The sequence below is a fragment of the Neovison vison genome, chromosome 1 (assembly GCF_020171115.1).
Source record: "Neovison vison isolate M4711 chromosome 1, ASM_NN_V1, whole genome shotgun sequence".
Taxonomy (NCBI): Eukaryota; Metazoa; Chordata; class Mammalia; order Carnivora; family Mustelidae; genus Neogale; species Neogale vison.
Window position 1 is genome coordinate 22,279,728 of NC_058091.1, and position 475,550 is coordinate 22,755,277.

The 475,550-nt window shown below is 41.3% G+C and overlaps 9 protein-coding genes and 2 long non-coding RNA genes across 25 annotated transcripts; 5 read left to right on the forward strand and 6 right to left on the reverse strand.

The window, feature by feature from the left end:
- Positions 1-16,072: 16,072 nt before the first annotated feature.
- On the reverse strand, positions 16,073-17,699 carry GPR6 (G protein-coupled receptor 6). The gene has a single exon (XM_044236244.1). It carries the CDS (start codon positions 17,697-17,699, stop codon positions 16,611-16,613), a length of 1,089 nt encoding a protein of 362 aa, XP_044092179.1. The 3' UTR covers positions 16,073-16,610.
- A 95,831-nt stretch (positions 17,700-113,530) lies between these two features.
- Positions 113,531-246,712, reverse strand: FIG4 (FIG4 phosphoinositide 5-phosphatase). Its single transcript, XM_044244439.1, has 23 exons — positions 246,451-246,712; positions 229,433-229,531; positions 227,884-228,007; positions 219,175-219,331; positions 215,109-215,159; positions 209,470-209,618; positions 205,966-206,094; positions 203,567-203,667; positions 202,144-202,306; positions 200,950-201,047; positions 197,142-197,275; positions 195,507-195,623; positions 193,650-193,695; positions 188,119-188,267; positions 186,552-186,718; positions 169,867-170,005; positions 162,982-163,040; positions 160,973-161,120; positions 160,044-160,127; positions 157,620-157,815; positions 155,268-155,350; positions 151,406-151,492; positions 113,531-113,948 (listed from the first exon to the last, which is right to left on the reverse strand). The coding sequence occupies exons 1-23, from the start codon at positions 246,514-246,516 to the stop codon at positions 113,771-113,773; spliced, it is 2,724 nt and encodes a 907-aa protein (XP_044100374.1). The 5' UTR covers positions 246,517-246,712; the 3' UTR covers positions 113,531-113,770.
- A 7,872-nt stretch (positions 246,713-254,584) lies between these two features.
- Positions 254,585-372,149, forward strand: AK9 (adenylate kinase 9). The gene is made up of 39 exons (XM_044244454.1): positions 254,585-254,701; positions 256,379-256,442; positions 258,264-258,316; positions 258,418-258,514; positions 265,264-265,376; positions 268,046-268,234; positions 269,488-269,616; positions 271,861-271,935; positions 274,449-274,547; positions 281,560-281,699; positions 281,780-281,960; positions 285,993-286,137; positions 288,156-288,266; positions 288,362-288,457; positions 292,999-293,147; positions 301,466-301,622; positions 303,011-303,125; positions 304,843-304,916; positions 308,070-308,228; positions 318,298-318,387; positions 319,076-319,279; positions 319,641-319,762; positions 326,033-326,245; positions 327,748-328,008; positions 328,934-329,058; positions 332,263-332,482; positions 336,298-336,363; positions 349,252-349,458; positions 350,019-350,237; positions 353,818-354,031; positions 359,273-359,474; positions 361,403-361,549; positions 361,653-361,873; positions 365,871-366,067; positions 367,371-367,540; positions 367,761-367,859; positions 369,866-369,968; positions 371,371-371,485; positions 371,885-372,149. Exons 1-39 carry the CDS (start codon positions 254,585-254,587, stop codon positions 372,085-372,087), a joined length of 5,661 nt encoding a protein of 1,886 aa, XP_044100389.1. The 3' UTR covers positions 372,088-372,149.
- LOC122903838 (60S ribosomal protein L21-like) lies at positions 302,163-302,706 on the reverse strand. Its single transcript, XM_044244453.1, has one exon. The coding sequence runs from the start codon at positions 302,685-302,687 to the stop codon at positions 302,205-302,207; it is 483 nt and encodes a 160-aa protein (XP_044100388.1). The 5' UTR covers positions 302,688-302,706; the 3' UTR covers positions 302,163-302,204.
- A 9,724-nt stretch (positions 372,150-381,873) lies between the features above and the next one.
- ZBTB24 (zinc finger and BTB domain containing 24) lies at positions 381,874-393,037 on the forward strand. Of its 8 annotated transcripts, none has more exons than XM_044244444.1 (8): positions 381,874-381,996; positions 382,319-382,498; positions 382,672-383,654; positions 386,189-386,356; positions 386,795-386,878; positions 387,757-387,840; positions 390,323-390,404; positions 391,409-393,037. In XM_044244444.1, exons 2-8 carry the CDS (start codon positions 382,476-382,478, stop codon positions 392,127-392,129), a joined length of 2,145 nt encoding a protein of 714 aa, XP_044100379.1. In that variant the 5' UTR covers positions 381,874-381,996; positions 382,319-382,475; the 3' UTR covers positions 392,130-393,037. The 8 variants fall into 8 exon arrangements, 6 of the variants coding, with proteins under 6 accessions (XP_044100379.1, XP_044100380.1, XP_044100383.1 ...); XM_044244445.1 differs by having other exon boundaries at positions 382,444-382,498; XM_044244448.1 differs by having other exon boundaries at positions 391,360-391,446.
- LOC122903892 lies at positions 392,389-401,872 on the reverse strand. Of its 2 annotated transcripts, XR_006384105.1 has the most exons (4): positions 401,761-401,872; positions 400,743-400,883; positions 394,895-394,965; positions 392,389-392,467 (listed from the first exon to the last, which is right to left on the reverse strand). It is a non-coding gene; the product is annotated as an uncharacterized LOC122903892 (long non-coding RNA). The 2 variants fall into 2 exon arrangements; XR_006384099.1 differs by lacking the exon at positions 401,761-401,872 and having other exon boundaries at positions 400,743-400,941.
- On the forward strand, positions 401,405-411,854 carry MICAL1 (microtubule associated monooxygenase, calponin and LIM domain containing 1). 4 transcript variants are annotated; one of them, XM_044244443.1, is made up of 25 exons: positions 401,405-401,462; positions 402,937-403,246; positions 403,345-403,552; positions 403,819-403,923; positions 404,283-404,387; positions 404,506-404,661; positions 404,908-405,008; positions 405,604-405,861; positions 406,140-406,255; positions 406,447-406,573; positions 406,677-406,758; positions 407,311-407,458; positions 407,781-407,983; positions 408,132-408,220; positions 408,342-408,383; positions 408,561-408,644; positions 408,768-408,924; positions 409,204-409,277; positions 409,565-409,841; positions 409,963-410,069; positions 410,329-410,442; positions 410,546-410,639; positions 410,808-410,907; positions 411,010-411,083; positions 411,583-411,854. In XM_044244443.1, the coding sequence occupies exons 2-25, from the start codon at positions 402,989-402,991 to the stop codon at positions 411,729-411,731; spliced, it is 3,228 nt and encodes a 1,075-aa protein (XP_044100378.1). In that variant the 5' UTR covers positions 401,405-401,462; positions 402,937-402,988; the 3' UTR covers positions 411,732-411,854. The 4 variants fall into 4 exon arrangements, with proteins under 4 accessions (XP_044100378.1, XP_044100377.1, XP_044100375.1 ...); XM_044244440.1 differs by lacking the exon at positions 401,405-401,462 and adding an exon at positions 402,107-402,213; XM_044244441.1 differs by lacking the exon at positions 401,405-401,462 and adding an exon at positions 402,590-402,609.
- A 138-nt stretch (positions 411,855-411,992) lies between these two features.
- SMPD2 (sphingomyelin phosphodiesterase 2) lies at positions 411,993-414,845 on the reverse strand. Its single transcript, XM_044244452.1, has 10 exons — positions 414,736-414,845; positions 414,434-414,530; positions 414,254-414,330; positions 413,823-413,916; positions 413,585-413,674; positions 413,267-413,349; positions 413,005-413,137; positions 412,806-412,910; positions 412,496-412,649; positions 411,993-412,395 (listed from the first exon to the last, which is right to left on the reverse strand). The coding sequence occupies exons 1-10, from the start codon at positions 414,783-414,785 to the stop codon at positions 412,010-412,012; spliced, it is 1,269 nt and encodes a 422-aa protein (XP_044100387.1). The 5' UTR covers positions 414,786-414,845; the 3' UTR covers positions 411,993-412,009.
- Positions 414,846-415,380: 535 nt separating this feature from the next.
- PPIL6 (peptidylprolyl isomerase like 6) lies at positions 415,381-446,560 on the forward strand. Of its 2 annotated transcripts, XM_044244450.1 has the most exons (8): positions 415,381-415,515; positions 418,957-419,052; positions 422,010-422,198; positions 425,881-425,943; positions 426,069-426,216; positions 431,247-431,303; positions 440,444-440,579; positions 444,484-446,560. In XM_044244450.1, exons 1-8 carry the CDS (start codon positions 415,381-415,383, stop codon positions 444,593-444,595), a joined length of 936 nt encoding a protein of 311 aa, XP_044100385.1. In that variant the 3' UTR covers positions 444,596-446,560. The 2 variants fall into 2 exon arrangements, with proteins under 2 accessions (XP_044100385.1, XP_044100386.1); XM_044244451.1 differs by lacking the exon at positions 440,444-440,579 and having other exon boundaries at positions 444,484-444,563.
- Positions 435,537-452,774, reverse strand: LOC122903870. Of its 3 annotated transcripts, XR_006384088.1 has the most exons (5): positions 452,272-452,774; positions 449,555-449,688; positions 446,553-446,848; positions 438,969-439,065; positions 435,537-436,128 (listed from the first exon to the last, which is right to left on the reverse strand). It is a non-coding gene; the product is annotated as an uncharacterized LOC122903870 (long non-coding RNA). The 3 variants fall into 3 exon arrangements; XR_006384082.1 differs by lacking the exon at positions 449,555-449,688 and having other exon boundaries at positions 446,681-446,848; XR_006384076.1 differs by lacking the exon at positions 449,555-449,688.
- A 309-nt stretch (positions 452,775-453,083) lies between these two features.
- On the forward strand, positions 453,084-467,484 carry CD164 (CD164 molecule). The gene is made up of 6 exons (XM_044244455.1): positions 453,084-453,383; positions 456,143-456,226; positions 457,837-457,908; positions 459,118-459,153; positions 463,045-463,101; positions 464,797-467,484. Exons 1-6 carry the CDS (start codon positions 453,191-453,193, stop codon positions 464,961-464,963), a joined length of 609 nt encoding a protein of 202 aa, XP_044100390.1. The 5' UTR covers positions 453,084-453,190; the 3' UTR covers positions 464,964-467,484.
- Positions 467,485-475,550: the final 8,066 nt, after the last annotated feature.

A 475,550-nucleotide genomic window follows, 5' to 3' on the forward strand; every position in this document is an offset into this window, starting at 1 on the left:
TGGAACAAGAGGCCAAGTACTACATTTAAAACTTTTGTAAGGTCATAAAACCATATTGTCTTTAATACTAAATAATATTCCATTTTATACCTTATTATAATGTATATTTCCATCAGTAATGTGCCATATCAGAAATACTTTGGAATACAGCCTAGGGGCTGACAAGATCAGCTCACTTTTCTGCTCATCATACTCCTTTCTCTAAGGGGGTTGGAGCTCTGTGGTGAACTCTAGAACATGAAAGTCCACCAATTTTCAAAGCATTTCTGCCTAAAGCACAGAGGATCTATTGGATATGATGAACCCCCTCTTAAGGTATTTAAGCAAGGGCTCCCCTGAGGTCCTGATGAATAAGTCGATTCTCAGCCAACACAGCATCTCTCTACGCTCCATCACAGATAGGATCTTGGCTGATGAGCTGGTCAGAGCAGAGTGGCAGGGCTGAAAGAGAACTTAGCAGCCGCCTCCAGCAGAACCCCTCATTTTGCAGGTGAACAACTGAGGTCCACAGAGGTGAAGGGCTTTGTCTGAGGTCACGCAGCCATTCAAGGGAAGGGTCAGAGCAGAGGCTCAAGTCTGACTTCCAAGGTGCCATCCTCTGGGAAGCGGAAATCATACGCCCGGTTTTCAAGGACCTTATTGCCTCCTGAAGATTGTGGATGGATCTGGGTGTCTGGGGTCTGTCCTCACATTCGTCATCCCCAAAGATGGCCAGAATGATGATTCTAAAGAGCAGGGTGTAGTTTAGAGTGGGGTCTTTGTGCGCCCAGACAGTCTGCGGAGAGATTTATCTGGAAGTCTGGCCCAGCCTTCCCTGGGTGGAAGTGGGAGCAGTTGGGTCAGAGCTGTGGGCAGGGGGACTAAGCCAGGTAAAGTCCAGGTGAAGATGTACAGGGTGGGTGGCCCAACCCCACACTTGTTCTGATGCCTAGTACCTAACGTGTCCTGGAGAACTATTGGAGTCCTTTTTGTATCTTTCTACTGCTCTGTTTCCAGCACTTTCCCCAAGGTTGAGGTATCAAGAGTCTGAACACCAGAGAAAAAGAAAATTATGATTAAAAGGACGGGAAAAAGGAGCACCTGGGTGGCTCAGTCGTTAAGCATCTGCCTTCGGCTCAGTTCATGATTCCGGGGTCCTGGGATCGAGTCCCACATCGGCTCCCTGCTCGGTGGGGAGCCTGCTTCTCCCACTCCTACTCCCCCTGCTTGTGTTCCATCTTTTTTTCTCTCTCTCTGTCAGATAAATACATAGAATCTTAAAAAACAAAACAAAACAAAAAACGATGGGTAAGAACCTCAGGTAAGAAGACTGAAGGAAAGGCAATGTGTCTAGACAGTTCCTCACCAAAGCACAGGAGGCCTGGGGCTGGCCCTAAAAATCTGCATTCAAAGGCAAAAATGCAAAGTAAGAAGCTGCAGGGAAAGGAGAGGGAAGAAAGAAGGAGCAAGGGGAGGGCCCTGCAGGTATCAGAGGCGATGAGAGACACGGGAACAGCTACCAAGGAGCCACCATCCCACCCAAAGAGGGCCATGAGTGGGGGAGAGGGATCAGAGCATCACAGCTCTCTGGGGACGTTGAGTGCGGCACAAACAGCCCTTTGTACACCTCGAGAATTCCTGAGTGCAGCACTGCACCAACAGATAATATTCATAAAGATGCCTCTGGGCTATCTAAAGATTCAGCTGCGGTCAGTAAACTTTTTCTGCTTGGGTCCAGGTAATGGTTTAGACCTTGTGAGCCGTACAGTCACAACTCTGCCTTGGCAGGTCCAAAAGCAGCTATAGACAATATATAAATGAATGAGTTAGCTGTGTGCCAAGAAAACTACTTACCAAAAAAGGTGCTCTTTCTTCAAAGACAGGAAAATAAGCTGTATATTTTCTTAGGAACTAACTGGTTACTAGAAACTCAGCCTGTTTAAGCTAGCATAGGTAAAATATAAAAAAAAAAAAAAAATTTTTTTTTTTTTTTGAGGATTTTACAAGGAACCGATCTTGAAGACATCCAAAATGGGAAACAAACGTGCAGCCAGACCCACAAGGACCAGGTCCAGAGAGTCATGGAGATAAAGGGCTTCTTTCCTCTCCCGCGGAGCCATAGGTCAGGCCCCTTGTCGGTGTCTCTCTATGCCATTCTCCCTGCTTGGCTCTCAGTGCAAAAATGTGCTGGACGGGGTGGAACCAGTCCACTTCTGACTTTATATGAAAATTTTTGGTAGAAGAGTATCTGATTGGCTCAACGTGGCCCCAGAGTCCACCTTTGGCCAATCAGCTCTGGACTATGGGGCCAGTTTATGTGGTAAAACTGAGGAGGCCAGAGCAGGAAGCGGGGGTGAGGCCACGATAATGAGCATCCCTGCGCGTCCATCCTGCTGCCAGGAAAACTCCCAATGCTGGATATTTCTGAGATACTGGACAATTAATACAGAGATAAAACCATTCGCTGAGTGGAATAAGTCAGTCTGAGAAAGACAATTTCACTCGTATATGGAATATAAGAAACAATGCAGAGGATCTTAGGGGAAAGGAGGGAAAGCCCAATGGGAGGTCATCAGAGAGGGAGACAAACAATGAGAGACTCTTAACTCTAGGAAACTAATTAAGGGTTGCTGAAGGGAGGGGCGATGGGGCATGAAGTCACTGGGTGATGGGCGTTAAGGAGGGTACATGGTGTGATGAGCACAGGGTGTTATAAGCAGTTGATCAATTATTGAACACTACATCTGAGACTAATGACGTACTATATGTTGGCTAATTGAATTTAAATGTAAAAGTCATTTGGAGAACAATATAGTAATACTTCACCAAATTTAGCAATTGTTTTGTATATTAGCAAATATACAAAAAAATTCTGAGTCAAGTGATATAGTAATTCTGCTCCTGGGTATATATAATTCAAAAAATTTTCAGGCTGGTGAATAAGGGGGCAAGGCTGGGAATGTTCCTTTCGATACTATTTGTGGTTGTAGAAAGTTGGGATCAATGTGATCAATTATTGGGAGACTGGCAGGGGGCCCACACTGAGACGCAGCAGTGGGCAGCATCATCTTTAGTGCATAGGAGCCGGAAGGACAGCTACAAGGCGCGGTGCCAAGAGAAACATGAGAAACTACAAGGTGATTTTCACGCAGCACAACACCATCAATGTACGTTGAAAATACGCACACAGAAAACACACATATTCTGGAGGAGTCCATCCAAACAACGTGGTAACTCATTGAATTCATTCATGAGAAACATATTAGGGACCTCTGTCTATGACAGAGGCCTAGCTTGTGAGAATCCAATTCTTCCACCAAGAATAACTATATATGCTGAATAAAACATGTTTGAATGTGGCTTTACTTAGGAAAGGGATCTTCGTAGATATCCTTAAGGATCTCAGGAGATGAGATCATCCCGGATTACCTGGGTGGGTGCTTATCGGAGACAGAAGAGGAGAAGACACACGCAGGTTCTCAGGGCCATGTGAAGATGGAAACAGAAATTAGAGGGATGTAGCCACAAGCTAAGGAACGCCCAGGACCACCAAATGCAGAAATAGGCAAGAAAGCATTCTCTCCTTCAAAGGGAGCATGGCCCTGTCTACACCTTGATTTGACTTTCAGCCTCCAGAACTTTGATAGAATACCTTTCTATGGCTGTAAGCTACCCAATTTGTAGTAATTTGCTATGGCAGCTAAATGAAACGAATACAGCACTGTTTCCATTTCCCAAACAATGCACAGTTTTCTCCACCATACATTTTTTCTAATTCGTAAGTTTCTGTTCTTATGCAACAAAACGTTATTGCTGTCTTACGTGTTAGTTCTACGTATATTTAAATTTTTATTTATTTATTTATTTATTTTTAAGAGAGAGAGAGAGAGAGAGCATGAGCGCCAACACAAACAGGGGGAAGGGCAGAAGGAGAAGCTGACTCCACGCTGATCAGGGAGCCCAATGTGGGCTCGATCCCAGGACTCCATCCCCAAACTCCAGGATCATAGCTGAGCCGAAGGCAGATGCTTAACTAACTGAGCCACCCAGGTGCCCCTCTATGTATATTTGAAACCCAACAAGACAGTGTGAGTTTTGATTTGTTTATATATATATATATATATAGAAAGAGAGAGAGAGAGAGAGATATTTATCTATTTGAGAGAGAGTGTACTCATGGTGGGTGGGCAGAGGGGAGAGAGAGAGTCTCAAGCAGACTCTGCACCAAGGGTGGGGCCTTATGTGGGACCTGATCTCATGACCTTGGGTGCACCACCTGAGCTGAAACCAAGAGTCAGATACTTAACAAACTGTACCACCCCGGTGCTCCTGTTTTGTTTTGTATTTGATAATTTCATTTAAAATTACCTGACTTGCTAGATGAAAGCTGGCATCTCATTTTAATTCATATTCTTTGGGTAATATAATCGAACCATTGTTTACTTTTCTTTGTGAAATGCCTTTCATGTTTTTGTCAATTTTCCTGTTGGGTTCATTAATATTGTCTTGGTTTGTAAAATTTCTTCAGATGTAAGAGAGTAACACTTTTGTCATATGTATTTTAGAAATATTTTCTGTACTATGTTCTTTTTGTTTTAATTTTGCTTATGGCAGAGTTTCTTTTAGCACACATGCTTTAATTTCTTACTTACCTTGTATTTTGCTCATTGCTTTTAAACTCAGAAAGCCCTCCCTTCTCTAGACATAGATAGGGACTCACTTGATTTTCCTATTAATTTTTTAATAGAATAAAAATTTAACCTTTTAAAAAAGATGTTATTTATTTGAGAGAGAGTGAGCACACAGAGGGAGCGGGAGAGGGATAAGCCGACTCCTGGCTGAGCAGAAAGCATGGGACTCGATCCCAGGAACCCAAGATTTTGACCTGAGCCAAAGGCAGACACTTAACCAACTGAGCCACCCAGGTGCCCCTAAAATTTAACTTTTAACTCATTTTTCTATATTAGAGTTAATTGGGGGAGGTAGAAAACTCAACTCATTAGACTAAAAGCTTTGCCTAAAGTCCTTAAGATGGTCAACTGCATAATTTAGCTGTGGAAGCACCAAACAAAACCCAGAACAAGTCTTGGATTGAATTCCAGGGCACAAGAGAGTTTGGCTCCGGTGTAGGGCTGGTGACTCAGCTTGTCTACCAACTCATCAGATGTTTAGCCAAAGATTGTCATCCCCAACAATGGAGCTGGAAGCTTCCACCAAACTCTCCTTCCTGGGTGATTTCATTCTGTCTTGTGGGCTCTGATGGAACAATGGAAAGCAGTCAAACTTTGAGGCTGGAGAGAATGAGAAGCAGAGTCTGGGGTGAAAACTCCCTTCCCCCATTACACCAGAGAACCAGGACTCTGAAGCAGTGGGCCCTTGGGTTTGTAGACAGGAAGAGAGCACATCAGGCTTTGCTAACAGTTCCATCAGCAGCCCCTTTGCCAAAAATCAGGCCTGGGTCTCCAGCCCTACAATGCTCAGAGCTCAGTACAGGCACTAGGGCTGGTGGGGAGTCCTGGCCCTGCTGATTTTCTAAGAGTAAGGAAGGGACATCTCTGAGCACACAGGGAGGGGCCAAGAGTGGCTGTACAAACAGATGGGAACACACCTGAGTCTATACGGTGGACAGATCACCAAACACCTCATGCAACATGGGAGACATACTGGGAGCCTTGGATAAACTGAGTTCCGGTTGTGTCTTCCTCATTTACTAGCTGTGCAATCTTGGGGAAGTGACCTGCTTTCTCTGAGGCCCGATAGCACTCTCTGAAACCCAAGGCAACTGTACCAGATGTCTTCTGAGGTCCCTTCCAGCCCTGATCCTCTCTGATTCTACCACTCAAACCACCAACAGATGCTGGACAGAGAAGGCGGCTCTTACGTGGAGAAGAAGGGAGGGAGCCACAGCCTCCTGGAGTTACATGGACTCTGGGAAGCTCGAGCAGGCTGGTTTTCACATGCACATTGCATGATATAGAAAGTTCTACCGGTTTGGTACCAGCCTGTCCAGTGACACCAATCACTGATTAAATGTCTCAGCAACAAACGATAATGTTATCAGCTGTCACCATTTCAGTAATAAAGTGGATGTGCATTCAGGGCAGTGGAAATGTAATTTATCAAAATGTTATGGAACAGATGATTGCTTAGCTGTCTTGACCTTCTGCCATGGTTTCCGTAGGCACCTTTGTGTAAAATATGTACAAAACAGATTTCACACACTTCCAGCGAAAGAAAGAATGCTGCCTCCTGCTTATCCTGATTATTTGCTGTGTGTTCCCATTAATAATAGTCATCATAACATCTGCAGCAATGGTTCTTTTAATATAAGGCTGATTTGAATATTACAGTGTCACCCCACTATCAGGCATTGTACTCATTCTTGGATTTGGTTGCACTACGACTTAACACACTGGGAGGCTTCCACAACACAGCTGTCACCTGCACACCCAAGTGCCTTGTAAAACATAGACCCTTTCCCCTAACACAACATTCCTGGACTAAGTAACTATACTCAGAGGGTCCTCTCGGTGATGATAGGTCCTTCTCCCCTCTCCTGCCACTCACAGGGTTATATTCAAGTGTGTTCATTTGGCCACCTCTCTGCCTGGGAATGTTCACTCTGCTGGTCATGTATGCCTCTGGAGAGGATCCCGACAAATTTCTTTCTTATGACTGCACTTCTCTAGAAAATAATCCAGCTCTGCAGAGCGTCCTTGAACCCAAACTACTACTGGGTGTGTAGTGTATCCTGCTAGTGAGTGAGCCCTAGGAATCATAGGGACTCCCAAACACATTACATAGTGCGTGTGTGTGTTAGAGAGAGATAGAGACAAAGAGAGACAGAAAGACTCTAAGTATATTTATTTGTTCGTTTTTTGTTTGTTTTTCTGTGCGAGGAATCTGGTTTGAGGGAAGCTGAGATGACATAATCAGCATTAGTGTTATTCTCTTCAAATATTCCTAAGTATCAAGGTTCTATTTGAAAATTAAAGATCAATATTTTATGTATGTAAGTATGTATTTTTACAGATTTATTTATTTATTTGACAAGTTTTGACATATGAGATAGAGATAGAGAGAAAGAGAGAAATAGCACAAGTGTGAGGGACAGGGAGAGGAGAGAGAATCCCAAGCAGACTCCACGCTGAGGGCAGGACTCGATCTCATGGCCCTGAGATCACAACCTGAGCTGAAACTAAGAGTCGGATGCTCAACTGACTGCGCCACCCAGGGGCCCCTAAAGATCAATATTTTATGTCAAATATTCATATTCAGATCTTAATTTCAGTCCACTGGAAAAAATGGGGATAATATCACCTTGGATTGCTGTTTTGGAGATAAATCTTAATCATGTGTCAAAAATGTTATATGACTATCAGGGTGCCTGGGTGGCTCAGTGGGTTAAAGCCTCTGCCTTCGGCTCAGGTCATGATCCCAGGGTCCTGGGATCGAGCCCCACATCGTGCTCTCTGCTCAGTGGGGAGCCTGCTTCCTCCTCTCTCTCTCTGCCTGCCTCTCTGCCTACTTGTGATCTCTGTCTGTCAAATAAATAAATAAAAATTTTTAATAATAAAAAAAATGTTATATGAATATCATATATTGTATTCATATTATTTTCAGAGAAGCAGCTCAAGATATTGAAATGACAATTTTTGAGATATATAGATCACTGAAAACAGATAACCAAAAAATAGGAAAGAGGGCAACTTGAGAAACAAAATGCACTTCAGGCTATAAAATCTAGACTATTGGAAATTCAGCCTACATTAAGACTGCTTGATAACAACACCACCAACAGTCACAGTAACGGCATTTATGATGCTACCACCTACCAGGTACTTTTCGATCTTTATATATTAACTCATTTAATCCTTACAACAACCCAAGCAGGTCGTTATTATTGTGATTTCCCACTGTACAGGTGAGCATTGGCTTAAGGTTTCACAACTAGTTAGAAAGTCGGGAGACAACCACGCTGTAAGATACAGTTCTCCTCTTCCCATTGCCTTTCTCACTCCCACGCTTAAATGGCAGGAGTGCTAATCTGACGGGTCTGTCTAGTAAGGGGCCGGCTGCATGCGCTCTTCCTTCTGGCTGGAGCGATAGAGACAGCGGTAGTCCTCATCTGGAGTCTTGGCCAGTTCCATTTCTCTATCCGTGCAGGCAACCAGGTCCAGGCTAAGTGGACGCTGGCCATTTCTGTGTTTCTCTCTCTCCTGATTCTCTTCTCCTCAGGTCTGCAAATTTGATGTTGGTTTGTTTTGCATTGCAACCATTAATACCAAGATCTGAGACATGGGAGTTGAATATTGAGGGCTTAAATTGCGCAAAGCAAATCAATCTTTTGACGGAGCCTCTCTGGGCCTGCCTGGCTTCAGGAAAAAGGACAGAAGCCAGCCTCCAAGCATGTTCTGCCTTTAGGTGATATGCCAAAGCCACAGCTCACAGTCCCAGCAAACTTTCTTCCTCCCTTCCTCCAACAACTATTAATTTTGACTTGATATTCTCCCTCACTATTTCCCTAAGGTGTTTAATAAGGTTGTGGATGGAATTCAGGTATTTCTGGATCCTCTGACCGCTGTCATTAAATGCTCTCTTAACCTCAATTTGCATATCCACAAAAATCCAACAGCATGGGCTTAGGATTGATTGTTTGTTTTCAGAGAAGGGTTTGTGCTAAACTTTCATAATTCTCTCCTCTTGTGTGACCGGGGGCAAAGTCTGATTGAGTTAGAACATCAGGCTCCTCGCTGGCACAATGCTTCCTTTCTGTTCAACCTCAAGTCTTGACTGTTTTCATACTGTGTTCTGCTAACTGAACTCAACAGCCCTCATATATAAGTTTTATTAAAGGACCACAAAACTCCATTTCATATGAAATGATACTTGAAAATCTGGGCTTGAATCTTGAGAATCTCTTCTCTGTCTACAACTTGATGGTTAGTTTGGAATGGCAGGGACCATGGATTAGTTCTTGAAGCCGTGAATGATGAAATATTCTTGAATCTGTCCATTTCTGATTCACCTTTCTTTCTGAGCATTCAATGTAATTACATTTCCTCACACCCTCGAGTTAGGTGGCCCTCTGTGGCTAGTTCTTCCCAGGGGGTTGTGAGTAGACGTGTAATTTATGAACCACAACATTGCCTTGTTGGCATGATACTTTCCAGAGTTCTCTTCCTTTGCCCCGGTGAATGTAGAGAAGGCTTCATGTTGCAGGAATAGAGCCGGAAGGTGAAGTGCTATCTTGCTGGATGGGAAATAGTTGCCTTGGGAAGTCACCCAGGTAGTGCAGTTAACAGTGTACAAGTGAGAATTTCTTTTTGTGTTAGGTCACTATGGTTTGGGCTAAATCGTAAACTAGTAATGATTAATTAATAACAAATTAATATCAAATTAATCATAAATTAAGCTACAGCATAGTTTAGTCTATTCTGCTTAATACACCATGTCATATTGAAATTTTTTCACTTTATTTTATATAAGAAGAGTATTATTCTTAATTAGCTGCTATTTTACTGTGATTCTTTCTCTGAACTTTATTTATTACAACAACATTGAGGCTATAATTGACATATAGTGAACTGTACGTATTTGAAGTACACAATTTGACGAACTTTGACATATGTATACACCCAAGAAATCATGCTTGTGACCCGTTGTGAATCTTGGTTCTCTCTCTTTCTCATCCCTACACCCCCAACTCCCAACCAGACCTGCTTTCTGTCACTATTTTCAAGAATTTAATATAACTGGAATTTACTATGTACTTTTTTTGGACCTATCTTCTTTTACTCAACACATCTTGTTTGGATCCTGCCATATTGTTGTATGCAATCTTTCCTTTTAACTTCTGGTTGTGCCATTGTATAACTGTACCATGGTTAGTTCATTTGCTTATCTTGTGAAAGACATTTGAGCTTTTACCAGTTTTTGTTTATTCCAGATAAAACTGCTGGGAACATTAATGTACCAGTCTTAATATGGACATATGCTTTATTTCTCTTGGGTACATACTTCGGAGTGGAATGGCTGGATTGTATGGTAGGCATAGGTTTAGCTTTTTAAGAAACTACCAAACTATTTCCCAAAGTGTTGTACCATTTTACATCCCTACCATCAATATGGTATGGGCTGGCCTTTAATTTTGATTAAATAATTATGCTATCTCAAGGTCACAGCTTTGTTCCCAATGTTGTTAACTCAGGTTCTTGATTCTTCTTGCAATAGTGTCTTAACTGGCACTCCTCCTTCAGATAAATTGAGGTTGTCAGATAGGAACTCAGTGCACTTCCTCCCACCACTTACAAACTTAGCTCTATCAGTACCAATCATTCCTGCCCTGCCTCCTGTCAGAGCAGAGGAGCTCTGTCTCCGCCTCCTCCTGGCTGAGTCCCTCTCTCCCTGTGACACCCTGCCTAGACCCTCATTCTTCTCCTCTGAAGCCTCACCCCAACAGCCATCTTTCTTCTCTCTGCTTTCCTCATTATATGGTATTTGCCTCTAGTCTAATAATATATTCATTTTTTGCTTCTCTTTAAGAAACAAAACAAAGACTATCTTGTGACCCCTTCTTGTCCTCTAGATACTACCCTATCTCTTTTCTTTCATTTAAAGTTAAATTTATTGGGGGAAAAGTGGGATAAATTCCATTTTCCAGGTCACTGAAATCTAACTTTGATCCTGCTCTCCACTGAAGTTGCTCTCCCAGAGGTTCCCATGACCAACATGTTCCTAAATCTAACATTTTCTAAATCCTCTCTTACTTAATGTCTGGGCAGACTTTATGCAATTTGGTCACTACCTTCTTAAAACATTTTTCATTTTGGCTTTCCAAGGGTCACCCCTGGATGCTCCTCATCGGTCTCCTGTTTTCTTTTGCTTTCCTGCATTGTACTCCATATATTATTTGGCCCAGACTGTGACCTTGACCTCTCCCCATTCCTTCCCATGGCTTCACTTCTACCTTAATTTACGATGGATTAGCAAAATGATGTCTCCGTCCCAGCCATCTTTGTGAACTTCAAAGTCACTGGCTTCCTCTGAGTGACTATCCCATGGATCCTGAAATATAATATGGAGAAACTTGATTCACCACCCTGTTCCTCAAATCTGCCTCTCTCCCTATGTTCCCATCTCAGAGAATCCACCCAGCTGAATACCCTTGGCTCCTGACCTGTTTCTCAATCCCCACAATCATTCACTGAGTTGGACACCCTCTACTTTGAGATCTCTTGAGTTCATCTCCTTTTCCTTACCCTTTCTGCCCTTCTTAGCTGAGGCTCACATCACCTTGACTGGGATTGCTCCCAGGATTGGACCTGCCTCCGAAGCGGTCTCTTGGCTTTCAGTCTTTCCCACCTACAATCCATTTCCAACACTTGTTTTTTGTGACGGGGCTCCTGCCTTTCTCTCCAGATTTAGTTGCTGTTACTTCCTCTTTAACATCTCAATCTTATACAATCCAGCCATACAGAAGGGCATTCATTTTTCTAAATGGGCCACACTTTCGTGCTTCACATTGTCCGCCTGGTCTGAAATGCCGCCCTTCAATGTCCTTTGCCTTGCAAAGTTTTTTATTCTTTGGGACTTAGTTCAGTATTGCCACCCTAGTGAAGTCTTCCATAGGATTCCTCTAGCCTTTGTATGGGATTCTTACCGCTCGGATTTATTTTTATCATTGTACTTTTTCATCCATACTGCTCTCAGAGCTATGATTATTATCTTAGATGGCAAAAGAGACTTTGCAGATGGGATTAAGTTAAGGGTTTTGAGATGGGGAGGTTATCCTGGATTACCTGGGCAGGTCCTAAATGTAATCCTAAATTTCCTTATAAGGGGGAGATTTGACTACAGAAGATGGCAACGTGATCATTTAGGCAAAATAATACACTGGAGATGGAGAAAGGGGCCACTGGCTAAGGAATGCTACTCTAAAAGATGGAAATGTCAATGAACAGATTCTGCTCCCCCCAAGTGAAATTTATTTCAGACTTCTGATCTCTGTAACTATGAAAGAAAAAAATTCATGTATTTTTGAAAAGACTTTATTCATTTTGAGAGAGGGCAAGAGTGGGGGCTGGTGGGCAGAGAGAGAAGCAGACTTCCAACCAAGCAGGGAGTCTGATGGGAGCTCCATCCCAGGACCCTGAGATCATGACCTGAGCTCAAGGCAGATGCTTAACTGACTGAGCTACCCAGGCACCTGTAAATGTGTATTGTTTTAAGGATACCACGATTGTGTTCATCTGTTACAGCAGCAATAGAAAACTAACATTCTGGGCCATGCAGGACCCTTCAAGCCTTAGAGGTCCCTGCTCTAGGGCTCTTCCAGTTGTGCTCCTTCTCTTGGGGTAAAACGTCTATGTCCCCATGTTTAGGCCAGGTATCAGGTATCCAGCCCAGAGTTCTTTCCTCAAGAAATTCTTACTCAAGGCCTATTTCCAGGCTTAAATATTACTTTCCCCAAGTTTATCCTCTTGAAACAGACTGTTGGTGGTCTCATGCCTGGGTCTGAAGGGTAGTCAAGGGAGCATCTGTTCATGGAGGTGAGCCACTGTGTAGACAGTAGAATGTAGGGCACGAGGACGGAAGCCAGGAGACCAGAGAAAGGCTTCTACAGCATTTCAGGTGAGAGATGATGACAGTGATGAGATGGTAAGAAAGGCTGGACTCTAGATATATTTTGAAAGTAAAGACAATGGGCTTCACTGATACATTGAACAGGAGCCATGAGAGAAAGAGAAGGGGAAGTGTGATTCCAAAGTTTCTGGCCTGAACACCTGGAAAGATGACATTGTCATTAACCTAGATAGTAAGGAGGGGGGGAAATAGAAGGTTTTTGGATAAAGATCAGAGGCCCAATTTTAAATGCAGAAAATTTTGGATGCCCATTACATAGCAAAGTGGGTAGGTAATTCCATGTTTAAGTGAATCTTGCCTTTCTTAAAGACTATGCTTCCAGCAACTAGCATAGGGTCTTGAAACAGGGGACTGTTAATATTTGATTAGTCAGATGAATATGTGACCTTCCTCCATAGAAGTATTTCAAGACCTATTCACACTTTTGTATTCCCACATAATCAAGTTGGTTAATCTGAAGCCTATTGACGTTACACAGCCTGGCCAACTGCGTAAGCCAGGTTATTAACAACCTGATTGTTTAGTATCTTCTTGTTCTTGGCTCTCACAAACATTTTGATTAGGACTAGTGCTGAAGTTGAATATGAATACCAAATGGATTGAAGTGAGATCCATTGTCCCTGTCTTACTATCCTAGTGTTGAACTTTCTTCATTCACTGATTGCAAGGAATTTTTCTCTGTAATTATAAAATGTATAGTAATATTGACTTCTTTGTTCCATCTCGGGAATTATATTGTTTTTCTTCACCACATGTTTGGAAATGTTTACAGCTCGAGCTCTTGTTATTTCAGTATGCTTGAACGCATTCTGGATACTAATAGGGCCTGAAAGTGTCTGATGATGCTGAAAACTCGATGAAGGTTAGTTCTTCAGAAAATGTTAATGTGATGAATGAGCAATAAGGCCGATCCTCCTGGCTCTGAATTTACAGACACTATAAAACCATTTGTCTATAAAACTTCATATATTTCACAGTGTTAAAAAGGTCAGACCTCTGTTGCACGATGTTGGAGACTAGGTTGCTCATGCACATTCTCTTGGATCTTCTATAATTAAGCTATTTTTCCCCTTTATACTCCTCAAGTTTCTTTTGTCAAGTTTACCAATGATATCGACATTAAAAAATCTATAGTCATTGTCTTTAATCCTCATTTTACTTATCTTCTCAGCAACATTTGGCACAATTGACTACTTCATCCTTAAACACTTTTCCTTCTTTATTTTGGATGATTGTGCTCTTTTGGTGTAATGGTTAATTTTTCTTTTTTTTTTTTTTTAAAGATTTTATTTATTTATTTGACAGAGAGAAATCACAAGTAGGTAGAGAGGCAGGCAGAGAGAGAGGAGGAAGCAGGTTCCCTGCTGAGCAGAGAGCCCAATGCGGGTCTCGATCCCAGGACCCTGAGATCATGACCTGAGCCGAAGGCAGCGGCTTAACCCACTGAGCCACCAGGCACCCCGGTGTAATGGTTAATTTTATGTGTCAACTTGACTAAACCACGGGATGCACAGGCATTTGGTCAAGACTTACTCCTGAATTGTTTCTGGGTGAGATTAACACTTGATGGTAGAATGAATAAACAGATGGCCTTCCCTAGTGTAGATAGGCCTCATCCAATCAACTGAAGGCCAGAAAAGAATAAAAGGGCTAAGTAAGAGGGAATTTCTGTTGCCTGAATGTCTTGAGCTGGAACATTGGTCTTTTCCTGCATTTTTTAGAAACTTTATTTTTTCAGTGTTCCAAGATTCATTGTTTATGCACCACATCCAGTGCTCCATGCAATATGTGCCCTCCTTAACATCCACCACCAGGCTCACCCAACCCCATCCCCCTTCACCAAAACCCTCAGTTTGTTTCTCAGAATCCACAGTCTCTCATGGTTTGTCTCCTCCTCAATTTTCCCCAACTCCCTTCTCCTCTCCATCTCCCCATGCCCTCCATGTTATTCCTTATGCTCCACAAATAAGCAAAACCGTATGATAATTGGCTCTCTTCTTTATCCATTTGTCTGTTGAAGGGCATCTTGGCTCTTTCCATAGTTTGGCTATTGTGGTCATTGCTGCTATGAACATTGAGGTGCATATGGCCCTTCTGTTCACTACATCTGTATCTTTGGGTAAATACCCAATAGTGCAATTGCAGGATCATAGGGAAGCTCTATTTTTAATTTCCTAAGGAATCTCCACACTGTTTTCCAAAGTGGCTGCACCAATTTGCATTCCCACCAACAGTGTAAGAGGGTTCCCCTGTCTCTACATCCTTTCCAACACTTGTTGTTTGCTGTCTTGTTAATTTTGGCCATTCTCTTGCATTTGATCTCAAGATGAAACACCAGTTCCTCTTGGCTTTTGAGCCCATGGGCTCTTCTGGTTCTCAGTCCTTTGGAGACATACTGGAACAATACCAATACATAGCTTTCTTGGGTCTCCAGCTTTCTGACTACAGATCTTGGGACTTCTTAACCTCCAAACTTGCACAAGCCAACTCTTTATATAACAAATCTCTCATTCTATGTGTGTGTGTTTCTTTGCTGTAAGTGAGTTCCTTCACTAGAATTTAGCACTAAGAGCACAGAAAACTTTTTGTCTATTTTGTTCACTTCTGTATTCCAGATCTGGAATTGTGTCTAGCAAACAATAGGCACTCAACAAATACTTGTGGACTGTAGGAAGAAAAAAAATTTGCTTGTGGTATTTTCCCAAGGTCTAAGACCAATAACAACTTGTGCTCATGTGTGTATTTCTTCACAGATGCTCAGAGCATGTCCACATGTGTTAACTTATTTATTCTTACATCATCCTATAAGAGGGAGAGGAGGGGAACCATTTAACTATGACTCATATTTACTGGTGAACTGGGAATGCTTGGTTCTTAGGAGTTTTAACGCCCTGTGTTTTGAAGCTACAATCACCTCAAAAGGGGCTGCTGGGCATACCTTCACTTATCTCGTGAACACAATGTATCTTGGAATCCTGTCTTGGAAGAATTGATTTCTTTGCATTTTTCTACAAGAATGGGCCAGCAAAAATACACTCAGTTAATATGAATTTTAAACATTTAAAATTCTTTCCAGACTGAGAAAGCTATACCTAAAAGTTGTTTCAGAACTCACAAGTGCACGTGTGGTAAGAGGAAGGAAAGGTTTCAGACACTCGCTGGAGTTTGTCTTCAGAACCCAGAAACCAAGGAGTAGATTAATTTGTAGATTAATAATACCAATACCCTTTAGTATCCTATGAATACTGTTATGTGACTCTTACTCTCTGTCAGTACCCCCCCAACACTCAAATCTGTATTAAGTATTTCCATGACAATTTGTGAACAATGTGCAGATGCATATGGTTTTTGACATTAAGATTTCATAGGAGGGAGATGATACATAATAAACTTTTTAAGTAAATGTACCAATATTCCAGCTTTTAAATAGTAATCTGGTAGTCACAGGTCCCAAATTACATTTTTATTTTGTGTTTATTTGTGTACAAAATATGTTATAATTTACTGATGCATGTGCAGCAAAATATACTATCACATACAACAAAAATACACCTTTTACTCTTCTTCCCCTGCCCTTGAAAAATGGCAACACTGTTTTGGCAGTTCAGCAGCTAAAAATAAAGTGCTATAATTAAGCAGTATCATAATGTCTTCACTTGACAAATGTGATGTACAATTTGAGTACACGACCACATCTTTTGTTAGTTTTTTTCACAGAACAGGAAAGCCCACATCCTGAACCCCTTCAGAAGATACAAATATTTGTATATATATGTACACATGTATACACTGTATATGTAAAGTGCCAAAGAGCCTCTTTGTCTTTTGTGAGTTTGATGTAGTTATGTTTATTCTCTCTTCCTTTCTTTCCAAAGTCAGAATCACACCACTGGGATCTCAGAGTTCATCAGCAGGCACCGAGAAGCTCACTGAAGGGTGGCTTGTTGTGGGTGTGGTGTTGGCAGAAGGACGGAGGGAGGGTGCCTTCAGACCTCACTGGGGGACCTAGAACGGAAGGGCACTTTGGACTGGAAACAGCCACAGAACAGGAGCCACAGGGCACGCTGAATCTCCTGGTTGCGGAAGGCATAGATGATGGGATTGATCATGGAGTTGTAGGTGGCGGGCAGCAGGGTGGCGTAGGTATAGACTGCCGGGTCCTCGCGGCTGCCTACCACGCAATAGATGGCGAAGGGCAGCCAACTGGCGCCAAAAGTGCCCAGTACCACGGCCAGCGTGCCCACACCCTTTCTGGTGGCTGCCAGGTGGGGCGGCGCCAGGCAGTGCTGCTGCAGCGCGATCTGGTGCGCGTGGCGCCAGACCACCTGGCAGATGCGCACGTACAGGTGTAGCATGATGCCGAAGACCGCAAAGAACGCGGCGGAGAGCAGCGCCACGTGGCTACGCGTCAGCGGGCGCACCACGCTGCAGGTGGCGCGCTCTGCTAGGCAGTTCCAGCCGAGCACCGGCAGCAGCCCGAGGCCTAGGGACACCGTCCAGGCGGCGGCGAGCAAGATGTGCACGCCCAACAGGGTCCGGCGCGAGTAGTAGGTGAGCGCGTTGTAGAGAGACAGGTAGCGGTCCACCGTGATGGCCAGCAGGCTGCTGACCGAGGCAGCGAAGGAAGCCACGAGGAAGCCCACCGTGAGCAGGCTCACCGTCTCTGAGGGCACCACGTACTGGAACACAAAGTGAAGGATGAGACCGCAGCCCGCCAGCAGGTCGGCAGTGGCCAGGCTGCCCACCAGCACAAACATAGGCGTGCGCAGCGCGGGGGTAGACGCGATTAGAGCCACTACCAGAGCATTTTCGCCTGCAATCACCGTCCCCGACACGCACAGGAGCACGTCCCAAGGATTCACCGCCGACAGCAGCAGCCCCGGCGGCCCGGCCGGCAGCTGAGAAGACAGCTCCAGGGACACGTTAGCCGCGCCGCCGCCCCCCAGCGCCCCCGCTGCAGGGGGCCCCCATTCACCGTTGTCCCGCGCCCCTGCCGCTGTGGCCGCCGCCGCCGCTCCCTCGGCGGTCACTGCCACCACCTGGGACTCGTTGAGCGAGGAGGCGCTCGCGTTCATTGCGGCCTGTCGCTGCACCCTGCTTGGAAAAGGGAGAACAAGCGTCAGGTGTGTGATTCGAGCCTCCCGGGAACTTCCCAGGCTCAGGTGCCCGACTCCTATTGCTCATCCCACCGCAGGACCCCAGAGCAGAGCGAGGAAGCAGTATCGAGAGCCTGAAATTAGTAAATACCTGTTGAGTGACCGAGCGAGCGAGTGAGTGAAATGCACACGAATGCCCCCACAAATAGATCTGAGTTTTTGTACAGATATGTGCACGGACAGCATGCACTCGCTTGCACAAAGATCAGTCCCGTAAGTGTGCATGTAATTGCACACGCATCAGTTTGCCCCGAGCTAGGGGGTTAGGCTTTCTCCTACGGAGTCGCTGTCCGCGGTGCTGAACCCGAAGTTTCTGAGCTCGCGGAGTTCAGAGGGCCCTGAAGGCACAGAGATCCCTGAGAAAGGGGGTTTTGGGGAGGGAGGCTGAGTGTCTGTGTGCCGGAGTATGTGGAGCCAAGCGTGCCCCCATTTCTCCGGCTTTAAGGACTCATCCCCTGGCCATCCTTCACCCCTTCCCTACTTCACACCCTCAAAGTTCGTCTCGGGAGCCGGGCTGCTCACCTGGGGAGTCAGGGCTTCAGGAAGTCGCTGATCATGAGCGCTGCAGCGGGGCGCCAGGCTGCGCTCCCCGCGCGCGCGGCTATGCCTGCGGGGCGACAGGGCCCGCGCGGAGCAGAGCGCCGGGCTCCTATGGCTGTGCTGGCGCCGCCGAGAGTGAGAGACACAGTCAGAGGCAAAAAAGGCGGCTACGAGCGCGCCCGCTGGAGACTGACAGGCAGGGCGCGGTGACGTCAGGCTCCCGGCTCCTGGGTGCGAGGCGGCACTCACTCTGTTTCACCGCCCATCACTAACCCCCCACCGCCATCCCTCCACCCCCAAAGTATGTCTCAGAGGGTTCAAGGAGGGAGCAGAAGCCGGAGAGGCCACCTCCAGTCCAAAACGTCCAGGAGTGGGATAAGGGAACGAGGAGAGGGAGAGAAGAATGAAGTCTTTGAGGAGGGTGAGCTGGGAGGGGAGGGGTCAGGTGTGACCGCTGAGCCCACGGTCAAAGGTCACTGAGAAGCTCAGGTGGGTGTTTACGTCCGGAGAAGGAGGAGATTAGGGCAGGGAGGTCAGACCACTCAGTTGCTACCTTTGCGCCTGGGTGGCTCAGTGGGTTAAGCCGCTGCCTTTGGCTCAGGTCATGATCTCAGGGTCCTGGAATCGAGTCCCACGTCGGGCTCTCTGCTCAGCAGGGGGCCTGCTTCCCTTCCCCTCTCTCTGCCTGCCTCTCTGCCTACTTGTGATCTCTCTCTGTCAAATAAATATATAAATAATCTTTAAAAAAAAAAAAAAAAAGATACAGCATTCTGTTGCGGGCAGGAATGAATGAACCAGGGGGAAAATGAGCTTTTGAGAGGATGTTTGTGGTGGGTGTCAGTCGAGTAGAGCCAGAGGAGAAATGTAGAGTTGAATAAACAAGGAAAAGATGGGACATTTGAGGAAAATAGTCTTTTTGGAAGTTACCTGTGCAATTCCTCTCTCTTTCCCTCCATTCCTTCCTCTCCCTCCCCAAGGTCTTTCTGGAACTCTACACAGCAGGTTTTACCATGATTTCCCAGCTCAGTGTTTCCCAGTTTCGGTGTGGATAGTGCCCTTGGAACCTGCTCTTCAATTAAATATCAGGTCTGTGTCTTTTCAGAAAAGAAGAAAACAGCAAAATGTGATTTACTTTCCTGGCAACAGACTTTGCCCTGTTAATTAGTACCCTATAAAACAAATTACAGGATGAAAATAGTGATAACTCAGCTGCACCAGACTTCAGTAGGCAGGAGTTTTATTTTCAGCCCAGATAAATCATTCTTTTGGTTTAAAGGTGTTTTGTTTTGTCAGTAAAATACAGGTAGTAGACTTCTTCTTTTATTCAATCAGTCAGAATCTCCAATAGTTATACTTGGGCAAAAGCTGAAATAATTGACCTCTTCGAAAGCTCTAAAATAAATGATTGCACAGTGGCATGGTAGCAAAGTAGTAGACTTCTTCTTTTATTCAATCAGTCAGAATCTCCAATAGTTATACTTGGGCAAAAGCTGAAATAATTGACCTCTTCGAAAGCTCTAAAATAAATGATTGCACAGTGGCATGGTAGCATAATACCAAGTGCACAGCCATGACTTTCAGGGACCACATGCTCTGGGAAAAAGTAAAAATAGACAATATTTGCTATTGGTGCTTCCCCTACTTTTCCCTCTTCCCTTTCCTGGCTTCACTTCGCCTCTAGCCCCATGGGCTCTACAAAGAAAAATCAAAACAAACAAATCAAAACTCAGACTGTGTATAGGCTGGTGTGGGAGGTAGATTTTTACTCTGTTTTTTTCTCTTTAGACATAATCCCCAGGTCCAGACTCCTTCTGGACACCTTGCCTCAATACAGCTGAACTTAACTAGAGGAAAGAAAGACAACTATAGGACCATTTAATTCTTGGCTGTGATAGCCAACATTGGACCATAGAATGTGTTTATGCACAATTTTTCTATTTGGGAGGTTTATAAAATTCTCCATCTACCATTTTCATGAATCCCCAAACTGATGAAGTTTCAAGTTTCTGAAAAGAGTTTCGGTAAAAGATTCTCATGTAAAAGCCAAAAATGTTGTTGCAGAGCTGTCAAATGAACTGCCAAAGCACTATAATAACACGTTAATTACAAAATTTCCAATCAGATAAAGGCCCAAGAGGAGGAGAATCCTTCTCAATGTCTATATGTGTTACATTTTTACACACAATGCAGTCGAAAGTGTGAGATTCGCCTTGAACACCTTGAGGCTTTCACCATTGCTAAGAGTGAACTTTTTGGTGGTTTCAAGAGGAAGACAGCATGTGTAGAATTATTTACATAAATGCTGGTTGAGGGTTTGTAGACTGTCTTTTCGTCATGCCAGTTTGTGGTTACTTCTCTCAGTTGCTAGGCTGAACCTTGAAAGTAGACAGAACACCTTATTTCAAGCTCCTTCTTATCTCCCCTCCTTCCTGTGAGGCAGAAGATGGGAAAGAAGAAAGGTATGTTATGGTTATAAATAAATATTATAGGTACTTCATTATCTACTCTGCCAACAGCTCCTCATAAGTATTTGCCCCTCCAGTGGTCTTCTAAAATGTTTAGCTTATGAGCATTTTCCATTCCCAGCCCAGCTTTTGGAGGAGATCAACACTGGACCCATGACTAGATAAGACCATCCAGCTATTCTCTGTTGAGCTGGTGACCAGATTCTTCTTGAAAATTTGAATTAAGACACTTTGTGACAAGGGTCAGTCAGTGTTGACTTTGGATATAAAAGATCATTAAAAGTTAGTGTTGGAGCACTCCTGTTGAGCCTTGTGTGAAATGAGTAATCAGAGGAAACCAGGTGCAATGAAAGAAAAAAGCAGATGTGTAGAAGAACAGAGATGAAGATCAAATGACAGAGAGATGGAGGGGGTGACTGTAGTTGCTGAGTGTCTTATTCCTGACTCTGGGAGCCTGGGTCCCTGGATGCCTTGAAATTGCCATTTGTATCTTTACTATAAACCTTCCTAATCTTGAGCTTCCTTGAGTGAGTTTCTGTTCTGTGATCATTGATACTTGATGAAAAGTATCATTCATCTACCAGCTTGTCTGGTTTCTGGTTATGTTTTGGGGCAAGCAAAATTTGGTTTCTGGCTTGTAGTCACTCATCATTGCCAACTCTGGTGCATGCCCATCATATCCTCTGGTGCCTTTCTATTCTAGCATTATCTAAGCACTAACACGAGAATGCTTTCCTTGTCTGAGGTTATGCCCAGAGATTATATCCTCTCAATAACAACTCTTTCTCTGGCTCCCCTGGGTAACTTTTGCCCACTTCAGCCTAAGCCAGTGGTTCCCAACACTGGCTATGCATTAGAATTACCTGAAGAGCTTTTAAAAACTATTCCTTCCTGGATCCCTCACCCAAAGAGTCTGATTCATTTGGTCTGGAATGAGGATTGAGCATCAGATTTTCTAAAGAAGCTAATAGAAAGCCAGGGCCGCGAACACTTGTCTCAGCAATTGTACAATCTCCTTCCTTATCAGTTTAGCATGCAAATGAAGTGGTGAACTGGAGTTTGGAATAATCACAACAAAAGAATTTTGGCAAAATCCAGTCACTTAGTTTAATTTCAGATTTAAGGCACTAACTAGATCTCCTCTACAAACCTTTAGCTTTCCACACCCACAAGAACCTCCATTATGGCCCGAGATGATTGCTGACACTTGGTTTCCTGTGGGCTTTGATGAACTCAGTGGCTCACATCAGGGATATTTAAACTATGGTTGCCCTGGACCCTCTATTTTTCTGTAGAGGTACAGAATACTCTCGAGATACCTCAGCATCTGCCTCCTTCCTAGTTCTGAGTTCACAGCCATTTCCCAGGTGTGCCCTCTCCTGGCCCAGATTTTTGCAAACCAATTCTGTTTTACAAAATTAGAGCTGCAGTCAGTCAAGCTGTCTAAACCTTATAAAACTAGGTTGGAAAGACCCATACTAACAATTCTGGCCCATGTTTCTGAGCATCTGTAGACACCCACCCACATACACACATACACACACACACTCAATCTATGTTCTTAGAGGCAAGCAGTCTAGTTTTCTACTGGAAAGTCTAAGTCTATTCGATGGTACACAGATACTTATGCTGACAGCTCAGGAAGAGAGCAGGTGTTTAGTTAGGCATATGAGACTGTTATTAAGAAAGATTGTTGCTGAAAGAGGCAGCAATCACAAAGGACCATTGAACAGCCGATATCGTTTGTCCAGGTCCAGCATATTGGATGGAGTGTAATCTTTTGGGGACACATGCTGAGGCAGATGAATGATATTCAAAATATCTTCATTTCTCTGCTCTCACTGCTTCAGGGTTTCCTCTCCCCCTCAGACACTGGACATGTGTCATGAAGCCCAAGGCACCTATCTACTGCTTCTCTATGCCCAAACACATTAGGGATATTCCTACTTCATGCCAGGTGAATAGCCTTTACTCCAAGGACTGTTATTCTGGGAGGTCAGCATAACCTGATGTTCCCACCAAATTTAGAAAAGGAAAAGACCACTATTATTATCATTACATGTCCACAAGATGTAGAACATTGGGCAGGGCAGTTGAAATTTTTTATTTAATTCAGTGGTGAGCAACATTTTTTTTTCCCATCGGAAACAAATTAGGAAAAATAGTAGCATTTAAAGATATTATGTCCTTTTTCATAGAGAGCAAAAATAACTTTCATGGAGTTTCATGGGGGATATGCATAATGTTACAAGTTAGATTCAGTTAGACTAGATTAGTACTGACTTTTTGAGCATGAGAATGACAAAGTTGGCTCTACTGGTATTTTTGAGAAGTAACACAGAAGAAATCTTCTCTGCTGTGCCCTACATTTTCAAGGTGCTTTGGACCTCACAAAGCAGGTTCATACACTTTATCTCATTTCGTTCTTTAAAACAATTACATGGATTTGGGGGTTATTTACCTTGCAGCTGGGGCAGCTGAAGTTCAGAGGGGTAAAGTGGGTTGTTCAAGGGCACACAGGACACCAGATGTATACTATGTATAAGATATCAGCAATATTATGAGAAAGCAAACAAATATCGATTCAATATACACAAAGGTGTGTCGACTCCAAAACTCTAAGAGGCTTTACTTGAAATAGATGTATTCAAAATGATAGAGGTTGTATTTTATAACTTCAGTATTACTATGAACAGCTGTTTATAGATGACCTTGGCTGCCTTATAAGTTCCTTTTTAAACGTATTGTAAAAAAAAAAATTAAAGGGAATTTTGAAAGATAAACTTTCACCCACATTCCCATCAGGAACTAGGATTGTTTCCCCACCCCCACCCCCAGATCATAACTTCTTGAGGGTTGAACCAGTTCCAATGAATTTTTCCATCAGTATAATCTATCTGGTACAGAGTAGATACTCAATAAACATCTAATGAGTGACTTTTCAGAATTTACCACACACATACATATCTTATAAATAATGCATATCCTAGGTATATAGAGCACAATTTAAATTTTCACTTCATAATAAAGAGTATGCTATAAATATTTTTATATGTTACATTATAGTTATTTTATAATTACTTTTGTTTACTCATTTACTCAATAAACATTTATTGAGCAGCTACTACATAATAGACATTGTGCCAGAAAGTGAAGATACCAAAATAAGTGCCTATCCTCAGAAACAAGTAAATATATCCTATGAAAACAGTGTGGAGTAAAGGGGATACTCAGGAGGAGACTCTCACCCCACCTGGAGAGTCAGGAAAGGCCTCTCTGAAGAGATGATGCCCGAGCTGAGTTTTGAAGGATGAGTAGCATTTAGATTAGGAAGACATCGAAATTTTCCAGGCAGAGGGAGCTGTAGGTGCAGAGGCATGAGGTCAAAGGCACTCGGCACAAGTCACTGGCCTGTGGGTAGTCCATTGTGGCTGGTGTGTCAGACAAAAGAGCAAGAGATACACCAGATAGTTGGAACCAATTCATGAAGGGCTTGGCCTCCTATGTCATAGCAAGAGTTGGATTTTATCCTGAAGGTGATGAAGAGCCTGTGGCAGATTTTCTTAAGCAAAGGGTGATTGATATCATCAGATTGGATCCCTCTTACCTACCAACAACTGTATGATGAATGGAGTAGAGAAGGCTAAGAGTAGAGTCAGGCAAACCTGTGAAGAGGCTGCTGTAGGAATCTATATAAGAGATTCTGGGGGCGCCTGGGTGGCTCAGTGGGTTAAAGCCTCTGCCTTCAGCTCAGGTCATGATCCCAGGGTCCTGGAATCAAGCCCCACATCGGGCTCTCTGCTCGGCAGGGAGCCTGCTTTCTCCTCTCTCTCTCTGCCTGCTGGTGATCTCTGTCTGTCAAGTAAATAAATAAAATCTTAAAAAAAAAAAAGAGAGATTCTGGGGACCTATCAGGGGGGACTGATGGAGGAGATTGGAGGAGTTGATGGATCCATTGCATGTTTTGGGTATTATATTAGTTAAAGCAAATCTAGATGCTGTGAAAGATACTTCTCCATATCTTGGTGACATAACATACTAGAAGGTTGTTTCTTACTCACATGAAATTCAAAACAAGTTTTTTGATGGGCAGACAGCCTTTTGCGTAGTCAGTCCAGAAACCCAGCTCCTTCCATGTTTAGTTCTACCCTCCTCTAAGACTTCAAATTTTCAACATTCACCATTTTAGCATTTTCCCACTCCGGTAATTAGGAAGTGAGCTTGGAGAATTCTATCTGGAGTATTTTATGGGGCATGCCTGGGAGTGGGTGGGGAGGTAGACAGACACAGATAAAGGGAGAGAAGGTATCAAGGATGACTTCCAGTTTTTAGGTGTGGACAGAAGTAGGCCTGGAGAGAGGCAGTGTGGCAATTGGGAACATACTGAGTTTGAGGTGGGACAACCAGCTGCAAATCTCCAGTAAAGATGAATAGAGGAGTTGTTCTAAAACTCAGCAGGGGGTGTAGATTGGAAATATAGGTTAAGATACTATATAATAATAATAATAATAAGGGGCACCTGGGTGGCTCAGTGGGTTAAGCCTCTGCCTTTGGCTCAGGTCATGATCTCAGGGTCCTGGGATCCAGCCCCACATCGGGCTCTCTGCTCATCAGGGAGCCTGCTTCCCCCTCTCTCTGTCTGCCTCTCTGCCTACTTGTGATCTCTCTCTGTGTCAAATAAATAAATAAAATCTTTAAAATAATAATAACAATAATACCATTCATTGAATTTGTACCATTTACTATGGTACTCTAAGGGGTGGATCCTGTTATACTTCTCATTTTATAGAAGAGATGCTGAGGCCTGAGGGTGAAGTAACTTTGACATATGGTTGGAAAGTGAGAGTCAGAATTTGAACCCCATTCTTCTGACTCCAACTGAAGGGAGTTGATAAGCCTAAGCAAAGGAGACTAGAGACAGTCCCTTGGGGGAATACAGTCTTTGCTGATGGGGAGATGAAGAGGTCACCACGGAGCAAGTTGAGAAGAGCCATCCGAGAAACAGGACATATCATGGAAACTCAGCCTCCGTCAGGGAGTAGGGAGTGGGTGTGGAAATCAAAGAAAGAGTGAATTTCAGGAGGAAGAGAGTCACATTATATCCTGAGAGGTCAGGGAAGAAAAAGGTGTTAGCTGAACACTTTCCAGGAGGTTACTGGTGACTTCACTGAAGGTGCAGGAATGGGGGCGGGCGCAGCACATCTTGAGTAAATGGACTGTAAATGCAAGGTGAGAAGGAAGAGTGCAGATTGGCTCCAGGGAGAGGAGAGTAATAGGGCCCTAGCTAGATAGAGATGTAGGTCCAAGAGTGAGGTTTTCCTTAAAACTTTGAAGAGAAAAGAGACAGCTGAGTGGCCAAAGTTGATTTCAGAGAGAGTAGCTATTTGAGGGGGTGAGATGGAGGGGAACAAAGATATAGAGGGTCTGGAAGAAAGGTGGAGGGGCAGGAATGACGAGAGGTCCAGCTGGAGCCACACACAGGAATTTTAAGTGGGGAGCCACAAACTCAAGACATCGCCTTCTAATTCTTTGTGAAATTTGAGGAGGAGGACCCCAGCTAATGGATGGTAAATGGAAAGGGTCTTTACGGTTATCATTTTGATGGCTATACAATATTACATTGAAGACACAGAGTGGCATTTAATTTACCATTCTCCTGCAGTTAGACGTTTAGATTGTTTATATGTTTGCTATCGAAGATAACGCTGCAAAGATTACTTTCATGAGCATAATTGTTTTTATTTGATTTTATTATCTCAACATGAAAATTGTCAGCCAAAGGGCAGACACATTTTCATGGCTCTTGAAATGCAAGGCCAAATTGCTTTTCAAAATGACTATAATAATTTAGAATGCCAATAGCCCTCTGTGAGTATACAAGTTTCTCTGCAGCTTTTATAGCACTGGGTTTTATTATTTTAAAGTGTTCTTTCAGTTCAAAGGGTATAATGGTATCTCATTAATGATTTAAATTATATTTATATGATTTCCACTAAGATAGACCATTTGTCTCTCTTTCTCTAAGCAACTTGAATTTTCTCTTATTTGAATGATCTATTGTTAACCTCTGTCTGTTAGGACTTAAAGCTGGTCCTATATACCTGATCAAGTCTACTGTAGATATTAATATTTTGCATGTCAAACTTGAGGAAAATGTTCCCTTTTTTCCTCTTTACTTTTGATTGTTCAAGAGTATTGAATTTTTATAAAGTTTTTTTTTTAAATAACATATATTTCAGTGTCTAACCTAAGAAAGGCATAACATGACTTCAAGAGTAGAGATTTTCTGACATTTACTGGAGAAGAGAGAAGACAGAGATCTTCTGGGGAGACAAAAGTTCCCAGGAGGGGCTGGACCCTATGGATGCTGCAGTCTCCTCGGAGTAGCAAAAGCCCAGCTCTTTGGCCAAGGTCGGTATGTCTACCCATGGAGGGTATAGGCACGTGAGGACAGCAGAGACTTTGGGCAGGCCTGGGAGACCATGGCTCTTAAATTATGGCACAGAGCTCCTCAGGGAGGTCAGAAATTAGGACCTCAGGTACAAGGGAGGCCAGTAGGCTCTGGGTAATTAAAGAGCCCAACCCAGTGGGAGCACAGTAGAGACTAGCCTTGGACAAGGTGGGCATCTGGTTGGAACACAACCCACTGGAAACTCTGAAAAGAAAAGAAGCCCTAAACAGAGGGAAGTAATTACAGGAGAAGAGGAGGGGGAGAGGAATCATATTCACTTAGACGCTTGCCATGGGCCATGGGCCATGGGCCAGGCACATCATTTTGCCCACCCATGGCCCTGTGGGACTGTTGTTTATCACTCCTGCTTAACACATGAAGAAAAGAGGCTCAGGGGGGCTAGGGAAAATTCACTGCTACACAGCTTCTAAGGGGGGACCCATTTGGTTCCCAAAGTCTCACTTCCTTCGAGAACATCTTGGCTCTAGAAGGGGAACTGAAGTGTGGTCCATGCAATGTGTGGTCTGGGGACAAGGGAATCAGTTAGGGGCAGTGAGCAAATTTTGGAGGGTCCCCTAGGTCAAGTGGAAGAATTTGGATTTCATGCAGGAGGAAACAGAGACTCGGGGCAGATTCTGAGCGGAGAGATGATTTGAATTGATGCTTCGGGAAGACAGCGGGGAGTGGAGAGCAGAAAGGGCCTGCTTTTCTGTGACACACTTGTGGAGACCGAGCAAATAAATCAGGCCCAGTCCAGGAGAGCAAGTGGGAACGGATACTTCTGGATTGAGCTAAGATAACTCCATTCTGGAGGCTTATCTGAAATGCAATCCTCTGATCTTTTGAGGTTTCTAAAACCTGGGAGAGGTTGCTAAGGGAATAAAGCCCTAAGTATCATAAACAGCAGAATCCTTAAAATATTTTTCCCAAAATATCATGAGTTCAATAATCCAGCTAGCAGCACTGGAGGGTTTGGGGGGAGAGGAGGAAGCCTGCGGGGCTCTGCCCTCTTCCCCTCCCTCTGGCCATCTTTCCGTGTACACAGGGGATAATCCTCACCCGGAGTCCTTTTTCTGCCTGCGTCCTCAGGGTGTCAGGGGCCCGAGGGGTTCCTCCAGCCAGAGACCCGGCCCTCTCGTAGGTTCTCACACCCTCCCGTCTTTTTACTTGATGTAGAATTACATGCCTACCCTGTACCCCAAACTGAATGATGCTTCCATCAGGAATAATTGATTTGAATGACACTTATAACATGCTTATTTTCTTTTTTTTTTTTTAAAGATTTATTTATTTATTTATTTGACAGAGAGAGATTACAAGCAGGCAGAGAGGCAGACAGAGAGAGAGAGGAGGAAGCAGGCTCCCTGCTGAGCAGAGAGCCCGATGTGGGACTCGATCCCAGGACCCTGAGATCATGACCTGAGCCGAAGGCAGCGGCTTAACCCACTGAGCCACCCAGGCGCCCATATAACATGCTTATTTTCTTAGGTGGAGGTGGGTTAATTAGATTTTTCTTTTGAACTTTTTTTTAAAAAGGATAAATATCTACATATAATCATAAAGAGACATTTCTAAAATGAAAATAACAACAACAACAACAGCAAAAAAAAAAAAAAACCCAACGGTATACACTGTGGACTCAGTTTTGTAAAAGAAATTATAAATATGTATATGTATATATATGCCACACGTCAAATGTTAACAGTGATCACCTCTGAGTGGAGGCTAGATTTATCTTTTAAAAAAAATGTGTCATATTTAGCGCATTGGCAGAAACCAATGGCTATCTCCCAGTATCTATTCCCTTTTTATTTTATAGTAATGGAACCTCCCATTCTAGCTGATTGTTAGAATAAAAAGCATATTTCTAGGCATCCCTTTTAGCAAGGTGTGGTCATTTAATTGCTCTGACCAGTGAGATGCAAATGGATGTGTTGTATGGACCATCCAGAAAGTGTTCCTGAAAGGAAGGGGTTTGTCCTTCTTCTTTCTTGCTTGCTGGAATTTAGCGTGATGGCTGGAGGTGGAGCAGCAGCTATCTTGGGTCCTGAAGCTGAAGGTGTTGGAGCAACAAGAGAGAAGAAGCCTGGGTCCTTGATGATCATGGAGTTACTATACTAGCTCCGGACACTCTATACCCACATGAGACAGAACAATTTTTCCTCTTCTGTTTTGCTCAAGTCACTATAATTCAACTTTTCTGTCACTTGACAGATTGATAAAAACACAGATAATACATTTGTTATTTTTTAAATCATGAAATACATAGGGGTATATTGAGAATTCGAGTCCAGGTCTTATACATGAAATGATTTCTCTTGCTGCAAATTTTTTATTGAAACCATTTGTCCCAAGTTTCACTCATACCTGTTCTCACACTCCACTCAAACAACTGTGTCAAGTCAGCACTTAATACTGTGTTCAGTTTTTATAGAAAGGACACATTGTCTCATCCCTTGTCCGTGGTGTCTTAATTTTAATTCAAAAGGCTTCACAACCATCCTGGGAATAAGATATTGATGGGACTCCACTGTGATAATTTGGGGATATTTGTAGTAGCCTTTTATATTACTGAACACACTGTAAGTTGTGACAAAACCAAAGTTAAGGTGGTCTAGATGGCCCTTTTCCTGCCCAAGTGAGCTGTTTCTATCAAGATATTGAGACTGGGGCTTATGAGGACCAAGAGAAGTCAGTGTGTGTGTGTGTGTGTGTGTGTGTGTGTGTGTGTGTGTTTGGTGCAGCTGTGTGTTACACATGCTATACATCTGGTTATGTAGGGCTCATGTGCTGTGGGCACATAGGTGACATGTTTAAGAGGTGTCTGCGTGTGTGTATGCATGTTTTGTAGGCATGCATTTTTTGAGCCTGTGTGTTATCCAAGGATGTGTGCCTATGGGGATGTGTACTGCACACTTGTGTCACGTTGGTTGTGTGTGCATGCATGCATATTATGTAGGTGTGTGTTTGCAGTTTCTGTGTGTGATCACATGCTTGCACACACACATGTGCAGTGCTGTGTTATATAACTGGGACAGAGGAGGTAGCTGGTGTTCCTGGGTCCTAAGGAAGGTTACAGTTGATTCGGAAGCCATGCCGGAATCAGTGATATGGAAGAAGGGAAGAACCCAACCCCCACCCCTTTCCACCAATATGCTTCTAGATCAGACGTGTCCCCATTCATTCCTAATAATAACACACTGTTTCCATTATGTTTACTTATCTAAACTGTAGGCAAATACCAGCAATTTGGTTTTAAGTTGGCTTCAGTGCGGCTGGTACTTTTGCTTTTGCTGCTTCAAATGACTAAAGTCATTTTTTTTAAATTAATTTTTTCCAGGCGCGTTTGTTTACACTGTGAAAGGAAAATTATCTTGAAACATAAGGAATACTTAATATAACAAAATAAAAGGGAGCTATCAGATGAAGAAAAGCAGATGTCACTGAAGCATAGTGTTGATATTTCGGCTATTCTCACATGTTTGGTGTGAATAACATTCTTCAGCCTCCCACACATTACCACTACCTCCCCCAGAATGTTCCATCATCTCATGAGGCTGCTGGGTGACTCAGTCAGTTAAGTGGCCAACTCTTGATTTCCACTCAGGTCATGATATCAGGGTTGTGAGATCGAGCCCCTTATAGGGATGTCTCCAGACTGCAAACATAGGATCATTATCATGGACCATTATGCACATAACCCTATGAGAAATAGTGTTGCCTACATTTTAACCTGGGGTTGAAAGTCCCTACTTCAAGTTTCCGTAAGTAGTAATTGTTCACGTTGGGGTTTGAAAGCAGGCAGTTTGGTTTTAGAACTCTACTCTTAACTACACCTCTCCCCTGCACACTTGCAACGTGGACCCCACAGGAGCCAGGTGGGGTGTTATGGAGGCACAGACGACACCTGTTCTGAAGAGGCTCAGCTCATGACTATACGTGGCCAGTAGCCCAGCATCTTGGCGTGAAGCTGCTGTTCATCTTATTAGGAAAACTCTCATGAAGTGAAGAAAACTCTCTTTCCTTCTGGAAAGTATTTAAAGTGTTGACCGGTAGCGTAGAGAGAAACATGGACCTGTAGAGAAGATCTCTCTCGGCTCTCACAGGTGAAAAGAGAATCCACTGGGACGTCCTTTGGGCTCTGAACCAAGAACCAGAAACTGACCATGTCTCACCTCCTCCAAGGCTAACTAACTCTGACCATTCTATTCTCAACGCTGACCAAGTTCATTCTATTCCTGATAGAATAAAGCTTTTAAGATGAAAATTAGATTCTGCCCCTCCTCTACTCCAAAGTCTCAGTGACTCTTATCTTTGAGGCCCAACAGTGGCCATATGGGCCCTAATGGCTGGCTGTCCCTCTTCCCTCTCTGAACACAGCTACTGTTTTCCTTTGCACTAACCCCACTTCAGCCTTATTAGTCTTGTTCCACCTCCAACACACTAGACATACTCCCAACACAGAGCCCTTGTGCTGGTCATTCCCTTTGCCTGAATGTTATTCCCATAGATACCATGGTTAACTCCCTCACTTCCTTCAAGTCTGCTCAGAGTCACCTCCTCCATGAGGCCTGCTATGACTACTCTATTTAAAATTGCAACTTGTATTCCCATCCTTTACTTTCCCCTTTCCTACCTTTTCCTGCTCTACCCTTTCCCCATGGTCCTTTTTCAACTTTTAGCGTACTATATAATTTAATTATTATGTTATTGTTTATTGGCACCCCCTCCCCGCTAGAATATAAGTTCTTTGAGAGCAGGGATCAATGCATCATTTCCTAATGTATTCCAAGCACCAAGTACAGGGCCTGAAACAAGCTACTGCCTCAGTAAATGTACACGGAGTGAATGAGGAGGAAACCTGCAGCCTGCAGACATTCTCCTCTGGGGAGATTTTAGGAAGCTGTTAAAGTCCAGATGAGGAATGGTCCAGGGCTGGTGACAGGGGAGGGCTGACAAATCTTCCTGGCTTTAGTGGGAAGCCCCGTGTGAGCTGCACAGGGAGGGCAGGAGTGGGTTGAATCATTACTGTATCTGTACCAGGGGGAAGGGTTTTATCATAGCTTATCACTGCATCTGGACACTTTTTGAAATAAATACACTAAGAACAGGATGCTCTTGGAAAGTGCCATTTTGTCTTATTCATGAAGACTGTCTTAAAGGAAGGAATGCATGGCAAATGCTTGGCCCTGTGCTTGGCACATTGTAAGTGTCCCATAAAGATTGGTTGCTATCATGGTTATCTACCTTCCTATGTATAAGGGAAGCCTGGTTATTGCCGTGAGCTTTGCTCCCTGTTTTTCAAAAGCAATTCCCTTTCTGCCTCCTGACCTTGGAGCTATGCTTGGGCTCAGCAACCAAGTTCTGTCCAGGAAGCGACGGAAGCTGAGATGCACTATAGGTAAACCCACCAGTCTGCTAAGGACATTTGGCTCTGCCAAGGGGACATGCATGGCCATGAGGCAAGACTGGGGAAGCACATCGCCTCTTTCCAAGCCCAAGGGGATCACTGATAGATCACTCTCTGGTTCAGTGGTCTTCTAATAGTTGGAGGGACTGAAGGATAACTGGGCCAGTTTCTTCAGCATTCAAAGATTCCATCACTTAAGAACATCTGTCTCCCCAGACCATCTCTAGGTACCAGGCCACATGTCTTGGTAGCCCATGCAACTTGTCCCATATGCCCTTCATATGTTGGCATAGGCTTTGTTCTGGGGTAATAGGAGTAGAACAGGGTTCTATTTTCATGATGTTTCCTGTTGTTTTTTTCAGGGTGGGGACATAAAACCTCACAAATTTATTATCTCTAAGTTCTGTAGGTTATAAGTCCCACATGGATCTCATTGGGCTAAAGTCAAGGAGTTAACAGGCCTGCATTCCTTCCTAGAGGCTCTAGGGGATAACCTGTTGTTGCTATGGTTGTTGTTGCCTTTACCAGCTTCTAGAGTCTCTCCTATACTTCTTGACTCCTGGACCTTCTTTCTGTCTTCAAGAGTAGCCATGTCTCCCATCCCCCTGCCCCTTCCTCTGTAGTCACATCTCCCACTGATGATGATCAGGAAAAGTTCTCTGCTTTCAAGGATTCTTGTGATTATGATGGGCCCACCTGGATGATCCAAGATACTCTCAGTTAGTCTCTAAGAACGTAACCTTAGTCACATCTTCAAGGTCCCTTTTGCCATGGGAGGTGACATATTTCCAGGTTCAGAAATTGGGATGTGGATATCTATGGGGGTCATTATACTATAATTCTGAGGCCCATCCTCCCTGCCTTCCCACCCCCATTTCTGAAACAAACACTGACTTTCTCAAAAGTTGATTTCAATTACGAGTTGTACAATAACACACCGGCTGTCTGGCAAACTCATTGATCAAGAATCGAGACAACTGATGTTCCACATTTTATGTGCAACAGTTCTTGCTCATTGCCATAGCCAAATCTCTTACCAGAAGCTATTTTTAATTTCTTCACAATGAGGATAAGCGTCAATTGTATTTTGAGGCTGCGTTTTAGAGAGCAAAGAAAGGGTCTGTGGTCATGTACGGAAAGGACAGCTGGCATCCTGATGGCAAAGACAATTAATAACCAGACACCAACTCTGTGAGTAGCATAGCTGGGACTTCACTGCAGGAGCAAACATCCCTCCAGCTGCAGACTATCTGGAGCGCTTCCTCTCATAGCACTCGCACTCATGAGGATGACCTGGAACGCATCAAGAGAAAGTTAATTCAGGGATTCCTGGGTGGCTCAGTGGGTTAAAGCCGCTGCCTTCGGCTCAGGTCGTGATCCCAGGGTCCTGGGATTGAGCCCCACATTGGGCTCTCTGCTCAGTGGAGAGCCTGCTTTCCCCCCTCTGCCTGCCTCTCTGCCTACTTGTGATCTCTGTCAAATAAGTAAATAAAAAATCTTTTAAAAAAAAGAAAAAAAGTTAATGCAAGCACTTTTTGGGGGGCTGGAGAATGTGGTATGTGTTTTAGAACTTCTCATTACATTTGTTAATATAAAAATACTTCACAAACAATGAATTCTGTTATGCTGAAAAGAAATTAAAAAAAAAAAAAAAACTTCAGAGCCGAAACTACAAGAAACTCAGCTACTTAGGGATGACATATTTCCTGGGAGCACCTGAAGGCCAAGATTGCTCTGTTTGTGGGAAGTAGCAGTGACCTGAGGGTTCACACAAGTGTGGCTGTTGGAGCCAGTAACATCCTATGACCCCTGAATGGCTCTCTCAGGTATATTTGAAGATATTCTCAGTCTATAGAGACTTTGCCATGTTTTATAGGCTAAAAATCTGGGAGTTGACCTTGACCAGCTCTTCCCCTCATTCCATTTCATCTTGCTGCATCTTATTGCATCTTATCTCATTTCAACCCATTACTTACTTGCTTAATTAATCTATCCAATGTTGAGTGCCCACTGTGTGCCAGGTCCTATTCTAGTGCTTGGGATATATTAAAAAAAATACAGCAAAATCCCTCCATTTCTTATATTCTAGTGAGGGAAGATAGACAACACACAAAATTTATAGGTAATTACATGGTCTGTAAAATGATAAGTTCTATGAAGAAAAACATAACAGAGAAGAAGCCAAGAGAGTGCTCAGCTTTCTTTTCATTGAGAAAGTACTTTTTGAGCAAAAATGTAAGAGGTGAGAAAGGGAGCAGCTATGTTACAGAAGAAAATTTCAGAGAACAGTAATTGCAAAGGCCCTGAGGCAGGGAATTCCTGGTATGTTGAGGAAAATCAATGAAGCCTGTGTGGCTAGACAACAGAGGGAGAGAAGAGGAAAAGGTCAGAGTTTAAGTGACAGGCTGCACTGGGACTCATAGTCATTAGGAAGACTTTGGATTTCACCATTAGTGAAGTAAGGAGACTTTGGAAGGTTTTGAAAGAAAAGGGGTGAACTCGTATATTAACAGAATTACTCTGGCTTCTGTATCAAGGAGGAAAGAGTAGAAGGAGAAAGACGAATTAGCAGACTCTTGCAATCATCCAGGCGAAAGATGGGCATCTAGACTAGGCTGACAGCAGGGGTCCAGGGGAATGAGTTGTATGAGGAAGTGACAGCGGAACTGGATATATGTGTTATGAGAAACAGGTGTCAAGGATGACTCAAGGCAGCTAGAAGGAGGGGTTGCAGGGGAAGACAAAGAGTTTAGTGTGGGACATGGGGCATTGAAGATGCTATCAGATGCCCACGTGCACTTGCTGACCAGGAGTTGGATTTACAAATCCGGAGTTTAGGAAAGGGAATCTGAGCTGGGGGTCTTTGTTTGGGAAACCAGCTTGCAGGTGGCGTTTAAGGCCAGGTACCAGGTGAGCTCACCAGGGGAGCAGGAGGACATAGATAGAAGAGAGAATGGGTACAGACCCGAGCTCTGGAACCCTCCTAAGTTGAAGGACAGACAGATGTGGAAGAAAAGAGCCAAGGAGCCTGAGAAGGAAGAGCCACCGAGGTAGGAAGAGAAGTGTGAGGGTGTGATGTGCTTGAAGTCAAGGAACAGACTATTAGAGGGGAAAGATGTTCAGTGAAGTCAAATGCTGCCCTGTGTTAGGTGTGACAGGCACGGAGGCCAGGCTGCTGGGAGAAGGAGTTCATCTGAGGTGTTGACAATCAGTCCTGAAGGCTGGCAGTTCTTTCTCCAGATGACCGCTCAGATCCAGCCTGCTGCCCCGCTGGTTGTCCCAGGCCACCCTCCTCCGTCTTCCCTGGCCCCTCAGCCAGCTCCGCCTCCAACTGGACGGCACTTGGCGGCACAGTCGTCCTTCGTCACCTGCCGCTCCCAAGCCCCTGAGGTGCGGCCGGCCTGAAGTGAGATGTGCCCTGGGTTCACACCGGATGTTGAAACCTTAGAATAACGACAAAAAGAAGGTAGAAAAATCTCATTAATTTTTATATTGATTCACGTCAAAATGACCATATTTAGGGATTTTTGAGTTTCATAAAACATTCAGATCTATTGTATCCAGTTTTAAATATTTTTTTACATTTTACAAGTGTGGCTACTAGAAAAATTTTAAAGCACATATGTGACTTGGATTTGTGGCTTACGTTATATATTTTTTCAAGATTTATTTTTGTTTATGGTGGGGGAGAGGAGCAGAGGGAGAGAAAATCTTCAAGCAGACTTCCAGCTGAATGTGGACCCCGACCTGGGGTTCCATCCCCCCACCCATGACCCATGACTTCATGACCTGAGCAGAAACCAAGAATCCCATGCTTAACCAACTGAACCACCTTGGCACCCTGACCTGAGTTATATTTCCAATAGATAATGTGGAGGCAGACCCCTTTTCACCCTGCACCCAAAATAATCTTTTAAAAGGACAAAACTGACCATGTCCGTGCCATGCTTATTCCCTTCAGTAAGTGCACAGCTTCAAAGCTAACAGGACACATTTTTAATCTAAGGTTCTGAGGGCTGGGCCTGGGGTCAGCTTCACCCCAGGCTCAGGGTGAGGCTGGCCACATTCCCTCCCTCCCGCCCATCTCCCACCGCTACCCACCCCCCCTCCTGGGGGGTGGCTGTCTTTCTGGCTAGAGTCCTCTTCTCCAGCTTCTTTGCGTTGTTCACACTTCTGAGACTCAACTGTGTTGAGTCTTTCCTTTACAGGGGATCCTTCCATAGTCCTCAACCTAGGCGAGGTGCTCCGCTTGTAATCTTCTGGCCTCCTGAACTTTCTCCTGCCCCCGCTGGTCTGACTATCACTGTTCGCATACTCCATTCTGCTTTTCCTCTCCAAGACGGTATGCTCCCCAGGGCAGAGTCAGTGCTCCCCGTTCATTAGTATCCTTTGCACCCAAGACAATGGACAGAAAGTGGAGTTTTACGTTTCACGTGACATTGTTACCTTATATTGTGATGTGGAAATCATTTGTGCTCTTTTTCTTTCAAATCGCTCTATCAAACCTTCTGATGGGGTGTTGCAGAGTTGAAAAAACAAGCTTTTTAAAAGACTTGGATTTTTTTAGAGCAAAAATTTTAGGTTCACAGCAAAATTGAGGGGAAGGGATGCAGTTTTCCCATATACCGCCATTCCCCGCCCCTCACAGCCTCCCCCACTGTCAACATCCCCACCAGAGAGGCACATTTGTGACAATTGTCACCCTCCTCTCTCCAAATCCTTGGCAACCACTGTTCTTTCTACTGTTTCCATAGTTTTGCCTTTTCCAGAATGCCATATATTTGGAATCATACGGAATGCAGCCTTTCAGATTGGCTTCTCACATGTGGCAATATGCCTTAAAGTGTTCTCCATGTCTTTTCATGGCTTAATAGCCCATTTCCTTTTAGCACGGAATAATATTCCATTGTCTGGGTGGCCACAGTATTTACCCATTCACCTTCTGAAGGACATCTTGGTCCATGCTTTCAAGTTTGGACACTTATGAATAAAGTTGCTATAAGTATCTGTGGGCAGGTTTGTGTAGACATAAAGTTTTAACTACCCTGGGTAAATCAAAAGAATTATTTTCAAGTTGAAGAGAATTGCTTGCTGGTTGTGTGGTTGGTTTTTTGTTTTTTGGGGTTTTTTTGGTAATTTCTTTTTCTTTCTTTTTTTTTTTTTTTAAAACTAAGGAAAATTTATGTAGAGGGAAATGCACCAATACCAAGTGTGTGATTCTCTGTCTTTTGGCAAATCAATACATTCATGTGATCAACATTCCAATCAAGGTATTTGAAGATTTCCACCACTCTCAAGGAAGTTCTCTTTATTCCTTTATAGGCAATCCCTGCCCTCACACAAAACCACTCCCTGATTTCTACCATTAAGTTAGTTTTGCCTCTTCATAAGCTTCATATAAATAGAATCATATAGTACATAGTTGGTTGTTTCTGACTTCTTTCACTCAGCATCATAAATTTTGTTTATCCAAATTGTACCTTTTTATTCCTGAGTAACTGACTAAATGTATTATAATTCTTCTATTCACCTCTTGATAGATATTTTTGGGTTTCTTGCAGTTTGGGGTGATTATGAGTAGAGCTGCTAGAAATATTTGTGTACAAGCCTTTTGCATACATGTTATCATTTTGTTAGTAAATACGTAGGAGTGGAATGACTGGCTCATGCAGTAAGTTTATAAAAAGTCATTAAGGCAATTCATGAGAGGTTCAGTTTTCCTACATCCTTATTAGCACTTAGTCTTATTAATTTTCAGTCTAATTAATATTAGTCATTCTGTGAGTGTGAAGTGAGATCTCATGGTGGTTTTAAGTTGCATTTCCTTAATGACCTGATGTTGAACACTTTTTCATGTCCTCATTTAACCACTCTTAAATTTTCCTTTAGCTGTTCAAGTATTTTACCTATTTTAAAAGTAGGTTGTCTTGTTCATATTGATTTGTAAGTTTTTTATATATTCCAGGTAAGGTAATTTGTTTCAGGTATATAGTTTATGAATATTTTCTCCCTATCTGTGACTTGACTTTTTATTTTCTTAAATGTGTCTTTTAAAGAGCACAAGATATATTGATTTTGAAATCCATTTCATTCATTTTTTTTTCATTTGTAGTAGACTTCTTTTGAGTCCTAAGAAATCTTTGCCTACCCACAAAGACTCAAAGATTTTCTCCTATGTTTTCTTCTAGGTGTTTTATGGACTTTACATTTAGGTCTTGATTCATTTTGATTTAATGTCTGTAGTGGTATGAAGTACAGATTGAGGTTAAGTTTAGTCCCTCTCCCCTCATAAATACCCAATTGTTCCAGTACCATTTATTGTAAAACCTATTTCTTACCCCATTGAATTAGGTTGATACCTTTGTTAAAAATTTTTTTTTAAACCATGTATGTATATGTGTGTGTATGTGTGTGTGTGGTGGGCTGTGTGTTTTTGAAACCTATTCCATTCCATTTACTTCTATGTCTGTCTTTATGTCAATACCACATTCTCTTGATTTCTGTAGTCTTATAGTAAGTTTTGATTTCAGGTAGCCTAAGTCTTCCAATATTATTCTTCTTTTCAAAGTAGTTTTGACTATTTTAGGCCCTTTGCCTTTCTACACACATTTTAAAATCAACTTTTCAATCTCTACAATAAAAGCCTGTGGGAATTTTGGTTGGGAGTATATTAACTTTATTGATCAATTTGGAAAGAACTGACATCTTAACAATATTAAATGTTCCAATTCATTAGCATGATATATTTCTCTATTTATTTCAGTCTTTAATTTCTCTCAACAATGTTTGGCAGTTTCCAAACTGTAAGTTTTTTTTTACGGTTTTTGATATTATTTGAAATATCTAAATTTTTCATTTCCCAATTTTTGTTCACCAGAATATGTAAAAGAATAATTTTTAAATGGTTGAACTCACTATTCTGTGACTTCATTAAATTCACTTATTAGTTTTAGGAATTTTCTATAGATTCCTTAAGATAATCTACAAACACAACTGTGTTGTCTTTGAATAATATTTTGCTTATTCCTTTTCAATTTCTATGTTATAAATTTCTTTTTATTGACCCTGCATGGGCCAGGACCTCTAGTAACATGTTAGAATGTTGTGATAAAAGTGGACATTCTTTATGTTCTCAATCTTATTGGGAACATGTTCTATATTTTTCCATTAAGTAAGGTGTTAGCTTTACCAAAATAGAAGTTCCCTTATTTTCTCAGTTTCCAGAGTTTTTATAGTGAGTGTTAAATTTTCTTTATTTGCTGCAATAATCATGTTTTTCTCCTTTATTTTATTAATATAGTGGATTACACTGATGTATTTTCAAATGTGCAACAGACTTTACATTGATTATAAACCAATAAAGGGGTAAAAAGGGAGAAACCTCACTTTTCTATATTGCTCCAGTCTGTTTTCTAACCTTTTGCCCTGCACGTGTTTGCATTTATGTTCATGAAGATTATTTTTTTTTAATTTTTTATTTTTTATAAACATATATTTTTATCCCCAGGGGTACAGGTCTGTGAATCACCAGGTTTACACACTTCACAGCACTCACCAAAGCACATACCCTCCCCAATGTCCATAACCCCACCCCCTTCTCCCAACCCCCCTCCCCCCAGCAACCCTTGGTTTGTTTTGTGAGATTAAGAGTCACTTATGGTTTGTCTCCCTCCCAGTCCCATTTCATGAAGATTATTGATCTGCAATTTTCTTTTCATATAATGTCTTTATTAGATTTTTGTATCAGGATTATGTAGGTTTCATCAAATGAAGTGGGATGGGTTTCATCCTCTATTTTCTGGAGGAAAGCTACAATTTTAACCAGAAATGGGGGCTGCTGAGAGGGCTGGAATATGTGTGATGATACACATGGGGGAGTCCCCTAGGGCCCTGGCCACCGAGCGCTGGAAGGTTCTGGGTGCAGGTTGCGGGCTCATGATGCGCGGGCTGAGGCCTGAGCAGAAATTTCGAAGGCTGCACAGGCTAGGACACCTAGGGGTTTGGGTGCAGTCTGAACAGAGCAAACTTGCCAAGACCATAGCATTGAAAGGTGAATGAAAAGTCTACACCTGCAGAGAAGGATCCTACCAGGGGTAAGGATCCTACTCTGTCCTGAAACAAAGTGCAAACTGAAACAGACATGTCCACTTCCTCCACTTGGATGTTCTCCTAGCTGCCCCTTCTTTCCCTGCATCCCATAGTCCTCACAATAGTCAGGCTCGCTAGGGTGCTAACGCGTTCATGCGCAGTGAGTTGAGCAGCTCTGAGTGTTTTACTTCTGTTGGTTTGGTTTATCTTACTAGCAAGCCTGGGAGGCAAGCCATATTTTTATCTCTAGTCACAGGCCCAGAAACGGAAATACTAGGAGATGAAGCAACTTGCCCAGTGCAGCACAGTTGGTAAGTAGCAGAGCGGGCCTTGAGCTCACATGAGCTGACTCCAACCTCCATATTCTTAACCATTTTCCCCAGGTTGATGCTAGTAGGCTACAATATCTGCAGCGTCCGTTCCCTTCTCTTCATTTCCTGTCACCACAGCTTTGGTTTAGTCTCTCCTCACCCCTCGTCTAGATTTTTATCATGCTCTTCCAATAGATTTCCCTGCCTCTATATTTTATCAGAGAGATATTTCTAAACTGCAAATCTGATCATACCAAATCTTTTTTTTTTTTTTTCCCTGCTTAAAGTCCATTTGTGATGGCATCTAAGGTCTCCTATGGATCTGGCGTCCACCTTTCTAACCAGCACTTTTCCCCTTCTTTCTTTTTCTCCCTCATTCTTTATTCCCCCAGCTTAACTGAGATACAATTGATGAATAAGATTATAATATATTTTAAGTGTATAAGGTAATAAATGATGTGGTATACATATACATTGCAAAAGGAGGCCCACAACCCCGGAATAGACTAACCCATCACCTCACATAGTGACATTTTATGTCTGGGGAGAACACTTAAGTTCTCTTCTCTTAGCAAATTTCAATTGGACAACACAGTATTATCAACTATAATCACCACGTTATACATCAGATCCTCAGATTTTTTGTCTCATCCCTGATAATTTGTAACCTTTTCCCAACCTTTCCCATCTCCCTCATCCCCACGCTCACCCCGGCCACCACCATTCTATTCTGTTTCTACTCCTTCCATTATTCTCTCCCTCATTCTTTGCCCTCCAGCAATATACACCTAATCGTCATTTTAAAAGATCATGTTATATTTCATGCCTCTGAGCTTCTGCCCATGTTGTTTCCTCCGCTGCAAATACTTTCCCCCTACTCGTTAGCCTGTCATTCTTGCCTCCTCTCTCACGTCTGTCCAGGCTCCTCCCGGGCTCAAGTAAGCGCCCCCATGAGCCCCAGTGCAGGGCCTGGCAGATCTCTGGTCTCTGGTTAGCCCCCTCCTGGGTCCGAGCCACAGCTCACTATTCCCGGCACATAGTAGGCACACAGCAAATGCTCCTTGAGATGTGGCACACGGCAAACTCCTAGCACCGGCTGTCCTTCCCTCCTGTGAGAGGAAGTGAAGGTGAAGGGCGACTGCCAAAGTCTGAACGCACCAGGAAAGGGGAGGTGAGAGACAGCAGAATGTTTCACAGCTTTTCTGTGGCTGGCCTTGCTTTATTAGCCCCAGGCCAGCATTCTCACAAGAACAAGGGATTTTTCTTCCTTGTTTTTAGACAAAGCTGAGATCCCACTTGTTTCCTTGAGCTCTGCCTGCCTCCTTTTGCCTGTTTTTTTTTTTTTTTTCTTAGAATTGTCTTTCTCTCAGGAGGAAGCTCTCACAAGACCCAAGTGATCCCATGCCCCTGGGGAGCACTTCCCTGGAATGGAGGCTCCTTGGCCCTGCTGTGTTGGAGCAGAGGAGCAGGGGTCCCATCCGGTGCACCGTGCCCGTGACCTTCCTCTTGCCCACCCCACGTATCTGTTAACGGAGACGCAGCTCAGCGGCTGGCCCACCTTCCTGCTCGAACTTGCCAGAAAGCTGTGTCAGAGGATCACTTTTGTTTTTGCTGTTTCAATCTTTTTTCCTCCTTTAAAAAATTTTACTAAGATTCTGAACAGGTAATTGACTAACCTCCAGCCCTGAGGAGATGGAAGGGTTATCAGCAGGCCCTGAGGACCTGTGTGGGGGGCGAGACCCTTAGCCCAGGCTCCTCCAGACCAATATCACTAAAGCTTAGCTGTCCCAGTGTGGGCAGGCATGGACTCAGGGTGCTTCCTACAGAAGGAAACCAGCCTGTCGTCCTGTCCCACCAGTAAGCTCCAGACTCCTCCAGCCTCGATCAGGGACACCATTACAAACAGCCTCTCCCATGCTGTGTTTTTTCCTTCACACACCACCAGAGTTCGCAACACATATTTGAAGGATTCTCTTATCAACGATTTCATCCTCCACTGGACCATGCGAGCCACAAAAAAAGAACGTGTCTATCGTATGGAGACCCCAGCCCAAAGCCCGGCACATAACACTCGATGAATGAAAGAATGAATGAGTGTTTTCCAGCAGCCGCGTACCTTGGAAGAGGAAGTTTTATAACATTCTTTTATCATAGTATATTGTCCCCCTTTCATCAGCATGACGCTGACCGAGACAAGGCCACTTCTGACCTGCTGGCCCAGCAGTGGGGGGTTTGGCATTGACACTCACGTGCTCAGTCTACACCTGAGTCCCCATCTTTGCTGTGGCCTGTGCCAGGCACTTGGTCAGGGCTGAACTGTGTCCCTTCAACTTTCATAGGTTGAAGCCCTAACCCTCAATGTGACTGTATTTAGGGATAGGACCTTTAAAGAGGTGATTAACATTAAATGAGGTCATGTGACCTAAACCCGTGAAATGAGGTCCTAGCCCCATGGGACTGGAGAGGCCACGGGAGGATACAGTGGCCACATTCAAGGCAAGGATATGGACTTCAGGAGAAGCAACCCCTACTGACACCTTGATCTTGAACCTCCCACCCCCAGAACTATGAGAAAAGACATTCCTGTTGTTGAAGCCCCTTAGTCTGTGGTACTTTGCTATGGCAACCCTAGAAAACTAATACAGGACTTGGCTAGAAAAATAAATGGGAGTTATGTGTAGGTAAGGGAGAGAATCATTGCTCCCGCGGGGTCTGGAAGACTTGGAGGAGGCGGTATGTAAGCTGGGTTTGAGGAAGTGAAAGGCCTCAACAAATGGCTTCGGAGCAGCTTCTACGTGCCAAGCTGGTTCCAGGCTGGAGGTTTAATTTGTGTGACACTCCTTGGGTCTGACTGCATTTTGGGGGGAGAGAAATTCCAGCCAAGGAAATGGAACCTAAAGGAGGTTAAATGATTTGTCTAAGGTTACCCCATGGATAAGTAGCAGAGGCAGAATTTGAACCCAAGACAACTTTAGGCCAAAGCTGATTTTCTTTTTTTTTAATTTTAGTTTTTTTTTCCAATTTATTTATTTTCAGAAAAACAGTATTCATTATTTTTTCACCACACCCAGTGCTCCATGCAAGCCGTGCCCTCTATAATACCCACCACCTGGTACCCCAACCTCCCACCCCCCCGCCACTTCAAACCCCTCAGACTGTTTTTCAGAGTCCATAGTCTCTCATGGTTCACCTCCCCTTCCAATTTACCCAAATTCCCTACTCCTCTCTAACGCCCCTTGTCCTCCATGCTATTGGTTATGCTCCACAAATAAGTGAAACCATATGATAATTGACTCTCTCTGCTTGACTTATTTCACTCAGCATAATCTCTTCCAGTCCCGTCCATGTTGCTACAAAAGTTGGGTATTCGTCCTTTCTGATGGAGGCATAATACTCCATAGTGTATATGGACCACATCTTCCTTGTCCATTCATCCGTTGAAGGGCATCTTGGTTCTTTCCATAGTTTGGCGACTGTGGCCATTGCTACTATAAACATTGGGGTACAGATGGCCCTTCTTTTCACGACAGCCACAGCAACTTCTTTCAAGATACGTCTCCAAAGGCAAAGGAAACAAAAGTGAAAATAAACTTCTGGGACTTCATCAAAATCAAAAGCTTCTGCACAGCAAAGGAAACAGTCAAAAAAACAAAGAGGCAACCCACGGAATGGGAGAAGATATTTGCAAATGACAGTACAGACAAAAGGTTGATATCCAGGATCTATAATGAACTCCTCAAACTCAACCCACACGAAACAGACAAACACATCAAAAAATGGGCAGAAGATATGAACAGACACTTCTCCAATCAAGACATACAAATGGCTATCAGACACATGAAAAAATGCTCATCATCATTAGCCCTCAGGGAGATTCAAATTAAAACCACATTGAGATACCACCTTACACCCGTTAGAATGGCCAAAATTAACAAAACAGGAAACAACATGTGTTGGAGAGGATGTGGAGAAAGGGGAACCCTCTTACACCGTTGGTGGGAATGCAAGTTGGTGCAGCCTCTTTGGAGAACAGTGTGGAGATTCCTCAAAAAATTAAAAATAGAGCTTCCCTATGACCCTGCAATTGCACTCCTGGGTATTTACCCCAAAGATACAGATGTCGTGAAAAGAAGGGCCATCTGTACCCCAATGTTTATAGCAGCAATGGCCACAGTCGCCAAACTATGATTTTCTTTCCATTATACTAGGCACAGGGGTATCAGAGGATGATAATGGTAACAATGCCACAACCACGAGAACTGTGAGCCTGGCATGCACATAAGTGATACACATCATGTCATTTAACCACCTCCAAAAAAGAAATGAGGGAGGTACTCTGATTAGCTTTATCTTACAAATTTCAAAAAGAGGCACAGAATGGCTTAATAAAACTCATTCAAAATCGCACACTGGTAAGGGGTAGAGTTAGGAAATGAATCTAGGTTGGCTTTAGAATCAATGTACTTAGCCAATTCATGGGATTTTTTCATATGTGCAGAGGTCTGGGGGCTGGGACAGAGCATGGGGGCCGGGAGGAGTGGGGATTGCATATGGCTGGTTTTATACTATCGAGGCTGAGAGACTTTTAGGACAAGGATTGATTGGCAATATTTTATCTGAGCAGTAACAGTAGTAATAACCAGCAGTAATAAAGCCAAATACTTGCATTCTCTGGGGCAAATCGATTAGGGTAAGGACAGTGTGTCTCCTGAAATCACCTTTGCACCTTCCAATGGGCACAGAGTTCCTGGCGGTTCTGGGATTGAAGCATCCATGAACCGAGACCAGTGGTGGGTGTTCCAGTGACGAATGACCCCCAAGGATGCTGCAGATCCCTGGGTCCTCAGTGTCACAGCCATATTTGCTATAAACTTTACCCCTAATTGTTGTCCCTCAGCCTGGGAGTGAGAGCCAGGGCTGGAGGACTAGGGTCCCAGGAACCTATAGCTTGGGGCAGATGGAGGCCCAGTCTGGTTTCCTTCAAGTGGCAGGCAGCTTCTCCCCAACTCAGCAGTGCTGGTCTGTTAGGTGGCAAATGTGGAGGATGGCCCCATTTCAGCCAGGGTGCCTGATGTATCTCTAATGAGCCATCACTGTATATTAAAGACCCATTATTGCATATTAAAGATGGGTCTGTGTAGGATGCACAGAACTTTGCTTAACTCAGTGCCCAGAGTTCCCTCAGAAACAAGCCCAGGGTCCTCCCTGACTTTCCATCTTTGCTCTGTTCAACAGCAGTCCTTGTGGGAGCCCATGGTGGTTGCAAAGCAAGCCATCTTGACATCCTCCCTCTAGATTTCTCCACTTGGATCCCCTATCTCTGTGTCCATCTTCCCTGTAGCCGAATGGACAGACCAGGGCCAGAGATTCTGCAGGACCCCTGCAAGGATATTTGGGTCCTCCCTCCAAGAAGAGCCAGCTGCTGCCCTGTGGGTGACTTCCCCTTCCAATGTTGCTGATGTTCCCATTTTATTTATTTATTTATTTAGAGCAGGCAAATGGGGAGGGGCAGAGGGAGAGGGAAAGAGAATCTCAAGCAGACTACACTTTGAGTGGGAAACTACCATTCCTACCATTCCTATTTTTCACATCAAAATATGTATATTCCAAGGCAACTCATTATAGAAAGATTTATTAGTTTAGGCATGGGTTATCTGAGAGTTTTCCCACAGTTCAGTGGCCATGAAGCTGGGACACTTTACTCACTCTGAAGGCTGCCGCTAGTCTTGGAATGTCTGACATGGGGTAGAAACTCTTACCAAGTAAACCTTGCAGATCTCTGCCTACAAAGTGCAATGGACAGAGGGCAGTTAAGAGTCTCTTTATCTTTGCCTTGTCAAATTTAGATTAACAAGAGAAAAATATTGATAAGAATTTATGATCTGCTTTGTGACTCTTGTGAATTTGGTTTTGCATAGTCATTGGTTATTGGTTGTTTCTCTTCCAGGGATGATCATTATTTTCCTGTTTGTCTTGCTTCACGTCCTAAGAGCTTGCTTTGACTCTCCAGGGGCATGGGTTGTAGGCCAGTGTCTATAGGTGGCCAACCAATAGGTTGGGAACCCATGAATCTGTAGATGGCTAGACAGAAATGTGGGTTGTACACCATTGTGGCTGACTTCCTATTGAAGTTGCCAGCTCTCAGAGGGTTCATCTAATTCTCCTTTTTGGATATCTTTGGGAGTGACTTTGGATCACGAGATCTACACCTTTTGTATCACGAGATCTTCACCTTTTGTATCATCTGTGGAATACCCCTTGTGTCCATAATCACAAAAGACAAATAGGAAAAAAGGCTTTTTGGTTTTGGTTTTGAGTCACAATGGAAGTAGGTTACTTTTGGTTTAAAAAAAAAAAAAAATCCCCAAATCCCTTTTCCTTTTTCTAACCTTTCCTTCACCGTCTGTGCCCCTTTTGGGATGGAATAGGAGCCCCCAAATTCTAACCACCTCCACACATAGTGAAAACTTTTTTCTCTTGTTAATCTATCTTTTATCACTATAATTTCTGGGGCTCCAGCTAGAGAACCCAGGAAGGTGAGGAAAAAGAATTTTTTGTTTTGTTTTGTTTTTAAGATTTTTATCTAATTTTTAAAATTTTTTTATTTAGGGCGCCTGGGTGGCTCAGTGGGTTAAGCCGCTGCCTTCGGCTCAGGTCATGATCTCAGGGTCCTGGGATCGAGGCCCGCATCGGGCTCTCTGCTCAGCAGGGAGCCTGCTTCCTCCTCTCTCTCTGCCTGCCTCTCTGCCTGCTTGTGATCTCTCTCTGTCAAATAAATAAATAAAATCTTTAAAAATTTTTTATTTTATATTTTTATCCCCAAGGGTACAGGTCTGTGAATTGTCAGGTTTACACACTTCACAGCTCTCATCATAGCACATACCCTCCCCAATGTCCATAACGCCACCCCCCTTCTCCCAAACCCCTCCCCCCAGCAACCCTCAGTTTGTTTTGTGAGATTAAGAGTCACTTATGGCTTGTCTCCCTCCCAATCCCATCTTGTTTCATTTATTCTTCTCCTACACCCTTAACCCCCCATGTTGCATCACCACTTCCTCATATCACGGAGATCATATGATAGTTGTCTTTCTCCGATTGACTTATTTCGCTAAGCATGATACGCTCTAGTTCCATCCATGTTGTTTTTGGTTTTGTTTTGTTTTGTTTGTTTTCCACCCCTACAGGAGGCAATGTGTTACTGATAAAGTAAAAAAAAAAAAAAAAAAAAAAAAAAAAGCTTTCTCAGTTCCATGGTTGAAGACGAGCAGGTTGCAGAATTAAGAAGTGAAGTATTAAATAACCCACCCTCCCTTCCCCTCCTCTTTTCTCTCCTCATGAAAAGGTGGTGTGTGGCTTCCATCAAGAGGTCTGCAAAGGTTGCCCTGTGCTGCTTCACCTGCTTTACTCCACAGCCTCCTGTCTCTCTAGATTTCAAACCTCATTTGGACAGCTCTGGTGAAACTCATAAGCAATAAAGGACCAAGGAAAATGTCAATTAACCAAGAAAGTGTTATTCAGCAGCCTTTAAAAAATACCACCTGGAAGATTTCTGACAGATATTCCCGAACATCTTGTTTCTCTTCTATCTGGATTCCACCCAACACACACTGCATGACCCCACCCCAAAGAATAGCATCCTTTGGTGCCCACCGTCCCTCTTCTTTTCCTCCCTGCCCATCAAGGATGCTCTCTCCTCCCATTCGTCTTTGCCTCTGTCTAGAAAGTCTGTCCTCCTGAAGGAGCCGTGGTCTCAGGAGCAGGGAATCAAGGGGAGGATAACCGGCTGTTATGAAGGGCCACCACTGGCCAGGCACTGTACTAGATGCTCTATTTTTTGTACTAAATGTTTACAATAATACTATAACACATACACACTGTTTTAGAAGTAAGGAAGCTAAAACTCATGGAGATGAAGGGATTTGTTCACTGTCATAACAGTTGGTAAAGCCCCCAGCTGATTTCCCATGCTCCTCAGTCAAATCTTTCCATTCAGGGTAGAGTCTCCAGAGCAACAGGGGCTTGCTAATCCTCACTGATACCCGTGAAAATCTCCGTAGCTCAAGCATGGAGTCCAAGGAAAATGGAGGGTGGCAGCTGAAGTTTCAAGCCCAGGTGTTAACACTTATATTTAGCTGGCCAACAAAAGAGAACCTACTAGAGAGCCCAGAATAAGCTTGGAGGCTTACAAAAAGCCAGTAGGAGGTGAGCAGGCTTCCAGCTTTTGCCTTTCTGTTCCTTGGATATCCTTAGGAGATTTTGGAAATGCAGCCTGAAAGACCCTGACTGTGTTTTCCAAACCAGTAGATCTGGAAGCTAAGCAGAGGTTAAGGCATGCTTGGGAATGTAATTATTTCTTTTTCAAGGAGAGCTTTAGTCTAAGGAGGAAGAACTTGGCTGCTGTATTCTGTGATCTAGCAGCAGAGCAGACTTGAACTGCCATCTTCTTGTTGCCATAGGAACAATTTTTTACACATTTTCTGAAATACTCAGGCCTGAGTAAATGCTACCCATTGTCAATGCCTGTAGTGCCACTAGTTCACCTGGAAAAGAACGGCCGGGTGATCACCTTCCAGTGACAGAACCCGAGGACCTCCTTCCCAACTTGGAAAACGAATTGGCAATCCCATTTCTAATAATAGAGGTGCCTGCAGACTCTGCCTCGTGGTCCACTCAAGCTTTCCCTTGGGCTTGTTTCCTAGGTGAGCAATGACTGGTGAGGGAGATGCTGCTGGTTCAGTTCAAGGAATGCATCCTGGTGGCTATGACTCATCCTAGGAGCCTTGGTTCAGTTCAGGCACAAAGAGCTACAGATGAGAAGCGGAGTGTACATATACTCATTCATTACACACACACACACACACACACACACACACACACAGAGCCCCAATTTGATTGTGGTTGTGTTCTGCCATTTTCCCTTCCTGGAGGTCACATCACATTTGGTAAACAGAAATCCACAGACCTTAGGATTCAGGCAAACTTGGTCCTCCCTGCATTGACATCCACAGTCCACATGCCATTCTTATTTTGCATCGGGGTTCAGGACATCTAATTTTTTTAAGGAAGATGAGGACATTTTTCTCAAGGTGGAATTCTCCATGTGGAGGCAGCCTCAACGTAAGTGGAAAGAGAGCTAGAATAAGACTCAGAAGACTTGCCCTATCACTGATCTAGCTGTAGGACCTTGAGGAAGTCATGCAGCCCAACTAGATGACATTTTTCTCATGTGTAAAGAAGGATGATCAAGACTCCTTCACAGCCAGCTGGATATAATTAAGTAAATTGGTTTATTCATTCCATAGTTATCTGGGGCTGGGAATATTTCAAGTGAGCATGGGACAAGGTATCTGCTCTTATTCTAATGTACATAAATAAGGGAAAAAGAATATGTAGGGAGTAAATGGTGTGCAGATGAATAAACAGAATCTGTGAAGGAAGGATTGGACAATTGCTTTAGAAGGGGGAAGGTGTCACAGCAGGTATTTCTGAAGAAGTGACATTAAAGCTGGAATCAATATGATAGGAAGACACCAGCCATGCAAAGATGGGGGGAAAGTCCTTTAGTGGAAGATGCTTGTAGTACAAAAGCACTGTTAAGGAACTAATTTGGGATGTTGAGGAACCAAAAAAAGGGTAATAAGCTTAGAGCATGGTGCATGAAGAGGAGAGGGAGGCAGGGTCCAGGTCTTGCAGCCCTTTGTAAAATCCAGGACCTGCATTGAGATTTTATTCTAAGAGAGATAGAAAATCATGAGAATGCTTTCAGAAGGTGGGGGGCAGTATATCATGATTTGATTATTGTTTTTAAAATATTTCTCTGGTCATTCTAAGGAAAGTGGAAATAAGAAAACCAGGTAGGAAGTTATTGCTTGAGTCCAAGTTGAAGATGATGATGTGCTGTTCTAGGATGATAGAGATAGAAAGATAGAAAGATAGAGAGATAGAAAGAGAGAGGGGGGAGAGAAATGGATTCTTCTGAGCTGTGTGTTATGGATAGTACAGAGTTCTGCTGATGGATTAGCTATGTGAGAAAAGACAAATAGAAGGCAGGTTAGAGTTTTGACTTGCACAGTTGGTTGAGTGAAATAGGGAAGACTAGGAAAGGAACAGGTTTGGAGGGATCAAGAATTCTATTTTGTGAATTGTTGGTTGAGCCACTGCCTTCGGCTCAGGTCGTGATCCTGGGGTCCTGGGATTTAGTCCCACATCGGGCTCTTGCTCAGCAGGGAGCCTGCTTCTCTCGCTGCTTCTGCCTGCCTCTCTGCCTGCTTGTGTGTACTCTCTCTCTATCTCTGGCAAATAAATAAAATCTTAAAAAAAAAGGAATTCTATTTTGTTTTAGAATCTTGGCATCCATATTCATCAAATTGGCAAAGAAGAAGTCAAACTCTCCTTCTTTGCAGATGACATGATACTTTATATGGAAAACCCAAAAGACTCCACCCCCAAACTATTAGAGCTCATACAGCAATTCAGTAATGTGGCAGGGTATAAAAGCAATGTACAGAAATCAGTTGCTTTCTTAAACACTAACAATGAAAATATAGAAAGGGAAATTAGAGAATCGATTCCATTTACTATAGCATCAAGAACCATAAGACACCTGGGAATAAACCTAACCAAAGAGGTAAATGATCTGTACTTGAGGAACTACAGAACACTCATGAAAGAAATTGAAGAAGACACAAAAAGATGGAAGAGCATCCATGCTCATAGATCAGAAAAATAAACATTGTTATTGCCTAGAGCCATCTATACTTTCAATGCCATCCTGATCAAAATTTCACTGGTATTTTTCAAAGAGCTTGAACAAACAATCCTAAAATTTATATGGAGCTAGAAGAGACCCCAAATTGCTAAGGAAATGTTGAAAAAGAAAAAAAAATGGGGGCATCACATTGCCTGATTTCAAGCTTTACTACAAAGCTGTGATCACCAAGACAGGATGATATTGGAACAGGCACAAAGACCAGTAGAACAGAGAGCCCAGATATGGACCCACTCTCTGGCCAACAAAACTTCGACAAAGCAGGAAAAAATATACAGTGGAAAAAAGACAGTCTCCTCAATAAATGGTACTGGGAAAATTGGACAGCTATGTGTAGAAGAAGGAAACTCTTACACCATATACAAAGATAAACTTGAAATGGATAAAAGACCTCAACATGAGGCAGGAATCTATCAAAATCCTAGAGGATAACATAGGCAGTGACCTCTTTGACATTGGCCACAGCAACTTTTGTCAAAACATGTCTCCAAAGGCAAAGGAAACAAAAGTGAAAATGAACTTCTGGGACTTCATCAAGATCAAAAGTTTCTGCACAGCAAAGGAAACAGTCAACAAAACAAAGAGGCAACCCACGGAATGGGAGAAGATATTTGCAAATGACAGTACAAACAAAAGGCTGATATCCAGGATCTATAAAGAACTCCTCAAACTCAACACACACAAAACAGATAGTCATGTCAAAAAAAAAAAAAAAAAAAGGCAGACACTTCTCCAAAGAAGACATACAAATGGCTAATGGACACATGAAAAATTGTTCATCATCATTAGCCATCAGGGAGATTCAAAACAAAACCACATTGAAATACCACCTTACACCTGTTAGAATGGCCAAAATCAAGAAGACAGCAAACAACAAGTGCTGAAGAGGATGTGGAGAAAGGGGAACCTTTTTACACTATTGGTGGGAATGCAAGTTGGTGCAGTCACTTTGGAGAGCAGTGTGGAGATTCCTTAAGAAATTAAAAATAGAGCTTCCCTATGACCCTGCAATTGCACTATTGGGTATTTACCCCAAAGATACAGATTTAGTGAAAAGAAGGGCCATCTGTACCTCAATATTCATAGCAGCAATGGCCACAGTCGCCAAACTGTGGAAAGAAGCCAGACGCCCTTCAACAGACAAATGGATAAAGAAGATATGGTCTATATATACAATGGAGTATTATGCTTCCATCAGAAAGGATGAATACCCAAATTTTTTATCAACATGGACAGGACTGGAAGAGATTATGCTGAGTGAAATAAGTCAAACAGAGAGAGTCAAGTATCATGTGGTTTCACTAGCTTGTGGAGCATAAGCAATAACACAGAGGACATGGGGAGAAGGAGAGGAGAAGTGAGTTGGGGGGAATCAGAGGGAGAGACAAACCAGGAGAGATGGTGGACTCTGAGAAACAAACTGAGGGTTTTGGAGGGGAGAGGGGTTGGGTGATCCTGTTGGTGGGTATTAGGAGGGCACGTATTGCATGGAGCACTGGGTAAGGTTCATAAACAATGAATTTTGGAACACACACACAAAAAATAGAATTAAATTAAATTTTAAAAATTCTATTTTGTTTTAAACACGGTAGGTTTGCAATAGGTCTTTTTTAAAATATCCAAGAAGAGATATTATCTAGGCAGTTAGATCTAAAGGTCCAAATTTCAGGAGGCAGGTCCTAGCTGGACATGGAAATGAGGAATTCATTAGCATAGAGGATTTATTTAAAGCATGGGACCAGATGAGGTCACCAAATGAGAGAGGATATGCAGGGACTGGGATGTCGGCCTCTCCAACATTCAGATGATGTTGAGGAAGAGACTGAGCAAAAGGGACTGAGACAAAACACATGTCCTACTCCCAAGTATACCCTATGTCACTGTCACCCTTTTCACAGATGTCTTATGAACATCATTATGGGAGGGCAGTTTATGTTCTTTGTCACCATATACACTGATGATGTACAACAATCGTGTTCAATGCCCCTACTGTAATATTTCACATAAAGAGTTTTTTGACTTGTCCAAAAACCCTTGGAGCCTTGGGATTCATAGCTGAAGTGTTTACAGTCAGTGTTGCAGATAGAGGTCTCTGAATTCGGTTGTGAAATTTCCCTCCTCAAACATGAATTTCAGTTGGTGTAGATGAGAAAATGAGTAGGTAACCAAAAATGGCCCAACAGTCACCTCTAATGCACAGCAAACCACATGGGTTCCAACCCATGACAGGTAGCCCCATGCAACCCTGCAGGAGTCTTGCTCATTATTTCTCTCCTCTTCCTCTAGCTCTGTACCTTTGACTTTGTTTGTATAGTCGTCCATCTGGGGGACTCTGGACAAATAAGAATATGTGGAATAGTGAAGATAATATTTTTGGAAGAGCTCATAAATGCTTTATTGATTTAAGAAAAAGTTGAAGGCAACTAATAATTGTATGACAATTGCTTCTGAGGAGGCTGCTGAGCCTCTGGGAAAATGGTTATGAACACATTATTATGTCAATTAGCACACAAATAATCAAATGGCCTTCTTCTCACATTCATACACCTGGATATGGCTCAGGAGATCTGTCATGGGAGTTGCTCTGCTGTGATATCTTTATTAATGAGCAAGAAGAAGAGGTAAATATTGTGCTAATTAAATCTACTGTGGATAGTAATCTGGGAGGCACAGCTAGTCAGGGGGAAGCACAGACGCCACACTAACTCACTCTGAGCTTTTAAGTATGTGCAATGAGAACAGCAAAATGAGCTTTGACGGCAGAGAATGAAAATGAGGGGAAAATATCCTAGATGCACAGATTATTGGTAAGATGATAGGAAGAAAGAAATACCAGTTATTACTCTTGTAGCTCACCAAGAACACTGATCAGATCTCTAGAGGGGACTGGAATATTAGTTGGAAAATTAGTTTTCAAGGACAGGAAGAAGGAAGCCAGGTGGTTTGAGACCATGTTTACAGAATGGGGTTTGTTGAGAGCCAGTTGGCAGGGCCCTAGAAGAAGTTGAAGCAGCTTGCCTTAGTGGTAGAAGTTAGGAGGCAATTGGGGAAAAGGAGAACTGATGTAGGAGCTCCTTCCTTGCAAGCCCAAGGAGACATAGAACCATCTGACATAGAGATGGAGCATTTAGGGAAACAAGAGGATACCAGCTCTGACATGGACTGCTGAGTCCAACCTTCTTGGACCTGGAAAGTCTGTTTGGGGGTGGGGCCCATGGGGAAAGACCTAAGCCCTCCCCAGTCAAGTGCCACATTCATTCATTTAATATAACTTTATACACATCTACTGGGCAACTGCTACTGTCAGGGTCTATGTCAGGATCTTAGGACATAAGGAAGCTAGAAGAAGAGATACATCAATGTCAACATGGAAAGCCAAGCTCAGTAACTTGTCCTTGTCCTTGTAGCATTAAGGAAGGTGCAAACCATTCATTGTTGGGCCTAACACTGTCAGGGAAGGCTTCATAGAGCAGACAGTCAGTCTTGTTTCTGAAAACCATGAAGGAGAGTTTCCCAGATGATGTGTTGGGAGAGAAAGAAAGGCTAGGAGAGGTGGGGACATAGGAAAGAAGCATTCCAGAGAGTGGGAAAACATGTGCAAATCCATGGAGGCATCACACGGCAGCAGATGCTACAGTGGCCATTGTTTTGGGGAATGCTAGGGGCACAAGGGGCACAAGTTGACATTACTAGTGTTGAACCATATTTATTTCTACTCTCTTGTCCAGCACATTTGAGATGACACTTCCTATCTTCTTTGAGGATGTGGTGGGTTGAAACACAGTGATCTGGGGAGTTGTTTATTAAGTAGTATGTCCCAACCTATTCTGACTTGTAGAGTACATGAGGGGAATGATGAGAAGTGAGGTTGGAGAGACTGGCTGGGGATAGATCTTGGGTGGGACACTTGAGGGCAGTTTCTCTGTGCCAAGGAGTTTGGATATTCTGGGCCATGGAGAGATTTGAAAGATGTTTTAAACTTGAGAGTGAAAGGACCAGGTTTGGTGGCTAGATGGTAGGGTGTGGCTGAGGACAGAGATCAGCCAGGGGGTGATTGAAGCAGCTGAGTAATACTGAAGTCCTGAACTAAGGCCATGACAGTGATAGAGAAAAAAGTTAATATGATAGAACTTGGAGGACTTAGTGGCTATTTATGTAAGTGGAGAAAAAGAAAAGCAAGAATGCATTGAGAATAGTCTTTGGTCTTTGGCTTGAGTGACTATATAGGTCATTTCATCTTTAACCAGGACTCTGAAGAGTGGACGGGTTTGAGAGAGAGATTATTTATTGTCTTTCTCTCCTCTGTCAATTACCCAAATGAGCTTAGTGCTACACCCAGTAAAAGGTTCAGTCCACAGGTTGTAGCTTCCAGATTCTTCTTCTACACTGTTTCTTGCCATATCCTGGGTCCAACCCCACAATTGGAATTGTTCTCAATGAGTGTTTCATGGCCCTGCTGCCCCACTGATGGAGAAAATGGTCGAGGTATCCTTTGAGAAGGTTGGGCTGTGACATCAGAGTCTACCTAGGCTTTGCACGACACACTGGTGGCTTTTGATGAAGTTATACCACTTGGAACAAGAAGTAGTAACAATCTGTTAGACTCCAAATGCTCAGAAGTCACCATAGACCAAGAGAAGGTGAGCCAAGTCTGATCCTTGGCCCAGAAAAACCTCCCCTTTGGTGGAGGTGAAGGGAATCTCCTGGCTGGTGACTTCGGATCTAATGACCTTCAAAAACCATTTTTTCCAAATGTTACTCGATCACCCACTCTCCTCACCACTCTTATAGGTCTTTAGAATCCTATGGCTAAGTTTGTAGGTCTTGGTTATCACTTGAAATGATCACATACCAAATCTAAGAATTTACACACTCCTGCCAATAATAATAGCAAGGAGCATTCATTGTGAATTGGCCCGATATATAGAAACACCCAGCACCTGGACTCTGTGGTCAGATTCTGTACTTATAGGTGGGTGGGCATATCCTAATCCCAGGGCTGGCTGTCCAGATTAGCACAGGGTTCAGTCTATGGTTTGTATGGAAAGTGGAGGGAACTGGCCATTTCTGGTTGGAAATGACATGAGGATCACAAATCTGATCAGAAATAGGGACATGGGGTGGGGGACAAGAATTAAGGGAGAAAAGGTGCAGCTTGGTGCTCATACAAGTGCCATATGGTTACAATGGGTCATGAAAGTGCATTCTAGCCTCTGCCTATTGGCCTGCTTGGCCTGTCCTCCCTAGGTTTGGCAGCAGGAGAGACCTGAGTCTATGTTTGCTGGACATCAGAGTGAACAAAGCCCAGTGATGACCTCTGAGACCTCCATGAGAAAAACAAGCCCACAGTAGAGTCTACTTGTTCGGCCCAATACCCTTTCGAGGGTTCCCTTCCTCAGAATAAGAAATAAGTGGGAATTAGGGGCTGTGACAATTATCAGGCTCTTAGAGCTAACCTCTGTGAGTTTCATCCCCCTCAGAGGCTTTGGACCTCAGTGCAGTGGTTAAGAGCACTGGCTGACTTCACTATTTAAGTAATATTGGAAAATGGGCCTGTCACCTTCTCTGAACTTTATATTTCTTTCTTGAAAGTGCAGATAATAAGACCTGCCTCATAGAAGTACTGTTGTGAGGGTTAAATAAGTTAAGTCATATACAGGGGAAGATCCACACTCCCACCAACAACTTTATGTATGGAAGGGTGGTCTACAAAATGGAGGATGGGAGCATGGGTGGTTCAGTGGTAGAATTCTCGCCTGCCAAAATGGAGGATGGGAGCCCCCACCTTGGGCAGTCTTTAATCATAGAAGAACTTGGAAAGCAAATGCAGGAAGGACCTGATGACCATGGTCTTAAGTCATAGGGCCTTTACTCCTCTCATCTCTCATCTACAAATCTCTACTATAAACTTTGTCAGAATCTGCACCCAAAAACAATGACTCACTTGGGGTTTTCTTTCATTCTTGGTTGCTATGAGCAAGTCCCACCTGTGTGATGAATTTTGTGCTTGTTAACTACCTGCCCACTAGACTCAATACATATAAATACTATCTCTGGGGGTGCTTGGGTAGCTCAGTTGGTTAAGCATCTGCCTTTGGTCAGGTCATGATCCCAGGGTCCTGGGATTGAGCCCCATGTTGGGCTCTCTGCTCAGCGGGGAGCCTCTTTTTCCCTTTCCCTCTGCCTGCTATTCCCCTCGGATTGTGCACTCGCACACTCTCTCTCTGTTAAATTATAAATAAATAAACAAATAAATCTTATTTCCATCTGCAGTCACAGTTTCACAAGGTCTTTGAACTCACTCCGGGGAACATGTTTCTCCTCATACCTGCAGTTCCTGGCATGTGCTTAGAACACCAAACTGTACTTGCCATTTCAAAGAAGAAAAGAATGAAAGCAGGATGCCCAAGTTGGCTGCAAACCTGGCTGATTAACAAAGCAGTCAAGTTTTCCAAAGATCTAGTGCAGCAGAATCTCCCAGATGTTAATCTTCGCAAACACAATGTTGAGCATACCAAAGGAACTCAGTACACACTAGTTCCGAGTAGTTCAAAATGGCACTACTAGCAATGGGCATTTGGCAATATTTAGCTCAACTACAAATAAATTTGCCCTTTGAGCAATTCACTCCATCTCTAAGATTCTACCTCACAGATACCCTAGGAATAATACTTGATGATGTATACATGAAACTAGTCTCTAAGCACACGTGTAATAGCCAAAGACTGGAAACAACCCAAATGTCCATAGACAAGGAGTCTGTTGAATAAACTATGGAACATACTAAAATTTAATACCATGCTGCTGTCAAAGAGAATGAGAAAGATCTCCACAAACTGCTATGGTGAGATATCCAGAATACACACACACACACACACACACACACACACATTGACACACAAATGTGTGCATGCACACACACACAAATGCTCATTTTAAAAGAGTTTCCACTGGGGAGTAGAGAGGACAGAAGGGAAGAGAGTTGAATAGAAGCTAGACTTCTCTGAACATACCTTGTTTTATGGTTTGATTTTAGAACCAGTAAATATTTTATCTAATTTTTAATTATGTACAGAGTCCCCTAAAAATGGACAGCAAACAAAAAACCTTACATATCTAGTTGATAGCATAACTACTTGTAGGAGGGTTATTTCAAAAGATAATGCCACAGTATTTTAACTACACATCCTTCGTGGGATCTATCCCAAGGACAAAGAATAACCACGAAGATACCTAGAAACCTTACTCTGCATTTAGTGCTCTTGTTGGTGGTGGTAGTATTGATATTATCTTGAAACAAAAAAATAGGATAAAACAAAATATGTTTGCCCTAATCTTATTAAAAAGAAACCAAGATTTTCAGTGCAAGGAGATAAAACATAGACATATAAACAAATAAAATCAGGAAATTTAAATAAAATCCGGTCATTCTTACTTCAGATTGAAAATATCATTATAAAACTCATGATTTATTTTTCATTTTTTAAAAAATTTGTTATTTCCTAGTGATGTCCATTGAAAAGACTTGAAAGCAATGATTAACCCAATAACAATAAACACCCCTGGTTCCCAGATTGTACTTTCTAGATGCCATTCCCCAGGAAAGGGAACAAGGGCTCCTTGAGCTGGAACATCTTGTCATGCCTGAAAACAAAGAAGCTGTCAAAGATTACTATGATCAAAATGACATGGTAGCCAACATGAAGGGGCTCCCACTTGCCAAGGATGGGACAGTTTGCACATAAAGTAAATACTGCAATGAGTTGAAATATTTAGTAATAGCCCTGGCCTCATCGTGATACTCCATATCCTCTACCCCCTTTTCCCACTGCCACAATAGATGAAGCCTCCTTAGTTACCCTTAAAGTTGCCAGAACACCAACTCATTATTCTGAAAATTGACAAATAAAGGAAAATAATCTAGTAGTTATCCTGCCTTTCCTAAACTATACCTCATGGCAACCAAAGAGTTGCTGTGGAGAAGTCCTTTACAGAAGACACATGACTAGCAAGTGCAGTGGGAATGATAATATTGGCTTGTAAACCCTAACAAAATAATGGTTTGAGGCAACAGCCACCAATGGCTGCTAAAGCCATTTGGTTAAAGGTTAATGGGGATTCTGTAATGTATGGATCAGACTGACACCACCTGAATCCAAAGATAAAGGTTAAATAAAACAGGTATCATGTACATCCTAATGAGATGCAACAGGAAGTATACAACATCACCTGTGAAGTATTCTTCCCCCTCCCAAAAAATGAAGAATCTGAATGTAATCAAATCCTAGCTCTAACTCCCAGGTCTCAGGAAATAGAGGGAATAGAGGAACACATCAAGTGACATCATGAGTAATTTAGTCAGAAATATTAAGTACATGGGAAATTCTACAGGTCAAATGACTTAGTTTAATCAGAAATAAATGAGATTTCTTAAAAAGAAGTGGAACAGTTAGAGATGAAAAGAGATTAAGACACATGCCAACTTCGGTGACATTTATTAAAAGATACACGGGTGTTAATTTATACTATTCTTTTGACTTTTCTGGAGGTTTCAAATTTTTCAGTTTTCTTTTTTTTTTAAATCAAAGGGAGAAAAATACATCATCCAAATGAGGTGTGTGGCTCATATTTTGATGGTTATTTGAATAAGTCAATTTAAAAAGACATATTTGAGACAACCAGGGCTTTATTGTGAACTATTGTTAATTTTGTTGGGTATGAAAATTGTGTTATGGTTATGTTGAAAAAGTCATTATTTATTAAAAATTCATAGTGAAGGAGTAATAAAGCAAAAAGTATTAACATAGGGCTAACGCACAAGGTATAGTAGCAAGAACATGTTGGGTATTGTTAGAGCTAGATGCTTGGGCTCAGATCCTGGTCCTTTTATGTTTTAATTCGGAGAACTTGAGTGAGCTCCTTGTGCTCTCTTAAATTTAGTTTCCACCAAATTCCACCTGCTTTGTAGGAACTGTGAGAATTAAATGAAATAATATTTATGATAGTGCTAACCCATAGATGATACTTGACACTTTTTATTTTTAATATAAAGGGTTATCCCAGATGGATTTGCATTTAACCAATGACATCTTTATCTAGTGGCTCATGATAAATTTTCAAGCATTCACTATAGGCTAATGACTAAACTATTTTTTAATTGGATTTATTTATTTATTTTAGAGAGAGAGATATTGAGAGCATGAACAGAAGGGGCAGAGGGAGAGGGAGAGAAAATTTCAAGCATATTCCATGTTGAGCATGCAGTGAGACATGGGGCTCCATCCCAGGACCCTGAGATCATGACCTAAGCCAAACCAAGAGGCGGATGCTGTACCATTCAGGTGCCCCATGACTAAACGGTTCTTTACATCACATGAGCCCAGGTCACCTATAAAGGGCAGAAATCAAGGAGAGATTTTAAGGGATGGGCAGCCCCACATTGGTCCAAACTAGTGAGGTGATTACATCATGGTCTGATGAAATGGGTTTCTCTATGTAAATTGCTTAGAACAGGGCCTGGCTCATGGTACTATCATATAAGTATTATTATTATTATTATTGATGACCTAGCAGAATATAAGGCAACTTCAACCTTTGCATATTTCTTCTTTTTCTGTTTCTCTGAGCTCCCTCTCAGGTACTGAGGTGACAATCTATAAATTGATATATTTTTTCCTAGGCTTAGAAAGGATGACTCAATCTCTTAATTCACAGATTCTGCTCTTGTCCTAGACTTGAGCCATTTTGAGTTTCCATTTTGACTGCATTATCGCTAATGGGTCTTTGGCTGTCATAGTTAACAACTGCCTTGACCCATAATGATGAGGGAATCAATGATCCCATGGGGTCCTCCCTTCAGCCTCATCCTGTTGCTCCAAGGGAAGTCTGGTCCTTGTTGCAGTCAGTGGTAATCAGGGATAGAGACACGAGGCCTTTGCTAATACACGGAGAAGTTCTCAGAGAAGAGCTTGGGCTAACTAGCACCCTAGGAAGTCTGCCAGTTTGTAGCTCTTCTGCTAGGAAGGAAATTTCTATGCATTTCAAATTCTTCTCCTGACCATTGGCTGCATGGTATACTTCTCTATGTAACATGTAACATGTGAATTGCTTTGTGGGTGGTCACTGGGGCTTACTGATGCTGAAAACAATGAATGTGGACTTGAAAATGTGACCTTCAGGAGGACATTGGTAAAATACGGCATCCTGAAACAAACAAGTTAGCAGCAAGACCTATGATTCTGGGATGCGTGGGTGGCTCAGTCAGTTAAGTGTCTGCATTTGGCTCAGGTCATGATCCCAGAGTCCTGGGATCAGGTCCCATATTGCGCTCTTTGCTCAACAGAGAGCCTGCTTCTCCTTCTGCCTGCCTCTCTCTCTCTCTGGCAAATAAATAAATAAAATGTTAGGGAAAAAATACCTATGATTCTGAGGTCACATCAGTCAGAATAAAACATTTCATTGTCCGGGACTGGAAGAGATTATGCTGAGTGAAATAAGTCAAGCAGAGAGAGGCAATTATCATATGGTTTCACTTATTTGTGGAGCATAACAAAAAGCATGGAGGACATGGGGAGTTAGAGAGAAGGGGGTTGGGGAAATTGGAAGGAGAGGTGAATCATGAGAGACTATGGACTCTGAAAAACAATCTGAGGGGTTTGAAGTGGCGGGGGGGTGGGAGATCAGGGTACCAGGTGGTGGGTATTATAGAGGGCACGGATTGCATGGAGCACTGGGTGTGGTGAAAAATTAATGATACTGTTATGCTGAAAATAAATAAATGAAAAAAAATTTCATTGTCTTCACCTCAACCTGCAATTGAAGGAAAGTCAGCTCCCTAGACCCCGTGGCTACCTCAGTTATTCCCAGGCTCACAATCCCAGCTTTTTTCCCAGAGTGGTGGCCATCATTAACCTCCCCTCTCTGGGTTCTCACCACCACGTCCACTGCCAGGCCTCTGATTCTCACCCAGAGGGAGTGGTTCCAGAGCTACTACAAAGACTCCTGAAGGTGACTCCTTTCCCTATCTATGATTCTGCTCCCTCCTCTGATGTCATGTTGATTTAAAGAAACAAAGATACAGGTTGCGTGACAAGTGGTGTTGTTGGCTGATTGGGAGAAAGGAATGTGGGTGAGATTGTTGGGCGGATGGATGGCTGGTTCAAGGAGCCACTGGACCATAGTTGCCAGAGTAGATTGGTGAAGCCAGGTTAGGGCTTGGGTTTTAGGTCAATGGGGCCTGTCAAAAGACTTAGAAAGAGCATGAGGACATCTTCATCTGACCCAAATGGCTAGGAGCAGCCCTCTACTGAGAGAAGCCGGCACCAGCTATAACCGTGCCGGTCTTAAAAATATCTATCTGGGCGGGGTTGTCTGCCCAGCACCCATTTTCTAGGAAAGACCTAATCTCTTCCCATGAAGCAAATTTATATACATAACCTACCAGCGCCTCATACACCTAACCATCTCATAGCCATGAATTGAGCATAAAATACAGAGAGTTCTCAACATCCCCAGTAGAGTAGTAGTTTTGCTACTACTAATGATCCCATGTGCACACATCATAAGCATCCAAAGCCCATTGTTTACATTATGGCTCACTCTTGATGTACATTTATTTTATGGGTTTGGACAAATGTATAGTGAAATATTTCTATTATAAAAATTTCTATTATATTTCTAATATTTCTATCAGGGCAGTTATGCTGCCCTGATCTCCTACTCCATCCATTCCCCTTCCCTCTCTCCAAACCCCTGGCCAACATTGCTCTTTTTACCATCTCCATGGTTTTGCCTTTTCCAGAGTGCGATATACTTGGAATTAGACAGAATGTAGCTTTCTCAAATTAGCTTTTTTCACTTAGCACTACTTAAGATTTCTCCATTTCTTTCCCTGGCTTGATGGCTCATTTCTTTTTATTGCCAAATAGTAGTCCATTGTGTGGACATACCATTCACCTACTAAAGGATACCTTGGTTGCTCCTAAGTTTTGGCAATTACGAATAAAACAGCTGTAAATATTTGTGTGCAGGTTTTTGTGTAGACATAATGTTTCAACTGCTTTAGATAAAAACCAAGGAGTGGAATTGCTGAATCACATGGTAAGACAATGTTTAGTTTAATAAGTGTTTTTCATACACATCTTCTGGTTTTATCTTTAGGGGAAAGCTCTAGGGTCTCTTGGATGAATCTTATATGTCACAGTTTAGCAAACCGAGACTCCAAGTAGTAAAGTGACTTCCCCGTGGTCACTACACTGAATCGTGTACTTCCTGAATGTGAAGAGGAAAACTTTTTCACCACCGCTGAGTCACAGCCCCTGCCAGATTCTGGCCCCTTTCAGGCAGCCCCGTCAGCTGGCTCCCTTTCCAACGCACCTCTCCCATGTGCTGGTGGTTGGCCAGGATGCCTAGAAATGGGGGTCCAGTGAACACTACTGCCCACCTCTGGCTCAGGGGTTCCTTGTAGCAACCCTTGTTCACTGCTCACCTCTTCCTCCCCAACCCACACTTCATACCCCTTCACCCTTGCCTTTGTAAAAACAAGAGACCATCTTTCCCCTGAAAGGTTTGGGGAGCTGCCTGGCTCCCCACACACAGGGTGACATTGGTTCATACACACGGTTATTGTAGAGATGGAAAATGCCTGTTCAGCAGCACAGTGTCCTCTAGGCTGCGCCATTCTGTGAATGCCAGAGTGTTCTCACCAGGTGAGAGCCTGCGTAATGCAGGGACAGGGGCTGGGGAAGGCTGAACAGCAGAGAGAATTGGTTTATGGCCACTATTTTGCACACTGGTTGGCAATAGAGGGAAGTTTGAACCTTGCTTTCTCCTTGAAGGACAAGCAAACTCTAACAACAGGCAATCATTTGTCTTGTGGGTTTCTTCTTCTTCTTCATTTTTTTTTTTTTGAAAAGACTTTCAAGCTCTGTTCTTTTAGCAATTATTTGTTTAAAATCGTTTCTCCAGAATTGCCTGTTTATATTCTTCTAAATGTACTACTTTGTGTTGCCTGTACAGTATGTCCTCTTCAGGGGACATAGAGAATCCATGCTAATAAGGACCATGCACATTTTGTTTTCTTAACAATTTGTGTGTGTGTGTGTGTGTGTACAAATCACTCAGAATCTGGAAATTTTCTTTTTGTTAAGATACAGGGGAAATTGTGGTGTGATCAGGATCATCTTTTCACAATTGTGACTGAAATCAATTTATCCAGCCTGAGTAACTATAGGAAAACAGGAGGGAGGAGCTGCAGGAAAACACAGACGCTCATTTCTCTCCTACTTCTTGATTTCTTTTTATTCCATGCAGTAAGGAGACAGTTATAAAAGAAGGTGACATAATGGCTTTTAAACATGGACTAACCATCAGGCACATCCAAATCCACAGGGCAGAAGCTCTTGTACTGAGGACTTTCTCACCCCCAGCCCAGACCTGGCCCTGCTCCATTTGGCTCTTGTCTCTTCCATTGGGTTGGCCCTGAGTTATACCTTTTGTAATAAAACTGTAAATGTTGCATGTGTGTGTGTGCACGCGCGCGTGTGTGTGTGTGTGTGTGTAAAATATATGTATTAAGAAAAATCATGAAGCATCAGGATGTATTGAGCACTAAGATGAGGGTGGTGAATGTCTGTAATGTTCCCTTCAAGGAGCCTTTGCAGGACTTGGAACTCTTGGAAAGCAACTGGAAGGCAAGAAACAGAAGGCAAGAACAGGGACAATGAGTGGCCATCCTTGACAATGCTCATCAGTCATCATGACAAGGCATCCTTCCAGCACATAAACGTTCTGGTGGGCCTTCACCTCAGGAACAGTGAGCACTGTGTTTCTGGTAAGATGGAGTCATCAGGACTGATGATGTAGGTATGGGACTTCTGTGTGTCTGTGCTAAGGGAAGCAGGAGAATTAGTGGCTGTCTCTTTCATCCAGGGATCCAGGCACCTGCGGACTCAAGGGGCAACGGTAGGATTGAAAGGGACTTGCTAGGAGAGTAGGTCTGGGAAGTGTGGTGGAAGTGACTTTTCCCATTAGCTTTTAGTGGAGAGAGGTAGGTGGTGTGAAGAAAAAGGAAGGGTTTCCTGGCTTGTGTTCAGGTAGCATGTTCATCCGTAGTGTCATCCAAGCTGATGATAGTCTTGGGGAAACAAGTTGTCTAAAATGGAGTCAGATGGTGATGGAGGACAGTGGGAGCACTCTCCTTCGTACTAGGTAAACAGAGCTTTCATTGGAGGCCCAGAACCTCTGCCAATTGAAAACCATTTGCAAATGGTAAAGCGAGATAATATCAGTGCTGTTGCCATTAACCGAGGGTTTTTTCCCTTTCTGTTTTGTTTGGGTTTTTGGGTTTTTGTTGTTGTTGTTTCTTGTTTCTTTCTTTTTTTTTTTTTAAGAGAGATTTTTTTAAAGGATTGTATTTATTTATCTGACAGAGAAAGAGACATCAAGAGAGGAGATCAGACAGGGGAAGTGGAAGCGGGAGAAGCAGGATTCCCGCAGAGCAGGGAGCCCAATGTGGGGCTCCATCCCAGAACCCTGGGATCATATCCTGAGCCGAAGGCAGACGCTTAATGACTGAGTGACCCAGGTGTCCCTTGATGTTTGTTTTTCAGAAGCACTGGGGGATTTTCTGCCATTCATTGGTTCCTTTCTCCCACTTAACCAGAAACATTTGTTACATTCAACTGTGGCTGGAGATGGAACTTGTGGAATGGAGAATGTTTGCTCCTTGCCCCCGGGAAATTTAAAAATACTTTAAAAACCTTTAAATATATAAGAATGATTCTGTCAGAGACACTTGCAGGATGCTCATATTAATGTGTATTTATTTCGAAAAATATTTATATGAGCTTCTTATGCACAAGGTGTATCGCTGGGTCCTGGAAATTCAGTGCACCCAGGGATTCGAGTGGGAGTCAGGACATGAGTCTACCTGCAGTGGGACAGGACCAGGATGTAGACACCAGACACAGGAGGCCCTGACCATGGGGAAGCCACCTCTGAGCCTCTACCTCTCCCAGCCCTTCTCTGTATCTTTAAGCACATTCATGGCTCTCCCTGCAAGAAAGCAACTCCTCCTGGTCCCTCACACAAGACACCATTGGCTCTTCACCTCAGCATCGGAAAAGGAGATAATGCCCATCTCACAGAGTTGTGTGAATTGAATAACTGAATGCAGGCAAACTAGTCAGAATGGTGCCTAGCTCATAATAAGCACCCAGTAAATGTGCACTATTGTTATTAATTCAGTTTTTGGAAGGAGTAGGAGGAAAATGTATCTACTTAGTCCATCAATCTGAACCAGAACCTATTCTGTACCTATTGGCATAGAAATAATGCATATTAAAAAACTTTTAGAGCAGGTTACAAAACAGTCATTACATTATGATTTCCTTTTGGGGAGAAAGGTATATTCTTACATAGAGAATAGTAGGTTGGATCCTATACCCCCCAAATTTATATGTTGAACTTCTTGTTCAATTTTGAACAATTGTTGAATTTATATATCTTGGACTTCTTCAACAACCTCAATTGTTGAATTTATATATCTTGGACTTCTAGCCTCCAGGATTGTGAGGAATAAATTTCTGTTTTCCAAGTCCCCCAGTCCATGGTTCTTTGTTATGGAAGTCCTAGCAAGCTAATACAATGGAGAAAAGTTTTTGAAGGATATACGTCCCAAGGTTATTCTCAAAGTGAAGGAATTTCAGCAGGTTTCAATTTAACTTATGTTCTGATTTTGACACAAACCAACATTTCTTATCAATGAGTTTTCACAGAGGATGACAAGACAAAGCCCTTCCTTCAGACTGAGTTCCCTGTGGTAAGATTTCAAATCTTCTCCACTATTCCATCATTTCCCCTGGTTCTCTGCTGCCTGTACGCAGGGCTCATAATAGGAGTGACTGGCCTGGAGCCGGCCTGCCATGGTCCTTCTTCAAACACCGTCAGGGGAATAATGAACATCCAAACCTGAAGGATTTTACTGGGAATTGAGCAGGGCTTCCGAAAATGATTCCGTTCAAGAGAAAGGATGGTTTATTTTTACCTAATTAAAATTTGAGTCTTGGTCATATATAAAATGTTAGCTTTTTCCATGGGAATTCTTCAGGATCCTTCCAGAAATCCTCCAGAGAGGCCACACAGCCTGGTCTGTCTCCCTGGGGTTGATTGAGGAGTTGAGCCCACATTGGTAGTGGGGATTCCGATTCCTGACCTGGTGGGGTCATTCCAAATGATAAGATGTCAGTCTCCAAGTAAACTCTGAAAGTTACCACATGTCTTGGCCTTTTTCTTGCCCAAAACAGCTTGGACCCTTTCCCAAGGCAGCTGGACTGCAGACCAATGATGGGGTGGGGGTGGGGCAGACAGTGGAGGACTACAGAAGCCTCCTCTCCCCATGTTTTCCTTGATCCCAAGAGAAAAACCAAAGAGATGAAAGCAAATCTGTGAAGGAAGAAAGCAAGAATGCAGTTTCCCTCAAGGGCCTGGCCTCAGTCTGTCACATTAACCCCTCCACGGGGCACACAGAGAAGGGGTGGGCTGGCACCAGATACTCCCTCATACTCTTGTTTGCCCCCTGCCCCCGCTGCTCCCCTACCTTGGTGGCAGTGGGAGATGGGAAGGAGGTTCTTTCCACCAGGTAGATCTGTGGAGTTTCTGGAAACTGTCAGTTCCTGAGCCATTTGTGAGGACTGGTACTCTACTTCTAGGCGGTGAGGGGTGCTGGGAGTGCCTGACCGGCTCTGTTGCCCTGGCAAGAATAGGACTGTGATGGAGGTTAAAGGAGTATTTGGGAAGGCTGTCTCGAGTTGCCTTCTGCCTTAGTGACATCCCCCTGAGCCAAAGAAAATCAACCATGTCTAACCTTCTCATTGCTGAAGGTTGAGGATTGGCGCCCAACATTGTGTTCAATTTCTTCCCAGCAGTGAATGCTTCTGAGGGAGAGTGCAGAGTAACCCCTACGCAGCATCACCTGGTATCAGAGCCCTAGCCTGGAGCCAGGAGATCCCCTCCCACCACGTCCTAAGACACCTGCGTCGGTGCTGCTATCCTGAACTCATGGGCTTTGGGGCCAGGTCACATGACTCAAGCTTTTGCAGCCATGGGCTCCTCATCTGTAAAATGAAAGTAAGAATGCACATACCTCACAATTTGTCAGGAGGAGAAAACTAATGCGGTTCCTCTTTGCGTAAAATAAAAGAATGGGTAGGGTATGGGCCTGCTGTGGGCTGAACCATTATTTGAAGTGTTAACTGGTCATTTTTCTTGTATTTTCTTCCTTTGTCTTGGGCCTGAGCGGTGGAAAGAGCCAAAAGTGTGGACTTGGCAAAGGCTCCCCACCAGGATCCACCTTCAAGGTCCTGGAGCCCCAGGAGAGCCAGCGATGACCTGTGGAGCCAGCTGCCCTACACCCCTTGTTGGGGACAAAGACAGTCATTCCTTAGCCCAGTAACCTGGAAATCGGACTCCCACAATCCAGCTAGGTGCCTGTTCAGAGCCCCAGGGTGAACCCTGGCTGTACCTCCATGATTTGGTTCCATCTCTGACCAATTTCGTGTCTCATATATAATATAATATGATATGATATGATATCATATCATATAATATAGATATATATCTCCTCCACATCCCTACAGTGTCCAAGTACAACCAAGACTAGTGGGTGAGACTGGGATACCTGGGGAGGGACACCTGAACCCTCCTCCCCCGGCTATGGAACGACATGAGGACCTCCCAATCCTGGTTCTCTGGAGAAGGGCACTGGGGGAGATGAGGTGCGATAGAGATTCACTATGAAAGCCTCTACTTCAGTTTCTTCTATTTTGTGGCCCAATTCCTGGGCATTACCCCATGCTAGGAACCTCCCTGGCTTCTATTTCTTCTCCACGGCTCACATCTGCTCCATCCTGTCATAGGTTGAGGTCCTGAAGGCCCTGGGTGTGAATCTCGCGAGGCTCTATCACTGTTGTGACCATGAACAAATCACTTCATCTGCTTCCATTACCTTCCATATCTATAAAATGGTCATTATTATAGTACCCACTTTATAGGGTCAGATTAAATAAGTTAATGTTAAGTAACTACATAACATGGGGCAGGCACATAGTGAGCATTTGGTAAACAGTAACCAGATCTACTAAAGAGAAACCATTAAGCCAGTGGGATAATTTAATTATGAGAGCATGAAAAGATAGTGGACGGAGGGGAGAGGAAGTCCTCACAGAACACAGAATTGTTCTCTGGAAGCAAACAGAGTGTTGTCCTGTCAGAGATTGGCTAAGAGGGAGCTGAGGTGACTTCCTGTGGTACTCCCAGCTTCCGGCTACACTGATGGGGGAAGACTGGGCCTGGCACAGGGCTGGTACCTGATAAAATTTTACTGGATGGTATTGGGAGAATAGAAAACAAAATCTCTCCCGACCCAGAAAGGCTCTCCTCAAGGGGAGTAGAGACCAATGCCACAAAGGTAGTTGAAAAAGCATTAAACCAGAATGTGATACATATTGGAGGGGTTCCGAGTATGCCGCCCCGAAATATGCCACTCTGACATAAAGATTCTTTTCAAACTGGAGGCAACTGAGAAAAAGCAGACACAAGAAAAACTCTCCACCCTCCCCTTTCTACCAGGAAGGGCTGGACAATTCTTTAATCACCGGAGACAACTGGAGACTCTTACAACCCAGAAATGGCACCAGAGGATTCACATAACAAACCCTACTAAATAACTTATTTAATTATTATAAGTATTTACACTGAAAAGGCTGAGAAAGACACAAAGCAATCAGGGAGAGAGAGAGAAATCGCTTTCCTTATTTTCAACAGGGAGAATTCCATCTCTAATTCATACTTACCTGCTCTTCCAGTCTGTGATATAAACTACAACTCTAAAAAATTATTGAGAGCTTGCTAAAGGACAAATAGATGTTAATTTAATAGTCACAGAATTATGGATCTATGTTACTGATGAGGAAACTGAGGCACAAGGAGATTCTTTTACTTGCCTAAGGTCACTCGGAGGTAGAGCCATCAATCCCAGGAGTAGGTTGATGAAGATGGATGGATGGGACCTGGAAAGGGATGAGGTGTTCTTCAAATCGCAATTGAATTTGGAAATTGCTGCAGAGGGCTTGTGGGAAGTCTGTGAGAGACTGCACTCGTCTGAAGATAAACATTTTCTCTAAGTTTGGCAAGGCAATTCCTTCTTCACGCCGTTTTCTTTTCTTTTCTTTTTTTTTTTCACGCCGTTTTCATTCCAGTTTCTGGGTTCAGTATTCATCATCTCCAAAATTCTTCCATCAGGAACCATTTTTGATGTGTTTTAGCGGCAGAATTACAAAACCAACCTAATGGCTGATTTTAATCTTTGTACACACGTTGTGCCCTCAATGATTTGTTTTCCCCAATCTTTGCAGTTTGGGAGGAAGAAGCTCAGTTGGGTTCCCAGCTGCTGGCACGCACAGTCCAAGACTGCTATTTACTGTGTACCCTCTGTTTACAGAAAAGAGGGGTTGAGGCTTTACTATTAATGCCCCCTTATCTTTAAGTTCCCTTCCCACCATACAGAGCCATGTCAGAGGATCTGCTTGGGGGAGGAAATCTCTTCCCTTTCTTTTCTCAGAAATATAGTTCTGCATTTTGGAAATATTACTTTAAAAATGTTTTTTTTTTTTTTAAGATTTTATTTTTTTTTTATTTATTTGAGAGAGAGAGACAGTGAGAGAGAGCATGAGCGAGGAGAAGGTCAGAGGGAGAAGCAGACTCCCCATGGAGCTGGGAGCCTGATATGGGACTCGATCCCGGGACTCCAGGATCACGCCCTGAGCCGGAGGCAGTCGTTTAACCAACTGCGCCACCCAGGCGTCCCTAAAAATGTTTTTAATGCATTTTAAAAAATATTTATCCCAAAGAATGTAAGATTTGCTGAATGGCATTCTGATATTAAGCACCGTAGATTGTGAAATATAAGATTATGTCCCATCCTGCCCAAGAGGCTGACATTTCCATTCTAAATTACCTGATCAGTGACATGTGTTTTAGGGAGATATGTACAAAATACACGGGATCATAAAAGAAATGCATTCTGTAGGGTCTCCTGTACATGAAATACTGCCATTGACTTGATACTGAAAATGGCTCAGAGTGGTCTCCGCCCTGTGTTCTCTCCAAGAGAACCATGAGGCAGCAGACAGCCTGAGGACAAGAGGAGTGAAGTATTGAGCCCGTTTCTGAGCTGGCCATACAGTATCATCACATCACAGCATGGGCAGAGAGAGCATGTTAGCAAGGGGGACTGTTGTGAATTCACTGTTTCCCCCACCCGCCACCCCGCCTCCTGAAAAAAATATCCTGAAGTCCTAACCCAGCACCTATGAATGTGACCTTATTAGGAAATAGGGTCTTTGTTGATATGATCAAGTTAAGATAAAGTGATTAGGGTGAGCTTTAATCTGGTATGACTGGTGTCCTTCTAAGAAGAGGGAAATTGGACCCACGGGGAGCACACCATGTGGAGACACGGAGACATACAGACACAGAGGAAAGACTCCATAGGAGGATAGAGATGGAATAGGGTTTCACTGCCATAAGCCAAAGAACACCTGGGACCATCAAAAGTCAGACGACGCAAGGAAGGTTCTTCCTTTAGTGGCTTCAGAGGGCATATGACCCTGCCAACCCCACAATTTTGGAGGTCCTCTGTCATGGCGGCTGTAGGAAATGAATGCATGAGTTCTGTAGGGTAGAAGCACAAACCGACTTTATTTCCTTACCTCGACCGACTTTCTCCAGCCACACTGTTAGACTAGTCACGCCCACCCCTGCATGAAGTCTCAGATCCCACAGTTTGTGATATGAGACGTTCACTTCTGCCTAAAATCAGAATTTCAATCCTCATCCCGTTTAAAAATTCTTCTCTTTTATGGGGTGCCTGGATGGCCCAGTCATTGGGCATCTGCCTTCGGCTTGGGTCATGATCCCAGGGTCCTGGGATCGAGCCCTGCCTTGGGCTCCCTGCTTGGTGGGAAGCCTGCTTCTCCCTCTCCCACTTCCCCTGCTTGTGTTCCCTCTCTCACTGTGTCTCTCTATCAGATAAATAAATAAAACTTAAAAAAAAAATTCTTCACTTTCCAATTGTAGGTTTAACTCAAGCTTAGAAACCTACAGTGGTAAAAGCAGCATTGTTGGTTTCTCTAGTATTTCCCCACCTGACTGGCTACCTCTTTTCACACTCACTCGCCATATTGCACATGGTTGAGGCAAGGGGGCAGAGGAAGAATGGGGAACAAAAGGGTCCTTATTTGATATGTGCACTTATTTTCTGATGGTGGATCTCTAGGTAAGACAAACATTGATAGTCTGGCTCTTTCTTTTGTGGGGAACAGATTACATTCATTTCAAATAGTGGGTCCACCTTACAGGCCTTGTTAACTGGGGCCTTCCTACTCCAGGGGACCCCAGGATAAAACACACTCTCTCTGGCAGATCATTTATAACCCACCCCAGTGAGGCACCACTAGCCCCTTTCTGTTATGTTTGCCTCTCTCCTTATAAGAAACAATGAAAAACATGATCCTGCTTATATGGTCTTACATGGGCAGTTCTCTAAAAAAATAGACCATTAGCTTAACAAGAAAAGGATGGGACACTAGGGGGATGCAGTCGGTTAAGTGTCCCCTCTTGGTTTCGGTGCAGGTCAGATGTCAGGGTTGTGAGACTGAGCCCCACTCACGGCACCCGTCTGCTTGAGTTTCTCACCTTCTTCCTCTGTTCTTCCCACACCCAGCCCCTCAATCTTTCTCTTTCTAAAATAAATAAATAAGTCTTTAAAAAAACTTTTCTTCTCTGAGAAAACACCGAGTGGTGGCTGACCCTGGTGCTGGGGGAGGGCCTGGAGGGCCCAGGGTCCCCGGATGCAAGAAGTTTGGAAAAGAAGAAGGAGGAGGGGAATGGAGGAAGGAGAGGGAGGAGGGGGGTGGGGAAGGAGGAGGAGAAACTTAAAACAAGAGGTCATTTTTTCATGTGTCAAATTGACAGAATTTAAACCGTTAAACTATTCAGGGTTGGTAAGGATGCAGGTACCCTATATCCTTCCAGTGGGCATATGAATTATAACAGGGTTTCTGGAAGATTGGTAGAAATTCTTATCAAAGTGTTCACAAATGCACACCAGGTGGCTGGGGAAAGCTTACGTTCGGGAAAGCCTTGCATTCAGGCACAAGCCCCGAATAACAGTTTTTCTGAAGGACAAAAAGGGGACAAATCTCTGCGTCCTCAATGAGCCTCAAAGTCAGGGACATCTCGTGTGTATCAAAATGCCCCAGCTGTGTCCTATGGGGATTGCTGATGCCACACAACTTGAACTACCTCTTTGTTCCGGAGCCAGTTGTTCTGAAAGCTGGACTTCCTGACACGTGCTTGGCTATTGCAAGTAAAAATTCCACTCTGTACTCAAGAAATGGCTCAGGTTTTCCTTTTCTTTTGTAAAATGTGTTAATGTATTAATGAGGAAGAAAATGAAAGTACTATTTTAAAATGATGAAAGGAAAAAAGGAGGGGGAGCGTTTCTTGATTATTTCTAGAAAAAGCAGTTTTAGGGGTTCTCCAATTACCAAGAACGCAAACCGTAACAGAAACCACGTATCTCTATAGATCCGGTCTGTTTTTAGTGCCCTATTTTAAAGTAATTGTTTGTTACAGTTGCTTAAAAATCTCTGTCAATAGAGGAGGCAACAACTAGTCAGCTCTACCAGTTAGCTCATTCAGTTAAAATGCCAGTCAATATTTTTTAATAGTCAATGGGCAAAAAAAAAAAAAAATCTCGCCAATAGACGCCTCCGCAGAGAAGACAGGCAGATGGCACATGTGCATACCATGAGATGTTCATCATCGTACGTCATTACGGAACTGCAAATTAAAACAATCATGAGATACCGTTACATACCTATCAGAACAGCTAATAACCCGTTAATAACACTGTTAATTAATTAACCCGTTAATAACTCTGACAACAGTGCAGGCAAAGATGTGGAGCAACAGAAATTCTCTTTTATCGCTGTTTAAATGCAGAATGGCACAGGCACTTTGGAAGATAGTTCGGTGATTTCTTACATAGCTGAACATATTCTTCTCACAGAATCCTGCAATAACATTCCTTGGTTTTTACCCCAGTTGTTAAAAATTGACGTCTACGCAAAAACCGGCACAGACGTGTTTATAGCAGCTTTATGCATAACCACCAAAATTTGGAAGCAACCCAAATGTCCTTCAATAGGTGAATTGATAAATATGATACATCTAGAAAATGTGACATTATTCAACAACAAAAAAAAGGAATGGGCACGTGATATAACGAGCACTGGGTATTGTATAAGACTGATGAATCACTGACCTCTACCTCTGAAACCAATAATGCATTGTATGTTAATTAATTGAATTTAAATAATTAAAAAAATAAATTCCTGTAGTTTAAAAAAAGGAATGAGCTAGAAAGCCACAAAAAGACATGGAGGAAACCTAAATGCATATCGTTAGGTTAAAAAAAAGTCTGGAAAGTCTCCATAGTGTATGATTCCAATAATATGACATTCTGGGAAAAGCAGAAGTGTAGAGAAACAGTAAAAAAAAACATCCATAGTTGCCATAGTTGCTCACTGGTCCCAGTCGTTCCTGATGAGTCCAAGTGTTCCCACTACCCCTGCCAAGGGACCAGAGATCTGATCTCTGAGTAAGCCATCTTGGGTCTTCCTGCCCTTTGGGGCCTCTGACGACTACAGCTGAAATCAAATGACATGTGGAGCGGGATAATCATTAGTGGAGTGTCCCTAACCCCTAGAATGATGAAAAATAATAAACAGTTGTAATTAAAAAATATATATCAGTAGTGGCCAGGGGGTAGGGAAGGAGGGAGGGATGAATCGGTAGGGCACAGGGGCTGTTTACGGAAATGAAACTATTCTGTATGATACAGTAATAGTGGGTGTATTTGTCAAATCCATAGAATGTAAAATACAAGAAATGAATTTTAATGTAGACTTCTGTGTATAGAAACTTATATAAGTTTAAAGTAGACCTTAATTAGATAATAAAAATTAAAAACTATATATACAATAAACATAATATTTACATAAATGTAAAATAAACTATATATATATGCAACATAAACAATGTACCAATATTGGCTCATCAGCTCTAATAAATGCACCACACTAAAGCAACATGTTAACAGTAGGCAAAAATGCACGTGAGGAAATGAAGGATGGGGTACAATGAGGATTCTGTTTTCTGCTCAGTTTCTCTGTAAACCTAAGGCTGCTTTGAAAAATAAAGTCTACTCATTAAAAGAAAGAGTCAAGCCCATTGTTCTTCTGAGCTAGCATCTCAAAAGGTAGATCTCATTTGACATGGTTTTGGAGTTAAAAATACTGGGTGGGACGTTAATTTGTTCTCTAAGATCTTTCACTAGCGATTCTCTGTGTTAATTCCATTGGGAAAATATATGTATACTTCCTAGGGTTAAATGTTCAGGACCTGAAATAGCGAAGAAGGGGTTTCTTTATGAAAGTTTGGTCTCCGTTGTCCCCAGTGCCAAGAGTCTCACCACCTCCGGACCTTTTACTGCATCCCTTCCACAGCACAGCCAGCTCCTACTAATGGAAGGGCATCAACTTTCCCAGTTTGTCCTGAAAACTTTGAGCTTTTTCCCCTTTCATATGTGAGAAAAAGAGTAGTACGGCATTGCTCAGCTCCCATAAAGCAGTCTGCTCCCACACCCAGGGTATATTCAGGTTGGAACGGTGTATGCGTTGACATTGGGCAACCCAGGAGAATGCCCCAGGTGACGGTAAATCAGAACTCAGAGCGAACATTTGTATTAATGGCTTCACAAAAAGCCGTGAGACTGGACCTTGGAGAAATACTGAAGAGGGATGTGGCCGTAAAATCTGTGTAGATGTCTTGGTCCTGGGCTTCCTACCACATACATGGGCACAACCCTGGCATTAAATGGGTAGGTCAGCCTGCAGGCAGATCCATATCCCAGGCAGTCCTTACTGTGAGAGGAGATGCCTGGAGACATGTGGCATGTTTCTGAAGGTTTCCCTTGAAGGGCACCAAGCCTTTCCCAACCTCCGGGGCTGCGCCCCACAACTCCCTGGCCAGCCTGAGTCTCCTACACCTACTCCCTTTAGTTAAGTAGAAGTAGGTAGAAATAAGTTGAACTCTTCTTTAGCTCCTGCCCTTCTGTACCTCTTTTCTATAGCTCTCTAATTTAGTAGCTGAAATTATAACCCGGAAGAGGACATCTTAAAAAAGTACATCTGTCTGAAATTGACAAGTGGACTAGGTCACGAAAGTGATCTCTTGGCAAGCATGTGTTCCCTCAACCAATATGCATCAAAGCCTTCCCATGTGTCAGAATCTGTTCTTGGTGCTAAAGATAAAATGAGGCATAGGAAAATGCATCTCTCCCTACCCCTCCAGGTCCAGAAGCTCGCAGTCCGTGGGAGAGATAGACATTAAAGAGGTGATGACAATGATAATTCTCCAGAACCTCAGTTCCCCTTACATGAAATTCTAGCATCTATCTTAGGAATTCCATTCCTAGTATTTATACATTGAATCATTCTCATTTGAAGTAATTAGATTGGGGCTGTGGAAGAAGACAGAGCTTGGGGCAAAAGGGGAGAAAAGGGATATTGTGAATGGCAGGGTTGAGAGAGACGTTTTCACTGCAACATTGGAGGAGAGAGCAAGGAAACTGGGAGTCTCCCTCAGGAGGAAGAGAAGTGGAGATGTTTACTAGAAAGGCTAACAGAAGGGATGTGGGTGAAGTTATCATGGTCAGACCCAAGGCTGAATGACCTTGTGTAACAGGAAGGAGTTGATACACTTCTATGCATCGAGGCATCTCAATTCTCCAAGCTATTCTGAATAAGTGAGGGCTGAATGTCAGGAGCTAACAACTCCAAGACATAAAATCAGAAAAGCTTTGAACATTTGGGTGGCAAAGCAAGCGGAAAGGTAAACACTTTTATTGGGCATACTTATCTATAAGAAAGTAAAATTTTTATTTTTAAGCATTCCACTGAAACATCGAGGAAGGGAAAACCTAAAGATTTTTCTCTTCACAAATGGATGTTAATTATACAGTGTGCATTACTACTAATGCAGGATGTGTAAATGTTATTAATATTCTCTTTAAGATGCCATCTTTATTATTTTATTTTAGTGGATATAATAAATAGTTTAATGGAGTCACCTAAACCTCTGTTTCCCAATGTATATTTTCATATAAGGGATCAAACTCCTAACTATTGGATTCCCTAGGGATTTTCTGATGTCTACTCTATGTTATAAGGTTGGAGAGAAATCTTACCATGGATACAACTGGAGAACAAAGAAAGGCAACCCCCCGTTGACCTGGGGCACTCAAGGCTGTCTTCTCAGGGGGTGATTTTTTTAGGCTGGCTCTTGAAAGATTGAGATGACATCAGCCAAGAGACTAAGAAGGAGACGCAAGTCCTTCTCCCACTCTGGTTCTTCTTATAGTCTACACAAGACCCTTCTGACCTTACCTGGTTGTGTTTTCAATTTAAGAAAGAGTTGAGTGGGGCTATCGGAGAGTAGCAATAATATTAACAAACAACAACAAACAATTATATTAACAATAATATTAACAAAAACCCTATGGATAAATGCAAAGAGTTCAATTTTTAAATGAGGAAATTGAGGCTCAAAGAAATGGAACAACTTGCCTAAAATCATGCAGGTAGTAAGTAATGGAGCCAGGATTTCTCCCAGATCTTCTGATGCTTGGTCATTGTATACTCTCAATACTGGCCTACTATTACCCTATGCATGTCAGAACGAATGCACCCTATCAGCACGGATGTGTTCTACTGTGACCAGAAGGAGACTGGATAACATTTGGAACTATTTTAGAATGGAAAAATCCATTATTTGAAATCTTAAAAAAAAATACATTTTGACGTAAATGACTCCAATAAATGACAGTAAGCAAGACAAGTTGGGAACGAGACAGGGCTAGAGCCAGCATTACATATTTAGAGTAATATTAGTTGAGACAACTTTTTACAAACCAACAAAAAGGAAAAAAGTCAAGAGAGCATCAGAAATCGATAACACAATTTTAGCGTTAGCTGCATTTAAGTGAGACAGCGCTGACTCATCCAACATGTGATGTCAGGCCAAGCAGGTTACAAGGGGCAAAAATATATTTGGGGGAAAAGTTGAAAAAGGAACGATAAATTTGAATGGACCACATCTTGGTAACGTACCCCTGTGACGAAGGTAAAAGAAATCATGAAGGACCTTCCTGGAACCTTGAGGAATCTGTCCTTTTTCTTAAGTCTTCAGGGCATGAAAGAGCATGCATTGCACTACAGGAAACCAAGGCCATAGGCAAATCCCTGACAAACAAGTGGATGGTAAATACTGGGAAGAAGCCAGAAAGGGAGAAGGTTCTAGGGACAAAACAAGAAGAGTCCTTATAGCCCCGGTGCCTTTAATCTCTGCAGGCAAGGAGTGATCTATAGAGACATAGAGAAAGAAGGAAGTATGTAACTGTCAGGAAAAGGAGGGTGTCTGATGGGTTTTGGTGGTCCAACTCAAGGTATTTAATGATACTTGCCCTCAGAAGGGGGTTTTTAGTTATATTAACTTAATCTCTTATTTACAATTAATATACACTTTAAGCACCTGCCCTGTTCTCAGAGTCCCTACTTTTTCTTTTCTCATCCTTTATCTTCTTGAGCAAACATCAGTGGCTGGACTCCCTAGGTGTTGCTATTGGAAGACAGGATTGGCATATCACAAAATTGACGTTGCTGTTCCACTTTGAGAGGCATAGTTTGACCCAGAACTCTCTGGAGCCAGGCAACAAAAGATTGGTGTAGGTTTTGTTTTACTCTATTGGTGTTTGTCATTTTTTGCTGGAAATGATGCTTCACCCAACAATATTCAAGAATTCCTTTCCTAAGTCATAAACATCTCCATTACAAATATGACTTTGCTGAGTATTAATTCTCCCTGTAGAATTCCACAGAATGTAGAAACGATGGTTAAGATGGGCGGTGGGATTCCAGCAGGCCAGAGAAGATGAGCTCTGGGGCAAAAGATACGTGTGCACTGCTTGGTTTATAGTGAAATTTACAGCAAGTTCTGAAGTTGTGACTTCCGGAGACGGGGAGCCCTGTGCAGGAGAAACTCCAGAATGCGTCCTTTGCTGCCTCTGAGTGAACCAAGCTTAAGTCATTGCTGGATCCCAGAGTGCCCTCCAGCTGTAAATCTGCAGAAGGCCACAGCAACTTAACTATATCGATGATTGCCTGGGTTATTGTGCCCATGAACTCCATGTCCAGGCAATGCCTTTGGACTTGGCAGGCCAGGCCAGCAGGCCACTGTAACTGCAGGCCATACAGTTCTTTACTCTCTAAGCTGCTCAGCTTTCCCAGATCCAACACCTTTGTGTTAGATAACTGGGACCTGGGGGTGTCACGAAATAACCAATGTTCTTTTGAAATTCATTCTTTCTTTTTACCTAGAAAGGGGCAAATCCACCCATGCTCCTGGTGTAGGCTCTGAGGAGATGGAGAGTGATTCATTTCCACTGTAAAATGAAGTGTTTTACAGGATATGAAATACTGTTGTTCAACAAGAAAACCCCTAGATTGTTTGTTCTCCTTCACTTTATTGAATTTTTTAATACAAAAGTTACCCATGCTTGTTATTACAAATCAGACAGGGAGCAAGCCCTCTCAACCTGCCTCCCACACTCCATAGCCCTGCAGTCAAGTGTGTCCTAGTCTGGTGTGCATCCTTTCATGCCTTTCTCAAAGTGTGTCCACACACATTTCAGCACTCCTATGCTGGTGCCACAAGGCTTGGGTTCTGACCTCTTCTGTGGGTCTCTCCCACCTTCTCAGTTGGAAACCCTTCCTTCTTCCTAAACATCTCTATTGTGCTTGGTGTTTCTGGAGTAGCCCTTACTCAATCTGCTGGAGAAACGCAATGATGGACTGTGGAGGAAACACAGTCCAGGGGATGGGCTCCCCGCAGCAGTGCTGTCTGCTTCCATTGGTCAACTAAAGGGAACAACAGTCAAATAAATCGAGCCATTGAGTTTTCTCTCGTCTAAGCTTGTTGAAGGTGTGAGGATTGACACAATGAGATACTTGTGTTGACCCTGGTGCAAAAAGCAGACTCTGGAGACATCTGACCAAGTGGGAGAAACTGGGAAGAAGATGGTTGTTCTCCTTGGATAGTTCTGGAATATTCTGCAACACTGAGTGGATTATACAGGACTCTTGCTTCTCCTCCACAGCCTCCTGCTGAGGACTGTGTCAGGGCTCATTAGCACTTCTACTAGAGGCAAGCCCTTGCTGTGAGAAGAGGTGAGAGCAGTCAATTTTGCCACTCATTAGCAACTCCGGGCAGAGAGTGGTGGGAAGATTGACCCTATTGGCAAAATGAGAGTCTGCTTCTCTGAGGGCATGGTTATCCATCTAGTCCCTTTGCCACCTGCATGTCACCCAGAGTGGACTGTTCGCTGGCCTCACAGGGCAATGAGTGGGGCAGTAATTTTTTAAGGTATTAGTTACTTTCAATAATAACTCGGTGAGTCGCCAGTGTTGTTTCCCCCAGTGTAATGGCAGAGACGGCAGGAGGAGGACTCTCTCATGTAAAACAGATACCACAACCATCCTAGTACCTCATTGCTTTAGCCTAAATGGTGAGACAGTTTGAACTGCTTCATGTTTATTCTCATGCCCCACCACAGCCGAGTCTGATCAGCTTGCTGGGATATTTTTATAATATTTTATAGTTCACAAAGTGCTTCGGCATGTCCTTCAAATCTTATAACAACTCTCTTAGGTCATGACTTTTATCTTCATCTCACTGACGACTGAAGATCATAACAGTTAACTGAGTTGCCCCAGGTCACAATAAGTCTGGGGCTCTTTCTCTGACCCCAAAGTACATATATGGGGTATACTTGGGCTTAATAAACAATGAGAGGAAGGGCCTCTCTTGACATTGTTTGATGATTGGAAAATGAAAGGGGCACAGAGGAATTGAAGTGCACTCCTGAACTCTCAATGGTATCTAACCTTAGTAAGATTGGTCATTGAAGAGGCCCCCCATGTGGCTTAGTTGGTTAAGCATCTGACTTTGGCTCACGTCATAATCTTGGGATCCTGGGAGTGAGCACTAAATTGGGGCTCTGCTTGTCTCTCTGACCCTCCCCCGCTCATGCTTACTCTCTCTCTCTCTCTCAAATAAGTAAATAAAATTAAAAAAAAAATTAGTCATTGAAGGCGGAGGGTCAGACCAGCTGAATTAGATAGGATTTCCTTTTCCTGCTTCGTCATCTTTGGAGCACTGACTTGTTTTCATACAATGTAACCCCTCATGCCACAACATGGATGAACCTTGAGGACATTTTGCTGAGTGGGATATACCAGACACAAAAGGACAAGTGCTATCTGATTCCATTTATCTGAGGAATCTGGACTAGACACATTCACAGAGAGTGGAACAGAGATGACGAGGGACTGGGGGAGGGGGAATCAGGAGTTACAATTTAATGTGTACAGAGTGTCAGTTTGAAGTGGTGACCAAATTCCGGAAATGGATAACAGCGATGGTTGCACAACATTGTAAATGTAATTAGATGCCATTGAATGATATACACAAAAATGATTAAAATGATGTTGTATGTCATGTCTATTTCACCATGATTTTTTAAAAAAAGACAAATTTTTTAAACATGCTGTTCTTCTAGCGCAAATCCTTGATCTGACAGCTCTTCACAAAACTTATCTACGGCAATCTACCCTGTTAATGAGTTGAATTACTTCCTTTCTGGTTGAACAAACACTTTAACTTTAAAATATTTCAACCCAGGTTTTTGTCTATTAACTATTTTGTTTGTTTTCCTTTGTTTCGATTTCCAAGCTCAGACAAAAAGCTCTTTTGAGTTCATAGAATTATAGATAGTTGGTAGTTCCTCTCAAGATAATAATTTCCTCTTTGTTAATTGATCCTCGTTTATACTTAAAACAGCAGGGGCTATTAGAAAATGAATTGAAATTTCTGCATGATTAAAGGAAAATGTCTCATTAGGAACTTACCAAATTTGGGAGACACTTTAATAAATACTTGAGGATTGCATCACGAGATTGTACACCTGACAGCAATATAACACGAACATGAATTATACTAGAGTTAAAAACAAAACAAAACAAAACAAAACAAAAATCTGAGGAAACTGGAAGAACCACAACTTCTTTTTTCAAATATTAAAATCAAGTTTTATTTCAATCTGTTAAATTGGAGGCATACAATGACCTAAACCCATCCCTTTAAACTTCTTTCCTTGAGAAAAGCAAATGATGGTGTAAAAGGAGTATGTTTGAGGTTTGAACAAAGTAACATAGAGCAGAACCTTCGGTAAGATAGGCAAAAACCACAGCCGGTATGGACCAGAGCTGAGGGGTTTTTTGTTTGTTTGTTTGTTTATTTAAAGATTCTATTTGCGAGAGAGAGCATGCACACACCAATGAGACGGGGAGGGGCAGACGGAAGAGGGATAAGCAGACTCCTCCCTAAGCCCTGACCCGGAACTAGATCTCAAGACCCTGGGATCATGACCTGAGCTGAAGGCAGACACTTAACTGACTGAGCCACCCAGGAACACCCCCAACCCTGTTTCTTTCTTTCGTTTTCTTTTCTTTTTTTTTATTGTGGTAAGAAAACACCTAATAGGAAACTTCCCTCTTAACAAATTTGTAAGTGTACAGTACACTCTTGTCCACTATATGTTTACTGTACAGCAAATCTACTTTTTTATCTTGCCTGACTGAAATGCATCTCTTCCCCTTTCTCCTCCCTCCAGCCTCTGAAACCACCATTTTGCTTTCCACTTTCATGAATTCGATTTCTTCGGATACCTCATGTAGCTGTTATCATGCAGTATTTGTCCTTCCATGACTGGCTTATTTATTTAGCATAGTGTCTTCAAGGTTCATCTGTATTTAGCATGTGACAGGATTTCCTCCTTTTTTGAGGCTGAATGATATTACATCATGTGTAGTCATACCACAGCTTCTTCACTGTTTACCTGTCTGTACGTATTTAGGTTGTTTCCACTTCCCAGCTCCTGTGGATAACATTCCTTTTGAGCAGCAGATTCTTCTTGGGTTGGGGAGGCATTCTGTCTCCAGAGCTATTAACTATAGGATTGGGGGCCAGGGGTAGTTTTCTTTTCTCTTTCTACTGAGTTTGCTTTTTGCTGTTTACTTATTTCTATTTCTATTTTCATGTGAAAAACTTCCCTCACATGTTTGAGAATACTTGAGTTGTTCATGGAACCCTAAAAGATTGAACTCTGTGGGCTGTGGGGAGGGGCCTGTCCATAGGTGCACAGGGTTTAGGGCAAGGAGACTCAGGGATGACTTGGGTTTCTTTCTCCCTTTTCCCTTTTTTTCTCTGTCCAGAAACCCCAACTGTCATTATTCTTATACCCTTTCTTTGGGACCATTCCTTGTCTTCATAGAGAATGCACGAGTCTCCTGCCTGCAGGCTCTATGCCTGGTATCTTGGGAGTGGGGAACGAAGTACAAGGCTGAGAGCCTCTGGTTTAGAAGTCAACGTTCACTCTCAGAACATCATTTTGCCCCCTATCTGCCCACTCCCCACTCCGACTTTAGCCCCTCTTAGTTCTGTTCTCCAACAGGAAACTCCCTACTTGAGTGGGGAGGGGTGGCTCCTGCTTGCTGCTCCAGCCCTGGGATCTAATTTCTCCTTAAACAGAATTTCAAGCAGACCTCTTCTTTTCCATCTCCTACTCACCCCGGCCTCCCACAGCTCACAATTCCTGCCCCACGGGTTCTGCACCCTTTGGGGGCCCTCGGTGATCAGACGGCTCTGTTCCTCTCCTTCTTCTGTTCTCCATCCTACCAAAACTGATGACCTTCCTTATTTGCTGTGGTCTATTTTCCAATTCTCTTAGTCCCTTTTTTGTTTGTGCATACTTTTTTTTTTTCTGTTACTCTCATTTTACTGCATTTTCAGAAGCGAGCAGAGGCACCCATGTGTGTTGAATTCAGCCTGTCTCGTTGGAAGGTCATTCCGTGCCACCTCTTTAGCATAGAGGTTTCTGCATTACGTCCAGGCTCCAATCCATGGCTGCTTATTTGCTTTCCCTGTGGACTGTGCTTTTTTCGAGGGGAGCGGTCTCCTTGTCTCCCCTAACCCTCGCAGAGAGGGAGTGCGGTAATGATTTATTCAACCAAATGGAACTTAATTTACATAGTTGGTGCCGCCCCTGGGAAAGCTAGAGAATGAAGTAAATGACCACTTAAAGCCTCTCTGTTCTCCCAGCCTCTATTAAAGATGGTCCTGATGAGGGACGCTTTTCAAGATTGAAGCAGAAATAGCAAAATGCTACTCACATTGCCTTGTTTACAGTATACACAGCTTTTTCTGATTCGTTCGGAGAAGTGCTTATTTTACTTAGAAGTAATTGCTTTTTAAAGGCTGGCAGTTCTCATTAGTTACCAGGTGAGTGAATCTAATAAGAAGTCTTCTGACTGAGGTAGGAAAAGCAATGGAACAGAATGTATAGCGGGGATTTTTCCCACCTTTCAAACCAAATAGCTCCTGTGCTACATGTAATTGAAAGGAAATTGACATAGATTATCTAAGAGGCATTTTCCCACCTGCACAAAGAAAACTGGGAACTCAGGGGAGAGAACTTTGATGTCTAGAAAAGGGCTGTGCTGAGGAGAGCCTTTCCCTCTTCTAGAGAGATGTGATGGGGCATCGTTTCTCTGCTCCCGGGGGCAGACCTCTGAAAGGACTGGTGTGCATTTTCCAGGGCTGCTGGAACGAATGACTACAGGCTAGGGGGCGTAAAATAACAGGCTTATTCTCTCACAGTTCGGGAGGCCAGAGATCTGGAATCAGCAAGGTTGGCTCCTTCCAGAGGCTCTGAGGGTGAGTCCACACCATTCCTCCTTCCTAGTTTCTGGAGGGGGCCCGCAGTCCAGCAGCTACATCACACCTGTCTCCACCTCTGCCTGTGTGTAGCCTTCTTCCCACTGTGTGCGTCTCCAACTTTCCCTTCCTTGTAAGAAGATGGGCTGTGGGGCCCATCCTAATCCTTATCACCTCATCTTACCTTGGTGACATCCGCAAAGACCCTAACAAGGTCTTATTCTAAGGTTCCAGGTTGACGTGAATCTCTCTTTTTTTAAAAGACTATATTTATTTATTTATTTATTTATTTATTTGGGAGAGAGAGCATGAGAGAGAGAGAGAGCACAAGCGGGGGGATGAGCTGAAGAGGATGCCCAATGGGGACTCAACCCCAGGACCCCGGGATCATGACCTGAGCCAAAGGTAGGGCTTAACCGCCTGAGTGAGTCACCCAGGCGCCCAGACATGAATCTTTTGAGGGTACTATTCAATCCAGAAAATGGCCGAAAATGCTTATCTTCTTGCTTCTAATTGTAACTTTGGAGACCACATTTATAATCAAATACTTTCAGATGGCTGATGGAGGAGAAGACAGAGGGGACTCCTGGAAAAGGTGCCTGGAGGAGGAGGAAGGGGAGCTTGTGTGTGAGGCTCCTGGCCTTGGGCAGGGCTTCTTTACCTGGGCTGCCCACCGGTCCCACTCTGGCGTTCTGCCATGGAGTCAGTTGTGTTTAGAGCCTCCTGGGGGTTCCACCAAGCAGACCTCAGCTCCGGGCACTTTCCCTGAAACAGCCACAGGGAGGCTGTGTTACAGAGCTCTGTGGGCCCCATGGAGGCAGGTGCAGTGTACGTGTGTCTTGCTGACTGCTGAAAAGTTAGCACCAGCACGTGCCGACTTTCTCACGGTGCCTTCATTTGCTTGGAAGGAGAACGGCTTCGTTCCTGCTGAAAACTTGAAAGTTAATAAGGAAAAAGAACATTTGGAGGGTGGTGTGGGTAAGAGGGAGGTGAACATGTAATTTTATTTTTCAGTGATAAATTTTGTGCTTATCAAAGGAGCACGTGCTCACAGAAATGTGAAAACCCCCCAAGAAGCATAGAGAAGAAAAGAATAACATCTATTATTCTATCCCTCTGGGAAAATAATAGTGTGGTGAATGTTCTAATGATTTTTTTTCCTATACGTAATAAATTACATGATGTGTATTTTACAAATATGGAATTATGTGGCTTTGGAGTTCACGTTCTTCGTTTAATGATATATCATTAAATAGACACCAATAAATACATATCAATAAATATTTCCCATTAAGTAGCCTTCAGATTTTGAATGGCTAAATTTTATTCCTTTGTAGAGAATATAGCACAATTATTTAACCAATTACTATAGCAGAATTTCAAATGGAGTTTTTCCCCTTGTCTGATTAATGGGGTAAGCCCCAGAGAGATGCCCTATCTCTCCATCCTAGAGAGGGCTCCCACACCCAGCCCCACAGTGCTCCAGTAATCTCCCTGCCACCCTCAACCAGGTTTCTATAAACCCAAGATGTGGAAATTAGAGGAGGCATCAGGTAGGGAGTTCATGGCCTACGGGAGAGTGTTCCTCTGGCCCCCATCCAGTTGGATCATAGGATTTGAGGGCATCTGCAAGGAAAGACAGGCAGCTCCCCTCCAAACATTTGCTTAGAGCACAATTGCTGCTCTGCATCACGTGCTGACTGAGCAGGAGAAAGGAACTGGTTATCCATGGCATGGCAGAGAGGGGGAGCAGCCCACCTTACCCCACCCACCATCTGTCATGATAAGGAGGCATGAGCTGCCTATGGCCAAGTGCATGCCATGGCAGGAAGCTGTAGGTGCTGTGTTGCTGGTACCCTGCAGAGAGGCGACAACTGGCTGCAGGGAAATGGACCAGCAGCAAAAGCCTGTGGGTTTTCCGGTGTGGGCTAAAAGTTAGTGGGGAGGAGGAGATCCAATGCAGGCACACCTCCCTCCCACGTGACAGGAAGCGTCCCACAGACTTCTCAAATGACTTATCCTGTGCTCTACAGGGCACTGAGCACTTGGATATGCAATACTCAGGGGAAAGGCAACTTAAGACAGAGCCATACCAGGTACAAAGACTTTGCCCCTTTTCTATCTCTTCCACTCCTCCCCGCACTCTGCTCCAGGGGACCAAGAAGCAGCGAACATGGAGGAAGAAAAAGCAAGAAAGGACAGACCAGCCCTCTCCCCAGGCAGCTCCCCAAGCCTTGGGGGAGAGGTAGGGCATTGAGTCAGTGATATGACTCGACGATGAGGTCATGTGGATCAATAAAAAAAATGATCAATAACAATATGCATGTCTTTTAACCCAGCAGGTCCAGCTCTAGGAATTGATCTGAGAGAATAATCAGAGATGTGTGGAAAGATTTACATTTTTGGAGGATTGCTTTCCACAAAAACATTTTCCCACATCCTGAAAAGCCATAATTTTTTGTTTAAAAAAATCACCCATTCTTTAAATAACTAGCAGGTAACAAAATTCTGATAGCCTAATTTTTATATACACAGCCCTTATAATAAACAGACTCACTCAGAATAAAGAAAAGGGGTTTTAGGAAGGTGGCCATTCCACGGTGGTACTGTGTTCCAGTTACTGTTGCGGGACAACCTACCCCAAATATGGCGGCATAAACAATGGCCTTTCAATTGATTATGCTCCTGGATTTTGAGGGTCAGGAATTTGGATAAGATACAGCAGAAAAAGCCCGTATTGGCTCCAGGATTCTGGAACTCTAGCTGGGCAGTCGAGTTCCTGGGGTGCTAAAAACATCTGGGGACCTCTTCACTCATACCTGGCAGGCACTCGAGGCTGAGCTCAGCTGGGACAGCCAACCAGACACCTTCCTGCTGCTCTACTTGGTAGCCACGACTTCTCACGGTGTGGCAGTTTCCAAAAGGGAACATCCCCAGAGGGAGAATTCTCGGTGAGAACCAGAGGGAAGCTGCTATGATCTAGCTTTGGAGGTAAAAGGAGTCGTTTCTACCATACTCTGTTGGTCGAAGCAGTTGCAAATCTGCCCCTATTCAAGGGAAGGGACATGAACTCTGTCTCTCTAACTTCTGTAATTCAGTTCAGTTCTGACACAGAGTACCCAGAGTAACCCAGACCGAACTTAAGGGCTCTGTTTCGCAAGTCCACCCCTCACTTCAGATCCTACTTGCGACACAGAGCCCCCAAGCCACCCATACTTCCATGCAACTTGGCTTCAAATTTGGGGTTCCCATTACTCCTTTTCAGATTTAATATTCAGCTAGAATGACTCAGAGACCTTGGGAAAGCACTTCGCTAATGATTTCTAGCTTATTATAAAGAATACAATGCAGGAAAAGTCAAATGGAAGAGTTGCATACATAGGGCAAGTTATCAATGGTGGGAGATACAGAGCGTCCATGCCTTCTCTGGGAGTAACACCTCTCCACCCCCGCCAGCACATCGACATGTTCACCAACACAGAAGTTCCTCCTCCTCATTGTTTCAGTTTTGACCAAGACTTCATTACCTAGACTTGGCTGATGACATCATTGACCAGTGGCGATTGAACTCAATCTCCAGATTCTCTCCCCTCCACAGGTGTTGGAAGGTGGGGCTGAAGGTTCGAATCACATCATTGGCTTTCTGGCCATCAGCCCTCCATCCTGAAGCTAACTAGGCCCCCCATTGAGTCAGGTCATTGGCAGGCAAGACATTCCTATCATTCAGGAAATTCCAAGGGTTTTAGGAACTGCGTGCTAAGAACCAGAGTCAAAGAACAAATATGTCTATTTTTTACTATAGCACAACATAATACTTCTTAGCTCTATGCCTACCACGGGGCTGGGTGCTGGAAATCTAGATCTTGGTCCTGGAAGAAGGTACAGAGCTTGCTTTTGAGGACCTCTGGATCTAATGGAGAAGACAGGAACAAAACAAATTTCGGCAAATGCTGGGAAATACGCACCTTTTGGACTCAAAGCAGGAGTGACTAACTGTGCCCTGGGAAGCAGGTGCTTTTAGGATTGCTTCCCACTAAAGAAGAAAGTACTTGCTTGTTAATGTTCCCCTGACTGTTCAGAATGATATCAAAGGATTTTGTCATAGACTCATTTCTTATAAGGTGACAGCTTTTCATCCGACCCTAAGAGTACAATGATTTCCAAGTCAAATGGTGGAAAATCAGATAGGGAAGACTAGAACACTCAACAACCAGAAATGATCTCTATATACAGTGTTCTTCATAATACCCAGTAAAAATGCAGGAAGGCTCTTGATGTGAAGCTGGTTTGTTATATATTTGACACACATGGTACCGGTGCCCCTGAGCATTGCTCGCTGAACCTCCACACAGGAGTACGAAGGAAGGCCTGTATCTTGATATAAATCAAGCTAATGAACTGCTAATGAACTGAGAAATGTATTCTCTATTTGAGAAATGTATCTTCATAATGACTTGGATGGACCAGGTTCAAGTTTAGGATCTCTTCTATACTTAAGTACAGAAAGTAGAATAGAAATTAATGGAACTAGATAATCTCACCAAGCTGATCTCAAAACCAATTATGGCTTTTCCTCTAATCAGGGGCAGATGTAATATGATTTTTAAATGAAAGATGTAGAGAACTAGACTTGAAGTCTGAGCTTGGTGTCCTTTGGTGGCATGGGGTAGGGGCTAAGAATATTCCCAGTCTCTTTCCACAGAAGAGTCTGTTCGAAAGGCCATGGATACTTGCTTCTCGCTGCAACTTAATCTGGCATGGGAAAGCCAGGTTTTGCAGGGTGTGCATTGGTAAAAAAGCTGTGGAGTTTGCAGGAAGGCAGCCTTGCACTGGGCTTCCAAACTTTCCAGAAGGCAGCTGTGATGTGGGAAAAACCAGTGGGTATGAAGCAGTGCTAGTTAAAAGCAGGATAGGTTTCCCTCAAAGGAGCTCTTCAGCCAGCTTCATGGGCGTGGGACCTGTGCAAGCACCTGAGGTCTGGCACTTTGAAGGGTCCCATGCTAGGTTTAATGTGCTATTGTCTCTGTCTGGAAATTCTTAATAATTTTTGGACTCTGCAGTTTTGTTTTGTACAGGGCAAATTATGGAGCTGATTCTGTTCTGGAATCAGAACTTGTCTGAACTCAATCTTCATGTATTATTATTACTACCACCGTTCTTACTATTTCTGCAACTATTACTACTGCTAGCTATTATTTCCTGGGCAAAGTGGTAGGCGCTGGGCTAGGGGCTTTCCAGCCATTGCTGTCTTGTATCCTAACCACAAGATTATGCTTGTTACCACGCATGCTTTCCTTTTACAGAGGATAAAACTGAGACACAGAGAAATTAAATAACTTTCTAAACTTGTGTATGATTCCCAGAGTTTCATGTCAGAGCCTGTGCTGGTAACCTCTGTACTATTAAACCTTACTTGCTTTGTGACTTTGGGTAAGTTATTTAAAGTCCAAGGTTTCCTATTTGTAAAATGGGTATACTCTAGTGGTGAGAACAGAATGATCCACTCCCACACTCAGCCCACACACCCAGAACTGAAACACACTTACTGTCTAGTAACATGACTTCTCAGTCCTCATTGGCAAGTCTTTAGCATGTCTTTATTAGCCTGACTTTCCTTTTCTAGGAGCGGACAGAGTTGGATTGCCCATTACAGGAACTTCCTAGAAGACGCATCAGCTCTTCAGTGGGAAGCGTCAACAGGAAATATCCTTTGAAGCCCTCCACTCCAGATCCTCCCCTTGCTGTTTCCTCCAATCCTGGGCTGTCACATCATGATTCTTACCCAGTCTTAATCAGGTCCTACACTGTGAGACCCACCTTGAGCCAAAATTCTAATTCTGCATTGATTCTAACTTTCCCTTCTCCCACCTGAGACCCCACCAAGGTAGAGTGAGTGTTGTCTCCTGCATTAAAGAATAAATTCAACTTTGTTTTTAACAGAGTCTCTTGGTGGTCTTTGGGGAGCCAGCTTGTGATAGTTGGTAAATATCTCGGACCATAAACTCACATGTGTCTAAAATAGATCTCTTTGCTCCTCCATAACTCCATTTCTATATTTGGTTCCCCTATCCCCTTAAGCTGATGGAGGCTTACTTTCTGACACTCTCATGTTGTAGAGGAAGAAAGACTTCCTCTACCCTTTTAGGTTCTGTGCCTGGACATAAGAATTAAACTGACCAAAACCCCCAAAAAACAAAAAAACAGGTGAAAAACACACAAATTTTTTTTGATGTGATTATTTTTATTCATACATGGAGGCCTTCACTAGAAATGAAGCCCTAAAGAAGTAAGTAGGCCTGAGAGCTTCTACCCCATTTTAACAAACAAACAAACAAACAAACAAAAAAACAATGAGTTTTGCAGATGACAGAACAAAGGAAAAGGGCAGTTGGGTTGGGTCAGGAGACAGTGGAAAAGTGACTTGGAAACATTTGGGGGAAATTAATGGAAGATCAAGGTTATATCAGCGGGTTGTTTATGCAGGTTCATCTCTGCTTTGACTCTCCACTTCCAGTAATAAGGTTGTTCTCCTCTTCCTGACATCAGGAGGTCCCCTTTCTCAGGAAATGTATGCCCTACTTTTAGGTAGAAATGGGGAGGTCAGAGAGCCATTCTTGCATCTGTTCCTCTGTTGTCTCTAGGTCAAAATGATGAGTATGACAAAGTGGCATATTTTGGGGTGACATGTTCTGATCTCTTCCAGGGTTCTGGCCATTCATATTTTCCAGAATTATGTGCTTGCCCACATGTTCCTAGGAACATGTGGGACAATGTACTGGGAAGGTCTACTAGGCACTCAATCTACTAGAACATCTGTCACCCCTTCTGTGATCAGCCATGGGTTGGCATAAGTCACTACTGAGAGCTTCCCCTTCCTTTCTGCAAGCTATCGACATCCATTGGCCATTTGCAAGTTGTAATTCCCTTTGACTTCAGACTTGCTAGAAGAGAGTTCAGAGTTCAGGGACCTCACTGGGAAATTTCAAGGCCAATCTGCCTCAGCAGACCATGTGGCCGTCTCCCCTTCCAGGGCTTCTATCAAGGAAACTCAGTGTGGAACCCACCAGCCTTTTCCTTCCAGATCCTGGCAGCCTGCTGCAGGGAAAGAAGTGAGTACTGGCTGAGCCCACACTCCCGTAGATTCAGAATTCCTACTCTGTTCCTTCTGGTGTCCAAGATGACTCCACTTGAGTGCACCTCAGCCTCTGTGGTACTAACTATGGGCTCTTTATGGGTACAGCCCATCATGAGACTTGGTTTTCCTACAAGCCATCCCAAGGAAGCATGCTTGCGTCACCTCCAGTTGGGAGCTACTATGTGGGACACTTGCCTGCTGGACACTGAAATAGCAATTCTCAGCACACTGGTTCTCCCCTGGAAGCAAGATTTTGTCCCTAGTCTCTAATCCTGGGAATCCAGAAGGGCTCTGTGTTCTGTAAGCAGCACAGCCAATGATTCTTAATTGTGTCTCGGTTCTGGGAGGCTCACCTGTTGCCAGGCATTTGGTGGGGCTGCAGCAGAGAGTGGCATTTGGTCTTCAGTGCCATCTGGCCACATGGACATTGTCTGAACCATCCTGTCTGACCCTAGTCATCTGCCCTCACAGGGGACCACTTCTTTCCATCCCTTCCCATCTATGACATGTTTGAGGATAGAGGAATTGTCCTGTTAACTCCAGAGCATGCTAAGTTCTAGAATCCAAGAGGCCGCCCAAAGCCCTATCTGCCACTATGTAGCCATATGTCTCTGAGATCTTACCCCAGAGCTCCCAAGAAGCACAGATCCTCAGTTCTGGAATCCTCTAATGTGCCAGTAGGATTTAAGATTTTCTCAACTCTGGGGACAACTGGGTGGCTCAGTGGATTGAAGCCTCTGCCTTTGGCTCAGGTCATGATCTCAGGGTCTTGGGATCAAGCTCCGCATCGGGCTCTCTGCTCAGCAGGGAGCCTGCTTCCTCCTCTCTCTCTGCCTGTCTCTCTGCCTACTTGTGGTCTCTCTCTCTCTCTCTCTGTTAAACAAGTAAATAAAATTTAAAAAAAAAAATTCTCAACCCTGGAAAAAGAATGCTGGGCCCTGTTCTGGTTATTTCTGTGTAACAAATTACCCCCAAACTTAGGGCCTTAAAGCAACCATTTAATTACGCTCATGGAATCTATATGGGGCCACCTGAGCTCTCTCTGCTCTGATGTCTCAGGCCCCAGCTAGGCACAACTTGACAGCTGGGAGCTGGAATCCTCTGGAGGCTTCTTCCCTCACATGTGTGGTTGTGGATGGCAGTGGGGACCTCAGCCGGGGCTGCTGGCCAGGACACCTGCCTGTGGCCCCTCTGTGTGACCCGGGATTCCTCAGAGCTTGGCTGATCAGGGCTCCACAGGTAAGTGTCCCAGCTCCCAAGCAGAGCTGCATGGCCTTTTAAGACAACTCTCAGAACCCACAGGCCGCTAATTACCATTGCTCTCCAGCCTGTCCAGACTCAAGGAAAGAGGCATAGTCTCCATCTGTCTTTGAGAAGTCTGCCACTGTCAAGTTGTAAGGAGAGCATGGGAAGTGGAGGGCACTGTTGTGACCATCTTTGGAACCTGTGACCTGCCACCGCCCCTCCAGGACCCTCCAAAATCTATTCTTATTTCTCTATCATCTTTTCCTAGTGCGGTAGGTGGGGAGAAGGGTGCAAAAGAGGATGCCTCTTTTTTTTTTTTTAAATCCTTGAACATTTTGGTGATTCTAACAGTCCTGTCTTTCCTTCCCGTCGCTAGCCTGTGGAAACCAAGAGAGAAATGCTCCTCTTGGGGCAACTGGGTGGCTCAGTCAACGAAGTGCCTGCCCTTGGCTCAGGTCATGATCTCAGGGTCCTGGGATCGAGTCCCTGCTCAGTGGGGAGTCTGCTTCTCCCTCTGCTTGCTGCTCTCCCTGTTTGTGCTCTCTCTCTGTGTCAACAAAATAAATAAAATCTAAAAAAAAAAAAGAAAGAAAAAGAAAAAGAAAAATGCTCCTTTTGTTTCCTTTGTAGTCAATGGCTGCCGTCCTTAAATGGCCTGGTGGGAACCCTCAGGGGGTATCTCTCCCCATACTCTCCTACCACAAGGAAAATAACAAGGATCCCAGAGACTTGTGAGAATTAATGCGAGAACATATCCCAAAACCCTAGCGACACACATGAACTTGAACCTGTCTGCCCTTGCTCTGTAGAGACAACCTCATGCAAGGGCATGGCAGAGTTGCTGTTGCTAAGCAGGGTTGACTTGAGGAGAACGAATTAATATAAACTTAAACTCGATGGCAGAGATTCATAAGTAGTTCTTTAAGAGCATCTGGAGAGGGAAATGCTATTTCCTCAGGCCCTTTATGGCTCTAAACTGCCTTTCCAGCTCTTAGAATCCATTCCACTCGCCAGCCTCGCAGCGCCCCAAGAGTCACTCTGGCAGCTCCTCATTTCAGACTAGACCGTCTGCGGAGGCAGCCCACTTTGGGGGGCATTTGGTCTGGCTTAGTGGTGAGCGGTGCTTTTTCAAATTCAGTATCTGGGTCCCTGAAGAGTGGAGTCTTCAGATACTGCTGCCTGTGGGAGCTCACTGCTAAATCCCGCAGCCGAGGACAATAAGGGTAGGAACAGAGGCCACCCCTGCTGGCATGGAGTCATCTGCTCCCTCCTCAGGCGAGCCAACCTGCAGGATGGGCACAGCCCCTGGTGGTGTCCCCGCAGGGCTCCCGCCTTGACAAGTGCTGTGGGTAATCTGTTGCCTGCAGTGACAAAAAAACCTGTTATGATCTCCTCTGCCCTTTCTTCCGAAAAATGGGAGGAAAGTCCAACTCTCATAATGAAAACAATTTTTCAAGAGAATGCGTGGAGAAATTGCTTTGTCATGTATGGCAAAGGGGCAAGTTTGCCTTGCCCCTTTGATGGGGTGAGCGGTCACCGTCTCAGAGCAAGGAAGAAGCAGGCACCCGGCTCAGACCCGGATGGTGGTTGTTCCTGATGTTGAAGGTAGAAAAGGAGACCCCTTGGCTTCTCTGTGGTTTCGGCTACAATGCGGCAATTCTAAACGGCAATTCTCAAACGATGTTTTTGGGATTGCGACATTCTTTCCAAGGCCAGGATCTTCGGCCAGCTATGGGAAGCTGTTGGAAGGCGGCAACCCATGCAAAACCAGTCAACGATTTTTGCACACAAACCTGACCACCACATACCATCAGTGACCGTCTGATGCTATTGCCACTGCCTGTGCCGTTCAGCTGTTTGGACAGAGCGGTTGTTCCCTGGGCTGCCTCGCAAGGGCTCTGGGACCACATCTCCTGCCGTCCCGCAGGCGGAGTCCTCCCCGTGCAGGGGTTTCTACTGTGCCTTATCAGATGTATTAATCTCAACCTAACCAGCAAAATCCTGCTGGCCTGGGTGCCCTCCTGCATGCTCTCCCCTGATCCCCTATACTCAACCAGATATCACCAATGTTTGCCATTACGCAGCCAAAGTACCCTTCCCTCACCTGCCTTCCCTACCAAACTATAGACTCCTTAAGGAAAGGAATGTTGCTTGCCACTATATTCCCAGTCTCTAGCAAATGGCCTCGCACCTAGCAGATGTTCAGGTCTAATCCTGTAATTAAAGGTTCTACTGACCTACATTTTCCTTTTGGAAGCTGGAGGAGAACTGGTTCCTGATTCTACAGTCTCCCTATGCTGGTACCAAGTCTCGCACATAGCAGATGCACCAAAAAAAAGAAAAGAAAAAGAGATTGGTGAGTGAATTTGCTGGAGGTGTGTTTAAGCCAAGGAGTCAATGGACGCATTCAGTTAGCTAAGCAGTCATCTTCTCACAGTCTTTGAGGAGCTCAGTTGGAGGAAAGTGGGAACCTCTTAAGACAGGAAGAGTCACATAGAAGGCTGCGGCTATGTGGCCGGGGATGGGAAGGGTTGATGCCCAGAAACGTGAGCGTCAGAAACCCCCAGGAGTGCTCATCTCTGGAAGCGTATCTGGAAGTGGAGGTTTGTGGCTCACCGCTAAGGCTGAGAAGTTGTTCAGGGCTCCAGGTTTGTCTAGTTGGGCTCACTCCCAAGTACGGGGGCTCCCATAGCCAGATCTGGGCACCACAGCCACCTTCCTGCAGTGTTATCCCTACCCTGTGAAGCTGGCGGGACTCTCCATTCCATGTGGGCCCCAGGGAACACTGTTTTCCCACAGAGGAAGGAAGCCTTCCTGTGGATTTCTCCACAGCAAATGTCTGCCCCATAGCAAGTTCCATTTCATAATGTATTTCATAATGTATTTCCCAAAGAAAGAAGTAATAGACTTTGGTGTCTCCTGAAGTTTCAATCAGAAAGTCTTCTCATGCTGAGGAAAGAACAGTTATTTATTTTTTTTTTCCAAATATGTAGGCATTTTAAAACTTGAAACTGACTTTGGTGTATTAGCACACACACAGGAACTGCCTCATAAACCGGTTTCATTCAAAACCCATGGTCCTGGGTGGCCCAGTTGGTTAAGGCTTTGGCTTGGGTCAGGATCTCAGAGTCCTGGGATCGAGCTCTGCATTGGACTCCCTGCTTGGCAGAGAGACTGCTTCTCCCTCCCCTTCTGCCTGCTGCTCCCCTACTTGTGCTCTCTATCTTTCTGTCAAATAAATAAATAAATAAAATCTTATAAAAAAAACAAAACACAGTGTTGACATGTACTAAAGAGGAGAGTCAGAAAACCGGACAATCAAGAGCCACTCTCTTCAGAGCCCCAGGTTGCATATTACTCAGACCAGGATGCCCTGGCTCCTTCTAACAATGAAAAGTCTCTAGTCAACACTGGGCCTCAAACTACAACTTGAGATCTAGCCATTGGTACACACCTGACACCCCACCCAAAAAATAGTCATTGAACTGGAGGTAGACCCTCCCATTTGATCAGATTCTCATTGCTAAAAAGGGAATCCACAATATATAATTTTTTTGTTTCTTTTTTTATTTTAAATTCAATTAGACAACATAGAGACATCACTACTTTCAGATGTACAATTCAGTAATTCATCAGTTGTACATAACACCCAGGACTCATCTCATCATTTTAAATGAGCTAAGGATTTTTACATATAGGGTTTTTCTCGATGCCAGATGAGCTGATCCACGACCTTAACAGAATGACTTTCTAAAATGAAATGAAATGGTCTCTTTGAAGTGTTAAGTGTTCTGCCCCCCTCACTCACATATGCGACTCTAAGGCCAGCCTGCCACAGGAAGCAACTGGGTCCTGTTGGCTTCCTTGAGTTCCTTCAGTTCCCGCCTGGCCCTGCCCCTACGCCCAATAAAGAGAAGCCCCGCCCTTTTTCTCATAAGCATATGTCATCCCAAGGAGTTGGAACCCTGATGCTTCCTGAGGTTAAGGGCTTCTTCCATCCGTTCCCCTCTCCCAGAGCAGTTCTTGGTGGAGAAGGCCCAAGGGGCAGACTGTATCCCCAAGACCGGAAAACATCCTGCTCCATCCTTCTCTGTATGCTTTAAGCTGAGGGAAAGTTTTGTGGTCATTTGCTCTGAACTTGGGGTCATTGCCCCGAACTCCTGTGGTTCTGGAAGGTGCTATGTGTCTGGTCAGAGAGGCAGTCTCCGCTGTGCTTCATAGAGCTGGGGCCAAGGAGGGTGGTCCCAGCTGTGCAGCGTGGCTACAAAGAGATAAGGCTGTTGTGGCCCCCCAAGCACTGTGGAAACAGCAGCCATCCTCAGGTTCTAACCCAAGGCATTGGCCCCGTCACCATGCCAGCCTTCACAGCACACGTGTGTAATCCAGATACAACTTGGCGACCTCTAGGACCTGTCTCAGGGTGATGCCACATTTTTTAAAGATTTTATTTATTTAGGGGCGCCTGCTTGGCTCAGTCATTAAGCATCTGCCTTTCACTCAGGACACAGTCTCAAGGTTTTGGGATCGAGCCCTCAGTGTGAATTCACCTTTAAAAAAGTAGTCCAAAATGGATAAAAGACCTCAACATGAGGCAAGAATCCATCAGAATCCTAGAGGGGAACATAGGCAGTGACCTCTTCGACATTGGCCACAGCAACTTCTTTTGAGACATGTCTCCAAAGGCAAAGGAAACAAAAGCAAAAATGAACTTTTGGGACTTCATCAAGATCAAAAGCTTCTGCACAGCAAAACAGTCAACGAAACAAACAGGCAACCTATGGAATGGGAGAAGATATTCGCAAACGGCACTACAGACAAAGGTCTAATATCAAGGATCTATAAAGAACTCCTCAAACTCAACACACACAAAACAGATAATCTCGTCAAAAAGTGGGCAGAAGACATAAACAGACACTTCTCCAAAGAAGACATTCAAATGGCTAACATACACATGAAAAAATGTTCATCATCATTAGGCATCAGGGAGACTCAAATCAAAACCACATTGAGATACCACCTTACACCTGTTAGAATGGCCAAAATGAACAAGACAGGATACAACGTGTGTTGGAGGGGATGTGGAGAAAGGGGAACCCTCTTACACTGTTGGTAGGAATGCAAGTTGGTTTAGCCAGCTTGGAAAACAATGTGAAAATTCCTTAAGAAATTAAAAATTAAAAAAGAAAAGAAAAAATAAATTAAAAATAGAGCTACCCTATGACCCTGCAATTGTGCTATTGGGTATTTACCCCAAAGGTACAGATGTAGTGAAAAGAAGGGCCATATGCATCCCAATATTCATAGCAGCAATGGCCACAGTCACCAAACTGTGGAAAGAACCAAGATGCCCTTCAACAGACGAATGGATAAAGAAGATATGGTCCATATATACAATGGAGTATTATGTCTCCATCAGAAAGGATTAATACCCAACTTTTGTATGAACATGGACGGAGCTGGAAGAGATTATGCTGAGTGAAATAAGTCAAACAGAGAGAGTCAAGTATCGTGTGGTTTCACTTACTTGTGGATCATAAGGAATAACACAGAGGATATGAGGAGAAGGAAAGGAAAAGTGAATTGGGGGAAATCAAAGGGGGAGAAGAACCATGAGAGACTGTGGACTCTGAGAAACAAACTGAGAGTTTTGGAGGGGAGGGGGTGGGGGGTTGGTGAGCCTGGTTGTGGGTATTATAGAAGGAACATATTGCATGGAGCACTGGGTGTGGTGCATAAACAATGAATTCTGGAACACCGAAAAGAAAGAAAAGAAAAAAAAAAGTAGCCCAGGTATATTTTTTTGTAAAATATGTTTATATAAAAAAATACATATACAAACACACTTAAAGCCTAGTGAAATTCCTTTTGAAACTCATTTCGTGACAATCCCTTTAAGACTTTTTCTCACTCTCAGTATCAGCCTTCCTTCTCTCTACTACACCCCCCCAGAGAAGACTTCTCTTGCCATTATGTGCTTCCCTGCTGGACCTCAGTGTTCATGCACACCATGTCCCCAGCGTGTGGATAATCTTCCTCCGATGTTTTTCCTAGTGAGAATCTGCCCCTCTGGGACTGGAATAAACATACTCCACTGTGCTATATGCACATGGATAAAGCCAACAAACCATGCCTTCCCTGCAAGGGCAGGTTGCCCTCTTACCCACTTTAGGTTACCCTTCTAGACCCATAACCTCTGTCCAGAATCCCAGTCTTGGCAGTTCTGTATGCTTCCTTTAGCAAATATTTTCTAACCCAGAAAGAAGCCTGGGAGTCTTGCATGAATGAAAGAACCATTCTAGGCCCTGCTTTTCTTGGATATATACCCTTGGATATATCTTAGATACAGCCCTTTCTACACAGGAGCCCTGCTGGTAGACAGAAGTTTAATGACACCCAAAGTCTAGTGTCTGAATCAGCACCTTGTATGTTGATACTATTGTAAGAAACTTCACTGGCCTCAGCTGCTTCACCTCTCACCACCTCTCCTTGTATTTCTCATCTTTAAATCGGAATGGAACTAGCTTCTGAGCTATAGAAGATTGCCTCATCTCTCTACACTTCTCAAGCTTTCAGCAAAGTATTCCCCGGCTGTAGACTCTCAGATGGCCTGGAATTTCCTCACAATATTCCTGGCATTTAAAGTGCTTGTTACAGGCCAGGAATTCTTCTAAACTCTTTGAATGAAATGTCTCATGTGATCCTTATGGGAAACACAATGAGGTTCATACTATTCAAAAGTCATCCATGTAACAGAAACAGGAAACGAGGCCCCCAGAGGTTGAACATCATACAAAGCCCTTGTTCACAAAGCACAGGACCAGGGATTTGAACCCAGGATCTCCGGCTCTAAATCCTATTCTAGGTACACTGTCTCAGAGCAGTAATCCTACCTTTTGAAAGTCATTGGTAACCTAATGGCTGGGCCAATAACATACCCTGAAATAACAGCATGCCAGCACCCCTACCTTTCTACATTGTATCAGAATTATCTCCTGGTTTTCTTCCCTGCTCAATTAGACCACAAGCTCCCCAGGACATGAATGTTACTAGGTCTTACTCATTGTTGTGGTCCCTGCATGGATACAGTCATGGATACTTAATCAATGGTGCAGAACTCTGTTCAGCGGTGATGATGGGAGCCATGCAGGGACACCATTTGGCTCTACCTTCGAGAATCTTCCATCCAGCTGTGAGCCATGCAGCTGGGTGGCAACCCTGAGCTGCAGGGGCAGAGTGTTGGAGCTGAGACTGTGCTCTTCGTGGACAAGCCCCCAGCCCATGCTTGGGCAGGCGACAGTACTAAGGTCTAGTCATCTCTTTTCAACATGGGGCTCCCTTATGGAGTGCTTGTTCTCTGGAGCTCCCGGTCAAGCTGGATGGGACTTCCTCATACCCTCATCACACTGGGAGGTCTCCGCCAAATCCTGCTTCTTTCTCCCTTTCCTCACATGGAGGTCAAACAAACCTTGCGATCTGAAGAAGTTTCACTGCCCAGTCTTGCTTTGTCTCCTTCAGTCTTCCACAGACTTGCCCCCCATAAACCTCTTACATGCCTAACTTGACGTCTGGTGCCCAAAGGACCTGGACTGACAGAATGACCATTTGGATGCTCTTCAGATCTCCTGCATGGGGAACATAGTCGAGGGAGGGCCTCGGCCACAATCCCTCTGGGCCCGCCATTGCAATTGTGCTGAGGCCACATTCCTCCAGGCTGCTCCCAGATACTCTGAGCAAGGTAGCGGGGTGATGCAGAATCCCTCTGATGGGTGATTCTGGCAGGAGGACTCCCCAGCAGCCTGGCCAAACCATCCTTGAGCTGTGCTGGAGTCTGGGACTCTTCCTACCCAATCCTCCTTCCATCCTGTCTCCCCTTCACAAGTGTCAGAGAGCTCCCTGGGTCCCTCTCCTTTATCCTTTACAGACATGTCCCCAGTAAATCTGTTCTACTTCTTGGAGAACCTGAACTCACATAAGTGGTACTGGGTGTACGGTTGTTAGGTCTAGCAAATAAAAAGACAGGCTCACCAGTCACACTTGAGTTTCAGACTAATAATCAATTTTTATTTATTTTTTATTTTTTTTAAATTTTTTTATTTTTTATAAACATATATTTTTATCCCCAGGGGTACAGGTCTGTGAATCGCCAGGTTTACACACTTCACAGCACTCACCAAAGCACATACCCTCCCCAATGTCCATAACCCCACCCCCCTTCTCCCAACCCCTCTCCCCCCAGCAACCCTTGGTTTGTTTTGTGAGATTAAGAGTCACTTATGGTTTGTCTCCCTCCCAGTCCCATCTTGTTTCATTTATTCTTCTCCTACCCACTTAAGCCCCCATGTTGCATCACCACATCAAAAGAAATGAAATCTTGCCATTTGCGACAACATGGATGGAACTAGAGCATATCATGCTTAGCGAAATAAGTCAAGCAGAGAAAGACAACTACCATATGATCTTCCTGATATGAGGAATAATCAATTTTTAAAGCCTAAGAATGTCCCAAATATTGCACGGACCATAGTTATATTAAAAAAATCATTGCTAATCTGAAATTCAAATTTACCAAGTGTTTTATATTTTATCTGGCAACCTGAGATAAGAGTAACCCAAGAAAACGGGCATTAAGATAAATTCGTGCACATCCTGGTGGTCAGAGAGAACACTGAGCTCCACATACCTGAGCAGAGGACAACTGGTGGGGATTTGTTGGTGGTGACCTGGGAAGACATCCCAGCGGGAGTGAATGCCCTACATGTAGATGCGATGACATAGGAACTTGGAAGATACAGATGGAAGCGTGCCTACAAGGACAGTGGGGATGACTGGTAACCGCTGGGTTGCGTTGATGCCCTGCAAGGGACCATGAGACACGGAAGGCCAGTAACAACCAGACGAAAGGTACTTGAGAGCCAGAGGGCCTCCCGGGTAGCCGAAGAGTGGCCTTTCTCTTCTACAGTGGAAGAGCAGACACAGCCGAGCAGCATATTGAGGACTGAAGCATTTGTTGAATCTGGACTGAAGCTCCATAAAGGCTTACATGCTCAGTCCAGGCAGGACTGGTTATGCGGCTTGGCCGAGAACAGCTGGGACTCTAAAATATGGGATAGAAACATCTGGATGGATGCCTCTGGGAGGATACTGTCTCTGCTGACCCCCTGAACTCTCAGGGGTTGCAGAACTCTTGTAAGAAGAGTGAGCCCTTCTCTCGTGCTAGAATGTGCTGCTGAGGCCTGTCCCCAACAAGGCGACAGGTGACCCCTTATGTCACCAGGCCTATAACCAGGGTTAAATTCCAGTATAACCTGGCTGGGGAGGTGCTAGGCAGGTGAGGGAGAGGAGGGCTCATACACCGCAGGAGCTCTATTCGTCAGCATGGGCCCCAGGAGCCAGGACGGTGCCCTAGAACTGGATTTTGATGCCTAAATCCTTGTATCTACAAGGAGACTTGCCTTTTCGAGGGGCTCGATCAGGAGAGCAGCATGGAAGACTGAGTAAGCAAAAACACACAGACCTGGGGACACTTTCTCAGGAACAGGATTTAGTTCCTTGGCAGGGACCCTCTAGGATGAGACTCAGTTGCAGCTGGTGTGGTTTTTAGAATCCCAGGGAAAGTGATGCTGCATGCTGAGCCAAGTGGAGATGCTTGGCTTGCCTGGCAGGGGTTAGAGGAAGGAATAGAGAATAGGGAGGCTCAAGCAAGGGGGAACCTTGGGATGGATTTCTTATGTGAGGCCAGAAGACATAGCTTTCAGCAAGGTCATCGGGAACCATCAGGAAGAGCTCTAGAGGCCTCCGCTGGCAGGCCAGGACTAGCACAGGCAGGAGAAGTGCCACAGAGCTGAGCTTGCCCATTACCAAAGGGGACGGTGGGGGCCTGAAACCATAGAGGTCAGGTGACAGCGCTTACCTGCCAGAGCCAGGAGACCGGATTGCTGTAATGACCAATCAAGGGGACTAGCAGCTCAGGGGCTCGCCCCACAAGGTGAAGGTGAGAAAGCACAATGTCCTGGAGAGGGGGCGGGGGGAGTAAATGGGCATCCAGCAAGCATGCAACTTCACAAGCAGAGAAAGACTGAAGGAGCAGGAGGCTGAGGATACCCCAATAAAAAAAGGCCACAATAAAAGTAAAGAGCCACAGTGCCTTGCTCAGTTCCCAGACCTGAGCAATTTCAGATGTAGTGCCCACTGACCGAGGAAGGGGCTGCGTGGGCAGAGAAAAGGACACTGCTCCACGCGGCAAGGGTTCCCCATGGCTGTTGCTCTGGGCCTCCCTGCACATGACCTGTGGCCATTGACTTGAGTGACTAGACCCTGGGGAGGGGGTATGACCTAGACCTATTAATGCACCTTCGACAAGGAGGTGGTTTGACATTGATACCTGGAGAGGCAGAGTGTCACTGGGCTCCCCAGTTAGAGTGAGTGGTCACTCATAGAGACTAGGTAATAAATGGAGTCCAGCTCATTGTGGACCCACTGGGTCTGCTGTGGCCACCTCCCCTGATGTCAAGTGTGTCATTGGAACTGACGGACTTGGCAGTTGGAGTGATCTCCACGCTGGATCCTTGGACTGACTGTGGGTTAGGAATTCTCCAAGTGAGCATTTGAAATGTCTCCCTCCCCAGGGGCCAAGGTCAGGAATCCGAAATACCATATCCCAGGGCACAAAGTGGAGATTAGTGCCACTATTAAAGAAAAGGACGGTTTCCTACAGTCCTGGATTGGTCCTAGCCTCCTGGAGCACATGAAGGGCTCTGGGTGAGTGTGAGTGTGGGACATTTCCACTGACAGCCAAGCCTGACCCAGATCCAGATGAGCTCTTTCGCTGTAGCTGCCAACGTCCTGCAAGTTTTGTTTAAAAAATAAATAAACTCACCTTAATAAGCATATAAAATGGAGATCCTTAATGCAGGTCGTAATTTGAGTGTCCTGAATAGACTATTTTTTTAGAGTATTTATGACTGTTATTTTAATACAAGTTTATTTAACAGCAAGTTTATATCACTTAATTTCTTTATTTTTTTTATTCACATATAATGTACTATTTGTTTCAGGGGTACAGGTCTGTGCATCATCAGTCTTACACACTTCACAGCACTCAGCATAGCACATACCCTCCCCAACGTCCATCATCCAATCACTCCACCTCTCCCACCCCCTCCCCTCCAGCAACCCTCAGTTTTTTTCCTATTTTTTATTAAAAAAAAAAAGGTCTATCTCTGAATAGACCATTTTTTTAAAATGCAGAAGACTCTCAGAAGATGTAGAGAGACATTTAATTCTATTACCCCAAAGATTTCATAAGGAAAAGATAAAATAGATTTTTTACACAACCTTAATTAACCTAAAATGATGATTAGAAAGGTCACATACTTCCATTTATTAAATGTCTTCTGTGAACAAGCTGACCGGCGAATTTCTGTCCCTGAAGATACAGACAAAATTAAATGTTTTATTGAACTGAATTAAAGATGAGTTTATAATCAGGGAAGAGAGATTCATAAAAGCTTTTATCACATGTGATTTGCCAACACGTGGTATCTTTTCTCAAAATGATTTTTCAGACGCATTAGACTTTATTGAGGCAATGCCAAACTTAACAAAATCATTATCCGTATCTTTCGAAAAAACCCAAACCTTTATAATCCATCTGGAAGTGGAAAATGACATTCTAATTCTTCATAGTTCAGTGAATAGTTAGCAACAACAACAAAAAAATCCACAGTCATATAATCTCTTGTATACCTTCCCCTGCTAAAAAGTCGTCAAAAGTAAACACATAAGGTGAAAATATCCATAGTTAAGAATTTTCAACTTTGCCACTACCTTATTTAATGTTACATTGACCTAATTTGACAAAATTGGGATTCGGCATGACTGATTCATTTGGATGCGATAAATAAAAGCAAAATCTATATTCACATAAATCTCTTTTCTCCAGAAAGACAAAGTTTATGGTCTGTACATAGCATGCCCCTGCTAGTAGCAGGTAGAGGCATGCAATAGGTTGGGGAGTGGGGGTTAAAGGAAGACACACTCAAATATCCCTTGTATGGCTTTGAAAGTGGGAATGAATGAACATAGTTTTAATGGGTTAGACACTCGAAGACAAGAGGATGATTCAAGCCTTCTGCTGGTCCCGAGTCTCCACAGCATTATACTGAGTGCCAGCCCGAGGGGTTCTGGGCTGGGAGATGCAGAGAAGTGTGGTTTGGGGTCTGTCTCCCAGTGCTCAGTCTTCTTGGGGAGATAGACACCTAACTCGCTCGACAGAACAGTGTGGTCTGTACTATAAGAAGACGGGATGCTGTGAATACCCAAGGAGAATGTGTCCTATTGAGGTGCTCTCCTCAAGCCCATCAGTGGGTCCCACCTGTCCCAAAGTTGATACTCAAAGCCTATTAATCCCTTAGCATATGAGTCCTCAAAACATGACTCACAGATGCATGGGAGTTCTTCAAACTTGTTCAGGGAGTCAGCCAGGTCAAACTATTTTCATAACAATACTAGATACTATTTGCCTTACTTACCATGTTGACATTGGTACTGAGGGTACAAAAGCAATGGGGAGAAAACAGTTGGAAGGTGGCTGAGTGTGAATCAAGGCAGGGACACATGGTTGTGCCCTGTGCCTCACTCACTGCTTTCCGTGAACAACCAGCTTCATTTAAGAATGTCCCTGAAGAAGCACTAAAAATTACTTTTATGAAATCTCCACACTTGGGTATGGTCTTTTGAAATACTGTGTGATGATAGGCGAAGGGATCCTAAGTGTTTTGGCTGCATACACAAGTGGAGTGGCTGCCCTTGAGGAATGTTGCAATTGTTTGAGTTGTGAGCTGAATTAGCCACTCTTCCAAGGAAGACCATTTTTACTTGAGAGAAGGACTGTCAGACAAGCTATAGTTATCAGGTTTGGGTATTTGGCAGCCTCTTTTCTTGAAAATGAATCAAATCAGCCTGTCATTATATAGAAAACTCGCTATATTTGTTGCCAATGATAACATTTGAGCTTTCAAGCAAACATTAGGATTTTGGAAATTCTATGTACTTGGCAGCTTCTCAGGGCTGAAAGTTGGCGATACATTAACATGTCAACATTTGCAAGATCCGCCTATCTTAGTGAACAAGTATTTTCTAAATGACCAATGTGTGATGTTACAAAATCAAGCTTGGGTAAAAGATCTAAGTATAAGCTATACCAATTTTAATGTCACAGACTATGCAAAGTTCATTGATATAGTTTTGGATTTCATCATGCAGCGAACCTTTAAGGAACTACCACTTACTGGGTTTTGGTATTGTAAGAAAAATTATCCACAATAATCTAAAAGAATTATTATTAAAATGTTCCTCCATTTCTCAACTTCATATCTGTGAAGATGGATTTTCTTCACATGTTTTAACCAAAACAACATAATAAAACAGACTGAATGCAGGAGATATGAGAACCCAGCTGTCTTCCATTAACCCAAGTCAGACATTAAAAAGATTGGAAAATATGAACTAATGCCAATCTTCACTAAATTTTTTTTGAAAAAGTTACTTTTCATTAAAAAATGTTATTTCTGTCGACATGGGATGGGTTTATTATTATTTTTTGTTTTGAAAAGGTTCTTTTTCATTAAAAATATGCTGTTAAGGTGGGATGGTTTTATTATTGCTATTTTTAATGAATTAATAAATATTTAAGAGTTATTAGTTTCTGGGGTGCCTCGGTGGTATGGTTGATGAAGCATCTGACTCTTGGTTTCAGCTCAGGTTGTGATCTCAGGGTGCTGCGATCAAGCCCTAGATCGGGCTCCACATTCAGCGTGGAGTCTGCGTGAGTTTCTCTCTCCCTCTCCCTCTGCCCCTTCAGCTTGTGCTTTCTCTCTCCCTCTCTCTCACTAAAATAAATAAATAAATCCTAAAAAGGAAAAAAAAGAGTTTTCAGTTTCTGAATGTGGTCAATACTGATAACTGAGATTCATATAAACAAAAGCTCTTTGGAGGTCTTCAATAATTTTAAAAATTGTAATGGGGTTCTGAGACCAAAAAGTTTGAGAATCACTGCATTAGCCCATTCAGGTCCTCCACAATCTCACCTGACCTATCTTTCCAACTTTTTTCCTGACCTTTTTTTCCCCACCACCTTCCCCACCACCATCTCTCTGCCCAGCAATGCCAAATAACTTTCTGGCCCCCCAAATAGGCGGCCCTCTTTCTTCTTCTTTTGAATGCCTTCTCTACTATCCCTCCTTGTCAGGTTTCTACTCATTCTCTTAATATCAAGCTCAGTAAAAATTTCCCTCATTACCCTGTAGAGCTAGCCATACCCTCCTCAGGCCCCCAGCGGCTTTGTGCTGAGCAGTGATCTTGAGAAACCATTTTGTGTGAGATTATTTACACATCTGTCTTTCCCTCTATGCTGCGGGCTCCTTGGGGCAAGGAACAGTTGTTTTTTTTTTTCTTCACCCTTAACTCATTAAACTCCAGCAGCTAGCCTGGCTCCAAGCACACTTCTGGTACTCAGCAAATTCCAGAAGAAAAGTGGCAGAGGAGAGGACTTTCATCTCATTCTCCTGCCGTGCCCTGACTCTGGGGCAGAGGGAGGGATGGTAGCAGGAGGTGTGGCGAGGCACTCCTCAGAAGAGGGACTGTGTCGCACACACTCGAACCCTAGCTGCCCAGCACACACACACACACACACAAACCTTCTTCCTTCCTCCACGTACTTCCAGAAATGTCTTCTAATCAAAGCCAGAGAGCTCCACACACTGATTTGTCTGCACTCCCTCCCCAGAGGAAATCCTCCAGAATCCTATCTTGAATCACGAGAGATGATGTCGTGACCGCCCTCTTCCCTGACTGCCAGAATTTTGGGATGCACCTGTCTTAGCCATTCTGCCACCCTGGGACGAGATGGTCGATTTTATCATCAACCCAATCATCTCTAAAGTACAATGATGGAGGGAGGAAGAGAGAGACAAGGGAAGAGAAGAAAACTCTGTATTTAAATTATAGTTCTCACTGTTAAAGGGAAAAAATGATGATTATTTGGGGACAGCTGGAATGATTTACCTTTCAGCAGCAATGAAAACGCAGATGGTGGCACTTTCCTTGTCTCTGTAATTAACCTTGGGGCAATAGGATTTGTGATCCTCTTCTGTCAAGTCATGTTTCTCTTTGATCAGCATCTTGGCCACTGCCTGGTTTAGCAAATCCCATTTCCCATTCCTTCCCCCCCCCCCATAAACGGATATAAAGTGGTTTAGTTTTGTGATTTTCTTTATGAAAAGCCTTCTTCAATTATGGAGGCTCTAGTTTTTACTTCCCAGTTGGATGGCCATCACGTTGGGAGTCCACTCAACGAATGTCCTGAAGAAATGAACCCATATACTATTTTGTGTGTGGGTACCAGGAGTTAAACAGTAGCTCACTGTTCTTTATTAGTAAATGGCCCTCCAGCTTCTGAAAATGAAAAGGGGACTCGAGAGTCTATTGAGGAAAGCTGCTCGTGTCCACGTAGATAGAGACTGACCTCTGCTAGGAGCACGTCAGAACACGTGCAGTTTCCAGAGTCATCTACCACCTCTTCCAAAGGGAGCGAATTAAGTCTCAATAAGGAAGTAAAATAGATCATTTTCCCTTCAATGCAGGATTCATTTAACTATCACAATCATCCGCTAGCTCTGTCGTTTGTCAGGCAGGAGAGATTCTGAGAGATGGTACAGGTCTCAGCAGAACAAATACAAAATGCCAGGGGGCAAACCAGAAAAAGGGAATGCATCTTGAAACCGATTACAAAAGAGAAAAATGTGATTTGCAAGAAAAGGTAATATAGCCCAGCTTTGCCTTCTCTGGCTACTCTAAGCGATTTACCCTGACCAGCCAGCCCCAACGGCACACGTGAGGACAGCGGTGAGACAGGTCATTTCCCATGAGGAGAAAACACTTCTGGACTCGGCAGCTGGTAAATTCTAGGAAGGAGAAAACTCATGAATTGGAAAAATAAAGCTTTACTGTGAAACATATAATAAAATACAGAATGATTTTTGAACTCTTTACCTGCAGAAATCCAACGAAGTTGGAATCTCAACTTCAAGTGACAACTGATTTATTCACATGGAAGAATCCAATCGATTTAAATTCTGACAGGAATTGTTTTCCATCTGGAGAAATGGAATTCACATAAAACAATTTCAATTTGGATCCACAACATCTAAAATTAAACTCCTCTGAGTTTAATGTTAACAGTCATACAGATTTTGCCTCACGACCGCAGAACGATTTTGCATGTTCAGTCATTTGTGCCGTGGATGCTTCCAGCCTTCTCTACGGCATGGCAGCCATGAGTGAGCAGGAAAAACTCATACCAAAGCATCTCTCGGTTTCCCAAAATAAGACCTAGCTTCTTCTGGTGTGTAGATTTATATCAAGCGGCTTTAAGAAAGCATGTCCCCCACCATCTCACACACACACACGCCTAAGTTCACACTCAATTGTGACGTGGATGTTTTTACTTTGCTCTCAGGTATAACATGGTCAACAGAATTTATTTCATAGAATGTCCTCATTGTTTGCTGATACTTCAATTTTTTTAAATTTTTTATTGTTTATAAACATATATTTTTATCCCCAGGGGTACAGGTCTGTGAATCGCCAGGTTTACACACTTCACAGCACTCACCAAAGCACATACCCTCCCCAATGTCCATAACCCTACCCCCCTTCTCCCAACCCCCCTCCCCCCAGCAACCCACAGTTTGTTTCGTGAGATTAAGAGTCACTTAGGGTTTGTCTCCCTCCCTATCCCATCTTGTTTCATGGATTCTTCTCCTATCCACTTAAGCCCCAACGTTGCATCACCACTTCCTCATATCAGGGAGATCATATGATAGTTGTCTTTCTCCGCTTGACTTATTTCGCTAAGCATGATACGCTCTAGTTCCATCCATGTTGTCGCAAATGGCAAGATTTCGTTTCTTTTGATGGCTGCATAGTATTCCATTGTGTATATATACCACATCTTCTTGATCCATTCATCTGTTGATGGACATCTAGATTCTTTCCATAGTTTGGCTATTGTGGACATTGCTGCTATAAACATTCGGGTGCACGTGCTCCTTTGGATCACTACGTTTGTATCTTTAGGGTAAATACCCAGTAGTGCAATTTTTTTATCTACTGTGTTTCATGATTCACTCGTATTGCTTGATCGAAATTAATATGAACAATGCCAAAGTGGCATAGGAAGGCTTCTCTGTTTTAGGTGACAGTGGCATGGTGACAGTGCATATGTGGTCTTGCTCTGAGATGATGCTTGGCACCAGGTAAGGACGTGGTGGCAAGCATGCATTATCGATGATCTTATTGAGCGAACATCTAGTGAATGTTTGCTATGCGACAGACACCATTCCGGATGATTTATAGGTGTTTCCTCATTTCTTTCAACCACCCTCTATACTAGATGAGAAAATTGAGGCTTTGAGATTACTTGTAAGTGACAAGGGTCTCAACTCATGCTCTTAATCAGTACAGGTTTCTTCTCTTTGGGTCTAAAAATTAGAGCAGCCTTCTATACTCTCTTTTTAGTGTTTCCATAGATACATTCACTTCATTTACATGCTCCTTGAGGTAAATAAGCTCTTTTAAGAGATTAAATGTTATATCTACTTTGGTATCAATTTGTACTTCCCTGTACAGCTAAAGAGGAAGTAATCTGAATTAATGACAAAATTAATAGTTCAGCTACCATCTTTGTTATGTCAAAACGATGTTCATTTGTCATGTTGAAAACCACGTTAATCATGTTTAAGCCACTGCCTTCTACTGCGAACACTGCGCCACCATCACCAACCACCACCACTGCACATGGAAACTACCCATTCTCTGAGTGTCATTTATGTGCCAGGAATCATGGCTACATGTTTCACATACATTCCCTCTAAATTTCACAACACACCAAAGGAAGTATTGTGAGCCTTCTTTCACAGCTGAAGAAGGTTATGAAAGAAGACCTACATTCTAGATCTTCACAAAGACTCGTTCGTCATAAGGAGATAGATCTCCCAAAAGACGTGTTAAAAATCTATTTTAAACTGAAGATCCGGGTTTGAGCTATAACTCGATACTTTCCCAGCAATATGAGATGATTTTTTGACTTGGGAAGACTCGAGAGAGATCCCACATGTAGTAGAGCAAGCTACCGTGGTAGGTAACAAGACAACGCCAACACAAATTTTCTTTCACCTGTTGTCATTCTCTAATCCTGGTTTTATGAATGATATCAGTAAAAAAAAGGTCTGCTGATTAGGGGCTTTTAATCTGCAGTGGAGAACCTTCCACAGACTTCCAGCTTCTCTGGGTTGGAGACCCCCTAAAGGTCATTTAGATAGTCAGTTTTCCTTCTCCCATTAGACAGCTTGGTTTTCTTCTCTATTTTATTTATGAGGAGGGAGAACTGAGATGACTTATTAAAAAAAAAAAGCACAGGCCTAATGAGATCACATCATTTGTGTCCAACTTTCAGGAAAGGCAGGAAGTTGTCCCTGTTACGTGTGACTCTACAGTGAGCAAACCAAGTACATGACGAGTCAACCCTGACCAGACACCAGACGTCAAATCAAGTAACACAACTGCACACCACAGAAGTTCTGCAGGGTAACACATTTTTAATGTTTTATTTTGATAGATAAAAATTGTAAGAATTTTTTTATTTTGATAGAAAAATTATAAGAATTGTTTAAAAAAAAAGTCCACTTACCCTTCCCCAGATCCACTGATTAATATTTTGCCCCATTTGTTCTTTCTTCCTAAACCACTAGAGAGCCCTTTGTTGACATCTTGTCCCTTTATTCATAAATACTTCAGCATTTATTTCCCAAGAACAAGAGTTTTCAAAATAATGCTTTTTTTTAAATCAAATCACAAAGTTAACATAAACATAAAATCAGAATAAATTTTAAAAAATACATTGACTACAAAGAGAAATACTCTGACTTCATTTTGCACAAAAGAGGAGCTTTTTGGCCTGTTTTGCTTACTCTGATACTCCTCTAGACTCTACCATAGCACCTGTGTACACAGCAGGTGCTCAACAAATCCCTGTTAATTTCTTAATTATGCTGTGATATTATATTGACTGCATTTTTAAAAAGATTCTATTTATTTTAAAGAGAGACAGAGAGAGATTGCAAGCAGGGGGAGGGGCAGAGAGAGAGAGAGACAGGAGAATCTCAGGCAGCCTCTGCAGTGAGCATAGAGCCCAACATGGGGCTTGATCTCACGACCCCAAGATCATGACCTGAGCCAAAATCAAGAGTCGGTTGCCCAAGTGACTGAGCCACCCAGGAGTCCCTGTTGACTGCATTTCTAAAAAAAAAAAAAAGTATTTCTAAAGAAAAGCAAAGGCAATAACAGCAATATATCCAATCATTTCCTTATTTCCCATCATTTATAGTTGCCCAGTTACAAAAAGGAAAAACTTTCAGAGGTAAAGGACTCCTAGGAAATTAACTCTCTAGGATGAGACAAAACAGATTACAGTGTGAGCAAACTGATGGGTTGGACCTGCTCTCTTCACAGGTAGCGGTTCCTGATGTATTCTCGGTACATGGCGGTGTCTTCTTTGCCAAGGGGCTGCATGATCCCTTGACTGGCCTGGATGTGGGCTTGGAAGATCTCTGTAGATCTTCTGTCTACTCGCGGAGGCTGAACTTCATAGATGTTGTCTTGTGAGAAAGCTGAGATAGGTGTTCTACAAAAGAGAAGGGAAGACAAGGCTACGTTAAAGACAATAAAGTGAAAGTGAAGGACCCACAAGGGAGCTATGGTCTCAAAGCATTCGAGAGCTGCCGACCTTGACAACCATGCGGACTTAACAGTAATAAGTAGTGGTAGTGACCTCCCCTGTATCTCCTAAGCTGGCTTCTTCTCCTGCCCACAGGACAGAGCTGACCCAGCAACTGTGCAGGGAATCTTCCCTGAAGCACAGGCTAGGCAGGCACCCCTCCTCTGTTCCTGCAGCCCCAGGCACACCTACGTCTGTGCACCCATATGCCTCCCTGACACGACCAGAGTAACTTTAGATGGGGGCTGTACATTTTCTGCTCCTTATACATCATAGAAACTCAGTGTTTTGTTGTGTGTTTTTTTGTATATTAATTTTGTATCCTGCAACTTTACTGAATTCGTTTATTAGTTCTAACAATTATAGTTTTTAAAAGGAAGATTTACAAGGAATCCATGAAGTAAGGGATATGAATTCCTTCCTCACATGGAGAAGAAGAGCAGATGAGTTTGTATGTATAAAGGGCTCCCTTAGCATAATGCTTGGCACAATGTAAGTGCTCAATAAATGTCAACTAAGATTAATAATTACAGGTGCATAATTTTCATCTGCAATTCTGAAATCCTAAAAGCTTTAATGACCAAATGTTACTTGGATGGTAAAACGTGACCCAGCTGAAATTCATTTGGTGGCATATCCTAACCTGAACCAACAATACTCATTCCACTTCGTGTGAATATTAATATGTTTCATTATCAAACAAGTCCTCAGATCACACTGGGGATGTACCATCCTGTTATGCTAACACCCCAAAACTGTGAATTCTGAAACACATCTGGCCTCAGGCTTTTGCTGAGAGATTGTAGATCTGTAAGATCCAGTTTCTTTCCTTTCTGGGGTATTGAAAAGCACCCAAGAATCTCTTTATTCAAAAATACCCCCCTATTCCCAACCACCCAGCCTAACTTCATGTGTGGAATTTCCTTCTACCCACTGAAGAAGGTGCTGTCTCCACAAGGGCCTTGTCAAAATGCAGTTTGGTGTCTGACACAACCTTAAATCACTGAAGACGGAGCACCTACTAGTTATTCCATCCTTAGTGACAGCAGGCCCTCAAGGGATGAGTCAGTCAGCCAAGTCAGGTGTGATGCAGAGTGAGCATGTGTGCAGAGTATGAATGGAGGGTCAAGAAGGGTCCACTGATGGGGAAGACAGTCCACAAAAAATGGTGCCATGAGGGACTGGTGTACAATGGCAACAAACTACATCATGTACCCCAGGGCTGGTCCTGTGAGGTGGGGGGCACTTCCTACACCAGAGCATCACGGTAACACAGAGAGAGAAGATCCAAAGAATCTATTCTGCTGGGCTGGACCCTAGCTATCCCACTGTTCCAGAAGCCCATCAGGAAGGCATCCTGGATGCCTGGCGGTTTGCTTAGCTGGGGTCCCTGCAGCTGGGGGAGTTGCTCTGCTGGCAGGAGCAGAGTTGGGCCTCAGCCCCAGCTAGGTCTGGACTTGGGATGTCAACACTTCAAAAGACATCAGGAAGTGCAGACACACAGTGGAAGACAGGAGTTGTACAGTAATGCCCCACCCTCTTAGGACACATTACTATCAAATGGGGGGTCTCTCTTATCCAGAAAACAGCGTGCTTTGTCTTTCCATGGAATGCTAACACATCCTACCATGGCTGGAGATGTATTAAATTCCATGAAAATAAAATAGAACTCGAGGTGGAACATTCTTTCTGGAAACCAGCCTCAATTGTTTTCACCTCAGGAGAATACACTTCAACTCAAATTTGGTATCTAGTTTGTGAAATACTCCTATTTTTTAAAGCACTTAAATAATTTCACACAATCTTAGAATGTGACCTTTAAGTAAATAAAAACCAAAGGAAAAGGATTTACTCAAATTAAAAAAAAAAAAAAGAAAGATGAAGGTAAAAGACATCCTGAAACGTCTGAACCTCAATCTGGCCTCCAGCCTAGCGGCAGAGCTTTCTTCAAAACACAGAAGTGACAGTTATTTTGATGTCTGTGGAGAACACACTGTAATGGTGAACAATTAGGATGATTAATAATAGGAACTCTTCTCCTCAACCTTCCCTCACAAAAACACAGCAACTCTCCAGTCATTCACATAATTCACACTGCAATGCTAGAATTCTTTAATGGTAGCTAATATTCAGGAGCAAACCTTTTTCACCTGAACCTTTGAAATGAAGACTCCATTAGGGTTTTTAGAGATTGTCATCAAAGTACCAGTCACAGACAGCAACTATGCCTGAACCACACCATCTACACCTGTCTAGTGTCTTCCCCCTCTCAAATCTCTTTTACGTATATGATCTTACTTAATTTTCACACTCATCCTGGAGGAAGGAAGCATAGGGATTAGACCCTCCATGTCACAGAGGAAAGAGATATTTTAAGTCAATCTAAAAATGGGGCTAATGGTTTCTGTCCTGTCTTTGAAGCCAGACTTCTCTGCCCAGAACTGTCTGCGCATTAGTGACCTCTCTGGCAGAAATCACACCAGACATTTGATAGATGTAGAAGATACCATCTGGGTACTCAACCTTCAGGGGTTTAGAAAGAGGAAATGCCAAGTGACCAAGGCATTGTCTGACCCTACAGAGGCCTCGGCTGAATATGTGGAATATCATGGCGGCTGGGCACAAGCCTGTGGATGTGGGGCTGGGGCAACCTCGGATGGGGCCAGAGATCAGCCACTTTCACCCAGGGCCTTTGCTTTCTGACCAGTAAAGCAACCAGGAGTCCTCACCCTACTTCTTGGTTAACTGCCTCACGGCCACGTGGAAGCATGGAGACCATTACCACACTCAATATGAAAAGCCAGACATCAGCCTGAAATGACATCCGACTGACTGGAAGCTGGGTTTAGGGTTCCAGCACCACCTCACTATGGTTTCAAAACAACACAGGGAGTCAGAAAATGCATCAACCGCCCCCCTTGTCTTTTCTATTCTTCTAGATTCAAAGTCTATGTTAAATAACAAAGTTGTAATATTAGAATGCTTATTATTGGGTTGGGGCCAGAAAGACACTTCAGAGATACCCAATATCATTGGCATAATCAGAAAAATGAGGAGGAAGAAACCGATTCACAGAGAAACTTTTGTTTCTTTGTTTTACTCAGTTGTCAAGAATCCAGTGACAATGAGCTCCCCACGGTCTTAAGGCAGTGGCTCTCCAAGTGTGGTTCCCAGACCAGGAGCATCAGCATCACCAGGGAACTTGTTAGAAATATAAATTCTCAGGCCCTACTCCAGACCCACTAAAATGGTTAGCAAGGCCCGTGATTCTGACACTTGCCTAAGTTTGAGACTCTTTGGTCTAAGAAGACCAAAATGTATCTAAAATGCTAAAGAAGATCTTATTTGTGGTCAGTCAGCAGAATGAAACACTTGGAAACAACAACTCTCTTTTCCAATGATATACTACCACTAACCCTCCATCAAGAATCATAATTCGACATTTAATTGCAAATATACTGGACACCACACATTTCCTCAGGAGGAGATAGATCTTTTTTTTTTTTTAATTTTTATTTTTTTTAAAGATTTTTATTTATTTATTTGACAGACAGAGATCACAAGTAGGCAGAGAGGCAGGCAGAGAGAGAGAGGAGGAAGCAGGCTCCCTGCAGAGCAGAGAGCCCGATGCAGGCCTCGATCCCAGGACCCTGGGATCATGACCTGAGCCGAAAGCAGAGGCTTTAACCCACTGAGCCACCCAGGCGCCCAGGAGATAGATCTTATTTCTCCAGGAGCTTACACATTTCCAAGGTGGGAAAGAAATACAAAAACATCCAAGACCCTCACAGGGGGGTGCTGGTCAGCACCTTGTCTCTGGGGGTATCAGAGAGAGATGGGTAACCCAGTAATGCTTTCAATACTACACGGAACAGTCTTTATTGGCTTCCATGGCATCTGTTTCTAGACAAAAAAGACCAGTATTTAAACACTAAATGAGGTGGAAATTGTGAAACTACTTTCTTTTCCTCATTCCAGTCGAGAAATCTGGCTTATTACTGCACTTTCATGGTGGAAAAAATGGTTCCACTTTTCTCTCCTGGCCATCAACAGAGGGAATTTTGTTTTCAACTTCTCCTCACAGCCCCCAAAGGGATAAGACCTCCTTCTCCTAGTTCAAGTAGTTCCCAGTAGTATTTCTGGACATAAAAGATTATAATTACAAATGTGTGGGCTCATTTCTTTTTAACTATGGAACCTAGTTCCATCTTCAAAGAAGAGCTCTGTATTTCCCCTCAAGGAATGTTATGGTCTTATTTAAAATAATATATGTGCCAGTTCATTTACGGGCTGCTTAATCCAGACTGCCTAGTGTGCTCAAACACCAGGGACCAATGTCACTTGGCCTCCGCTGCAGTTCCCGCTCACAGAAGAGAAACACCTCAGGCAGAAATTCAGAAGACACACCACATGTTTTTAAAGAACATACTTATTGATGCCCTTTTATGCTCTTTCTTGAAAGTGGTATTACTCTCTTGGTTATAATATGATCATGTCTGATAATAATCTTGTCTTACCGTTGGCTGCAGAACTAACGTTTGAGTCCCTTTTAAAGTTCAACTCCTATTGAGACTTTGTTCTTAACACATACCAAATACTCGATAAACAGGTTGATCGGACAAGGAAATATTTAATTGGTCAGACTGAAATGTCTTCTTAATTTAGTTATGTCCCAGTAATTTGTGGCTGGTGATAGAAAAATGGGACCATATTTGTATAATTTCAACAATACTATACACGTGATACTTGTGCATTTGTTAAAATCTTCTCTTTTCCCCATGATTAGCATTTTGGTATACATCAGACTCCATTTAGCACTTCCAGAAATTTCTGTGATGGTTCTGGTCACAGAATCTCTTTCCCGTCTGTTGCTATCCCAAACTCCCAGTTTTCTGTTTCTTTCACAGAATCAACCAAATGATTCTTTGTTGGTCATAACTGATCATTAGGTCATTTCTTTCATTATTTCCTCTGCTTTCTGAGAGAAACTATCACAAGGGCAGGTTCAAATTGCTCAGGTGCTCTGGTCTCAGTGGAGTAAAACCCTAGCAAATGCCTTAAAATCACCAGTCCTTGATTATTAGTCTATTTGTCTTTCTGCAGGTCTTATAATTACTTTTAGAAAATAATAGAAATAATATTAGATTACCAATATTAATAATATTAAATTATTTAAATGTTATTATTAAATAACATTAAAGTAAATAGAAATAGAAAATAATAGAATAATAGAAAAAATATTTAGAAAATCATTTCTAAAAAATCAGAAAAATGTGGCTTTCAAAACGCATTTGTCCAATATGGTGGCCATTAGCCACATGCAGCTATTTAAATATAATTAAAATTAAGTGAAATTTAAAATTAGCTCCTCAGTAGTATGGGTCCCATTTCAAGTGTCTGAGAGCCACACACAGCAAATGATCGCTATTGGACACAGTACAGATATAGAATATTTCCATCATCACAGAAAGATCTATGGGATGGAATGTTTTCACACCTCTTCCCTATTATTTTTTCCTCACAAATTCTGGCCAATTTTAGGTCTTTCTAAGCTCATTACCCTAATATATTTTTATATGGTATTTATCACTCTCTGTTCTTTTATTTATGTGTTTATATACTTACTAGGAATATGAATACCATTTTGATCACCTCTTTGTCTCCAATGGCCAGAAGAGCATCTGGCATATGGTTAAGTGCTCAAAGTTATTCATTGAATGAATGAATGAATGAATGACATCTGGTTAAGGAATATTGGGTTTCTAAATGCAGAACCTGAATTTAGTGTGATTTGGATTACTTGAGATGATAGGGCAGCTAGGGTTTCCCATCAGAAGCTTTCTCTTCAGTTCCTTTCTTCAGAAAATCTGTAAGTGGGCAAGGAAACTGAGGGCAAGCCGGAGTGCCTTCTAGCAGGATAAAGCCATCAAAGTTGCTCAAAAAACAATGGTGAGGCAGAAGCAGTGGGTCCTTATCCTCGAGAGGTGAGAAACAGCGACTCATGCAGATTAACAAAGTTACTACATGGGCTGAAATCAAGAAGAACGTGTCGATCTTCAAATCACCTCTGACACAACAAAAGGCAAAATATACCCCTCTATTCTGGGGTCCAAGAAAGCAGGCACAGGCTATATTCACTTTTACATACCTGTCGTGCCAATTTCAACACCAGAAATATGGGTAAGCTCTCGTCATTTGCTGCCTTGCCCCTGATACTTCCACATGTCTTCGGGTATATACATGTGATACCACAGAGTGAAGGTGGTGGGCTTGAGGGGCAAGTGCTAGCCCGTGACCCGTGTAATGGGAAATTGAACCATGTTAGTACTGCTGATAAGATTCTAAACGTTATCAAGGTAAAGAAATTAATTTCCTTTTTATTCCTACTAAAAGACAACAAGTCTATATTAACACACAAAATGCTATGAATCTATGGGGCCCATGGGCAGCTCAGTCAGTTAAGCCTCTGACTCCTGATTTTGGCTCAGTTTGTGATCTCAGGGTCAGGTGATCGAGCCCTACATCGGGCTCCACACTTAGTGGGGAGTCTGCTTCTCTTCCTCTGCCCTTCCCCTTGCTTGTGCACACACATGCTCTCTCTCAAATAAATAAATCTTTTTTTAAAATGCTATGACTCTAATATATGATCTCTAACAAAGCCCAATTATTTCAGCCTTATTATGCCACTGAAAGCTAGTGAGCATGTCACAGAATAATGAACAAATCTGATTTCTTTATGTGCAAACATTTCCAAATCCTTTAATAGCTGTTATTATAACAAGATGATTGGGCTGTCCTCCAACAGAGACACTGAAAGGGAGGTTGGAAATCCCACAGGCAGGTTAAAATTCATTAATGAGAAGAGGACAATAATGCCAGTCTTTAAACAACCCACCACAGAAGCAAAAAGCGGTGATAAGAAGGAAGCAAAGAATATAATCTGTGCTGATGGGACCTAAAGGGTATAACCTCACACACCATAGACGCAACGCAGGCTGCTCGGTGTGTATATGAGGCCCTTCAAAGGCTCAGCACTAAGGAATCTTGACTCCACAAAGCAGAGTAGGTCTTTTAAGACTTTGACAGGAGAGGAGCAGGTGGCGAATGGGAATGAAGAGAGCACGAGGACAGCAAAACCCTTCTTGGGTGTTTCTCAAACAATTATCTGCCTTCTACCATATGCATTCGCCACGTCTAAGGCTGTTAAACTCTATCTTTGGAAGACTCATTTGTCATTTTTCACCAGATCCATTAGATGAAGAAATAGCATATGTTTACACACAAACATGCCACATATACAGATAAAATATTTACATATAATACAGATCAATGCTCATATATTTGTGCTTACATACATTATATACATATATGTAGTCTTTGAACACATTGCTGTGGAAAGGGTATGTATATTCCAATGCGCCCCACAAAATGACGTGCTTCAAATGAGCCCATGTGAACTCATTTTTACCATGTCCATTTTATGGACCTTTACAACACTCAGACACTGGAACAAAAGGACAGCTGATAAGCCTCCAGGGCAATGGAGCCAGGAAATCTAGAAAACATACTGTAATATTTACTATTTCTTAGGGCTGGAACACCTTGCTCTTAAAATGTGACTTTATATTGTTTTATAGAAAAGAATCAATGTAATATACATCTTAGAGGCTGTTACAGGTTTGTCCGGGTAAAGTTTTCGGTGACATTACATCTCTGCCTTAAATTAAAAGTGATTTTTTTGTCAAACATAAAAAAATTAACAATGTTTACCCAATATTTACCATGGAAAAACTACTGTGTTTCAGAATTGTCGATGCATTTCACACTTTTATTGCAAAATAAAACACAGATACAGGAAGCCACACAAAACAGACACATAAAAATATTATAAAGTGGACGCCACCTGGGTCAAGAAACAGAAATTTTGGCAGCTAAACCCTTTCCATATGCCCCATTCCCATCAAAACCATAGTCGCTATTATCCCAACTGGCACAGTAATCTCTTCCTTGTGCTTTTAAAACTGAGTTTTTCATTCAAATGTGCATCTCCAGACTTTCATTTAATCTTGCCCATTTTCAAAAGTGGGATATGCTTTTTAATCTACAGATTCTCTTGCCTTTCTTTTCCTTACAATTCATCGATTGAAATATCCAGGTTGTAGAGCTTCTGTCAGCCTGGATTTTGCTGACTGCCTATTTATAATGCAGTTCAAAATGTTCCTCTGTCCTTTATATTTCTGCAAGTCAGCAAGTGCATCCAGAAGCTTGGTGAGAATTTGCTTCTCTTGCTTTGGCAAGTCTGGAGGCGGTGGTGTGCTGGTTCATCAGGAGGGCTGGACTAAGTTGTTTATCTCTTTTGATGTTAACAGCCAATAATGCTCAATGCCTACATCTGTTAACACTGGGGACTGCCCATGCTATTTCTTTTTCATTAATTAGTTGAAACTCTGGTTTTTTGGTTTTTTTTTTTTCGTTTTAAGGGTGCTTTCCCTCACCTCTTATTTGATTATCCAGTGGTATAATTCATACAATTCAAAGTGTCATATACTTGATTCTTTTCCCCTTTATTTTCCAGTTTTCTGGATAATGAAATGGTTCCCTAGAGCCCTTCCAAAGTGATCAGAATTTTTTAAAAAAATTATAAACTCATGGATTTAAACATATTTGATGAGTTCCATTCCACTGTAATTATTATTGAAGTTCCAAATTATCCTAACCTTGCCCAGTGGGAGTCTCTTCAAGTTCATTCATGAATCCTCTTGATATGACCCCAGCAATCTCTAATGGCTTTCTTGCTATCTAGATTGACAAGATGCTCCAGGATCCTTTTGTCCATTTCCTGACGCCGACCTGGAATCAGCTATTTCTCCCAGAGCTCTGGTTCCTTTTAGTGGGGGGAATTGGTATTTCAAGACCCCCATGTGGGTACTGGGGATTCCCCTTGTTCCTGGGGCCACTGTATGTGTGTATGCATGTACTTATACATTTTTCCTGCTTCCCAGGGACAAAGAGGATGGCAGAGTTAGAACAGCCCATAATTATTTACTTCATGTACCCCATATTGAACCTATATCAGCATTGGAATTACAATTAACTATTGCCACCAATATGATTCCTGAAGATACTCTACTCTGCCTGCCCTTCCCACAGTACCTCCCCATTTTTTCACATACTGTACTCTCCCTCTTTTAACCTGCATTTTGATTCTTTAAGTTTATAACTCACAGTGGTCTTTATGTCACTGCCTTTCCAGTCATTCTGATTGTTTCAAGTTCCTTCTCCACTACATCCCACAGGAAGGCCTCATGGGAACAATATGCTGAGTTCTTACTTGTAACAGTTTGTCTCTGCTTTCATAGTTAAAAGATTTGGAAATAATACCTTCAGCTCACATTTCTTTCCCTATTACTCCTTTTTTTTTGATATAATGAGTTCCCCGTGTAAAAAGTCTGAGGATGATCTAATTATTTTTCTCTTACAAGTCTTTCCTTTGGTTTAGATAGCTAAAGGACTTTTTTTTCCCCCTTTAAAGTCTAGTTTACTTACTATACTGTATCATTCTGGGTCACCATTCACATGTATATGGTGTGCTCTCTCAATATATAGGTTTTTTTAAAGATTTTATTTATTTATTTGACAGAGATCACAAGTAGGCAGAGGGGCAGGTGGAGAGATAAAGGGGGAAGCAGGCTGCTTGCCGCGCAGAGAGCCCGATTCAGGACTCCATCCCAGGACCCTGGGATCATGACCTGAGCCCAAGGCAGAGGCTTAACCCACTGAGTCACCCAGGTGCCCCTCAACATATAGTTTTAAATAGTTATTTCAGAAGGTATTTTTAGCATTACAGTTTTTAGTAAATTTTGGCTAAGATCTATTTATTTATTTTGGAGACAGAGAAAGTAGAGGGTGAGGAGGGTGCAGAGGGAGAGGGAGAGAGGCAAGTAGACTCCCCGCTGAGAGCAGAGCCCCACATGGAGCTCGATCCCATGACCCTGAGACTATGACCTGAGCCGAAACCAAGAGTCAGACGATTAACTGAACTGAGCCACCCAGGTGCCTTAGTACTTTTTTTTGTTGTTGTTCCCTTGCTTTATTTTTCTTCTTCAAGAGTCCTATTATCCATAGTAAATTTTCTTTGCCTATTGCCAGTATCTGACACTTTCTCTTAAATCTTTGTGGTTTTTCTTTCATTTCTTTTTGCATTTTTAAGTTTTGTATTTTAAGCACATTTTGAAACAGCACGCTTCAGTTTTGATCTCTTTTGCTGATGTCTTCCTGGCATGCTTTCACGATCTGCAGGGAAACAGGCCTCCTCTGTCTTCTTCTGTTCCTCTCGTCACCTTATATGGTGTGGAACCTTGATACTTTTCTGATGCTCATTATGTAAAACGAGTTTTCCTGAACCTTTAGAAGGTGTAGAAGAAAGTCTGACTGACTTGACAGAACTCCCTCTTGGGTTGCTTCTGTGATGTCTTCAGAGCCACGGCACGCAGCTTTCCCAAAGGTCTTACACCTCTCCCCTTTCTCTGCTTCTCTTTCCTTCATGTCTCCTGTCATTGTCCTGCTCAATTTTGACTCCATGGGGAGTCAGATGGGTCCCCTGGCCTGGAGGGAGCTTTGGTGGTTGGTTTCAAACATTTACATGGCCAGACTGGGCCCACTACTTTCAGAATCCACCCGGAAGCCCCTGCACTCAGTTGGTACGGAATCGGGTAAAGCCTCCAACAGGCCCCCATGCGTTCCTGTTCGCTACTCATGTGTGTCAGATCCCCTGTTGTTCCTTCCCTGCTCCTTCCTCTTGTACAAACATGGATATGATGTAAGCCTGGTGACCCTTAGATCACCGCCTGCTTGTATTAGGGACCCTGTACTTAGGGGCATCTTCTCACAGTTTTGAGGTAAATGCCTACGGGTATTTGCTTTTGCTACCTGGTTGTTCAGTTTTATGTGAGATTGAGAGTTTAAAACTATGCTGTTGCTGTCTTCTTCCCAGAACCAACTGGGCACAGCTGTATTTTTAGAGGCGGGGGAGGGGCAGAGGGAGAGAGAATCTTAAGCAGGTTCCACGTCCAGGGCAGCGGAGTCTGACGCAGGGCTGGGTCTCAGGATCATGAGATCATGATCTGAGCCAAAATCAGGAGTCAGACACTTAACCAACCAAGTCACCCAGGTACTCCTATGTAAAGCTATTTTTTAAAAAAAAGATTTTATTTATTTATTGGACAGACAGAGATCACAAGTAGGCAGAGAGACAGGAGGAAGCAGGCTCCCCGCTGAGCAGAGAGCCCAATGTGGGGCTTGATCCCAGGACCCTGGGATCATGACCCGAGCTGAAGGCAGCCACTTAACCAACTGAGCTACCCAGACACCCCTGTAAAGCTATTTTTAAAAGAATATTTTTCATCTACCTCCAAAGCTGATCCCTAAATCTGACACATCACTGCCTGTGTGGCTATCCCGTCCCTGCTGCCGAGGCAGAGATCCTGTCACGACAGCTCTGCCCATCTAGGGCTGCTCTGGGAGAAAGTCTTCTCCAGCTAGATTCCCGCTTCTATACTTGGTCAGGTCCTACTGTCCTCCGAGACAGCAGCGCACTGCAGATGTCCAGATGTGGTAGCTGTTCAGTGATTCAGAGACTTGGGGGATGCAGGCAGAAGGTGGTGGAGCTCTTCGTGTTGTGGTTCACCTGCACCTGGCTGATGAGGCTGGGCCTCCAGAGCGGCCGCAGTCCAAGCAGAGTTAGGAAAATCAGCTATTCTTTTATTGTAGTGGGTGGGTCACGGGGCTTAGTGGACAAGGCAGTCTTTCCAGAGAGCTGCCCAAGGACCTTGCCCCGCTAGCTGAGCAGGGTGCCTTCACCATTCTTGCCTAATGGGAGTCGTATGTTTCCTATTTTCTCCCTTTGGCAGGAGACTCTCATGGTACTCATGTGTTTCCTATTTTCTCCCGTTCTGAGTTTTTATTTTCCTTTGCAACCATTGTATATTGGGAGCAGACAGGTAGTTTTTTTGTACACAGGTCAGTAGATTATGAGAAGCCTCATCTGGACCCGATAAAGATGACTGCACAGAACCTAGAGATGGTGGGCACTGGGGGAAGGAGCGGGTTCTGTGGATAGCACAGGAGTAGGCGTGGATACCTGGTGGCTTAACGAGTAGACTGTGACAGATAACAGTGTTTAGATTCCCCAATATCTACCTGAACTCCCCTTCGAGTGTGTGGGGGCTGAAAAGTGGAAAAAAAAAATCCCAGACTCCCTTGCAATTTGGGTTCAAAATGTGGTTTAGGTTCTACTCAGCCCTTGTACTCACGGGAGGCTTAGATTTAAAACCAAGTCATATGGAAAGAAGCGAGCTATTGGGTATCAGTTCAACAGGCGGCCACAAAGGCAACACGTTCTTGAGTTGGCTGCGGGATGGTGGCTTCCTGGTGAGAGCTGAGGTGGTTGGTGTGGCACCAGGCAGCTACTTGGGACAGCTTCCTGATTAGGGCAAACGCAGAAGCCACTCTGAGAGGAGTTGTTCCTTAAAAGCTCAGTCTAGAGTTTTTTCTTCACCCCTCCAGCGATTCTGAAAGTCACTTTAAGCCCTATAACAAATCACTTCTGGTTTACTCTATGTGGAATGGATTATGTTTTCGCAACTGATCTCTGACCAGCAGAAGAGCTTTTTGTTGCAGAACAAAAACGAAACAGCTCTGGCTCTCTCTTGCTTTACCAAGGGGCAGGCAGCCAGCCTTTCCAGGTGAGCATTGTTCTGAGATGGTCCTGGCAGGAAAGGGATACTTCCAGCACTCGGGCATGGGTATGGTTGCTGCCCGAGGGGACAGAAGGGACAGTCTGCCACCAGCACACCGATGAGCAGCAATGCTGGGACTTTCTATGTTTCGGCCATACCCATTGACATTTTTATTTGTCCATGTACAGCACAATGACACTACACATTCTCTCGGAGAACTATCAAATAAAAATGTCATTTGGGTTTTTAAAAGAGCGTTTGGGTTCAGAGAAATGAAGCAGGATGATTCTCAGATCTAAACTATGTAAAAGCCAATTTAGGATGCAATTTATAAACTGTATGGTTTCCCTCCCGTTCAGAGGACACATTATCTATCTTAGTACGAAAATAAATGCAGTTTCCCCTCTATTTCAGCTCTGTTTTATGACAAACACCAGACGAGCAGCCAGTGATATTTGGCTGCATTGTTCTGCAGGCTGTAAGTTGAACATTTCAGCTACTGTATAACGGGAGCACACTTGGCTTTGCACCACAGGCAACAGGGGCTGGTTCTCCTGCATAGCACTGGGACTGTCCTGCCACCAAAGGATAGGGTGCACATCAAGCACGTAACAGCTGTTCTCAAAGGGCAAAGAACATAACTGCACCTCTCAGAGTCAGCCCTTCCCCGCCTGTATGCAGGGCTGAACTCTGCCCTGGGGATACTGGTTACCCATCAGGCATGACACAGGGACCTCTGGGAACAATTTGCCCTTTTGGTCCTCAAATTTCCTGGAACAGCAGCAGCAGTTTATTTTTCTAATAAATTTTTTATTTTAGAACCTCTTGAGACTTGTATAATCATTGTGCAGAGTCAAGAGAGTTCTCATACAGCCACACCTAGTTTCCCTGATCATTCACATCTTCCATGAGTCTGGGACATCTGTTGCCATTAATGAACTGATATCAACACATTATTATTAGCTGAAGTCCAGATGTGTCCTTTTCCTGGTCCAGGGTCCCATGCAAGATCCATAACATTTTTAGTCATGTCACCTTGGTTTCTTCTTGGGGGTGACAGCTGATTTTCCTTGTCTTTGATGGCCTTGATAGTTCTAAAGAGTACTTAGCCTACCTCTTTTCAGAGCCGTCCCTCACTTTACTAACAAGGAGAATCAGAGAAAATGGTCCTTTGGAAGGAGGTATCAGATGGATCATGAACCTTCAAAACAAAATCTAACAGTCCTGAGATTCCCGAAAGACTCCTATGGCTTTGTCTCTGTCAATGTTCACCTGTGATGGAATGCTGGGTGTGCTTCCCAGTGGACATGTGGACAGCTGCTCAAGGAAATCCTACGGAGCAGAGACTCCCCAACCTGGCTGATCATTACATTCAACTGGAGAATTCCAGAGAACACAGATTCCCAGCTCTAGTCCAGATGTACTGAATCAGAATCTAGACTAATAGGGTCTTAACTTCTGTATTTTGTATATCTTTAAAAAAAATAATGCTAATTATGGCTTTGATATAGAAAATTATAAAGCAAGGCTCACAGTCTGTTAGTATTATTAATGTACATAAAAGTATATATATAGAAAATTTAAAGAGTAACCAAAAGTCCAAAAATGAAAAGTGAATGCTTTCCTATAATCTATTTAACCATTTTCTAGGGACATTTTGTTCCATTTTTATTGTTGTCTCTTGTTTGCTTTGGTATTTGTATTCCAACAAGTTTCCCAAGATATTCTGGGGTCTTCAGAAATTTGGAACCTAGCACTAAAGAAGAAATTCAAAACTCATCTATGGAGGGAGAGAACGGCCCTTTCAGAATGACACCCTTATAAAATCATAAAGCCCTGCTCTTCCCCTTCCTCCCCTGAACGAGTCAGCTCTAAAGCCATTAGATGGGGCAGAGCAAGGAGAGGGCGCCTGTAACAGCCTGTAGGTGTTTGAGCCCAAGTGGGGTAAGAGGACATCCACATTGGGAGGGAAGGCTCGAAGTGGGGAATCAGAGCCCAAGCAGGGTAAGGAGGGCATCTCTACAGAGGACAGGTTGAGGGGTTATGGCCTGAGTGGGTGAGGAGGGTATCCTCATGTAGGGGCAGCCTGAGGTGATATGTCAGGACCTGAGCAGGGAGAGGAAAGTATGGATATCCATGGGGAGGGGTTGCTTGGGGCCCAAGGGGTTGAGGAGGCTATTCATGAGAGTGGGTAACACTGCAATGGAAGTTGAAGGCCAAATGGAGGGTGTTTGTATGGGGTAAGGGGTAGATGTAATGGTGATAGGAGACTGATCATATCAGAGGGATAAATCATATAAATAAACACACTAAGGTAACAGAAGCCAAGTTTCTCACTGTTGAAAAAAGGGGTTCCTAATATGGAAAGAGAGAGAAGGACAGAGACCCTGGATACCCTACAATTACAGGTATCAATATGAATTCAGAGATTTAAATATCTGTATATTTAAATTTACTGTATTTATAAATATATACACTTGTATTATGTAATATATAAAACATGTGTAGTACATACTTGTATATATATTTACATAGATACATATGCAAATGTGCACGTGTCTTTTGAGGGGGTCTGGGAGCAGCAACACCTTAATAGCAACAGACACACCCAGTGCCTAGACCCTGCCTTTTAAACCATTTCCCACGAAAAAGAACCAGGGATCCTTGGCGAAATGACTGATCTCAGGGCTAGGGCAAGCAAAGAACATGATGAGCTTAGAACATCTTGTGCCAGAAATCAAGGGAAGTGTTCAAAGAATGATGAGGACATGTCCAAAAAACACAGGAGCCAGGTTGAAGGGGCTCAGGTAAAACTTGGGACAATTTGAGCATCAAAATAAATAAGGACAGTAACAGATTACACCCTATTTAATAAAACAGGAAGCCAAGACCTCATACTGAGAAAAATAACTGAAAAAGTGGTAAGTTTGATAAAGAACAGGATATTTACAGAGTTTCAAAGTATCTCCCACAAAATATTCATCAATTAAAAGAAAAAAGATCAACTTCATAGGGGAAAAGCCTGGATGGTACCACTTTTAACTAAGGGATGGAAATAAAGATCCTTAGAAATGGGGCAAATTGAAATTGCGTGCCACCTGATAGGATGCAATGGAAAGAACCCACCATCACTTTTGTGATACTCCAGCATGCACTCATTTTTTACCCTCAGTCAATAAACATTTACTAAGTCCTAGTTTCTGGGGGGTCAGATGATTGTGGTTGAAGTCAAATGGTCAGCTAGGGGGCCAGTCAACTCAAGGTTTAACCGGGGCTGGAGAATCCACTTCCAAGCTCACTCAATATTGTTGGGAGGTCTCCTGGGTAGATGTTGGGTAGATGCTTCATTGGCCATGTAGGCCTATGCTTAAGGTGGCTCATGACATGGAGGCTTGCTTCACACAGAGCACGTGACCCAAGAGCATGTCATAACTTAATCACTTCTGCTATATGCTCTGGGTCACAAAGATCAAGTCCGGTTGATCTTTGGGGTGGGGATAACAGGAAGATGGGACCAACATACGGGTGAGGATAACAGGAGGTGGGCCAGTTTGAAGGTTGACTATCACACTGCCAAAGGTTCATAACCTGAAGATAATCAGGACAAACCCAAATCTTTGGTTATTCTACAAAATAACTGGCCTGTATCCATCAAAGTGTCAAGGTCATGAAAATCAAGGAAGAATGGGGAAGTGTTCCAGAGTGAGAGAGACTAAGGCAACATGACAACTAAATGCAGTATGAGATGGAAAACAAGGTCATTTTGGGATTAAGGACATTACCGGGACATTTGGCAAAAACTTGAATGGGACCAGGGAATGAGCTGGTAGCAATGTATTCATGTTCATTTCCTGATTTTACTAGATTGTAAATTATGATTTTGTTGGAGAATGTTCTTATTTATAGGAAATATCCACTCGAATGCTAGAGAGAGAGAGAACATCAGGCCTGAAACTTACTCTCAAATGGTTTGGGACATTCTTCTGTAATTGCAACTTGTAGGTAAGTTTGAGATTGTTTTCATATTAAAAATGTATATAAATTATAAAGACCTATGACAGAAATTTAAGTGTCTAAGGGAGAAAATTCTAATTCTACTATAGGTGGAATTACATGATGGTAATTTTTTAGGTCAAAAATTGTAGGTGAACATTGCTAATTTCATATGGTTCAATGTAATACAAAAATAGCCCAATAAACTAATCAATAGCAAAGATAATGAAACTACGGATTTCAATAAAAATATAAAACACAATGCCCTTTCGAGGATAGCTCTCCTGCAATCACCTCTTTTTCCAGCGTCCCTGATATTGCCTCTCTGTAGACCCCCTTCCATCAGTACACAGAGAAGCTGCTGGAATAAGCTGATCTAAGAAACAATCCCTTGATTTCACATTCCCCTCCAGATATGCTCCTATTTCTGTGTCCTCCTTCACAGCATTTTTTGAAAGAATGGTTTCTATTCCCCATGTCCTCTTACGCACTCCCCATTTTTCTCTAAACTCACTCTAAGTGGGTTTGCAAAGCTACCACCCGAAAACATTTGCTCATCAAGGCCATCAATAACTTTCCTGCTCATTTTTCTGTCTTCAACATCGCTGCCCACTCCCTCCTTCTCGAGTCATTTTCTTCTCTTGGCTTCTGTGAAACCACATTTCTCTTGAGTTTTCTTTTTTTTCTCTTTGCCTTGCCCCCTACAATTCACCCTCCAAAAAAGAAAGCACAGCCATCTTTTACAGGTGTGAACTGGAGCACGCCCCTCTACCGAAAACCTTGCAATGGCTTCCCAATGGACAGAGGAACGCTAAGCTCTCGAGAGAGCTTCTGTTGAGATCTGGCCCCTACCCATGCCCACTCCCTCCCATACACATCCTTCTGGCCTCTCACTCAGCCTTCTGCCTGCTTCTCAAACCTGCCAAGCTTGTTCCTACTCTGCTCTCCCATGCATGACCTCTCTGCTTCAAACATTCTTCCCCAGTTATCCCAGGGCAAATGCCTCGTCTGCATTCCAGTTTCTGCTCATGGGTTGATTCCTCCAAGAGACCTGCCCTCCAAACCTAATCTAAAACAGATCCCCACCCTTACTTGCTCCAATCTTTCTCTCCCATCATGCTGGCTTGTGTTTTTCAGAGCATACATCCTAACAGGAAATGGTCTTACTTATTCATTTATTCTTTCAGTGCTTGTCTGTCAACCCAGAACACAAGTGCCCAAGTGTCTTGCCAGTCTTGTTCTTTATCTCGTGTCTAGAACAGTGCCTAACACATAGTAGGTGCTCAATAAATATTTGGTGAGTAAATGAATCACCTGCTTTCTGTTTCAAACTGCTACTGATCTCAAGCCATCACAGGTCTCACAGATATGATAATTACAGAATCTAAGAGATGACCTTCCTTCCAAGTCACCTTATCCACACTCAGATCAAATGAAGAACCTCTTCACAATATGGTTGGCAGAAGGTTATCCAGCCTCTTCCTGAGAGCTCTCAGTGATGGCAGAACTCATGACTTCTCATAGTGGACTGTTTCCAGGTCGTTGCTGAGAGCTCAGTGTGTTGGAAAGATTCTCTCTGCAGTGACCCTAGATCTTCTTCCTTCTACATTGCACTTATATTAGTCCCTAAAGCAACTTAAAAATGCTCTGCTTCACCTGACAGAGACTCAAATATCACTTGAGGGAGTGATCACATGACTCCAAATCCTCTTCACCCAAATAAATACTCGCAGCTACCTCAACACCTCATGTGACAAGAAAAATGGACCCACACAGCAACTGAGAAAGACCTGCAACATTTTAGCATCTTGGTTTAAAAAGTAAAACCTTTCTGACATCTTATCTGAAAAATAAAACGTAAGAGTGCCCTGGAGTGTTCCGAGAACACAGTCTCATTTCTCCTGACTGACCTTCTGTTCTCTGCATGCCTGCTCTCCGCCTCACAGCCGTCCTGAGACCGAGGGAACCTCAGCGATCACAGCCAGCCAGGCCCAGGGGCAGCTTCTCTGAGACAAAGACCCATCTCTGTCAAAATATGACTGTGGCTCTTTGTTCCCATTTCTGGAGAGATTTTACATTTTAGTAAGAGGAGAGAGAACGCTCGTGATGTCACTATCTGCTAATGAGCTTTTGCAGCACAGGCTCTTTGCCCAGGGCATTAAACAATTTATTCTATGAAAAAAAAAAAAAACAAACCAAAAAACAACCAGTTTGGATCTGACTCCCCTTGGGGCTCTCATTGTGTGCATAGTGTGGGAAGAGCAGATGGTTGTGGTTAAACAGGCAACAGTCTGGTGTATGTCGCACCCTGTGACTTCCCCATCACAGAGCAAGTACTCTATAAATACCACTGAGGGAAAGAGTAGGGGAGTGAATGAAGGAACCAGTGAACCAGAGGGTCACAAAATAGTGCACTAGTCTGGGCCCTCCTTTGATAGATGAGGAGGTAAGGCCGTGACAGGGGATTCAGAGCCCAGGAGTGTCAGATGTGGAACAGACTCCAGGGCTCCTGGTTCTCAGGCTTAGAACACTTTCCACAGTTTTGCGTGGCCTCTCTTACTGGGCATCTGTGCAAGTGGATTTCCAGTTAACTGAACAGGCCCAAAGGATTTTGTTTTGTTTTGTTTTGAATAGCTAAGTCATTATAGATGACTTCCTCATATCTGGCTCCCCCCAAAATGGTTATTTTAATCAACAACCTACAACCGTTGGCAGTGACACAGTTAAGGACTAGATGTGACCCAATCCTGACCACTGAGGCACGAAGAAAGTCTGCTCAGCAGGTTTGGGAGCTCCCTGCTGCTAAGAAGGAAATACAGGGGAAACGTCCCTCTTCTCACTTTAGCACTACCGCGTCGGACGATGGATGGCACCTGGACATGTTACAGCCATCTCGCTGCCACTTTGAGGATGAGGTGACATTGAGGAAGGGAAAGCAGAGATGGAAAGAAACTGGCGCTTCTCCTCAACCAGTCAAGTCTGGAGTCTGCCCTATCTGTGACCCTTCAGTGACAGGAAATTTTAAATCACCTTATCATTTAAACCAGCTGAGTTAGGTGTTCTGTTATTTGGACCTGAAAGTATCCTAAGAGGTTCAAGTCATTTTTTGATAGAAACATTTAAAAAGAAAAAAGTTGCTTCCTTGATTTCTGAAACAATTAAAAAACAAAACAAAACAGAAAATAAACATTTCTTCAGCCAGTCAGGGATCTCATTCTGTTGGCAAGGACTGAGCAAGGCTGTTACATAGAAATGCTTTGTTTGCCTCGGTGCTGCATTCTGACATAAATGGTCAAACATTCTTAGTCATTAGGGTCTCAAACTTTATGGTTTCAGGACCACTTTATGCTCTTTTTTTTTTTTTAAGATTTATTTATTTGACAGACATCACAAGTAGGCAGAGAGGCAGGCAGAGAGAGAGAGGAGGAAGCAGGCTCCCTGCTGAGCAGAGAGTCCAATGCGGGGTTCGATCCCAGGACTCTGGGATCATGACCCAAGCCAAAGGCAGAGGCCATAACCCACTGAGCCACCCAGGTACCCACCACTTTATGCTCTTAAAAGCATTCCTGAGGACCCCAATAGCTGGTTTATATGGGTTACATTTATTGATATTTACCACATGAGAAATTAAAACTAAGAAATTAAAAAATATTTACTAGTTTAAAAATAACAATAGTAAACACAGTAAATGTTAACATAATATATTTTTTAAAGATTTTATTTATTTATTTGACAGAGATCACAAGTAGGAAGAAAGGCAGGCAGAGAGAGAGGAAGGGAAGCAGGCTCCCTGCTGAGCAGAGAACCTGATGCGGGGCTCGATCCCAGAACCCTGGGATCATGACCTGAACTGAAGGCAGAAGTTTTAACCCAGTGAGCCAGCCAGGAGCCCCAACATAATATGTTTTAATGAAAAATAACTACATTTTCCAAAACAAAAGAAAACTAGTGACAAAGTAATATTTGGCATGTTCACAATCTTTTTAATGTCTTAATACAAGACAACTTAATTCTTAAATCTTTGGCTGGCTGAATCTGTCATGATATTTTGTTCTGGTTGAGGTATAAGAAGAAACTCTGTATCAAGACACAGATGTAGTGAAAAGAAGGGGCACATTCATCCTAATGTTTATAGCAGCAATGTCCACAACAGCCAAACTGTGGAAAGAGCCAAGATGCCCTTCAACAGATGAATGGATAAAGAAAATGTGGTCCATATATACGACGGAATACTACTCAGCCATCAGAAAGGATGGTACCTTCCATTTGCATTGACACGGATGGGACTGGAGGGGACCACGCTAACTGAAGTAAGTCAAGCAGAGAAAGACAATTATCACATGGTTTCACTCATATGTAGAACATAAGCAATAGCACAGAGGACCTAGGGGCAGGGAGGGAAATCCAAAGGGGGAGAAATCAGAGAGGGAGACAGACCATAAGAGACTGGACTGTGGGAACCAAACTGAGGGTTACAGAAGGGAAGGGGGGTGAAGGGATGGGGTAACCAGGTGATGGGTATAAAGGAGGGCATGTGTTGTGATGAGAACTGGGTGTTACATGCAACTAATGAATCACTGAACACTATATCAAAAATGAACTATGTACTATATGCTGGCTAATTGAACATAGTTTAAGAAAAAAAGGAAAGAAACTCTGACATCACAGAGATGTGAAGTTAGAAAATGAAGGAGTATTTTATAAATCATTCCAGATAATTGTGAACATTCTTCTTTGATACTGCACTATAACTTAACAAGTTTTTTTTTTAAGATTTTATTTATTTTATAGAAAAAGAGAGAGTGTGTGCACATGTGCGAGCACACAGATGGGAGAGAGAGGCGGGGAGAGAGGTAGAAGCAGACTCCTCGCTGAGCAGCGAGCCTGACACGGGGTTGGAGCCCGACATGGGGCTCGATCCCAAGACCTGGAGATTATGACCTTAGACCAAGTCAGACACTTAACCAACTAAGCCACCCGGGTGCCCCTTGACAAGTTTCTTGAAGGCTAGTTACAGTGGAGATGAACAACACAATATCAACATTAATAAAAGTTTGGAAGAAGCTGATTCCAACCTTTAAGGATGACTCTGAGGAACTCAGTGGGGGAAGTAACTGCAGATGAGGTAGAAACAGCAAGAGGTCTGGAATTAGAGGTGGTGCCTGCAGAGGGGCCTGAACTGCTGCCATCTCATGAGAAAAGGTCGCTCTCATGAGGAGCTGCTTCTGATGGCTGAGCAAAGACAGTGGCTTCCTGAGATGGAATCGACTCCTGGTGCAGACGCTGTCAAGACTGCTGCAATGCCAACAAAAGATTCAGAATATGACAGAAACTTGGCTGATAAAGCAGCATCAGGATTTGAGAGGTCTGACTCCAATTCCAGAAGTTCTACTGTGGGTAAAATGCTATCCAACAGCATCTCATGAGAGGAAGAGTCCATCGATGTGGCAAAACTTCATTGTTGTCTCATTTTTTTTTTTTTAAGATTTCATTTATTTGGGACGCCTGGGTGGCGCAGTTGGTTGGACGACTGCCTTCGGCTCAGGGCGTGATCCTGGAGTCCCGGGATCGAGTCCCACATCAGGCTCCCAGCTCCATGGGGAGTCTGCTTCGCTCTCTGACCTTCTCCTCGCTCGTGCTCTCTCTCACTGTCTCTCTCTCTCTCAAATAAATAAATAAAATCTTTAAAAAAAAAAAATTTAAAAAAAAAAAAAGATTTCATTTATTTATTTGACAGATCACAAGTAGGCAGAGAGGCAGGCAGAGAGAGGAAGGGAAGCAGGCTCCCTGCTGAGCAGAGAGCCCGATGCAGGGCTCGATCCCAGGACCCTGGGGACATAACCTGAGCCAAAAGCAGAGGCCTTAACCCACTGAGCCACCCAGGTGCCACGTCTCATTTTTTTTTAAAGATTTTATTTATTTATCTGACAGACAGAGATCACAAATAGACAGAGAGGCAGGCAGAGAGAGAGGAGGAAGCGGGTTCCCCACTGAGCAGAGAGCCCGATGCAGGCCTCGATCCCAGGACCCTGAGATCATGACCTGAGCCGAAGGCAGTGACTAACCCACTGAGCCACCCAGGCAACCCTCATTGTTGTCTCATTTTAAGAAATTGCCAGAGCCACCCTAGCCTTCAGCAACCATATCCTGACCAGTCAGCAGCCATCAACATCCAGACAAGACCCTCCACAGCAAAAAGATTATGACTTGCTAAAAGGTTAGCATTTTTTAGCAATAAAGTATTTTTAAGTTAAGGTCTGTACGTTATTTTTGTAGACACGATGCTATTGCACACTTAACAGACTACACCGTGTAAACATAATTTTTATATGCACTAGGAAATGAAAATTCATTTGAATTGCTTCATTGCAGTATTTGTTTCATTGAAGTGGTCTGGAACCAAATGCATAATATATCTGTGGTATGCTAGCAATTTTATTTAGAGTTCCCAAAAAGATACCTAAAATTACATTTTGCTCTTGTTCTATATCTATTATACATTTACTGATTCTTCTGAGATTATCAGAATGTTTTTCCCAGCTCTATTATTAAAAATAAATGTATCTAACATATTAACTATAGTCAATTTACTTTCCTGCTTCCTAACCAAATCATAAAGGAACTATCAATTTAACCATTCATCTTTTGAAATAAGCCTCAAAGTTTTATTTTCAAAGAAATATTATTTTGATGTACGGTGCTGTTTGACTTTATTTTGACTTTAAGTAACACAATTATATACAGTAAAAACAAAATGGTTAAGAAAGTCAAGATAGTCTCAATCCCTTTTTACTTCTGGATGACAGGATACATCTTATTCAGATATTCTGGGGCTTAATTAGTGTTTTGGTGACATCACACATACAAAGTAGAAACCATGACCCCTTTCTAATGGATATAAACCATCTTAGAGTTTTTTTTTACAAGCTAATGGAAAGGGGTTTGAGAGAAAAGATTTTTTAAAATGGAAAAATTTTCTTTCTTTTCAACTGAGATCAAACTGCCATAATTTTTTTAATCATAAGATTCTAAGAGTGAGGTAAATAAAAAACAAAGCAAAACTTTTAGAGCTTCATGTATTTGAAAACAACAGGCAAATGGAAATCAGGAAGTCATGGTTCTATTCTAGACATGCTGATAGGATTCTAAGAGCTAGTTATATATGGGGAAGGAATTCTTTTGAAGAATTCTTTTGAAGAGCTTCAGCAATTTGGTAGCAGCAGGCAACTGAAAATCAGAAAAGCATGGCTCAAGATGGTGACATAGGTCATTTTCGACTTCAGTCCCCTTTGCAAGACCAGCTGGCAAATATACATAAGGACAGTAATGTGAAAATCTCAGAACGCAGAGATAAGGCTGAAGCACCACCTGAAAAACAAAGACTGAGAAGGATAACCTTAGAAGGGTTAAGAGGAGTAGCTATACTCTGACCACACTGCCCCCTCCCAGACCCGCACAGTGCCATACCAAGAGGGGCCGCAAGGACCAATGGTTTCTACAGTGGGAGGAAAAAAGAGCCCAAAGGGGACATCTAGTTCCCTCAGCACTGCAGGGTCCTTCCCAGGAGGCCTGTCTGGATGTTGCCTCACAGGGGTCACAAGAACCCTGTAGGACTTCACCACTGAGAATCAGAAGCAGAGAAAGTAGGCAGGGTTTACAGCAACCAGTGCTCAATTTTGGCAGACCACATTTCTCTTTGGAGCTGTGCCCCAGCAGAGATCCTAGGCAGTGACTGTGCTTATTTGCAGAGCCAACCTGGTGGCCCCTTGTGGCCAGGGGCCTGTGGGCAAGGGAAATTAAAGAATGCTAATTAATAACACAAAAACATATAAATGTGTAATACTCACTGGTAATAGTAAATATATAATCAAGGTCAGATTCTCTAATACTGTATTGGTGGTGTGTAATTCATTTGCAACTCTAGTTTAAAGGTTAAAAAATAAATGTGTCTAGGGGTTTGAAGTGGTGGGGGGGTGGGAGGTTGGGGTACCAGGTGGTGGGTATTATGGAGGGCACGGCTTGCATGGAGCACTGGGTGTGGTGAAAAAATAATGAATAATGTTTTTCTGAAAATAAATAAACGGAAAAAAAAAAGAAAAAAAATGTGTCTAAAAAGTTTACCTACAATAATTTGTTATTGTATAGATAATATAAAAAAGTTGTAACTTGTAGCATCAGTAACTAAATGCAAAGGGGAAGAGATGTTAAAGTATAAAGTTTCCATATGCCATTGAAATTGTTATCATTTTAAAATAGGTAACAAATGGAGTTAAAGCATACTACTACAAAAAGTCATCAGATCACAAAGGAAGACAGCAAGAGAAGAAGCAAGGAACAAAGACGGTACAAAACAGAAAGCAATGAACAAAATGGCAATAGTAAGTCTTTACCTATCATTAATTACTTTAAACATAACTGGATTAAATTCTCCCATCAAAAGACTAGAGTAGCTAAATGGATAAAACACAAGATCCAGCAATATGCTGCCTATAAGAAACTTACTTTAGTTTCAAGGATACACGGACTGAGAGTGAAGGGATGGAAAAAGATGTTTTAAGTAATTTATAACCAAAAAAGCAGCAGCAGCTTTAAGTTAAAAATGGTCAAAAGAGACAAAGTAATTATATAATTGTAAAAGGGATCAATTTACCATAAAGATGTAAGAATTGAAAATATTTATTTACCCAACATTGAAGCACATAACTATATAACTAAACTAAAAGGAGAGCTAAACAGCAACACAATAATAGCTGGGAACTACTGAACATAATAAAAAAAATAATGTACAATAAAATACATAGAAATAAATCTAATCAAGGAGGTAAAAGATCTAAACAATGAAAAGTATAAAACATTGATAAAAGAAATTGATGACAATAAGTGGAAAGATATCCCATGTTCATGGACTATAAAGAATCAAGGCTGTTAAAAAGTCCATACTACCCAAAGTAATCTCTAGATTCAATATAATCCCTATCAAGATTCCAATAGCATTTTTCTTTCCTTTTCTTTTCTTTCTTTCTTTTTTTTTTTTTTTTTACAGAAAGAGAAAAAACAATCCTAAAATTTACATGGAACCACAAAAGACCTGCAGAGCCAAAACAATCCTGAGAAAGAAAGGCGAAGCTGAAGGCATCATGCTTCCTGATTTCAAGCTTCTTTACAAATCTACAGTAATCAAAACAGTATTGCATTAGCATAAGAACAGAGAGCTAGACCAAAAGAATTGTATTGAAAGCCCAGAAATAATTCATGCATATACAATCAACTAATATTTGACAATGGAGCCAAGAACACTCTGTGAAGAAGACAATCTCTTCAATAAATGGTGCTGGAAAAGCTGGATATTCACATGCAAAAGAATGAAATTAGACCCCTATCTTATGCTGCAGACAAAAATTAACTCAAAATGGATTAAAGACCTCAATGTAAGACCTGAAACCATAAAACTCCTAAAAGGAAACAGGAGAAAATTTCCTTGACATTGGTCTTGGCAATGATTTTATGGATATGACACAAAAAGCATAAGCAACAAAAGCAAAAATCAACAAGTGGAACTACAACAAACTAAAAAGCTTCTACTTAGCAAAAGAAATGATCAACAAAATGAAAAGGCAACTTACAGAATGGAAGAAAAGATTTTCACACCACACATCCGATAAGGGATTAACATCCAAAATATATAAGAACTCATGTAACAAAAAGTAAAAAAAAAAAACAAAAAAAAAAAAAAACAAAAAAAACCCCAAACAACCCAATTTGAAAATGGGCAATGGACCTGAATAGACATATTTCCAAAAAAGACACACAAAATGGCCAATAGGAACACAAAAGGATGCTCGATATCACTAATCATCAGGGAAATGCAAATCAAGACCACAATGAGATATCACCTCATATCTATTAGAAGAGCTTTTATCAAAAACACAAAACAAAATAACAAAAACAACAAAAAAAGAAATAAGTGTTGGTGAGGGTGTGAAGAAAATGGAGCCATTTTCCACTGTTGGTGGGAATGTAAATTGGTGCAACCATTATAGAGAACAGTATGGAGGTTCCTCAAAAAATTAAAAACAGAAATACCATATGATCCAGCAATTTCGTTTTTGGGTATAAATCCAAAGGAAAGGAAATACCTATCTTGAAGAGTTATCTGCACCCCTATCTATGTTCACTGCAGCATTATTTACAATAGGCAAGGCATGGAAACAACCTAAATGGCTACCCACGGATGAATAAAGAAAATGTGAGATGAATATATTTATGAAATGTGTGTGTGTTCATGTGTGTGTGTGCGTGTATAATGGAATATTATTCAAACATTAAAAAAAGAAATTCTGTCAATTGTGACAACATGGATGAAACCTGAGGGCATTATGCTAACTGAAATAAGTCAGACATAGAAAGACAAAATCTGTACGATCTCGCTTGTATGTGGAATGTAAAAAATCTGAACTTAGAGAAACAGAACAGATTGGTGGTTGCCAGATGCAGAAGGCAGGGGATAGCAAAATGGGTGAAGGCAGTCAAAAGCTACAAACTTCCAGTTATATACTGTATTATATATTTGAAAGTTGCTAAGAGAGTAGATTTTTAAAAATTCTTACTACACACACACACACACAAACACATATACACAAATTGTAACTATGAGGGGTGATGGATGGGATAATTAACCTTATTGTGGTAGTCACTTTATAATAGACACATATATCAAATCATTACCTTGTATACCTTAAACTTATCCAATGTTGTACGTCAATTATATCTCAAAACAGCTGAACTGAAATAAATGAAAAAAGAAAATCCTGGCCCTATTTTAGCTTGTTCTACTAATAGAATGTATAAGTTAACTAATCAGGACAGCAATATTTCTCAATTGAGAAACTGATGAGATATGCGACAAGAAATTTGAGTTACTACCTCTAAAACTGAAAATGAACTACAGGTGATCCCTGAACAACATGGGTTTGAATGGTGCAGGTCCATTTATGGAGGTTTGTTTTTTGTTTTTATAAATATAGTATAGTACTATAAATATATTTTCTTTTCCTATGATTTTCTTAACAATTTCTTTTCTCCAGCTTACTTTATTGTAAGAATATAATATATAATGTATAAAACACACAATATATGTGTTACTTGACTTTATGTTCTCAGTAAGGCTTCCAGTCAATAGTAGACTATTAGTAGTTAAGCTCTGGGACAGTCTCCAGTTAAACACAGATTTCAGACTGTGCAGGGTAGGGAGTATTGGCCCCCACACCATCCATGTTGTTCAAGGGTCAAGTGTATAGTCCAAAGCTTACAAATAGTTGTCATCTGTCTAGCCATTTGCTTCCATTGGTTAACCCTGGTACTTCTCCCTCCCAATTATTGCATGATATTCCTAAAAGAGATAATAGTTTTAAAAAAACTATTAAATATTGACTAGTACTCATTCATAATTTATTTAATGCTTTTAGGGCCTGGGGATACAAAAGCAGATAAGCTCTGCCCTCAAGGAACTCACAGTCTTTTTATTTATTTATTTACCTTTAAATTGCTTTCTTTTTCCTTTGACGATTTTATTTTTAGGCACTTTCTACACCCAAAGTGGGCCTCAAACTCACAACCCCAACACCAAGAGTCAAATGATTCACCAACCAGTCATCCCTAGATTGGTTTTAGATGAAAAATACCATATATTAGGGGCACCTGGGTGGTGCAGTCAGTTAAGCATCCGACTTTGGTTTTGGCTCAGGTTGTGATCTCAGGGTTGTGAGACTGAGCTCCGTGTCTGACTGCCTACTCAGCGCAGACTCTGCATAGGACTCTCTCTCCCTCTGCCCCCTCCCTTTGTTCTTGCTCTCTCTCCTTCTCAGATAAATGAATCTTTAACAAAAAACAAAACAAAACAAAACACCAAAACCCACATATTGGGTTCTATTTACCAAGGACTTTCTGTTCTCATAAAATTGGGAGGGAATGGCAGAATGATGTTTATAAAATATTAGCAGACTTCTAATCATGAAAACATAATGCAACTGATTTCCATGGTAGTATCCTCAAGTTTCTTCATAAGACCATGAGGAAAATGAGTGATAATATAAAATGATAAATAAAAATTATTTTTATTAACATCAAAAGACGACTGATGCCGATCAGTGAATATTAAACATGATCAGGACTTAACGGGATTTGTACTTCATTCTTTAAAACCATGTGTAAAAGCACCGAGGGATTCTGAATAACACACTGAATAGTACAGCCATGTTTAAAGACGAAATCAAAAGCTTTTTCGTCTTTCAACCAAAAATTTATCTTAACTGAAAAGACTTCTCATATATGATCAAAGGAGGCAGGGGCTAAGAATACATCATACCTGGGCACACATTCTCTTTGTGCAAAAGGAATGAAGCCACCGTGACACAGCACGAGGCTCCGTCATCCCCGCATCTGCCCCAAACCATCCCACTCACCTTCCATACAGAAAACTGATAATTGGGTAAACTAACAAAATAACAAAAGGTTAAACAGTTACAAAATGTGACTCCTGTATACCGAGGGAAGAAAACCAATGAGTAATGCCCCTCACATGGGCCTATCAGATATCCAGATCTGCTCCCCCAGGATTAACCTGCTTGCTCATATACAAAATAAGACAGTGCTTTATGGGCTAAAAATACATGTAAAGCTGTAAAATTCTTCACCTCTATCAGCAATTGAAAGGTTTTTTTGTCCTCTAATCTGAACAGGGGTCTCTAGAAAAATTTAAAAGCATGTATAATAATCTATTTAACCTGGAACCCCTTTAGAGGAAGAAATTTAAGTTGCTTGTTTTTTGAATCAAGAGCCAAAAAAAAAAAAAAGAAACCAAACCAAACAAAAACACAAACTTAAATTTATCTAATTTCTGTAATCTAACAATCATCTTATATGTGCTATTACTGTCATAAATGAAACACCTTAGCCCCCAAACTTAAGTCTGTCATGCATCTCCAATCCTGGTGACCCACTGCCAGATTTAGTCCACCAAACTAGAAAACACCCGGCCTCTTGCACGTTCCTCACACCCAATCCACTGTACCCAGTCTTGCCAAGCCCTATAGATTCTATCTTTGCAAAATAATCCCCCTTCTTTATCTCAACGGCCAAGAGTGGACTACAATCCTTTTCTTGCCCTGATGTTTCCGACAGATGCGTTGTTTATCTTCCGGCCTCCAATTCATTCTCCACACTATTTCCAGAGTGACCTTTCTAAAATGCAAAACTAAGCCTATCACTCCCTGATTAAAACCAGCTTCTAGGATCAGGGCCACACTCTCCCACTTGGCATCTTCACTTGATCTTGTTCCTATCTGCTTGTGACGCTCATTGACAACTCCCTTCCTTTAGACACAGAGTTACGTATGGATCTCGAAAGCTGCTGCATGGTCAGAAGCCTCTGTCCAGAGCCTTCTTTGTCTTCTTCTACCAAATAACTCCATCTTTCCTTTGGAGTCTAGCCTGATAATAAAACCTACCCAGGAATCTCTATCTGATTTGGGTTCTTCTATGCACCCCTAAAGCCTCCTCTGCTAACATTTTCATAGCACCTCCCCACCACCTAGAAACGCTGATCCCATGGGTCAGTGCAAACCCTCAGAGGCAGGGACTGTTTCCCTTTCAACTGTGCAGTGAAAACACCTAATCTGGCACAGAGTGAGCATGCATTAAATAGCTGCCACTGAAGCCCTTTCATGCTTTATGAGTAAGGTAAGAGCTTATCTTACACAAGTTTACCTTATCTTTCCTGAAAACAGCAACAACAGTAAAACCCATGTCGAGGGGGTACTTAAGACCTCAGATGAACCTGTGTAAGTTCCCATAAGTGGGAATCACCAAAATAAAATAAGCAACGTACATAACTTAAAAATACACAATAAAGTCATTTTGATACCTTCCATTAATAATATAAGTACCTACAATTAAATTTACTTTTATTGAGACTCTGCTCTCTAAGCCCCTGGAAATGAGCCTTGGAAATCCCTTTTATGAAGATGGCGCCGGAGGGCTAAGAAGGAAACCCCTACCCCTCTCAAAGTCAAAGCCAAAGCAAAGGCTTTGAAGGCCAAGAAAGCAGGGCCAAAAGCCACCTGCAGTCACAAAAAAAGGGAAGATCCGCACATCACCTGTGTTCTGAGGACCCAAGACTCTGCAAAGGCAGCCCAAATATCCTCGAAAGAGTGCCCCCAGGAGAAACTAGCTGGATCACTAAGCCATCATCAAGTTCCCCCTGAGTACTGAGTCAGCTATGAAGAAAACAGAAGACAACAACACACTGTGTTTACTGTGGATGTCAAGGCCAACAAGCACCAAATGGAACAGGGTGTGAAGAAACTCTACGACAATGATGTGGCCAAGGTCAACACCCTGATCAGGCCTGATCGAGAGAAGAATGCCTATGTTTGACTGGCCCCTCACTATGATGCTTTGGATGTTGCCAACAAAATTGGGATCATCTAAACTGAGTCCCACTGGCTAAATCGAAATATAATTTTTTCACCATAAAAAATTACATGTATTATTCCTTATATGCTAGAAATGTTTCAGGATTTCACCTTGTTCCATTTTAAGTTTCTCTTAACATAGTAGGCAGACCCTACTGTAGATAATATTCAAACAAAGAGACATTCGCTTTATCTCTGTATCTAATGACTCTTTCATTCTGACTTTCCGTGGCAGCTTGCTGCTACCTATTCCTTTTACAGGCTCATCCTAGCTCTCGATTCCTTTTACGTAACAAGAGTATAGTTTTCAAGGCCTGCATTTACTTTACCCACTATGGACATACCACAGAATACCTTCTTATCACTTCCCGACTCCTTTTCTTCTTGACTCCCTTCTCTGTTTCTAATTATTCCCAAGAATAATCATTTACACACACACATAACACACACACTTTCATTTAATCAACAAACACTTATCAAACACCTACATGCCAGGAACTAAGTTTTTTAATTCATGTGGTTCCAGAGAAGGTGCATTCATGTAAATCCAACCTGTGACTATCACCGGCAATAAGAAATGCAGTTTGTGGGAAGCCTGGGTGGCTCAGTGGGTTAAAGCCTCTGCCTTTGGCTCTGGTCATGATCCCAGGGTCCTGGGATCGAGCCCTACATCGGGCTCTCTGCTCAGCAGGGAGCCTGCATCCTCCTCTCTCTCTGCCTACTTGTGATCTCTGTCTGTCAAATAAATAAATAAAATCTTAAAAAAAAAAAAAAAGAAATGCACTTTGCATATCAAACCAGTATATGGCTGTATTTATACAGAGAAAGAAGACAACTATACTTTGTGCCTTGCACTGGAATTCTTTTTTGGATTCAGTTCAGTTTTATTTGATTTCACTGTGTGGAGGCCTACTTGATTAATTTCATGGCCCACTTATGAGTCAAGAATTACAGTTTGAAAAGCACTGTTCTTTTCTTTTCCATTTTAATAATTTATTTAAGTGAGAGAAAGAGACTGAGAAAAAGCATGAGGGGTTGGGGAGAGGAAGAAGCAGGCTCCCTGATGAGCAAGGAGCCTGATGCAGGGCTGGATCCCAGAACCCTGGGATCATGACCTGAGCAAAGGCTGATGCTTAACCAACTGAGCCACCTAAGGGCCCCTGAAAAGCACTATTATAAAATACAGCAAGGAAACTTGTGTTTTGGAGTAGCTACTATATTAAAAAGAAAAAAACAAAACAAAACAGTTAAAACTACCCTGGAGGGATGGAGAGAGGATGGCAAGGGAGAGGACATGGCCAGAGAGAGAGGAAGGCGAAAGTAAAAGAAATACAGAAGTGGAGAGAGTGGACAGAAAGGGGTCATTTAGGAATAGAAAATATAAAAAGGAAATGCTAAAGAGGGTACAAGAGAAGAGAGAAAAGTAAAGGCCAGAAGGAAGGAGGAACAGAGACTGTTATGGTAACTTCTGGGCTGAGGAAGAGGTCACAGACCGGCCTCCTTGTCACCTTTCATCTCCCCGAGTGTGGAGGGAATTTGCTGATTCATCACTGGTGACTGCCTCCCAACTGCTCTGAATCCTTCAACCTTTAAAATACTCAGAGTGTTTAGGAAAGCAAGTGTTACCCATGAAGGTAGAAATACTGGGCCCGCAGCACAGAGCCCAGAGCACTGTCTGCAGAGCACTAGATGAGATCAGCGCGGGGAACCCCAGAGAGCGACTCACGTATCGGGAATACACTGAAAATGACTCACAAGAAAACAAAGTTGAGCTCATCACAGCCACGGGCCTATCCTCATCTCATCAGTGTGAAAAGGTGTGCTCGTTCTCACTGCGATTTGAGAAGCAGGTCCCTAACAGAAACCCTTACCCGGGGGCATTCACCTCAAGGTCAGTAAATGCTTCTTACTCTGCAATGGACTGAGGGAATAAATGCAACATGATGCTCCTAATAGAGTAAACATCCTTATTTACTTTATTCATTTTCAGCTAACTGTGTGTTAGGAAGAAACTTAAGCGAGATAGTATTCATCCACTCTATGTATTATACTTTGAACCATTTCTTAGAAGTAGTTTTGAAACAAGCGAGACCTATTCCTGGAATAGGTGAGCCATAGAATAGCAGGCACTAATAATATACGTGTTCATGTTCTTTTTAACCTGCGCTGATTGGCATTTGTTGCTCAGTTAAAAACTCCCAGAGAACTGGTAGGAGTGTAAAATGAGAACAGGTTGGTCTTACATGAATACGGTGAGTCACCACCGGGCCACATGTCACCCTGCCTGTCCTGGCACAGCCAGGCCTTCCACTCGGGGCCTTCTCGCTTTACTTTTGGTCACCGGTGCATAAGGAAACAGGATAGAGGGGAAACGAAAAAAGCTAAAAACTTGGTTCACTTACTTTTTTTTTCTATCAGAAGGGAACAAAGAAGTAGGGGAGGGCAGAGGGCTTATGAACGGGAAACAGAATGGGGGGAAAACTAAAGAATGTTCAAGGGTGGGGGGAGAAAGGAGCCACTGGGAGGGTGGCTGAAAACCAGGGAGAGGCTGGTGAGGTGGGCTTCTAGGTCAGGATGCTCAGGGGGTATCATACAGACTCTGAAAGTCATGGGAGGGACGGCGGGGACAGATTCAGAACATTCTAACAAATATTTACTGAGTACTTAATTTAACATATTATTGTGGGGGCAGCCCGTACAAAGATGGGCTGCCTACTAGGAACTTACAACCTAGTAGGATTGCAGCAATCAAAAACAGTAGCAATATTGTTCTGATAATTACTAAATGGCCTCTATACCGTGCTTTATGTCACACAAACTATCCTTGCTCAAGAAGCATGTCTACATTGGGGACAATATGCTGGGTACTAGGAAGGGAATAAAGTTGTCTTATCTTAAATATTACATTTAAATGTGAAAACAAAACTCAATATTAACAGAGCAGAAACATTACGTCTGCATGCAGAGACGTCTACAAACCCAGATGAGGTCAGAGCATCAACTTGAGGGCTGCTCGCGCTAACTACTCAGGATTTCTACCACCGTGGTTATAAAAGCAGCTGGTGAATGAGGCATGTATGGCTTAGGGCTGGGCAGCCAGCCTGTCTGGGTTTGAATCCTGGCTCTTCTACTTCCTGTTTGTGAGCAAGTTACATGATTTCTCTGTTTCAGTTTCCCCATCTGTACAATGAGGCAGATAGAAAGGTCATAACACAGGGTTACTATGAGAATTGACTTAATTCAGGTTAAGGTATTAAGTGAGTGTCAGTGAAGGTCAGCTGACATCATTGCTCCTTAGTTGCCACCATTCACTCAAGGAGCGGCAGGAGTCAAAGGGAGGGGTCACACTCAAAAGAAATACGGCTTGGAGTGGCTGGGCTAACAGTGTAGACATGGACCAGTTTGGATTCAACATCCACTTCTACAAAATGTCCCCAGAATCTTGGATGAAAAGTGCCCAGCTACCCCACCCAGGTTTCTGCACCTCCGTATATACCAGGGGCCCCTGCTACACTGGCTTCCTGTGAGTTGTTTACCAATAATTTTTATATCTGGCATTGTGCTTACCTAACATTTAGAAAGGAATATTAGTTTGTCTCAGAATTTCAAGAAAAATAGGTAAGACTGTAAATTATCAAGAGATGAGTAGACACATACACACACACAAACATAAACTTATTACGGTTTTAAAATGTCTTAAAGCCTAAAACATAACAAGATGAGAAGTCCAATAATCTTATATAAATCTAATTGCTCTTGGTTTTGGGACAGCTTTCAAAATTTAAAAATGAATAGTTGACATTTTAAGATTCTAGTTAGAGGATTTCAGTTAAAAGCAGGCACCCATGCACATACACAAGACACAGATCCCCCCCAGAAAACAACCACAACTCTACTCTTGGGCAGTTGCCATGACAACACAATGCTGAACCTACTGGGCTCTCTGTTACCCTGTTGAAGATGCTCTGTGAAAAGACACATGTGTTAGATTCTTTACTAATTAAGTGCAAAGGTTAAAAAAATTCTAGATCCATAAGGTTTTCAAACGGTTTAGGACTCAGAAAAGGAAATACTAAATATTTCAAGAAAAGAATTTAAAAGTAGTTACTGCAAGGCCAATTGTGGATCAAAGCAGATGCAATATGGAAGAAAACACAAAATACTTTTATTTTGTATGTTATATTCATATCATCTTTTTTTCCCAAGTTGTGCCATACTATTTTAATGGAATAATCAATTCATATAATATAACTTAGTTAACAGGGTCTATTTTTTTTACTAACACATTTAAATACTTTCCTTTTCTGGTCAATCTATTTCGATTCATTTGGGAGCGCAAACTTCCATTTGCTAATTAGACTTAAGAAAGAAAAAATGGTGTCTAAATTAATAGGAGTTTATATATTTCCAAAAAAAAAAAAAAAAGAAAGAAAGAAAAAGAGGAAAAAAACGGTGGTGGGGAGAGAAGGGAGGGATGAGCAGGCCTTCTTCCCATTCCTCCCCCTTCTTGGATTAGCCATCTGTGCCTTTTTTGGAAGTTTCTCTCAGTCTCAGATGCTAGACTCAGATCCCCTCAAGACTCAGCTGAAGACCCTTCGTCACTCTATTCTCTTTTCCTAGGTGGTCTAATGTCTAGCCAGGGGCTTCAATTACTACCCATAGGCATATACATCCCCAGAAGGAAATAACCATCCTCATCTGTAACCCTAGAACTTCCAGATCCCTTGACCCAACATGGCCATCTGGATGGTGCTGTAAGTGCAAACTGTATCCTCCTGCAGCACGCCTGACCTCAGTAAACGAAAGCCTGGAATGGTCTAGTTACTCAGTACCTATCTGCAAATGAATAAATGTTTCAATCAACCAATCAAACCCGTTACACAAACCAAAAAATCGAAGGGTCATTCTTTTTTTTTTTTTTTTTTTTTTTTATTCGTTTGACAGAGAGAGGGATCACAAGTAGGCAGAGAGGCAGGCAGAGAGGAGGAAGCAGGCTCCCTGCCGAGCAGAGAGCCCGATGCGGGACTCGATCCCAGGACCCTGAGATTATGACCTGAGCCGAAGGCAGCGGCTTAACCCACTGAGCCACCCAGGCGCCCCTCGAAGGGTCATTCTTGATAAGGACTTCTTTTTCTCCCTCCATGATGAGTCAGTATCCAAGTCCCATTTTGCCTCCCAAATATTCCCCAAATCTATTCCATTTCCTAACTCCTAGCCACTACTCTCCAAGGCTCAAGTCTTTGCCTGCATTATGATAGCCGTCCCTCAACTATCAATCAGGAACAGGCAGATGTAGTACACAGAGAAGGTTAGGCCATCAATATCAATCAAAAGTGTATTAAATAAACTGATAAAGTTGCTGTGAGAAAAGGGAAGAGAACATTTGCTAAACATCAACCAAAGGCAAGGCACTGATCTAGACACCTCACGTATACAACCTCATTTAATATTCACAGTGACCCATTTTCTGGAAGAAACTCAACTGATCACATAGCATCAGGAGCCTCTCCGGGTCACAACCTTTGCTTTGTTTGGTCCCAACAAGCAGAGAATGATGATGAAGATGATGATGATGGTGGTGGTGGTGGTGGTGATGATGATTAGAACTTCCTGAGAACTTTTTCCAGATACTGTTTCTCAGCATTTTGAATGCATTATTAAGCTTACCACCCTCCTACAGAGTAGGGGCCATTACCAACCCATTTTGCAGATGAGGAAATAGTCATACAAACTGAAGTCACCTAATCAAGATTAAAAAAAAAAAGTAATAGAGCTGTGATCTAGGATATGAACATGAATCTGTTTAAAAATTTGCTAAACACCTGTTTAACTTACGGCAAGTCATTAGAAGCAGTGGGAAAACATGGCTAGAACAGAAAAACCCATCACTGCCCTCAAGGGTCTGGTACTGAACCCGAGGAGCCTGTCTCACCAACTCCAATCCCACCTCCGAAGGGTACACTTTAAGTCATAGCCGCCGATCTCTTTCCCATGCCCGCAGCTACCCAGTTATTCTTGGATAAGACATCAGGAGGAGATGCTTTAGTGCTTACACTAATATGGGGACAAGACCGAAAAATTTTCTTTAAAAAGTCTGCAAAAAACCCCCACTACAAATGGCATGAATACAAGCACTTCTCTAACGGTCTAATCTAGTACTTACAGTTTTATAACTCCATCTGGGCACCTGGAACAGAGCTGCTGGCTGCTCCTGTCTTGTTTATGTCGACGCTGACCCAGCTGAACAAACCTACAGATTACAATGGATAAAAACTAAGCTGAAGTTCAGCAGATTACACAAAATGGTATGAGCTTTCAAATGACAGCAGACTGCTTATTCCGGAGAAGCACACGACAATGCCCTATGCAACCCCAGACTGTCCTTACAAATGGGGGCCTGCTTTTACAGTAGGTTTGGTACAAATGAAGGAGGAGGATTTCTGTGCTTCAGTCTACCTCAAGGGGACATAGAACTTGAACTGAAGTGATCTTGAAGCCAGGAAGATGAACTTTCAGAGCCTCCCTTATCTAAGGGTGACTGCAGCAGGAAGCTGGGAAACATGAGGAGAGGCATTCGCAGTGAGAGATGATGAAGAAAAGAAAAGGATCAGGCCGGGGACCCATCTCCCAAAGCAGGGACACTGCTGGAAACTCAGCATGTGGACTCTGTCTCCTTAGGGCCACAAGAATCCCTAAGTGTATTCCAGCCACTCCCATACTTTCAACTATGAAGGACAGGGGACGGAGGAGACGATCTGCTGAGCCCCACGGCCATACCACCCCTCCCGAGAGAACAACACCTACTCAGACTTGAAGCTAAGAGTCACAGGGACTTGCCGCCTGCCAGCTTCATAGGATAAAAGGATACCTTAGAGTAGGCCAATGAGCTGATGGGCCAAGGACAACCTGCTATTTCCCAAGTGCATACCTGTCCTAGTGTGGTCTGTGCTCCAGGCCTCCATCTTTCCCTCAGGGACACAGCTTGTAGTTTTGTTCTAATGTGCCCCCAGGAGGTTATGCGGCAGGATTAAATTCCAGTCCCAATTTTCTACTATTTTAAATATTTTCTTTCATAATTATTGATATTCTTATAATTTATTTTTTTATTAGCTTTTTTAAAGGTCAAGAAAAGTACTGCAGAAACTACCAATTACTAAGGCATTAGGGTGCTACTGGAAAACATTTAAATAACTTACTTTTATCCAATTTTTATCTTGAGCTAGTATAAATATTTTTTATCCATTTTGGGGGAAGAATATCACATAACACCTGTTATTTGTACAGAATTTTAAACATCCCAAATCATGTGCACCATAGTTGTCAGAATATATTTTTTTAAAAAGATGTTTTATTGGGTGCCTGGGTGGCTCAGTGGGTTAAAGCCTCTGCCTTCGGCTCAGGTCATGATTCCAGGGTCCTGGGATCGAGCCCCACATCGGGCTCTCTGCTCAGCGGGGAGCCTGCTTCTCCCTCTCTCTCTGCCTGCTGCACTGCCTACTTGTGATCTCTCTCTCTGTCAAATAAATAAATAAAATCTTAAAAAAAAAAAAAAAAAAAGATGCTTTGGCACAGGGCTGAAGCTTTCAGGAGGTAAGAAGAAAACTTCCAGGTCCGGTTGAGATAGCAAACCAAAGATATCAGAAAATCTGAGGGCAAAGGAAGGTATAGAGAATAGGGCTAAGCAATTAGAATCAAACTACAAAACCAAGAGATCTTCAGGAGTTTGGAGGTAGTTGAGGCCAAATGTAGGAAAAATAGGCAGGAGAACAGGAAGCTAGAAGACAGGCTACGGATGCCAGTTCCAGTGCATTCCTTCCCTTCCGACTTCGTCCTATGGTTGCCTGGTCGGGAGCTGCGACAGGCAAGCCAGGCCAGGCCACTGTCTTTACACACACAATCTTTGGTGGATACTAGCCAACTGGGTGCAGAACTGCGGTGGGAGAGGGCAGAACTTTTGAGGCCACTTTAGGCCAGAACTACATGGACTTTCACCCTATCCCTGAATCTCTGCCCTCTGGATCAGACACAGCACTAAGAGAGCCCCAGAGCCTGGGTGGGGCAAGAAGGGTCCCAGTCAGTTCCTGAACATCCTTGGCCATCCCCTGGCAGAGCCTCACCCTCAATACCGATGGAGGGAGGCCTCCTCTGCCATAGCAGTGCCCATGACAGATGAACAGGGGAGATGCCTCTGCCTCCAGGAGAAACAGTCTGCCCACAGTAAAAAGCAACTTACAAAGAGGGGAAGAGATACCAGACCTCTGTTTCCCTTTTCCCCCCAGGTCTGCATCATAAGCAGCGGCAGCTGATATTACCAATAGAATTAAAAAAGGATTGCAAAGTCCAAAATCCCAGGTACCCACGGAGCACAGGAAAGGTCTCCTAAATAAGTAATTGAATGGCTCTTGGCCTATAAAGAGGGATAATCTTTTCAGCTCACTACACTACACAGTTGTCGGAAGAAGGAATAAAACACTGTCCACTATTATGCAAATCAAAGGAGGAGGTGCTGTTCTTCAGGATATCAAACACAGAATCTTATTCCAGGACATGGATTCCTCCCTCCCTGGCAGTTCTCCCCTCCCTGTGGGCCTGCTACTGTCTCCTTCTTAGATTGGTTCCCGGGGGGTATTATGGCCGAACAGGGCTGTGTCTCACTCTCTGCGAAGGGAGGACTAGAAGTGGGCCTCCGAGGCAGTCTGAGCTAAAAAGGCTCCAAGCAAAAGTCATGCCTGAAGCAAGAGACACCTTCTTTTTGCTTAAAGTGAGCGAAAATGTCAGTCCTTTACCAAAGTGCTATTATTCAGTCACTAACCCCAGATAATTCCTTCTTCCAGACCATGCTGCTTATAAGGGCTCACTTCAAATGCTGAAGAGCTGAGCTGCACTGCCGGGACAGCTGTGGTGGGAAAGTGATTGTGCACCTGTGTGTCCGGGCCTGAATTCTGGGTGACTAAACTGGCTCCTGTTAAGACAGTAATAGTACGAGAGTCATACCAGTGTTTTTGCTGTTAGGGGATGCTGCAAATTTTATTTTATATTTTACATATATTTTTATTATATTTCACATATAATAGCAGATCTTACTAATCTGAATGAAGTAAAAAGCATCAATATCCAGTTTGATGGATTAAGCAAATGAAATACTCCCCTTAAAAAAAGTGGAACATCAGTGCTCATTTATATTGTAGATATTTATATTTATTTATAATATTTATATGATATTATTATAGAATATCATATATTATATAAGCCAAACTTGTATGAATAAAGTGGGATGGTATTTACATGCAATAATTAGGTCTTCTCAGTGCATGTACTAAGCTGAGGAAGTGTTAACAGTGGTTATCTTGGGTTCTTGAGGATTTCTAGGTGAGGGATTCTTTTGAGACTCTGATAATTCTAATTCTGTTTCTCCTCAGAAACACACACACACACACAATTATGTATAGGATTTCACAGAAAACCTTTTGGTGGATCCTCTTTCAGCTTAGTCTGTCTAATTAAGTTCTAGAACATTCTGACATGATGTTTTTCCTCCTCAACTACCACTCCCACCAGCACCCCAGAGCTAACGCAAATACAATGTCCTCAACCATCAATACCCAGGTTCATTTTGTAAGAAGGTCCCCGATTTGGGGACTTTGTTAATGCAGAAATGTATGTCCACTTCAGCTTGCAGCTTATATATAGGTGGTGAGAATACATGGACACATCATCAATTTTTATCACTGAGGGGACTGAGAGTTTCAGGCAGTAGGCCCTTTAACTCCAAATAGAAACCAATGTTTCAGAATTTGACCTCCTAAACACTAGTATTGTATTCCAAGTAGAATTCATTTCCTTCTGTATTGTTGACCACTTTCATTTTAGAAGTTATTATAATAATATATTTGCATTTCTTAATTTCTTTTTTCCATTTTATTTTATTTTATTTCTTTTCAGTGTTCTAGAATTCATTGTTTATGCATCACATCCAGTGCTCCATGCAATATGCATTTCTTAATTTCTACATAGAAGTAGTTTACCTTGAATAAATGGAGAGATCCTCTTCTGAGAGACCATCTGAGAGGTTAATTCCATATACCTCTTTCATGGGCTGGACCACATTCTGGGGTTAAAAACAAAAAGGAACCAGGAAAAATTTTTAGACATCTAGCATGTTAATTATTTCCAAAGATGAAGAAAATGAACCTGTGAAATTTTCCACAAAAGCAATCACAATATTTCTTCAGTTCATTCATTAAACTTCTCAGTTAATTATTTTTTAAAAATCTGATTTTATTTCCACTAAAAATACTTTGTTTTAGGGTAAAAATCTATTAAATAACTACTAGTTCCTTTTGTATAATGCAGGAATTAGAAAACTTTTTCTGCAAAGGACTATATAGTAAATATTTTAGGTTCCTTGGGTCATACCATCTCTGCTACAACTACTCAACTATGCAGTTATAATGCAAAAGCCCCCATACACAATATGTAAACAAGTAGGCACAGCCGAGTTCCAATAAAACTTTATTTATAAAAAGAGGCAGTGGACTGGATTTTGACAAGTGGCTGTCATTTGCCAACTCCTAGAATTATGGATTCAATCCTTATATTATCACATTTTACTTGCCATATCTACTTCTATGACTTCTGGCAATTTCTGGGAATCAAATTTCCCTAAAGCTAAATTTGGTCCTTTTGTAGTTATCTTCCCTTTTAGGTTCCCTTATATTGGTAATGTCAAATTGAACAAGGTGAATTTCCCACTGGGGCTATGCAAAGACTGTGAGGCCCAGGTCCAAACCCTACCCTCCAAAAATATGCTAAGCCAGGAAATAAATGGACCTCAAGTGGATGTGCTGCTCAAAAGTGGACAGGATTCTCTTAAAAATTCTGAAGTGATAAGAAATTTATTGTTATACATGGGAACAAAAACACCAATTTTATTTCAAAATGAAACCATTTCAATAACGTCTATGCTAAATGTATTAATCTCTTAATGACCTAAATGTGAGACCCAAAAGCATAAAACCCCTAAAAGAAAACACAGACAGTAATCTCCTGTACATTAGTCTTAGCAATATATTTATGATAAGAGAAACAAAAACAAAAATAAACTACTGGGACTACAAACCAAAATAAAAAGCTTTTGCATAGCAAAGGAAACCATCAATAAAGTAAAAAAAGCAACCCATTAAATGGGAGAAGATATTTGCAAATGATATATCCAATAAGGGAATAGTAGCCAAAATATATAGAGAACATCTACAACTCAACACCTAAAAAACAAACGATCTGATAAAAAAAGATGGGGAGAAGACCTGAATGGACATTCTTCCAAAGAAGATATCCAGATGGTCAACAGACACATGAAAAGATACTCAGCATCACTCATCATCAAGGAAATGCATATAAAAACCACAGTGAGATATCACTTCACACCAGTCAGAATGGCTAGCATCAAGAAGACAAGAAACAGCAGTATTGGCAAGGATATGGAGAAAAGGGAACCATCATGTCCTGTATGTGGGAATGTAAATTGGTGCAATGACTGTGGAAAACAGAATGGAATTCCTCAAAAAATTAAAAACAGAATGCCATATGATATAGTAATTCCACTCCTGATTATTTACATAAAAAAACACAGTAACAGTTCAAATACAAAAGACAGATGCATCCCTATGTTTATTGCAGCATTATTTACAATAGCCAAGATATGGAAGCAACCTAAATATCTATCAATAGACAAATGGATATACAAGATGTAGTATTTATACACATATACACATGATGGAATATTACTCAGCCATTAAAAAAATGAGATTCTTGACAGTTTTGACAACATGGCTAGACCTCAAGGTATTATGCTAAATGAAATAAATCCGACAAAGAAAGACAAATACCATATGATTTTACTTAGATGTGGAATCTAAGAAACAAATAGACAACAGAAACAAACTCATAAATACAGAGAACAAACTGGTGGTTGCCAGAGGGGAGGGAGTACAGGCATGGGAAAAGTAGGTGAAGGAAATTAAGGGGTACAAACTTCCAGTTATAAAATAATTAAGTCATGAAGATGAAAAGTACAGTATAGGGAATATAGTCAATAATGTTGTAATAACGTTGTCCTAACTACAATCAAGGTAAGCATTAAGTAATGTATAGAATTGTGAGATCACTATGTTGTACACCAGAAACTAATATAACAATGTATGTCAACTATAGTTCAATATAAAAAAATACTCACCTCTGCAGTGCCTCAAACACCACACATTAGAATGGCAAGCATGAGAAATAATGTGACTTTTTCTCTCAGCCTTCTAACAGAAAGTAGAATTTTAGAGATCATTCCACAAGCCTCAAGCCAGACCACATAAGCTCCCACACACCTCGGTCACTTTGGCATTGTCTCCTGTGTCCGTCATCTTCACTGGGGTGGAGCGCTGAGACACAGAGCCCTCCTCCTCCCGGTCGGTCCCAGAATCATCCTCAGAGCTGCTGGACACAGCCTCCTCGCTGGGGGGTGGCGGGGCGCTGGCTGCTGTTTTCCGTTGTAAGACAGCTTCTTCTCTATTGCTTTTGTTCCTTTAAGAAAATGAATAGTGATATAGAGCATCTTTAAACCAAACCCTTGAGACTCACTATGTATGACTCTGTGCAACACCTTAGTCCTGGTGAAACACAAGAAAACGGCTGTGAGCAACTAGTTTCTGGGTTCACGTTGTGATGAAGAGAAAACCTTAACATTTTTCCATGAACTTGTACTGACTATATATGAATTTAAGCCGTTATAAATTCAGAACATAAACTGGTAAGTGCATGTAAACCAATGCAGAAGTTTTCTCACCACTTGGTTACTGTGCCTTCCTTTGGTAACTGAAATCAGTATTTTCAAAATTTTGGTACAATAATAGAAGACTGTGTTTGGGACATTAGTAAATTACCTAGCTACAACTTGTAAAACCTTCAAGGGAAGGTCAATATCCAAATTTCCTTCCCTTCTACGATTTTTATTAATCACAGCATCAGCTGACTATTTGTACCATAGTAACGGGAAACTGATGAACATAAGCTAAATTTTAAAATCTGTGTTATTAAGGGTGGGTATTAAGGAGGGCACGTATTGCATGGAGCATGGGTGTGGTACATAAACAATGAATTTTGGAACACCGAAAAAATTTAAAAATAACAATCTTTTTAAAAATCTATGTTATTAGTAAATAACTATATTTGCTAGACATTCCTACTAATAGTAGGGAATAGATGGGGGGCAAATAAACCTCAAACTCAGATTTATAAAAGTATTTACTTTAGTTCCAAATATGAGAGTAGTAAGAATATTGTTTTCTTTTTATTTTTTAAAGATTATTTATTTATTTATTTGACAGATAGAGATCACAAGTAGGCAGAAAGGCAGGCAGAGAGAGAAAGGAGGAAGCAGGCTCCCTGCTGAGTAGAGCGCCCGATGTGAGGCTCGATCCCAGGACCCTGGGATCATGACTGGAGCCAAAGGCAGAGGCTTTAACCCACTGAGCCACCCAGGCGCTCCTATTGTTTTCTTTTAAATTCAGAAAATATTTTATAGTAATATTTTTGGCTTTGATGAAAATCGCTTAGTATTTCAATCTTTAAAAACTATTCTCTATAAAAAACTTAAAATACCATAATATTCTGAAATGTTCTAGGAAAGGAAAGTGCAGTACTATCTGACCATGGGTTATTATATTACTATTATTATATATTATCATATAATATATAATAGTCATAATAATGTTATTTCTATTTAATTTTATAAATTTATAATATTTACATTTATAATAAAATATAAAGTAATAAAATATTATTATATAATGATTACTATATTATTATTATAGAAAATAAGCTAGTTTCTGACTTTCTGTAAAGTAAAAATTAAAATTAGTGGAATTTCTGTGCCATACAATAATGTAGCTGGTCATTTATGTATTTCCAGGAACTTCTTGAATTCTGAACTCCTGAGGACATCTCTTAAATTTCTTAGTTTCTGGTCTAAAGCTTAACATGCAACTAATATTTAAGGCCACGGAAATGGTGTATCTGGAAATAGTAATATATATCTCATTGTATAAACCACATGTAGCTAGAACCCAACCAGGATCCCATACACACCTATAAATATGATTAGGACTCAATATCTACAGTCTGGCCAGGGTTTCTGGCCAGAGTCTAAAAAAAAAAGAAATCTCATCACTGGGATCATTCAAGTTAGCAGCAATAACAGATTATGCTAGAACACATCACCTCTCGGTCCAGTTTCTAAGCATGAAGACATAAACATGGTTTGACTTCTTCCTCACATTATTGGATGTAACAGTCTTCACCAAAACAATGTTACAGTAATACACAGAAAACTTATTAATTTCTTTATCCGAGCATATTTCTTTTAATGGTTCCTCAGGATGCCAACAAAAATAAATAAAATGATTATAAATTTTTACCCAAGTATTTTATGTTGTAGGAAACTGAGAACGCCGAGTTGTTTTTTTTTAAATAGGACACAATACATATTACCTGCTACCTGTCCCTAGCCATCTGTGATATTCCTAATTGAAAATAGTAAAATGCACCATGTTGCTGAAATTCCTATAAATTCTTTCAATGCTGAATTCTTTAGTGATCCCAGCATGAAGAAAAAGCTATCAGCACAGATGCAATAAATGGAATGTGCTCCAAACTATGTGACTTGAAGTTATTCTTTTTGGTGCCAATTACATTGCAAGTGCCATATTGTTTTACATGAATCTTTAAAATTTCATTCTATATGCAAATCTTACCCCAAGACTGATTTTCCGGTTTCATCTGGTTTACGCACTGTAAATGGACTTGGATCTATGCCAATGGTCTTAGGCATAAAGTCACTGAAGAAAGAGGAAAGAAATGCCATATGAATCACTGTCCATCCACAGGATACTTTCATTCAATTCACATTTTTATACTATTTCTTCTTAGTCCTTACATATATTCTGAGCCAAATGTTCAGGGGAGCTTAGGTGATCAAGGCCATAAATTCCCATAAACTAATGGCACCAGTAACTTCAATGCTATCGGTCTTCACTGGGCATTTTTTTCATGATTATGAGACCCAGTGGTTTTGAATTTAAGATTTTTCTCTATTGGAACAGAGTTCTATCTAAATCACTGCCACGATGTGTACACTTTGTTTAGACATCAGAATTACTTTTCAGGTAAAACTAAACTCATAAGACCAATGGCAAAACACTAAGTACTCGGTTTTACCACATTTTTATTATAATAGACTACCTCGGAAGGCTGACATAATAATCAAAAACACAGGAGTGTTTGAGTTGAAGTATCACCATCTACCTTATTAGGCTGGGGTTAATTCATTAAAACACTGTCAAGACACTTTAAATAGAAACTTCTAGTTTACCACATACTAAGATAGGCTGAAGCTCCCTCCACACTGTGCAAGTCCTACCTCCCGATTATTGTTGTAACCAGACCGAACTCCTCAGAGGTGCCAGAAGACCAGAGTTGCATGGTTTATGCTGATGAAGCTTAATGGCCTGGCAAGGATACTACTCCAAGTGTGACCCATTACATTTTTTGAAGGAAAAGAAAGTAAAATGGAATCTGATCCAAATGCCTATTGCACTTGTGGCAAAGCAAGACATAGCTATATAGACTAGGAAAACTCAAGTTCAAAAATTCTTACAACAGCCTAAGGACACTCACAACGTACCGTGCTGAGCTTGTCATAGCCAAGCAAAAGGTATCATCAAAACTACTCAGTTCATACGGTCGAAAGAACTCGTTGTGGATGTCAATCTCTTCTTCGTATCGGTGGAATTTCTTCACTATCAACTTCTTTAAGTTCGCAGCACAGATAACTAAGAGAGATATGTCTGTTACTCATAAAGTCTTCAGATGGTATCTGGAGAACAAGGTTCAGCTCCTGCCTCTAGCGCTCAGACGCTTGGGAATGAGAGGACAGAAGTACACAGAGTATATACGGGGCAAAGCCAAGTGTGACAAGCTCCAAGGAGGCAGGAAGGCCCCTGGAAGTCTGGGTGGGAACACGGAGTTGTTTTAGAAATCAAACTATTCAGCTCTTTAAATTCCTGTTTGCTCATAAATAAATACCTTCTGCCTTCTAGATAAAAATTGTGCAGTTATTTCCCTATATTTTCCTTTATATTTCAAATCATGGCCAACAGTAGACTATTGTTCGTGGCCAACATTAGACTGTTAAAGTCCTTTCCTTTCTCCTAGAACAAAAAACTTCTTTGCAATATGAGTTATGATTTTTCCCACAATTTCAAGGTTGTAAGTACTTTTAAAAAATTAATTAATAATTTACTAAGAACTAAAAATCATTTGTAATCTTCTTTAATTTTTTATTTTTTATAAACATATAATATATTTTTATCCCCAGGGGTACAGGTCTGTGAATCGCCAGGTTTACACACTTCACAGCACTCACCAAAGCACATACCCTCCCCAATGTCCATAACCCCACCCCCCTTCTCCCAACCCTCCTCCCCCCAGCAACTCTCAGTTTGTTTTGTGAGATTAAGAGTCACTTATGGTTTGTCTCCCTCCCAATCCCATCTTGTTTCATTTATTCTTCTCCTACCCCCTTAACCCCCCATGTTGCATCACCACTTCCTCATATCAGGGAGATCATATGATAGTTGTCTTTCTCTGCTTGTAATCTTCTTAATTTATGACCTTTATCATCCAAAGTTGGTATACCTAACCATGATTAGATGGGAGGCCTCAAGAGGAACATTCCAGATTGGGAATTGATCTTACTTAGTGCCCTTTCACAACTGGGAAAACGGACTTCTTCAAGGTCAGGGAATCAGTAACAGCACTACATTCTATTAAAAACCGAGCAATTATTTCAATTTGGAAACATCATTCAAATGTATTGTATATTTGAGGTCATTCATTTAACATAAAAAATGTCCTGCCTTTCTGAAAAATTACACTTTAGTGACTAAAATGTACATTTATATACACATATGTATCTTTTTCCACTGCTTAGATACAGGAAAAGATTTTATTTCTCCTTGTGAGTGGGTCTTCACTTCTTTCCCATTATCCCCAAATACCTAGAAATATAATCAGTACTAATTTAAAAGGGTAAACTAATATATTATATCCATTGGACATTTCAGGGACATAACTAATAACTATAAAACACAGTATAAGCTCCTGGTCTACTTGGATAAAAGAAGTATAACATAATCCCTGCCCCTAGAAAGCTATCTAAGATGTTAAAATCCCCTATTACAGCAGCAACATGAAACTGAGTAGTCATCCATGTCTTTTTTTTTTCCAATTTATTTATTTTCAGAAAAACAGTATTCATTATTTTTTCACCACACCCAGTGCTCCATGCAAGCCGTGCCCTCTATAATACCTACCACCTGGTACCCCAACCTCCCACCCCCCCGCCACTTCAAACCATTTCTCTCATCTTTTTTTTTTTTCCAATTTATTTATTTTCAGAAAAACAGTATTCATTGTTTTTTCACCACACCCAGTGCTCCATGCAAGCCGTGCCCTCTATAATACCCACCACCTGGTACCCCAACCTCCCACCCCCCCGCCACTTCAAACCTGAAAAACATTCATGTCTTTTTAATGAAATATTATATGCAAAGAATTTAATGCCTCAAGTTCATTTAGGAATAATTCTAAAATATATTAGTATAAAAACTAAGAGAGAAACAGTGTACCTACCTTCATCATACGGTAGTGGTAAATGTTTTATTACCTCTGGAGTCCACCAGTAAGTGTAACTATAAAATTTAAAAAAATAAGTGAAAGGATAAGATGGGCCAAATGTAAGGGCTGGCTTTCTATAATTCACTGGGTAAAAGGGGTTTATGGTCTACTGTAAGATGCTGCTGGGCATAGCAGGTCTTCAACATGTTCATTTCTTTCCCAATCCCTTTCTTGTTTCAGCTATGTCACAGATCTACAAAAATGCCAATAAACACACCTGAGAATCAAGAGGTTCTGATGTTACTGACTTTCAGCTAAAAAATATTTGGGTATACTAAGCCAGATTCTAGGAGCTGCTGGTTACTTCTCCCCAGAGACTGTGCCTGCATTACTCAGCAAGCCAATGAGCAGCGGGACCTTGACCCAAGTGCTATCAGCAACACTGTCTTGCCATCTAAGAACTAGATTACTTTTTCCACTCTGCTCTATGGATAGGGGTCTGTGTGTATAGTTAATTACAATAGTTAAGCAAATCATTAAGTGAATGGATAGTCCTAAAGAACAAGGTCCCTTAGAAAATAGTGGAGGCCCTGTTAATCTTTAACAGTAAATATTCACTACTTCATTACAGAGGCCAGTCAGAGGAAGGTAGGGAATTTCAATCACCTGGATTTCTGCCAGAAGACGCATCTGCTCTGAGCCAAGATCTGAAACGTCGGATTTAATTCTAAATCAAATTCTGATATATTGGATTTTTAGGGGAAAACGCTATATCAAAGTTCATGAGTGCTAGGAAGGGGAATGATGTGAAATAGTATATCAAAATGTATTAAAAACATAGATTTTCGGGGCACCTGGGTGGCTCAGTCAGTTAAGTGGCTGCCTTTGGTTCAGGTCATGATCCCAGTGTCCTGGGATCAAGCCCCATGTCAGGCTCCCTGCTCAGTCGACAGCCTGCTTCTCCCTCTCCCTCTGCCTGCCACTCTGCCTACTTGTGCTCTCTCTACCTCTGTCAAATAAATAAATAGAATCTTTAAAAAAAAAAAAAAGATTTTCAAAAGATTCAGAAGTAAAAAAAAGGGCCTCTGACCAAAAATGCTAAAAGGATAGTTTTAAATAAATGAAAAGTTTTCTAAAAATAAAACGCTGACATTACAATCTTGGATAATCCCAATTATGAAGATGTGGGGGTATTTAAATGTAATGGGCAACAGAGAGAAGTCTCCTAGAGATGGCAAGCAGAATATATAACTGAGGATGATCGAAAAAAGGAACATGAAGCCTAATTAACTGTGAGAGGGATAGTGAGATGGTAACAGAAAAGGTTCTTCAAGTTTTGCTTGAGACTGAAGTTATGCTTTACAACAGTCCTTTTTGAAATTCAGTGCACGCACAAACACTTGGGAGATCCTGTAAAAGGACAGGCTCTGATTCAGTAGGGCCTGAGATTCTGTGTTGATGAGAAGGTCCTGGGTGATGCCAGAAGGGTCGGTCCTCACACTGTTTTTTGCATAGCAAGGCTTTAGAGCGTGAAAAGAACAGAAAAGGATTCTGCCAGCTGCTTGTGGATAATTCATTCAATCTTTCAACATTTACGGAGCACAACTGTGTGTCTGACACAGAGAATAGTGTTAGAAATGCTGTGTTGAAAATAATGACAGAAAAAGCAGAGCTACTTAATCCCAGCACTCTTTCGATCTTCAACAGTCATGAGAAGTTTCACGCTGGAAAGATAAAAAGAGAACAGAGAAGCATGTACAGCCCAAGAGATGAAAGGAGACAGCAGAGCATCTCTAAAAGAATTCAAGTGTCTTGGTACCACTGGGGCTTAATCATCTTTCCAAAAAGAATTAAGAATGGAATTTACACTAAAAATGGGCAAATGCAGTCTCGATGCTTGAAAGTGAGAGGGTAATAGATTCCGGAACTATATACCAATGAGTATGATGTCAATTCTAGCAAGATAACAGAATCAAGTATTAAGTAGAGATATGTTGTGAGTAACCTAAAAAGATGACCAGTGACTTCCATGAATCCACTTCCAAAATATACCAGTCTAATCTCATTTGCTTTTCTAATAGGAGAATCAGACCATCAGATCAGAAGAATGAAAAGGCATGGCTTAATTATTTAAGGTGTGTGTGTGTGTGTGTGTGTGTATACACATGCATGTGTACATGGGTGTAAATTTTATTTTGTAATCACTTAATCTTGGCAGAGGAGGAAAATAAATAAAGTATCGGCTAACATATAAGGAATTTCCTAAAGAATGTTCTTCAGCATTAGCTTCCCTCAGATAAAGAAGTAAACATGATAAAGAATGTGTTTAAGCTCAGAATGTATCAGGTGGAGAAAAAGAATTAAGAGAGCATCTATTAGTGACTTGAAAAGAGGCCACAGATTTTTTTTTTTTTTTCTGAATGTTACTAAACTGTATCTCCCTACGCAAACTGTATCTCCCTACGCAAACTGTATCTCCCTACGCAGGTTAAAGCAATGTAACATACTTTTTTTTTTTTTAAAAAGTCCAGCTCTACGGGGTGGGTCTCAGAAGCACAAAAGCCCCTGAGAAACCCCTGCCCTAGGGAAGATGAACTGAGACCAATGAAAGATGAGAGCATCTGAGAGGGCTCAGCCTAAGGCAGGGGCGAGATCTTGGTTACCACCACCCCCGAGGACAGTTACTCAGAGGAAGAGACCAGAAGCAGTACAGAAACCTGCTTTGGAACCAGGGATCAGATGACTGAGACTTCAAGTTCATGCTACTTCTTCCTTTGCAAACAACACCTCATAAGTCAGCTGCTCTCTCTTCTTTGGTCCCTGTTATGAAGAATGCTCAATTCCACTGGCTCACTCACAAAGGAAGGTTAGGGAGACTTCAAAAAAAAGACTCTTTATTTAGCACATGGACTTTAGCACATGGACTTTAGCAAAGCTATCAATATTTGTGAATGAGATAGAGAAATGGGGGCAGGAGGACAGTATAGTTAAATGATGACAGTAGAGTCAGTTACAGCCATTTCAATAATTCCAACCCAAAATTATGAAACAATGTTAAGGTGGAAGGAATCGTCTGGTGGTGTCCCAGAGGGCTCTGCCATCTATCTTATTTTAGTTAACATTTTTCATCAAGGATTTGTATCAGGATCAAGAAGACCAGCTGATTATATCTAAAGAAGCTGCAAATCCATTAGTAATATTAATAAAAAGGTAATACAATTAAACCTTTTCTCTTGGAAGCAAGCAAAGCATTTATGACCATGACCAAGAATGCTCGAATGAGCATACAAGAATGGTAGAGATAAGGCCTGGTAGCAGGTCATGTTAAAAACACTTGGGAGTTCTAATGGACAGGAAGCTCAGAGAGTCAACATTATGATGGCATTGCTAAAAACAGCTAGTGCAATCTTATAGTTAATGATAAACGCAGAGTAACCAGGATAAGAGGAGTAATGGCTCCAGTGGGTTCCACGATATTTGGCACAAATCAGATCAAACTGTGACCATTACTGAACCCAAGTCTGGGCACCAGAGTTGAAAAAGAACACCACTGTGGACTGGGATCTGTAAGAGAAGAGCATTCTGAAGCCCGAAGAGACTTGAAATCACAGTTTGTGAGGAATAGCTGGGGAGAGTGGGGCTGTTTATCCTAAAGAAGAGATTCTGAGAAGGTGTGAACTCGTCTTCAAATAGTTAAAAGACCATAAAGTGGATAGGGAAATCGTGTTCTTAAGGTCTCAGTGGGTCGAACTGAGATTAGTAGGTGAAGTTACAGAGCAGCAGATCTCGGGTGATGTGGGGAAGAACCGTGTAAGTGGACGTCTGAAAAGAACCTCCTCAACCAGACACGGCCCCGGGGACAAACCAGGACTGGTGGCGCACAGGCCGGATGACCTCTCCTGGGGAGACGCAGAGGAAACTCACATATCAGACAGTGAACAGGGCCAGGAAACCATCCAACTCTGGGTTAACGAATTAATTAGCGCTTAATATGTAAAAACATCTCAGTGACATGATAAACACGGAGTCAATAAATAGCATCTTGGATGATGTATGACACATTAACCTAAATCAGGACAAAACTTCATCTAGCGGTTCTAGGCAGATAGATAAATGTGGGATTCTGAGTAATGGAAGTAGTTACTTTAAGAGGTCCTGGTTTGGATGAATTCTAGTCAGAGCAAAAATTATTCCCCCTTCCCTTATCATTCAATAAAAATATACCAGAGTTGGGGCATCTGGGTGGCTCAGTGGGTTAAAGCCTCAGCCTTCAGCTCGGGTCATGATCTCAGGGTCTGGGGATGGAGCCCCGCACTGGGCTCTCTGCTCAGCGGGGAGCCTGCTTCCTCCTCTCTCTCTGCCTGCCTCTCTGCCTACTTGTGATCTCTGTCAAATAAATAAATAAAATCTTAAAAATAAATACATATACACAAACCAGAGTAAACACTGGTAAACACATTATAAAATATGGTATGGTCACCCAGTTTGGAAACACAAGCAAATACATATAAAGTGGGTATTGATATCATATTATAATAAGTGATAAAATAATATTATCTAAGTTTCCAGATTTTATGGTCATCCTGGATGATTTTTAAATAAATTTTACAACTAGGGAATAGATTCTCCTTAAAGAATAATCACAGTACTGACATCTGTTGGGTTTGCTGTGTAGTAAGCATTTATATTATTCCATCTGATGCTCAGAAAAATGTACAAGTTAGATGGTATTATTATCTCTATTTTACTGATAATGGCCACTGAGACTGACACCAGTTATGTAACTTGCCCACAGTCACTCAGGTTTAAACTGGAGGCCATCTGTCCAGAACCTGGCCACTTCAGGACTATGTGGATTCTGTGTCAGACCCAGTACTAAGTAATTCCCACACAGTTTCTCACCTAATCCTCAAAATGACCCTGTGAGGTGTACATAGTCCTCTCCATGTTACAGATGAGGAGAAGGGTTTCCGGAGTTCGGCAGGTCAGAGGTCACACATTGGCAGAAATTCTAACTCTGCCCACCCAACCATGATGTCTAAGCTCTCACCCAGTTAACTGCCTCTGGCTAAAATATTCATTTTATCTGAGAATTATAATATTAGCTGTCACCAAAATAACCAGTTTCGTGGGTGACATTGGAAAGTCCAAAATAAAAATGTGTCTTACAGTATTTTTAAGTACTGTTTAAAACCAATATGTACTCTTGATAGCATAAACTGATTTTTTGGAATTGTGATATTCTGGGAGAAAAAACCAGGAGACCAAACCAACTGAGAGAGCCATATTATCTACTTTGATAAAACTTTATTTTCAGTGGCAGGTTTGCAGCTGATTCTTGCTGAGTCATCTAATGAGCTGAATTATCTCAGTCAAGACACATTCTCTCTGCAATCTCAGTTTCCTTTTTTTTTTTTAAGAAAATGGAGCTATAACAGCAGCTTCTTTTGATGACACAAATAAGCTCTGACCACCTCCTGCCTTAGTGATCCGTTATGTAACTCAAGGTACGCAAGTGGTTTAATGTACACTTGCAATACACGAGTTCGTTTCTGCAGGAGTAAATTGAGTTTTGGTTCTTCCCAACCTGTGTGTTAACAGCTTTAATACTGGAAGGTAATATTTAATTTTGGAAAATCACCCACATTTACCCATTGTCAATTGCATTACTAGAGCTAAATATGGGTATTTACACTCATCTCTCACCCAATAAACATAATTAGTTCTACTTTTTTATCAGCAAAAATTCAGAGGCAATCATTTAATGCAAAAACCAGCAGTGCTTCATTAACAGGGAAAGTAAACTCAAATAGTAAGTTGGTTATTCCAACAACACGCACTTAGAAGAACAAATCTGAGAACAGAAACTGACCCATCCCTATATATTCTAGCACTCCTGAAGTAACACAGAATTTGATAACAGCTGTAACATCAGCACTTGATAATTGTACAGTTGCCTGTGGTTTGTCCACACAATGAAGCCCAGACTAGCACTGACCCCCATAGTGTTTGGGAAGCACTGTTGCACAAAATAAGGGCTATAGTAAACTGATGCTGTGAGAGAAAAGCATTATGAGAGAACTTGACATTGTAGGCCTCTAAGAAGAATACACCAGTCTCCAGCCTCCTGTGTGTGAAAATTTTGCTTGTGTGGCCAAACTCACTACATTAGTACATGATGCCTCAGTTAAAAACACTAATGAGTCTTCTCACCAAACCCTCACAATGACTCTGAAGTGTGTCTACAATTCACATCTGCAGGTAAGAAAAATGAGATGGGGAGAGGTTAAAATAACTAATCTAAGGTCACTCAGGTACAGAAGCAACCTGACCCAGAGGCTACACTACAGGTAAAAACTTTATTTCTTTTGAGAATATTAATATCAATTCAACTGTCATCAAAAGAACCTAAAATGGCTATTGACTCTAGAAAGGCTTGGGTAAAGGAGATGTTGGGGATGGTGTCTGCCACCCGGGTCACTGCTCTAGTTCCCCGTCTTCACCGGTGTCACCAAGAGCAGGTTATGCTTCCAGAAAGAAACACCATTAGCATTCCAAAGTGATGCTGCTTAGACCCCTCACTTGAAAAACCAAAGACTGTAAGAGTTCTTTTCAGTTTCACATTTGTAGGAAGCACTCAGAAATAATGTTGATGGCTTGTCTTAATGATTAACTTGTCTTCAATGATGAAGTTCTGAAATTTTCTTACAAAAAATGAAAGCCACCAATTGTTAATGACAATTTCCCAGATCTAGTATCAGGACACCAACAACACGGAGTTCCTCACAGCAAACATGTAGTAAGACTACTTTAGCCTATGTGATTATGACTCAAAAATGAAAATATCTCATACTCAAAGTAACATCAAATCTGAGTTTATACAGTAGACTAGAAGAATACCTTCTTCTTGTTGGTAAAAGTCTCATGGTATTTTTATGATGCAAATAAAAATCTGTTGGGAGTTCCCAGAGATGAGGTTTCCCTTCAGTGGGATGAAAAACCCCCAGGAAGAGATTAATGGAATCTTGTCTATCAGCATCTAAAAAACAAAAATAGGCATTTTAGGAAATCACTACTGACATATACAACTCAGGAGAATGTTTTCTCAGGAGGAGAAGGGTACAACTGTGATTTCATAAAACATACCTTTGAAAATAATAGTATTTATACTTCAGAAGTCACACACATCTAAAATCTAAAATAGTCACAATATCTAAAACAGTCACCAAGATTTTGAGCAGAATTAAGATCTTGCTTCCAGATGTTTCCTTTTTGCTCCATTCCTTTCATAATACAGAGGACAGTGAACACATATTGCTTCTTGAATTTTGAGAGACTCTTAAAAATCAAGAACTGCTATAATACCATAGTGATTTTATTTTTAGGTAAGAACACATTTTCACCATTCTTCAGTCTACCAGAAACAAATACATCTTTACTTTGTTATAAAGACAAGAAGACAGTGTCAGAAACAAATAAGCAAAATGATCCCACAGCTACCCCTATTCTATTGCACAGCCTTGAACAAGTTGCTCTCCATAGTTTCCACTTCTAATCCTTGAAAAGACAGTCTCCATTTCTTTAGCAGAGACAGTGTTTATAACATTTTCTGTCCCCTCAGCTGTGGGCCTGGCCCATTCCCTTCTGTGTTTGATAGTGAAGGCAGAGTGGGCACATGGATAACAGCCTCATTCTAACTATTCAACCACTCCAAAATTACTAACCACATATGCACATATATTGTATTTCCTTCCTTTTATAATTATATTTTGGTAAAAATGATGATGAGCACTAAAGGGTCTCACGAAGCACCCTTCCCATTCTGCACCGTCTCCCCTCCTCCCACCTCCCGCCAGCATCCTTCAGTGTTTCCCCTCATTTCCTGCCTCCCATTCTTGTCTCAGAGTCCTGTGTATTCAAGTTTAGGGCAGACATGCACGATTCAAATAATACCCTCTTTCTGAAAATGAGCACAGAACTTTTTAAAAAGCACAGTAGAAATGACTGCTTTCGAAACAAGATAACATTACCATAAAATCAATCTTCTTCCAACAGCTATAGTGAACACAGCTATCTCTAAAATTAGCAACATTGTTCTCATTGAACTATTTGGTCATCTCAGCAAAAGCAATAAATGAAACACGGCACATCAAACATGTATTAGTGTTATTACTTTTTGACAGGAAGTGTTCCATTAAAGCAGCATTTACCTTTCAGGCCAAAAGTAATGTATAAAAGGGATGTGTTTATAACCTGAGCAAATTTGGGGCCTTTCTGCCACTTTTGAGAGAAAACAAGTATTAAATGATGCAGACATTACCTCCCCAATTTGTACCCTCTTTACATGATGCAAAAGTAAACATACCGCTTTTTTCCCTAAGCGGGGGAAAATCAATCAAGATTTCATTGATTGATTGATTGATTGATTTAGAGCAGTGGGGAGGGGCAGGGAGAGCAAGGGAGAGACTCTCAAGCTGATTCCACACAGAGCCTGGAGCCCAGTGCAGGGCTTGATCTCAGGATCCCGAGATCATGACCTGAGCTGAAACACAAAGAGTCAGATGCTTAACCAACTGAGCCACCCAGGGGCCCACATATTGCTTTTATAGTAATTACATTCTTTATGCTTCCTGTATAGTCTTAATAGCACTTAATAATTCATGCTATGCAGGACCTCAAGACATCTTACTACTGTCTAGAGAAGCTTTCCATCTTCAGCCATGTTTTCAAGGAGGCTTTCATCCTTTAAACCTCATAGCTGCTTCCTTTAACTTTTAACAAGTATGATAAAATGTGAGCGGTGGGAAACGTTAACCCAATGAAGGCTACTGCTTCAAAGGATCATAATGAAGACTTGCTGAATGTGCTGCTGTTCTATAAATATGTTTCTGTGATGGATATGGTCACTAACCAAGGACTCTAAGACCAGTTTAATGAGCCTGGGGTTCTTTTCCAGCCTAGTCTTGACTGCAAGTAAGACAACCACCCTCGGGAAGACAGTAGAACTTCGGATATGGACACGAGCTTAACCCAGGTGGGTTCTCTGCAGTTGTGGATAATAAGAGGGCAATGATTGCCTATTTTTTGTACTCAATCACACTTTAAAGGAAAAGAGAGTAATGGACCAGTCACACTTCACTCAAATAGCTAAACACTAACCACTTTTATTATGTATGTATTAAATAGATCAGGCTTGAATTGAACAATTCTTTTTTTTTATTAACAATTCTTTTTATTTTTAATTAGCAAAAAAAAATTTTAGAACTAGAATACTTATTATTCTAATGTTAAATTAAGTATGTGATGAAGTGGGCTCTGAAATTAATAATGGAAAGAAATGTTACTCAATAAATACCCACTAAATGTGAGAAAGGCAAAAATCAACACCCTAACAGAAGAAGAGAAATGTGCCATTTTTGAAAGAAATAGAAACAGATAAACCTACCAAAATTCAACCTTACTAGTTATCAAACAAATGCAAATTAAAACAGAATGCCACTTTTTACTTGCTTAGGCTGGTGAATTCTTATCAAGATGGGCACTTCTATAACTCTGCCCAAGGAATATTAACTGCTGTACAGTATCCTTTCTCTAAGGCAATTTGGCAACCCAGGGGTTCCCTGCTTTCTGAAAGTCTGCATTACGCCACTTTGCTTGGAAAAGACCTACATCAGTACCTCTCATATTAATGGAAAGAAATCTGAAGAGGTTTTTAACTTTTATGAAAATAGCTGTTACTTTGCTAACACAAGTTTTTCCTAAAAGCAAAGTAGTGTAATTCAAACTTCTGGAAAGTGGGGGGGATACTCCCCACTTTATGTCATTTCAACTTACCAAAGTTTTCGTGGGGTACACACACACACACACACACACACATAAATACATACATATTTATGTATAGATAGATACAGATACGGATATGTTCAGGGCTTTAAATATATATACATATGTATTTATGTATAGATAGATATAGTATAGATATTTTCAGGGCTTTAAATATACATATATTTATATTTATTATAAACACACACACACACACACACACACCCGCACACATACTTAAAGCCCTGAAAATATTTATACTCTCTGACCTAATAAATATGCTTCTAGAATTTCCATAAGATAATATCAAAGATATGCCAAAAAAGAGTATATGTTTAAAGATGTTTAAGAGGAACCAAAATGCAAAATAATAACTAAATAAATTATGACTTGTTTCTGTGTTTCTAAAGTGTAAGTTTCTAAAGGATAGACTGCCATAAAGCAACTAAAATCATGTTGTAGAAGCATATTTAGGTCATAAAGATTGCTTACATTATCTAAAAGGGCAAAAGGAGAACATAAATATTATGCGCAAGGAAGTCTCATGTTCTAAATCTGAACAAATGGCTGTCTCTGGAAGGTGAAGATTACCTGACTTCATTGTGAGGTTTTTTTAAAAATTTAATTTAATTTTTTTCAGTGTTCCAAAATTCATTGTTTATGTACCGCACCCAGTGCTCCATGCAATACGTGCCCTCCTTACTACCCACCACCAGGCTCACCCAACCCCCCACCCGCTCTCCTCAGTTTGTTTCTCAGAGTCCACAGTCTCTCATGATTCATCTCCCCCTCCGATTCCCCCCAACTCACTTCTCTCCATTTCCCCATGTCCTCTGTGTTATTCCTTATGCTCCACAAGTAAGTGAAACCATATAATAATTGACTCTCTCTGCTCTGGAAGGTGAAGATTATCTGACTTCATTGTGAGTTATTCTGTACTTTCTATAATTAATACCTATTATTTTCATAATTGAAAAGAAGAATTACCCTTCATTCACTCACCCAAGAATCTACTCTGTTCTGCACCAACTAGGGACACAGTTACGGGTAAGACGGACGGTGGCTGTGGTGGGGCTGACATTCCAAGTGGCAAACAAACATATATACAAGTGAATAATGGACCAGGTGCATTCAGGGGTTGTAAGTTCTGGGAAGACTTGTAAGTTCTGTGAAGAACGACAGAGTGACATGAGAGCGAAGGGAGGGGACACGGCCCCTTGAATTGGGTGGTGAGGGCAGGGGTAGAGGCTACAGGGTCTGAGGAAGTAACAGCTGAAGTGTACAAATGAGAAAATACACAAAGCTCGGGGGGATGTGCCCACGCAGAAGGACAAACACAAACAAAGGCCTGAAGGAGGAATAGACAGCAGCTCCAAGAACAGAAGGAAGGCCAGGGAGGATGGAGGGCAGTGGACAAGGGGAACGGCCATATTAGAGACAGACACAAGGCCTTGTAGGTCTCCATAAAGAGTCTTATTTTAAGTACGATGGAGAGCTCTGGAAGGGTTTTTAGAGAGGCACATGATGCTATTTGACTTCAGTTTTGAAAAGATCCCTTTGGTGGCTGTGAAGAACAGGAGCCAACGTGTGGGGGCAGAGAGCTGAAGCAGAAGTGCTGCGGTTGTTCACACAGAGGTGACCGTTTCTGGCACCAGCATGGCGGCAGGCGGGATGAAAAACAGCAGAAGCATTTAGGGTATATTTTGGGGCTGAGACAATGAGATTTGCCGAGAGATGGGACTGGGACAGTGGGGATAAGTAAGGAAAATAAAGAAATCAGGGATGATTCCAAGGTTTCTGAACTGAGCAACAGGTGTTGAGGTGGAAAAGGCAAGTGAAAAAACAGGTTTGAGTCAAAGTAAGGAACTTCTGCCTCAGAAATGATCGATTGAGGGACGTCTGGGTGGCTCAGTGGGTTAAAGCCTCTGCCTTCGGCTCAGGTCATAATCTCAGGGTCCTGGGATGGAGCCCCTCATCGGGCTCTCTGCTCAGCAAGCAGCCTGCTTTCCCTGCTCTCTCTGCCTGCCTCTCTGCTTACTTATCTCATCAAATAAATAAATAAAATCTTAAAAAAAAAAAAAAAAAGAAATGATCAGCTTGAGACTCTTATTAGATACCCGTGGTAGTAAGAAATTTGGGACCCAAGGGATGCCTGGGTGGCTCAGTTAGTTAAGCAACTGCCTTCCGCTCAGGTCACGATCACAGGGTCCTGGGATTGAGTCCTGCATTGGGCTCCTTGCTCAGCAGGGAGATTGCTTCTCCCTCTGCCTGATGCTCCCCCTGCTTATACTCTGCTCACTCTCTCTGACAAATGAACAAAATGTTAAAAAGAAAGAAAGAAAAAAGAAATTTGGGCCCCAAGATCTTTCCTCCCTAGTTTTATACACACAAATATTTCATATCACGCAGCAAAAGGGACTTTGCAGATATAAGTGAGGTTACTAACTACTCACTCCAAGACTGGGCAATTATCCTGTATTATCTTGGGGGGGCCCACTGTAATCACATGGATCCTTCAAAGGCAGAAGAGGAAAGTAGAAAGGAAGGCAGAGAGATTAGAAGCACAAAAAGGATTCAATGTGCCACTGCCAGCTCTGAAGATGGAGTGGGCCAGAAGTCAAGGAAGGCAAGCGGCCTTCAGAAACTGAGAATGACCCCCAGGCAACAGCCAGCAAGGCCACAGGGACTTCAGTCATGGGATTCTACCACTGACCTCAAACCTCAAAAAGCCTGGAAGTTTCCAGGTAAGAGCCCAGGTTGGCCAACACCAACTTAATTTTGGCTTCTTTTGACTTCATTTGACTTAACTGCTTTCATTTTTACCAGCCTTGTGAGACCTTAAGCAGAGAACACAGCTGAGGAATGCTGAGCCCAGACTTCTGACCCACAGAAACTATGACATAATAAATGGGTGTTGTTTTAAGGCACTAATTTTGCTGTAATTTATTAAGAACCTATAGAAAACTAACATAATATTCAAGAAGAGATGCTAGCCAGGTGGGCTTTTGGAAAAATGAGTCCAGAGTTCTGTAAAGAAGTCAAGGTTAGAGACGCAAAGGTGAGCATCAAATGCACGGTATTTACGAGCTGGATGAGATGCCCCTAAGGTAAAAGTATAGAGAGAAACGAGAAGAGGGTTTAGAAATGGGGCAGGAGATGTCACCAGGGAGACTGAGTGAGAGATCACAGAAGTGAGTTTCAAGAAACAAGGAGTGGGTCACCCGTGATTAAAAACTGCTGAAAGGCTGAGCAAGATTAAGACAGAGAGGGGCGCCTGGGTGGCTTAGCAGGTTAAAGCCTCTGCCTTCGGCTCAGGTCATGATCCCAGGGTCCTGGGATCGAGCCCCACATTGGACTCTCTACTCGGCAGGCAGTCTGCTTCCTTCTCTCTCTGCCTGCCTCTCTGCCTACTTGTGATCTCTGACTGTCAAATAAATAAATAAAATCTTAAAAAACCATTTGCGACAACATGGATGGAACTAGAGCGTATCATGCTTAGCGAAATAAGTCAAGCGGAGAAAGACAACTATCATATGTTCTCCCTGATATGAGGGAGTGGTGATGCAACATGGGGGCTTAAGTGGGTAGGAGAAGAATCCATGAAACAAGATGGGATAGGGAGGGAGAGAAACCATAAGTGACTCTTAATCTCACGAAACAAACTGTGGGTTGCTGGGGGGAGGGGGGTTGGGAGAAGGGGGGTAGGGTTATGGACATTGGGGAGGGTATGTGCTTTTGGGTAAATTGGAAGGGGAGATGAACCATGAGAGACTATGGACTCTGAAAAACAATCTGAGGGGTTTGAAGTGGCGGGGGGGTGGGAGGTTGGGGTACCAGGTGGTGGGTATTATAGAGGGCACAGCTTGCATGGAGCACTGGGTGTGGTGAAAAAATAATGAATACTGTTTTTCTGAAAATAAATAAATTGGAAAAAACAAATCTTAAAAAAAAAAAAAAAAGATAAAGACAGAGAGATGACCTTGGATTTGGCCATAGGGAGAGGGCTGGTGATTCTAACAAGCACAGGTTCAGCAGCAATGACAGGGCAGATGCCGTGAGGCAGGTGGAGAGAAAAGGACAGGAGAGGAAACACGCACGCAGATCACTCAAGAGGTTTTGCTTAGGAAACCAAGGAAATAGGACTATAGCTGGATGGGGGCATGGGACTGGGTATGTTAAGGAAAGATCCAATGGAAAATACTAAGGAGGGCTTTCACGCATAATGGGAATGAGGCAGAGGAGTGGGGACTGAAGATGGGCAGCCATGAGAGTCTACTTATAGGCAAGCATGACGGGATGGGACTCAAAGCATGGCAGAGGGGCTGGCCTAAGATGGGCCAGGGCTGCCACGTTACTGAATTGCTCTATGAGTTCTAGTAGTTTGGGGGTGGAGTCTTTGGGTTTTCCATGTAAAGTATCATGTCATCTGTGAAGAGAGAGAGTTTGACTTCTTCAACGCCAATCTGAATACATTTTACTTCTCTTTGTTTTCTGATTGCTGTTGCTGGGACTTCTAATACTATGTTGAACAAGAGTGGTGAGAGTGGGCATCCTTGTCGTGTTCCTGATCTCAAAGGGAAGGCTGTCAGCTTTTCCCCACTGAGGATGATATTCGCTGTGGGTTTTTCGTAGATAGATTTTATGAAGTTGAGGAATGTTCCCTCTATGCCTATACTTTGAAACGTTTTAATCAGGAATGGATGCTGTATTTTGTCAAATGCTTTTTCTGGATCAATTGAGAGGACCATGTTGTTCTCTCTTCTCTTACTGATTTGTTCTATCAAAATCAATGTACAGAAATCAGTTGCTTTCTTATACACTAACAATGAAAATATAGAAAGGGAAATTAGAGAAATAATTCCATTTACTATAGCATCAAGAACCATAAGATACTGGGAATAAACCTAACCAAAGAGGTAAATGATCTGTACTCAAAGAACTACAGAACACTCATGAAAGAAACTGAAGAAGACACCAAAAGATGGAAGACCATTCCATGCTCATGGATTAGAAGAATAAACATTGTTAAAATGTCTATACTGCCTAGAGCAATCTATACTTCCAATGCCATTCTGATCAAAATTCCATTGGCATTTTTCAAAGAGCTAGAGCAAACAATCCTAAAATTTGTATGGAACCAGAAGAGACTCTGAATTGCCAAGGAAATGTTGAAAAAGAAAAACAAAAGAGGGGGCATCACGTTGCCTGATTTCAAGCTTTACGACAAAGCTGTGATCACCAAGACAGCATGGTACTGGCACAAAAACAGACACATAGACCAGTGAAACAGAGTAGAGAGCGCGGATATGGACCCTCAACTTTATGGTCAAATAATCTTCGACAAAGCAGGAAAAAATACACAGTGGAAAAAAGACCATTTCTTCAATAAATGGTGCCAGGAAAATTGGGCAGCTATGTGTAGAAGAATGAAACTCAACCATTCTCTTACACCATACACAAAGATAAACTCGAAATGGATAAAAGACCTCAACATGAGGCAGGAGTCTATCAAAATTATAGAGAACATAGGCAGTAACCTCTTTGACGTCGGCCACAGCAACTTCTTTCAATATATGTCTCCAAAGGCAAAGGAAACAAGAACAAAAAGCGAAAATGAACTTTTAGGACTTCATCAAGATCAAAAGCTTCTGCACAGCAAAGCAAACAGTCAACAACCCACGGAATGGGAGAAGATATTCGCAAATGACACTGCAGACAAAGGGCTGATATCCAGGATCTATAAAGAACTCCTCAAACTCAACACACACAAAACAGATAATCACATAAAAAAATGGGCAGACACTTCTCCAAAGAAGACACACAAATGGCTAACAGACATATGAAAAAATGTTCACCATCATTAGCCATCAGAGAGATTCAAATCAAAACCACACTGAGATACCATCTTATACCAGTTAGAATGGTCAAAATGAATAAGACAGTAAACAAGTGTTGGCGAGGATGTGGAGAAAGGGGAATCCTCTTATACTGTTGGTGGGAATGCAAGTTGGTGCAGCCACTTTGGAAAACAGTGTGGAAGTTCCTTAAGAAATTAAAAATAGAGCTTCCCTATGACCCTACAATTGTATTACTGGGTATTTACTCAAAGATACAGATGGAGTGAAAAGAAGGTACCCCAATGTTCATAGCAGCAATGGCCACAGTTCATCTGTACCCCAATGTTCATAGCAGCAATCACCACAGTCACCAAACTGTGGAAAAACCAAGATGCCTTCAACAGACAAATAGATAAAGACGATATGGTCCATATATACTATGGAGTATTATGCCTCCATCAGAAAGGATGAACACGCATCTTTTGTATCAACATGGACAGGACTAGAGGAGATTATGCTGAATGAAATAAGTCAAGCAGAGAGAGTCAATTATCATATGGTTTCACTTACTTGTGGAGCATAAGGAATAACATGGAGGACATGGGGAGATGGAGAGGAGAAGTGAGTTGGGGGAAATCTGAGGGGGAGATGAAGCATGAGAGACTGTGGACTCTGAGAAACAAACTGAGGGTTTGGGAGAGGAGGGTATTGGGTGAGCCCGGTGGTGGGTATTAAGGAGGGCATATATTGCATGGAGCACTGGATGTGGTGCATAAACAATGAATTCTGGAACACTGAAGTGAAATTTAAAAAAAAAAGATGGGACAGGGCTACTCCAATCACTGTAATACAATACAGAAACTAGAGGTGCAGATAAGGACAGGCTCTGCTGTCCTTAAGGATGTTGAAGAGGGAGTTCACCTCAATGACACGCAAGGTCACAGTGGAGAGTGGGGTGCTGTAGATTTTAGGAGAAGACATGAAATGGTATGAAACGGTCCTTTTGGAAAGTGGTCATTTCCAAATGGTCATTCCGCTAGAAGGAATATACCAGAGAAACGTAGTAGGACTGGCAGGTTGTTTTAGTGTCCTTTGGAGACCCGTAGTCAGTTTAAAATGGAGCATAATTAGCTACAGCATTTTCTCTTGCCATGTTTAACTGCTTTGGTTGCAGGACCGGTGAACAGTTATTAATGTTATTTAAAAAGTTATTAAAACAAAACATTTTGCCAAGTGTCTCCTCCCTGCTAGAGCCAAACACAGCTTATCCACCTTAAACCTGTTAGAAGGATGACCTTAGTAGGCTGCCTCACTAGTCTTGATAAACTAAAATGTTCTTCTCCCTCGTACACCTCTGCTCCAGTGGTGAGCAGAACGTGAGTAAAACTGTTCTACAACCTTAAGGCACGACCACAAAGCTGAGGGATGCCTCCTCCGCATGTTTCCCATGTGTGGTCAGCTTTGCAGTCCTTACCTTGTGAATGTCTCTTTTTTTTTTTTTTGAAATCTCTGTTTGAGAAGGATATGATTCCCCTCCATGCGTGCACGCACACACACACACATACACCACACAATTTTAAGCTGCACATGTGTGTATGTATGTATACATGTATGCATGAACAGAGCAGATCTATTATTAACTGCTAAAGGTATCCTGTATCTTTTTTTTCTTCATATAACAGGACTGAAATTCAATAAGCTTCAGCAAGAAAATTCAGCTAACCAAAATGCAAAAAAAAAAAAAGGTTAGAAGCAGCTTAACAAGTTCCTTCAGACAGCTATAATAATAAAACTCTCCCTAACATCTGACGGGAGCTCCTAGGTCTCTTCTTGGCATCCTCCAACTACCAATGTAACCAGCTGTGTTAGAAACCAATGGTACTTCTTAAAGACAAACCTCAAAGCACGCTAAGATGAGAAGCCTCAAGAACAGTTTTTTAAAAGAGCCTGAAAGAGAGTGAAGTGGGTTGCCTATATGGCATCAGTCTGTCTATACAAACCAATGATGAAATTCCCAAGGCGGCAAAGTAAAATGAAACAAAAGGGACTACATCAAACTAAAAAGCTTTTGCACAGTGAAGAAGACCCTCAACAAGTGAAAGACAATCTACTGAATGGGAGAACATATCTGCAAATGATATATCCAATAAGGGGGTAATATCCTCACTATATTAACTCACACAACTCAATACCAAAAAAAATAACCGATTGAAAAGTGGGCAGAAGACCTGAAGAGACACTTCTCCAAGGAAGGCATCCAGATAGCTGACAGACATATGGAAAGATAGTCAACATCACTCATCATCAGGAAAATGCAAATCAAAACCACAATGAGATATCACCTCACATCTGTCAGAATGGCTACTATCAAAAAGACAAGAAATAACAAGTGCTGGTGAGGAATCAGAGAAAAGGGAACCCTTGTACACTGTTGGTGGGAATGCAAAATGGTGCAGCCACTACGGAAAAGAATGTAGAGAATCCTCAAGAAATTAAAACTAGAACTACCATATGATCCGGCAATTCTAGCTATTTATCCAAAAAAACCAAAAACACTAACTCAAAAAGATGTACCCTTACGTTCATTGTAGCATTATTTACAATCACCAAGATATGGATGCAACCTAAGTGTCCACTGATAGACGAATGAATAAAAAAAAGTGATACACATGCAATGGAATATTACTCAGCCATAAAAAAGAATGAAATCTGGATAGACCTAGAGGGATTATGCTAGGTGAACTAAGTCAGATAGAGAAAATAATTTCACTTATATGTGGAATCTAAAAAATGATACAAATTAACAAAAAAAAAACAGAAACAGATTCACAGATACAGAGAACAATCTGGTAGTTGCCAAGAGGAGAAGGGGAATTGGGCAAATTAGGGGAAGGGGATTAAAAGATACAAACTTTCAATTATAATATAAATAAGACCTGGGGTTGCAATGTATAGCATAGAAAATATAAATAATATTGTAACAACTCTGTATGGGTGACAGTAACTAGATTTACCATGATTGCTTCATGATTACGTGAAACTAATATAAACTTCATGATTATGTGAAACTAATATAATATTATACATCAACTACACTTCAATGACTAAAAACCCCTATGAGGGATCCTGGATCAAAAACCCAAGGATCAAAAGGTCCCAAGGATAAAAAACCTTTTTGATCTTTGTTGATATATGAAGCAGTACTCTATCATAATTTTATTTTTCTTATTATGAGTGAAGTTGAGCTTTCTTTCATATGTTTAGAATCCATATGCATTGCTTTCCCTGTGAAATGTACATGTCATTTGCTCATTTTTTTCTCCAGAACTTTTGGTCCCTTTATATTGGCTTATTATATCTAAAGGAAATTAGCATTTTTTGGTAGGTTTCAAATTTCTCCTTAGCTTGTCTTTTGACTTAATTTGCCTTTTGTCCATCTACATTACATTTTTTGGGTAATGAAAGGGAAAAAATTTCCAACAACCTAATGTCAAGTGTCTTCCTGCCCGCCCCAGAGGAATCACATGAGGAGATTAAATTTTGTAAAGTTATCTTGAGTGTTTTAAAGAAAATGGCTCTAGAAATATATTAACATTATATGATAGCCATTGTAATTTTAAAATAAGCTGTATGCCTCAAGGATACCAGGCTTCTCAAAATAAAGTCTGTTTTAGCCACACTATTTATAAAATAATTGCTTTCAGAGTGGTTCCTCTTTCAGTGGTACAGTTTTGCTTTACACTTCCATTATGTGCATGTTACACTTTTTCTTGACCATCTTCTATCTTTTAATAGTCCTCCCTGCTTTTTAAATCACATACATCTCCACATTCGTTCTCCCTGTCCCCTAGTATTATTTAAATAAACTTCACTTGGTCCTTATCTGTCAATAATGATTCCCATTACACGGACAATGATGTCAGAGGGCAAAAGAGTGGATGTTTCCTTTCCATCGGGGCAGTTTTCCACCTTTCCCGTGGTAACCCATCCCCTGAGAGATATGTACTTGTGGACACACAAGTACATACACATACACACACAAGTATACAAGTGTTATAGGTTGAACCGTGTCCCTCCAAAAAAGATACGTTGAAGCCTTGGGATGCCTGAGTGCTTCAGTTGTTAAGCATCTGCCTTCAGCTCAGGTCATGATCTCTGGGTCCTGGGATCGGGTCTCACATCAGGATCCCTGCTCAGCGGGAAGCCTGTTTCTCCCCCTCCCACTCCCCCTGCTTATGTTCCCTCTCTGTCTCTCTTCTCTGTCAAATAAATAAATTTAAAAATCTTTAAAAAAAAAAAAAAAGATACGTTGAAGACTTAAGCCCTGGGACCTATGAATGTGACCTTATCTGGAAGTTGAGTCTTTGCAGATACAATCCACTTAAGATGCAGTCCCACTGGAGTAGGGCAGCCCATAATCTGATATGACTCATGTCCTTACAGGAAGAGTGAGACTCACAGGGAAAATGCCATGTAGACACAGACACAAGGGGAAAATGTCAGGCAAAGTCAGAGGTAGGAATGACAGTGCTGTGGCAAGCCACAGATCACCAGAAGTCATCAGAAGCTATGAAGTAAGGATCCTCCCCTGGAGCCTTCACAGGGAGCACGGCCCTGCTCATCCCCTGATTTCGGACTTCGAGCCTCCAGAACTGTGGGACAAGAAACTGCTGCCGCTTCAAGCCACTTAGCTTGTGGGATTTTGTTAACAGAAGCCCTAGGAAGCTAGCACCACAAAGAGGAGCCAGTGAGCATGCCTTCTGGGAGATAACCCTATTCTAATCAATGCTCTAATTGGTAAAAACAAGTGAAACCCATTGTAATTTTGTGTTTCATGACTGATAATAACCAATTACTTCTAACTCACATTGTGGCCAATTTGAATACATCAGTACATATTAATGTCCTCACTGGTAACGAGAGCATTAGGGATAATAAAAGATGATGGAAATGCTTTAATATTTTTCTTTTAGAAATCTAGAATTGAAACTTATGCCACTGGCCAGAATCTCTAAGTTCGATTTCCCTCTCAGTTTTTGCTTGGATTACTCTACTTTGATTTTTAAGTTTTAAACCCAGTTCAAGGAGCAGGCATAAAGAGGAATATCTAAATTCTCATTAAGGTCCGCAGTGGACTCTGTAGTTTATGTTAAACACTGAGCTTACCCAGAGTACTATAATGGGCTCCAAGAATGCAAAAGAAATGATCTGAGCCATCTCGGGGCATCGCTGATAAGCTACATGTTACTAGGCTGGCATCTCAGTCCTGTCAATTTTGTAATTCAGGGAAAAGGGGGAATTGGGGAGGACACAGGTAATAAATTAACTCATGTGTTTATTAATTCATCCCACAAATATTTAGTGTGCCATGAGCAAAGCACTGGGGACACTTCGGTGAACGAGCTGCCCATGGGGCTCTCTGGCCTCATGGCAGGAACTAATGGCATCGCGAATGATTTCCCGGCAACTGTGCTAAGTGCTATGAAGGAAAAGCACAGAATGCCATTAGAACAAACCCTGGAGGACCTTCTTTGAGCAAGTCAAAGTACAGTGAGCTCTCGAGCCCGGCTAGGCATCAGGAGAAGATGGCAGTCATGTGTTCCAATGGGTGGAACAGCATATGATTAAGCAGCCTAATTTATTCAGGGAATGTGAGAGCATCAGTTCATCTGGAGAGGAGCAATGGAGGACAGCATGGGGTAAATGACATGCAGGACCTACAGATTACCTTGTACTTCCCTCCCATGCCCACCAGGCTACCCACCAGCTTCTGGTTCCTCCAAAGTGTATGAATAGGGAAGGTTTTACTTGGCGCGATGCGCCCCAGGGCGAACCCTATGATCCCCACCCTCCTGGTGCTCGTACTGTAGTGTGATACTCTCTGCTATACAGTGAACTGTCTCCCCCAAAAGATACATTGCAGTCCTAAACCCAAATACCTGTGAATGCATAATCTTATTGGAAAATAGGGTCTTTGCTGATGTAATCAAGTTAAAATGTCACACTAAATTAGGATGGGCCCTAATGCAATAGGACTCGTGTCCTCATGAGACCAGGGAAATCTGACACTGAACAGACACAAGAAGGAGGAGGGCCATGTAACCACGGAGGCAGTGACGGAGGTGCCACAGTTACAAACCAAAGAACACCAGGGATTGCTGACAAACTACCAGAAGAAAGGAAAAAGCAAGTCCAGATTCTCACCTATCAGTTTCAGAAGGTGCCTGGCCCCACCAACAACTTGATTTTAGACTTTCAGCCTCCAGTATAGTGAGATAATAAATTTGGGCTGCTTTGAGCCACCCAGTTTGTGCTATTTGGTTACAGCAGCCCTAGCAAACTGATACCGATTTCCCTTGCAGGGGTGGGAGATATGATGTGCTTCTAACCAATGGGATATGGCAAAGGGATGGGCCATCGCCCCCACAATTATAAGACTCTCTTGCTGAAAAACTCATTCTAGAAACTCACTTTCCCTTGTAGGCTGTGAAGAAGCAAGTTACTAAGAGTCCCAAAGTCACAAAAAAACTATGAGGAATTGAATTCCACCAGCAAACGCGCAAGCAGGGAGCAAATCCTTCCCTAGTCTGACCTCCAGATGAGACCACAGCCTGCCTGACGTCTTGACTGCAGCTTTGTGAGACTCTATGCAGAAAATCCAGCTAAGTTGTGCCTGGACTTCCCCCCCTAGACATCGTGGGATAATAAACACATGTTGTCTTAGGCCGTTCTTAATAATTTGTTACGCAGCATGGAAAACTGATATGCTTACATTGTAACACAGCAAACTGACTTTGCATTCTCTCTGGGAATGGGAAATGTTGAAAGCTGACTCTGTGGGGGCTTTCAGGCATGCTTCAGAAGTTCCCGTCACCAGAGACTCTCTTGCAGTTCCCTTGGTGTGGACCAAGCAACTTTTCCTACCAGTTTTTCACAACTCCTTCCTTAGGAATCCAGGGATCACCTCTGGGTTCTTGCTGCTGGGTCCCTCTGGCCAGGACTGAGGTCAGTCTCATGCTACCACCCTCCCTCATGAAGCCGACGTCTGGTCACCAGTAAACCACTCAAAGATCCTTTGACCCAATCATATTTAGGAGGGCAGGCCCTTCCCAACATGGCAGCCCTCTCCTCAGTCCATAGATATACTTCAGCTCTGCTACACAGCAATCCAAAGTTAACAGTTCTATGCTGTCCCTCCAGCAGAAGAATATGAGGATTTGGTCTGTGATATCTATTATGCTGGAAATTCCATCAGAATGGAGGCAGCAGAAGTACCATTTTAACAACTTGTTACTTTTGAGTATTCACAAGTCATAAAACAAAGAAAGATATAATTTAGTGTTAATGCTACTATTAATTTCTAGCTGACATTTAAAAAATTAGCTTGTCAAGACTATGAATCCTATTTTTAAAATAATGATTAAATACCCTCAAACAGATTTATCTATGTATCGCAAGGTGACAGAAGCCAAGGAATCAAAGTATTTTGCATTACTGGGCTCCTGGGTGGCTCAGTCAGTGGAGTGGCTGCCTTCAGCTCAGGTCATGATCCCAGGACCCTGGGATCAAGTCCTGCACTAAGTTCTCTGCTCAGCAGGGAGTCTGCTTCTCTCTCTCCCTCTGCCCTCCTACCCGCTCGCACGTGTTCTCTCTTGTTCTATCTCAAATAAATAAAATAGACATTTTTTTTATCTTCTACACTATTTCAAAGCTCCTATTATGGGTGGAAAAATGCAACACTGCACTATTTAAAATATAAAATTTATTCATTCATTTATTGAACAAATGTTTATTTAGAACATTCTAAGTGAGATTCTATTTTAAACTTTGGTTTTACTTAGCCAGATTGCTCAAAAAAGATGTGTATTTAAGAAGAAAAGTGCATATCAGGTAAAGTTTTAGAATGGCTTATTATTCCAGAATTACCTGAAAAAGCATTGCTGTAATATCTAGACAGGGTCTGCATGATGTCTTTTGAATGCTGGGTCCATGGTGCTATCTTTCTGTAGGTTTTTACACGATGAACAAGTTGAGAACCACCATACTGAAGGGAAAGGGTGTCCCCATGATCTTCATAGAGTTCCTCAAATAACCTAAATCAAAGAAAAATAAACATTACAAAATTTTACCAAAAGTATTACACACATGGTTCAGTTAAGCCACATATGAATTCCTAACAGCCTTTCAAGCAGACTCTTGATGATAAATCCATACGTAAAATATATGCTACAGTAATAGACTAATAAGTAAAAAAAAGTCATAGAAAACACTAAAATGGAAGTTGGAGAAACAAAAACATAAGACATCAAAGCCAGACCAAGGTGATTCTAACCTGACTAAAGGACTCCTAACTTTCTTCAGGCTGCCAAATCAATTTACCTCCCACAACGGAATTTGATGATCTCTTGTCATTGACAGATAAACCATACTCTTTCCTCAGAACACGTTTGAAACCTGTATTTCTCCACGTGCCTGTTAAGATTTTCAGTGCTGTGATATCTGTGGATCTGGCCACTTGGAAATTGTTCATTTTCCTAAAGAGCCTTTATGACTACCTCAGATGACCAATAACAAGCGTCATTGTATTTTCAAGAAAGAGCACTTCACGCAGTGGCACAGATCCAATGGACAGTGAAAAAATGTAAACCTTCATGAAGAATCAATTTTTCATGTATCTTATATTTTTAATTCAAAATGCATGAAGGCACATGACTACTTCTTTCTAATGCAATCTAAGTTTGTTGTTTTGTTGTTTTTTAAGATTTTATTTATTTGAGAGAGAGTGCGCAAGAGTACGCATGAGCCAGGGCAGGAGTGGGGGAGGAAAAAAAGGGGAGAGCAAAGGAGGGGAAGAGAATCTTAAGACAATTCCATGCTGAGCACAGAGCCCACCATGGGGCTCGACTCGATCTCAAAACCCTGAGATCATGACCTGAGACAAATCCAAGAGTCAATGCTCAACTAAGCCACCTGGGCACCCCTGCATTTGTTTGGTAAAAACCCACCAGTTTTGTATTTATCTAAAGCACTCTGGATTTATATAAAGAACATAGTATTTATTCATAATTAACACACACACAAAAATAAAAACCATGGCAACAACACGGAGGTCTTTAATAAAATATTAAAGAATTATTTTGAAAAATGTCTTCCAGCAATGTAATTTTTGAGAAGTTAAAAGAAGAAACAAATTCATAGAAGTCCTTATTATTAATCAGTTTTTCTCTCTGTGATTATCAGCATTCAAAAGGTGGAAAATAAGATTTACCTAACTGCAGGACGCCTGGGTGGCTCAGTCATTAAGTGCCTGCTTTCGGCTCAGGTCATGATCCCAGCATCCTGGGATCGAGTCCCGTACCGGGCTCCCTGATTGGTGGGAAGCCTGCTTCTTCCTCTCCCACTCCCCCTGCTTGTATTCCCTCTCTTGCTGTGTCTCTCTATGTCAAATAAATACATAAAATCTTTAAAAAAAAAAAAAAAAAAAAAGATTTACCTAACTGCGTCTGTATCAAACTGCAGATTCGGCTTGTCGATCAGTCCCAAGGAGTACAACTGGTACGCCAGAGCGCATTTTCCCACCATAAACTGTGCTGTATTGGTGCGGTCTAAACAGTCCACACAGTTGGTTCGAAGAACGCCAGTCTAAACAGAAATACCGTTAAGACTGTCAACCGTTATTCAGGGGCCAAAACTGCTTCTATCCCACTTTAGATGTCCTTCCTTAAAAAACAGAAGAAAAGCTGTAGGCAGGGTATTATTCCTGAACAAACAATGAAGAACACTATAGAAAAGTCACATTTGCTGCTCACTTAAAATTGCTGCACTGGCATCATTACACCTACTAGTCTGTATTTGAATTTTCTTCCTGTGTTTAAAATAAAACAGTGAATGTTTTCCACAAGGACCAATTACTAAAATACATGCTTTTATTCGGATACATCTCCTTTATTGTAAAAACCAAATATTCAGTGGTTGAGGCCATATCTTTCTTAAAGCATACTTATTATATATACATATATTGGGATCGTTTCTGGCTTGTTTTCCTGAAAAGGGTTTTCTCCTTCCCTTTCCCCTTCCTTCCCCCTTCTCTTTGCTTAGCCAACACCCCCTTCTCCCACTCCCTTAAACAATCCTCCCATGTTGTAAAAAGTGATAAGATACTACAAGGAATGTTGAAAGGTCAGTCTACATGCAAATAAGGGATTGTAGTCTGACCAATGCCGATGGTCAGTCTACATGCAAATAAGGGATTGTAGTCTGACCAATGCCGATGGTCAGTCTACATGCAAATAAGGGATTGTAGTCTGACCAATGCCGATGGTCAGTCTACATGCTAATAAGGGATTGTGGTCTGGCCAATGCCGATGGTCAGTCTACATGCTAATGAAGGATTGAAATCTAGCCAATACTGTCTGTTTCCCTTTTGTTAACGACCAATGAAAGTAACTTCCCACTATGTAAATGAAGGATGCTGAGCGAACCAATCAGGGGTATTCCCGCGCGCCAAGTATGCCTTTACATTTGAACTAGCCAATCTACAAACACCAAGTATGCCTTTACATTCAAACCAGCCAATGAAAACTTTGTAACCGTGCTTTTGCTTCTGTACGTATGCTTTCGCTTCCCCAAACCCCATAAAAAGGCCCTGAACTAAGGGCTGGCGCGCGAGTCCTCCTAAGACTTGACCGCCCGCAGGTACCTGTGTCTACTCAATAAACCTCGTGCTGTTTGCATCTGACCAGTGGACTCGGCTCGGTTTTTGGGTCCGGGGGTCTCCTCCTGAGAAGGGGTCCATTCCGGGGTGCTTGGAGCCCCAGGGGGGATCTTTCATTTGGGGGCTCGTCCAGGATTCGAGACCCCCACCCAGGGACCACCGACCCACTGTCAGGAGGTAAGCTGGCCAGCGCTATATTCGTTGTGTTTGTGGTTTGTGGTTGTAGTCGGTTACCTGTAATTTTGCGTGGTGTCTAAGGTTGTGTCTGGATCTGTTATTTGTGATTTGGCGCACGCGTTTGGTTTGGGGTTCTATCGGATCCATTTGTATTTGGCGGGGGCCAGAAGGAGCTGACGGGCTCGGACTTCTCCCTCGCAGCCCTGGAAGACGTTCCAGAGGCATTTGTAGTCCCACCAGGTGGGACATTTGGGTCCTTCAGGACATCTATGCCCTGGGGCAGCGGGGCATTTGGAGCTCGGCCGGTATCGGAGGGATACGCGGCCTTGGTTGGAGAGGGGGAATCCGGACCCCCTGGATCTCCATTTGAATTTTTGCTTTCGGTTTTACGCCGAAACCGCACAGCGCGTCTGGTTGTTGTGTGTCTGAGTCTAGTGTTTGTCTCTGTAATAATAACCCTTTTTGTCCTTGAGATTATGGGACAGACAGTGACTACCCCCTTAAGTCTGACCCTTAGCCACTGGGGCGACGTCCAGAACCGAGCAAACAACCAGTCGGTGGAAATACGGAAGAAGAAATGGGTCACCTTTTGTTCCTCCGAGTGGCCCACTTTCAATGTCGGATGGCCGCGCAGTGGCACTTTTAACCTTGATATTATTTCTCAGGTGGAAGCCAAAGTTTTCAGCCCTGAACCCAACGGACACCCCGATCAGTTACCCACCAGCCCACTTGGGATGACTGTCAACAGCTGTTGCAGACTCTGCTGACCTCGGAGGAAAAGCAGAGAGTCCTCCTGGAAGCCCGGAAAAACATACCGGGCGACGATGGGCGACCAACCCAGCTGCCCAATGAGATCGACATGGCCTTCCCCTTAACCCGCCCAAATTGGGATTTCGCCACACCTGCAGGCATCAGATCAAGAACCTTGAGCCCCGATGGAAGGGACCCTACACCGTACTCCTGACCACCCCGACGGCGCTAAAAGTCGACGGCATCGCGGCGTGGATCCATGCCTTCCATGTAAAACCAGCTCATCTGGGACCAGACGAACCGACAACATCCGATCTCAAGGAGGAATGGCGAGTTCGACGCACTCAAAACCCGCTAAAGATAAGACTCGTGCGATCCTAACATTGACTATCCTTGTTCTGGGCATTCCGAGCTCCCATGGGTCCCCTCATCATGTAAAACAGCTCACCTGGCAGGTCCTGTCTCAAACAGGACAAGTAATTTGGAACACCTCTCAGCAGCATGCCCCATTCACTTGGTGGCCTAACCTATACCCCGACATTTGTAAATTAGCCATGGGAGCTCCAGCCAACTGGGATATAGAAAATTACTTTGACCTACAGAAGCCGCCTTCACAACCGTCCCCCCAGGGACGACTCGGGTTAGATCCTTGGGGAGGCTGTGGGGATTGGAGTCAACGAAGTATGTTAAGGACACTCACCTTCTATGTATGCCCCGGGTTTCACAGACCCAGAGAATGGACCTCATGCAGTGGGGCATCCCACTTTTACTGTCACAACTGGGGCTGCGAAACCACTGGTGACACTTATTGGAAGCCCACCTCAGGTTGGGACTACATCACCGTAACGGCGAATTATTCCCACGCCAGGAGCAGCCCCAAGTGGACACAAAACCCAGCCTGTCAAAATCAGTGGTGTCACCCACTCAAAATAGCCTTCACCGAATCAGGAAAAAAACAACTTAATTGGGTAAAGGGATATACCTGGGGCCTCAGATTCTATAAAGAATGTTATGACGACGGCCTAACGTTCACTATAAAGCTTTCTATAGAAACCCCAAGAGCCGCCATAGGACCCAATCCAGTTCTCGCCTTACCGCCCCGAGGCCCCCCCAAAGGTTAAGGTTAACACCAAGACCAACACCACTTTTAACCCCAGCGACTTCCACAGCTATACAAACCAAAAAGACCCCCGAAATACCCGGAACAGGAGACAGGCTTATCAACCTAGTGAGAGGGGCCTACCAGGCACTTAACCTCTCCAGTCCTGAGAGAGCAAACAATTGCTGGCTATGTCTTAATCCAAGCCCTCCATACTATGAGGGCATAGCCCTCTCTGCCAACTATACTAACTCCACTGCCCCCAACGCTATATGCCATGGCCAAGATCATCGCTTAACCCTCTCACAAGTTTCAGGAGCAGGGCTGTGTATAGGCACCCCGCCTCTTCATGTTAAAAAAACACTCTGTAATTCGACCCATAAAATATGGGCTAGCTCCTATTATTTGATCCCACCCAATGGAACCTATTGGGCATGTAACACAGGCTTAACCCCTTGTGTATCTGCTGCTGCCTTAAACCAGACTACTGATTATTGTGTGTTAGTTCAACTATGGCCTCGAATAACCTACCACTCAGATGAATTGGTTCTTAGCTACCATGAATGGAGTGATCTCAGCCGAGTAAGGCGTGAACCTGTCACCCTAGTCACCCTAGCTATGTTATTGGGGGCAGGAGGCATTGCCGCCAGAATCGGTACAGGGGCAACCGCCCTGGTCTGAACAGACCAATACCTACTTCTACATCATGCTATGAATGAAGACCTTAGGGCCTTAGAACAGTCAGTTCGGGCCCTCAAGGAATCCCTAACCTCCCTGTCAGAAGTGGTGCTACAAAACAGAAGAGGCTTAGACTTACTGTTCCTAAAAGAGGGTGGCCTTTGTGCTGCTCTCAGAGAAGAATGTTGTTTTTTTTGCCGACCAGACTGGAGTAGTAACAGAAACTCTAGATAAATTGAAGGAAAGGCTAGATAAGCGTAAAAGAGACTTTGAATCTCAACAGTCTTGGTATGAAGGAGTTTGGAATCGTTCACCCTGGTTTACTTCCCTAATAACCTCCTTAATAGGACCTTTAATGCTCTTAATGTTAATTCTAACATTCGGGCCATGCATCATTAACAGGTTAACCCAATTTATAAAAGATAGATTGTCGCTTATCCAAACCATGGTATTAACCCAACAATATCATGCAATAGGGCAGCGGGAGATTAGCCCCTAGTAAAGTAAAAGATTTTACTCGGGCCAAAAAGAAAATGGGGGAATGAAAAGGGTTTTCTCCCTCCCTTTCCCCCTCCTTCCCCCTTCTCTTTGCTTAGCCAACACCCCCTTCTCCCACTCCCTTAAACAATCCTCCCATGTTGTAAAAAGTGATAAGATACTACAAGGAATGTTGAAAGGTCAGTCTACATGCAAATAAGGGATTGTAGTCTGACCAATGCCGATGGTCAGTCTACATGCAAATAAGGGATTGTAGTCTGACCAATGCCGATGGTCAGTCTACATGCAAATAAGGGATTGTAGTCTGACCAATGCCGATGGTCAGTCTACATGCTAATAAGGGATTGTGGTCTGGCCAATGCTGATGGTCAGTCTACATGCTAATGAAGGATTGAAATCTAGCCAATACTGTCTGTTTCCCTTTTGTTAACGACCAATGAAAGTAACTTCCCACTATGTAAATGAAGGATGCTGAGCGAACCAATCAGGGGTATTCCCGCGCGCCAAGTATGCCTTTACATTTGAACTAGCCAATCTACAAACACCAAGTATGCCTTTACATTCAAACCAGCCAATGAAAACTTTGTAACCGTGCTTTTGCTTCTGTACGTATGCTTTCGCTTCCCCAAACCCCATAAAAAGGCCCTGAACTAAGGGCTGGCGCGCGAGTCCTCCTAAGACTTGACCGCCCGCAGGTACCTGTGTCTACTCAATAAACCTCGTGCTGTTTGCATCTGACCAGTGGACTCGGCTCGGTTTTTGGGTCCGGGGGTCTCCTCCTGAGAAGGGGTCCATTCCGGGGTGCTTGGAGCCCCGGGGGGATCTTTCATTCCAAGTGATTCTAATTTGTTCTTTTCCCATTTCTGTTTATGTTTTAATTTCCAATAATAAAATCTATCTTATGTAGAAAAAATCCACAGATCATTATTATTTTAGCTGCGCATCACTTGTAAGAGTTAAATACTGGCAGTTAGGCTTTTAAAAATCATTTCCAAACAGTTAATAATTTTTCATTAAATAAGAAGTATCTCTCTCTCATGGCTGCTTTCAGAAAACATCATACACTGCAAATAGATTCTCTGTATTATTAATAGAGTAGCATCTATACCTGAAGGCGACCAGCGCGAATCACACATCCTCCTAGTTCATTCCACCTGTGTTTAAAAATAGATGTTTAAGAAAAAAATTTAATAGCATAATCTATATTCATTTTTGGTTCCAGCTCTTTATAAGGAATCAAAGGAATAGGGCTGAATGCGCCAAAATAATCAACTGACTCTGCTTACTTTCATTCTTTCTGGTGAGTGAATATGCAAAGAACTCCGAAGGAAGGCTCTCCATGCTCTCTTTCCTCACGGAGGCCCAGGAAAGAAGCATCTTATCTTGCCCCAGAGTCCCACACCCAGGCATTTGTCTCCCATGTTCAACCAAAATCCCTCTTGCTTTCATTTAAGCCCATTTCCTGTCTGGTTTCTACAGACATGAATAGTAATCGCAGGGCATTGAGCTTTATCCTTCTCCCCTCAACAGTCAGCCTCTCTCCCTCCTCCCGCATTTCCTCGTGGAGCTCTGCTGCATTCCTTTGGCTGCTTTTGCAGATATCCTTATTATTGTCCTTCCTACTTATTTTCTCCACGTGCTAAGGAATGCCTGGGAATGTGTTCTAAGCAATATATAATGATATTGAGATTTTATTTTAATGATTTAAAGCATTTTAATGATTTAAAATATTTTAAGTTCTTAAAATACCTTCATTATTTTAGAGAAGGTTCAGTTCAGAAGACCGTTCACACCACAGGCCTGGCTGCTATGCTCAGAAAGGCCTGCTTATATGGTTGGCCCTTGGTTGACATCTGGGAACTTGAGTTCCCACCATTCCCAGATGGACGAGTGGTTCACTGTTCCTAAACTGTCTGTTGAAACAATATAGTTTTGCTGAACATCCTTGTTCCTTCTGGAAGTCAGGAAATTTGGTATGTGCCAAGCAAAAGCTGCCTAGGGGACCAGACTCCAATGAAAAACCCTGGCACTGAGTATCTCATCATCTCCTCTGGTTGGCAATGTTTTACCCATTCTGTGACAACAAGCTGCTGGGGGGAATTAAGCATGTTGTGTTAGACTCCATTAGGAGAGGACTCTCAGAAAGCTTTACCTATTTCCTCTGGACTTTGCCACACATGCCTTTTCCCTGTGCTAATTTTGCTTTGTATCCTTTGACCTTAATAAATCACAGCCATGAGTACGACAATATGCTGAGTGCTTTGAGTTTCCTAGTGGATCCCTGAGCCTGGGAATGGTCTTGTGGACCACTGTCACAAGTACAAATTATGACAAAAACCAGCTTCTAGTTTCATTGATGCGTTCTACTGTATCTCTGGTTTCTACCTCATTGATCTCAGCTCTCTATATATATTGATCACACTATACAGTTGGTAGGATTTTTTTTGCTTTTTTTTTTTTTTAACCATTATAGTTAACTTTGTAGCTGAAAATAAAATGCTGGGGATATATAATATCCGATCCTAAAAAGATAAATAAAACATGATCCTTGATCTGAAGAAACTCACAAAGTAGTAATAATGAAAGATCTGTGAGAAAATAACTGTAATACAATGATAAACAATATTTTCATTAAAATGTTAGTATTCAGTCAATGGAAAAAAAATTCCTGCTCCTATTTAATGCTGAAAAATAGGATTCACTGCAGAAAACTTCACTTTACAGAAATATTTTATATAATGTTTGTTCCATGAAGTAAGAGATAAAGACTCCTCAGCCTCCATCTCAAGATACATGACCAGAGGAAGTCCTGTTCCCACAGTGAATGCTCATTCCACAATAACCTGAATGTCTTGTCTGTCCCAATAAATTCATCCATCTTTCAAGTAGTACAAATTGCTCATATTTAGAATAGTTATCCATGAGAGCAAAATGTTTGATTTCAGTTTTTAAATACCATACGTACTTTTCATCTGGCCGCAAGATGCTACAGTAAGAATCAGGACGGTTTACAAAGAAACCCGTTTTCTTCACCACGCTCTCTGCAATCACGTTAAGTCGATCAAGGACATTACACAGCTTGCTGATGACAGGAGCAAGAATGAGAAAAGTGAGAAGAATCCATTTAATATATATTTACTCTTTATATCTGAAGCAAATAGAGTCAATAGTAATGATATTCATGGATTTAATTTTTAAAATCTCTGGTTTGTATCCAACAGGAACACTGTAATAATTAGTTTCTATCGTATAATGTATACTCGGTAACGAACAAGATTTGGTGCAAAGAGACATGTAGGGCCCGCATCAGCTCTTGGCAAGCCTTAATCTTGGCACATTACATCCCCTGGAGAGCTTTTCCCAAAGCCTTTCACTACTTAAGAGTCCCAGCAGTCAAGTCAATATGCATTCACAGGATGACTGTGAGGAGTGTGTGATAATACAGTGGAGGTGGCAGAGGAAGAAAACCCTGGAAAATAAATACAAATGGTGCCCACCTGTGATCAGGCTTAGAGGCGAGGAAAATGTGTGCATATGTGTGTGTGAGGTGGGCATGGGTATCTAACTACACAAAATGATTCGGAAAAAAGCACAATGAGTTACAGTGCAAAACAAGCCAGTAACATTAAAAATATGAACGAGACCTCAAAATAAACCTTGTATTTCTATGATGCCTGGGACATGAGTAAAAGGAGAAGGCAAGGTTAAAGAACAGAGGTCCCTTGGATGATATGTTTTGAGTCAGCTCTTGACAGGTAAAGGAGGGGTGGGAAAGTACCCCAGAGAGTTGGGGGTCGCGAGCAACAGGGACAGAGGCTCAGGAATGGGACCCCGGCAGCCACACTGGGAGCTGAGCACACAGTTTCAGTTTTCAGGAACAGATTGGCCCCAGAACAAAGAAAAAGTTATTACATTCTGGAACCAACCAGGCGATGGGGCTTTAACACTACACTAAGGAGTCTGGATTTACTACCAACACTCAGGAGTTACTGCAGGTTTATCCACAGGTGAGATCGTCTGAAAGTGGCGTCTGAGAAAGTGATTAAACAGGGGGACAGGATGAAACATGGAAAAGTGAAGCCAATGCCTGTGAGGGAAAAGTCGTGGAACAGGGATGTCCTGAAGTGACCAGCTACCTCAAAGAGAATGTCCAAGTGATACGAGTCATGGGCAAAAAAAAAAAAAAACACCAAAAACAAAAAACAGAAAACAGAGTCTGGTCAATTAATTGAAGCACTCAAATTATACATCAGTAGCAAAACAGCCCCTCAAGCAGATTCATAAAGGAAATTAAAAGAGAACATTCATTTTATTTTTTTTAACATCTTATTTATTTTCAAGAGCAAGCAAGCTAGCAAGAGAGAGCATGAGCAGAAGGGAGTGGCAGGGGGAGAGGGAGAAGCAGAGTTCCCACTGAGCAGGGAGCCTGATGTGGGGCTTGATCCCAGGACCCTGAGATGATGATGAGCTGAAGGCAGATGCTTAACCAACTGAGCCACCCAGCTGCCCACATTAACTTTACCACAGAGATCAGTTTCCTGCTATTTTACATTACAAGAAAAGGATAATGCCAGAACCAAACATATGAATATCTACTCACCTTTTGGTGTACTTGGCCATATCCCAAGGGATATAAATAATCATGTGTTCAGGAGGCAAAAACTGGTTGAGGTACGTCACAGCGGCTACAAGCTCTTCACTCAGAATTCTCTCGTGCTTTCGTTTCTCTCGTTCCTTTATCAAAAATTAAACATTTTCAGGGTTCTAATTACCTCAAATCAGAGGAAGAGACTTTTAACAGTTTTACTTTTCAGCTAAGACAAAAAGCCAAAGTCTTAAATATATGAAATAAAACTTAAAATAAAAATAATATAAATGCAGAGAAATAAATGCTTTGTTGAATTAAAATCAACAGATAATTAGCTTCAAAAATTCCAGGAGATAAGATTTCTTTTTAGTAACTTCCTGGAGCCTGAGAATCCCAGTTCACCTTCCTGGGGCTGGTCTACATACTCCACACCCCACTGTAGCAGAGGACAACTCCCCAAGGACCAGAAGAAAGAAACCCCCAACTTCAGCCAGCTAAGGGTCACCAAAATCAACTGGGTCTGGACGGATAATCCCTCAGCTGGCTGAGTGTGCTTTGACAGCCTATAGGCATTCTTAAATTTGACTCTCACAAAATCCCCTGTGAAGTAGCCAAGGCAGGCCCCTTCCCCTTCTCCCCCTTTTACACTGTGGTTGAATGAGGTTAAGAGGTGTTCATGAGAATCTTACCTTCTGCCTCCCTGCCTGCTGTATACCCCATTACATATCACACGCTTCTCATTCGAGAGCTCTCGGGCTGCTGCCTGCTAGCCACGCAGCCTTTGGCAAAGCTCTCAACTTTCCTAGTTCCTAGTTTCCTAGGCCTCTATTTCTTCATCTATAAAATGGGGCAACAATAGTATCTTCCTCACAGCAAAAATGTGAGGCTTAAAAGTGATAAAACATGATCATCTCTTCTCAGAGCATCTGGCACATGGGGACTAGTCATCAAAACTAACTCCTTTTATTGTTATCCTGTTCAGGACTTCACTTAGAGACAAGGAAAAACAGTTCAGTGATAGTAACACTGACATGGTGTGGAGGCACTACGGCTGGCATCAAAATGGGTCTCCGCTGTTTTCAATCATGGTGATTAGCTATCAGTTGTCATGCATTTAATTAGCTAACCGCTGTGGAAACAAAAAGGGTATCTATTTTGCACAGCTGAGTAAACCAAATGGGAGGAATTAGAAAAGAATTGATTAAGAAGCATAAATCAGTTTAGAACGAACATGTAGTTAGCTTTTTATATCTGAGAGAATTAAATATCTGGAATTTTTCTCAAAAGCCCTTCAAATCAACTAAGGGAAATAAAATCTTTTTGAAATTTGATCAAATCTGACATTTCATGAGATGGGGAGAACAGGTTATCCAATCAACCATCGGTCATCTCTGAGGAATTTGCTCTGTGCCCCATCTGACTGTCGGGGGTTAGCGTTAGTAAGCCAACCTCCTTTGGGGCACAGACCCCTGCTACAACCAAATGAAAACATCACACACACAAGCGGTTTTGCATATCATCTCAAGGGTTCAGAGACTCCCCCAGTGACCATCCAGGGTCCTCAGACTAAAAACCTCCAAATAGTTATGCCTGATTACAGATTGACTTTCTATTGATTCCCCAGTAACAGCACTGAAGGCACAGGTGGGGATTGTGGCAAAATGTCAACCAGCGCCTCAAACTTCCATAACAAGGGAAGTGAGGGGTGGGGATATTCACAGCACATGGTAAGAGAGAAAAGAAATCAAGGGAAATATTTCACTTTAGTGACTTCATATGGAGGTGGAAAAAAAAAGTGAAGATCCCTCAGTATCATTCCACACACACAAATGCGTTCTTGGACGCTAATCACAAGTTAATATTTTTTCCGACTGAACTGAATAAACACCTTCTTTTGTCCTATGAATAAAATAACTAATGACAAAGACAATAACAACAAAAACCCTTTCCTTTCCATTCCGCAAAACAGTAACTTAATCTCTAAACTATTTTCTAGTTAATATCCAGTTATTGCCAGGATTTTTTTGACAATGGAATGATAAACAAGTATAATTTCTAAGTCCGCCGACTAGCCTTTAAAGATTAAAAAATAAATGCACATTTGAGAAACCTGGGCAAGAACCCTTTACAACCCCATGTATTGGATATAATTTTTTGAATCTATGTATTTAATGCAGAATTACTTCAAGCATCCTAGACTGAATCTCCATTTAGCCATAGCTTTTAACAGCAGCATAAGGACTTTGTAAAACGCGAAGCAAAGTCAGTGTTCCCTGTTTCGGTGAATGGCATCACCATCCAGCCACCTGAAGTCACCAGCAACCTGGGAGTCAAGCCGGACCTCTCCCTCTCCCTCCTCTCACAGCCAGCTCATCGCCCAGTCTCTGCCCTCCGCATGCTTCTGTCCATCTCTACCATACCACCCCAGTTTAAGCCAGGGCCACCCCTTCCCTGGACAATTAGAATAGCCTCCTATGGGGTCTTCCAGCCTTCTTTAACCTTGTGCCTATCCACATGTTCTCTTGAGGTCAGCATAGTCTTTTTAAAATGTAAGTCTGATCACAATCCTCTTACTCATGGGAAACCTTCAGCGGTTTCCCATTAAACTCTAAAGATAAAGACCAGACTCATCGACACACCCTACAAGGCTCTGCATGGTCCGGCCAGAGCTATCTCCTCAGCCTCATCCCACAATGGTGCCCTATCACCTCTCTGGCCCTCATCGTCAGGACCCCTACCATACATGGCTTTTCCTTCCCGAAACGCACCATATCCCCTCTCCTGATCCAGGGCCTTGGAACCCGCAATTCTGAACTGAATACTATTTTCTCTCTTCTTGGCCTAGTTAATGCCTCTTCCTTCAGTCTGCACGGCCTGATCACCTCCTCAGAAACTTCTCTCCCATTATAAGCTCTCATGTGTTGGTACGTCTGCATCACTTCACCATCTCCTCCATTAGACTGTCAGCTCTATGAAGGCATGAGTTGTTTCTATGACTGCCACGGCACAAAGGAAACCTTTGAGAAGACTTGTTAAATAATGAACTAAACGGACATAGGATTCCTTGTTTTTTGTTTAAACTGAGTTACATTTATTAACCAACCTCTCAGAATAATCTCACACTATTAAGCTGTTGACCACTGCTACAACCGTAACATAACAATACCCTTGGTTTCGGGGTTTTCTTGGCTGTGGACAGAAATCTCTTCAATGCACGTGGTGGCAACAGATATGGAAACAATTTTTATCTGGTTTCCTTGTCTCCATTCTAGGCTGTTGACCCAAGGGCCTACTCACGTACATGAGATCTACTGACCAGACAGTGTACTCTCACAAAGAAGCACAGAACTGTAAGGCCAGGCCACCACTTTGTCCACCTTGTTCTTAAACCACCCCAGTTTCTGACTCCAGCCTTCAGATCTTTTTACTGCATGTAACCTTCCTAAGAGATCTCTGATTGTCAAGGGAATGGGTTATATCAAGGCTAGGCTGTGACTCTGTAATCTCCATGCTTCCTTCTCCAGGCTGTCTTGGAAACTAAGGCAGAACTTCACTCATCTCCAGTTCACCCAAGGAAATCAGAAGACTAACAGCATCGCTTTCTTCCCTTGGAAACATACTGCTGCTTCTCCCTAGGGAAGAGGCCACACAGAACCTAGGCCAATGGACAGTGGCTTAGACGGTCAGACACAGTGCTCTGTCACAACACGGAAAATCTAGAAACCTCTCCTCTGGGGAGAGGTAAACAAGCTTGTAAACCCCTTTGTGCTGAGGAAAAATATTCCTCCATTTCATAACTAAACAGATGGACACATCATACCTTCACTAAATTCAAGATGATGATGGGGGAGCCAAACCTTTGAAGCATCTGGTCAAAGTGAAGGGCAGCCACGTGTGCAAATGGATCTGCCTGATCCACTAAGGGGGATAAAAAGGATGAATAAATACCAGAATGGAAATCATAAAGCAAGAATAAGAGAAGTATAAGGTCTTGTTTTCTTTTTTAACGTTCAAAGAAATGCAATTCAACTAATCTAGTCGTTTTACTTCCCAAGTTCTCTTGAGCTTATCAGATACTCACTTGTCACATATTTACTGATTTTGACTGACTCCCACATTTCTGAAGTAAAATACAATTTACTAGCAGCCAAAATTAAAGAAAAATTATGTTATGAAATAAAATAACAAAAGTCTTTCTTCTAAATTATCTACTTTCCAGTACTAAAACTTTGTTAGGATTTAAGAATTCATGGATTTCTCTAATACTGCATCATCTCAAAGTATGGGTAAAGAAGAGTTTTTATTATTTATTTATTTACTTATTTTGGAGCAGTCTTTTTAATAGTAACTCTTCTATTAAAAAGAATTTTGGAACACTGAAAAAAAATTCCAAAAAAAATTAAATTAAATTAAATTTTAAAAAACCTGAAGTTCTCTTTAAACCTAAAACAAAACATTATAGAATTCTTGAAAGAATTGGTTATACCTTATGCTCTACTTTGAAATGGTAGTAAATATAGTGGAATTGATATTTTAATCAGTGGCTGAAATCTGCAAGCATCAATGTAGTTCTTTTCTGGATTTATGGTGAATTAAACTAAGGTCTAGGGGTGCCTGTGTGGCTCAGTGGGTTAAGCCTCTGCCTTTGGCTCAGGTCATGATCTCAGGGTCCTGGGATTGAGCCCTGCATTGGGCTCTCTGTTCAGCGGAGAGCCTGCTTCCCCCTCTCTCTGCCTGCCTCTCTGCCTACTTGTGATCTCTCTCTCTGTCAAATAAATAAATAAAATCTTTAAAAAACAAACAAACAAAAAAACCTAAGATCTACACTTAGTACTATATTCATGTAAATATGGTCACTTTAAGTAATAATTCTCTCTGACAAAATATAGTAAATATATGAATGCAAATGGACCTGCAAAAAAAGAAAAAAAGACTGCTTCAAAAAATAAATACATAAATAAATAAATAATAAAATTTTAAAATCTAAAAAAAAAAAAAAGACTGCTCCACGCACATGTAATAGGTGGTTTAGGCATCATAGTTGAAATGTCCTGAGACCAGTATAAAGGAACGGATCCTCTAACTTGGACATAAGAAGAGTAACTTCCTGCAGTAAAAGACATCACAGAAGCATCACAGAGTATTTGTTCTGTCTCCACTTCATTTGCAACATCGCCCTGAAAAGAAAGGTGGCATTTAAAGATATTTTATGTTCTTAGAATTTTTTAATGGAAAAAAATTTCCAAGTATACAATGAAATTATAATTCCCTTTCTTAGAACACTTTAAAAGAGGTAAATGTTGATCAATATTCAATGTGCACATTAGGAAAGGAAAACCATTAAAATGCAACAAAGGAAGGCAATTAAAAATAGCCCAGAGTAGACTAGGAAAAAATAAAATTAAATAGCTAATAATACAAGTAGCAGACAGAGAACAGCTTGAGTGATATAAATGGCAGAGAGGGAGAGAAAAGGAAAACAATTACATGAAATTATACAGGAGGTTAGGAAGACTAGCACAATACAAAACTTCAATTCTGAAGACTAGGGAGGAAGGAAAGGACAATAGAGTGAGATTCAAATAATGCCTGATGGACAGAAGGGAAAAAAAGGTCTAGAGTTAGCTTGGCTTATAAAAGTACAGACGGATATGACAAAGAATAATTTCAGAGGCATTAATAATATGTCTGCTTAATTATCCATAAAATACTCAAAAATAAGTACCATAGCAAAATTGTGATTTTTCTCAGTGCACCAGTCATAACTATTTTCATTGTTGATACAATTTTAAGAACAATGTTGCTATTTTAACCCAGGATTAAAACCCAATGTCTCACTCAATCTGTCCACTCGATCGCACATCTGGGTAAGACTCAAGCTGTCTACTGCAAATAGAGATGAAACACTTGGAGTAGAGGACATGACTGATGGAAGGATAGGACTTCTGTCATGGTTATTTTCCAGGGCCGAGAAGACTAAGACCCTGCCCGGAGCCAAACTAAAGTAGAGGTGGCAGTAGGGGGGAGGGGGTTTCCATGCCTCGCTCTACTTTGTCTTCTCATCAAAGATGCGTTTCCACTGAGTGCTCCCCTCCCCTTACTCCTCCAATGGAGGCGCTTTGCTATTTTAGTCACTACACTAAATATGCACTACGTTTTTTCATATCTTACAGAAATGGCTCAGCCTCCAAAACATGAGACATGTCATAACTCCCCAAGGCAATCCAGAAGTCGCTCTAAGATAGCTGATTTTTCAGAACCTCTGTATACTAGTCACATTCCTCACAAGTGTCAGATACCCTGGAGCATTAATTAGTCTCTTGATCACATCCCAAACTAAGAAATGCCACTTTCTAGAATTCCACTTGGCTACCTCCATCAGCAAGGCTGATGTGAAAGGTTAGGACGTCAGCAGTGCCGCTGCTTCTGCATCTTACCTCACAGTTGGCGCCCCTCTTGAGAAAGCGGGTCCCCGCAAACTTGCTGGACCTTCTAGCTATTAGAGTCACGTAGACGGGTCGTCCGTAGATCAACAGCTCTTAGAAATCAAGTTAAAGTTATTTGAGCATTCACACCGAACCGCCACACCCCACCAAGAGAATCATTAGACCTTAAATATGCATTTAAATATAGCTTGTCCAGAAGGTTAAAGAACACCCAAAAGTTCCACCCAAGAATGGAACAGCGTTGGGTCTAACTGTTCTTCCAAATGAGGCAGGTATTAAAGCAAAAACAGGCCACCCTAAGGAGTGGTTTCCATGCATTTCAGATGAAACAGTAAAAAGGTGTCAGGTTCGTGGCCAAGGGAAGGCCTGGTCTCTCCTTATTGCCAACTAAAGGATGTAAACAAGTACAATTAATCCTTCTTTGGTCTTCAGAGATCATACACCGTTCAAAGAGAGCAATGCCGCTTAACAGGGGGTTAAATAGGAAGCAATACATCGTACTTAGGGAATGGAGTATGTGTAATACTGGAAAAGTTCCCCAAATGTGTCACCTAACTACAAAAACTAAACACTGAATTACTGAACCAATATACAGCTTATTGATTATGTCGCCTTATTTAGTTTTCTGAGCCTCAGTTTCATCTTCTGTAAAATGGTGTAAGTACTAGTAAAGTAACTAACTTTATGAGGTGGTTGGGGGGACTAGGTTAGGTAACGTGTGTAAACCAGTGCCTGTCCTACAGTAAATGCTGACTATACAGCAATTTCTTTTACCATCGTAAAGACTTCCACAACTCATTAAATGCTTGATAACTAGGAAACTAGTTTCATCATCTAAGCTAATGAGCTTTAAAATTTAATCCATGGTGCTATTCGCTATTTTTAAAAACACAAACATTTACTGTGCTTAATACAGGTTTGGCCCTGAGTTAGCTCTTGAGGATACAAAACAGTTTAGAACTGCCTCTTGGAAAATACCTTTAGAAACTGTAACACATTCTTTTTGGTGTCCTTGGTGGTGAAAACTTTGTGTTCTTTCCAGGTACATTTCACTTTTGGCAACAGAAAAGGTAATTCAGGGCTAAATCTCATTATTCAGTAAACAAACCAAGCAGATACTAATACTCACTGCTTGGAAATTATTATAAATTAATGAGCCTGACTTGCAAGTTCGGGGCATAAATCTTACTCATCCTCATTTTAAACTTCCTTTGTGTCAGCATCTAGCCTCTCTTCTCCCTCATGTGCCGTAAAGAGGATGCCATAGGTACTTTTTAGGACTGATCTCTCTAGCTATACCCCTTGATCCCACTCCTCCCAAAAGTCCTAGTGCAAAATATGCATGATCAAATTTACTCATTTAATGATCTCAAAACAACCACTCCTTTACAATTTTCACCATAGGTCCTAAAAAACCTAAGACACAAGAAAGAATGTCAACTGGAAAACAAGCTAGGTGTACAAATGCCCTACGTGATCTCAAAAAGGGACAGGAAAAAACGAAATACTACGCGTAGAAAGTAAATACTGCCTCTCTAAGCCTCGTAGCATAACAGCACTTTCTGGAAAGGTTTCAACCATAGTGACAAGTTAAGTAAAAGGGAACAAAAGTATTTATAAAATTGAACTCAAACTTAACCTAAGGTTCAACCTGCATCTACTAAATCTCTTATGTCCCTTTCCAATCCAGGCCTTTCTTACATTATGCCTGAACCACAGCAAACTCTTACTAACTCATGTGCCCTGTTCTGGTCTCATTTTATTTAATCCAACTTGAAAACAACTGTCAACTCAACCCTCCTAAGTACTCCCCTCTACACTACCCTCTTGAAAAAGCTTTTCAAAAGTTCAGGCACCAAACCCAGAATGCTTACTTAGTCTGACCACCAATGCAATCTGGTGACTAACTACCCCACTACCCACTAGGTTGTACTTCCCAAGGATTTTACACCCTAAGGCAGGAGAAGACTCCCATGAACTTTTCTACCCCTACACTCATCGTGCTTTCCCCACCTCGGAGCTTGCTGCTTGCTCCCTGCTCAGGTCTGACTTTTGCTTAGAGCTCAGGCCAAGCCTGACTTTTCCTAGGAGCCTGCCCTGTCCTCCCCACCTGTCAGTGATTCTGCTCCTCCTCTCAGAAATGATTGATACTTATGGTCTCTACCACTTCCTAAGCACACAGCATTTCTCTGTTGTTTATCTCTCTGTGTACATAAGAGATCTGTTTAAATGGTCTGTATTCCTCTGTATTCCTGATATCATCAGTAAGTTTTCCTGTTGGGTGTAGAGAATGGTAATGAATAATCTTATAATTCGTGTACAGTCTTCTACAGATTGACACAGCTTAAGTTTAAAAATATATACCTTAGTTTTTTTTAAAGAAAGGATACTTGACTGCCCACAGAACCCATGAATAATATACAACAGCCAGTCACGATGCACAGCATTTTTAATTATATCCAGAAGTTCACCGTTCCACACGTACTTCATATAAGGCTCACTAGAGATCCCAAATACACCTGAAAAATAGAAGTCGGTACCAGAAATATAAGGAAATGGTCTATACTCCTCTTTAAGTTCTAAAGTTTTTGTTTTTAACTTCAAAATAAAATGTCTGATTAAGAGCATTGTCATTTTCAGTGGCTATAACTCATATTATCACCCAGAACACTGTGCTGATTCTGTACAAAGTAAAAGAATAAACATATTTTTCTGGTTTGTGGGAGTTTTTAACCTAAGAGAAACGTAGGGAAATGAAGGACACACGGACAAATACATGACCAATGCCGAGAGAGAGCACCAGGCAGCGGCTGGGAGCGCTGCTCTGGGGGTGCCAAGCGCCTGGGTCCAAACCTGGCCCTGCCTCTCATCAGCAGGGTGGCAGTTGGGACCAAGAGTGCTATCTGCTACCGCAATGTCCATTTCATACATCTGTACCTGTATCACGTGGTTGTTGTGAAGACCATAATGAAGGTAATGCACAAAAATTGCTTTGAACATGCCTGGTGCCTTACTGATACTTCTGTAAGTGGGAGTTATCACCCTATCAGGCCTTTTCTATACGAAGAAATTAATTTCATCAAATGTGATTTTAGCATATCCAGATATACTTATTAAACATCAATGAGTTTTACAAAACATATAAAGGGCAAAATGAGAACTAAGTACGTTTTTGATTATGGCTTAAAAGACTGTAAGAGTGGGACGCTGCGGTGGCTCAGCCAGTTGTGTGTCCAACTCTTGATTTCAGCTCAGGTCATGATCTCAAAGTCCTGAGAGCAAGCCCTGGACCAGGCTCTGAGCTCAGTGGAGTCTGCTTGAGGAATTCTCTTCCTCTTGCTCCGCCCCTCCCCCTGCTTATGCCCATTCATTCTCTCTCTCTCTCTCTCGAATAAATAAGTAAATGTTAAAAAAAAAAAAAAAGACTAACAGTTCTGAATAGCAGGCTGTTCTTCTTCTCAAAACATAGTATGTTAAGAGTGCTTATATATTGTGACAAATACACTTGGTTTGAGTCATAAAAATTGAACCTCCTCTGCCCTTTCAATGCTTTACACAGAGCACGAATAGTACACTGGTAAGTGGCAAAGACAGTCTGTCTTTGCCACTTATCAGTCTTCGTGAGCTCTGGCAAGCTACTTAACATCTCTGAACCTCAATTTTCTGAATTGTAAAATGATACTACTATTCACTTCAGAGATATGTTCAGATTATATAATACATGCAAAGTGACTAATACACTGCCTGACATGGTACAGACTTTATAACAGATGTATTATTTTCCTTTTCCACCTACCCCTTTATCTTCTGCCCTCATTCTCTGTTTCCTATCAGTTTCCCCCTATGTGGTAGAAGGATAGTGTCCCCCCAAAGATGTTATGTCCTAATCACCAGAAGATGTGACTACCTTATGTTACACGGCAAGAAAGAATTAAATTTGCAGATAGAATTAATGCTGTTAACTCAGATGACCTTGAGATGGGGAGAGTATTTTGAATTATCCAGGCGGGCCCATTGTAATCACAGGGTCATTATTTATAAGTGAAAGAGGAAAACAGGAATCTAAGTGTCGGAGTGATGTAATGCAGGAAAAGCCTCGGCTAGCCATTGCTGACTTTGAAGATGGAAGGGGCCCCAAGCCAGGGAATGTGGGCAGTCTCTAGAAAATGAAATGGCAAGAAAATGTCTGCACAGTCTCAAAAAAGGAACACAGCCCTGCCAACACCCTAATTTTAGTCCACTGAGACCTATTTTGACTTCTGACTTCTCTAACAGTAAATTCGTATAGGTTTAAGTTCCTTAGTTTGTGGTAATTTGTTATAGCAGCTATAAAAACCTAATACACATGGTTATTCATATCTGTCATGTAGAATTGCTCCAGAGATAGTAAAAAATTAAGTGGCTTTTAGAGGCTTAATTCAGATTCCAAAACAAATATTCAAGACCAATCAAAATAAGAACAACCTCTGACCCGCTGCCTTGGTTCCTTGGCACATTGGCCATGAGATCTTAATCTCTACACCTCAGTTTCCTACTTAGTCTTTATTTCTTTGAAAGTGGCGTCATACCTACTGCGCAGAGTTTTTGTAAGAATTAGAGTACAAATTTAGAAATACTTTCAGCTTTTCTATTCCTAAGTGGGATATTTAGAAGACATGATGCAAGCAAATATTCAGGCACACATTATTTTGACCTCCACCTGTCTCTAGTAGTATATGTTACAATTTGGGAGTCTAAACCAGGGCAAATTTAACTGATCTTGATGTTCTGAGGTAAGGACGTTGCACTGAGTTTGGCCTTAGCACAAGCGATAGTCAATCTAGTAGATTAAGGGCAATGCTACAAATGGCATCCAGTTTAAGTAACACTCTTAAGTCTTAGAGCGAACGGTTACCTTTGGCAAAATGCTAAGAGAGCACAAAATGCTAAGAGGCTCTTTCTGAGTGTCCTGCAAGGACACTTTAGAACTTTAGATTCTAAAGACACTGCTAGAGCTTTAGATTACAGGCCTACTCTGCACCTACATCTGCATCACTATTATTCAGGTTGCACAGGGCAAGGTGCCCAAGACATTATTGACTTACTATGTTTCCAAAGTATATGCAATTCAGCTAAATTGCTCTAAGTCTGAAAAGATTCCTTCACCACATTCACTTTAGTAATGCCCCTGGCTGTAAAGTTCTAGACCAACCCAAAAATCTAGGGATAAAGGTACCGTGTGACTTGTTCATTTAGGATCTCCAGGATGATGCTCACACGTGGTCCTGCACTGACCCTATAGTGGTCCTGAAGAAACAAGGCCTATAAGGGACACCTGGGTCAAGCTGGGACCAATCAAAATAAGAACAACCTCTGACCCGCTGCCTTGGTTCCTTGGCACATTGGCCATGAGATCTTAATCTCTACACCTCAGTTTCCTACTTAGTCTTTATTTCTTTGAAAGTGCCGTCATACCTACTTAGCAGAGTTTTTGTAAGAATTAGAGATACTGTAGTAAATTTCTAGGACACAAGAGATAATCCATGGTGAATTTTTTCCAAAACTCTCTATGAAGGAAAGTAAGGTGTTGGTGTGTATTTTCCAATATTGGAAAAAAACAATTCTCCATTCAAACTTTACCATAAGTCTAGATGTAAATGTATTCCATTAAAAATACAGGAATGTTTGCTAGGGAAGGTTAGCATACAATTTTCCGGCTGGCCCACAAATGAAATCACATTGTGATTAATGATCTCTATAAAAATGAACTGGTCAAGTTTATATATCCAAAACCTCATATAAGGATCCGGAGGAATAAGGGCCAGAGAAATATGAAGGAAATGTGCGTTAATTTAATGAGTGCCATTTCACAGATGCCGTATTAACCTACATTAGATATACTGAAAATCACCTACCACTTCCACCCTGTGTAATTAATCCTTCATCTTCAAAGATGTCGAAACTCTCCTGGCGAGGCTGGGTTGTTTCTGACTTTAACATCTCCAGGGGCATTCGCAAGACAGTGAGATTATACTGAAGTGAGTGGGACAAGTCATAGCTGTAACTGAGAACATAACTGAAACTTAATATGAATTAGAAAAGCAAAACATATTTCAGTCTTGGCTCCTATATGGAATTAAAAACTGAACCACATTAACACCTGTTCAATTACTTGGAAGCAAAGCTATTCAAATAAACACTGTAAAATATAGTAAATCATGAATATAATTAGAAACTTAAAACTCACTGCATCCTCAAAAAATTAAAAATAGAAATACTATACAATCCAGTAATTCCAGTTCTGGGTATTTACCCAATGAAAACAAAAACACTAATTTGAAAGGATATAGGTACCCCTATGTTTACTGCAGCATTATCTACAGTAGCCAAGATACAGATATGGAAACAATCTAAGTGTCCACTGATAGATGAATGGATAAAGAAGATTGGAATATCTATACAATGGAATATTACTCAGCCATTAAAAATGACTCAGCATTGGGTGTGGTGCATAAGCAATGAATCTTGGACACCAAAAATAAATAAATAAATAAATAAATAAATTTGGGGGTGGGGGGAATGAGCTCTTGCCATTTGAAACAACATAGATGAACCTAGAAGGCATTATACTAAGTAGTATAAAACAGACAAAGACAAATACTGTATCGTTTCACTTATATGTGGAATCTAAAAAGCAAATCAAACAAACAAAAATACCGGAAACAGACTCACAGAGAACTGATGGTTGCCAGAGAGGAGGGGTGGTCGGATGGGCAAAAGAGGTGAAAGAGATTAAGAGGTACAAACTTTTGGTTATAAAACAAGTAAGTCACCGGGATGAAAAGTACAGCAGAGGGAATATAGTCAATAATATCATAATAATGTTGTATGATGACAGATGACTATACCTACCATCGTGAGCAGTGAGAACTACAGAGAATTGTCAATCCACTATGCTGTATATCTGACACTAGTAATAATCTTTTATGTCTACTATACTTCAGTTAAAAAGATTATTGCATGACTTATGCATTTGCACAATTAGAAATATATAATACAATGCAAATGATCAACATTCACTGACTTGCAATGTGCAGTTTTGCTTCCCAGTGAAATCACTCTAACTTCACAGTCTTGTGCAAAGGGGTCACACTCTCATATATACTTGAATGGAATTCCATAGATGTTACAATATCTACAATATCTACTGTAGTTTACGTATGAACAAAAATAATTCTATTAGTTATTAGTGGTAGTACCATAACCGACTTCATAATAAAACAGGAATAAGCAAGTAATATAAGCCATTATGATAAAACATGTTTTAGGAGAGTAACAGCCATCCAAAAAGTTGTAACAGTCTTTGAAATGTAATTTTGGGGGCGCCTGGGTGGCTCAGTGGGTTAAGCCACTGCCTTCGGCTCAGGTCATGATCTCAGGGTCCTGGGATCGAGTCCCGCATCTGGCTCTCTGCTCAGCAGGGGGCCTGCTTCCCTTCCCCTCTCTCTGCCTGCCTCTCTGCCTACTGTGATCTCTCTCTGTCAAATAAATAAATAAAATCTTAAAAAAAAAAAAGAAATGTAATTTTGGCCTTGCAGCCAATAGAAACCCATTTTACAATCTTGATTTCACATTATTAACAATTTAAAAAAATATCTCAGCAATACATTTTAGCACAGAATTTCAGAATTCTTTAGATTTGCCTGGAGACTCACATATTATTTCAATTATTAGTTCTTCTTTAATTTGCTCATCTAATTTGGTTGAAATTGATTTGTTTCATCTTTGAAATTCAATTTTACCATATTTGCTAGTTGGAGCCATTAATTTTCCTAGCATCTAATCTCAGGGATAAAAGTTGTATTAAGATGTTGATTTTTTAATCACATTTATAATAGCATCAAAAAAATAAAAATATGTAGGAATAAATTTAACCAAGGAGAAGAAAGAGATCTTACACTGAAAATAATAAGATACTGATGAAATAAACTGAAGAAACAAATAAATGGAAAGATACTTCAGGTACATAAAGAATTAATATTGTTTAAATGTCCATACTATCCAAAGCCATCCATATAGATCCCTATAAAAATTCAAATGACATTTTTCACAGAAATAGAAAAAACAATCCTAAACTTTGTATGGATCCACAAAAGCCCACTAATAGCCAAAGCAATCTTAAGAAAGAACAAAGATGGAGGCATCGCACTTTCAGATTCAAACCTTTTAACAAAGCTACAGCATTCAAAGTAGCATGGCATAAAAACAAACACATAGATCAGTGGGACAGAACTGAAAGCCTAGAAATAAACCAATGCATACAGAGTCAACTATTTGACAAGGGAGCCAAGAAGACACATGGGGAAAGGATAATCTCTTCGATAAATAGTGCTACGGAAACTGGATACCCATATGCAAAGAATGAATTGGACCCTTGTCTTACACCATTCACAAAAGTTAACTCAAGATGGATTAAGACTTGGGGTGCCTGGGTGGCTCAGTGGGTTAAGCCCCTGCCTTCGGCTCGGGTCATGATCTCAGGGTCCTGGGATCGAGTCCCGCATCGGGCTCTCTGCTCAGCAGGGAGCCTGCTTCCCTCTCTCTCTCTGCCTGCCTCTCCATCTACTTGTGATTTCTCTCTTTCAAATAAATACATAAAATCTTTAAAAAAAAAAAGATGGATTAAGACTTAAATATAAAATTAAGACTTAAAAACTATGAAACTATTAGAAGAAGAAAAAAGGAGAAAAGCTCTTTGACATTGGTTTTAGTGAAGATTTTGTGGATATGACACCAAAAACACAAGGAACAAAAGCAAAAATAAACAAGTGGGACAACAGCAAACTAAAGAACTGCACAGAAAAAAAAAATCAACAAAATAAAAAAGAAACCTATGTAATGGGAGAAAATATTTACAAACCACCTATCTGATAGGGGGTTAATATCCAAAATACATAAGGAACTCATAAAACTCAAGAGCAAAACAAAACAAACAACCCCCCCTCAAAAAAAATCCAATTAAAAATGGGCAAAGGGGGGGCGCCTGGGTGGCTCAGTGGGTTAAGCCGCTGCCTTTGGCTCAGGTCATGATCGCAGGGTCCTAGGATCAAGCCCCGCATCGGGCTCTCTGCTCAGCCGGGAGCCTGCTTCCTTCCCTCTCTCTCTGCCTGCCTCTCTGCCTACTTGTGATCTCTCTCTGTCAAATAAATAAACAAAGTCTTTAAAAAAAAAATGGGCAAAGGACCCGAATAAACATTTTTCCAAAGAAAATGGCTAACAGATATGTGAAAAAATGTTCAACATCACATTATGGAAATTCAAATTAAGGCCACAATGAGACAGAAATTCATACTTCCTACAATGGCTATTATCAAAAAGACAAGAAACAAGTCTTGGGTAAGCTATGGAGAAAAGGAACCCTGATGCACTGTTGGTGGGAATGAAAATTGGTGCAGCCAATATAGAAAAGAGTATGGAGGTTCCTAAAAATTTAAAAATACAACTACCATATGATCTGGAAATCCTACTTCTGAGTATATGGCCAAAGAAATGAAATCACCATCTTGAAGAGATATCTGTAGGCCCACGTTGACTCTAAGCATAATTCACAATAGCCAAGACATGGAAGCATTCTAAGAGTCCAGCAATGGATGAACGGGTATAGGATATTACTCAACCATAAAAAAAAGGAGGAAATCCTACTATTTGGAACAATATGGATGGAATTTGAGGGTAGTATGCTAAGTGAAATAAGTCTGATCATTTCCATATGTTCGTCACTTCTATGCAGAACCTAAAAAAGCCAAACTCATAGAAATATAAAGTAGAATGGTAGTTGCCAGGGGCTGGGGCATGGGAAAAGGGTAGGCTGGGAAAAATGGGGAGATGTTGGTTGCATGGTACAAGCTCCCAGTTTAAGTTAAATAAGATCTGGGGATCTAATGCACAGCATGATAACTGTAATTAACATTAATGAATTGTAACTTGAAATCTGTTGACAGTACATCTTGAATGTTTTTCTCACACACACACTCATAATTATATGAGAGGATGGAGGTGTTGACTAACCTTATTGTGGTAATCATGTCACAATACATATGTGTATCTAATCGCCACACTATACACCTTAAACTTATAGATGTTATATGTCCGTAATATCTGAACAGGTGGCAGGGGAAGGGGGAAAGATGTTGATTTTTTACTTTTTTAAAAATCAATTCTTCCTAGTTAGAGTAATTACTTTATTCCAGTCTATTCTTAAGAATGTAGTATATCCTTTTTAAGGCTTACTTATTGACATAAAAACCGTAACTTATATACTTTTATTCATTGGATGACTTCATCCCAGAGCTCAGTGTGGGGATCCAAACAAAGTTGAATTCATGGAGAAAACCATTTCTAACAATACCACCAAGTTTCAGTGACAAGTTGAAGATGGTATAAACATAAAATTAAGTGATAAAGACAGAAAAGCAGATGACTGCAATAAACACAATGGAAATAGACATTCAATAAACATCTGTGGATGTGAAAATTCTTTGTTTAGGAACTCTCCACTAGACTACTGTTAAAATAATGAACTTCCTTCAGTTTTGCAACAATGAACACATAGCCCATTCTATATAGCAAACTTGTTTTTATTTCACAGAAAAATAAGTGGTTAACTATACAGACAATATAAAAATAAAGGTAAATGATGCGAAGTATCCCATCAGTGCATAACACCAATAGCCACAACACCCTTAGGCTTGTTTGGTCCTTGGGACTCAAGTCCTTTTTGGAGCATGCTACTTTGTGTTCTCAGTTTTTAGTTTGGATATTACAGCTGACAGAATTTTCTACTTAGCGTAATAACTACATCTCCTAGGCCTACATATTGGTCACATTGGTGGTGGTATAATGCTCTATCATAATGTGCTGTTAGAATTTACTTGCCCATCATTCAGTTACTGCTATTTGAGTTGTCCCTGCATTGACTGGTTTGTGGTTTTGGGACTATCATAAATAGTGAAGCTATAAATGTCTAATTATAAGAAAGAATTAGTATTTTATCTTTTAATTTATTTTCTTAGGATATGTTTTCATAAATACTTATGCCACATTCTTCTTCAGGAAAACTATTAATTTAAAAGACCACTAGCATTATGTTGGTATTGCAACAATTCTTCCTTTTATGAATTTATTTTTACCTAATTTTGCTAGATTGTTAACTACAACAATCTGTGACATTGTTACAACTCTGTATTAGAAACTGAATGCAAATTTCATATTCTAACTAAAAATTGCAAAATAAGAATATTTCATTAAAAACTCCACCTAAAACAAAGATGATTTTTATAGTGACAGTAATTCCTTTGTAATTGGTCCATTCAATATTCAAACATTAAATTTTTCAGAGGATGAAATACCTTTATGCTTTTAGATGAAATTACTTGGCCAATGGGGAAAAAAAATAGAGGAAGCACCAATGTGTCCTCTGATTCTGTTTTTCCACCCTGGAAAATAATATAAGTATTTAAGTGACTGACAGGAGAAAAACTAAGTTCAAACTTACCTAAAGTAAAAATTGCTAGATAGGTCCACATTTTGAAATATTCGTAGATACCTAAACAAAAAACAACAAAAAAAAGCGTATTACATTCACACAATACTATTATTTTTTCATAGCTTCACATTACATTTATATTTGTAAATGCTCTCATTAACACTGAGGAATTCAGGGGTACCTGGCTGGCTCAGCTGGTAGAGAATGCAACTCATGATCTTGGGGTTGTGAGTTCAAGCCCCATGTTTGGTATAGAGATTACTTAAAAATAAAATATTTTTTAAAAAACTGAGGAATTTAATCCAGAACTGCAGAAGGATATGCTTCTGAAGCAATCTCTAAGTCTGTTGATTGTCCCTTCAGAGTCCCTTAACTTCATAGTTTGACCATTTCCTCATCATTGATTATGCCAGAGAGGAAAAGTCACACACTTACATGTGTGGGGAACTTAGACTTGGGCAAGACAAGTAAACACCATTCTAGTTTTTACGATTATGTGCTTTGTAAAAGCTGTGAGGTTGGAGAGAGGAGAGTAGCAAAAACAAGCAAAAATGTTTGCAAAAACCATAATTTGAAGTTGTAAAGTTTTGTAACATAAAAAAAAAGTATAGAATAAAGTATATGCATATCTACCTCACGGGATTAATAGATTTTTTTTTCATATTTTCTCAACTTTTTAAAGACTTGATCACAAATGGGTGTTGAATTTGTCAAATATATTTTCTACAACTATTAAGATGATCATAATTTTTCCCAACAATATTTTAGTATAGTGAACTGCTCTACCAAAATTTTCTAGGGTTGAAAATTTTCTAGTGTTGAAAACACTGCAACCCAGTGTTGCAGGGATAACTTCTACTTGTCATTATGTATGAAATGTTCACTAGTACTATATTTTATTTCCTAATATTTTACCAAATCTTTAAGTTTATTTATTTTTTTAGTGATCTCTACACCCAATGTGGGGCTCAAACTCATGACCCGGAGATCAAGAGTCACACACTCCTCCAACTGAACAAGCCAGGCACCACCAGATCTTTTTGCTTAAATGAATTATTGAATTATATAGTTTTATATGTTAAAAGTTTTACCTATCTAATAATAGTAATTCAGTCTACCTATAACAAGCTATTAATATAATTGTATCTTATTCTCGATAATGTCTATTGCTACATAGTACTAATACTAAAATAATTTCATTCCCTCAAGAAAGTCAAGTCACTATATAGAACAACATAATTTGTTTTACTATTCCTGGCTATAGAATCATAAAGATGAGGTTTATAAATAATACAAATCTCTTCAACTTTTTCCTATCCCTTAGATTCATATGTGCTAGTATGATTCACTGTTTCAAAAAAATTTATTAGTGAAGTATAGTTGACAAAAAATGTTGTATTAGTTTCAGGTATACAACACGGTAATTTGACAATTCCGTACATTATTCAATGTTCACCATAATAAGTATACTTACCATCTGTTGTAATATAACATTATTATAATATTATTGACTATCTTCCCTATGCTGTACTTTTCATCTTCATGACTTATTTATTTTGTAAGTGGAATTTTGAACTTCTAAATTCCCTTCACCTATTTCACCCATTCCCCACCACCTCCCCTCTGGCAACTGCCAGTTTGTTCTCTTCTCTATATTCATGAGTCTGTTTCTGTTTTTTGGTTTGTTTTTCATTTGTATCGTTTTTCAGATTCCACATATAAATGAAATTGTATAGTGTTTGTTCTTCTCTGATTTATTTCAATTAGCATAACACCATCTAGGTCCATCCAAGTTGTCATGAATTGCAAGAGGTCTTTCTCTTTATGGCTGAGTAATATCTCATGGGTGTGTGTGTGTGTGTGTGTGTGTGTGTGTCTACCACATTTTCTTTACCCATTCACTTTTAAAGATGGATACCTGGGCTGCTTCCACATCTTGGCTATTATAGATAATGCTTCAATAAACACTGGGGTACACATACCTTTTCAAATCAGTTTTTATTTTCTTTGGGGAGTACCTAATCTGATTTTAGTGAATATACTATGTCTGCCTGTAAGCTATGTGGGATATAATTTTTTTCAGTTAGTGCAAGACAAAAGGACCACCTTATCCATTAAATTCTTATTTTCATCTGACACAGATTATTTTTTAACAACCCCATTTCCAAATATCATCAAAGACAGTATCACCAGAATCCAAAATATACTGTCTCAGAGGGTCTTAAGCAAGAGAGCCACACTACCTTTAAATTTTGGTTTGTATATCTGGAACAACACTATAAAAGTATAGAGTGTAATTAAAATGTAAATTTAAAAACTAAATGGGGGTACCTGGGTGGCTCAGTCAGTTAACATCCAACTCTTGATTTTTGACTCAGGTCATGACCTCAGGGTCATGAGACTGAGCCCCATGTTAGGCTCCACACTGGGGATTGAGCCTACTTGAGATTTTCTCTTCCTCTCCCTTTGCCCCTCCCCCACTCTCTCTCTTTAAAAAAAATTTTTTTTTAAAGAAAAAAAAACTAATAAGCATGCCTAACTTTTTTCCTTTTTAACCTTTATGTTTATAATAAATATATTTATATATTAAAATAAATCAATTCTATTCTTTTCTCTATCAACATATTAATACACTTTTCCCATATTCCCAAGGCACCAATAATTTTCCTCTAAAACTTAAATCTACAGAAAAATTGGAAGGAAAAAAAAACAGTACAATAAATACCATTCTGTCTTTCATCTGATTTTACTGTTAAATCTCTCTCCTAAACACACACATATACATTCTCTCTCTTTAAATGCACAAGTTACATTTTATTCTAAACCATTTTTAGTAAGTAGCAGACATGATGACTCTTCACTCATAAATACGAAAAAACCTTGGGGGAGGGCGCCTGGGTGGCTCAGTGGGTTAAGCCTCTGCCTTTGGCTCAGGTCATGATCTCAGGGTCCTGGGATTGAGCCCCGTATCAGGCTCTCTGCTCAGCAGGGAGCCTGCTTCCCCCTCTCTCTCTGCCTGCCTCTCTGCCTACTTGTGATCTTTCTCTGTCAAATAAATAAATAAAATATTTTTTTAAAATATGAAAAAAACAAAATCTCCTAAGTAAGAATATCATTTTTACACTTAAAACTTAATATTGATTCAATATCATCTGGTATATTATCCATATACAAAATGTCCCAATAAAGTCCTTTACAGCTATGTGTGTAGGTGTATACGCCAGTATAAGCACGCATACATTTTAATCCAGTATCCAACAGATATTCATGCATTGCGTTTTGTTGTCATGCCTCTTCTAAAATCCAGAACAGACCTCTGGCTTTTTCTGTCTTTGATGACATTGACATTTTTAAAGAGTCCAGGCCAGCTGTCTTACAGAATGCCCCACAAGAATGGATTTGTCTGATTATTTCCTCATGCTTAGATTTAAGTTAAATGTTTTTAGTAAAGTATAGTCAGAGGGGAGGGTGGGTAAAATGGGTGAAGGGGATTAAGAGGTATAAACTCCCAATGATAAAATAAGCCACATGAATGAACAGTACAGCTCAGGGAATACAGTTAATAATAATATATTAATATCGTTTGGTGACAGATGGTAGCCACACTCACTGTGGTAAGCACAGCAGAATAAAACAAAAATATATGTATTTTTAGCAAGAAAACTACACAGGTAATTTGTGTCTTTCCCACTGCTTCATACTGAAAGATAAATAATGTCAGTTTTGTCTCATTATTGGTGACGGTAAGTTTGAACATTTAGGTAATTACATTTGCCATTTTTTTTCCTCTTTATAAACAGTGATTCATGGAGTATATGTTGAGACTGAGTGAATATTCTGTTCCTCAAGAATACGTCTCACGTAATGGCTTTAGCAGCTTTTGTTGATTTTCACCTAAATTACCCATGATAATAAAGGTTTATAATAGACCTTGAACAAAATTATAGGATTCTGAGCTAGTATTTTGCATTTTTAACATGATATCTAAAATCTTTTGAGTATATTTTGTCTCTAATTGGTCTACCACATTAAAAAAAAAAGTAGTAAACAGTAGTTACCACCACTAACTACATACCGAGCTTCATCAGGATGAGTAATACGTACAGAATCATTAGGTATATAGATCATATTTGTATCTTCAATTTTATATATCGCATGACCACCAATATCTGCCATCTTCCTCCTTTTAGTTATTAACACAATATAATAGCCTTCTAAAAACCTAACAAAACCTACAGAAAAAGAGAGACAAAGATAATGTTTCCTACAGTTAGTAATGCTTTTAGATATGTATTTAGAAGGTAAAAGATTTTTGAAACATTTCCTACTTTACTTCTATGATTTATAGCTGTACAAATTTTCAGTCATACTATAATTAATCTCTAGAAATATCTGTACTGACATTTATCTCACTTAAAAATACTGTTCTAAACAATTTTTTTCATTCATTCTTTTATAAATAGGATTGAGGTGCTGTAAGCAAAAATATACACAAGATTAAGGGGAGTTGTTATTTAATAGGTATAGAGTTTCATTTCACAAGATAAATAGTCCTAGAGATCTGTTGCACAAGGCACATATAGTTAACACTACTGTACTGTATACTTAAAAATGGCTAAGATTGTAATGTATATGTAAAATAAGTCAACATATATACTAGCAAGAAGTATATAAAACAAACAGAATGTGAATTGTGTAAGACTGATGAATCACAGACCTGTACCCCTGAAACAAATAATACATTATGTGTTAATTAAAAAAACAAACAAACAGAAAACCAAGTAAGTTCTCAGAAACTTACAGACCTATGCTAACATGCACTGTGAACCTCGACAAGGGATAAAAATTAAGCACCTCCCTAGATTCGTTTGCTCACAGAGCCTCATCCTCTTTTTTTTTTTTTTTTTAAGATTTTATTTATTTATTTGACAGACAGAGATCACAAGTAGGCAGAGAGGCAGGCAGGGAGAGAGGAAGGGAAGCAGGCTCCCTGCTGAGCAGAGAGCCCAATGCGGGGCTCGATCCCAGGACTCCGGGATCGTGACCTGACCAAAGGCAAAGGCATTAACCCACTGAGCCACCCAGGCGCCCCTCATCCTCTTTTTTAAAAGAGAAATAATTAGGGACACCTGGGTGGCTCTGTTGGTTAAGCACCTGCCTTCGGCTCAAGTCATGATCCCAGCATTCTGGGATTGAGTCCCACATCGGGTTCCTTGCTCGGCAGGGAGCCTGCTTCTCCCTCTGCCTCTGCCTACCACTCTGTCTGCCTGTGCTCGGGCGCTCTCTCTCTAACAAATAAATAAATAAAATCTTTAAAAAAAAAATCATTAACCAATGGATAAATGTTCTGAGAAACATACTTTGGGACATATTGCTTAAAAGGAAGAACAAACTACATAGACTCCTGATTACTAGTGGCAAAACCCAACTTGAGCCAGCTTTTTAAAAAAGAAATTTACATTAAGGATACTGAGAGGATCCATGACGCAAAGGGCAAAAACAGGATTGGGCCTCAGAAAAACACCCAGTCAAGATGCATCTCTGCACATGTGCTCCATTCTTGTCTCCCTCCATAGACTAGCCTCCCTCACAGACTAGCCTCCTCCACTTCTCTGGGTGATGTGTTGAGAAACACAGCTGCTAATAGCTCTAGACTTTACATCCAAAAGCTTCACTGGGGAAAAACAATTTTTTTAAATCAAGTCCAATTCCAGAATTCCTAGGGAAGGACTTGGACTGGCCTAACTTGGGTTGTGGACCTAGCCCTAGACTAATCAATGGCTGTCAAGCTATAGAATCATAATGCACTGAAAGCCATTTATATAATAACTAGGTGACTTAGATGGGGCAAGGAGAAGTGGTGCCAGACCCCAGAAAAGTGGAGGGTTTTAGCAACCAATATATCCAGTAAATTGCATATCCTTCATGCAATCTTCCACAAGTATCATTTGTGATAGTTAAGCCTTTTATGAATGTTGGAGTGTTATAAAGTTATATTTTATGTCAAATCATTGGAGAACACATGTTGTACATTGGTGGGTAAAGAAAGACCATATGTGTTATGTTCAGAAGCACTAAGTTCTCCGCGACATGCCAATTACTCTACAGTCTTGGTTAACAGATTTCTGGCTCCCAGAACTTTGGCTTTGGGAGTAAAAACTAACTCCCTTTGAGGAGTAGGGTCATTTCCAAAATGTCAACATGAGGGGCGCCTGGGTGGCTCAATGGGTTAAAGCCTCTGCCTTTGGCTCAGGTCATGATCCTAGGGTCCTGGGACTGAGCTGTGCATTGGGCTCCCTGCTCTGTGGCGAGCCTGCTTCCCTGCCCCCGCTCTCTCTCTCTCTCTCTCTGCCTGCCTCTCTGCCTACTACTTGTGATCTCTGTCATATAAATAAATAAAATCTTTTAAAAAAAAATGTCACCATGAGGAGCCCAGTAGACCTTCTCTCCAGTGAAACTAATATAACTGGTAAAATTTATAAAAATAAAACAAAACTTTGAAAGTTTCTGGAAACTGTCCTAATAGCATATAGTAAATGGAGAAATATTTATTCAAGAAAATCTACTGAGCCTTGGTAACAACAGCAAGTGTGTGGTATCTGAATCATAACCTGCTTCTCTTTGACACCCCACTCCCAGTCCAGTGTGACAGAATATCTACTTCTGGCAGGAGTAGCCAAGAAGATAGTGCTTTCCCTTCTCTCCCCACTTTTCATTATAAGGCCATAGTTTCTGCTCAGAAGGTGCAGGCCACTAGAATATCTCATCCAGTTCAGCTCTGTGATACTGGAACTCTATTCCCAAGCAAGCCACACTGAGATCTGGGGCTTCTTTCTTCTTCCCAGCTCCTACTCATAAAGTGGTGGTTCTACTCCAGCATAACTGGTCAAGAATACTGGGTCTGCATTGACCTCACCTGCGCTCACTCATAGGATGAGTCAGATACAATCATATAGCTGACTTCCTACCAGAAACAATGGAGGCCACAAGGCTGTGGGATAACATATTCAAAGCACTGAAAGAAAAAAAAAACCTGTCAATCAAGAATCTTATATCTAGCATGACTATCTTTCAAAACTAACTCTCTCATGTGTACATGTACTCTCTCTCGGTCTCTCTTAGAATGTTACATTCTATAAAGTCTGAGCCAGGATCTTGATGCTATGAACTTTCGCTCTACAAGTGACAAATACCCACTATCTGTGTCTTGTAATTCTCAGCTGATAAAAAAGAAAAGGGAAATTAGTAATTGACTATATTAACATAAATGAGCTAAAACATATAAAAGAAAGTTGCCTCAAGGATTTTATGAGCCAGACTGAGGAAAGATGCTGTTAAAATAGTGAAAAATACTTGCATTATAGAGATTCACAAAGCACAAACTGCTTTCAACAAAGTGTTCATTTACTCCTTTCTTTGCCTTAGAGACTAGCAAAAATATTCCCTGATTAAAGATAGAGGACGTAGGAATAGGGAGTAAAAAAGCTGATGACAATCTCATTAAAAGCAAGTTAGAAAGAAGCTACCCTTTTAGAAGTATAAAACTTCTAAAAGTAAAGCCCTTGGAAGCAGCATAAAACCTTCCACGTCTCATCATGGAATAATAAATATTTCCAAAATGAATGAGTTTTTCCTTTTATTCTTGTTATACTTATTTCTTTTTTTAATGATTTTTTAATATTAATTTTTATTACATATATTTCCACACCATAAAGGTACATGGATTAAGAAGTGATCCTGCCTGAAAATAATGAATACTGTTTTTCTGAAAATAAATAAATTGGGGGAAAAAAAAAAAAAAAAAAAAGAAGTGATCCTGCCTGTACCCACTACCTAGTTTTTTTTTTTTCTAATTACTTTTCAGTGTACCAGAATTCATTGTTTATGCACCACACCCAGTGCTCCATGCAATACGTGCCCTCCACAACACCCACCACCAGGCTGGCCCAACTTCCCACCCCCCAACCCCCTTCACAACCCTCATTGTTTTTCAGAGTCCATAGTCTCTCAATGGTTCATCTCCCCCACCAATTTCCCTCAACTCCCTTCTCCTCTTCATCTCCCCATGTCCTCCATGATATTTCTTATGCCCCACAAATAAGTGAAACCATATGATAATTTGACTCTCTCTACTTGACTTATTTCACTCAGCATAATTTCTTCCAGTCCCGTCCATGTTGATACAATATACTTATTTCTTATACAAAAAAATCTCTGCAGTAATTTCCCAACCTACATTCCAACTGAATTTTAATTTTGTTTTTAGCTCAAGACTACTTATACCATTCTACTTTTCTCTTCATAATTTGAATACAGGAAAGAAAATATATTGCACAAAAGAGACTCTTCTACCAGCACAAATGCCTTCAGTTTATTATAAGTGAAATTATTTTCTTCTTCCTTTTTATGACCAACGGGAATTGTTGCTCCCTTTTTTAAAAGGTTCCTATCCAACCTAGCCAACAATTAAAACAATTAAAAGACTTGAGTATGGCACAGACAACTTCAGGAGTCAGCCCATTCATCACTTTAACACACTCAAATGAGAACAAGTTTTTTCATCTTCATTCTGTGTACTTCTGACCCCAGACCAATTTCACTGAGTACTTCCAAGAAGCCAAGATGACAGTCATCATGCAAAAATGATTTCTCTCTCTCCAAGTAGAGAAGGCTGTTTCATCTGAAATGGACACCAAGCAAAGTATATAAAAAACGACAGTGTATGAGGTTGTAGTGGGAGTGCTGGTGGCTGAAGAGGATCCCACCAACAGTGAAGAACGCAATATTCCTGTTTCAGAGGTCACCATGCCAGCTAGTCATTATCTTAAAAGCCTTCAGGAAGAATAGCACTTTGGCAGAGAAACATGAAAAACCTCCACAAGGTGCATAGAACCTTTGCACAACAGAGCTCTCTAGAACCAAAGTGACACTCTAATACCACATTTACTGCTCCCTCACTTACTTGAGGCTCACACTCTGTTTTTGTTGCCTTCATTATTATCTTGGATCTGCAGTCCATTTCTAAGGGTTGTGCTTTAAATAATAATGGAGTCCATCACTTAGTCCATCACTGCTACAATGATACTTATTCTACTGCCCCCCTGGAACATACTAGCAACTGAAAAGACTATCCTCGGACAGGTGACATAAGCAGAAAAAGGCCATAAACCTGAAGCTTTGTACCAAAAGGGGCTGGCATGGTTACAGAGCTCAGTCTAGTGGACTACAAGTAACCAGGGGCATCTGAGTGGCTCAGTCAGTTGAGCATCCAACTCTTGATTTCAGCTCAGGTCATGATCTTAGGGTTGTAAGACTGAGCCCCACATAAGGACTCTCTCTCTCTCTCCCTCTGCCCCAAGACCCCCTTCTGCGCCTAAAAAAAAAGAAAAAAAAAAGGAAAAAAGGAAAAGACTGCAGGTAACCATCCACTGACTCCATCTATGTATCCCAAGACCAGATAAAACAACTTTGGGAGGGTTGCTCACAATCCTATTCAGTGGTTTCCCAAATCTCCTGCTGGCCATCACATAACAATGGAGCAGGTCAGAAATGAACAAGGTAGATGAATTTCCCATGTCTAGGGCCCAGCAATAATAGCAATGCTCCATAAGCTTTTCATGGGTACTAAACCCATGAAAAGACAAGTACATAAACTGAAACTAAGAATATAGAAACTTTAGAGCAATTTGAGATGGTTACAACATCCGAGGTGCATGACCAGTGAACTTGCCTTGAACAGGCATAGACTAGTCTGGGTAGTACTGAACTTGTAATTGTAACATGTAATGTGTTACATGTGGCCAAGCTGCAGACGAGTTATGTACAGAAGGATCATGTGTTGGTCTGTGACACAATGATGGAAAAAATATGGTCTATTACTACAGATAAGAAAGACTCACTATTCTCGATTCTCATCAATGGTGAACTAAATGAAGCATGACAGCAATCTAAAAACATTCCAACAAAATACTATTCACAAATCAAGCAGCTGAAAAAAGTTAACTGAGAAAATATTTGGCCATAGGATAGAAGACAACCAACCACTCTAGTCATATCTCATACACATTATTCTGACAACAAGACTATACATTTTTCAAAGATAGGCATGCCTCATTATTTCTAAGACAGTAGTTACTAGACAAATCATAGACTTTCATTAACTCCCTATTTACTCTTCACTCATTCTAAGCTTTATTTACAGGGCTGAACAAGAATACATAAAATACATTTCCATAAAAATAATAAATCCTATGTTATTGTGTCACTTTACTGGTAGGTCAGTCTTCCAGTGACTTCATTATCCAAGGACAGTCTCAATCCTAAGAGGCCTCTAACCATAAGAGAAATAGCTACCACAACAGCTAAGAATGTCAGAGAAATGTCAGAGAACGTCAGAGAAATAAGACACCTTTAGCTCTCACCCAAAGTTTACTAATACTTGTGTATACAATGAATGACTAGTTACAAACCTAATTATCCATTGATACAAATCAAGCTTCTGGTATTACAAGTTTAGTTATCCATAGATTTAAAATGAGGCAGAGACTACTGCTAGAAGGAACTATGCCAAGAACCATGAAGGATGACTAAAGAACCATAAAAACAAAACAGGACCATGGTCTAGAGGCCATTTAATGTAAAGGCAAACTGCCCAGTACAACTCCAGAATACCCAAGGGCAGTTATTTTTAAACAGTTCAATAACTGATCTTCACTTCATTACTCTTAATCACTAAGGAAAAAACCCTGGCTAATGAGGCATTCAATACTGCATACACCTTAGGAAATTTCCACTTAAAGAAGTTATCATAAAGTATCAGCATTTTTTAAAGATTTTATTTATTTATTTGTCAGAGAGAAAAAGGAGAGAGAGAGCACAAGCAGGGGGAACAGCAGGCAGCGCAGGCAGAAGGAGAAGCAGGCTCTCTGCTGAGCAAGGAGCCCCACGTGGAACTTAATCCCAGGACTCTGGGATCATGACCTGAGCCAAAGGCAGCAGCTTAACTGACTGAGCCACCCAGGTGCCCCCAAGTATCAGCATTTAAAGAAATAACTTCAATGTAATAAGTAACTAATACTGAAATTAAACCTACTGTATTTAAGACACATTGTATTTCCAGTTTTTTTGAATTTAAAATATATGCAACACTTAATGTGGAACTTAACACTTACAGAATTTATGGAATTTGAACACATGAACTCACTTGACTTCCATCTACAAGCACACATCTGTTGAATACGTAACTTCAACATACTTGACAAGACTAAGCAGAAAGTGTAGAAAAGGGGCCAGTCCTAAGAGGAAACTAAACCCACCTACCATTCTTGACCTTCCCTAGACACAAAACAGACCTGAAGGGCTCACATATGAAGAGCTGTGACAGCGCACTGAGAGAAACTTCAAATACAGCAGAACGGAACCAAAGATTTAACAAATGTAGAGTCACGGAATAGATAGTGCTAATCAGAAAAATGCAAGACTTTGAAATTATATGGCATAGTTGAGTCCATATTAATTTTGTTAACATATATAGCTACCAATCAGTCAACATTGCATACAGTCTAGCAGGTTTAAAAAAACACAAAGATAATGTTGTTAAATGTTTAAAAAAAAAAAAAACAAAACTCAGACTCAAAATCAGGCTCTGGCAACAGAGAAGCAGAGACAGAACTGCCCTCTGCTTGACTGACAAGGCCCCATACGATCTGGCCTCACCCAACTCCATGCCAACATTCCAGGACCCACGGACGTCTTCACACCTATGCCTCTGCCATCATCCCTACTGGGGTTCTCTGACCTCTTCCCCACATCCATCCAAATTTTATTCCTCTTTCAGTTCCAATTGGAGTCTCATTTTGCCCAGGACATCTTTCCTAGACACTCCTGGTCCAAGTCACCTACCTCTTACATAATCTCCGCTCTCATTTAATTTTCACTACATAGCTTGGCTTTTAACCATCATCTTGGAGTTACCTCGAGCATATTCGTTTTTGTCCCTCATCCTAGTGTTGTCAGCCTAAGACTCCCAGGGACAGATCCACAGTACAGAAAAGACAGGTGCATTGACTCACCACAAAGAAAGATGATGTCCACACCAGAACTATAGGGCATCTCACTGTTGTCCCAAAGCTAGACAGCAGAATCCTTAAAAGCCAAAACCACGTTTGACTTTGGTTGTGAATAAATGAAGTAAAGGCGTCATTATCAGATTTGGGGGAAGGAAGGAATTTAAGTAAAATTCAAATGGAGAGGTTCAAACAAAAGCAGAACTGTATCTAAAATGATCAACATCAAGTCTGGACTGTGAAGCAGATGTTCATAGTCTGAGCTAATTTTTAACTTTTTCATTCCTCACCAAGCTAGACAACAGACTTCTTAAAGGCCAAAACCACTTTTATACTTATTCATATCCTATATGAAACCGAGCAGCACATACCAGATGCTATATAAAGGCTCTTTGAGGGCGCCTGGGTGGCTCAGTGGGTTAAAGCCTCTGCCTTTGGCTCAGGTCATGATCCCAGGGTCCTGGGATCGAGTCCCACATCGGGCTCTCTGCTCAGCAGGGAGCCTGTGTCCTCCTCTCTCTTCCTACCTGTGATCTCTGTCTGTCAAATAAATAAATAAAATCTTTTTTTAAAAAAAGGCTATTTGACATCTGACTGATGGATAATGAAATTTTAAACAACCAAAGGCACAGATGATGGGTTATAATTATAAAACCACATTAAGCAGTCTATTTAGGAAAAATAAAAAAGAGGTAGTAAGAAGGAAGTACATTTCTTACCTACAACACCAAATGCTGAAACAGCTCGAAATAACCCAGAGGAGCCTTTCTGTCCCATCTTTGTTCTATTTCCTAGATCCAAGCGGCCAAGAAGTTCTCTCACTTCTTGTTGAGTATATACATGCTAAAAACAAGCAAATTTAATTTGTAAGATTGTGCTTATTCTTTAGATAATTTATTGTCTATAAGAATCACTAGCTATTTCACAGAAAAGTACATAATAGTGCACAACTAAGCTGTAATGTTAAAAGCCAATAAATTCTTTAATAATAGCAATTATGGGTGGTTACCGGATCATATGTCACTATACCAAAAAATTTTGTCAAAACCTCACCTTCTGGGGCACCTGGGTGGAGCAGTCTATTAGGCATCCAATTCTTGGTTTTGGCTCAGGTCATGATCTTACAGGGGTCATGGGATCGAACCCTGTGTTGGGTTCTGTGCTTAGCGCAGAATCTGCTTTACATTCTTTCTTCCTCCCCTTCAGTCCCTCCCCGTTTGCTCACACTCTCTCTCGCTCACTCACTAAGAAATAAATAAAATTCTTAAAAAAAAAAAAACCACAAAACTTATTTTCTGAACCATACATTAAAGATCATAAGCAAATTTCAAGAAATCTGTGAACTTCTTAGAGCTGTGTGCAAAGTTTTGAATGTGCATACAAATAGGTATTTTTATGAGGCCCACAGATTCTCAGATTCTCAAAGAAATCCCTATCAACTGTTCCCATCCCCAAGTAAAACCAAGAATCAATACATTATATTAATAAAAACTCCCATAATAGGGGAAGAATGAAGAACAATCCCCAAGAGGGCTAGATATCACAATATACAATCTATCCAAAATTATAATAACATAGAAAAGAGCTTTGCAAAGAACTTAGTGAAAATGCATTGCAAACTGTAGCTCCCCACGTATCTGAGAAACCCAGATATTCCCAGACAGAAGGTAAGTCAGGTTCTCTCATTTGGAAGAGTTAAAATTGTTCAATACCATCATGCTATATTTCACTTTTGACTAACAGTCTCATGTTTTTGTGTTACCTGAATTAAGTCTGTATTCCTGCTCTGGCTAATACAACAACTGGATAAGAACAGCCTCACATTTCTCTCATGCACAGCAAGTCACCAGAAGATCACCCGGAGGTGATTTTTAGCAGCATAATAAAAAGTCTGCAGCACAAAAGTCCGCCCTGACTGCAAGTAGCTTCATATTAAAGCACAGTAATACATAATCTCTTCAGTACATGCAATACTGAGTGAGATTAAGTCCTGAAAATACCACTTCTTCAAGAAAATATATTCACTACCTCATCCAAAGAGTTTGCTTTGTAAAACAAATCACAATGAAGGACAAAGTGTAATTCCAGCATACTTTGTAACATCAATAATTCCTAGACACCAGATTGTAGATTTAAATTCTAGCCACCATGAAAAATAATTGTCAGATGCCTGATTAAAAAAGGAAAATAAATATATCAGTAAAAGCTGTTTGTACCTTTAACAGGTACAAAAGTTACTGTTTGTCTTCAGGTTTGCAAGATACTCACCCTATCATCAATTACGACCAAATCTTTCGGTTCTGTTCTATCAATCTTCAAAACACGGTATTTTGTTTCTGCATGATTGCTCCCAACTAGGAAGTATCTCTATAAGTGGAAAGAAATGTCATTAGTTTTTTAAGGCATTGTTCCTTATACACATTTTATAACCACTTTGGTTTTAGAAATTAAATACTGTAATAAAGTCAGGTTACTTTTGAAAAGAAGTATTTCTGTTAAACATAACTGGCAGATTAAAGAAAGGCTGATTGTAAAAGGTCAATTTTAAAACTGAAATATTCTTAGTGATGTCATGATAAATATCAGTCTGGTATTTGAAATGTACCCAATAACCAGGTCAGGTTAACTTAATTAAATTACATACAGATCAACCTAACTGATTGGAGACTGATGTTTAAACTTTGCCAGGAAGAAGCAGCTCTAGTAAGAATTAGAAAGCTCAACATACAATTAGGAATGCTTAGACAATTATAGCTATGGAAATATTAAAATTTTATCAAATAAATCTTTATAAATTTTTTATAAAACATGGAAAATTAATTTAATATAGCAACTATAAAAAACTACAAAGTCCTATAAAAAATTTAAATGAGTATAGTTTCCCAAATCATTTTTTAAAAATAAGCTACAGGAAATAATTAATATTCTTTCTATTCTGAATACTTCCTTGGTACATTATACCTGAGCACATCAGTCTTCTTAAATAAACACTAAGAATAAAATTAATAATTAAAATATTAAAAAATAATCATCTTAAATTTAAAGAAAATGTTTTAAGAAAACTTAAAGATGGCGAGTAACTTCTAAGAAAATAAGTGAAATGCATTAGGAAAAATACATAAAGATATTCTCCTCTAAAAATGTCTTTAAAAGTGGCGCTTTTTCAACATAGCAAAATTGAGGAAAACATTGCTCCAATCAACTGGCATTTTACCATCTCATTGGTCAGTTAATATTTAGATACACAAAATAAGTAACAAATAAGATTCTCTAGATTAATGGCCAAACTGAAGTATGCAAACCATGGGATTTCAGAGTAAGAAAGATTAACATGCAGTGGTAGAGGTACAGAAAATGTCAGAGAAGTCTGGACTTGAATTGAGCCTTAAAGGATGGGAAAGATTTTTAAAAGTAAGATCTTGGTGTATATCAGAAGATGACTGGGGCCCCTGGGTGGCTCAGTGGGTTAAAGCCTATGCCTTCCGCTTGGGTCATGATCTCGGGATTCTGGGATCGAGCCCCGCATTAGGCTCTCTCCTCGGTGGGGCGCCTGCTTCCCCCTCTTTCTCTGCCTGCCTCTCTGCCTACTTGTGATCTCTCTCTCTGTCGAATAAATAAATAAAAATCTTTCAAAAAAAAAAAAAAAGAAGAAGATGAGTACTTGATTATAGTAATACTAGATTGGCAGAAATAGGTGGAATTTTTTATTATTAAGTATAAATCCATTTACAAAGTTCTGACCTAGACTTCCAGGCTAAACAGAACTAAATTATGTGTTAAAAGATGACTGGTTCTGGGGGCATATACTCCAGCCCCTGCACTACCCCTGCTAAGGCCTGGCGGTGGGGAGGAGGTCAGGAGGAATGGTGCCTGTAATTATTAAACACAAATTCAATTAAAAGATGATTAGCCCAATCTTAAGAGGAAAGCTAGGAAAAAAAAATGGAATCCCTGATCTTCTAGGAGGGGTACAGTTTGAAGGACACTACCAGTTATAATGAGATAAAAATACAGCAATTTTAATAAAATTAGTAAACTAACTTAAGATACCCAGTGACCGGGACTTGATGCACTGGGGGAGCAGCCAGAAGGACAGGAACAATGAGAGGCAGGAGGTCGAAGACTCAGGGCACGGCTCCAGCTAATTCCCGTGGGACCCCACTGGGACCCCACTCTCCACTGAGAGGAGGTTGGTGGTCACCAACCCAATAAAATGAACTTCAGAAGGATGGTTTGTAAGTTATACATGTTTGTTTCTTTGTGTTTTTTTTAAAGATTTATTTATTTGACAGACAGAGATCACAAGTAGGCAGAGAGATAGGGGGAAGCAGGCTCCCCGCCAAGCAGAGAGCCCAGTGTGGGGCTTGATCCCCAGACCCTGAGACCAGGACCTGAGCTGAAAGCAGAGGCTTAACCCACTGAGCCACCCAGGCACCCCAGCTATACACGTTTGTTAGCAAAAAAGGGAGCCACCATCTTGAGGACTTGAGGAAAACAGTCCCCACGAGAGGAAACAGAAAGCACAAGGACCTGAAGGGGAAGAAGCTTGGCGTGTTTGTTCGAGGAACAAGATGAAGCGAGAAAATGCTCATGAAACAGCTAATACAGTGACGAGTGTTCAACACAAAGAAGGCATTTGATGGCTGTTAGTTCCTTTTCTCACCTTCACTTTTTAAAATGTCAGTGAGTCTCTGCCACTGAATTTAGAAAGAGATACAAACTCAGAGGGGAAAAAAGAAGAGTACTTTAGAGAAAGAAAAACACGTACAGACCAGAATGGAGCCAGAATGAGAGAATGCACAAATCTTATTAGCAGTCAGTCCTTGTCCTCAGCAGAGAAGAGCATGTAAAGTAACAACCGTGAGTGGCATGTCGTGAACTGGGTGATGACAACACGGGAAGGACACTCACTTAACACATCTGGGGAGGCTTGGAGCAAGTGATCCAGAGGCTTGTGTCCTGATGCTGAGTCTGGCCTTGAAGGACCTCTCATAAGGACTCCATGTACAGCACCAAGACAAGACAAGTGATACCTACCGTCTCCACCTGCAACCATCTTCTCTCATCGCCTACTCCCTCCCAACACTTTCATTTTTATGTACAGCACTGACTTCTGAAGACCTTACCTGAATTTATTTAGGATGTCTGGCCCCTTCACTTAATTTTATGCACTGGAGAGGCTGGGACTAACTCTCTGACCTCTGGTTGGTACCTTGGTTCCATAGGCATGGAGTAAATATTAGGTAAAGAATGCCACCTATTTAATTTGCTGGGTAACTTTCTACAGGGTTTACCCATCTTCTTTGGGTAAGTTGATCTCTCAGTAAGGAAGAACATCACAGCGTTAAGGAAGGCAAAATCCCTGAACGAAGTTCCTAGAATTTTAATAGATCCAAGGAAATTGAAAGAGAAATTGCATTAGGACTCTGCTTTGGCAGCCTGTGATAAAAAGTTGTGATTCCTGAGTACTAGTGGGCCAATGATCTATGGGCCTTCAGACCACCCCCATGGGAGGGCAGATACTGAACATATCCAGCCAGACTCTCTCAAAGACTCCATGAAGAGGAGGAACAAACAGCTAAAATCCACAGAATTTACTAACGGATCTGAGTGGGGAAAAAGAAAAAGGAAGCAAATGTAACTATCCACATTTTCTCCTGAAGTGGTCTAAGAATCCTAAAACTGTTTTGTGCAGAAAAAGCGACCTCATGTGGAGCCAGTTAGGTGGGAAAGAAAACCACAGCTCCTGCTTGGCCTGCTGTTGTGGATAGTCTCACTTGCCTGCACTGCCCTCTGGTGGACAGTTGGCCACCAACTTTTACACCCATTTTTCTAAGCGGGTCGTCAATCCACTTACTTTGGTTTGAGCCTGCTGGTGCCACTTACTGATTTAGGGAAGGAATGTAGGGAGGCAGGTTGGAAGGGAAACCAAAGAGTTCTGCTGTAACATGCCCAATGAGGTCAAGTGAGAACTTCTGAGTCTGGAGCTCAGAGGACAGATCTTAGGGTGTGTCAACAGCCCATACATGGCCTTCAAACTCACGGGACTGGATTAAACCTAGTATGGAGAGTGAAGATAGAGACAGAGCCCCCAAAACACTAGCTTGAAGCACTCTATATAAAATTATTCAGAGGCTGGATATAGATAAGGAACCAGGTTGGAAGACTGAGAAAAACGGCCAGCGTTTTTGGAAAAAAACCCCAGAGCAGCATGGAATCATCAAGGCAAAGGGAGGAGACCATCTGGGAAAGGAGGAAGCCATCACATCCACATCAAATGCTGCTGAGACTGGGCAGCCGCTCTGGAAAACAGTATGGAGGGTCTTCAGAAAGTTAAAAATAGGGGCGCCTGGGTGGCTCAGTGGGTTAAAGCCTCTGCCTTCGGTTCAGGTCATGATCCCAGAGTTCTGGGATCGAGTCTCACATCGGGCTCTCTGCTCAGCAGGGAGCCTGCTTCCTCCTCTCTCTCTGCCTGCTGCTCTGCCTACTTGTGATCTCCGTCTGTCAAATAAATAAATAAAATCTTTAAAAAAAAAAAATAGAACTACCCTACGATCCAGCAATTGCACTACTAAGTATTTATCCAAAGGGTACAAACATACAAACATCACAAAGGGTACAAACATACAAAGGGTACAAACATCACAAACATAGTGATTCAAAGGGGCACATGCACTCCAATGTTTACAGCCCCCATGTCCACAAAGAATAGCAAAAATATGGGGACAGCCCAGATGTCCACTGACAGATAAATGGATCAAGATGGACTACTACTCAGCCATCAAACATCTGCACAACATGGACGGAGCTAGAGGGTATTACGCTAAGTGAAAAAAGTCAGCGGAGAAAGACAAATACATGATTTCACTCAAATGTGGAATTTAAGAAACAAAACAGATGAATGTAGGGGAAGGGAAGGAAAAATAAAATAAGATAAAAACAGAGAGGGAAGCAAACCATAAGAGACTCTGAACTCTGGGAAACAAACTGAAGGCTTTTGGAGGTGCGAGGGGAGGATAGGGTAACTGGGTGATGGGCATTAAGGAGGGCACTTGATGTAATGAGAACTGGGTCTTATATGCAAATGATGCATATAAGCCGTTCAAAAAGCAAATGAATAGTCTTCTGGATAAAGACGAAGAAGTGAATACCTCTGTTCCTTCCAAACACTTTACTAAAAACTATAGTAAGTTTTTTTATGTTCACTTTTTTTTTTTTTACATAAACCCCAAAGGCAAAGAGAAGAATGGAGATAGCAACCACAAAAATTAAAAAAAGTCATTTGAGACTTAAAAGCATGCCCAAGAAAGCTGAACCCTAAGCAGATAGTGGAGAAGTCAAGAAAGAATCCAATTTACACTACAGAACTCCCAAAAGGCATGGAAATTTGTGGCATCTCTTATCTCTGGTAGTGGGAGTGTAAAATTTCAGAAAATTGAAGATAAAAAGAAGGTAATTCAAGCTCTTAAAGAAAAAAAAAAAAAAAAAGAACAGGCTTCAAACCAAAGATCCAGGATCAAGAACGGAATAATATTATAAATTCTTAACAGCAACACCAGAAGACAGGAACATCACGCCTTCAAAATTCTAAGAGAAAATGCATTTCGATCTTTCATTCAACATTAAATCTGTTCATCAAATGTGAGGCTGGGATAAAAACATTTTCGGAATGTACAGGCTCAAAAAAAGTACTGCCCATGAAACCCTTTCCCACGAAGCAACTGGAGGAGGAACACCACCAAAATGAGGCCACACATCACGGAAGACGAAGACACAGGATCTGGGGAAATGAGTCCATCCCAGCTGGACTGCCTGAGGCACATACACGGGCCAGTACCTACGACCCAACACCTGCTGGGGAAAACGCTTGTGTGTGTGTGTGTTTGTACATATGCTGGGGGAGTGGGGGTTGGCAGAAATGGGGGTGAAGAAGTAAGATACCCCAAGAAAACCATATTTAAATGACCATTAAATGCCCATTATGGAAGATGATCTGAGCTGGCCCTCTTCTGGAAAGTGAAGTATCACTTTTCAAGAAAAAGCTTAACGTTTCAACATGTAGCTTTAACAGTGGTGACTTAGTATGAAGATGAATGTGTTTCTAAAATATATACATGAGCTGCAAATGGAATATAATAGGTAATCCATTTAACAGGAAGTTCAGTATCTATTAACATTATTATCTCCTTTTATAATGACAGGCTAATTAATCACTCACTTTTCATCTGAGGGAAGAAAATCAGCTTTCTTCAAAGAGAGGAAATTTTAAGGTTGCCTGACAGCTTCAATTAATGTTAAACTTCACTTGAACTTTCAGAATAAAGATTTCATGTTTTAAAGATCACCATGAAGTTACCTCGCACAATCTAACAGTATTATGGGCCTGCCTCTTTGCCTATTCCAGCAATCCCACAATCAGTAAGGCAGCTCGAAAAGAAATGAGCCTCTGAAGGTCAAAAAGGATGTCTCCAGATTCACTCTTAAAAATATATATATATATTTTTATTTATTTATTTGATTCAGAGAGAGATCACAAGTAGGCAGAGAGGCAGGCAGAGAGAGAGGCAGAAGCAGGCTCCCTGCTGAGCAGAGAGCCCACTGGGATCATGATCTGAGCAGAAGGCAGAGGCTTAACCCACTGAGCCACCCAAGCGCCCCCAGATTCACTCTTTATAGCTTCAGGGTTTAACTGATGGAGAAACTTCAGATCCCCGTAGAAATAAGTGGAAACTTGGTCACCTTCAACCCCACCTTCTAAATCAGCTATAATCACTCAGCTTCTCTCTCCTGTTCTATATCCTTTGATTTCCTGCTCCAATCCCTTAGCCAACTGTGTCTCATACTGTTCTCTCCTGTTCCCTCATTACACAAACCGAGGCTAACATTCGGGCTAATGAAGCCTGTATTCTTCATGATGTGGTTCTTACTTATTTTACTCTATTTAGTATGATAGGATGGAGAGGAAGGAGAAGCGTCCTTGAATCCTTTTGAACAAGGCAGGAATTAAATAAACAAACATACATACACACATACTAACAATTTTGAACTAGCAAGGGTAAAGATCATCCCAACCACTTCACCCCTACACATGCAGATACAAAAATCCACCACAGCTCTGTTCAGCTACCAATTTTAAACTCAACCACTACATGTTAATTTGTTAGAAAATGATCACTGGGGTGCCTGGGTAGCTCAGTTGGCTAAGCGGCTGCCTCTGGCTCAGGTCATGATCCCAGGGTCCTGGGATTGAGCCCCGCATCAGGCTTCCTGCTCAGTGGGGAGCCTGCTTCTCCCTCTCCCACTCCCCCTGCTTGTGCTCTCTCTCTCATGCTCTCTGTCTCAAATAAATAAATAAAATATTTAAAAAAAAAAAAAAGAAAGAAAGAAAGAAAGAAAAGAAAATGCTCACTCACTGCAATGGTAAGACCTGTAGGGCATTCTATATTAAGCAAGGACTGCAAATTGGAACTCATCTAAGGTAAACTGCACTTTCATCCAGCGTACCTTCAGGCTGCTAAACCCACTATTGGCAAGTCCTAGTGGCACTAGACTGTATGAGGAGTAGGACTGCATCTGACCTCAGTTTACCTGTAAGCCCAGGTCACAGGACAGACAAGGGCAAGGGCATCATCACAGGAGCCGAAGGGCAACATGAAGGTCAGGGCGCCATAGAGAACAGGGAAGTTTGGGGAGGAAGCAGACCCTTCACAAAGCCAGAACTACAACTCCTGCATGTTATCTACCAACCCACCCCCCTTCTTCTCCAGAGACCTTAAAACCCACCTACAAACAAAAGTAACAATGAGCGTCACCTCAGAGCAGTTCTGCCCAGTTAACCTTCAAAATGAAGGCTCAGGACAAGAGGCAGCCCATCTTGTCCACTGTCTCTTTTGTTCTCCTAATCCTTTCATAACCAATTAATATCCATCAACCAAAATAAGAACGCCCTTATCTGACTCATACACTTGCCAACAATGACTTTTGTCAATCTCTCTCATCTCTGCCATTCTGACAGGTGAAAATGGGAATCTATTTTCATTTTATTGCTTTAATTATTAGCAAGTTGAATTAGCTTTTATATTCACACTTCTTTTTTGTCAGATTACCTATTCACGTCCTTGTCCTTTTTTTGGTGGGTGTTTTATTTTTCAGAACGATTTACAAAACTTTTTGTATATAGCAATATACAGCTTTATTTGTTGTCAGGCTACTGATATTTTCTTTTTTAAAGATTTTATTTATTTATTTGACAGAGACAGAGATCACAAGTAGGCAGAGAGAGAGGAGGAAGCAGACTGCCTGCTGAGCAGAGAGCTTGATGCAGGGCTTGATCCCAGGACCCTGGGATGATGACCTGAGCCGAAGGCAGAGGCTTTAACCCACTGAGCCACCCAGGTGCCCCAGACTACTGATATTTTCATAGGCTTTTGACTCTTTTTTACATTTATCGTTTTAAATGCTTTCTATTAAAAAAGATAAAATCTCAATGACCTAAATTTCTACTTTATAAAGTTAGAAAAAGACCAACTAATTAATCCAAAATCTGGAAGAGGATTAAGCCTAAGAACAGAAACTGATTAAATAAAAAACAACAATAGAGAAAATTAACCAAGCCAAAAGATTCTTCTTTCAAAATAGTAAAATTGATAAATGCCTAGCAAAATGTTTCAATAAAAAATGAGAGAGAACACAAAATACCAATAATAGGAAAAAAGGGGAAGTTTTAATACAAATCCTAGATACATCAAAAGTTTAATACGAGGTGCACCTGGGTGTCTCAGTCAGTTAAGCATCTGCATTTGGCTCAGGTCAGGAACTCAGGGTCCTGAGATTGAGCCCCACGTCGATCGAGATTGAGCCCCACGTCGATCTCCTTCCTCCTCGGGAAGTCACTTCTCCCTCTCCCCCTGCCCCTACCTCTGCTCATGCTCACATGCCCTCTCACTCTCTCTCTGTCAAATAAATAAATAAAATCTTTTGAAAAAATTGAATTAAATTAAAAAGCTTAATAAGAGATTGTGAACAGGACGCCTGGGTGGCTCAGTGGGTTAAGCCGCTACCTTCGGCTCAGGTCATGATCTCAGGGTCCTGGGATCGAGTCCCGCATCGGGCTCTCTGCTCAGCAGGGAGCCTGCTCCCTCTCTTTCTCTCTCTGCCTGCCTCTCCGTCTACTTGTGATTTCTCTCTGTCAAATAAATAAATAAAATCTTTTAAAAAAAGAGAGATTGTGAACAACTTAATGCCAATAAATTGAACAACTAAGATGAATTAGACAAATTTCTTGAAAAATATAATTTATCAAATGGGATTCCAGGGGCACGTGGGTGGCTCAGTCAGTTAAGAGACTGACTCTTGATTTTGGCTCAGGTCATTATCTCAGGGTTGTGAGACTGTACCCTGCATAGGGTATGGAGTCGGCTTAAGATTCTCTCTCTCCCGCTCTCTCTACCCCTTCCCCACTAAGAAAAAATGTGATTCAAGACCCACTATAGATCTCAGCCCTATAGCTGCTATAGAAATTGATGATCAAACTTTGTCCCACAAAGCAACCCCAAGCACTTTCAGTAGTAAATTCTACCAAACATTTAAACAAAGAAATAACATCAATCTTACACAACCACTTTCAGAAAATAAAAGAAGGAACACTTCTTAACTTATTTTATGAGACCCAAGTTACCTCTACCAAAATCAGACAAAGATCTTAAAGAAAATGATAGACTAATATCCTGAACATAAAAATCCTTAGCAAAATATCAGTAAGTAGAATCTAGCAAAATACGAAAATAATACCATAGCATGACGGAGTAGAAAATAGCCCCCAAATACAAGGTTCTTTTAACCTTTGTAAATGAACTAATGTAAACCACCACACTAAGAAAATAAAGGATATGTCATATGCAGATGCAGAAAAAACATGGAACAAAATTCAGTATCTATTCATGATTTTAAAAAACCGTCAGCAAACTAGGAATAGAAAAGTATCTTCCTCAATCTGATAAAGGGCATCTCTGTAAACCTACATCTAACATCACATTTATTAGGGAGGCTGTTTTCCCCATAAGATCAGGAACAAAAAAGAAAATGTTTTTGCCACTTTTATTCAACTTTGTACTAGAGATCCCAGCCAGTGCCAGAAGGCAAGAAAAAAATAGAAGGCAACCAGATTGGGAAGGAAGAAGTGTTCCTCTCCCTAAATGATATGATTTTTTATGTGGAAAAGCTAAGGAAATTATAAAAACAAACAAACGACAACAACAACAAAAACTATTAGAACTAATATGTGAGTGTGATAAGAAAAACAACTATTTTGTGTCAAAGCCTAGGTATTTTACAGTATGATGACCCTGTTCACACCCAGAGTGTGAACGTTTAGATTAGGACCTGAGCTTAGGAGTCCCACCATCATTTCCCACTTTGCTCTTCCCAAACCTTTTAAAATAACTACTTAAGAATCAAGCACACAAAAAGTGAGTGACTTCTGCTTCTGCTTCTGCTACCTTTTAAGTAATAGGTATTTGCTACCCTGCTCTCTTATCTCCTGCTCACTTATGACTAGGACAAAGGACTACCCTTCCCCTAGATCATTCCCTCCCCATCCCCAACCCTGCCACCCAGACTCTACCTCCTTTGTGCAGGTGTACTGAAACTGTACCTTCAACCAAAATGACCCTGTGGACTTCACTTCTCAAAGTGAAAGTTCAATGCTGAGTGAGCTATCTGTTGACCCCATGTGAGTGGCTTGTGCCCCCCAATTCAACAGGTCATAATCCACATATTCTTAATTCAACACACCAGCTCCAGCTTCTCAACATGATGACTTTGGCAAAGTTTCAGGATATAAAGTCAATATATAAAAATTAACTCAATTTCTGTATACTAGTAACAAGCAATTGTTAAATCAAATTTAAAACCCCATTTGCAATAAATATCAAAACTTGTAAAATACTCAGGAGTAGTAAAATTTCTACACTGAATATTACAACACATTGATAAGAGAAACTAAATATCTAAAAAATGGATAGATACACCATAGGTTAAAGGACTCTATTATATGATCCTAAAATGTATAAATTCAGATAATCGCAATTACAAACATTTTAAACAATTTAATCTGTCATGCAAAGTCCATGTGTTCTAAACTAACTGAAAGAAAATGCTCTCTATACACATGGTTTAAGTGTTTTTCTAGTATAATATCACCTAAAGGTAAGTTTATTTTTCTTTTTCCTTTATCAATGTTTGCTATACTCTGTTTCTATGTTTCTTTCCCTGTTATTTTCTCCACTACTATTACTATTACAATAGAGGTTTTTGGTTTCATCTTGTTAGCTTGCTTAAATTTCTTTATGAAAAGAAGTCCCCTATGTATGAAGTAAAGATTAAAAGAAGAAAATCTTCTTGTAGTAGGTCATGTGCATGGAATTTCATTCTATATAAATCTGAATTACACACATGTGAAATATCTTAATAATTCAAATATTAACAAATCCTCATTTTAAATAAATAATTTTAATTTACAGAAATGTTTCAATTGGGGCACCTGGGTGACTTAGTGGATTAAGCCTCTGCCTTCAGCTCAGATCATGATCTCAGAGTCCTAGGATCAAGTCCTGCATCAGGCTCTCTGCTTAGCAGGGAGCCTGCTTCCCCCTCTCTCTCTGCCTGCCTCTCTGCCTACTTGTGATCTCTCTTTCTCTCTGTCAAGTAAATAAATAAAATCTTTAAAAAAAGAAATATTTCAATTAAGATAATAATCTTATCATTAAAAAAAAGATTCAATGTTACTAAGATTCCGTTCTCCCCAAATGGATCTATAAATTCAATGAAACCCAAATCACAATCCCAATAGGCTTATTAGAAATGGAAAAGCTGACTGTAAAATTCATATGTAAATCCATAAGACCTAGAGTAGCCAAAACAACTTTGGAAAAGAATAAATTTGGAAAACTTAAACTTCCTGATTTCAAGAATAAATTTGGAAAACTTATACTTCCTGACTTCCTATTACTATCAAGCTATAATAATGAAAACAAGGTAGTAATGCCATAAAGAAAAAGAAACTGATCAACTGGACAAAATAGAGAGTTTAAGAATCAACTCACAGTTATCCAACTAATCTTTTTTTTTTAAAGATTTTATTTATTTATTTGACAGAGAGAGATCACAAGTAGACAGAGAGGCAGGCAGAGAGGGAGAGAAGGAAGCAAGCTCCCTGCTGAGCAGAGAGCCTGATGTGGGACTCGATCCCAGGACCCTGGGATCATGACCTGAGCTGAAGACAGAGGCTTAACCCACTGAGCCACCCAGGCGCCCCTATCCAACTAATCTTTAACAAGAGTACCACAGGAATTCAATAAAGAAAGAGTGATCTTTTCAACAAATGAGACTGGACAATTGATGCACAGAATGTCAAGCCCTGTGGTTGCCAGCCTCCAAGAATCCTTAATGATTCTCATTTCCTGGTATTCATTCCCTTACATAGTCCTCTTCCACTAAACAGAACTGACCTGCATAACCAACAGAAACTGTGGAAATGATGGAGTGCAAATCCTGAGGCTAAGTCAAAAAAGACATTGTAGCATCACCCTTCTTTCTCTTAGAACACCCTGTCTGGGCAAATCCAGTAACCACATCATAAAGACAGTAAGGTAGTCCTGTGGAAATGTCCACGAGGTGAGAAACTGAAGCCCCTAATCAACAACCAGCTCAACCTGCCAAGCACATGAAGTGAGCTATCTGGAAACAAATCCTCGAGCCCAGTCAAGCCTTCAGATGACCGTAGCCTGGATGACATCTTAACTGCAACTTCATGAGACCCTGAGCCCAAATCACTTAGCTAAGTCACCCCCAGATTCCTGACCTACAGAAACTGTGTGAAATATTAAATATTTATTGTTGTCTAAAGCCACTAAGTTTTGGAGTAATTTGTTACACCACAATAGATAAGTAATACAACCACATACAAAATTATTTTAATATGAAACACACCCCTAAACGTAAAAGTTGAAAGTATAAATCTTTCAAAGAAACCATAGGAAAATATCTTTGTGCTCTAGGAGTAGGTAAAGATTTCTTAGGACACAGAAAACAATAAACACAAAAGAAAAACTTGATAAATTAAACTTAGTTGAAATTAAAAGCTTTAGCTCATCAAAAGATCATTAACACAGTGTGTACATATATCAGCTCACCACATTGTATACTTAAAATATCTTACAATTTTGTTAGTTATATGTCAGCAATGCTGAAAAAAAAATTAAGAAAATGAAGTAGCCAAGCCACTGACTGAAAGAAAATAATCACAAACATATATCACAAAGGACTTAAATCCAGATTATATACAAAACTAAAAATAAAAAATGAAAAGACAAATAGCCCCATTATTTTTAAGTGGGCAAAAGTCTTTGACATTTCACAAAGGAAGATATAAAAATTGCCAAAAAGCACGTGAAAAGATGCTCAATACCATCAGTCATTCAGGGAATGCAAATCAAAACCATAATGAGATACCACTATACAGGCACAAAAATAACTGAATCTCAAAAAACTAACACCACCAAATGCTGACAAGGATATGGAGCAATGGAGATTTTCATACCCTGCTGTTGTAACCACCTAACATCACCTCTGTGACTAGCAATTTCATTCTTAGGTATTTACCAAAAGAAATGAAAACGTACAACCACAAACATACTTGTTCAAGACTTTCCACACTGGCCTGACAACAGCCTAAATGTGGAAACAGTCTAAATCAATAGGGAAAATGGATAAACCACCTGTGGATATGTATGGAATCTACTACTCGATAATAAAAAGGAACCAACTACTGATACAATATGAACTTCAAAGACATGCTGAGCAAAAAAAAAAAAAAAGCTAGACTCAAAATTGGAAAGTTTTTCAATAGGCATATTTAACCTAGAATATTAGTTGCCAGTGAAGAAAAGGGAGCAAGTGACTGGATAGGGACACAAGGCAACTTTCTGGGGCAGGACAGGGACGTGGTTAATATACACGTATACTTTCTTTCCATAGTCTATAGTTTAGATTTGTGCCTTTCAATTTACCTAATCTTTAAAGAAAAAGAACCTTATAAAATAAATGATGGGTGAGGAGTGGAATGATTTATAGCTAATAAGGTTAATTTTGTGGGTGTCTGGGTGGCACAGTTGGGTTGAGTGTCCAACTCTGGGTTTCAGCCCAGGTGGTGACATCAGGGTTGTGAGATCAAGCCCCACATCAGACTCTGCACCTAACATGGACTCTGCTTAGGACTCACCCTCTCCCTCTGCCCCTTTCCTCTGCAGTGTGTGATCTTCCTCTCTCAAAAATAAATAAATCTTAAGAAAAGAAAAGAAAGGTAATTTTGGAGCTGGTGATAGTTATGTGGGAGTTTATTATGTTAGTCTGTTTATTTTGTATTTTTTCAAAATTTCCATAATAAAAAAGCCAAAAACAAAAAATCCAAAGGCACACAAACCACAAACCCAATGTTCTAAACTATTTGGTACATCACGAATACAATTACTCTGCCACATAGAGCCATAAAGGTTTCTAATCACTGATTCTCAGTTTCTATACGTAATCTGTCCCAATCCAGTTACAAACTACCTATGCCTGGCACCAGGTACCAGACCACACTCTCAATAGCACTGTTCTCTCTGCCTCATTCTTTTCTTCACTGAATAATAGTGAACAGTAGTGATAGTAGTAACAGGATCTCCTTCTTCAAGGTTTTATGAGGATTAAATAATATATGTAGACCAGCAGCTGGCATAGAAGTTCCATAGGCATTAGCTATTCTTCTCATTAATTAAACCTGCTACAGCTTTTTTTTTTTAATTTCCTAGGATCTATTTAGTTGCCAGTAATTTCATGGGTTTTTTTTTCCTGAGTTATGTATGTCCTTTAAACTTTAAGCTTATTACTCAAACAAATCTTTCTGCTTAAATTTTTAAGTCAAAATGTAAAAAAGAAGAGTCACATACTCTATTGATGAGGAAACTAAGCTTCAAAGATTAAATGCAGCAGACATTTCTCGGGGTGGTTGCCCTGGTCCAACTATTCCTGGAAATAAAGTCAGGATTGCCAGATTCCTTGGGGCACCTGGGTGGCTCAGTGGGTTAAAGTCTTTGGGTCCTGGGATCATGCCCCGCTCTCTGCTCAGCAGGGAGCCTGCTTCCCCCTCTCTCTCTGCCTGCCTCCCTGGCTACATTTATCTGTCAAATGAATAAATAAAATCTTTAAAAAAGAAAAGAAAAGAAAAGAAAGAACAAATGCCCCGCATCGAGCCCTGCGTGGAGCTTTCCGCTCAGCAGGGAGTCCGCTTCCTTTCCTCTCTACCTCTGCCTGCCTGTCTGCCTACTTGCGACCTCTGTCTGTCAAATAAATAAAATCTTAAAAGAAAAAAAAAAAGGGATTGTCAGGTCCCATCCCTGCCACATGATTTGTCCATCAAGGGCCAGATTACCAATCACAGCTGAGTCAATCAGATTTCTTCTCCTAATACCTATGGTCCAGTCTTTGGCAGCACTCTGAGTGGGTTCTCTAACCCTGCTGTCTTGTTCCTGCCTTTCCAGAAGCTAGGGAGTTAGGCTCTTCCAGTGATTCCATGCAATGGCTCCTCCAGCATCCTTCTGATAAACTCATCTTTTGTCCCTAAGCTGGCTGGAGTTAGTTTCCATTTGTTAGGTGGATGAGAGGGGTAACAACCAAGTTCTACAACACACATCTCTTCATGTTAGACACTCTCAACGAGTACCTACTGGAAGCCTACTGTCTGTCTGCAAGGCATGGTGCCAGATCTGTGCTGGGAGGATTGGCAGGTTGTGACAGGAGGAGGAGGGGGACTTTGCAAAGAACAAGTGGCCGAAAACACTGTGGAAGGTATAAGGAACTGAAAGCAATACAGTTTTACTGCAGAATAAGGCACATAAAGGCACAGAGTTAATTCTCAGTAAATATTTGTTGAATTGATATTAAATTAGATATAAGACCAGACAGGTTTTGGACAAATCACCTAAGGCTTTGAAGGCCAAACTAAGAGATTCAGAATCTCCTCCCCTCAAATGGGGGCTATTGAAGGTTTCTGAGCAGAAGAGCCCTATAATACGAGTTGTGCTTTCGAAAGAACACTAACATCTCAGCCAGTCCTAATGAATGCTCAGCTTATTAAGGAGCTGAGTTTCTGTGTTTTAAACATAGTATTTATGTTTCCTACAATGACATTTACCAGGACATTGTACAGAAAACAGGTTTTATTTCAATGTCAAAATATTTCTGTATGACTTGCCTCAGAGAACAACTGAAGACATCTATGAATATTATAATTTTATCTTCGGGTCTGGATCTAATCAAATGAAGTTGCTAACAAAATTAGTTTAGGGTCAACAATGTTTCTCCACTAATTGTGACCCAAGGCAGATGTGCAATAAGAACCATGTTATAACCAAGAAACTGTTAAGTACCTACTTAATCTAATGGAAGACAACTCAAGTTTCATTGAATGCGCCTTATAAAACACTCTAGAGCACAACAGGAAGGTCTCTGACATATGCAATCTTATTACTATCAAGTGCAATTTTAAACACAGATCCTAAAATCACTGCGACCCCAAGTCAGAAAAGATATACTTTATTTTTCAACCACACAAATGACAAAGTATGTACTTCTATAAACACTATTCCATTAAATCTTTGAGAACTAGAATCTAAACACAAAAACTGATCTTATTCTACTCGTAACTGTTTACATGGCCACTCAAAGTAATAAAAAGTGTTGTAAAAAAGTCAAGTGAAAAGCAAAATGTCATCCAAACAAATGTCTTTAAACAAAATAAGTCTTCCTTTCAAATAGAGAGAGCCAAGATTTTTAGCAATAAAAATGCACATAATTAACCTCATAGTGACTGGTATGCCATGGAACAGGAAAACACACAAATTACCCCAAGGTCAAAAATATTTTTTCATAGCCTTGCCTGTACTTTAAGTAGCGAACTGCAAAACGCTAACAGACTTTCTGAAAGTTCTTTAAAAGTATCCAGTAACTCGTTCAGAACTTCAGGAAGAGTTTCGGAGATACCACAAGCGCCTGTTTCCAGTGTGTCCCAACCGTTGCTTTTAAGTGGAAACATGTACAAGCAAAAGCAGCGGTTCCCTGGGTGCGATGACAAGGCGAAGCCCCCTCAGACACATGCTCAAGGCTGGGATTAGGGACCCAGGGAGGGGGGGTGCTGCCACCGTACCCCCTCGCGTGCCCCACTGTGCCCCACCGCGCCGGGAACTTACAGCTCTGGTCTCATACAGAACCAGCTTCTGGACGGAGCTGATGATGGGGGCGGCGGCCGCGGGCATGGTCGGAGCAAGTTGGGGCTCCTACGACAGGACACCAGGCCGCGGCCCAGGGTGCGGCGGCCTCCGGACTGCCCCAGGAGGCCCGGAAAGAAGACACCTCAGACCTCCGACACCGGATCTAGCCAGAAAACACCACTTGGGCACTAAATACACCGGAGACCGGGTACAGCTCAGGTGTTTCCTGATTCCGGCTCGCGACCTGCAGGCAAACCCCGCCCCGGGCACGTCGGAGGCGGGGCTTCAGGAGATACCGTAGAGAGGGCGTGAAGAGGCTCCCAGAACCTGCGTGCTGCCTAGGGAGGAAGCGAAGGGCGCCATTTTTGGTGCGGGCAGGAGAAAAAGTGGGCGGAGAAAAAGTCGCGCGGTTTGTTTAGACTCTCGCTTCATCTGGTCCATCTCTGTGGAAAAGGGGAGGATTTGTGACTGAATTGCTTCTTTTGAAGCGGTTCGCCGAATTGTAGATAGATCCATTCGAAGTTGGTTCTTTTTTCTCTGCCTACCTCGGCCCTCTTTTTCCTGGAAACCTAGAAGATAGCCCTTCCCCGACCGTCGGTGCTTTTCCCCTTGCATCGCTTTGTTATCCATTTTAACCCTTTGAGAGTCTTCTTTAAATCACCTTAAAAAAATATATATATATCACCTGAAGTTGGACATCGTGGACTTTGCCACATATTCGTGGCGGAGACTGGCTATTTGTCAATTCCTCAAGGGGACTGCCAAGCGTAGCGCCCTGTGGTGTGGCACCGGCTTTGGAGACAGGCTTCCATCTGATGTGTGTGAACGTGAGTGAGTAGTGTACATACCGTCTCTAATCGTCACCCTCTATACCTGTGAAAAGGAATGTGTGATAAATACGAAGTGAAGTGCAAAAGTGAATACGTAAGATTTTTTAAAACGAATGAATTACAAGCCGGCCTCCCAAGAAGCCCTGCGCGAAGCCCCGCCAGGGGTTACCTAGGCAACCGGTCTACACACGCGGAGGCACTCGAGGCGGCTGCTGGGGCCTGGCGGGTGGGTCCTGTGGGCTCCTGAGGACTGTGCTGTGGCGGGGTAAGTAGGGGTCGTAAGTCCCCCGCCCCGACGTGTTTTGTATCAATTAATGGAGCCGCACCTGCGAGGATCCCAGACCAGTTAAATTTCTTATAAAACTGAACTTTGGGATCACTCAAAAGTAAAGTAAAGTAATTTTCACACCATTTTCCGTTCCAACGACTAACGTCTTCATTCCACAAATATTTACTGAGCACCTGCTAGAAGAGTATAAGGCCTCGCCACGGCAGAGGTATTAAGTTTTCCGGGGAGGGGGGCGGTGCTGGAAACCACAGAACCCACTACTAGAGGGTTTCCCAACGGCTAAAAATGTGAGGGAACTTTTAAAAACTCTGTTGAATTATAGTATAAACGCAAAACATAATGTGATATTCGAGATTATGTTACTTAAAAAGGAGATGTCAGAGATCATATTGTAAATTTAAAATTGAGAGATGACCAAATTTTTAAATTAAATGTTTAATTATTTAGTATTTTAGTTTTCTTTCATAGTTTTGTCCTGCTTAAGAACTGGAAAGATGGTCAGGTCAGTTCTGGCATTTTATGTTGACTTGGATCTTTCAGCTAGGAAGAATATTTCTGTTTTGTTTCATAGTGGAAACCAATTAATCTGAAATCAAGTATTAAATATATGAAATCAAGTATTAAATACATATTAAAATTTCATATGAAATCAAGTATTAATTAAGTAAATTGCACTAATATTTTCATTTAGGATGACAACTTTTACAATATCTGTGGATTTCTGGTTTTCAATATTAGTTTTCATTTATTCTATTATACTGTAACAGCACTTCCGTTTGAACATTTTCTCCGTTTGGTTCACCCAGAAGTAGATCCTGAGACAAAAATTCAAAGTCAAGAGCTTTATATGGGAATAATCCCAGGAAACAACATCAATGAACAGAAGGAAGTTGACCAAGGGGATATTACCAAGCAAATGTCTCTGTGGGCTGAAATCACTGGAGAATCCTGAGATGTGTGTCTCAGAGTAATTCCCACTTAAGGGAGAGCACATTGAGGGAAGGGAATAATGACACAAGGATGTGATTGTTAAAGGTCGCCACAGAGTGTGTTTGCTAACCCCTCTCGTAGTTTCATGTCGTAGTTTCATTCACGTGCCTGTTCCCCAGAAGTCATTTTCTTTTGTCTTTCAATCTTGCTCCTCTAAGGCCCTGGGCCAAACCATCAGTATTGTCCTCCAACCTGAGGACCTAGGAATACTGCTTAAATCTCCCCACCACCTGGGGGGCTCAATCGATTAAGCGTCTGCCTTCAGCTCAGGTCATGGTCTCAGGGTCCTGGGACGGAGCACTGTGTCTGACTCTCTGCTCAACGGGGAGTCTGCTTCTCCTTCTCCCTCTCCCTCTCTGCATTTGTGCTCTCTCTCTCTCTCTCTCCCTCTTTAAATAAATAAATAAAATATCTTTTTTTAAAAACCTCTGCCCGCAAGGAGGATTTCCCTTAATCATCATCATGTAGGGCTACCCCCCAAGTGGGATTAAAGTCTGGAAGTGATGAAGTTCTTGAACCTAGGTGAGGTTCAATGGGGTGAGGTTCGGAGCCGACGGCTAAGAAAGAATTCTTTAGACGTCTTTGGTGCAAAATGGTGGTTTATTAAAGCACGGGGACAGGACCCGTGGGCAGGAAGAGCTGCTGCTTCCCCGGGCCTGTGAGGAGTGTCTGGTTATATACACAGGAGTTGGGTAGGTGAGGACAAAGGGGTGTTCAGAAGGGCTATTGGGGCAAAGAAGACTGTCAGGATATTGAAGGCCTGGTTACTATCCAGCCAAGGCCACTTTCCCTCTAAGGAGGCACTAACATAAAGACAATTGGGAGTCTCCTGGTGGAATGTGACATTCCTGCTATCAAGCGTCCTTGTTAGTGAGATTTAGGTTTAGAAGAAATTTAACTTTATTTACTTTTCCTTCTACCTCAGCCTCCTTCAGTTTTTATGGAGGGGAGGGTGACATTAGGGCTTGAGGAATTGAGTTATGTGCCTTTGGAAATTGGGCTATTGATAAATATTTTATATCAGCTGTTCCTAGGGAATTCCATATGAGGTGTGAGCTAAAAGAGAGACATTGGTGAGCAAGAGACAGGTGACATGGGGTCTGGGCTGCTTTTTTATGAAACTTATTTGTACCCTTCAGATCTGCTTGGAACTGATCCCAGTGTTCCATTTTTATCATTTGGTGGATTGCTGCTATGCCTGTCCAACTTGAGGTCTTAATCTGACATACCCAGCTCATGATGGCACTTCTGTTTCCAGAGTCACCTGATGTCCCTTGGTCAGGCACTCATCCTCTCCCAGAGCCCAGAGCATTGCCAAGAGCAGCTGCTTGAATGGGGAATGGTTCTCTGCTGCAGACAGCAGTGATCTATGCTGAGAGGTTTCTGTTGTGGCTTTGCTAAGACTCCAAAAGAATTCTTCCATGCTCTAAGTACCTCCCTGTCACATCCTGGGATCTGGGCAGGTATATGGCCCAAGAAGCAGGTCTCTGGTATCATACACCAAAACTTCAGCAGAGCTCTCTCTTTATCTGAGCTTCACCAAAACAGCTTTCCAAGTCACCCATTAAATGGATCAGAACAGTATCCCCAAGTGTGCTACATCTGTCTCCCAAAGGGAGAGACTTATAAAATACTACACCCCTTCTTTCAGAGGCAGAATGAGTAAGGTACAATAACTTGTCCTTAACCTTGGAGAGAATATCTCAGAACGACCCAGACCACTAGTCTTTTAAAACTTCACCAAAGTAACAAGCCTTTAAATCCTTGTGAATTTATCTTCCACTTTCTGCTGCTCATGTGTCCTAGGAAGGCATCCTGGACATTTGCCACTCCCTGATCACCCAATATTATAGATCAATAAGACCCCCTTTTACTCTATTTGCTACAAACATGGGAGAGTCCTGGTGTAAAACAGAATGTCTCTTGCTGACATGAATGCAAACTGCTTCTAATATTCTTTTCTGACGGGGCTTTAAAAAAACACAACACATTGGCCAGATGAGTAACTACCTACCAAGAACAAGAAGCTGTGTCCAGCCAGAAAAGCTCTCATCTGCACAATGGTTATAAATGAGGCTATTCCTTAATTAAGTTTTCAGTAATCCCCATCATTTGTCATGATCTATCTTGTTTTTTTTTTTTTAAAGCCACACTGGAGAATTAAGCAGGGCTATGCATCTTTTAAATAGTTTTGGTTAGCACCTTTCCATTCCATTCAATCAGAATGATTTACTCTTATTTATCTGGCCCAGGGGCCAAGGAGCCAGTAAGCAGTTTCATGAGCTTCCACTTGACTTTTCTACCACATTGGCTCTTACTCCACAGGCAGAGAATCACTGTGAAGGTTTTGCCAGCTGCAATCCCTGTTACGTACCAGGAAAATAATCACGAAGTGATCCTATAGACCCTGTACTATGGGATAGACTTGAGCCAAGTTTCCATTGATCACTGGTTCTCCATTTGCTTTCACTCTCATGGGGGGCCATGATGGCATTTTGAACCCACTGGTGTTGGTGTCAGCTCAGAGCCTGTGTCCTATTGACTTGGAAAGAGGAGGAGAGTCCCATGTCCTCCATGTGTATTTCCCCAGTTAATGGTTATAGGTTCTCTTGGAGAAGGATTGGGGAATCCCTATTGTGAATACTTGTTAGGTGTTGTGGGGCCTATTCTTAAGGGCTCCTTGCCTCCCCTTCAAGAAATGGGCTTTGGAGTTAAGAACTGGGCAAGGAATCATGATTTTCCACTGTGGCTGCTGATATCAGCCTTTGATTCATTTGCCCTTTGTCATTGTTAGATATGTAAGTTCATCAGCATTTTTGCTGATTGCTCATCCGTTTTGCCCCTAGAAATTCTGTGGCTTACCAGCCATCACCGCGGATCCCTATGGATCTTGCTTGCTGCCATTCTGGACTTCCTACCCATTCTAGTAATTACACCTACTTTGCTTCTGATGGTTAAGTGCTGCCATCTGGCCTCTGCTCTCCCGGATTCTCTCATCCTCACTGAAACATGGGACCCCAGTATCATAGCAGCCTTTCTCCTACCTTCAGTCCTGGCCTACAAAGGACAGCCACCACTGAGCTTAGTAATGATACTAGTGCCTCACTAGTTCGTTCCTTGTAGTCTTAAAGAAGGGAGTATCCTCTGGCCATCCCAAAGAGCGGAGTTGGCTGATGTGTTCTCTGGCCTCATTTAACATGTCCTCCTTTAACAAATCCATCTAACATGTCACCTCTGTGAGCCTTTCACACCCTACTCCATATTCTGCTATTCTAGAGGCGTAGATTAAATAAGGACCAGAGGCTACTTTCTGCACAAGTGCAATAAGCACAGCAAACTTAATCCTTCCCCCACTGAGATGTTATAACTGCAAACCAACTGCCAGATGGGTGGAGTGGGGTGATCCCCAGATAGTCCTCTGCTGGGGATGTGAGGATGGCTATGGTCCATCCTTCTTTGGCTCATGCCTAGTTTCCTGCCTAACACAGATAATCATGGGGTTCAAAGTACCTAGACATCCACATAAATGTTCCATCCCAGGCCTTAGGGTCCTGGTTTTAGTGCACTTAATACTCTTTAATAAATGCACCATCTCTCTAAAAGATTTAGATGCATTGTCTCCTTTATAACTACATTTTATGGTAGCATTACTTATTTTTTGTTACTAAAAATAACTTGAAATTTTAGTTCTTTTGTCATGAAGTTTTCATCTCAATCTTTTTAATATACTAGTAATAATTCTTACTATGTCTTGTTCCATAATGACATCTTAAAGTAATATTGGTATATTAAGCCCATTTGAATATTCTTAAATTCCACAGAGAAATATAATCATATTCCTTTTACCTGGAAGCATATGGCCCACATAATCCACTTTCATTGCCATGAACATTGTCTCAGACCAATGGGTCATAGTTATGTTCCATTTTTGAAGTCTGCCTATTAAAGTCATTTTATAAGATTTTGTAATTTTTCCATAAAGGGTTTGTATGTCTTTTATAATATTTAATCCTGTTCACGTTATTGTTTTGCTGCAAAGATAAGTCTTTCTATCCTTAGTTACATTTTTTAGCAATTCATGCTATATGGAAATGCAACTGAATTTTGTATCATTTTGAATCCAGCAAATTAGATTAACAGATTAATTCTCAAAATTTATCTGTGATATATTTTTTATGTGGGCAATCATATCAACTGGGAATAATTACAGTTTTCTTTCTTTTGTCATGACCTGAAAAGAACAATTTTAATAATTAACCATTAAATGTAAAGTTTGTCTTTTGTTAATACTTTTTATCAGTTAAAAAATTCCTTTCTATTCCTAATTGCTAAGAGATTTATCTCTTATTAATCATTAAAGGGTGTTGATTGTCTCATACTTTTTCTATATCTACTAAGATGATCATACAGTTTTTCTCTTTTATTTTAACATGATAAATTAATTTCTCATGTTAGGCCAACCTTGAGTTCCTGGGGAAAGCCCAACTTTGTCTTGATGTTACCTTATTATATATTGATGGATTCAGTTAGCTAATATTAGGATTTTGTAAATCCTGTTTATGAACGAAATTGGTACATCGTTTTGCTTTTTCACACTATTCTCTGATTTAGGTGACGTTTATAAGACCAATAAACTGATGTAAGAAGTCTCCACTTTATCTTTTCTCTGAAAGAGTGTAAGATTGTAAGATTTGGAGCTTTTTGAAAAACCATCTGGTTTCTTTGGTGGGAAGATTTTTAGTCACTGACTCAGTTTCCTTATGGTTATAGAATCACTCAAGTTGTCTCTTTTTTTCTTGAGAAGCTGATTTTTCTAGGAATCCATCAATTTTGTTTAAATTTTCAAATTTATTTTGGATAACTTTGGTTTATGATATCTTCACCTATCTATATTACATCTGTAGCATTGTTACTCTGTAGTCCTTCCTCTTTTATATATCTAATATTGTTTGATGTAGACAGTAAATCAGTAGGCATTATGGAAGATTTAACCAATAATATTCACAAACTTAATGTAAACTTCATTTAAAGAACACTACATTTAAAAAAAAAAACATAAATCACATGTACTTTTTAAGGAATCAGGGAATCTTTTAAAAAAAACTACCATGTGCTAGGCCATAAGGCAAACCACAACAAATTTCAAAAAATTAGTATACCATGGAGAACATTCTTTCATTAATGATATAAAAAAATCTTAATTTCAAGATATAAGAAACCACACTTCTAAAATTGTTTAATTGTGCCTTGTATCTTCTTGATCACTCTTTACAGAAGTTTTCTATTTATACTTTTTTTCAAAATACCACTACTTAGCTTTGGTGACCCTCTCTATATGTTTGTTTTCTATTTTATTAACTTTTAAAATATATTTTTCTATTTTTTCCTGGGGTTTTTTCCTCAACATCTTAAAAGTGGTGAGCTTATCTCATGTATTTTTCAGAGCTTCTTTAGTTCTAACGTAAGTACTTAAGGTTTCAAAATATACTACCTTAGTTACATCTTCTAACTTTTGTTGTATATGTTCTTTTTCAGTTTTATGTATTGTCTAATTTCCATTCGGATTTCTATTAGAGCCATTGGTAGTCCTTACACATATACATATAGACACATACGTATCTGTGTAACATATATGTATGTATACATATAGTATATTTAATTTGATCTTTAATCGAATATACACATCATAACATATATATTTATGTATGTATATATGTATGTTTTCCCTTAATTTAGTCTTGCAGAAACACTTTATTTTAGCTGTCTTTTGTACAATATATAGTTAGATTTTGCTTTTTATTTCAAACTAAGAGCCTATTATTGTTTTAATAGATAAGTTTAACTTATTTGTTAATATCAGCAAAATCCTTGTGTTTAGTGATGTGGAATGTCTTCTAGGCTAAGTAAATTCTCAGGATAGTCTCATTCTCCCTCACCTGCCTGCCTCTTCTAACTAGATTAATCACTGACAATTTTATTCTTTCTTACTGTAGTAGTTTATATTATGAATTCTCAAGAGGAGACAGAAGAGCATTCATTTGCGGATATATTTAGCGAAGATGAAGCTGAATATAACTTTTTGCTGTCTAAACCTGTTTGCTTTGTTATATTTGGGAAACCGGTAAGTTATTTTTCCTAATTTATTATTTACTCTATTTTTTTATTTTTAAAATCATAACATTATGTTACCATACAAAAATGAAAAACCACATACTGTGCTAATTTTTTTGAGAATTAGGCTTTCATTGTATGACTTTAAAAACATATAATATAGGTTGTAAGTTCTTAACTTTATCTTGTTTTGTACACTCTAATTGAAAAGGAACCTACATTGTACTTATCTTTGTTTTTACATTATGAAGAAATAGAATTCATCAAAGTATTGCAAAATCAAAGCATGACAATTGTTAGTAGTCTGTGATCAAAAGTTATTTCAAACATAATTTGCTTATAAAACTTTCTGTGAAATTTGTTATGAAGCTCTCTGGGTATGTGAAGACAGGACACTATGGAGACAAACTGGGCTCTCCCATTAATATCTGAAGATACTGAGAGACAATGTTTTTTACCTCTGCAGTGTGTTCATGGACCTATATATTGTCTTTCCACAAAATAAAAAGAAACCAAAATGGATGACACAAGGTATCCTGCCTTATTAGGCGTTTCTAGTAAGGACCTCTAAATGAGCAGTATTTTCAGCCATTGAACTAGTTGGTAGTTACCATTAGAGAGCCTGAACTGTTGAATTAAAGGGCCTTTCCAGAACAGCACATACTAAGGGCTGGATCCCACCCTTGATTTAATTTTATATAGACCCTGGGACAGGTACCAAGAAATGGTTCCAGTAACTTTCATTATGTTTCTTAACATTCAGTAGAGTTTCACAAGTCCAGAGTGAACATGTATGGAACTAGAAGGTATTATGCTAAGCGATATAAGTCAATCAGAGAAAGACAACTGCCATGTAATCTCACCAATACGTTAAATGTAAGAAACAAAACAGAGGATCATAGGGGAAGAGTGGAAAAAATAAAACAAGATGAAACCAGAGAGGGAGACAAACCATAAGAAACTCTTAATCATAGGAAACTGAAGGTTGTTGGAGGGGAGGTGGGTGGAGGGATGGGGTTACTGGGTGATGGTCCTTAAGGAGGGCATGTGATATAATGAGCACTGGGTATTATGTAAGACTGATGAATCACAGACCTGTACCTCTGAAACAAAAAAATACATTATATGTTAATCAACTAAATTTAAATTTTAAAATGTTTAAAAGTCAACAGTGAGAGCACTCAGATGCAAATGTTGCTATGTTAAAGTGATCTACCGTCTTGAAAATATTATACTTTTCAAAGATGTCCATTAAGTAGGAGTTTTTTGTTCTTGGAAGTTACTAAGTGGAAGTCTGTCAAAACAGTCATGACTAAAAACTTTGAAAAGAGATACAGTGATGGATTTCAATATAATCACAATGATATGTATTCGAAATTACAAAATTTGGCAGTCAAAAGAGGACAGTATCTGGAATGTCATAATGGTACAGCTGCCTGATTTCAGGGTTATTTTCTTAATTTAAAAAAGGTTATTTAAATCACTTCAAAAAATGTGGCAAATGTGACAATAACTAGAGAAAAATTAAGCTATAAATATGTAGAGTCTACTATTCATTAATTTTTGTGGACAAAAATTCACTTGATAATATTCATGTATTGTAACCATCAATAGAGTCTTTTAAAATGAGAATATCTGTTTCACTGGCAAATGTCTGTGGGTTTTAAATAACATCTTTCTTTTTAAGGGGGTTGGGAAGACAACGTTAGCTCATCAGATAGCACAGACATGGAAATGTATTCGTGTAGAAGGTAAATCTTACCCTTCCCCCCCAAAGTTTTATTATAAAAACTTTCAAATATGCATAAAAATGTAAAGAATTATACCATCTAGATTCTGTGGTTAACATTTTGCTGTAATTACTTTATCACACATTACCAGCTTAGTGAATGTTATCTTCATGATAGCATCAGGCTTATTTCTGCTTTTCAGTTAGTCTTAGTTTTGTTCATAGAAGTTAGGAGGGTGTATGGAATGTCTGACTTCATTCTGTGGCCTCCAATTCTCTAATTCTCTCATTTAGAACTACTAGAGACATATGTTTTGGGTATCTCCCTATGAAAGATGAGAAGAAAAGAAACTCTCACAACTGTTCTTAAGAGCATTTTTCAAGACTTAATTATTTTTTAAGATTTTATTTATTTATCTGAGAGAGAGAGAGAGTACAAGGCGGGGGCTGGGAAGGGCAGAGGGAGAGGGAGAACCAGTTTCCCCACTGAGCAGGGAGCTGGATGCAGGGCTCAATCCCAGAGTCCTGGGATCATGACCTGAGCCAAAGGCAAATGCTTAACCTACTGAGCCACCCAGGTGCCCCAAGACATAATTATTTTCAATGATAAATTTTATTTTTTATTATTTTGCTTTGCGTTCTTTGCAGTATATAAGATAAGGACTGCTATCTTTATATAAAATATTCTTTTAATCAATAAAACTATTTTTTCCTAATAGAAAAATAAGCAAAAAAGAGTGAATTGTCAATTCATAAAAGTAGAAATAAAAATAGACAAATATAAGAAAAAAGTTGTTATTCAAAGAAATTGTTATTCAAAGAAATGCTAATTAAAATAACACTGATCCAAAGTGCTGGGTGGCTCAGTCCTTAAGCAGTTGCCTTTGGCTCAGGTCATGATCCCAGGCTCCTGGGATCAAGCCCCACATGGGGCTCTCTGCCCACTGGGAAGCCTGCTTCTCTCTCTCCCACTCCCCCTGCTTGTGTTCTTTCTCTCTCACTATGTCTCTGTCTGTCAAATAAATAAATAAATTAATTAAATCTTAAAATAAAAAGCACTGATCCATATTTGCCTATCAAATTGACAAAGAACCTTTAAAGTTTTTATAATTATTTTTGGCTAGAATGTTATGAAATGTTGATTCCATGTGCTGTTAGTGAAATTGCAATCTGGTACAATTTGGGGGAGAACAATCATAGATGACTAGCAATGAGGGACTTAATTCAGTTCCTGAGTCCTCCCCTAGGCCTTGTCCCTATCATTTCTGTCCCGGGATGTCGTCCATAAGGGATAGAATATTTCCTCTTAAAAGGAAACAAATCTTTGGAATTCCAGCTTCAGGCCCCCTTTTTCTAACCAGTGTTTACTTATTTTTACATTTCTTGATGCATATTCCTTTCATTTAATCAGAGAGCAAAGTTAATGGGCTCTGGATATAACTCTATGGTAATAAAAGTCTATAGACTAATAATACTTTGTGTATAATTTTGAGTGACACTTTACAATTCCAAATCACTGTCCCGTACACGATGTCATTTCATCCTCACATTCTCTTGTGTGCTATACAGGGGATAAGCGTGCAAGGCCCAGAGATATTTAAGAAGTTTAGCTTCCCCAAGATCTTTTAGCTAGAGAGTAGCAGAGACAAGTTCTTTGTGGAATACAATCTGCTGCCTCATCCTTTGGTTAGCTTAAGTGACATAATGTGTATAAATGTGCTTTGAAAACTCTTAAAGTGATATGCAAATATTAATCTTTGTTACCATTATAAAACACAAATGTGTTTCTTAATTTGGCAATTCTAATATCAGCTTGTGCTAATATTTTGAATTCATATTTTAGCTTTACCAGTGTTGGAAGAACAGATTGCGAGGGAAACTGAATCAGGAGTTATGGTAAATCTAAGTGTCAAAATTATTATGATTTAAAAAAAAAAAAAAAGCTCTGTGTCACAGAGGTATATACACTAATATACACTATCTTTGTTGGTTCTTAGTTGCAGTCAATACTGCTCAGTGGTCAAAGCATTCCCGAAGAACTTATCATAAAGCTAATGTTGGAGAAGCTCAACTCTCTGCAAGTTTCTCACTTTGGTATGTTTGTTTTTGTAAATCGGTGGCTATCAAAGCAGCCTTAAAACCCATGCTTTAGATGAGGCACACATAATTTCTGAAGTTGCTGTTTCCTTTGCCCTGAAGTAAAAATTCTAGAGCCTGAATTCGTTAAGCAGGTTAGGTATTTTTTTTTTTAAGATTTTATTTTTTTTATTTGACAGACAGAGATCACAAGTAGGTAGAGAGGCAGACAGAGAGAGAGGAAGGGAAGCAGGCTTCCTGCTGAGCAGAGAGCCCCATGCTGGGCTGGATCCCAGGACCCTGAGCTCATGACCTGAGCCAAAGGCAGAGGATTTAACCCACTGAGCCTCCCAGGTGCCCGCAGCTTACGTATTTTTGTTTACTTCCTTTTATTCTTCAGACTGTACATTTGTAAACAAATAAATAAATTTAAATGGTTCCATCTTCTTTGAGCTCTGTGTTATCCAGGAAGGGATCGACACTTTCCCGTGGTCCTTAAAGTGCAGACAGCCTCTGCTGACTGCTTTCCCATTCACTCAGAGTTTTATTACTGAGTCCTGTCCGCCTTCTTTGCATTAATCCGCACTTATAAGGCAGGAATTTCTTGACTGGCGCCAGCTTACCCTCCTGCCCCAGTTACTGGCAGGCTTCGGTCTGTTCACCCCGCCCACCCTCACTCTGGACCCAAGAAGTCTCCCTGCACTCCAACAGATGCTGAGCAGGGGTTTCAAAGACTACTGAAGCTTAGAACAACTAAATAGAAAAGAGCATACCCTATGACATTTGCAAAAGAAGGAAGAAGAAGATGGGCTGGAGAGAATATCACCCACCTGAAATAGATTTATTGAATTAAAGAAGAAAAACTTAGCAAGCTGCTTTATATCCTTAGTAAGTTAGGAGAGACCTTGTGACTCTTAAGAATATAGGGATAGAGCACTGGGTGCGGTGCATAAACAATCTTGAAACACTGAAAAAATAAAATTAAATTTAAAAAAAGAATATAGGGATAAAAATAAAATGCAGTAAAGTAAAAATCATGATTGCCAAAGCAAATCAATAATGGAAGTAACAAAAGCAGACGTCCCTGCAAACTGTGTCTGTATCATTTACATCCATAGGTAGAAAGATTTCTCTACATGTGGATGATATACAGAACAAACTACATCTATCCACCCACGTATAGAAAAATATCACCTATTATATATGGTTTTTTATATATATACACACACACACACACACACACACGTATACTTTGTCTACACATCAGTCTTCTAACTAGTGATCAGTGATAAAGAAGTTGAGCTTGGGAAAACATCCAGAACGTAGGAGGTTAAATGAATAAAAGACAATGATAGAATTCCAACATGGGTCCATAAATGACCTCCAAAAGCATCGTGATTGAAGCTGAAGCGTGTATATGCATAGGCAGGCAAATATCTCCTTGTTTGTATTTCATCTCCCCTTACCTCTTGAAAAATTTAGAGTAATTTACCCCCAAAAAACATGGCATAAATAATAAACATAGGCAAAAAGAGAAAAAAATAATGAAAAAATAAACCTACTCAGTTATGCCATTCATGATGTTCAGAATCTTTTTAACTTCTTCTCGTGGAAGATTACAAACAAAAGTAAAAGTGATATAAAACCCCCATGTGTCCCTCACCCAGCTTCAATGACGACTCTTGTCTCATCTTGTTTTATGTGACCTCCTGCCCACATTCCTCTACTAACCTACTTTATTTTGAAGCTAATTCATATCATATCAGTTCATCTGTAAATGTTTTAGTATATATTTCAAAAAGGTAAGGAATATTTTTAAACCTAGCATCACATTACATTATCATGCCTACTAAATTAATAGTAAATCATCTACTGACCACTCTGTGGTCAGATTTCATTATTTGCCTTGTGTATTTTTTTTCCTAGATGATTTTTGGGTTTTGTTTTTTGGTTTTCCATTTTGGGGTTTTATTTTGTTTGTTTGTTTTTTGGATGGTTTTTTTGTTTTATTTGTGTATGTGTGTTGTTGTTTGTTCTTTTTGTTTGCTTAGTTTTTTGGGGGGAGGGGGAAGGATCTAACCAGGCTTCACATATAGCAATTGGTTAGTATGTCTCAAGTCCCTTTTAATCTATAAATTCCCTCTACCTCCTTCTATCATCTTGCGTTCTCTTTGTTGAAAAAGCAAGTTATCTGTGTTTAGTGATCTGTGTTTAAGAATTTCCTACATTTTGGATCTTGCTGACTGGCATCCCTTCAAATCATTTAATGTATTCCTCTTTCCCCTAGACTTACTGTACACTGATGCTTGCTCTGGGAGCTGGCAGAGGAAAAGCAGTATAAATGATTTCTTGAGTCTGAGGGCCACACTATTAACATGCAATTGCATGGCTGTGTTTTAGGTATGCACAACTGGGCTTTTTAAGGGCTCTAGTGAGGACGGGACCTAGAACCCCTTCTGCCCAAACTCCCCCCACCTATTCTATGGCATCCCCAGGGGAATTTCTGTGGAACCTAGCATCTTGCTAAATGCAGTTTAAAAGTCTTTGCTCATCAAGGAGTCTTTCTGATGTTTGGTCCTACCCACCAGCCTGGTAGATGGTAGGAGCGAAATTGGAAGTGAGGAGCTTTCAAAACAGGGGCATTAACTTGGGTCAGGTCTGGGTGAGGCTAGGTAACTGATGACGCTAAAGTTCCTAAAGACAGATGTGTGATGCTGGGGACACTGCACCACAGAATACTGCCAAATTCAATCTTCATTTTTTTCTCTACCAGAGCCCTTTTACAGTTGAACCTTTCTATTGCTATTTAGAAGTAACTTATACAATCTGTAATTACGATCCTTTCATTCACAACCTGCCATGCTCTGTTGGCTTTTGGCCCAAATCCGCTTCCATGAACTACATCCTTACCCAAGAGGAAAAGATAGAGCCAATGCCTAGGCATCCTGGGAAGTCCCTCTTTGCTTCCCGTTTCTAGATTCCAGAAAAACTCACTTTCTCCAGTAATGAGATGGACAGTCCTAGTCTGGGCATTCCTTGTCCCGGACATAGCCCATTGTGGATGGTCTCATAAGTCATTGGTCACCAGTGTATCCACTTAGATCAGGCTGGCATGAGGTCAGGTACCTTTTAGGGCTGGATGAACATAAACTACTTGATATCTCTGAATCTCTCATCGCTTCAATCTGAGAGCAGTGGCATGCCATCTTCAGTTTGGTGGAAATAGGAATTCATTCCACTGTACCAGAAAGTGGGGGTAAAGGGATGGCATGAACCAAGTAGTTACCCCTGGGCAGTCATATGGACAGTATTTCAGCTTCTCCCTGGTGGGGTTGATACAGGCTGAACACTAGCCTGCAGCGTGTCTACTCTGCCAATGCTGGTACAAACAGAGCCTCGCAGCAAGGAGTGGCGGGAGGTCTACCACTCTTCCACCTTCAGCATTGAAGGTAGGAGCTTGGCAATGGTATCAAGGAGATATGGGACAGAGAGGGGAAGTCCTCATCTATACTTCCATCTTCACACACGTCTCTGGGGTTAGAGAGGCTGGCAGCGGGCTTGGCAGCTCTGATCTCTCTATGAGGAAATGTCCTTGTAAGTATCCAGAATTGGGTCCAGAGATCTAAGCTCTTCCATTTTCCCACATCTCTTCCATAGACTTGTTCCTAGGGCCTGGGTGTGATGATACTGGCCACCTCTCAATGGGTAAGACCCTAAAACTCATCACTCAGAAAATTCAAGCTGCCCAAATACTGGCCTGTCAGCTGAGAAACAGATTCCATGGAAGCAACCCACTCTTCTGCTGCTTCCACTAGGAAAGAGACCAAGCATTAAACTCATTCCAGTCCACATGTATGCCTGAGGTTTAGGATATCTACAAACAGTTGTACTTGAAATGCCTGATAAGCTGTCCCCTCAGTAGCAGTGACTGTAGTAAATATACAGGGTCCTGGAGAGCACAGCATACAGAATGCCAAACATCTTGCTGTCATCCCTTTGTAATACACAGATGGTGGCCGTGCTGCCAGCAGAGGGAATGAGAGGAAGGTACTGTGTAATCCCCTGTTGCTTGGAAGGGGAAGGCATGAATTCTGGAGACTGATTTTCTCTGGAAATGTCCAGTCAGGAGGGGTGAACTGGGCAAGGGTTGCATTCAGTCTAGGACCAGGCCACTGCACCACAATACTGACCCTTAAACCAGGAGATTAATGCCAGCCATCACATCCCAACGTCTTGACAAGTTTCCAATAAGGTTTTTAATCAAATGGAGGATAATTTAACAATAAGATCCAAACCAAACTAAGGAGGTAGGAAGCCAAGGGAAAAAAAAAGTAAGAGCAGCAGGAGGCGGTAAGTAGAGAAAGGTCTGGCCCAGTTCCTGAGATAAGGCCAATGCATGTGGTGGCTAAATTTTTGCAGGGAGTTGTTGGGTTCATTTAAGGAACCTTGAATAGAATGGATGCCTTAGGATACCACCAGTATTTCAAAGTCTTTCAAAGACAAGAGCAAAAGCAAAAGAATAGGCAGAGTTGGAAACCAAAGATTATAGCAAGACAGGAGAGAATCATGGTTATAGTTCATATATCCAAAACCAAAGATAATAGGTCTCCCTTTTGGCCTTTTGAAATTAAACTACTTGGGATTGCATCCAACATATAGTTAGCAGATGGTAAAGTGTTTGAAAAAGTTTAGGAGAAATGCCTAAGGAGTTGATGAGATTTTGGAATTACTATGGTAGTTGTTGGTCTGCTTTTATAAAATAAAAAGATAATAATAATATGCATGTGATAAGCATATTCTAAAGAGAATTTTGAGATTGGCTTATTTGACACATTCATTTATTCATCTCTCAACAGAATCTTAATAACTTTTTAAAATCATACTATTCTATGCATTGCATGGAATAGCAGTTCTCAAACTTTTTAGTCTCAAGAATCCTTTTACTTATAAAGATTGTTGAGGCCCCAAAAGAGGTTTTGCTTACTTGGGTTATATCTATCAGTATTTATCATATTAGAAATTGAAACTAAGAAATGTTTAAAACATTTCTTTAAAAGAAGAAAATAGGGGCACCTGGGTGGCTCAGTAGGTTAAGGCCTCTACCTTCGGCTCAGGTCATGATCTCAGGGTCCTGGGATGGAGCCCTGCATCGGGCTCTCTGCTAAGTGGGGAGTCTGCTTCCCTCTCACTCTCTGCCTGCCTCTCTGCCTACTTGTGATCTCTCTCTCTGTCAAATAAACTCTTTTAAAAAATAATAAGTAAAAGACGAAAATAAAATGTGTTTAAAAATCATAACAAAACTATCACATGTTCACAGTAATAGCATATTTTATAAAAAAATTATATTCTTCAAATCAAAAAACTTAGTGAGAAGAGTGGTATTATTTTTCATCTTTGCAAACCTCTGTAATATCTGGCTTAAGAGAAGACCCGACTGGATTCTCATATCTCCTATTGCTCAATCTGTTGCAGTATACTGTTTTTATTGAAATATATGAGGAAAGTCCAGCTTCATACAAATATGTAGTTGGAAAGGGGAAGTATATTTTAATAGTCTTTAGAATAATTGTGACTATTCTTGATCCTACATTAAAACTCACTAAGGGGAATTTTCTTAAAAGCTATTTGCATTGTAGAGTCTGAAAACACATGGAGGACTTTTCAAACTCTGTTCCAAAAAATCCATTTGTCTATCTTGAACTTGGACTAGGTCTTCTACCTATGCATGACTTGCAGGCACCATGCAGTGGTTATTTTTGAAAATATTGACTCACTAAGTTGTGCAGGTTTTCCAAATGTTGATACTTTTTATTATATACTATCAAAAAATTACTTTTATTAATTTCATCACCAATTTCATTAAGAAAAGCTCTAAAAATTGGGAAGTTGTTAAGTTTATGGCAGTAGATACACTCTTCCTAAAATCTGAATTTTTGCTGGAATTTTATCATTGGAACAAATACTGTCAGTTGTCCTTAAAGTGACCAGCTCACTCCACTCACTTTTTATAAAATGTCTGCCAAATATCCAAAACTGAATAACCACAATTTGTCTGTCAGTTCTTTCAAGAAAAAAAGTTCCTATTAAAATAGTAGAAAAATTGACTGGTGTCCTTAATTCTGAGGGAATTGAGAATAATAATAAGAGAAAATTTTCTCAAGCAAGAGAGAAACATAAAGAAATATATTAAGGATATTAATGTGATGATGGCAAATGGGGTGAATTTCAAGGAGCAGATTCAATGAGCAGATTTCTGGGTGGGAATGCAAGATAATGTGCTAAGCCAAAATCATATTGAAAATGTTTGTTTTTTAAACAGTATGGGAAGAACATGGGTGTTTTCTTACTCCCCATATTTATATAAACACTATGTACATATTCTATTATAAAATATTAGCTTTAGGAGGAAAATAATATACTATACACCCCCTATAACATACCTTTACAGCTTTCCTAATGTTCAAAGAATTATTACCATGGATTTTCTCTCCTAGACACCTCATATGCTTAAAATAAATTGATTTGGAATTTTTAAAAATGTCTCCTCCTAGCTCAGTGATTTTATTTATGATCAGAAAAACAGTATTCATAATTATGCTTCATGTGGCAATAAACTTAACAACTAATTGAAAATATATGTAGATTTTAAGATTTACATTAATTTTTTCATCCATAAGCAAATGACATCTTATAAGGCAATAACGAGTCAATGCTTTCATACATTGATAATATTATAAACTTTAAAAATTATATATTTTACTCAACAGGTTATGTTATCACTGAACTACCAACTCTTTCAGAGGATACCATGACTACTTTGCAGCAAATAGAATTAATTAAAAATTTAAATTTGAAACCTGATATTATAATCAATATTAAGGTAAGAATATTAGTTGTTTTGTTACTATAGTTAATCATTCTTTTTGATAGTAGTGTAATTCAAGGAATGTCTGCAAGAATATTAATGGGGCTCCTGAGGGGCTCAGTCTGTTAAACATCCGCCTTCATCTAAGGTCATGATTTCAGGGTCTTGGAAATGGAGCCCCGAGTTGGGCTCTGCCCTGAGTGGGGAGTCTGCTTCTCTCTCTCTCTCTCTCTCTCAAATAAATGAATAAAATCTTTAAAATATATTAAGTAGTTAAGGAAATGATAACATATGTCAACCATAGGGACTACTAAGTTATACTTTCTGATACCTCTGTGCTTCTGCACCTGCAGCTCCATCCACAAGAAATCCCTCTGCCTCTTCAACAGTCTTCAACATAGTCATCCTCTGAAAGTCATTTCAGACATCATCTGTTTCCCTGATGACCACCCCTTCCACATCAACACAAACAACTAACTCTCTCGTTCTCTCTCACTCTTGCTTTCTCCTTTTCTCTCTCTCTCCTCCTCTCCTTTTCTCTTCCTCCTTATCCCCTATACCTTACTTATTACAGGAAAGTTGAATACTTTTCTGATGACCACTCATGTTGCTCTCTTCTATCGTATTATCTTATTATATATTGTAATTGCCCATTTTCCTTCTGGACTCTGCCTTATATGAAGGCAAAAACCATGTCTTACTCATATAAACAGCAACTAACACAAGATATAGTATCTAACAGACACCTGATAAGTCTGTCAGTTAAATAAAACAAAAGAAGGAGCAAATAAGTTGGACATATGATTGTTAAAAAACATTGCTAGATTGATTAAGAATCAAGACTAGATCCTGTTCCCAATCTCTCCTTTATCAACAGCATATGGTAGATGACATTTAGAAGACACAATTTCCTCTTTACAAAAATAATAACTGCCTCATGGAGGTATGACAAGAATTCAGGAAGTCCAGGTCTGCTTGTTTATATTAAAATTAACAATAAGCTTTTATATCCATATCTGCCTGGTTCTCCAAAGGGTTTGACAGCTCAAAGTAAATGAGATATTCTCCACGCAGATGCTGGCACCTGGGAGTGTGTTAGCGTTAGCTGTGAGAGAGAGGAGGTGTTGCGGTGCTGGGCATCGTGTCATCTACAGCCCACCACAGGCGGTGGTTGGAGACCAATCAAAATCCCTGCACGGACTTTGAGAATGTCACACGTGTGAAAGGGAGAGAAGAAAAGATCTCAAACAATTAACAAAACCAAATATAAAGTACAAGCCATGGAAAACATAGATTGTATAGGAAATTAACACTTGGTGGAATAAAAGTACAGACACACAGGCCATTAGCCTCCAAATGCTTACTAATTTGGGGCATAAATTCCTTCTGAGTTTGATGAGCCAAAGTAGAAGGGGAAATGTGATCACTTACATAAAATTCACATTGTATATGAAAAGACAAGACATTCCTCAGAAAAAACAAAATGAGAGAAATTAGAATTAAAATTTTAAGTGAGAGAAATATCTTACATGGATGGGTCTTAGTATAAATATCATCAATGTAGGGGTGCCTGGGTGGCTCAGTCGGTTAAGTGCTGCCTTCTGCTGGGTCATGATCCCAGGGTCCTGGGATCGAGCCCGGCATGGGGCTCTCTGCTCAGCGGGAGTCATCTTCTCCCTCTCTCTGCCTGCCACTCTGCTTCCTTGTGTTCTCTCTCCCTCTCTCTCTCTCTCTGCCTGTTAAATAAATAAAATAAAATTTAAAAAATATATATATCATCAATGTAGAGAATAAAGCCCTTAATCTCATTTATATTATAAATGTGGTAGTGGGTATCCAGGTGGTTTCTACACATTGACTTAAGTGTAGTCAGAGGGCCTAATGTGAAATAGAACTCAATACAACACACATTTCTCTGCAGGTTTGGCCTTATTTGGGGATAAATCTTGGAATTTCTAGAGCAGAAGCTCTTAGCCTAGAATCCAGGAATCCTTAAACATCTGTGAACCTTCTGAAATTATTTTATTGTGTATATCTGTTTTTCTGAAGCAGAAGCCAATAGCTTTCCTCACATTCTAAAGGAATTAAAGGGGTCTGTGCTTAAAATAAAATAAAATAAAATGATTACGGGCCAGGACGGATTTACTACAGCAGTGGTTCTCAGAGTACTGTCCCAGAGCCAACTGCAACAGCAGCACTCAGAAGTTTGTTAGGAATACATATTCTTAGGGCCCACCCCAGAACTATGACTCAGAAACTTGAGGGGGAGCCGGAAGGGGATGTCCAGCTATCTGTGTTGAAAAGCCCTTCACAGGACTCTTGATGCCCACTGAAGTGTGAGGACCACTGCTCTGAGGCATGTCCTTCAGACTCACTCTCGTATGAGTCCCTACAGTGTGGGTATCCTGGGTTGCTGAATAAGGAAGGGCAAACACACATTAAAAAAATGACTTGAGAGGGTTGAAATCTTTCTTGTGAATTAGGAAGCCTAATGAATTAGGAAGCCTAAATAAGTCTTGCTCAGTGAATACCCATCTCATCTAACTCCACGTAGAGTTGGCCTGAAGAAATCCGAACATGAGCAAGGAAGGTCCTAAAGTGTTGTTTCTCAAAGTGTGGTGCCTGACCTGTCGGCATCAGAATCACTGAGGATGCTTGTTAAAATTACTAATGTTGTTCCTTAGTGCCCTGACTACGATCTATACCAAAGAATTTCTGGGCAAAGACAGCACGGTGGTACAGGGTACATCTACAGAAGAGATCAGTGGGATCCGGAAGTCATTGAGAATCGTAGGAAAAGAAGGAAAGAAGCCCAAAAAGAAGGAAAAGTAGAAGAGGAAGGGGAAGAGGAGGAAGAGCAAGAAGAAGAAGAGGTAATATCCCAGTATCATATATTACACTTCTAAAATTTGCTAAAATTAAATTAAATAATAGCATGGATAAAGAAAATAGAAGATACTAGGGAAAATTACATTTTAAATTTTTATTTAATCTGGGGGAATAGAACAAATATTTCACGTCTCCAAGAACTATTAGATCATAATCTAGAGGCCATCAAGTTTAACCTTCTTGTCATTATGGAAGTCCTTCCACATCCTGACAGCTAAGCTGCCTCATTTCATAGCAACAGAGAGTTCTATGTGGCTCTTTAAATTCATTAAAATTATATAAAATTTAAAATTTAGTTCCTCAGTAGTACTAGCCACATTTCAAGTGCTCATGACCAAATATGGCTGCGTCTTCCAAACTGGACAGCACAGATACACAACACTTCCATCACTGCGGAAAGTTCCACTGGACAGCTAGTGAGTGTATGCGCTTCTTCAGAGGACAGCTGCCTCTCAGCTCCAGCCCAGCCAACTCTTGCCATGTGGGAATGCTGGTCTATTTTTACCAGGTAGTCTGATTTTTCCAAAGAAGCCAAAATCAGCATTTTAAAAGTAGTTGGCAACTAATCCAAAATTTCAAAAACACAGTGTAGGCCAATGTTATGGGATTTAATCAAATTAATGTCTTCAGACTGAATTCAACCCCCTGAGCCTGGTTTGCTGTGATGTCTGCCTAGTAGCACAGCCATGTTTACAAGTCAGGCATGCAAACATGTCACCCACTTGGGTTGACGGCCAATAATTTCATGAAACTGTTCACCCTTATATACACACAACTGTTAATCTCCCTAAATTGCTATAATAGCTTTATATATGTTCTTTTGGCTTCCACTTTCCTCTGCATCCCCATTCCATTCTTTACAAAAGCCAGAGCCATGTTTTAAAAATATGACCCTTAGTGACTTTCTATTACCTGTAGATGAAAATTCAAACACCCTCGTGTAATTTGAAAGGCCAGAGACCTGGTCTCCCTGATCTCATCCCTGACTGTCTTGCCTTACTTGCTCGTTGTGTTCCAGCTGCTCCATTGGCCTTCCAGTTAGTCTTCAACTATGCTGGACTCAATCTTACTTTCACCCTTGGGGCATTCAGTGTCTCTTAAATAAAAATCCTCACTCTCCCTTCTATCTGCTTCTCATTCATCTTTAGGCATGTAGATGTAATGAGAGAGAGGTGTGGCTTCTAAATTAAGTAATCATTAAGGTGAAGATTTTGAAAATCTCTTTTTTTCCATTTAGGCATTTATTGCAGAAATGCAGATGGTGGCTGAAATTCTTCAACATATAGTTCAGAGACCTGAGGATTATTTGGAAAATATTGAAAACATTGTGAAACTTTATAAGGAAATAATTCTTCATTCTTTAGAAGTAAGAACTAGATATATTGTTAAAAATAGAAATACTGATATTTGTGTTCTCTCACTGGTTAAATAGCTTTCACATTTTTCATCCTTTATATTATCTGATTCTCTACTACTTAATTTTGATAAAATGCTATTAGAATAAGACTTCCATTCCAAAGGCTGTTTTACAGAACAGAATTAGTTGACTTTTTAAAAAGCTGCAGTAGGAGCTCCTGGGATCAAGTTCTGCATTGGGCTCTCTGCTCAGTGGGGAGCCTGCTTCCTCCTCTCTCTCTCTGCCTGCCTCTCTGCCTACTTGTGATCTCTCTCTGTCAAATAAATAAATAAATTCTTAAAAAAAATAAAAAATAAATAAAAAGCTGCAGTATTGTTGAAAAGTGATAAATGAACTACATTTTTCAAAAGTCAGTAGAGGTATTTATTTATGGTTGGAGGTTGGAAAACCCCTGTTAAGAGACTATTTTGTAAAAACATTTTCAATCCATAATTTATTGGTTTATCAAAACAAATGTGCATTTAAGACACATCTTTTATTCTAAAAGGAATTGTTAATTTATTTAAATTGCAATCTACAGAATTATCCCCAGATTGGTTTCTATGGTTATCCCATTCAAAGCTGATTATATGCAAACACGATCAAGGCCATTACGTATTAGAATAAGAAGGTTTTAATTAAAATAATTAACATTTTAAAAATATGATTACTAAAGTTACAATTATGTGAAGAGCATATTTTATATGATTAAAAGTCCAGGGCAGACTCTGCCAAATTTGTGTTGGAGATTTATTCAACAAACATTTACCAGACTTGGGTATTTGGTCACACACCATGCTGAGCAAAGGAACTACAAAGACAAAAAACAGTCCTCAAGTTGCCCTTCCATTCTGATAGAGAAACTAAAAGGATTTGTTTCATGTTCTTTTATAAAGCCTATATATTTTTATAGACCAATGAGTGGATCATTTTCATTCTCATTGTTTGCCCCCAAGAGGGGAGCCAAATTTAATTTCTTTCTTATATATGACTTTTATTGCTCCCTACCTCTTCTTCTATTCCTGGCCTTTAAACATAGCTTCTTAAGAGTATTTTGCATATCTATCTATAATGTTCTACTTCCTTCAAACAGAAATATCCTGCAAACTCCTTAAGTGGCTAGCCCTGAGGGGGAAATGAAGCATAATTAAAATAAGGTTCAAAAAGTTAGAAAACTATTCACCGGAATAGAACCCAACCTCACATAATATTGTGAAAAACAAAATGCTATGGACAATTAAGATGATTTTGTTCAGACTATTTTAATAGGGAGAACATTCACTACTGAGAAATATCTCAAGGAAAAGGAAGGGGGAAGTAGGGGCTTTATGGAGGCAGGTAAACAAGGGAGACATCCTCAAGTCTTAGGGAATGGTGGAAAAGGATGAAGACAGATCTTATCTGAATCCTTGAGGAAGGATAGAGATGGGTCTTATCTCTCAACCCTCCCTACTTTCTGGGGATACAGGGTTCAAATAGAGTTCAACACTGCCAATGTACAAAAACGAAATCCAGTGAATTTTAGATTTTAATATTAAAAACAAAAAATAGTGGAAGAAAATTTAGAAGAATATTAATATAATCTTGAGATAGAGAAAATTTAATTTAAGCAAGAAAGGAAATCCAGAAACAATGAAAATGGATATATATTATTATAAAAATGTTTTATATTATAGAAGATTACATAAAGTCAAAAAGATAAATCTTTTTTTATTACTAATGGTAAAATATTTACAATTGATATAGCTTAAAGACTTTCCATGAATTTTAGGGAAAAGAAACAATCAGATAAAAAACGCACAGATGTTATGGTTAGTCAGTGTACAGAGATGGATATTTAAATATCAAACCTCTCCCATAGCTAGAGGAATAAAAAGTAAAACAAACCAATCTCATTTTTAGTTATCAGATTGGTAGAAATTATTCTATGAATATATGCAGAGAGATAGGTGTCCCAGAACATTTTCTATTGGGAAGGACTCTAAAACATCAATGTAAAGAAAAACTGAAAAGAAAAAAATCAGAAAGAGAATAAAATTCATGATAAGAAGACTAATTTAGTGTTTTTCAAAAAAGCACTTAAAATAATATACATTATATTATGTATAAAGCAAACAATTTAGCTTTAAAGATTTCTTCATAGTATGTTAAGATTCTGATCTTATGTTCAGTTTTTCCAATGATCCTGGACCATAAGTTTTCTATTTTCTGCAGGAAGTAATGGCTGAACATAATTCCCAGTATCTCATTGAGCTAGATGGAAATAAACCCCCAGAGGAGCTCTTCATGGTAAGTGCAATGTTCGTAAGAATATCCCAAGGTTTGAAAAATCAAAAAGTTACTGACTGGGTTGTACTTATTTTAATAAACATTAAAAATGTATTTATATTTTAGCACCGCTTACTTTTAGAAAATTCCTCTTGACTCTTAAAATATGATGTTATACATATTCCTCTGTCCTTATTTAAATCAAAACTACATTTGAATTTAAAATCTCTGTGTAACAAAAAGTGCCTCAAAGAAAAGTAAAAACAAATAATAGCCAATAAGCATAAAATGCTTACCATGCGTCCTTAAGGAAATGCAAACCAAAACTGTAATGAGTTATCGCTTCGCACCCACTGATGGCTAAAATTCAAAAACAAACAAACAAACAAACAAAAACCAGACAATAGCAAGTGTTTGTGGGGATGTGGAAAAATTGGAGCCCTCATATGTTGCTGATGGGGTTATAAAATGGTGCGGTTGCTTTGGAAAATAGTTTGGTAGGCCTCCGTAAGTTAAACATGGCATTACCACATGACTCAGTAATCAACTTGTTGATATATATACCCAAAATAATTGAAAACAGGTGTTCAAACAAAAACATACATGAAGGTTCATGGCAGCACTATTCACAACAGCCAAAGGTAGAAATAAGCCAAATGTCCATATACTAATGAATAGAAGAGTAAAGTATGGTCTGTCTGTACACTGGAACATCATTCAGCAATGAAACAGAATGAGGTTTGGGTACACACTACAACATGAATGAATCTTGAACACATACTAAGTAAAAGAAAAGTTACAAAAGACCCCATATCATATGATTCCATTTATATAAAGTGTCCAAAATAGGCAGACCTATCAAAATGGAAATAGACTAGTGGCTGCTTAGGCTGAGGTTTCCCACAATGGAAGATCTCAGGATAAACGTGGAGGGACCACTAATGGGTAAAGGGTTTCTTTTTGGGGTAATGAAAGTGTTCAAGATTCATTGTGGTGATAGTTGTGCAAATCTATACTAAAAACCACTGAACTCTACACTTTATGGGAACTCACCCACTTTACGTGGGTGAATTATATATGAATTGTATCTCAGTGAAGCTGTTTTTTAAATAAGGAATATACTCCATTCTACCTCACTGGACAGTCTACATCTCTCACCTCTATAGCTGGAGAATCCTGGGGCTCACTCCTTATGCACCCTTCTCTGTCTGCCCTACTAAATGCTGGTAAATTCTTAAATTCATGTTGCTATCCCACAACTTTCCCCTGAATTACACGCCTATATAATCAACTGCTACTTGGTATATACAACTGGATGCCTAGTAATTATCTCAGATTTAAGTGCACAGGAAAAACCCTCTGATCTACCTGCCCCAGATATGCTCCTCCCACAGTTTTCCCTTCTTGCTAAGTGTTCAATCTACTCTTCAAGCTGCTCTTCTCTTTTTCTCACATCCCACATCCAAGTAAGCTTTTGCTTTGAAATATATCCAGAATTTGTATTTTACAACACAAGCACACTTTTCTCAAGGTAGAGAGCAGAAGCTCCGATAGGACTGGTTGAACATTGCCAAACCTTGCCAGGCCTCATTTCCCAAAAAGTCCTGACCTTTCTGCCCATCCCATTGGCCAAAACAAGTTACATGGAGAAACGCCATAGCAGTGGGCTAGGGAAGTATATTCTACCCACAGTGAGCTAGGGAATTAACATGTGAAGGGAGGGAAAGATAAATTATGAACAAATAATACAATCTGCCACAGATTAACATTCTCCATCAGAACTTTGTCGAAGCACCATCTCTCACCTCAGAGTCAACATTTCATATCCTTCTGCTAGGTGTCCCTGTCAGTTTCTAATTCGCCATAGCAAAGTACCGCAGATTAGGTGGTTTAAAATGACAGAAACTTATTTTCTTATAGTTCTGGTGGCTAAAAATAAAAAAATCAAGGTGTTGGCAGGGCCCTGCTCCCTCCAAAGCCTCTAGAGGCTGATCAGACATTGCCTCTTCCAACTTCTGGTGGTCCCAGACATCTCTTGGATTGTGGCAGCATAACTCCGATCTCTGCCTCCATCTTGACATGGCTGTATGCCCTCTGCCGGAACAGGCCCCACAGAGCTGGACATGAATATTTGGGGACCAGAGGGCAGAATTTATGGGTTAAATTGTGTTCCCCCCAAAGATATGTTGGGGTCCTAACTTCCGGTACCTATGATTGTGACCTTATTTGGAAATAGGATCTTTTCAGATATAAACAAGTTAAGCTGAGTTCATACTGCATTAGGCTGGACCCTAACTTAATATGGCGGGTATTCTTGCAAGAGAAGAGACAGACAGTTAGGGAGAAGATGGCTGTGTGACAACAAAGGTAGAGATTAGAGTGATACATCTACAAGCCAGGGAACATCAAAGATGGCCAGCAAACCACCAGAAGGTAGAAGCAAGGAAGTATTCCATGCATAAGCTTATTACTTCAGAATATTTGAGATGTTCAAATGTCAACATATTTAAATATTTGTTCTTTAACAAATTTAGACAGTTATGGACCGACTTAAATATCTGAACCTAAAAAGAGCAGCTGTTTTAACTAAACTGCAGAGCACAGAGGAAGAAATTACTGACATAATGGAAAATGTAAGTTCTTTTTGACTGTTGGAAAGTCTATCTTTTCACTGCATTTTGTGACCTTAATTTAATGTATCCTTCCAAAGTATAAAAGGAATTTCAGGGTACCTTTCATAAAGACGGATTTAATTTTTAGGGAGAAGATATAATATTAGCTCAATATTTTTGTGAACAGTACAAAAAGTTTTGAAACAAAGACAATAAAATCAGAACAATTAGCTACAAGAATAATGAGAAAGAAAATCAAGCTCATTTTTAAAATTTGCAACACCAAAGGAAGCAAAGACATTAAAGCCCTCAACTCTACAAGCACTCTTTTATTCCTTCCTTCATTCAACCCATTTTTAAAATAACTACTGTGTTCCTGACACTGATGTATTATGGATGTGACAGTGCTAAGTGCTAAAAAAGCTCCCAGGCCTTTTTTTACTTTTCTTTTTTTAAGGTTCCTGTCATTCAGGACAGAGAGAGAGCAAGAGAGGGAACACAAGCACAGAGTAGCTGGAGAGGGAGAAGCAGACTCCCTGCTGAGCAGGGAGCTCAATCGGCTCAATCCCAGGAGACTGGGATCATGACTGAGCCAAAGACAGCTGCTTAACTTACTGAGCTACTCAGGTGCCCCTCAGGCCTTTTTTTAAAATAAGATTTTAGGGCCACCTGGGTGGCTTGGTGGGTTGAGCTGCTGCCTTCGGCTCAGGTCATGATCTCAGGGTCCTGGGATCGAGTCCCGCATCGGGCTCTCTGCTCAGCAGGGAGCCTGCTTCCCTCTCTCTCTCTGCCTGCCTCTCCATCTACTTGTGATTTCTCTTTGTCAAATAAATACATAAAATCTTTAAAAAAAATAAATAAAATAAAATAAGATTTTATTTATTTTAGAGTGAGAGAGTGAGAGAATGAGCACGAGCTGGGGGAGGGGCAAGGGAAGAGAATCTTCAAGCAGACTCCCTGCTGAGTGTGAAGTCCCTCACAGGACTCCATCCCACCACCCATGAGATCCTGACCTGAGCTGAAACCAAGATTCAGACGCCTACCTAACTGATGCATTCAGATCCCCCATTCTCAGGCCTTTAATTGGAGGATGTGATCCACTCTGAGAAGTTTGGTTTCACCTCTATGAACAGAAATTGAGGGGCGCCTGGGTGGATCAGTGGTTAAGCCTCTGCCTTCGGCTCAGGTCATGATCTCAGGGTCCTGGGATCGAACCCCGCATCAGGCTCTCTGCTCAGCAGGGAGCCTGCCTCCCTCTCTCTCTGCCTGCCTTTCTGCATACTTGTGATCTCTCTCTCTGTCAAATAAATATATAAAATCTTTATTAAAAAAAAAAGAAATTGAACAACAAATATGAGAATCATAAATAGATACCGTAATTCAAATAAAATAATCTTTGAAGGAAGAAGTGACTCCGTGATCCTGGACTGGGTCATCCTTATGTCTTAAGCATAGTTGCAGTATGTTCTGGGACTTCAGTTGTCTAGTGCTAAAGAGGAAGAAAGGTAGGCCTGATTAGAGTCTCTGTGCTAAGCCTCCTCATCTAGGTCATCATCAGAGGAAAAATTTAAAGTATCTGTAAAACCTGGGGGAATTTCCCAGGTAGAAAATTTGTCCTTAGAAATTATTGTGTGCGGGAGTGTCTGGTGGTTCAGTCAGTAGAACATGTGACTCTTGATCTCAGGGCCATGAGTTCACGCCCCACACAGGGCATAGAAGCTACTTAAAAAAAAAAAATGTTGTATGCATAGGCCTAAGGTTATAGTTCATAATATAGAGGACTAAAGATGACTTCCCTGTTTTTCATGAAAGGGCAGAAGTTATGACTGTGTATACTGTGGTCATTATTCATAACCCTTAAGCAGTATTTCTCCCTGACAACTCAGATCATCTCCAAAAGAATCACCTAAGAAGCATCCTACAAATACAGATTCCTTAGGCTCAGATTCCAGTTTGATTGAACTAGAATGTCTGGAGATGGGACTAGAAATGTATTTTTTACAAGATCCGTAGAGGATTCCTATACCTACTTAAGTTTAAGAACCCCTACTTTAAAGTTTGGGACACTGAGGGGTATCTGTGTGGCTCAGTCAGTTAAGCCTCTGCCTTCTGCTCGAGTCATGATTTCAGGGTCCTGGGATCAAACCCCACATTGGGCTCCCTGCTCAGTGGGAAGCCTGCTTCTCCCTTTTCCTTTGCCCTCCCCCCTCCACACACACTTGCGCTTTCTCTCTCTCTCTCTCTCTCTCTGTCTCTCTCATAAGTAAATAAAATCTTTAAAAAATAAATAAATAAAGTTTGGGACACCAAGGGAACCTGATTGATCAACCTTGATCAACTTTTTTTTTTTTATAAATAAAAAAGTAATTTTATTTAAGAAAAAAACGGCTTCGGGGCACCTGGGTGGCTCAGTGGGTCAAAGCCTCTACCTTCAGTTCAGGTCATGATCCCAGGGTCCTGGGATTGAGCCCCGTATCAGGCTCTCTGCTCGGCAGGGAGCCTGCTTCCTCCTCTCTCTCTCTCTGCCTGCCTCTCTGCCTACCTGCACTTGATCAACTTTTGATATAACTTTGATATCCTGTTCTAATTAATGCCGGAGTCCTATTCCAGATTCTGTTTTAACTGATCTGGACATTAATATATTTAAAGAGCTTCCTATATGATACCACTGTCAGGGCTAGGAATCATTGCTTTAAACTTTCCCATTACATTGGTTTTCTAAAAATCACCTACCTTTAGCTGAAAGACATCTGTCTAAAGTTCTTTGAAATATAGGAACTGTATCAAAAAAGGTAGAGGCAACAAAAAAAAATAGATGAATTGGCCTCCATCAAAATGAAAAATATTTATCCATCAAAGGACACTATCAATGGAGTGAAAAGATAACCCACAGAATGGGAAATGATATTTGTGAATCATATATCTGATAAGAGATTAATTAAAGAATGCCTACAACTCAACAGTAATAAAACAACCCAATTAAAAAATGCACAAAGACCTAAGTAGACATTTCTCCAAAGATTTACAAATGGCTGATAAACACATGAAAAGATATTTAGCATAACTAGTTTTAGGGAAATGCAAATCTAAACTACAGTGAAATACTACTATATACCTGTTAGGATGGCTAGTATCCCAAAAACAGAGAATAAGTGTTGTCAAGGATGGAGAGAAACTAGAATATTTATGCATCATTGATGGATAAAATGACGTAGCACTATGTGAAACAGTTTGGTGGTTCCTCAAAATATTAAACACAGACTTAACCTTAAGACCTAGCATTCCACTCCTAGGTATATACCCAAACAAACTGAAAGCAGGGACTCAAACAGAAACTTGTACACCGATTTTCATAGCCACTTCATTCACAATAGTCAGAAGGTAAAATTAACCCAAATATCCATCAAAGGATGAATGGATAACAGTGATATATATACATATATGTACACACACACACACACACACACACACTGAAATGTTGCTCAGCCTTAAAAAGGAATGAAATTCTGACACATGCTAAACCATGGATGGAACTTGGAAACATGCCAAGTGATGCAAGCCAGACAACAAAAAACAAATATGATTCTACCTATATGAGGAAGAGTGGAATGAGGAGTTATTGTTCAATGGGTGTAGAGCTTCTGTTTGGGTTAATGAAAAGGTTCTGGAAATGAATGGTGGTGATGGTCACAACACTGAATGTACTTCATGCCACTGAATTGTACACTTAAAGTTGGTTAAAATGATAAATATCATGTCATGTATATTGTACCACAATTACAAAAACAAAACCCAAAAACCTCCTTGCAGATTCTACTGTGCAACCAGGGATGGGATCCACTGGTTTGAAGGGGTAAGAGAGACACAAAGACCTCATTGTGAACTCAAACTTCCTCGTGAAGAGTGAACCTTGTAACATCTAATGAGTTGTTGCTGGGCAGTGGGGAGCTATGTGGGTGAGGGACGGGGGGAGTGTGGTGGGAGGAAGGATAGTGTCAGGTTGGGACCCAGCACAGTAGATGGTAAACAGCACTGATTTTCAAATCAGACAGATATAAAGCCTACCAGATCTGTAGCTTTCCCTTTATTCAGTCATTAAAAAAGGGATGATAGGGATGCCTGAGTGGCTCAGTCGGTTGAGCATCTGCCTTCCGCTCAGGTTATGATCCCAGGGTCCTGGGATTGAGCCCCACATTGGGCTCCTTGCTCATCAGGAAGCCTGCTTCTCCCTCTACCTGCTGCTCTGCCTCCTTGTGCTCTTTCTCTCTAACAAGTAAATCTTTTAAAAAATTTTTTTAAAAAAGAGATGATAACCCCTACCACATTGGGCTATTGTAAGGATTATCTGAGATGATGCTTGTGAAGTTTCCAGAACCAAGATAATATTCAGAATATCTGAGAGCTGTATTGCTGGGTAAAACTGGCTTTGTGGCCTAGCATCCCATGCAGTCACGCAGGATCCTATCCTGAGAAGAGCCCCACTGTTCGTTTAATGAAATTTTTTATAGATTTAGAACAAGGGCCTAGCATTTCCATTTTGTACTGGGCCTGGTGACTTAGCTGATGGAAGGCAGGGACTTTCACCCAACTGTGACAGAGGTGGCAGTAGAGCTGAAGAATCTCCTTTGCACTGGGCACTAACTGTTCAGTTACTGCATCATAGAAGGGTCCAGAAGTTCTTCAGCAAGAGGCTCAAGTGGAAGGAGAGCTTGAGTATAGTGGTTGTAGCTGCCAACTTTCTCCTGCCTGGCTGTATCCCTCTCACAAGATCCTCACAAGATCTTTCCAGAAGGTGAGCCTCCAGTTTTCTGATGAAAGGAGAAGTAGTGGGAGGAGGATTGAGGCAAAGTTGGCCTACTGGGGAAAATGGGGAGTAGCTCTTGCCATTTTCAACCAGTCCCCTGGTTTTTTGCTGTCACCCCCTTCAGAGGTAAATGATGTCAACAGGTCTCGAATCCCTCTAGGATTTTGCAGAGTAAATCAACTTGTTTCTCTTCCCCCAGCCCATCTCACACCTATCCCTGCCACCACAGATACTGAGCCCTCACTTTTCTCCAATTTAAGTCCATTTCCACCACCTCTCTGTCTTCTAGCTTATGAAAACGTGTAGCCGTGATGGTCAACTGTCAGCTCCTCTGGTGTCCCCTCCCATTCTGTGTTCTTGTGAGGTCATTCCTTTTTGCATTCTCTGCTATCATTTCTGTGAAGTTTTGGGAAAGCAGCAAATACAAATACATGTGTTCAGTCTGTCTTGTTTAGCCAGAGACAGTCCTGAGCTCTTTTAGACTGTAGTATCAAACTCACTGGAAAGGTCTGTTCCTCATCACCCCTCAGCACCTACTAGATATGTGGCCTCAGGGGCTTGAGGTCAAGAGAGGAGCATGGTTTGCCATTTAAACATGTTTCCTTTGAGAAAATGCGCACTGTCTGCTAGTCAAACACTTTTCCCAAGATTGGACAAGAAATAAGGATGATGAGGAAAGAATGACGGATTCCTGACTTGACTTCTTCCATTTCAGTCCCTAGTTCATTGTAGACTCCATGGAGAAAGGTGGTAGCCCAGTGTGGCCCACCAAGGGGCTTCTCTGTCTCATGCAACTCCCCTAAGCATTGACAGTTTCCTGAACATTAAGCGACTTCTTTCAGCCTTCAGTTCGGACATTCATGCCGCATCCTTGCAGCGTGCATGATCTTTGCTCTCTGATGCAACAGTGGTCCAGACAAAACCATAGCTCCAATTCTCATCTGTCCTCCACAGTCAGTTCTGGAGCCAGCAGATACATGTGAGATCTACATCTGAAGGCTGGAGAAAGCCAACCTGGACCCTTTTCCCCCAGCAGTTGCCCACCATGCCCTCTCTCCCCATTCCTCTCATCCCCTGCTCAACAATCTGCAATCTCTAGAAGTGGTTCTTAACATCTCTGGAGGTCACCAACAGAGGACTGCTGAGGGAGACTTTATATTTTAAGAAGAACGAAAGAGCTAAGTAAATGCAAAAAAAAAAAAAGAAAGCCATCTGTATATATTGAGCTATTTAATAACAGATTAGCTAAGAATCTGGTACATTTTCAAACTTTTTCTTTTTTCTTTCTCTTTTTTCTGTTAGAGAGGGAGAGCTTGCATGAGCATGCAAGTGGGGGTGGGAGCAGAGGAAGAAGGAGAGAGAACCTTAAACAGAGAGAATCTTCACTATCTCACGACCCTACGATCATGACCTGAGCTGAAATCAAGAGTCAGACTCTTAACCCACTGAGCCATCCAAGCACCCCAAACCTTTTCAATAAGAATTTTTCCAAATCTGGGGTGCTTGGGTGGCTCAGTGGGTTAAAGCCTCTGCCTTTGGCTCAGATCATGATCCCAAGATCCTGGGATCGAGCCCCGAGTCGGGCTGTCTCTGCTCAACGGGGAGCCTGCTTCCCCCTCTCTCTGCCTGTCTCTCTGCCTGCTTGTGATCTCTCTGTCAAATAAATAAATAAAATCTTAAAAAAAAAAAAAAAGGAATTTTTCCAAATCAGATAACAAAAAAAGAGAATTAAAAAAACACTCTATCTACCTACCTACTCTATCTACCTACCATAAAAAAACAGTCTATCTACCTTAAAATGGAAAATGCTTGGTAAAATTTAAAACAAGGTCTTAGAAACAGAAAACTATTTGTCTTACTAAATTTGGGGCAAGTACAGAGTGCGCAATTTTTCTAAAGATTTTATTTATTTATTTGACAGAGAAAGCACAAGCAGGGGGAGCGGCAGGCAGAGGGAGAAGCAGAATCCCCACTGAGCAAGGAGCCTAATGACGGACTCGATCCCAGGACTCTGGGATCGTGACCTGTGATAAGGTGGTGAGAGCCAAAGGCAGATGCTTAATCGACTCAGCCACCCAGAATGGTTGCTATTAAGAAAAAAGCCAGAATTTGCATTCCAAATTATCTCTTAAACAGTAAGGCACCATCAAATAAGAAAGGAAATAGTTAATACTGTTAATTTTAGCAAAACTATGCCCACATTTTTAGTGTCGTATTTGTTACCAATAGGATGAGCTCTTCCGTACTCTTGCATCTTATAAACTTATTGCACCAAGATACAGATGGCAGAGAAGCCGGTGGGGACGTACATGTCCTGTGACTCTAAAAGAAGGTAACATTTTCCCAGGATTGCCAGATTTTTCTGTGAGGTAAGTAAGATTTTCAAAACTTAATTTTAAAACCTGCCCATACTTCTTTTCAATTGTTTGTGATTATGGCCTATTTTAAGTTTCCTAGGTAAAATATACTGTCTTTCATCAGAAGAAGCATTAAAAACATTCTTATTGAACCCACGTCCCTATCTTCTTCCACCTATGCCGGCACCACCATTCAAAGTGTTCATATTTGGGCCTCAGTCTTCAGGGAAAACAACGCTTTGCCATCTGCTTGCAGAAAATTACAAAGGAAAGGTAACTACTCACCCAGCTAGCTAGCTACCTATCTATACTTGATTAAAATTTGTAGGGCTCTGGGATTCACAGGATTGCTCTATTTTCTTAATTTTGCACTGTCATTTGGGTAATTGTCCCACTGGGCCGGGAGTGGGGAAGACCTCTTCCTGGCTGCTTGTTGTGGCTGCCAAGACCACAGTCTCTCCCTGCTTCCAACAGCCCCCAGACTCGACTGTTAATGTCACACAGACTGTGCCAACCATGACCTATTTTGGTTCCCTTCATCTCCTGTTTCCTGGGTCCTCCTAGCTCTGGGTCCCTCTCCCCACACAGTCAGTCCTATCTTCATTCTTATTACCTGCAAAGACGCCCCTCTTTGGTGACACATACCCTGGCCTCTCAGTTCCTTGGCCTCTCTCCTCATGGATCCTGTTCTCCGTGCTGAGTAAAGTCAAAAGAAGTTATTTATAGTTTAGACGAGAATGACAGCAGGAGACATGGTGAGAAGCAGGCAGACTGGGGATATGACTAGAAGATGGAGCCCATGGAGTTCGTGAGGGATTGGAATGGAGTGAATTCTGTGAAGGCCGGAGTGCTGAAGCGGACAGCAAGAAGGGGAAGGCCGAAGATGATGGGGCTGAAGGCATCATCAGAGCAGTGCAGCCCTGGGAAGGGGTGTGAACGGATTTCAAGTGCTATTCCTTTGAACGCAGGGGTAACTTCTTCTACTTGCTTTTAATTTTTTTTTTTGTAAAATATGACAAACAGGAAAGTGAAGCTCAGTGAACGGTCACAGAACAAACCCCCAGATAGCCACCACCCAGGTCAAAGAATGGTCACCACCCTGGAAGCCCCCTCATGTCTTCTCCCATTATCAGTCCTCTTACCCCTTCCACAGGGGTAACTGCTGCGCTAAACTTTTTATGGCATTCCCTCCTGTTCTTTTGTGGTTTTACCATGTGAGGGTGCATCTAAATGCCACAGGTTAGTTTTGCACACTTTCTTAACTTTCTAGACTTAAACAACTTCTGTTCTTTATGCCTGGGTTTTTTTCACTTCACATTATGATTGTGATATTTACGAATGTTATTTATACATGTTACTGCATATAGCTACAGTTCATGCTTTTTTTTAAGTATATTCTCTTGATTGAATTATACTATAATTTGTTCATCCATTGGAGTATTTGTGAAACTTGTATTGATTCCAGTTTGGGTATTATGAATAATATTGCTATAAACATTCTTGCACCTATTTCCTGGGGCACACTTGATATCTTTATATATTCTGGAGATAATATCTAGCAGTAAAATTCCTGGGACATGGACTATGCATACATTCAACTTGTATAGATAATGCTTAACTGATTTCCAAACTAATTCTATCAATTTTATAACCCCATCAGCAGTGTGGGAGAGCTCTGTTAGTCCATATTCCTGCCAACTTTCATTATGGTCGGTCTTTCCAATTTAAGCCATTCTAGTAGATGTATCTCACTATGGTTTTAATTTGTGCTTCCCTGAAAATAACAAGGTTAAACATTTTTTCTTTTGTTTACTGGCCATTCAGATACTCTCTTTTTAAAGTATTTTTCAAGTCTGTTGCCCATTTGAAAATTTTTTTCATGTTATTTGTAGGAATTCCTTATATTGTCTATATACAAATTCTTTTTTGATAATAAGCTTTATGAATATTTTCTACCACTCTGTGGTTTGTCATTTCATATTATATTATAGTATGTGTCAGACTAAAGAATTATAATTTTAAAATATAAAGAGCTCTTATGAATCAATATGCAGATGAACCCCCAATGGAAAAAATAGCAAATAAGCAATTCACAAAATAATAGCTACAATAGAGTAGCCACTAATCATGAGAAAAGGGTTATCACCTCCCTGATAACCAGAGAGGTGCCAAAAAAACCAGAGAGATGCCATGTCAATCTCACTGTTGGAGTTCAAAGATCACTATTAACACCCAATACTGATGTGTAGCTAGGATGGGGAGAAATACATTTTCCTACACTGCTGGTGAGAGTATAACCATTAAGGATCACAATTAGAACTATGTAAGAGCCTAAAGTCCATACATATCCTTTGAACTGTCAATTTTATTTTATAAATTTTTCCTAAAGAAACTATAAAAGATACATACATAACCGTGTTTATCATAGCCTAGTTTATAATAGCAAAAACATGTATACCTTAGTATACATTATTAGCATTTCAGTTAAATAAAGTTTAATATGTTCGTCTAATAGAATACTGTATATCCATTAAAAAAATGATGATGTGGATAATATTTTTTGGCATGGAATAAAGTAATACAATCATATTGAGGGAAAAGCAAAGTAGAACCTAGAAGGATGGAAATATTATTTAAACTTTAAAGTTTATAGATATATAAATATATTTATTTATATATAGAATATATAGAAATCTACTTCTAAGATCTTAAAATCTTATCTAAACTTTCTATGTGCAATTTCTATATGAAATTTCTATACTTAAAATTTCTATATGAAATCTAAGATTTCATACAGAAATCTACTTCTAAGATCTTAATATTCAGTATGAATTATATTATCTACCTTACAATGGACTTTCATAATACCTATAGAATTCTAATCCAATTTTTTAAATGGGCAAAAGTTGAACATATGATTAAAACAGAAGGTAAGTGAGTGACCAATACCACATAAAAGAAGCTCAAATTTATTCGTGATTAGAGGAATATGAATTTAAACTACAGTGAGATACTTCTTCACACCCACTAGAATGGCTAAAATTTAAAAGATTCAGAGAAACAAGTGTTGGTGAAGATGTGGAGTTAACTGCAATTTCCATAATTGCTGCTAGGAATTTAAAATAGCTCAATCACTTTGGAAACGTGGAATGGCTTATTATAAAATCAAATATACACTTACTATATGACCCAGTAATTCCACATCTAGGTATTTGTCCGAGAGAAATAAAAACCTATGTCCACAAAAAGACTTCCTCGAAAATGTTCATTACTAGTTTATTTATAACAGCCCCGAGTTGGAAAAGCCCAAATGCCCATCAAAGATAAATGGATTAAAAAGAACACCACCATCACCACCTGTGGCATGGTTACACAGTGATACTACTCAGTAATAGAAAGGAACAGATTACTGGTATATACAGTTACACTGATGAATCTCAAAAACATTGTGCTAAGGGAGAAAAGCTTGGAAAAGATTACATACTCTGTGATTCCATTTATACGAAATTCTAGAAATTCTAGAATTTATATGAAATAAATAAATTCTAGAATTTATATGAAATTCTAGAAAAGGCAAAACTAATATATAGTGACAAAAAAACTAATATATAGTGACAAAAAAACCAATATATAGTGACAAAAAACAAAGTGATAGCCAGGAGCCAGGAACTGACTATAAAGAAGCTTAAGGAAACTTTTTTCGGGTGATATAAATGTTCTATATCTTGGGGCACCTGGGTGGCTCAGATGGTTAAGCCTCTGCCTTTGGCTCAGGTCATGATCCTGTGGTCCTGGGATTGAGCCTCGCATCAGGCTCCCTGCTCAGTGGGAAGCCTGCTTCTCCCTCTCCCTTTCCTGATGCTTATGTTCCCTCTCTGTGTCTCTGTCAAATAAATAAATAAAATCTTTAAAAAAAAGTAAAAAGTAAATGTTCTATATCTTGATTATAGCTGTTGTTATGTGTATATATATTTGTCAAAACTCATCAAACTGTATACTTTAAATGGATGCCTCTTATTGTAAGTTACACATGTAAAATAGATTTTTTAAAAATTACGTGTAACTTGGATATTTATTATTACATGATATATATATATCTAAGTATATCATACTACATGAAAAGTATGACAATTTCTGTGAAAGCATGTACTCAAAAATCACTGAATTCTGAAAATAATACATCTCAAGTGACATTAAGATCTTCGAGGTAGATAAGTATAGATCTAGAAATAGATATAGTTGAACAATGCCTTAATATTCACAGTGATTTGTGCTTCTGTTGGTTTTCTCAAATATTCTTTGCAGGTAATTGACTACGCCACGTTTGTTCAACCACGTTTTGATAAAGCTCTTGAAACATTAGTGAAAGATACAATAGCGGAGGCCACTGAAACAGCCATTAAAGCTGTAAGAGAGCGGTTATTCATTAAACTACAAGCTAAAAAACAAGGTGAACCACCTCTGTCCCACCTGTGTTCTAAGCGGAGGTCAGCAATTCAGCCTGTCTGCCCGAGGGCTGGGACTTGCTGTGCTCACAAACACAGTGTTCAAAACAGTCATAAGGCAGTGAAACTGGAAGAAACCTTAGTGATAATTAACACAATTCTGTAACTTGACAAATGAGGAAAACTTTTTATATAAATTGGGAAGCTTCTATCATTTTCTGTGCTTGAAACTATTAAATAGCAAGGAAATTATCTTCCAACATGGCAATGTTAAGCTTTTGCTAGGATAGAATGTGTTATTTGCCTAATAAATCTGTCTCTTCTTTCTCAGCAGCCTATAAACAAGTAAAAAAAAAGTCCAACATGGTGCCCAAGGGATTACAAAAGCAATAGCAAAAAGACCAGCATTAAAATTACATGCCATCCTTGGCATGCCTGGGTGGCTCAGTTGATTAAGTGTCTGTCTTTGGCTAAGTCATGGTCCTGGCTCCTAGAATTGAGCCCCGCCTCCTGGTTCCCTGCTCAGTTTGCTTCTCCCACTCCCTCTGCTCCTCCCACCACTCATGCATGTTCACTCTCTCAAATAAATAAAATCTTTTTTAAAAAAATTAGGAATAGTGTGGAGGACCATAGGGGAAGGGAGGGAAAACTGAATGGGGAGAAATCAGAGAGGGAGACAAACCATGAGAGGCTCTGGACTCCTGGAAACAAACTGAGGGTTACAGAAGGGAGGGGGGCAGAGGGATGGGATAACCAGGTGATGGGTATAAAGGAGGGCACGTGTTGTATGCATGACACATAACTAATGAATGACACATAACTAATGAATCCTTGAATACTACATCAAAAATTAACGAGGTACTCTATGTTGGCTAATTGAACATAATAATAAAAAAAAAATCACATGCCATACAAATGATCATCTAGATGATCCAGAATGAATTTGTTTTTAGTATTTTATCTTCAAAATGAAAACTGAAAGTTTACTAAATACTCATGGACAATTCACAAACTAAAGCTCGAGAAATTTGGGGAGGACTAATAAGATGGCTTTTTATTTAACTTATTTAAGGCTGGACAAAATGAATTCATTAATTCATTCAACCTAGTACTCTGTGTTAGACATGATTCTAGGCACTGGGCTACAGAGGCGAACCAGACACATGAAACTCCTGTCTTTGTGGTTGTTACATTTTAATGGGGGGGGGGGTGGTAAGTGAACAGATAGAAAAATATAATATGGTACTGAGTCAGGCAGTGACTGGGGCAGGGGTGCCGCAGTGTTAGGATGAGCAGGGGAAGACCTTTCTGAAAAGAGAACATTTAGCTGAAACCTGGATCAAGAAGGAACTAGCGGGGCTCCAGGAGGAAGAACAATGATTGATGGTGTTTCTTGGAGTCTGTAGTGATTCCTTTCACATCAAATTATGGCCTGAAATCATAGATTTTAGATTTTTCCACAAATTGCTTTCTCCCACCAGAACATAGAAATAGATGACATTTCTCATACACTGCAAACTTAAAAGTTTGCTAAGTTTTTTCTTTTTCAAATTCTATAATTTAGAATTCAGATTTAGAATAAATCTGACAGTAGGATTCTTTAAAAATTTTTAATTGGAATTTTCATGCTGGTTCCACTAATTTGCTAGCTTTGCAATTTCACTCCCAAATATATTTTTAAGAAAAATTTGTCAGTGACGATTACTGAGGTTTTTTAACATAGAAAATTCTATAATACAGAGGATGGTAGCTAACTAACACGTATTAGGCTTCCTGCATGCCAAGCATTTTCTTAGTGTTTGAATCTATTTTCTCATTTAATCCTTACAACAATGCTTGTGGCTTGATCATCCTCATTTTGCCCAGTAGAAATTGAAACTGAGAGATCAAATGATTTGCCAAAGCCACACTACCTGGGTCAGAACTCACACTCAAGTCTCTTTAGAGCAGAAGATTTCATCTCTACCCCTGTCTTCCTACCCCCAACTCTATTTTGCTAACACAAGCCCTTACTATCTTTTAGCACAGTCAACTTTAAGAATACTTGAAAGAGAATTTGAAAAGAAGGAATATGACAAGTTCCCATCTGATGGCTTTAAGAGCTTAGAAGAGTCACAGTCTTCATTTGATGAAGGTGGTAAAAAATATATATATATTGCTGATGTTCTTGGCCAAATCCTTTCTGATCTAAACAGATTAGCTGATAAAGCATATTATTCTTTCATGCAGCATTCACTCATGAACCCCCAAAAGATGGCTCTTTAGAAGACAAGGAAGACAAAAAGAGTTCAGAAAATGTCTTCGATGATCAATCCTCTAAGACTGGTAAAGATGATAACAGAATGAATGGTTCATGCCATGTTTATGGATCTCATTCCATTTATTTCATGTTTTATTATGTTTATATTGGAACTTAAAATTATCCCCAAAATTGGACATTTAGGTTGAAAACTAGTTAGCTTTTCTCTTACGGATTTAAATTGGACAGTTATAGAACAGAAATAGATTTATTAGAATGAAGAAAAAACTAATAAGATAATAAATTCTTTCTTAAAGTCTGTGTACTTTAATGTACTGGAACCAGAACATCACAAACCTAGAGTCTGAGCTGTGAACTTTTGCCATTTAGTGCTTGAGAGCATACAATGTAAGCTATTTTTACCTTTTTTGATTTATAATACAACATTTAATTATATTACTTCATTATGAAATAGCTTAATCCTCATTTTAAATTATTGCACTATTTCCCTGTTCATAGGTAATAATTTTAAGTAGTTCCTTACATTGTAAACTTATTTTTCAGATTTTTTTTACTACTGCAAATAATGTTTTAATGAATTTTTTCATTGTCTGCATGCTGACATAGGTGTAATCACTAGTTTAATGGGTATGAAGTTATAGACAGAGTCAAATTGCTTTGCATAAAAGTTATTCCAAATTATGTTTCCCTCAGTAATATAGAAGATATGTGTTATTGTTTCCTTGGCATATTTTCTTTTAAAATATAATTTCCACAATTTTTATTTATTAATATTTTAATATTTGTTAACCATTAATATTTCTTCTTTTCTGAGGTGACCATTTTTGTCTTTTGCTCATTTTTCTAAATCGTTTTCTCAGTTACATGTTTCTAAAAAAATTTTCTGTATTAGTTCCTTATTTTGTATATTTTTTTTCAACATTGGATCATTTGCCTTTTAAATCACTTTGCTGTTTTTGAAGTAGAGGGACTTTTTCATAGTTTTATAGTCAAATCATGACATTTGCTTTATTGATTTCTTCCATTTACTTTCAGATCTTACCAAGTCTTCCTCTCAACCCAAGATTTAATACATACTTATATTCTTTTTTTTTCTATCAGTCCAACCTTTTTTTGGCATTTAGTATTTAAATGCATCTATAATTCCTTTCGTTATATAATGTAGAGCTGATTGTTTGTTTGGTTGGTTCCTCACAATTCAGACAGATGTGTGCTTGGCCGGTGTTTATTTTAAGCCTAGTAGGAATTGACCTGGGCCCTGTCAGAAACTCCCATATGGTGTACCGCCTCCAATATACACACACAGTCTTCACAAGAGGACCCTAGACATTAAAATTTTTGACCAAATAATATCTGGGAGCCCCTTCTCAGCTGCAGAATTCCTAGCACCAAAACAGATAGAAAGCCCTGGACCCTTGCTGTCTGTTCTCTCTTTGGGGGAGGTAGTGCAAGGTAGAAGTAGGAGGCATCAGTGCCTCTATCCTCCACTGAAGCGATGTCAATCCCACCAGGATGCCCTGGGAAAAGGTATGCTCCCTGCACAGGCTTTACCTCTTGGAGCCAGGAGATGGTTAGTTCCATCAGGAAGGGCAAATTTTTTTTTTTTAAGATTTTATTTATTTATTTGACAGAGAGAGATCACAAGTAGGCAGAGAGGCAAGCAGAGAGAGAGGAGGAAACAGGCTCCCTGCTGAGCAGAGAGCCCGATGCGGGACTCGATCCCAGGACCCTGAGATCATGACCTGAGCCGAAGGCAGCGGCTCAACCCACTGAGCCACCCAGGTGCCCAGGAAGGGCACATTTGATTTTTGTTTCTAATTTAGATCCACTGGCATGGTATGAAACTAAAATTACTCTTGGTTTTGTGATAAGTTAAGTCATTATCTCTGTTTTTCCCTGTGTATGGTATATGCCCTATTGTTGACCTCTTTGATTACTATGATTGTAATATCAGTTTTAAAAAATTGGGAACATAAGGGGCGCCTGGGTGGCTCAGTGGGTTAAGCCGCTGCCTTCAGCTCAGGTCATGATCTTGGGGTCCTGGGATCGAGTCCCGCATCGGGCTCTCTGCTCAGCAGGGAGCATGCTTCCCTCTCTCTCTCTCTCTGCCTGCCTCTCTGTCTACTGTGATCTCTCTCTGTCAAATAATAAAATCTTTAAAAAAAAAAAAAAATTGGGAACATAAGTCCTGGCTCCCTGGGCCTATCATACCACACTCTGTATTGGGAATCACCTACAATGTCATGTTGTTCTTGAAGTGTTAACAATGTTTTATTCATAGATGAGAAAGAAACCAGTGAATCATCTCCATTTAAAAGGAGTTTTCAAAGCTCTGGTCAAGATTTTAAATTGGACCCCCAAAAAGTTAATTAATATTTGGTTAATATGGTTCTCTCAGATTGTGGATCTCAAAATCACAAATAATTTCTTCAGAATTTTGAGAAATTCTGTGTGAGAAATGTGTGATTTAAAATATATATATATATATTGGGGCACGTGGGTGGCTCGGTTGGTTGGGTGTCTGCCTTCAACTCAGGGTCATGATCTCAGGGTCCTGGGATAAAGCCCCATGTTGTGTCAGCTCCCTGCTTAGCCAGGAATCTGCTCCTCCCTCTCCCTCTGCCCCTCCCCACCGCTTGTGTCCCCTCTCTATCTCTCTCTCTCTCTTGCAAATAAATAAAATCTTTAAAAATAAATAGTAAATTTAAAAACATAATCAATACTCTACCTTAAAGGCTACTCTATCTTCTTTTTTTAAAATTAACACATAATGTATTATTTGCTCCAGGGGTACAGGTCTGTGAATCATCAGGCTTACACATTTCACAGCACTCACCATAGCATATACCCTCCCCAATTTCCATAACCCAGTCATCCTATCCCTACCCTCTACCCCCCCCCAGCAACCCTCAGTTTGTTTCATGAGATTAAGAGTCTCTTATAGTTTGTCTCCCTCCTGATCCCATCTTGTTTCACTTTTTTCCTTCCCTACCCCCCACAACCCCTGCCCTGCCTCAAATTCCTCATATCAAAGAGATCATATGATAATTGTCTTTCTCTGATTGACTTATTTCACTCAGCATAATACCCTCTAGTTGCAAACAATAGGATTTCATTTCTTTTGATACCACATCTTCTTTATCTATTCATCTGTTGATGGTCATCTAGGTTCTTTCCATAGTTTGGCTATTGTGGACATTGCTGTGATAAACATTTGGGTGCACGTGCCCCTTCGGATCACTACATTTGTATCTTTAGGGTAAATACCCAGTAGTGTGATTGCTGGGCCATAGGGTAGCTCTATTTCAACTCTCTGAGGAACCTCCGTACTGTTCTCCAGAGTGACTGCACCAGCTTGCATTCCCACCAACAGTGTAGGAGGGTTCTCTTAAAGGCTACTCTATGATGAACAGTTAGACATGCAAAAACACAGAGAAAAGAAAATGTGGTATATTATTTTGATGAAAAGAATATTGGGAAGACAAGGGCTCTGTCTTTCTGTTCTGCTATCCCTGGCATGTGGCTACCAAGCTGCAAAATGGCTGGCAGTACTGCAGTCATCATATCAGTGTGCTTGGCAGGAAGAGGAAGGAGGCAAGGGACAAAAACTGGCACTCCACCCAGCCCAGTTGTTCCTCGTTAGAGAGAGGACAGGAAGACTCACCAGAAAATAATCTGGTTCCATGTTATCTAAAGGCCACCTAGGTTATCGGGGAAGTGGAGAGATGTAGTGTTTTTAGCTGGGCACATTGCTGACCCCCACAAACTCAGGGTTCTGTTATTAAGAAAGAGAAGAATGGATATTGAGTGACCAACTAGCAGCCTCTAGAACATTTGGTATCTCTCTGGAACCACTGGTTCTCTCCACCCTTAAAAATAAGCTTCTCAGTTCCCAGCAGCTGGGCAGTAGGCAGTGCTCTTTGTAGGCCCTTTAGCATTTTTTTTCTGGGCTCGGATAGATGAGGCTCTAGCAGGAGACCCTGGTTTTGGAGTGTTAGGACAGCAGTTCAGGAAGCAGAACTGGAAAAGCAGAGGTAGAGGAGCCAAGGACAGCTGCCGGTCTTCTGTCTTGTTAGAGGAGGGGATGAATACTTACATTCTGATGAAGCCTGTGAGCAACGGTAGTCGTGTGAACAGTCATTCAGCTTGAAGTGAGGATAAGAATGAAGTAGAACACTTGAAAACTCCGCCTGTGCCATCCCCTCTTCCATCCCGGCCAACTTGCCTACCTCTTTTCCTCTCACTGTTGCACGTGGTCTCATGCTTGTGACTGGAAGTATTCATCTTGTTTTCTGATTCATTCCTTCAATGCTCATGATTTACTGTGACCCAGGAATCCTCTGCGCCCTCCCTCTTCTACCTGGCTTCCTGGGTTTTGGCTCCTGCTGGACATGACTTCTTACCTCACTCACTTTCATTCTGACCTTTTGATGTTTTATATTTCCTGACTTCATGTTTCCTCCCCAGTCTATTTCCCCCTTCTTGGAGCACGTACTGCAGTAACACAAAAATAGTACTTTCTTGGATCAAGTATTAACAATCATGATCTATTGCAAGTAACATTGTCCACTAAAATTATTAATGACGTTAGGTAATTTTGCTTTAGACACATTAGAAGACTCAATAGAAGATGTAACTGCAGAGCATCCAGAGGTTCTTTCTATGATAGAGGAGACTGTGAAAATGACAAAGGACATGAACTTTGAACAGCCATATGAAAAGCATGCTGAAATCTTAGAGGAAATCATCAAAGAGGTAAGAAGTCCAGACCCAAATGTGTATGCTCTTTGGTAGTTTTTAATGTCCAAACCATTATGCAATATAATTTCATAGCTTTGACATTAATCTTTCATTAACTTTTATTTTCTTGAGTTCAGTTCAGTTCATTAAAATATGGTGCCTGTGAAGCATGTACCAAAGTTAGATATTTCTTCTATGAGCTAATTAGTTGTAAACAGAGACAAATTTCACTCTGTAGCTAAGTTATTTCTTCTCACCACCTTGAACATGCATTCATAGGGGAAATGGATGGACACACAAGTGATTGTCCAATCTAAGGGGAAAATAAAGCCTCCGATGCTATGTCCTATTGCTGACAAATCAGAAGGTTTATCTTTCGTTTATAAAGAACAAGATATCCATACAGGTCTATTTTGTACAAAGACTTGAGTAAGCATTCAGGGCAAAAGTCAAAGACAACAAATCTGTTTTGGACTCTCAATGAACTTCTTTGGTATTTTTCTGTAATTTGAGAATTATGTCATTTAAAATTATTTGAGAGGAGGGGCACCTGGATGTCTCAGTGGGTTAAGCCTCTGCCTTCAGCTCAGGTCATGATCTCAGGGTCCTGAGATCGAGCCCCACATCGGGCTCTCTGCTCAGCAGGGAGCCTGCTTCCCCCGCACCCAACCCCGCTTGCCTCTCTGCCCACTTATGATCTCTGTCAAATAAATAATAAAAAATAAAAATCTTTTAAAATAAAAAAAAAATTGAGAAGAAAAAAATATTCTATGAGAGTATAAAATACTCTGTTAACACGTTGGGTTGGCTCCTTGAGCCCGAGGCTGTACCCAAGGTGAGTTGCTGTCCCCCTCTGAGCTTCCCATAGCGTCATTTCAACTTCTGCATTCCTTCAGGTTGTTCTGTTGCTAGTTGTTTCCTTCAGAAACATTCTGAGAACCTACTATTTGCCCTGTAATGTGCTAGATTCTAGAGCTATGAAGATGAATTAAACATAGCTCTTTAAGGAGCCATCAGTCAGGTGCGGAAGGCTGGTGTATAATCCAATATTTGACTTATCATGAAATTTGTGGTAATTAGATATGTACAAGGTGTAGGAATTCCACCTACTGTTAGGGTTCTCAGCTCTGCGTGGAAAGTGAGACAAAGTGTCCCAGAGGAGAGACAGGCAAGTGAAGGACATCTATAGCACTATGGAAATCCCATCCTTGCCCTTCACTGAAGATTTCCTTCATTTTCTTCAGAATTTATTCTGGAGGATACACATCTACAAGGAGTACTAAAACTTCTCTGATACAGGAATGTATACAGTGTCATTAGAGGACAAGCTGCCACTCTGGGATTGTGGAGGACTCTAAATCACATGACATTTTAACATCAAATATGTCATCAGATCATCTTTCTCAAGAGAACAGAGACCTGTACAGGAAACCTTTTGAGCTTTTATCAGTTTTGATGGTCTCTGTGAGTAGTCAAACTGTTTTTTTTTTAACGATTTTATTTATTTATTTGACAGAGAGAGATCACAAGTAGGCAGAGAGGCAAGCAGAGAGAGAGGGAAACAGACTCCCTGCTGAGCTGAGAGCCTGATGAGGGGCTCGATCCCAGGACCCTGGCATCATGACCTGAGCTGAAAGCAAGAGGCTTTAATCCACTGAGCCACCCAGGTGCCTGCCCCAGTAGTCAGACTATTTTTAAAAAGTAGCTAGGTTGAACCTAAAACTGCTCTAAAAATAAATAAATAAATAACATCCTTAAAAAAAAAAAAAAGTAGCCAGATAAAGAGATACTCCTTTATGTCATTTGCTCATTTTTAATAATTTATCTTTGTTTTCATTTGCAATTCTTTATGTGTTCTGAATATGAGTCCTAGATGTATTGCAACTACCTTAACAAATATCTTCTATTCTGAATAATAAGAGTTAATTTTAATGAAGTCCAACTGATTAATCTTTCTTTCATAATTAGTGCTTCCTGTTTCAGAAATCTTTGGCTGTCCAAGGTCAGGAGGATATATATATTATATATATTATTAGGTTTTCTTCTGTAAATTTTGCTTTGCCTTTCATATTTAGATCTAAGGTTCATTTTGAATTAATTTTGTGTAGGCAAAAAATATATCCAAATGGCCAATGAGCATGTAAAAATGTACTCAACACCATTAGTTATCAGAAAAATATAAATTAAAAGCACAACATGAGGAAGGGGATGAAGTATAAACTTCCAGTTATGCAAGAAGTCAAGGGGATGAAAAGTACAGCATAAGGAATGTACTCAATAATATAATGACTTTGTATGGTGACAAATGGTAACTACATTTATCATGGTGAGCATTTTGTAATCTATTTAATTATAGAACAACTATGTTGTACACCTGAAACTCTTATAATATTTTATATCTACTATACTTCAATAACAATTATAATACATACATACATATATATTTTACATGGATTTTTTTTTAAAAACCACAACATGACGATCATGATTAATTTTTTTCTAATATGGATATCCAGTTATGTTCCAGCACCATTTATTGTAAAGACCAACTTTTCCTCACTATCATAAATCAAGTGGCCTTATCTGTGTGGTCTATTTCTGGACACTCCATTCTGTTCCATGGACCTATTTGTCTATCTGCATTCCAATACCACACATATTAACTGCTGTAGCTTTGTAATAAATCTTGAAATCTGGAGAGAGGGCTCCTTCAACAGGTTGTTTCTCCTGTCACTGCATCCTTCCCTGTGTAATAAGTTGTTTCGTTCTCCTTACTTTTTCAAGAGTATCTTGACTATTATAGATCCTTTTTACTTCCACATGAATTTTAGAATCAGCTTTCACTACACACACACACACACACACACACACACACACACGCTGGGGTTTTGATTGGGTTGCAATGAATCTGTCAATAAATTTGATGAGAACTACCATCTTCACAATATTGGGTCTTCTATTCCATGAATATGGAATAACCTTACTTTGGAGCCTGGGTGACTCAGATGGTTTAAGGTTTGCCTTTATCTCAGGTCATGATCTCCAGGTCCTGGGGTCAAGCCCCATGTCCGGCTCCCAGCTCAGCCAGGAGCCTGCTTCTCCCTCTCCCTCTGCCTCTCCACTTGCTTGCGTTCTTTTTGTCACTGTCTCTCAAATGAATAAATAAAATCTTTAAAAAAGAAGAATAGCCTTACTTTATCTCATTCTTTAATTTCTCTCAGCATTGTTTTGTAGTTTTCAGTGTAGAAGTCTTCAGTATCCCTCATTAGGTTTATTTTTAGGTATTTGATGTATTTTGATGCTTTTTTAGATACTGTTTTGGTCCTACTTTATTTTTCAATTGTTGTTTCAGTAATCATTTTATCCTGTTTTTCTATTGTATCTCCCACTAAATTTCATATTCTGATCTGAAGGTCATAGCCCACATGCACAACAGGTATGAATAATGCATTTAGGCATAATGTATGATCCTGTCCAAGAAAAGTGAATAGGTTTTATTTCATTTGCAAACTGGACAGTTAGGCATGGCTCCCTGGAGTCATGGGTTAAGAAAGATTCTGAAACACATCTGTGTATTAACTCCTTTTAGCATTTTTTAGAATTGCAGTTTAACAATATTTTGAAACCTTAAAAATACAGAAATAATGATAGGTGTCATTTCTACCAAAGAGAAAGAAGAGTCACTCCCTTGCAGTGGAGAATGCATAGAAATTTTTCCCACACTCAATCATTTGCACTTTGACCCGTTTCTGCCCTGACCAAGTTAGAGAGTACACAATAGAAGCAGAGGCGGGGGAGGGGGAACACAGGGAACTTCCTTCTGCTTCCATTGCTCTGCACAGTTGTGTTAACTGAAGCTTTTACATAGACGTATGCCAAAGGTATTTGCCCTGTACCTCACAGAAAAGTGTCAAGGGGACAACATCAAGGAAAGTGAGGCTTTTGTGTCAAACCTGCCCGTGTATGTTTTCTAGCCCATGAGCTATCCATGGCCTATTTCTCTAGTCACGGCAGCCTTCCCAGTGTGATACGTCCTTTTTGCTCAGCTTCCCTCATGACATGGTTTTTTCTCTAAAGCCTCTCCCTGTCTGCCCTTGTATCTGTGTTCTTCACACGGTAGTTGTGTTTTTCTGTGCCTCGCATGTCTCTCTGTGTCACTCCCAGGCTGTGTCGTGATTCTCCCGGTCTCTCCTCTCAGTCTCTCTCTGTCTAGAAACATTTCACAGCAATAAATACTTGGATGTACAAGTGATAAACATACATCCGCGTGTGTATCTGTACACACATATATGTATATCTTTATTTATGTATTCACAAATGGTAAAATGAAAAGTAATCAAGGAATAGCATAGAATAAGGGAATCCAGGAATAGCATGTTTAAGTGCAGGGGGGGAAATTTTTATTAAGTTAAAAATCACAAAAGGATAAAAGGATGAATAGTGCATGAAAATTTATATTATTTTTCTAAATATTATTTTCTCCCACTCATCCCTCCCCTGAGGATGCCCAAAGAAAACGCCACTTTATTTTCATCTGAGAACCCACTTCCATGGCTCTGGTGACAGTGGGGCCAGACACAGACCATGCACAAAGGCTCCCCTGGGGTCCCCTCCCTACCACTTGTCCCACTAGGTTCAGAGTCCTTCCACTCCTCTGCTGGGCCATACACTCTGAAATTCTTTCAGATATGAAATCTTAAGGAAGGTTCCCCCTTCTCTCCACAGTGATCTCAACTGGGGAAACTTTCTCAATAGATTCCTGCATTGAAGCTGTTTTGCTGCTACTTCCAAAACCTATATCCTGGGGCACCTGGGTGGCTCAGTGGTTTAAAGCCTCTGCCTTCAGCTCAGGTCACGATCCCAGAGTCCTGGGATCAGGCTCAGGACTGAGCTCTCTGCTCAGAAGGGAGCCTTGCATCCCCCTCTCTCTCTGCCTGCCTCTCTGCCTACTTGTGATCTCTGTCTGTCAAATAAATAAATAAAATCTTTAAAAAAAAAAAAAAAAAAAACACCTGGACCCAAGTCCTCACCTCCCAAAATTTTCCTGTCCTCAGTATTGAAATGTCCAGGCCTGAGTGCCTTATGCACCTGCCCCCCACCTGGAGTCAGCGACCTCTCTCCCTGAGGCAGTGGATGTGCCCATAGTGTTTCACTTCTTCCTTCAGTCACTTGAGATAAAGTCACTTGAGATAAAGTCAGAAAGACAACTTCCACATTTGGACTGCACAAGCACAGTGGAAAAACTCTTAAAGCAAAAGTTTAGTAGAGAGGCTACTTAATAATGATTCTCTCTATAAAAACAAACAAACATGAAAATAATAATTTTAGGACAAAGGTCAAAAAGTATTTATAATAAATATGACCTAATAATTGCTTATACAACGATTTCTTACAAACCAAGAAAAATGGAATACCCTATGTAAAAGTAGGAAAAAGATACAGATGGATTGTTTCATTAAAGAAGAAATGCAAATTATTAACTGAAATTTTTAATGTTCAAATTCCAAGAAAAATACGAAACTTAAAACAGTGGGATATAAGTTCTTACCTATCAAATTGCCAAAGATTTTTTAAAAACATATAACAATCCATACCAGGAAGGCTATAATGAGATAGTCACATAGGAGAACTGAAAATTGATACAGATGTTTTGGAAGCAATGTGACAATGTGTGTGAAAGACCTTTAAGATGTTCCCTCCTTTATGAGCCTAAAAACACATCTTCTAGGAATATAACCTAAAAACACAACATTTAGGCATAGCTTTGCATATACAGATGTTTATCAATGTTATATTAAAATTATAAATTATGTAAATATTTACCAGTGAGAGAATGATTAAACAGGTTAAAAGCTATTCATTTGATGAAATACTATGAAGGCATTAATTTTTTTCAAAAAAATTGGAATGAGATTGAGAAATCATAAATTATCTCTCTGTGTTGCTTTTATTTTCCTACCTTTGCAACTAGATGGTAAAATTTTCATTAACCATTTTACTTCCTTTTTTCAGTTTTATTGAGTTGTATTTGACATATAACATTGTATTAGTTTAAGGTGTATAACATAATTATATGTGTATATATTGTGAAATGTTTAACACAATAATTTTAGTTAACATCCATCACTTCACATACTAAGCTTTGTGTATGTGTGATTGTAATTTCTAAGATCTACTCTCTTAGTAACTTCCAAATGTACGATATAGTATTGTTAACTGTAGTCAAACCATGCCGAATATTATGCCCCAGGGACCTATTTATCTTATAACTAAAAATTTGTACCTTTTGTCCACCTCCATCCATTCTCCCCACCCCCACCCCTGCCTCTGGCAACCACCAATCTGTTCTCTGTTTCTATGAGTTCGATTTTTTAAGATTCTCTATATTAGTGAGATTATACAGTATTTGTCTTTCTCTGACTTATTTCATTTATTTTTTTTACTTATTTATATTTCTTTTTTTATAGCTTTTTCTTTTTCCCCTTAATTCTCTTAAACATTTCAAAGTGCTTAAAAAATTTTCTAAAAGACTCTTCAATCTGAAACTAATGATACACTTTACGTTAACTAATTTAATTTCAAGAGTTCAAAGTTAAAATAATTTTTAAAAAAAGACTCTTCATTCAGATGGAAATTCATAAAGTGGGGAATCTTGAGTTCTGCAGAGGCCAGTGAGTTATACCCATTCTTGTGACATCTCTTCCCCTCTGGCTTCAAGTATCACGTGATTGCATGATGACACACAAACTTGAACTTCTCAGAGCTGGTATATTCCCAGGTCCACATTACCAATTTCCATATTTGCACTGAGGCCCTCGCTACTGCACTGCCTGAGCAGGGGATAGGAGCAGAGTTTAGCAGAACTCCCTAAGCACCTGCAAGGTCTGTTTTTACCTGATTCCTTCCTATTGTTTTTAGTAACCATGTCAGTACCTTCTCAGCTCTCACACTGAGGGATGGAAAGCAAAAGGATGGTGAATAGTGTTGTCACTAAAACAGGCAAGCTGGACTGGGCTCTTGCTACTCAAAGAGTGGTCCACGGACCACTGCCACCTCGGAACATGTTCCAAATCATACTCCTGGGCCCAAGACCTCCTAAATCAGGATCTGAATTCTATACAAATAACGGATAACAAAAATATACTGTTCATTTATTTAATAAAGGCTTTTGCTTCCCATTCTTCATTTTTAAAACTTAGAAAGCTTTATTGCTTTAAAATTAAGTGTCTTTTTTACAACTATCATATGATCTCCCTGATAAGAGGAGGTGGAGATACAACATGGGGGGTTTGGGGGGTAGGAAAAGAATAAGTGAAACAAGATGGGATCGGGAGGGAGACAAACCATAAGTGACTCTTTTTTTTTAAAATTAAATTAATTTATTTATTTTCAGAAAAACAGTATTCATTATTTTTGCACCACACCCAGTGCTCCATGCAATCCGTGCCCTCTCTAGTACCCACCACCTGGTACCCCAACCTCTCACCCCCCCGCCCCTTCAAACCCCTCAGATTGTTTTTCAGAGTCCATAGTCTCTCATGATTCACCTCCCCTTCCAATTTACCTCAACTCCCTTCTCCTCTCTAACACCCCTTGTCCTCCATGATATTTGTTATGCTCCACAAATAAGTGAAACCATATGATAATTGATTCTCTCTGCTTGACTTACTTCACTCAGCATAATCTCTTCCAGTCCCGTCCATGTTGCTACAAAAGTTGGGTATTCGTCCTTTCTGATGGAGGCATAATACTCCATAGTGTATATGGACCACATCTTCCTTATCCATTTGTCCGTTGAAGGGCATCTTGGTTCTTTCCACAGTTTGGCGACCGTGGCCATTGCTGCTATAAACATTGGGGTACAGATGGCCCTTCTTTTCACGACCTCTGTATCTTTGGGGTAAATACCCAGGAGTGCAATTGCAGGGTCATAGGGAAGTTCTATTTTTAATTTCTGTCTCAACACCATAAGTGACTCTTAATCTCACAAAACAAACTGAGGGTTTGCTGGGGGGAGGGGTGTTGGGAGATGGGGGTGGGGTTATGAACGTTGTGGAGGGTATGTGTTATGGTGAGTGATGTGAAGTGTGTAAACCTGGTGATTCACAGACCTGTACCCCTGGGGATAAAAATACATTATATGTTTATAAAAAATTTTAAAAATTTAAATTAAAATTAAGTGTCTTTTTAAAAATTAAGTGACTCTTTTTTTTTTATTTTGAGTCCAAAGAATTCAAAAGATAATTGGTTAGGGTCTGCAGAAACAATATATCAAAGTAGTATCCTTGACTTCTCTGGCTATGATGGTAATATCAGTGTGTCATTTTTCACAGGTAGCTGAAGAAAACATGAATAGGTTTTCTGGTGCCCCGAAGTTTGGAGGATGGATACTGGACAACTGCCCCGTTATAAAAGAACTATGGATAGTCTTAGTTGAGAAAGGAATTATACCTGATTTAGTAATCTGTTTATCAGATACGGAAAAAAATGGTTGGTAAATATTTATCATGTAAATCCAAAAGTGACGTTTTTATTGCTGATAATATGTTAAAATACAAAATAGAAAAATCTTCACTCTCCCATGCTACACAAACCACACCAGCAATCCCTTCACAATCTAGAGGTACACAAAATGAGGCAACCACTCACTGTGTAGATGGCCAGGAATGGCGTGCTGGGTCACTGGATATTCCCTCAGGCCCTTACGATTCTTCTTTGGAGCTGGGACTTTAACACCCCATTCTCAGCACTCTAACTTCTAACTGAAAAATATATAAGGCTGAGAGTAAAGACTGTATATTAGTCCTTATACAGCTCAAATGGGAAATATTAAATACATCAAGATAGCAAAACTAAATTTTAATTATTCTGTCACTTTGAAAAAAGCTATAATAATTAAAACAGAATGATGCTGGCATAAAAACAGACACCTAGGCAATGGAACAAAGTTGAGAGCCTAGAAAATACACCCAGACCTATAGAGTCAAATAATCTTTGACATAGGAGCCAAGAATATTCTGTCATCTTGCCTTTTTTTTTTTTTTTTGAGGTCTTTTATTTTCTTTTTATTTATCATGCCATGAATTCATAGGGAATGGGTTCCAGCAGTTCGGGCTCTTTTCCATTGGTTCTCACGAAATGTGCTTCTATGGGTGGAGCAGGCTGACGCTTCAGCTGAACCCAAGTTCCTTTCTCTTTGGCTTCCTTCTTTTTCTGATCATTTTCCTTTACACGCTTCAGGAAGCTATCTTGGCTCTTTGAATGCTTAATATGCTCAATGCGGACGTTAATTCTCTTGGCAAGAATCTTGCCCTTAACTTGTTTGTTTACAACAATACCAACAGCATGCTGAGTAACACTGTAGACTCTTCCAGTTTTGCCATGGTAACATTTGTGGGGCATTCCCTTTTGAATAGTACCCATTCCCTTGATGTCCACAGTATCACCTTTCTTGTAGATTCGCATGTATGTGGCCAAAGGAACAACTCCATGTTTTCTAAAAGGCCTAGAGAACATGTACCAGGTACCTCTCCTCTTTCCCTTTGTGTTGGTCATTTTGGCAAATTACTGGAGGATGGCGGTCCTCGTCATCTTGCCTTTTAAGGAAATATATTTCAAAAGAAAGTTTCCAGGGGGAAAATATGATACACCACCTCTTTTCACGTTTTAATTATTTTTACCATGCTGATGTTCACATTTTAGAAAGGATTTCAGATAGTCTCGATATTTTAAAGAACCTGGACTCTATTTAATAAATGCTTAAAGGGAAATATATTTGGATATAGGCAGGAACAATATTTTGTCATTAATTACCAAAGTTTCTCACTATATTTTATGGAGCTTCAAAATTAATGTTATTCTCTTTATCTGTATTTCAGGGAAATATTTACTTAATAGACTGTATTTAGAGAATAAGACTGAAGTTGACTCTAAGATTTTAGAAAGATTATTAGATGATCTACAAAAGAAAAAAAAAGAGGAAGAAGCAACAAGGTAAAACATGCCCGGCATCATAAAACAAGTCAATGAATCTTTTATAGCTATTAATTATTAATTATCTACTTACAAGTTACATTTATGAAATGTCTTTAATATCAAAACAGTGGTCTACTAAGTAGATCCAATTCTAATTAAGTCTAAGAAAAAGAGTAGGTTTACAAATATTTTCAGTGTCTGAAGTACTGAGTTGTGGATATTTTCATGGCCCGAAATCAAACTATTCTAGAACAAACGTCTACTCACAAAAGACACTGTAAAAAATAACAAAAACAAAAAAACAAAAACGAGCACAGATAAGATTTTTTTTTACCATATTTATCTGTGACTTTAATAATTTTGCTGACCAGTAACCACAAATTGAAGAAATAATACAATAATAAGGAAATGAAAGGGACGCCTCGGTGGCTCAGTCGGTTAAGCTTCCATTTTGGCTCAGGGCATGATCTCAGGGCTGAGAGAGCCCACTCCATCCCACCCCAACCCCATACCCCAGTGATCAAGTCCACCTTGGCTCTGCGCTCAGCAGGAAGTCTCTGAAATTCTCTTACAGGCTTTCCCTCTGACCCTGCCCCTGCTCACAGTCTGTTTCTCTAAAATAAAATCTTAAAAGAAAAGAAAAAATGGCTTTATTATTGTTTTCCTGACAAGTGTAGTAATGTCTTTTGAGGAGGATATAAATAACTAGATTTTCACAGGATGGGGAAAAGATGCCAAGAACACTGAATATGGAGAATGACAGACCTGTCAAATAGTCAGGAAAACTGCCCCAGAGTGGGCAGCTAATACGAATGGGCTCTGCTTAATTCATCCCCTGTTGGTGAATACTTGATAAAGTTTTTTAATATTATTTTTAAAGGAGGCAATCAACATTCTTATACATGTTTCTTTGTGCAGTAGTATGCCGATTCCTGAGAGCTAAATTCCTAGATATAGAATTTCTAGGTCAAAGGTATACACATTTTAATTTTTAATAAATATTACTTTTCTCCATCACTTTACTAGCTTTCCTTATACCTGTCTGTCTTCACCATTAAGTCAGGCTTAATGCTGCAACCCTAATGAAAAACAGATTCCCTCTAGACAATTAAGTTTTCATATCTCATGTCTTTTCAAATTTCATTATTACTATGTTGAAAAGATTACAAAGATAATTATCTATTTATTTACTATAGAAAAATTTTTAATGTAAAAAACAATAAGTAAAAGTAAAAACTCTCATAATGCCAGCATCCAAAGATAATTACTATTAACAATTTATACTTCTGGGCTTTTGATCATTATTTATATAAACTTCAAATACAAAATTAAAATTGTATTATACATAGCCTTGTATTATACTTTTTTGTCACTTAACTTTTTTTTTCTGAACATTTCTGACTTATTCAGAAGGGAAAATGGTACAGCTTCTCCCATTTACCTCTTTAGCTTAGACAATCTTTAATGAATTTTAACAGATTTCTTAATTAATAGCCAAATTTTTTTAAAGTATAACATTGCAACTTTTCTTAACTAAAAAGGGAAAAACAGAAAACCCTGAAATTAAGTGGCTTTAATATGAGCAAATTAAACATTTACATTGTAAAGTTAAAGAGTATAATGAACATTATGCAAAATTTACTCAATTTTTAACCACTATAAGCCTTAAACCCTAGAATATTGTAAAATATCTGAATTTCCAAAGATGATTAAATTTTGGACATTTTCATTTCAGAAAAGCCACTGAAGAAGCATTGAGAAGAGAAGCAGACCAAAGGCTTTTGGAAGAGATGAGCGAGAAATCAAAAGGCAAACACAGATTTACATCATTAATAATGTGTCATTTAATTTTGTACCATTACTGCAGGCAACTGCAGTACTGCAAGCAAATTACAGAGACATGACCATATTTCCCAGTTTGCCAATGAGAGTCTAGGTCTATGCTATGCCTATGGTACAGAAATATTTATTTGCCCCACTTTCATGCTCAGTGTTCCAATTTGGAAAATAAATTGTGTGGTCACTAGAGTAATGGAGTCATAGAAAAAGAGCTCAGACACAGATACCTACGTGTGCTCCCACTTGGGATCCACAATAGACAGCTTATGCTGAGTGTCTTAAAATGGCTTCCCTTGTCACATAGGACACATGAATGCTGGAATTACTTCTAGTATAAGGATCCTGCAGGAATTGAGAAAATAGCATCTCCTGTTATACCTATTGTCTTTGAACTTAAACTTTCATCTCTGTTATAAAAGAACTTACTCCAGCAGTTTCTTTTAAGACCAAAGTTCTTAACCTGGAGTTCAGGGATAAAATACAGAGGTCTGTGAACTTGAATGGGAAAATAGTTACAACTTTATTTTCATTAACCTTAACCTGGAATTTAGTATTTCCTTCACTTAATAATTAATATAGGCAACGAACCATAATAATATTAGTAGTATCTTGATTTTCTTACCAATAGACACTAAGATATTTTCATATCACGTTACAGTTTTATATATCCTGCATATGCTTAATCATGATTCCCAAAATGATGGTAATTAGACCAGCTGCTAGTTCTTGTTATGTTATGCATTAGTAAAGATGCACAAATTTCCTACAGCACAAAATTTATTTTGATATCTTCATAACTGTGTTTCAATATAATTGGTTTCTTATGTATTGTATTTTATGGGATTGAAAGCATTATTCCAAGGAGTGTCCTTAAGTTTCACCATACTGCCAAAAGGGTCTATCCACTCAAAAGAGTGAAAAGTATTTCAGTTTTCCTTTGTTGACAACAAGCCACCCCAAAACTGTAAAACAACTACGGTTTTTATTCTGTACATGTTTCTGTGGGTCAGGACTTAATAGGGGACTTATCTCTGCTCCCTGAGTTCAGTTCAGGCTTTGAGTGGCCAGCTGGGAAGTCAGTCCTCTAGCCCCAAGCAAGCCTTCAGGGACTGCAACCCTGACTGACATCTTCATTTGACTTCAGGAGAGACCCAGAGCCAGAAGCACCAATTAAGCTACTCCCAAATTCCAGACCACAGAAACTGCAAGGATGATATGTGGTTACTGTTGCTTTAATCACTAAATTTTGGAGTAATGTATTATGAAGCAATAGATACTTAGTAAAAATCACAGGTAGTGTGAGCATCTTAGAACACTTTTCAGGCCATCTGTGACTTTTCTGGTATATAGATTATCTGTTAGAATTCTAGAATAATATTAGAACTTTTTATACCTCTCTGCATCATTATAGAAACTCTGTTTATTTGTATGTTACATAAAGTACCTAATATGGATGAAAATTAAAAATAAATAATTTACATGTATGCATATTGCAAGTATTTTTTTTTTTTACTATGAGAGATACATTGTGAGTTTTTGTTGTACAGCACATAACTTCATTCCAAACCCTAGTAGGATTCAGCAAATGCTACTACTTCCTTGTGTGTATCACCATCATTCCTCTATATGACAGAAGAGAGTCACCCCAGTGTAAGACACGTACTTAGAAGCTACATGTACTGTAGTCCTGGTGTAGACCCAGAACATTTTTCTATTTTTTAGGTATGTTTTGCCTTTCTTCTTTTTTTTTTTTTTCTTTTTTAAGAATCTTTCATTATTATAGTGGTGGCCTGGGGGGCTCAGTCTTTAAGTGGCTGCCTTCCACTCTGGTCATGATCCCAGGGTCCTGGGATCAAGCCCTGCATCTGGAACCCCTGCTCAGTGGGGAGGCTGCTTCCCCCCTCCCTCTACCCCTCCACCCCTACCCTCCTACCCCAACCCCCGTGGTGTGTGTGTGTGTGTCTCTCTCTCTTTCTCTTAAATAAATAAACAATAATAATTCTTTTTTTTTTTTTTAAGATTTTTATTTATTTATTTATTTGACAGAGAAAGACACAGCAAGAGAGGGAACACAAGCAGGGGGAGTGGGAGATCAGGACCTGGAATCAGGACCTGAGGGCTTAACAGACTGCCCCCCCCAGGCATGCCAAGAACATGAAGTTGCTTTGCTCTGGGTGTTTTAATCATGCAGATTCAGATCAAAATTCGGATGCCAAAGACTATCATACCCGATAGTCTTGGAAGGTACTCACTGGGGACAGAAATTTCCACAGGAGTCCAGAAAACAAGCTCATTTGTTTTGTTTTGTTTTGTTTTCCATATCATCAGCATAGAAATATCTTGTTTTTCAATTTCATGAATATATTAAAAGGAATAGCAGAGATAGTTTTTTTTTTTTTTACCATTCACCCCATCTTCTTCCCGAAAGACTTCCATGCAACTACATAAAGCTTGGTATTGTGTTTTTAAAATTTACATTTGCCATACTGATCAATGTGTTCCATTATTTGTAATTAGGTATAAGAAAATCCATCATTATACATTAAATTTAGCCTCACGCTGCCAAATGGAAATACAATGCAAGCCGCATACATAACTGTAAATTTTCTAGTAACTGCCTAAAAAGCAAAAAGAAACAGGTGAAATTAATTATATTTATTTAAATACTATATCCAGCATATTATTTTAACAATCAGTACAAAAAATACTGAATATATTTCACGTTTGGTTTTTCTAAGTCTTTGAAATCCATTGTGTTTTCATACTTTCAGCACATCTCAATTTGGATTAGCTTCATTTCAACAGCTCCATATCAGACCGTGTTGTTCTATCCATATTCTTACTGAATGGACTTTGGGGCTGTTTCCAGTTTCTGTTAAAACCCTTAGGCTGCTACTCCCATAGGGCTCTGAGCACATGTACTGCACACTGTGGCTACATTTGGATAGATGAAATAGGCAGACAAAGTATCTGTCTGTCCCATCAAACCCCGTGCTCCAGGAGGGCAGGGGCCATTCCTTATTCTTTGTTTTGGTCTCAGCACTGATCAGAATATCTAGCACCCAATGAAATATCTGTTGACCTAAACCAAGTAATAATTTATTTCTCCTCATTTTTTTCTAGAAGTAGAAGAGGCTGAACTGGAGGCTGACGAGGTGATTGAAATTGAGGAGCCCTACGTTCAGGAAGGTTCTGAGGCCTTGGAGATAGCCGAGGACACCAAGGGATCCTTACCTGAGGAGTCTGAAGCACCTGAGGTCCCTGAAACAGAACCTGAATCAGGTTAGACTCTGTGGAGGGCCGCCGTGTCCCTCCTTCCATTCCCGTCTGTTGGGTGTGCCTGTGCGTGCACACATGTGTGTATTTGTCTTTTCTTTGTTAACAAAATGGCAGCAGGTGAAGAATGGTGACAGGAGCTCCCAGAGAGCAGCCATTTAGTTCAAATCAGTTGGTCTGTGGTGTGGTAGGAAAGCCAGATCTCCGCCGTGGTACCGGCACTCAGGACCAGGGCCAGCCATGTAATCTGTGAGTCACCTGGTTCCAAAAGCAGGGAAAAGTGCTTTTAAACATACTAAAATATAAAGCGTTTTCTTTTCTTCCATGGCCTCTCTCTCAGTTTGTCATGGTGCTTTTTATCTGCTAATTAATCTTTTTCTAAGTAGACAAAAATTTTTAATTTTATTCACTGGCATGAATTTTACTGTTTGTCTTTATGCTATACAATGCTATTTTGAAATGCAAATATAAAAGCATTTAACTCATATGTGGAATCACCATAATTACACAATTTGTATTTTGCAGCTTAGACATATATTGCCTTTCATTCTTTTTTGGGGGGGGGTGCAGGAGCGGTGGAGGGAGGGGCAGAGGGAGGAGAGAGAATCTTAAGCAGGCTCCATGCTTAGCTCTTAAGCAGACCCCAACACCCAGACTCCCCTTACATGCATTTCATTGTTCATTCAGCTTCATGCACAAAACTAGCTGGGTTTTTAACTTCACTTCTTAATATGCACATAAGTTCTAGCACACTCTCTAACTTTAGCTTCCTAATGGTTAAGGAAAGACTGCAAGATAGGGAACTCTGGATTGCCGTATCTTTTCTTTTCCTTCTGTGTCATCCTTTTCAGTCTAAGTGTTTAGCTAATACAGGAAAGTAACATGAGTAAGGAAGTTTCCTTGGTTATTTATGTCTCTGAATGTTATCACCTTCTTTCAGTATCTGGAGCAAATTCTAGTTTGAAGGGAAAGTGTGGTATCTCAGGGCTGCCATCATCCTCCCCTGCCCCGACCAGTGGGTCACACTCCCTCATATGTGGTCCCCTGGAATTCTAGGGTAATGACAGGGCATCAGGAATGTTCATGAGAATGTGAGGGCAAGGGATGGCAAACACATACTGTGCCTATCTCTGCTCACATGCCCTCTCTTTTGTCCCATTGGAGCCCCTCTGGCTTTTGCTTACAAAACAGTTCAAAGGTAAAATTACTAAAAATTAAAATGACAGGGAAGAGCATTAGTCTAAGTATGAGACCGTTCCAAGCAAAAGACCTTGTGCAAGTGCACAGGTCCCACACTCAGTGAGCCAGCCCTACTGCAGGGGTCCAGCTCTGTGGATAAGTACAGGGCAAGAAGTAGTCTGTGGGCAATGAAAGTCACTCTCAGGACCAGACAGGATCTTAAAGCAGCAAGATGGGAGACCCCACTGTGGTAGCAATGAGGCACAAAAATACTTTCAAGCATGATTACTACTAGATTAGAAACTAATCCTACAAACTAGAGGTCTTCAGATACCTGCAGCTAGATGCCAATCTAGAGCAGTTAAGGGCTGGGAACCTGCTGTTAGCTGTACAAGGACCAGAACTTGTAACCAAAACTTGTAATTACAGTGAGAAATTTCAAGTTCAACACACATCATTTTTACTACAAGATTAGCATTAGCTTTATGGGACAATAAGTATAAAATCAGATACCTTGTGCCAGACAGAGGAGTTAGCAGGATGAAACACACAATTGCCTTTTAGGAATCCCTCAACTCTGTTGACTTGAACTCCTACCTAGAAACTTCATTGTTTTTTTGTTTCTTTGTTGTTGTTGTTTTTCAATTTAAAATCAGTTAATTAGCATATAGTATATTATTAGTTCCAGAGGTACAGTTTAGTGATTCATAAGTTGTGTATCACACCCAGCGCTCGTTACATCGTGTGCTCTCCTTAATATCCATCATCCAGTTACCCCATCCCCGACCTCCTCACCTCCAGCAACCCTCAATTTGTTTCCTATAGCTAAGAGTCTCTTTTTCTTTTTTTTAAGATTTTATTTACTTATTTGACAGCGAGAGACACAGCAAGTGAAAGAACAGAAGCAGGAGAAGTGGAAGAGGTAGAAGCAGGTCTCCCGCTGAACAGGGAACCCCATACAGGGCCCTGGGATCTGACCTGAGCCAAAGGCAGATGCTAGTTTAGACTCTTATGGTTTATCTTCCCCTCTCATTTTATCTTATTTTATTTTTCCCTCCCTTCTCCTATGTTCATCTGTTTTGTTTCTTAAATTCCACATATAAAAGAGATCATATGATATTTGTCTTTCTCTGGTTGACTGATTTCACTTAGCATAATACCCTCTAGCTCCATCCATGTTGTTGTAAATGGTAAGATTTCATTCTTTTTGATAGCTAAGTCATATTCTTTTTTTTTTTTTAAGATTTTATTTATTTATTTGTCAGGGAGAGAGAAGGAGAGAGAGCAAGCACAGGCAGACAGAGTGCAGGCAGAGTCAGAGGGAGAAGCAGGCTCCCTGCGGAGCAAGGAGCCTGATGTGGGACTCGATCCCAGGATGCTGGGATCACGACCCGAGCCGAAGGCAGCTGCCTAACCAACTGAGCCACCCAGGCGATAGCTAAGTCATATTCTATTGTACATACATATACCACATTTTCTTTATCTATTCATCTGTCTAGGCCATCTGGGCTCCGTCCATAGTTTGGCTATTGTGGACATTGCTGCTATAAACATTGGGGTGGGGGTGCCCTTTCAAATCACTGTGTTTGCATCCTTTGGATAAATACCTAGTAGAGAAATCACTGGGTTGTAGGGGTAGCTCTTTTTTTTAACTTTCTGAGGAACCTCCATGCTGTCTTCCAGAGTGGCTGCCAAGCTTGCATTCCCACCAACCAGGTAAGAGGGTCCCCCTTTCTCCTCATCCTCACCATCCCCAACACCTATTTGTTCCTGACTTATTAATTTTAGCCATTCTGACTGGTGTGACCAGAAACTTCATTTTTTTTCAATACCTAATCAATTTGACTGACAACAATTCTTCCACCTATGTTTTATAAGAAGACAGGCTGTAAAATACCAAAAGAAATAAAAGAAACTGACATGCATTAAATATAACACATCAAACACATCCCCATAGTTCCAATATCCACAATATCTCACAATTAGTATTTATGAATGTAACAGGTCTAGGGGAACAATTTAGTTTTGTTGCTTTTAATCTGATTATTTCCCCCCAGAGAGCCTACTCTGGATCTTTTAAAGCTAGTGTCCTACTCTAGTTAGGGTCAATCCTAGACCAATGCTAGACAGTGTAGACATGACTGGGCTTCTCCAGGGCAGGTTCGCTTCCGTAAAATGATCTGTTTTGGCCACATTGAGCCACATTCGGCTTCACAAAAGGTCTTGCATCTGCTTTAGCCACTGATTACTTCTTCTATTCAAAGGTCTCTTTCTCCACAAAGTCTTCTCTTCTTTTTTTTTTAAGATTTTATTTATTTGAGAGAGAGAGAAAAAGAGAAAGAGCACAAGCATGGGGAGTAGTAGAGGGGGAGGGGGAGGCAGGCTCCCCACTGAGCAGGGAGACCGATGTGGGGCTTGATTCCAGGACCCTGGGATCATGCCCTGAGCTGAAGGCAGACACGTAACCATCTGAGCCACCCAGGCACCCAGAGTCTTCTCTTCTAAATTACTTAAGGGGGCATTTTTTTTCTTTTCACTTAAAGCTGCCCTGTCCAATCACAAAAATACAAAGACCCTATGATTCCACTTATATGGAGTACTTAGAGTAGTCAAAATCATAAAATTAGAAAGTAGAATAATAGTTACCAGGAGTTTAGGGGGGTGAGAAGAATAGGGAGTTATTATTTAATGAGTACAGAGTTTCTGTTTTATAAGGTGAAAAGAGTTATGGACTAAAAGGGGTGACGGTTGCACCACAGTGTGGCCATATTGGATACCACTAAACTGTGTACCTAAAATGGCTAAGATGGTAAATTTTACAGTATATGAATTTACCACATGAAAAAAAAAAGAAAAGAAAAAGAAAAAACCATTCTATCATAAATCCATTACTTTGGAATTTTTAAATTTTATCCAGAGTACCCAATGGTAAGCAAATGATGGCTGCCAAAGAAATGTCCACATCTTAATTTCTAGAACCTGCAGATGTTACCTCATTTGGAAGAAAGGTCTTTGTAGATGTGACTAAATATCTTGAGATGGGGGGATCATCCAGGCTTATCCACATGGGCCCAAAATGCTGTCACAAGTGTCTGTATACAAGGGAAGTAGAGGCAGCTTAGACTCGCCCTCAGAGCAGAAGGCCATGTGAAGATGGAGGCAGGCATTGCCATGATGCAGCCTCAAGCTAAGAAATGACAGTGGCCCAGAGAAGCCCGAACAGGCTAGAAGTGATTCTCATCTGGCATGGTGGAAGGGGCACAGCCCTGCCAACAACTTGATTTCTGATTCTGGCCTTCATAGTTGTGAGAGAATACATTTCTATTGGTTTGTTTTATTTATTTTTTAAAAATATTTTATTTATTTATTTGACAGAGAGAGAGACCACAGGTAGGCAGAGAGACCACAGGCAGCAGGCTGGAAGTAGGCTCCCCGCTGAGCCAAGAGCCCGATATGGGGCTTGATCCCAGGACCCTGGGATCATGACCTGAGCCGAAGGCAGAGCACCAACCCACTGAGCCACCCAAGTGCCCCTCCTTTTTTAAAGATTTTATTTTTTTGACAGACAGAGATTACAAGTAGGCAGAGAGGCAGGCAGAGAGAGAGGGGGTAGAGAGAGAGGGGGAAGCAGGCTGCCTGCTGAGCAGAGAGCCCCGTGTGGGACTCGATCCCAGGACCCTGGAATCATGACTTGAGCCAAAGGCAGAGGCTTTAACCCACTGAGCCACCCAAGCGCCCCTTTGTCCCGCCCTTTTTTAAGGGTTTTATTTATTTTTTTAAGTCACCAAGTTTGTGGCAATTTTTTTTTGGCAGCCCTAGGAAAGAAATATATAGCCAGAAAGGTTTTTTCTGCCTCATGCTAGAGAACACATCTTTTCCTTTGTCATGGGCCACAAGGTAATCATTGCCTCTGTCAGTACTCAGGTAAGACACCTGAAGCTTCATCTCAAACCTGTTGTCACTCTAGCCTTCTTAGAATGGAATGACATATGTATTGCTTAGAATCAGTGCTTTAAATGTCATTACATCCAGGGACACCTGGGTGGCTCAGTCAGTTAAGCGGCCGCCTTCAGCTCAGGTCATGATTCCAGGGCCCTGGGATCGAGTCCCACATTGAGCCCTGCATTGGGTTCCCTGCTCAGCAGGAAGCCTGCTTTTTCCTCTCCCACTCCCCCTGCTTGTGTTTCTTCTCTCGCTGTCTCTCTCTCTCTGTCAGATAAATAAAGAAAATCTTTAAAAAAAAAAAAAAAGGTCATTACATCCAGATGCATTCAGAGGCTAGTTAATCACTTTGATCTTCACCAATTTATTCTTTATGTACTAGTTAAGTATAGGCAAATTATATGGAACTGTAAGAAGCTGGGCTTCCAGTAACCATTGGCTCTTATCACAATGTTTTATTCCAAGCACCTCATCGTCCTATAATAGAGTCAGCTATTAATAAACATGAAGAAATACATTCCTTTAACAAATACTTATTGAATTCTTTCTAAGTACCAGGCAAAGCAGCAGGCACTGCCATAGGTACTAAAAACTCAGCAATCAATGATCAAGATAGTGAAGGTCCCTTTCTTTCTTTTTTTTTTTTAAGATTTTATTTATTTATTTGACACACAGAGACAGAGAGACAATGAGAGAGGGAACACAAGCAGGGAGAGTGGGAGAAGGAGAAGTGGACTTCCCACTGAGCAGGGAGCCCGATGTGGGACTCTATTCCAGGACCCTGGGATCATGACCTGAGCCAAAGGCAGACACTTCACCAACTGAGCCGCCCGGGTATCCCTCAAATCCCTTTTCAAAGAGTTGTCATTCAATGGTAAAGAATAGAATAAGCAAATAAATAACTAAAATAATTATGATAGTGTTAAGTGCTATGGATAAAATGTATGAATACACTAAAGCAGAGCCTGGGATCTAGTAGGTGCTCCATAAATGTTTGTTGAATGAATGAGCAAGCTGGAGGCCAGCGGGGTAATTTGGAAGGAGAAGCAAGAGTCAACATTATGGCCACGGAAGAGTATCATCTGAGAAAATGATATGTGAGGCAAGGCAGAAAGACTGAAAAGGAGCTGTGCAAAGATCTTTCCACTGCAGAGGCTCAGAGGTGGGCACAACTCAATGGGCTAGGAAGAAATTGAGTGTGACCAGAGCATAGCGAGCAAGAGGAAAGGGGAAGATGAGATTGGACAGCGAGGTGGAGGTCAGAGGTTTAGGGAGTTTGAAGCTTTCTCTAAATGCAGGTAATCCATATGATCTCATTAACCCTGTTTAAACTTCACCTTGGCTGCTATATGACACCTTACGTCACTTGTTCTGCACCTCAAGTTCTTCATTAACCTGGGTTAGGAATAGTTACCAAACATTGCTTTTACAGGGATAGAAACATTTTATGTAAAGCGCCTAGCAAGGTGTCTGCAAGTCGTTAATACCTCAGTAACTTTGTCACTGGCTAGCAGTCAGCCTTCCGTAACTTCTAGAAAGGCCAGAGCCCAGGATCCCCACTCCTAGATAAGGCTAAACTAAATCTCAGCATTCTCAAAGTCAATAGTCACATTCCATCCCCTGATAACAGAAAGAAAGGAAACAACTCTTTGGCTTGTACCAATCAGGATAAATTCCTGGAGCTGGAGGAGGGGTCCCCCTCCCTCAGCCATGAGGGGAAGGGTAAACACTAGAACAAAAGCCCAGCTCTGCCAGGAAGAAGAGTGAGTTACCAACAGGGTCTGCTACAGGATGGATGACAGCAAGTCCCCTTCATTGCTCCCTTGCTGAATTTTCACTAAATTCCACATTGCTCTCCAACGCGTGGTTTCAACGAGACTGTTGAGGAATGTGTTAGCTTCCTAGGGTTGCCATTAACAAATTACCACAAACTTAGTGGCTTCAAACAGCAAAAATTTATTCTCTCACAGTTCTGAAGGCTGGAAGTTCAAAATCAAGATATGAATGTAGTCTCTCTGTCTCAGAATATCTTATTGTACTGCACTCCCCCGTCTTGGGATGTGAGATGAAAAAGCGCCACATGGTGAGATGAAGTGAGGTGAGTGAGGTACACATGGTGGCGTGACCGTGAGGCTACTGTTAACCTTCTGACAGCTTGTCATCTGCTTCTGGACCGTGGCTGACCAATTTACTGAAACCACAGAAAGCAGAATGTGGGTGAGAGGACTCCTGTATATACAGTAAATGATCCGCATCAAAATCACCAAAGTCTCTGATGGCCAAAAGACACATGAAAAGATGCTCAACATCACTCATCCTCCGAAAATACAAATCAAAACCACAATGAGATACCACCTCACACCAGCCACAATGATTAAAATCAACAACACAAAAGACAAAAAGCGTTGGCTATGATGTGGAGGAAAAGGAACCCTCTTGCCCTTTTGGTGGGAACGCAAACCGGTACAGCCACTGTGGAAAACACTACAGAGTTTTTTCAAAAAGTTGAAAATAGAACTATGCTGGGATCCAGTAATCACACTACTTGGTATTTACCAAAAAAATACAAAAACACTAATCTGCAAGGATACATGCACCCCTATGTTTATTGCAGCATTATTTACAATAATCAGGTTATGGAAGCAGCCACGTGTCCACTGATACATGAATGAATAAAGAAGATGTGATACACACACACACACACAAACACAAACACAGGAATATTATTCAGCCATTAAAAAAAAAGAATGAAATTTTGCCATTTGGATCTAAAGGGTATAATGCTAAACAGAATAAACCAGTCAAAAGACAAATACCATATGATCTCACACATATGTGAAACTTAAAAAACAAAACAAATGAACAAAGGAGAAAAAAAGAGAGGACAGACTCTTCACTATAGAGAACAAATGGTTACCAGAGGAGAGGTGGGCAGGCAGGTGGGGGAAATAGGTGAAGGGGACAAAGAGCACAATTACCTTGATGAGCACTTAGTAATAGATGGAAGTGTCGAATCACCATATTGTTCCCTTGGAATTAATATTACACTGTATGTTAACTACACTAGAATCTAAATTAATACAAATTTTTTAAAAAGAATCACCTAGGGGTTCCTGGGTGACTCTGGTCATTAAGCTTCTGACTTCAGATCATACAGGTGGAGTAGGGCAACAGGAAGGGTAGGTAGAGTATTTATAAGAACCACACCCAACCCCCCCCCCAACACACATACATATCCATATGTGTCTTTCACTTTAATGTTTTGCCTGGTACTCTCCAACATAGACCTGAACGTCAAGTTAATGTGCAATGACCTAGTTCAAGTGGTGATGTTTAGTAAGTATTCATCTTGTCTGTCTCTTCTAGACTGAGGCTGAATCTTCATCATTTCTGACTTGCATTCTGTAATTAGAGAAATGAAGACAGTTTAGAATTCTCTGTATATTCTTGGTGTTCTCGTCTTTGCCATCATTTATAATCCTTTTCTTTAGATAACTGAGCACCTAACAATCACACATGTCACCACCAGAGCAGCCCTAGGTTTGTCTTCTTCTACATCCTATTCTTTTGAGTTTTAACTATAGAATTCTGTAGAAAGAGGACCCAGCTACTACTTTAGCTTGGAAGACAGTTTCCAGTGTTACAGTGTTTTTTATATATATGTAAATATAATTACATATCATATAATTATATTTTTAAAATATTAGAATAATATTTTTTTCCAATTTATTTATTTTCAGAAAAACATTATTCATTATTTTTTCACCACACCCAGTGCTCCATGCAAGCTGTGCCCTCTATAATACCCACCACCTGGTACCCCAACCTCCCACCCCCCACCACTTCAAACCCCTCAGATTGTTTTTCAGAGTCCATAGTCTCTCATGGTTCACCTCCCCTTCCAATTTACCCAAGAGCACATACCCTCCCCAATGTCCATAACCCTACCCCCCTTCTCCCAACCCCCCTCCCCCCAGCAACCCACAGTTTGTTTCGTGAGATTAAGAGTCACTTATGGTTTGTCTCCCTCCTATTATTCTAGATATGTAAATATGATTTAATATAACTATATTGTTATATTTAATTATATTATACATTATTATTCTGAATATGTAAATACAATTAAATATCACATTAGAATATTCTAATTCTATTTATCTGAATATTCTAATTAATTAGAATCTATTCTAATTCCGTTATTTAGAATACTCCATTAGAATACTCTAGTAGAATATTATTCTGATATTAGAATAATATAATTAATTATAATTATAATATAATAATTGCAATCTATTATAATTAATTATATAACTTAATTATTATGATTGGTATAATGTATTCTATAGAGACTATATATGTATATTATATTTCATATAATATTATACAAATATAAATTTGGTCTACACAAATTTGTGTGTCAGAACTAGAAAAAACTATGGTGAGAAGATAGATAATTATTCATCTATGCTGAATGTGCATGTGAAGCAAGTCTTACATCATCCAGGAAAACAATGTTTGCTCTCTACCTTCAACAGTGATACTATGGAGATTCTCCTGAGTTTTGCCACACTTACGCCCATAGCTGGGGCTTTGATATATCATTGTCTTTCCTTGCCATTTTATGATATTTAGGAGTATTTAAGAAATTAAAAGAAATATGAGAAACTGCTAGTCTGAGTGATATTTAACAATAGTTATCTGTCAGACTTATATGTGCCACATGTCCATTATTATTTTGGTCCATGTCTTTTTATGTGTTGTTATATGTTCTTCATTTTCTGCCCTAAGTTATTAAATATTTAATGCCATACTTTACTTAACAGGAAAACTGTATTTTCACTTAGACATAGTATATATAATTAAACTGTGTTTTGAAATTTTCTTTGTGCCAGAAACTTCATAAAGCAATAATGTTTTAAAATTCAAACACTAACTATCAGATTTCTTTTTTAAGTCGTTGAGCCTGCTGAGGATGCCACAGTTGGAACAGAAATTTCAAAAGGATCCAAAGATGGCCTGGAAACTAAAGAATTATCTGAAACAGGTTATATTATAAAAACAGTTAGTCTGTGAAAATACTTTTCATATTATTTTAGTCCAGTCCCTTATTTTAAGCATAGCACCAACTTCCTACCCATTTCTTTCTATGCTGTATGCCAGCTGATACGCAATTAATTTAGCTTATTACATTAAAAATGTATGTAGCAGGTGTCTGGGTGGCTCAGTGGGTTAAGCCTCTGCCTTCGGCTCAGGTCGTGATCTCAGAGTCCTGGGATCAAGTCCTACATAGGGCTCTCTGCTCAGTGGGGAGCCTGCTTCCTTCTCTCTCTCTCTCTCTTTCTTTATGCCTGCCTCTCTGTCTACTTATGATCTCTCTCTCTCTCTGTCAAATAAATAAATAAATAAATTTTTAAAAAAGTGTTTAGTACTCTTTAGTACTCTTCTTCACCAAATTTTATTTTATATGTTTTACTAATAAAGTTGCCATACAAAATTCTTATTAATTATCCATGATTTTTATCTTATTAGTAGATAATAATTCATCTAAGCCAATATAAAAAACAAAGCATAAATTAAAACATGAATTCATGCATTTATATTATTACCTAGAAAATGAAGTATATTTCTTTCAAATGTTTTTAAAATACTATAAAGTATAAATTATTTTGGCAATATGGCTAAAGATACAATATTTCAAGAATCGTTTTTCTTTCCTCTAACCTTTACCTCAGAAGTTGTACTCCCTGAGTTTCCAGAAGATGCTTATCCTGATGTTCCTGAAATGGAGCCAATTAAAGAGAAGATTAAACATTTCAACTACATATGGAAACAACTGGAAGGAACAATCAAAGAGTCATTCATTCACATTTTAAACTTGGAGATTGCTGACAAAACTCCAGAGGAACTACTTCAAAGAGTAGTGGAGACTATGGAAAGTAAGAGCTGTAATCTTAGCAGTTATTGTCAAGATATTACTATATCATTAAAAGCATCATGAAAGTTTGAAGACCTTCTTGATGGTTTACAAAGTAAAGCATCCAGTATATTTAGGGTCAAGACTTCAAATATTTAAATCTGTTAATCAGAACAGCACGAGGCCCAAAGAGCACTGGCCAACCCAGCCAGTTGTCACTTAAAGAATTCGTGAAGACCTGGGTGTGTACACCTGTCAACTAAGATCAATCTTTATAATCATTCTTCCTAATCTTTGATTACTATAATATGCTAATATCCTTTTATCCTAAAAATATCTTCCCAAAAGTTACTTTTTTATGTATTTATTAATTTTTTTTACAGGACCCTTCCAGTATGTTGCATGGGAGTTAACTATGGAAGATTATGATGAAGAAACAGAAGACTATCAGGCAGAAGCTGAAGCCGATGAGGAGATAGAAGAGGAAGAGGAGGAGGAAGAAGAGGTATGACTTCTTTATTATTGCTCATTCACATTGGTCACATCATTGAAAGTACATATATCCAGAATGGTAACTAGCACTTTGGACCTCAAGAAAACAAGCAGGCTTCCTCAATTTTATAAATAAATTATTTTATAAATTTTTCAACACACTTGGCCTCCACCCAACTTCACTTGACACCTGAAATGCCAGGGCTTCTTAGACAACATACTACACCCATGAAAAAAGAAAATGGAAATCTTAAATTTTTTTCCATGGGAACATCTACAAGTATTAGAGACAAAATTTAAGGGAAGTGAGTGTTTCACATAAGACACAGGTGGCAATGGCCTTGGGAGGCCACTTGCATGATAATAAGGAGAAGTATTTGCAAAAGGAACAGGTCATTTTCAGACCCTACTCTACTCCCTTAGCACCGGAATTTTAAGAACCATTTTCATTTGATAGCCACCCAATTAAATATCTATCAGTAATTAAATGAAAACAGATTCTTTTAATTTGGGGCCTTATCAGTTCTTTTGAGCTTCCTAGACCCAGTTCCAACATGGGAGGAGGTTCTCCCCAACACACCAAGCAGTTCCAAAAGATAACACACCAGGGTGTCTGAGAATTCAGCTCAATTCTGATGCCATCCACCTGGAGATAGCATCAGATTCCACAGGTTAAGGGTTCAGTCCTAAAGGACTTCTCCCCCAACCCCCACCTCAGTCCCAGGTTGTTTCCTGTGCTTCTGACCGATGGGCTACAGATTAGGGATTCCAATAACCTCCTCTTTCAGTTCAATTAATTTGCTAAAATAGCACACAGAATTCAGGAAAACATTTACGTACATTTACCGGTTTATCAAAGGATATAATAAATAATGCTAATTAACAGCGAGATAAAGCCATACATAAGACAAGATCCTGGAAAAGAAACTTCAGTCTTTGTGGAGCTTGGGGCCCTGCCTTGTGGCACATGGAAGCTCTTCTAAAAGAAAAGCCCAAAAAGCTGTCCTCTTAGGTTTTTATGGAGGCTTCATTACACGGTCATGGTTGACTAAGTCGTTGGACATTGACTGATTCAACTTCCAGCCCCTCTCCCTGACCCCATCTTGGAAGGCTGAGGGTGGAACTGAAATTCACAACCTTCTAATCATCATGCAATAACCTGGAGGAATCTGAAGATACTTATGCTAAGAGAAAGAAGCCAGGCCAAAAAAAAGAATATATCCTGTATGATCCCATTTATATAAAAATTTAGAAAATGCAAACTAGTTTAGTGCTAGAAAACAGAGTGGTGGTTGCCTGGGGATGGGGCAGGAAGGAGGCAAATAGTAGCAGGAAGGAGAGATTTTACAAAGAAGTATTCGTGAATATGTTCATTATCTTGGTTGCGGTGAATTCACAAATGAATACTTCTGTCAAAAATTATCCAATTTTATACTGTAAATATGTACACTATTTTAATGTCAGTCATACCTGACTCAACCTGTTAAACATGTTAATGGTGGTTATCTCTCAGTCATGGACTTACAGTCATTTTTATTTTTTAAGTGCTTGTCTATATCATCTGATTTTTTAATATTAGAAATGTATCATTTTTATAATAGGAAAAATCAACAACAAAGATATTTCCCTTTTCTCTAATACTACTCCAGAATTCAGGAATCATACCAAGATATGTCCAAGTGTTTGTCTTTTCTCAACAAACTTTCCTATACTTGGGGTGCCCTCAAATCTGTATGTGATGTTTTTCTTTATCTGTGAGAAATTAATTCTGGCCTCTTCTCCATCTCTTCCTTTTTTGCTTCCATAATACCTGATACTAATTAGGTCTCTTGGATCTATCCTCCAAATATCTTTATCTTTTCCCTCAAGTTCTCCATTTCTTTATTTTTTTTGTTCAGATATTTACAGACATGTCTTCCTTTCAGTCTTCTCATTTTAGACATTCATTAGAGTCCTATTGCTATTGTAACAAATTACCACAAAGTTAGTGGCTTAAAACAACCCAATTATCATACAGTTCTCAAGGTTGCTTCTCTAAAATGAATCTTACAAGGGCTGAAATCAGTATTAGCTAAGTTCCTTCTGCAAGAGGAGAAAAATTTCCTGTCATTTCCAGCTTCTGGAGGCCACCTGCATTCTCTGGTATATGGCCTCTTCCTCCATCTTCAAAGCACATTACTTCAACCTTTGCTCTCCATCATCTCATCTTCTGCCTTTGACCTTCTTGCCTCCCTCTTAAGGGCCCTATAATTACACTGGGTCCACCTGGATGAACTTTCCATCTCAACATCCTTAATCACACACACAAGATAACCCACTCACAGGTCCTGGGAATCTTTGAGGGGCCATTATTCTACAAGTGGTCACTCTCTTCTTAGGCTCATTTACATATTTTATTGGTGCTTGTAAACTCTTTCTAGTGTTCATTTGAATTTTTATTAATGTCTTCATTATTTTCCTACCCTGAGATTGGGTTCTGTCCATCTCTGTTCATCTATTTGATCTGACTGATCATTTAGTTGGCTAGACTCCCTTACATGGGTAGTGGCTTTCTTTTTTCTTTTCTTTTTTTTTTCTCAGTGGGGTTCAGGATTATTGCTGGAGTGTTTTAGGTAACAACATTCTCAAGAATTAAAAGAGGCAATGGTCTCTCCCTGTAGGTCAGGAATATGGAGGGAGAAAAGGTATATATTCGTTGCTGAGGTCTAAGACAAGTCTGGATAGGATTTCTCATACTTGCCCAGATGCAGGGTTGGGGAGAACTCTTCCCACCCATATAGCTCCTTCTTGATCTTTTGTGGGCCAGAGCATTTCCCTAGTAGTTGCTGATGCTAATATTTTCCAGGAAATCCAGAGATCCCTGCAAAAAAATTCCTCCTAGGACTTGACATCTTAATAGTCTGTTCTCTCTGATGTTTGTCTCTAAGCACTCATCTAGTCCATAGTGGTAAATAATGCCATACAGTTTCCTTCCCACAGATGCTGATGGATTCCAGCTGCCTGCCCCAGCAGTTAAGACTAAGAAAGTGGAGAGAGAGGAAGGGGGTATCTTCAGATGACCATTTTCCCTGAATCCCTTGTTCTAAGATACCTCCACCCTCACCCCATCGTCTCTACACACATACCCCACATTCTGTTTCTAAAATTTATTTAGGGATGATTATAAATCTACCTATTATAATGAAAAACTGGAGTCAACCAACAAAAGCCATTAAACAACTGAAAAAACAAAAGGACTCAAATAGATTGAGATATAAAAAGCAAATACTAATTAAAAAGAAGAAACAGTGTTCTGAATATCAGTGAAAGTGTAATTCAAGGAAAAGTGAACTAAAACAACAACAAAAAAAGATACTTTACACTGTTAAAGATAAGCAAACCTGGGTACTAAAGTGATAAGGACAGGTGTTTGTTAATAGGGAAGAGTCCAGTATGAATTGAAGTCTGATTTGGACAGAGGTAAGTGGAAGTTTTAGAGGAAAAATCGTTTAGGGAGCAGGGAGGGAGAAAAGCAGGGGCCCTGGAGATTCAGGGAAGTGAAAACTTACAAGTGTCCATTTATAGATGAATGGAAAAGGAGTGGTACACACACACACACACACACACACACGAATATTATTCAGCCATAAAAAAGAATGAATTCTTGCCATTTGCAAAGACATGGATGGAGCTAGAGGATATAATGCTAAGTGAAATAAGTCAGCCACAGCAAGAAAATGCCATATGATTTCATTCATTTGTGGAACTTAAGAAACAAATGAACAATGACAAAAAAAAAAAAGATGAACAAAGGAAACAGACTTCAATACAGAGAACAAACTGGTGGGTGGGAGTATGGAAGAAATAACTGAAGGAGATTAAGAGGGCACTTACCTTGATGAGCACTGAGAAACAGAAAATTGTTGAATCATTATTTTGTATACAGAAACTAATATCACACTGTATGTTAATTATACTAGAATTTAAATAAATAAATAATACATACATATATACATTGTTTAAAAAATGCTTTAAGTAAAAAAAAAATTAAATTCTCATGAAAAAAAATTATACTGACTTTCACAAAGGTCAAAACTTATACTTTCAGTATTGTTTGAGAGCATATATTTTTACTGTGAATTCCACAATGCTTTTAAATAAAGCTGCATTTTGGGCACCTGAGTGGCTCAGTCAGTTAAGCGTCTGCCTTCCACTCAGGTCATAATCCCAAGGTCCTAGGATCAAGCCACTTCAGGCTCCCTGCTCAGCTGGGAGTTCTGACCCTCCCCCCTGCTTGTGCATGCTCTCTCTCTTAAATAAATAAATAAAATATTTAAAATTTTTTAAAAATTAAAATAATAAAATTGCCTTTTATAATTGAATACATTACAAAAACTCGTATAAATGAGAACAAAGGTTTGAGAATGCAATACAATTTTAAATGTCACATGACCTTATTTCAGCTTTAACAAAATCCTTAATTTTGATAGATTATACATTTCATCTTGAAAATTTAAAAAAATATATTGTTTTCTAGCCCTTCAAAAAAAATCACATATAAGTGCTTTATAGTATAGCAGAAGTTGAAATTATAGTTGCCAGATTTAAAAAAAACATGTTACCCAGGTATATTTGAATTTCAGATAAAAGAATAATTTCTATGTGTAGTACAAGTTTATACTAAAAAAAGTTATTCATTATCTGAAATTCAAATATAACTGGAACCCACATTCTTACTTTTTAAGTCTGGCAACCCTACCCGAGGTGGACTTATTAGCAGGAAAAATTAATTAAGCATTCAACTCCAGAATCTGGGGAGAAAGCACAAGAAAATAAACCAAAAGAATGTAGAAAGGAAAGTAAAGGCAAAAATTAACAAAATAGGAAAAGAATACAAAAAGAGTAGACCTAATTTTATTTTTTTTATTTTTATGTTTTTAAAATTTTATTTTATTTTTTCAGTGTTCCAAGGTTCATTGTTTATGCACCACACCCAGTGCTCCATGCAATACATGCCCTCCTTAATACCCACCATCAGCCCTTCCAACCCCCAACCACCCCTCCCCTCCAAAACTCTCAGTTTGCTTCTCAGAGTTCATAGTCTCTTGTGGTTCATCTCCCCCTCTGATTATGGAGTAGACCTAATTTTAAAAAATGAAAAGTCAGTCCACCGGCAAGTGTAATAAAATAGGCAAACTTCTAACAAACCTAATTAGATAAAAAGAAAAAGCAAATAATACTTGAAAAAAAATGAGTATACAATCAAATTTTTAAAAACAGGGTTGTTTTATTAGCACCACGCTCTAACCAACTGAGCTAACCGGCCAGCTAACAGGGTTGTTTTAAATTATAGGAACTTTATACTAATAAATTTTAAAGCCAAGATAAAAAGGATATTCAAAATATGAATTACTGAGATTTACCTAGGAAAAACTATAAAATCTGAACAAACAAAAAAGATAGAGGGGAATTACAAATCACTACTAAACTACCTTAGTTGATTCGATAATTCCTATGTTGCTTAGAATTTTCACATGAGAGGGGCATCTGGGTGGCTCAGTTCATTAAGTGTCAGACTCTTGATTTCAGCTCAGGTCATAATCTCAGGGTTGTGAGACTGAGGACCCCATCACATGACGCTCAGAACAGAGTCTGCTTGGGATTCTCTTTCTCCCTCTCCTTCTGTCCCATCCCCGACTCCCACTCTAAATAAATAAATAAAATCTTATAAAAAAAAAATCTTCCAAATCATAGAAAAAGAGCAATACTTCCTAGCTCATTTTGGAATTTGCATAGCTCTTATATAAAAATTCAACAAGAATGGTCTAAGAAAATTATAGATTAGTTTCATTTTTGCACTTTCTAGAAAGTTGTTCATTATATCATGTTTTGGAGGGAAAAAAGAGGTTTGTTGTAGAATAGTCTTGTAAAATGTTATCCCATTGATATTTATATTGGTTGGGCTCTGTAGCGCAATGGATAGCGCATTGGACTTCTTCTGATATTTATATTGGTTGGATATACTTTGAAAAAAGGGTCTGGAAAGATACACATGAAATTGTTGAGTATTTTAAAGACATACTGTTATGGAGTAGACATTATTCAAGATGTGAACTCAGAGGTATATGAGAAACTGTTTTAATTAATTAGTACAAGAACTGGCCTTTTGTGGATTGTTTTAAAGGCATGTTATTATAGCCTCAATATCATTCAAGATGCATTATTTTAATTTATTTTTACTTAATTTTTAGTCTTTCATCAAAATGTTTTTAATACTATTCTCCACACTGAATAATATTTGTAGAATGAAGATAGAATTAAAGAGAAGAGAAGGCACTTGGGAGATACAAAGCACTTTTGTCCTGTGTTTCTCAAAGAAAACTTCATCCTACAACCAGGCAGCACAGAAGAAGCAGCTAAATATCGAGAAAAGATCTACTACTTTTCAAGTCCTGAGGCTAAAGAGAAGTTTCTGGAGCATCCTGAGGAGTATGTGGCTCATAAAGAACCATTAAAGGTGAAAACAATATGACTACCCAGTCCTAATGATTGCTTCTGGGTGCTTTTTCAAGGACTTACCGCCAACCTTCATCACTTTACTTAATAGTGAAGCCCCCAATCTGATATAACAATATGGCAAAAATATCTAAGTTCCAAGAACAACTTCTTGAAAAATAAATAAGATTATTATCTTTTTTGATTTTGGCAGTAATGACTTGTGTCAAACCAACACATACTGTCTTTTTAGCTGAAGTAAAAAGAGACAGCTGCATTTATTGCTTGCTACCTTAAGAGCCAGCTGGGTTAAGTGGGCAATTTCATAGGCTCAGAAAATAGAATCATGATTACTAGCAGCTGGGGGCGGGGTGAGGCGGACGGGAGGTGGGAAGAGAATGGAGTTATTGTTTAATGGGTACAGAATTTCAGTGTGGGATGATGAAAAAGTTCTGGAAACAGACAATGGTGATGGTTGTACAATATTGTGAATGTACTTAATGCCACTGATTTATACACTTAAAATGGCTAAAATGAATATACTCAAAATTACTGAATTATATATGTTAAAAGGGTGCCTTTTATGGTATTTAAGTATACCATCTCAATAAAATATTTGAATTTAAACTGAAAGGATGGTTAAAATGGTAAATTTTATGTTATGTATATTTTAATACCATAATAAAAGAACACATTGTGGTAATATTTTATCCATTTTAAAAATAAAGTACACACATAATTGCACCAGTTTTAGACAAGAACCTTCATTTTTTTAATTTTACTTTCACCCTCTTCCACATGGGTATATATTCTTTCCAGGGTATGTAATATTTTATAATCTGCTTTTTCACTTAACATTTATCAATGAAAGCTTATATATTTCTACATAGACCTCTGATGCTCCAACAGTTTCATATACTATTTTAACATCTAATTGTTATACATTTTTCACAGTATTTTCATTGTGGATCCTTGTCATTGTGGATATGATATAATACTTAGGAAATCTTCGGGCCTGTCATTTTTCGTTTCTCTTGAATTCTTTTATTAGTATAATTCCTGAGCATGGGATTACAAGATCAAAAGAAACTAATCACAATACCTAGTCACTTACACTTTTGAGAACACCAGTGCTTTCTTTTTTTTTTTTCCCCAATGAAGTATGGTCCACACCCAATATGGAGCTTGAACTCACAACCCTGAGATCAAGGGTTGCATGTCCTACTGACTGGGCCAACCAATGCCTCTAATTCCAAATCTTTCTAAAACAGAACATATAGAACACAATTAAAATGCTTCTGAATAATTTGGGCTATTTTCATGAACTTTAATTTTTATATGGTGCCTAGGAGGACTGCTGAAATATGTATATGCTTGTCCCTTCTGACACTATTGGTGTTGTGAAGGGATAATTCAGTTTTAGGGAGAGCAACTAATAAGCCTTATGTTTTCTAAATTACTCAAAACTTCCTTGTCTTCACTCTCCTCCTACCCTACCTCTCCCCAACCCACCTTCTGTGGCAGGCTCCTCCAGTAAGAATATGCCTTATTGGCCCTCACGGTTCTGGCAAAACTGTCTGTGGAAGACAGTTAGCGGAAAAATGGGGCATTTTCCACATTCAGTTTGAAGAATTTCTTCAAGAGAAACTAATGCTCAAAACCGAAAAGAAAATTGGAACTGAATTTGAGGAAGATTCTGATGAAGAACGGTTTGCGAAACAAGAGCTTGAAGAACTTGCAATTCAGGCCAATGTCAAGATTGAAGAAGAAAATACAAGGAAGCTGGTAGTAACACTAATACTCTCTTTGCAGATAATTATGCTTACTGGTATTACTTTTGGGAAGTAGAATATAAGCGGTATAAAACTGAAGTTTCTAGGAAGAAAAAAAAAATTAGCCCCCATGTGTCATCCTCCCCATATGTTAAATACATATCTTACTGCTCATCTAGAATACAAAATGCTAAGTTTTACATGAGTCCAATAAAAATCTAAATAGTTTTGCCTGACAAGACTGTCACACAACATTTATTTGGGACTCTGTTATTTGATATGTCTGATGTAGACTATAAGGTTTTCCTTTATTTTGTTCTCTCTTTTTTTTTTTATCAAATATCATAAAAATCTGCCCCAGAACCAGCAGAGATCTCAAAATATTAATTTCTAATGATGCATTGTAAGAAATTTTATATACTCTTCGATGATTTCTTTCTGGGATTGTAAAGAGAGAGTTCTTAATTTTAACTCCTTTTTAACCATTTCTGATATAGTAAGACCCGACCCTTTCCTTCTCAAATGATCCCTTGTAAATGGACCCAGATGTAACATTATATTCCAGATGACTGCCTGGCTGGCCCATCCTTTAATTAGGATCTAGGTTGAAGAATTATAAGATAAATAAAAAAATTAGTTAAGCTTCATGTGTGTGTGATATAGATTGAACAAGAAAAGCGAAGAGACAGATATCCTGAGTCCATGTTTGAAAATCAGTCATGCTAATCTCTAGTAACTCCTCTTAGCTACAATATATAACTTAATATTTTAAACCCTATTAAATATTGATTTAAAGAAAAAGTTTAAGTTTTAAAATGTTAACAAGCAGCCATATTAAAAATGACCAAGAAGTTCTCGCCCTAATCAACTATGTAATAGACTATTATTTATTAATACAGAATTTTTAAATTTTTTTGTTTTATGATTTTTGTTTTTAGCCTACAGATGTACAATTTACAGAAGAAGAAGAAGCAATCAGATTAAATCTAACAGAAAATGAGCCATTACCTCCCGAAATTCTTGAAACAATTCTTTCCGAGTGGTGGCTTAAGGAACCAATACGGTATCTAATTTTTTATAGAATTATACAATTGTTGACTTTTATTTGTTTTATTCTTAAGTTAAAAATGTAATCAGTATAAATTTAACATTTTTCTTTTACTTATAAACTAGTGATTCTACACATTACAAACATTTGAGGAATTAATTTAAAAATACTAATGCCAGGGGCCCTCCTCCCCAAAAGAACTAAATCAAAATTTTTAGCAGTGTGAGATTGAGACCCAGGCATTTGTATTTTTGAGAGTGCCCCAGATGATTCTACTGTGTCATCATGGTTGACTATCCATATTCTAAATCCATGTACACTGATGGTGGGCTGGACTTTTTTTTCCTTGGAGTCTTTCAATAATTACAGTTTAGACTACCTAATAACTGTCCACAGTGTTATCCCTTTCTTAAAATCCAGGAACAAGCTTGACCTCAGACAGGACAAATTTAAGAATCTCCATGACGTCAGAATTTAAAACTTAATTGTAATTTCCCAATCAGAGTGTTTGCTTTGGTATCTGTCAGAAGAAAGATAAATGATACTTATTATAGTACCAATAATAGCAACCCTTATATGGAACTTACTATGTGCCTGATACCGTTCTACTATATTTTATTCACATTAGCTTACTTGATCCTTACAACTACCCAGTGGAATAGACACTTTTATTATCTCACTTTGGAGATGAAGAAACTATATTATCGAGAATTCAGATAACCGGCCAGTCCCAGTGCTCCTCTGGGCAGTCCTTTACCTAGTCCATGGCCCAAACGACTGAGTGAGGTTGTCGGCCACCAGCTTTAATTTTAATTTCCTGTTGCTTAAATTGGCTGGTTAGTTATGGTAAACTCAGGCAGGTCGACTGCAACAATGTAGTCACGTGGGCCATCTGGGCGGCTCCCTCTCTTAAGTATCTGACTCTTGATTTCACCTTAGGTCATGATCTTGGTATCATGGGATCAAGCCCTGCTTCAGGCTCGGTGCTTAGCATGGAGTCTGCTTGTCCCTTTCCTTCTGCCCCTTCCTCCGCTCATGCTCTCTCTCGCTCTCTCAAGTAAATAAATAAATCCTTAAAAAACAAAACAACAACAAAAAACCAATGTAGTCATTCATGGGTTATTTTTCATTAATTTAGCTCCTGACCTCACACCATACATTAACATTTTTTAAAAAAGCATATGTGTTGAATAATTAAAAGTAAAACAGTGAGGGATGCCTGGGTGTCTCAGTCGATTGGGCATCTGCCTTCAGCTCAGGTCATGGTCTCATGGGATAGAGCCCAGCATCAGGCTCCCTGCTCAGCAGGGAGTCTGTTTCTCCCTCTCCTTGTTCTCTCTCTTTCTCTTTCTAAAAAAAATAAAAAAGTAAAAAAAGTGAAATTGTAAAAAGTCTAAATAAAATAGTTAAGTATTATGCAACCATTAAAATGTATTAAAATGAAGAATTTGTAATAGCATGAGCAATGTTATTATATAACATTAAGTTTAAAAAGAAAGTTATTTATAATAGCAAGATGACACATGAAGAACAAGCTGGAAAGAAATGAAACAAAATGTCAGTAATCTCTAGGATGTGAGATTATGGATAATATTGCCCCTTTTCATTTTTTCTCTATTTTCCAATTTTTCTAAAGTAAGATTTATTTCTTTTATAATCAGGGGGGAAAAATCAACACATTTTTAAAGGGCTATTGCATGAGTCCTGGAAAGAGATAATATGATATCTGTATCTATATAAATAGATATTATAAGATATAAGGTGAACTAAGGTGTAATGGTAGAAATGAAAATAGAAATGATAGAAATGGGTATAGAAGAGGACATGCTAGGGTTTAGCTCTTATATGTGTGAAGCAAGAGGGGCTTGGGGAGCAGTCCAAGTGTCTCTGAAGTTTGACTCCTGAATACCAGTGAGTCAGAAGCAAGAGCAGCATGAAAGGGTAACAGTAAGTCTAATTTCTGACAGTGTGATGTGTATATAATTCTTGAAGGGCACTTCAATGAATAAATTAAGCAGCTTTTTGAAAATTCTGAATTGAAACTGAAAAGAGAAGTTGGGTATGGAGGTAGAGATTTAGAAGGCATTGACAAAGAAGGGACAGCTGGAACAGTAGGCATGAAATTGTTCCTCAATGACAAGACAATGCTGAAGCCATCTCTAAAGAAAAAGGCGTACATCTTACAGCCAAAATATAAAAATTTGCCCACTTAATACTATAAGAAATATTTTAAAACGTCAGGGAAGGACTCAAACTGTGAAATGTTCATAAAAGTCCCATGAGGAAGAAAATATGTTTAAATATAAATACCAAAAATAAGCCAAATTTTAGATAAACTGGATATATTCTCATTCAAAAGGGAACCAATATTGACTCTTTGAAATAAATAAAACCAAGTTCTTAAAGCCTGATTGTTTAATGATAAAAATTTAGTCACATTCTAGTTATTTTTCTGATCCTTATAGTTTCTTTATACCTGGCAAGTTTTACAATTCTATTTGAACATAGTCATCTTATACATGTGAACCATATGCATACATTAGTAATTATCATTGATCATAAGGGGACCCAGGGAAGGGGGCACAAACTGTGTCATGAAAGGAAGTATCACTAGAAGAAAAACTACATAAAGTGGATTCCCACTAGAGCTGGGCTGGCCAAAGCCACCTTTACTAAGGGTGAAGTCATTAGGCAGGGCATTCCTTCCAAGCAGAGAACTTATTTTCTCTTAATTTTTCATCAAATATTAAGACTAAATTTAAAAGAACTTACCTATAATATGAGCATAAATATAAAATGTTAACATTTTAATAAATTCAGCACATTTGGGAGAAGACACACCATGTTTACGCAAGTAGAAATATCACAAGAAATAAAAGATACCACAATGAACTTTTTAAACTATTTATTGCACATCTTATATAAAGTTGTGATTTATTAATATTTTTTCATTATATATTTTTTTAAAGATTTTATTTATTTCTTTGACAGAGATCACAAGGAGGCAGAGAGGCAGGCAGAGAGAGAGGAAGGGAAGCAGGCTCCCCAGTGAGCAGGGAGTCTGATGCGGGGCTCGATCCCAGGACCCCAATATCAGGACCTGAGCTGAAGGCAGAGGCTTTAACCCACTGAGCCACCCAGGCGCCCCTATTTTTTCATTTTAAATCAATATTTGTAATATAATATTTTAAGCAAATAAATTATGAAATTTCTATCAAGTTCCACAGGTTTTATATTAGATGGATTCCCACGGTATCCTGAGGAGGCTCTGTTTCTGGGAGAACGTGGATTTTTCCCAGATGCTGCTGTTTTTATACAAGTTGATGATCAAGATATTTCTGATCGACTCCTTCCTTCCCAAATCGAAAAGTGGAAAGAGAAACAAAAGAAAAAATTAGAAAGGAAAAAGCTCATCAAAGAACTGAAGGCAAAAATCAAGGTATGTATCCAGTAAAAACACATGAGAACAAATTTGTTCAGCATCTATTCAAATTATAATGGTCTTCACAAAAATGCAGTTTTCTGATTTTAATACCACAGTCAATATGAAAACACTTTTAATCAAATATTAATACTATTTATAATTCAATAGTTAAAAATTATTTGAGGCCTCTGTGATTTGCAATATGTTAATGCTTTTCTGTCCTAGGCAAAAAAAAATTAAAAATAGTGGCAGCACTATCATATCCCTGTATCAGACATAGGACCAAAGTGGGAGGGGCAACATAAGAATTGAACTTTTCAGTGGCTTTTTCACTAGTTCCTGGAATGATGACACCATCCATCAAGATCTAGATAATGGTTTAGGACATCTTTTCTAAAACTGAAATCTGAGGTGTATTACATAAAATGTTCAAAAGCGTCATAGGGAATCCAGCAAGTCCAATTCTAGGAACTTATCCAACAGAAATGAAAACAGATCCACACAAAGATTTATATACAAATGTTCATAACAGCATTATTCACAACAGCCAAAAAGGGAAAAACACCCAATATCCATCAGCTGATGAATGGATAGATGAAATGTGGTAGATAGTATACCCTGGGATCCCGCCCAAGATGGTGATGTAAGAGCCTCTTGATTTCATCTCCTCCCACACACACAGCTACACATGAAGCAATTCCCTCTGAAAGAAATCCAGAAATTAGCTGAGCAACTCGCACACATTGGACAAATGAGAAAATACCCATATCACCCACACCAAAAGAGTTGCTACCCAAGAGTCCAGCTTCCAATCCATCTATTCAGTGTGTGATCCTCCCCTTTGGGACACTGACAGATTGTGGCACATGCTCAATGACTGGGAGCCACTGAGAACAAAGAAAGTAGTTTGAACAATCACGAAGGTTTGAGAGAGAGCCAAGAACTCAGTCCAAGCTGATTGATAAGTTTCATCTCCTATACAAAACCACTCTGTGAAGACTAGGAGTTGTGGCTTCTTTACCTAATGTGCAGAAACTAACACAGAGTCAAAGAAAGAGAAGAGGAAATAGAGCTTACTGAAACAAAGATAAGTGATTTACCTGACAAAGAGTTCAAAAGAATGGTCATAAGATGCTCACAGTGTCAGGAGCACAATGCATGAATAAAGTAAGAATTTCGAGAAAGAGAGAGAAGGGGCGCCTGGGTGGCTCAGTAGGTTAAAGCCTCTGCCTTCAGCTCAGGTCATGATCTCAGTGTCCTGGGATTGAGCCCCACATCGGGCTATCTGCTCAGCAGGAAGCCTGCTTCCCTCCCACCCCCGCCTGCCTTTCTGCCTACTTGTAATCTGTCTGTCAAATAAATAAAATCTAAAAAAAAAAAAAAAAGAGAGAGAGAGAGAGAAAATATAAGAAAGTATCAAACAGAAATCACAGAGCTGAAGAACATAGTAACTAAGCTAAAAAATTCAGTAGAGATGTTCAATAACAGACTAGACACATAGATCAATGGAACAGAACAGAGAGCCCAGAAATAACCCTATGGCTATACTGCCAATTAATTGATAAGAAAGAAGTCAAAGATATATGATGGAGGACAGATACTCTCTTCAGTAGATGCTGGGAGAACTGGACCGCTACATGCAAAAGAATGAAACTGGGCACCTTATTGTGTACTATCCATAAAAATCAACTCAAAATGGATTAAAGACTTGAACATAAGACCTGCAACCATAAAACTTCTTAAAGAAAACAGGGGGTAAGCTCCTTGACATTGGTCTTGGCAATATTTTTTTAGAGTTGACATCAAAAGCGAAAGTCAACAAATGGGGACTACATCAAACTAAAAGGCTTTTGCACAACAAAGGAAGCCATCAAGGAAAATCCACAAAATATGAAGACCTTACACAGCTCTATAGCAAAAAGGAAAAAAAAAATCTGATTACAAAAATAGATTAAAATCTGAAAAAAATTCGGAGGATCTGAATAGACATTTTTCCAAAGAAGACATACAAAGGGAGAAGAGGTACATGGAAGAAGTACTCCGTATCAGTAATCATCAGCAAATCAAAACCACAATAAGATGTCACTTTATGCTTGTTAGAACGGCTGTCATCAAAAGACAAAGGATAATAAATGTTGGCTGGACTATAGAGAAAAGGAAACCTTTTGCACTGTTGGTGGGAATGTAAACTGGTGTAACCACTGAGGAAAATAGTGTGGAATTTCCTAAAAAATGTTTAAATATGAACTACCATATGATCCAGCAATCCTACTTCTGGGTATGTATCTAAAGGAAATGAAAACAGGATATGGAGGAGATATCTGCACTCTCAAGTTCATTGCAGTAGCGTTTACAATAGCCGAAATATGGAAGCAACATGTCAATGGATGAATGGATAAAAAAGATGTTCTGTTTGTCTGTATAGTGTCTGTATAGTGGGACATTATTCAACCATGATAAAGAAGGAAATCCTGTCATTTGCAACATGGATGGACCTTGAGGATATTAGGCTTAGTGAAATTAGCCAGACAGGGAAAGACAAATAGTAAATGGTATCATTTATATGTGGAATCTAAAACAAATTCAAACTCATAGAAACAGAGTATAAAAGTGGTTTCCAGGGACTGTGGGGTGTGGGAAACAGGGAGAAGCTGGTAACAAGTACAAACTTTCAGTTATAAAATGAATAAGATCTGAGGATCTAATGTATAACATGGTGACTATAGTTGATATCATCATCATATTGTATAAACAAAATTTGCTAAGAGAATAGAACTTAAATGTTGTCACTAAAAAAAAAAGTAAATATTGAGGTTATGGATGTGTTCATTAATTGCGTGGAAGGAGTCCTTTCACAATGTATGTCTATATCAAACCATCACAAGGTATACTTTAAATATCTTACAATTTTACAAAGCCGGATGAATGAATGAATGTGTGGTATATCCATAAAATGGATACTATTCAGTAGTTAAAAAGAACAAACTATTGATAACACTCTACAACATGGATGAAAATTATTATGCTTAATGGAAGAAGCCAGGTCAAAAAAAAAAAAAAATAGTACGTACTATGTGTTTCATTCCATTTATAAGACATGTCCTGAAAGGGCAAATCTATAGGTCTAGACTGAAGATTGAGGCTTTCAAATCTGTAATGAGGAAGGCAAAGATGGGACATGAGAGCAGCATTAAAGAATGTGAAGGGCTCTCATACTGAAGAGAGCTTGTAGGTGTTCCAAATGGCCACAGGAAATGAACTACTGTTGGTAGGAGGAAGGTACAGGGAGATGTATTTCGTTACTAGTGATAGTTTCCAAAAATGACACAAAACAAAAAAACAAAACCAAGATTGGAAGCACTGAGCTATTTGTCAATAAATAAGCTAATCAATTAACTCCAGCTCTGAGAGATACTATGACTTAAATTATTTAATAGGTTGTTAGGCTGTATTTTATTAGTATGATTAAAGATTATCAAACATTTTTAACAAATTGCTTCCAAGTACTTCCCTATTTCTCCATGTACATAATCCACCTCTTTACCAAGGCAAACAAATAAATAATAAAATTCAAAAAGGTGTTCTAATGTTTGTAGAGAGAATGGCTGTCCTCATGTGCTGTTTATTCGCTGGAAGGAAACAGCTAATGAGAAGTTCCAGAAGTACAGGATGTAGTAGCATAATTACCACCGTCACGAGATTTTCTGGCAAGTTTACCATCCTTCCCTCCAAATGCTATTCCCACTTTGGGAAAAAATATATGTACTAATACATAAAAAGTAATTTAATCATTATCCATTAAAATGTTTAAATGTCTCTTTCTATGACAGGATGATATGATTTCTAAAAGAAGGGCTGAACTTCTAGCAGAGAGAGAAAAAAGACATAAAGTGGAGGTAAGTAAATATAATGGTTGCTTTTTAAAAAAAGACAGGATAACCATAATATAATATTTATATATCATATATATTTTTTACATATCAACAGCATAAATTAAAAAGATGTTTAGAAAAAGTCTTGAAGGAAGTATACAGAGTTTATGTCTGAGTAGTAAGATTATCACTTTTTTCTTTATTTTTTTATATTTCATAATTACTTACAAGGACCCTTCATTATTTTTATAATCAGAAAAATGAACATTTTTTTTAAAGGAAGGAAAACCATTGACGAAGTCTAAAAAATCGAATTCAAAATATAGTACTACATTAAACTATGTTTCTTTTGGATTTTCATTTCTGCCTTTCATGCAGCCCATGCCCCCAGGGAGGTAGTCTGGGAATCTGGGATTGAGGTCTAGACAGGGAGTCTGGGAAGATTTGCTGGCCCTAAAGTAAAGATTATGTCGAGATAAAGAATGGAACAAGGCAGAACCTGTGAACTCTCAGACTTACATATTGTGCAAGGGTACTCAGTACAGTTCTTTTCTCCATCTGCTGATTCTTGAAAAAGATAAACCTCGAAGATCATGGATTTTGTTTTGTTTGGAGAGGAGCTGATCCCGAAATGACCTCACCGACACCAGTGCTGCAGCCAAGCTTACTCAGGGGTGCAGAATTTAAAGAGATGTGACTAGACATGCTACTTCTAAGAAGTTACTGGAGGCTTGTATTTATGCAGTCAGTTTACACATAACCCCTGTAAACCAGGCAGACAGGAAGAGGGTTCCTGCCTTCTGCCATTTCCTTCTGGCATAAAGCACCCTATACCATCTTTTCAAAACTGACTCTCCTGTGATCTGATTTCCAATCATATAAAAATGTTCAACTCAACAAGGGGAAGGAGAGAAGAGGAATCCCAGGAAATAGGACTTGCTTCCCATGGAACCATGTCTCCCCCTGGTGTGGATGTGCTGGACTAAGTACAGAGGACTGCTGATATACAGCAACCATAACTGGGGGTCCAAACATTGTAGAATAGGGGCCAGAACAATTGTTTCTTTATCCAAACAAAATACCTACAACCAAAAGCCGATCAAAAACCATTAGACCTAGAGCCATCTGGCACCATCTAAGGCACACGAAACTCCCTCTCCATTATTGGCCTTGATCTTCACTGATCCATCAGCAAACCTTAATGGAGCACTCACTGCATGCCTGACACTAGGCGTTCAGCCATGAACAGAAGGACAGAAGTTTCTGGCTTCCTTCTACTCTTCATTCCCTGAACCAACATGTTCTGAAATTCTGCTCTGTTCAAGAAGTCATGCTGATGTTTAGGATTAAAAGAATAAAACAATCCAGATATCCTAACGTGGGCTCACACATAATTACTACCTTTAGCCCTTGGGAATCCCTAGCAGTCCCCTTAAGAATCACCCCAGTAGGGGTGCCTGGGTGGCTCAGTTGGCTTAGCATCTGCCTTTGGTTCAGGTCATGATCCCAGAATCCTGGGATCAAGCCCCTCATCGGGCTCCCTGCAGAGGGAGAGCTTCTCCCTCTCCCTCTGCTACTACCCCTGCTGTGCTCGCTCTCTCTCTCTCTCTCTCTCTCTGTCAAATAAATAAATGAAATCTTAAAAAAAAAAAAAAAAAAGGGAATCACCCCACATGTCTCAGCAACATATTACCATAAAAGTCCAGACTTTGGGGTTGAGCTGAACTAGACTGTTCTTTCTCTAGTTCTTGCTGACTCTGTTCACTACTGGCTCCCCAGTGCCTAACACAGTGCTGACACATGGTAGGGACTCAACAGTTGTTTTGTTGCTATTGTATAACCTTGAGCAAGTTTCTTAATCTCTCTGAACCTAGAATTTTGTAATTGTAAAATGAAAAAAAATTAATATCTAGTTTCCTGAATTAATAATACTTTAATTTTTCCTTTTTGCTATTTTTTTTTTTTTTTTTGGTATGTAGCTGAGGGGCACCTGGGTGGCTCAGTCATCAAGTGTCTGCCTTCAGCTCAGGTCATGATCCTGAGCCCCACATCTGGCTCCCTGACCAGTGGGGAGTCCGCCTCTCCCCCTCCCATTCTCCCTACTTGTGTTTCCTCTCCCGCTGTCTCTCTCTCTGTCAAAAAAATAATGCTCATCATCATTAGCCCTCAGGGAGATTCAAATTAAAACCACATTGAGATATCACCTTACACCAGTTAGAATGGCCAAAATTAACAAAACAGGAAACAACATGTGTTGGAGAGGATGTGGAGAAAGGGGAACCCTCTTACACTGTTGGTGGGAATGCAAGTTGGTGCAGCCTCTTTGGAGAACAGTGTGGAGATTCCTCAAGAAATTAAAAATAGAGCTTCCCTACGACCCTGCAATTGCACTCCTGGGTATTTACCCCAAAGATACAGATGTCGTGAAAAGAAGGGCCATCTGTACCCCAATGTTTATAGCAGCAATGGCCACAGTCGCCAAACTATGGAAAGAACCAAGATGCCCTTCAACAGATGAATGGATAAGGAAGATGTGGTCCATATACACTATGGAGTATTATGCCTCCATCAGAAAGGACGAATATCCAACTTTTGTAGCAACATGGACGGGACTGGAAGAGATTATGCTGAGTGAAATCAGTCAAGCAGAGAGAGTCAATTATCATATGGTTTCACTCATTTGTGGAGCATAACCAATAGCATGGAGGACAAGGGGCGTTAGAGAGGAGTAGGGAATTTGGGTAAATTGGAAGGGGAGGTGAACCATGAGAGACTATGGACTCTGAAAAACAGTCTGAGGGGTTTGAAGTGGCGGGGGGGTGGGAGGTTGGGGTACCAGGTGGTGGGTATTATAGAGGGCACAGCTTGCATGGAGCACTGGGTGTGGTGAAAAAATAATGAATACTGTTTTTCTGAAAATAAATAAATTGGGAAAAAAAATAAAATAAACAAAATCTTTTTTAAAAAGTCATATAGCCGAGATAATTTATATAAAAGACATGAAAATCTAGACTATAATTCTTTTATGCAGGAAAGATGTATACCTTGTTTTTAAGAACAATAGCTTAAATTATATTAACAGACATATTGAGAGAGCTGTAAGAACAAAGGAAGTCAAGCAATTACATATGTGAGTGTGTGGGTGTGGGGGAGGTGTATTTATATAACTATATATTATATAAACTTTCAGAGTAACATACACATGTCGTTATATATATACATATATATACATTTTCAAACAGACTAATACTTTTTAAGTGATTGTTTTACTTGCAACAGCTATGCTCATTTTATTTTTTATTTGGCAGAGAGAGAGAGAGAGAGAGAGATCATAAGTAGGCAGAGAGCCCGGCAGAGAGAAAAGGGGAAGCAGGCTCCCTGCTGAACAGAGAGCCCGATGCGGGGCTCGATCCCAGAACCCCAGGAAACCTGCTTTTTCTTAAGAGAATCTGTTTTCAGGATAAGTTTTAGATGTTCTTAATTTATAATTTTTCTATCTGTTAATATTAGAGTGATGGGATTTTTTTTACTAATTTTCATTCAAAAATTTGATATTCTATCTTATCAATTAAGTAGGTTTTTATAAGTTAGCTCTCCTAAGACTTACTCATTGACAAAATTGGCTATATATCCCCACACAATTAATTTATACAAACTGACATTGGGAAGAAAGTTCTTGAAATTCTTAATGAATCGAAGATGAATACTGTGTATGGATTTTCTTAACTTCTTTGATGAGAATTTTATGGTATGTCCTGCTACTGCCTCAGACAAAGAAAAACTAAACATGTGTAACATCTCAAGGCTCACCCAATGAGATTGCATAGTCAGTTAATGGGACACCCTGACTCAAATCCATTCTGACTCTACACAGACCTTGGAACCTACTTTCAGGAACAGAACCAGAGGCCTTTTCACCATTTGCCTTTTGTACAGAATGTGCAGCTCCATGACTCACCTTGACATGACAACTAATTGGGAAACCATATGCTAATAAAGCCCTTCCCAGGTTTGTCTTCTCCTCCTTAACAAAAGTCATTGCCCTCACTGTCTGATATTTTTGCATCAGATAATACATTTTTAACGTTAGAAATTACTTCAGTCTGGGAGAGTGGGGGAAAGCTGCTCAGATTAATTTTGTAGGAAAATGTCGCCATCTTGTGGAATTTTAGTCTCCAAGTGTGACTCAAGAATAATCTATAATTCAGCTGCTTTGTATAGAGATTTAGTTTCCATACTCTCCAGTTCCTCAGAGGCCTCCCTTCTACTCCTGGTCCTGGTCCTCGCTCCAGAATCCTGGCTCTCTTCCTGTTCACTGGCTCCTTCTCTGGTGCTTCAGTCTCTTTGACTGAACTGTGAGTAACCACCCACAGGAAAAAGCCAGAAAGAGCCAGGACACGGAGCCAGACCGTAAATGAGCAGAATTGTGAGGGACCACATCCAGGTGAATAGTTAATAAGAGATATATACCCTGAGTACTAAGGGGAATCCAAAGTCAGGGTCTGAATGAAGTTAAAACAAGGTTCAGAACCAAGCACCAGGCCAAGACCATCCTTGAGACCTTCTAGGGAGAAGGTAAAGTATATAAACCCAAAGGTCTATGTGCAGAGAGCTCTTTGGGCGGGAACGGAAGGCAAAGGTGTGTATGGGGTGTACAGTTTGGGGACTGAGTTGGGGTTTTTTTAAAGTTTTTATTTAAATTCCAGTTAGTTAACATACAGTATAGTATTAGTTTTAAGTGTACAGTATAGTGATTGAACCCTTGCACGCCACACCCAGAGCTCATGACAAGTGGACTCCTTAATCCTCATCACCTGTTTCACACATTCCTGACCACCACCCTCTTCCCTGACCCCAACTCATCTCCCTTGGATTGAGTTTCAAGGTTTGAAAAACAAATGGTTTGGAATAGTGTCTCCAAAAATCCACATTTAGAAGGTAACCAGGTATAGTAAGGGAATCTAGTATCTGCTTAACGTACATCTTGTATTGGGAAGCCTTAGAACTCGGACAAGTCTTGCACTTTTCCTCTTTCCATTTCTTCCTATGTCATTCTTCCCTAGTTGTAAGCATTCTGAGTATAATCTCCATCACCCTCCTGGCATAAACTTCCACAAACCAGCCTAGCCCTTCCCTTCCCCTGCTGACAGAAAGTTACAAGAGCGCTTACCCCAAATCTAGTCCTATTTCTATGAGACCGTGAATTTTGTTTTCTGTTTGTCCTCTTTATTTTCTCTTTTCCCTTTCCAGCCATCTCTGAGACTGCTTGAATGTACTTTAGAAATCCATTTTATGTATATATTGGCTTTTAAGTTATACCTCTATGTACTGTTTTATAGTGGTTGCTCTGTACACGCTTAGCTTTTCCCACTCTACTTCGAGTCAATATCATTCCATGTAATTAAAGAAGCCCGTGACTACAGAAGTCCATATACATCCAACCCTGCTCCACTAACACCCTTTATGCTCTAGTTACTTGTTTTACAGCCAAATTTATTATAAACTCCATAAGAAAAAAAATTGCAGTTTTTGTTTTAAACAGTCACATATATCTTAAAATTTTGAAGAGGAAAAATAAGTCTTTTACATTTATCCAGATACTTACCATTTCTGTAGCTCTTCATTCTGTGGTTGATGGGAACCAGAGGGATGAGAAGAATGTGGTCATTTGAATTGTTTTCTTGTATAATTTTTCTCGACTGTTTTCATGATTTTCTCTGTATCTTTGCTTTTCAATAGTTTATGATATGCATGCATGTCATTTTGTTCATTTTATCTAGTTTGAGTTTCACTAAGCTTCTTTAATCTGTAAATGTATATCTTTTGCTAAATTGGGAGAACTTTGGACATTATTTCTTCAAATATCTTTTCTGCTCTGTTTGCTCTCTGTCTCCTTCTGAATTTCAATTTCACATAGATCATTCACTATCGTTCCACATGATCTTGGGGCTATTAACTTTTTCAGTCTTTTTCTCTCTCTTCTTTAACTTTGATAATTTCCTTTGATTTATTTTCAAGTTCACTGGTCCTTCCCTCTGTCATCTCCAGTCTGTTAAATCCATCTGTTATCTTATAATTTCAAATACTATAATTCTTTGTTCTAAAATTTCCATTCGATTTGTTTTTGTATTTTTTATTTCCCTCCTGGGATTTCCTATCTGTTCATGTATTTTCCTTTTCCTCATTAGTCATAGAGATAACTACTGCTTTAAAGTTCTTGTTTGGTAACTCTAATACCCAGAGTGGGTATTTAATAATATCTTTTCTTATGAGAATGGGTCATGTCTCATAATCCTTTATATTTTGAATAATTTTGGATTATATTCTAGAATTATGAATGTTATGTTCTGGAGATTCTGAATTCTGTTATATACCTGGTGTTTTTGTTTTAGCAGGCAATTTACTTGGTAAGACTAAACCTGCAAATTCTGTCATGTGGGCAATGGTGGCAGTTCAATTGATACTGTTCTCAAACAGCCCATATGTGCCTGATTCAGAGACATGGACAGTCTTTACAAACTTAACATGTTGTTTCCTTATCTGGCTCTCTCAAATCTGAAGTTTACGCTCACTCTCCAGTGCCCTGGTTGTGTCTCCTTCCCCTGGTTGCCCCATCTGGAAAGACACCAAGCTCCCTATCAGAGTTTTAATCACCCGATGCCAGCACCACTGTAACAGAGACTGCCCTCTGAGCAAATGCACAAAATTAGAGAACTCATCCTAAACCAAATGCTCCCTTCTAATTTTTACTGTTTCCAAAATCTGCCTTTGTTTACTCTCGAACCCCTTAAATGAGTGAGATAAAGTGTGTGTGTGTGTGTGTGTGTGTGTGTGTGTGTGTGTGTTGGGGAGGAAGGTATACAGTGCATGGTTTATGGTAGGTATCTATTAGAGACTAAATTAACTTCTTCCTTCATACTGGAAGCAGGTCTCTGAGACCATGAATTTTAGAATATGTATTGACTAACATAAGGCCTTAAAAATGTAATATATCAGAAAAAGAAAAAAGCAACACTGTTTCAAAAATCAAAAGATCAAATTGCCATTTATGAAAAAATAAAAACTTTTTTCCTAAGAAGAGTTAACCTGTGGATATTTTTAGGATATTAACCTTTAAAAAATTCAACATTGTATTTAAGGAACCAGCAAAAGAAATATAGTAAGAAAAAAAACAACATACATGCTGAAAAGTTCTGTAAGGATAGAACTCCTTATGTGCCTATAATTTGACTATCTAGAAAGTCCAGGGAAGTTAATTGCACAAAAATTAGTTAAGGTGGCCACCATAGCTCTTTATTAACAATGACATTTGCCCCCATGAAGAAGAAAAGGAAAATAATTTCTAAAGTAATTAAATAATCCATCTTGAAGATGGATAGGTGCCACGGAATGTTGGATGGTGCCCTCCCATCATTTAGAACAAGATTTATCCTGCCTGCCTCGTCTCATTCTCATAGCTCATTCAAATGGAAGCACAATACAACCTGCCCTGTTCACATACCCAGAGCTTGCAGACCAATTAACCAACTTGGTCCTCCATTCATAAAAATCAATGAAAAACCAAGGATTACCATATACTTGAGAAAGATTATCAATACTAAGGAGCAACAAGATGAGCAAACAGACCAATTGAGCCTAAAATGAATAGGCAGTTCAGAAAACCTTACTAAACATTTAAAAAAAGAAATTTCAATCTCTCTCAGAAAATTCAAGAACTTTTATCCAGAAAGCAAAAATAGAGTGTTTTGAAAAATCAGAGAGAAAAAAGAGTTCATAGAGGCTAAAATATATAATGTAAATTAGTTAAAAATTGAATAAAAAGACTAGAAAAGTCAAAGTTTCTCAAATGTAGAACAAAAATATAAGAGATAGAAAACGTGAAAGAAAAAACTGGTGATATGTGGTGTCAATCCAGGAGGATCAACATCCAATATGCATTCCAAAAAAAGAAAATAAAAATGAAAGGAGAAAAAATAAAGGAGGAAATAATCTTAAAAATATTGAAAGAAATGTTCAAAATATTGAAGAAAGCAGAGGATCTTCTAATTCAAAGGGCTCAATGAATACTGACTAGAACAAATTAAAAGAGATGTACATTAGCTACTTCCTCATGAAATTTAAGAGTGCTCATTATAAAGAGATTTTAAGCATTTCTAAAATGAAGAAAAGATAACTGCAAAGGAATGTGGATAAGATTTGTGTCAGACTTCTCACCAACAGTACTGGAGACAAAGACAAGGTTTCCAAAATTCTGAGTAAAAATTATTAAGGATTATTTATAATGTATGAGGATGAAATGGAAACACTTTTAGATATTTAAGTTCTTTGAAAATTAGACTTTTGTATATTCTTCTTTAAAAACGTAGCCAATTGATTTTGTGAATAATGGCTCTTCCATATAAAAAACCAGACAAAACCAGAAATATGAGGTAGGTGAAAGACCAAAAAAAAGCATTAGCCACATACAGGGCAGATTAAAATGCATGATTTTGCATAATAAGAAAATACAGTGTTTGACCTTGATACTTCAGATGATACACATTGGTTGATAGAGGGTTGTATCCCTGCTGTAGTGAATAAGGATTATGTAATTAAAATATGACTGGTGCTGTTTATAGGGTTTCAATTTTTAGAATCAATCAAACACTTTACTTTCAATTCTTAGAATGAATTTCTACATGAAATGCTAAATACTAAGGTACAGTTACAGACAAATGTAAATGTAGACCTATTGGAGACAAAAATTTGGAAACTAAAGAGAGGGAAAAGTGAAGAGAGGGTAAGGACATTCTCTTGAATTGTGGGGAATCAAAACACACATCTAACAATGGTAACTCAGGGGCCCCTGGGTGGTTCAGTCAGTTAAGCGTCTGCCTTTGGCTCAGGTGTTGATCCTAGGGTCCTGGGATTGAGCAACACGTAGAGTCCATGAGCCCTTGCCCAGCTCTCTGCTCAGGGGGGAGCTTCCTTCTCCCTGTCTCTCTTCCTGCAGCTCCCCTTGCTTGTGCTCTCTCTCTCTGTCAAATAAATAAAATCTTTTAAAAAATTAAAAATAAAGAAATAAAGTTGTCAGCACTCAGTTATAGAATTATGGAACTAAAAATAAGACTAACACTGGGGAAGAGGCCGAAGAGAAGGAAAAGAGAAATGTAAGTTAGCTGAATTCCTCATCCTCCCTAGTATGAGAGAGAAAAACAAACATCACAGGTGTCAAAAAAGGCTACATTCCACTATTTACTTTGTTAGTTCCTGAACTGGCTTCCGTAGAATAGCCCAAAAAAGGGGGAGGACGCCTGGGTAGCGCAGTCAGTTGAGCCTCTGACTCTTGGTATCAACGGAGGTCATAATCTTGGGGTCTTGAGATCAAGCCCCACATTGGGCTCCACATGCTCAGCTCAGCCTAGATGCTGCTTAGAGTTTCTCTCTCCATCTCCCTCTGCCCCTCCCCTCCTACTCCATGCACTTGATTCACTCTCTCTCTCAAATAAATAAGCGAATCTTAAAAAAAAAAAAAGAAAGAAAAGAAAACATTTTTTAAATGCAAGCATGGCTAAATAAGAAAAATGAGATGTATATTTTTATATGGAAGGAAATTTAAATGCATTGCTAAATTGTATTTTTAAAAAAACAAGTTGTACAATATAGAATGATCCCATTTATTTGTAAAATATAATTTTGTGTGTGGGGGAGTGTGTGGAGTTGTAAACATCTAAAAGGATCTTAACCAAATTGTTAACCAAAATTTTTTCTAGGCAGGAAAGTGGAAATAGAGATGGGAGTGTGAAAGAAATTTTTTTAACCCTATATAATACTGTATAATTTTATCCTTTTAGCAAAAATGAATATATTTTAATTTTTTCATATTTTAAAAATATTTTATTTTTTTATTTTAGAGAGAGACGGTGGGGAGGGAGAGGGAGAGAATTTCCAGCAGATTCCACACTGAGTGCAGAGCCTGACTTGGGACTCAATCCCATGGCCCTGAGATCATGACCTGAGCTGAAATCAAGAGTTGGGCACTGGGGACACCTGGGTGGCTCGGTCAGTTAAGTGTCTGCCTTCAGCTAAGGTCATGATACCAGGGTCCTGGGATCGAGCTCCACATCAGACTCCTTGCTCGGTGGAGAGCCTGCTTCTCCCTCTCCCCCTGCCTGCTACTCTGCTTATTTAAACTCTCTCTTTCTATCACTCTGTCAAATAAATAAGTAAAATCTTTAAAAAAAAAAAAAAGAGTTGGGCTCTCAACCAATTGAGCCACCCAGGGCACCCCAAAATGAATTTTTTTTAAAGATTTTATTTATTTATTTGACAGACAGAGATCACAAGTAGGCAGAGAGGCAGGCAGAGAGAGAAGAGGAAGCAGGCTCCCTGCTGAGCAGAGAGCCCGATGTGGGGCTCGATTCCAGGACCCTGGGATCATGACCTGAGCCGAAGGCAGAGGCTTTAACCCACTGAGCCACTGAGGTGACCCCCAAAATGAATTTTTAAACTGATATAGTTTTTTTTTAATAAACAAAATAATTGTAAGAGATATTAAGTAGAACCAAGAGAGGGGGTACAAGTTCATTTAGAACTGAGATGTCCCTAGTTTGTAGTGTGGATTCATCCCACCGTACTTCCAATGATACTTCTGTACTTCCTTAGAAAATCAAATCTCGGGATTTTTTTTTTTTTTTTTTTGGTCAAAGTATAAGGAAAAGGGTAAGAGAGCCAAGTGGTTTCAAAATTCAAATAAAAAAAGGAACAAGAACTGAAAAGCACCGCCCGATAGCCAAACTCCTGTTGGAGAGAGAGGAGCCTGGGCACGGAGCAGGAAGGGACCTTATCCTCTCATCTTACTCCTTGTACCTGCCAGGCCAAGTCCCATCTCTAGATGCTCTTTAAAGGAACCAGGGTCTAATCATAGAAAGATTAGGAAACAGGGAGCTAAGCCCCAGATTGCAGGCAAGAGATAAGTCCTGGAAAGGACAGTCTAAGGCAATTTTTAGGATTATGGCCCTCGGATACTGGGTGAGCAATGATGCAGAGCAAGGAATGAAGAGACCTTCTAGGTTTCCAACCAGAAAGCAGTGCTCCAAGTGATACGAGGAATACTTCAGGGAGAAGAGTGTGGAGTCGGTGCAGGAGGATAAATATTAAAGCCTATACAGCACCACTTAGTGCCAATAACCTGCTGTGGTCTTTAAGAATCATTTGTGTATTATTCTTCTTTCTTCAGATCCGCTATAAATCCTAAAGGGCACATACTGTTCTGTTAGTACAGTGCTTTATACAAAGTAACAAATAATAGCGATAATGCCACAATAATAGCATTAATAGCTATCATTTCATGGTTTCTATCTGCCCAAGACTTCTCAAAGGGAAGGGCTTTGCATGTATTAAATAATTTAATGCTCCCACCATCCCTGTGCGATAGGTACTTTTATTATTCCTATTTTACCGATGAGGAAACTGATCTTGTCCGAGCTAACACAGCTAGTGCATGCTTTATTCTCTTTGAATTTCATTAAATGCTGTTATTGAAGGCTATTGAGGACTTGGTTTTCATGGATGGAGTGAGAGGGTATTATGCTAAGTGAAATAAGTCAGTCAGAGAAAGATAAATACCGTAAGATTTCACTCACATGGAATTCAAGAAACAAAACAAACAAGCAAAGAAAAAAAAAGAGACAAATCAAGAAAGAGACTCTTGTGCTTTTCGACTCCCATGGCGGTATTGAGAGGCGCCCTGTCCACCCACCTGCAACGGATGGTCCTGTGGAACCGCTCCAGCTTCCTGATGGAGAGGAACAAGCAGACACACAGCGCCCAGCCCAATAACCTGAAGGTTCACAACTCCTTCCACCAAAGGGGCTGCTTCACTGCAAGCCTGTGGGTGTGAAGCCACCCGCCCACTGCAAAAAGCTGACGATGGGGGACGCCTGAGTGGCTCAGTGGGTTAAAACCTCTGCCTTTGGCTCAAGTCATGATCTCAGGTCATGATCTCACGGTCCTGGGATCGAGCCCCGCATCGGGCTCTCTGCTCAGCAGGGAGTCTGCTTCCCCCTGTCTCTCCGCCTGCCCCTCTGCCTACTTGTGATCTCTCTCTCTCTCTCTTTCTCTGTCAACTAAATAAATAAAATATTAAAAAAAAAAAAAGCTGACGATGGTGGTCAGGAAGCAGAGATCTGGCCGGTGAAAATGCACCACCTCCTACCTGTGGACCACCATGAGCTAGAACATGTGGGCCACCATCAGTAGCATCAGGCACATGCCACAAGAACCAAGGACCACCTCAACCCGCACGTGGCTGCCATTTGCAGAGCCGGTGCCATCCTGAGCACCAGAAGCCTGTGAAGGGGAAAAGGAAGCCAGTGCCCCACCAAGAACTCCTGAGCCCCCCACCTCGACAGCAGTGAAGCTATCAACCACCGGGGGAGGTGAGGGGAAGAAGAAGAAAAACCAGACTCTTGATTATAGAGAACAAACTGATGGTTACCAGTTTTGGAGGTGGGGGGAGTGGGCTCATCAGATGATGGGGACTAAGGAGCACACCTGTGATGAACACCAGGTGATGTATGGAATTGTTGAATCACTGTATTGTACACAGGAACCTCATATAACCTATGTAAATTAACTGGAATTAAGATTAAAAACTCTAAACAAACAAACGCAACTTTATTACAGCCATAGGCATAAGTAACATTTATTATCTTGCTTATGTATTTACTACAGGATCAGTATGGTGTCGGAGTCTTGAAAGGATTAAATTTCTGGGTGCCAGATATTTAATGTTTTACTGTGTCACTAAAGGAATGTTGCCATGTCATACCAACCAACAGCCAGTGACACAGAATATTCCAAAGGATTAGTTAGCAGAGTCATTTGTTGTGTGTTTTATATATGTATAAAAGAGAACATGTCCTTCCTTAGGTTGGCAAAGAAGATGAAGATTTCAGTGAAGAAGAGCCTGAAGAAGATGAAGATGATATTGAGAACATCCTGGAAGATGAATTTCCAAAAGACGAGGAAGTGATGAGTGAGGAAGACGAAGAACAGGAGGTCGAGGCTCTTGAGCGCCTGCGAGGCGAACTGGGAGAAAAATTTGAAGCAGATATGAGTAATTTACAAGCAGTCCAGGTTATTACTCTTCCTTCACTGTTCACAATCCAAAATGTAACATTTGAGAATGGAACAAATATTTGGTTTATGTCTTGGTTTCTTTTTGACATTTTGAAAGAAATGTGTGTTTTAGGGTTCGCTTCCCTTTTACCATCACCCTTGCAATTATGAAAACAAATTAATAAATCAAAGGCAACATGGAAGCCACATAGAGTCAAAAGTCTTAGCTGCCGGGGACCTGGGTGACTCAATCATTAAGTGTCTGCCTTCAGCTCAGATCATGATCCCAGGGTTCTGGGATCGAGCCCTACATCGGGCTGCCTACTCAGCCTGCTTCTCCCTCTCCCACTCCCCCTGCTTGTGTTCTCTCTCTCTCTCTCTCTCTGTCAAATAAATAAATAAAATATTTTTTAAAAAAAGTTCTAGCTGCCAATATGCAGCCACTTAGAAACTGAAAAGTATTTGTTTTTTTTTTTTTTTTTTTTTGACCGAAGCTTTCTGTCACCAGCAACGTCTATGTGCTGTGACTGGACTTCATCCCATTAAAAATATTTGATTATATTACTTTTTTTCATCAGGATGAATTTGAGAAGCTTTTGATACCAATAATTCTCATCAATGGAGCTAGGAAAATTCACATTGTACAGTATAATATGAATATGAAACTGCAACCACTGGTGGAGAATCGTGAGAGCATTTTTGAAAAATGTTACCCGATAACGTCACATCTTGCCCAGAAAATGCTCAGCTATACCTATAAGTATATAAGCGCGTTTGGCTACTGGGACCCTGTAAAGGTAATGCAGCAAATGCACCTAAAAGCCATGTTCTTTCTTTTATATTTTTAAGTACGTCTAAGAAGAAGACAGAGGGTAGTTTCAAAAGCATTATACAGTACTCTTACCTTACTATAAAAATATGTGATTGTTTTATCTTTCTGAAGTGTGGAACATGATCAAAGGGTTTAATTTATTCCATCTACTTCTGTAGAGATAACACAATTCCAACTTGGTTTTAACTTTGTAGCTGAAAATGGGTAGTAGAAATATTTTCAAATTACACATCTAAAGGGAACACAATTCCAACTTGGTTTTAACTTTGTAGCTGAAAATGGGTAGTAGAAATATTTTCAAATTACACATCTAAAGGGCTGAGCCCTGGTACTAATTTGCCACCTAATTTTAGGTAAATCATTTAATCTCTTTGATTCTTTACGGGACCCAGGGTCTCAGACCCTGTACAAAGACCTAGTTCTATTCTAAGACCCTGCTTGGTTCCTTACCTTTAAGATGAAAGAATCATGCCACCAGGCCACTGTGATCAAATACATGATTATAAAGTCCTCTGGAAAGTGTGAGACACAACACAAAATGTGGCCTTGATGTTCATAACAAGCATTTCTAAGGACCATATTTTTATGCAATGCAGACAAACAGATTTAATCCAGGTAGAATTCAGTAACCTTGAACGTGGGATGATTCTCAACAAATCTCAACCAAGAATATGCTAGTCACTGATCTAGTCCCTGGGAATACTATAGTGAACAAAACGGACAATGTTTCTTTTGTCTTCCAGTTTATATTCTAGTTGGATTGGGAGGGAGGATGGGCAATAAACAAGTAAATGAACAAATATGTTCTTGAGAGATAATATTAAGTGTTATAAGGACAATCAAAAAACGTCATGTGGGGCGCCTGGGTGGCTCAGTGGGTTAAGCCGCTGTCTTCGGCTCAGGTCATGATCCCAGGGTCCTGGGATCGAGTCCCACATTGGGCGCTCTGCTCAGCGGGGAGCCTGCTTCCCCCTGCCCCCGCCTCTCTGTCTACTTGTGATCTCTCTCTGTAAAATAAATAAATAAAATCTTAAAAAAAAAAAAAAAAACGTCATGTGATAGTGACCCCATGTACCTTTTTTATTTCCATCGATGATATAGCACAGTGGAAAAGATTATGGCCTAGGTTCAAAACCACTACTTATTAGATGAATGACCTTGGACAAAATTACTTAACCTCTCAGAGTCATTTCACTTGCATAATGGGAATAAGAAGAGTCCCTACCCTACAATATTGTTACAATGATTAATTGAGTTAATTATTGTAAAGTGCTTACAACAGTGTTTGGCTTTTTGTAAGTGCTCAGTAAAACTTACAGCTGTTATTAATATGTATTACTGGTATTGGTCGCGGATAAAAAGTATTTTCGAAGATGGGATCCAAAATGGAGCCTTGTGCATTTACTTGAAACCTCCTTCTTGGTTGATATTGACACAATCAATTTCAGTTCTACTTAATTGTGCCATCTTCTTTATCTTAGCCATAGGATGTCAAGAGAAACATTTTCAAATATCATGCTGGAATATAGTGCCCTCCATAGAGAATTAGATAGAGTTAAGCATGTATTAGAATCACCTAGAAAGCTTTTGAAAGATAGTCATGCCCTTCTCTCTGAGGCAAGAAAGAAAGGGGAGGAAGCAGACAAAGTCAGAACCATATTTAGGGAGAAAGGACTTATGTCCAAACATCACAGGACCACACAAAAATGCCTTGTGGAGAAAGGAGCGCATGGTCGTAAGAAGGGTTTAAGCATTTAAATAAGCATTTTTCAGGGCTTTTTGAATCTCTTTGGGTGCCTGACAGTTTGGTTTTTTTTTTAAAGATTTTATTTATTTGGAGGAGAGAGAGAGAGCATGAGTGGTGGGGAAGGGCAGAGAGAGGAAGAAACAGACCCTGCCACCCCCCAGCTCAGGAGGGAGCCTGATGTGGGGCTTGATCCCGGGACCCTGAGATCATGACCTAAGGTCAAGTCAGCCCCTTAACTAACTGAGCCAAGTTTGATATTTCTGATTTGATGACACTGTGTGTAATCTGACCTACAGAGGAGAAAGGATACATGCTAGGTATTTTAAGTAACAACAGAAACTACCATAAGGACTCTCAGTTTGAGAATTTAAAATGGAATCATTAGACTTTCAGCTTTTTTTGTTTTAACCAAATACAAGACATACAGCAGACATGCCCATGCCACCCCTGTTTCTTCTTATACCTAGCATTTACTCCAGCCCAAAAATGTTGATGTAGACAATACCGTTGACCTGTGACAACTGTCTTGGTGTAGCTCTGGTAAAGGAGCAATGTTGAAACATACTGCTTCACACCTCCTTTGTCAAGTATGGGCTGATACTTGGCCATCTGATGCTCTAAAAAAAAGATATCCAAACCTAAGATCAATCAATCACCCAGTTCTCATCTTGACCTAATGCAAATATGTGAGACCATTCCTCCCACTCCATTCCACACCTAGACCTTAAACAGCCTTTTAGGTATTTTTCCCCTTTTTGACTGCTCTTGATGTTTATGTGAGTGGGATTTGCCTATATAAAAAATGTGGATAAGAAGCCTGTGGGGTCTGTCCTACCAATATTCCCCTAAAGATAACCCAGGACCCTGCCTATAGTAGTGTACTCAGGCTGCCAGAACAAAGTACCACAGACATGGTGGTTCAAACAACAGAAATTTATTTTCTCACAGTTCTAAGTCTGGAAATCCAAGATCTAGGTGTCATCAGGGACAGTTTTCTGGTGAGACCTCTCTTCCTGGCTTGCAGATGATCGCTTTCTCACTATGTCCACACATGACCTTTCCTCCATGCTTATGCACACTGGGTGTCTCTTCCTCTTCATATAAGGACACCAGTCTTACTGGATAGGACCCACTCTTACGATCTCAACCTTATTACCTCTTTAAGGGCCCTATCTCCAAACACAGTCACTTTGGGGATTAGGGCTTCAACCTATGGAGTGGAGGGAACACATTTCCATCCATAACACCCCCTTAGGAATGGACCTGTCTGTGAGGTTAAACTGGCGCATGAATATATACTTTCCAGTCTTTGACAAAAACACACTAAATACATTATAAAGGAAGTAAGAGAACTAAAATGGTCATAAGCTGAAAGCTAGTTGAGATTTCATCAACTGCATGTGGGTGTAAAATAGTTTATTCTTTATGTATAAAGAATAAGTAAAGTCTTTAATAATAATATTTGGGGGTGCCTGGGTGGCTCAGTGGGTTAAGCCGCTGCCTTCGGCTCAGGTCATGATCTCGGGGTCCTGGGATCCAGTCCCGCATCGGGCTCTCTGCCCGGCAGGGAGCCTGCTTCCCCCTCTCTCTCTCTGCCTGCCTCTCCGTCTACTTGTGATTTCTCTCTGTCAAATAAATAAATAAAATCTTTAAATAATAATAATAATAATATTTGGCTACAATTAGTTTTCTTATGTAGTGTAAGAAAGATTTTATTTTACAAATTTGTTCAAATGTATTTGGGGGAAATGCTGAATAACTTAAACCAGAATTTAATTCAATTGTGTACGTACTGCAGCTAAGTGAAGGAGAGACCATCAAACCAGTTGAAACTTCAGAGAATCCAGTCCATGCTGTAATCCATCGTCAGTATATTTATTTTTTATCTAGTAAGGAAACTAAAGAAAAATTTATGAAGAACCCAATCAAATATATCCGCCAACCCAAACCTAAGCCTACTGTGCCCATTAGGATTATGATTCTGGGACCTCCAAAATCTGGGAAAACTACAGGTAAGGGTGTGTTTTTGCCTCTGTTTTTGTTGTTGTTTTAATCCCACTGTAGTTATCGTAGTGTTATTCACTTCAAGTGTACGATACAGTGATTCAGCAATTCCATGAATTACTCAGTGCTCATCAAGATAAATGTATTCTTAGTCCCCTTCACCTGTTTCACCTGCCCCCCCCAACCTTTCCTCTGGAAGCCAAATTTTCTCTATACTTAAGAGTGTGTTTTTTGGCTTATGTCTTTTTTTTCTTTTTTCTTTTGTTTATTTGTTTTGTTTCTTAAATTCCACATATGAGTGAAATCATGTAGTATTTGTCTTTTTCCGACTGGCTTATTTTGCTTAGCATTATACTCTGCAGATCCATCCATGTTGTTACAAATGGCAAGATGTTGTCCCTTTTTATGACTGGGTAATATTCCTGTGTGTGTGTGTGTGTGTGTGTGTGTGTGTGTGTACACCACCTCTTCTTTAACCATTCATCTATCAATCACTTCTCAGGCTTTTGGCTAAGATCAAGTGTATCCATTCATCTATCAATGAATACTTGGGCTGCTTCCATAACATGGCTATTGTAAATAATGCTGCAGTAAACATAGGGGTGCATGTATCCTTTTGAATTAGAGTTTTGTGTTTGGGGATAAAGATTCATGAGTGCGATTCCGGATTGTGGGTAGTTCTATTTTTAATTTTTTGAGGAACCTTCATACTGTCTTCCACAGTGGCTGCACCTGTTTACATTCCCACCAATAGAGCACAAGCGTCCCCATTTCTCCACATTCTTGCCAACACTGCCTCTTGTGTCTATTTTAACCATTCTGACTGGTGTAAAGTAATACCCCATTGTGATCTTTGACTTGCATTTCTCTGATGATGAGTAATGTTAAGCATCTTTTCATATGTCTTTTGGTCATTTTTACATCTTCTTTGGAAAAATGTTGGTTCATATTTCCTGCCCGTTTCTTAATTGGATTATTTGGTTTTTGAGTTTGGAATTGTATAAGTTCTTTATATAATCCGTACCCAATTCTATAATTTATATCCTTTAGTGGATATGTCATCTATAAGTATCTTCTCCCCTCAGTAGGTTGTCTTTTAGTTTTGTCAGTTGCTTCCTTTGCTATGCAGAAGCTTTTTATTTTGATACAATCCTGATAGTTTATTTTTCCTCTTGTTTCCTTTGCCTCTGGAGGCATAAATGCAAAAATGTTCCTAGGGCCAATGTTTGAGAAATTACTGTGTATGCTCTCTTTTAGGATTTTTATGGTTTTAGATCTCACATTTAGGTCTTTAATCCATTTTATTTTTGTGTATGGTGTAAGAAAGGGATCCAGTTTCATTCTTTTGCATGCAGCTGCCCAGTCTTCCCAACATCACTTGTTGAAGAGATTGTCTTTTTCCCATTGCGTATTCCTTCCTGCTTTGTCAAAGATTAATTGACTATTTAATATGAGTTTATTTCTGGGTTTCCTATTCTGTTTCATTGATCTGTGTTGTTTTTGTGCCAGTACCATATTGTTTTGATTACCAGAGCTTTGTAATATGACTTGGAGTCTGGAATTGTGATGCCTCCACACAAGGGAGGCATCACAATTGTTTTTCTTTTTCAAGATTACATTGGCTATTGGGGATCTTTTGTGGTTCCATACAAATTTTAAGATTGCTTGTTCTAGTTCTGTGAGAAATCCTGTTGGTATTTTGATAGAGGTATTTTGCATTAAATCTGTTTTGGCTGATAAGACATTTTAACACTATTTGTTCTTCCAATCCATGAGCTTGAAATATCTTCTCATTTGTTTGTGTCATCTTCAATTTCCTTCATCAATGTTTTATAGTTTTCAGACTGCAGGTCTTTCACCTCTTTGGATAAGTTTATTCCTAGGTATGGTACTATTTTTGGTGTAATTGTAAATGGGATTGTTTTCTTAATTTCTCTTTCTGCTGCTTCATTATTAGTATACAGAAATAATACAGATTTCTGTACATTAATGTTGTATCCTTACTGAATTTATTTATCAGTTCTAAGAGTTCTTTGGTGGAGTCTTCATGATTTTCTCTGTATAATAAGTATCATGTTATCTGTAAATAGTGAAGTTTTTCTTTCTCCTTACCAATTTGGATGCCTTTTATTCCTTTCTATTTATTATCTGATAGCTATGGCTAGGACTTCCAGTACTATGTTGAATAAAACTGGTGAGAGTGGGGGCACCTGGGTGGTTCAGTTGGTTAAGGGTCTGCCTTCTGCTCAGGTCACCATCCTGGGGTCCTGGGATTGAGCCCCAAGTCAGGCACCCTCCTCAGGTGGGAGTCTGCTTCTCTCTCTCCCTCTGATACTCCCCCTGCTCATGTTCTTGTTGCTCTCTCTCTTTCTCAGATGAATAAATAAAAAATCTTTTTAAAAATGTGGTGAGAGTGGACATCCTTGTCTTATTCTTGACATCAGGGGAAAAGCTCTCCCCTGAATGGTTTGTCCCCATTGAGTATGATGTGGGTTTTTCATATAAAAACTTTATTATGTTGATTATGTTGAGGTATGTTCCCTCTAAACCTTCTTTATTGAGGGATTTTATCATAAATGGATGTTGTACTTTGTTAAATGTTTTTTCTGCATCTATTGAAATGATCATAGTTTTTATCTTTTCTCTTATTGCTGTCAGGCCTTTGTTATTCTTCAGTATAAAAGAATCTCCTGAAAGCTACTGGCACTTTTCCAGGAAGCCAACTATCAAAATTCACTCAAAAAGAGATAGAAAACCTAAATAGGATAGTAACTATTAAAAAGAAATCATTCAAAAATATAATCCCATTCCAAAACAGTCTAGGATCAGTCAGTAGTTTTAGAGAATAATTATATCAAACTTCCAAAGAATCAAAAAACTCAAGAGATAATTCCTGTGTTTTTGTAAGCTTTTTCACAGCAGGGGAAAAAAGACAACTAGTTTCCCAATTTATTTCCAGTGTTTTTTTTTAATTAAGGAGTATAGTCCTCACTAAATATAATCAAATATTTATATGGGCTAAATTATTGTCCATTTATCCAAAAAGTTATAAAGAATACAAATTGATTTTTAAATTAGCATAACTCTGTTATTAAAACCTAACAAAATAATACAAGAAAAGATTTTACAAATTAATATCACTTACAAATAGAGTCAAATAACAGTATATTAATATTATACTAACATAAAAATTATATAAAATATTTTAATATAATATTTTTAAAAATTGAAATATAATTTATTGTGCTAATAAAGAGTAAAAATACACTGTCTTAATCATTGTTGAGAAAGGCACTGGGTAAACTATATCCCCATAATGTCTGAATTTTGTATAACTTTGTATAGTTTTTTTTTTTTTAAGGCTAATAGTCCATCAAAAGGTTGGTTGTACTATTTCAGGATGACATGATAACTACATGAGCAACGGTTGGTCGCAATGAAAATAAAATGGAAAGGACAGATACAGGAGATATTTCAAAGGAAAACAATAGGACTTAAGGACTGACTGAATAAAGAATGAAGGGGAGAGATGAGGTCAAAGATAAATTTGTCACCAGGAATAATAAAGGGGAGTTTTGTATTCTAGTTCAAAAAGTTTATTTTGCCCATTTAAACCTCTTAACATGGTGGAAGAGACTTTAATAGTCAGATTCTAAACATTCTCAAACGTAGGGGCTCCTGGATGGCTCATTTGGTTAAGCGTCCAGTTCTTGATTTCAGCTCAGGTCATGATCTCAGGGTCATGAGATTGACCCCTGCAGCTGGCTCTGCGCTGGGCCTGGAGCCTATTTGAGATTCTCTCTCCCCCTCTCCTTTTGCTCTCTCCCCCACTCCTCCACTTGCGCAGGCACTCTGCCTCTCTATAAAAAAAAATTTTTTTTTAATGTTCACAAACATTTAAAATGATCACAAACATTTAAAATAAGATCCCTCTACCAGAGCAAAAGATGAAAATGTAGCTAAAACAACCTGATTTCTCATTTACTGTTTTGTGCGCCTCTTAATCTCCCTCACCTATTTCTCCTCCACCTCCCGCTCTGGCAACCATCAGTTTGTTCTCTGTATTTACGAGTCTTCTGGTTTTGCTTGTTTGTTCATTTGTTTTTTTAGATTCCATATATAAGTGAAATCATAATAGTATTTGTCTCTCTCTGTCTGACTTATTTTACTTAGTATAATACCCTCTGGTCCATCCATGTTGTTGAAAATAGCAAGATTTTATTCCTTTTATGGCTGAGTAGTATTGCAGTGTGTGTGTGTGTGTGCGCGTACACATGTATTACATCCTCTTCTTCCATTCACCTGTCAACAGACACTTGTTTGATTCCATGTCTTGGCTGTTGTAAATAATGCTGCAGTAAACACACGGGTGCGTATATCTTTTCAAATTAGTGTTTTTGTTTTCTTTGGGTAAATATCCAGCAGTGGAATTACTTAATTGTATGGTATTTCTATTTTTTAACTTCTTGAGAAACCTCCACACTGTTTTCAAACAGCATGCTGTTTGCTGCACCAAATTATATTCCTGATACAGTTTTATTCTTTTGCATGAAGCTGTCCAGGTTTCACAACACCATTTATTGAAGAGACTGTCTTATCCCCATTGTGTATTCTTGCCTCCTTTGTCATAAATTAATTTACCATATACATGTAGATTTATTTCTGGGCTCTCTATTTTGTTTTATTGATCTATGTGTCTGTTTTTGTGTCAATACCATACTGGTTTGATCTATGTGTCTGTTTTTGTGTCAATACCATATTGGTTTGATTTCTCATTTCTTTGTTGAAATAGAGGTGAATTTTTAATAAGATACCAAGCTATGGAAGTTTATATAATATATTATATAACAGTATATTATTGATATCAAGCTATGGAAGTTTTTATTATTATTAGAGCTTAAAAATAAATACCAAATATTAATGGTACACATAGGATGCCATGTAAATTTCTCAAAATTGCTGCTACCTGGTGCAGAAGGAAGAAGACACTTAAATGTCAGTTTGGTTATGAGAAAAATCCACAGAGCTGACTCATTACCAGATCCATCAGCCACATACTTGGAGCAATAATAATGATTGACCTTGGACAGTATTAACACAATAAAATGTAACAATTCTGATTATCAGAATTTTGGGGGGAATGTGAACATTAGTTAGCTCACCGTGGATGTCAGTTAGCCTGAGTTAGAAATAAGGTTAACTAATGAATCTACGAAATGGAATAAGTTTAAAGTGTTAATGTTTTCCAGTGGCCCAAAAACTTTCAAGCGAATATGGCTTAAAGCGTCTGTCCATAGGGGAAGCTCTGCGCTATGTCTTAAACAGCCAACCAGACACAGAGCTGGCGCTTATGCTGAACTGGCATCTGCATAAAGGAATGACGGTGCCCGACGAACTGGCTATTCAGGCCTTAGAGATCTGCCTGATGGGGAGTGTGTGTAACACTGCAGGGTAAGTGGGGGTTGGGGCCGGGGGGGGGGGGGAGTTAAAGACTTCTTTCAAGAATTACTGCCAGAATTTAAAACCCTCACCTGAAACAAGATTTAAAGCTCTTGTAAAGGGTGTGATCTACTTCTCAAATCTTAGGCCCTGCGTGGTTATATATTTTAATTTTCAGTCAGGCTACAAATTGGCTTGAACACTCCTAGGGCAGGATAGCAAGCTGGCCACTTGCCTTGCCGCGGCAACCCCTGTGCTGTGCCAACAAAGGGGGCCAGTGTGACTTCCAGTGTCTAGCAGACCTCCTCACTGCTCCATGGAATGTTGAAAGAGTGGCCCTCCCCTGTCCCCTAGAAGGTATTGGTCTGATGGAGACACAGTCTCTCACTGGCCCAGCTCTCTGCACAGGGAGCAGTGCCCCTCCCTTAATGCTACATTTGGACCTGAGGGCCCTCTTCAGTTTACAATCCTCTGTTCAACCATTACTCACCCAGGGTAGCCACTGGTCACACCCAGGTGTAAAAGCCAGTGCAGCCTAATGCCCTGCCCTTGAGCCCAGGTCACTGACCTAGAATCCCACTGATTTCCTCAAGCTTGTATTAAAAGGCTTTTAGCCCTTCCCTGCCACTAGTCCTTAATCAAGTCTTAGGACAGTTCTGATTTCCATTATGAAGAGCAGATTCCGGGGTGTCAGATTTTTTTCTCCTAGAGAAGGCCCTGGGAATCCGCAAACTGAGTTTACCTCCTCCCTGGCATGCAGCTTTGCACACAAGGGATCTCTGTGAAGGCAACGGTCTTATTTCACCTTAACATCAGGACAGTGCCCAGTCATCCTGAATTTTTCTAATCTTGAGGGTCACTCAAGCAACCCTTCACAAGCGAAGAAATTGAGCTACTCTCTGTTTTGAAAACCGTGAAACAGAACCATGGGGCTCCCATAACATTCTCTATTAGGTTTGCCTGACTCCATTTAACTTAAAATCCTCCCTATCCTGGAGCTTAGAACTAGGGCCTGGAGACTTTGCTGGCGAACACTGAGTAAGGGGATCCCGTGACTTCCTCTAAACCAGCCCTTCCTGATGACCAGCAGCCAGGAGGCCCAGCTCGCTCTCACCCCAGAGGGAGTTTCCTGACTCTGGCGGCCATTCCTCTCAGAATGTGTGGACACCCTTTATTCCTCCTCTCAGTTTGATAGTTATCCTCTCATTGTCTCAGATTGCTGGACTCGCTAAAGCTCTCTGTCACTTCTGCTCAGAAGCATGACGGCTCCTGATGAGATGATTCCTTCCCAGATATCACAGGTCTCCTCTCCCCAACCGCCCATCTCTCTCCCATCGCCACCCTCCAGCCTTCCCACAGAACTTTCCTAGAAAAGCAAGCTTAGAGCACAGTTGTTTTCCCATATTTGCTGAATCTCTTACTAAAATACTATTTATTGTGCCAGGACCCCATTCTGGTTGCTTTACATACCAGATCTATAAATCTTTAAGATAGCTTGCAAGGTTAAGTATCATTTCCCCCATTTTACTGAAAACTGAGACTCAGAGAGGTCAAACTATTTCTCAGTCTGTGTCTGTCTGCCTCTGAAGCCTGTATTCTTTGCACTGTTTCATGCTTAGGATAAAGGCACCAATTGAATAACACAATGTTCAAAGTCTTACATGTGTTACCTTTTGAGTTCCATCCAAGCCTAGCTCTGTGATGCTAAGTGTATGACTTCAGAGCTGTGTCTCTTCGTACGCCATCCTACATCTGGCTCTTGGGCTGAGTGAGGTTAAAAAAACACGGAGATAAAGAGCACAAAGTGCAAAGAAGATAAGTCAAGTTACAAAAGAAAGAGCAGGAGACTATTCCTAAAGAGATAGACTGGTTCTAGAAGACAGGAAGGAAGTTAGGAGAGAAAAGAAATCTGGAATTATTTTCATGTTTCTCCTTGTTAGTGTTGTCATCGACGGCTACCCTGTAACTAAGTATCAAGTGAGTCTCTTGGAAGCTAGGTCAGTCATCCCCATGGTCATCTTTGAGTTGGATGTGCCTTCCAAGGAGATTTTCAAAAGATTGTTCCTGGAAAAAAAAAAGGAACAAAGGTAATGTATGTGATGAAAGCAACGATAAAGGAATAAACTTTAACCATCCAGAAAAAAAGTGTATTTTTAACAGCTTTTCCCATTCACTCTCTTTCTCTATTAGTTTGCCTTACCCACTGCACAACAGCACACAGATTACAGCTGTCAAAAACTCAAAATACCGCAAAAACATTGATGAGATTAGGAAATATTATCAAGAACAGCATCAGAACTGGTATGTGATTGATGGATTTCACAGCAAATGGTGGGTATGGAATGAAGTCATTAAGAAAGTTCATATGGTGAATAAACATATGCAGATATACCTGGAAAGAATCAAAGCAGGTAAGAAAACATTAAATTGTTCAAATAGAATAAAACGTTAATTGAAAGTCTACACCTGCCTGACTCATGTTACCATGATTCATTCAATTTGAACATTTGTTCCCACAATTGTAATCAGTCTTTGAAGTATTTGGTACTAGCCAATTATTATGGGCATCTATACTGTTCTCATAAACGACTGCCACTACGCTATCATTTATTGAGCTCCTGTGTGAACCTAGCACATAAAAATAATGCCTAACCTCTGACTAGAAGAGTTTATAGTGTTTGGAAAGCCATTTAAGGAGCTAAGTTTCAGAAGTGCTAGTATAGGAGAGTAGTGGGCCATGGAATGACACTTGGCAAAATTCTGTTTATTAATCTAGAATTAAAGCCATTTTTGGTATTTATCTTTTACCAATGTAATGGTATATTTTTATAGATTCGACAATGAATCTATAAAAAGTTATAGATTCAGCAGTGAATCTTCAAAAAGTTAAAATTGAGCATAAAATGGCTTTTAATATATATATTTGGAATCCATGAAAGAAAATGTTTGATTATATATTCCTATAAGTTTCTTGACTTTTCTCTAAAAAATACATAAAATAGAAGGAAAGTTGTCTATATATGATATCTCTAAAAAGAGTGACGACTCTAGAGGATTGAGCTGTAGGGTTCTCACAGACATCTGGTGAGTGACTTTGCTGAACTACGGGAATACAGAGAAGATATAATGAGGTATGAGAGCAATGCGACCAAGAGAATCTTATACAAGGAAGAATTTCGTGAGGATTCTGCATCATTAAATCCTGATTAGCTTCATTATTTGGGTATAACCAGTACCTCTGGTTCCTATTTGTCTGCAGACTAGGAATTTGTTTTCACCTGAGGATTACAAGGCATGACAAGTACAAGGAAAAAAGAATTGAGTTTTTAGAAACCTACTCGCAATAAGTTTGGAAAGCATTGCGCTTGTAAAACCTTCCATGGCAGACTTCGAAAGCAAACTTGTGCGTCATTCATCTTTTTGTTACCCTATTTCATCCTCCCTACCATAGACTGAGTTCCCTGGAAACAGACTCAAGATTAAATAAGATCAAAAGTTATCTGCAGAAGCTTTATCAGAAAGTATTCTCAGGATTTGAGTTGCCACATTTAGCAACCAAAAATACAGGATGCCCAGTTAAATTTGAATTTCAGATAAATAACAAATAAGTTTTTAGTCTAAGTATGTCCCAAATATTGCATGGGACATACTTAGACTAAAAATTCTTCATTATTAATCTGATATTTAAACTCACTGGGCGTCCTGTGTGTTAATCAGAAAATATACCTATGGGGAATGAGGACCATAAAATTGGACAGAGGAAGAAACTGACCTGCCCTGTGGTGGAAAGGAAAGCTTCAGCAGATCTAATAGGGAAGCCCTGGAACTAGGATGGGCCTTCAGAATTTCCCAACTGACGGGAGGAGCCAGGCTCTATATCCATTGGCCGGCCATTGACCACAGGTACTCTGGGAGAGGGTTAACCAGTGACAGATGGGCAATTCCCAGCGCACGTGAGACCCATCAGCACTGGCGGACGGCAGCATCGGCCCTGAAGAGGGATCTGGATGAGGCGCCATGGTACCCACTTCATTATTCCATGAACACTTGCCTCTGCCTTGAGTAGTTAAATCTAACAGAAGTCAACTTTATTGATCTTCTGCTTTAACTTCCACCTAATAATTGAGCCTGTACCTGATTGTTTAAATTTAGTTTTGACTTTTTTTTTGGTTTTGTTTTCATTCCACACTTCCTTGTATGCTATTCAAATGATCCTCTCCCTATCAGAAGGCCAAAGTTTACTCTGATTAATGAGATGGAACAAGGTCAGCGCTAGAAGATTAAAGAGATTCCTCCTCATTCTGCCACATTCCAGATTAAGATATATGGACACTGCCAGATATCATCAGGAATACAAAAGAAGAGATATTTGAGTGTCTTTATCTCTTTAAGGCTTAAACCATGTATGTGATTCTAAATTACCCTGTCACTAAAACTGTCAGGATTGGTGAGATTCAGCACATCTGAGCTAAAGGACAGCTAGGATTGTAATACTGTAGTACCATATAGTATAATATTATAGCACTATATAATACTATATACTTTAATAATAAAACATTATTATACCATAGTACAGTGCATTATAATACTCCAGAATAATATTACGGCACTATAATATTATAGTAGTGTCATATTCTTGGTAGGGATGGAATATTAGGGTTTCTTATCTTTTTCATCTGTGTCAAAAACAACAGATGGGATAGCATATTAGTTTATGCTGCATAACAAATTATGCAAATTCATAAAAAAATCAAAACTTAGCAGCTTAAAATACACACACACACACACACACACAATTTCTCTGGGTCAGGAATCGAGTCACAGTTTAACAGGATTCTCTGCTTCAGGAACTCTCACAACCATAATCAAGGTATTGTCCAGGATTATTACCTCATCTGAAAGCCTGACTCAGAAGGAACCTATTATCACACTTATTCATGTATTGTTGACAAGATTTCGTTCCTTGAGGGATGTTGGATTGAGGGCCTCAGTTTCTTGCTAGCTGTGGGGCACAGACCACTTTCAGTTCCTTCCCATATAGACCTTTGTAACCTGGCACCTTCGTTCTAGCAAATGAACAAGCTGTGAAGGCAAGAAAGTGCCAACAAAGCAAAAGTCATGGGTTTTCGTAATTGTCTTAGTTTGCTAAGCCTGCTGTGAGGAAGTACTACAAACTGGGTGGCTTAAACATGAAAAAATTATTCTCTCATTGGTTCTGGAGGCTAGAAGCTCAAAATCAAGGTGTTACAAAGGTCATATTCTCCCTGAAGTCTCTAAGGGAGAATCTGTTCCATGTTCTTCTCTTAGCCTCCAGTTTTGCCAGCAATCCTCTGCATTCTTTGGCTTGTAGACCATTACTCGAAGCCTGAGGATCAATTTATATGTTTACATTGTCACATTACAAGCTCTGATTTATGATTCATAATTTTGTAGTTAATTTAAGACCTGTCTAGGCATAATAATAATTTTTAAAGACAAAACTTATCAATAGTGAAAGGGACCAATAACAAAATGTATTAAGGGTCAAAATTTACTCATTATAACTAAGATGTATGAAAAAAATTTTCATTTTCTGTAGCATGTCTTATTTCTTCAGAATCCCCATGCTGGTGCAGTACTGGGGAGAAAACTCTTAAACTCGTTCACTGAAGGACCTTGGGATCTTCCTTTTTAAATAGATTCTTTGGGGTAAACCTAGTCACTTTTGGAAAAACATTTCTTCCCTTCTCTCGTGTGCCATCTGGGCACAGTAACATCATGTCCACAAATTATTCGTACTTTTTGAAATATACCTCATAGAAAAATTTAAAATAGGTAGCAAATTTATATGTGTGTCTAAGTGGGTCTGCAGACAGGCATATAACATATATTTACATACACATACATATATATGGTTTATAACATATATATAATTTATAATAGATAAGAATTAAAACGAACCAAAACATTCATCAACAGATAAATGGCTAAGTGAACTATACGTATATTCTTACAAGGAATACTATGTGTCAGTTAAAAAAGAATTAGGTAAATCATATAAACTGACATGGAAAGATGTCAAAGACCATATAACTGATAGAAGTTGCAGAATAATGTTTACAGCATAGTGGCAAAAGCATGCTATATGCAAAAAATAATTTTGTATATGCAAGTGTATATATAGAAAGAAGTCCAAAAAAGATACAAATCAACAGTGATTACTCTCAGGAAGGATGATGAATTGAGAGGATGAAGGTGTGAAGAGAAACTTTTACTTTTCTGTTGTTTGGAATTTTACAATGTATATGCATTTGTATCGTGTGTGTGTGTGTGTGTGTGTGTGCTTGAAATCATTTTAATTTCTAAAATCACTGTGTTTTCTATGAAAAGATATACACATACATAAAACAGTGACTCTGTTACTGATAGGAAAAGCTGCCTGCATTGACAAGTTATGTATCACACCTCAAGAACTGATTTCTCGCCTTGGCGAATTTGGACAGTTCTGCCCTATCAGCCTGGCAGAATCACGTGAACTCGTCGATTGCTCTGTAACTGACTCATTGGAATTTGCCGCCGAGTTCAGAGGGCACTATTATAAAATGAGTTCTCAGGAAAATCTGAATGTAAGTTTGTTCCTAATGCCACATATTTACCAGGGAAAGAAAATGCCTGTCTTGGAATTCATCCAATAGGAACGGGTGGGGGTGCCTGGGTGGCTCAGTGGGTTAAAGCTTCTGCCTTCAGCTCAGGTCATGATCCCAGGGACCTGGGATGGAGCCCCACGTTGGGCTTTCTGCTCGGTGGGGAGCCTGCTTCCCTTCCTCTCTCTCTGCCTACCTCTCTGCCTACTTGTGATCTCTAGCTGTCAAATAAATAAATAAAAATTAAAAAAAAAATAGGAAGGGGTGGGGGTGCAGCTGGGAACACCAAGGAACTGTGGACCAGGAGTCCCATTATTGGAAACTATGGCGTTAGGACCAATGAGGCAACTTGTAGGCCAGTCCTGAGGATGCACCCCCAGATATATTTTGGAACAGTGGAAGTTCAGAGTCAGTGATGGGCCCTCAGCTGAACAGCTAGGGAAGGCCAATGGCTATTCCCACCAATGGAGGGGATGCTGAGCATAGGGACTCAGCCCACGGTGGGGCATCCAGGGGATTGAGGTCCTACAGTGCAGAAGGGAAGTCACAGGAGAAATGAAGCAAGATCTCACCTATGTCTCTCCTGTGCTTTAAAATGTTTCCATCACTCGGGTTCCTGTATACCTGTACAGTATATTTCTGTTTAATGCAACAGAACACACGTCCGTTCTAACAGGATGTCTGTAATTTGTGAAGATAAAGGTTCGTGGCCAAAAACTAATCAGATGCCTCTGAACATTTTACTCTCCTCTAAAGAGGTAGAATTTTTTAAATCACTTTATTAAGGAGGCATTTATTTCTTCCTGCGTATATAAATGGCATTCACAGAATTTTAAAACTGGAGGTGCCATTGGAGATCATGCATCCAGTCTGCCCCCTCCGTGGTTCAGAGAGCAGACTGAAGCTAGAGAGAGGACTCCCCCGCCAAACAGCCCCAGCGAGCTCCTGGTCCCGCAGAACCAGAAGACCGGCCAGCGAGTGATGGGTGCGCCCCCAGTGCCTGGCAACAGAGCACAAGCTCCAGAAATATTGCACATGTGAATTAGCGAGTGAGTGAGTGAGTAAATAGTGAGAGAGATCAGGAGAGAGCCCTTGGATGTCATCACTTGGGACCATTACTCTAAGGATGGTCCTTCCCGCCAGGAGGGAGTTACTACAGAGCAGAGAGCCTCTGGGAGCTGGGTTGCTGCTGCAAATGGAGAGTAGCAGGAGAGCCCCCCAGGGTGTTTGACTGGCAGAGGACTCCAGTTTTGAATGGTCTTATTGCTGTAATCGTTTCCTGCAGAAATTTTTGGAGAATCCAGAATTGTATGTGCCTCCGTTAGCCCCTCATTCACTGCCACCTGCTGACATGATCCCCAAAAGGCTGACACTGTCAGAACTGAAGAGCCGATTCCCCAAGTGTGCGGAGCTGCAGGGCTACTGTCCGGTGACCTATCAGGACGGCAACCACAGGCAGGTCCTTGCCCCCGGGGGAAAGGAGGGTGGCATCTCTACTCAGAATAGGCAGTTCCCGTAACAGTCATAACATCTGGGTCAAAAGGTCACTATTATTTAACTGGAAAATGCTTTATTTCTTCCTTGAGTTACATAGACAGAAAATGAAACATTTTTGACACTTTATTTATACAGTACCATGCATTAATTATACAATATTTTTCTTCTTATCTTTCAGATATGAGGCCCTTGTACCTGGTAACATTAAATTTGCTTTGGAGTATCGTGATCGTATATATATTTGTGAGACTAGAGAAAAACTTGAGAAATTTTTGAGGTGAGACTACTCACCAAGTTACCAATGTTGAATATCTTCTGTGTTCAATGCATCATGCTGGGGTGTGTGTGTGTGCATAAATATATTTGTGTGTATTGACACACGTACACAACATATACACATACATGCATGCGTAATGATGACTGAGAAGTGGTTCTTGCTGTCCCAAAGCCTGAGGCTCTGAGGTATGTTGGACTTTACACACCTGTTTACAGCAGAATGCAATGGCACTTAGGGTGGTGAAATGCCAGGGGTTCTGGTAACATGTAGCCCCAAAGTCCGACTGAATAGTCTGTTGGAGTAAGGCTTGAGTGGGGAGTGGGAATTGGATAGATGAAGGGAAAGAGGGACATGTTCCAAGCAGAGAGACCTACAAACAAACCTCACCCAGGGGAATCCCAGCACGGCAAGAAACTCAGCACGGCTAGGCATGATGTAGAGGGAAGGAAAAGGACTGAGAGGTGAGGCTGGAGATGGTAGCAGGGCCAGAGGGGGAAGGTCAGATAAAATCATAAGGTATTAGAACTTGACCCAAAAGGCAGTATGAATACATTAACTGGTTTTGCATATTATATTCAAATTTGCTTTGGGAACAGACTATCATTGGAGTGTTGAATGGATTGGAGGCAGGAATACCAGTGTTGAGGCTGTTAGAATGATCCTGCCCAAAATAATACAGCACGTCTGAGGTCACCCATGAAGACTAGTGTGGGGAAAGCAGTGGGCTTAGGACCAAGCTCTGAGAAACGTCAACAAATGTGAGGAGAAGAGCTTGTAAGGAGAATGATCAAGAACCTACAGAGTGGCAAAGGAGAGCCAGGTCGGGGAGGCTCTGGGAGGGGGGGACGAGAAAAGGTCTCAGGGAGCTGGGGGCGGTAGCCCTGCGCTGGAGGATGCCAGCAGTGGCCAACAAGCTTAAACACAGTTTAGAGGTCAAGCAAGAGAAGGACTGAAAATTGTGTCAGAGTTCGGTTGTAACAGGTCATCGGTGAACCTGGCAGGAATGGTTTCAGTAGAGTGAGCTGAGTGGAAGGTAACTACAGTAGCCACTGAGGAAAGGAAGACCTTGTGGAGCCCAGAGATCACACACACAGAGGTTACCTACAGAGGGTGAAGCCCCTGGGGGAAGCCGGCTGGGTGTGAGAGCACAGGGCATGGTGGGGTCTGCGGCAGACAGGCCAACGGGCAGGCCCCAAGTAAGGAGAGCATCGTGCCAGATGTTTCTGTCTCACAAGGTGAAAACCAGATTTCTTTTTCTTTTTAAACCAAATCGTTCTTTTTGTTGTTGTTAATGTTCTTGACTGATCTAAATTTCTGAAAATACTGTGTGGATCAGATGGGATGGAATTTGTGCAGTAGTGTGTTACTTCTACTAAAGCTCACGGTTTGAAGAAGTTCAAAAAGAAAAGACACTAGTTGCTAGAAGTGAATTAGGATGGAAGGAGTGAAGGTTGTTTTTCTTTTTCCTTTTTTTTCCAATGAGGAAGCTAGGAGCGCATTTAAATGCAGGGGAATGGGGAGGATCCAATAAAGAAGGAAATGCAGAAGGGGAGAGAGAGAAATTACTCTAGAGAGGCTGGGGGGAGAGGGATCCAAAGTGGGGCGGAGAGTGGGGAGAGGGTGGAGGCAGCTCTGAGGGGAGGTTAGCTCCCCCCATAGAAAGAGGAAGTGTGTGCGGCTCTGCCTGTGGTGAGCAGTTGAGGAAGTGTGTAGAACACGGCATCTGTGTCAAGGGTTCCCTGGGAGTCAGGAGGATGCAGAGAACAAAGCCTATCATTGCTGTGAAAAACAAGAAAAGTGAGGCATAAGTGAGCAGCCCTGGGGACCAGGTAAAGCGGCGGGTCACAGCTCGCTAGCGGCCACCATCTTCTCGCTTGTCACATTCCCTCCAGGGGAGAAAAGCAGCTGGTGAACTTGAGCTCTTAGTCCCCTCTGACACATCCCCATTCCTGTGTACTCACGGGGACTGCGCGTGAGCATCCGTCTGACCAACTCTGTGTTCTCAGGTTGCCAGAGAAATACTGGAGCCAGAAGCTTCCGTACAAACTGCCCCCGTTGAAGGAGCCCATCCATCTCACGAGCCTTCCTTTGCCTGGATATCTGGAACAGGTTCGGGTCCGTGATTGTCTGTGTACATACATTAGTAGAGTACAATGATCTCTTTTTTTTTAACAATAATTTTTTTTTTTTTTTTTTTTTTTTGGTAACACTGAAATTCAAGGCAGAGTTTTCTGACTTGAAGCTGCAAATCCCCTCTGAACCTATTTTGGTTTTGGGTGGCTGGGAAAATAAGAAATGAGAAAACCTCCTGCTTCTCTAGCGCATTTCCAGATATCTGCAACAAAGCGGAGAGAGGGGAGATTGTCATGAAATTGTTTACATCTGACTTGTGGTTAGATTCTTACTTTGAATTTCAGGGTCTGTAACACTTTTGAATTTGAAAGGTTCAGTCTCTGAGAGCTTTGCTCACTGCTCCGAAGCGTTGAGTTGCCGTACCACCACCGCAGCCGAACCACCCAAGTCATATTTTGCCACAAATCTAGGGGCAAATGCCCCCAAAGCTACTCGAGTCACATTTTATTTATCTAAATATAAATCTTTTTTTTTTAAAGATTTTATTTATTCATTTGCCAGAGACAGAGGGAGAGAGAGCGAGCGAGCACAGGCAGACAGAGAGGCAGGCAGAGGCAGAGGGAGAAGCAGGCTCCCTGCCGAGCAAGGAGCCCGATGTGGGACTCGATCCCAGGACCCCGGGATCATGACCCGAGCCGAAGGCAGCTGCTCAACCAACTGAGCCACCCAGGCGTCCCTAAATATAAATCTTTTTAAACACAATAAAACTTAGCTGTAATCAACCACTATTTTTAAAGTTCTTTCAAATTTTTCTATAAAATTAATGCCTGGGGCACAATTTCATACCTTACTCAGAAACTTTTAAACACTTCCTTTTTTTTGGCTTGCCTAGGTGGTAAGCCTTCAGTCTGGTTTAATATGGAAAGGCAAGATGAAGCTCACCAGAGAGGAGTATTCTCATAAAAGGCCACGTTTCATCAGGAGGGCCTTGCCTCTTCTTTGCCCGCACAGGGCTCCAGAATCTTTGCTGTGGTGACCGACAGCGGTGGTCTCTGGAATTTCTTGCAGGTGGTCAAGGGCCCTGACAGCAGAGGCAGTCTGGCCAGTTCTGGAAGTAGAAAATGGGCCAAGACAAATCGAAGCCTAGGGACCCCTTCCTTCCTTAATATTTTGTTATGGAAAATGTCAAATGTAAAAACAGAAAGAATTGTGTAATGAGGCAAGCGCCTCTATCAGCCACCTGCCATTCAGCCAATTTGTAATTTTCAGTCTTTGTAATCAAAAGTACTTTGTGTTCCTTTCCACGTTGGTTAAGTGGTCATAGAACCACCTTATAAGCCCCATCCCCGATGCCAAAGAATAACCTCTTTATCTATTTGCCACTAAGAGAAGAAGCCAAACTCACATATGCCTGTGGTCTACATTGTGCCGCCTACAGGGTATTGCAACCTCACTGATTAAAGCAATGAATGCCGCAGGGTGCTTAAAGCCCAAATTCCCCTTCTTGAGTGTAAAGAGATCTGCACTACTGTATATAGCATTTCACCTAAAAGGTATGTCCTCTTTAATGAGATGCTACTCAGAACTAATTTTCCATTATTTGGGTATGCCGTAAATATATAGAATTGTTGAGCTGAGTCAGCTGCCTGCATTAGTGTGTGTGTTTCTGTGTTGACAGCAAATACTTTACTGAAAATATCAGATTTGAGTTTCTAGCCTTTAAAGCAAGGACTACGAGTAATACAATCGGCTTTCAATAATCCATGCCAGAGAGGACGGTGAATAGAGGCATTTATGATCTAAAATGGAATAATCCTTAAATCTTACTTGGGATTTGGATATCTTCTCAGCGATAGCTGTGCAACAATCTCACACACAAAGTTCTCTTTCTTTTCAATTTAGTGATTCACTAACCTAACAGAAAACATTCAGTTCTCTGACATTTTCTACAGCCTTCAATCCCCAAAGTTCTGAATATTCAAGAAGGAAGTATAAGAAGAAGTTGGAGCAGTTTGTGGAGAGATGTGAACTCATCACATACCTGGGTGCCAAGATGACCAGAAAATACAAGGAACCTCAGTTTAGAGCCATTGACTTTGATCATAAATTACAGACCTTTCTCTCCCTTAGAAATATAGACCCAGTTAATGGATAGTTTGCTTGGGCAATTGCAACCAGGACGTCAAGAGTTATCTGAAAGGGGTAGAAGGAAATAGGTTGAAAATCTGGCCCTGTCTGCCGTACTTTTTCCCTTCTGAGTGCTACACGTGGCTGCGAGCCCTCAAAAGCTCTACCGGCCTGAAAGAAGTGCTCTTCTGGAAGCATACGTCTTGACATAATTTAAAAATGTATTTCTATTTGCCAGAACATTCATTCTTTAATGACATAGTTATTCCATTTAGAATATTTAGGTAACTTATTTTACTTAATAAATCTATTGTTCAATTTCCATTTTAACATTTTCAGCCTCTGTTAAAGAAAATTACTCAGTAAATGTTAGAAATCTTCAAGAAATAAATAAATTAACATTCATATAAATAAAATAGAAACATTGGTTACACTTTCAACATAAGGAGCTGTTTGTAAACTTCATGAACCTAAAACATTTTATCATTTTCCTAACAAAATAAATGCAATTAAGATAACTGAATGGCTGCCTCTTTTCTTTTTCTTAAATATTCAAGGAGCAAGCTTTATACATTATTTGTAATTAGAAATCACCGGGAGTTTTGAGAAGGATGAATCTGGAGTCTTATCACTATCCAGAAGTATATATGTTAGAGGAAAACTCACTAAATTGCATTTGAATGAGATTTTAAAAATATTATCAATTTTTCAACAGCAGTATATGAAATGTAGAATATGAAATAGCAAGATTGGCTCTTCAAAAAATAAAAAATACAACCACTAATTGTGTGATCTTGGGTAAATCTGTTTCTCTGAGCCTTTGTTTTTTAACCTCTAAAATGAGTTAGTTCATCTTTTTCCAGCTTAATGAGGTTAACTGACAAGATTTTATATATATATATATATATATATATATTTAAAATGTACAACATGGTGATTTTGATACAGGTATGCATTGTGAAATACGTCCCACAATCAAGTTAATTAACTCATTCATCCCCTCACATAGTTACTTTGTGTGTGTCTCTATGTGTGTGTAATGAGAACCCTAAGAGCCACTCTGTTAGCAAAATTTTAGTATACAGTACAGTATTATCAACTATAGTCACCATACTGTACATTGATCCTCAGATTTTATTCATATAATTGAAAGTTTGTACCTTTTGTCAAATATCTCCCAGTTCTCCTACCGCCCAGCCCTTGGCAACCACCTTTCTACTTACTTTTCTTCTAATGAGCCTGAACTTTTTGGTATCATGTATTCCACAAATACATGATACCATTCAGTATTTGTCCTTCTCTGTCCAGCTAGCTTGTCGCACTTAGCACAATATCCTTCAGGTTCATCCATGTTGTCTTCGATCCTACAATTTCAATAATGTTATTTAAAAACTAGAAGGCTGTCCTATATGTTTTTGTATAATATATTTTCATAACAAAATATGTTGAAACAAAAGAAAAAATAAGAATTGAGATTCTAACCACAGAGTGAAAGACATTACAGGAATTAACTAACGTGTATTTACCACATGTGAGCCAGGCATGGTGAAGTCTGCTCAGTCTATACCAGCACAGATATATTTATGAGGACCTCTCTCAGTCCAGGGTAAGAAATAAAAATGTAAACAGATACACATCACCCCTACAAAATGCAGGAGATATGGGGCCTAGAAATTGCAGCACTACTGAATTAGTCTTATAAAATCTCTATAAAGTGTGGGTCCCTATAAAGATGCCCTATTCGCACTGAACATTGTCAATTACTCTTCTGTGCCCCTCAAATACATTTAAGTCACAAGCTTTGGACTATAGTTTCCACCTGCTGCAGTTATCAGTCAACTGTCACAGCCTGCAATGATGTTTTTGATGCCCTTCATAATGTCAAAGGACATCTACCAACTGCTAGTTGCTAGATTACTGTGACCCTCTCGTTCCTTCAGACTCTAGCTGGGTTCTCCATTGGCCCAATTCACCCAGAAGCCAATAGGTACTGGTCTTTGTTGAAGTCTTTGCAGCTTCCAGGGCGAAAAGATGGGGAAGAAGGGTGGAGATTAAATTCGGAGGGGATAAAGAAAAAACCTGGTTAGCCTCTTCTGCATCAATATTCACTCTGTAAGTGATCTTACAAGAATTTACAATCTATATTCTGATAATTCTAATATTAATACCCCAAATTCTGTTCTCACCTCTGAATTCCAGATTCCTGTCTACATATACCTACTGTATATCTTTACTTGGTTATCTGGTTGACATCTCAAATTTAATATGCTCACCCCGTACCTGTTATTCACCCAGCTTCTCTCTCTCCAGTTTTCTCCCAAATTATTTCATGGTAATAATGTACACTCAGTTGATATGGTCCCAAACCTAGGGATGAAACTGGATTGCATTCTCTCCTTCACTCCCCACATCCAGTCTTTCAGCAAGTCCTGTCAAAGGTTACCTCCAAAATATACCATGAGTCTGGGCTCTTCTCATGTTTTGTACTGCTCTCACCTACTTTCCATGCTTCTGCTCATGTTCCTCTAGTATCAACTTTCCATCCAGCACCTGGAGCAGTCTTTAAATATATAAATCAGATTTCATCATTCTCTCTTCAAAATCTTCCGATGGCTTCCTACTTCAGTTAAAATAAAATCTAAACTCTCTACTCTTGTCAGATGTGCGATTGATTTTATATATCAACTTGGAGGGTTTTTTGGATGAGATTCAAATGTAAATCAGTGAACTGAGACTAAGAATGACCTCCATAATGTGGGTGGGCCCTATCTAATTAGTTGAAGGCCCGAATAAAACAAACAGGGCAACCTCCTTGAGTAAAGGTAATTCTCCAGCAGACTGCCTTCAGACTTTATTTGCACCATCAACTCTTCCGACTCTCAAGCCTGTCAACTAACACTGCAGATTTTAGACTTCCCAACCTCTATTATCATTGAGCCAATTCCTTCAAATATCCTTCAAATAAACGCAAATCTCTCTACATAACACATTGGTTCTGTTTATTCTTGAGAACTCTGGCTAACATAGCGTAAATCACCTTGCTTGATCTAGTCCTGCCTCACTTTCAGTATCTTCTCCATTCTTTTATCTGTTCCCTCCTTCTTTTGGATTAAGTAGGGCCTCTTAATTTCATCTCCTCTGAAGGTTTTTAAAGTTATGCACTCTTTCTATCCATTGAATAGCTATCACTTCTCTTAATATTATGCTTAGTCTGAAGATAAACAGTGCCTCTATCTTTGAAACACTTAATACTATTCATCAGTTTGCCATCTCGAATGTTATTTTATTCAGTTTTTCAGACCTAGTTTATTATCCAAATTCAACATTTTCTTTTCATAATCCATGTTTATAAAGATTTCCCTCATGTTTGCTATTTTTCTCTCTGTCACCTCCTTCCTATATCTCAGACTTTCCTTGTAGGGTTATTTTCCTTCCTATAGTAGGGTTTTGTTAGAGGTTAATACTTTCAAATTTGTTTGTCCAAAACTGTTTTGTTGTTGTCCTTGTTCCTTATGATAGTTTTATGGTATAAAAAAATATAAATAGACAATCTCAAAAAGGCTATATCTATTTAAAAATTGAATCAATAAATAATAACCTTCCAAAATGGGAAGCACCAGGCCCAGGTCCTCCATGGGTAAATTTTATGAAACATTTAAGGAAGAAATTATACCATTTCTCTACAAAATCTCTATCTCTCTATCAATCTCTTTCAGAAGATAGAATCAGAGGGAATACATTCTAATTCATTCTTTGAGGATACCACTGCCCTAATACCCTAATATCAAAACTAGACAAAGACATTACAAGAAAAGAAAACTACAGACCAACAGCTCTCATAAACATGGAGGTAAAAACCCTACACAAAATATTAGCAAATTGAATCCAGTAAGTATAGAAAGAATTATACACCACAACCGAGGAATTTATCCCAGTTATGCAAGGCTGGTTACACCTTCAAAAATCAATTAACGTAATCCACCACATTAATAGGTTAAAGAAAAATTACACGGTCATATCAATAGATGCAGAAAAAGCATTTGACAAAATCCAACACTCATTCATACTAGAAACACTCACTGAACTAGGAATAGAAGAGAGCTTCAACTTGATAGATCATTTACAAAGACCTGAAGCTTACACCATATTTAATGGTGAGAAACTAGAAGCTTCCCCACTAGGAGCAAAAATAAAGATGTTTCCTCTCACCACTCTTCCTCAACATTATACTGGAAGTCCTAACTAATGCAGTAATACAAGAAAAGGAAGTAAAAGTTATACTAGTTGAGAAGGAAGAAATAAAAATTCCTTTGTTCACAGATGGCATGATCACCTACGCAGAAAATACAAGGAAACAACCAAAAAAACCTGGAATTAATAAGTGTTACAACAAGGTTACAGTAAACAATGTTAATATATAAAAGTCAATCATTTTCATATATGCCAGCAATGAACAAATGAAATTTGAAACTGAAAACACAATACCATTTATATTAGCACCCAAATAAAATACTTAGGTATAAATCTAATAAAATATGTATAATATGTATATGAGGAAAACTTTAAAACTCTGTTGACTGAAATAAAAAAAAACTAACTTAAATGCAGAGGTATTCCATGTTCACAGGAAGACTCAATATTGTCAAGATCTCAGTCCTCCCAACTTGATCTGCATATTCAACGCAATCCCAATAAAAATCCCAGTTAGTTATGTTGTGAATACCAACAAATTGATTCTGAAGTTTATATAGAGAGGCAAAAGACCTGGAATAGCCAGCATAATATTGAAGGAAAAGAACAGAGCCAGAGGACTGACACCACTCAACTTCAAGATTTTTTATAGGGCTTCAATAATCAAGACAGTGTCATTTTGGCAAAAGAATTGACAAGTAGATCAGTGGAACGGAAAAGAGAACCCACATAATTATATATACCCAACTGATCTTTGACAAACGAGCAAAGATGGTCTTTCCAACAAATGGTGCTGGACATCCACATGAAAAAAAAATGAATCTAGACACATATTTTTACACCCTTCATAAAATCATCCCAAAATGGATCACAGATCAAAATGTAAAATGCAAAACTATAAAATCCCTAGAAGATAACACAGGAGATACAGGAGAACCTAGATGATCTTGAATAAGGCAATGACTTTTTAGATACAACACCAAAAGCATGATCCATGAAAGAAATGATTGATAAACAGGACTTCATTAAAATGAAAAACTTCTGCTCTGCCAAAACCCAGTCAAAATAATAAGAGGACAAACCTCAGACTGGGAGAAAATACTTGCAAAAATATATATCTGATTAAAAACTGTTATTCAAAATATACAAAGGACTCTTAAAACTCAATAATGAGAAAACAAATAACCCAGTCTAAAAATGAGTAACAGACCCGAATAGACAATACACCGAGAAGATATGCAGATGGAAATATGCACATGAAAAGGTGCTCCACATTTCCTTGGGGAAATGCAAATTAAAACAATGAGATATCATTACACACCTGTTAGAACAGCCAAGATCCAGAACACTGACAAATATCAAATGCCGAAAAGGGTGTGGAATAATGAGAATTCTGTTCATCGCTGGTAGGAATGCAAAACACTACAGTCGCTTTGGGAGACAGTTTGGCAGCTGATTACAAAACTCAACAGCTAAACGTACTCTTACCATATGAGCCAGCAACAGCATTCCTTGATATTTACCCCAAAGAGCTGAAACTTATGTCCTCACAATGATGCTGGAGGTTATCACTCCACTCAAGACTTCCTGCTTCCACTGTTGCTGTGGAGAACTCAGCTGTCAGTTAACTGGGTTTCTTTGATAGGTAATTAGTATTTTCTTTCTACATCCTTTTAAGATCTCTTTATCTCGATGTTCTGCACTTTGACAACTAGATACAAGGTATCTAGTTGTGAATTTTTGTTTGTTTAGCCTTCTTGGAATCTGTTATGTTTCCCAAATCTGAAGACTTGTGTTTTGCACCAATTTCAGAAAATTCTCATCAGCATCTTTAAATATTGTTTCTCTCTCATTCTCACTAATCTTTCTATCTGGAATCCCAATCAGATTATATGACAAATCATTCTTATTCTGTTCTCTGTGTCCCTTGACCTCCCTTACATACTTTCCATCTCCTTTTTTTCAGACAGGCTTTCTAGGTAATATTTTTAGATTTACCTTTTAGGTACATCAACTTCATCTGTTTAATCTGTCCATGGAGTTTTGTGTGTGGTTATGTATAAACGTTATTGAACTATTATCCATTGATTTTTAAATTTCATTGATTCCATTTTAACTTCTGGAAGGACTTTCCAAGTAGTGGTTCTTTTTAAAATTCTGAGTGGTTACAAATTTTTGGAGGAGACTTGTCCTTCTCACCTCGAGCCAAGACCAAGAAAGATATGTTTCTTGCTATCTCCCTTTGCCAGGAGGCAGATTTGTTTATTTTCCCTAGACCACCCTTTCATGGAGATTGTAGCCCTTCTGAGGGGTCTGCTTTCTGCAGAAGGGTCTCTGTTCGGACTCCCTACCGCATACACATCAAAGACATTGTCTTCTGGTCCCAGTTTACCCATTAAAACCTAAGCCTCTAGCTTCTGGTTTCACTAAACACCATGGCTAAGGATTTCCGTGGCTCCAAAGCTAGTTTACTACTCTGACTTCAATTCCATTTTTCAGCCCTTTACTTTCCTTTAAATTCTGTTACGCATTTTCTGCTGTCATTTCTAGCTATCCCATAGTGGAAGTGTTCTTCATAATTGTCATAAAAGGCTTTCATAACTTCCCGTATTGTCAGAATCAGACATCTTTTCCAATGAAGATTGTCAGATAAAACAGAATGCTCAGTTAAATCTGAACTTTAGATGATCATATAACATACGTTATTTTAGTATAAGAATGCCCATGCTATAGGGGGCGTCTGGGTGGCTCAGTGGGTTAGAGCCTCTGCCTTCGGCTCAGGTCATGACCTCAGGGTCCTGGATCGAGCCCCGCATCCGGCTCTCTGCTCCGCAGGGAGCCTGCTTCCTCCTCTCTCTCTGTCTGCCTCTCTGCCTACTTGTGATCTCTGTCAAATAAATAAATAAAATCTTAAAAAAAAAAAAAAAAAAGAATGCCCATGCTATATTATTCATTATTTATCTGAAGTTCAAGTTTTGCTGCATGTCCCATGTTTTTATTTGCAAAATCTGGCAACCTTCCTTCTGATCTCCTCCCCCCTCTTTGTGCTCCCAGCCACAGGCCTTTCTGTCGCTCAGAATCAGCAAGCTCACTTCCAGTCTCAGAGCCTTTATACTTGCTTTTCCCTTACCTGGAACATTCTTAACCCAGACCTCCACAAAGCAGGCTCCATATTATGGAGCTCTTAGCTCAATGTCACCCTACTCCCTCCACTTGCCCTGTCAATCTTTATCATCATTATAAAGCTTAACACTTTCTGAAATTACATGATCTGTTCACTTGTGTTTTTGTGTCCTTTCTCTTCTTTGTAGAGTTTAAGGCTCACGAGGGCAAGGGCCTTGTTAGTTGCTGCATCCCTAGCACCTGACACAGAGCCTGGTACTTAGTAGGCACTGAATAAATATTTGTTGCATGAATAACTGGCACCCCAAAACCTGTTCTGCAGGATGTAAAGTTATGAAGATCAGAAGGAGGTAGAACAGCCGGCTATAACCAAAGAGAACAAAAACAAATATGTCAAGAAAAGTCAATATGGATCTTAAACGAAACTGCCTTGAAGAAAGGACTGATCTCGGCGGTGAGTGGCAGACGCTGGGAGATCCCCCAGACCCACCACCTATCACGGAGCTTGAGCCGTAGTGAGCAGGGACTGAAACAGAGAGTGGAAGTGCCTGGTTTAACTGGGCTCTGATCTTCAGCTGGCTTGAGGACCTGCATTAGACCAATGTTTTTCCTGCAGTTCTGTGGCAGTGAGAAACAATGGGGTAGCTGACCCCTCACTCACTTTTCTACTGACGTAGAAGTCAGGCAGGGCACACTCGGATCCCGCTTGGATCCCCATAAACCCTGGGATTTAGAGGCAATTCAAGACAAAGGGAAAACTTCAGAAAAGGGGCTAATTTAATACAAACTAGTGAAATTTTAAAAGAACCAGGCTGGTAAATCACATCTTCAGTTTCAAAATCTTGGAGGCTGGGGCGCCTGGGTGGCTCAGTCGGTTAAGCGTCTGCCTTTGGCTCAGGTCATGATCCCCGGATCCTGGGATAGAGCCCCACATCGGGCTCCCTACTTAGTGGGGAGTCTGCTTCTGCCTCTGCCCCTCCCCCTCTGCTCCTGCTCTCTCTCTGGCTCTCTCTCTCTGAAATAAATAAAAATCCTTAAAACAAATAAATAAAACTTGAAGGCTAATGGGGTGGCATGCTGGAGATCTGGAAGTGTATAAATTGGGAGGGATAAATTATAGATGGTCCCTGACTGATGACAGTTTGACTTGGAATTTTTTGATTTTACAATAATGTGGAAAGCAACACATATTCAGTAGAAACTGTACTTCAGATTTTGAATTTTGATCATTTGCCAGGCTAGTGGTGCTGGTCACTGGCGGCAAGCTGCAGCTCCCAGTCAGCCACTTAATCACAGTGAGGGTAAACGACCCATACACTTACACATACACAACCACTCTGTACCCAGACAGCCATTGGTTTTCACTTTCAGTGCAGTCTTCAATAAATTACAGGAGTGAATAATGAACATTTACTACCAAATGGGCTTCCTGTTAGAAGGTCAAATATATGATTTGACTCAGCTGCAGGCCAATGTCCGTGTTCTGAGTACGTTTAAGGTAAGCTATGATGTTCAGCCAGTTTGGTGTATTAAATGACTTACAATATTTTTAACTTATGATATTTTCAAATTACGATGGGTCTATCACCGCACACCCTCATTGTAAATGGAGGAAGATCTGTGTAAGCAATTAGGTACTGGTGAATCATAAACTGAGAGAATGAAAGTGCTGAAATAGTTGGAGAGAGAAGTAGGAGGGGGCTGGTAGGCCATATCAAGAAGCTTGGCCTTCATCAGGAGGGTACATGGGAGTCACGCTGGATTTTAATCAGGAGAGTGACTCCAGTCTCTGGATGTGATCTGCACTTGGAGAGCTCTCCCTCCTCCTGTGCATTGGAGAGGACAGGACTGCAATGAAGACTGGTCAGAAAGACAATGAAAGCCTGAATAACCACAACGCTAATTCTAATCCTAGTAGATATGAACTCAACCAAACACTAAATCCATTACCCACCTAATAATGGTTACCCCACAGCTAGGCAACCCAGCTGACACTGGTGTTAACGTCTCCATTTTACAGGTACGGTAACCAGGTTGAGAGGATGAGGGCTCTGCCCAAGATTACTCAGTACCTGGCTCCGTCTGACTAGATCGCCTCTCTTCACTCCCTTGGACTAGGCATAGGAAGTGGGAAGGAAAAGGAGAAGACAGATGTGCAAAATAATTAGGAGGCAAATAATAATAATAATTACATTAGCATTAGACGAAGACAGTGGTGATGACGGTAATGAATGCAAAGGCGATTTCATTCATTCGTCACACACTCAACGTGAGCTTCCGCGCCTGGGAAAAGACAAAGCTGATTAAGTGCGGATGACAGACATCCTGTCTCACACGGCCGAAAACTTACACCATCGCAGCGACAACGCCACGCCCCATCCGCCGCCCCCGGTTCTCCGCAGTCGCCACAGCGGCCCCGCCCCGGGCGCCTCCGCGGCCACGTGGTCCGGCGTCCGCGCGCAGGCTCCCGGCGCCGGCGCTTCCGGGTTGGCGGCGGCGTCGCGGGGGCCCCAGTCCGGGGGGCGCAGGAACCCCGGCGGCCGGTTCTGCGGAGCGGGGCGCCAGGGCGGCCCCGGCGGGAGTGCTCCCGCCAGGCTGCAGGGTGGGCCGGGCGCCCCGAGAGGTAGGTCTGCCCCGGACCCGCCAACCGTGGGCGCGGGATCGCGGCCGTGTCGGGCGCTCCCCAGCCCTGCGCTCCCCTGTCCCGCCCGAGGGGGCCCAGGCCGTGGTGGGGGCCCAGCCCCGCGGGGCCGGGGTGGGGGTGGGTGGGGGTGGGGGTGGGGGAGAATCGCCTCCCGCCAGTTCGGGCTCTGCCTGGAGGCCAGTCTGGGCGATCGTGCCACCCCCTTCCCGAGGGAGGCCCGATGCGCCTTCGGTTTTTACTCAGTTGCAACTATCTCCAGATTCGTGTACGTTTTCTTTGCCTCTTTTCTATGTTTTCACAGGCAAAATGGTTAAAAATGCGTGAAATCGAGACATTGTAGTTCCCACTCTAATCTGTGCAACTGTGGAAAGTTAGTGCTGGGAAAGGACTTTCAAGATGGTTGATTCCCATTCCTTAATTTTACAGAGGAGAAAACAGACCCCGGAGAAGTAGCGTGGATGTTGGAAAGTCACCTAGCTAGGTAACGGTATGACAGGGATGAGAATCGGGGTCTCAGTTTGTAAGTCTACTCCTGAAAGTGGTAAATGGTCAAATTCATTTAACCGTGTGACGTGAATTGTAGGTTCGCTTGGGCCAGGTTTAATCTGTGTAGAAGATGAGTCCTCCTTTTTAATCATTATTTTCTTATTTCAGGCTTCACGCTTCTTGGCCTCTACAGAAAATGGCAGAAACGTCATCAGAGCCTTCTGGGCAGCTCGTGGTACACTCAGACACTCACAGCGACACTGTTCTGGCCAGTTTTGAGGATCAGCGGAAGAAAGGCTTTCTCTGTGACATCACGTTAATCGTGGAGAATGTGCATTTCCGGGCTCACAAAGCCTTACTCGCGGCCAGTAGTGAATACTTCTCAATGATGTTTGCTGAAGAGGGGGAGATCGGCCAGTCCATTTACATGCTGGAAGGCATGGTTGCCGACATATTTGGTATCCTGCTGGAGTTCATCTACACGGGTTGTCTCCAGGCCAGTGAGAAAAGCACAGAACAAATTCTGGCCACTGCTCAGTTCTTAAAGGTCTATGACCTGGTAAAGGCTTACACAGATTTTCAGAATAATCACAGCTCCCCAAAGCCAACGCCTCTGAACACCGTTGGTGCTCCGGTGGTGGTGATTTCTAATAAGAAAAATGGTCCTCCGAAACGGAAGCGGGGGAGACCGAGAAAAGTCAACAGTGGGCAGGAGGGGAAATCACAACTGGCTGCCGAGGAAGAAATACAGCTGAGAGTAAACAATTCAGTTCAAAATAGACACAACTTTGTGGTGAAAGAGGCAGATGGTGGCACACTGAATGAACAGATTCCGGTGAAAGATCTGGAAGAGCCCGAGCCTGCCTGTGAGCCAGGCAGAGGGGAGGAAATGCCTGCTGAGAAAGACGAGAACTGTGATCCCAAGACCCAGGATGGGCAGGACAGCAAGAGTCGGTACAGCAAGCGGAGGATTCAGAGGTCCGTCAAGCTTAAAGATTACAAACTTGGCGGGGATGAAGACGAGCAGAGTTCAGCCAAAAGGGTCTGTGGAAGGAGAAGGCGCCCGGGGGGCCCTGAGGCCTGTTGTAAGGACTGTGGCAAAGTGTTTAAGTACAATCACTTTTTGGCAGTCCACCAGAGGAGCCACACGGGTAATTGTCCTTTCGCAGCTTAGTGGAGCGCGTTTTGGAGGGATGATGGTGATAGCATTCGTTGATTGTGCAACTTCCGGTGATGGGCCTTATAATAAGATCTTTATGTATATGGTACTGCAGCTAGTTCTCACAACAGGCCTGTGAAATAATGTTATCTCCATTGGACAGACGAAGAGACCAAGTCCCAGAAATAATTTGCCCAGGTCAGCTATTTAGTGACAGAGCTGGGATTTGAACCCAGGTAGCCTGATGGCAGAACCCTGTTTTTACTTGGCGTCATTGGTTCAAGGCTTTAATACCCGGATGTCATACTCTAGCCAGATTTACTTGGCTTTCTGATTTGTAAACATTCTTTTTTTTTTTTTTTAAGATTTTATTTATTTATTTATTTGCCAGAGAGAGAGAAAGAGAGTGAGCACAGGCAGGCAGAGTGGCAGCAGAGGCAGAGGGAGAAGCAGGCTCCTCGCTGAGCAAGGAGCCTGATGTGGGACTTGATCCCAGGACGCTGGGATCATGACCTGAGCCGAAGGCAGCTGCTTAACCAACTGAGCCACCCAGGCGTCCCTGATTTGTAAACATTCTTCATCTTGACTGCTATAGCTATCCTTTTGCCCAGGTCTGTGGGGACAACTTTCTCATTCAGTCATCTAGCTGTAAATGTCTTCTCTTCGGTCCTGGCCCAGCACTGGCCAGTAGACCCGTTTGTGAGGACAGAAATGTTCGGTGCGCCATCCAATATGGTGCTCGCCAGCCATGTGTGATTTTGAGCACTTGACTTGTGGTGAATGTGACTGAGGAACTGAGTTTTTTATTTTAATTAACTGGCACCATGTTGGACAGTGCAGCCCTAGGCAGAAATCCCTTTCTCTCTCTGAGCTCTCCCTTACTTAACTCACTCTGCTTTGGGTCAGGTTGTAGTTAACCAGCTAAATACCCCTCAACCTAATTGTAAACTTCAGTCTAGGGACTAGAGCTAGTTAAGTCTCTTCTCCTCTAGCAGAGCTGGCCGTGTGGTTCTCAACCAGACCACACAGTAGAATCACCTAGGGAGCATCTAAAACTTCCCATGACTGAGCGCCAGCCCCCAGAGCTCCTGGTTTGATTGGGGCCTTGGTGTTTTTGAAAAATGAATTGAGAACCCTGAATTCTGGCTCTTGGGAAATATTTGTTGCGCTGTAATAGAGGATAGTGTAGAGAGGTGAATAGTTCTGTAATATTTGTTAAGGGAAACAGCACTTGGATCTTCCCTCTTATTCCTAGTCTTCTTACATTTTGCAGTGACTCACTCTTGCCTGGGTCTGTGTTCAACCCATTTCAGTGGCTACCAGTAGATCCATACAGTTTGGAAACTCCCATCTTTCAGTTCCAGAAACATTTTCTGGGATTATTTCACGGATAATATCTCCCATCGGTTTTCTGTGCTCTCTCTTTCTAGAATTCCCTGGAATTTGGATGTTGAACCTCTGGACCCACCCTCTCAAGTAACCTCTTAATTCCCATCACTTTCAGCTTTACATTCTAGGGAATTTCCCTTTTATCTTTCAACTCTTAAGAGTTTTGTTTCTACACTGTTTTACTTCTAGGAGCCTTTTTTTAATTCTCTATAAATTCCCTTTTTTTTTTTTTGGTTCCCAGTGTAGTATCTTCGCTCTGTGAGCATGTTAATGACAGCAGTCGCTTGTTTGTCAGTCCCTAACTTTCCCTTGGGCAGCCTCTGTTTTCCACAAGTTGCCTTTTTTTCTTAGGTGATTTGGTATCTGTTTCAGCTACTAGAAGGCCTTCCTTGAATGGTGATGTTTTGAAAAATCACATTTAATCCTGTGTTGGAATTGTTGACTGCAAGCTGCTGGCCACCACGTGGGTGTGGAGCAGGCCTGTGGCCAGTGACGTCACTGGGTGTGGCGTGGCTGGACCCCCACCCCATCCCCCACACCTGGCATCACAGCTGCAGCCCTCTTACCCTGGCCCACCACGTTCCCGGAGATGTTCTGCCCTCCCACCGGAGGCTCTGGGCCTGGCTGCCAGTGACTAGAGCAGGAGCAGGGGAGGCTGGGCAGAGTCTCATCACCCCAAATGTAAACTTGGACTTGCTGTCCCTGGGGCAGTCCCACTCCACTGTACCTGGAGACCCTGAGTCCAGAGGCTTTTATCGTCTTCAGAGAACAGCCCACATCCTTTATTGGGGAGTGGGCTGGTATTCTGGATCCTTGGGCCTTGTCGGGGGGTCTCAGTGCCTTTGGCACAGACTGTCATATATCCCCCTCCTTACCCCCTTTCTCAGAGATGACAAATGCCACCAATTCCTGGGCATTGTGGAGGCTCTTTCTTGGGTTGTATCTCAGCGGTCCTCACTGCTGGCATCAGACTCATCTGTTCCGGCTTGCCAGACTTTATTACTGAGGTTTTCTCTCCCGTTCTGGGCCTTTGGGAGATGTGCCAGTGAAGAGAAATCCCTCTGTTGTTTTAATTTAGGTGGAAACCAAGATGTGCATGTTCTTGCTCACCCTGCACTTCTGGGGCTCTCATTCCAGGGGAACGACCTTTCAAGTGTAATGAGTGTGGAAAAGGCTTTGCCCAGAAGCACTCCCTGCAGGTGCACACCCGGATGCACACAGGCGAGCGGCCCTACACCTGCACCGTGTGCGGCAAGGCTCTCACCACAAAGCACTCGCTGCTGGAGCACATGAGCCTGCATTCAGGTAGCTGGGCTCGCACCGGAGGGCCACCTGCCGTCGGGGTCCTGGGCTGGGCGTTCCCGTGGTCACGGTGGTCTTTTCTCTGCCTGGTGACATCTCCCGCCATAGTTTAGAGCTGTGCACAGTGTTCTGGCTTAACCTAGAGCTTATAAAACGGCTGCTGGGAGCTCAATGTACACGTTTTGGTTAACTCCCAGAGCTTAGGAATTTTTTACTTGGGTGACTTGGGGAAACTTGAATTCTCCAGTTCTGCCCTAGTCCCCACCACTCCCTACTGCCTCACATACCTTTGCACATTTTTGATTCTGTGCTTTGACTCCGAGGGCATTTGGGTACGTAGGCAAGTCACTTGTATCATTCATGGAAAATGGGGACCTGGGCCTACCGTGTTATTGCTTTATAGTTTTTGCGGGTTTTAGTGTCTTGTTTTTTCTTTGGCAGGACAGAAGTCTTTCACCTGTGATCAGTGTGGAAAATATTTCAGCCAGAAAAGGCAACTAAAGAGCCATTACCGAGTTCATACAGGTACAGTAAAGGGAGGGAAAAATTTGGTGGGGGAGAAACATAAATACAAATTACTTCTGAAATAGTAGGGTCCTACTGTGGACGATAATAGTATTTAGGGAAAGAATCTTAAAAAGCAATGTGGATTAGAGGTGCTTGTGTAATTGTCCGTTACCCTGTAATTTATATTTAATTTTATACTACAGTTTGGTGCCATACACAGAAACCCTACAGGATTGATCTCTTTCAAAAGTGCCAGTTGAAGGGCACCTGGGTGGCTCAGTGGGTTAAGCCTCTGCCTTCAGCTCAGGTCATGATCTCAGGGTCCTGAGATCGAGCCCCGCATTGGGCTCTCTGCTCAGCGGGGAGTCTGCTTCCCCCACCTCCCCACCCGCCTGCATCTCTTCCTACTTGTGATCTCGATCTCTCTCTCTGTCAAATAAATAAAATAAACTTTTTTTTAAAAAGGTGCCAGTTGACTAAGAGGGCACCAGTTGATGGGTTACTAATGGTGGTTAGACAGAAATATCCCCACCTTATAGCTGTCAGTTCAGGCTTCCCCCACCTAGCTGCTTCTCCCCTGCCAACTGATAAGAAATAAATGAGGGGTTGGGAGTGACACTGGAGTCAGTTGGCCACAGTCACACCCCTGCTTCGGGGGAAAAGAAAATTACTTTTAGGGAGCTTGGAAGGGGCCCAGCTCTCCTGGGGAAGCAGTGAGTTGCAATGCATAGGAAAATATTACCTGTCCCCAAATTAATAAAAAAAATTGTTGTTTTAATTAAGGTGCCATATTTAAAGTGATTATTTTTCAGGGCAGTGCTTTAACACAAATCACTGAAGAAATGCAGGGAGAGAGCGCATACATGCACTGACACTTTTTTTATTGTTGCGACAAGGCCACTCATTACCGGAATGCAACCACTGCCATCGCAAGTTCATGGACGTGTCTCAGCTAAAGAAACATCTACGAACACACACAGGTAATAAAATTCCCATCTCGGCCTTCCTTTCTGGTATATGTCACGTTTGCAGAGGGGTGAGAAGGAATCCCCTCCTCAGGCTCCATTTATCACAAATTGGGTGGGAATTTTAGATGATCATTTAAAAGCCCAAGGCAGAAGGCTGTCAACACCATTCTGTGGGGAGAGCCCGACCCTATTTCTTAGCAACACAGAGATGGCTTACTGAGCACTATTCCTGTATGAAAATTCATTTGAGGGGCGCCAGGGTGGCTCAGTCGGTTGAGCGTCTGACTCTTAATCTCAGCTCAGGTCTTGATCTCAGGGTCGTGAGTTCATGTCCCGCTTTGGGCCTCACGCTGGCTGTGGAGCATACTTAAAAAAAAAAAGAAAAGAAAAGAAAATCCATTTAATTCCACAAAATAGTACAAGTCTGAGTCTAGTTCTGTTCTCTGGTTCTCAGTGAAGTACACTGAGAGTGTACTTCAGTGCTGAAGATTACTGAGATAATTTTTTTAAGAAGAGAAAGTAAAACAAAACAAACACAAAGGTAGCATAGGCACCAAGGGTTTTCGCACTTGTTCCCCAAAACCCATACTTAAAACTTAAGCATTGCCACCTCTAGAAAAATCAGCTTCAGGGATAAAGAGGAGGCAGGTCAAGTTCTTTCATTTAAGAACAGCAAAGAGGGGTGCCTGGGTGGCTCAGTAGTTAAGTGTCTGGCTTTAGCTTAGGCCCTGATCCCAGGATTCTGGGATAGAGCCCCATGTCGGGCTCCCTGCTCAGCAGGAGTCTGCTTCTCCCTCTCCCCCTGCTTGTGTTCCTTCTCTTGCTGTGTGTGTGTCTCTCTCTCTGTCAAATAAATAAATAAAATCTTAAAAAAAAAAAAAAAAAAGCAAAGGAAAAGAGCAGGTCTTTTAGACCTTTTGGTAAGGAGCACATCTTACAAATGAACCTGTTAGATCTTCTAAGAAAAGCTCCCTCTTACAGTTTGGCTCTTTAATGATTCACTTAAATTGTTTCCTAAAATTATGTATCAGATTAACTTATACTGCTTTGGACATTTTTTTAATAAACACAAGTTCTTTTCCTTAAACGTAATTTGTTTTCTTAAAATAAGTGGCTCATAGGGTGGGAGTTCTATGAAAAGGGATCTCTCTAGAATCTTTCTGCGGATGTTATCATTAATGGGTTTTGTGACATTTAATTCACCCACAGAACAGCTCCTGGGTCCCAGGCACCGCTCTGTCTGGGTGCTGAGGCTGCAGCGGTGGTGAGTAAGATGGCCGGAGCCCCCGCTGCAGGCCAGGGACTACAAAGGACTATGACTACTTAGCATGTTAGGTGGGGCCCGAGGCCATGGAGAACTAAATGCTCAGGAAGGGGGTTAGGATGTGGGAAGCGGCGCTGCCCCTCTCCGTGTCTGAGAAGGCCTCACTGATGAGGGGACACCTTGGATATAGATCTGAATGCTCTGGGGAGGGAGACAGCCATTGCGGCTGTGCAGGGGAAGAGCATCCCATGCAGAGGGAACAGCAGGTTCAAAGCCTGGAGAAGGGGACTAAAGACTGTTGGCTCCGGAGGTGGGAGGGGAGGACACTGCTTTTGGTGGTGGTGAGGCCTCCATGCTGGAAAAGTGACATTTGAGCAGAGACTTGAAGTCAATACAGATGGTGAACCACAGTGGGAATCCCCTAGGTGACATGTGCTGGGTGCAGGAGCCCTGCATGGGGCTTGCTCGGGGTGGGGTGTCTGGTGACTCTCCATAGGGCCTGGGAGGCTGAGCAGTGAGCAAAGGGAGAGTGGCTGGTGAGGTTAGAAAAGCTTAGGGCAAGGACCGGGGCTGGGCAGACAGATACGTGATGCCTTCCTTGTAGGCTTAGGGCTTTAGTTTTTATCTCCAGATGGGAACAGGGGCCTTGGAGTGTTTGCAGCAGAGGTGTGAAATGATCAGACTGCCTGCAGGGTCACTGTGGTCGCCACATTTACTGTGGACAGCAGGGAAGCTGGGACAGAAGTGGGCAGACCCGTTGGGCTGCTGCAGAGAGACGGGGGTGCTAGTGAAGGTGGTGAGAAGTGGTCAGACTCTGGGTACGTTGCAGGGCAGACATAAATGTGAATGATGTGCAAGTCACCCCTGTGCGCTGGTATTCCCGGGAAGGTCCGGTATGAGAGTTGTGAGTTATCTCAGGGTGGACTGTAAGGGAGTAAATGTAGTGTGTTCTCTCGTGTCCCGTGTATAATCATGTTCCTCCTCGTCTCTGGTTTTAAGGGAAGGAACCCTATCTTACACTTTCTCTGTATCCTTTTAGCACTTAGCACCCAGTACTTAGGTACACAATAGGTGCCTGGTAAGGGCTTCATTCACTCATGCTCATCAAGGAATCTAGTGGTAGTGGTAGTGCCTTTTTTTTTCCTTTTAATATTTTGAAAATGTGTGATTATTGCTTTTTGCTCTATGTTGGGTGTATATTTCTATTTCTAAATGCTGTCCCTTTTTTAGGTGAGAAGCCATTTACTTGTGAAATCTGTGGCAAATCTTTCACAGCAAAGAGTTCTCTTCAGACCCACATCAGAATCCATAGGTAAAGTTTTACAGATATTTTTCTTATATGGGAATCCTCAGTGAACCCTGGTGTTCAGTTGGATGACATATGTTACTTAAACAATCTTTTTCCCCAAATTATTACACGGGTAGAACTTTCTGTGTAGTTTACTGTATTTTATCTTTCCAGTAAAGCAATTCGTCACTGGGCAGAAATCAGGAAAGCTGGTTCTGGCCAGCAAAAGTTTGCATTACTGATTTCATTTCTTGAATTTTTATTTTGTGCTGGGGGCTGATCCAAAGCTTAAATCTTCAGTTAAAAATATTCAGGGGGTGGGCAGCAGGAGGAAAAAAAAATGTTTTCTGAATAAATGTTTTTGTTCGCACAACTTCCAGATTGGATTCAGTAGTTCTTCTAAGACATGTAATTAAGGGTTACTCAACTTGGATTTTTTTTTTTTTTGAGAGAGAGGGAGGGAAGGATCTGGGGGTAGGGGGAGGAGAGGGGCAGAGGGAGAGAGAATCTAAAGCAGGCTTCACACTCAGCAAGGAGCCCCAATTCAGGGCTCGATCTCACAACCCTGAGATCATGACCTGAGTGGGAATCGAGAGTGGGAAGCTTAACTGACTGAGCCACCCAGGCCCCCTACTCAAGTTTTCAATATTGAAGTCAACCCCATGTACTTAAATTTGGCCGCAAGAATCTAAAAGTTGGCCATGAAGATGAAAACAAAACAAAAAGGAACTTTATGTTTAATATATAAATATTTGCTTTCTTATTTAAAATACGGACTATAGAATCATAAAATGTTATCACATGTAGCCCAGCCCTATCCACCAACCTTTCTCAGCATCCCCGCCTTTTCCCTTTAGGGTTAGAAACGGAAAACCCTGAAAAGCGGTGACTTGCTGTGACTGCTTGAGTTAGTAGAACTCAGGACTTCTGTCTCCCGGTTGAGTTACTTTTCCTCTACTCTTGACTTCTTCTCCTTCAGGAAGTAATAGACAGAGCTGTTCTTAAAGTCCGATGTGTATTTTTTGTAGAGGAGAGAAGCCCTACTCCTGTGGCATATGTGGCAAGTCCTTCTCGGACTCCAGTGCCAAGAGGAGACACTGCATTCTGCACACGGGCAAAAAGCCTTTCTCCTGCCCGGAGTGTAACCTGCAGTTCGCGCGCTTGGACAACCTGAAGGCTCACTTGAAAGTCCACAGCAAAGAGAAGCCCGCGTCAGATGCCCCCAGCGGTCCTAACACCGAGGAGGTCAGGAATATTCTCCAGCTGCAGCCGTATCAGCTCGCGGCCTCCGGAGAGCAGGAGATCCAGCTTCTCGTCACCAATTCTGTACACAACATCAACTTCATGCCGGGCCCCAGCCAGGGAATCAGCATCGTCGCCGCGGAGGGCTCTCCGAACTTGGCGGCCGAGCAGGCTGCCGACCTGGCCCTGCTCACGCAGCCACCGCAGCCGCTGCAGAACTTCCTTCTCTCCGCCCCGCAGGAGCCCACGGAGCACATGCAGGGCCTCAGCGTGATCGAGAGCCCGCTGGAGCCCGCGCAGACCGAGCCGGTGCACGTAATCACGCTCTCCAAGGAAACCCTGGAGCATCTGCACGCCCAGCGGGGGCAGACCGCGGAGCTGCCCTTGGCAGGTGCGCCGGACCCCGCACCGCACCTGCCCCTGCCGCTGACGCCGGCCCCGCCCACCGCCCACGTGCCCGCTGCCCACGTGCCCCCGCCCGCCCCGCCGAGCCCGGACCGAAGCTGACCTCACCTGGATGCGCCTTCGGTCCGTGGACCTCTTCCGTGGACCTCGGTCCAAGGACGGCAGGCTTTCTGAACCGCTCCGAACGCAGCCTTCGGGTCCTGGGACCGCTCGCTGACGGTCCTCCTGCTTTCCACCCAGGCCCCGAGATGTGCGTTTCGTGTCTTGTGTGCTGTCCTCATCTGGATTTAGCCTTCGATGTTGATGAACGGTCTTCATTTTCCTCGACATCTCTGAAAGTCGTGGGTAATTTTGATTTGGGGGCACTGAATTAGACTCGAAGTCTTGAATGTCCACGGCCACAGGTTATATGGTCTTGCTGACCTTTCCAGTTAGCTTTTCTAGAACAAAGGAAGCCCAGTACTGGTTGAATGCGGTAGAATGGTTTGTTCCACTTCTTTATTTCTCGTAGGCAACACAGTTGCTTCTCTAACGTAAGTCAGGGCTGAATGCGACAGATGACAATGCCGGAGAATCTGTGCTTCTACTATCTTCTAATTCCCTAAGACAGCGTCACTGTCAACATTTAATCTCTGTGTGGTACAGTGGGTTCTTGTGTCATATTTAAGGGAGATTCAAAGGCATAGAAACTGAAAGTCTGTTGTAACTCAAAATGAATATAATAAAGTCAAAAAAGTACAGGATTATTTTAAAAACTTTAACTCAGCTTTTCTGAGAAACATGGATTTGTTTTTTTGGATTTACATATTTTTTAAAAGGTTATTGAAATTTTAATTTAAAAGTCTAATGAAACTGGATCAAGACATTCAGCCCATAAATTCTGAATTTTTGTCAGCAGTGATACTTGTTTGATAAAGTTAAGACTCCATTATCCTGGAATATAAGATTTTATTCAATATAATTTAAGTGTCAAATATACTCTACGGAATTCTAATTGATCCTGAAAGTGATCTGTGCATTGTGTCTGATAACTTTCTGGAGATGGGACCTTATAATCTATTTTTATTGCCAAGTAGGTTAAGTCTCACAAAATGGACATCTCATTTTAAAAAGTAAATATCGGGGCGCCTGGGTGGCTCAGTGGGTTAAGCCGCTGCCTTCGGCTCAGGTCATGATCTCAGGGTCCTGGGATCGAGTCTCGCATCGGGCTCTCTGCTCAGCAGGGAGCCTGCTTCCCTCTCTCTCTCTGCCTGCCTCTCCATCTACTTGTGATGAAATAAAAAAAAAAAAGTAAATATCATCACCTAATCTTAAAATTAATCTGAACCTCAGAGCCTTAGTAACCTGTCTATAACTGTGGTAGGATTTTAAATTTAATTGTCAAAAGTTGAAATTATGTGTGGGTTAGGTTTTCAAGCCCAGTGTACTTTTTGAATACTTCGATTGCTTTCTCTCAAGGCAACTGATAGAAGATTTTGGAGAAAAGAGGATGGGTACTAGTACATCTAAGTTAACATAATGCTGGTGGAGAGTAGGGCTAATCTATCCTAAAATGAACAGGATCTTGAGATCAGTTACTTTCTTGCTTTAGGCATCTTTGATTTCTACCTGAATCAAGAAGGTTTTTTTTAGAGGTTAAGGTAATACATTTCTTCAGGTTTGAGGGGAGATGAAAGCATTTTTTCCCCACATATTTGCCAAATTAGATTGGATTATATATAATTCACAAGATTTCTAAAATGTGTATCTTAACATGTATTAGCCAAAGTAATGTTTAAATCACCCCCGAGTGGAGCCCAAGATAAAATTTTTACAAATACAGTTATGACCTAAATGCTATTTCAGGTTCTTAGTCATTTAAACTATGTACTTTAACCTTATTCTTAAAATGCAAAGTTTTTAGCTAGCTTTTCAAAGCTTACTGGCCCCCGGTTTCTGCTGGAGATACACGGTCTTAACATAAATGAATTTTTAGCTACTCAGTCTGGAGAGCTGGAGAATTATTCAGGAAATATGGTCACATAAGTCAAGCTTAACTAGCTTTGTGACAGTCTACCTCTGCACTAGGAGAAATAGAATGTGGGCCACATGTAATTTTAAATTTTCTAGTAGCCGCATTAAAAATAAGGTGAAATTAATTTGAATAAAATGATTTAATCCAACATGTGCCAAATGTCATTTCAACATGTAATCAATATAAAAATATATTAATAAGATATTTTATATTTTTTCATATATTTTCCACTTAGTGCACAATTTGGATGCTAATGTTCTTTGGACTTAGATGATCTGTATTTAGAGTTCATACAATTTACAATTGAAAACCTAGATTCAGGGCGCCTGGGTGGCTCAGTGGGTTAAGCTGCTGCCTTCGGCTCAGGTCATGATCTCAGGGTCCTGGGATCGAGTCCCGCATCGGGCTCTCTGCTCGGCAGGGAGCCTGCTTCCTCCTCCTCTCTCTCTCTCTGCCTACCTCTCTGCCTACTTGTGATCTCTCTCTGTCAAATAAATAAAATTAAAAAAAAAAAAAAAGAAAAAAAGAAAACCTAGATTCACATACACTTGCAGACATACTTAATTTTTTCCCAGTAACTGAAGTAATTACTGGTTTAAATTTATATTAAAATTAAAACCTGGGGCACCTGGCCAGCTCAGGCAGAAGAGCATGTGACTGTTGATCTCAGGATCGTGAGTTCAAGACCCACATTGGGCAAAGAGATGACTAAAAGAAAATACTGAAAAACAAAACAGAGCACACAAAACAAAACAAAACCCATCACCAGTTCCTCAGTCAGACCAGCCACATTGTGAGCTCTTGATAGCCACATGTGTGGCTAGTGGGTTCTGTGTGTATGACACAGGCGTACCTGTTTCTAACTTGAGAGCCGGTCTCTGCCATAAAAGTGTCTTCTGTCAGAGTTCTGGTTTGTTTGACCAGCTGTCAAAGGGAGAGGAGGAAATGAGAGCTTTATAAATGTAGCCTGTCTTTTGTGTCCCAGATACACATTCTGCCCTCTGCAGTCCCAAATTCTAAAGTTCAATGTCTCTGTACCCAAAGTAAATGTCATGTACATAAAAATGTTTTCTATTGTTTGAGAAATTGCCGGCTCAATGTTTCACAACTTATTTTGTACTAAACTTGTACAGTTTTTTAAATTGTTTTAACAAACGCAGAAATACGAAGTGCGCTTCATAGGATATAGAATATTATGCTTTGGGTTACTGAAATGCACATTCTCACTTTCAAAAAAATGAATCTTTGGTAGAGGGCTCTTAGTAGAGGGCTAGACTTGGAAAGACTGGCGCTCCCACCATCAAAATGAGTTATTTATTCATTTGATTGCATCTGCTGCTTTTTTCTTTTTTTTTTTTAAGTACTTAAGGACCATGCCAGACAGGGGGCTTGAACTCATGACCCTGAAGTTGAGAGTCACATGCTCTACTGACTGAGCCAGCAAGGCACCCCTACATCTATTTCTTGAAACTTTCTACCTCTACTCTATTTTATGCAGTTGGTTCCTGGGATTCTAAGTGTTGTGAGCAACTAGTTAAATAATGCTGAAGAATATAGTGATTTTCTCATTACAGATGCTTACGTTTAGGTTTTCATAAATTGGATAATAACGTCTGCCACTTACTGAGTCTTTACTACCGGCCGGGAGTGAAACCAAGTGTGGTAGGTCTGTATCTTATCTTTGTGCTTCTCCACTTTCTCCTGTGTCATGGCACACAAACTAGGACTTACACGGCAGGGAAGGAAGGAAGTCACGGCAGGGACCCCCCCAGTCATGACTGGTCTGTTGGCTTGCGAGGGCTGCCATGACAGAAACTACAGACTGGGTGGTTTAAGGCAACAGAAACATATTTTCTCAGTTCTGGAGGCTAAAAGTCCAAGATCAAATTGTTGGCAGGGGTTGGTTTCTTCTGAGGCCTCCTGACCTCCTTTCCTCCCTGTGTCTTCCTTCACATGGTCTGCCCCCTGTGTGTTTTGTCCTAATCTTAGAAGGACACCAGTCACCACTGGATTCGGGTCCACCCTAATCCTAACAACCACATTTTCACTTAGTTACCTCTTTAAAGGCCTTGTCTCCAAACCAGTCACATTCTGAGGTGCTGGGGGTTAGGACGTCACCGTGAATTTGGTGGGGACACAGTTCAGCCCATAATAACACACATCTGGAACGAGGAGAGAAGCAGCATCCGGGAGGCACCTATACCCTGTGCTTTAGCACAGTCTTATTTTACTTAATCTTCATGACATTGTCAAGGGGTATGTAATGTGCCTATTTTGTAGATGAGAACATTGAGGCCCAAACAGATGAAGTCTCTTGCTCAAGGTCACATAGTAACTGGCAAAGCCAGACTGAAGCACAGGGCCAGCAGAGCCCACTACACTGCTTCTACCAGATGGGCTTTCCATCACCAGTCTTTTGATACTTTAAGCTGGATTTCTATTTACATACGGTCTGCTTGATGTAATAGGAAATTTTTGACTAAAATTGAGAATCTGAGGCACCTGGCTGGTTCAGTCAGTTGAGCGTATATACAGCTCCTGATCTCGGGGTTCGTGGGTTCAAGCCCCATGTTGGGCATAGAGCCTACTTAAGAATTGATCTGTGTCTGACATTTTAGCACACAAACTTTTTACATAAAACAATAATTATAAAAGGTACATAGTCTTTGTCTTATGGAATGGTTACCATATTAATATTCATACTAGTATTTTACTACTGTTGGTTTAAAGCTTCATAGAAATTTGGGGCGCCTGGGTGGCTCAGTGGGTTAAAGCCTCTGCCTTCAGCTCAGGTCACGATCTCGGCGTCCTGGGATCGAGCCCCACATCAGGCTTTCTGTTCTGCAGGGAGCCTGCTTCCCCCTCTCTATGCCTGCCTCTCTGCCTACTTGTGATCTCTGTCTGTGTCAAATAAATAAATAGAATCTTTAAAAAAAAGCTTCACAGAAATTTACCTATTGGATGAAAGTTACTGCTAACATGAAAATGCCTTAACATGAGCTTTTGTGAGCCTCTTTTTCAAACTCCTGACAGGATATTTTACATTTAGGGCAGACATTTTTTTTTTGGTTGGTTTTTGTTTTTTGTTTTAGAGAGGGGGAGAGAGCATCAGAGCAGGGGAGTGGGGGAAGGCAGAGGGAGAGAAAGAATATTAAGCAGGCTCCATGCCCAGCTTGGAGCCTGACGTGGGGCTTGATCCCACAACCCTCAGATAATGACCTGAGCTAAAACCAAGAGTCGGACACTTAACCAACTTAGCACCAAAATACTCTTATTTGTTAAGCATTGAGGTGAATTGTTATCCTCACTTTCCAGACTGAAATAAGCCTAAATTCTTAAGAATTGAAAGAAAACTCTTGGTCTTACTCTTGTAAACAGCAGGCTTGGAGGAATGACCCGAAAAAAATCCCCCTTGCTCTTTGTAAACAGCAGACGTTGAGGAATGACCTCTAAAAGATGCAGGAATGTCACTGTGATAGTTTATCTAGCTTTCAAATTCTTTGCACATAATTAAGCAACAAACACTTTTGTTGGCTGTAATATATATATATAATGTATGTTGTATATATATAACATATACACACACACTGTATATCTAAAATCATTGTCACTTAAAATGTACCACGTTAGGAGAGCTTTTTTTTTAAAGATTTTTTTTTATTTATTTGAGAGAGCGAGAACACGGGAGAGAGAGAGCGTGCCTGGTGAGCAAGCCAGCACATGAGCAGAGAGGGGAGGGGTAGAGGAAGACGGAGGCAGGCTCCCGGCTGAGCAGGGAGCCCAGTGAGGCCCTGGATCTGGGATGGGTCTGGGATGGAGATCTTGGTGGGGAATGCAGACGCTTAACCAACTGAGCCACCCATGTGCCCTGGAAGACCTTTTGAATTAAAGTTCATTAAATCACATTTTCAACACAAAATATAGGAACTTGAACACATTTAGGTAACTAACAAGACTTTGTAGTCTTTTTCTTTTTTTTTTTTTAACCTGAGTCTGAAAAGTATTACTATATCCAGTATGACATGCAAAAGGAGGGAAAAATTTGCAGGGGTCAAGTCAGGGATCTAACTTCCTTGGTCGTAGAGTATGGGTTTATTATTTATTTTAAGTTTTAGTATCCACAGATTAGTATCCTAATATCCAGTAAATCATGTAAAATATGGGTTTGAAGATTTTCCAAATGAATAGTTTGGCTTTTGGATTTCGTTTTTTTTTATCCTTGTTGAATGAGGTTAAACTGAAGTCTCCTCAGGCTAAACTAGAGTTCAAACTTAAAAAGTCTCCCTCTCATGGGCTTCTAGGTGGCTTAGTTGGTTAAGCGACTGCCTTCGGCTCAGGTCACGATCCCAGAGTCCCAGTGCCTGCATCGGGCTCCCAGCTCCACGGGGAGTCTGCTTCTCCCTCTGACCTTCTCCCCTCTCATGCTTTCTCTCACTTTCTCTCTCAAATAAATAAATAAAATCTTTTTTAAAAAATTAAAAAAAATAAAAACCTCCCTCTCAGATAATTCTAGTATGATTAAATGGCTTCTGGACAAATTTAACCCATAATCTTGCCTGGGCTCCTGCCAAGGCCTGAGCCGCCTTTTCTACCCCTCTCCCACACCCCTTTCTCCACTGGAAGTGCCATCTATTTGGGCTCACCATGGTGCCTTCAGTGGCAAGCAGAGGGTCTTGCTAAACGAATGGAGATTGTCTTACTAAGGCAAATATCGTATCTCTGCTTAAAATCCTCCTGCCAATTCCCACTGCGCTCAGAAGAAAATCCAAAATGCAGCTTCCTCTTGGGCCCCTTCCCCATTCTCACTTCCAACCACACTGGCTTCCTTGCTGTTCCCCAAACACACTCAGCAATATCCTGCCTGAGAGCTGGAGGCAGGTGGATTCTCAGGCTTGGAAGGTTTCAGCCCCTACTTCCTGGGACTAATGTCTGCTCATCTGTCAGCATTCAGTGTGTCACTTCCTCGGGGAGACCTTCCCTGACCATCTAACTGCAATTAAGGTGACCTGTCCTGTCTGCTCACAGGACTCTACACTTTGGACTCAGCTCATAATTACATTTACATCAGGAAGTGAGTCTGCCCGGTCACACTGCAGCCATAGCTCTGGGCCCGGGACTGTGGGTGTGCTGTTTGACCTCAGGGACCTACAGGTGGCCATATTACAGGGTGGCTGAGACACGTCATCCTCAGGACAACAGACGACTTTGCTGAGACACAGAACCCAATGTGGGTCAAAGGAAATGGATCCTGTCTTAACGGCTTGGAGTTTAGGCCTTCGAGTCTGTACATTTCTTAGGGTCACCAGTATCGAATCACGGGATTTTAGAATCAAAATGGGCTGAGGAGGTTGAGTTCTTCAACTGCCTCCATTTGGAAATGGTAAGGCTGGAGCCTGCCAGTTGGTGACTTTGTCAAGGTCACACTAAGCTCACGAAGCCGAGCTGGAAGTCTGCCCACACCTAACCCAGTCTAGACCGGAGACTCCCCATTGCTCAGGGCTCCCAGTGTGTATCTTTAATAGGCAGAGAGTGAAACTCCAAGTCAGCAGATTTTTGGCATTGAAGTCGTTATTGTCCTGTGATCTTTTTTAAAGACAAATTTTACCATTTATCCTTCAGAGGGCCACATAATCCTGTCCGGCTGCAAGGGCAAACAAAGTCACTGAGTCAAGGGAGTCAAGGGCCAGATCCTCATGGGCCTTTGCAAACACACGAAGTTGGGGCAGCCCATTGTTTACATCTGCTAATGAAAGGGAAAGGCAGGAGGGGGTTCTAGAAGCCCGCAACCCATTTCTAGTGTATTACAGAATACTTGAGACACTGTGTATTTAAGTATGGGTGTGGCTGATTTGGGGCACATTTATTTCAAGCCAAATGACGAGTCACACTCAAGAGCTAGGAATGGCCCCGACTGGGAGGCTGCCCTAGTTTCCTAAGTGTGACCTGGCTGAATTCCCTGTCTCCAAGCAGAGAGCAGGCATTTCCCCTTCCCTGCCTTCCCCTGCCTGCTTCTCAGCTAGAGCTGGGGGCAGTGAGTCTTCAGGTCGAACGGATCCCTGCGGGTTTCCAGGGGAAAACAAAGTGAGAATGAAGAGGAAGGGAGAACCAAAGGGCACCCAGCTCTTTCTGGTCCCTGGAGCTCAAGGAGAGGGACCCTCACATTTATTCCTCTAATGTCTCTCATGTAACTGTGTCACTTCCTCTAAACAAGAAACCGCTTCTTCTAATGCCAGCCTTTCATTTGGCCTACTGGCTCCACAGGGGTGTGGTGGAGTGCACACGGACCTGGGCCCCACACTAGCTAGCTCTGCCACTTGCTGCTGTTCATGCTGCAAGTTACAGAACCTCTGTGACCCTCAGTTTCTCTTCCAGTAAAATGGGTCTGTTGTGATCACTGAAATTATAGTTATAGTAGCTGCTCCATACAGGGGAACTGATGTTTTATTAACTAGTTGAATGACCTCGAGGACCTTCACATTCAGCCCTGTTTCCTTATCAAGAATTTGAGGAAGTTGATCCCAAAGATTCCTCAAACCCTTTTCAGTATTGACAGTTTAGTGGGTCCTTTCTCCAAAGCCCGCTTTAATACCGGAGATCCGGACTCTCTCCCACACACCCCTCCTATTTGCCCTTTAGTAGCGGTCGAACCCCACCCTCACCCCCACCACACCAAGACCCCCTCGCCCTCTCACTTCTCCTACCGCTGTGGAAGCTGCCAACTGCCAAGTTCCCGGAACTTTAGTCCGTGCCCAATGCCCTCAGCCCGGGTCTAGGGGCAGACTTGTCTCAAGGGAGCCCGAGTCTGGATCCATCGTGGGAGCCCGGGCCGGGCCGTGGATCGCCTGGTAAGAGAGGTGAGGAGAGCACCTACGGACCCTCCAGCTTCTGCGAACTTCTTGCCCACCCCGAGCGCCCCCTCCGCCCGGCGCTGGGAAGCGGCTCGCAGAGTTGGTACCGCGCAGGAGTGGGTGGCCTCGCCCGCCCGGGATGGGCTAGGTCCGTAGACTCGGGTGCCGGGATGCAGCCGCGGGCCGCGCTGTGCCCTCCGGCGCCGCGCGTCCGGGAACCCGGGCTCCTGGGTCTCCGCCAGCCACGCCCGGGTTGCCGACCCCCAAGCGGAACCAGGCGTCCGCAGCGCCACGCCCTCGGGCACCACCCAGCAGACGTGGGCGGCCCTGGGGCTGCCCCGAGCCCGGGATCACGGCGTAATGAGATGCTAATGAGGCGCGAATAAAGCCTCGCGGGCCCAGCGCTGCGCCTTAACTCCCCGCCCGGGCGCAGCGGGCGCACCGCCCGGCGTCCGCCGCTTTCCCTCCGCGTCTCCGCCGCCGCCCCTCCGTCCGCCCCCGCCCTCCCGCCCCCGCCCAGCCTGAGACGCCCGCGGGGAAGGAAGCGGCCCCTCCCCGCTCGCCCGAGGCCGGGTAAGTCCTCTTAGCCGCGCGGGCTGCGCGCCCCTGCCCGCGGGGGCCGGGGCTGGGGCGGGGGCTCGCTTCCGGGGAAACGCGCTCCGCGAGGCTCGGGAACTCCGCCTGGCGGGTCCGGCCCGTCTCCCCTCGGTTGCTCAGCCCCTCTCCAGACTTTCCCGTCCCGAGCGTGGACGTCCAACCCCCCACCCCAACTCCGGTGCCAGTGGTCCAGCTTCCTCTCCATCCTTCCACATTGCGCCCCACTCGCACATCCTTTGTCCTGGCCTTTCCAGCCTGAGTCGCCCCTCTTTACCTCTTCGCGGAGGTTTTCCTCCTTCCATTCCCCCGAACCCACTAGAGAGACCTTTGCCCTTCCTGATGTTCCGGCTGCCCGCATCCAAGTGACCCGCAGCGGGTAACTTTAGTCTCCCCCTTCCTCGGCCAGGCCCGCCGGGCTCCAGCCGGGACCGGCGGGGTGGCCGAGTGCGCGTGGGGGTCAGCTCCAAGGACCTGCCCCAGCGATGCCACCGAGTTACCCCGTGGACACCCTCTTATTTTTCCCAGTCCCACCGTGAGAGGCGGGACAAAGAGAGGCCTTGTCTCGGGAGATTCCTGGGAGAGCGCGGCCGGTCGCCCGGGGGTTGGGGCGGAGCATCGCTGCGAGTGGGAGGAAGCTGGGAGCAGCTAACCCCGGCTGTCGTCCCCCCCGACCGCTCCCAGGCCCACCGGAGCTGCCGCCAGTCACAGGGGAAGTGTTTTAACCACAGTGAGTCAGAAATAGACCCAGCCCTCCGTCACGCCAGTCAGTCGCAACATCCTCTGACAGTCTGTTGAGGTGGTTTGGGTGGTGGGAAGTGGAACCTAGGGAGTTGGAGACTGACTCCTCCCCTACCTCAGGAGGCAATCACGGGTGCTCTGGAGGACAGCTTTGCTCCCGGCAGGAGTCGCACCCCACGGCCAAAGTGGTGCGGGGTCCTCGAGGGGTGCCCACACAGGGAGGCGTGGGGGAGAGGGGACAGGATGTGTGCCCAGCAGCTGGGATGGCAGGTATTGGGTCTGTCTAGGTCTGCCCCTCAAAGACAGCTCTCCTCCTGGGCCGCCTGCCCTATGCACTTCTGAGATTCTCTCCCATGCCCAGCTTCCGGGGCCCCATCGAGGCAGGGTAAGAATTCCTGCTCCTAGTGCCCTGGAGATGGAGGGGACACTTCCCAGGACAGGGAAGCTGAGCTGGAGACTCCCCGTCTTCCCTCCTGCCCGCTGTGCCCAAGACTACTGATTGTTCACTTCCAAATTTGGCAGATTTCACTTGGGAGTGGAAGGACTAGCAGCTCTTTCTGGAGCAGATCGGGAGTGGGCTGGGAGAGAGGAGCAGGGCCATTGGGGGTGGACCCAGAGCCCCCTGGGGACACCAGCCTGCTCTCTTCTCCTCCCCATCCTTTTCCTTTTCTTCCCTTCTCCAGCCTCTCCCCTTCTCTTCTCTCCTCTCCAGCAGCTGCCTGCTTCTGCTCAGCTGCTCCCTGCCTGGGAGCCTCGGGGCCTCCATGGCTGAACCCGCCTCCACCAACCCAGCGCACGCCCACTTTGAGAGCTTCCTGCAGGCCCAGCTGTGCCAGGATGTGCTGAGCAGCTTCCGGGGCCTATGTGAGGCCCTGGGAGTAGAGCCCGGTGGGGGGCTGCCCCAGTACCACAAGATCAAGGCCCAGCTCAACTACTGGAGTGCCAAGTCGCTGTGGGCCAAGCTGGACAAGCGAGCAGGCCAGCCAGTCTACCAGCAGGGCCGGGCCTGCCCCAACACCAAGGTGGACACATGCTGCCTGGGACAGGGCTTGGGCGGCTGGGTGGGAGTCAGACGGGGAGACGGGACGCCATGCCCATACTGCCGTGTGTGTGTTCGCAGTGTCTGGTGGTGGGTGCCGGACCTTGTGGGCTGCGGGCCGCCGTGGAGCTGGCCCTGCTGGGGGCCCGTGTGGTGCTGGTGGAGAAGCGCACCAAGTTCTCCCGCCACAACGTGCTGCACCTCTGGCCCTTCACCATTCACGATCTTAGGGCCCTCGGCGCCAAGAAGTTCTACGGGCGCTTCTGCACAGGCACCCTGGACCACATCAGTGAGTACCACATGGTAGCCTAGAAGGACGGGTGAGCCTGGGCCTCCAGATAGGCCAGTCGGGGGCTGCTGGGACCTCCAAGGGGCAGAGTGGACGAGATCCACTCTAGCCAGGGGATCTGCAGGACTCGGGTTCCTTATCTGTAAAATGGGCAGTGGAACTGAGTGATCTCTAAGAACTTTTCCACGTCTGACTGGGAGCACACGGGTGCTTGGGGGCCCTATGCAGCCCTGGGGTCCCTTTTTGTAATCTCCTCTCCCTTCCAGGCATCCGGCAGCTTCAGTTGCTTTTGTTGAAAGTGGTATTACTGCTCGGGGTGGAAATTCACTGGGGCGTCACTTTCACCGGCCTCCAGCCCCCTCCCAAAAAGGGTAAGTACTTTTCTGCTTCCGAGACCCCCATCTGCTAAGGATATTTGGCTCGTGGAAGAAAAAAGGGAAGAAAAAGGGACTCTGTGGGATTCGGAGTCAACCAAGCCCTTTGCAGTCGTGTGGCCTTGTGCAAACCACACTGAGCCTCATTGTGAGCATCTGTAAAATATGTCCTTCCTTACCTACTTTCCACAGCTGCTGTGAAGGTGTAAGTTGATAGACCGTGTGTCATTGCTTGCTAAACTGTCAACTGCAAAGGGCTTTACGCGTTTGTTTGTTTGTTTCCCTGGCTTGTCCTGGGAATGGAGAGGTCCCTTCAGACTTCCACACCTTTGTGCCTCTCACACTTTCTGCCCCAGGGAGTGGCTGGCGTGCCCAGCTCCAGCCCAACCCCCCAGCCCAACTGGCCAACTATGAATTTGATGTTCTCATCTCCGCTGCTGGAGGTAAATTCGTCCCTGAAGGTGAGTGATCCCTTCTTTCAAAGAAGCTATCTTCGCCTTCTCCTGTGCCTTTCTAGGCTATATCATGCCCCTCATTCTCTTGCTGATACCTACTACCCTCACTTGCCCCCACTTCTAGGCTTCACGGTGCGAGAAATGCGTGGCAAACTAGCCATTGGCATCACGGTCAACTTCGTGAATGGACGCACAGTGGAAGAGACGCAGGTGCCTGAGATCAGCGGGGTGGCCAGGATCTACAACCAGAGCTTCTTCCAGAGTCTGCTCAAAGCCACAGGTCAGGACCCCTTCTCCAGGATCTCCCCTCCCTCTAGCTGACTGTAGGCTGCTTCCTCCCCCTCCCGCCCTGGGCCTGAGACAGAGGGCCCATCATGCCACCAGAGCGCCTGGGCCCCTGTGTGGGGGGCACCCACCGCAGTCTAAGCTGTGACCCCTGATCACAGAGGTCAGGCATGGCTGGGTGTTTGGAGGTGTAACATGGAATGAGGAGGAGACCCATCTCCCCTGGTGTTGCCCTCCCCAGGCATCGATCTGGAGAACATCGTGTACTACAAGGATGACACCCACTACTTTGTGATGACAGCCAAGAAGCAGTGCCTGCTGCGTCTGGGGGTGCTGCGTCAGGTGGGCCCGGGCCTCGGGGGGTAGAGGCCAGCTCTGGACACGGTGTCTCACCCTGGTGCGAGAGGAGCCTATCCTCTTCTGTCTTTGCTCTGACATTTTCTCCACCTCAACAAGCTCTTCTCCCCTGGGGTCTACATGGCAACCTGAATCATATTCTAGGCTAAATGGTACCAGCCGCAGAGCTACATATGTAAGCTCTGCAAGGGCTTCGTCCTTTTTGCTTGCTGACGATTCCCAGGCCCAGGAATGGTACTTGAGTGTAGTCAGCTCCCAGTAAGTATTTGCTGAATGAACTAAGTGAAAACCTGCTATGTGCTAGGTACTGTGTTGAGAACTTTATGTGCATATTCTCACCTAAATTCTCATGAATACCTTGAGAAGTTAGGTATGTCATCTCTAAATGATGAGGAAACTGAGGCTGAGTAGTTCAGGACTTGTCCAGAGAAAGTGCACCGTTAACAGCAATGGTCCTAGTCCTTGGGGGCAGGGTGGGGCCGGGGGCCGTGCTGAGGAAGGGGCTGGAGGATGGGAGGCAGGTGTTCAAATTCTAGTCCAGCAAGGCTGACCCTGTGGGTTCTGCTCTGTCGGCCTGTAGGACTGGCCGGAGATCGACCGGCTGTTGGGCAGTGCCAATGTGGTGCCCGAGGCTCTGCAGAGCTTTGTCCGGGCTGTGGCTGACTTCGCCACCCATGGGAAGCTTGGGAAGCTGGAGTTTGCCCGGGATGCCCACGGGCGGCCTGACATTTCCGCCTTTGACTTCACAAGCATGATGCGGGCAGAGAGCGCTGCTCGCGTGCAGGAGAAGCACGGCGCCCGCCTGCTGCTGGGGCTGGTGGGGGACTGCCTGGTGGAGGTAAGGGGGCTAGGCTCTCTGACTGGGGGGAGAGGATGAGCTTCCTGGGGCTTCCAGAAATGAGAACTCTTTGTAAAGAGGTGCAGGGGTTCCATGGTTGCGGGGAGGAAGGTTGCCTCCTGGTAAAGGAGGGGGTGAAAACGTTTGCTGGTTGTGGGGAGCTGAGGGCTGCTTGGTGTGGTGTCAGACCCCATCAGCTGTGATTTTGGGGGCCAGTAGGGCTTGGGCGCTCCTGCTGGACTCTCACTGAACTGTTTCCTATCTTTTTGATCCTACAGCCCTTCTGGCCCCTGGGCACAGGGGTGGCTCGGGGCTTCTTGGCAGCCTTTGATGCCGCCTGGATGGTGAAGCGGTGGGCAGAGGGTGCTGGGCCCCTAGAAGTGTTGGCAGAGCGGTGAGGCCCGAGTTGGGGGTGGGGAGGGCAGGGCTAGAAATAGGACAAGGATCAGGAAGAGGGTGGGATGCTGGGTGAATAGACGGGGCAGGGTGAGAGAAGAAAGAAAGGCCTGGCGGTTCTCAAGGGGTGGGTGCTGATGGGTGCCCTCCCACCCGTGCCCCTGCCCTCCCTCGCACTTCCTCCCTCAGGGAGAGCCTGTACCAGCTCCTCTCACAGACCTCCCCGGAAAACATGCACCGCAATGTGGCCCAGTATGGGCTGGACCCAGCCACCCGCTACCCCACCCTGAACCTCCGGGCTGTGACTCCCAATCAGGTCAGACCCCCTGGCACCCACCAGACTCCTCCATGGCAGGCCCCTACCCATGGGCTCAGGGGGGTGGTCAGCCTGTCTGGAGACCTGAAGGGGGCTGCCTTAGGTACGAGACCTGTATGACGTGGTGGCCAAGGAGCCCGTGAGGAGGAACAGTGACAAGACAGATACAGGAAAGCTGGCCGCAGGTGAGCAAGCCTTCCTTGACTGAGGGTGGGGCGGGGGGTGGTAGGCGGGTTGTCTAAAATATTTGCCACCCAGTGTGGTGCCAGCCCCAGCCATCAGCCCAGTAGCAGCCTCAGGCGGAGGGAGGACAGTGGGGAAGTTCGAGGCCTCCCCAAGGGCATGGGGGCAGCAGCGCACAGGAACAGGGGCCCGTCTGTGCGCCCATAAGTCAGTATGATACCAAGCCCTACAGCCCCTCTGGCGGCAGCCGGCAGCCCGCTGAGCCCTCCCAGCCTTGCAGACCTGCCCTCCCTTTGAGGCTTGGGGCCTCCCGTGTCCCTCAGTTCACGGCCTCCTGCTCTCTCTGTGGTTAGCAGGGATTCCACTTGATTGGCTCCTCCACTTTATTCCAGAAAGAGACAGCTGGGGTGAAGGCAGTGTCGCTCAGTAGTGGCTTAGTTGGTGCCCCTGGAAGGGATGGGCCCTGCCTGCCCCTCCCAGACTGACCTCTGTGCCCAGCGACCGGGCTCCCTTCAAGCCAGGGCCCTGGGGCACAGCACAGCGTCCTCTCTCAGGGTCGGCAGGCACCCAGGAGGAATTGCTACGCTGGTGCCAGAAGCAGACGGCTGGGTACCCAGGTGTCCACGTCACTGACCTGTCCTCCTCCTGGGCTGACGGGCGGGCTCTGTGCGCCCTGGTGCACCGGCTGCGGCCCGGCCTGCTGTGAGTTCAATTCAGGCTCGGCGCTCCCTGGCATACCTCTCTCGTGCCTCTCCGGCAGCATGGACTGGGGGGCAGAGCACCGTGTAGTAGCAGCCCCCCGCCCCCCGTTGAGGGCCAGTGCACCACTTGCTGGCGGTCGACCTGTCCAAGTCACTGCACATCCCCGAGTTTTGTGGGAGTCTAGAGCAGAGAAGAAACCCCTTGTGCCCTAGCCTCCTTTCGTGCCCCACCAGCCCCTGCCTGCTGCTCATTCCTCATCCTCTCCCCCTTTGCTGGGCCCGGTGCTGGTCTCCCATGGACTGTTCTCCCCAACGTCGCACAGGGAACCCTCAGAGCTGCAAGGGCTGGGGGCCCTGGAAGCGACTGCTTGGGCGCTAAAAATGGCGGAGCACGAGCTGGGCATCACGCCTGTGGTGTCTGCAAAGGCAGTGGTGGCAGGGAGTGACCCACTGGGCCTCATCGCATACCTCAGCCACTTCCACAGCACCTTCAAGAACATGCCCCACAACCCAGGAGGCCTAGAGGGTAGGAGCAGGGCAGGGGGGAGGTGGGGGGATGGGAGGGTGAGGTGCCCTCTGAGGGACAGCTGGGAGCGGGATCCTGGGCTGGACCATAGCTGTCTGGAGGCACAGCACTGACACCCCGTCCACCTGGACACCCCCGCTCTCTGCAGGCCCTGCCAGCCAAGGCTTTCCAGGGAGCTCCAGCGCTGTGCTGTTCCTGGGCAAACTGCAGAGGACCCTGCAACGGACCCGGGCCCAGGTGCGCATCTGGGCATGGTCGGAGCTGAGCAGTGGGGGTGCCTGGGATGATGGGGAGGACATTCATGGTGGCGGCAGGGCTGCAGCTCAGAGCGCCATGCTGAGTATAGGTCTTGTTGCAGGAAAATGGGGAGGATACTGGTGGCAAGAAGCCGCGCCTGGAGGTAAATGCATGTAGGGCTGCAGTCCCCTGCTCTCTCCTGGGTGTTCTCTCCTGCATTCTCCAACCCTCCTACCCAGGTTCCCTTCCTGGCTCACTTCTCTTTCACATCTTTCTAGTCTCTGCAAACAGCCACTCTCCTGCCCCTCCACCTCCCTCCCTGAACACTTAACATCCTTAGGTAGAAGCTAAGAGCCCAAGTACTGAGGAGCCACCTGCCCCAGAGTCTGGTGTACCCCTGACACCCCCATCCCAACCCCAGGAGGTGAGAAAGGGGGCCCTGTCTGCAGAGGCCTGGGAAAGGCAAAAAGGGGTGTTTCAAGGATAAGGAAGAACTCTGCAGCTGGCCTTGACCCCAGTTGACCCTGTGGTCTGGGGGTCGATGCAGGCTGGTGCCGGGGACCTATGTGCCCTCTGTGGGGAACAGCTCTATATCCTGGAACGCCTCTGTGCTGACGGCCGCTTCTTTCATCGGAACTGCTTCCGCTGCCGCACCTGTGAGGCCACACTGCGGCCGGGTGACTACGGGCAGCACCCAGGAGATGGTAAGCAGGCCTGGCCCTGTCTGGGGGCATGGAACTTGAAACTGGAGGGAAACTGGGGTCCTGCGTGGTGGCAACAGGCTCAAAATGGCATTTTTCTCCCCTGAGTTCAAAGTCTTCTCTGTCCCCTCCATATCCCCCAATGTGGGGTTCTAAGGAAACGGGCCAGCAGAAATTCACCTGCAAATCAAGTCCCGTCAGCCCTGCCCTCGCTGATCAACAGAGTATCTGGGTATCGGGCTGCTGACATCTTGTATCTGCTTCCCTCCTCTACCTTTCCAGGATATTTCTACTGCTTCCAGCACCTGCCCCAGCCAGGCCACAAGGATGGCCCTGACCCAGGCCCCAAGAGTCAGGTAAAAACTATGAAACCGTGTGTTGGGGGTGTGGGAAAGAGTAAAGGGGTCTCTCCAAGCCTAGCAGACTTCGCTGGGGGTAACTGAATGTTCTCCTCCCTTAGAAGGAAAGCTGCATGAAGGCAGAGATTTTTATTACTGATGTAATAAAGTGTCTCAAACACTGCCTAACACCGTTCGCTGAAGGGCATCATTGAACGAATACCAGGGTCCACATTTGTCTAAAGGGGTGGCCTTGGCCGCACAATGGGCAGGTCACTGACCAAACTACATGGTGGCTTTTCTAGGACCTCCCCACACCGGATGAAAATAGCATGCCATCGGGGCCCTCAACTTCTGTCATCCCCCAGGAGGGGACCAGTCCTGTCCCAAACCCCAGCCAGCCTACCCGTCGCCTGATCCGCCTCTCCAGCCCAGAACGCCAGCGGCTGTCCTCCCTTAAGCTTACCCCTGACCCAGAACTGGAACCTCCCCCCAAGCCTCCCCGCAGCTGCTCTGCCTTGGCCCGCCAGGCCCTGGAGGGCAGTTTTGTAGGTTGGGGAATACCAGTCCAGAGCCCTCAAGGTACCTGCTTTGCCCAGATGCACTCACCCAGGGTCGCTGGTACTGGGATTTCTGAAAGGGGAATGCTAGGGAAAGGGAAGGGAGGCCATGGGGCCCAGACCTTGTCTACTCCCCTGTTCAGTTGTTGTGGCCATGAAGGAGGAACAGGAACAGAGTCCTCCCTCCAGTGAAGAGGAGGAAGAGGAGGAGGCAGAGGAAACAATGGCTTTGGACTCAGACACGCAAGAGGTGAGGAGGAACCTGGCCACCTATCCCACCAAAGCCAGCACGTCCTCTAAACATGCCCCACCGCCCACTCCAGGAAAACCTATAGAATGCTCCCTCTGAGCCAGTCTCTCAGAATCTCTAAGCCTTTGTCTGTTCTACTGGCACTTACCCTATCTCCAGCCCAGGAAGTTTTGTCTTCTTCTAGCTTTCCCAGCCCCTACCCAACGAGGGGGCCGGGAGGCGGGCAGGTCTACCTCTGACTGGCCCGACCCTGCCATAGGCTCTGCTGACCTTCGCCAAGAACTCAGGCACCATGAGCAAGTACCCAACATGGCGTCGGACTCTGCTGCGCCACGCCAGGGAGGAGGAGATGAAGCGGTTCTGCAAGGCCCAGGTGAGGTCAGGGGTTTGCCGTTCCGACGGGGGTCAGAGTTTCTCTGAAGCTCTGCACTCGAGCCATCCAAAGCCTCCTGGGCCTCGTGTCTTGTCCCGCTCAGGCTGTCCAGCGGCGACTACATGAGATTGAGACTGCTGTGGGGGAGCTGGAGGCCGAGGGCACGAAGGTGGAGCAGGCCTTGAGAAGCCAGAGCAGTGAGTAAAGATGGTGGGGGGGGGCACAAGCTAGGACATCCCTCCGCCCCCAGCACTCCCTCAGCCACCGGACTGTGTCCCCGCGGGCTCCACTCCTCATGCTCCTGACATCTCTGACCCTGGCTAGAGGCCTTCTGACCCCCGGCCCCCATTCTTCGTTCCCGTCAGCATCCCCAGAACAGCAAAAGGCACAGTGGCTGGAACAGCTGCTACAGCTCGTTCAGAAGAAGAACAGCCTGCTGGCGGAGGAGGCCGAGCTCATGCTCACGTAAGGCGCAGGGGGTGGGGACAGCTGGCACCGGAGCCAGGCCCCAGCCGGGTCCTTGGGCACCCTGGACAGCTGTGCCTCTTCGATCCCTGCCCTCCACAGGGTGAAACTGCTGAGCCTGGAGGAGCAGCAGTGTGAGGTGGACCAGGAGCTCCGAGGCTACATGAACCTGGAAGGTAGGTGGGATCGGGGGAGAGGCTGGCGTTCACACAGCCTCACGACCTCAGATACTGACCAAGGCACATGGTCCTCTGGTCCGAGTGCCTCTGAGGCATTTCAGGAGGAAGCCAGGGAAGGGGGCGCCAAGCCCCTCCTCTGCCTTCAGTTCAGCTGGGGCTGCACAGCTGGTGTTGCCGCAGGGGCACCTGGCTGACTCAGCTGGACGAGCATGTGACTCTTGATCTCAAGGTCATGAGTTCAAGCCCCATGTTCGCTGTACAAATAACACATATATCGTATGCATACAATATATACCAGATCAATCAATCACTCGGCCCGGACTAAAATCAGTGCTGCTGCTACCAGTACGAGCAAACCGCTCATGTGGACAGACCCAGTTTTACAGATGAGGAAACAAAGCCCAAGTTGTGAAAGTCACATAGGCTGGGATTAAGCTGTGCCTTTCCTGCCTCCCTGCCCAGTTCCCTGTTCTCTAAGCTCTGTGCTCTTCTTCAGAAGCTCTAAAGACCCCTGCTGATCGTCAGGCTGAGGAACAGCTCCTGAAGAAGCTGCTGGATGTGGTGGAGAGGCGAGATGAAATTGTCCGCTTCCAGGAGGAACGCAGGCTCAGTGAGCTGGCCTCAAGGCCGGGGGCCCAGGGCTAAAAGGGCAGGCTGCCTGCCCTCTTCCCTACACGGAAGACCACCTCAACCCAGGACTGTGCCACCCTGCTCATCTGGGCTGCCTGGGATGGGGCCTCACTGTTTACAATAAAAATGTTTCTGCCAGACAGGGCTTAGGCTGCCTACAGGTGGGAGGTACGGAGTGCAGGGAGAGTAGACATGTAGGAGGCCTGACCATCTATATTATGATAGTCGCAATGACCCGTGGCCCCAGTTGCTGCCTCTACAAGGAAAAGCCAGAGCCACGAAAGTGTCAAGCTTTATTGTTCCTCAGTTCCATCCCCCTCCTGCTGCCCTAGGAGCAGGGCTGGCTGAGACTCTGGGCCCGAATCCTGGGCCTCCCTTGCCCTTCCCAGCACATGCTGGAGCTCAGCCCGAGCCCCAGATAAGCCCTTGGCCTCCTGCATGTGGAAGAGGTAGACTGCCCCCGCCCCTAGCAGCAGTCCTACACTGGGAGTCCAGAGCAGTATGGCAACTTCCCTGACGCCTCCTCCAGCTGCCAAGGCACACAGGAAGGCCAGGAGAAGCAGCCCTAGACCAATCACATAGCTGGCGAAGGTGGCCCACCAGCGGGCTTGAGCCACTCCCAGGTCCAGCTCCCTCCAAGCCTCCTTTAATACACTGATCAACTGTGATCCTTCTGGTCCTAGAATAAGGCAGGGCAGTGGGGCAGGAGAGAGAAGGTCAGCGTGGAGGGGCTGCCTTGTGGTGGGAAGGGACCCAGGGAAAGGGTGGGAGTGACTTACCATGAGTAGGGCTGGGGGTGTGCTGGGGGGGGCTGTGTCTCACACACAGGGTAGCCATCAGGGCCTCGTGATCAGAGAGGGGACTGCCACTGTGAGGATCATGGCCTGTAGTGGTTCTAAGAGTCTTACAGGAGATGTAGAAGCCAGAAACCGCCTAGGAAAAGTCACGGCCAGAAACATCTTTGAAGGCCTCTCCCCATTCTGCAAGCATCAGTGATCTAAGATCTAGACTAGCTGGACAGAAGATGAGCAAGCAAAAGCTGGTGAAAGACAGAGACGCGATGGGTGAAGACACACGGAGAAGACTGACCTTATACAGCACATAGTCAATGCGGATGCCAAACGGAAATGGCTCTAGCTCCCGCTGGTTGACGTAGCAGTTCTCAGGTACCATGGTACAGCCTTCCTCAGAGCCCTAGAGGAACAAGTGGTTCACACTAGTTGTGGGGGAGAAAGATGAGAGACGCTGGGGGAGTAGGCATGGAAATAATCAGGCGCCAGGTCCTCACCTTGAAGTCCCGGGTCTCCAGGTAGGCATCATGCAGCCCCGTCCACTCCTTCAGCAGGCGGCAGCCCAGGTCCTTCGGGTGCAAGTTGAGGTCCCCACACAGCAGAACCACATCAGCCTTCTTGGATGTGTGGCTGGGGGAACCAGGTCGGTGAGGCAGGCATTCTTCCCTGACCAGCTCTGCCCTCCTATAAGTGGGGCCCTGGCCACCCCTCAACCCCTGATCCCATCCCACTTCCCCTGTCAAGCCCAGGCTCACACACTGGATGAACTGGGCCAGTTCCCAAGCTTGGGCCACACGGTGTGTTAGGTAGATGTCCTTCTGTCGATTGTACTCGGCATGGAGCTGAGTGAGACAGGTGAGCGTATAGCGCATGAGGCTGACAGTCCCTACCGAGGGTCTAAATCACGCGTGTGTCTGTCTCTTGGCATGATACTTGGATAAAAAATGGGCAAACCTTGCCCACTAACCTCAGAAGATCCCGCCCACCAGCCTCACCCTCAGGCAGCCCAACTAGAGGAGTCCCATCTCTCCCTCCCAGGACCAGGACGCCTGTCCCAGCCCTGCCAGCTTCACTCACATGGGTCACGTAGACATTGAGCACCAGTCCACTTAGATGGAGCACCAGGAGCCCCACAGCCTTCCCGCAGAACCAGTCTCCATGATGGATCTACAGGCAAGAGGGAGCAGGAACTCAGGGCATGGCTATCTTCCTTCTGCCCATCCCCTGCGACCCAGGGAAGTCGGCCTCCTTCACCGTGTGTTACTGGGGTGGGGGGTGGGGGATGAAGGTGGAAGAGATATGAGATAAGGCTTACCATGTAGGGGTACCCGTTGAGGGTGTAGACGTGCTGGGTGAATTCCTGGATAGGATGTTTGGAGAAGACGCAGAGGCCACTGCCAATAATACCACTGCAAACCAAGTCCTGATTAATAGCCCAGAAAAGCAGAAAGAGAAAGACCCAGGCCTGTTCCCTTCCCTCTTCTCCCAGCTTGTATCAGCTACTTTTCTTCTCCGTTTGCTGCTGAGATCAGCACCAGAGCAAAGCTCCAGGCAACAGCCTTTGTAGGATGATACAGTGTGTCCTGATAAGGCTGGGATGGGCTGGAACGCCAATCTTCCCGGTTCCACCAACTCCTGCACCCACAGAGGACAGAGGGAGGGTGCAGGTAGGATAGGGAAGGGCGGGTGGGACCGAGGAGCTTCCCGATCTGAGGAACAGGCTTCCAGACCGGGTAGGCGTCTCACCTCCTGAAGTAGTGGGCAGCCGGGTAGGTGGGCAACAGCTTCTGTCTCAGGTGCTGGAAGTCCTGCTCACTCCACACCTGAGGGAAGAGGTGAAGTCCCCGGGAGAAGTCCCCTCAAGCGTCCCCAGCCGCCCCCTAGCCCGTCCCAGTCAGGGGTGCACACCAGCTCCACACTGCCCACCTCTTCCAGGAGGGCTAGGTCGAAGCTCTCCATGTTGAGAAAGTCTCCCAGGCGCTTCATGCGGTCGGCCCGGCGCTTGCTCAGGTAGGGAATGCCCCTGAGGACGACAAGGGCCCGGGAAGGCGATGGCTGCAGGCGCGCGGGAGCTGGGGCCGCAGCGGGCCCGGAGGTGCGGGCGCCCCCCGCCCCCGGACGCTGGAGGACAGGCTAGAGCCGGGGCCGGGATGTGAGGGAGGCCGCCTTCCTCCGGCCGAGGGGGCGAACGGAGCCGTGGCCCCGGACCCACCCCGCCGGCCTCTCACCAGCAGTTGAGGTTAAAGATCCTCAGTCGCAGAGTGAAGTTGGGCTTCATGGCGAGCGCGCTCCGCGGGCGCGGGACGGCACGGCCTCCCCGGCGACGGCCGCGGCGGGAACCGGGGCGGGCGGGCGGCGCCGCCTCCCCGGGCGGTGCGCACAGGTGGTCGGCCCCGCCCCCGTGCGCCCCGGAAGGCCCCGGCCTCCCAGCCCGCGCCGCTCCGGCCCTGGGCCGGGGTCCGACTCCGCGGGCAACCGGCCCGCTCCCCGCGGCCCCCGCGCAACGGGCTGCACGCCAACCCGGAAAGGCGATCTACCGCGAAATCAGGCGCTGCCGGCGGGCGAGGGCCGCGCGCGACGTCCCTGTAGGGGGAAGACCAGAGGGGGGTTCGGCGGGCCGGGCCGACGCACGCGGGGCCCCCGCGGAGCTCCCCGTTCCTTTTCGCAGAAGCCTCGGCCCCGGCCCCGGCCGCCCGCGCGCCCTCTCCCGCCCCTCGCCCGGCTCACCAACAACAGGAGCAAAGTTGAGAGACGACTGGGCCGTCGCCGCCGGCCCCCTCGCGTCCTTCCTCCCAGCTGGGGACGGGGGCGGAGCCGCGCGGTTGCCCGGCGACGCGCAGTGTTTGTGCTCCGAGCAGTCCCCCAGCGCCGCCATGGCCAGCCCGAAGCAGTGCCGGCCCAAGTCGGCCCCGTGCCGCTCGCGGTCGCCGCCGGAGCAGCCGCTGCGGGTGAAGGTGGTGGGGCTCTTCAAAAGCTCCAGCTTTCAGGTGGCCAAGAGCGCGGCTGAGGTAACCGCGAGAAAACCGCACGTGTGGGCGGCCCTTCCGGTCTGCAGGTCTCGCGCCTCCTGGTGACGGGGGTCGATGTTCCGGGAGGTAGTAGGGATGTGTCCGGGCCGGCCAGGCTCAGTTCGTTAAGTCCCAGGGGGCAGGGTCGGGTCCGGTGGACGTTCCACTTCGAGAAGGGCTACCTTTAAAGGGGGATCGGAGTGAAGGAAGGTTCAGAACCTTGCTGGGTGAGGGAGGGTAATCCTCCCCCCCCCCCACCCCCCGGTTATCCACATATTTTATTTCCACATCAATTTTTACTTGAGTTATACATTTTTTTTAATTCATAAAAAATGTTTAGGAAGAAGTGATACGGTATAACCAACCACTGATTTTTGTTTGTTTTTTGTTTTGTTACGAACTCCCTCCCCAAGCGATTTTTGGAAACTTCATTTGGGAAGTGTTTTGGGACCCCGTCCTTTAAATTTTCTCTAGCATTTACTGCATTCGAATTAGGTGCTTAAGGGATGTCTCAAAAATTGACGCACGAGTGCTTTGGAGAATCCAGATATTTCTTTGTAAACACACGGAACGATATAAAAGGAAAAACACTTTAAGCAACTGGAAGAACTTGGCCAGGTCCGCAGTGGTGCAGCACACATACTACCCAAATGCAAGAGAAATGTAGAACTCGGCACATCGTTGGGGTTTGCTCTGGGAATGCTACTGTTAAGATTATCCCCAAATTCTCTCCTTCAAAACCCCACCAGACTCTGGGACCATGCCCTGTGCATGTTTGTGTATCCCAAAGTATCTAGCTGGATACCTGACACAAAATGTTCTCAAACACAAGAAATCTTAAGCAACTCCTGCCTTCTTGCTGGCTCACCAAGTTAAAGTTTGTAATTCTATCAAGCACAGAAATAGTAACGGTCGACCTTAAAACAGCCAGTTATTTTACTAGCAAAATGGGTACATTTGATAATAGCACAAGAGTTGCAATTTGGGACATAGAAGCTATGGCAAACTAAGGCAATCTGGGAGATCAAAGGACAGGAACCTTATGGAGAAGAGGAGGAAGCTGGGAAGGGCTGCTCTGAAGAAAACTCCACTGGCAGGAAATGAGAGAGTTCAGGGTGGTGACAGTTTCTCACTGGCTCATTATCTTATTGGCTGCGCTTGGTGTGGAACAAGGAGACATTTTCCCTTCCTTCTGCTGGAGGAGTAAAATAGACTTACTCCTGTTGGGAATGCAAGGTTTGTCTCCTGACCTACTCGGGTCTGCAATGGAGGAGGGGTGGTAGTAAGGCCTGAGAGCTCCCCCTTCCGGCCTCCCAACGCCATTTTAAGTGGGGTTTCCTTTGCTCAGTTTCAGAGTAATTTGTGGAACAGGTGAGGTTTACATCAAGAGGAAGAGAATAAGCAGTAAGTCTGTGAAAATGATACATGGATCATCAAAATAAGCAGAAATTATGGGCTGTTAGCTGAGATGATGGGCTCTATAAAGTTCATGGCTCAAGCTGTATTTAATGAATTTAAGGAAAAATTTTTCCCCTGTTTTTCTTTAGCTTCTTTTCTGAGGGCACAAGTTTTTTGTGCCTGCTCCACACTGTAGAGAAGGTGTTGGCAATTTTATTCCGTAAAGCCTAGATGTTAAATTATTAGGCTTTCAGGGCCACAGGCTGTAGGGATCTCAGTCACAACTAGATTTTGAACAAAAGTGGCCAGACAATATGTAAATGAATGGTGGTTTTCCAATAAAACTTAATTATGAATACTGAAGCTTGACTTGCATATAATTTCACATGACATGAAAGATGTCAACTTTTCATCTTTTTTCAACTCCTTAAAATCTGAAAATTCTTCTTAGCTTTCAAGTCTTAGAAAAACAGACAGATTTGGCCTACTGGCCACAGCTTGCCTACCATGTCTTTGTTATATTAGTAACGTTAATTTTCCCTTGCTTAAGCTTTGACTTACTGTAGCTCTATTTGGATATGAAAACCTATCACTGTAAATTGAGTTAGTTTGACCTTAATAAAGGATATGGCTTTGAATAATTTCACAACATGATCATTTGGTGAGCAATCCTCAATACCGAATTTACTGTCAGAAATTTAGATTTGTGGAGAGTATTACATAGATTCTAATTTGGATGTAGTCTGTTCTAGACACTAAATTATGAAGAAAGTATGACGAAGTATGCTTAATTTGAAAACTGTTGGGCTTATTAGTTATTCCATATGGTCCACCAGTTAGAAATACAATTGCCCCACACTGAGCATGGATCCTAGAACTGTGACAAAGGGCACATCATCACCTATTAGTTGGGCAAGAGTCTAAGAAGGAAATGACCCAGCTGCTATTGCCCTCTGGTCCGAAGGGCAGGATACACTCATGCCCTGGTTTCTCCCCCTTGGAAATCCACCACGATGAAGCATGCCAGGCTAGTGTCCGCTTTTAGGCCACAGTCGGACCGCTAAGCTCTCTCCTTAGTGGAGAAGGCGCCCAGTGCAGCAGCCAGCTGTCACTTTTCCCTGTTGGGCAGATCCCTTCCTCAGCCCCACTCAGGTGAGGCCTGTTCATGCCTCACCTGCCTTCCCTTGCTTGACCAGGAAGCAAAATGCAACATACCAGGAATTGACATTTTTTTTTTTGACAGGGATCGTTAACCAGTAAGAATCTTCTCTGATCCATATAGACAAAATAATACATGTTAAAGCAAAACATGCTCAGGATCTAAACCCAACATATTTAGTATTAACTTCACTTTTTCACAAAGGGTGTAACCACACCAATATCCTTTTGGTCATTCTCCACATATCAATAAATTAATAACATTTGCTTTAGTGGAAAGTATCTGTATCTGTAGAGGGAGGGGGATGGGTTAAACAGGGGCTGGGGATTAAGAAGGGCACTTGTCCTAGTGAGCACCCATTGATGTATGGAACTGTTGAGTCACTATACTGTATACCTGAAACTAAAAAAACACTAGTTAAAAAAAAAGTAACATCTTCTTTTCATTAAAAAAATAAAAGTATCTGTAGATCCACTACAGTTTAGTAAGAGTTTAATGTAGGGAAAAACTGGTCCTAAAAGAACATGGCAAATCACGAAATTTGTTCATTTGCTCATTCGTTTGCTATGTGTGGGTGGTCCACTGTGTGCCAGATGTTGAGACCAGTGGGAGTACATGAAAACTAGGACATACATAGTCTTGGCCCTCAAGGAGCTCATACTCTAGAATAATGAGAGGCAAGTAAGCCAGAGCCCCAGGATGAGCTGGGGAGTGACTTAATGGAGGTAAGCACAGGGGCCTCTGGGACCAAGAAGAGGGCAACTAAGCCAGATTGTGTGGCTGGGTATGTGCTGTATAAAAACTGAAGTCCCCCCAAAAATGGAAATGATTTCAACTTTAAAGGAGAACTCACGCTAAAATAATTATTCTATTTTGAAACCTAGGCTTTGAAGACTAATTATCCATCCAAATTTGAAGATCCTATAATAGTTCCTCTTCAAGAATTTGCATGGGATCAATATCTACAGGAGAAAAAAAGGGTAAAGGATGCTTGGGGTATGGGGAATGAGCAAAGCTTTGCTTCACTCACTCAACTATGCATTGTTTTGGAGAAACAGGAGTACTGATTTTAGAGCAACTAGATTTAATTTCTCTAAATTATATACTTTTCCTAAATCATTTCAATCATTTTACCAGGCTGATTTTAAGAAAAAGTAAAACATTTACAGGATTTTCTTTTGGAAGCCATGGGATAAAGGTAAGTTTCAGACTCTCAATGCTGCTAGTTACCCCTGCCAATGGTTAGCCCGCTCTCCCTGCACACTGCTTACTCACACTTCCTGTGACACCCGGGCACTTGTGGTCTTTACTCTGGAAGGTCTTGGTGGTCTCCAGCTCAGACACAGTGCTTGTGGCCTTGGGAGCTCTGTGACAGGCACCAAGTTCCCATACGACCACCTTGTCCTAATTAAGCTTCCTCTCTGCCTTCTCCCCACTAAAAGCACCCTTGGAGAACCCCAGGCCCCAGGGCTAGCAGAGCCTGCCTAGGGACAGCAGATACATTTCCTCTTGGGTGCCAACCCTGACCATTTGGTAATGCTGCCTAGAACATGTGACACGAAGAATTCTAAGGTGTTATCCTGGCCCAGCCATACCTCATTCTGGGGTGAGGTGGGAATGGGGTACACTTCCTGCTTGCCATCCCTGGCCCAGAACTGTAAAGTCCCAGTCCTGGTTTCCCTGCCCCACCCCATCTCTCCAGTAGCTGATGAAAATCTCATGTCCCCTGACCAGCGCTGGTTGCACGAGGATGTCCTGTGACCCTGTGATCATCCTACAGATAATGCTGCTGTACAGTACCATGCCACTGTGCAGTCCCAGGAATGCTGCAGGACGGATGGACAATACATTTGTTAAGTCTCATACCATTTTCAGAGCCATACTACACTCTCATTGAATTCAGATAGAATAGTCAAACACTTACATATGGTGCTTATTATAGGCCACACACTATTCTTTGACCTAGGTATAGATTAACTCCAATCCTTACAACTGGGATGTCCAGTGGTCCTGCTTTGCCTGGTTCTGAGGGCTTCCCTGGGAGCCAGAATTTCAATGCTAAAGCTGGGGCAGTCCTAGACAAACTGGGACAGCTGGTCAGGACAGTTGGTTACCTTAACAAAAATATGTTTTTCTTAATTTTTATCACCAAACTACTTAAACTGCCTACGAGTCTCACGCTCTCCACCTACAGGAGAGCCATGATCTCGAGCTCTGTGGTCTGTACCCACTCCTCTTACAGATCCCACTGGATTCTTAGACCAGTGCGGATTCTCTTCTGCAGTTTCCTGTCATCTCAGCCTGGGTTACTGACCTTGGGATGTTTTGTGTTCTCTTCCTTCTGCTCTTCTCACGGGGCCCAAATGAGGCCTTCTAGGTAATCACCGCTGCTTCTCTCCCCCTTTTCTTTATTCCCTATCCTTCCTTCCTTCCTTTTCCCACCCTCATCTCTTGGACACCTGTCACTTTATCGTTTTCTTGTTTCAGGCCAGGTTTGGTCCTTCCTCAATGTAAGCATCGTGCACTGTGTCCTCATGGTGCTTCTTAGCACATCTGAGGTTAGGTCTGGGCTGGCCTTATGTTTTAGCAGAATGTAATGCCTCCTCTGAGTGGCATTCTGGGAAGGCCTTTCTCTCCCCTCTAAAAAGGGCAGCATCTTATGTCTCAGTGCTGGAAAGCCCCAGAAACCAGTGGGTCCAGGCCACTATCTAGAGGCATAAGAGAAGGCCTCATGCACAGAGGACACACGGAGATGAAGCATCTACATCATGAGGCTCCGAGTAAAGCATACCTTCTACTGCATTTCTCCCACCAGATTAAATAAATATCCACGTTAGCCATAGCTGGGATAAATAAAGGTCCCTTTTTAAAGTTATGCATTCTATAAAATGTGACAACACTGATAAATCTAAACAGTTTAGGGGCTATTGACCCACACGCTTTATCAGTGATTTATAGTTCAGTATGAAGTTTACTCTTTTCCTCGAACCAGGTTTTGATACGGGTGTCGGGATGATATCTGAAATCCAGGAGAACAGCTGGGAGTGCAGCAAATGGGCTGGAAGTAAACTGTTCCCCAAGTCAGCAGTTCCCCAAGTGTGGTCTCCAGCCCTGCAACATCAGCATCTCCTGGGATGTTGTCAGACATGCAAATCCTCAGGCCCCATTCTAGAATCAGAAACTCGGGTGGGGCTCAGGAATCTGTAATTCTGCTTGCCTGCTAACATTTGAGAACAGCTGTCCCAAATTATTCATACTTTTGCCAGGACTGGGACTGGGTCATAATAAACCAGATCTTCCGAGGGGGCATTAATCAGGGTCACACACTAGGGATGTAGGAGGTTGACCGTTAGTGTTTGGATAAACACACCAATGTACTTCATTTTAAGGGGCTTAGACTTAAAAGTGTTGCCAAAGGTGAGCTCTCTCCCTCCTTACACTGGAGTGCACCAGAAGTCCCTGCTGGCCCCCCTGGTTTCCTTTCCCTGAACCCACTCCTGGAGAAAATCATTCTTTCTATCCTTGGCACTGCAAACCATGCATTACTCAGAACCCTTAGCCTTTCCAAGTATACACACAGTAAAATGTACTCAGAAACGAAGCCAGAGACTACATTTTGTTTTCAAGTTGACACAACACGTATGCTATGCACAAAAATTTTTATTACCAGGTCACTGCCTACTTTTAATGACTGTACCATTTTTAGGATTACTTTTAGGTCCTTCTTTGCTTTCAGTGATGCCGGACTCTTAAAAATGTTCTTAAATTCTGTTTGAGAGCAAAATTCTAAAAGATGGCAAAAAAATCCATTATTTTTTTTTTTTTAAAGATTCGGTTAGAATCTATCCCAAGCTCTGGCTTGTGCTTATAGCAAGATAGGGTTTCCCCACAACCACGACCACAATACACTTTTTTTTTAAATCCTCTTCCTTTATAGGAACTCAAGAATGAAATCTGGGAATATTCTTCCTATGTGATGTGTTTTGTTAATGATCAGCTCCTGGGTGATGCATTTGATCTTCAGAAATGGGCTCAGAAGATGTGGGATATAGTTGATTTTAAGCCCCCAGAACTTTATGAGGCACTTACTGTGGATTATGCTGCTAAATTCTTAACAGACACCAAGGTAAGTTACACTAATTTTTAAAGAAAAATAGTGGAATCTTTGATCATTTATATTGATTCAGCATAAATTGCTGATATCCTCACAAAGGAATATAAATGATAGAACGCTAGGTTTTAAGTTCTTAATGGTCTATAATCCACTTGCAAAGGATTATGTATAATATTGCAGGATTTGGCTGAACAGTGTGCAAAGCAAGCATACCTCACAGCAGGCAGACTGCATGGGAGAGAGCATCCCTGTTCAAACATTTCTACTCCCCATTAGAGATTTATATGCATTAACTAGCCATTTTAAAACATAAAGAGCCTCCCCCTGCTTCAGAGAAGTTCAAGTGAATCATCCATTCCCCTTTAGTATGAAAAATTTTATTTTATTTTTTTAAAGATTTTATTTATTTATTTGACAGACAGAGATCACAAGTAGGCAGAGAGGCAGGCAGAGAGAGAGAAGAGGAAGCAGGCTCCCTGCTGAGCAGAGAGTCGGATGTGGGGCTCAATCCTAGGACTCTGGGATCATGACCTGAGCTGAAGGCAGAGGCTTTAACCCACTGAGCCACCCAGGCACCCCTAGTATGAAAAATTTTAATTAGTACTTTCTAACACCTAAGTGAGAGGTACTACACTAAGCAAATAGAAAGTTTGAGAAGAAAGGTGACGTTTTAAATATTTTATTTGAGGGAGAGAAAAAGAGCACAAGTAGGGGGTAAGATGGGGTAGAGGCAAAGGAAGAAGCAATTCCCCACTAAGCAGGGAGCCCGACGTGGGGCTCGATCCCAGGACCCCAGGGTCATGACCTGACCTGAAGGCAGACACTTAACTGACTGAGCCACCTAGTCGCCCTGAAAGATGACATTTTAAATTATGACACATAGATGGCAAGAGCAGGACCAGACAAGCTGAGGTCCTGGAGAGGTTTCCAATGGACAGTCATGAAGCTTGAGGTCAAGGAGGGTGAGAGACAGATATCAGGGTGGAATGGCAATAGAGGCAAAAGTACTTTGTAATTCTGCTCAGAAGCTTGTTACAACACCAAGAACCACCTGCTGAAAATCATTTCATGCTTATAGTGGCCTGTGCCCACAGAAAGACCCAGTGCTAGGATTTGAGCCATAAAAAGGCAAAGACCTTTGTTTCCTTCATCTTCCTTTAACTGTTAATTGCTTTAAGCACAATCTGAAACATAGTATGAACTCAGTAAATGTCTGATGAATAAACAATGTGCTTGGAAAATACTAGAAACTCTGTGGTAAGGGGAGGAATGTAATATTCACAGCCGTTAATTCCTACAAGGACAAGGGTCTAAAAGTGCACAGTGTATTCAGGGAAGGGTGAGGGACAGCAAGGAGGCCAGAATAATAGGAAATGAGGCTGGGAAAATGAGCATATCAGTCACCACCAATACCAAGCTACTTATGGAGAAAAGGTATGCATTGAAAGGATATTGGTAACCTCACAACTGACAGAAAAGCTGGAGAACCAGGTTCTGGAAAGCAGGAAGGAACCAAGGGAGGCCTGGCAGCAGGAAAACGTGGCCAGAGTCACGTTCCAGAAGTGTGCAGCTGGGATGCTGCCATGGGTGCCTGCTGGCCCTGTGTTCACATTGCCACCTCCACTGAGAAGTAGTTCTCAGCTGGTCTTTGCCTCATTCCCTGGAGATCCAACGCCCCAGGCAGGAGCACCAGACTAATCCAACCCAAGTCGTATCCCCACACACCCTGGCTCTCACAGAGTTGGCGGGGAGGGAGAATAGTGTCTTTAGTGTCTTGAAAGGGTGGGGGTCCCAGAGGGAGTTTTCCAAATAGGAAACATCCCCAGATGTTAAGGAGGGGGAGGAAAAAAAACCCAAACAGATCCACTAAAGAAAGGTTGAACTTAGTCCATTCTGAACTCCATTCGAAATGAAGGAGTTAGCTTTTTTTTCTAGAAGGGAGCTGAGCCAACAGAACTTTTCGTAAAGAGTATGACTTAATCTTTGCTTTTTTGGAAAAAGTTTTAGGGCTGTGCAAAAACGGGATGGAGTAGGGAGAGCTTGGTGGCAGGGTGATCACTTGGAACACTGCTGGAGTAGTGTGGCTTGGAGACGATGACAGCCCGAATTTATGGCAGTAAGGAGGAAGGACCCGGATTCCAGAGAAAATCTTTAAATTTTTTCGTGCAGAGGCTACATTTTTCTTGCTGCAGGGACTTGTTTACTTCTGGGTTGCAATGATATACCAGATAATTATGTTTGCATGTTTGGCTGCTAGGTGACATTACCTGGTGTTGTGCTTATTTACTCTTTCATTAGAATTGTCAGAATTATCTACTCTTGACAACTGCATAAAGGTAATATATTGACACAGAGGGAAGTTTAATGATGCCTGAATGGACTTACCCATTTCATAAATGAATCGTGATTTCTAGTGTATCATCTTTTTCTGCCCAAGCCTGTGATGTTTACTGTTATGCCTCTTATAATAAAGTTATAATATTCTCTTACAATTTAGAACTTGTAGTACAGAAGCTGAGGGGCACAAAAAAGTTAATCATAATTACTATGGACATAATACTACATTCCTGGGTGCCAGATAACACAATATTATTACAGTCTCTTAATTAAAAAAAAAAAAAGGCTTAAGTGACATGAAGTAGTGACAGTGATACCATGAAAGTGATTTCATTTATATTTCCTCGGTTCTTAAGAAATAGGGCAGGACAAATTATGCAGCCTGTTAAATCAGGTGCCATCTTTCTGTATGAGAATGGTGTCCAAGAATTGAAATGTACCCCATTTAGATGTGCTCTGCCCCCTAAATGAGTGCTACCATGATGGAGACTGTGTTTTCATTCTGGATGCCTCGCTGTAAAACTAGACGAGATCACACAAACGTTAGCTGTCTCTACCAGAAAGGATGCCAGATGGAAACAAGAGCTGGGAGCATCTGGGAGCATGAGATCATGACTGAAGTAATACGAAAGCACAGCATATTCTCTTCCCTTCCCCTGGTCCCATACCTCCTATGGATATGATGTCCTTGTTTTCCCACCCGGAAAGGACGTGGCCTGGCTCTGGGTAGCTCCTTGGAGCTCTCTCTCAAATTCTAGCACACATGTAACCAAACCCATGACACTTGTGCTGGATGTTTCCCAAAATTACTCAGAACAGAAAATTCCCAAAGGGACCCACTAGTGTTCCCTTCCACATCTAGTTTGCAATATAGGGGATAATTAAGGCCATGTGTTCTCAGTCTGGTGTGCAGGTAAAGGTTATTCAAAGCTTCACTACTAAAGGGTTTTAAAGAGCATGTTATTTAAATAGGTTGGAAAGACTTGATATAATAAAATGAAACAAACTTCTTTAATCATTACTTTAACTTTGCTGTTACATTATCCACTGTTGATGCTTTTGATTTCTTTTTTTTTTTTTTTTGGTCAGAGAGCGAGCTTGCACACAAGCAGGGGTAGTAGCAGACAGAGGATAAGCAGGTTCCCCACTGAGCAGGGAGCCCAATGCAGGTCTTGATCCCAGGACCCTGGGATCATGACCTGAGCTGAAGGCAGAGCTTAACTGATTGAGCCACCGAGGTGTCCCTGCTTTTGAAATCTTATCACCAAAAACATTATTCTAAGACTTTCTAAGTCATTTCTAAGACTTTCTTCTAAGATACTGACCTGCATTCTCTTTTTCTCACTAATTTTAATAGCATGCTTTTGTGTTCTTGGACATTTCTATTGATTTTTATCCAATTGGAAGACTGGTTTTTGAGGTAAGAGGCTTTTTGTTGTTCTTATTTTTGCTATTTTTTTTAATAAGTGGGAGGTAGAGGTAAGAATCTGTAACTATCAAAATACTGAATATTTAATCTTTGAAACCTTTTATTCTTGTTTGTAGCTCTACTGTGATGCATGTCCCAAAACATGTAGAAACTTTCAAGTCTTGTGCACAGGAAAAGCAGAGTTTTCTCAAAGTGGAATCAGGCTACATTACGTAGGTTCAATTTTTCACCGAGTAGTGCCGAATGGTTGGATACAAGGAGGAGGTAAGTTGAAAATCTTAAATGCAACTTAATTATAACATCAAATCAGAATGTCCAGAATTTTGTTTATCTATCTTTGTGAAGTGCATATAGAATTAGATATATTTATATCAGATATTACATATATTGAAAGGGTATTTTATATGCCTCATACTTTTAAAAAATGTCCTAAATTTTGAAATAAATCTATAAAGTTTTGTTACACAGAATATTCCAAATTAAAAAGTGATACAAGAAAGGAAGATATCTTTTATATAAAAAATATAATTTTAAATGTTCATCTAAATAGGGGCACCTTGGGGCGCCTGGGTGGCTCAATTGTTAAGTGTCTGCCTTCAGCTCTGGTCATGATCCCAGGGTCCTGGGATCGAGCCCCACATCAGGCTCCCTGCTCGGCAGGAAGCTTGCTTTCCCTCTCCCACTCCCCCTGCTTGTGTTCCTGCTCTCACTGTCTCTCTGTCAAATAAATAAATAAATAAATAGGGGTGCCTGGGTGCTTCAGTTGGTGAGCATCCAGCTCTTGATTTCAGTTCAGGTCATGATCTCGGGTCATGAGATAGAGCCGCCGAGTAATTGAGCTCCACATCAGGCTCCATGCCCAATGTGGGGCTTGATGAAGATTCTCTCTCTCCCTCTCCTGCACCTCTTTAAAAAAAGAAAAATGCTCACCAAAATAAATAGGAGTACCTAGAAAATACAGTGCTTTTAAGACATATCCTAAAGTTAGGAATTTGAAAACAACTATTTCTCATGTTACATTGTTACAGTATAAAAGAAAGAGGTAAAGCATTTTGTTCTCCATTTTCGCTTTGTTTTTAGGTCAGTCCTTTGACTTCACACAGACTAGGTCTCTGACTAACAGCACAAAATTAAATTTCAAAGGCCTTTTGGAAGGTATCCCACAGGGAACAATCAGGCAGCAATTTAAAAATAATTGACTTAGAGTGTAAGGAGATTTGCTTGAACTTGATGAAATATGCAGAGGCTTAAAATTAATAATGCTTAATTATTTTTCTACAATCTGGAACATTCTGAGGCTGATGAGAAATATGCCAGGCATTTGTATGAAAATTAACTGTTTTTCCTCAGTTTCTCTAAAACTGAGATCATATCACCCATAGTGTTATCTAACCTCATTATTTTCTCACTTCATATACACGTATGGTATGTCTTCTGTGTCAACAAACATAAACATGTACAATTTTTAGGGTATGTCTAGCTTTTCATATATTGCTATACTAATTTGTAGTTGGCTCTTGAACAATAAGGAATGTGAACTGGGGGGGGTCCACTGATTTTTTACAGTACAGTACTGTAAATGTATTTTCTCTTCCTTATGATTTTCTTTTTTGTTTATTTTTATTTATTTATTTATTTGAGAGAATGAGAGAGAGAGCATGAACAGGGGGAAGGGTAGAGAAAGAAGCAGGCTCCCTGCTGAGCAGGAAGCCCAATGCGGGACTCAATCCCAAGATACTGGGATCATGGCCTGAGCCAAAGGGAGACACTTAACTGATTGAGCCACCTGGATGACACTTTTTCTTTCAAAGATTTATTTATTTGAGAGAGAGAGAGTGTGTGCACGTGCGCACATGCGGCGCAAGGGCAGAGGGAGATGGGGAGAGAGTCTTAAGCACACTGTGCTGAGTATGGAACCCCACGTGGGGCTAGATCTCATGACCTGGAGATCATGACCTGAACCAAAACCAAAAGTTGGATGTTTAACTGACTGTGCCCCCCAGGCACCTCTTCCTTATGATTTTCTCGGTAACTTTTTTTTCCCTCTAGCTTCCTTTATTGTAAGAATACAGCATATAATACATAAAACACACAAAATAGGCATTGACTGTTTATGTCACTAGTAAGTCGTCTGGTCAACTGTAGACTATTAATAGTTAAACTGAAATTTAATTTAACCCCTGCATTGTTCAAAGGTCAACTGTAACTAATTCCCCAGTGGTGAACATGTAGATTGTTTTCAAGTATTTTTTGGTATAAAACCATGCTCAAGGGGGCCAATATCAGGATTTCCTGAAACTTAGTTCAGTGTTGACTATTATGTTCTGGGCTCTCAGATGCTATGTTTTTTGTTTTATTTGGTTTCTGGTTAGAGGTGCACCTCCCCTTCTAGAGCCCCAGCGCAAGATTTGGGAAAAGTGGGTCATAGGACTTGTTTACTTATTTGAAATAAAATTTCCAAATAGTAGCATGTACACATCTTGGTTCATGATTTCAAATGACAAAGCAACAATGTTAGTTAAGGACAGTTTGAGAACAAGTGCTGATTACTAGATTCAAACCCAACTGATACATACCAGTTGTTCCACTTAGGTCGTAGGCACTTAGCATCTCTGAATCAGTTTCTTAATCATAACCTGGGGGAAAATATGATATCATAGGATGTGGCAAGGGTTCAGGATTCAGTGACATGGTATATTGGAAGTACCAAGCTCTATAAATGTTCTCTCTTCAGATACCAGATTTGCACAAGACTGTGGGGAGACTTTTGGAATATGGTTAATGTGGTTTTATGCTGTGCTTCAGGATGCCTCCCAACACTGCAGGTTGCCTGATGGGACCAGCAGGGCCTACATGGTCGACACTACCCCTAGCCTCACCCCATCCTCTGACATCTCCCCTTGCTCTGCTCCACACCCTGGCCTCCTTGCTGTTTCCTAAGCACATCAAGCATACATGAGCTTAAGGTCTTTTGCTTTTCCTCTGCCTGGGACACACTCTACCCAGCTATGCCTCAGTGAGCCCCTTACTTCAACCTCTAATCTGTTTTGGATTTTTGCCCAGAGTTCATGTCAGCAAGACTTCCTGACCGTCCTATTTAAAACTACCACTTCGCTCTCCACACAGGTCTCCTCACCTACTTCCCTGCTGCTCTCCTATCCCCTAATTTTTATTTTTAAAATATTTTATTTTGGTTCATAGCACTTTTCATCACTGGACATAATATTACGTATGTCCTCAAGAATTTGTTTAGTGTCTGTTTTTCTTCATTAGACTATAAATGAGTTTCACAAAGGTAGAGGATTTTATCTATTTTGTTCACTGTTATATCCCCAGGTTCCAGAACAGTGCCTGGTATATAGTAAATTCTTAAAAAAAATACTGTTGAAAGGATGAATAAATAAATGGACAGATCAATAAGAAATATATATTCTACTCATTTGTAAAGTACAAAATGAAAGAAGATATCAAGTCGTGAAGCCACTTTGGTGGGATTCTCCTTTTGTGGCCCCCACAAGGCTTACTGCTTTCCAAAGGACTTCTTCTTCTTTTTTATTTATTTATTCATTTATTTTTATAAACATATTATATATAGATATATTTTTAAAGATTTTATTTATTTATTTGACAGACAGAGATCACAAGTAGGCAGAGAGGCAGGCAGAGAGAGAGGGGGAAGCAGGCTCTCTGCTAAGCAGAGAGCCTGATGCGGGGCCCGATCCCAGAACCCTGGGATCATGACCTGAGCCAGAGGCAGAGGCTTATACCCACTGAGCCACCCAGATGCCCCCATATAATATATTTTTATCCCCAGGGGTACAGGTCTGTGAATCACCAGGTTTACGCACTTCACAGCACTCACCAAAGCACATACCCTCCCCAGTATCCATAACCCCACCCCCCTTCTCCCAACCCCCCCTCCCCCCAGCAACCCTCAGTTTGTTTTGTGAGATTAAGAGTCACTTATGGTTTGTCTCCCTCCCAATCCCATCTTGTTTCTTCTCCTACCCACTTAAGCCCCCATGTTGCATCACCACTTCCTCATATCAGGGAGATCATATGATAGTTGTCTTTCTCCGCTTGACTTATTTCGCTAAGCATGATACGCTCTAGTTCCATCCACGTCATCGCAAATGGAATTTATAGATTTTATTTATTTATTTGACAGAGAGAGAGATCACAAGTAGGCAGAGAGGCAGGCAGAGAGAGAGGAGGAAGCAGGCTCCCTGCTGAGCAGAGAGTCCGATGTGGGGCTCGATCCCAAGACCCTGAGATCATGACCTGAGCTGAAGGCAGAGGCTTAACCCACTGAGCCACACAGGTGCCCCCATGAATGGAATTTAAATGCCACATGCCTGTCCTGAATCAAATCTCTACACGTGCTTGCTATTGCATCCGATTTCTTTAAAACAGTGCACGTTTATTATAGGTAACTCACATTGAGTTAAAATGGCACAGTCGTTCAACAGAGATGTATTGTATGCTGTACTCCAGGAAGGTGAATGAGAGGAAGAAGTAAAGAGGGGTTGATGGGGAGGCTGGGGGTACAGAGCTTAGAGACCCTTGTTTCTACTAGAGTCCGCTATTTCCAGTAGTCTGCTCTGTTTCCCTTTCAGCGGTGGATGGAGAAGAAGTCACTTGTGTGTGGAGGACATTTACAGTAGCAGCGCTGCCTGAGCCCAACTCCGCGCATGACGCGCACAATGCAAACTGGGACGTGATAAATACTTGTTAAAAAAAAAAAATCCCCCTCATTACGTTATAAGGGAACTTCCGTTCCAGAACACTGGCTAAATAAATGAATTATCACACTGGGGGTTCCAAGGAATGAAAATTTGAACACTGACTCTTTTTAGAGCATCTATTTTTATTCCTCCTCTAAAAAGACCTCACTGTTCCTATTTCATTTTCTCAGTCTGGTCTTTCCATTTTCCTGAAAAGCAAGGACGACTATGGAATAACTTGTGAGGCAAGCAGAATTTATATGAACACACTTCCTTTAAATTGTGGCCACAATTATAATTAAATGCGTCATCATTTCAAAGGTTCTGCATTATAATTTAGCCAACTTCAAAGAGTTATTATCAGGGGAAATGGGATCAGGAGTGTTAAAGTGCTTACGAAATGCAGTGAAATCACTGTAGTAATATTTTCATGGTTTAGATATTGAACAATTATGTATCTTAAAACAGTAGTCATTGGTATAAATGGAATCACAATTTAAAGCTTTTCCCTCCAGTCTTTACTCTTTTTTAGGCTCAAAATTCTAATGTTTGCTCATTGTTATTTATCAGATATAGTAGAAGGAAGAGGAGATGATGGAGAGTCGATTTACGGACCAACGTTTGAAGGTATGTGTCTTTAAATTCTGTCAGTCTATATCAGCTGATAAATCTAACAAGACTGGATGATTCACAACTCCAAATAAGATGGTGTTTGGGATAACACTGAAAGTGGGAGTTAAAAATGGAGTGGGGGAAGGTACCCCAGTCCAGTCCAGAACAGCTTTGTATACACATTTTTTTCCCTTTGCCTAATTATATTATTCCTTTAGGCTAAATTTCTAGAATTAGTATTGTGGGGTCAAAGGGAATTTATATTTTTAAGCCTTCTAATTTGCCATGCCCGTACTCAGAATTTGGTACTTTGATAATCATCCCATTAAGACTGCTATTGGGGATCGTTGGAAGATGGGGTTGTGGTGATGGCATAGTTTCTGAATTTTTTGAAATTCCAACATAAAAACAGACTGTGTAAGTAGACAGAAAAACTAAAAACCCATGGATGACATTTACAACAAAACTAGGTGACAAGGTATCTAAATGAATTCTCAATACAAACAGATGAGGACAAACTACCTATAGCTATGAAATGTGCATGGTGTCGGCATCCGTGTGGGAGAAAGCAGCACTTCTGTCTGACTTGAGAATAGCAGAACTTCAAAATAGCCAACAGTGGCTGAGTGTAAGAGGTCCCTGGCAAGGTTTGAGGCTGGAGCAGCCTAACCTCTCTGAACTCTTGAAACTGATCTGAAAGGGCACTCTTCCAGGACAGGCCCACAATGAGGAGATGTTACTGTGAATGGAATCAAAGTTACGCAGGATAGCTGGGCAACAGTGACAAAGGAAATAGGGACAGAGCCAGGAAAGCGCAGAAAGCAAGTTGCCATATTGTCGAACACTACATGAAAACAGCACAAGAGGGAGCTTTGTGAATTGAGAAAAGCGACATCCTAAACACGTAGGATACCTAATTTTATATAAAAACTGGCAACAAAAAGTTTCATGGTGAAGTGAAAGAGAATAAGGAGCAGAGGAACATCACTACAGATCATGAAAGCACACTAGAAAGACATGCACACAAAACAGATAAAAACTGTACAGATTTTCAGAATGAGCCAGAAGACACAGAGAATATGATACAAGACAGGAAAGAACTCATAAGTCAGAATTAGAAAAACTTAGAGGTTACAGAATTAGGGAAGAATTAACAGTAAAAGAACATTTCAGAGATAAACTCGAAGGAACATAGGTCAAATAAACATGACAGATATGCATGTCTTAAAAGAAGTAAAAGGTGGAAGGGGGAGTTTTTAAAACCAAAAAATAATGAAGATAAAAGGATTTAAAAGAAAGTGACAAATAGCTAGAAAGAGAAGATCCAACATATGGATAGCAAGTTGTCCCTAACGGATTAAATGAATGCAAGGGAATGGCCAAAATACTAAGAACTAATGTTGAAAAAAACTGTCCTGAATTTAAAAAGGATTTGATGAGTTTCACACAAATTATGAGAGAGACCTTGACATCAAGATTGGTGATGAGCAGTAATCACATAGCTACTGTGAAACTAAAATTTAATGAGGAATAAAGGGTGAGAGTATGATATATAATGACTGTATCTTTAGCCTACCTTTTCAAAACTGGAAGAAAATGTAGAGAACGTATGCAAAAACTTTAAACTATTTTCAGTAATTACACTGGTGATGGTATTATTTTGAGACTTTTATATCTGTAATATGGAAAAAGTAAGTAATTATGGGACTTCCTAAATTCATCATTTCAGGTGTCCTTGAGAATCATGATTTTCAATGTGCAAGAAGGGAGAGACAAATGAAATATGACAGAAGCCAATAAGTCAAATATTCTGTACTGGAAATACCAGTTTAAACTCACAAAGTATCATATCTACCTGTATAGCTCTATCCACTGAATCGGACAAGGACTAACTTAGTAGCATCACACACTCCTAGCATTTAGATTGCTGTTCTGAAGTGTTATTTCTCACTTAAAGAAACCACAGTTCCTAGGGGAAACGTTCCACGGTTCCTAGGCAGGTTTCAGTTCCAGGACAGGACATTACAAAATGAGCCTTGAAACTCATGTTTAGTCATGCTATTATCAGATAGCAAGAAAGCTATTAAAGATTTACTAGGGTCATGTCAAAGGCCTTGGGAGACAACTTGAAGAGGCTCTCACTGGCCAAAGATTTGAACTTCAAAAAGAATAGTAATTGCAAATAATTGAAACCCAACAAATATTTTAAATCCATGAATTCATAATGACATCATATTATAAAATAAAGCCTAATAGCTTATCTTTGAGGGAATGATGGGAAACAAATTCATTATCTTGAAAAACTGATAAACAAAGGCCAAGAATCAAGCATTTATCTTGCCTTTCCTATATGAACTGTACCAAATTGTAGGTAAGAGAAAATTGCTACTTACAACAGCATTCCAATAGGTAGATGAGAAAGAAATAATAGAATTAGAATAGTACCATTTTGCTGCCCCAGTGAAATAGTGGATCTAGGCCTTTGCTGCATTGTTATCTGCTAACTTCACAAAAACAGGGACAACCAGACATTATGAGCCTTCTGTGGAGAGAATGCACCACCAAAGGGACGGAACATGAGTTTGATTAAGCCTCTGGACCCAGCTGCCAATCTGTAGGAAATATAGCTAGTTCTGATGTCATGTGGTCCTAAAGATCTCTGCACTATGAAAATCATGCATTAAAAACTGCAGGACTTATGGCAAATGTGAGGTACGAAAAAACCCTTCCTCAGTGACACATTAAAATACAGAGTAACCTCATAAAACCAGTAACAGTTTAACATCTATTTATATGGTCAAGAAACACAGAAATACTAGAATGAATTTGGCACTCTACCTCGAAAGCTCCCTGACGTTTGAGGAGGTGGTGTGGGAAGAGGTGTAGCTTGTGACTGATTGTGAAGTGGTGGAAGGAGGGCTCTTTGAGATTGGAGGCAAGCTGTAGCATCAGATGTAGGTGGACACAGCTCATACTGAGGTCACCTGTGGTGGATGTCTGAGGTGTGGGTGTTTCGATGCAGCTCAGTTCAGCTGCGAGCCATTTTCTACATTTACCTGGTGTTTCTCCTAGACATTGCACATAAACATGGGCAAGATTCGTTAAGCTCAGATGTTCCCAATATATCAAGCAAGCTGAAATTGACTTGCCCTCTCAACATAAGTATTACAGGCAAGAGGACAAGACAAAGAACACAGAAACATACTGAAATGCCCCAAACACGTGCAGTCAGCAAACTTTGGACTGGGAAAAATTCTAGAGGTTAAACAGCTCAGGTTTATTAAGAGATAAAAGAAAGAAAAAGAAAACAACAGTCTCTCTCTACTGAGTTTAAAAAAAAAAAAAAAGTAAAGCGATGCAGACCTTGAAGATTAAGAGACTTAAAAGGCATAACAAGTCTTTTAAAATGGTAAAGACTGGGGAACCTGGATGGTTCAGTTAGTTATGCATCTGCCTTCAGCCTGGGATACAGCCATGCACTGGGCTCCCTGCTGAGCAGGGAATCTGCTTATCCCTTCTCCCCCCACCTCTTCCCCTGCTCTCTTTTCCTCTTAAAATAAATAAATAAATAAATAAAATCTTAAAAAAAAAAAATGGCAAAAACTATACTACCTAGTAACTACTAATAGCTGTGGACTAACTACTAACACTGTTGACCTGAAGCCTTATCAAAAACACAAACAGCTGATTAACCATTTTCTCCCTTCCAAGTATTAACCAGGCCTAACCCTGCTAAGCTTCTAGGATGAGACGAGATCGGGCACGTTCAGCGTGGTATGGCCGTAGACTGATCAACCATTTTCTTACAATGAAATAAGCTAAAGAAAATGTTAAGAAAATCATAAGGAAAAGAAAATACATTTATAGTTCTGTCCTGCACTGGAAAACATCTGCATATGAGTGGATCCCTGCAGATCGAAGCTAGTGCTATTCAAGGGCCAAGTGTATAAGGAAATATTAAGCATGAGAGCATTTCAAAATCAGGGAAGTGGTTACTTTTGAACTAGACAAGGCACTTTTGGGAAAGCGGGCCTCACTGGGGATGAAAAGGGTGTTTCCCTTATAATAACTAATAGTAACTTTAATTATATGTTAGTTTTCTATGGCTTTTGTGTCTAAATTTTAATACAATGAAAAGGTTTTAAAAAAGTAATATTGAATGAATACCAAAGTGAAGGGAAAAGGAAAAGCCAATTTCCTTCTAAGTGCACGTGGAGCCAGCTTTATCAAATGAAACCGGGCAAGTGACATCATTTATTTATTTATTCATTAATAAACATTCAACTCTTGGGTGCCTACATGGTGCTAGGGCCTTAGGAAATAAAGATGATACGACCAAGCTTCTAGCCTCGAAGATTTTAGGTTTGGTGCAGACAGATACTCAAAGGGATTAGCTACCGGCACGGTGCCAATGGCGGTTACAGAGGAAGAACTGAGTGCTGTGGAAAAGAACCAAAGCTGCCTGGGAGAGTTGGGGGCGGTGGCCCAGAGTAGCTTTTGAGTTGGGTCTTAAAATAAAACATTGCAGATGGGGAAGGGATGTTCCTGGATGCTTTTCTAATAAGCTGAATCCCTGATGAAAATCCACGGTATGGGTCCACCCCACGGCCGCTGTCAGATCACCTGGAGTCCTGTTCGGAGGCACTGTCTCAGACAACTTGGGCCTTCTGTCCAGCAGGAGACACATCTCTTAGCTCCTGTCCTTGCCTGCCCCCTGGACAACCTGTGCCTCTGGTGATTGTCCGGCACTCCTATCCTCACACTGTTACAGTGGAGGCGACTGTCCTCTGGTGCTGGGGAGGCCCAGTGTGTTCAGGGAAGCCTCCATTACTCAGGATATCTGCGGGTGCAAGATCAGAAACTCAGTAACCCACCAAATGAAAAGGAGAAATGCCCCCAAGGAGAGATGAGTAACTGCTCAGAACAGCAAAGCTTTGCTGGGTTTCCTCCCTCATCCACCCCCCGGGGGTATGTACACAAGGGCCAGCCAGTGCTTCCACCTCTGCATGTCTCTCACTGAGCCCTGTTACCAGGAGCTGCAGATCTGAAACCTCGGGCTCGCTAAAAAATGACTACAACCACTAAACTCACTTTTATTAAGCTAAGCACAGTGAATTTAAAAGAATGTAATAAATAATAATTAGATAATTATTTTATAAATCAGTTAATCATTTTTTTTAACTTGAAGGAAGTCCGTTTTGCTTTGTTTCAAATCGCAAGTTTTTTTAAATTGTCTCCCCAAATCCTATTCTGAATGTTAAGAAACTGAATATTAACCCTTTCTTTCCTCCATGTATAATATCCCTAATCCTTCTCCTGGTCAAGGATTGGCAGTTGAGTGGTTTGGGCTGACTAGAGAAAAATGTCATTTATATAAAAAGCAAAAGAGAAATATTTTAAAATATTGGATTATTCTTGTCACGTTAAGTAGACCAGTTTGTTAATGTTAGCTTGTGCCCTAATTCACAGATACAGCACTTAATATCCATTTGTCTAGTTCTTAGCTCTCCTTGCCTTTAAATGAAAGTGTTCAGGGTGCCTGGGTGGCTCAGTTGGTTAAGCATCTGCCTTTGGCTCAGGTCATGTTCCCAGGGTCCTGGGATCGAGTCCCACCCACATCGGGCTCCCTGCTCAGCGGGGAGTCTGCTTTCCCCTCTGCCCCTCACCCCACTTATGCTCACTCACTCTCTCTCTCTCATATAAATAAATAAAATCTTTTAAAAAAATGAAAATGTTCATGAATAAATGGCACACAGCCTGATGTACTGTCAGTACTGAGTAACTGAAAATAGTACAGTCTGGGTAGCCATTTAAGGGCTATTTAGTTTTTTTAAAATTTTGAGACTTCTATATGGAAAGTGCATACGTACAATTCAGACATAATTTTAAAGCAAATCCCCGTATTACCATCCTTGTCAAGAAAGAAAATTTGCCAGCATACCAGAAGCACCCTATTTGTCCAGCCTCAGCAATAACACCACCTCCCTCAGAGGTAACCACTAGTCTGCCTTTCTTCCTTGCTCTCCTTGATAGGTTAACCACCCAGGTAGGTATCCCTAAACAATATAGTTAAATTGTGCCTAGTTCTGAATTTTATGTAAATGGAATCACACTGTAGGCATTCTTTGTGTCTTACTTCTTTTGTTCATCCACTGCCTATGAAATTCATTCATGTTTTCTATAGCTGGAATCCTCTCACTGTCACTAGTGTTCAATGTTATAAACATACACTAAGTGTTTATCCCCTTAAGTGTTCGTGAATACTGGCTATTCATTCCTAACGTCACACACAGGATCAGCATGTGTACTTACAAATGCTTCATTAAAGCAACAATTAAAACATGCCAAGTAGCACCAGTTCATGTACTTTGATGTAATAATAAAGAGTATATAGCTGTTATTATTTAAATATGATAGTAAAAATAGAACATTTGGTTTACAAAATTAATATTGCAATATTCAGGTCAGATTTTTACTTGATATTACTGCCTTCAGCAAATTATATGGAAATGTCCTAAACTATCTGATTATACTTTTACCAGAGAGAATGCATGGCAGTTTTCCCAGACTTGTGGTAGTTGCTTCCTTTATAAGCATCAGAATGACTTTATTTGAAACAGATTCAGAAACTGATTTTCTTCAGCCCATAAATTGATTTCTTTTCCATAAATTCTGATTTCTATTTCAAATAGTTACATGTTGCCCTTCCCGTTGTATGTTATAAATGAGGCCAATTTTGACCACAGAGCAGTAACTACGATTCCTATTTTATGGTAAGTGGCAGAGGCAGGAATTCCTGAGTCACAGACAATGGAATGAGAGGCTCCTGAGATCCTACCATAGCTTTTAAACTTCCTTCCATGTCTCAATTAACATGACCTAAGAATAAAATTATTATTAATTATGCTAGTTTAGCCAGCACTCAAATTTTAAAACTTTTCTATTTTTACCCAGCAATAAAAAAGATGTTTAAAAAAAAATGTTTTTTGTTCTTCCAACTTCACTTTCTGGTAGGTTGTTGAAATTTTTCCTTTCCATTCAGGGCTGATAGAGTTAAACTAATCTAGAACAGTTAATTATCCCATTCAGAAAAAGTTGGGGGGTCGGTGAAGGGTTGGTTGAATAAGGATCTATTATTTTCCCTATCCTCAAAAACTTATGTGAGCACATTAAGTTTACATTTTTTATACAACTGAAAAGTCTGAAGCTCTGCACTTAACCCTCAGAACATACTAGGCACTGTAAAAATATTTGTCAGATAAATGTTGACTTAAACCTGGGATTTTCACTCGCCATCTTGTTACTGATTAAAAAAAAAATACTTCTCTATTAATGTAAAAATACTGTTCGGATAGTCATTTTTCAGAAAAGCTTCTCTAAGGACAGAATTTTACGTGGAACTCTATTTTGTCATTGGTTCTGGTCTTTAAGTAGATAATCTGTTCCTGCAAGGCTGGGGGTCCACTCCATACCCCAAGTGAGCTGTGAAGGAGGCACCAAGGGCCCCGTCCCAGTGGCAGCTCATGCTGAGTTCATAGGGGAGGTCACTACCACCTGTTTCAGAGCAGAGACTCCTGCCAGTAACTGTGTAGAGAACAAGAAGGGGAGGGTTGGCTCCCCTCCCCTCTGTGGGAGCTTTCCAAGAGTAGAAACAGGTGGAATTCTACCCAAGGGCTTTACCTGGTGTGGCAGAGTCACCAGCTGAGTCCCCTCTGTGGTGCCGTCACTGCCAGTCTTGAAGTGACAAGCCTTGGGTCCTTAAGTTCCACGGCAGCACCTTGTTAAAACAATCGTTATCATAATTACTTAATTTTCACACATTTTTTTGAGGTGAACACATTTTAAATTTGTAAGTTAAGAGCTGCCTATACCTACATATTAACTTTAAAAGTTAATGAAACTTTAAAAGTTCTCCCATAATCACAGAATTTTGGGTTAAAAAATGTTATGCTATAAAATTTTCTTTTTTAGTGTTTACAGAATTTAAGAAACATTTATCATATATCTAAGAACAATGACATGCCATTTTGCTAAAACTCTGAATCTTTACTTTGGGCAGATATCTGTGCCACGTAATTTTCTGTAAAATTAATGGATTATTTCTTAATTGCTCTGAAAGGAATACAGAGCATCAATGTAATTATACAGACTCATTTGTACAAAAGTGCTTTATTTGCATTTCACAAGATTTCAGAGGTTTTTACTCAGTTGCAATTTAACAAGCTAAAAGCTACTACTACGGATATGGCTTAATTGCTTAGTTGGTTTAGCTGTGAAACTTCAAATGCTTAGCAACTGCATCTTCAGAAAATCTTGACACTTAATGCTCATACCTCTCAATTACTCCCAGAATCTTATAAGGTTATTGAATGAAAGCTTTTCATGAATTTCTCTTCCACCACTTCCTTCCGTGTTTTTGAGTTTGGAGGTAAATGTAACCTCATGCTAGAAATGCCACATCCTGAAAGAGCAGCTTAATTCACCACTATACACTTCTCTTCACTTGTTAACTTTACAAAAAAATAAATAAATAAATAAAAATCACTTTCCACAAAATCTTGGTCAATCTATATAAAGTTTGAGATTAAAATTTATTTAAAGACTCCAAAAAAAAAGTTATGAATCCCCTTCGTTTCATCACCAACATTTAAGCCCACATACATACCAGTTAATGTACTAGGAGGCCCTAGGAGTAAGGCTATCCTGAGACAAGGTGCCTGGCCTGCACACACTAGAGAAGAAAAGCCATGTGAACGATGGCACAGGTCATAAAGACAACCACAGAGGTCTGTATAAGATGCTGTGAGGGGAAGGGTCAGATCCAAAAGCCTTCTCAAAGAGGGTATTTTTAATGATCACATTGGTAGTTTGAATGAACTACTACTGCCAAACAGCACAAGAAAATGTGCTGACCTTTCCTCAGCAATGTACTTCCTCTTACATTATTAATTTAAAGCACTTCCTTTTACATTATTAATTTTCTTAGCATACTTGTTTTTAGCTACAATAATGATAAAGTAAATGTAGAAAAATGTTCAAAATAGTTCTAATGAAGATTTTCTAGCTTATCTTTTTTAACAGCCCAGTTGGAGTGAAATACGAAACAATACAATTTGGAAATATTTTAATGAGCTACTATCTACTGTCTTTTCTAGATGAAAACTTTTCAATTCCTCATAATAAAAGGGGAGTTCTTGGAATGGCCAACAAAGGCCGTCACACCAATGGGTCACAATTCTACGTCACACTACAGCCAGCACCCTATCTAGATAGAAAATATGTGGCTTTTGGGTATGTACACTATAAGTTTGTCTATATAATATATATATATATGTGTGTGTGTGTGTCTATATATGTCTATATAATATAGATATATATGTATGGTTTGGGGCATCTGGGTGGCACAGTCAGTTAAGTGCCTAACTCCTGATGTTGGCTCAGGTCATGATCTTAGGCTTGTAAGTAAGTGTAATGCAAGTGATATTTCTAGACTGAAAAAGCAGAAAGTGTATTTTCATCCAAAGGAGATTTCTTTAAAAAGATAATTTTTTATTAATAGATGTATAACCTAAAATGATGTATTATCTTCTATTTTCCCTTGTCCTAAATAAACTGTATTCTGATTTTAAAAATGTATTCTTCAATTATTTAAAATCCAAATAATATTCACATTTCTTGGATCATTTTAGTGTCTTCCCATCATCTTAACCACATGATTAGGTGATCCTTCCTATCTTTCCAAAAGGTGCCTTCCTCAAACACAAACATGACTACTTTAAAATGTTTAACATCTCCTTCTTCACTATATACCCCTCTCCAGATGCATACAGCTTTAAGTCTAGAGTGGCATTCTGGGCCTTCATTATCTGGCCCCACATCTATTTCAGCTTTCCCTTCTGTTAGCCTCCTGACTCATTCATTCAACCAGCGTTTTATTAAGCACCTACTATATGCCAGTCATGGTGCTCAGTCGTGAGGAAAAGAGTGAAGAGGCACAATTTCTGCCCTTTAGGGAGAGTCTATAGTGTATTAGAAAACGAACAGCTCTAAGCCAGTGAGACACAGGCTACGGCAGTTCTGTGAACAGTGCACTGGGGATACAGGAAAGAGGGAAGACAGCTCCTCTAGCAAAAGCGAACACAGATCCCTAGAGGATGGCAGTGGAGTGGAGGATGTGGTCTCCTTTTGACGACTGCTATTTTCCAAGTGATTCACCTTCCTTCAGGGGACTCTTGCTCACTCAATTTTGTCTGGTTTTGGCAGGGGGGGGGGCACTGCACCTCTTTTATTCTAGCTCAAGTATCATCTCAATCAATCTCTGAAATCTCCAAATCAGAGCTGAGTCTGGGCTGGAATATTTAAACAAGACCTTAAGAGAACACTAGGGAGCAGAAAGGTGATACCTTAAGAGGCAAGTAGACCAAATTAACTCCTTCAGGGGTACTGTCCTTCCCCACTGCAGGGCTGCTTCTGGTGTTAATGCTTTCTATCATCGCAGATCGTCCCCGGGTTTATGTGAGTTTCCGGAATCCCAGACATGGTTAGCAAGGTCCAGAGAGAGACAGACCTTCCTTTTGAGCCCTAGTTCCTGGTACATGAACTTGTCCCTTCAGATAAATGACACTAGGAATGCTCTTCAGGGGAGACTGTCTTGCCCACTGGCTTCATAAGGAAAGAATGTCAAAACACAAATCTGTAAAATCTCCATTCATACATGCATAGGTAGAAGGGGTAAATATGGGGAAAGTGATGGGGGTAATTAATTTTATTATGGGGACTCCCAGATGGGGTGAGCATAGAAATCTGCATGAGGAGGTGAGATAAGTATTGAAATTCAAGTAGAAGTTAGCCAGAGAAGGCTGAAATCAAAATGAGTAAAATCAAATTTTGGGAAGAGTGAGAAAACTTTGCAGAGGGGCCCTAAGGAATAAGGAGAGCCTCTTACCTACAAGTCATTTATTCTAGTTAGAGCTTAGCACCCCAGTGGTGAATGGACAGAGAGAGGAGGGTAGAGAGGAGGAGACGGTCAGGCCCAGGTCCCAAAAGCTATCTGTGCCATGCTGTTAAGCAGGGACTCCCACCCAAAGGGGATGGGAAGCTATGGAGGAATTCATTGGGAGCAACATGACTAAGTTCTCATTTTGAAAAAATTCTTTTCAGCATTAGTGAGGAATTAATTGGCAAAGGATGACAATGAAATTGGAAAGGCCAGTTAAGAAGCCTATGGCTTCTATGGCACTATGATAATAGTGCCATAAATGAAGTCCTGGTCCAAAGCACTGGCAGTGCAGAGAAGTGAGGGTAAACAGAAAAAGATTCAAGCGATACTCAGAAGTTAGATTCAACAAGACTCCAGTGACTCTTTCAATGGTGGTGGTGCGATCATGGAAGAGTATCAAGCAGTGGTATGTCACAGAATCTTCTACAGTGTTGTAAATGTACTAAAACCTGTGCTGTCCACTATGACAGCTGCTGGCCACATATGGCCACTGCCCACTTGAAATATGACCAGTACAACTGAGGAACTACATTTACTAAGTTTCAAATTTAAATACCCACCTGTGGCCAATGGCTACCATACTGGGTAGGGAGAGTCTAGAGAAACTCCTAGGATTTTTGGAACCGTTTGCATGGTTGATGCCATTTACCAAGATAGGGAGTATGAGGATATGGGAGAGAAGATCATGGATTTAGGATGGACGAGTTATGTTTCTGATGAGGATACCTACAGGTGAGGCAGAAGGCAACTCTGGTATACCATAAGTAGGTATTCAAGGGGGGCAAGGCCGGAAATAGAAATTTGGAAACTCACCATGACAGCTGACCTATAGCCAGACCACAGTACCATCACTCCCAGGACAGCCTCTGGCCCTTTGCTTATCTTGTTCCTTTCTGCCTCTCTAGAGTCTGCCAAAATCCTTTCAAGGCTTAAGTCAGAAACCTCCTGATTACCAGAATCAACATGCTTCTTTGTCCTCCTTGGCACTCTGTACAAACTTGCATCTTCTATTTTAACACCTGTCACAGTGGAGAGATGCACATAGTAAGTGCTCCTTCAGTATTTGTGAGACCAATCTGGAGAACAGGCTCTACAGCCTCTTTGGTCAGAGATGAATCTGTCCATTTGTCCCTTGCTCATCCTCAGAATGTACCTTGTGTTGGGCTCAGTGTCCTGGCTTCTGTTGGAGACAGCCAGAGGTGGATGGAGTTGCCTAGAGCATGAACAGTGTCAGCACTGCCATGTGCCTATAAAAGTTCATGAAACGGAAACTCTACCTTCCCCTCAGCCACTGCCGCTGCTCAAACAGTGCCAAAGGGAACCAGTCCCGTGTTTAGCGCTGTCTCTCTAGCCCGTGTTACTCTCTTTCAGTTGAGAGAACCATCCTAAGTCTAGCTCCACTCAGAGAGTTCTAGCTCATGGCCAGCGAATGTCTATAGAGATCCAAACTAGCATGGCTCTGAGCTTTTGTTCACGTACCCAGTGGTGGTGATGAGGTGTCTACTAGGGGCCCCGCAGTGTGTTAGGCGTTGAGTGCTAAGTAAAAGCATGAACTATGTCCTCATAGGAGAATCAGAAACTCATCAAAGCAGCATAAATGTCAAATTAGCCTTGACAACTCCTATAAAGATGACGGGGAGCTTGGCATAAGCGAGGAGCGATGAGGAGCGATGAGTAAACTGAAATCTGAAGGAAAAGCAGGAGGTGGGGAGCAAAGGGAAAGTTGGGGGCAGGAGCACAACAGATAGACATGGCAGGGAAGCAACATGGGATACTGAGGTACTGAAGTCAGTCCCGCTGGGGCAGAGAGCCAGGGGAGCATGGCCCAGGAAAGCACTGGAAGGCAGCAGGGAGGCAGCCCATGGCGGGTCATGGTGGAGATTTTTGGTCTTTATCATAAGGGAAATTATTGAAGTATTTTAAGTGGGGAAGTGAGATCAGACTTGCAATTTTTTTTTTTAAGGTTTACATTTTTAAGAGATAACCCTGACAGCAGTGAGGATGACAAACTGGAAGGGTCCCAGAACAGATGTGGAGGAACCGTGGCAAAGTGGACACATCTGGAGCTATTTATACTGATGACTGATAATCTGATTTACAGGAAGTAGTCATAGCTAAACAGGATAACACTTGATTTACGGATGGAAGCTAATGTGAAAATTTATGACTAAATTCTCCATTTTTCCTCCTAAATAGGCAATTGATTGAAGGAACAGAAGTTCTTCAAAAATTGGAATTGGTTCCAACAGAGAATGAAAGACCAATACAACGATGCGTAATTATTGACAGTGGAGATCTTTATGCCTGATTTTCATATCAGTATTCTCTGACAACTTATGCATCTGATCAGCTGTTTCTATATTTAATTAAATAGTGCTTGATAAAATTTAATTTGAAAGCTGTACAGATGCTGTAGGTTGGCCCTCCAAACACCCAATCCCTCCCCATTTTCCTTTCTTGTCTCTGCCACAGACTATAAAAGCAAAACACTTAATTTCCCACCCTCCTTTGCAGCCAGTAATGGCCATGGAATACCATCTCGCCAGTGAGACAAGTAGAATGCCAGTGATCCTGCCCCTTCCCCTCAACCAGCCTTGAATGCAGACAGGCCAGAGCTGTGAAGGAAAGGCCAAGAGAACTGGAGATGTCAGCCCCAACTCTTGGGCTGAACGACCAATGCCAGCAAGTACCTATCTCTGGCTTCTTACTGTAAGACAAATAGACTCCTGCTTGTTGACGTTACTATTGGCTCATTATTTTGCTACTTGTAGACTAAAACATTCTTAGCAGCAGGAACTAATGGCCTTCCAATCCTACAGCACTTGGAGCGGAATTATGTTGTCTGTGAATTACATTTTTGCCCTAAGAAAGTTGGTAAATAAAATAATAGAAATAGAAAAAATAGAATAGAACAAATAGAAAAATAGAACAAATAGAAAAAAGAGGCAATAAAAAAATTCACTGTAATATTTCATAGTTTACATGCAGCATTCAGAAAAAGGCATCTATCTGACATGAAAAGAATGCTTATCTCTGAGCCACACCAACCATATGAAAACCAAAGGCTTGGGTTAAGCAGCCCAACACAAATCAGCCCTGTGGTCATTGACTCCAGAGATGTTATTGGGATCCTGCTTCATCAGCTGTTCCTTAATCTGAGATTCTTAAATCCATCACCAGGGGAGCTTTTAAAACACAGACTGCAGGACCCTGCCCTTGATCTACCGAGTCAGAGTCTCGAAGTGTGGGAAAGGGATTCTGTTCATTCATTTAGCTCAACCTAGAGGATCCTGTTTGGCCAGCTGGGCACAGTCATTTAGAAATCACGGCAAGACGTAAGTGACTAGTTTCAGCCCCCTCTTTGTAGTTAGTGAAATGAGTGACTCTGTTGGTGGTGACCTTGCTCAGCTGCCTCCACCACTGCTGCCATTGCATTCATACTATGCCCAAAGCCATTAAGATTTTGGGTTTTTCTTGCCCTTTGCAGAAGGTCGGTCTTCCAAGAATGATCTCTTAAGCAGACAGGCCTCTAATTGATTTGGAAGTTGCCAAAAGGAGGCATATGCTTTCTTTGACTTTTCATTTTGAAAGGATTATAAATTTACAGGAAGTTGCAAAAATAGTACAGAGCAGTCCTGTGTGCTGATCATCTAGGTTCTCCAATGGACATATCTTACACAACAACTATTGTACAATATATAAACCAGGAAGTGACATCAGTACTGTGTGTGTTATCATTTTATCATGTGTAGATTCATGTGACTGATACTGCAGTCAAGTCACACAAGTTTTCAAAAAGACCTCCCTTGGGCTACCACTTTATAGTTACACCTACTCCCCTGCTCTCCACCATCCATCTCTAACTCCTGACAACCGAAATGGGATTTTTTGTTTTTGTTGTTAAATCACAACTTTATTGCTATTTGGTATATGCCTTTATAGTAAGATTGGAGGTGGATGGGGAGAAAGCATACTGCCTATGTCACATTCTCAAGTGACCCTGAGGCAGCAGAGTGTTAAGAATGTGTGTTCTGGAGCCAGACGGCCTTGGTTTGAATCCTAGCCCTGCCATTCCCTAGATGCATGCATTTAGGCAAGAATTCCCTGTGCCTCTATTTCAAATCTTCATGTCAAAGCATAGCACCTACCAAACAGAGTTGTTGTGAGGGTCCAAGGAATCAATAATTTATATGCAGGATCTAGAACAGAACCTTTTTGTGCTATATGTGCTCATTAAATGTATGCTTAATAAATTACTGGTATACCTTCAGGAGTTGGCCTAGGAAGTTGTATTTTTTAAAAGCTCCTCAACGACTCTGATTAATAACAAGATTTGGGAAACACTAAAGAGGAGATAGTTCTTCTTCCTCTGTTCTGAAAAGTTTCCGCCAACCTGAGAGGTTAAGCTGTTTGCATGAAGTCTCCAGATCCTCTCTCTGGGCCTTTGGATGGGTTCCTCTGGTCATTCCGGTGACATTTCAAAGGGGAGCTAGGCTTGCCACAGGGCCTCTCACCAACTAGTGAAGCGTGTAATGAACAAAACTGATGCTTTGCAGAGATCCTAGTTAAAACAAATTAATAAGCATTAGTCATGTAATAACAAGCAGCACAGCAGTTATTACTTGCTCTTACTTGCATGAACCCGCACACTAGGGAATTAAGCAGTTTATCTGATATTGTGAAAGAATGGAGATATCTGCATGGGTGTTCTTACACTTACCTGCAATGGAAAGGTAGATCTCTACCGACTTTCTAAAGGATGGCAAGTTCCCGGTCCCTTTGTCCACTCCCACGTCCTACTCTCAGGCTGTGTAGAAACTTAGATCATAGATTTGTATGTGCAGTGGTTCTTCTTACCACCATTTAAATGTTCACACAGTGATACTTCTGTATTAGAATGTATTCTGTATCAGAACATGTACGTTAGCCATGTAATTTGAAGAAATTGATTCAAAGATTCAAAAACTTATCCCAATTTAACTCCAAATAGGACTTTGATTTAACCAAATTGACTTTGATTTGATTCAACAGAAGGAATTCTAGACTGTTCCACGTCTACAAATATGAAACGCATTCTGATAATTTATACAAAATGCTATATGATCTCGCCCCAATTCTGATATGGCAAAGCCAAACTCAGATCCTGTAACTTACACTAAGTCATGTTAATAAGGGGCGTGTGGTATCTGGACATTTTTCTTATTATGGGAGATTTGAGATAATCATTTAAAATTCTATCTAAAGAATTTGTTTGTCCCAACTGCAAACCATGCCCATTATTTGTTAATGAACGAATGGTCTGGCAACCTCAGGATTCCATATTGAGTTTTTGTACTTCATACATATCTTAAATTAGGAAGTGTTTTAGTCCTAGTTACTTAGTAATGAAGCAATAAAATAACTTAGTCTTTCACCTTCCTCATTTGTAGAAAGAAGAGATCGAAGTAAAGAAGCCGTTAGTTCTGTCTGAATCTAAAACTTTAGAGATTCTCTGAGTAAATTTACAAAATCAGTAACAGTACTATTACTTTGGGTTTTGATTTTTGTAAAATGGGGGTACATCTATCTCACAGTGGTTTGAGGCCTGAGATAATATGTGAAGACACTTGTGATGACACTTGACACATAGCACCTATTCAATAAAAATGAGCTTCCCTTCTGGAATGTTAACCCACAAAACCCGTCAAGCTGTCACTGACCGAAAGAATATCATCACCACCACTTCAAGAAACCGCAGTTCTCTCTAATGCTCAGCCCTAGTTCGTCACTAATATCACATTTTCAATTGACTGGATTTATTCAAAAGTATATCCTCAAAATTAGAATGGATTGCCATCGCAGCTAGTGATATGCTCTCTTCATTTTTAAAAACTACTATGTTAATTATATAATCTACCACCCTTCCTAAAATGGAATCTTAAATTGGGCCAATCTAGCCAGCCATCTCTCAAATAAATTTTATATATCATACAAAATATCTGAAAAGAACCTTGAAAGTTAACATATATAACATGAAGTACAAAGCTTGGTATTTGATTAGAGGTCTTTGAAAATGTGATAAATCACAGGTTTTTCTACTTCGGTGTGCATGAGAAATGCTTGAGCCTATCAACAAAATATGGGTTCCCGAGTCTCATCCTAATTTCTGATCCAGTGGGTCTGTAGTAGGCCAGAGAATCTGCATTTTTTAAAAAATATTTATTTATTTGACAGACGGAGATCACAAGTAGGCAGAGAAGCAGGCTCCCTGCTGAGCAGAGAGCCTGATTGTGGGGCTTTATCCTAGGACCCTGGGATCATGACCTGAGCTGAAGGCAGAGGCTTTAACCCACTGAGCCACCCAGGTGCCCCAAGAATCTGCATTCTTAACACGTTCCACATGGTGCTGCTGCTGCTGCCCTGGAGACCACACATTAAGAACCACTGGGATGGACTATATTAAAAGACATACACAGGGGTGCCTGGGTGGCTCCCTAGGTTAAGCACCCAACTCTTGATTTTGGCTCAGGTCATGATCTCAGGCCCTGCACAAGGGTAGAATCTGCTTGGGATTCTCTCTGTCCCTCTCCCATTGCCCCTCCTCTTGCTTGCACATGCTCTCTCAAATAAAAACTCTTAAAAAAAAGAAAGAAAGAAAGAAAGAAAGAAAGAAAGGGGCACCTGGGTTGCTCAGTGGGTTAAAGCCTCTGCCTTCAGCTCAGGTTATGATCTCAGGGTCCTGGGATCAAGCCCCGCATCAGGCTCTCTGCTCAGCAGGAAGCCTGCTTCCTCCTCTCTCTCTCTCTCTCCCTGCCTCTCTGGCTACTTGTGATCTGTCAAATGAATAAATAAAATCTTAAAAAAAAAAAAAAAAAAGACTGGTATTGGGAGACTTGTGGCATGCAGGTACATGCAAGAAAAAGTTATAACCTGCAAGTTGTGACAACAGAATACAATGAGGAAAAATGGTAAGACAAGAAACTTTGATTTCATCAAGGTAGCACAGATCTATGCAAACACTGACCAATCAGAAGGGACAGCAACTAGAGGCCTGGTTCAGGGTCCTGGAGCTCCTGCTGGACTGGAGGTGAGCCCTCTAGCTGCAGGAGAGGCAACAAGGCAGATGGGTCTTAGGTCAGGGGGACTGGGACACGTGTACTGCTCAGCGCAGTGCCCTCTAGCAGTCAGGACAAAATCCCTTGAATATTTTTAAAAACCAGAATATCCACCTGGGAGTGTTCTGGCTGAAAATCAGCTCCCCGAGACAGGATGAGGAGGAGCATAATACCTGAGCACAGGGAGAGGTAGTAGTAATGTACAGTATCAGAGAGCTTCCTGAGGTGCAGTTTAGCTTGAACTTGGGTTGTTCCTAAGGGATATGTTAGAAAAACGGATTCCTTCTGTTTTCTAAAGGACTGAGACCTGTAATGGAAAAAGAAAAAACTCCAGCAGATCCAGGGTTTGAAGCAGAGTAGAAATGAAAATAAATATGTCTCAGGTGCCAGCCTAGAGACAATCTACATCCAAGAGTTTTGCATTTGTACCCTGCCCTTACATATATTTGTAAAACAAAACAAAAACTTTACAACATGTTTTGCTGGATGTCATCTTATAGAGGAGTCACTATTAAGAGCTGCAGCAATTTAGAATAGTTCTCCACAGGTTATAATGTAAAGCAGTCTTCTCAAACTTTAAAACACATGTACATATGAACTTCCAAAAAAAAAAAGCAGATTATCATTTGGGAGGTCTGAGGTGAGGCCAGAGATTCTGCATCTCTAACAAACTTTCAGGTGATATGAATGTATTAGTTCATGAGCCCATACTATGAGAAGAGTAAAGCTGTGGTTTTCAACCTAAACCGAAGATTAAAAACACCCGGAGAGCTTTGAAAAACCCTGATGCCCAGGCATTTTTCCAGAGTAATTAAATTGTTACCGTGGCATCAGGATTTTTCAGAACTTCCCAGGTGATTCCTATGTTCAGCCAAGGTTGAGAACAACTGCTCTTAAGCGTAACCTACCACAGTCATGAAAGAAATATCCTTAGCCAGTGAAGAGCTTCTCTAATGATGGTATCTCTAGGATTTTATTATCAATCCCAGTCACAGTGTTAATAGTTAAGAGTAAATCTACAGGGGTGCCTGGGTGGCTCAGTGGGTTTTAAAGCCTCTGCCTACGGTTCAGGTCATGATACCAGAGTTCTGGGATGGAGCCCCCCATCAGGCTCTGCTCTGCAGGAAGCCTGTTTCCTCCTCTCTCTCTGCCTGCCTCTCTGCCTACTGTGATCTCTGTCAAATAAATAAAATCTTAAAAAAAAAAAAAGTAAATCTACAATTTTAGCTCACTATTAATCTTTGATTCATTACAATCCTTTGTTGAAACTTACTTGAAATATTACAATGTTTAATGCATGTTGTTAAAACTGTGTTATAGATGCCAGACCTTGCTCTGGAACAGTGAAGTGACTTTGCAAGCCTTCCTTGAGCTAGTGCAATAGATGCCACGTAACATAAAATAATCCAGTGCTTTTCTAGCCTTAAAACAAGACAGTGAAGTGTCTTCTTATAAAGACTATAAAAATCTGAAGACTAGAGTTGAACACCCAGATGACAAATTGTAAAACAATGTCCTCCACAATGGGGCGTATTCCTCCTAGAGTGTAAACAAGATGATCCACGGGGGTATTGGGAAAAAACACAACTTCTATTGTGTTTTTAACCTTAAAAAAAAAAACCCCACAAAGCTGACTAGTGCCTTCCTTTGTCTGGGTGTCAGATAGTCAAACGCTTACTGTGGAAGCCATACATACCCTGAGAAGAGGAGGCAGTTCACTGAAGGCTGATAATGGGACCTCATTTAAATATGTGGCTGCACCTTTTTTTTTTTGTCCAAGTTCCAGAGGGCAAAGCATTTAATTACATTTCACAACAAGAGAAGAACTGTTGTGACTCAACCAAATACGGAACATAGTTCTCTCCAAATTCTGCACAAACCACTATTTTCTTAATTTATTTAATTTGATGAACAATGAAATCAAGTTTTCCTTTTTAGCATTTATCTAAGATGTAGAAATAACAAAGTCGGTGCAATAAAGTAGGTGAAATATTTAATAAGATTATACAAACACATAACCAACATAAACTGTGAAAAAAGATAAAAAGGCTCTCCTCTTCAAACAACCCTTTTTTCTAAAATGAAAACAGTCTGCTCTCCAATGGGGAAAATGATCTGCAGTTGAAATAAGACTCCCGAGCAGCGCTTAAGTTTTCTGCACTCGGTCTTTGCAATGAGAAATGATTACTTAACAGAAAACTTAAATTGAACAGCATATATAAACATCATATTGCTTTTTTTACTTAAGGAAGCAATATCTAGTGATCTGTCAAAGCAGATTTGTATTCATGAATTGTCAACAGACCCACAACACAGCCAAGTCTTCTTTGAAAGTCTTTCAATAATTCTGGCCATAGGCTGGATCGGTCAAATATTGTCTCGTGTTTACATCAAACAAATCGCCAGCTAGTGTAATCAACAGAACTAATACTCAGTGACGATGGTACAAAAGGACCCCACAGATCAGATTCTAGAAAGTTTTAAAGCCTTCAGATTGAGGCAAAAAAAAAAAAAAAAAAAAAAAAAGCTAAAACGTTTAGAGTCAACTTTTTTGTGGTGCTTTCATAGCAAAGCAGATCTCATAAAAGCAATGTTCGTGTGTTATTTTATTAGGGTAAACGTGCATAATTAAACTTGCCGGATAAATGCAAGTAACGGGGGGGGGGGGAAACCCGGCACTAAAAACAGCTTTTATAATCCAGTTTTTACTCGTTAATATAAGCGAGGCTGCAATTGTGACTGTTTTGTGAGACTGGACATCAGGTGGCGCTCACCCTTCCTAATTAAGCCGGAGCAGTCCCAGAACATTAACGAGCATTTCAACATCCAGTCCTGATGTCAAGCATCGAGTTTCGGGCAAGTCACTCTGTCTGACGCTCGGTTTCCTCACCTGTAAAGTGGGTTGGGAACGGACCAGATGGAGTTCCAACCCAGCTCGTCTCTGATTCTCTGTAGTGGTGGTGGCGTTGACTGACTGCGGCTACCGCTGATTTAAGTAGCAAAAAATTCGGTAAAGACAGCCTGGGCAAGTGGGATAGAGATAGTGTAGACAGAGCTCTGGCTGGAAGGCCGGGGGCCGTTTTCGGTGTTTTAGCCGCTCACCGTGAGCGGGCGACGGAGCAGAAACTCAGCCACGTGGCTTCTTCATTTCCCTGAGGGATCCCAACACAAGGTTACTTCCAGAAAAATTCGAGAGAGAGAGAAGCGCGGGTCCTACTAAGAATCTGTGCGAGCATCTTCGGAACGCGGGAGCACACCGCAAACTTGAGTCACTGGGTGGGTCTAAAGGCACCTCACGGAAACGAACGCCAGGCCGACTCCGGTCCCAGAGGCGAAGCCCGGAAAGTCACGTGGGGCCGCGGATTTACGGCCTCCCGGGTCGCTCGGGCGGACGCCAAGAGCCACCTCATGTAGGTTGTTCCATCCGAGCCAGGGTGGAAGCTTTCCCTACCGCGGGAACTAGAACAGCCCAGCTGCATCTTGGATGGTAAACTAAGGGCAAAGGAAATAGGTTCTTGCTCCTGGGAGCTTCTTCGCTACACTTCGCTAGTCACTATGACGGAACAGCCTCCCCCCATTGCCTCTCGCTGTCCCTGTTCCCCCAACTGTAGGAATGCAGTTGGTATCGTCCGCAGCCCGCCCCCGCTCCGCCCCCCCGCCCCCGCACGCCGTGGCCTGGGGCCCCTCACGTGACCCCGGCGCGCTCTCGCGGGGGCCCAGACTCTCCGAGGCGGTGCCGCAGGGGACAGAGGGACGGACGGAGTAGAGTGCGCCGCAGCTTTCGCCCGAACACCAGTGCGGAGGACGTGATGTCGGGGCTCTCCCGCCAGCTGCCTTGGGCTGCCGCCTGCCTGGCCGCGCTGTGTGTGCTGACCGCGGCTGAGAACCCCAGCCCGGATCCGACCGTGACTGCGATTCCGCTTTCACCGAACACCAGCACCGCCAAAACGACAGTTCCGACGACGGTGACGACCCTTACGCCGGTGACCACTCCAGCACAAGGTGGGCGCCGGCCCAACGGGTTTCCTGTCTTCGCCCGCCCGCCGCTCCGAGCCGAGCCGCCTGCCCTGCCCGCGGTGCGCGCGGGGCCGGGGCCGGGACGGGCCGCGCTCCAGCAACATGGCGGCCCGTCCGAGTCCAGCCCGGGCTGGGATCGGAGTGGCGGGGGTGAGGGAGCGCCCCGGGGAGTAGGGGCGGCCGAGCCCCGTTGTCCGTTGGGCTCTGGGCCACCCCGAAGTGTCCCACGCCAAGGTGCTCTTAAAAAGTGCCTCGTAATCCCCAGTCTCACTTCAGCTTGGGATGAGGGACGTGGCTTCCTTCCGCGGTGGTGGCAGGGGGGTTGATCGTGGGGCGAGCGCCTCCAAAGTTGGGGATCTGGTCGAACTCCCTGTGTTTGGGGTTAGTCATTTGCCCACCCAGATCCTATCTCCGTAAGGGGGCTTCTCCGGGAGTTGGCAAAAGAGGAAAAAGAAACCGAAGACGTGAATGCTCGCCAGTGTCTCAGACTTGAGTCTGAGAAAAGTTGCCTGTGATCTAACCGTATTGATTTTGCGGATAGGTTTTGGGGTATATTTGAGGTTTGGGCATTTGATTACTTAAAACTTTAAATATGCTATGTGCCAAAAAAGAAAAGTACCCATTTGTGTACCCGATGCTTCATATATTCTTTTTGGTATTTTAGGCTAAACTGGAAGATAGGTGGTGAAATCTGGGAGGAAGATGGAAATAAAGTGGCTTGCGGGGAGCATAGGTTTAGTTGATTGTGAGCTGGGATTGAAACCCAGGTTGTCGATTTTTTAAACTCTATCAGGAACACACTCTTTGTTAAGCTCTGCGGTCGATTTGGGTACTGGTTGAGTTGTACACTGAATCTTAAAGCAGAAATTGACAATGCCGTGACAACACAAAAGAGAGGGCAAGATAAGTTTGAGGTGAAGAAGAACTCTAGATATATAAAACCTGATGTAGTGTGATTGGTTATTCTAGTTAATATTGAGTAAGGAATAACTGGCATCTTGACCGAAAAAGTGCTCAAGTGTCAGGATTTTTACCTTGGCTTTCCTCCCCTCCCCCAGACGGATCATCCTGTTTTGAAGTGTCTTCCTTTGGTTTTTGTGTTTTATAGATAGATAAAATGTATAATTAAGATTCAGAAAGATGTAATACTGAAGTTCAAAAACTGTTAAATAAGGAACGTACATTGCCGTGGAATGCTGGACGTTCTAACTGCACTGTTTTTAAGATGATAGAGCACAATATGTTTTGTCTTCTGCTTATTTGGCAGTTTCTTTCCAGAATTGTAGTTTTGGAGTGTGTGTTTTTTCCAAAGAGAAGCTTGGAGATAGCCAAGTTAATTGCCTTTTTGTAATTGAAAGTCATACAAAGGAGATGATTTGTTTTCTGTAAGTAGCAGTTGCATAAACTGCAGTCTAAAATGAAAGGTAGCAAGTTTAGTTCATTGTAAATAACATTGTGCTGTTCAAACGTATCAGGCACAAAAGATTTTAGATAACTAGCATTTTTTACACAAACCTCTGCAGAACTTATTTTCTCCTTTGTGAACCCCTTACTCAAGGGTACTGTATATGTCTTTGTCCCTGATAAATATTAGTGATAAAATATTAATGTGTGTGGCCTCTGTGCAGAACTTTTTTTTTTTTTTTTTAAAGACACAGGGAAAGCAAATATGAATGTTTTTTGGAGGCAACTAGCTTCCAGGAAAATGAAGAGCCCTAGACTTTTTGGGTCATTTGGCCTAAATTACTGACAGAGACCGTCCTACTTTGTTAAATTGTATGTACATAAATGTAGCCCCTTCCAGAGTTGCTGTCTCTTATCCTTCAGTCACAGTGGTGAAGATCACTTACGAATTACAAATCTCTTGCGTTTTCAGAATGGGCATCATCCGAGTTTGGGTTCAACCTGTAACAAGTCTTTTTACTATTAAAAATTCCAGTGTCTTAACTGATTTTGGGGGACAGTGATTTCTGTGTGTAGTGTTGGCCTTATAACACAACCTTTTTCCCAATATTTTTATTTTTTTAGGGATGCTTTGAAATGATTCAAGAAACCCTGAGTGTCTGTGAAATAGTTGCCCTATAAAAAAGGATTGTTTAGATACTGAGCATTCCCACTAGCTTGTGGGTTTTTTCCACCCTTTCTCTTGAGTTTATTTCAGTGTCATCAGTCATTAATTATGATTGGAATTTCTTATTAAGCCAGTTAATGAAGTGTTTTTGTGTGTGCAGTTAAAAACACCGAAGATCTACCATCCTAAAAAAGTTTTAAGTGTACTGTACGTTATTAACATGCTATTATACAGATCTCCAGAACTCTGCATCTTGCTTGAAACTGTACCCTGCTTCAGGAGCAGATCTCCATTTACCCTCCCCCTAGCCCTGGCAGACATCATTCTACGTTCTGCTTCAGAGTTTAACTATTTTAGATACTTCATATAGGAGGAAATCATGCTGTACTTGTCCTTCTTTGAATGTCTAACTTAGCATAATGTCCTTAAGGCTCATAGATGTTCTAGTGCACGGCAGGATTCCTTTCTTTTATATGTTGGAATACTATTCTATTGAAAAATGTATACCACATTTTTTAATCCATTCATTTGTTGATGGGTTATAACGTTTTACCATTTCTCTGAATTAAGTCTGGTACTGTATGTAATGCTCACTTTAGTTTAAAATAGGTAAGTTGTACAAACTCAAAAGTGAGGAACCAATTGATTGGTTTTATATACCCCTCCCCACCAGATCCTTGTGAAAACCGCAGCAGCTGTGTTTCCTGTGTGAGCGTTAGCCTTCATAATTCTACCTGCTTTTGGATAGAATGTAAAGGTAAGAAGCTTTGGGATGGCTTTAATTTTGAGAATGCAAACTGTTTTGTTTTATCATTTTAAGATATTCTACAGGGTATTCCTAAACACTTAAAAATTATGTAGAAAATTAAGTATATTGTGTACTACTTTGCAAATCAAATACTTTTCCTTTCACGTTCCTATTGCTTAACATTCCGGCTAAAATCTCTGGACTCCCATTCTGTCCCCACCCCTATAATTCCTTAGACTTGATAATTAAGGTTTAGTAGCTTTTAAAGGAAGAGAGATTTTAGAGCTTTGGAAGATTAAGAGGACAGGTACACCAAAATCAGCTGTGAAAGAAAGTTGTGAAATTTTCCCCTAAAAATGGTTTCCTAGAAAAAGAAGGCATTTATCTTCTGCAGGTGTCCTGCTAGATGAATTATAGAGACCTTATAAAACTTAGTTGGATATTTAGAATATGGGAAAGAGTGAGATGGAAAGAGTTGGTGTTTTTGTTCAATTTTAAAATTAACCTTTAATTTGAGGAATAAAAAGTTAGTTGAAGATACTTTGAAATGCCAATAACGTTTTTGTTAGAACCATGGGATTACAGCAAATTCTCTTCTCTTAATGGGAAGTAGTTGCTTTTTCTTATCAGTAAAACAGTTTATCGGGTGTGTGTATGTATATACCTAAAATGCCAAAGCTATGTATTAAGTGTCTTTATTTGTTTAAAAGAAATCTAATATGAGTTCTGGGCAAAATCCTTATGTCATGACATAATATTGTTTAAGATCTTTTTTTTTTTTTTTTTAAGATTGATTGATTGATTTGATAGACTGAGATTACAAGTAGGCAGAGAGTCAGGCAGAGAGAGAGGGGGAAGCAGGCTCCCTGCCGAGCAGAGAGCCTGATGCGGGGCTCGATCCTGGACCCTGGGATCATGACCTGAGCTGAAGGCAGAGGCTTTAACCCAGTGAGCCACCCAGGTGCCCCTGTTAAAGAACTTATAAAATTAAGGTATTAGCTTAATTTGGGGCTAAACTTTTTTATTGTGTGAGAGTCACTTTCTTTTTAAATGTCATCAAATGGAATTTAAGTGTGCACCTCTCTCCTGCTGTGTGGAGCAGAGTTGGCATGTTTTGGGGCTTGAATGCTCTACTGTAGGATATGTTGAGGAAGGGTCTCCCTTACTCTTGCTACAAGTTTGGCTGTCAGGAAAGCAGTTTTATTAGAAAGTGTAGAAAACCGAGAAGGTCCTACAGGTCCTACCGAGGTCCTACTGATGCTAATGGGGTACCTCCTGTGGTTACTAAGCCTTTATTAGAGCCTTTCGGCTTCTCCCTACTCATGTGGAATCTAGCAGCCTTTGCTATGCAGGAGTCATGCCCCAATTAGGATCTAAGTGTTTCCAATTTATCTGTTTAGTGTATTTATGTAGGTTTTAGACAAATATTTGGAGAGGTCCTGGGTAATCTTTCTTAATCAATGAGGGAAAGAGCATAACAGTATTTTCTTGATCCCTGGACTTCTGAAGTGTTTATGCCTGAGTTTGATTTTTGGAAGCAGTTCTGGAGCTTGGTAACAAAACAAAGATAATATAAACAAGTGATTGGTGCTCTGTGTCTTTTTTCCCCCCCGTAACAGAGAAAAGCTACTGTTCACATAATGCAACAGTTAGTGATTGCCAGGTGGTGAATGGCACACAGTTCTGTTCTGGTAAGTATTCACATTGGTTTCTGAGGAAAGTGGCCAAGAGGTGAGGAAGATCTTTGCCTCAGAAGCCTTCTTTCAATATTTGGTTTGCCATTTCTGGCAGTCTAAACTGACTGTAGTTTAGACCCACTCCATTTGCATTTTACTGGACTGGACAATCTTGTTCTGGCCCTTTTCCGGATTATGGTGTTGGTGATTGTCACAATCTCTGGCGTATTTTGTGTTATGGTTGAATCTTTCCTGTATTCATCTGTTTTCTCATTTTTGTACTTTAGTTTGAAGAAATTGGTTACTCTTTAACCTTAAGTCTTTGCTCAGAAAATAGTTAAAATTCCTAGAAGAAGCAACTGATTTTCCTAACAAGATTATAAATGGATAGTGAAGTCAAACTTCTGATTTGGTGCATAGTTAATAAATAGAGCAAAAGAGCTTTCTGGAGTGTGTCAGTAACCTTGAAAAACTACCTATAACAGTTTTACTTTTAGTGGGGTTTTCCCGTCCAAACTTGAACTTCATGACTGAGAATTTCATTAGTATGAGGTCAGTTACCTCTTTTGTAGAATGCACATAATTTGGTTTAGGTGGTAAAAGAACAAACATTTTTAGTATCTATTTCAGTGTGCCAGAAAAAAGTAATTATATCAAACCTGTGGTTTCGTGAAAATAATTGCTTAGAAACAAGGTTAAGTAAAACATTTTAAAAGATACTAATTTAGAGAAAACTTGAATAAATAATTCTTCTTAATTTGATGATGTATCAGAATTAGTTTGGACTATGTAGCACTCTATCCCCAGTAGGGACCCAGGCTGTTTACTGTCATTCCTTAAAAATAACTCTGACCTTACTCTTCGAGGTAAGCGCTCATGTTCCAACCATCAAATTGGTTTTTCTGCCAACAGAAAGAGGAGGGAGGCCCGTATCTACCTACAGATGCTTTCTAAAAGTTATACTGGGCTACCTACCTGCAGGGGAGGCTAAGAAATGTGTGTCTTTCTCCAGGTGGGGAAGCGTCAACTCTAGATTGTGCTTCATATTTCTAAAGAAGGGGAGATCAGTATTGGTTAGAGCAACTGTCAGTCTCCTCCACAAGGTGGTACTTAAATGTAAACTTTGTAAAAGTGGTACTCACATGACTGGAGTTTAAAAAAAAGTGTAATGGATTGTATTATTTTAGGTTGTGCTTTGACTTCATGTTTGTTTGTTTTAAATAGCACCCGAGCCCACTCCGATGCCAACGAATTCTACAGGTAATACAAGATAATTAACTCTTTTCCTCCTCTTTCAGGATTTGTAAAGTCTCTTGATGGACTTACTAGTGATTAAATACCTAAAAGTTGTTAGTATAATTTAAAAAATTTGTAGATGTATTTGGTCTTGAACCATAACGATTACATGAGTATGAACTGTTCGTGCCAGTGTCATGGAATTCCATGAATAATAATGGAGTTATGAATAAATGGAATTTATAATTCATAATGGAATTATGAATAAATGACGTTTATTGACTATGGGAGGATTTGCTGTGGACATTGAATCCACAAACTGCTTTTTGTGGATTTTTTGAAGATCTTGGGGAATACAGGAGCCTAAAGAAAATTAAAATTCCCTGTAATTCCCATTATCCAGAGGTACACCAGGATGTTTTCAGTGATAAGTTTTTCCCAGTCTTCTATCTGTGTCTCTCAATAGATTTATTATGAACTTGCATAAGATGCCCATGCACATTTGAATTGTTTTTTTCTTTTACATTGTTGTATACGCTTTACTTAACCTGCACTTGGTTGGATAGTTAGGTCATCTTTCATTCTTCCTGCAGCACGCGTTCCTGTTTTGATGTTATCCCTGACAGAATTGATTCAAACAGCATTCCTAGGTCAGAGGATAGGATTATTTTAAGACTGAATATTGATTGCTTTCCAGAAAGATATGCTTTTCATTCCCATCAACAACTGGAAAGTTTTCACTACCCCTTCAACAGGATTAGATAATTTCTCCTTTTAAAAATCTTGGGACGCCTGGGTGGCTCAGCTGGTTAAGCAGCTGCCTTCGGCTCAGGTCATGATCCCAGCGTCCTGGGATCGAGTCCCACATGGGGCTCCTTGCTCGGCAGGGAGCCTGCTCCTCCCTCTGACTCTGCCTGCCATTCTGTCTGCCTGTGCTCGCTCTCTCTCCCTCTCTCTCTGATGAATAAATAAAATCTTAAAAAAAAAAAAATCTTTACCAAAGTGATAGGAGGAATAAATCATTAAAAAACTTCTACTCCGGGACAACAGGCTGGATGATAGGGACTGGAAACAGAAGACAGCATTTGTCTATTGTAGTAACTGTGATACGGGTAAATAAGCGTAGTGTTTTGAGACATTTGTTGGAAGGTGTGTATATGGAGTAATATGGCAAATGTGGTGACAACTTCCTGGAGATGTTGACTGACTCTTGAAATGACCCTAGTAAAACATGACAGTAGCTTCCGAAGTGGAGCACGGCGGTCAGTAGTGAAGAGTGTGAAGGAGTATAGTGAGGTTGGGGAATTGCATCTGGATATGCATGGTGAGGAAGGGTTGAGCTGAACAGTCAGCGGGCCAAGAGCCAGATTGGGAGGACAGGTTGGAACAGGAGACAAGAGTGAACACAGGGAGATAGGAATAGATGACCCATGAGGGGAATTCTGGAGAACTATATGGGAAGAGTTGCAGATGTATGCAAATAGACTTAGGAGGTAGGAAGAATAGGACTCGATAGAGGTGATGGCAGACTCTTAGCTTGACAGCGCAGGCAAAACTGATTAGTGTAGGCAGTAGTGGTGTCCCCTGGAACAGCTTGTAGACAGAATAGGACTTGAGGACCCAACTCCAGGGGACGGAAATGTCTAAGGGTTGAGAAGAGGATCAGAGAGGAAACTGAGTAGGGATGGGCAGAGAGGTATGTCCAGGAAACTGTGTGTGTGTGTGTGTGTTTTAGGTATAGTTTTTCAGAGGATAAAGTGATCAGATGCTGAATCAAGGACCAGAACTCATTGAAAGACTTGGGTGGTGGTGAGCTAGCTCATACCAGCTCGCGGTGGCCAGTTGTGCATAGCTCTTCCCAACTACACGTTCAGTGAGACTGCATCGGGAGCTTGAATTACGGTGGAAATATTCATGCCATAGAAATCTGCAAATACCACAGAACTTTTGGAGAGCACACAGTGGTAACACCCATTGGTAGTCACTGACTAGGAGGATGTTAAAAGATTGATTAAAGCAGAGATGTTAAGGAAAAATTAATTTCCAGAAGGTGGGATGTGAACCAAAAGGGGAAAAGAGTTTCTTCAAAACCATTGTGGGTTCACTTTTAATTTCTTCTCATGAACCTTGGTGTAGTTTTCGTGCTTGATCCATATGGGGTTCTCCAGTGAAGTACCCTGGGGTCTCTCTAGTTTTCTCTCTCTCGTTCTGTAAGTGGAAGGAGGCCAGGGTTTGCTTATAGAAAATGCATCTGTTGAGTGGCAGTTCTTCAAAAACCTTTACATGGTCTCTTTTCATGGCTGTTGCTGAAAGAGAGCAAGTAAGAAATTAAGGGATTATTAAAGAAATGACACAAAGAGAATTTGATTTATGTAGAAAGGTGTTCAGTGGGGTTAATTGTAACAGTCTTCGATTAGTACCTATAAATATTATAAATAAAAATAGTCGTAAATAATCTCTTATTATTTACAGATTGACTAGATTACATCAGATATCTAGTGGGAAATTTTCATAATGAGTGGAAGACAAACTGTTAAGTTCTGCTAATTTTAAAATTTTTATTGTTACATAATTGCCTAGTGAAATGGCCAGCAGGAAATGACATGTTATTCTGCATGATGGGATTACTTAGTTTACTGTGTTTTTAAAAATTTTCCACCACCAGTAGCAGCTTTTGTTAACTGCTAATTACTATTTTTTTTAAAATGAAAGGAACATACTGTAGTATAGTAAACATATATTCCCTAAGTATTGCATAATTTTGAAAATTCTGTCAAAGTAATATTTCGGTCAGAAGTAGAAGTGTGTAAATGTTTTGTGCGTTTATAGAAAAAAGCATTAGTCTGTGTGGTGTTCAGGGGGATTGGTAGTAAGACTCAAAAGGCAAATTTGCAAACTTGATTCCTTACCATTGTCAGACAAAATGTAGTGTTTTAAGATTGAAAAGAATATATATTTGCTTAGTTTGTAAAGTGTTATTTTTTGCAGCAACTTTAAAGGGATTAAAACTCTAGGAATTCTGTCTAAGAATCAGCCCTGCCAGAGGTGAGATGAGGTATTTCCCTGCTGGCAAAATGAGAGGTGACCTAATTGTCCACCCAAGAGCAGGGTAGGGAAGATACCTGCAGTAGTGCTCGTGGTGAGAGAAAAGGATACAAACATGTAATCCTGTCAGTATTGGTAACGTATCATTGATTAGAATCTGTTAGTAGTATCAGTACTAACAAAAGTCTGTTAATAAAGTGCTTTGGTTCCTAAAATGTGTTTACATTCAAATTAATTCTTCTCACAAGAGTTCATTTTCTTTACAGGCATTGTCAGATAATTTAAATTGGGGGATCTGTGGCCCCAGGGGACCTGTTCTTAAAATAACATTTTATGGGAACAGAGTGATGCCTGTTGATTTGCATGTCGTCCTCGGCTGCTTTTGCACTATGTGCTGCACAAAGCTGAAGATGTTCACTGTCTGCCAGCCCCTCGAAATGAAAAACATAAGCCAGCCTTGATACCTGCTTGAGAAATCCTGAGCCCCACTGGTTTCTTACCATGACTTTTTAAGTTAATAGTTTTTGTCATAGAAGCATTAAAAAAGCATTTGTTCTTCCCTCACCTGACCACTGATTCTTGCCCTCCTGTGTGTCTTTTTGCAAACATTATCCAGATGTATACATAGATTTCATACTCCAGTATTTACATAGATGTTAACACAGATAGTTTTATGCTTGCTTCGTGGTGATTTAAAAACTCGTAGTCTGGCTGCGTGGATGTGTTAGTGAGCCAATACCTGAAATTTGGCCTTTAGTCTTTGGAAAATAGAAAGCCTGTTGAAGTTGGCAGCATTATTTTAAAGACAAATGACTAGATACTGGGAGGTTTGGAAATGTAAGTTACTAGTAAGTTTTGTTTCTATTGCAGCCAAAACCACCACCCCGCCTGCCTCCTCAGCCACCGCCACCACAGCTCCTACGTCAGGTAAGGGGGGGTTGGAACTGTCGGTGACCTGGGGGTATGTTTGCAGCCTTGCCTTGTGCTATTTTTGCCCCCATTTTCCAGTTTCATTCATGAATGGTTGTGAACTAAAACTCACCTCTTATGTTTGGAGGACCAGGATGGTAGGCTGTTAATGCAGGAATGGTAGGTTTGCTGCGAGGCCCCATTTTTTAACACATCGCCGTATTTGGCCTGACACATTAGAGTTAAGAGATAGTGTTTTTCTAAAACCCTTTTGCTGCAGCTTATCAGTGAGATCTCATTTCTTATAACTTAAAAATTAAATACTGATGACTGTTAGGAGTTAATTTTATGCTGTGTTTAGGTCATGACAATTGGAGTGAAGATAATTTAGCCATCTTTTTTATTGAGAAAGATCTAAAGAGCCAAGATCACTGCAGATGGGCACCTTGGCCATGTTTCTCGCTATTTCTTTATGTTCCTTTATAACTGTTAAAAGTGCATGTGAAAAGTAGCGTTTACTAATTAATGATTTGCTGTGTTTTAAACAAAATCACATTTAGGTGATGCCACAAGACATTGCAGATACACAGGTTATGAATCCTCTCTATCCTATTTAAAATACTGGTGTTTGGTTTTGATTTTTTTTTTTTTTTTTAAGTTTTTTGGCTTATTCTTATGCAACCTTTCTTGGTTTCAAGGAAACCATTTTGTCTTTGCAAGAATTACAGAATAGTTGTGATTAATTTTAAAGCTTGGGGCATCTGGGTGGCTCAGTCTGTTAAGTCTCTGCCTTCAGCTCAGGTCATGATCCCAGGGTCCTGGGATCAAGCCCCGCATTGGGTTCCCTTTTGGGGGGGTTGGGGGAGAGCCTGCTTCTCCCTCTCCCTCTGCCTGCAGCTTCCCCTGCTTGTGCTCTCTCTCCATCTCTCTCTCTCTAACAAATGAATAAAATACCTTAAAAAAAATTTGAAAGCTGGCCACCTTATTATACAGCCACCAGAACCAGTGTTTATTTGAAACTCTACTTAGAAAAAAATTATTTTAAATACGAAACTGCTTTTTATTAAAATGGATGGTGTTCTACTTGAAACCTTTTATTCCCTAAAAAAAAATTCATGTTTTATTTCCTATTGAAACATTTTTTTTCTCTGAAAAGGGAATTCATACTTTTGTGCTTTTATTCCATATGGTTTGGTAATGCTCATAATATAAAATTTTAGAGTAAGATTTATAATACCTTTAATAACAAGTTTATTTGTTAAATTTATAAATTATAGATACTTAGGATAATTTTTGTACTTTGAAAAATTGCAACCGAATTTTTGCTTACCTTGTATATTTAATAAAATTTAAAAGTTACGTGAGTTTTCAACGCAAATATTAATATTTAGTGTAACAACTAACAGCATGTTTTCTGAAGAAATTACAAATTTTTAAAGTGCTTGACATGTTCTCAGGGCATAATTTATGTACCAGGAGAATTTTTCTCTGTCACTTTCATACTTGAATTTGAATGGCAGCTTTGACCACTTGATATTGCTAGATGGAGTGAATGGGATAAATTCTAGTTGTAAAGACTTGACTCAAGAGGAGATACTTTATAGAATTTAACTTATGGCAAAGTCAAAGTATAAGCTCATGCGGGTCTTGAAATTCTGAGTAGAGGATCATGGGACTTTCCAGGTCTCATTATCTTTTCTTCTTATTTAACAGGTACAACTAATACCACTTTAACTCCAACTTCACAACCCGGGAGGAAGTCAACCTTCGATGCGGCCAGTTTCATTGGAGGAATTGTCCTCGTCCTGGGTGTGCAGGCTGTAATCTTCTTTCTCTACAAATTCTGCAAATCGAAAGAACGAAACTACCACACTCTGTAAACAGACCCATTAAATTAACAAGGACTGGTGTGTAACTCACTGAAACCAAAATATTCTCTTTCAAGATGTCCCACATGGAAGACGCTACTCCAGGATCTGTACACATTCAAAGGATGCATATAAGATACTTGGGAGCATCATCCTCGAAGAAAAATCACTTAAATCATTTTGCTCAACAGGAATATTTAAAATATTCTGCATGAATCCTTGTGGCTGTCTTCTTTTATTTTCAATGGCTGCTGCTGTGGGATTATGTTCTCTCTTCTTGACATACCAAATGTAACTCTGTAGGTGGTGGGAAGCATTGTCCTGCACAGACACCTCATGACTCTTCTGGCAGTTTAAATTTAGTCATTTTAAAGCCTGAAAGCTGCATCATTTTCATCCCATCTCAGGATGTAGTTTAGTGACCAGAATTGAGAAGAATGTGCCAAATGAGCATCGGTCGGGTGGACTTTTGGCTGTCCTTTCAAAAGTGGAATAAGTCGGTAAATCTAGTGTCCTTAGAGTAAATTGTATCCTTAGCGTAAAATTTTGTGCTTGATGACAGTTATTTTTTCTACATTAGAAATAAGATGCCACACAGGGAATTACATTCCAGATTTAAAGAAACGAATGGAAAGGATACAAACCATTAACAATAGCAGGTTATCATTCATACTGGCAAAGCACCTTAAATCACTGAGAAAATAAAGAACAGTGCCTTAAAAGACAGACTGAAAGGTAGGCTGTAACTTCAGGTGTTCCTGATTTGTTCTTTCACATTAAGGAGGGTAAAGGTTGTTCTGGTGATACACCTGTTCACTAGCTGTAGCAAACCTGCTTTTAGATACCATGCCGGTAATAACTGAAAACTTAACTTTTGTTTCAGACCTCAGCAAGGTCAGGAGATGTTCTACAAAGTTGAAAATTTAGGCTAAAGGATGTTCTACAAAGTTGAAAGCCTTCATATATTGAACTTCCCAACGTTTTTCTTAGGCTGTTAAAAAGTATAAAGCTAAAGTTGATTTTCTTACGTTTTTCCTTTGCACTTCAGGAAGTATCCCAACACTGTTGTACCTTGAAAGGATTTTTCAGCAAGCTTCCTTGAAAAGTAACTTTTTTTTTTTATGAGACAAGAAGGAAATAAGTTGTTTTAGAGTCAATTTACAGCTCTTGAATGAGACAATCATTTTAAGTTTTGAGACCAGAAATGTGACCAGTGTAATTTCAGAAAATCTGAGGGTTTTTTGGTTGATTGGATTACTGTAGATTTTTTAATGATGATTGCCCTGGGTAGACAGATTGCGCTTGCTTTTCTTTTCTTTTCTTTTCCTCTCTCCCTCCCTCCCTTCCTTCCTTCCTTCCATTCTTCCTTCCTTTCTCCTTTTCTCCCATCCTTTCCTTTTAGTTGCAATTCCTATAGTACATTAAGCATGCATGCTTTATTATTATTATTTTTTTTAGTTTCTTTAGGAAGCACTAGTTTTTTCAGTTTCAGAGGGATACATCTCCCCTGCCTTTGACATACTGGATTAGTTCAGAGGTTTTCATTAGTTTTTAAAAAGCTTTTGCTTTTCTAGGTCATTAAAGGTTTTTTTTTGTTTGTTTTTTGTTTTGTTTTGTTTTTAGTTTCTTTAGCCTATAGGGGCTGAGTTTAGCACTTGGTTTTCAATATTTTGTAGTAGGAAATGAGGAGTTGCTTTGGTCCATTTCATAAGCCAAAATTCCTTACATTTAGATATGATTATATTCAAGGTTCTTAAAATGAAGATTTACTGTTTCTTTGTTACTTGCTGGTACAGCTAGTTTGTTTTACTTGCACATTTGTACATACACTTAATGTTTTCAAGTGCCTTAATTGCTTAAAATCTCTGGCTTCAAAGGTTTTTGGGAAAAGGTAGGTTTACCTCACATTTTTGTGTTTTCATTAGTAATATTCTGATACCAGTTTTAGGAACCTCACAAAAATTTTTATTATGGTGCCATGGCTGTTAGTTTTTAGTGAGTGCTGTAAGATCCAAGAATCATTTGAAAAAATCAGAGTCTCCATTTCTCCCAAAGCGGCAAGATTTAGCTACAGTGATAGATAATTATCATTTACCTAGATATGGATACCTTGTCACACATTAATGTCAGTACATCTGTTTTTGTGAAAATGTAGCTGATGAAGCTTCTCATCTTCTGTAATCTTGAATCCTGCTCTGACAACAGAACCATAATATGAAACCAGTTAGATTTTGCAAGAAGAGCTCTTAAAACGGAACTCACAGCCTTTCCCCCCCTTTCTTTAGTATCTTGAGCCATTAATAATTTGGTTTTTTTTTTAATCCAGAAGGTACAGAAACGTTTTCAGATTTTTCTCTTGATTTGTTCATGTGGATGTAGTTCTATCAAAACACCTTATTTTACCTTACAGATACTTATTGCACAGGCAGACACTGCTGTATTTAGAAATTTCTATTTCAGTTCATTAAAAACTGCAAAACCAATCTGTATCATGTACCAAACTGATTTAAAATAAATCTACATGTTAAGTGAATTAATCTGTTCTTTTTTTTTAACTGAAGTGTTTTTGCATTTTGATGATGAAATTTAATGTTCGTGAATTTGCCTTATCAGTCTGTTTGGGGATGCGTTGTCTGCTCGCTCTCTATTGCTCTCCAAGACCAGTGACTATAGCAGATCGGCATTCCTCAGAAACTTGTAGTGTTTAGTGCTCTCAGCACGGTAATGTTGGTCCATTGTGTTCTCACATGCATTGTTCTCTGAGAAATCTGTCCTCTTCGTCTTCTGTTCCTCTGCACGTCTTTGTTTTCCTTTGTTGCTTTTTAAGATTTTTCTCTATGGCTGTTCGAGCAATTTGAAGTGATTTGCTGTGCTAGTCGTTCTTGTGCTCGGGGTTTGTTGGGTTTCTTGGATATATGCTTTTCATCGGATTTGGACATTCTCAGCTGTTATTTCTTCAAATATTTTTTTTTCTATCCTTTCCCTTCTCTTTTGGGGATTCTAATTACGTGGGGGCTGCTGGAAGTTGACCCATAGCTCATTCATGCACTGTTTAGTTTTTTAATTTAATCTTTTTCTGTTTCATGTCAAATTATTGTGTTCAAGTTCACTAATGGTTACAGTTTAATCTGTTAATCTTAGTGTGTTTTCCATTTCGATGTCTTCGTTTCTAGAAGTTCATTTTGGGTGTTTTTACATCGTTCATGTCTCCATACCCATTCTTTAGTGTTTGAGCATGCAGTGGTTTTTTTGTTTGTTTGTTTGTTTGTTTTTAATGCCTATGTCTGCTAATTCTAACACTGAGTCAGTCTGATTTTTTTTTAGTACTTCTTAGTACTCAGTGCCCATGGATTATGAGGCTTCCTAGTCTGGGCGAGCGGGGACAGGCTCTTTTCCTAGCCTTGTGTGGGCTTCCAGATACTGTTTCCTGGAAACCTTTCCTAGCCATGGGTAGCTACCTCTTGCGTCTGCTGATCGGCATGTTGCTGAGACTGTACTCCGCAGATCTCTGGAGTTCTGTAGCCTTCCACCGCAGTCCTCTGCTCTGGAACTCCAGCTGTCTTCAACTGCTTTGACTTCCAGCTCCATCTCCTCAATTCAGGAAGTGCACTGGGCTCTGTCTGGGCGTCCTCTCTCCGCATCATGGCTTAGAAATTCGGGGCAGTTGTCCGGATCCATAGTTTCCTGTCCTTCAAGGATCATTGTCCTTTGCCCAAAGTCCGCTGTATTGAAAACTACTGTTTAATGTGCACTGTCCAGTTTGAGGGCAAATGCAGTCTCAAGATGGGACCTTTAAAGTTTTAATTTTTATTTCAAGGAATATATAAATACATATTCTTAAATTTTTTTTCTTAAACTATACAAGATAAGTATGTCTGCTTTGACTGTCCCTCAATCCCTTCCCCTCCCTGGCTCCTCCACTTTGCAGAGGTAATTACTGGAACTGGTCTGGTGTTAAACTCCCCCCTCCGCCAGCATTTTTTATATATATTGTATGTACTCTTAGAAAATACATAATGTGGATTTTTGTGTTAACATTAGCCTGCAACTTCTTACTCACTACTTGGAGATCTTCTCAAGTTAGTGTATGTAGCTATACCAAATACTTCAATTATTGAGAGCCTATGTAGTATGAGTATCTTAAGTATCTGCTTACAGAAGGATAGTAGGTTTGCAATTTTTAGTTTTTAGTAACGCTTCTGCAGAGCAGTATCTTTGCACCTGCCCCCTTGTTTATGTGTGAATTTCTGTCTAGTGTAAAGGTAGAGAAGGGGAGATCTGTGTCATAGGGTTTACACTTTGAGCTTTTTATATTTAACTCCTTTTTAAATTTTAAAATCAATTAATACATAGTGTATTGTTAGTTTCAGAGGTAGAGGTCAGTGATTGGTCAGTCTTTTATATAACACCCATTACATCACTGCCCTCCTTAATGTCTATCACCCAGTTACCCCGTCCCTCACCTCCTCCCCTCCAGCAATCCTCAGTCTGTTTCCTATGATTAAGACTCTCTTATGGTTTGTCTCCCTCTCTGATTATGTCTGGTTTTATTTTTTCCCTCCCTTACCCTATGCTCCTGTTTTGTTTCCTAAATCCTGTATATGAGTAAGATCATATAATTGTCTTTCTCTGATTGACTTACTTTGCTCAGCATAATACCCTCTAGTTCCACCCACACTCTGTACATTTTAACAAACTGAGATGGCCTTCCGATTCCCACCAGGCAGTGTACCTGAGAGTTTCTACATCCTTTCCATCTGATATTGGCAAAGTTTAAATACTCTGTAAGTGAAATGATTTACTTGGTTACTGTCCTTAATTTGTACTTCCTCTGTGAATTGTCTTTTTCTATCCTGTCTTATTAATTGTAGGATTTTTTCTCTTAAAACGTGCTGGGTGCTCATCTATGGTCAAATGGATTTTCTTTGATATATTCTTCAAGTCTTTGTCTTTTATTATGGTGTCAATATCACCAGAGTACAATCAGGAGATAGAAGCCACAAATATGAACAGGGGAAGTTTGACCTAAGAGTGGATTGGAGGGATAGGACACATTATCTGTAATATTTTAAAGAAATGCAAACAAAGCAGTGAAGAACTCTGAAGAATACTGGCATAGCAAATTTAAGAAGTGGCTGCTCTCTGTCCTTCCTCAAGCCAAATTCCAGAAATATCAAGGTTACAACCTTGGCTCTCTGGATGAAGTTTGTGGTAGCTGCAAATCCACCACCGGGCAGCTATGGGGAAATGATATGCCGGTGGTGACCTGCGAAGTCATCCAAGGGGACATAGGGTAAGCCATGTTCAAGAGGGTGCCACACCAGTGACACCACAGTGCTCAGATGTGTGTGCTGCTCAAGTTTTGTCCAGAACCAGGAAAAGAAATTCTTCCAGTACTGTCTGACGAAACATCACGCCACCTAGCAAAGAAGTATTCATTCAACTCCATTGTCATAATGGTGGAGCGGGCAACAGGTGGATTCAAAGCTTAAAGTCCTTTTTTCTGTCAATTTATGACCTCCCCCTACTTAATATTTATTTTGCCCTTTCTGAGAATCTCAAGTGGTCAGTTCTCCTGGTGGTGACCCAAATGTTACTACCAAAGGGTGTGAGTCTTCTACTGTTCTATTTTGGTTGCGTAGATTTTCATTAATCTTTCCTATTGGGTATGGAAGTGCTCAGGCACCTAGAGAACCACCATGTTCCAGATATGGCCTTTGCCTCCATTGTGTACCAGCACTACAATCTCCCCTTGGTTAATAAGGATCAACCATTCCAGCCAGTAGGGTAACACCTTTCATTGCCTGTTGGTTTCGTGGCTTATGAATCCCAAGATGTGGTCTCTCCTTAGATCCTAAATCAATAGACCCATTGTTGTGTCTCTGGTTGAAACAAACCTTGGGAACTAAGACCTCCAAGCCAGCTCAGCTTGAGGTTCCTGAGATGAGAAGTATCACCATGAGTCACACCCACTTCTACCTCTTGATTTCTGGGTACGTATGCTATCTGTGTGAGACAACTCCATCCTTGCAAGGTGGTTACAACTAAGTTTTCAGTGAATTATCCCACCTTTCAATCAGCCCAGCCACTTCTGGGTGTTGGGGCATGTTAATTTCACAGGCATGCGTTTACTGCAACATTTCCTTTACTGTGAAATTGATTCCTTAATTAGAAGCAGTGCTGTAGGAAATGCTGTGACAGTGGATAAAGCATTCTGTGAGTATGTGCATCAGCTAGCAGTGCTGGAAGGAGCATTATAGACCATATTCAGAATGTGTGTATTCTACTAAAGATGAATCTCTGTCCTCTATGATGGAAAGGGTCCAATATAATCAAATTGCTATCATATGGATGGTTATTACCCACGAGATTAATACTGTATTCAGCCTCAGTATTGGTCTCTGCTCCTGACAGATCAGGCAGTAGTCACTAGTGCATGTCAGCCTTGATAAGGGGAAATCCATGTTGTTGAGCCCATGCATGGGTCACATTGAACAAGCACTGGGGTAGCTGGGGAAAGAGACTGACACCCATAGAGTGCATTATTTTATCCACTTGATTAATAAGAGCCTTCTTTGCTGTAGATGCCCTTTAGTGACATGGGATATGAATATGTGTGTTCCCATTCCGAGATCCATCCACATGCCTTTCCCCACATTTACTTGTCACCAACATTTACTATTTCTTCCAAGTCTAACTGTCCAACCAAATCACTAGCAACTATCCAAGAATTCATGTGGATTTGTACTTCTGGCCATGTCTCAGATCAGACACCATGGACAATCAAATTCACTACTTGCAGTTCTCACAGGGAAGATTTTCTTGCGCCCCTTCTTCTTCTTCTTTTTTTTTTTAAAGATTTTATTTATTTTATTTGACAGAGATCACAAGTACGCAGAGAGGCAGGCAGAGAGAGGGAGAGAGAGGGGAGGAAGCAGGCTCCCTGCCGAGCAGAGAGCCCGATGCAGGGCTCAATCCCAGGACCCTGGATCATGACCCGAGCTGAAGGCAGAGGCTTTAACCCACTGAGCCACCCAGGCGCCCCTCTTATGCCTCTTCTATTTAGATCCACTCCTGAGCTCCATGGTGGTGCAGTTGCCCACTTTTGGGTGGATCCAATGTATCATGCAGACCTATATATAAGCCAGGTTTATTTATTTATTTATTTTTTCTTGGCTAGCTAGTTGTTAGAAACACTCCAGACCAGAGGTATTGATTGAGGAAGAGGCAGCAACAGGCATTGGTGCTGAAAGAATCTGAGCCACATATTCATGGAAGCTATTTGTACCTTTCAGACCTGTTCCAGATAGTTAAGTCAAGTGTATACTATTTCCATTTACAACAGATTGCTGCTGTGCATGCTCAAGTTTATGACTAGGTAGACTCTCAAACACCCAAATCATGATGTGAAGCTTAGGCTACCTGCTCATCTACTATCCCTTGGTTGGGTAATCAGTCTCTACAAGGCACAGAAGGAGAATAGTTACCTTCAAAAGAGGGCAGAGATTTGCTCCAGAATCCTAAGGTTTGCCCTGTGTTTCTGCTTGAGAAGGGCTCCATATGTTCCAGGATTCTTCTAGAATCACTGGCTCTGCTGGATCATAGGACCTATATGGCAGAGCAGCTTATACTGTAACTCAAGTTCATGACAGAACCTTCTCTTGCTCCGCTCCCCGCTCAAAACTGGTAATCTTACAGGTAACTCTAGAGGAGGGTTGAAATAGCCAACTCAAATATTGTACACATTGCCTTCAAATCCAAAAAGGCCTACTGAGCATTATGCCTTTGTTTTTCACAGTAAATGGTGTAAGCCTAAGCAAACTGCCTTTCTCCTTAGAGGAAGACATTTAACATGCTCCAAAACCTTGAGCCCCAGAGACTTCACTGGGGTTAATAGCCCTAAATTTCTGTGGAATTTGTCCTTTACCTTCTAGTTCTTGTATGTCTTACTAAGACGCTAAATATGACATCCTACTCATCATATCCAATCAGCATGTTGTAAACATAGTGTCTTTTGTAGAATATCATGATGATCAAGGTCTCTACAGACTATATCAATGTAGGGAGTAGAATTGACAAAGCCTTAAAGCAAGACTCTGACGGTATACTGCTGCCCTACTAGGTAAAAGCTAACTGCTCTTCATGGTCCTTACAATTTGTTATGGAGCAAAAGGCATAACAAATTGGGTCAACAACTGCATAACGAAGGCAAAGAGGATATTCATTTGCCCCAGTGAAGATACTACATCTGAGACAGCAGCTGTGGTTTGCAATCACTCCCGCGTTAAGATGGGAACCTGATAGTCCCTAGTCATTTTCCAAGATCCACCTGTTCTCTGCACAGGCCAAAGTGGTGATTTAAGTGGCAATGTGATAGGTCTCATCATCCTTGTTTCCTTAACATTTTGAAGGTGGCATTAATCTCTGCAGTTTCCCCAGGGATATAATTTTGCTTCTAGTTTACTTTCCAGAAAGGGGAAGTTTCAGGGGCTCCCATTGATCTCTTCCTATAATAACGAGGCTTCAACTCATGGGTTAAAAACCAGTAGAGGAGTCTTTTCAGTTGTTCGTGATGTCTTTTCCAATTATACATTCAGGAACTGTGGAAATAACCACATGGTGGGCCCATGGATTGACTGGGTCCACTGTAATTTGAACCTGAGACTCCTTCTGCTACCTCACTATAAGCCTTTATTTTGACTGTTGAGCCACTGTGTGCTTTGAGTTCCCAGGAATCAAGATTTTGTTTTTTAGGAAGACTCCACACCCAATATGGGGTTGGAATCTGGGTGAGAGACTATGACTCTCCTCTATGTTGACTCAAGCCAGGTTTCTGACTACCAGAGTTTCTCCTGTTGTATAGATCAAGCAATATTCTAATTGGCTGCCCATGTGATTTCATTTGGGGGGACACACTGACCACCAAAGATCTCTATGTGCCAGGTCGATAATCTGACTACTGACAGGTCCCTGCTGCCCCTTGTAATAGACATACCTACCTTGTCCTTGGCTGTTGTCTTCTGCTATTCTGGAACTGCATCATAACCACTGAAATGAGAGAGCCCATCTCAACAGCAATGATAAATGACAAAATTGTGATTTCAACTGTCATGGTCATTAGCATTCTGCACAATTAAAAATTATGCTTGTTTTTTTTTTTTTTTAAGCAGTATTACCCCTATGACTACACGAAATAAGAGACTTTTTGAAGGCTGCTATGGAAGTTCTCTGGTTTTCAGACCATGATCTGAGCTGAGAATTAAAGGACCAGAGCTTGTCATTTTCTTCCGTAAGTGCTCAAGTGCATCCAAGAAAGTCCATCCCACACCCCGGTATTTATGGCCATGATTATTGCCATGAGAGTCAGTGTGGTAACAATTTAAGCTCCTGAAGCACATGCTTCAAGTTGGTACTCCATCAGTCAACCATGGGTAGTAATTTGGTTAATTGTCATGCCACTGCATGTAAAGGATTACTAGTCTTCCATTTCTTATTATCAAGGAGCTCAGCACTGTGTCCATGCCCAAGGGTGCAACCAAGCAGATCCCCAAATCCCATCCTTGTGAGTCTGTCCCCTAAGACCACTCCATTACTGGTATCAGTTTTGTATTATTGAACTGTATCAGTTCTGTATTACTCATGGGTCAATTAAAAGATAGAACCACAGTAATCCAACTGTGAGAAAGTTTAATAGAAAGGATTATTAACTATAACAAGGGGTTGATGTAACGGGAGGACTGGCTAGGAAGCAATAAAGGGAGCTCTGAAGAAAACAGGGATAGCAGATATAGTGAGCAGCCACGACCATCCAGAGCTGACATAAACTGGAGAGGGTGTGACCTCAAAGGCTCACTGGATGGGAGAGAAGTTCACTGAGGCTGGAAAGTAGCCCTCAGGAAAGGAGGAGAAAGCCCTTCACTACAGGCGCCATGCCAGTGGCCCTCCACCAGGAAGCTGCATGCTCCCCTGTGCATTCTAACGCAGAAGCCTGTCGACATGGCAAGTGAGAAGCACCCCAGAACCTCCTTCTTCAGGATCCCTCCATTACTCTCTCCTGACAAAGCTTAAAATCTTGTAGTGGGCAAAGAAGAAAGATTTACAGTGTCCATATTAATTATAGCAGACAAGGATGAATTTAGAGCTGAGAGGCATAAATTGATAACTGCTACCATATTGTCATGTTGAATTTGTAGCTTTGACATCCAGGTCATCAATCTTCCTCTTGGCTTTTGTTTCTCATGTTCTACTTAAGAAATAAGTTTGTGTGTGTGTCTGTGTGCAGGTGTGTGTGTGTGTGTGTGTGTGTGTGTGTGCATATAGATCTTGAATCCATTTGGAATTCATTGTGTATAGTGTAAGGTGATAATTTGTTCTACTTCAAATAGACTCAACCTTACCCTTAATTTGAAAAGTTAAACAAATATCATATATAAATGTATGTATGTAAATGTTTCTCTGGTCTGTTCTGTTCCATTCATCTACCCATTTATTCCTTTACTCAGGATACATTTTCTTGTCTGAACAAAAAGGCTTGCATTAAGACTTCGCAAAACTCTGAAGAGGGTCTCAGTATTTGTAGGCAGAATAAAAAACTAGTTA

Bases quoted from the DNA above. Each gene is read 5' to 3' on its own strand.
- MICAL1 (XM_044244443.1), top strand. From the start codon at position 402,989: ATGGCTGAACCCGCCTCCACCAACCCAGCGCACGCCCACTTTGAGAGC. The intron at 407,984-408,131 runs GTAGGAGCAGGG...CGCTCTCTGCAG, and splicing joins CAACCCAGGAGGCCTAGAGG to GCCCTGCCAGCCAAGGCTTT. The intron at 408,645-408,767 runs GTGAGAAAGGGG...GGGTCGATGCAG, and splicing joins CCCCATCCCAACCCCAGGAG to GCTGGTGCCGGGGACCTATG.
- GPR6 (XM_044236244.1), bottom strand. From the start codon at position 17,699: ATGAACGCGAGCGCCTCCTCGCTCAACGAGTCCCAGGTGGTGGCAGTG.
- PPIL6 (XM_044244450.1), top strand. From the start codon at position 415,381: ATGGCCAGCCCGAAGCAGTGCCGGCCCAAGTCGGCCCCGTGCCGCTCG. The intron at 419,053-422,009 runs GTAAAGGATGCT...CTTCCTTTATAG, and splicing joins ATCTACAGGAGAAAAAAAGG to GAACTCAAGAATGAAATCTG. The intron at 426,217-431,246 runs GTAAGTTGAAAA...GTTATTTATCAG, and splicing joins TGGTTGGATACAAGGAGGAG to ATATAGTAGAAGGAAGAGGA.
- ZBTB24 (XM_044244444.1), top strand. From the start codon at position 382,476: ATGTTGGAAAGTCACCTAGCTAG. The intron at 383,655-386,188 runs GTAATTGTCCTT...CTCTCATTCCAG, and splicing joins CCACCAGAGGAGCCACACGG to GGGAACGACCTTTCAAGTGT. The intron at 390,405-391,408 runs GTAAAGTTTTAC...TATTTTTTGTAG, and splicing joins ACCCACATCAGAATCCATAG to AGGAGAGAAGCCCTACTCCT.
- AK9 (XM_044244454.1), top strand. From the start codon at position 254,585: ATGAATTCTCAAGAGGAGACAGAAGAGCATTCATTTGCGGATATATTT. The intron at 286,138-288,155 runs GTGAACCACCTC...ACTATCTTTTAG, and splicing joins ACTACAAGCTAAAAAACAAG to CACAGTCAACTTTAAGAATA. The intron at 293,148-301,465 runs GTAAGAAGTCCA...CATTTTTCACAG, and splicing joins TAGAGGAAATCATCAAAGAG to GTAGCTGAAGAAAACATGAA.
- SMPD2 (XM_044244452.1), bottom strand. From the start codon at position 414,785: ATGAAGCCCAACTTCACTCTGCGACTGAGGATCTTTAACCTCAACTGC. The intron at 412,650-412,805 runs GTCAGTCTTCTC...GACTTTTCCTAG, and splicing joins TTGACTATGTGCTGTATAAG to GCGGTTTCTGGCTTCTACAT. The intron at 412,396-412,495 runs GTAAGTCACTCC...GCCTTATTCTAG, and splicing joins CACCCCCAGCCCTACTCATG to GACCAGAAGGATCACAGTTG.
- FIG4 (XM_044244439.1), bottom strand. From the start codon at position 246,516: ATGCCCGCGGCCGCCGCCCCCATCATCAGCTCCGTCCAGAAGCTGGTT. The intron at 219,332-227,883 runs GTAAGAAATGTA...CTTTTTCTGTAG, and splicing joins TTCAGCATTTGGTGTTGTAG to GTTTTGTTAGGTTTTTAGAA. The intron at 161,121-162,981 runs GTAGGTACACTG...TATCTCTCTTAG, and splicing joins ACCACTACCGTATGATGAAG to TTATCTGTGCTGCGAACTTA.
- LOC122903838 (XM_044244453.1), bottom strand. From the start codon at position 302,687: ATGACCAACACAAAGGGAAAGAGGAGAGGTACCTGGTACATGTTCTCT.
- CD164 (XM_044244455.1), top strand. From the start codon at position 453,191: ATGTCGGGGCTCTCCCGCCAGCTGCCTTGGGCTGCCGCCTGCCTGGCC. The intron at 456,227-457,836 runs GTAAGAAGCTTT...CCCCCGTAACAG, and splicing joins CTTTTGGATAGAATGTAAAG to AGAAAAGCTACTGTTCACAT. The intron at 457,909-459,117 runs GTAAGTATTCAC...TGTTTTAAATAG, and splicing joins TGGCACACAGTTCTGTTCTG to CACCCGAGCCCACTCCGATG.